At 45.6% G+C, this 475,684-nt stretch overlaps 24 protein-coding genes across 39 annotated transcripts in view; 12 read left to right on the top strand and 12 right to left on the bottom strand.

The window, feature by feature from the left end:
- The first annotated feature begins 3,933 nt into the window (after positions 1 to 3,933).
- mespaa (mesoderm posterior aa) lies at positions 3,934 to 4,697 on the top strand. The gene is made up of 2 exons (XM_058077880.2): positions 3,934 to 4,545; positions 4,623 to 4,697. Exons 1-2 carry the CDS (start codon positions 3,934 to 3,936, stop codon positions 4,695 to 4,697), a joined length of 687 nt encoding a protein of 228 aa, XP_057933863.2.
- A 951-nt stretch (positions 4,698 to 5,648) lies between these two features.
- LOC131132820 (aminopeptidase Ey-like) lies at positions 5,649 to 15,987 on the bottom strand. The gene is made up of 20 exons (XM_058078813.2): positions 14,823 to 15,987; positions 13,147 to 13,289; positions 12,948 to 13,087; positions 11,875 to 12,001; positions 11,620 to 11,774; positions 11,431 to 11,544; positions 10,619 to 10,762; positions 10,491 to 10,556; positions 10,354 to 10,419; positions 9,169 to 9,341; positions 8,799 to 8,875; positions 8,486 to 8,622; positions 8,358 to 8,413; positions 8,133 to 8,280; positions 7,797 to 7,888; positions 7,614 to 7,721; positions 7,378 to 7,545; positions 6,466 to 6,606; positions 6,297 to 6,378; positions 5,649 to 6,219 (listed from the first exon to the last, which is right to left on the bottom strand). The coding sequence occupies exons 1-20, from the start codon at positions 15,452 to 15,454 to the stop codon at positions 6,061 to 6,063; spliced, it is 2,928 nt and encodes a 975-aa protein (XP_057934796.2). The 5' UTR covers positions 15,455 to 15,987; the 3' UTR covers positions 5,649 to 6,060.
- Positions 15,988 to 24,475: 8,488 nt separating this feature from the next.
- znf536 (zinc finger protein 536) lies at positions 24,476 to 251,997 on the bottom strand. 6 transcript variants are annotated; one of them, XM_058078805.2, is made up of 8 exons: positions 251,897 to 251,990; positions 223,974 to 224,042; positions 206,252 to 206,309; positions 172,212 to 172,294; positions 141,399 to 143,662; positions 97,711 to 97,869; positions 85,411 to 87,066; positions 24,476 to 24,622 (listed from the first exon to the last, which is right to left on the bottom strand). In XM_058078805.2, exons 5-8 carry the CDS (start codon positions 143,659 to 143,661, stop codon positions 24,492 to 24,494), a joined length of 4,209 nt encoding a protein of 1,402 aa, XP_057934788.2. In that variant the 5' UTR covers position 143,662; positions 172,212 to 172,294; positions 206,252 to 206,309; positions 223,974 to 224,042; positions 251,897 to 251,990; the 3' UTR covers positions 24,476 to 24,491. The 6 variants fall into 6 exon arrangements, with proteins under 6 accessions (XP_057934788.2, XP_057934787.2, XP_057934793.2 ...); XM_058078804.2 differs by lacking the exon at positions 251,897 to 251,990 and adding an exon at positions 251,450 to 251,591; XM_058078810.2 differs by lacking the exon at positions 223,974 to 224,042 and having other exon boundaries at positions 251,897 to 251,997.
- A 97,271-nt stretch (positions 251,998 to 349,268) lies between these two features.
- On the bottom strand, positions 349,269 to 353,748 carry ccne1 (cyclin E1). The gene is made up of 12 exons (XM_058078861.2): positions 353,390 to 353,748; positions 352,880 to 352,919; positions 352,633 to 352,720; positions 352,458 to 352,523; positions 351,881 to 352,047; positions 351,653 to 351,788; positions 351,368 to 351,514; positions 351,203 to 351,298; positions 350,999 to 351,133; positions 350,812 to 350,923; positions 350,446 to 350,603; positions 349,269 to 350,285 (listed from the first exon to the last, which is right to left on the bottom strand). The coding sequence occupies exons 2-12, from the start codon at positions 352,891 to 352,893 to the stop codon at positions 350,088 to 350,090; spliced, it is 1,317 nt and encodes a 438-aa protein (XP_057934844.2). The 5' UTR covers positions 352,894 to 352,919; positions 353,390 to 353,748; the 3' UTR covers positions 349,269 to 350,087.
- Positions 353,749 to 354,840: 1,092 nt separating this feature from the next.
- LOC131132853 (uncharacterized protein F13E9.13, mitochondrial) lies at positions 354,841 to 356,951 on the top strand. Of its 2 annotated transcripts, none has more exons than XM_058078873.2 (7): positions 354,841 to 354,859; positions 355,294 to 355,406; positions 355,474 to 355,556; positions 355,643 to 355,823; positions 355,894 to 356,044; positions 356,176 to 356,303; positions 356,627 to 356,951. In XM_058078873.2, exons 2-7 carry the CDS (start codon positions 355,316 to 355,318, stop codon positions 356,848 to 356,850), a joined length of 858 nt encoding a protein of 285 aa, XP_057934856.2. In that variant the 5' UTR covers positions 354,841 to 354,859; positions 355,294 to 355,315; the 3' UTR covers positions 356,851 to 356,951. The 2 variants fall into 2 exon arrangements, with proteins under 2 accessions (XP_057934856.2, XP_057934855.2); XM_058078872.2 differs by lacking the exon at positions 354,841 to 354,859 and adding an exon at positions 355,098 to 355,230.
- On the bottom strand, positions 356,841 to 358,621 carry LOC131132859 (tumor protein p53-inducible nuclear protein 2). The gene is made up of 4 exons (XM_058078881.2): positions 358,291 to 358,621; positions 357,562 to 357,702; positions 357,331 to 357,496; positions 356,841 to 357,260 (listed from the first exon to the last, which is right to left on the bottom strand). The coding sequence occupies exons 2-4, from the start codon at positions 357,680 to 357,682 to the stop codon at positions 357,032 to 357,034; spliced, it is 516 nt and encodes a 171-aa protein (XP_057934864.2). The 5' UTR covers positions 357,683 to 357,702; positions 358,291 to 358,621; the 3' UTR covers positions 356,841 to 357,031.
- An 82-nt stretch (positions 358,622 to 358,703) lies between these two features.
- LOC131132862 (protein C19orf12 homolog) lies at positions 358,704 to 360,749 on the top strand. Its single transcript, XM_058078886.2, has 3 exons — positions 358,704 to 359,055; positions 359,471 to 359,640; positions 360,300 to 360,749. The coding sequence occupies exons 2-3, from the start codon at positions 359,481 to 359,483 to the stop codon at positions 360,563 to 360,565; spliced, it is 426 nt and encodes a 141-aa protein (XP_057934869.2). The 5' UTR covers positions 358,704 to 359,055; positions 359,471 to 359,480; the 3' UTR covers positions 360,566 to 360,749.
- A 5-nt stretch (positions 360,750 to 360,754) lies between these two features.
- On the bottom strand, positions 360,755 to 371,247 carry LOC131132821 (AP-2 complex subunit alpha-2). 2 transcript variants are annotated; one of them, XM_078792699.1, is made up of 23 exons: positions 371,003 to 371,247; positions 368,742 to 368,810; positions 368,512 to 368,654; positions 368,195 to 368,388; positions 367,980 to 368,109; positions 367,810 to 367,911; positions 367,624 to 367,732; positions 366,962 to 367,112; positions 366,660 to 366,828; positions 366,459 to 366,596; positions 366,214 to 366,396; positions 366,051 to 366,148; positions 365,760 to 365,991; positions 365,525 to 365,689; positions 364,235 to 364,306; positions 363,939 to 364,084; positions 363,711 to 363,793; positions 363,301 to 363,387; positions 362,974 to 363,100; positions 362,788 to 362,904; positions 362,631 to 362,700; positions 361,513 to 361,647; positions 360,755 to 361,426 (listed from the first exon to the last, which is right to left on the bottom strand). In XM_078792699.1, exons 1-23 carry the CDS (start codon positions 371,067 to 371,069, stop codon positions 361,349 to 361,351), a joined length of 2,865 nt encoding a protein of 954 aa, XP_078648825.1. In that variant the 5' UTR covers positions 371,070 to 371,247; the 3' UTR covers positions 360,755 to 361,348. The 2 variants fall into 2 exon arrangements, with proteins under 2 accessions (XP_078648825.1, XP_078648828.1); XM_078792702.1 differs by lacking the exon at positions 364,235 to 364,306 and having other exon boundaries at positions 371,003 to 371,246.
- Positions 371,248 to 374,044: 2,797 nt separating this feature from the next.
- Positions 374,045 to 379,826, top strand: LOC131132832 (tryptophan 5-hydroxylase 1-like). The gene is made up of 10 exons (XM_058078842.2): positions 374,045 to 374,106; positions 375,033 to 375,185; positions 376,386 to 376,733; positions 376,801 to 376,868; positions 376,947 to 377,143; positions 377,255 to 377,390; positions 377,471 to 377,597; positions 378,491 to 378,586; positions 378,865 to 378,998; positions 379,071 to 379,826. The coding sequence occupies exons 2-10, from the start codon at positions 375,033 to 375,035 to the stop codon at positions 379,285 to 379,287; spliced, it is 1,476 nt and encodes a 491-aa protein (XP_057934825.2). The 5' UTR covers positions 374,045 to 374,106; the 3' UTR covers positions 379,288 to 379,826.
- A 3,978-nt stretch (positions 379,827 to 383,804) lies between these two features.
- On the top strand, positions 383,805 to 394,047 carry LOC131132854 (CD81 antigen). The gene is made up of 8 exons (XM_058078876.2): positions 383,805 to 384,007; positions 387,291 to 387,405; positions 391,462 to 391,559; positions 391,641 to 391,715; positions 392,116 to 392,235; positions 392,459 to 392,557; positions 393,104 to 393,187; positions 393,260 to 394,047. The coding sequence occupies exons 1-8, from the start codon at positions 383,942 to 383,944 to the stop codon at positions 393,320 to 393,322; spliced, it is 720 nt and encodes a 239-aa protein (XP_057934859.1). The 5' UTR covers positions 383,805 to 383,941; the 3' UTR covers positions 393,323 to 394,047.
- Positions 394,048 to 394,839: 792 nt separating this feature from the next.
- LOC131132825 (plakophilin-3-like) lies at positions 394,840 to 406,244 on the top strand. Its single transcript, XM_058078823.2, has 13 exons — positions 394,840 to 395,200; positions 399,750 to 399,820; positions 400,344 to 400,918; positions 400,994 to 401,117; positions 401,205 to 401,409; positions 401,562 to 401,721; positions 401,839 to 401,947; positions 402,053 to 402,223; positions 402,569 to 402,754; positions 402,819 to 402,972; positions 403,034 to 403,229; positions 403,384 to 403,471; positions 405,027 to 406,244. The coding sequence occupies exons 1-13, from the start codon at positions 394,843 to 394,845 to the stop codon at positions 405,066 to 405,068; spliced, it is 2,439 nt and encodes an 812-aa protein (XP_057934806.2). The 5' UTR covers positions 394,840 to 394,842; the 3' UTR covers positions 405,069 to 406,244.
- Positions 406,066 to 408,906, bottom strand: mtfmt (mitochondrial methionyl-tRNA formyltransferase). Its single transcript, XM_058078865.2, has 9 exons — positions 408,593 to 408,906; positions 408,278 to 408,475; positions 408,087 to 408,209; positions 407,918 to 408,020; positions 407,774 to 407,849; positions 407,621 to 407,712; positions 407,473 to 407,551; positions 406,733 to 406,806; positions 406,066 to 406,655 (listed from the first exon to the last, which is right to left on the bottom strand). The coding sequence occupies exons 1-9, from the start codon at positions 408,787 to 408,789 to the stop codon at positions 406,452 to 406,454; spliced, it is 1,146 nt and encodes a 381-aa protein (XP_057934848.2). The 5' UTR covers positions 408,790 to 408,906; the 3' UTR covers positions 406,066 to 406,451.
- Positions 408,907 to 408,998: 92 nt separating this feature from the next.
- Positions 408,999 to 411,494, bottom strand: LOC131132849 (uncharacterized). Its single transcript, XM_078792692.1, has 6 exons — positions 411,238 to 411,494; positions 410,250 to 410,291; positions 409,813 to 410,184; positions 409,634 to 409,747; positions 409,460 to 409,550; positions 408,999 to 409,392 (listed from the first exon to the last, which is right to left on the bottom strand). The coding sequence occupies exons 1-6, from the start codon at positions 411,398 to 411,400 to the stop codon at positions 409,107 to 409,109; spliced, it is 1,068 nt and encodes a 355-aa protein (XP_078648818.1). The 5' UTR covers positions 411,401 to 411,494; the 3' UTR covers positions 408,999 to 409,106.
- A 1,064-nt stretch (positions 411,495 to 412,558) lies between these two features.
- Positions 412,559 to 414,164, bottom strand: lg1h16orf87 (linkage group 1 C16orf87 homolog). Its single transcript, XM_058078883.2, has 4 exons — positions 413,900 to 414,164; positions 413,063 to 413,165; positions 412,801 to 412,980; positions 412,559 to 412,735 (listed from the first exon to the last, which is right to left on the bottom strand). The coding sequence occupies exons 1-4, from the start codon at positions 413,963 to 413,965 to the stop codon at positions 412,617 to 412,619; spliced, it is 468 nt and encodes a 155-aa protein (XP_057934866.2). The 5' UTR covers positions 413,966 to 414,164; the 3' UTR covers positions 412,559 to 412,616.
- Positions 414,165 to 414,942: 778 nt separating this feature from the next.
- Positions 414,943 to 420,670, bottom strand: vps35 (VPS35 retromer complex component). Its single transcript, XM_058078824.2, has 17 exons — positions 420,521 to 420,670; positions 419,596 to 419,694; positions 419,378 to 419,474; positions 418,645 to 418,768; positions 418,369 to 418,551; positions 418,068 to 418,287; positions 417,868 to 417,951; positions 417,695 to 417,804; positions 417,523 to 417,619; positions 417,310 to 417,458; positions 417,037 to 417,244; positions 416,805 to 416,960; positions 416,609 to 416,731; positions 416,280 to 416,459; positions 415,812 to 416,051; positions 415,607 to 415,750; positions 414,943 to 415,538 (listed from the first exon to the last, which is right to left on the bottom strand). The coding sequence occupies exons 1-17, from the start codon at positions 420,521 to 420,523 to the stop codon at positions 415,359 to 415,361; spliced, it is 2,397 nt and encodes a 798-aa protein (XP_057934807.1). The 5' UTR covers positions 420,524 to 420,670; the 3' UTR covers positions 414,943 to 415,358.
- Positions 420,671 to 421,481: 811 nt separating this feature from the next.
- Positions 421,482 to 430,059, top strand: celf1 (cugbp, Elav-like family member 1). 4 transcript variants are annotated; one of them, XM_058078847.2, is made up of 12 exons: positions 421,482 to 421,679; positions 424,657 to 424,863; positions 424,935 to 425,017; positions 425,087 to 425,135; positions 426,044 to 426,178; positions 426,323 to 426,402; positions 426,486 to 426,647; positions 426,722 to 426,791; positions 426,862 to 426,981; positions 427,053 to 427,355; positions 427,439 to 427,582; positions 428,260 to 430,059. In XM_058078847.2, exons 2-12 carry the CDS (start codon positions 424,686 to 424,688, stop codon positions 428,385 to 428,387), a joined length of 1,452 nt encoding a protein of 483 aa, XP_057934830.1. In that variant the 5' UTR covers positions 421,482 to 421,679; positions 424,657 to 424,685; the 3' UTR covers positions 428,388 to 430,059. The 4 variants fall into 4 exon arrangements, with proteins under 4 accessions (XP_057934830.1, XP_057934829.1, XP_057934828.1 ...); XM_058078846.2 differs by having other exon boundaries at positions 421,484 to 421,679; positions 424,676 to 424,863; XM_058078845.2 differs by lacking the exon at positions 421,482 to 421,679 and adding an exon at positions 421,690 to 423,655 and having other exon boundaries at positions 424,676 to 424,863.
- Positions 430,060 to 430,522: 463 nt separating this feature from the next.
- Positions 430,523 to 436,652, top strand: LOC131132839 (uncharacterized). The gene is made up of 3 exons (XM_078793781.1): positions 430,523 to 431,184; positions 431,797 to 433,011; positions 435,032 to 436,652. Exons 1-3 carry the CDS (start codon positions 430,989 to 430,991, stop codon positions 436,525 to 436,527), a joined length of 2,907 nt encoding a protein of 968 aa, XP_078649907.1. The 5' UTR covers positions 430,523 to 430,988; the 3' UTR covers positions 436,528 to 436,652.
- A 614-nt stretch (positions 436,653 to 437,266) lies between these two features.
- LOC131132350 (uncharacterized) lies at positions 437,267 to 441,893 on the bottom strand. The gene is made up of 5 exons (XM_078793780.1): positions 441,445 to 441,893; positions 439,811 to 441,295; positions 439,717 to 439,748; positions 438,508 to 438,775; positions 437,267 to 438,360 (listed from the first exon to the last, which is right to left on the bottom strand). The coding sequence occupies exons 1-5, from the start codon at positions 441,638 to 441,640 to the stop codon at positions 437,381 to 437,383; spliced, it is 2,961 nt and encodes a 986-aa protein (XP_078649906.1). The 5' UTR covers positions 441,641 to 441,893; the 3' UTR covers positions 437,267 to 437,380.
- Positions 441,894 to 442,348: 455 nt separating this feature from the next.
- cln6a (CLN6 transmembrane ER protein a) lies at positions 442,349 to 445,878 on the top strand. 3 transcript variants are annotated; one of them, XR_013627935.1, is made up of 8 exons: positions 442,349 to 442,533; positions 443,072 to 443,174; positions 443,241 to 443,339; positions 443,438 to 443,626; positions 443,747 to 443,802; positions 444,193 to 444,309; positions 444,434 to 445,403; positions 445,713 to 445,856. XR_013627935.1 is itself a non-coding variant. In XM_078792606.1 (8 exons), the coding sequence occupies exons 1-8, from the start codon at positions 442,472 to 442,474 to the stop codon at positions 445,741 to 445,743; spliced, it is 738 nt and encodes a 245-aa protein (XP_078648732.1). In that variant the 5' UTR covers positions 442,349 to 442,471; the 3' UTR covers positions 445,744 to 445,878. The 3 variants fall into 3 exon arrangements, 2 of the variants coding, with proteins under 2 accessions (XP_078648732.1, XP_057934852.2); XM_078792606.1 differs by having other exon boundaries at positions 444,434 to 444,514; positions 445,713 to 445,878; XM_058078869.2 differs by lacking the exon at positions 445,713 to 445,856 and having other exon boundaries at positions 444,434 to 445,702.
- Positions 445,879 to 445,947: 69 nt separating this feature from the next.
- calml4a (calmodulin-like 4a) lies at positions 445,948 to 450,070 on the top strand. Its single transcript, XM_078792609.1, has 4 exons — positions 445,948 to 445,978; positions 446,104 to 446,244; positions 447,787 to 447,975; positions 448,966 to 450,070. Exons 2-4 carry the CDS (start codon positions 446,178 to 446,180, stop codon positions 449,061 to 449,063), a joined length of 354 nt encoding a protein of 117 aa, XP_078648735.1. The 5' UTR covers positions 445,948 to 445,978; positions 446,104 to 446,177; the 3' UTR covers positions 449,064 to 450,070.
- Positions 450,071 to 452,872: 2,802 nt separating this feature from the next.
- On the bottom strand, positions 452,873 to 466,166 carry LOC131132833 (uncharacterized). The gene is made up of 9 exons (XM_078793779.1): positions 465,772 to 466,166; positions 465,173 to 465,430; positions 463,661 to 464,820; positions 460,722 to 460,730; positions 459,523 to 459,531; positions 457,602 to 457,818; positions 455,716 to 456,823; positions 454,539 to 454,732; positions 452,873 to 454,354 (listed from the first exon to the last, which is right to left on the bottom strand). The coding sequence occupies exons 1-9, from the start codon at positions 465,908 to 465,910 to the stop codon at positions 453,072 to 453,074; spliced, it is 4,377 nt and encodes a 1,458-aa protein (XP_078649905.1). The 5' UTR covers positions 465,911 to 466,166; the 3' UTR covers positions 452,873 to 453,071.
- On the top strand, positions 458,237 to 463,645 carry LOC131132831 (uncharacterized). Its single transcript, XM_058078839.2, has 2 exons — positions 458,237 to 458,537; positions 459,074 to 463,645. Exons 1-2 carry the CDS (start codon positions 458,411 to 458,413, stop codon positions 460,501 to 460,503), a joined length of 1,557 nt encoding a protein of 518 aa, XP_057934822.2. The 5' UTR covers positions 458,237 to 458,410; the 3' UTR covers positions 460,504 to 463,645.
- Positions 466,167 to 467,070: 904 nt separating the features above from the next.
- On the top strand, positions 467,071 to 472,651 carry LOC131132842 (tubulin alpha-1C chain-like). Its single transcript, XM_078792597.1, has 6 exons — positions 467,071 to 467,123; positions 467,454 to 467,555; positions 468,714 to 468,738; positions 470,841 to 471,063; positions 471,151 to 471,299; positions 471,379 to 472,651. Exons 1-6 carry the CDS (start codon positions 467,086 to 467,088, stop codon positions 472,351 to 472,353), a joined length of 1,512 nt encoding a protein of 503 aa, XP_078648723.1. The 5' UTR covers positions 467,071 to 467,085; the 3' UTR covers positions 472,354 to 472,651.
- Positions 472,652 to 473,847: 1,196 nt separating this feature from the next.
- The window catches only part of LOC131132835 (wee1-like protein kinase 1-B), a 4,085-nt gene continuing 2,248 nt past the window's right edge, over positions 473,848 to 475,684 (bottom strand). For 2 of the 4 annotated variants that reach the window (XM_058078849.2, XM_058078851.2), the window contains exons 4-10: positions 475,621 to 475,684; positions 475,298 to 475,566; positions 475,141 to 475,218; positions 474,984 to 475,069; positions 474,733 to 474,903; positions 474,340 to 474,485; positions 473,848 to 474,230 (exon numbers count right to left, since the gene is read on the bottom strand). The exon at positions 475,621 to 475,684 is cut by the window's right edge and continues 109 nt beyond it. In XM_058078849.2, the coding sequence (XP_057934832.2) occupies positions 474,101 to 474,230; positions 474,340 to 474,485; positions 474,733 to 474,903; positions 474,984 to 475,069; positions 475,141 to 475,218; positions 475,298 to 475,566; positions 475,621 to 475,684 (944 nt within the window). In that variant the 3' untranslated portion in view covers positions 473,848 to 474,100. The remainder of the gene's footprint in view (positions 474,231 to 474,339; positions 474,486 to 474,732; positions 474,904 to 474,983; positions 475,070 to 475,140; positions 475,219 to 475,297; positions 475,567 to 475,620) is intronic. The other 2 variants (XM_058078848.2, XM_058078850.2) reach the window with 1 other exon arrangement.

Raw genomic sequence — 475,684 nt, 5'->3', positions numbered from 1 at the left:
ACAAGAAAACTCCACTCCTGGCTGTGTGGCCAGCATGATAACCACTCGTCCACCGTGCAGCCATCCATACAACATAACATAACATAACATAATAACATTACATACCTACTTACAGGTTGGAGACAAGAAACTCTGAGGTTACTCACGCGTTATTTCACCGCTGAAATCGAGTCTTTCTTCCTGGCGCCTTTTACTGTAGCGTTTTTGTAACCTTGCTAAAACAGTAGCTGCAGTCCTCCTTCCACCCCGAGATGCATTCACAGGACTCCATCATGGCGCCGCATGGCCGCGTAACTTCTGTAATGTAACTTCTACATTCCTTCAGCATGTACAGAAGTCCAACCTTTTATTTGATGGTTAGTATCCTCCTCTGTCTTTTAAATGTACAACATTTCGTCCACGTTGGGGGTTTTGTCAGGGACAAAATTGTAAAGACTGTAAACTCAAGCTAGCAAGACACGGCTATCGGCAGGGCGGCACGATTGATTGACAATGGTGTACAGCCAATCAGGACGCAGAAGACAATTGGCGGTGCAGACAGACAGAGAGAGAGACTCAATTTCCCGCAATGCAATTCTTCTTAAAGGGCCAGGCTCGGCTTGTAAAGACGTAAAGGCTGTAATAAAAATATAGATAGAGGGAAGGAACCACAACATAACGAAACATTAGATAATACAGCACAACATAACACAATATATGCTAAATTATAATAATAATAATATTCTATTAACATAATACATTATATCACATAAAATACAACAAGGAGAAGTTCTATGGCTCCCTCTTGTGGACATAATATGGCCTCATAATCTTTAATCAGTCCAGCGGTTGCTTCCTGTGTGAAGATATTTGGAGGTAGTAAAAGATCAATTAAGTCAATCATTTGTAACTGTTTTTTTCCATGTTTTTTCCCCTCTTTTTACAACTTTTATGTCATAAAAAACAACACAACACACAAAATGACATATTAGAGATCAACAGGAATGTTTTTTTTTTGGTGCAATGCATTGGGCCGATACCTGTAGTATGTTTTTGCAGGATAGATGACACAAATATTCTTATTTTTACACGTTACTTCCATGCTATACTCCATCCTGCAGCTCACCTGTGTGTCACCTTCTATTTCTTCCCCACTTTCTGCTCCACGGTTGCACTTCCTGGGTGATAAGAAATAAAGAGCAAGACTCCACCTGACGTGAAAAGGTGCCTCAGAGTTGATTTAGTGTGTGGGCGCTAATGGAGGTCCTTGGCACCACCCGGTCTAGACTTGAGACCCTAATGAGCCACCAGGGAGGGTTTTGAGGATGCATGCAGATCTCCATGCATATTGACTCTGTTTGCTTTGCCACCTTCTCATGGCCTCATCTCATGTGGGCTCCTAATGAGTTCAGGCACCATGATGGAACCTCTTGGCCCCCTTTCATCACCCTGCTGCTAATCAGAGTTGAAAGGTTAACGCCGCCGTGATGATTAGTCCATTAGGACGTGGAAACGCACTCACGGCTTCATGTGGATCAAGTCGAATGTATATGATGTTTATTCTCATTGTTATTGGTATTCTTATGATTATTATTGTCCTGCTGGTGCACATACACACCAGTACTACTATAGTACTACTACCACAGTAACGAACCAATACTACCTAGCATCTTTTAGGATCCCACCCCTGCCTCTTGCCCCAAAACAGCTGGGATTAGGCTCCAGCACCACCACCCCCCTCCATGAGGGGGTAAGCGGTGGAAAATGAATGATTTGCATACATATTTTTGATTTTGTTTTAAAAATATTTGCCTTTTTTATGTTTATAGAAAATCTAAAAAAAGTTTGAAAAATATACAAAAAATCTATCAAATTTTTACTTTAGATAGAAATACAATTTTAAATACTTTTTTCACCATGTTGTACTATTATAAATACATATTATTCTTGTTTTGTTGTGTTATAGACCATGTTATGCACTTCAATTAGTATTACATTATTATTATTACATTTAAATATAGGAATATATAATTTATAATTGTGTTCTAAATATAGAACTTATGATATAAATTATAAATGAAATATTTCTCATTTGTACATATGATTTTATTTATTATTTGATTAATATATTATTTATATTTATTATTTATTTTATTATTATTTATTATGATTGACAATTCAAACTTGAGGACAAGTTGATTAAAAAATGCATAAGTGAAGGAATTTGTAATTATATAAATATAACAAGCATTCCATTCAATGATAATTAATAATGTATAGTAATATAATGGATTGTGTAAACACGTTGTATTAGTATTGTGTAAAATGAAAATAAATAAATAATAAAGTAAAAAAAAAGGAAATGATGCCTTTCATGAGAATAAAAGCGTATGGACGAGGTCAAGAAAAGTCAAAAACAACAACTCCGCTCTCACGGCCTCTCGTTTTTCTTTCTTTCTTTCTTTGCCCTGAAGGTGAGGATGCCAGCTAATTAGAAGACGACACCTCAGCCTGGGAGCAGGAGACAAAAGTGACGCGCCGTTTTGTGGGAACGCCGCAGTCTTGGAAGGACATCGACCCCAACGGCTATGTTCAGTATCGGTCAAAAATATGCACAAAATGTACAATAACTTATGAAATGTTAAAAATATATAGTGTACACATAGTAAATTTTAATTTCATTAAAAAATATTTTATAAGAAAATGTTAAAATTTAAATGATTTCATGATAAAATAATTATGTAATGATATTACTTATTAATAATTAAATCACATCCATGCTAAAAATAAAATTCAAATTATAATAATAATTAAGTTGCAATTATTTCATAGTAATGATAAATAATAACATCGGCATCGGACAAAAATATGCACAAAATGTAGAATAATTGATGAAATGTTTAAAAAAATAGTTTAATTTAATTTGGTTTAGTTTAGCTTAGTTTAATTTAATAAATAATAATATTTTTAGAAAATGTTTAAATTTAAATGTGTGTTATAAAATAATTATGTAATGATATTACTTAATAATTAAATCGCATCCATGCTAAAAATAAAATTCAAATTATAATAATAATCAAGTTGCAATTATTTCATAGTAATGATAAATAATAATAACCACTGGCTACGTTCTGCATCGGACAAAAATATGCACAAAATGTAGAATAACTTATGAAATGAAAATAGTGTACACAAAATAAAATAAAATAAAATAAAATAAAATAAAATAAAATAAAATAAAATAAAATACAATTTAAATTTAGCTTAGCTTAGCTTAATTTAATGTAATATTTCTTTTAGAAAATGTTTAAATTTAAATGTTTCTGTTATAAAACAATTATGTAATGATATTAATTATTCATAATTAAATTGCATCTATGCTAAAAATAAAAATAAAATGTGTCGTGTGTAAGAAATGAAAGAATAAGAAAGAGTGGTTGAATCCAAGAGCGCCCAAAAAGCACAAAGGGTTAGCATGAAGGAGCATCCATGCAGGTTTAGAAGCTCCCGTGTTGGCTGAAGTCGTCCAAACAGGAGAAGGTGCCAAGTCGTCCCACCCCCCCAGCTGCCTGGGCACACGTCGTCATGCCGCCCGGACGGGAACAAAGTCATTCAGTTCAAGTCTTCCTGAGTGAGCAAATCCCGAGCACCGTCAGAGATGATGTTTGGAAGCATGATGGAGATATGGAACTAGGTGGATCTCACCATCAGTGCTCCCAAGTCCAAGGAGGTTCTTTACGATGCCCCCCCCCCGGGGTCGCACCTTGGCCCAGAGCTGGAATCTTTCCCATGGGAACCCCCGGCCGAGGTGTGAGGCCATCTCCCATAGCCTGTGAGGGTGCAGAAGGTGCCGTTTCGCACCTCCCTCCCCATATATGGAGCGGCCTTGGAGCTCCTTCCGCACTCCTTCTCCCTGTCCTTCCTCTGCAGCAGCACTGAGACTCAACGTCAGCCATGGAGCTTTCTTTCTCCTTGCCGTTCCAGCTTCAGGAGAACTTCCTCTTTGAAGAACTCCTGGACAAGACCTGCGACGCGGCGGCCCATGACGCAGCCTCGGATCCCGGCTACTTCAGCGCCGGGAGCAGCCTGTCCCCAACCTCCTCTGAGGACTCTTTCTCCTTCTCGCCTGGTTCCCTCCAGACCAACCTGGCGGACGCTTTGGACTCTTTCTTCTTCAGCGGTCCTCCGCCCACTCCTGTTCTTCCAAAGTCCCCCCCTGCTAAGAAATCCAGATCCAGGTATCCAGGAAAGAAGCGTCAAACGGCCAGCGAGAGGGAGAAGCTGAGGATGAGGGATCTGACCAAGGCTCTTCACCATCTGAGGTCCTATCTGCCACCCGCGGTGGCCCCAGCGGGTCAGATCCTGACCAAGATCGAGACCCTGCGCCTAACCATCCGCTACATCTCCTTCCTGTCCGCTCAGCTGGGCCTCAGCGAGGAGGTTCTGGAACAGAGGAGGTCCTCAGGTTGCACTGAGGCACCCCAGACCCTCAGCCAGTTCTTGGGTCAGCAGGACGGGGGCTTCAGGTCGCATGACCACGTGTTCTCCGTGGAGCCTCCATATCAGGTTAGTTCACCTCCATCTTCTCACGTCTGCTTCTCCTGACTTTGGGCATCTTTTCTAAGCAGTACTTCTTTTCATAGGCGGACGTTGGCTTCAACGGCGAGCAGTCGGGGTCGCCGCTGCCACAGCATCGAACCTTCTGTGGCCGCTGCTGAGCGTCGTCGTCACCGCACGGCACTACTTTCATTCTTTCATTGTAACAATGAACTCTTGCTTTTGTTCTTGGCAACAAATTATGACTTCTTGATGTAAATAGTATAATAACTATGTAGTATTTATTGGTATTGTCAATAAACAGTCACTGCTAACACGCTTTCTGGTCTTGGCTTAGATTTCCTAACATAAACGTCTCCCGGCGGCACCGCCGTGCTAAAGTGCTTTAGGAAAGATCCCCCGCTGGGGGCCGCTTCCTGGCCAAGCGTGGCCGACACGCAGCTGGCCTGGGGAAAGCAAACACGACGCGGGGTAGAATCCACGAAATCCTCTCACCTGGCTTTTCCTAACGCCGCTAACGCGACACCGGCTACAATAACATAGCAGCATATCATAGCAACACAGGAATACTCTCTACCACTACATAGTACTACATAAACATTACTAGAAAGGGAAACAATGTCATATATTTAGTAAAAAAAAAAAAAATATATATATATATATATATATATATATAATATAATATAATATAATTATAGACAATAAGAAAAAATTATACACGATCATGAAATATAAATAAATAAAAAATAATATATAAAATAAATAAATAATAAAAATAGGATATATTAATCAAAAATAGAAATAATCCAAAAAGTTAATTTAAAAAATATATAAAATATACTAAAAAGTTACTATGTATATATACTAAAGTATATATATAATATATATATATATATATATATATATATATATATATATATATAAATATATACGTATATATATATACAAAAAAATTACTAAAAAGGTATACAATTTTATTAATTTTTTAAATATGTATAGAAAAATATATAAAACAAAATAAATAAATACATGATGAGAGAAACGTGCCAAAAATACTTAGAAGAATGAATAATTAGAAGAACGGGTACAAATTAACTAAAAAAAATGAAAGCTGTAATAAAAGATACGTATATATTTTTTGTTGCTCAATATTCCTATGACATTAAAATTATTATTATTATAATATATAATATAATATTATTAGTTATTTACTGATTTATTCCAATTTATCCATTACAATAGACTTATTATTTATTGATATATTATTATAGTTCTTCCTATACATACTGTATATAATTGTATTGATAAAAGTTTTTTGATATAATAATAATATGAAATGGATGGATGGTATTCATGGTGTTATGTAGCGTGAGTGACGAGTGACATTAGCGTAGGTTTATTAAAAAATGTCCCCAGGGACGAATAAAGGCATATCTTATCTTATCAAATGTGTCACAATAAAAAATATCTACATGTACTTAACTCCACGTATGAGGCGGGGGGGGGTGCCAGCTAAGCGGGACATCAGGCTGAGTCTGAGGTTTCACGAGTGAACCATTCCAGTACGTCCTTCCTGTTGTGTGCCACCCACTTCATGTTGGTCCTGGTCCTCTCCAGCGCCTGCTCCACGGCGGCGGCAGCCGAGCCCAACTGCCCCGCATTCTCCTCTTTGAAGTCCAGCAGCTGCAAGGATCGGGAGCGAGGTTTCAATGCGGGACCGTGCGAGTGCTGCCGCCAACCTTTCATGTCACCGTTCGTACCTGCTCGTACTCAAACTGGGTGGAGAAGCGTTGGGTGACGCCGTGAATGAGGCCGCCGAAGGAGAAAGATCCACCACCGTAACTGTGCAACATTAAGAACATTAAGAACATAAAAAGCTAAATCATGATTCGGAGTGCATGAGAAAGCTGATAAAAGGTGCACACTCACTCATTGTACAAGTAGTCCCACTTGCTTCTGACAAAGTCCCAGGCCAGCGGCTGTCCGATGGCGTTCCCGGCAATGGAGGTGATGACGTTGGTGGCGTCCTGCTTCCGGATCTTCTCTGTGTCCAGACTGTAGTCCAGATACCTAAAGCAGACCCGGGACCAGGGAGGATGGACGGGAAAGAAAGTCAACAAAAGTGCTGCTGATAATTAAAATTATTAAAATTATTAAAATTATTAAACTTATTAAAATTATTAAAATTATTAAAATTATTAAAATTATTAAAATTATTAAAATTATTAAAATTATTAAAATTATTAAAATTATTAAAATTATTAAAATTATTAAAATTATTAAAATTATTAAAATTATTAAAATTATTAAAATTATTAAAATTATTAAAATTATTATTAACATTATTAACATTAACATTATTAACATTATTAACATTCAATCATATTCATATTGAATTCAATTGAAAAGGGAATCATTTAGGTTCTTTAATTATTATTATTAATCATCATTACTATGAAAGAATATTGAACTAATATTATAATTTATTTATAATTTTATTTTACCATGGATGCAATTTAATTATTAATAATTAATATCATGAATATCATAATCATTTTATATGACATTTACAAAACATTTAAATGTAAACATTTTCTAATAAATAATTTTCAAATTAAATTTAATTTAATTTTTACGATGTGTATACTATTTTTTTTAACATTTCATAAGTTATTCTACATTTTGTGCATATTTTTGTCCTAAATAAACGTATCATTTTCATCAACTTTGTGAAAAAAATAGAAACCAGGCTTTGCTACACATCTTAAAATAAAAAATGAGCTGAATGAGCAGAAAGGAGCAACACGGCCCCCTAGTGGGGAGGTGAAAGACGGGACTGACCTATTGAGCAGCCAGGGTTGTCTGGTGCAGGCCAGCGCACTTAGGAGCTTGTTGGCCTCTGAGGCGACGGTGGCGTTCTTGAACATGGCCCAGGCAAAGTCCCACTCCTCCGCGCCGCCCGCCGCCACGGCGCTGCAGTACGCCGTGGACCTCAGGTTGGGACTGATCCTGCGGCGGAAGGAAAAACGCCGTCTGAGCACTCTTCCCGAGACGTAGCAGGCGAGTAGTTTACGTACACGTTGGTGCCGTTTCTCATCCAGTCCCTGAACCAGCCGGCGACCAGCTCCCGACAGGCTTCCACTCCGCTGCTGCAGGCCGTGGAGATGGCAATCACCTGGTTGTACCTCCACAAGGACACACAAGGACATGCACCATGATGCGCCATGATGGTGACGGGACACTTGATTAGTCTCGCTTACTGGTCCGTGTGCTTGTCGGGAACCTGGGTCCAGTTGGCCGTCACCTCTCGGAAGTACTCGAACAAAGGAGTGATTTGCTTCTTCATGTACGCCTGCAGGACGAACACCTTTTTAACCACTTACACATCTGATGTCAATTAAAATATTAATAAATAATATAATAAAATAATAATTTCAAAAATAATATTTAATTCAATGTTTTCAACAAAATAATAATATATCATATAATAAAATAATAAATAATAATTAAAAAAAATGTTTTGCCATTAAGAACTCCATAGGAAAAGCTATGAATTTAAGAAGCAAGTCGCCTGTCGTTGTGGTTGTTTGGCGAACCTGCATGGGCCCGTAGACCTCGCTGCGATCAAACATGAGGTAGAAGTAGTCCAGGTTGCTACTGGCCGTCTGCCATGGCAGGTACTCCACTTCCTTCTGCAGGAACTTGGTGGTGCTCAGAGCCAGAGTTAGGTTCACCATCTTTGCTCTAAAACAAACGAGGAGAAAAGCAGCCCACATGAAGCGCGTGATCATGTGACAAGTTGGAGGAAGATGGTGACGGACCTGGCCAAGTTGAAAGCGTCGCCAATGATCTGAGCTCGGTTGATGACCGGGATATCCTGCCAGGAGATTGGAGAGGGAGCTGAAACGTGACGTCTACGGTCCGGCACCAGCTGGTCAGAAAGTCCTACCTGATGCTGCGAGTCCAGCTTGGCCAGGAGACGCTCCCAGTTCTGCAGGTCGTAGTTGACCCTGTAGAAGCCCGTCATGTTTATATTGGCCATCAGCCACTCATCAGGACCCAGAAGAACCACGTCCGGGTTTGTTTCTGCCGTAAATGCACAAACCACACACCCATTAGCTCCTAATTAGCATATTCATATAAATTCCATCCCAGGGTCAGACTAAAAGCATTTTTAAAACGCTCCTTGTGGTACCCCTTGACAAATAACAACAGGAGACCTTTCATTTGCAGTTCTATGGTTATCATAACAATTTTCCTACCTTCTTTACTAAGAAGCCAGTGCTGCTGAGGAACGCCATCAGTCTTTATCCACGTGACAGGAACAAACCACTCGTAACTGCAAACACACACACATCATCACTTTATGACAAATATTAACACCTACGAGCCATGTGCAAGATGGGCAAAATATTATAACCTCATAATGTTATGACAAGAAAATTGACAAAAAGAAGGTAGGATTTATTTTTAAAAAGCAAAAACAGCAAAACCAGCCGTCATTCTAACAGTTACATTTTTATGACAATAAACTAATAATCGGCACAAAGTTGGAATATTATATATATTATAATAATATCATGAATAATAAACATGGCAATGGAAAGTCAGAATGGTAATTGTTGCAGGTACTTGAACTGTGAGGGGGCGTCCACCACGGAGTCGGGGTCCAGCAAGAAGTGTTTCTGGGAGATTCTCCCAGTCTGGGTGTCGATGGTGACCACAGGAAAGCCCATCTGGAGGATCCAGCGATTCATGATGGTCTCCACCGAGTGAGGAAGAGTCAGGCCGGCTTCATCCACCGCCTGGTGACGCCACCACAAAGCAAATATTATTATTGTTATGATTATTATTATTATTATTATCATGGCCGCTTTCATTACGTACACTGCCTTCATCATGCACTAGTTCTCTACATTCTCTTCCCTGTTACTTCTTAGTGCTACCTTGCTAGGTGCTAGCATGCTAACCTTTAACATGTTAGCCTTTGTGCAATTTTAATGATGTCAAAATGTATATACTACTTAGTGATATCTTGCTAGGTGACAGCATGCTAACTGGTATGTTAGCATGTGTTATAGCATCCAAATACATAATATGTTGGAACACTACAGAACTGCTTTGTCACTTTCTGTACAGTGTGCTATCTTGCTAGGTGTTAGCATGCTGACATTAACGTGTTAGCATTTCAGTCAATGTAATGATGTCAAAATGCATATACAGTGGCATGATGTCGGAACTATGGAACTACCTTGGCACCTTTGCTAATTAGTGATACCTTGCTTTGTGGTAGCATGCTACCTGTTAGCATGATAGCATTTCAGCTATTTTACTCATGTCAAAATTCTAATTGATACATGCCATGATGTGGGTACAGTATAAAAATGCCGTGGCACATTCGGTACTTGCTATGTTCTCAGGTGCTAGCATGCTAACTGCTAGGCTGTTAGTGTTTTTGCCAACATCTTTATATTTAATTGCATGCATTTACATGGAATAATGCAAAATCATGACAGTGATTTGGCACTTTTGGTACTTAGCACTATCTTGCTAGGTGCTAGCTTTAGCATTTTATGTCACATTGCGGTTTGTACTTCAACAACCACCTACTGAAACAAAGGTTGTTCCCGTGATATGAACATATATCTACACAGGGTGGTAGCATGCTAGTTGTTAGCATCCTAGCTATTAAAATTGTTAGCAAAAGGGCAGCTTTAAATACAGGGCAAAATTGTTGTTAAAAAGCTACTTCGGCTTCATAGTTAGTCATGTGTATTTGTCAATGAAGATGTCTAATGACGCAGGTGGTCTTCTTACCATTTGCAGGTGCTTCCAGAGGTCTGTGTAGACTGTGTTGTCGTACTTGAACTCCTCCAGGTATGTCTGCAGACAAGATCAATCATATGGATGAAAGGGCACTGACGCTTTTGGACACGTCCCGAAGGGATACTGACATGGAGTCCTTTGGAAAAGACGTCCTCTGTGATGAACTCAGACAGCATCCTGAGCACGGCGGCTCCCTACTGGGCGGAACAAAAAGCGTTTGAAAAGCGTTTCATCACCAATGCGTCTTTTCACGCACCTTGCTGTATGTGATGGAGTCAAAGAGCTGGTTGATCTGCGCCGGCGTCTGGATGTCCTCCTCCTTGGATGACAGGGGGTGGGACGAGGCCAACGCGTCCACGTTCATCACGCTGATGATCTCGTTCAGGACGATCAAGTCTTTCTGGGGGGAAAAAAGGTAAATGTCGGCTGTTTCATTTGACGTACGCAATGGTTGGGCTTTTATTTGTCCCACATTCATTTTAGCACATTCCATTTTATTTTTCATTAAAAAATAAATAAATAAATCAAATAAATAAATCAAATAAATAAATCAAATAAATAAAATAAATAAAAAAATTAATTACATGCATTAAATGAAAAGCTACTGTATTTAAAAATTAAAAGACAATGTGCGTTAATACAGAAATCAATAGTTAATTGTATAATTAATAATTCATAATAATTAATAATAACTAATATAGAAATTATAATTTAAAAAGCAAAAACAAAAAAAAGATTAATTTTATTTACTGGTAGAGCTTTATTAAGAGGAACTTTTTTTAATAAAACATAAATCCAATTCTATTGTGCTATCAAAGGACTGTAAAGCTAAAAATAAAAATCATACAAAGAAAGAATTCCATGAACTAAAACTAAAATGATGCAAGGTTTTTGGGGAGAGCTAAAATAAAATTGTCATGATGGTGTTCGTGTTTGCTCTCCTTTCACTTTCAGTGTCAGTGAGTGAAAAGTAACAAAAAAGAAGAAGAAATGACCATATTCCATGAGGGTTCAGCATAATGGGCTCCTAGGTAGGTAGGACACACAGGTGGGGGTGTACTAACTCACCATATTCCATGAGGGTTCAGCATAGTGGGCTCCTAGGTAGGACACGTAGGTGGCAAATCCTTCATTGAGCCACAAGTCATTCCACCAGCGTGTGGTCACCAGGTTCCCAAACCACTGCATGCCAAGACAGGGGACATGTTTTTTTTAGATGGAGATGACCAATTCCTGCAGAAGGTTTGCTTCCTTTACCATGTGAGCCAGCTCATGAGAGATGACGGTGGCCACCCACTCCTTGTCCCCATTGGATGACACGTTGGGGTTGTACAGGAGGGCGCTCTCGCTGTAGGTGATCAGACCCCAGTTCTCCATGGCGCCGGCGCTGAAGTCTGGTAGAGCGATCTGGTCTACAAGGAAAGACACCACAAGTATTGCGACATGTGGCCTTTGTGTCTTCATTCATTGATCAAAGCATGTGTCCCAAAACTTTTGCAGTGAGATCCTTACCAGACTTCTTCAGGGGGTAGGAGGAGTTATAGTAGTCCTCAAAGAATGCCAGGATCGGTCCGGTCTTGGCCAGAGCGTAGTCCCCTTGGCCCTCCTCGATGGCCTGCTTGCGAGCCCAGATCCTGATCTGCAAACACCCAACAGCTCATACAACAACACCGGCGTCCACCAGAGGGAGCCAAAATCATCTATACCTGGTTTCTGGTTTTTAAGGACAAACTGCAACAATGCTAGTCAAAGATCCTCTATATGACAGGACCACATGGTGGTATTTAGATGAAGTACTGCCATAGATCCTCTGTAGTATAGAAGATCTTTGACTAGTGTTATACCTACAGAAAAAAAACACTAGTCAAAGATCCTCTATGTATGACAGGACCGTATAGTGATATTTAAAGAAGTGCTTGACTGTTTGTAAGGACCGACTGAAGAAACATGAGTCAAAGATCCTCAATACGACAGAAGTTTTTGAATCTCCTCTGAAAACACGAGTTACAGATCCTCTATATAGGACAGGACCACATTGTGGTATTTTTTAAATTCTACTGCAAAAACACGGGTCGAAGCTCCTCTCATGATACAGGAGAGGGTATAACTCCGTCACCCCCTAAGTGGAGGGATGCTCCACACCCTCCACGATGACATCACAGTGCTAACCTCAGGCTGGGTCGTCCTACGCTGATCAGGATCAGGGGTAATGAGTCACTTTCACCGCGGATCAAAGCTAATCCGAGCCATACTCCAAAATAAACACAGTGGAACCTCTCACGTATTAACAGAAGATCTTTTTGGCGGGGGGTGAAGGCCAAGCAAGGGGACGCATTCATGGCAAATGTGCCAAGATATGTAGGACACCAAGTCTAAATAAAATCCATATAGAATTCTACCGAGGGCACCACAGGTGGCGCTGGAGTCACAAATCAAAGATCCTCTATATGTCTGTTTAACAGGAATACTCTGCTGTTTTTAAGGATCTACTGCAAAAAATGCTAGTAAAAGATCCTTTTTGGGACAAAATCATGCTTATGTTGTGAAAGCAGATCAATCACATGGCCAGTGAGGAGATGTTTTACCAGAACGTCCGCTCCCGGGTCGGCGGCGATGTGTCCAAAGTCGCACACGACGATGGCCAGCAAGTAGGTGGACATTCTCTCTGTGGGTTGAAAGTTGGTCTGGAGTAAAGGCACGCCATCGATGTTGACGTTGATGGGCTCTGCTGGGACAAAAACGCTTGATGATGCTCAGCCGTGGAACGGAAAAGGACTGACTCACCGTTGTTGACGGCGTTGGAAAGCGCCACGGTCCCTCGGGGGTGTAAGAGTGTCAACGTGAAGACGGCCTTCATGGCGGGCTCATCGAAGCACGGGAAAGCTTTCCTGGCATCTGTGGGCTGCATCTGCGTGGTGGCCAAGACCCTGATGGTGGCACGCGGGTTGGAAGGTCAAATAAACATCGTAAACAATCTTTGACTGATATAACATTTGACCAAAATCTACAGTGTTGGCTGAAGCTGGCTCTTTTTAAGTGCTATTTTTCATGATCAAAAATATCTATAGTGTTGGTAGAGGCCCTTTTTAGGTGCTATTTTTAATTATCAAAAACAATCTAATGTTTTCATGAGGCTGTTTTACATGCTATTTTTAATGATCAAAAATATCTAGTGTTGGATGAGGCTCTTCATAAGTGCTATTTTTAATTATCAAAAAATGTATAGTGTTGGATGAGGCTCTTTTTAAGTGCTATTTTTAATGATCAAAAACAATCTACTGTGTTTCATAAGGTTGTTTTTACATGCTATTTTTAATGATCAAAAAAATCTATAGTGTTGGATGAGGCTCTTTTTAAGTGCTATTTTTAATGATCAAAAACAATCTAATGTTTTCATGAGGCTGTTTTACATGCTATTTTTAATGATCAAAACTATCTAGTGTTGGATGAGGCTCTTTATAAGAGCTATTTTTAATTATCAAAAAATGTATAGTGTTGGATGAGGCTCTTTTTAAGTGCTATTTTTAATGATCAAAAACAATCTACTGTGTTTCATAAGGTTGTTTTTACATGCTATTTTTAATGGTCAAAAAGAATCTACTGTGTTTGATGAGGCTGTTTTTACATGCTATTTTTAATGATTAAAAACATTCTACAATGTTGGATGAGGTTTTTACGTGCCATTTTTAATGATCAAAAACTATAATTTTGTATGAGGCTCTCTTTAAATGCTATTTTTAATGATAAAAAAGAATCTACTGTGTTTGATGAGGCTGTTTTTACATGCTATTTTTAATGATTAAAAACATTCTACAATGTTGGATGAGGTTTTTACGTGCTATTTTTAATGATCAAAAACTATAATTTTGTATGAGGCTCTTTTTAAATGCTATTTTTAATGATCAAAAAGAATCTACTGTGTTTGATGAGGCTGTTTTTACATGCTATTTTTAATGATTAAAAACAATCTACAATGTTGGATGAGGTTGTTTTTATGTGCCATTTTTAATAATCAAACTATAGTTTTGTATGAGGCTCTTTTTTAATGCTATTTTTAATGATCAAAAAGAATCTACTGTGTTTGATGAGGCTGTTTTTACATGCTATTTTTTATGATTAAAAACAATCTACAATGTTAGATGAGGTTGTTTTTACGTGCTATTTTTAATGATCAAAAACTATAGTTGTGGATGAAGCTGTTTTTAAACCCGATCAGCTTGTAGGTGCTATTGTTTCATGATCAAAAGCAGCCTATATTCCTGGGTGAAGCTGTTTTTAGGTGCTACTAGAATAAAAGGCATAGCTGGTCGGGGCAGCAGCAGCGTGTGATATCAGGTTCTCCATCTTACCTCCCCACTTTGAGACCAATGAGAGACTTGGGTTTGGCTCCCAAAGCGGAGCCATAATCATCCTCATCAAATCAATCACATTTGAGACGAGGGAAGAAGACCAAAACGTACTTTTTCACTCCGTCCTCCATGTACTCGCTCCTGTAGAAGCCCCCCAGGTCGTCCGCCAGCTCTCCCTCAAAGCCGGTGAAGAGGCTGTACGTGCTGCCGGCTTGCAGCTCCCCGCTCAGTTGGATGACCAGGTACTGCGCGGGGACCTCCAACCAGGTCTTCCTCAGCGCAGGCGCCTCTGCTCCGTGGAGACCCTGCAGCAGGGCCAGGTGGTCTCCGTCAAAGCTGCTCAGGTTGAGCTTATGAGAGTGGATGAGGATGAGGTCCGTGTTGTTGACGCAGGTGAAGACCACCGTGGAGCTCCCGGTGAAGAAGAAGAGGCCGTCGGATCGGGGCTCCAGGCGAGGCCACAGGGTGACGTCGTAGGAGATGGGGACGACGGAGGTGGGCAGCCGGTAGCGGTGCCAGGGCTGCTGCGGGCCAGGAGGTGTGGTGGTGCTGATGTTGGAGGAAGGGGTGGGGGTGATGGTGGTCGTAGAGGGCTGAGCTGTGGAGGATACTGACGCCGCTTCGTTCTTTGACCTCTCCTCAGCGTAGACCACAGCCAAGGCGATGATGGTAGTGGCGGCCGCTACGCCCACCGCCACCAAGGTAACCGCCGTTCCTTTGCTGAGGTAGACTCCTTTTCTCATGCTTGCATCTGAGAAGAAACCTCAGAGCGACGCCTTTTTATACCCGTCACAGACGCAGCCCGAAGTTAATGGATCATCTCCTGGGTGTGTAGAAGCCTTCCAGATAAGAGGGTGTAAACTTTGACCTTACTGCCGGACCGGCGTGGCGAGGAGCTACCTCTGTGTCATCACGCGTGGAAGCTCTTCCTCCCAAAGTATGTCGGGTGGGAGTAGAAGTGCTGTGTCAAGTGAAGTCGCACCGGGTCTAAATATGGGCCGGCCTAACTCCTATTTAGCCTCGCTTGTGCAAAGCCTGACACTTTTGTGGCCTGCAGTGGCGAGCGGAGATGTTCCAGTGGTTGATGTGAAAACACATTTAGACCGTGAGGAACCCACTGCACGTCTTCTTGACACCTCCGTGGACGCAAGCCGAAGGTTTAGACACACCTTGCTCTCCAACAGCGTGGGCCCGTGTCTCCAAACTTTTGACTGGTTGTTTAACTTTATTTCCAAAGACAATGAATTTATGGTTGTTTTTTTTTACGTTTGAATTTTGATTTTTTTTTTCTCTCATCAGTTTGTGCCGAAAATTTCATGGAATAAATGTTTGTTAAAATCATTTCAGCTACTATAAAGTCAGGAGGAATAAAATCAGTCCAAAACCAATCAAATATGTTTTTTTAATTATTTAGCGATTCTACACGGCTCTAGCATTTACATAGCTTGTTTGCTGGATCGATGCTGTTTTCAAACAAGGAAAGCGAGCTAACATAAGTACAAGCAGCCTTAGATGAAGCAAATGCTTTTTTTTTTCATTTTTTTTACAATGTTGCACTTTATAGTCTTCAATTCACTAATGCTGTGAGTGACATCATTCGCCCACAGGGATGAAATGAGACTAATCTTTTTTTTTTTTTTAAACGAGTGAATGTGAATGACGTGGATGCCGCACATCATGTTTCCTCTAAACCTTGACTGGGTGACCACCGATCCTTGTGGCTAAAAGACGCCACTGGAAAGCAATGAGTCAAGTGAACGTGGAGGGCTTGTGATGCGCTTTTGGTTTGCTTATTTCAAAATAAGGTGCGGAAAAAACCTTTGGGTGCCTTCTGATAGCACCCACGGTGCAATGACATCACCCATCCACCCAGAAAATTGGAGTGGAATTGAAGCCAAAAAATAATACTATAATAAATATGACTTGTGTAGAAAACTTACTGTTGATACCTTGAATTTGTCAGCCATTTATAGTATCCTTTCAAATGGTGTTATGAAATGCAAATAGAATCAAATACATTTTTGATTCAGCATTCAGGACCCCGCAAATGTACAGATTTTTGTTCAAAACAGTATCTTCCATTCCAAAAATATGCAAATACACAAAAATAACACATTTCATTGATACTGAGTTCATAATAAGTTACAAATGTGTGATAATCAAGCATAAAATGTACTTACAGTCATATTCAATCACACATCACTCCTTGTATTTTAGCTAGCGTTAGCCTTTTAGCTAGCGTTAGCCTTTTCGCTAGCGTAAGCCTTTTAGTTAGCGTTAGCCTTTTAGCGAGTGTATCATGCACGAGGTGTAGGGCGTTTAGAATCACTCTTTTCAGCACAAAAACTCACAAACTTGTACTCTTTGGAGAGGACGTGTGAGCTCCGTTGATTCAACACAACAGGTGCCAGCATTCAAACCCCTAACAACTTAACAACGGTAGTCGCATTCTCGTGACGTCATCAGTGTCCCGCTCCTCAGGCATGACCAATCAACTTTCGCCAAATCAAACTATTTACACTAGCATTCACGTTTTAGCTAGCATTAAACTTTTAGGTAGTGTTTGCCTTGTAGCTAGTGTTAGCCTTTTAGCTAGCGTTAGCCTTGTAGCTAGTGTTAGCCTTTTAGCTAGCTCTAGCTAGCATATCCAAGTAGAAGCACGTGTTTGGGCAAGGTCTGATCATTAAACTAATAATTAAATTAATCATTAAACTTTATTAGGGACATTTGCACAAGCTAACCACATCCAATACAAGATTTCTATACAAAATGTGCCTTTTTGAAAGCTAAGATTTTTAGTGACATTGTAAGACAGACATTAAAAAATATGATGGTTATGACGGTGGTGCATAACTGCACAAAATGACACTGACAGCTGTTTCTAATATTTTAGCTCATGTACCACAAACACATGAATAAAAAATAGCATTATCTTCATGAAAGGATTTTTAAAATGGACATTTTTAATACAGTATACGGTATACAGTATAATCAGTGTGCGTAGGTACATCGGTGGGTTTATATCAGGGGTCTCAAACTCAATTTACCTGGGGGCCACTGGAGCTAGGGTCTGGGCAAGGCTGGGCCGCATCAGGTTTTCCAAAAAAAATAAAAAAACGCATTTATTAAAAACAGAAAAATATACAAACTTTTTCAGTGCTTTGGTTCCGATTTTCTACAAGAAAAGCTCTGATAAAACATTCCACTGTTCTCAAATATCTTAATTTTTATTTTTCTGCACAAAATAAAATGAAAAATAAATAAACAAATCAAGAATAAAGAAAATCAATCAATCAGTAATAAATAAATAAATATAATAATAATAATAAAACGGCAAATAATAAAAACTTAAGAAACCACATATAGTTGGCGGGTAGACAAATTATTTTTTTCAGATTAAAATGAACAAAGCATTATTAGAGCCCTGTAGACATGACAAAACACGACTATAGTCACATTTATACTTTTTTTATTTACAACATATTGCGCAACTGCAGGGTCTTGAGACACATGCTAACTCGCAAACTAGAGAGCTAGCGACCTAAACGGTAGCCTTCAAGTTATTTCCTTTAAACTTAAATAGCCAAAAACTTACCACTTCCACACGGATAGGGAGGATAACTATTAACAGTTATTTAACCTTTAACATGAACATGAATCAAACGTAATAATTTTTTCTGGGTACATGATACCATACAGTATCCATATCAAAATTGCGCGGGCCGCACTAACATTAAACTTTCATATCAAGGCGGGGGCCTCAAACTAGTGTCCTGCGGGCCAAATTTGGCCCACGGGCTGCGTGTTTGAGACCCCTGGTTTATATTTTCTGAGGTGCTTTCAGGCTGACCGGAACATATCTAACTTGGTGCACACACACACATTCCAGTGAAGTGACACACACATTTCTAAAAAAAAACAAAACAGAGAAGTCACGTAATTGTGCAACAGATGAATAGCGTCATCCTATTTATTAAGAACAAAAGCAAGTAAGCCGTAACTTCAAAAGCAAGCAGGAAGATGATAGATTTTTCGCCATGTTTGGGGTCGCTAGGGACACCTATTACTGCCAGCAGGATATTAAAAAGCCACCCACATGATAAAGGACCTTTCAAATGCAAGACATGCAAACAGTGTGGCGTGTCAGATGATTGCAGATGTCTGCTACGGTTTTTTCATCACCCCCATTGAGGCATTCTGATGATTATAGTAATAGTAAAGAGAGTTATTTCTGACACTCTCATGCGGACTCCCCAGAGAACCACATCAGCACTCGGGCTTTGTTTTTCCTCACCCATTTAGTGTTGGCTGGGATCCTCTGGATAGTGAGCTCCAGGGCCCGGGACGGCCGAGCCAAAGCCGCTAAGGCGTAGAGCTTTTTTGAATCAGCTGTTTTAGAACACGACACAGCATCGGTGCTTGCATTTGCATTTTATTTTAGTCGTGGCCACATACCTCCTGCAGCTCAAATTCCACGGCAATGGAAAATGATCCAATTACGTGTGTGAACCTCCCATTTTTAGTGGAATAACTTTTGTCTAAATGAGCCTAAATTGGAAAAGCGACTAAAAAGTCAAGGGATGCGGTGACTACAGCGTCAGGCCTGATGTGATTTGGTCTTTCCTAGTCCCCAGAATTGTGTGCAGGTCCCCAGTTGGTGGTTTGGTTTGTGTTGTGGTTGGGGTTAGTATTAGGGTTTTGGTGGGGTTTAGGGTTGGTAATGGGGTTGGGCTTACCTTTTTGGTTCAGATTCTTGGGGTTAGGTTGGGTTAGGCTTAGGCTTAGGGGTCCATAACAGGCTTAGGCCTTTGGTTAGAGTTGAGTGTAGGTTTTTTGATCAGATTTTACATTGGGGTTAGGTTGGGTTAGGCTTAGGGGTCCATAACTTAGCTTAGGCCTTTGGTTAGAGTTGAGTGTAGGGTTTTTGATCAGATTTTGCATTAGGGTTAGGTTGGGTAGGACTTAGAGGTCCATAACTTAGCTTAGGCCTTTGGTTAGAGTTCAGTGTAGGTTTTTTGATCAGATTTTGCATTGGGGTTAGGTTGGGTTAGACTTAGGGGTCCATAACCTAGCTTAGGCCTTTGGTTAGAGTTGAGTGTAGGGTTTTGATCAGATTTTGCATTAGGGTTAGGTTGGGTTAGACTTAGGGGTCCATAACCTAGCTTAGGCCTTTGGTTAGAGTTGAGTGTAGGGTTTTGATCAGATTTTGCATTAGGGTTAGGTTGGGTTAGACTTAGGGGTCCATAACCTAGCTTAGGCCTTTGGTTAGAGTTGAGTGTAGGGTTTTGATCAGATTTTGCATTAGGGTTAGGTTGGGTTAGACTTAGGGGTCCATAACCTAGCTTAGGCCTTTGGTTAGAGTTGAGTGTAGGTTTTTGATCAGATTTTACATTGGGGTTAGGTTGGGTTAGGCTTAGGGGTCCATAACAGACTTAGGCCTTTGGTTAGAGTTCAGTGTAGGGTTTTGATCAGATTTTACATTGGGGTTAGGTTGGGTTAGGCTTAGGGGTCCATAACAGACTTAGGCCTTTGGTTAGAGTTCAGTGTAGGGTTTTGATCAGATTTTACATTGGGGTTAGAGGTAAGTTACAGGTCAGACCACGATGTTCCCAGAGAAGACGTATACACGATGGTCTAAATGGCACCATGCGGATTTTAGCCACTTCCAACATGTATTCCAGAACCTGGCAAAACACTTAGTCATCTATAAGTATTGATAAGTATTGTTAAGTCAACCATCTTTGGTGCTGCATGTACTTGTTCTGAAGATAAAGCTTTGGTGCAGGCCAAGGACAAAGTCCACTCTATATTGATCCTGGTCATCGGAAAAACATAGACCTCAAGAATTTGTATGACTTTTCAAAGGGGGGTCCGCCCATCCATTTCCTCACTGCCGTTGCGGTCAAAGGGAATCGGACAATATAAAAACTTTTGAGCAACTTAGCTTCAGTGGAAGACGCCAGGTAATTCTTAAAGCTATCTGATGAAGCTTGGTTCCATAAGTTCTGGTACTATTCCCAGTTCCTTAGTTGGTTTTCCTGCCAAACTAGTCACTGCAAACTTGCTAGTTATTGCCTTTGCTTTTTTTTCCGTTTTTGTAGCCGTGTTCCTTTTGCCTGGTACTTTTTCTTCTGCTACCTTCACCTCTGCCTCTACATTCAGGGTTCAAACTATATCAGAAGGTTATAGTTATTATCAGAAGTGATTTCTAAATGATTTAACAACACTTTATCACTGTTTTCAACTCCGCACGTGCTTCTGTTAATCAGAAAGTCAGGCACAGGAAGTGCTGGAGTGTTTTCATTCTTGTGGACGTTGAACTATCAAACTAAGTCAGCAATATCAAAGTTGACCTTCAAGGTTTTTGATGGATTTTTATGTGCCACACATATGAAAATTATTCGCAACAATCACAAAATCATTCCTTGGTTTTGATATCAATATCGGTATCAGCAACACTGGCTGTGTTTTTACTTGGAATCAGACCGATACCAATTTGCAGTATCATCCAACTTTAGCACCTACCTGCTATGCATCTTTCCTCACAGTCTGATGTGTCGCTTGCTTTGCTTCCCCATCTTGTGGCGGCCTGTGGGAAGCGCAGGAAGTAAAAGTGTAGGCCAGGGGTCTCAAACTCAGTTTACCTGGGGGCCACTGGAGCTAGGGTCTGGGCAAGGCTGGGCCGCATCAGGTTTTTAAAAAAAAAAAAAAAACAAAACGCATTTATTAAAAACAGAAAAATATACAAACTTTTTCAGTGCTTTGGTTCCGATTTTCTACAAGAAAAGCTCTGATAAAACATTCCACTGTTCTCAAATAGCTTAATTTTTATTTTTCTGCACAAAATAAGATGAAAAATAAATAAATAAATCAAGAATAAAGAAAATCAATCAATCAGTAATAAATAAATATAATAATAATAATAAAAACTTAAGAAACCACATATAGTTGGTGGGTAGACAAATTATTTTTTCAGATTAAAATGAACAAAGCATTATTAGAGCCCTGTAGACATGACAAAACACGACTATAGTCACATTTATACTCTTTTTATTTACAACATATTGCGCAACTGCAGGGTCTTGAGACACATGCTAACTCGCAAACTAGAGAGCTAGCGACCTAAACGGTAGCCTTCAAGTTATTTCCTTTAAACTTAAATAGCCAAAAACTTACCACTTCCACACGGATAGGGAGGATAACTATTAACAGTTATTTAACCTTTAACATGAACATTAATCAAACGTAATAATTATTTCTGGGTACATGATACCATACAGCATCCATATCAAACTTGCGTGGGCCGTTTTTTTTTTTTTTTTTTTGGAAAACCTGATGTGGCCCAGCCTTGCCCAGACCCTAGCTCCAGTGGCATCCAGGTAAATTGAGTTTGAGACCCCTGTTCTAGAAGCTCTAGAAAGCTTTCTTTGCTGGTTATGGTGTGTAGCTGCTCTTCAGGAGTCCCACAACTCTATACAAAGAGTCCAAAAATGAGTATAATAGGTCCTTTAATACAAACCCTAATACAGAACCGAAAGAAAAACCCCATTCCCACTCCCAACCAACCCTTAACCCCAACCAAGCCAACCCTTAAACCAAGTACCCAACCAAAAGGCTAACCTTTTGTTAGATGATTGTCATGTTAGACAAACAGTGACGTACTTTGCTGATCATTCACTTTCCTTTTTGGGATTGATCATGAAAGAGACCAGGGTTCAATTCCACCCTCGGCCATCTCTGTGTGGAGTTTGCATGTTCTCCCCGTGCATGCGTGGGTTTTCTCCGGGTACTCCGGTTTCCTCCCACATTCCAAAAACATGCTAGGTTAATTAGCGACTCCAAATTGTCCATAGGTATGAATGTGAGTGTGAATGGTTGTTTGTCTATATGTGCCCTGTGATTGGCTGGCCACCAGTCCAGGGCGACCCTCGTGAGGATAAGCGGTAGAAAATGAATGAACGAATGAACATCATGAAAGAGGAAAAGTGAAGAGAAGGTAGAAGACACACAAGCTGCTGCTCTGTGACAATGTTTTTTTTTTTTTTTTAGTTGGAATACATTTTATTTTTATTATAAGTACAGTTCAGTAGTTACAAAACAAAGCATCTGCCATGAGGATACAGCCAAACACAAGACACAATAAGAGGATGCGGAACGCTCCCTTCATCGCCGCTCGGACTTCCCTCCCTCTGTCCTGCCTTTCTAGAAATATTCCCTTCAAGTTATCTTCCCGCTACATTCCCATCCCTCCATGTTCCCCCTTTATCGGCGCCAAATAATATCAGAATCCACACGGAATTAAATGGAGATGTCCGAGTATCCGTCAACTCAAGTCGGAACTAAACCAAAAAGGGGCGGTTTTTTTGAGGGGGGGGGGAAGGGGGGGGGATTATATTTTTTAAACTGTACATAGCGCGTTTAGAATTGTTCTCTGGCTTCTTCACACACGAAAAAAAAAAAAAAAGACGTAGAAACATTTCACAATGCCAAGGGGACGCACAAACACACACCTTCCGTTTAGTTAGTTAGCTAGTGTCGTACTGTATAAGTCGCATTTAGAGAATACTATCACAGTGCAAAATACTTCTCAGAACCCAAACAAGTCAAATAATTAAAAAAAAAAAAAAAAAAAAAGGATAAAGTCCCTCTATGCATAATGGAATCTGTTATATGTTTTGCAGCACAGGAGACGATTGTCAGCTTTTTTTTTTGTTTTCTTTCTTGATGGAGCGCGATGGAGAAGGCAGTACACACACACACACACAAATACATATATGTGTGTGTATGTATACATATATACATACATATATATATATGTATATATTTAAAAAGATGAAAAATGAAAACCAACCGCACATCCTACAGTCTAGCACAGCTACGCAGCTTAGAAGAAATGGAGCTAATGCTATACACAATAATGTCCTTTTCCACTTTTTATGTTTTTTTTTTGTAGTTTTCTTCTCACTGTAAAGTAAATACATCATCATTATCATCAGTAGTCGGCAACGCTGTGCAACAACGACGGGTGGCAGTCATTTACAAACACGTTCAACCCCCCCGCCCCTCTTTTTTTTAATTGTTATTTAGTTTAAATTCTTCTTCGAAGAACGTGGCCTTGATAAGCGACTCTTTTTTTTCCCATTCCGCTCCTTTGGAACGTTTATGTTTTTCGACGTCATAAATCTCTTTATGTACAAAGACAAGAGAGACCCCCGCTAGCTAGCATGCTAGTGCTAAGTGCTAGTGCTAGTGCTAATGCTAGCCGGGGGCTCGAGGGTATAAGTACATTGTCGGGTAAGTAGTGCTGCTTCGTCACAATCAATAACATGATCAAAAAAGTCCTGGCGGCGCGGTTGGCGTTAGCTCCGTGTTAGCTCCGTGTTAGCTCCACGTCGCTAACAGGAAGTGTGCTCATGGCGCCCACGTGTTCTAGTCTACAGAATACATTCCAGGTAGGATATAGAAAGTTTGTCGTGGTGTAATACGCCAGACTCACTCCATCAGTTAGAAAAAAAGATTTTTCTCGCCGGGGGGCCAGGGGCCCGGGGGGCCGGGGGAATGCCTCAAAGATAGCGACGGCGGTCACAGGAAGTGCTCGTCACACAGGTAGTTTCACAAAGACAGAGAAAAAAAGTCTTCACTTGAGTGTTTTTTTTTTTTTTTTTTTAGTCATTAGGTCCACATTTTGGGGCCACGCCCCCCCTCACGCGCCCCCCGGGGTGGCGTTTCTTGGAATAAAATCTTCTGTTTTGTCTTCATTCAACCTCCCCCACTAGGTTGTTAGTCTTGGTGTCCTTCAGCCTGGCCAAGGTCGTGCTCGTGAAGGTCGTGCTCGTCCACGTGGTTGGGGCCGAGGGTCAGATTGGGGTCATGGGTCACGAGCTGGTCCTCCTCCGCCGCCCACAGGTGAACTACGAGCAACCACAGAAGAAGAAGACGATGACGAGGTTAGCAACAAAAACACGTTTTTCATGACGCTCCTCATAAATAAATACTACATTGTGCTTCTCATTCAACCATCACAGTACTTTTCAAAGTATTTGTATCTCACAGCTCCATGTACGCAATTAAAGTACATATTATTAAGTACACACATTGCTAAACTACTACTACGTCCTTGATTGTACTGTACTATGACATAACAGTTGTTTTAAAGGTGTGTACATACATTTGTACACACATTTGTAGTACTACTACCACATTGTTTACCAACTAGTTATTCACTAGTAGTATTTTAATACTCATATATACTAAGAAACTACATAATACACAGTACTGGGACATACCTTGTACACAGTACTACCAATTGCACACTTAGTATGTGACTACACGGCGTCTACTACTAAGTGTACTCAACTAAAGTACATATCACGCATGTATTTACTGTACATATCAAAGTACATATTATTAAGTACACACATTAAACTAAACTACTACTACTTCCTTGATTGTACTATGACAGTTTTGGAGGTGTGTACATAGATTTGTACACACATTTGTAGTAATACTACCACATTGTTTACCAACTGGTTATTCACTAGTAGTATTTTAATACTCATATATACTAAGAAACTACATAATACACAGTAATACTATGTACTCAGTACTACACAGTAGTACTTTAGTAGTGCATGTGTACTGCATAATGCTGTACGTGTTAGATAGTACACAGTACTACGGATTGCACACTTAGTATGTGACTACACGGCGTCTACTACTAAGTGTACACGACCAAAGTACATATCACGCATGTATTTACTGTACATATCAAAGTACATATTATTAAGTACACACATTAAACTAAACTACTACTACTTCCTTGATTGTACTATGACATAACAGTTGTTTTAGAGGTGTGTACATACATTTGTACACACATTTGTAGTACCACTACCACATTGTTTACCAACTAGTTATTCACTAGTAGTATTTTAGTACTCATATATACTAAGAAACTACATAATACACAGTAATACTATGTACTCAGTACTACACAGTAGTACTTTAGTAGTGCATGTGTACTGCATAATGCTGTACCTTGTTGTACGTGTTAGATCGTACACAGTACTACCGATTGCACACTTTGTATGTGACTACACAGCGTCTACTACTAAGTGTACACGACCAAAGTACATATCACGCATGTATTTACTGTACATATTGAAGTACATATTATTAAGTACACACATTAAACTAAACTACTACTACTTCCTTGATTGTACTGTACTATGACATAACAGTTGTTTTAGAGGTGTGTACATACATTTGTACACACATTTGTAGTACTACTACCACATTGTTTATCAACTAGTTATTTACTAATAGTATTTTAGTACTCATATATACTAAGAAACTACATAATACACAGTAATACTATGTACTCAGTACTACACAGTAGTACTTTAGTAGTGCATGTGTACTGCATAATGCTGTACTACTACTTCCTTGATTGTACTATGACATAACAGTTGTTTTAGAGGTGTGTACATACATTTGTACACACATTTGTAGTACTACTACCACATTGTTTACCAACTAGTTATTCACTATGCTATGTAGTATTTTAATACTCATACATACTAAGAAACTACATAATACACACTAATACTATGTACTCAGTACTATACAGTAGTACTTTAGTAGTGCATGTGTACTGCATAATGCTGTACGTTGTTGTACGTGTTAGATTGCACACTTAGTATGTGACTACACAGCGTCTACTACTAAGTGTACACGACCAAAGTACATATCACGCATGTATTTACTGTACATGAAGTAGCTAGAAGTAGATGCATTACACCACATTGCAAGACACGCGTCAGTGACCGATGTTGGCCACCAGAGGGCAGTGCAGGGCCGAAAATGACGCTCAGCCGGCTTGGCTATTAGAAATAAAGCCATCCAAATAAAAAGACCACCAATGCGGTCAGATCCACGAAGGGAACAATGGCGGCCTAAAATTCCCAAACAAAAGAAGCGACAATATGAAAAGCAAAAGTCCAAAGTCGATCTTCTTCTTCTTCTTCCCCCGGTGTGTCGTGCTGCCTTTTTGATTTCCCAGTAAAAGAAAGTCTCGGTAACGAGCTCCAGATTAGACCCCATATTTGATTTTCACTGTTCATTAACCGAGCCACCTGGAATGTTATTTAAGCACGCCGCTCCTTCTCCCCGAACAACTGCCGCTGCAAGGGCGGGAGACATTTCCCGGCCAACTTTATAGATTTAGCACAACTTCCCTTCGCAGTTTTTAATTTCCCATTCGGGCGGGCGGCAGATGCACCTCGCTCGCAAACGCACGCACGCACGCACACACGCCTGGCATGCTTTATCCCTGGAATGCTGAGACTTTTTTGTCTCCTTCAACAAGGTTTGCCCTGCTGGAAGCCATTGTTGACACGTACATGTGCCAACTGTCCCAATTGCACCCTCTTGTGGCGAGTCACGATATAGCACACATAGACAGGCGCCTTATTAAGGAAGGAAACACAGAGTAACGAAAAACGATGGATACACGGGAAGGCGGTTTGAGTGCTGAACGGGTGTCGGAACGCCCGGAGCGGCGCTGGAGCGGGGAGGAGACCTGAGGGAAGAAGCGGTCTCTCGGAGGTACCGCTGACATTAATAGCATCCCGTGAAAACGCAGAGCAGACGCTGGCATTTCACCGCCCGCACGCCTTCCTGCTTCCTGGAAAAGGATGCTGGGAAAAGTACGTCTGGATGGGAAAACTGTAGTGATGTGTAGTGTACAGTAGTAGTGACTATTACAATTACTGCAATGTAATGAGTGTATGCTATGTGGTACACACTACAAGGTATGTCCCAGGTAATGTAGTACACACTACAAAGTGCATACTATGTGGTACACACTACAAGGTATGTCCCAGGTAATGTAGTACAGACTACAGAGTGCATACTACATGGTACACACTACAAGGTATGTCCCAGGTAATGTAGTACACACTACAAGGTATGTCCCAGGTAATTTAGTACACACTACAGAGTGCTTACTACGTGGTACACACAACAAGGTATGTCCCAGGTAATGTAGTACACACTACAAGGTATGTCCCAGGTAATGTAGTACACACTACAAGGTATGTCCCAGGTAATGTAGTACACACTACAGAGTGCATACTACATCATACACACTACAAGGTATGTCCCAGGTAATGTAGTACACACTACAGAGTGCTTACTACGTGGTACACACTACAAGGTATGTCCCAGGTAATGTAGTACACACGACAAGGTATGTCCCAGGTAATGTAGTACACACTACAAGGTATGTCCCAGGTAATGTAGTACACACTACAGAGTGCATACTACATCATACACACTACAAGGTATGCCCCAGGTAATGTAGTACACACTACAGAGTGCATACCACATTGTACACACTACAAGGTATGTCCCAGGCAATGTAGTACACACTACAAGGTATGTCCCAGGTAATGTAGTACACACTACAGAGTGCATACTACGTGATACACACTACAAGGTATGTCCTTGGTAATGTAGTACACACTAGAGTGCTTACTATGTGGTACACACTACAAGGTATGTCCCAGGTAATGTAGTACACACTACAGCGTGCATACTACATGGTACACACTACAAGGTATGTCCCAGGTAATGTAGTACACACTACAGAGTGCATACTACGTGGTACACACGACAAGGTATGTCCCAGGCAATGTAGTACACACTACAAGGTATGTCCCAGGTAATGTAGTACACACTACAAGGTATGTCCCAGGCAATGTAGTACACACTACAAGGTATGTCCCAGGCAATGTAGCACACACTACAGAGTGCATACTACATGGTACACACTACAAGGTATGCCCCAGGTAATATAGTGTAGTATGTAGTCAGTTCGGGTTGACATTTAATGCAGTATTTCTGCAAGAGCGGTGTACTGTACTGTACTGCGCTGTACTGCACTGCACTACACCGTTGGCGGGTGCAGTCTACTTCCTGGAGCGTAGAATGTTTTGTTTCTCCTCGGCCCAACGTGAGCTTGAGAAGTTTTGTTCTGGCAAAGCCACTTTATGTAACAATAATAAATATGAGAATACACGCAGGGTACGCGGAGTACGAGTGCAAAGGAAGTGAGCGCAGCCGGTAGGAAAAAAAAACAAAAAAAAACAAAAACTGTATTTTTAGAGGGTTTTAATGAATACAGGATGTTTATAGATAGGACCGCCATTCTCTGTGATTTGCACAAAAGACGAGAAAATCTACATTCAACCCCCCCCCCCCCCCCCCACCGCACCCTCCAACTCCACTCACTTCCCATTCCTGCCCCCCCCCCCTCCGCAACCACCCCTCTTTCCCCATCTTTCAAAGAAGAAGAAGAAGAAGGGGCGGGAAGAAGAGAATTTGTGGTGCACGGCAGCGTTGTTGTGAGCTCGCCGTCTGCTTTTAGATCCTATTAGACAAACACGGCGTGGCGTTCAGGTGCGACAAGCTCACGTCTTTTGGAAGGAGGGGATGCTGTGGTGGGGGGGCCGGGGGGGGTGAGTTCGGCGTCACATCAAGACTCAATTTGTGTGTTTATTAAAGTGTCATAAAAGAACCCAAAAGCACAATCAGCACTTGTTTTGTGTCACCGTGAGAAGGCGAGGTTTTTTTTTTATTTTAAGGAAATAAGTCGCAAGGCCTCAACCCCCCCACAACCCCTCCCCCACTCACTCAAACTATTTCAGAGGCTGAAAGATTGGCGGCCCGATAATAAGATATTGTGCAAACAAAAACGTGCTAACTGGGAAGCGCATACTACAGTTATGCATACTATGTGGTACAAACTACAGAGTACATCCCAGGTACTGTAGTGCACACTACAAAGTGCAAACTAAGAAGTGCATACTATGTGATACACACTACAAGGTATGTCCCAGGCAATACAGTACACACTACAGAGTGCATACTATGTGGTACACACTACAAGGTATGTCCCAGTTAATGTAGTACACCCCTTGCAAAGTGTAAACTATTACATACAAAGTATTGCATACTAGGTAGTACACACTGCAAGGTATGTTCCAGGTAATGTAGTACACACTACAGAGTGCATACTACGTGGTACACACTACAAGGTATGTCCCAGGCAATGTAGTACACAATACAAGGTGTGTCCCAGGTAATGGAGTACACACTACAGAGTATTTACTACGTGGTACACACTACAAGGTATGTCCCAGGCAATGTAGTACACACTACAGAGTGCATACTATGTGGTACACACTACAAAGTATGTCCCAGGCAATGTAGTACACAATACAAGGTATGTCCCTGGTAATGTAGTACACACTACAAGGTATGTCCCAGGCAATGTAGTACACACTACAGAGCGCATACTATGTGGTACACACTACAAGGTATGTCCCAGGTAATGTAGTACACACTACAGAGTGTATACTATGTGGTACACACTACAAGGTATGTCCTAGGTAATGTAGTACAGACTACAGAGTGCATACTACATGGTACACACTACAAGGTATGTCCCAGGTAATGTAGTACACACTACAGAGTGCATACTATGTGGTACACGCTACAAGGTATGTCCCAGGTAATGTAGTACACACTACAGAGTGCATACTATGTGGTACACACTACAAGGTATGTCCCAGGTAATGTAGTACACACTACAGAGTGCTTACTACGTGGTACACACTACAAGGTATGTCCCAGGCAATGTAGTACACAATACAAGGTGTGTCCCTGGTAATGTAGTACAGACTACAGAGTGCATACTACATGGTACACACTACAAGGTATGTCCCAGGCAATGTAGTACACACTACAGAGTGCATACTATGTGGTACACACTACAAGGTATGTCCCAGGTAATGTAGTACACACTACAGAGTGCATACTATGTACATGTCACACACTACAAGGTATGTCCCAGGCAATGTAGTACACACTACAAGGTGTGTCCCTGGTAATATAGTACACACTACAGAGTGCATACTACATGCCACACACTACAAGGTATGTCCCAGGTAATGTAGTACACACTACAGAGTGCTTACTACGTGGTACACACTACAAGGTATGTCCCAGGTAATGTAGTACACACTACAGAGTGCTTACTACGTGGTACACACTACAAGGTATGTCCCAGGTAATATAGTACACACTACAGCGTGCATACTACATGCCACTAACTACAAGGTATGTCCCAGGCAATGTAGTACACACTACAAGGTATGTCCTAGGTAATGTAGTACAGACTACTGAGTGCATACTACATGGTACACACTACAAGGTATGTCCCAGGTAATGTAGTACACACTACAGAGTGCATACTATGTGGTACACACTACAAGGTATGTCCCAGGTAATGTAGTACACACTACAGAGTGCATACTATGTGGTACACACTACAAGGTATGTCCCAGGTAATGTAGTACACACTACAAGGTATGTCCCAGGTAATGTAGTACACACTACAGAGTGCTTACTACATGGTACACACTACAAGGTATGTCCCAGGCAATGTAGTACACAATAAGAGGTATGTCCCTGGTAATGTAGTACACACTACAGAGTGCTTACTACTGGTACACATTACAAGGTATGTCCCAGGTAATGTAGTACACACTACAGAGTGCATACTATGTGGTACACACTACAAGGTATGTCCCAGGTAATATAGTACACACTACAAGGTATGTCCCAGGTAATGTAGTACACACTACAGAGTGCATACTATGTGGTACACACTACAAGGTATGTCCCAGGTAATATAGTACACACTACAAGGTATGTCCCAGGTAATATAGTACACACTACAAGGTATGTCCCAGGTAATGTAGTACACACTACAAGGTATGTCCCAGGTAATATAGTACACACTACAAGGTATGTCCCAGGTAATATAGTACACACTACAAGGTATGTCCCAGGCAATATAGTACACACTACAAGGTATGTCCCAGGCAATATAGTACACACTACAAGGTATGTCCCAGGTAATGTAGTACACACTACAAGGTTACATTACATCAATTTGTGTGTTTATTAAAGTGTCATAAAAGAACCCAAAAGCACAATCAGCACTTGTTTTGTGTCACCGTGAGAAGGCGAGAAGGTTTTTTTTTTTAAGGAAATAAGTCGCAAGGCCTCAACCCCCCCACTCCCCACCCCCACCCCCCCACTCACTCAAACTATTTCAGAGGCTGAAAGATTGGCGGCCCGATAAAAGCTCCACTGAGCAATTTAAGCCCAAACAGTGCGATGCTACAATCTGTCTTGTGTGCCTGATAGCGCTTTCCTCCGCTCTCCTCTCCAAATGACTTTCTTTCATATCTAATTATATTTGCTAATGATCTTATAAGAGAATAATGGAATGTGCTTGATCTATTACCTTTTTTTCTACACTGCATAAATACAATGCCGGGGAAATGACTGCTGCAGACAGGAAGAAATGTTTTTTTCTTCCTGTTTTTGATGAGGGAGGGGGGGGGGGGTGGAGCTGGGAGCGCTGGGGTCGTTAATGGCGCCGAGCGCGGAGGTCATCACTCAAGCTCATTGTGATGCCAGTCTTTGGCCACCAGGAGTCGCTGTTGCATTGACACCGCCGTGCGGCCCAACGACTCCCAAATACAAAAGTACAGTGAAAGTCACAACATTCCCGGACTTGAACGTGTCAGAAAATCAGCACCAATGACGGTGTGTGGGGGGGGTGTCTCCCACCCCCCCACGCCATAAAAGTGATGTGGAAGAACCACAAACAAATTTAAATAAGCGACCGATTGGTCCAAACCTGAAAAAAACTAACTAAAAAATTTATTTTTATGGTATTTTTGTGTCCTGTTGTGCCCCCCCCCCCCCAGGAGGGGGCAACATGCTGAAAAATATCTGACAGATCCTGTTCTGACACCCCCCACGCTATAAAAGTGATGTGGAAGAACCACAAATTTAAATAAGCGACTGCTTGGTCCAAACCTGAAAAAAAATAAAAAAGTATTTTTATGGTATTTTTGTATCCTGTTGTGCCCCCCCCCCCACACCCCCCAGGAGGGGGCAACACACTGAAAAATATCTGACAGATACACTGATAAACTACAGTACCTAATACAACTACAACACAGCAGTGGTATTGTAGTACTTTGTTAATATTCCTCCAAGCCACTACATACTATATATAAAGTAGAAGTATAGTACTGTGTACTATACATTTACACTTGAACTCCAAAGGAACATAGTAGTACTACATAATAGTGGACTAGTGTGTACATACTATGCAGTAAAAGTACTAGTTGAATAGTTACACACCTTTTTTTGTGCAACAGTCTTGCATCTCTGTCATCAAACATGTGTCCCATATTGCCCCCCCCCCCACCCCCACCCCCGCCCCCATCCGTCACGAGGGGCGGCCATGACAGACACGCTAAAGCCGGCATTAGCGGAAGGAAATGGCGTTCGATCTCTGTTTGATCTCCTCGTCATTTCTGCTGAAATGATAATTAGCGGCCTTGCAATCCTCACGCAGCGGCAGGGGAGGGGGGGGGGTCAGAGGGTGGGGGTCACACACAGAACCCCCCCCCCCAAAAAAAAACAACTCAAGGTGGGACGTCAAGAGACAAGAAGAGCAGAGAGAGACGCTGCTTGTCTGATTCTTTTGGCCTGACATAATCCTGATTGATTCGTTCAGCAGATAAAAAACCGGGTCCACTTCTGCCCTTTTACTGGGGGGAGGGGCGGAGGGGGGGGGGGGGGCGCAACATAATACATCCTTTTATTCTGCAACAATGTCACATAATGGCGCTGGAATGTGCAAGGCAGAAAAGGCCACAACTTAAAAAGGCTGTGACACTGCTCTGCTGTAAAAAAAGGACTCATTAATCCCCCCCACCCCCCCCCCCCCCTCGGCCCCCCACCCCCACCCGATTTTAGCACAACTTATCTGCTTTTACTCTGCAGTACTCTAATAAATTCCCGGCAAGGAACATAGAAAGTTTACCACTGACAGAAAACAACAGGTTAGATTACCTCGTCAAAGACAACCACCGTGGTAGCCGCCCTCACTGGGTGCCAGTTGGCACGTGTAGTTAGCATACATACTTCAATGAAGATGAAAGATGCCTATGTTACATCGGCTTTGTTCAAAGCTACAAATAATAAAAAAAAAAAAAAAAAAATTTTAATTAAATAAAATACACAATTAAATTAAAATGAACAAAAAATAAATACAAATAAAAAATAACCAAAAATAAAATAAAAATAAAACTGTCTAGTTGTCTTTAAGAAAAATACCAAAGACCCCAATTATCTTTGTTACAAAAACAAACACTTTGTTTCAACAAAAACTTTGTTTCAAAGTTATTTAAATATTTTTTTAAACATATTTTTAAACATAATTCACGTCTAGGTATAAAAATATGTTAAAAAAAAATCTTGAAATCTTGAAAAAATCTTGAAATAACTTTATAAATAACTTTTCAAAGTTATTTCAAGATTTTTTTAAACATATTTTTGTACATAATTCACATATAGGTATAAAAACATGTTTAAAAAAATCTTGAAAAAATCTTGAAATAACTTTATAAATAACTTTTCAAAGTTTTTTCAAGATTATTTTAACATATTTTTATGCATAATTCACATATAGGTATAAAAATGTTAAAAAAATCTTGAAATAACTTTATAAATAACTTTTCAAAGTTATTTAAAGATTTTTTTAAACATATTTTTATACATAATTCACATATAGGTATAAAACTATGTAAAAAAAAATTGAAATAACTTTATAAGTAACTTTTCAAAGTTATTTCAAGATTATTTAAACATATTTTTAAACATAATTCACGTATAGGTATAAAAATATGTTAAAAAAAATCTTGAAATCTTGAAAAAATCTCGAAATAACTTTATGCATAACTTTTCAAAGTTATTTCAAGATTTTTTAAACATATTTTTATACATAATTCACGTATAGGTATAAAAATATGTTAAAAAAATCTTGAAATCTTGAAAAAATCTTGAAATAACTTTATAAATAACTTTTCAAAGTTATTTAAAGATTTTTTAAACATATTTTTATACATAATTCACATATGGGTATAAAAATATGTTTAAAAAATCTTGAAAAAATCTTGAAATAACTTTATAAATAACTTTTTAAAGTTATTTCAAGATTTTTTGAACATGTTTTTTTATACATAATTCACGTATAGGCATAAAAATATGTAAAAAAATCTTGAAATCTTGAAAGAATCTTGAAATAACTTTATAAATAACTTTTCAAAGTTATTTCCAGATTTTTTTGAACATATTATTATACATAATTCACGTATAGGTATAAAATATGTTAAAAAAATCTTGAAATTTTGAACAAAAATCTTGAAATAACTTTGTAAATAACTTTTCAAAGTTATTTAAAGATTTTTTAAGCATATTTTTATACATAATTCACATATGGGTATAAAAATATGTTAAAAAAATCTTGAAAAAATCTTGAAATAACTTTATAAATAACTTTTTAAAGTTACTTCAAGATTTTTTTAACATGTTTTTTATACATAATTCACGTATAGGCATAAAAATATGTAAAAAAAATCTTGAAATCTTGAAAGAATCTTGAAATAACTTTATAAATAACTTTTCAAAGTTATTTCCAGATTTTTTTGAACATATTATTATACATAATTCACATATAGGTATAAAAATATGTTAAAAAAATCTTGAAATTTTGAACAAAAATCTTGAAATAACTTTGTAAATAACTTTTCAAAGTTATTTAAAGATTTTTTAAGCATATTTTTATACATAATTCACATATGGGTATAAAAATATGTTTAAAAAATCTTGAAAAAATCTTGAAATAACTTTATAAATAACTTTTTAAAGTTACTTCAAGATTTTTTAACATGTTTTTTATACACAATTCACGTATAGGCATAAAAATATGTAAAAAAAATTTTGAAATCTTGAAAGAATCTTGAAATAACTTTATAAATAACTTTTCAAAGTTATTTCAAGATTTTTTTGAACATATTATTATACATAATTCACGTATAGGTATAAAAATATGTTAAAAAAATCTTGAAATTTTGAACAAAAATCTTGGAATAACTTTGTAAATAACTTTTCAAAGTTATTTAAAGATTTTTTAAACATATTTTTATACATAATTCACGTATAGGTATAAAAATATGTAAAAAAAAAAATCTTGAAATAACTTTAAAAAAACATAAAATATCTTTGTCAAATGTTGAAAGTTGAAAACCCCAACTCCCCTTTGGAGAAACAAAGATGTATCATGAAAATGTACGTGAAGTCGACCGAAAGCTCGTACAGTAGACTGTATGCGGCTCCCTGTGATTGACAGGTGATCCCTGCAGGGTGTACCCGCCTCTCAACCTAAGTCCGCCCTTGTGACCCCAAAAAAGGCGAATGAGGCGTTGCGGTCCGCTATGAAAACACCAGGGGGCGTCCGTTCCTTACTGACGTGGAACACACGATTGGGTGTGGCTAGAGCCCCCCCCAGGAGAGGGGGGTGGGGGTGTTGCGTGGAAGTGCAGGTGCACGGAGCGGCGTGCGGCGTGCGGTGACACAGTATGGAGGATGTATGTGGATCAGGAGGAGGGGGCTGGAGCAAATAGGGCATCACTATATAGGCCAGCGTGCATATATGGGCCAACCGTACCTTGGCCTGCTTCACATTCCAACGAGATAACTACAAAGTCTCACACGATGTCGCCGAGACGAGAACGTTCCATACGGGAGCGCCCCCTGGCGGCCGGGAGCGGGCTCGATTTCCAATGTTTCATCTTCCAAGTCCTTCCAAAATGAACTAAGTTTGTTTTCATATTTTATACAAACTATTAGCTCATTTGGGTTTTACTTTCTAATTTAGTGAAATACGAGCCACAAAGAAGGTCCAAATCTCCTCCGGTTAACTTTTAGTTTTGACATGATGTTAATAACTGCGTATTTTTCACCAGAAAATTAATAAAGTGCCCGGAAGCGCCGGCAGCGTGTCGAGGAGAGCACGCGAGATCTTTGGCAGGAAGGCTCACTCCTTCACCTCGCTAACAGCCGGGATGACCTCTGACGGCCTTTTGGGGGAGAAGAGTGCAAAAAGTTGGCATCGGCGAATGAATGACACGCCTCCCGGCCACGGTTTCCTCTCATTATCCCGCCTCGCGCTGATGATCACTTCGAGCCGAGAAGAAACTTTACGTTCTGAAAAAACGGTGAACACAATCTCCTCTGTGACGTTTCTACTTTCAGATGGGGGAAGATGGCTACACCTTGTTCTTTTGCTAAACTAATCACATTATCCTGGTAATACTAATGGTAATGGTTTTATTTCATTTGAACACGCATCAGATTAATCAGATTAATCAGTTCCACATGTCCAAAAGGAGTAGGAAGAAGCAAAGCTTATTAAATCCTACCCCTCCATCTGGTACTTTTACAATCAGTAACTGTTACATTTGTACACTTCCTGCTTTCCATAATACAGTTCAAGTTTTTTTTTTTTTAATTTTGAATTTTTTTATTTTTTGTGGTATGACCCCCTCTGCTGAGCCAGCCAATCAGTCGGTCTTACAAAACACAAAATAATTTTTTGGCTGAATTTTCCAACATTTACATTACATTTGTTCACTTCCTGCTTTCCATAATACAGTTTAAGGTTTTTTTTTGTTTTTTTTTTTAGATTAATTAATTTTTTGTTTGTTTGTATGATTAGCGTCTATTGAGTGATTCTGTCAAGGGACCATTTTATGCCGGCTTGAAACAAGACAAATTCTTTGAGAGTAATGAGCAGTATTATTTAATGGTAATGGTTTTATTTCATTTCAACATGCATCAGATTAATCAGATTAATCAGTTCCCAGTTCCACATGTCCAAAAGGAGTAGGAAGAAGCAAAGCTTATTAAATCCTACCCCTCCATCTGGTACTTTTACAATCAGTAACTGTTACATTTGTACACTTCCTGCTTTCCATAATACAGTTCAAGTTTTTTTTTTTTTTAATTTTGAATTTTTTTATTTTTTGTGGTATGACCCCCTCTGCTGAGCCAGCCAATCAGTCGGTCTTACAAAACACAAAATAATTTTTTGGCTGAATTTTCCAACATTTACATTACATTTGTTCACTTCCTGCTTTCCATAATACAGTTTAAGGTTTTTTTTGTTTTTTTTTAGATTAATTAATTTTTTGTTTGTTTGTATGATTAGCGTCTATTGAGTGATTCTGTCAAGGGACCATTTTATGCCGGCTTGAAACTAGACAAGTTCTTTGAGAGTAATGAGCAGTATTATTTAATGGTAATGGTTTTATTTCATTTCAACATGCATCAGATTAATCAGATTAATCAGTTCCCAGTTCCACATGTCCAAAAGGAGTAGGAAGAAGCAAAGCTTATTAAATCCTACCCCTCCATCTGGTACTTTTATAATCAGTAACTGTTACATTTGTTCACTTCCTGCTTTCCATAATACAGTTTAAGTTTTTTTTTTTCTTGGATAATTTCTTGGATTATCATGGATTACTAAGGCTCCCTGGATCGCGATTGGAAGTCTTGACTAAGAACCCGTTACCTGTCTGCTAAGATAGGCCCAACGTTAGCGGAATTTTTTCTTGCTTGATTCTTCTAGTAATGGGTCAGGTCCCAAACCAGGACCAAGTCAATATGAACCAAACTCAAATCCTTAGTGGTTGACTGACCCTGACACCCTGACCCTGGCGCCCCCCCAGCCCATTCTTTGAGAACCACTGGGACACTGAGTGGTCATCGGTGGGTGGCCGCCCGGAGCACAGCGGCCCGGGAGCCAAATGAGGTGGCTTGGATATCTGGTCAGGACGCGTCTTGGACACCTCCGACCGGTAGGCGGCTTCGGGGAGGAGCCAGAACACGGAGATACCATGTCCCTCAACTGGTCTGGGAACACCTTAGGATCCGCCAGGAGGAGCGGGAGGAAGTAGCTGGGGAGAGGCAAGTCTGGGCTTCGGTGCCCAATGCTTCGATACCTTTTTTAAATATGAAACTGTTCCGCCTCCCAACCGGAATTACGACGGGCAAAGCTGTGACCCTCAAGGAGAACAATCAGACAGGTTTTGGTCCAATTCTGACTTTTCGAAGCTCAGACACGTTTCTTCCAAGATGACAGGATGGAATGGCGTTTGGATTTTTGAGCCTGGAAAAGACGAATTAAGACGCCTGATCTTGTCTTGATGGACTAGAAATGGATCGAGTTCAACCCCCCACCCCCACAAAAAAATGCCGACAGCTTGATGGGAAAAAAAGTTGACAAGGGAAAAAAATTCCACGTCTTGCTGATCTCCCCAACTAAAGGAAAGACTGCTAGCTCCGCCCCTTCGCGTCTCTCCGACCTCCAGGCGAACTCCTTGGCACTGCAGCATCCATTTCAGCCAAATAAACGTTCACACCTGCTTTCATATTTCTTTTATGGATTTCTTTCTTTGCTTTCAGGCGCTTTTCTTACTTTTGCTTTTGTTTCCGTGCGAACTGCAAAAGCTGTCAGTCATTCTGCTCGTTTATGATCAAGTCCCGTTCTCGAAAAGGAGAGCACGTTTAGCATCCATTAGCGTGGATCAGTCTAAGCAACCGGTATCGGGTTTGTGTTAAATTCATGTCCAGTTTTTAGGGTCCTTAGGATCTGATGATGTGGTCCTGAGGGCCCCACCAGGCTGTGACCTTCAATGTTCACTAGGGGGGCGGTTCACAGTGTGAAGCTACTGAGATGAGATCTACAGGTTTGGGAACCTGGAGTTAAAGTTCATGAGTGAGGGACGGCTGGGGCGTCTGCAGTCGTGTGGTACCTGTACCGGCCCCCGTGGTAAAGAGAGAACCAGAAGGCAAAGCCGTGGATTTGCAGGTTCCTACCCTCACCCCCCGGTCACATGTTTGGGTACCGACCAAAATGGATTCAAATCGGTTTCCGAAGTAAAGCTTATTAAATCCTACCCCTCCATCTGGTACTTTTACAATCAGTAACTGTTACATTTGTTCACTTCCTGCTTTCCTTAATACAGTTTAAGGTTTTTATTTTTTTGTCGTTTTTTTTGTTGTTGTTTTTTTTAGAATGCATCCCATAATCAGTTCCCAGTTCCACATGTCCAAAAGGAGTAGGAAGAAGCAAAGCTTATTAAATTCTACCCCTCCATCTGGTACTTTTACAATCAGTAACTGTTACATTTGTTCACTTCCTGCTTTCCTTAATACAGTTTAAGGTTTTTATTTTTGTTGTTTTTTTGTTGTTGTTGTTTTTTTTAGAATGCATCCCATAATCAGTTCCCATTTCCACATGTCCAAAAGGAGTAGGAAGAAGCAAAGCTTATTAAATTCTACCCCTCCATCTGGTACTTTTACAATCAGTAACTGTTACATTTGTTCACTTCCTGCTTTCCATAATACAGTTTAAGGTTTTTATTTTTTTGTCATTTTTTTTGTTGTTGTTTTTTTTAGAATGCATCCCATAATCAGTTCCCAGTTCCACATGTCCACAAGGAGTAGGAAGAAGCAAAGCTTATTAAATTCTACCCCTCCATCTGGTACTTTTACAATCAGTAACTGTTACATTTGTTCACTTCCTGCTTTCCATAATACAGTTTAAGGTTTTTATTTTTTTGTTGTTTTTTTTTTAGAATGCATCCCATAATCAGTTCCCAGTTCCACATGTCCAAAAGGAGTAGGAAGAAGCAAAGCTTATTAAATCCTACCCCTCCATCTGGTACTTTTACAATCAGTAACTGGTACATTTGTTCACTTCCTGCTTTCCATAATACCGTTTAAGGTTTTTTTTTGTTTTTTTTCTTGGATTATCTTGGATTACTAACGCTCCCTGGATCACGATTGGAAGTCTTGACTAAGAACCAGGAGGCAAAGCCGTGGATTTGCAGGTTCCTACCCTCACCCCCGGTCACATGTTTGGGTACCTACAAAAATGGATTAAAATCGGTTTCCTTCGTAAGGTGGCTGGACTCAACCACAGGAACCTAAGGTCAACCGGGAGGAGATGTCTGAGTTGGGGTGGCTCAAGCATCTGGTCAGGGTGCCTACAGGACGCCCCCTGAGGAGGTGTTCTGGTAAGGAGGGAATTATGTCTCGCAGCTGACCCAGGACTGCCTCGGTGTCCCCCATGGTGGAACTGGAAGATACGGCCAGAGACCCGGGTTCTGGGCTTCCCTACACTGTGACCGGGACCCAGAAGGGCGGAAGAATGAACGGAGTGATCCCGAATTCAACACCTCTGGATTGACACATGTTTGGGTACCGACCAAAATGGATTAAAATCGGTTTTCTCCGTAGGGTGGCTGGACTCAACCACAGGAACCTAAGGTCAACCGGGAGGAGATGTCTGAGTTGGGGTGGCTCAAGCATCTGGTCAGGGTGCCTACAGACCGCCCCCTGAGGAGGTGTTCTGGTAAGCCCAACCAGGACGGGATTATGTCTCGCAGCAGACCCAGGACTGCCTCAGTGTCCCCTGGTGGAACTGGAAGAAGCGGCCAGAGACCCGGGTTCTGGGCTTCCCTACACTGTGACCGGGACCCAGAAGGGTGGAAGAATGAATGGAGGGATCCCGAATTTAACACCCCTGGATTGACACGTGTCAATCACAACTTATCTTTAACCGGGATCAGTTGGGGTGGCTCAAGCATCTGGTCAGGGTGCCAACAGGACGCCCCCTGAGGAGGTGTTCTGGTAAGCCCAACCAGGACGAGATTATGTCTCGCAGCTGACCTGGGACTGGCCTCGGTGTCCCCCTAGTGGAACTGGAAGAGGCGGCCAGAGACCCGGGTTCTGGGCTTCCCTACACTGTGACCGGGACCCAGAAGGGTGGAAGAATGAATGGAGGGATCCCGAATTTAACACCCCTGGATTGACACGTGTCAACTTATCTTTAACCGGGATCAGTTGGGGTGGCTCAAGCATCTGGTCAGGGTGCCAACAGGACGCCCGCTGAGCAGGTGTTCTGGTAAGCCCAACCAGGACGAGATTATGTCTCGCAGCTGACCTGGGACTGGCCTCGGTGTCCCCCTAGTGGAACTGGAAGAGGCGGCCAGAGACCCGGGTTCTGGGCTTCCCTACACTGTGACCGGGACCCAGAAGGGCGGAAGAATGAACGGAGGGATCCCGAATTCAACACGGCGTCGTTCCGCAGCAACAGTTTGCTGATCTTAGCTTCTCTCAATTAAGGCTGGCGCACCTCGTTTACGCCTCTGCTTTCTTCTTTCTTAACGCGGCGGTGCCAGACAAGAGGCGGGGGGGTGGGGGGGTGGGGGGAGCCCTCGGAGGTCCGAGCGAGCCAAGGCGACACGACGAGGCGGGAAGACGTTAAGAGGCGCTGGGAGGTTCTGGCAGCTCGTTTGAAAGAAGAGGCAGCGGCGCCAAGGCTGGCATCACTTTTAAGAGAAGAAGAAGAAGAAAAAAAGGCCACAACAAGCAAAGGCATAAAGAAGCCCCCAGCCCCCCCACCCCCAGCCCCCCTCTCCCTCCAGGCTTCTCCAATGAGCTCCTTCCTCCTCGGAACAAGGCGAAGACGAGCGCGTTGATATGATTATGTAAATGTAAACAGGATTTCCTGCCGACTGGAAGCTGTGTTCCCGCTCCCTCTCTGACCCGTTCTCCTCGCAAATCTTCCATTTAAGACCAATCCCCCCGAGGGGGGGGGCACCGCTGTTACTTAACAGGATAATTATGATATAGCAAACCTTTCCAAGATCACATACACCCCCCCCCCCGCCCCACCTCTTTCTTTTTGACAACTTCCTACTGCTCCTTCTTCTGGGACCCTTAGGGTGGACCCACACCACAGCGAAAATCAGCAGTAATTGATAAGAATAAAATATAAATATTAAAACAACCATTTGAGAATAATGTCAATATTAAAGCATTATGAGGGAAGACGTTTTTGGAAAAATAGGTATGGGGGGGTCCTTCTAGAATAAAGTGTAAATATGGAAATGAAGTCATAATTACATGAAGAAAAGTTGAAATTAAAAACGAGCAAGAATGCAAAAAATAAGTCAAAAGAGAAAAAAGTCACAATTTAACAAGAATTATGAATTAGGTTGTAAAATATTGTCATTTAGAAAAATAAAGAAAAAATTAATTTTATGAGAAAAAAATTCAAATTCTTTGAATTCCAATTCAAAGAGGTCAGAGTCGGTCCATCAAAAAACGAGCAAGAATGCAAAAAAAAAAAGAAGTCAAAGTCAAGAGAAAAAGTTGCATTTTAACAGGAATTATGAATTAGGGGGTAAAATATTGTCATTTAGAAAAATAAAGAAAAAAATGAATTTTATGAGAAAAAAATTCCAATTCAAAGAAGTCAGAGTCGGTCCATCAAACGTATCGAGCTGACATTATGACAACATTATGAGGAAGGATAATCTTGTTTTTCGACATTTTTGGAAAAATACGTATGGGGGGGGGGGGGGGGGGTCCTTCTAGAATAAAGTGTAAATATGGAAATTAAGTCATAATTACATGAAGAAAAGTTGAAATTAAAAAAGAGCAAGAATGCAAAAAAAAGTCGCAATTTAACAAGAATTATGAATTAGGGGGTAAAATATTGTCATTTAGAAAAATAAAGAAAAAACTTAATTTTATGAGAAAAAAAGTTCAAATTTTTGCATAATTAGCTTGGTGAAAAAAGTTTTAAAAAGTTGGGTGATAAAGTCAAAATATTAAGGGAATAAATCATAGATAGACTTTATATATATATATATATAATATATAAAAATATATAATAAAAATATTAATACATATTAATTATATTAAATATTAATAAATATATATAATATAATATTCTGCTATACCCTCCACTTTTTCAGTGCTTTGGTTCTTTGCAAAAGCTCTGATAAAACATTAAATTATAATAAATTATTTTTTATTTTTTTATTAAATTATTAAATAAATGTTTAATGGTAATTTTTATTTTTCGACACAAAATAAGATGGAAAAATAAATAAGCAAATAAAAAAACAAATGAAACAAATTATTTTTTATTTTAATTAAATTATTAAATAAATGTTTAATGTTAATTTTTATTTTTCGACACAAAATAAGATGGAAAAATAAATAAGCAAATAAAAAAACTAATGAAACAAATTAATTTTTATTTATTATTAAATTATTAAATAAATGTTTAATGTTAATTTTTATTTTTCGACACAAAATAAGATGGAAAAATAAATAAGCAAATAAAAAAACAAATGAAACAAATTAATTTTTATTTTAATTAAATTATTAAATAAATGTTTAATGTTAATTTTTATTTTTCAACACAAAATAAGATGGAAAAATAAATAAGCAAATAAAAAACAAATGAAACAAATTAATTTTTATTTATTATTAAATTATTAAATAAATGTTTAATGGTAATTTTTATTTTTCGACACAAAATAAGATGGAAAAATAAATAAGCAAATAAAAAAACAAATGAAACAAATTAATTTTTATTTTAATTAAATTATTAAATAAATGTTTAATGTTAATTTTTATTTTTCAACACAAAATAAGATGGAAAAATAAATAAGCAAATAAAAAACAAATGAAACAAATTAATTTTTATTTTAATTAAATTATTAAATAAATGTTTAATGTTAATTTTTATTTTTCAACACAAAATAAGATGCAAAAATAAATAAGCAAATCAAAAAAGAAATGAAACAAGTGAAACAAATTAACAAATACATTTTTACGTGCGTTTGAGACCCCTGATTTAAATAATTTCGAATAAATAATAATAATTTTGCATGTGGGCAAGTAGAGGGGCTTATTTATGAAGTAGCTGTCTCTAAACTGCTGCTTGTTCCTACAGCGGATGCTGCAGAACCTTCTCCCATAATATTCCAAGAAGAACATTTACTAAGGTTATTTAAGAAGAAAAAAAAAAGTTGATGCTAATAATATGGCAATGCTGACATGCTAGAAATGTATTGGGTGTAGCTCCTTTAGCACGCTACGACATCCGGTATATATGTGTGACGCCAGTGGTGTCGTCTGTACGCTTGACACCGCTGGTCCGCCACGATTCGGCGGTGGGAGTGCACTGATCCGTGCTTGTCTTTGCGTTTGTACGATTGCAAAGATAACACACACACACACACACACACACAGAAAGATGGAGTAAAGGAAAAAGGCTTTAAGTGAGATCAATAGCGACATCACATTAAGCAGGAAAAAAAAAAAAAACAATCAGCTTTGGACTTTGAAAAGTAAGATGAACCTCTTCCTGAACCGACATTTGGCAGCCGAGATCCATAAGGCTCTTTTTGTTCGCCCCCCCCCCCGTAAGCCGGCGCTCGCACTTTTCCCAAGGCCCGGCAAACTTCAGACATGAGAACGGGCGCTGTAAAAAAAGCGTGCACATTTACCTGGATTAGCAGCCATTGACAAATAACCTTGGTGATAGATGCGCAGTAGATCTGCTTCAAAGCAAAAAAGAGATTAGTCGACTTCTTATCGGGTCAGCGCCGTCGCCGGGGAAATGTGTTTAAAGTCACATTGATTTATTGAAAGATTCCCCAATACCGAGACGTCCCCTGCGCCGCTCCCGTGTCATGTGAACGTGCGCATCAAATAAATTACAGCGCCTGTTTGCCGCCGCTGCTTAACAGCGAGGCCGGGAAAAGCCGAACGCAAAAAAAAAGCTCTTCTCTGCGAGAGAGAGAGACGACGTCGCCGCCGGGTCGCTGGCTCGCTACCGTGCCACCGAAACAAGGACGCTTTGTCCCCCCCCCCCACCCCCGGGAGACGCAAGACAGCTGCCATTGACAGCATTAGCTTCTTCACTGCTCATTGTACTGCATGTGTACTGCATGTGTACTGCATTTTAAAACTTTTGCATTTTAAAAACTGAATTTTATGAGAAAAAAATTCAAATTCTTTGAATTCCAATTCCTTCTAGAATAAAGTGTAAATATGGAAATTTAGTCATAATTACATGAAGAAAAGTTGAAATTAAAAACGAGCAAGAATGCAAAAAAAAAGTCAAAGTCAAGAGAAAAAAGTCACAATTTAACAGGAATTATGAATTAGAGGGTAAAATATTGTCATTTAGAAAAATAAAGAAAAAATTGAATTTTATGAGAAAAAAATTCCAATTCTTTGAATTCCAATTCCTTCTAGAATAAAGTGTAAATATGGAAATTTAGTCATAATTACATGAAGAAAAGTTGAAATTAAAAACGAGCAAGAATGCAAAAAAAAAAAGTCAAAGTCAAGAGAAAAAAGTCACAATTTAACAGGAATTATGAATTAGGGGGTAAAATATTGTCATTTAGAAAAATAAAGAAAAAAATGAATTTTATGAGAAAAAAAATCCAATTCTTTGAATTCCAATTCCTTCTAGAATAAAGTGTAAATATGGAAATTAAGTCATAATTACATGAAGAAAAGTTGAAATTAAAAACGAGCAAGAATAAAAAAAAAAGCCAAAGTCAAGAGAAAAAAGTTGCATTTTAACAGGAATTATGAATTAGGGGGTAAAATATTGTCATTTAGAAAAATAAAGAAAAAAATGAATTTTATGAGAAAAAATTCCAATTCAAATAAGTCAGAGTCGGTCCATCAAACGTATCGAGCTGACGAACATTATGAGGAAGAATAACCATGTTTTTCGACATTTTTGGAAAAAAAAGGTATGGGGGGGGTCCTTCTAGAATAAAGTGTAAATATGGAAATGAAGTCATAATTACATGAAGAAAAGTTGAAATTAAAAACGAGCAAGAATGCAAAAAAAAGCCAAAGTAAAGAAAAAAGTCGCAATTTAACAGGAATTATGAATTAGGGGGTAAAATATTGTCATTTAGAAAAATAAAGAAAAAATTAATTTTATGAGAAAAAAATTCCATTTCAAAGTGGTCAGAGTCGATCCATCAAACGTATCAAATGTATTTTTTTTCTGTGTACTGCATGTGTACTACATGTGTACATATATGACAATTTCATTTGGTGAAAGAATGTCCACCGAGAGACACACACTGAAAAAAAATCATATATAATATTACATATAATCATATATAATATTTCTTGCTAAACCAGGAAGCCGAATGCTAGCTAAGAGAGAAAGGTTGAAGCGTAAATAAGCGTCCAGCGTCTGTCCCATCGTGACGCTCCATCATTCCTCCCGTCTTTCGCTCCCGCTGTTTGCTTTTTAACGCTGGAGGTCAGCCGGACCCCCCGGGCGGCCGTCCCAGAATGCCGTGCCAGCTAACGTCCTGCAGAGCTACCTTCTGGACCCGGCCGGCGAGCCGGCGAGTCGTGTTAGATATCGCCATCGAAGCTTTCATTTGCGTGTCCACAACAACAATTAAGAGAACGTTTTGTCTCTCCGTGGCGACACATTTCTTTGTTTCGGTTTTCCAACCTTTTTAGGAATGGAATTTTTAAAAAACAATTCCATGCCGACAATTCACTGACAAGCAAAATTTGACATGATTATGAAAGTACGGCATTTAAAGATTCCACTCAGAATTCAGAATACACAGGGGGCGCTTGTTCCAAGTCAAAGACCCCGTGATTGGCGCCTTAACAAGGCAGATGTGTAGCAGAGTGGAAAATATTCCATTCCTAACACCTGTCTGACAAAAAAACAGGTAGCGTATTTTGCATATGAATTTTTATCCAGTGAAATTCATTCATTCATTTTTCTAACGCTTTTTCCTCACAAGGGTCGCGGGAGGGGGGGGGTGCTGGAGCCTATCCCAGCTGTTTTCGGGTGAGCCAGACAATCACAGGGCACATATAGACAAACAACCATTCACACTCACATTCATACCTATGGACAATTTGGAGTCGCTAATTAACCTAGCATGTTTTTGGAATGTGGGAGGAAACCGGAGTACCCGGAAAAATCCCACAAATCCACGGGGAGAACATGTAAACTCCACACAGAGATGGCCGAGGGTGGAATTGAACCCTGGTCTCCTAGCTGCGTGCTATATCCAGTAAAAAAAAAAAAAAAATCCTCAGACTTTTCTATATGTTTCTTTGGCGTCTTTTTACACTTGTCATGTTCAACACATGTCACGGACTTCCTGTTTGAGGTCATCGCCAGCAAGCTTCCTGTTTGAAAAAATGCGTCCGCTATACGTGTGCACGTTATCACACGTGCACACGTATTGCCGGAGGAAGACGAGGGAAGTTGACGCTTCTTGGATTTTTTTTTTTTTTTCCCTTTCCAATTCAAAGAGGTCAGAGTCGGTCCATCAAACGTATCGAGCTGACGGACGCAAACGATATCGACGGAATGTCAAGAACAACAGAGGCTGTGTGTGTGTGTGTGTGTGTGTGTGTGTGTGTGTGTGTGTGAGATCAGAAACAAAGCCGTGCAAACACACTCCGCACCGAGCATAAATATCACCGACTGTCAGTCAAGCTCCCACGATGCAAATGTAACAACAAGCTAACATCTTCCAACGCTACGTCAGCCATGTCAACACTTTCGGCTTTTTATTCCCACCTTTTTCACACCAGTTATGCTTTCTAAGGCACTTCCTGTCACCACAACTTCCTGTTTGACCTAAGACTTGTCAATCATCTGTCGTTAGCTGATGTTTGACATGCTAACATGTGAATGACTGGTTGATGACTTGGGTTCTGAGTGGTTCTCAACTACTCTACCGTCCGACAACAGTTCCTTGTGTTTTTGGTCTTCGGTTCGAAACCGACAACTCTGCAGTGTTCAAATTTCATGTCCAGTTTAGGGTCCTTAGGATCTGATGATGTGGTCCTGAGGGCCCCACCAGGCTGTGGCCTTCAATGTTCACTGGGGGGCGGTTCACAGTGTGAAGCTACTGAGATGAGATCTACACAACCAAATCTGTGGCCACGGTTCTCAGGTTTGGGAACCTGGAGTTAAAGTTCATGAGTGAGGGACGGCTGGAGCGTCTGCAGTGATCCTAAGACTTGTCAATCGTGACCTAAGACTTGTCAATCGTGACCTAAGACTTGTCAATCGTGACCTAAGACTTGTCAATCGTGACCTAAGACTTGTCAATCGTGACCTAAGACTTGTCAATCGTCTGTCGTTAGCCGACATTTGACATGCTAACAGGTGAATGACTGGTTGATGACTTGGGTTCTGAGTGGTTCTCAACTAGTCCACCGTCCGACAACAGTCCTTTGTGTTTTGGTCTTCGGTTTGAAACAGACAACTCTGCAGTTTTTCTCGAAACGAGAGCACGTTTAGCATCCATTAGCGTGGATCAGTCTGAGCAACAGGTATCGGCCCGGGGTTTGTGTTAATTTCATGTCCAGTTTAGGGTCCTTAGGATCTGATGATGTGGTCCTGAGGGCCCCACCAGGTTGTGGCCTTCAATGTTCACTGGGGGGCGGTTCACAGTGTGAAGCTACTGAGATGAGATCTACACAACCAAATCTGTGGCCACGGTTCTCAGGTTTGGGAACCTGGAGTTAAAGTTCATGAGTGAGGGACGGCTGGAGCGTCTGCAGTGATCCTAAGACTTGTCAATCGTGACCTAAGACTTGTCAATCGTGACCTAAGACTTGTCAATCGTGACCTAAGACTTGTCAATCGTCTGTTGTTAGCCGACGTTTGACATGCTAACAGGTGAATGACTGGTTGGTGACTTGGGTTCTGAGTGGTTCTCAACTAGTCCACCGTCCAACAACAGTCCCTTGTGTTTTGGTCTTTGGTTCGAAACCGACAACTCTGCAATTTTTCTCAAAACGAGAGCACGTTTAGCATCCATTAGCGTGGATCAGTCTGAGCAACAGGTATCGGCCCGGGGTTTGTGTTAATTTCATGTCCAGTTTAGGGTCCTTAGGATCTGATGATGTGGTCCTGAGGGCCCCACCAGGTTGTGGCCTTCAATGTTCACTGGGGGGCGGTTCACAGTGTGAAGCTACTGAGATGAGATCTACACAACCAAATCTGAGGCCACGGTTCTCAGGTTTGGGAACCTGGAGTTAAAGTTCATGAGTGAGGGACGGCTGGAGCGTCTGCAGTGATCCTAAGACTTGTCAATCGTGACCTAAGACTTGTCAATCGTGACCTAAGACTTGTCAATCGTGACCTAAGACTTGTCAATCGTGACCTAAGACTTGTCAATCGTGACCTAAGACTTGTCAATCGTCTGTCGTTAGCCGACATTTGACATGCTAACAGGTGAATGACTGGTTGATGACTTGGGTTCTGAGTGGTTCTCAACTAGTCCACCGTCCGACAACAGTCCCTTGTGTTTTGGTCTTCGGTTTGAAACAGACAACTCTGCAGTTTTTCTCGAAACGAGAGCACGTTTAGCATCCATTAGCGTGGATCAGTCTGAGCAACAGGTATCGGCCCGGGGTTTGTGTTAATTTCATGTCCAGTTTAGGGTCCTTAGGATCTGATGATGTGGTCCTGAGGGCCCCACCAGGCTGTGGCCTTCAATGTTCACTGGGGGGGCGGTTCACAGTGTGAAGCTACTGAGATGAGATCTACACAACCAAATCTGAGGCCACGGTTCTCAGGTTTGGGAACCTGGAGTTAAAGTTCATGAGTGAGGGACGGCTGGAGCGTCTGCAGTGATCCTAAGACTTGTCAATCGTGACCTAAGACTTGTCAATCGTGACCTAAGACTTGTCAATCGTGACCTAAGACTTGTCAATCGTCTGTTGTTAGCCGACAGTGACTTGGGTTCTGAGTGGTTCGCAACTACTCCACCGTCCGACAACAGTTCCTTGTGTTTTTGGTCTTTGGTTCGAAACCGACAACTCTGCAATTTTTCCCATAGCAAAATAAAGTCTCAAGTCTGCAAGTCCAAGTCAAGTCAAATCTAGAGGTCCAAAAATACCATGACCTCGTACTTTGCACACACAAATCAGGTTCTCCTCGATGTTCATCACTGAAACGGAACCCACGGCCACCCCGCTCTTTCCTGATTAGACGTTATGTACAGTGGCTGCATCCAATCAGGCGCATCCAGTGGGAGCATTCATGGTCTTACTGGAAAAGACGTCGGACGGGCGAATGAACCTCAAATATTTTCAAGTCATCAGACTGAAGTTCCAGTCAAGTCCTGACTTGTGTCAAAGTCCAAGTCTTGGATGAAATCCAAAGTCATCAGAGTCACGTGGGACCCAGTATACTTCTGGAAGCATACTGACAAAAGTAGTCCCTTTGAGACTCGGTATCAGGACTTAGTATGACTTAGAAGACAAGGACAGGACCTGGACCAGAAGAATCCATAAAACAACAAGACCACACATAAACAAGGTAGGACTTCACATCGGGGTTCTGCCTCTAATCAAAGATCCCACTTGTCAGACCTCCATGTTGACACCCCCAGCCCCCCCACCCCCCCCGGACGGGCGAATGAACCTCAAATATTTTCATGTCATCAGACTGAAGTTCCAGTCAAGTCCTGACTCGTGTCAAAGTCCAAGTCCAGTAACAAGTCTTGGATGAAATCCAAAGTCATCAGAGTCATGTGGGACCCAGTATACTTCTGGAAGCATACTGACAAAAGTAGTCCGTTTGAGACTCGGTATCAGGACTTAGTACTACTTAGAAGACAAGGACAGGACCTGGACCAGAAGAATCCAAAAAAAACAAAAAACAAGACCACACATAAACAAGGTAGGACTTCACATCGGGGTTCTGCCTCTAATCAAAGATCCCACTTGTCAGACCTCCATGTTGCCCCCCCCCCCGGACGGGCGAATGAACCTCAAATATTTTCAAGTCATCAGACTGAAGTTCCAGTCAAGTCCTGACTCATGTCACAGTCCAAGACCAGTGGCAAGTCATCAGAGTCATGTGGGACCCAGTATACGTCTGGAAGCATACTGACAAAAGTAGTCCCTTTGAGACTTAGTACGACTCAGGACTTAGTACGACTTAGAAGACAAGGACAAGACCTGGACCAGAATAATCCATAAAACAACAAGACCACACATAAACAAGGTAGGACTTCACAACGGGGTTCTGCCTCTAATCAAAGATCCCACTTGTCAGACCTCCATGTTGACACCCCCAGCCCCCGCCGCCCCCTCCCACAGTGATACTTTGATGTGTCCCCAGCGGGTAGAGTCTATTTCCTATTTCCGTCATCACCTGGTTCTGATTTAGAGGTCGGGACCTGAGTGTTTGGATCCAGACTGGGCTGAGTCAGCCGATATTTATGCCTTGAAACTCCGCTGGAGGCTCTCAAGGAAGGAAAAACCAGGACTAGATGCGGAATGTCGGCTGCGCCTCTAGATGGTGCTCAGCTGTTACATGTGGGAATTGAACAGCGCTTGTGTGTGTGTGTGTGTGTCTGTGTGCGCTTTAAGACAAGACAATAAAAACATTCATTTGGCCTGAAATCATTTGTGACGTAAATGCAGAGCGGCGGCCGTCCGAGGCCCCGTAATGAAGCGTGCGCCATCTCGCCGCCTCCTAATTGGACGACTTCAACGAGTCCATTACGCGGCTAACAGACAGCGGCCAATCCTTTCTGGTCAGTTGAGGCTCACTTAGCCGCAGCCTGGTGCTGGACAAATGTCCCCCCGCGTGACTGACGCCGCCGCATCCTCCTCCTCGCCGCCTAACGATGTGCTGGAGTGTTCAAAGCAGCGTCGATGCGGGAACCTTTACACGCTAACGCCTCGTTTCCATGCGCTACGCAGGCGTGGCGGGACACACAGATGATCCCTTTCCACCCAGACTTTTTTCGATGGTGAAAATCCATCACGTGAAAGCAGATTTATCATCAATAATAATAATAATTGCACGGTGGTCGAGTGGTTAGCGCGCAGACCTCATCCAAATCCATTCATGCTTTTCAGGTTAATTTGAACACAAACAGATAAATGCCGTCAAAAATATAATTTTATCACAATAAATGGAACTGCTTTCCGTATAGGGCGGCGCGGTGGGCGAGTGGTTAGCGTGCAGATCTCACAGGTAGGAGACCAGGGTTTGATTTCACCCTCGGCCATCTCTGTGTGGAGTTTGCATGTTTTCCGCGTGCATGCGTGGGTTAACCAAAAAAAAAACATGCTAACCTTGGTTAACATCCGCCCCGGTTAACAACCAACATTGAGGGCTGCATGCTAACCTTGGTTAACATCCGCCCCCTGTTAACACGTTTTTTGGTTAAAAACCAACACTACTGAGGGCTGCATGTCGGAGAGTGGTTCGCGCACAGGCCACACAGCTAGGAGACCTGGGTTTGATTCCACCCTTGGGCATGTTCTCCTCGTGCATGCGTGGGTTTTCTCTGGGTACTCCGGTTTCCTCCCACATTCCAAAAACATGCTAGGTTAATTAGCGACTCCAAATTGTCCATAGGTATGAATGTGAGTGTGAATGGTTGTTTGTCTATATGTGCCCTGTGATTGGCTGGCGACCAGTCCAGGGTGTACCGAGACAAAATTTTCAAAGTTAACCAAAAAAAAAGCTAACTTTGGTTAACATTCACCCCAGTTAACACATTTTTGGTTAATAACCATCACTATTGAGGGCTGCACGGTGTTCAAGTGGTTTGCGTGCAGGCCACACAGCTAGGAGCCCCGAGTTTGATTCCACCCTCGGCCATCTTTGTGTGGAGTTTGTATGTTCTCCCATCCGTGCATGCGAGACAAAATTCTGGCCTAAATTTTCAAAGTTCAAAGTTAAAAAAAAAACATGCTAACCTTGGTTAACATCCACCCCGGTTAACAACGAACACTGAGCGCTGTATGCTAACCTTGGTTAACATCCGCCCCTGTTAACACGTTTTTAATTTAATAAAAGTATTAGTAAAAGTATTTTAGCAAACTGAATTTTAATAAACAGAATTTCTAAACATTTTCAGTTTTTTAATCCCGCATTCTTCAATTTTATAACCTGGACACAAACAATTTGTATTTTATACTGCAGTAATGTTTTGCAATATTTGGCATATCAGTATTATTATTATTATTATTAAAGTAAGAATGGTAATATTTTCTATGATTATTCATTGATTATTTGATGAAATGTATAAAATTTGTTAGTTCACCAAATTCAGTAATGTTTTGCAATATTTGTCATTTCAGTATTATTACTATTAAAGTAAGAATAGTAATATTTTCTATGATTATTCATTGATTATTTGATGAAATGTATAAAATTAGTTTGTTCACCAAATTTGAACAGCTTTGTGGATCAAGAAATAAATGATACATTTTAGCTTTTTTTCTAAGAATATTAATATATCTTACTACTAAAACTTTCATGCCTTAAAAGTACAAAAAAATGAATAAATTTTTTGATTTTTCATGAATAATAGAATAAAGAAAAATAATAATAATAAAGACTCCCCTCTAGAGTCCAAAAAAGTTGATAAGCTCTCTTATGGATGAATCAATGCTAAAGTATTAGCATCAACACACGTTGGTAACACGTCATTAACCACGGGCTTCAGAAGGACTCCATCAAGGTTTATTGAAAATATGATGGAAATATTGTTTTTATTCTCCCGGTGATGGTATTAGCGTTGACCTCTGACCTTACACAGAGAGGATTTCCATGCATTCATTGATGAAAAACAATACCTGCTGTCCATCACTGTCACTTTACACGTGTACCACCGGGGTGTGGGGGGCGGAGGGGGGCGGCGTGGGGGGGGGGACATCTGTTAGCATGCGCACGCACACACACACACACACACACACACACAGACGTCCTGCCATCTTTAACACCCCCCCAGAGATCCTCCTACATGCACTAGCTGTCATGTTGATAAGATATAAAAATATATCCAACAATCATCTTTACAGCTGAGCACCGGCGACATGACCTTCACAGATGACCTTCACGTCCGTCAGCGTCACGGCTGTTTGCGCTACGCCGGCATGAAAATAGAAATAAATCATTCAACAAAACACAGCAAAGGACGACTCTTTGCCGGAGTCAATTAGTCCTCCTCCTCCTCCTCCTCCTCCTTCTCCTCTGTTAGGCTTGTTTACTCCCCAAACTCAAACTTTTCACTCCAATAAACAAACTCATGGATGCTTTTAGTCTAAATGCTAGCATGCTAAGTCTGTTTACTTCATCCAATCACCATTGGCCAATTCCGGTTTCGCTTCATCCTCACGACGTCCCTGAATATTTTAATGACAACTTTATTGCTATGTGTTGTATGTCGTCCAACAGTGGCCTCCGTTCAAATAAATACCGTGTCTCGGCTAATTGCTGGCTGTTTTACACACTTGAAAGAAATGTATTTGATTATTACATGAGCGATCGTTTTACTTATTTTAATGGCAACTTTATTGCTATGTGTTGTATGTCGTTCAACAGTGGCCTCCATTCAAATAGATGCCGTGTCTCCGTTAATTGCTGGCTGTTTTATACACTTGAAAGAAATGTATTTGATTATTATGTGAGTGATTAATTTACTTATTTTAATGGCAAGTTTATTGCTGTGTGTTGCATGTATTACAATAGTGGCCTCCACTCCAATAAACACCATAGCGCAATAATAATTCCTGGGTGACTTGTACACTTGAATTTTTTATTTTTTTGTATTATTATTTTACTCAATTTAAACGACAACTTTATTGCTGTGTGTTTCACGTATTAAAATAGTGGCCTTCGCTCCAATAAACACCATAGCTCAATAATAATTCCTGGGTGACTTGTACACTTCAAGTTTATATTTTTTTATATTATTATTTTACTCAATTTAAATGACAGCTTTATTGCTGTGTATTGCATGTATTACAATAGTGGCCTCCACTCCAATAAACACCACAGCTCAATACTTCCTGGGTGACTTGTACACTGGAAATTTCTATTTTTTTGTATTATTATTTTACTCAATTTAAACGACAACTTTATTGCTGTGTGTTTCACGTATTACAATAGTGGCCTCCGCTCCAATAAACACCATAGCGCAATAATAATTTCTGGGTGACTTGTACACTTGAATTTTTTTTTTTAATTATTATTTTACTCAATTTAAATGACAACTTTATTGCTGTGTGTTGCATGTATTGCAATAGTGGCCTCCACTCCAATAAACACCATAGCTCAATAATAATTCCTGGGTGACTTGTACACTTGAAAAATTTTTTTTTTAATTCTTATTTTACTCAATTTAAATGACAACTTTATTGCTGTGTGTTTCACGTATTATAATAGTGGCCTCCGCTCCAATAAACACCACAGCTCAATAATTACTGGGTGACTTGTACTCTTGAAATTTTATTTTTTTTTGTATTATTATTTTACTCAATTTAAATGACAACTTTATTGCTGTGTGTTGCACGTATTGCAATAGTGGCCTCCGCTCCAATAAACACCATAACTCAATAATAATTTTTTTACTCAATTTAAACTACAACTTTATTGCCGTGTGTCCTCCACTCCACTATTTGTTTATTTAGTAGTTTTTATGTACGGCAACTTCACTGTTGTGTCATATATTTCTTCCACAAAAGTAGATGCCGTGCCTCAATTATCACCCACTTATCACTTAAAGACCAGTGAACGCCTCGCTCCAATATACATATATATAAAATATCTCCCTCTGGAAATTGAAACATGATTTGTGGGAAACAAACAAGTCATATTGTTTCATGTTGTCACAATGGTACCACTCCCAGGGAATGCCTGACACTCTCTGCAGTTGAGTAAACAAACATAACAATATGTGGATAGAGAGTATGAAACTTATACACATAAAGCCCCCCCCCACCACCGGTAAAACAATGACACCTGCAGTGTGTCGACTTTACAGTAACACACACACACACACACACTAGCACGGAGATTAGCGTGGGTGCTCCAGTCCTCCATCATCCTGTGTTCTAGCCTGATTAGCTTAGCAAACATTCCACCTTTTCAACCCTTCACTTGCAGCGTACCACGTGCACACAACACATGTGTGTGTGTATGAGCGTGCACGTGTGTGTGTGTGTGTGTGTGTCCTCTCTCGGAAGTGACGGGCTGACATGACAAGCCTGCCTTGCTGACAGCGTTTATGCCAAAAAAAGGGGGTGGGGGGTGTAGGGCTGTGTTACTGTGTGTGTGTGTGTGTGTTCATGCTTTAATGGACGTGCACACTCGCGCACACACACACACACACACACCTTCCAATCACATATTCATCGGCCCCATTTGATTCTCCCTCTTGTCCCCCCGTCCTCCCCCCTGAGCTCACAGTGTGTCAATAATGCGACCAGCTGTTCCACCGCTGCTGACGTGTGTGTGTGTGTGTGTGTGTGTGTGTGTGTGTGTGTGTGCAGCTCATCTCTTGACATCTCACCTTTACTGTGAGGACATTTGTCTTAGCATGCAGGGACATTTTGCCTGGTCGACACAAGACAAACGCTACCTTTCACCTCGGCGACTGTGTGTGTGTACATGTGTGTGTGTACATGTGTGTGTGAGAGAGAGTGGCAGTCAGAGAAGAAGAGGAAGAGGGCGTGGCCCGGCCCGCGTGGCGCAGAAATAAAGGTCTTCACGTGCGACGTAATTCTGTAGCCTGATCTCACTCGCAGGATTTAAGAGTGAAGCCTGACGACGGAGACAAACGCTGACGCTTAGAAATAACGTCTCACACACACACACACGTACGTACACACACACAAGAGATGAGATGAACGCAAACAATTCCCAAAAATTAATAATTAATTACATCATTGTCATTTCTTTATGGTAGTATGTTTTATTTACAGACAGATATATATATATATGTATATATATATATATATTGCGTGTGTGTGTTGTTAATAACAATCATTAAAAATAATAATAATCATAAAGTTCTATTCAATATAGTCGCTGAAAAAAGTCTTATGAAATATATATATATATAAATATATTGAATTGAATATTCAATATGAAATATATATATATATATATTGAATTGAATATTCAATATATTGAATATAATCATAAAGTTCTATTCAATATAGTCGCTGAAAAAAGTCTTATGAAATATATATATATATATATATAAATATATTGAATTGAATATTCAATATGAAATATATATATATATATATATATATATATAAAATATATTGAATTGAATATTCAATATATTCAACATATTGAATATAATATAAGGCGGAGTCTTATGAAATATATATATATATTTATATATATATTTCACAAGACTTTTTTCAGCGACTATATTGAATAGAACTTTATGATTAGTATTATATGTATATTATTTTATATTTATTTATTTATTTATTTAATATTATTATTAATTGATAATTATTGATTATTATTGATATTATCATGGCATTTACTCATCACTAGCGGCTGCTACACAGAAGATGAACTAGAATATTTAAATATATATATCATCATGATATTGAACTGATATACTACATCTACTATATTTACTATTATATATTGAATTATTAAAGAAACATTCAGTGTATGATTTATGAGTTATATTTCATCATCACATTTTATATCATTGGAGAAAAAGGTGAAGATTCCAGTAGATTCCAAATAAACATTCATCATCATCATCATCATCATCATCATCAGAGTGGGATAAGAAAGTGAAAGTGAGGCATCAATCATGTTTGGAAAGCGACAGGTAAATATCGATCATAAGGATTTGTATACGTTTGACGGATCTTTGACGGATCTTTGACGGATGTTTGACGGCTACGACAGAAATGTTGACAAAGTTCATCTTGACTGACAAAATATTCCCAAATGCTGGCAAGGTTAATGGAAGGTCACTTGGTGCCACTAAACCTTTCACTTCAATCACTTCATTGTGTGTGTGTTGGGGGGGTGGGGGGGGGGGTGGGGGGGGGCTGCTTTAGCTTACATCCGACTGATTAAAAGAGAATAAAAAAACCTCCCATATTTTAGCAGCTTTGTGCAGCACATGTTGGGGATTTATGCTTGATAAATGCTTTCAATTATTTCTTACGTGTCAAAAACAAAATCAGCAGGGTTGCCCCCCCCCCCTTTTTTTTTGCTGATGCCGTCCGTGCAGATTTCAAAGTAGGACAGATACAGGTGCCTCTCCAAATATGATTATTATTTTAGCAAATTGTTCCTTTCAAACAGTTCTCCGTTATCAAACGTGGTATGCTAAAAAGCTAATAAGAATAATATGAAAAATATTATATAATAATACAATAATTTAAAGAAAAAAACAACAAAAAATAAGATAACACAAATAAAAATATTATCATAATAAAATATGAATACCAATAATAATAATAAAATACAACAATAGAATAATTCCAATACAATAGCAAAAATAATTATTATATATAATATATAATAATACAATTCTACAATAATAAAAGATGTAACGATGAAATCATAACAAAATGAATATAATACCAACAAAAGAATAACATAATAATGACATAAACAATAATAATTACTACAATAATAATAACAACTAGAACCCACATCATCCTCAACTAACTAGCATGCGCTAACATTGCACATGCTAACACATCACACTAACTAGCTGCTAGCGCCCCCTTGGGACCCACATCATCCTCAACTAACTAGCATGTGCTAACATTCCACATATCACGCTAACTAGCTGCTAGCGCCACCTAAGAACCCACATCATCCTGAACTAACTAGCATGTGCTAACATTCCATATGCTAATGCATCACGCTAATTAGCTGCTAGCGCCCTCTTGGGACCCACATCATCATCAACTAATGACCATGCGTTAACATTCCACATATCACGCTAACTAGCTGCTAGCGCCACCTGAGAACCCATATCATCCTCAACATTCCATATGCTAATGTATCATGCTAAATAGCTGCTAGTGCTGCCTGAGAACCCACATCATCCTCAACTAACTAGCATGCGCTAACAATCCACATGCAAACACATCACGCTAACTAGCTGCTAGCGCCCCCTTGGGACCCACATCATCCTTAACTAACTAGCATGCGCTAACATTCCACATATCACGCTAACTCGCTGCTAGCCCCACCTGAGAACCCACATCATCCTCAACTAACTAGCATGCGCTAACATTCCACATGCTAACACGTCACGCTAACTAGCTGCTAGTGCTGCCTGAGAACCCACATCATCCTGAACTAACTAGCATGCGCTAACATTCCATATGCTAATGCGTCACGCTAACTAGCTGCTAGTGCTGCCTGAGAACCCACATCATCCTCAAATAACCAGCATGCGCTAACATTCCACATGCTAACACATCACGCTAACTAGCTGCTAGCGCCCCCTTGGGACCCACATCATCCTTAACTAACTAGCATGCGCTAACATTCCACATGCTAACATGTCACGCTAACTAGCTGCTAGTGCTGCCTGAGAACCCACATCATCTTGAACTAACTAGCATGCGCTAACATTCCATATGCTAATGCATCACGCTAACTAGCTGCTAGTGCTGCCTGAGAACCCACATCATCCTCAAATAACCAGCATGCGCTAACATTCCACATGCTAACACATCACGCTAACTAGCTGCTAGCGCCCCCTTGGGACCCACATCATCCTTAACTAACTAGCATGCGCTAACATTCCACATGCTAACATGTCACGCTAACTAGCTGCTAGTGCTGCCTGAGAACCCACATCATCTTGAACTAACTAGCATGCGCTAACATTCCATATGCTAATGCATCACACTAACTAGCTGCTAGTGCTGCCTGAGAACCCACATCATCCTCAAATAACCAGCATGCGCTAACATTCCACATGCTAACACATCACGCTAACTAGCTGCTAGCGCCCCCTTGGGACCCACATCATCCTCAACTAACGAGCGTGCGTTAACGTTCCACATATCACGCTAACTCGCTGCTAGCGCCCCCTAGGAACCCACCATCATCCTGAACTAACTAGCACGCGCTAACATTCCACATGCTAACACGTCACGCTAACTAGCTGCTAGTGCCGCCTGAGAACCCCCCATCATCGTCAAGTTTTGGCGAGCAGCGAGTGCGTCAGCTGTGATTAAAAGCCAGGTCGACTCCATGAACTTCTCCGCTCCTTCATCAGCCCCCGCCCACCCCATCGCGTCCCCCACAGCTCCCGTCGTTTGTGTTGACGGCGGCGAGGAGGACAGATCAAATATTTCTCCTCCAGCGTACGAGGCTTTCCGCCGATGTGGTGATTAGGTCTGACGGATGGACGGGGGCCGGGGGTTTTCGAGCGGGGAGCAGACGTCTTTGATAGCTCACGCCGGATCACCAAAGACCGCTAAGGAGAGTCGGCCGACGTGCGCCGTGCGGTCGGGGCTGGCGGCGTCGGCAGCCATCAGAGACTGTTTGAAGTTGACACACCGCCGCCCCCATGGGCCTCCGCCCCCCCATCCCCTCACCACTCTACACTGCTTTTCCTTCCTGCTTCCGCGTCCTTGAACGACTCCCTCGTTGTAGTATTCTCGACTCCCTTCGGTGCCCCCCTCCAGTCACTTCTACTTTGTGATTGGGAAGCTAGGATCCATGTCATCGCCATCGCCGGCTGTCATCAGCTGACATTTTCCACACGCAACCCCCCCACCACCACCACCACTCCCCGATCCATCAACGGCGAGCCAGAGTGGCTCGCACAACTTTTCACTTAAGACGAGCACGCAGCACGCCGGGCCCGAGTGTTCCACAAAACATGCCGGATGGGGTTTGGGCTCCTCATTTGGCAGACTCTTCTGGGGGGGGGGGGGGTTCTGTCTCATTGACTATGATTATGAATATAGAAAACTTTATTTTATTTGAATCTTACGTCTGAAACTGATTTTTATTTCATATTTCTACTCCATGCCAAATTGCCATTGTTTCTTCTCGTCATATTAAAAGTTAGCTTTAGCATTAGCTTTAGCATTAGCTAGGAAATTTTTTCTTATTTTTCATATTTTAATTTTATTCTCATGAAATTACTTTTTTAAATTCTCCAACATTTTCAGCTTTCTTGTAAATTTCTGTCTTGTAATTATGGCTTTATACATTTGATGCAACCGAATTTACAACTTTATTCTTTATCATATTATTATTATTATTATTATTATTCACTTTCATTTGGTCCTTTATACATTTTATGCAACCTAATTTACAACTTTATTCTTTATCATATTATTATTATTATTATTATTATTATTATTATTATTATTATTATTATTATTATTATTATTATTATTATTATTCACTTTCATTTGGTCCTTTATAGATTTTATGCAACCTGATTTACAACTTTATTCTTTATCATATTATTATTATTATTATTATTATTCACTTTCATTTGGTCCTTTATAGATTTTATGCAACCTGATTTACAACTTTATTCTTTATCATATTATTATTATTATTATTATTATTCACTTTCATTTGGTCCTTTATACATTTTATGCAACCTAATTTACAACTTTATTCTTTATCATATTATTATTATTATTATTATTATTATTATTATTATTATTATTATTATTATTATTATTATTATTATTCACTTTCATTTGGTCCTTTATAGATTTTATGCAACCTGATTTACAACTTTATTCTTTATCATATTATTATTATTATTATTATTATTCACTTTCATTTGGTCCTTTATAGATTTTATGCAACCTGATTTACAACTTTATTCTTTATCATATTATTATTATTATTATTATTATTATTATTATTATTATTATTATTATTATTATTATTATTATTATTATTATTATTATTATTATTATTATTATTCACTTTCATTTGGTCATTTATACATTTTATGCAACCTAATTTACAACTTTATTATTTATCATATTATTATTATTAGTATTATTATTCACTTTCATTTGGTCCTTTATACATTTTATGCAACCTAATTTACAACTTTATTCTTTATCATATTATTATTATTATTATTATTATTATTATTATTATTATTATTATTATTGTTATTATTATTGTTATTATTATTATTATTCACTTTCATTTGGTCTTGGTTTACTAAAATATTTGGGTTGGCATGATAAGTGAAGGTGCCAAGTAGAAACTATTAATTGTTGATATTCATATTCACCAACAATATTATTGGACAGCAAAAAATGCATCATAATTGAATGCAGTAATAATTGACAAAATTAATAAAAGTGTTTTTTTTATTTTTATTCTTTTTTACTGACTATGATATAAAAAAACTATGCAAATAATATAATAATTCTCATAATAATCTGGACCCCAGGGCATGAATTTAATTAAAAATGAAAATAACCATATTTATTTTAATTGTACATGTTAAATGACACATGTATTGAAATATAATTATAATAATTAGTATTTAAATATTCTATTAAAAAAAGTTTATGTGTATTTTCTTGTGACTTTTGGTGTAAAATATCGATGTCAAGTTGTGGTGTCAGAAGCGGGATCCAAACATAAAGAGGCGGGGACTGGAGACGCCCCCGTTGTTGGTACTATTCCGTTCATGTCCTTTCTGAGGCTCACGCAGCCCCCCCTCCGTGTGATGTCACATGTTGGCGTGAATCACGGGGACATGAGCGCTGAGCCGGTGACAGAAGCGTCTGATTAACAAGCTCTCTTGTTTTCATTCTCCTCCTCCTCCCCCTGAAACCAGGACCCCCGCCGCTCCCGATGACACCCCCCCCACCCCACCCCCCCAATCATCCCTCCTCATCATGGCGGGGAGTCACAGGTGTGTGACAATAATTACGCGTACACTCTGGAACAAAAATAATGTGCTTTCCTGCATTTAATAAGTTTGCGGGTAAAAGAGGCGGCTTGAGCGCCGTCGCCCGCTAACTGGATCACGCGGCTCTTAAGAGCACGCCGCCGCCAGCTGGGTCTCCGTAATGTGGACGCAATATGTGCGGAAAAGGATACGCTGTCATGGTTAGCACGCTTTAGCGCTGACAAATACGGGGAAAGCGCGGCTGACGGAGTGCTGAGTGGACCCGCGACGATGGGGGGGCTGGCTCGCGTTCGGCCTCTTCGCCATCAGACGTGCGTACAGCTGAAGTGAACTGGGTGTCCAATGTGTGGCTCCGGAGGTCGTTTGTGGCGCAAAGTTTTTCTTCCTGTTTGAATGGGCAACGTTGCGTTATGTTAGCGCGACAAGGAGAGCATCCGCTAAATGTCTCTGCCGCCCTTGCGACACCCCCGCCCCCCTCCGCCGGCCTGGTCCCCGTCGGGGCGTGGAGGTGTTGGATGACTCAACAAGTTTTGGGCGGATGACATCTGGTCCTGCTAGAGCGAGTGAGCGCTTAGCGAGCGCACATGTCGACGCTTTACCATGCTAACAAAGATGGACGGCGGCAAAGATAAACATGGCGACATCGTGACAGGATGTGGCGAGAATACGTAAATAATACGTAAATACGTACTTAGGTATATACTTAGGTATTATACTGTATGTCCCCGCTTTAGGTTTAGTTACGCTAATTGAAGTAGATAGAGTACAAGATGGGTACAATAATGTGATGTTTCCCGAGTGCCCTCGAAGGTGGTCGCCCCTCTCAGCCGGGACCAGCAGCACGAGGACCCGACCCCGGGTCTTCCCTCAGGTGGGTGAGAAGCGAGTCGGCGATGGCAGAGGAAGGCGAGAGAGCGAACACCGCCTTATTTTTGGGTGTGATGTTTTAATAGAAAGCAGATGGCTTCAGACGCGGCGCCGCCGCCGCACGCCGCCTCACGCTGCCGCACGCCGCCGCCGGTGATCTTTAATATTTTAGAGTGGTCTTCGCTGTAAATATGGCAGCAGCTGTTTCCCCACGCTGGAAATTTACAGCACTTTTTTTCTTTTCCTTTTGCCTCCCCGTGTGGGGCCAGAGTGACGGGGATTGGATTTGGTGTAAATTACAAAAAGGAATATGAAAAAAGTGACGGGGGCGGGGTGGATGTGGGGGGGGGGGGGTTGTGGGGGTGTTTGCTGCCTGCTGACTCGTCTCTTCTTCCGGCGTGGAGGTGATATTGAAATGTAAAGTGATATTAAAGTAACGAGCGGCGGAAAGGTTGACGGAGGCGCGGGTAGGAGGAGATAAATGTATTTGTGTTGCGTTCGAGCGCAAGGCCGCGGGTCGACTTTTAATGTCAGCGGCGAGGAGGAGACGAGGTGATTGGCATTGGGCTTCCTGTTTTGGCATTTGAAGCGCCTCGCCGGAATATCGCCGCTATTTGAAATGCAAATGACGCTGCCGGACGGAGCAAATTATTTATTCATCTGTTTGTTTCATTTTGATTTGGATTACAGCCGCGCCCGTGAAAGGCATCTGTCTTATAGGGGGGGGGGGGCGGGGGGGTAAAGTACACATTGTGCTTTTATTCCTCGTCTGCGTTCCGCTTTCATGTTAAGCAAACAAGACGCACCATTCCATAGCCACTTGTTATTATTATGGTCTGTCCCGTAAACAAACACGTGCTCCACTTGCTAGCGTCACAGCATCTCCAAACCGCAGGAATGGCGGCGTTTGTTTATCCCGCACAAATATTTGCCAGGGAGATATTCCGTAAGTCATATCCGCACCGTTCCGTGCTTTTTTTTTTTTTTCCCCAACCGCACTTCCATCATCCGCATGCATCCGTTTGCTCGGCTGCGTTCCATTTCTAGCTTTTTTTTTTCCACACAAAAAAATATGATTCCCGACCCTAACCCCCCCCATATCCAACGCCCCACCCCCCCCAATCCTCCCCCCGCTCCATCTCTCTTACGCTACAGTTATTTAAACGTCAATAGCCATTCATCTTCTTTAGAAGGCACTCTTTCTCATATTGATATTCCTATATGATCATTACTTTGCAGCCGTGCAACGCTTTGTAAAAAAAAGTGCGGCAGCGCCCGGAAAAGCTGCATCCAATACTGCAACCTCGGCATTCAAGACCCCCCCCCCGTCCCCCCGCCAACCCACCTAAATACCCGATAAGACTATTTTGACTTTATGGTGCTGCATGACGATCCATACTGGCGGATACTTCATTTAAACAAAGAACACAAGGGAACTCTTGGGAATACTTGGGAACGGCTTGGAGGCCTTCAAGAGTCTTCCCACCCTCACCTGGTCCTGAGTTCTGGGTGGGGACCGAAGAGGCAAGATGGCGTGGAGGGTGGACTCGGTGGCCAGAACACCTGACTTTCAGAGAGAGGGGGGGGCCTTCCTGTGGGTGTGCACGGGGGCCGGACCAGAGTCTAAGCCAGGAGGGCGCCCACACCAAAGGGGGGCCTAGCCAGCTGGACCAGGGGCCCCCACATCCACATGAGAAGACTTAAAACTGCTCAATACATCAGAAAGTTGCGTATTCAGACCCCATCGGGGGGGGGGGGGGGGGGTCAGGCTCCATCCCAGACCGGGGCCTGTCTGAGTGACGTCCAAATTAAGCGTCCAAAATGGCTGCTGAAGTTTGGAAAACGTCTTCAGATTCCACTGAAGAAAGAAAATGGCGGAATATGACAACGGCCAATCACCGTCCAATATGCAAAGGACAACCCCCCCCCCCGATATGCTGTAGTAAAAACATTACAATGACGAAGAAAGTACATGGTTGTAGTACTAAGTACAGTACAAGTACATAAAGAAAACAAAAGTGCTAAGACGTCCCTGTCAAGAGTTTAAATAAAGTTTGACTTCCTGCACCTTCTTCTTCCAAAAACATGCAGTAAAGCAGATAATGATGCATGCAATGCCCCCCCCACCCCGAATATGCTGTAGTAAAAATATGCAATGACGAAGAAAGTACATGGTTGTAGTACTAAGTACGGTACAAGTACATAAAGTATATAGTAGCAGAAAACAAAAGTGCTAAGACGTCCCTGTCAAGAGTTTAAATAAAGTTTGACTTCCTGCACCTTCTTCTTCAAAAAACTTGCAGTAAAGCAGATAATGATGCATACAATGCCCCCCCCCCCACGATATGCTGTAGTAAAAATATGCAATGACGAAGAAAGTACATGGTTGTAGTACTAAGTACAGTACAAGTACATAAAGAAAACAAAAGTGCTAAGACGTCCCTGTCAAGAGTTTAAATAAAGTTTGACTTCCTGCACCTTCTTCTTCAAAAAACTTGCAGTAAAGCATATAATGATGCATACAATGCCCCCCCACCCCGAATATGCTGTAGTAAAAATATGCAATGACGAAGAAAGTACATGGTTGTAGTACTAAGTACGGTACAAGTACATAAAGAAAACAAAAGTGCTAAGACGTCCCTGTCAAGAGTTTAAATAAAGTTTGACTTCCTGCACCTTCTTCTTCAAAAACTTTGCAGTAAATCAGATAATGATGCATACAATGCCCCCCCCCCGATATGCTGTAGTAAAAATATGCAATGACGAAGAAAGTACATGGTTGTAGTACTAAGTACGGTACAAGTACATAAAGAAAACAAAAGTGCTAAGACGTCCCTGTCAAGAGTTTAAATAAAGTTTGACTTCCTGCACCTTCTTCTTCAAAAACTTTGCAGTAAAGCAGATAATGATGCATACAATGCCCCCCCCCCTGATATGCTGTAGTAAAAATATGCAATGACGAAGAAAGTACATGGTTGTAGTACTAAGTACAGTACAAGTACATAAAGAAAACAAAAGTGCTAAGACGTCCCTGTCAAGAGTTTAAATAAAGTTTGACTTCCTGCACCTTTTTCTTCAAAAAACTTGCAGTAAAGCAGATAATGATGCATACAATGCCCCCCCCCCGATATGCTGTAGTAAAAATATGCAATGACGAAGAAAGTACATGGTTGTAGTACTAAGTACGGTACAAGTACATAAAGAAAACAAAAGTGCTAAGACGTCCCTGTCAAGAGTTTAAATAAAGTTTGACTTCCTGCACCTTCTTCTTCAAAAAACTTGCAGTAAAGCAGATAATGATGCATACAATGCCCCCCCCCCACGATATGCTGTAGTAAAAATATGCAATGACGAAGAAAGTACATGGTTGTAGTACTAAGTACAGTACAAGTACATAAAGAAAACAAAAGTGCTAAGACGTCCCTGTCAAGAGTTTAAATAAAGTTTGACTTCCTGCACCTTCTTCTTCAAAAAACTTGCAGTAAAGCATATAATGATGCATACAATGCCCCCCCACCCCGAATATGCTGTAGTAAAAATATGCAATGACGAAGAAAGTACATGGTTGTAGTACTAAGTACGGTACAAGTACATAAAGAAAACAAAAGTGCTAAGACGTCCCTGTCAAGAGTTTAAATAAAGTTTGACTTCCTGCACCTTCTTCTTCAAAAACTTTGCAGTAAATCAGATAATGATGCATACAATGCCCCCCCCCCGATATGCTGTAGTAAAAATATGCAATGACGAAGAAAGTACATGGTTGTAGTACTAAGTACGGTACAAGTACATAAAGAAAACAAAAGTGCTAAGACGTCCCTGTCAAGAGTTTAAATAAAGTTTGACTTCCTGCACCTTCTTCTTCAAAAACTTTGCAGTAAAGCAGATAATGATGCATACAATGCCCCCCCCCCTGATATGCTGTAGTAAAAATATGCAATGACGAAGAAAGTACATGGTTGTAGTACTAAGTACAGTACAAGTACATAAAGAAAACAAAAGTGCTAAGACGTCCCTGTCAAGAGTTTAAATAAAGTTTGACTTCCTGCACCTTCTTCTTCAAAAACTTTGCAGTAAAGCAGATAATGATGCATACAATGCCCCCCCCCCGAATATGCTGTAGTAAAAATATGCAATGACGAAGAAAGTACATGGTTGTAGTACTAAGTGCAGTACAAGTACATAAAGAAAACAAAAGTGCTAAGACGTCCCTGTCAAGAGTTTAAATAAAGTTTGACTTCCTGCACCTTCTTCTTCAAAAACTTTGCAGTAAAGCAGATAATGATGCATACAATGCCCCCCCCCCCCCGATATGCTGTAGTAAAAATATGCAATGACGAAGAAAGTACATGGTTGTAGTACTAAGTACGGTACAAGTACATAAAGAAAACAAAAGTGCTAAGACGTCCCTGTCAAGAGTTTAAATAAAGTTTGACTTCCTGCACCTTCTTCTTCAAAAACTTTGCAGTAAAGCAGATAATGATGAATACAATGCCCCCCCCGATATGCTGTAGTAAAAACATTACAATGACGAAGAAAGTACATGGTTGTAGTACTAAGTACGGTACAAGTACATAAAGAAAACAAAAGTGCTAAGACGTCCCTGTCAAGAGTTTAAATAAAGTTTGACTTCCTGCACCTTCTTCTTCAAAAAACTTGCAGTAAAGCATATAATGATGCATACAATGCCCCCCCACCCCGAATATGCTGTAGTAAAAATATGCAATGACGAAGAAAGTACATGGTTGTAGTACTAAGTACGGTACAAGTACATAAAGAAAACAAAAGTGCTAAGACGTCCCTGTCAAGAGTTTAAATAAAGTTTGACTTCCTGCACCTTCTTCTTCAAAAACTTTGCAGTAAAGCAGATAATGATGCATACAATGCCCCCCCCCCCCGATATGCTGTAGTAAAAATATGCAATGACGAAGAAAGTACATGGTTGTAGTACTAAGTACGGTACAAGTACATAAAGAAAACAAAAGTGCTAAGACGTCCCTGTCAAGAGTTTAAATAAAGTTTGACTTCCTGCACCTTCTTCTTCAAAAACTTTGCAGTACAGCAGATAATGATGCATACAATGCCCCTCCCGCCCCCCCCCAAAAAGGAAGTAAGCCTGTTATTGTCTTCATTTAGGAGCCTGCAAGCGAGTCGTGTTGCATGCGAGTCTCCAGGTGAGCTGGCGGCGCTTTGCAACAAACGCTTCCTTCCACTCCTCCTGTCTCACGGCGTCTAATAAAGATGGCTGTCTGCAGGGTGTGTGTGTGGGGGGGGGGCGAGGGGGGTTAGTGTGGGGGGGGAGTTGAGTGATGGACTGATGATGTCGAATGTGACACAACCTCGTTAGCGGTGCCAGGAAAAAGACCTCCTGTCGCGGCGGTTGTCAAACCCGACGGTGTTACTCGGGCGACATCGGCGAGTTTAAGGGGGATGGGGGGGGGGGGGCTACCTGGAGAGGAACGCCATTGGAAGACATCAAAGACAACTCGGATCACGAAGGTGTGTTAGATCATTAATAATAATTTCTCCAAACCACTGGACCGTCGGTCCGATGCCCCCAAACTTGCTGTCCAGATCTTGGACAGGAAGCAAACAAGAGGGAGGGGCGGGTTGGGGCGGGGGCTGGGACTGGGGGGTAAACCCGGCTTCCCATCTGATGAGCAGCTTGTCCATAATACGGAATGGGAATCTCCTGCCAAGTGTGCTGCCTGATACAGAAACAGCATCCACGGATTTCTGCACAAGATTTGCTTCTTGTTCATTTGTTCTCACACACACACACACACACACACGTCGTCAACAGCCCCCCCCCTCCAACCCCCCGCCCCCCCAGAAAGGGACATTACATTAGAGATCTGGAAGTGAGTGAAGACAGAGGGAGAGAGGGAGGAGACAACAAAGACTGTGGCCAACAATTAGAGGACAGATGATGCGGCCATCTTGAGATCGTTTGTCATGTGTCGCTCCGTGCTGACCTTGTAACAAACACCGCCTCGTGTGCTACTGCCGTCTTTTATGAAGGGGGGGTGTGTGTGTGTGGGGGGGGGCGCTGGAGTTCTTCTCACGTTTATGTGCTGCACTGGCACCGCCACTTAAGCAACTCCAAAGGTGAAAAACGTCTTCTGGAAGGACTGGGAGGGCCGACAGCAGGATGGAAGGATGGAAGATGAAGGGATGGAAAGGGATAGAAAGGGAGGGATGGAGGATGGAATCCATGGAAGGATGAAAGATGAAGGGATAGAAAGGGATGGAAACGGAGGGATGGAGGATGGAATCCATAGAAGGATGGAAGATGAAGGGATAAAAAGGGATAGAAAGGGAGGGATGGAGGATGAAATCCATGGTAGGATGGAAGATGAAGGGATAGAAAGGGAGGGATGGAGGATGAAATCCATGGTAGGATGGAAGATGAAGGGATAGAAAGGGAGGGATGGAGGATGAAATCCATGGTAGGATGGAAGATGAAGGGATAGAAAGGGAGGGATGGAGGAAGGAATCCATGGTAGGATGGAAGATGAAGGGATAGAAAGGGAGGGATGGAGGATGAAATCCATGGTAGGATGGAAGATGAAGGGATAGAAAGGGATGGATGGAGGATGGAATCCATGATAGGATGAAAGATGAAGGGATAGAAAGGGAGGGATGGAGGATGGAATCCATGATAGGATGAAAGATGAAGGGATAGAAAAGGGAGGGATGGAGGATGAAATCCATGGTAGAATGGAAGATGAAGGGATGGAAAGGGAGGGATGGAGGAAGGAATTCATGGAAGGATGAAAGATGAAGGGATAGAAAGGGAGGGATGGAGGATGGAATCCATGAAAGGGTGAAAGATGAAGGGATAAAAAGGGATAGAAAAGGAGGGATGGAGGATGAAATCCATGGTAGGATGGAAGATGAAGGGATAGAAAGGGAGGGATGGAGGGTAGAATCCATGGAAGGATGGAAGATGAAGGGATAGAAAGGGAGGGATGGAGGGTAGAATCCATGGTAGGATGGAAGATGAAGGGATAGAAAGGGTTAGAAAGGGAGAGAAGGAGGATGAAATTCATGGTAGGATGGAAGATGAAGGGATAGAAAGGGAGGGATGGAGGGTAGAATCCATGGTAGGATGGAAGATGAAGGGATAGAAAGGGAGGGATGGAGGAAGGAATCCATGGTAGGATGGAAGATGAAGGGATAGAAAGGGAGAGATGGAGGAAGGAATCCATAGAAGGATGGAAGATGAAGGGATAGAAAGGGATAGAAAGGGAGAGAAGGAGGATGAAATTCATGGTAGGATGGAAGATGAAGGGATAGAAAGGGAGGGATGGAGGGTAGAATCCATGGTAGGATGGAAGATGAAGGGATAGAAAGGGAGGGATGGAGGGTAGAATCCATGGAAGGATGGAAGATGAAGGGATAGAAAGGGAGGGATGGAGGAAGGAATCCATGGTAGGATGGAAGATGAAGGGATAGAAAGGGAGAGATGGAGGAAGGAATCCATAGAAGGATGGAAGACCAAAGCGAATGAAAACGGAGCCATTGATGTCGATGGAGGACGAGAAGATGGAGTGATGGGGGATGAAACGTGGAGTGACGGATGACGGAGCGATGGAGCGACGGGGACAGAGTGGCGGAAAATGAGGTGGTGATGGAGAATGACGTGAGTTAGGAGAAGAGGTGGTACGTGGTAGAGGGATGGAGGGATGGAGGATGAAGTGATGGAGAGCAAAGGGTTGGAGGAAGATGTTGGAATGGAGTGGAGCCACAAAAGATGACAGGATGGAGAGATAGAGTCATGAGGAGGAGTGATAAGTTGTGGGTGACGCGTGAGGGAGTGATAAGGAGATGCAGTGATGGCTGATGAAGTGGTAGAAGATGGAGTGACGGAAGACTTGGGGATAGACAGATACTGGGATGGAGGGAAAGACATGGAGATGCTTTAGTGGTGGAAGATGGAGGGATAGAAGATGGATGATGGAGGGATAGAAAATGAATGAAGGAGGGATAGAAGGTGGATGATGGAGGGGTAGAAGATGGATGATGGAGGGATAGAAGATGGATGATAGAGGGATAGAAGGTAGATGATGGAGATATGGATGATGGAGAGGTAGAAGATGGATGATGGAGGGGTAGAAGATAGATGATGGAGATATGGATGATGGAGGGATAGAAGATGGATGATGGAGGGATAGATGATGGAGATATGGATGATGGAGGGATAGAAGATGGACGATGGAGGGATAGATGATGGAGATATGGATGATCGGGAGGTAGAAGATAGACGATGGAGATATGGATGATAGAAGATGGATGATGGAGGGATAGATGATGGACATATGGATGATGGAGTGGTAGAAGATGGATGGTGGAGATATTGATGATGGAAAGCTAGAACATGAATGATGGAGGGATAGATGATGGAGATATGGATGATGGAGAGGTAGAAGATGGCTGATGGAGGGGTAGAAGATAGATGATGGAGATATGGATGATGGAGGGCTAAAAGATGGATGATAGAGAGATAGATGATGGAGAGATGGATGATGGAGGACTAAAAGATGGATGATAGAGAGATAGATGATGGAGAGATGGATGATAGAGAGATAGATGATAGAGATATGGAGGATGGAGGGCTAAAAGATAGATGATAGAGAGATAGATGATGGAGAGATGGATGATGGAGGGCTAGATGATGGAGATGTTGATGATGGAGGGCTAAAAGATGGATGATAGAGAGATAGATGATGGAGAGATAGATGATGGAGAGATGGATGATAGAGAGATAGATGATGGAGAGATGGATGATGGAGGGCTAAAAGATGGATGATAGAGAGATAGATGATGGAGAGATGGATGATCGAGAGCTAGATGATGGAGAGATGGATGATGGAGGACTAAAAGATGTATGATGGAGGGATAGATGATGGAGATACGGACGATAGAGGGAGAAGATGAAGAGATGGCGGACGGTAAAGCGATGGGCGTGGGCCAAGCCGGTCTTATCTCGGCGGCGGTACAAAAGCCCGATTGTGCCGCCCCATTGTTGTGCGTTTAGCGGCTTAGCCGCGACGCCGTTTGCGTTGCTGGCATCGAGCCGAGTCAGCGAGCGAGCGGGTCCAAAAAAGACTCGACGCCACTTTTAAGTTGCCGGCGGCGTTAAAGTAGGACGCGTGAAAAGCGGTTAATGGGAGCGCTTCCCCCGGAATGAGCGGGGATGAGGTTTCACATTAAAACAGATTTGACTTCAAGTATGGTGCTAATCCCCCACTTTTAATCCCGGACCCCCCCGCCCCCCCGGCCCCCGTCCGCCCCTCACGGCGTTGCGCTCTTCCAGGCGAGGCCTCGTGAAGAAACTTCAAGTAAACAATTTATGCAACGAGGATCCCCGCCTGTGAATCAAGTTGTCTCCATGAGGCCCCGACACCCTTGACCCCCTTGACCCCCCTTGACGGCGGCCCCCGTCATATAAGCAGCATATGGGCGTGGCTTCATAAATATTTGATTCCCACTTCCTGCGATATTCTTCAACGTGCAAACAAGCAGAGAAGCGGCGATGACAAGGAATCAGAGATATATCCAGGCGGGGGGCGATCGTCGGGAAGGGGGGCGGATTCGTCTTTCCGGCCCAGTCGGAGAAGCGGATGCCGGAACAAAGAGTCCCAGTGTCAGCGCCCCGCTTTACTGTACCTTTCATAACTAAAATGAAACCATATCTCTTTTAAAAAGGGACGATTCATGTTACTGTGAACGAGCTGCCGAGCGACTTCCCATCCGGGCCTTTTTTTTCCCGGGAAACTCTAATCCCGCTCCTAATGACCCTCGTTCAGCAGGATGGCCTTTTGTGCGCTTTTTAAAAACCAGCCACACATTCATTTTTTTTCCAAGCGTGTCAAACATCTCTGGTCTTTTTTCCCCGGCAGCACAAAGCGTGGTTTGTGTTCGGTGCGGAGCGCCAAAGGTCGGCGGGAAGACGAGGGCGGTCCGGAATGAAAATGAGGTTATGTGTGATCAACGGAGTTATTAATCAGATTAAAGCGGATTGCCGGTGCCGGCTGTTTAACCAGGTCGGGGGTGCGTTTAAAAAAAAAGCCATTGTTTTAGCGCATGATGTCGTTTCCGCAGATGAGCCGTTCCTAAACGCCACGTGTCCTTTCCGGTGCCCGGGGGCAGGTAACCTCGTTAATCCCGATATGGATGATGGAGGGATAGAAGATGGATGATGGAGGGATAGATGATGGAGAGATGGATGATGGAGGGATACAAGATAGATGATGGAGATATGGATGATGGAGAGGTAGAAGATGGATGATGGAGGGATAGAAGATAGATGATGGAGAGATAGATGATGGAGATATTGATGATGGAGGGATAGAAGATGGGTGATGGAGGGCGAGAAGATGGATGATGGAGATATGGATCATGGAGAGGTAGAAGATGGATGATGGAGGGGTAGAAGATAGATGATGGAGGGATAGATGATGGAGATATTGATGATGGAGGGATAGAAGATGGATGATGGAGAGATAGATGATGGCGATATGGATGATGGAGGGATACAAGATAGATGATGGAGATATGGATGATGGAGGGTTAGAAGATGGATGATGGAGGATTAGAAGATGGATGATGGAGGGATAGATGATGGAGATATGGATGATGGAGTGGTAGAAGACGGATGGTGGAGATATTGATGATGGAGGGCTAGAAGATGGAGATATGGATGATGGAGGGCTAAAAGATGGATGATGGAGGGATAGATGATGGAGACATGGATGATGGAGGGATACAAGATAGATGATGGAGGGGTAGAAGATAGATGATGGAGGGATAGATGATGGAGATATTGATGATGGAGGGCTAGAAGATGGATGATGGAGGGATAGATGATGGAGATATGGATGATGGAGGGCTAGAAGATGGATGGTGGAGGGCTAGAAGATGGAGATATGGATGATGGAGAGGTAGAAGATGGCTGATAGAGAGATAGATGATGGAGATATGGATGATGGAGGGCTAAAAGATGGATGATGGAGGGATAGATGATGGAGATATGGATGATGGAGGGCTAGAAGATGGATGGTGGAGGGATAGATGATGGAGATATGGATGATGGAGAGGTAGAAGATGGCTGATAGAGAGATAGATGATGGAGATATGGATGATGGAGGGCTAAAAGATGGATGATGGAGGGATAGATGATGGAGAGATGGATGATGGAGGGATACAAGATAGATGATGGAGATATGGATGATGGAGGGATACAAGATAGATGATGGAGATATGGATGATGGAGGGATACAAGATAGATGATGGAGATATGGATGATGGAGGGATAGAAGATGGATGATGGAGGGATAGATGATGGAGATATGGATGATGGAGGGCTAGAAGATGGATGATGGAGGGATAGATGATGGAGATATGGATGATGGAGAGGTAGAAGATGGCTGATAGAGAGATAGATGATGGAGATATGGATGATGGAGGGCTAAAAGATGGATGATGGAGGGATAGATGATGGAGATATGGATGATGGAGGGCTAGAAGATGGATGGTGGAGGGATAGATGATGGAGATATGGATGATGGAGAGGTAGAAGATGGCTGATAGAGAGATAGATGATGGAGATATGGATGATGGAGGGCTAAAAGATGGATGATGGAGGGATAGATGATGGAGAGATGGATGATGGAGGGATACAAGATAGATGATGGAGATATGGATGATGGAGGGATACAAGATAGATGATGGAGATATGGATGATGGAGGGATACAAGATAGATGATGGAGATATGGATGATGGAGGGATAGAAGATGGATGATGGAGGGATAGATGATGGAGATATGGATGATGGAGAGGTAGAAGATGGTTGATGGAGGGGTAGAAGATAGATGATGGAGATATGGATGATGGAGGGCGAACGAGGGTCACGACGCGTCCTTTCCGGTGCCCCGGGGGGCAGGTAACCTCGTTAATCCCGATTAAAAAAGCTCCGTAATTAAAGCGACGGCGCAACAAAGCGCTTCTTTGAATCCCAACGCTGGGATTTGTTTACGTTTATGTGTTTTGTACGTGCTAATGTTACGGGCGCCGCGGTGCTCGCTATTCTTATTTTATTCCCATCTGGTTTACTCGAAATAACAAGCGACACCCCCCCCCCGCCCCCCCCTCCACAATGTCTTTCCTCCCAGCGCTAACTTTGTTTATTTGACTTATTTATTATCTCGGCGCCGGCGTTTGACGCGGGAATCAAACGTGATGATTTAGCGAGTGGTCGGGATCACGCGTGGTTGACGGGAAGTAGCGCAAACTTATTTGTCCCTAATTGCCACCCGGCTCTTCAAAGCGCCGTGTGTGTGTGTACCTGTGCGTGTTTTTCTGTTTGTATTGCCGTCGCCGCACGCCGCCATTGATGTGGAAGAACGCGGGAAATAAAAGTTGACATAGTTTCTTTCCTTTTCCACCCCCCCCCCCACCCCACTTCCCCCACTCGGTTCCCGGTTCCCGACTCCCTCCGCGATGCGCTCTGTAGTTTTTTATATATCGGTGCTTTTCCTTGAAGTGGCGGCGGCGTTGTCTCATTACGTGTGGCGTAAGTGTAGTTATTATGCCAGCATCGCTCCCCTTCCGTGCCTGAGCAGCTTTATGAGTACAACTCCTCCGAGGCATCCTCGTCACATCTCCGGGGGCGCCTGGGGATGGGGGAACGCCGCATTCTTAAGAGGAGCGAGTCAAAAAAGAAACAAAGTCTCCAGGAGTCGGGAAGAAAAGAAACAAACAGCAAACTAACGAGATGGGAAGCAGAGATCATGTCGGAAAAATCGGCTTGGAAGGCCAATTTATAACCCATTTCTTCCGATGGCGTTTGCGTTATTGTGTGGGTGGGGTGTGGGAAGTGTGGGGGGGTCGAACATACATAAAAGATGTGATCTCTGGCTCACTGGAAGCTCCCACGCCATCCACCCGGCCCCCCCGGTCTGAAATAATGAATAGAAGAATTGTCATGCAACTTCGCTGTCCTCTTCACTGTAACTTGATCAGGAGTTGACTCGTCTTTCCGGGGAACGCCATGTGGCCCGCTGTCATCTCACAGACAAAAAAAACAGGCCTTTCAGCCGTGGGGGGGGGGGGAAATATGGTGGCGAGGACAGCTAGCAACAGGTACGCGACAGCAGGAAATAGGATTAATTGGGGCCGGGACGCCGCCGTCATCGCCGTCGCCGCTTTATACCGATGTCAGGCCAGGCAGTGGATCACATCGCAACCCCCCTCGCAAACCCCTCCTCTCTCCGGCGACAAGAAGTGTGGGAACGGAACGTCTGACAGATCCGACGGCCGTGGCGTTCCGCTTCCAAGCAGATGCCGGTCAAACTTGGGTGAAAGTTGTAATCGGGTTAAGCTGTTTACGAGACCCTTCGCCAGACCGCAATTACATTTGCAGGGAGAAAAGCATTAAAGGGCGGCGGGGTCGGACACGCCGGAGACGCTCTCACCGCCATTACGGCTACTTACATCTTCACATGAGCGTTCCTCGTTTTAAGTTCCTTGATGGCGGAGGCCCGGGGAAAAGATACCGTTCTAGTTGTTTACTTCTTCATCAATCGGTTACGTCATTTCATTCATTTTCTACCGCTTTTCCTCACGAGGGTCGCGGGCGGTGCTGGAGCCTATCCCAGCTGTCTTCGGGTGAGAGGCGGGGTACACCCTGGACTGGTGGCCAGCCAATCACAGGGCACATATAGACAAACAACCATTCACACTCACATTCATACCTATGGACAATTTGGAGTCGCTAATTAACCTAGCATGTTTTTGGAATGTGGGAGGAAACCGGAGTACCCGGAGAAAACCCACGCATGCACGAGGAGAACATGCAAACTCCACACAGAGATGGCCGAGGGTGGAATTGAACCCTGGTCTGCGCGCTAACCACTAGACCGCCATGCCGCCCGGTTACGTCATTTCATATTTTTAATCTGTCGCAAAATTGGTCTCGAGTTGGATTCCTTTAACTTGCCCTCCATTTGACTTACTTAAAGGCCCCCCTGCTGATGCTAACAAGCTGAACAAGCTAACACCAAAGCTAACCTGAAGTTCAGATCTAAGAGTTCCTAACTTCCTACAAGAGCAAAAATCTGTTGGGATCAGCCCTCACGCAGGGAAAAAGTCCCCCCCAGGGAAATAAGTGCAGGAGTCTCGAGGACAGTTTACAATTGAATTCAAACCGGAGTGAATGCCAGTGATTGTAATGCCAGCACCGGAGCGAGAGATTAGAGACCAACAACGATGAGGAACTCAGTTCTGTTTTCTTTTACCATTCCTGTCAAACTTCCCTTTTGTAGTAAAAGACCCTCTGAATGTGTTTTTACTGCAGTAGGTAGAGTGGAAAATATTCCATTCCTAACAAGCTTCATAATAAAAACACCACTAGTATTAAATCCCATGTCTGGCAGTCCCCGCTACCTTTTAACATCAAGTTAAGATGCCAACTACTGATGGACTGGACAACAACCAACTCTGAGCTAATAGCTAATGGCTAAGAGCTAAGCTAACTGGGATGGTTTTCAAGCGAAGATGCTGAATGTTGCGTTGAGAGACAACAAATGACCTTTTAGCTCCCAGCTTTGGTACGCCAATTACCCTTTAACCTCTGCAAACCTTTCACTCGCGCTGGGACAAGCCGACTGTCCTTTAGTTTGACGTTAAGAAATACTGAGAGCCACTGAGGGACAATTAGCCTTTAAGTCCTTAAAAGTCAGAACGAAAAAAAAGTCACTGGAAGCTGAGACACAACAAGGACCTTAAAACCTTAAACTGCAAGATTTGGCGTCCGTCCACTGTGACCCCATCTCAGGAACGTGGAAGACAAAATAAGAGCACATAACAGGAAACAACACGAAAACTAGGCGGCACGGTGGACGAGTGGTTAGCGCGCAGGCCTCACAGCTAGGAGACCCGGGTTCAATTCCAACCTCGGAGTTTGGAGTTTGCATGTTCTCCCCGCGCATGCGTGGGTTTTTTTGGGGGGTACTCCGGTTTCCTCCCACATTCCAAAAACATGCTAGGTTAATTGGCGACTCCAAATTGTCCATAGGTATGAATGTGAGTGTGAATGGTTGTTTGTCTATATGTGCCCTGTGATTGGCTGGCCACCAGTCCAGGGTGTACCCCGCCTCTCGCCTCGAGGAAAAAGCGGTAGAAAATGAATTAATGAATGAACAGAAAACAACATGAAAACTAGGCGTCACGGCGGTCTAGTGTTAGCGCGCAGATCTCACAGCTAGGAGACCCGGGTTCAATTCCACCCTCGGCCATCTCTGTGTGGAGTTTGCATGTTCTCCCCATGCATGCGTGGGTTTTCTCCGGGTACTCCGGTTTCGTCCCACATTCCAAAAACATGCTAGGTTAATTAGCGACTCCAAATTGTCCATAGGTATGAATGTGAGTGTGAATGGTTGTTTGTCTATATGTGCCCTGTGATTGGCTGGCCACCAGTCCAGGGTGTACCCCGCCTCTCGCCTCGAGGAAAAAGCGGTAGAAAATGAATGAATGAATGAATGAACAGAAAACAACACGAAAACTAGGCGGCACGGCGGTCTAGTGTTAGCGCGCAGATCTCACAGCTAGGAGACCCGGGTTCAATTCCACCCTCGGCCATCTCTGTGTGGAGTTTGCATGTTCTCCCCATGCATGCGTGGGTTTTCTCCGGGTACTCCGGTTTCGTCCCACATTCCAAAAACATGCTAGGTTAATTAGCGACTCCAAATTGTCCATAGGTATGAATGTGAGTGTGAATGGTTGTTTGTCTATATGTGCCCTGTGATTGGCTGGCCACCAGTCCAGGGTGTACCCCGCCTCTCGCCCGAAGACAGCTGGGATAGGCTCCAGCATCCCCCGCGACCCTCGTGAGGAAAAAGCGGTAGAAAATGAATGAATGAATGAACACGAAAACTACAGAAAACCAAAACTAAATCCTTACTTCTAATGTAATATGACACGGGTCAATATCGATGCTATATCAATATCACTAAGATCCAGCGTCTCGACTTACTAACTCCCCTTTAACTCGGAGCCTTTAACGCTTGAACGTCAACCGCTCCCCTTTTCACTGCGCCACCAAGAAACATCAAGTTTAACTTCAAGTGGAGAAGAACAGTCAACTCATAGACGACCCTTTAACTGCCAGCTCAGAGACGCCTTCTTTGTGCTCGTGTCATCAGAAGACAGCCGAGGACTGACTGAAGCCGCGTTACACGGAGGTTGGCGGCACGCCGGAGCACAAAGGGAACAAAGGTTGGTGTAACAAAGGGTCTCGGGTGTATAATCACACACCAGTGCACGTACGTGTACTGGCACAAGCCAAGAGAAGAAGAAAGGAAGGATGACAGGAAATGGAGACGCTCCACTCCATCCATCCATCCATTCGGACTTCTTCTACTTCTTATCTGAGGTGGGCATTCCCAGGGTGGTTGAGAGTCTCTACAACAGGGGTCTCAAGGCTAGGTTCTGGGTGAAGCCGGGCCGCATCAGGTTTTCAAAAAAAAAAAAACAAAACGCATTTATTAAAAAATGAAAAAAAATCAATAAAAAAAAATCTTCAATGCTTTTGCTTCTGCTTTTTCAGTACTTTGGTTCCAGTTTTTCACACCAAAATATCTGATAAAACATTCTTTTTTTTTTTGTAAACATTAATAAAACATTCCACTGCTCTCAAATATCTTAATTTTTATTTTTCTATCAACAAAATAAGATTAAAAAATAAACAAATTAAGAATAAAGACAATAAATCATTCATTCATTCATTTTCTACCGCTTTTCCTCACGAGGGTCGCGGGGGTGCTGGAGCCTATCCCAGCTGTCTTTGGGCGAGAAGCAGGGTACACCCTGGACTGGTGGCCAGCCAATCACAGGGCACATATAGACAAACAACCATTCACACTCACATTCATACCTATGGACAATTTGGAGTTAACCTAGCATGTTTTTGGAATGTGGGAGGAAACCGGAAAACCCACGCATGCATGGGGAGAACATCCAAACTCCACACAGAGATGGCCGAGGGTGGAATTGAACCCTGGACGGATCGGTAATTGAGATCTTTGACTTTGGGGAAAACTAGGCGGCACGGCAGCGTCACAAGCCTTTAGCTTCATTGCTAATCCAAAGCAAAACAGGGCGGGGTAACAGTATGGGCGGGGCAAAATCATGTTAATTGTGTCCGGTGTGTCATTTCAACATTAAACTTTGGTATCAAGGTGGGGGCCTCAAACTTGCGTCTCGTGTGCCGCATTTGGCCCGTGGGCCGCAAGTTTGAGACCCCTGCTCTACAACATGTCACGGGTCTTCTCGAAGGCCTGTAACTGGTCGGACATGCCCTGAACACCCTCCTAGGGAAGCGTCCTGACCAGAGTTCCTCCCGGATGACAGTGCTCCTCACCTTATCTTTAAGGGAGAGTCCAGCCGCCATACGGAGAAAAGTCGCCATCTTGTCCTTCGGGTCACTACCCAAAGCTCATAACCGAGAGCGAGGGTCGGAACGTGGACGGATCGGTAATTGAGATCTTTGACTTTGGGCTCAGCTCCCTCTTCACCACCTGGTCCCATGTCTGGCGTTCCGTAACGAGACCTTGGAATGCTCCACAACCTGAACTGACCAGGACGAGCATTCCCTCCTTTGCTGACTTTGAGATGTACTTTTAGGCACGCAGGTGAGAAGCACGATGCTCATTAGGAACCACAGGGGTGTCTCCATACCCCCACCCACCCCCACGTGTTTGTCAGAGACGCTAATTAAGCACCTGATGATAACGATATTATTGGCAATTACCAGCTTTTGCTTTATGGCAACTTTTAGGTGTGAATGAATGTGAGCAGGTGTGTGCGCTTAAGGTGCAAAGACAAACGAGGTGTTGCCAGATTGGCGTCAAGCAGAGCGCTCGTGCTCGCGGAGATTGATTGGTGGAGTCTGGGATGTCGCTCCAATCCGAGCGTTCCGGTTTTGCAAGCAGCGTATCATAACCGGGGGATGAGACCCAATACAAGCAAGTAGACCTCTTGATGCAGTCCAGATCTACGGAAGAGACGTGTACGAGACGGGCGGTGAAGACGCGGCGAGATGTTGGTGTTCAAGGTTCTGTCTTTAGCACTTCCCGTCAGTCCAAGATTCCGGTTTGTACGGGAAAAATGGAAGAAAACAATAAAAATACGCCTCAGTTCTGAAGTGGCCCAAACCGCCATCGTATTTCACGACCTGCAGGATCCACTGCTTAGCTTTTTCTTTGGCTTTTTTACCCCCACAGGAGGGGCGGATGAACACCAACAAGGGGTGGCTTCCAAATGGGAACAAATCAGAAGCCAAGCAGCGGCGTTGATGTTTCTTTAAGCCGAGCGCGACGAAGCGTGAACAGTGTCACGTTTCATGTTTGATGGCGTGGGGGGGGGGGGGGGCGGTATCGATCGCAAGCGGCACGTCATGCCGCTGCCTAGCGAGACGTAGCGTGTCTGAGACCTGGGGGCCCACCCCCTCGTTAATGACTTTTATTGATAAATGGAATTCCTGGCACTTAGGCAGGTGTGGTGCAGTTGACTTTAGCGGCGTGTGTGTGCGCTCTGTGTGGGGGTGCCCTTCTCACATGAAAACCACTCCTAAACGACCACCCCAGGCACAGGGCGAGCGCCCCCCCCCCCCCAAACATTAAGCACTGATGATGTATGGCCGACGCGCGTAAAAACACGGCTGTAAATAATCACATTTCACTCAGATGGTATCGAGTTGGCCGCCATTGACGCGGAGTTAACTTGCCCATCACGTCTTTACAGGTTAGTTTACTGCCGGAATGGTACGCTCCATTCACAGACATTCCCGTTGTCATGTACGAACAAACAAAGACCAATTATGATGTCATCAAACAGATCCCATCCCTGTGGGAAGCACTGGTCTTGCTGGGATGACAACGGAATATTGTCAGGGAAATAAGGCTATGGTCCCAGCAGGACGTCAAAAGAAGCTTAAATAAAAAAAAAGGCCTTTGTTGGGAGGGGGGGGGGTGGCTTACGGAGACAAAGGTCAAACATTCCTTGTTGCACGGAGAAGCGCCCCCATGTCATGGCGTCACAAAGGAATGGCTTGATTAGCCAGGACATACAACAGGCGCTTTGCATGGAAACAGCAGGAATGGGAAAATGTTTACATTTTGATGAGGAGGCGTCCTGAATGACGGACAATGGAAAGGGCACGTCACGTATAATTAGCATGATGTCGATATAATGTCACGATATAATGATACATACTGTAGTAGCACTCGTAGTACTGACCAATGATGTTACTTTGTACTTTGTACTTGGTACTACACCATACCCTCAACACTTTATACCATACTATACCATACCATAAAATACCATACCACACCATACACTCAACGCTTAATACCGTACCATAACATACCATACCATACCCTCAACACTTTATACCATATTATACCGTACCATAACATGCCATACCATACCACATCATACACTCAACGCTTAATACCATACCATACCGCACCATAATGTGCCATACTGTACCACACCACGCCCTCAAAACTTTATACCATACTATACCATAGCGTACCATAACATGCCATACCATACCACACCATACACTCAATGCTTAATACCGTACCGTACCATACCATAACATGCCATACCATACCACACCATACCATACACTCAACACTTAATACCGTACCGTACCAGACCATAACATGCCATACTGTACTACAAAATACCATCAACACTTTACACCATATTATACCATACCATACCATACCCTCAAAACTTTATACCATACCAAACCGTACCGTACTGTACCGCACCATATCATACCGTACCATACCCTAAACACTTTATACCATACCAAACCGTACCATACTGTACCTCACCATACCATACCGTACCATACCCCCAACACTAGCATTATGGTATACCATATGATACCATACCATACCCCCAACAGTAGCATTATACCATACCATACGTTACCATACCATACCCCCAACACTAGCATTATACCATACCATACGTTACCATACCATACCCCTAACACTAGCATTATACCATACCATACGTTACCATACCATACCACCACCACTGGCATTATACCATACCATACGTTACCATACCATACCCCCAACACTAGCATTATACCATACCATACGTTACCATACCATACCACCAGCACTGGCATTATACTATACCATACGTTACCATACCATACCCCCAACACTAGCATTATACCATACCATACGTTACCATACCATACCACCACCACTGGCATTATACCATACCATACGTTACCATACCATACCCCCAACACTAGCATTATACCATACCATACGTTACCATACCATACCCCCAACACTAGCATTATACCATACCATACGTTACCATACCATACCACCACCACTGGCATTATACCATACCATACGTTACCATACCATACCCCCAACACTAGCATTATACCATACCATACGTTACCATACCATACCCCCAACACTAGCATTATACCATACCATACGTTACCATACCATACCACCAGCACTGGCATTATACCATACCATACGTTACCATAGTTTACGGTACCAACCTCCCCACTCCCAGCGTATGCCAAATAATGTTTTCTCTCCCAGATTGAAAAAGCAGGTTTTCCCGCTCCTAAACACAATCTTTATGTTGCTTGACTTCCTCTCCAGAACACTTTATGCCGGCAGCTGTAAAGTGCATGCGAGACCAGTAAAAAGTGTAAAAGGAGACAAAGAGAAAAGCGATTTCCTCTGCCGGGTCTCAAGGAACGGCTGTAACCCGAGCAGAATCATGAAAGCTGGCAGTTCATTTTTCACAGGGTCATACATCGACCAGTCTGATATCGTAATGGGCTTCTGGGAGGCGGCTTTATGAACACTAAGATAGTTAGGAGACACGTGGAGGAGAGGGCACGCCGAGCTCCGGGTCCTGCTCGGACTCACGCTGGGCTATTCCCTGCTGGCGGCGCCGTGCGAGGGAGGCGCCGCCCCCGGTAATATCAACGTGTAATAAAGATTAATCTGTTGCTAGTCGGCGGCCTGATTACTTCTCAACTTGCTCGAAATAAGACCGAAATCACTTCAGAGGCAATCTCAGGACCTTCAGTGGGTGTCTGAAGCTTCTCGGCCACGTGGAAAGTGAATTTACCTTTCAGACACGTGCGTTTATTTACTCTGTGTGTGTCTGCGGGGGCGAGGGGCGTTTCAACACTCACCGGGGGCATCAGGCCTCTTCGCCGAGGGTGGCCCTCCTCCGCCCAGGCCGTTGAAGGCCGGCAGATTGTCTCCGCCGCCGTAGGCTCTGAGGACAGACAGCATGTTCATTTGCTGCTCCAGGTGGCTCTGCTGGTCCGCCTTCAGCAGTCCAGGGGGGCCTCCGGGGGACAGGAGGTTCAGGCTTTGCTTCCACTGGTTCTCCATGGATAAGACTTGCTTCTGGTTGGGGGGCAGCAGGGACAGCGGCGTCATGGCGGAGGACGAGGCCACCAAACCGTCTTGCAGCTGCTTGTGGTGGTTCTGGATGTGGTCCGGAGCCGGACTTTCTTCTTCCTCTCGGTCCATGTCCATCGGATCATCGTCATCTCGCTCCTCGTCATCTTCAGCCACACCCCCGTCGTCCTGCTCCTCGTCAGAGTGATGATGTCCTCTCTGGGGCGTGGCTGATGGGGTGTCACTGGCGATGTGACCCCCAGCTTTGATGAGGTCATCATCAGATCCGGCCCGGTCCTCATCAGGGTCCCCACAGGAGCTCTTTTCACCATCGCCGGTGGAGGATCCTCCCCTGAAGGCCTTGCCGGGCAGGTCGAGTCCCTGCTCGGTGGCGCTCATGTAGCCTTGGTGGCCCTGAGGGGCTCGGGGGGAACCATCGTACAAGCCACCAAACCGCCTGTAGAAGTCGCTCTGGAAGGGGTTGTAGGGCTGGTCCAGGTGGTTGGTCCAGCTGCCCTGGTTTCTCTCCGCATCCATGTCTTTGTCCTGGATAAAACTCTTGATGGCGGGAGAGGTGTCGTCTTTGCCCGGATCGGCTCGCGGAGCCGTGGCCTGGCCCAGATGGTTGGCCTGGAGGTGAAGGGCCATCAGCTCCAGCGATGCGGTGGAGAAGGAGCAGAAGAGGCAGCCGTGCCACGCCACGTTGTCATGAATGGTGACCGAGGAGCCGGGAAGAGAACCGGACGCAGACTCGGGTCGGACCGACACAGACAGATCCAGAGGCTCAAACTGGGATCCAGGTTTGCCGGGTTCAGGATTCTGCTTGGCCTCAGGCTTGTCATCTCTGTCCTGGTCAGCCATGGCGGCTCGCTTGGCTCTGGGTTCCCCGTTGTCATGGTAGGACTGGGCTTGGATCTGGACTGGACTTTGGCTGTCCTTCATGTCTTTCTTCATGGAGCTGAGGACAAAGTTGTCCATGAAGGCCTGCAGAGAGCCTTGGAAGTGGACTCCATTTCCCATCATGCTTTGGTAGGCCCGACTTAGATCTGAGAAGCTGGCCGGACTGTCTGTTGCTGCGGCGACCAGGGAGGCTGGGCCATCGGCGGCCTTCATGGTCTCGGAGATGGAGTCAAAGTGTCGATCCCCGCGCTCGCCGGCGGAGAGGACGCCGGCCGCCGCCCACTGATGCGGCAGCAGCGGCCCCGACCTGAAGTCCAAGTTGGGGGGCATGCCCTTGAAAACGTTACGCAGCACATCAGGACGTGCAAAGACGCCGCCTCCGGCCGCCTTCCCGTGGTCGTCTTTGTGGTCGGTTGACGGGCCGTGCCCGGGCGCGGTGGCGCCGTTCTGCCGCTCACGGTGGTGGCGCTCCAGGTGGTACTTGAGACTGGCGGACTGGGTGCCGGCGTAGTCGCAATGAGGGCAGCGGTAGGGCTTCTCTCCTGAGGGGCCGAGACAGAAACAAGAAGAGCAAATCATTAACCTGATTATTACTGACTGGATATCGAAACCTATTTACTGGAGCGGGAACGCCGACCCCAGGGTCATGTCACCTCCCTGAAGGAGGAAAAGGAGGTCAAAGGAGTGAAGGAGGCGCATTTCATTAACTGTGAGGACAAAAGGGAACATTTAGCGTGCAACTCTGCAACACAAAGTGAAGGAAAGCGTCGACAACAGGAAGTTGTTGTGATAAAAGCCTCACTAGCCGTCTATGGGGGGCGGGGTTGGGGGGGGCATCCGAATGTGGGTCGATCCAGCCCCTCCAAGACAGCCATCACTCAAACTAATCACGTGGCCATATGGTGCTTTGGGTCCGTCATATTTTCAGCTGACAGCAAGGCCGCACTCCTTGCTTGCTGACTGGGGCCTGCCCACGTGGGTCCACGCCAGGGCCTGACTGGGGCCTCCACCGCATGGACTGCCCACGTGGGTCCACGCCAGGGACTGTCCTCACCACCACGGACACCATCCATCACCCACATGCTAACTGAGGTTTCTCAAATAATGAACAACGAATATAAGGCGTAGGATGCTAGGTAGTACAGTATTCTCCACTGGGCACTAGGTGTCAGTAATGTTACTTTGAAGTGACAACCACCACAGGAAGTACTGTACAGAACAGGAAGTAAAAAATAACCCAACCATAGGGACTTTTTTTAATACATTGTAACATAGAGTGACGTTAGAACCGAGTCAAATTCCTAGTGTAGTAACATAGATGGTTAGCTGATTCAGATTCTCCCAAAGCTAACGTAAGTCTATATTATGTCTTTCTATGTCTACTATATTGGGTAGTAGGAGTGTAAATGTGACTATAGGGGTGCTATTTCATGTCTAGAGGGCTCTAATCATGTTAGAAAGTGGAGTTAGAGAGTAGTAAACAGGTTCTCTACGGCAATTTTTTTCTTATTGCATCTACTATATTGGGTAATATGAGTTCAAAGGTGACTATAGGGGTGCTATTTCATGCCTAGAGGACTCTAATCATGTTATAAAGTGGATTTAGAGAGTAGTAAACAGGTTTTCTATGTCAAATTTTTTCTTATTGCATCTACTATATTGGGTAATATGAGTTCAAAGGTGACTATAGGGGTGCTATTTCATGCCTAGAGGGCTCTTATGTTATAAAATGGAGTTAGAGAGTAGTAAACAGGTTTTCTATGTCAAATTTTTTCTTATTGCATCTACTACATTGGGTAATATGAGTCCATAGGGGACTATAGGGATGCTATTTCATGCCTAGAGGACTCTAATCATGTTATAAAGTGGATTTATAGAGTAGTAAACAGGTTTTCTATGTCGAATTTTCTCTTATTGCATCTACTATATTGGGTAATAGGAGTTCAAAGTTGACTATAGGGATGCTATTTCATGCCTAGAGGACTCTAATCATGTTATAAAGTGGATTTAGAGAGTAGTAAACAGGTTTTCTATGTCGAATTTTCTCTTATTGCATCGACTACTATATTGGGTAATATGAGTGCAAAGGTGACTATAGGGATGCTATTTCATGCCTAGAGGACTCTAATCATGTTATAAAGTTGATTTAAAAGATGGTAAGCAGGTTTTCTATGTCGCATTCTCGCTTACTGCATCTACTATATTTAGTAATAGGAGTTCAAAAGTGACTATAGGGGTGCTATATCATGCCTGGAGGGCTCTAACCATGTTATAAAGTGGATTTAGAGAGGAGTAAACAGGTTTTCTATGTCGAATTTTCTCTTATTGCATCTACTATATTGGGTAATAGGAGTTCAAGGGTGACTATAGGGGTGTTATTTCATGTTTGGAGGGCTCTAATCATGTTATAAAGTGGATTTCGAGAGTCGTACACAGGTTTTCCATGTCTACTTTTTTCTTATTGCATCTATTATAGGTCAAAGGTGACTATAGGGGTGTTATTTCATGTCTGGAGGGCTCTAATCATGTTATAAAGTTGATTTAGAAGGTGGTAAACAGGTTTTCTATGTCATATTTTCTGTTATTGCATCTACTATATTGGATAATAGGAGTTCAAAGGTGACTATAGGGGTGTTATTTCATGTCTAGGGGGCTCTAATGTTAAAAAGCATATTTAGAAGTTGGTGAACAGGCTTTTGATGCTCCAATTATGACACAAAAATGCCGTAAGAAGAATGGCCGTAACACAAACATCATAAAATGAAATCGCGCCACCAAGTCAGCTTCCGATGCGGACAAGCATTTTTCAATTCCACTGGCGTAGATTTTGAAATAGGAGTGTGTAAAATGGAAACAGGCGCAGCCACGGCCTGCCGGTCCACGTCAGTCAAGGAATCCGCGAGTCCCTGCGATCAAAGTGACGAGCGTGGGTAAAAGAGGGGTGAAGGTATTGTGTAACATTTCCATATATTTATTTATGCCGCACATGCATATTCATGCTTATTGTGGATAACGGCAGAGGCTAATTCTGCCAGGAGTGGATGTTCCACTGCAGCGATACACATCCTGCAAGCAATTATAATAGGCTTGCAGTCGCAGCCAGATTTAGCTTCATTAAACAATGAACAGAGAGGAAAAAATGCTAAGCTTGATTTTTTTTTCTCCCCCCCCACCCCTAAATACATACATATAAAAAGTTCCAAAAGTGGGATTTGTGCGTGCAGAAAAGGATTGAAGTGCACGCTTTAAAATATACAATCATATAATGTTTAGAGCGTACACATGGAAACGTTTGACGGCGGGGCAAAAAAAAAAAGCCATTGTTACGCCAGGCTGCTTTGAATGATTTAAGTCGGGCTGTGTAGTAAATCATGGATATAATTAGCAAATGGCATACTGCTCAAGTAATTTATCATTATTTAGAGGGCACCATTCCAGAAAAAGACTGTGCAATCTGCAGACCTACTGCCGAGTTCTCACATAAAGGCCGGCAAACAGCGACTCGATACAATATTGATACAGCGCGGCGGAGAATAGGAGCGGCACAAAAGGAACGGGAGCGCGCTCCCACCACCACTTGCAGATAGCGAGACGCTGATTTGATCCCTTTTCTTTGACGCCGGAGTAGCCATAAAGCTCCGCCTGCAGTATATTTAAAGTCAGGCACGAGAGATGAGCTTTTAACCCAATAAGTGCTCCTGCTGTGAAGCCGGCTCGCTGCTGATTGAATAAGGAAACGTCCCTGATGCAAATTACCATCCTCCATTCCTCTAACTGGACCAAATGATATCCGAGCAGGCAAATTAGACACAAATTAGACTGATAGGATTTTTTTCTCCTCCTCTTAAGAGGTTGTTAATGCGCACCAGGCCAAATCAAGATGAATGGCGGCCTATGGCGTCTAAATATGCGCAAATGGAAAGGAAGCATTTGTTATGTTTACGGCCAGAGAGCGGCGTCCTCCAGCTGTCCGTTGAAATGAAGCCTTTAAATATACGTGGGGGGGGGGGGGGGGCGACAGACGCCTGGTGCGCGTCTTGGAGGGCCATTTGGAGCGCCTGAGACATCTGCTCCATCATACGTCGGGGGGGCCTGCTGTGACATCTGGGGAGGCTACTGTATCCTGCCTTGCTACATTACACACCATTTACAGCTAAAGGTCATTATGTAGCCGTTAATCCACTTTTAATTGATATCGGCGAAAAACGCCGCAACCGTGGCGACGCCTGACACCGAGTGACGCCCAACCCCCCCCGCTTAAAAATAGGACGCAAACTTTTCTCCGCGCCGCCTCTTCTTCCTGCCCGAGATGAAAGACACGCGTCTTTATCTGCCCTGGAAAACATCTCTCCACCTTCATGGAGATGCCTGCTCCTCCTCGCCTCCTCGTCGTCGTCGCCTCGCAAAAAAACAGCACAGCTCCTTGCACTCCATCGACCCGCAGAAGGGACGTTGTCAAACAAAATACAACACAACATTTGTTAGCAATGGTTAGCATTGCCACGCTCTTCTTTCAGCATTACTGACACCTAGTGGTCGCTTGGAGTACTCCATCTCATCACACTGCGTCTTATGAATGCCTAGTATTTGTGTTTTACTTCATTTGGAGAGTAAAAAATCGTAATCGGTCAAACCTAACTAACTTATTAATTTGTCCCGCATCGTTCCGGATATGGACTCGCCTGGCATTTTGTTACTGAGTGTGACTACTAAATAACATGCCATGGGGTCAAAGAAATTTGCCAGTGCCAGCAAAATTCTGCTTTGTACAAAATGTTTTTTCTGTCTTCATAATTTTGGGTGTGTAGAACACATGAATCGGATGTACATTTTCCCAAATGGGAAAAATCGCCTCATAGTGAAGACACTGTGTCTGCTGACTGAAATGAAGCAGCTGTACCATTACACCACCAGGGACGGACAAAAGCTGCTCGGATGTTTGTAAACTATTTTATGCATAAAAGGAATTTTTACAGCTCACTCATAGTTAAAAAAAAATATGTCTGGGGCTGGGATCACGCCTGTACCTTCTCCCTGCAAGGCAGCTGCTATACCATTACACCACCAGGGACGGACAAAAGATGCTCTGACTTTTACACATTTTGTTTTTTGTAAGGCCTTTTCTTCTATAATAATAATTTACAGCTCAAAATCATGATTCAAAAACCTTACTGAAAGGCAGCAGCTGTACCATTACACCACCAAGCATGGAGAAAAAAGATGCCCTGACTTTTGTACATTTCCGTTTTGGTCAAACCTATCGCCTATCATAACTGTTTACAGCTCAAAATCATGATTCAAAAACCTTCCTGAAAGGCAGCAGCTGTACCATTACACCACCAGGCACGGAGAAAAGATGCCCTGACTTTTGTACATTTCCGTTTTGGTCGAACCTTTTGCCTATCATAACTGTTTACAGCTCAAAATCATGATGCAGAAACCTTCCTGAAAGGCAGCAGCTGTACCATTACACCACCAGGCACGGAGAAAAGATGCCCTGACTTTTGTACATTTCTGTTTTGGTCAAACCTTTTGCCTATCCTAACCGTTTACAGCTCAAAATCATGATTCATAAACCTTCCTGAAAGGCAGCAGATGTACCATTACACCACCAGGCACAGAGAAAAGATGCCCTGACTTTTGTACATTTCCGTTTTGGTCGAACCTTTTGCCTATCATAACTGTTTACAGCTCAAAATCATGATGCAGAAACCTTCCTGAAAGGCAGCAGCTGTACCATTACACCACCAGGCACGGAGAAAAGATGCCCTGACTTTTGTACTTTTCCCTTTTTGGTCAAACCTTTCGCCTATCATAACTGTTTACAGCTCTAAATCATGATTCAGAAACCTTCCTGAAAGGCAGCAGCTGTACCATTACACCACCAGGCACGGAGAAAAGATGCCTTGACTTTTGTACATTTCCGTTTTGGCCAAACCCTTCGCCTATCATAACTGTTTACAGCTCAAAATCATGATTCAAAAACCTTCCTGAAAGGCAGCAGATGTACCATTACACCACCAGGCACAGAGAAAAGATGCCCTGACTTTTGTACATTTCCGTTTTGGTCGAACCTTTTGCCTATCATAACTGTTTACAGCTCAAAATCATGATGCAGAAACCTTCCTGAAAGGCAGCAGCTGTACCATTACACCACCAGGCACGGAGAAAAGATGCCCTGACTTTTGTACTTTTCCCTTTTTGGTCAAACCTTTCGCCTATCATAACTGTTTACAGCTCTAAATCATGATTCAGAAACCTTCCTGAAAGGCAGCAGCTGTACCATTACACCACCAGGCACGGAGAAAAGATGCCCTGACTTTTGTACATTTCCGTTTTGGCCAAACCCTTCGCCTATCATAACTGTTTACAGCTCAAAATCATGATTCAAAAACCTTCCTGAAAGGCAGCAGCTGTACCATTACACCACCAGGAACGGACAAGATATGTCCCCATACTGGGAGTCAAACGGATGCCTGACTGTGGGACCACATGGGTGGTACATCAGGAAGAATATGCTAAGCTAATGTAGCGCTTAGCTGCATTGTCAATGTCATTGCCGTCAGTGACAGAAGACACCAGGGGGAGCGATGGGGGGGGCGCTTAAGAGGCTCTCGGGTCCCTCCTGATGCCTGCTGATTGCAAGGTTAAGGTAAGGTTAAGTGACATGACGCCGCGCCCCTCCCCCACCCCACATTTAAAGGTGATGCTCTCATGCCTCAAGAAACCATTGTCACTGCAGAGGACCCCCCCCCCCCCTTCGCTTAATTATTATTATTTTTTTGTGCCCCCAGCTGCTTACTGCTAAATAGTGTCTTGTCCAGAAGGGGACAATCTGGCCCTCTAATTGCTGTCACTGAAGCCTGGATTCATTATGTGACTTTCCCATTAAAATGTGAGCATTAATTTGTATAATGAAATATCACCCTCTGCAGTGTGTTCATTAGCCGCGGCCGCACGCTTGCGTGCTGTTAGCTACCTCCGAAACCCCCCCCAAGCCCCCCCCCCCCCCGCTCCATTCCTCTAATGGATATTTGCCCACTCCCCGCTCAAGATGAAACGATCGCCGTAACGTTAGCTCTTTAACTTTTGCGGTAAATTTAAGCTCACTTCATTTCTTTCAAGCGGCTGTTAGCGCCTCGTTAATCTCGCTCCGAGGGAGCAAGAGGATCGGGGGGCGGGCCCGAGGGGGGATCTGGATCCGCTCCTGGACTCGATCGGGATGTCAGAGCGATTAGCCCTCGGTGATGATTTAAGATGCCAGGGAAAACATCCTGGCTGGCCGGCATCGTCCTCGTCAACGTTTCACGGATGACCAAACGCGGGATGCCGTGTGAAACGCGGCTTTGCGGGATCTTCCGCGAGCGAGCGCCGCCACGCAGGACAAAGACGTCTGAGAGTCTGAATGAAAGCACGGCTCTGCAAACACTCCCCTTGTCTCTTTAATTGCCATTGTCTGCAATGATGTTACATAAAGTCAAAATATTACAAAAAGTTGTCATCTTAATTTTATGAGGAAAAAAAGATAATTTGTAACTTTTGGAAAAATTTCCTTGATAAAAAGTTAAATTATTAAAAGTATAAAGTCAAAATATTATGGTAATATAGTCATAATATTATCAGAAGAAAATGGATAAGAATCAAGTTGAAATATTTGGAGAATAAAAAAATGGAATAGAGTTGAAATACTATATATAATATAATAAAGATATAATAAATTAATTATATATAGTATAAAAAATTATAAAATAATAAATACTAATACTGAAATACTATATATAATATGATAAAACTATAATAAATTAATTATATATAATATAATAAATTATAAAATAATAAATACTAATACTGAAATACTATATATAATACAATAAAGATATAATAAATTAATTATATATAATATAATAAATTATAAAATAACAAATACTAATACTGAAATACTACATATAATATAATAAAGATAATAAATTAATTATATATAATACAAAAATTATAAAATAATAAATACTAATACTGAAATACTATATATAATACAATAAAGATATAATAAATTAATTATATATAATATAATAAATTATAAAATAACAAATACTAATACTGAAATACTACATATAATATAATAAAGATAATAAATTAATTATATATAATACAAAAATTATAAAATAATAAATACTAATACTGAAATACTATATATAATATAATAAAAATATGATAAATTAATTATATACAATATGATAAATTATAAAATAATAAATACTAATACTGAAATACTATATATAATATAATAAAGATATAATAAATTAATTATATATAATATAATAAATTATAAAATAACAAATACTAATACTGAAATACTATATATGATATAATAAAAATATAATAAATTCATTATATATAATATAATAAATTATGAAATAATACATACTAATACTGAAATACTATATATAATATAATAAAGATATAATCAATTAATTATATATAATACAGTATAAAATAATAAATACTAATACTGAAATACTACATATAATATAATAAAAATGTATAAATTATAATATTTTTTTTAAATTAATTATTGAATAAATGAATTATATATAATATAATAAATTATAAAATAATAAATTATATATTATATATAATAAAAGAAAGACAAAAAAATAAAGTTTTGGAAAATTTGGTGAGGGGAAAAAGTGAAAATATCATGGGAATGAAATCATAGTAGGATCAGGAAAAAATGATACGTAAGAAAGTTGAAACGGACTAACAGCAACAAGGCCTTCTCCAAGCACGCTGCAAACTAGCGCCCTTATGCAAGTACAGTATGGAGGCCAGAAGAGGGGGGGTGTAGGGGGGGGGTTGGGGGTTTACAAGCAGGGTGGTCTCTATAGCTCACCGCAAAAAAAAGGGAAAAAAAACCTGGATTCATTCTGACAGAGGATAAAAAGAAAAGTGAGGTGATTTTTTTCAGCTGTAAAGGATTTCCACTTGGACTGGCGAGTGCGAGGATTACGGCGCCGTGAAGAGCAGGAAGTGACAATGAGGTCACCCCCATTTTCAACAACTCCAGGAAGTGAGGACGCAAGGCGGGGGTGGGGGGGGGGGGGTGGTATTGGGTAATTTCTTTCATCTGTTCAAACAATGTGATGCATGGACTTGAGGTACTTTTTTATTATTAATTACTGACATTCAAATACAAATTGGAATTTCATTGGTTTTGACCTTTTGAAATGTTTCTTTCATTTTAGTTTTTTTTATTTTAAAACAAAAATGGATGGTTGGATGATGGACAGATGGACGGACGGATGTATGGATGGACTGATGGATGGATGGACGGCTGGACCGATGCATGGATGGACGGATGGATGGACAGATAGACAGCTGGATGGACGAATGGACGGACGGACGTATGTATGGATGCGCAGACGAATGGATGGATGAACAGATGTATGGATGGATGGACGGACGGACAGATGGATGGATAGACGGCTGGATGGACGGACGGATGGATGGGCAGACGAATGGAAGGACATATGTATGGATGGACGAATGGAAGGACGTATGTATGGATGGACGAATGGATGGACGGACGGACGGACGTATGTATGTATGGATGGATGGATGGGCAGACGAATGGACGGACCGCATGGATGGATAGATGCACGTATGTATGTATGGATGTATGGATGGACGGACGGACGTATGGATGGATGGATGTATGTATGTATGGATGAATGGATGGACAGACGAATGGACATATGGATGGATGGACGTATGGATGGATGTACGGACGTATGGATGGATGGATGTACAGATGTACAGATGGACAGATGGATGGACGAACAGATAAATGGATGGACGAATGGATGGACGGACGGTCGTATGTATGGATGGATGGATGGGCAGACGAATGGACGGACGCATGGATGGATGGACGGATGTATGTATGTATGTATGGATGGATGGATGGACGCATGGTTGGACGGACGCATGGATGGATGGACAGATGTATGTATGTATGGATGGATGGACGGTTGGACCGATGCATGGATGGACGGACGTATCTATGTATGGATGGACGGCTGGACCGATGCATGGATGGACGGAAGGATGGATGGACGGATGGATGATTGACTGACGGACGGACGTATGGATGGATGTATGTATGGATGAATGGATGGAGAGACGAATGGACGTATGGATGGATGGATGGATGGAGGGACGTATGGATGGACGGATGAACGGATAGATGGACGGATGGACAGATGGATGGACCCTGGCACCAGTTTCACCCAATTTGGTGGAGATGTCCATCATCACAAGACACCCAAAGAACCCAAAGAACCCAAAGAAATGTTCCCAAATAAAGAATTGGGGTTTGGAGCAACCATGTGAGGCCAAACCAGGGTTGCACTTTGACCAACTCCTCCTGGGGACTTTGACCAAATGAGCCCACATCCAACTTAAGAAGCATCACAGGATGTGGGCGGGGCATGGCGACCACCTTTGACGGTCGGTCAATTCATCCAATCGATGTGTATGATGAGGATGTCGGTCACTTCCTCAATTCGTCACAGCGCCACCCGGTGGCAACAGGAAACGACCAAGAAACCAGTAACAATACCGGAGAAGGTTCCACCATTCCAGCGCCCTTGAACCTGGATACGGCGTGACGCGTTTATCTTCCCGCAGAGCGTCTCGACCTCGGCGTGACCTCATCACGGCAGGACATGCGAGCAGCAACGCGGCGGCCCGGAAGCAGAGGGATCGGCTCGCTTGACCGGAGGATGAAGTGAAATCAACGAGACCCGCCGTCGCACGCACGTCCCTAAAGTGCGGACAGGCGGGCTTTGTTCCGGCGCGGCCGCTATTGGGCGCCATCCAGTGTGAAATGAGCGTGGCGGGTGATGTCATGGTGGGGACACTGAAGCCTTGTTGTGCTCGCCGCAGCCACGCAGGAAACACCAGAATAGCCACGACTTCAAGCCCCCCCCCCCGTCTTGACACGCGCGGCGTCTAATGAGGTCGCCGTGGTGGACTAACGAGGACTAACGAGCGTGGCGTCGCTTGCACTCGGGATGGTGTGACTCTCGGGAAGCTGAGACCATCTGCGCCCGGAGGCCTGACGTGTCACGCAGACGCCGAGTCAAGCTGTCAATCAAACGCTTGTGACGGAGAGTTGGCGGACTGACCTGTGTGGATGCGCAGGTGGACCTTCAGGTGATGGGAGGTGCGGAAGGACTTGCCGCAGTAGGGGCAGTCTTTGGAGGCGGAGCCAAGAGTCCGCTCGCGATGCTGCGACACCGACGCCGGAACGCTGACGGCCGCCTTCGCCGCCTCCTCGCCGACATCTGGAAGCACACGGCGGAGGGTTGTCACTGGAGCATATCACGTTATCATCATCAGGTTATCACCATCATCATCATCATCACGTTATCATCGTCATCATCAGGAGCGGCGACGAAGAAGAGGAAGTCTTCGCACCGCCAGCCGCCTCCATTTTCTCTAGCAGCTTTTCTCAGATGTTCTTTAGAAGTTTCCCAACGTATCATCTCACCGCACAACTTCCCACAGCGGCGCCGTTGGGAAACCGCTGGTGGGCGGAGTCTGAACGGCGGCATCCAAATACTACAATACTTGCCAAAGTACACTTCGTGCTTGCGTACTTAAGACTATTCAGTGCACGAGTGCTGGACTCAAAAGCTAGCCATCTTGGCTACGTAGCGGAGGGGGAGGGAAGAACATGACATCACCACAGCTGAGAAGCGACCCCGCCCACCTGTCAATCACAGGTCACATACACAAGCAACCATTCACACTCTTATTTACATCATGTCTTAGTTACGCCTCTTATGTCTCCTATTGGGTAATAGGTGTGCAAAGTTGACTGTAGGGGTGTTACTTCATGTCTAGAGGGCTCTAATAATGTTAAAGTCCATATTTAGAAGGTAGTAAGCAGGTTTTTTATGTCTTATGTGTCTTATTTTCTCATACCATGTCTACAATATTGGGTAATAGAAGGGTGTAGTTAACTATAGGGGTGTTATTTCATGTCTAGAGGGCTCTAATAATGTTAAAGTCCATATTTAGAAGGTAGTAAGCAGGTTTCTTATGTGTCTTATTTTCTCATACTATGCCTACAATATTGGGTAATCGGGGTGTCTAGGTGACTATAGGGATGTTATTTCATGTCAAGAGGGCTCTAATAATGTTATAGTCTATATTTAGAAGGCAGTCAGCCGGTTTTCCATGTCTTATTTTCTCATACCATGTCTACAATATTGGGTAATAGAAGGGTCTAGGTAACTATAGGGGTGTTATATCATGTCTAGAGGGCTCTAATAATGTTAAAGTCCATATTTAGAAGGTAGTAAGCAGGTTTTTTATGTCTTATATGTCTTATTTTCTCATACTATGCCTACAATATTGGGTAATAGGGGTGTCTAGGTCACTATAGGGGTGCTATTTCATGTCCAGAGGGCTCTAATAATATTATAGTCCATATTTAGAAGGTAGTAAGCTAGTTTTCTATGTCTTATTTTCTCATACCATGTCTACAATATTGGGTAATAGAAGGTTCTAGGTAACTATAGGGGTGTTATTTCATGTCTAGAGGGCTCTAATAATGTTAAAGTCCATATTTAGAAGGTAGTAAGCAGGTTTCTTATGTGTCTTATTTTCTCATACTATGCCTACAATATTGGGTAATCGGGGTGTCTAGGTGACTATAGGGATGTTATTTCATGTCAAGAGGGCTCTAATAATGTTATAGTCTATATTTAGAAGGTAGTCAGCCAGTTTTCCATGTCTTATTTTCTCATACTATGCCTACAATATTGGGTAATCGGGGTGTCTAGGTGACTATAGGGATGTTATTTCATGTCTAGAGGGCTCTAATAATGTTAAAGTCCATATTTAGAAGGTAGTAAGCAGGTTTTTTATGTCTTATATGTCTTATTTTCTCATACTATGCCTACAATATTGGGTAATAGGGGTGTCTAGGTGACTATAGGGGTGCTATTTCATGTCTAGAGGGCTCTAATAATGTTATAGTCCATATTTAGAAGGTAGTAAGCCGGTTTTCTATGTCTTATTTTCTCATACCATGTCTACAATATTGGGTAATAGAAGGGTCTAGGTAACTATAGGGGTGTTATTTCATGTCTAGAGCGCTCTAATAATGTTAAAGTCTATATTTAGAAGGTAGTAAGCAGGTTTCTTATGTCTTATGTGTCTTATTTTCTCATACTATGTCTACAATATGGGGTAATAGGGGTGTCTAGGTGACTATAGGGGTGCTATTTCATGTCTACAGGGCTCTAATAATGTTAAAGTCCATATTTAGAAGGTAGTGAGCAGGTTTCTTATGTCTTATGTGTCGTATTTTCTCATACTATGCCTACAATATTGGGTAATAGGGGTGTCTAGGTGACTATAGGGATGCTATTTCATGTCTAGAGGGCTCTAATAATGTTAAAATCCACATTTAGAAGGTAGTAAGCAGGTTTCCTATGTCATATATGTCTTATTTTCTCATACTACGTCTACAATATTAAGAGAAATGCACCACTTGGTGTTATCCTACCAAAGATGGTCAAATCAAGCTCACCACACGTTCAAGTTTTCTTGCTCATGGGCAAGTTTGTGATGACGGCGAGGAGGAACAATGGCGGAGAAGAAAAGGACGAAGCGGGAAATAGATTTCACTGTGTCAGCATGCCAGGATTTCTCTCGCTCTGCCAGCTGATTGTGACAGCTCGCTGTCACAGATATGATGGGGTGATAACGGCTTTGACCCCCCCCGAACCCCCCCTTCCTCCGTCTAAGGATAAAAAAAAAACGATGACGCTCGCTTTAGTGCAACGGCAGTCTGTTATCAACGCAATCATCTCGCCGAGGAGGTGAGCGGTGACAACGTGGGAACGCGTTGACAGCCGCACGAGGCGAGGTGAGGGCCGGCGTAACGCGCCGCCGCCGCCGTCGTTTGCTTCCTTTGATGTGCTGACAGTCGCCATCGCAGGGTACTGGAAGACAACACATGTCGCTCAATTAAAAATACCCACAATGGCCGACGAAGTGGCGTTTGATGGACGGCGGCGCGCACAGGTTGGGCATCAAAGCATCGTCACGTCACGTGAACACGTGTCTCTGGGCTTGTTGTGGCGGGGGTGCCCCTGCAACTTTGGGGGTTGGGGAGGGGGGGCATGCAATAAACATATTTTTGTGCACGTCCTTTTACACGATAAGAAGCTTTTTTACTTTACAGCTTTAGTTGACAGAATGCAAAGCGCCGAGTCAGCAGGTCCTACACACGCACACACACACACACACACAGCAGCAAAGCCAGCAAAGTTTCAATGCGATGCAGACACAAAAAGAAGCAGCACAAAGAGTACTAAATGATTTTTTTTTAAGTGTAGACGAGTGAGGGAGCGGAAAAGGGACGATTCTTAGCATATGTCCTCATATAGTGGCTGGGTAATCAAGTGCAGAGAGTACCAGGCCACATTTCCAGTTTTATGTACGTATTTTTATGTGATATAAAGTTGCCTCCTACACATACAAAAGTACAAAAGGTTCACCAGAAACCTGTGTGGCGGCGCAACGGCTGCTCGGAGCGTGTACCCGAATACAGTGCACCTTGTCGCCCCATTTGGAGAGAGAAACAAAACAAAATAGCTGTCATTCTTGGGCAGTTTGGGGGAAAAAAGTTTCTAATATTATGGAAATTATGTCAAAATAGAATGGGAATAAAGTAATAATATTTACAAGAATCGGAAACTTGTTTGAACATTTGAAAAAACATATGTATTATTATTATTATTATTAATTATTATTATTAATTATCAATTATTATTATTACTATTATTAATTATCAATTATTATTATTACTATTATTAATTATCAATTATTATTATTATTATAGTAATATTTAATATTTACATAATATATGTAACATTGTGGGAATATTTGGGAGTATTTTTAACAATATATGGGGAATTAAAAATATAAGCAGAGTTGATATGAATCATATGTTTTCACCTTTATGACAAAGTTGACAGGAAATGTAGATTACATCTCATCTACTGCATATCTACTGCATATCTACTGCATATTTACTGTACTTGTGTTGCTTTAAATATCAAAGCGTCCTTTTTCACAAACATTGGGACAGCCCAGCAATGGTGGATGTTACTAAATTACACTTTTACGACACTGCAGCAAGACACGTATTTTATGATATAATATTACATCAATCAAAGGTTAAAGGTTAAAGGTCTCACACACAGACTCACATTCATTGACATTTCCGATCGTGTTAAACAGAAATATAAAAAGGTGGCTCTCAGACATTCTATTCTAGAATGTGTCTTATATACAACATGTTCTAGAGGTTTTTGAAGAGGAAGGAACCAACTGATATTAATAGTTCCGGAATGTTCTAGAGTATGTTTTCTAAAGCATTTACAGCATTAATTAAGACATGTACTTGCATATGTCCCTGTTTTTCCACGTTCTAGAATGCATTTACATAGGACACTTTCTTGAATCCTAGTCTGGAATCATGGCATGTTGCAAAATGTACACTTGGTTGAGGACTTGTTCTAGAATGCTTTTTAAAACTAGCTGTTTTGACATGTTCTAGAATGCATTCAAAAGAAGTCCTATTCTAGGTTCCTAGAATGGACTTGAATATGGCCGTGTAAAACATGTTCTAGAATGCGTATTAGTATGTTCTTTAATTCTGTCTTTGAATTTGACAGAATGGGAAACATTGGGACACCCCAGCAATGGTGGATGTTACTAAATTACACTTTTATGGCACTGCAACAAGACACGTATTTTATGATATAATATTACATCAATCAAAGGTTAAAGGTTAAAGGTCTCTCACACACACACACAATCACATTCATTGGCATTTCCGATCGTGTTAAACAGAAATATAAGAAAGGTGGCTCTCAGACAGCAAAAGAAATAAATAAAGAGCGACAATTCCCCGGGCGCGGGGCCGCACCATACTGTCGCCCGAGTGGCCGCCTCATAAACATATTTCCAGCGGTCGACTGTACAGATCCTTTTTTTGGCAAGCGCTCCACACATCGTGTAGCAGACACTCGCCCACCTGCCCGCCACAGATGGAGGCGAAATTAAAAAATCCCAAACACGGCTTAGACACAGCACACGCCAGGATGCACACACACACACACACACACACACACACACACACACTGGAGTGTCAGGGTTAACAGTTCTCCTGCAGGAAGACGACACACACGACGAGAGGATGCTGGCATCTAACAGCCCTTTAATAATAAATCTGACACACACACACACATGCAAAGGTGTGTGTGTGTGTGTGTGTGTGTCTTTAATCAGTAGACTGATCCGTCTCTTTTAATGTGGCCGCTCCAATTACTGTAAAAGTCATCGTGCTGCACATAACCACAAATATTGACACTTTATTGCACAACACATTTATGACATTTTGAAGGTCACCTCGTATATTAGGCCTCATCGCTCACAGCCGGCCCGGGGAAGAATCTTCCGGCGATATCGATCCGCCCGCTTTCTGACATGTTTTTTTTCTCCTACCCCCCACCCCGTCTTTTCCATGCAAAGCGGATTGGCTGTCGGAAGCCTTAACGCGAGTGTCACAGGTGAGGCGCGTCGTAAACGAGCCCGTAAAGGTCGACGTCTTCGACGCTTTCCTTTAATTGCGCCTACATCAGATTAGGCATGTTTGGACTTTTATTCAAAAGGTTTCAGTGTTGACTGCAGGATTTGGAGCAAGGAAACCGAGCAACGGGTTCTCATCATTTCCTTCCTAATGTCCCGGCAAAACCCAAACGCACCAAAAACCACATCCAAATACCTTACCGTACCCAGACTGTGATGAAGACGTACCTTTACCTGTTGGTCAGAACCACTAATTCCTCACTTAGCATACTTTAGCTGGTCCAGACCTGACCGTGAAAAGTCAAAGTAGGAGTCCTTATTTATGAATGAACTATTTCGGTAGTAGAAAACCTGTTAACACCCTCTATATGTGCTTTTTAACATCATTAGAGCCCTCTAGACATTGAATAACACCCCTATAGTCACCTTGCACTAATATTACCAAATATAGTGGACATAAGACACAATAAGACGTATCAGACATAGAAAACCTGTTTACTACCTTCCAAATGTGCTTTTCAACACCATTAGAGCCCTCTAGACATGGAATAACACCCCTATAGTCACCTTACAGTAACATTACCCAATATAATGGACATAATAAGAGACAAGAAAACGTACAAAACATAGCAAACCTGTTTACTACCTTCCAAATGTGCTTTTTAACATCATTAGAGCCCTCTAGACATGAAATAGCACCCCTATAGTCACCTTACACTAGTATTACCCAATATAGTGGACATAATAACAGACAAGAAGACATATCAGACATAGAAAATCTGGTTACTACCTTCCAAATGTGCTTTTTAATGTCATTAGAGCCCTCTAGACATGAAATAGCACCCCTATAGTCACCTTACACTCATTTTACCCAATATAGTGGACATAATAACAGACAAGAAGATATATCAGATGTAGAAAATCTGGTTAATAACTCCCAAATGTGCTTTCTAACATCATTAGAGCTCTCTAGACATGGAATAACACCCCTATAGTCACCTTACGCGAATATTACCCAATATAGTGGACATAATAAGAGCCAATAACAGACATACTAAGAGACATATAAAACATAGCAAACCTGGTTACGATCTCCCAAATATGCTTTTCAACATCATTAGAGCCCTCTCGACATGGAATAACACCCCTATAGTCACCTTACACACCCATTACACAATATAGTGGATATAAAAAGAGCAAATAAGACATAGAAAACCTATTTATAACCTTCTAAATACATTTTCTAGAATGATTAGAGCCTTCTAAATATGAAATAGCACCCCTAATATTCGCCTTCCACTCCTATTAGTGGACATAATGAGATATATAAGACATAAAATACCAGGTTACAATGTTCTAAATATGTTTTTTTAAAAGATCCCTGTGGATCATTAGAGCCCTGTGGACATGGCATAGCACCCCTATGGTCAGCTTTCCACTATCACTAGTGTGATTTGTAGTCCACGGCGGTAAGACGATAAGAAGACGTAGAGGAACATTATTCCACGCCAACCGTCTGAGATGAAGACGTCTTTCATATTTCATGTGGAAAAGATTCATCTACATTCATTTGACAAAGCTGGCTGATCCGACATCTGTTTTTTTTTTTTTTTTGTCGCACCTAATTCCTAAGTGTGAACCCCCCCACCACCCCCACCCCAAAAGAAGAAGAAGATGGAGCATAGATAAATGGATGTTTAAAAGTGACATTGAAAGCTCTTTTAAGCTGCCATCAATGTTGGAATCTGCTGAATTTATCATCAGTGGGAGCAGAAGGAGCGAGGAAGTCCATGTTTAATTCAAGTGGATCTGATCTGAGAGCAGCTCCTCTCCCCTCTGCCTTTACTGGTGTCACGCCGCCGTAATGGAACATGCCAGAACAAAGGCTCCCGGATCAGATTGGAGCAGAGTTGAACGGGCCATCTGGGAGGCAGGCTGAGTATCAGTCACTCCGCCGGCTGGCGGCGGAGCTCGCATCACACACACACACCGGCTCTCTGTGTGTGTGTGTGTGTGTGTGTGTGTGAGACTCCGCCTCCCTGCCTTACCTCCACCACGGGGGCACCAACCCCCCCCCATATTGATCACGACCACACCCTGCTCCCATTGGTGGAGGAAGAAACAACAACAGTCAACCTTCTACTCCCATCCAACATTGGCGGCGGAAGGGGATTCATGCAGGCCCGGTTCCTTCTTCCTCTGACATCATCCGCCCTCCACTTCCTATTTTGTGTTCTAGAATGCTTATACATACTTGGGATTTATTTCAAATGGGACTCGGGGAACTCCAAAGCACATGAGATGCTTTTTGGTTCCAGTTAAGAAAACGTAGCGTACTCTACTCTAATGGACTTGGATGTGACATGTTCTAGAATGGCGCTTATGAAGCATTCACACAAGACATGTTCTTGAATGTGCTCAACATCCTACGTTCCAGCATCGGATGTGCTTGAATGGGATCGGTACTGAATTGGATCTTTAACTTTAACTTGTTCTAGAATGTGCCTAGAACATACCCGTTCTGGGTAGACTATTAATATGAAAGGTTCTAGAATGAATTTACAGCCAAGAGGGCTTTGCTTCGAAGAAGCTGTTCTATTCTAGAATGTGTCTTATATGCAACATGTTCTAGAGGTTTTTGAAGAGGAATGAACCAACTGATATTGATAGGTCCGGAATGTTCTAGAGTATGTTTTCTAAAGCATTTACAGCATTAATTAAGACATGTACTTGCATATGTTTTTCACATTCTAGAATGCATTTACATAGGACACACACTTGAATTCTAGTCTGGCATGTTGCAGAATGTACACTTGGTTGAGGACTTGTTCTAGAATGCTTTTTAAAACTAGCTGTTCTGACATGTTCTAGAATGCATTCAAAGTAAGTCCTGTTCTAGGTTCCTGGAATGGACTTGAATATGGCCGTGTAAAACATGTTCTAGAATGCATTCAAAGGAAGTCCTGTTCTAGGTTCCTGGAATAGACTTGAATATGGCCGTGTAAAACATGTTCTAGAATGCATATTACTATGTTCTTTAATTCTGTCTTTGAATTTGAATATCGGGTGTTCCAGTTATATCACAGTTCTAGAGTGTATTCTAGGATAGGATTTAATTGGATTAAGGTGGAACATTACATTGGCTGGTTCTAGAATGCCATTTTAAAAGAGTGAAACTGGACCTGTTCTAGAATGAATTGAATTGATTTAGAATAAGTCCTATAAGCCTGTGATAAGCCACATGTTCTAGAGTGTTTTCTGAATGTAATGAAGAGAATCTCCTCTAGAATGGACCTGAATGTGACCATGTTAGACATATTCTAGAACAGGTTTGACCAAGCAATGGTGTGTTCCAGAATGCATGTGAATGTAATGAGTGCGTTTGAGAATGTACCGAAGGGAGGAAGTGTTCTAGAATGCATGTAAAGAGGGCAGGGTGTAGAAAGTGTTGCAAATAGGCCGTGTTCTAGAAAACAGGTGGCACTTGAGCAGGGGCAGTCATTAGGGGTAACGTCGGAGAACATTTATTAGCTGTGGACCACATGGAGGCGTGTTCTAGCCCACATTGAAAGTCATTTGGAATGTGTCGTGTTCTAGAAGACATGTAAGTAGGGCAGGGTCTTGACCCGTTCCGGGGACATAGTAGATGGAAGTAGGACGTTTTGTAGAACATATTCCCCACGTTCTGCGGGGTATTTAATAGGATGGCCAATGACAAACGGGATCTAATGGTGGAACCATGGAAGGTTCCAGAGTGAATGATGATCCATGATGCATACATGTCAAGATTTATGAGAAGGCATGGAGAAATGATTTGATTGGACATGGGAGTGTTTTCCACACTAAGGTTCCTCGAGGGCGGCCCGCCATGATGGCATCTGGACCGCCACAGATAAAGTCGCTAGCTTTGCCAGCATTTAGACGCTAACTGTTGGGTCAGGTGGAGATATAGGAGAACATTTCTGGTGAATGTTGACTTCTTTGACAGGGAAAAATTAAAAAAAAAAGACAACCAGAAAATATCAAGGGCGGGGCCACCGGGTTGTGCCTTCCCTTTTAAACCCCGCCTTCAACCTTTGATATCACTTTCAGGAAATCAAAGTGTCATAAAAATGTTTTTCTTCTTGCTCGTCCATTATTCTAATGCATCACGTGACATAACCCCCCCCCCCCATTACCCCGCCCAAAATTGTACAGGAGAGGGAGTGAGGGAGGGGTGTGGGTATCAAAACAAGAAGCACGGCGAGGGAGGGGGTGTGAGGGGCAAAATGTGATGACATCATTTGAAAGGCATTAGGCTTTTAAAAATGTGCCCATGGGGGGTGGGGGGGGGGGAGATTTCCTTACACCGAAGCAACACAACACCATCCGGCTTCTCTCTCTCTCTCGCACACGCGCACGCACGCACGCGCCCCCCGAGTTGTTGTGATTTGGAGCGCTGCCATCTTTGTGCGCGTGCGGCGGGTGCGAGTTAATCAATTTGAGGTTTAGTTACACTGCTGACGCTCGCATTCCCGCCGCCGCCGCCGCGCCGATCTCCACGCACAGAATTTATTAAGCAAACAACAATTACCATTAAACGCCGCCGCATTAGTCGCCCGTTTACTGCCTGACAAGGACCACTTCTCCACATCCTCCGTCCTCGCCGAGGGCCGCCGTGATGCGTGGAGAAACTTCTTCTCTTCTCTCTTCTCTACCTGCCTGTTCGGGTTTTTATATCTATTATTTATATAATATTTTCCCGCCCCGGGGATGTGATAATTCTCTGAGGTATCACAACAAGCAGAAGGCAGACGCTTGCGGGAAAAAAAAAAGCACAAAGACGACAAAGAGGGGTGTTGCGTTCACTGCCGCTGCGCTGCAAATTTCACACGGCGACGGCCGCCTCGCCGCCACTTCCTGTTTGACCCCGGCGAAGCGCGGGAAGGCGGCCAAGGCGCGGCAGAAAAAGCGAGCAAATAAATGGAAATAAAGGCGAGTTGTTGTTTGGCAGATGAAAACAGAACGCGGCGGTAAACAGGGGCACCAGATGTTCTTTGATGTTAATAATGGCATTTATTATTAATATTAATTAGACCGCACTCAGCAATACATTTGGGCCATTTCCAAGTCAATTAAGCAAAATGGCATTCGGGAGATGTTGAGACGACATTTTAAGGCAGGTGTTCGCCCCCCCCCCCCTTCCCCCCCTTCCCTCCTCTGCACCGCCACATCCCCCCCTTCCTTCCCTTAATAAAACATTTTTGCAGCTCGTGAAAAACGACCCATTTCTTTTTAGGCAGATTTGATTTATTTTGCCTTTGTTTTGTGCGCACGCTAACACACACGCGTATCCTGAGCATGGCCTTTAAGTAAACTGGGCATTTATTTCATTTAAAATAGAACGGCAGTGATTGTGCTAATGGTCCAGCAAATAGACCGCTCCGAATTGGGCTTCATCCCGATTACGACCATCACAGGGACGATAATGAAAGGACTACTTTCCACTTTACCGACAACATGAGCACCACCCGGCCTGCCTTTACCCTGAGGCACCAGAGGGGGTGCCGACACTCGCTGCTGCTTCTTAGGACCTTCTAAATACTGGTTTTAAACATAGTTAGAGCCCTCTTCACATGAAATAACACCCCTACAGTCACATTTACACTACTATTACCCAGTATAGGAGACATAATAACACAAATAGACATATCAGGCATACACAACCTGTTTACCACCTTCTAAAAGGTTTTTTTAAACCTTACTAGAGCCCTCTAGACATTAAATAACATCCCTATAGTCACATTTACACTATTATTACCCAATATAGTAGACATAATAAGCGAAAATAGACGTATCAGACATACACAACCTGTTTACAACCTTCCAAATAGTGTTTATAACATGATTAGAGCCCTCCAGACATGACATAACACCCCTATAGTCACATTTACACTACTATTACCCAATATAGTAGACATAATAACAGAAAATAGACATATCAGGCATACACAACCTGTTTACGACCTACTAAATATAAGTTTTTAACATTACTAGAGCCCTCTAGACATGAAATAACAACCCTATAGTCACTTCTACACTACTATTACCCAATATAGTAGACATTATAAGACAAATTAAGGCATATCATGCATAGAAAACCTGTTTACAACCTTCCAAATAGTGTTTATAACATGATTAGAGCCCTCCAGACATGACATAACACCCCTATAGTCACCTTTACACTACTGTTAGCCAATATAGTAGACATAATAAGAGAAAATAGACATATCAGGCATACACAACCTGTTTTTGACCTTCTAAATATAAGTTTTTAACCTTACTAGAGCCCTCTAGACATGAAATAACAACCCTATAGTCACTTCTACACTACTATTACCCAATATAGTAGACATTATAAGACAAATTAAGGCATATCATGCATAGAAAACCTGTTTACAACCTTCTAAATAGTGTTAACATGATTAGAGCCCTCCAGACATGACATAACACCCCTATAGTCACCTTTACACTACTGTTAGCCAATATAGTAGACATAATAAGAGAAAATAGACATATCAGGCATACACAACCTGTTTACGACCTACTAAATATAAGTTTTTAACCTTACTAGAGCCCTCTAGACATGAAATAACACCCCTATAGTCACTTCTACACTAGTATTACCCAATATAGTAGACATCATAAGACAAATTAAGGCATATCATGCATAGAAAACCTGTTTACAACCTTCAAAATAGTGTTTATAACATGATTAGAGCCCTCCAGACAGGACATAACACCCCTATAGTCACCTTTACACTACTGTTAGCCAATATAGTAGACATAATAAGAGAAAATAGACATATCAGGCATACACAACCTGTTTACGACCTACTAAATATAAGTTTTTAACCTTACTAGAGCCCTCTAGACATGAAATAACACCCCTATAGTCACTTCTACACTAGTATTACCCAATATAGTAGACATCATAAGACAAATTAAGGCATATCATGCATAGAAAACCTGTTTACAACCTTCCAAATAGTGTTTATAACATGATTAGAGCCCTCCAGACATGACATAACACCCCTATAGTCACATTTACACTACTATTACCCAATATAGTAGACATAATAAGAGAAAATAGACATATCAGGCATACACAACCTGTTTACGACCTACTAAATATACGTTTTTAACCTTACTAGAGCCCTCTAGACATGAAATAACACCCCTATAGTCACTTCTACACTAGTATTACCCAATATAGTAGACATTATAAGACAAATTAAGGCATATCATGCATAGAAAACCTGTTTACAACCTTCTAAATAGTGTTTATAACATGATTAGAGCACTCCAGACATGACATAACACCCCTATAGTCACATTTACACGGCTATAATCTTACTGTTTGCAAAGCGTCATGGCTGATTATGCAAATATGATGATGACACGATGATGTCATGACACCCCCCCCCCCCGAACTCGCACTCACCACACACTACTTGGGTCGATGTGTGTGTGTGTCGAGGGGTCTTTTTTTGTTTCCCCGATGGCGGGGGCTGCGGTGGCGTACGAGTACATTAGCAATCGGCGTGTTCATTTGTCAGCGTGTGCGACTTGGACGGCGTGGCGCGGCACGGCTGCACTTTCCAACGCTGAGAATTAATGAACGTTCCTCGCCTCGCAACAAACATGCACCTGTGCCGCAGAGATGCTAATCACTAACATTTATATTTATTAGCCGGCCCCCGCTTCCAAAACTGCACACACTTGTGGAAAAGGGGGGGGGGGGGTGAAGAATGGGAGCAGAGAATTTCCTTTTTTAAAATGAAGGCGATGAAAAAGTGTGTTTGGTAAAAATGTGTTCTTTTGCCGATTGGGGGTGGGGGTTGGGGGGCGGGGGTGGAGGGGTCGCTGTGTGCTGACATGATGATTCCAGCATCATCGCTGCTAGTCAACATGGCGGCAAACCACGGTAACGCCACTCCTCATGTTCCCTTCATTTGGATGCGGTTCCATCCTACTACCCCCCCCCCCCCCGCCCCCAAACAGAAGGTGGCTCTCCCACTCGGTGAAGGCGACGCCACGGCCCAGCCAGGGGAAGAAGGGGAATGATGCCATAAGTTACTGCCTGGCACGGACCCACCTTTGTTCCTCCTGTACAACCCCCAAATCCACCACCAGCCCCCCCACCCCCCCACGCTACCCCCACCACTGTGATTCAGGCATCAAAGAGCACTGGGAAAAGACAGACACTTCAACCTGGGGGGGCACTGACATCTGACTAACTTCATCACTGCACCAGCATCATCACGCTGGGGATGATGCCTCTATGTGTGTGTGTGTGTGTGTGTGTGTGTGTGCGTGTGTGTGTGTGTGCACGTGCATATGTGTGTGTGTGTGTGTGTGTGTGTGTGCATCCACCACTCCATGAAAGAATGGAGGCAGATGGGGACAGAGGTGTGTCTCTCTTTTAGGACGTGAAGATCAATTGCTAATGTGTTTTTCTACACACTGTAGCCAGTCTAGCGTGTGTGTGTGTGTGTGTGTGTCGTGTGTGTGTGTGTGTGTGCGTGCCAAAGTGTATTCATCACGCCGCCCTCTCAGTCTGCGTTGGCAGGAAGTTGTGTGGTGACCATTAGTGAAGGATGACTAGGTGTCTGTCTCTCTGTCACTGCTAGGATGCTGGATGTGTAGGGAAGGAGGCAAGGAAGGAGGCAGGGAAGGAGGCAGGAAATAACGTAGGGAAGGTGGCAGGGAAGGAGATAGGGAAGGAGGCAGGGAAGGAGGTAGGGAAAGAGGTAGGGAAGGAGGCAGGGAAGGAGGCAGGGAAGGAGGCAGGGAAGAAGGCAGGGAAGGAGGCAAGGAAGAAGGCAGGGAAGGAGGCAGGGAAGGAGGCAGAGAAGGAGATAGGGAAGGAGGCAGGGAAGGAGGTAGGGAAGGAGGCAGGGAAGGAGATAGGGAAGGATGCAGGGAAGAAGGTAGGGAAGGAGGCCGGGAAGGAGGCAGAGAAGGAGATAGCAAAGGATGCAAGGAAGAGGAGGCAGGGAAGCTGGCAGAGAAGGAGATAGGGAAGGAGGCAGGGAAGAAGGTAGGGAAGGAGGTAGGAAAGGAGGCAGGGAAGGAGGTAGGGAAGAAGGCAGGGAAGAAGGTAGGGAAGGAGGTAGGAAAGGAGGCAGGGAAGGAGGTAGGGAAGAAGGCAGGGAAGGAGATAGGGAAGGATGCAGGGAAGAAGGTAGGGAAGGAGGCAGAGAAGGTGATAGCGAAGGATGCAGGGAAGAAGGCAGGGAAGGAGGCAGGGAAGCAGGCAGAGAAGGAGGTACAGAAGGAGATAGGGAAGGAGGCAGGGAAGAAGGTAGGGAAGAAGGTAGGAAAGGAGGCAGAGAAGGAGATAGGGAAGGAGGCAGGGAAGGAGGTCGGGAAGGAGGCAGGGAAGGAGGTCGGGAAGGTGTCAGGGAAGGAGGCAGAGAAGGAGATAGCGAAGGATGCAGGGAAGAGGTAGGGAAGGAGGCAGGGAAGGAGGCAGAGAAGGAGGTAGGGAAGGAGGCAGGGAAGGAGGCAGAGAAGATAGGGAAGGATGCAGGGAAGGAGAGGAAAGGAAAAGGATGAGAAAAGGAAAAGGAAAGTCAAGGGTGTATGAAGTCAAGTAAAAGGAACGTGGAAGGAATCAAGAAAGGACGCCAAAGCGGAAAAACAAGACCGGAAGTAAAGCAGGAAGTACAAAAGAGAAAATGAAGATAGAAAAAAAAAAGAACCGTGTTTACGTCCTTAAAAGGTATAGAAAGGTCAACACACACACACACACACACACACACAGCGTGTTGATCCTAGGTCATGGCGTAGAAACAGATGATGCTACATGGATGCAGCCCGAAGTGTCGTCTTTAGCGGCGAGCAATGGCGTCAGGTCCTCCATGAGAACACATTGATTTCCTATTCACTGCAGCTCGTGCTAAATCACCAGCACACAATGGGCCAATCAGGCGGCCGCACCGCACGCCACCGCGACGCAAAACCACACCGACTACACGCACGCACACACACGCATGTTAGCGTGCGTCCGCGCCAATTAGGCCTCGTCGTTAGCATGTGCTAATTATCGCCACCTGATCGATAGCTGCCGTTGCAGACATGTGACCACAAGACGCCGCCACGTGAACTTCCTGGTAGTGTCTGCTTCCCGCCATGCGTGCACACTGTGTGTGTGTGTGTGTGTGTGTGTTCTGGCGGGGCAGTAAATCCAAGCCACAAGGACGCGTCGACGCGCTTCTCGTCTATGAACTTGTCCGATGTCTGGGAAAATGGAATCAAAAGATTTATACTTCCAGAACCAACCGGACACGTTTGTTTATCTTGGCTTCAAAATATGGCGGCAAATACACAGGGAGGGGCGGAGCTTCCTGGGTGGGTGCTTTTTGACAAAAAGGGGGCGGAGCCACTGCCAAGCGACTCCATAAACAAACGTAAAAAAAAAAAAACTCACAACTGGTGAGGGAAGAGTTAAACGCTGCGGGCCTGCTGCCTCTGGCCATTGTGCAACACACACATTTAGATGCACACGCACACACACACACACACGGCGGCCATTAAAGAGCATGCTCTGTCCCTCTCGCATCATTTTAATTTGTTATGAAGGTCATTGACAGCAAGTAATAATCACCATTGGGGATCTAACAATTTGCCATTTCTGAACATTGAGGCGCTGATGACTCAACTATTAATAGACTGTAGCTGCCCCCCCTTCCCCCTCGCTGCCCACCCCCCCCCACACACACACTGTCCTCTTAAATAATTAGAAACCATTAACCTTATTTTGTGCTCTGAAACACACACACACACACATTAAATAATGTTGATGGTGTTGTTTCATCTGCAGTGAGAGGCTATGACCTGTAGGGGGGGTGAGAGAGAGCGTGTGAGGGAAGTCATTAGTCTTGTCGTTCTTGGCTTTAAAATGTTCCCTCTGATTTGCTTTACTCGGCGCTGATGAATTAAGCACATTTCCTTCACACAATGGCGACTTTTCTTTGCGGAGAAACTCATTTAGCGCTAGCGTCGGACGCAAACAAATAAGACTTAAGCTCTATTTTTACCCACGTTTGTTGTGGTTTTTTGGTTGTTTTTTTTAAAGTGATCATCGGCGTCCGGGCCGCGTAGTCGGACTTCTTTATCTGTGTGTGAGGCTCAACAACTCAAGACTAATTACAAATTAATCTGCAGGCGGATATCTGCGGCGTTTATTTGGAGAGCGCGCAGAGGCGGGCTGGTGGGCCGCAGCCAAAACCCAGAAGAGACGTCGGCACGTAATTGCCTGCTCGCCCGATCCACGTGGCAACATCAGGCTGGCGATTGTGCAGATGAATAATTGATCGCTAGCCCGATAGCGCCGAGGGGGGCGCCGCTTTGGGTCTGGGTGTTGCTGGCGTACTCGTGCGGAAGGTCAAGTAGACTCGCCGTGAGAACCCGAACAAAAAGTACTTTTTTACGTCTGCAGGAAGTCTTGATTTTTTTTATTTTCACCGAAAACGTGAGCGGATGATGCGTTACCGTAAACGTCACGTTTAGCGGTTAGCTTGGGGTGGGGGTCACATGGTTCCAGTGCCTCATGTGAGGCGTTCAGGGTCAGTTTCAAACGTGACACTTTAACAGTCAGCTGGAGTCTGACTGGATCTTGAACATGAACTGGATCCACCTGGAACACTGACGCTGCAACTCAACCTGCCGCCCCGTCCCCCTGCCCCCCACCAGTGCATGTGTGTGTGTAAGAGAGAGAGTGTCAGATCGGACCACCGCTTAGCTTCCTGCTGGGAAAATCAGCTTTGATTTGCTGCCTGCTATCCATGCTATGTCGCTATGTATTACTCACCACGTCTGTACAGCCCCCCCTCCCCTCCACACACACACACACACTCACACACACCCCGTCCCCGCGGTGGGGAACCTCTGGGCACCTTGACTGTCGCTGAACTGCTGGTGGCACGCGGCGGCGGAGGAAATGGGTCATTAAATCCGACTAACCGGGGCCAGCCCCCCCCCCCCCCGGTGGCCCGGATCTGTTTCCAATCAGATAGACTTCTCTTACATGAGAGGCGGCGAGGAAGCCGGCGAGGAAGCCGGCGGGGCGGCCCAAAGCAGACATTAGCGTCGGTGCGGCCCCGCTCTTCTAATAGCAGCAGCTAACAAGGACCGCTGGACTCGTTTCTGCTTTTATTTATGCGCTCGCCTCCCAGAGGAACGCCGCACGCTTCCTCTCCCGTGGAACGTTCCCGCATACCTCTTCCATCCAGGCCACTTCAACATGGAGGACAATTACAGGTTCACACGCAGAAAACAAGGCTAAATAATGCTAACCCAGGCATGGACTGTTACTGTGTTACTGTTGATGCGGACTTCCCGTACATCCTGGTGACATGGAATCCAACAGTTTCTCACCTTCTGTATACGATGCCATACGGTACACACCAGTTTTCCACTTGCAGTATTATACAATCAAATGTCATTATACAAAAACTGTACTACCCACTGTACCATCGGTTCGTCCTAAGTAAGGAACTAGTTCCCAAGTAACGGGTTTTAGTAAAGCCCTTAGTCTAGGTAGAAACTAACCTAAACCTAAACATTGCTGATGTGTCAGCCTTCTATCAACGTAACGTTCAGGTACAATTCGGTTTTCTTCAAATGCAACCCAGGCCCTGTTCATATGTAGATATAGAGCCAACAGTTCCTACCCTCAACTGTGCTCATGATCTTTGGGTAGCGACTCAGAGGACAGGATGGGGGGGGGGGGGGGGGGGGGTACAAGAGGACAAAATGAGTAGGGCGACTGGGCTCTCTAAGGTGAGAAGCACTGTCATCCAGGAGAAACTATATATAGAAGTGCTGCTCCTCTGCATTGAGAGGAACCAGATAGGTTTGCTCAGGTATCTGGTCAGGATGCCTCTTGGAGGCCTCAAGGCACAACCGACCGGAAGGAGTAGGGTAGACCTAGGACAGGTTGGAGAAACTATGGCTCTCATCTGGCTTGGGAACGCCTGAGCATCCTTCAGAAGGAGCTGGATGAAGTAGCCGGGAAGAGAGAAGGATAGATGGATGGTTGGATGGTTGGAGGGTCGAACAGAGAGACAGTTGAATGGATGGTTGATGGATGAATGGATGGATGGATGGTTGGATGATGGATGGATCATGGATGGTTGGATGGATGAATATTTAGATATAAGGACGAATGGATGGTTGGCTGGATGATTGGATGGTGGAACAGACAACGAGGGGAGGATGGATAGATGGATGGTGGAACGTATGACTGGGTGGAGGATGGATGGATGGTTGGATGGTGGAACGGACGACTGGATGGAGGATGGATAGATGGATGGATGGTGGAACGTACGACTGGGTGGAGGATGGATGGATGGATAGATGGATGGATGGTTGAATGATGGAACGTACGACTGAGTGGAGGATGGATGGGTGGATGGTGGAACGTACGACTGGGTGGAGGATGGATGGATGGATGGTTGGATGGATGGTGAAACGTATGACTGAGTGGAGGATGGATGGATGGTTGGATGGTGGAACGTACAACTGGGTGGAGGATGGATGGGTGGATGGTGGAACGTACAACTGGGTGGAGGATGGATGGATGGATGGTTGGATGGATGGTGGAACATACGACTGAGTGGAGGATGGATGGTTGAACGTACGACTGGGTGGAGGATGGATGGATGGTGGAACGTACGACTGAGTGGAGGATGGATGGTTGGATGGTGGAACGTACGACTGAGTGGAGGATGGATGGATGGTTGGATGGTGGAACGGACGACTGAGTGGAGGATGGATGGATGGTTGGATGGTGGAACGGACGACTGGATGGAGGATGGATAGATGGATGGATGGTGGAACGTACGACTGGGTGGAGGATGGATGGATGGATAGATGGATGGATGGTTGAATGATGGAACGTATGACTGGGTGGAGGATGGATGGATGGTGGAACGTACGACTGAGTGGAGGATGGATGGGTGGATGGTGGAACGTACGACTGGGTGGAGGATGGATGGATGGATGGTTGGATGGATGGTGAAACGTATGACTGAGTGGAGGATGGATGGATGGTTGGATGGTGGAACGTACAACTGGGTGGAGGATGGATGGGTGGATGGTGGAATGTACAACTGGGTGGAGGACGGATGGATGGATGGTTGGATGGATGGTGGAACGTACGACTGAGTGGAGGATGGATGGTTGGATGGTGGAACGTACGACTGGGTGGAGGATGGATGGATGGTGGAACGTACGACTGAGTGGAGGATGGATGGTTGAATGGTGGAACGTACGACTGAGTGGAGGATGGATGGATGGATGGTTGGATGGTGGAAAATACGATTGGGTGGAGGATGGATGTTTGATGGTTGGATGGATGAATGTTTGGATAGATGGATGGATGGATGGATGGTGGAACGTACAACTGGGTGGAGGATGGATGGATGTTTGGATAGATGGATGGATGGTGGAACATACGACTGGGTGGAGGATGGATGGATGTTTGGATAGATGGATGGATGGATGGATGGTGGAACATACGACTGGGTGGAGGACTGATAGATATTTTATCCTTCACCAAACAAAACATACATGACGATTTCAAGTCATCAGCGAACTCAGCGTCCAAATTCTGGTCCCGGTAGAAGACAACGTGAAGGCCCGATAGAAAGTAACAAGACCAAAGAAGATGGCGGCCGGCTCGGTTAGCGCGTGAGACAAAAGTGTCTGTGATGACAAAAGCGTTCCCGAGGCCTCTGTGACTTTTTCAGAACGCCACGAAAGGGCAGACGTTTGCTACAAAAGGTAAATAACTCAAATGTTAGCCTGGGGAGAATCTTCGATTTGTCCTTTAGCGAGATGCTAACTCGTCAGACACCCTCCCCCAACGCTTCCACCTCCTCCCACACACTTTTCCTCTTTTGTCTTAGTTTTCAAATACTTCTATATTATTATTAGTAGCAGTAGTAGTAGTAGTAGTAATAGTAGTAGTAGTAACTATAACTGTGCTCACTTGTTGCCTTTATCTGTGCCTGCGTCTCCCTGCTGCTTTTGTTCTTTTCAGAGAATAAGATAAATGAAGGAGGTACATTTGGTGCACCTGTACCCCCCCCCCTCATCCCATCCCATCAGCACTTGCCCCCCCTCCCCTCCTCACGATAAGGGATTTCATTAACGTGAGAATGCTTGGGCTGAAAGAAACATAATTGCTTCGGTGTTGTTGTCCTCTCTGCCGCCGACGCCCTAATTTCCTCCTCGCCTTACTCTTGACTGTTAAGTGATCATTATATCAACACGGGGGAGGGGCCAAGGGTAAAGTATTGACAAACTGCGGTCACGTTCATTGCGTGTGTGCGGGGGAAGAAACACTCCAAATAAAAGCAAGTAGACGTGGAGGTGGGGGCAAGGGGGGGGGGGGGGGCTAATGGAGCGCCAGCAAGGACGTGAAGTGATATGATCAATCAGGAAAGATCACAGCGTCCGCTAATAATTTAAACACTGTGGACCTGCCCTGCTCCCCCCCCCCCCCTGCCCCCCCCCTCCCTGATGGATAACAGTATGTAAAAGATACATAATTTGGGGACTTGCCATTTACACAGCATTGCACCTGAAAGGCGGCCGGCATAATAGACACTTTCAAATGTCAGCACACCCAGTAAGTAAGAGAGACGGCTTGACCGGCAGAATCTTAATTAGACTTCCTGGACCGCCGTCTGGCACCTGCACGTGCACGCTCATCTGTCTGTCTGTGCACGTGTGTGTGTGTGTGTGTGTGTGTGTGTGCCCCATGGCTGACACAAACACACAAATGGGCTCATTTGAATGCACACGCAAATGTACAAGAGGACGTTTTATGACACCCTGCAAAACCCTTTTAAGCACACACTTCATGCACACACACACACACACACACACACAATGTCATTTATGGTCACTATGGTGACACAATTGTGTTTGAGCAACTACACACTATGGAGTCACACAGGCCCCCGCCCCTGGCCCCTATTGGAGCCCTAAGCATATTCATATTTGGGGGGCACCCCGCCATTCCAAAAAGGCCTCCATCCCCATGCATCTTCTTTCTTTAACTTGCTCTTCATTCATATTGACATTTCATACTGTGCATACTTTGCGCATTTGCCGAGAATGCGTCACCCTGGGGCAAAAGAAGACCCCCCCCCCCCACCCCTCGGAAGGTGGCTTTTCCTACAAAACTAGTCTGTTTGCCTTGTACTGTATTGTTCTGCTAAATAAGTGGGCAAACAAAGCAGCCCAAACATTCACGACTCACCGGCTGTCCAATAACCCGCCATGGGGCCCAAAAAAAAAAAAGTTGTCAGTGGCAGCAATTTGATAAATTTGAGAAACACTATGGAAGTCCATCTCACCAGCCAGGAGGTCTTCATCAACAATAAGCTCCATCCACTCCTCATTTATTATTGATGTTGTTTTATGGACGTAAAACCTTCATTATTCTGCATAAAATGGATCTTACCTCCTACATTTGGGGTTTGGTCTGACCTTTTGGAACGTATTCATACCAAAAACCCAGGTACCACTGTACCTCTCAATATATGTCTTTAACATGATTTCATTTTTACAATATACAGTTACAAGGGTCAATATAAAACTAACTGCCTGCCAAAAATGGCCTCCGGGGTCGCAGTTTGGACACCCCTGTTGTAGGAGATAACATGAGAAGTAAAAACCTGATCCAGGTCCGCCAACAAAGGCTCTACAGAGTGTAGAGTCACCGACTGAAGTCACATTCTTACCTGGCGTACAAGTGGAATTTTTTTTTTAATTAATAGCGTTCAGTTTTTCCCTTCAAATGCATTCCTTTTCCTTTTCCCTCTAAAAGCTTTCCTTTTCCTTTTTCCTCCATAGGCTTTCGTTTTCTAGTTTTCCTTCAAGAACATTCCTTTTCCTTTTTCCTCCAAAAGCTTTCCTTTTCTAGTTGTCCTTCAAGAACATTCCTTTTCTAGTTTTCTCCAAAAGCTTTCCTTTTCCTTTTTCCTCCAAAAGCTTTTGTTTTCTAGTTTTCCTTCAAGAACATTCCTTTTCCTTTTTCCTCCAAAAGCTTTCCTTTTCGAGTTGTCCTTCAAGAACATTCCTTTTCTAGTTTTCTCCAAAAGCTTTCCTTTTCCTTTTGTTTTCCCTTTTTCCTCCAAAAGCTTTCCTTTTCCTTTTTCCTCCAAAAGCTTTTGTTTTCTAGTTTTCCTTCAAGAACATTCCTTTTCCTTTTTCCTCCAAAAGCTTTCCTTTTCGAGTTGTCCTTCAAGAACATTCCTTTTCTAGTTTTCTCCAAAAGCTTTCCTTTTCCTTTTTCCTCCAAGAACATTTGTTTTCCATTTTTCCTCCAAAAGCTTTCCTTTTCTAGTTTTACTTCAAGAACCTTCTTTTTCCTTTCTCCTCCAAAAGCTTTCCTTTTTGTTTTTTCCCCAAAAATGTTCCTTTTCCTTTTTTCCTCCAAGAACATTTGTTTCCCTTTTTTCCTCCAAAAGCTTTCCTTTTCTAGTTTTCCTTCAAGAACATTCCTTTTCCTTTTTCCTCCAAAAGCTTTATTTTTTGTTTTTTTCCTCCAAAGCTTTCCTTTTCCCATTTCCCCCAAAAGCGTTCCTTTTTTTCCTTCAAAAACATTCCTTTTCCTTTTTCCCCCAAAAACATTTGTTTTCCTTTTTCCCCTCATAAAGCTTTCCTTTTCCTTTTTTCCTCCAAAAGATTTCCTTTTCTAGTTTTCCTCTAAAAACATTCCTTTTTCCTCCAAAGCTTTCCTTTTTCCTCCAAGAACATTTGTTTCCCTTTGTCCCTCATAAAGCTTTCCTTTTCCTTTTTTCCTCCAAAAGCTTTCCTTTTCCTTTTTCCTCCAAAAGGTTTCTCGTTTATTTTTCTTCCCAAATATTTCCCCCAAATTATACAATTCAGAATTTCCGTGTACACACGTAGTATATAACTTTAGATTTAGTGACACTGTTGTGTGCCGCTACCTTATGGTATATTGTAGAAAACAGCACACACACACACACTTGTGTGATGAAAGGATGTCATCCTATCATTTGTCTTGTGTGGATGAGTGGAAACGTCCACAAAGAGCGTCCACACAATAAAGGTATAGAAAGACACACATCACGATTGTATGAGGAGCAGCTGCACACTTTATATCTGTCTTCACATCCTCAGCATGTACACACACACACACACACACACACACACACACTCTCAGGCATTCCAACATCAGTGCAATTAGACCCCCCCCCCTCCCCATTCAAGCTTAATTTCACGCCTCCAGCTGACCAGGGGCGCCCGCATCTACGTGGTGTTGGTGAAGGTTCTGGAAAGGCGTGTATAGGATTTACCTATCTATCTCGCCGCAGACCTGGCTGTTGAGCCGCAGCCAGCGCCACATGATTGTGTTAATTAATCTGCCATTGTGCGCGCGGGGAACAGCTGCACGGGCTCTTGTGGCGGCGCTGTCAAAGCAAAACAATGCCATGTTAAGCTTCCCCCACTGAATCTTCCATTACAAAGGAGCCGGCACAACGGGGCTAAATTCATAAATCCACAGATCAATTTTTACCAGCACTAATGTCTGACCTTTAAAGCAAGGGGGGGTTGCTGCGTTTTTACATGCTTCATTTAGGACTGAAATATGGTCAGATATGTGATACCTCGGATTTAGTCCAAATCCACCATCCACCCTCTACCCCCGCCCCCTCCAGCCTGGAAGACAAACACAGTCGAGTGATGGAGGAGGGATGAAGGTAACATTAGCGTGCGCACACACACACACACACACACACACACACACAGCAGAGCACAGAAAACACAATTAGCGGGAATTCATCAATCAATCATTATGGATGTGAACTAGAGAGAGAACAACATTTCATTCTCAACCAACTCACCAAAATCATATTGGTGTTCTTTCTGCTTTTCCAAATGCAAAAATATGGAAAACAGTATACACTTCCTTCACCATCAATTCAATGGAAAATAGCTAGCTAGCTAGCTAGGTAGCAAGGTAGCTCGCAAGATAGCTACTAGATACCTAGATAGCTAGATGGATAGTAGCAAGATAGATAGCTAGGTAGCTAGATAGCTAGCTAGATTGTAGCTAGATAGATGGCTAGATAGTAGCAAGATAGATAGATAGCAGCAAGATAGATAGTAGCAACATAGATAGCTAGCTAGATGGCTAGGTAGATAGATTGTAGCTAGATAGCTAGATAGATAGCTAGGTAGCTAGAGAGCTAGATTGTAGCTAGATAGCTAGCTAGATAGCTAGATTGTAGCTAGATAGATAGCTAGATAGTAGCAAGATATATAGATAGCTACACAGCTAGATAGCTTGCTAGATAGCTAGATAGATAGTAGCAAGATCGATAGCTAGGTAGCTAGATAGCTAGCTAGATAGATAGCTAGCTAGTATCAAGATAGATAGCTACATAGCTACATGGCTAGATAGATAGTAGCAAGATAGATAGCGAGCTAGATAGCTAGATAGCGAGCTAGATAGCTAGCTAGATAGCTAGATTGTAGCTAGATTGTAGGCAGTAGATAGCTAGATAGCTAAATAGATAGCTAGATTGTAGCTAGATAGAGAGCTAGATTGTAGCCAGTAGATAGCTAAATAGATAGCTAGATAGCTAAATAGATAGCTAGATTGTAGCTAGATAGATAGCTAGATTGTAGCCAGTAGATAGCTAGATAGCTAAATAGATAGCTAGATAGCTAAATAGATAGCTAGATAGCTAAATAGATAGCTAGATTGTAGCTAGATAGATAGCTAGATTGTAGCCAGATAGATAGCTAGATAGCTAAATAGATAGCTAGATTGTAGCTAGATAGATAGCTAGATTGTAGCCAGATAGATAGCTAGATAGCTAAATAGATAGCTAGATTGCAGCTAGATAGATAGCTAGATTGTAGCTAGATAGATAGCTAAATAGATAGCTAAATAGATAGCTAAATAGATAGCTAAATAGATAGCTAAATTGATAGCTAGATTGTAGCTACATAGATGGCTAGATAGCTAGCTAGATAGATACAGACAGGTACAGTAGATAGACAGATAAATAGATGGCGGGAGAGACAGGTCGACATATGGACAGACTAATACAGACGGTGCAACAGGCCGATGTTTAGCTAGCTAAACAGGGAGCTACGTATATTAGCAATACGGAGTATTCATGTAGTAAAAAGTAAATCAACGTCTACGATGTTTCTAATCAAGACACCAACAACCGACTTCAAACGCTTTCATCAACTTCCCCAAATGCTCGACTCCCCGGCGTTTTGTCTTTGTCTGTGAGACGCTGGGATGCCTCCAAAAGGTGGCGGGTGGCGTGCCCCCTCTCGCACCTCTCCGGTGGAAGGCACGGCCTTGGTGCACGCTTGGCGCTCGCCGAGAGATGGTGATGCACCCCGAGACAAAAAAAACAAAAAAAAAGGGAAAAGAAAATCAAGATGCCTGGCGCTCATCTCGCTCTGCAGCCGAGGCCTTCTGTCTCGCGGAAAAGACTCCAAGAGCCTGCTGAGTGCGCGGGACGAGAGTGGGGGGGTTGGGGTGGGTGTGTGCATGCACGCACGTACACGGAGGGGGGGACATACGGGACACGTTGAAGTGTTTTGACTTTTTTTTTTAAAAGGGGAACAGAAGCAACTTAAAGCTCCAAAGAAAGGCGTCGAGATAAGGAACGTCAAACGTTCCCTCAGAGTTGCCGACAGCAGCCAGCGTTGCCGAGCCAAATTTCCGAGCGGCGACACTGAATAATGGCAGTGAATTCCAAATCACGGCACAAATGTTCTTTTGTGACTTCTTGGACTCCAAAAAAAACTTGAGCGACTTGAGCGTGAAGGTTTGCAGATGGCGGCGAGGGTGACGGCGCGCTAGTCGGCGGCGCCGGAGTGACGCGTCTCACCTGTCCAACACGCCGAGACATCAGCTGGTGCGTTTGCCGCAACGCTGAGTTTGACGCCGGCGTACTTGACGTGCGGTAGAGCAGATTCTTGGGGGTGATGTCCTGTCATCTCCCCGTCCCTCACGGCCATGTTTTGTATTCACAGCTGAAATGTTAAAGAGGCCGTATCCAATCGCAAGAAGGACTTTTTTCCCTTCCTCCTGTGTGCTGCCTGATTGTCGGAGTACAGAAATAATCGTCATGGAAATAGATCCCATTGACAATGTGCCATGTTCATACTGTGAGCAGCTTGCGCCTGGTGAACATAATCCAGAAACGTCCTCCAAAAACTTCCCTGCACAAACTTTCCCTCATCCTCTCTTTGCCCTTCTCTCCAACAAGATGGAGCGGAGAGGAGGGGGAAGTGCGGGGCGCCAGCGGGACCGAAGACAAAATCCCGTGTTGTCGAGGAGCAGCAGAACAGGTCGGATTCAGGATCGGGAAGAACCGAGGATTGACCAGAAGAGCCTCACTTCCTCATCTCTGTGTCAAATGGGGAATACCTGCTTCTGCTGCGGCAGCACGATTACACCTCACCTACAAGCTCTGCCAGGAGAGCTGGCATTTGGACCCGGCGAGGGTGGCTCGTGGCTTAGCCTCCACTTAGCCGCCGCGTCTTAAGATGAAGGAGGAACCGGGAGCACCACAAGGGACAACGCCAGACTCTCTTGGATAAACCTGGGTCCTCCGGGGGGGAGGGGGGGGGGGATCTCACCGCCGGCAGATGGATAGAGGGCCAGGAACTTTTTGTTTGCTTGGTTAGAGCGCGGAAGAATAAAGCACCGATTCCAGAAGAGGAAGGATCTCCGTGTATGTGCAAGCATCTGAGGCCTAATCCAAGCCTGGGAATGGCTGCAATCTTGGGGGAGACATGCACAAACAAGCTAATCACCGGCATAAACATATGCAGCGTCGGCTGCGGGGTAGATAAAAAGTATAAGGGGGTGGGGGGGTGGTGGAAGACTCATCAAGCACATGTTCAAGTCCGCATGGGAACGCTACCTGAGGCTGCCGCATTCAGAAGGTGCCGCTCTAATAAGACGACAACGCCACGACACGTATGCTAACACGTCTTCTTTTGTTGCCTTCCCTCAAACAAACACCTTTGCTAATTTGGAGACAAAACATCCGCCGCCGCCCTCGTCTTCCAATCAATCAGCAGCCCCCCCCGGCCCCCCTACTCCGTGCTAAATTAAAGAAAAGGTGGGACAATAAGTGTAAAGCGTCAAAATCGCAATTGCGCCGCATCTTGCAAAACCAACACTTAGCTTTGTTACCAAGACAACTGAGACAATGTGATTGGCGCCGCGTCGTCTGGACTTGCTCCATGACGCGTGAGCGGCTTAAGAGCAGATCTAGAGGCGGGAACGCACAGACTCAGCCCTCAGCCATCGCGGATTGAAGATAGTCCGGCAAAGCACATTTGCATGCGACACCTTGCCAAGGAGTTAAGCTCGGCGGGGGCTGGCGTCGTCTGCACATGTGCAAACTGCGCTTTGGACTCAGCACTTATGTTTAAGTCGCGATAAGCCCGCCGTGATGCTGCTTGCGAGGCTCAGCCCAGCCAGCGACAGCAGAACTAGGATTTAACGTTCCCATTTAATGCATCTATCTGGGAAAACAATGATACATCCTCCGTCCCCACGCCGTCCACGGCCACCAAATGAATTCAGCGCGGAAGCTAATTAATCCGCAAAGGTTTCATGTCTTAATCCCCAAAGTCAAGGGGGTCATTGTCCTCACAAATGAGGTCAGCTTCGCTCCCGGCGGAAATAAAGAGCACAACACGGAGAGAAGAGGGAGGAAGCTCAGACGGGAGGTGATCCTGCGGCAGGAGGCGCGGCAGCAGAGGGAATATCGAGTCCATATTTGATAAGCGAGGACGGTATTGCGGAGATTCTGTTACAGAGCCGCGCGTGGACCTGGAACGCAACTAAGACCAGAATGTTCTGTGTCTGGCTTGGCAACATTTGACAAATAGACAAAGAGGGGAAAAGGATTAGATGTTTGCCAAGATTCCGCACAGAGACCTTTTGAGCCAGGTGGATGAAAAGGTCCGCGGCGACTGTCAGCAGGGCGAGTCAGACCCCAAGCATCACGCAGGACCGCCGCCATGAGGCGGGCCTCCATCTGGTGGGACGACAGGCGCCACACACACACCACCAGTCGCCAAGCCGTGGTCCGGAAAGGGGACGCAACAGTAAGATGATAGTCCACACCTATGCCCCATTAGACCACCCTAATGGGAGCGTTCCAGGCGCCCTCTAAGTCATCCAACGGAGGTTTAGCCCACTGCAGAAGGCCGGCCAATCGGAGCCGGCTCATCAGCGGGTCAGCCAACAGCGGGCCAGGATGGAGGCTAGCTGCACGAACAAAGTCCAAGAGGACACGATCAACAGCTTGGTGCAATCTGCCACAGTCACCAGCAGGCTGGATGAGCCAACTCCGGAACCTTACGGATCATCTGTCAGAGAACCGTCCTTCATCTGAAGGTTTTGGACCACGGGCCGGTTTAAGAAGCCAAACACAGGCCGCTCATGGTGCATACCAGGGCGTAACGGAAAGTAGTCACTACCAATGTAGGACCAGAGAGTGCCCTGAGCCGGTCCCCCAACGGCACCGATTAAGGACATCCTCAGCCGGTTTGGACGTCTTGAAAAGTGTGGTCCTGTTCCGGGTTCCACTACTACAGTAAGATTCCTTGTGCTGAACTTCAGTCGTGTTTTCTCAAAGAGGCTCTTTATTTGTTCTAGCCATCGTTAGCTTGTGGTCCGCTACCAAGAGATGAAAAGTAACGGGGGACAACTGTTCCACCACATGTTGGCAAAAAGTTTGTTTGCAACAAATCGTCAGCTCCTCAGGATGAAGGCGCACACGATGTCGCCGAGTTTGATCACTGCATGACGATTGTGACGGCTCTCCAAGAAAACTCTGCGAGCAAACAAAGCGAAGAGCTGGAGAATGAGGGGGAAGATGAGGGAGGGGTAGCGGGGAAAGGGGGGTGGGGGGGGTGCTCGGCTTTGCAGCAGACATTTCATTTCCAACTCGTGCGAGAATAAAAGGAGGTTTACGTTGTCATCCCCCTGCTGTTGAAATATGACTCTGACCTGACAGAGGGAATTAAAAATCTGCTAATGTCACATTGTTTGACGCCTCACTGGAAAATCTGCTGTCAGAGTCGCTGTTTGTCGATTTTTATCAACTGGAGGGTTATTACATTTCAAGAATGTGACAATTAAAAATCCCTCAATCAACTTGAAAGGTGATGAGACGGAAAACAAAAGCACACCGGATGTTTAGACCCCTGGAAGTCTATGGAATTCTGTCAAAAAGACGGAAAATATCACTGAAAGTGAAAATTGAGGCACCTCCCATTGACAACGTCGGAACGACCTTTGGAAGTTTGCTTAAATTATGTTAAGTTTCAGATCATGAGTTTTTCCGGATTTGGAAGTGAGCCCCGAAAGATGTTTGGGATGGCTTTGAACACTTGGGTTCAGAGAGTTTTTTCCAACACTGGCTCTCTGTGACATCACAGTGAGCCGGATGTCCTTATATGGGCATTCCCAGGTCAAAGTGATACAGACTGTTAGCTGTAACGGCGGCGTGGGCGTGCCCAGAGGTGGAATAAATGAATCCAGCTGGAATAGGTGCAGAATCTGGAAGATCCAGACAGCTTTCTCAATACAAAGGGCTGAAAATGAGCATTATAGGTCTAATAATCATTCAGTCTGAATGCAGAAAGGAAAAGTGACCAGCGATATAATTCCGTGATTGTCCCAATAATCAAGTTTGTCCAACTTAAAGTTTTCATCCCTGAGGAGGGGCCATCCATCGTCTACTTCCTGTGCAGGTCACGAGCGGCAGGATGTAAAATATGTAAATCTAATTGTGTCAACGAGGCAAAGCGCCGCAATCGCTCTTAAATACGTCAGAAATCGACCCGAGCGGACAGTCCCAATGTTCCAGCAGGGAACGTTGTATCCCTTCTAGGAACGGTGGCATTGATTAGCGAGATAACTTGATCAGGATCAATTGACCAGTGGGCAGAGCTTCCAGAATCTTGATCTGCTGTAATCTGACAGGTTGCCATGGTGATGCTGAGGCTGCAGTCCACCATGGTGTCCTGTCCCCCCGAACCCCTAAACCTCGAACCATCAAAACGACCCCACCCTGAACGTCAACCGTTGAGAATGTCTTTGTTTTGTGGGACTCCTCAGCCTGGTTGATGGCGCCGCCGCCACTGCCGCCGCCACCGCCGCCGCCGCGTCTCAGAGGATACGTAGAGGAGAAACAGATTTAAAAGGACTGAAGGAAAAAAGCTCAATTGTTTATTGATTTTATAATAGGCTTAGTGCAAGAAATAAAGTGGGGGCTGGCAGGGGGGCGGCGTGGTCAAGGCGAAGCGCCGGCGTGACAAACACGGGGGCTTATGTTCAGGTAGCGCAGGAAGGGGGGGGCTTGAAATGAGGGCCCTCCCCGTGTTTTCCGGGGGCATTGTTATCCCGCTCTTAAACCAGTGTCGACATAATCGCTGCGTTCACAAGCAGGGCACGGCCTCGCTCGCACGGCGGTGGCGGCGGGGGCCAAATATCTCGGCGAGGGAGCGAGGAAGCACGTTTATGTTGAGGAAGTTATTGACGTATAAGGACAAGTGATACAATAGGAGTGTGTGTGTGTGTGTGGGGGGGGGGGGGGTGATATATGGATGATAACACTAATTAGCTCGTTTTGTTTGGGGCACAACACTCATTAAAAACCCAGTGGGGCCATTAAAGTTAGCGTCCCCCCAAACCGCCGCCGCAGCCTCACTCAGCGTCACTTTTAATGGCTGCCGCTGCAGGTTGTTGGCGTGAGCAAAGATTTGTGGGACTTGTGTCACTCTGCCCCCCCCCCCCATCTAAATGTTCTCTCACACGACAGCGACGCCAACGTCTTCCTCTTCCTAGCTGTTTCCCGGCAGGAACAAGAAGGAGGGGCCCCGGCGTGCTTGTTCCCAGCTTTGCACGGCGACGTCGGCGTAATACCGACAAACCCGCGATTGAGTGCGGCTCGCAGAGCCATACGGCGCCGGTTGCTCCACCGAGGCGCCGGCCTGCCAGGATTAGACGAGCAGGTGTAGCCCGGCGCTAACAGATAGAGCACAAAGCCCGCCGTCTCTCTGGGGCTAGCCCCGCTAAAGCTGCTGCTCTGCTAACGGGAGCGCCGGAGTGTACAAACATGACAACTGTCATCTTGTTTCACTCGGAATCTGCTCGCTCCTTTTGTGGCGCAAATAAATAGAAACGGATTAAATGTCGTGTGTGCAAAGCTGGCCTCCGACAGGGGGGGGACGGCCACTGCATCAGCAGGGGGCGCCGCCCGCAAGCCAATGCGACGACTTAAGAGTTAACTGTCTGTCGCGTGATACGTTTCTCTACATCAGGCTATGAAACAACTAAATGCTGATGTTCCTGTAGGCCTGCCAGCTGGCCCTGTGAGGCCAAACTCAAATCTGATTGGATGACGAAACGGCTCATAGCGTTGAAGTGACATCGGTCCAGCACTCCTGGCTCTGAAGGCCCCGGGCAGATTACAATTCAGGGAAAAAAACTACTATAAGGAAGCATTGAAGCAGACTCAATGAGGAAAATAGACGAATATAGAAGAATATTAATTAATATTAATATAATTTCTTGTGTTTAGGCCAGCTGAGAAGGCCCTGCTGGCCCTGACTGCACACCATCATGGGACGTCGACATAAGCGGTTGTTGACATGAACAAAAATAGCCGACTGGGCGATAATAATAAATAATGTATAAACGCACTGAGAGTACACGAGCGGTCAAAAGTTTGGAGACGCTTTCTCATCCAATACCATGATAAAGTGTCTCTAAACTTTTGACCGCTCGTGTACTCTCAGTGCGTTTATACATTATTTATTATTATCGCCCAGTCGGCTATTTTTGTTCATGTCAACAACCGCTTATGTCGACGTCCCATGATGGTGTGCAGTCAGGGCCAGCAGGGCCTTCTCAGCTGGCCTAAACACAAGAAATGATATTAATATTAATTAAAAGTTTGGAGACGCTTTTTCATGCAATAACATGATAAAGTGTCTCTAAACTTTTGACTACACGAGCAGTCAAAAGTCTGGAGACGCTTTCTCATCCAATACCATGATAAAGTGTCTCTAAACTTTTGACCACATGAGCAGTCAAAAGTTTGGAGACGCTTTCTCATGCAATAAAATGATAAAGTGTCTCTAAACTTTTGACTATACGAGCAGTCAAAAGTTTGGAGACGCTTTCTCATTCAATAACATGAGAAACATTTGACTTTTAACGTATGCTAACGTATGCTAGCTGCTGGCGGGATCAAACCTGAGACCCACAGCACTAATTTCTCGGAAAGGTTGGTCCGTATTTTTACTTTTTTGATTAGCATTACGGCGAGGTACACGACCAGTCAAAAGTTTAGAGACACTTTATCATGTTATTGCATGAGAAAGCGTCTCCAAACTTTTGACTGCTCGTGTACCTCGCCGTAATGCTAATTTGTGGTCGTGAAAAATACGACCACAAAAACGGACCAACCTTTCCGAGAAATTAGTGCTGTGGGTCTCAGGTTTGATGCTGCCAGCAGCTAGCATACGTTAGCATACGTTATTTAGCGCACTGAACAAAAACATGGCAATCCTTTGTGTAGTCACTAGTTGAACTGCAGGCAAAAAGGCGTCCAATCATACGCTAACGGTAACGCTTGGCCGTGTTACGTCGTAGTCTACTTACTGACAGCTGCAAGAGGGCGAGATACGAGCGAGCCAGGGACACCAGGCCGGCAAAAGCGCATCTTGTCGGAAGCGCAGCGGTGCAAACACCCAGGGTCTCAGGTCTGGATATTAGGAGTGTTGATGAGATATATGAGTTTGCCATTTGCCCGCGTCTCACACAGAAGCAGCCGCCATATGGCTGCTGAGAGAGCCCCCCCCCCCCATACTCCCCGGCCCCCCCGGCCCCCTTCCTCCTCGCGCTGCCTGACAGCTGGATGGCTGCTAACTGGGGACGAGGAGGCTTGGCAGCTGCGGCTGAGAGCAGCGCTTTGATGCCGCTCGGCCTTTTGCACCGCTCTCTCTCCATCTCTCGCACGCTCGCTCGCCCCACCAGCCGCAACCCGGCAAACTTTCCACCAGTCGGACGGCAGACAAAAAGGGCAGCGGCGAGCAAATGAAAAGTCTGCCGTTTACGGCTGAACTTGATTGGGAAGTGGAAGCGCAGGACGAAGATTCTAATTGGCCGGCCTCCGAGGATGACAAATACTTGTTGCGGCATGAGAAGGGATGAGGGCGTGAGGAAGAGAACGTGAGGAAGAGAACGTGAGGAAGTCTTGCTTTCTGGAAAGGTCGCCTAACTTCACGGCTCTTTGCTTTCGGGTCAAAGCGCAGCCTCATGGCGCTCATTGAGCTATGAGACACCCCCGTGATGAGGCGCCGTGTCTCATGCGACGCTGGTACTGAGATCACGTGACATGGTGCAGCTGTGCCAGGGTGTCTTCTCATCTACTTAACGTGAGAGACCTTCTCCTATCTGGCAACCTCCTGTCTAAAGGCCTCTCATCTCATGTCTCATCCTCACCCAGCTAGCTAGGCGCTATCTCATGTAGCTTTTTACAGGATCATTTGTGACCTCGCTTTATCATCTCATGTTCTCATTTTTAAGTCACAGCAAAATCATCTCATTTCTCATGTTTTTCCTCAGTTTCAACGCTTTTTTCTCATGTCAGCCTTTTCTCACTCCAGCGCATTCAATCATCTCATCTCATCGTCTTCTTCATCTAGACTCATCTTTCATCTCAGGTCTACTTTTTGTCTTATCTCATGTTTGTTGCCTCATCTCACGTCTCATGTTGTCGTTTTCATTTCTCATGTTTCAGTTTTCTCATGTCACCTTAGCTTGTGAGAACTTTTTCTCATCGTCCTCTATCTAGTCTCATCTTTGCTATCTCATCTTTTCATCTGTATCCCCTCTCATATCATCTCCATCATGTCATATTCATCTACGCTCATATCATGTCCACCTTCTCATTTTTCATCTAGGCCAGCTACCTCATGTCATGTCCAACTGGACTTCATCTTTTCTCATCTCATATCAGTTCTGCTTTTAAAGTCACATCCAAAATGTGTAATTTCTCATGTTCTGGTCATGCCGGGAGGAAACACTCTCATGGCTGACATGTTCTCATGCGATTGAGGAAGTGGATGCAAGTGGATACGTTGGCCATGAGGATGAGAAGATCGAGTTGGAGCAAACGTTCGTTCTCTCGTTGCTGAATGAGAAGTCCTCATCAAACTTGATGGCCACGGTTTGACCCGGGAACAGATGATCTCCATGAGAACAACCGGGGCGTTGTTGCATGAGGATGATTGAACGCTGAGGCTTCCGCTGGCGTGAATGCTTTTTGTTGCGCCAACAGGAAGTGGCGACACAAAAAGAGTTGCTGTAAACTTCCTGTGCAAAAAAGCTCAACTTTTAAACTTGAATATCAGCTGATCTGTTTCTCCGCTTCCTTCCTCTGACCCCCCCCGAACCCCCCCACCACCCACCCCTGACCCCTCCTTCGGAACCTTCCATCTCTCTCGTTCTCTCCCAGCTCCCCTGTTGCTGCCTGCTGTCGAGCTGCTGGTGGTGGTGGTGGTGGTGAGGGGGGGGGGTGCGAGGGGGGTCGGGTGTAGTGGGGGGGGGGCGCTTGGCTGTAGCGGAGGAGAGCAGCTGGGCAGGCTAACAGGGAATGATAATGACCTCCGAAATGTGCCGTTCGCTCCACAACAATAGTGCGCTCAGTGGCCTGGAAAATTGTGTTCATCAGCGAGCTCTGCTCACTTACTAATTGACATTGCCAAATATTTTAAGAACAATTGGAATGTGAAGGGAGGGGGGCCGGGCGGGGAAGGGGGGGGGGTATTTGGTGAAGAAAGCTCAGAGAGATCTTAATCCCTGGACTTAATTCCTCCCTCACTGGTGCCACCCTCGCTCGCCCACTTTGTGATCGGGAGATAGCGCATTTCTCATGTCACATTTCTCATGTCAGCGCCCTCGTGTTGACACAAAAGACTTTTATGTGACCTGTCAGCGGGGTTGGGGGGGGGCTGGGGGGGCGCTGCTGAGAATGAGACAGCGTGAGCGGAGGAGGAAGAAAGAATGATTCCTCAGTGGCGCTCCTCCATTTTTAATGAGGCAAAAGGTCACGCTCGCGCTCGTTCACGTGCACCGCCGCCATCATCATCATCATCACACCCAAGTTCACTTGTTCAAACAGCCCCCCCCACCTTCCTTCCTCGCCTCATGTGCATTCTCATCCTCTCATGCCAGCACGCGGCTGCCATCCATACTTTTGATAACAGATCTTCATGCTAGAAAAAAATATTCATCTCAGCTCATGTTTTTTTCTCATGTTATGCAACTTCTCATGTTACTGTATCATGTCTCGTCCTTGGTCTCAGCTCACCTCATCTCATCTCATCACATGTTAACTTGTCCGGTCTCATCTTTTTTCTTATCTCGTGTTTTTAATGTCAGCACATTGAAACTTATCTCATGTTACTCTATCTTGTCTCATTCTTTGTCTCAGGTCATCTCACTTTCTCATCTCATCTTGTTAACTTGTCTAGTCACATCTGGTCTGGTCATTTGTCTCGCCAATTTGTCTCATCGTTTGTCTCAGGTCATCTCAACTTTTTCCCAGCTCACCTCATCTCATCTCAGGTTAACTAGTCCGGTCTCATCTTTTTTCTCATCTCATGCCAACTTTTCTCATGTTTTTAATGTCATCACATTGTCACTTATCTCATGTTACTCTATCTTGTCTCATCATTTGTCTCAGGTCATCTAACCTTTTCCCATCTCATGTCATCTCATCTCCTGTTACCTTGTCCAGTCTCATCTTCTTTGTTATCTCATGTCAACTTATCTTGTGTTTTTTATGTCATCACATTGCAACATCTCTCATGTGACTCTATCTTGTCTCATCATTTGTCTCACGTCATCTCAACTTTTTCCCAGCTCACCTCATCTCATCTTATGTTAACTAGTCCGGTCTCATCTTTTTTCTCATCTCATGCCAACTTTTCTCATGTTTTTAATGTCATCACATTGTCACTTATCTCATGTTACTCTATCTTGTCTCATCATTTGTCTCAGGTCATCTAACCTTTTCCCATCTCATGTCATCTCATCTCCTGTTACCTTGTCCAGTCTCATCTTCTTTGTTATCTCATGTCAACTTATCTTGTGTTTTTTATGTCATCACATTGCAACATCTCTCATGTGACTCTATCTTGTCTCATCGTTTGTCTCACGTCATCTCAACTTTTTCCCAGCTCACCTCATCTCATCTTATGTTAACTAGTCCGGTCTCATCTTTTTTCTCATCTCATGCCAACTTTTCTCATGTTTTTAATGTCATCACATTGTCACTTATCTCATGTTACTCTATCTTGTCTTATCATTTGTCTCACGTCATCTAACCTTTTCCCATCTCATGTCATCTCATCTCATCTCCTGTTACCTTGTCCAGTCTCATTTTCTTTATTACCTCATGTCAACTTATCTTGTGTTTTTTTATGTCATCACATTGCAACATCTCTCATGTGACTCTATCTTGTCTCATCGTTTGTCTCAGGTCATCTCAACTTTTTCCCAGCTCACCTCATCTCATCTCAGGTTAACTAGTCCGGTCTCATCTTTTTTCTCATCTCATGCCAACTTTTCTCATGTTTTTAATGGCATCACATTGTCACTTATCTCATGTTACTCTATCTTGTCTTATCATTTGTCTCAGGTCATCTAACCTTTTCATCTGTTCTCATCTCCTGTTACCTTGTCCAGTCTCATCTTCTTTATTATCTCATGTCAACTTATCTTGTGTTTTTTATGTCATCACATTGCAACATCTCTCATGTGACTCTATCTTGTCTCATCATTTGTCTCAGGTCATCTCACCTTTTTCTCATCTCATCTTGTTAACTTGTCTAGTCTCATCTGTTTTGTCTCACCAACTTGTCCTGAGAGATATTATAATATCTCACACCATATGATATTTGATGTCTACTATATAATGTCATATAGTTTTCTCAAGGTTTTTTTTTATCTCATCCATCTCATTGTTGCAACTCATCTCTTCTCATCTGTGAGTCGACCTCATGTCCAAGCATGAGAATGCCATCCAAAGTTTGCAGACAAGAAATGAGACGTCCTTGAACAAACTAGTTGCTCTTCATTTAGAGAGAGAAGATTCCGTGTTGGGGAGCGAAGATGAGAAATGAGAAAGTGAGTTTGAAGTGCACATTATTCCAGATCTGTGAGTATCCATGCGGCGTAAACACACTCGCTCGCTCGCCACCGCCGCCGCCGCCGTCGCCACCACGATGCTAATTTATGGGTCCCGTTTGCGTGTTTCGTTCTTAAAGGCTTCCAACTTTCCCCGGCCGAGTCTTTCCCCGAGTCGCCTTCGCTCGGCGCGCTTGGCTCCCGCGATGTCAAGCCGACGTGATAGCGCCTTGACGTACGCGTCGCATTAATATGCAAAGAGGCTACCTGGCGCAGGACGCCAGCCTTCTGTTACCCCAAGATAAATATTGTCTTTTCATTATAAAAACATAAAACAGGAATGCCAGACAGGAGGAGGGAAAACGACGCCTGCCTGTGTGTGTTTGTGTGTGTTTGTGTGTGTTTGTGTGTGTGTGTCTGAGCAAGAAGCCATGTTTTGGCATCAAGCGACTCCGCTCTCCGATCTTTTTCCGCCTCCTCCATTTCCCCGATCGCCATCCCGGCTTCATAAGCAAGCAGGGAAGCCTAACGTGATCATTAGGACATAAAACGTCCTGATAAATGTTTCATAAGCCGGCCGGCCGGCAGCAAGTCACACGGGACCGCGACGGTGCTCGCCCTCCATCAAACACACTTTCGGAATACAATGGGAATTTTACAGGATCTAAAAGGGCCCGGGCCCAATTCCCAGCATGGGCAACATTTACAAAGAGCACATGAGAGACGACCACGCGGAAATCAGATGAACTGTTGCTCGGGAGAGGAGAGACGAGGAGGAACAAAAATACCACGGAAAAAGGCGTCAATCAGCGTGGCTCGCTGACAATTTGCATATTTAAATAAAACTTTATTATCAAGCGGCAGACACACGCCGCATCCTCACCTGCTTTACATAAAACTTTAATCATAAATACTACCAAAATAATTCATGAAATACTATTAAAAACTTAATAAGTATTAGTCTTTCGTTCAAGTTTTTCTTTGAAATTAATAATTGTCCAATAATTAATCAGGTGAGTTGAATTCAAATTAATTAATAACGATTAGTCACATTACAACTACTGTATGTCTGAAATATGCTGCTTTTACTGTATTGCATGATGATGTGTACTTGTGTGTACTGTAAATATTTAGATGTAGTTTTTGCTAAAAAGACACGTATGGAAAACTACAGTTTTATAATTCATGAAATACTATTAAGAACTTAATAAGTATTAAGATATTTACACGTCAATCAAAAGTTTGGAGACACGTGGCCATGTTATTGGATGATAAAGTGTCTCCAAACTTTTGACTGGTAACGTATCATCACATCTGCAACAACCGTGACCCAACCCCGTCCATGACTCCCAAAGAGGGGGGGGGGGGGGGTACCCACCTCTTCCTATGGCCATAAAGTATTTCGTTCAAGTTCCTTTTTCTTTGAAATTAATAATTGTCCAATAATTAATCAGGTGAGTTGAATTCAAATTAATTAATAACGATTAGTCACATTACAACTACTGTATGTCTGAAATATGCTGCTTTTACTGTATTATTACTGTATGATGTGTACTTGTGTGTACTGTAAATACTTAGATGTAGTTTTTGCTAAAATATACGTATGGAAAACTACATTTTTATGCTATTATGAACAATGAAGGGTTGCGTTCAAGGACATCCCGTATTTGATTTCCAAGCATCCACATGCTATTCTTCTTTGTCTTGCTGTTTATTCAGATCATATCATAAAGCTGTTGTGATATTCCGAGAGTCCGTGAATGCACCTCCAGAACAAGGATGCCGTAATTATGTTAATTAACGTTTAAATAAACGACCAAAAGGTGACCAAGTGTACTTGCTGATTAGTTCAATGACTATGAGCACAGCATGACGACCAGGAGAACCAGAGTACAGAGGGGGGGAGGAGCCACCTGGCGTGGCCCAGCAAGGTGAACTGTATTCGGGTACACGTTCCGAGCAGCCGGTGTGACGCCACGGAGGTCTCTGGCAAAGCTCTGACCGCGGCGCTGGCGTTTTGAGGTGGCTGATGAGGTTTTTCGTGTCGTGTTTTTACGTCCCGCCATCGCCGAGTGTTTGGGCGAAGACACAAAAAGTCAATGTTTGTTTACGAGCGTGCTAAGGGGACGTTATGAACGTCACAGTTGGGGGAAAGTTTCGGTATGATATCATAATTCCCTCATAAGACATTTTCTTAATTGAGTTTTTTTATCTGATTATTAAGGATATGTTGAAGTTTCTATGATTTGCCAGCATGCATGCTTTTCTGTCATAGCCCCGCTAGCTAGCTAGCACTAGGAGTGTTTATCGTCATGCATAGTCATTACCGACACTCAATCTACTTTACTCGCCTTTTAATGACGTATTAATTACGCCGTGTTACGTGTGTGCGTGTGTGTGTGTGTGTGTGTGTGTGTGTGTAACGCCACATGGCACTAAGATGAATATTCAGTCTTCACAACCTCGGGCACCGAGTCACATTTCAATTTGCACGGCGCGAGAGAGCGCTCGTCTTGTTTGTTTGAGCCGCGCTAAAGACCGCGGGATGTGCGGCTAATCCCCCGCCATGTTTTTCGCCGCCGCTGCGCTTCTTCTTACCAAATGGGACACACGAGGGTGGGAATCGGGGGGACGGTAAGGGGGCGGCGCCAGGGGAGTGTTTTACGACGTAAGTAGTGTGAAAACAACCCGGATTAAGCGTTTGTCTTTTCCTTCAGCACTTTTATTGAAGAAGATGCACGCTAGCTCGCCTTCGTTTAACGCGTCAGCTCGTCTTTTTGATTCGCCGTCTTAAACAGGCTCCGCCCCCCCCCTCGCCCGCCGCAAGATGAAAGCAGTTTTTGACCTTCGTTCACAGTTGAGATGTTATCGTTGATTACTGTAATTCAGCTCCGAGTCTCAAATTGTGGTGAGTTGGCGGTGGGTGGTTGCACAAGCTTTGACGAGCGCACGTGCACACACACGTGCACACGCACGTGCACACGCTAACAGACTTGCTGTTTCTTTTTACAAAAAAATCAGCGCTATTAAAACAAAACAATGCATAGATCACATCCTGTTTGCTGCTCAAGTGATAGGCGCACATATTGCGGTGCACGCACACACACACACACACACACACACACACACACACAGAGATGGAGCAACACCTTTCTGCACGTTTTGTTCTCACATACGAGAGCGTCTAATTTGAGAGTCCCTCTGTTCCAGTTCACAAGTTGTTGGCGTCTTTTGGACTGTAAAACAGGAAGTAACGTTTAGAAGATGTTTTCTCACCCGTCCCCGCCCCAACGCTCCTTTAGCACGTGACAAACGTTCATCCGAAAAGGACCTGCACGCACCTCCGCGTCGTAAAGGGGGGGGGGGGGGTTATTTCAATGTTATATTTCAAAAGGTATGTGTACATGTACGCTACTAAAATAACTTCAGTGTTTTTCTTGTAAATGTTCTTCTTAGAACATTCATTCATTATCATTCTTTCATTTTCTACCGCTTATTCCTCACGAGGAAACGCGGGGGGTGCTGGAGCCTATCCCAGCTGTCTTCGGGTGAGAGGCGGGGTACACCCTGGACTGGTGGCCAGCCAATCACAGGGCACATATAGACAAACAACCATTCACACTCACATTCATACCTGTGGACCAGGGGTCTCAAACACGCGGCCCGCGCCTTGATATGAAAGTTTAATGTTAGTGCGGCCCGCGCAAGTTTGATATGGATGCCGTATAGTATCATGTACCCAAAAAAAATTATTACGTTTGATTAATGTTCATGTTAAAGGTTAAATAACTGTTAATAGTTATCCTCCCTATCCATGTGGAAGTGGTAAGTTTTTGGCTATTTATGTTTAAAGGAAATAAATTGAAGGCTACCGTTTAGGTCGCTAGCTCTCTAGTTTGCGAGTTAGCATGTGTCTCAAGACCCTGCAGTTGCGCAATATGTTGTAAATAAAAAGAGTATAAATGTGACTATAGTCGTGTTTTGTCATGTCTACAGGGCTCTAATAATGCTTTGTTCATTTTAATCTGAAAAAAATCATTTGTCTACCCACCAACTATATGTGGTTTCTTAAGTTTTTATTATTATTATTATGTTTATTTATTACTGATTGATTGATTTTCTTTATTCTTGATTTGTTTATTTATTTTTCATCTTATTTTGTGCAGAAAAATAAAAATTGAGATATTTGAGAACAGTGGAATGTTTTATCAGAGCTTTTATTGTAGAAAATCGTAACCAAAGCACTGAAAAATTTTGTATATTTTCGGTTTTTAATAAATGCGTTTTTTTTTGTTGGAAAACCTGAGTTTGAGACCCCTGCTATGGACAATTTGGAGTCACTAATTAACCTAGCATGTTTTTGGAATGTGGGAGGAAACCGGAGTACCCGAAAAACCCATGCATGCACGGGGAGAACATGCTTCTTAGACTTCTTAGAACATTATGAATTTATTCCCATAATATTCTAACTTTTCTACCAAGAACCCAAAAACGACTACTTTACTTTGTGTCAAATATATATTTTTTTCATATTTCAAGCTGTATGCTAATAAAAACGATATTATATTTCTTGTACCATTACAAAATTTGTTCTCCTGAGAAATACAAGATAGTGACTTTATTCATGGAATAGTTATGACTTTATTGCCATTTTCCACAATATCATTTTCCAAAACGTACAACTTTATTTGTTGTTTTGTTTCACGGAATTTTACATTTGAAAAAAAAAGGCCCAGAGTCCACTGAAGAAGAGTCGCGAGCGCTAGCCGTCGAGCTAAAATCTCGATGCCGGACTCAGTCCGGGCCGGAAAACAATGAAGCTGCGTGAAGTTATTGAAAGATAAACTAGCGTGTTTGTAAATAAGCCGTCATTGTAAAAAAGGACGTATAGCGATCACAGTGTTCTTGCTTTTAATCCGACATGCTGCCGCGGGAGCCGATTTAAGCGCTATTTTATTTCGGCGTCGCCGCGTGACGGACGCTTGTGAAGTGGAGAAAGCCCAAAGAGTCAAAGAAACGGGAGCGCGCACAAGAGCGAGAGTGAGTGGAAGCATTAAAATGCAGAAGATAATTGCATCCACGACACCCCCAGCCTGTTGAGAAAGTGTTATGTTTAATAGTCTCTATAAAGAAAATAGCTTTTTATCTCGCTCTCATTTTCATTAATTCCTAATTGGGGTGGGGGGTTGTCTGTTATTATTTCTTAGATTAAAATAAACATCGCCCGTCCCGTGTACAAACCCATCACACTACACGCGTGTGATAAGGACTTCATGCCTCTGTGAATAAATAAACAATTTCATCTCCACTGGTGGAATTAAGTTGCTTACAGCCTTAAGCTAAGACGCTCTCATTTATATTTATTTATATTTCTCTCCAAAGACTTAAAAGCACGTTGCGGCTTTGGCAAATTAAGTTCACCGTCTTCTCTTTTTTTTGACCTGCTTTATATGTATATCTTTAATTAGTGTCTTGTTTAGCTTAAACTGACTGATTATCGCGCAGTCGTGACCTAATTACCGCACGCGCTTTCTCGGCGCCCTGAGGAGCTCGCCAAAGTTACCTTTAAAAACTTGTGTAATCATTGGCAACGGGCCTGGCTTAATCCCCGTAAACGTACACTCGAACAACTTCAAGAGGGCCGCTGACGGCTTTGTCGGACGCCGTGCGATGCGTGCGTGGCGGATGGCGCTAAGTGTTTGAGCGATGAGAACCTGTTTTTCATTCCGCGATGAAATTGGAAATACGTCTGAATCTACAGAAGACAATAAATGAAGGATTAACTGTTTCCCTGGCTTCGTTGATCAGACCTCCACCCCCTCCAGGGAGACCCCCGGTTCAAGTCCCGGTCAAGCACCCGGGACGTTCTGGCATTGAGCGTTCCAAGACGTACAATAGATTCCCGCTTACCTGAGGAAGGAGACGAAGGATGCGGGCTGTCATCCTGGACGCTTCCCGTCTGCGAGTGTCCGCCTCCGGCCCCGCTCTCCTCCGTCACGTTGGAGGAGCCCGGGGTGGTGGAGCGGCTGATGGACTGGGACTCGGGGTCGCTGGCCGAGCCGCGGCGTTCGTCCACGCCTTGCTGCTGGAGCGCCTCCTCCATGCTTCTGCGGTCCTTGCCGTGGACGCGAGAGTGGACGACCATCTGGTGGTAGGTTCGGAAAACCCGGCCGCAGTCGGGGCATTCCGACGGCTTCTCCTTCAGGTTGGAGAGACCGTAGTCCATGTTGGGGTTTCCCAAGGTGGGGGTCTCTGCGCCGATGTGGTGAGACATCAAGTCAAAGCCTCTGGCGTCATCCTTCATGGACATCATGGCGGCGCCGGCGACCTTGGAGCCCTGCAAGGCTTCGGAGAGCTGCTTCTTGGAGCCGTCAGCGGAAGCCATGAGGGCAAAGTCTTGTTTCTCCTTGGAGAACGAAGCCACGGCGCCGGCCATGTCCTCTTCCTGCCCCGGAGTTGCGTGCTGCTGCGGCTCCTTGGGCATGAAGGCCCGGTCCATCGCCATTCCACGAGCCATGATCTGCCAGGCTTGGTAGCTGTTGAGGGAATCCATCTCCGCCACCTTGGCGGCGGCCTGCAGGCGCTCCATGCAGCTGGACTTGAGGGGCGGGACGAGGTTGAGGCAACCCAAGAGGGAGCGCTTCTCGTTGTCGCCCAACCCGTGACCGATCCCCGCCGCCATGGGTCCCAGCAGCTTCCCGAGCATTTCCTTTTCCTTCATGGCGATCCCGGCTTTGGCCAACATCTGATGCTGCTCGCTCAGGCTGTGCTTGTCCGGGGAAAGGAAGCCTCCTTGGAGACAGGAGATGTAGCGGGAGTACAGGTTGGCGTGGGCTTCCTGAGCCAGGCTGCTCATGCTGTTGACGGACGCCATGTCCTGTTCGCTGGGCTGCGGCGGCTTGCTCTTGATAGCCAGCTTGTTGAGATGAACTTTCATGTGGTTCTTGAGGAACCAGGGTTCCTTGAAGCGGCGGCCGCATATTTGGCAGCAGTGCTCAAAGGAGTCCTTGTGCTTGCGCATGTGGCCCTTGAGGAACCAGGCCTGGCTGAAGACCTGGCCGCACACGTCGCAGCGGAATTCTGTGGCCATCTGCGTGCCGCCAGCGCCGCCGCCGCCCTGACCCTGCGTGGTTTCTGCGGTGATGTGGGCCTTCTCCACGTGACTGATCAGCTCCTCTTCATGGGCGGCGGCGAACTCGCACAGCGTGCATTTGTACGGCTTGTGGAGGATGCGGATGTGTCGATCCAGCTCCTCTCGCTTCTTGAACTTCCCCTTGCAGAAGGTGCAGCGGAATCCCGTGGCCGGGATCAGGGACTGCTCGTCCTGGGCGCCGGTTGGCTTGGGGGAAGACGACGGCTGGGCGACGGTTTCCGGAGTGATGAGGCCCGACGGCGGAGGGAGGCCACAGGCCGAGCCCAGCGGCGGCTGGAGGGCGTTGCCGCCGCCGCCGCCGCCGCTGCTGTTCAGACTCAGGTGGGGCGTCTGGGGGGCTTGGAGGAGGCCGCCGCTTCCTCTCATCTGCTTGTCCCTCAGGATGGCTCGCTCTTCCAGCTCGTGGAGCAGCCTGTTCTCTTCACGGACCCGGCCGCGACCTTTGCCCAGGTTGCCTAGCTTGTGGGTGCGCAGGTGAATCTTCAAGTTGCCCTTTTGAGCCGCCCGGTGGTCGCAGTAGGGACACTTGAAGGGCTTCTCGCCGGTGTGTGTGCGCATGTGCAGCGACAGGATGCTGTTGAAGCGGAAGCGTTTGCCACACAGCGGGCAGGGGTACTTCCTGTTCTTGCGGGCGTCATCTTCGATATCATTCATCTGGGACATGATGCCCAGGTTTTGGCCGTTGAGGAACTGCTGCAGGTCCACGCGTCCGTTCAAGCCGCTCAACGCTCCGGCGTCGATGTCGCGGTTGAGCTGATTGGCTAAGAGCGCCATTTGGCTGCTGATTGGCTGACTGGCGAGGGCGGCGTGGTGGCTCTTCTCGTCCAGAGGTGTGGCCGCCTTCTCCTCCGGGATCTGCTGCGGGCGGTGAAGGTCAGGAAAGGCGTGTCCCAGCTGGGCGGTGAGTTGGTGAAGCTTCTGACTGATCGGGTAGCGGCCGTTTAGCACCGCGCTGCTCAAGTGGGCTTCGGTGTCAGGCACCGCAGACGACATACCAAGGCACAAGCTAGAGTCCTCCATCCTGTCACACAAGAAGAAGACGGAGGAGAAGGTGGTAAATTACAGATCTACTAGGTCCGATTAAAGAGCTGCATCAAAGACTCTGATTTTAAAAATTGTGACATGACCAAGGTCTTAAGGACCCAATACAGGAAGTCCTTGGTTTGTGTAGGCTCCAGTTTTCATAGAATTCGGTTTTAGACAAACACCATGGTGAGCTAACCAGTCCGTTTGCCCTTCTCTCAGTGTGATGAATGGACTGCTAATCTTTTTGGGTTGGGTTGAGTTGAGTTGGGACACTATAGACAGATTCCAGCCAGGAAATTAATCATCTTTATTCTGTGTGTGTGTGGTTTATTTGGTCACATGACACACACAGAACGATAAAGAACTCTGCCCGGCACGGAGGAGGTGTTCAAGCCATCCATGCATCAATATTTGAGGTCTTGTTTTGTCAGGGAAGCCCGGACTGTCCCAGGCCAATTGAGAGGCATAGTCTCTCCAAGGTGTCCCGGGTCTTCCCTGAGGCCTGCCAATGGTCGGATGTGCCCCATGACCAAGGTCCGAAGGACCCAATACAGGAAGTCCTCGGTTCTGTGTAGGCTCCAGTTTTCATAGGATTCGGTTTTAGACAAACACCATGGTGAGCAAACCAGTCCGTTTGCCCTTCTCTCAGTGTGATGAATGGACTGCTGATCTTTTTGGGTTGGGTTGGGTTGAGTTGGGACACTATAGACAGATTCCAGCCAGGAAATTAATCATTTCTATTCTGTAAAGAACTTGGAGGAGGTGTTCAAGCCATCCATCCATCAATATTTGAGGTCTTGTTTTGGCAGGGAAGACCGGACTGTCCCAGGCCAATTGAGAGGCATAGTCTGTCCAAGGTGTGCCGGGTCTTCCCTGAGGCCTGCCAATGGTCGGATGTGCCCTGAACACCTCCCCAGGTAGCCGTCCCCAGCGTTTATAGTACTGTCTCGTATTGGAGATGGTGCGTTTGTGTACCTGATGAAGCGACCAATGACAGCCTCGTGTTGTGTTCGTGGAAAAGGTTGAAAAAAGTTTTTTTTCCTCCAGAAATAAATCAGCATTTTGGAGCTAATAATGAGTGTGTAAACACCGCGAGCGGCACTTAATTAGGCTACTTGTGCCCATCCTATCAGAATTGCGCCAATTACACGCCCTAATGAAACGCAGCGACGCCATTGTGAGGACGGCGGCGTAGGACTACAATTAGGATGTTAACAACGCCACTTAAAGCCAGGGGTTGACTCCAGCCAACAACCGGCTTATCTGCCGCCGGCGCGCTCGTCTACGAAGAAGACGATTTAGGTTTGATGTCAATCGCTACCTATGTCTATTTCTCCTTGGCGTTCCCGTTCCTGGTGGTGCGGAATGACATGTAAAATAGAAGCTGAAACGCGCATCCATCTGCTCTCCAGATGGAGAGGTATAAACACGTCGGTGCACGCTTCCCCTGGCTGCTGCCGGGGTCAAAGCCGCCCAAACAATAAGCGCACTTTTGCTTTGCTCGACAAAATATTGTATAATGTCTCATTAAGCTGATTAGCACGCTGCCTGGTAACAGTGGCGGCGACGCCGCACGAGCGCAATCATCAAGAAAAAAAATCAGCAGCCTTTGAGGGCGCGTGGAGGCAGCTGAACGTGCGCACGCACGAGCGCGGGCCTACACGCTGTCGGAGGAATCCACAGTGCGGTTTGTGCTGGCCTTCGTTTCAACCAGTGGGAGCTGGGGGGCAGGGGGACACAAGGGACTACTGTTCTTCCTGCCCCCCGACACCACGGCCCGGCCGCATTCTTATCTGCAAACATGAATCCCACTCGCTTTTAGGAATGCTTCGGGACGCTTGCTTGCAGGCCGCCCTCGGAATTCTCCGCCAGAGCCCCCCCCCCCCGCCGCTGCACCGGCTTATGTTGGCTTTTATTGTTCACTTTGGCCTGAATCATCACTTCCTGGTGCTGCGATTGTGCATTTGCGTACTGACGTGACATGTCCGCCCTCCGGTAGGTGCCCCCGCCTCCAGCACCTCAAGCTTGATACATTGGATTCCTATCAATTTAGGAATCTATTTGCTAGCAGGATTTGGAGAGACACTGAGACCACTGTACCGATCTGGTTTTCCTCGGTCTTTACATCACTTCCTGTTCTGTTCTGTTTGTTTCCTGTTTGGCGCCAATGCAGTTTCTCCGCTAACTAACATTTAGCGGGAGTCCTTGAAAATTATTTACAATCCAAAGACCTAACTTGAACATAAGTTTGCACCACAGTTCATAATTATCAGCAGAAAAAAAATATATTTTATTTAAAAAAAAAAAAAAAAGGTACTCGAGCCAGTTCCATGTGGCAGCTTGAAGGGGGAGCTATTATTTTTCATCATCCAGACAGCCGTCGGTTCTTAAAGGCAACATAGATCAATGACGTCAAAAAAATGGCAAAAAAATATATAAACGCCTCATTAAAAATAGGAACATTATTATAATTTAAATGCTAATATTAATATTAATGTTAATGTTAATGTTAATGTTAATGTTAATGTTAATGTTAATGTTAATAAATAATAAATAATAAATAATAAATAATAAATAATAAATAAATAATAAATAATAAATAATAAATAATAAATAATAAATAATAAAAATAAAAATAAAAATAAAAATAAATATAAATATAAATATAAATATAAATAATAAATAAATAATAATAATAAATAAATAATAATAATAATAAATAATAATAATAATAAATAATTATAAAGAATTATAAATAATTATAAATAATAATAAATAATATATTTTTGATTTGTTTTGTACACTGCTTTAATTAATAATACAAATACTTCAGGGAAAAACATAAGAAAAATATTGTTTTAGAAATATTTCGAAATTTTTTTGGTGAGGGGGACACTCCATAAATAATATAAATAATATATAATAATATAAAGACCTCTGGAAAAAAATATAAAAATAGGAAAATTAAGGTAAAAAAAAAAAGAAGTAAAATGTCCACAGTAAGACTTATAGGATATTGTCATGATTACTCTTCTTATTCCGATGATGATGATAATTGGAGAGCCAGGCGCCCGCATGGAAGTTTTGTGGGGTTGAGCGGGTGTGCAACGTGCGGCGCCGCAGCCTCCCCTCCATCAGCAGGCGTGCCGGCATTGTACAAGAAGTGATTTGAATGACGCACACGGCCGCCTTTTGGAATCAAAATCTGTGATTTAAACTAGGCTGATGAGCTGTTGCTCATTTGAGGAGATAGCAGCCGTGCCCTTTTCTCCAATTTGATTCCCGCCTTTATCTTTAACATACAACAAAGGCACATAGACAATGGAATAATGTGAAATGAACTGACAAATCCACTTTGTGTGTGTGTGTGTGTGTGTGTGTTTTACAGACGTATCCTGGCTGACGAGCATATGCAAATGAGCTGCATTCATATGCGCGCCTTGCTCCCGAGTCATTTTATATTTTTCCCCCTGATTAAAAAGGACATTTCTTATGTGACACCCCCCCCACTTCCCCCACCCCACGCTCATATCACACACACACACACACACATGCTCTCAGACAACAATTCAATATGCGAATGTCCTCTAAAACCCACGCCACGTGTTTAGCTTTAGCGACTCACCCCGCGCGCGCGAAATCAACAACCGACAGCGTCCACCCGCCGCCGCTCGTGCACGTGAGTGGTGTGGACCGGAAGGTACTCTGTCCCGGCTGTGGAGCGTCGCCGTGCACGAGCTCATCACTTCCTGACAGCGGCGCAAACAGCAGCTCATTAAAAAAAGAACAAAAAAAAAAAATACACACTTCCTCCTGCACTTTCTCACCTTCAGGTGCGGGCGAGCACACACACATACACACACACACATACACACACAGGCGTGCACTGTCTGGGGCCTCCTCCCGAGTGTGTGTGTGTGCAGCTCACAGTTCAATTCAGTCTTATCAATATTAGCAGGCATCATAAATGCATGAGGGATTTATATGTGCTTCAGTCTAATTGTAAGCATATCAATTATTGAAGCAAAGGCAATAGTGGGGCTAGCTATTAGAAATGCTCATTATAAATTCATACGCAAATAAACAGTTTCGGAATATAAAGCTTCTCTCCTGGCCTCTCTTTGGCTTTGTCATTAAACTTTGGAACATTTAAGACCAGTGCGATCGAAAACCTATTAGTCGGACTTTTTTTTTTTTTTTTTTTTTTTTGTGCATGTCATGCATCAACGTTAAAGGCATCGACTAATCACGATGCAATAGCTCATTAGGTGCTAATGCACGGGCTGCTGGCACCCGGCTAATCCATCTTCATTCACCGTGTACACGCTCACGTCATATTTGCACCGTGAGGCGCTTCTTGCGCACCGTGTCCCCGACGACGCTTATTTTGGGGGCGGATCCCCCCACCCCCCACCCCCCCCCGTTACGGCGCTAATACTTAGCATTTGCGCTATGATCCGTTTGATTGTTGTGTTACTTTGGTACTACTGTTCTACCGCCGACTTTGGGTTACTTCCGCTCTTATTTCCAGTTCTTCTGATTGGTTCTGACGTCAAAAATGGTCGTTAATTTAAATTCAATTAAATTTGACTAGAAATTGCGTATGAATTCTGAAAAAAGCCGACACCACGTAGAAATATAAAACTGTTAGAGTAAAAAGGTTGGAGTACCTCAGGGCTTCCTTTGACATCCCCTCTGTTAATTACTTTATATGGGCAGAACTTGGGGATGCAGGGGGGTCTGCTCTGGTAGCGGCTGCCCCCACCAGGACGCGTCCAGAAGATGGAAATTCAATTTTGGAAAAAGTAAAAACGAGTCCAACTAAAATCAATGATTAGGCCAAGATCAGTAATCGAACAAGTGACCGTCTGGGTTGAGATGCAGCCACTCCACCACCGCCCCACGTGGGTGCTAGAAAATGTAATGTCATTTTACCCCAATCGGGGGCGGCATATTAATAGCCCTCTTTACTTTTCCAACCGGAAAAGATGAAATGGGCACGGCGGTCTAGTGGTTAGTGCGCAGACCTCACAGCTAGGAGACCAGGGTTCAATTCCACCCTCGGGCACCTCTGTGTGGAGTTTGCATGTTCTCCCTGTTCATGCGTGGGTTTTCTCCGGGTACTCCGGTTTCCTCCCACATTCCAAAAACATGCTAGGTTAATTGGTGACTCCAAATTGTCCATAGGTATGAATGTGAGTGTGAATGGTTGTTTGTCTATATGTGCCCTGTGATTGGCTGGCCACCAGTCCAGGGTGTACCCCGCCTCTCGCCCGAAGACAGCTGGGATAGGCTCCAGCGACCCTCGTGAGGAAAAAGCGGTAGAAAATGAATGAATGAAAAGATGAAATGATATTTTTTGGGAAAGTGTTGCCAGATGCCAACATGAATGCCGACATTGGATTGGTCGGAATCTACGCTCCTCCACCAAACGGAATACGTGGGCCCCCCTGAAGTACGCCCACCTTAACTTCCTGACAGCGTCCAAAATGAGGATTCCCACCCAACTCCCAAGCGGCGGCGTGGAAGAGCCCGACACGTAGAACGTTTACACGGCAGGCGCCGCGGATTAGCGCCGTCAAATTGCCTGCCTGGTAAACGGGAAACACTGGGCTCCAAGGAGTGTGGAGAAGAAGAATACGGATAGCGGCGAAGTAGAGTGATGAACACCCCCCCCCCCATTGATCCCCCCACCCCCCTCCCTTACCCCCACACGGCACAGTGGTCCATTGAGGACAGCCTGAGACCGGCTGTCAACAGGTAGTTCCACTTTCAGCTCATCCTCTCACGCTGACCACAGACAAGAGAGAAGTGTGTGTGTGTGTGTGTGTGTGTGTGTGTGTGTGTTGAGAGGAGGATCAATGCAGGACAAACGGATTCCCACAGTTCATTGTTCCTCGCCGGTCAAATCCTCTTCCCAAGACGGCCGGCAGCTCAAAGCTTGCCTTCATGATAAGCATCGCTGCTCTTATTCCCACTCTCTCTCTCTCTGTGTGTGTGTGTGTGTGTGTGTGTGTGTGTGCGTGATAGAATATCCAGTAAAGCCGAGTTATAATAATAATAATAATAAATAATATAATAAATGTTATAATAACCTGTTTCCTATTTTAAATAATCCATCAAATGAGGGCGAGCGCTACGATTTCAGATTTATATTTAACCCCTTGAACGTGTCACCCGTGTTGAACAGAAAAAGCAAAAACATATGAATTGTATGAAATATGACGCCATCATTATATGTGGCAATGTGAACGACACCTGAAATTCATCTTAATTTTACAATTGCATTTTTATAAAAATATTAATTTTATTTCATAATAATTTGTATTATATTTTAATTTAAATGCATTTATTTTTGCTGTACTTTGTATTTTATCATGTTACATGATTAAGGAATATAGTTTTTTAAAATATTTTTTTCTTATAGTAATTCATTGTGAACTATGTTCATATTTAGTGCTGAATGTCTCTATATTAGATATTATGCAATAATATACATACATAATAATGTATAGTGTATTATTGTGTATATTATTGCATGTATTATTTATGAATGAGGAGTAGAACCAACCATCCCGTTACTCATGCAGTATAAGTACATGTATGAGTGTAGGGTGTACTGCATCTACACGTGTACTGTACATGTACTGTACATGGCGTTTGCAGTATTTCCTGAGCAGCCGCCACACCTTTTGTTTACATTTGCCGCCACTTGCTAACTTTCTTTGGCTTCTTCTTTCCAGGAAGTCCCAGATGGAAATAATTACGTTTAGGAAATTGGACTCGAATGTCGGAGAATGAAAAACATCCTTGGCTTGACTTTGCTTTGTTGGCGTCACACTTTGCATGTGCGCCGCCGCCCGTGTTCAAGTCCACGGCTTGTTGTTTTTTTTTTATTTAGTTCTATATTCCATTTCGGCGGCACGGCGGTCTAGTGGTTAGCGTGCAGACCTCACAACTAGGAGACCAGGGTTCAGGGTGGAGTTTGCATGTTTTCTCCGGGTACTCCGGTTTCCTCCCACATTCCAAAAACATGCTAGGTTAATTAGCCACTCCAAATTGTCAATAGGTATGAATGTGAGTGTGAATGGTTGTTTGTCTATATGTGCTCTGTGAAGAAGCAGAGTTCCCTCCGCAGTCGGCCATGTTCGCTTGAGGTCACGGTGGACCAGGGCTTGATGAACACCACCACCCCCCAGCGACGATACGGCCATCCAAATCATTGACAAGTTAATATATATAATATAACATGAAAAATATGTCAGATAACAGAGGCTGAGAAACTTCCTGTGACGTTACAACTTCCTCTCAGCCTTCGGAGAAAAAACATTTCACGTTCTAGTTGGACCAAAAAAACTTTATCAGTCAAATGAAACGCTTGAAACGAACAAAAAGTTTGCCTGAGACCCAAATGGCATCACAGTGGCTGCTCGGACCGTGTGCCCGAATACAGTGCACCTTGCTGGGCCACAGCAGGTGGCTCTTCCCCCTGTGTAGTCTGGTTCTCCTGGTAGTGGCTACATGCAAAACTACAAAAGCATCTGAAACCCGCATGTCATGCTGGGTAATGTCACAGTAGGTACTCATATGTCACATAGTGTGTGTGTGCGTACTAAACAAGACGACAATGGCGTGTTGGACAAGAAACATGGCAGCCGTTCAGGAGACAATATCAGCGGCGTGCGTGAAGGAAGTTACCAACAAACGTGGAGGTCACGTGGCAAGCGAGGGGGGGGTGGAGCTCGCCCCAAAAGAGGGAGGAGATGTTGTGACAGGAACTGAACTTGAATTTGCGAAAAGAGGAGGCTTTTAATTGCGACACCGGCTAATTAGCAGGCTAGCCGTGGCCGGCGAGGCCCCTCCGTGCGTGCGCACGTGGCGAGCACCATCACATCACGCCGTCGCCGTCACCTCCTTGGGAGTTTGGGACTTCCTGTCTCTTTTATCCACTAAAACAAACGTCTATGGCTAATTAGCGGCGCTCGTTACAGGAAGCCAGTCAGGTAATTATTTTACATCACGCCGCCGATAATTGAATGATTCTTCAATGTCTGAATGTTGGAGCTTCGGCTTCCCTCCTCCTCCTCCCTCCTCCTCCTCCTCCTCGTGGCTCCCTTTGAGGAGATAAGAGACAGGTAGCGGCGCCATATGCTCTTGAATGACAAAGCAAACGGGATTCTTAAATATCCAAAGTCCTTTTTAATACGAGCGTGTTGAATCTTTCTATCTTCGTCACTTTGATGCGTTCAGGAAGTCAAAGCTGAGAGAAACGTTCTCCTGCTTTAAGAACAGGTGCTGTTTACCTGTCTGCCATCTTAGCCCCATCTTAGCTTTATTGTCTTTATCTAATATTAGACACCAGTAGAGTACACCGTGTCGCTTTTCAGGTATCGCCCGCCGTCTATTGATGGATGATTACCGTCATTCTTACTGTTGATTAGCTCTTAGCTCGCCGTGTTTTGGTACGACTCCTCATGTGCTCCGTAGGCGGGGTAACCCTGGGCTGGTGGCCAGCCAATGGCGGGGCACGTATATATAAACAACCTATGGAGGAAACCGGAGTTTGGGGATTCGATCCCAGGTCTTCCCGACCTTAGTGCGGCCCGCGCAAGTTTGATATGGATGCTGTATGGTATCATGTACCCAGAAAAAATTATTACGTTTGATTAATGTTCATGTTAAAGGTTAAATATCTGTTAATAGTTATCCTCCCTATCCGTGTGGAAGTGGTAAGTTTTTGGCTATTTAAGTTTAAAGGAAATAACTTGAAGGCTACCGTTTAGGTCGCTAGCTCTCTAGTTTGCGAGTTAGCATGTGTCTCAAGACCCTGCAGTTGCGCAATATGTTGTAAATAAAAAGAGTATAAATGTGACTATAGTCGTGTTTTGTCATGTCTACAGGGCTCTAATAATGCTTTGTTCATTTTAATCTGAAAAAATAATTTGTCTACCCACCAACTATATGTGGTTTCTTAAGTTTTTATTATTATTATTATATTTATTTATTACTGATTGATTTTCTTTATTCTTGATTTGTTTATTTATTTTTCATCTTATTTTGTGTAGAAAAATAAAAAGATATTTGAGAACAGTGGAATGTTTTATCAGAGCTTTTCTTGTAGAAAATTGGAACCAAAGCAAAGTTTTTTTTTAATTTTTTTGTTTTTAATAAATGCGTTTTTTTTTTTGTTGGAAAACCTAATGCGGCCCAGTCTCACCCAGACCCGAGCTCCAGTGGCCCCCAAGTAAATTGAGTTTGAGACCCCTGGTATAAAGTATAAAGTATAAAGCATAAAGTATAAAGAATGGCCTCATGACAAAGTACGTATTGTTTACTGCTTGACAAGTTAAGGCGGGAATTGAACCAACGCCTGAGACTGGAGAAAAAGAGGAAGCGATCCTTTACGGCCATGTTGAATGGTGCGAGTGTAAACGTGTGATGTCATGTAACAAAGCATGTTCCGGGGAAGTCATAAACTGCCACTTCCTGTTGAGTCCACAGCGGCAGGAAATGCTTCCATTCCGAATGATGTTGTTCTTAGCGGCCTTTTAGCTTCCAAGATGAAACTGCTTGACACCAAAGAGAGAGAGAGAGAGAGAGAGAGCATTATCTCCTGCGACGGCCTAATTGGAGCACAGGAAGTGCTTCAGAGGGGCGTGGTCTCAGGAGGCAGGCAAACAAGAGAGCCTATCAGAGTTGATCACAAAGATTCTGCTCTTAAGATCAGGATGTAAGCGTTTCCACGGGGAAATAAAAGAAGAAACACGGCAGCGAGGCGTGCCAACTTCTGGCTGATGAAAGCGGGAAAAAGAGGAGCGGGGTGAAACCTTTCCGGGAATCCCACGACAGAACATGGCATTCCTTGTGTGTGTGTGTGTGTGTGTGTGTTCCGCCGTCAAGTCCTGGAGGAACCAAAAGTTCACCTGGAGCGCCGACAAAGCAGGTGTTCCCATCCCGGTTTGCCTTTTTACCTTCTAAAGGTGCCCCCCGACCCCAACCCCCCGATCCACGCTAACATGCTAACACAAGCGGTTGGCAACATAACCAAAACCAGCAACACACGTATTTTTATTCCATGTCGATGTCGACTTAAGCGGGTAGAAGAACACGGTAGCCCTGCACTTGAATAGCGGGGGGTGGGGGGGGGGGGGCTTAAACAGGTTCCACCCCCCCAACATTGTCGTCCAGGTAGAAGACGAGATCAACAATAACCGTAAAGTTGATGTCAACTAAAGTGGCGGACCGTGGATGTCAACGTCGACTTAAACAAACATGGCCGACCGGGACTTCATCAGTTGTTGGACTGGCTGAGAAACTTCCTGTGACGTTAACGCCGCGTTACCACTTCCTCTCAGCCTTCTGAGGAAAACATTTCACGTTCTAGTTGGACCAAAAAAAACTTTATCAGTCACCTGAAACGCTTGAAACGAACAAAAAGTTTGCCAGAGACCCAGATGGCGTCACAGTGGCTGCTCGGAGCGTGTGCCCGAATACAGTGCACCTTGTTGGGCCACAGCAGGTGGCTTCTCCCCCTCTGTACTCTGGTTCTCCTGGTAGTGGCTACATGTAAAACTACAAAAGCATCTGAAACCCGCATGTCATGCTGGGTAATGTCGATTTTGTGTCAACCAGCAACGGATGATCGGTGGAGTTGGTTGACAAAAAGTCGACTTAAACGGGTGGGATGAGTGGTTATGATGAAGGCCACCTAGTCAGGAGATCGGGAAGACGTGGGTTCAATTCTGCGCGTAGCATATCGATGTGGAGTTTGCGTGCCTGCGTGGCGTTTTCTCCGGGTAGCCAATGAGCAGAGGGGTTGTCGACATAAACGTGTTTCCAGGACTGTCGGACAAATATTCCATGGTGGTTGTCTTTTTTTTTTTTGTTCAGTTTTTGGCCTGATGCTAACCGCTAACAAACCTTGCCTGTCACGTGCCCCCCCCCCAACATTGTAGTCCAGGTAGAAGACGGGCGGAGAGCAACAATAACCGTAAAGTTGATGTCAACTAAAGAGGCGGACCGTGGATGTCGACGTCGACTTAAACAAACATCAGTTGTTGGACTTGTCAACATAAACGGGTTCAAATCCACACATGTTTTGTTCTCCAGGGAAAAGATGCACGGGACCGCCAAAATAAGAGTCGATTTTGTGTCAACCAGCAACGGATGATCAGTGGAGTTGGTTGACAAAAAGTCGACTTAAACGGGTGGGATGAGTGGTTATGATGAAGGCCACATAGTCAGGAGATCGGGAAGACGTGGGTTCGATTCTGTGGAGTTTGAATGTTCTCCCCGTGCCTGCGTGGCGTTTTCTCCGGGTAGCCAATGAGTGGGTTGTCGACATAAACGTGTTCCGGGGACTGTCGGACTAATATTCCATGGTGGTTGTCTTTTTTTTTTGTTCAGTTTTTGGCCCGGATGCTAACCGCTAACAAACCTTGCCTGTCACTAAAGTTGTGTTGTTGTGTGTATTGCTGCTAACACACACACAAGCAGTGTGTGTGTGTGTGTGTGTTGATATTATATAACCCATCCCAGCATTCCTTGCTGTTGCGCTCATCCCACGTCAGTCCGACTCTTCATATCTCACATTTCTTTCCCACCCTGGGTGACCTTCGCTATCGTCCAAGACTTCTATCTCCTTTTCCACCAAGGCCACACACACACACACACACACACACACACACAAAGAAAGGCTCGTGATGTGACTGGAGTGCATGAAATATGTAAAACAAACACGTGTGTAAGGAGGGGGGGGGGGTGGCATTTTTCCGTGTGATGAGGTGCTAAACTCGGAATGTCTTATTGAAATTGGGCCTGCTGGGAACGCCGTCCAGACGCCCGCTCGGACTTTTGTGACATTTGGCTCAGACGCCACTAGCCCCGGCGCCGCTAAGTGGTATCACAATTGATGATGACGATGGCGGCAGTGGCGGAAAGGGGGGGGGGGGGGGGGCGGAGCCTCATCAGCACACGGAAAATACTCCTTTACTCCCCCCGCCTCACCTCTTTGCCCCCCCGATGCATGTGATTGAGTTAACAATGTGCTGTTATTTGCATGCTGATTTTGCGGATCCCGCCGCCCCTTTAACCCCCCCCCCCCTTCCACCCCCCAAACCGGTGCTGCAGCAAACAAGAGAGGCAGGCAGGATGGCACAGCGGCCTGGAAGAGCAGGTGTGCATCATCATCATCATCATCACTCCTCTTGTTTTCACTCCTTACCAGCTCGTATTGGAATCAAACGTTCAGCCGGGGAGGCCCGGTCGCTCCCTTCTTCTCTTTTTCCTTTTATTATTATTAATTATAGGCCGCGCCTGATGACAATGTATTCGGAAAGCATCTTCAAAATAGGTCGGCGCTACAGTTTGCTATTCTTATCACATTTAAATGTCAACACGGTGCAAAGCTCTACAAATTAGTTCAGGCAGGCTTCAACCCCCATTTAACATTTAAAGCGCCATTCTGTGAGGCTCAAAGAGCCATTCTCCAGCGCGCACGCACACGCACGCGCACGCACGTGCACGCACGCCCGTATAAGCTCTATAAATACAAATAAGAGAGATAGCGCCACGTCTTTCAAACTTCTCATTTCAGCTCAGACGTTGAGCTGCCAACCTTTTCTGCCTGAGAGAGAGAGAGCGACGAGACAACAAAAAAAAAGAAACAGAAACAATGCATTAGCCGCCATGAATAAAACATACGCAAACATCCACATCTCCGCTTAAATCCGCTGTCCGAGTCAATGGGCTGCAGTGCCGAGGTTATGCCGGGGAGCGCCGCTAAACCACGACTTCCCACATACAAACATGTCAGGCCCCCGGTGGAGAGATGCGCACAAAAGAAAACCCGAGCGGGCCTCCGGGAACGACAAACACCAACAACGACAAGACGGCCGCGAAAAGACACCGTCCGTGACTCGGAATCACGTCCGCTCCGGCATAAAACAGTCGGCATTATCCTGCCTTGTATTGTTCGCTTCAATGGCAACGCCGCGGCTCGCTGGGGAGTCAACACGGGAAACATCCCGCTTGACCAAAAGTTGGGAAAACTTGCACACAAAAGGAATTTCATTTGTACGAGAAGCAAAGGAAAAATCTTTCTTTCATTCGCTGACGACAGATTAGAAACATCGACCAAAACGTACAAAACCCAAGCAATTTCTATATCAAAAATACATAATAAAATAAGAAAAGACGCAGGATATTCTTTCTATTTTGCTTCTCAAGATTGATTGACCACCGAGAGCTAAGAAGAACTGGAAAAACCTGTCCATTATTCCTAAGGAAATATCCCGGCATGACTACGAGCCCATCACCACTACCAGGAGAACCAGAGTACAGAGAGGGAAGAGCCACCTCCTGTGGCCCAGCAAGGTGCACTGTATTCGGGCACACGCTCCAAGAAGCCGGGGCACCGCCATGGAGGTCTCTGGTGAACTTTTTGCACTTTTCCTTCTGCAAAAGGAGCGCTTGATTTGCTCACTCACGTAGTACGGGTCACAACCGGTCTTAACCTGAGCGGCCTCCGGGAACGACAAACACCGACAACGACAAGACGGCCGCGAAAAGACACCGTCCGCGACTCGGAATCACGTCCGCTCCGGCATAAAACAGTCGGCATTATCCTGCCTTGTATTGTTCGCTTCAATGGCAACGCTGCGGCTCGCTGGGGAGTCAACACGGGAAACATCCCGCTTGACCAAAAGTTGGGAAAACTTGCACACAAAAGGAATTTCATTTGTACGAGAAGCAAAGGAAAAATCTTTCTTTCATTCGCTGACGACAGATTAGAAACATCGACCAAAACGTACAAAACCCAAGCAATTTCTATATCAAAAATACATAATAAAATAAGAAAAGACGCAGGATATTCTTTCTATTTTGCTTCTCAAGATTGATTGACCACCGAGAGCTAAGAAGAACTGGAAAAACCTGTCCATTATTCCTAAGGAAATATCCCGGCATGACTACGAGCCCATCACCACTACCAGGAGAACCAGAGTACAGAGAGGGAAGAGCCACCTCCTGTGGCCCAGCAAGGTGCACTGTATTCGGGCACGCGCTCCAAGAAGCCGGGGCACCGCCATGGAGGTCTCTGGTGAAGTTTTTGCACTTTTCCTTCTGCAAAAGGAGCGCTTGATTTGCTCACTCACATAGTACGGGTCACAACCAGTCTTATGGGCGGTCCAAAAAAAAGGCGCACGTGTGCTGATTTTAGAGCCGCAGAGGTTCTTTGTCATGTCAAACAACCTGGAGGTGTGCTTTCGTTTTCGAAAGGAAGTTCAAGTCGACATGTTGCGCCCCCTAGTGGTGTTCAATGGTCGCTCTGTCGCCGCTTGATGCCACAAAGGGCATTGCAGGGTCAACAGAGGGGGACTCAAACCCCGGAGACTCGTAATGAAGCTCCGCATGGTTACACCGTTGACTCAGTCGGTCTTCTGTCACGTCTCACGGTTGACTCGCCAAGCCAACCAATCAGACGACAACTCCTAAGTGGACTCTTAAGGAGGACTTGGGAGGCGGACCTGCTCTCAGCGTCTGCTTAGCGCCTCGTCGCGACACTACCCCCCCCCCCCCTTGGGGCGGGGTTCCGAACCCAGGCCTGACTGACACATTGCTCGGTGGGCGTGTCTAATGCCAACGTGTCGGAATGTTAGCATGTTATGAATCCTTTAACGCGTACGGCGCCCTCAGGCCGCCACTGATGATGTGATGACGAGGTGGAAATTTGAGGGCAAACTTTGCCCCCGTGGCACCAAAACCACAAAGGCCTGCAGTCTATTGTCCAGTCATCCTTTTTATAAACGTCTTTAAACGAAACAGGAAGTCCCAGAGATTCCACAGGAAGAAGCACACACACCCTTTCACTGACTAAAAGTCGGAAAAATTGACGGAGCAGCCGAATGTCCAAAGTCCAGCACCACTGAAGTTGCACCGAAACAAGAACCACCAGACCAGGTGTTGGCATGAAAGTTAGCGTCTTCCATTCCCGGGAATGCCGCTCCCGTCAGTCGTCTCAAACAAACAGCAGCAAAAGAAGAAACGGAAGACGTGTTGGCTCATTAGAGGCAAGCGACAACTGGGGCACGACAAAGCAGCCTTCAGCGAACCTGTCACTGCAACGGGACCGCCGAAACTCCGAGCTCACAAACGACTTCCTCCGATGTTTTGACTTTGGCGACATTCAGATCAAGACGACAACGTATTGAAGACAATTATTCCCGACAACTCGGATTTTACGGTGACTCAAATGATTGGCAACTCAGGTAAAACTTTGCAGTACACGTACGGGGGTCGAACATGCAAACACCACACGTCCTAACCACTAATCCACCGTGAGGCCCCATTGAGTGACGCTTCCACTCGGTAGCGTGTGGCTAATCCGACGGTCCGCCACTGACCCAGCAGAGAAAGTACAGTCCAATCAGCTCAGCAATGCTCCAGTCATTAGGACGGCCCCAAACCAGGTCCGGACCTCCCCCTCCTCCTCCTCCTCCTCCTCCTGACGCAACCATGTGCTGCACAGCCGCTAATAAGCGGCTTAGCGCCAATGTACCTGTCGCTGCCCACACCGCCATGTTTGTCTGCGAGTCGGAAACTGAAGCTTTAAAACTAAAAAATCATCAGGAAGGTGGACTTAAGAACTTTGACTTGTCTCTTAATTACACCGGAGTCCACCTCTGAGTGAGCACACTAAGAAAATACTCAATTCCCAAACGGCTTCCAAAATCCTTCACACACACACACACACACACACACGGAATGACCAGAATGTGAACCCGACACTTCTCAGAAAGTGGGCCAAAGGCATATGTCCTTCTGCATATTTTGGGATCAGACTAATTCATGTTGATGATAGCACAAAAAACGTCTTGTAGAGAAAGAACGGAGAAGGAAAAAAAAAAAAAAAAGGAATTGAAAGAGTCGGAAAAAATGTTCACGTGACGCCAGCGTCTTATATAAATATCGCCATGAAGGTTAGCGTTCCGCTTCGTTTTTTTTTTTTCTCCGCGTGGCTCTGACTAATTCCTGGTCGCTGCGCTGCCAAACATGGCGGCCTACTTTGTCGGAACGGAAATAGATGATTGTGATAAAGTTGAACCCCCCCCCCATACACACTTCAACAATACTTGCAAGAAAATAAATACACGAAAAGGGGCGGGGGGATTTGCAGAGTGAGTCTCCTCCGAGCTGAAGTCGTAATTGTCTTTGGCTTGACGGCGACTAAAAATACGCAGACAATAGCGGCGAGATGAGCCCTGGCAGCGCGCGTTTTGTCCTTCACTGCGTTTTTTTTTTTTTTTTTCCCTTTGCCGCGCGTTCCCGCCCCGCGCCTCTGTCTGCCGAATAAACGGATCTGTGAATTAAACGCCATTGTTTTAAGCAGATCTGATGCTAAATTTAGCTCTTGTTCTCCTCCAGCGCGCAGGAATTTTGTTCATTATGTTTGCGCTTGGCTTTATCCTCCGTCGTCATCTTGTTCGTGTGGAGTGTGTGTGTGTGCGTGTGTGTGTGTCTCAAGGCAACACACACACACACACACATAGTTCAGCCATGCGCTTTTTTTTTGCAATTAGAAAAGACACAAAAATAATTATTCCGCCGTGCAGTCAGACGACATATCCCGAGTCGATGGTGCACGGATCACGTGTTTAATAAAAAAGGTTAATCAGTTGTTAATCAGCGGATTAATAACTTGCTATTTTCTTTACAAAACCATTAATATCGCGCCATAAATATTTCATGTTGATAGGTCTTGTTTTTTAATTTGGGGGTTTGTGCGGGGGTGGGGTGGGGCGGGCGCGTTGGCGACTGGTGTTGCAGGGCACAGTGAGCAATATCCCGACATTAATGTGCATTAATCACGCTTTGCTGAAGACAAATAAATGCAGTCATGTTTATTAATACAACCTTGGAGAAAACAATACTCTTTACATTATTCAGCCACTTATTAGTAAAGCTCTTATGAGCAGAACGGGGGGAGGGCGCAGATGAGATGAAATGGGGGTTAAAGGGGTGGTCCGAGTCTCAGCCAGGAGCAAAAGTTCATTAGGATGAGGGATGCGAATTAAGGGTGGGGGGGTAAGTGTCGTCCGCCGCCGCCGCCGCAGCAACGCTAGCGGTGAAAGTGCCCCCTTGTTTCTTCTCCGCCGAACAAATGGCCGGGTCCGTTTGTTAATCACGGCAAAACAAATATTGCTTTTGGTGCGCTCCATTTGTTCGAAGCAACGCACTCAGACGCTCCCAAAATACTCATTCCCGGCTCCCATGTAATTAAAGAGTGCCTTTAGTGAAAACACGCAGCTCGACTCCAATTAGTTGCGTCGATGTCGCCGCCTGAAAGGCGCAGAATGGCGGTGGGTCCGCCCCAGGCACCTGGGTGTCATGGAATGGATGGGTGGTGGAGGGGCGAGGGCATGCGGTCTCCGAGGAAGGAGATTGTATTGTTCTGTGAAGTTGGTACTACAAGGGGCAAAAAGTTCATCAGCCAGTCGATGGTCCGGAACTCTGGTAGGACCTTAGGATCTTAGCAGACTTCCAGTTTGGACTTGGGTCTGTCATCGTTGATTGGTACGTTCTGTAAACGTGTTTCTTGTAGGTTCTCATGTTGGGTTTGTGGTTGGAATTTGGTATCTGATGTCAGTCAGGATAGATTTTCAGTCTGTGATCTATGAGGACTGGTTTGGGGTTTCACTTTTTGGATCCTGGTTTGACTGTTTTTCAAGTTTCTGATTGAGTTTTAGGACGTTTCTGGTTTGGGGTCTCTGGGTGATCTGTTCTCTAGTTGAGACCAAGGACATAAATCCTTGTTCGGACCGTGTTGGTTTGGGATTCTATGCGTGCCTCTGCTTGAGGTCTGAGGTTGGGTCACTGAGTTTGAAATTAGTTAGAACTTTTGTATCTGTAGTGGAGAACTGGTTTCGTCTCCTGCTGGGACTTTGGTTTGGAGTCTTTTTAGACCTCTTCTTGGGATACTGGTTTAGTCTCTGGTTGAGTTTTCGGACTTGGTTAGAACTTTGTTTTGTCTCTTGTTGGAACCAGGGTTTCTGGTTTGGAGTCTATGGGTGATCTGTTCTCTGGCTGAGACCAAGGACATAAACCCTTGTTAGGACCGTGTTGGTTTGGGATTCTATGCGTACCTCTGCTTGAGGTCTGAGGTTGGGTCACTGAGTCTGAAGTTAGTTAGAACTTCTGTATCTGTAGTGGAGAACTAGTTTCGTCTCCTGCTGGGACTCTGGTTTGGAGTCTTTTTAGACCTCCTCTTGGGATACTGGTTTAGTCTCTGGTTGAGTTTTCGGACTTGGTTGGAACTTTGTTTTGTCTCTTGTTGGAACCAGGGTTTCTGGTTTGGGGTCTCTGGGTGATCTGTTCTTTGGTTGAGACCAATGACATAAACCCTTGTTAGGACCGTGTTGGTTTGGGATTCTATGCGTGCCTCTGCTTGAGGTCTGAGGTTGGGTCGCTGAGTCTGAAGTTAGTTAGAACTTTTGTATCTGTAGTGGAGAACTGGTTTCGTCTCCTGCTGGGACTTTGGTTTGGAGTCTTTTTAGACCTCTTCTTGGGATACTGATTTAGTCTCTGGTTGAGTTTTCGGACTTGGTTGGAACTTTGTTTTGTCTCTTGTTGGAACTCAATCAGGGTTTCTGTTTGGGGTCTCTGGTCCCTCTGTGATCTGTTCTCTGGTTGAGACCAAGGACATAATCCCTTGTTAGGACTGTGTTGGTTTGGGATTCTATGCGTGCCACTGGTTGAGGTCTGAGGTTGGGTCGCTGAGTCTGAAGTTAGTTATCTGTAGCGGAAACCTGGTTCTGTCTCCTGCTGGGACTGGTTTGGAGGTTTTTAGACCTCTTTTCGGGATACTGGTTTAGTCTCCGGTTGAGTTTCTCGCCGGGATTTTTGTTTATGATAAAATGTGTAGGACTGTCCTGTCACATGCTCCATGTGGCTCAGGTCATCACAATGCGGTCTTTTTCAGTCCCACTGTTGTAATCCAAACACAAGAAAGTACACAAAGGAAACCAGAACCACAATCGGTCCAGATGACCTGGGAGCGTGACCCCGTCATGATTGGATCTGAATGTGACCTGCCAATCACAGCTCGGTGCTTATAAACCGACGCCCATATTGCAAATATTTAAAAAAGGACATTTCCTTCGTTTGTGTTGGACATGAGGAGGAGAAGATAGAGTATCCGCCCCCACCCCCCGCCCCCGCCCCTCACCCTCTTTGTCTTAAGCTCTAAATTGTGTTTTTATTGAAGGCCAATATGGATCGTGCTGCAAAATGTCATCCGTCAAGCTGTCGATGAATCCGTCTTTTCGTTTAATGATCCGCCGGCCTGATGTGTATTCCACGCCGCTCCATACACCTTTAGCGGGAATCGATGGCGAGCAAATAACACTGGAGGCTGTGCGTGAGACGGGGCGGATGTGGACGAGCGCTATTTGTCCGAACGCTCCCGTTGTCTGAACGTGAATATTTGATGCCTGATCCCGCCGCCGCCGCCGCTGTCGCCACGCACTCGGAGAGAGGAAGAGGCTGAGCGGAGGCGACAGGAGGAAGCGGCGGGGCCAGGAATGATGAAGGCGGTGGGACAATTAACCAAAGAGGAGGAAGAGGAGGTGGGGTGGGGGGGGTGTGAAAGAGAGACGAGGCCAAGAGGGGAGGGACGGACGCCCGCCGCCGCCGCCGCCTCTGCCGCCGCCTCTGCCGCCGCCTCACTTAAATACTGATTTGATCACATGATTGGGGAGGAGGCGGCTGTGGCAGCTCTAAAACACATAACTTTTTACGAAGTGAGAATCAAATATTAAAAATGACAGGCCTTATAAGTGCGGCGAGTGAGCGCGGGTCACGCAGGGAGGGGGGCGGCGGCGGCCTGTCAGCTACTATCTGTCAGGGCCAATTAGAAACAATCAGGGCCCAGTGAAAGGGAAGGTGATTGTTATTAAGCGCCGCGGCCCGCCGAGCGGCGGCCCAGATGTGGCCGTGCATATAAAAGAACAGGAAGACCGCGCTTTCATTCAGGAAGCTGCTGGTGGCGAGCCACAAAGGAGAGAGAGGAAGGGAGCGGGCTTGGGGGTGGGGGTCCATTGTTGAAGCTTTTGTAGAACTGTGGAATGACACTTTCCGACATCTTTATTACATTGGGTGGGGGGGGGGGGGGGTAAAGCACGGTTTCGATTCCTTCTTTTACCCGTGCTATCATCAACTCGTATGGTTCTGATACGTTCTTTTACCCGTACTATCATCAACTCGTATGGTTCTGATACGTTCTTTTACCCATACTATCATCAAGTCGTATGGTTCTGATACGTTCTTTTACCCGTACTATCATCAACTCGTATGGTTCTGATACGTTCTTTTACCCATACTATCATCAAGTCGTACGGTTCTGATACGTTCTTTTACCCATACTATCATCAAGTCGTACGGTTCTGATACGTTCGTTTACTTGTGCTATCATCAACTCGTACGGTTCTGATGCGTTCTTTTACCCGTGCTATCATCAACTCATACGGGACAAATATGTTCTTTTACCCGTACTATCGTCAACTCGTACGGTTTTGATACGTTCGTTTACTTGTGCTATCATCAACTCTTACGGTTCTGATGCGTTGTTTTACCCGTGCTATCATCAACTTGTACGGTTCTGATACGTTCTTTTACCCGTGCTATCATCAACTCGTACGGTTCTGATGCGTTGTTTTACCCGTGCTATCATCAACTCGTACGGTTCTGATGCGTTCTTTTACCCGTGCTATCATCAATTCCTACGGTTCTGATGCGTTGTTTTACCCGTGCTATCATCAACTCGTACGGTTCTGATACGTTCTTTTACCAGTGCTATCATCAACTCGTACGGTTCTGATGCGTTCTTTTACCTATGCTATCATCAACTCTACGGTTCTGATGCGTTCTTTTACCCGTGCTATCATCAAGTCGTACGGTACAAATACGTTCTTTTACCTATGCTACCATCAACTCGTACGGTTCTGATACGTTCGTTTACTTGTGCTATCATCAACTTGTACGGTTCAAATACGTTCTTTTACCCGTGCTATCATCAACTCGTACGGTTCTGATGCGTTCTTTTACCCGTGTTATCATCAACTCGTACGGTTCTGATACGTACTTTTACCCGTACTATCATCTAGTCGTACGGTACAAATACATTCTTTTACCCGTGCTATCATCAACTCGTATGGTTCTGATACGTTCTTTTCCCCGTGCTATCATCAAGTTGTACGGTACAAATACGTTCCTTTACCCGTGTTATCATCAACTCGTACAGTTCTGATAAATTAGTTTACTTGTGCTATCATCAACTCGTACGGTTCTGATACGTTCTTTTACCCATGCTACCATCAACTCGTACGGTACAAATACGTTCTTTTACCTATGCTATCATCAACTCGTATGGTTCTGATACGTTCTTTTACCCGTGCTATCATCTAGTCGTACGGTACAAATACATTCTTTTACCCGTGCTATCATCAACTCGTCTGGTTCTGATACGTTCTTTTACCCGTGCTATCATCAAGTCGTACGGTACAAATACGTTCGTTTACTTGTGCTATCATCAAGTTGTACGGTACAAATACGTTCCTTTACCCGTGTTATCATCAACTCGTACGGTTCTGATAAATTAGTTTACTTGTGCTATCATCAACTCGTACGGTTCTGATACGTTCTTTTACCCATGTTACCATCAACTCGTACGGTACAAATACGTACGTGCTTTTACCCGTGATATCATCAACTCCTACGGTTCTGATACGTTCTTTTACCCGTGATATCATCAACTCGTACGGTTCTGATGCGTTCTTTTACCCGTGCTATCATCAAGTCGTACGGTACAAATACGTTCTTTTACCTATGCTATCATCAACTCGTACGGTACAAATACGTTCTTTTACCTATGCTATCATCAACTCGTATGGTTCTGATACGTTCTTTTACCCGTGCTATCATCAAGTTGTACGGTACAAATACGTTCCTTTATCCGTGTTATCATCAACTCGTACGGTTCTGATAAATTAGTTTACTTGTGCTATCATCAACTCATACGGTTCTGATGCGTTCTTTTACCCATGCTATCATCAAGTCGTACGGTACAAATACGTTCTTTTACCCGTACTATCATCAACTCGTACGGTTCTGATGCGTTCTTTTACCCGTGCTATCATCAACTCGTACGGTTCTTTTACCCGAGTTAACAGCCATGACCAGAACGGACATACGGTGCGACACCTGATCTGTTTCCTACTTTGGGGTAACAGCATAAGAACAAATTCCATTTCTGGAATTTGGTCCAATTCGGAAATTTCCAGAAAAGGTTGGATCACAAGCCCCGTCAACCCTCCCATCCTCCGTACCTGACCACCCTCGCTTTGCTTTTTTGTCCTTTCATCAAGTCCATTTGATCGTCTGGGGTTGTCTCTGGGGTTGTGCTAGCTTAACCCCGCTGAACCTTCGGAAAGCTCTCCCACTTGTCCCGTGCCGGTGTTCTGTTTCCCTTTTACTTCCAACATGACGTCTTCGCTCCTTGCGTCCGTCCAGGTCCGCACACCCTGACTGATGTGCGCATCATCTTACACACTTATTTATAGTTCCGCCCTAAAGATCAAGTGACATCATCAATTATTAACCGCAAAGCGTCTGTCTTCTTGTATTAACCGTGGAAGAGTCCACTTCCGCTAAGCAGTCCAGTTGTTGGGTTTCCAATTCAGTCCATACTGGATTTCTAATCTGATCTAATTAGTTTTGGATCTGATCTACGCTTTCTTTGGTCTTCTTCCCGTGAGTTGCCAGAAGTGACGACTTTCTGTCGACCAATCAGTGGGCTGCACTGCATCTGGATCTGCTCAGTAGGTACTGGTTTCCATCAAAGTCCACTTCAGTTCATATGGGTGCTGGTAAGGTGGAAGTGCTGGTGGACGGCATCACGCCAGGTCCCGCCAGGACCCACCAGGTCCCGCCAGGACCCGCCAGGACTCGCCAGGACCCGCCAGGTCCCGCACTACCACCAGTGGTACGGCAACCAAAGGTAAAGGCGGTGGATACTTTGGACCCTTTCCAGGACTGGTAGTCGTTTGCTGCCGTACCGTACCAAGGCCCTGCTGGGTAAGGCTTAACCACGACTTGCCATCCCCGATATAGAACATCGAATATAGAACATAGAACATATATAGAACGCGTACGTATGCGGACATATCTGGAGGTGATGATGATTACTGGTGGTGTCACCTCCACAGATCACTGTCAGAGAGCAGGAGGGGTTGGCGGGGAAGAAAGAGGGGGGCGGTATGATGGGAAGGGGGCGGCGGTGGAGGGGGCTCCTTGATGTGTGCAATATGCTAATCGGTCCGGGCGGCGCTCCTTGAATGATGGGGAGCGACAGTCATGTGCCAGGAGGCTGCGGACTCAAAGTCACTTTGGCCCCCGTGAAGAAAAATACGACTTGACGGCTCCGTTTTTTTTTTTTTTTTTTACTTTTAATTGTTGTGTGAACTTCAAAGCCACAAAACAGCAGCAACACTTAGCGCGTCTCTTTGGAGGCAGGAAGTCAAACGGCTTCGCTTAATTCATGAGTGGCGAGGGAAACGGGAAGAAAAGACGCGCGGTTGTTAAGACATTTTCTTTCATATAGCGTCAGCGACTCTCGGGGGGCTTTGATTTCTTTCGGCTTTGTAGCGAGTGCCGAGCGGGAAACCATCCCTTCCCCTCCTAGCGAGCGCTCATCATCCAACAGGTGGGAATAAAGCGAGCTCGGCGCCTCACTCCCGCACCCCGGCGTCTTGACACGGCGCCGATCAGTGAAGCGCCAGCCTAACATCTCGGCTTTTCCACCTCCCGGCTTTTCCTCGCCACCGCCGCCGTAGCGGAGGTTAAGGTTTTAAACACGGAGCTGCTAAACGCTCCCCGAGGTAATAACAGTCAGCCTCCATGTGTAGAGAGCGCCACGGCGGGAACTTCCTGGCTGGGGCTGGGGGGGGGGGGGGGGGGGGGGTGAAAGTGGAGGTGATGACATTTATTCATTCATTTTCTACCACTTTTTCCTCACGAGGGTCGCGGGGTAAGCTAGCACGAGAGGCGAGGTACACCCTGGACTGGTGGCCAGCCAATCACAGGGCACATATAGACAAACAACCATTCACACTCACATTCATACCTATGGACAATTTGGAGTCGCTAATTAACCTAGCATGTTTTTGGAATGTGGGAGGAAACTGGAGTACCCGGGGAAAATCCACGCATGCATGGGGAGAACATGCAAACTGAGATGGCCAAGGGTGGAATTGAACCCTGGTCTCCTAGCTGTGAGGTCTGCGCGCTAACCACTAGACTGCCGTGCCGCCCGAGGTGATGACATCATCAGCAGAAATGAAGAGAAAGTGCCAACAGCAGACATCGAGTTCAACACATGGAGTGTCGACTTCTGCTTCTTCTACTTTCGAGGCATCACCCCCCCCAACCCCCCCCACCCCCCACGCGCTTGGTGATTAATGGCCGCTGCTCCTCTGCTACATCTTGACATCCTCACCCTTCCCTCGCTAATCGTCATGAAATCTCCAACACGGCCTGAACTTCACCTCCCACTTCAAGTGGTGGGGGGACGAGGGATTGGGAGTGGGGTCGGGGGTCAGGGTTTAAGGGGAGGTGCCTCCACTCATGGCATCTCACCCCCCCAGTCTACACTCTTGAACTGATCGACTAGAAGACCTCATTTGGGTTTGAGGACCTTACATAAAACATAGGAACCTCGGTTTGGGTCAGTCCTCGGAGCCACCAAGGAGGTGGCCAACTAGTGTGGATTCCTCCTGGACGCCTCCCTGGAGAAGGGTTCCAGTCACGGGGCAAGCAGACCTACGACTCGCTGGACGGATTATGTTTCACAGCTACCCTGGGAATACCTCCCTGTCCCCCCCCACCACCACCACCACTCCCAGGAACTGGAGGATGAGTCTGCTGGACTGCTTCACCCACGACCTGTACCCAGATAGGCGGGAGACGCCAGATGGATTGAGGTTTTTGGTTTTCACCCGACCTTAAGATCGAATCAACGACCAGCACTTGAAGACTTCTTTGTAGTCCAACATGAAGCACGCATCAGAAACTGGGACCAGACTAAGTCTCTTAACAAGACGGCGGACACGATGTCTAACTTAAGGCTGATGCAGGAAGTCGAGTGAAGATCATTTAGTCAACGTCAGCGGCGGAGTCGCTGTGGGCGACTGTTGACATTTCTTAACGGCCCGGAGGCTTCAAAACCAAGGAACCAATGACCCGCGCTCAGCAGTCCCATATGATTCAATTAAACACTCATAGTGTCAGGATCAGAAATCGAACTGCAGGGGAACCCGTTGGAGTCGACGTACCTCGGCACTGACACGGGCGGTTGTCGACATAAGTCAAACTAGCCATTGCTTGCACCGTTCGTTTGGGACTATGAGAGGACACAAAAGGAGATGGGTGATGGGTTTTCAACCTAGTTACAGAATGGGGGCGGGGGGAGAACGGCCAAAGAAAGCCCCTCTGGGTCCTATGCCCAAGCTTTGAACATCCACAAAACTAAGATGTGTCAACATAAACGGACCGATTTGGGTCTCAGGTTTTGATGTTGACTTGCATTGCTAAACGTCGTTTTTTAGCAATAAGCCGGACTTAAACTGGGGGTTCAAGGATGCTTCAAAGCAGACCCTTCCAGTACCTGAGCCCTGCTGTCCTTCCAAGTCGTACAAGCACCACCGTCCACTTTGGTATTACGTTCCAACCAACGCAGGTGACTTTTGGTCCAATGAAGAACTGAATCAGGCTTGGTACTTTGGTGCGGTTTTGGTTTTATGCCAAGATGAGTGGTCCAAAATTCCCCCATAGCGCCATAAGAGGTACTCATTGCAAGTTATCACAAAGGATTGATTGCAGTTGTTGCTGCTATGGGTGGCGCAACCAGTTGTTAGCTTTGGTGGGGGATCACGCCTTCCACACAGGGTCATGGAGTTCGGCACTTCCTGTCCCTTAATAAGTCAACTATTGGACTGCTTTCGGAACAACAGATTCCGTAACCTGACATTCCAAATACCGAGATCCTGGTATGTTTACCAGCGTAGATTTCACCAAAAGCTAACATTGGAAAAAAAAAATGGTTTAATTCTCCCAACGTTCACATCGGTACCCAAGTGAACCGATCTGCACCAGGTTGCAAAATCAGGCAAACCGAGTCCATCTGGTCTGGGGCACACCACGGTTGGGTTCTTTGCAACCAAAGCGGCATTCCTTTTAACCGAACCACACACAATGAGTGTAAATGCTCCCGATTGGAAACCAGATCACACGCCAGTCCTAAGGATGGCGTCCACCCGAGTACGGACCAACCGCACCATCAAACGGCAGCCCCCGAAGGAACCTAAATAGACGTTGTGTTAATTAATATTTGATCCGCTTGAACTAAAAGTAGACTAAAGTTTCCACGTGCACGCTCATGTGACCCCCGCATGGCGGCGACAAGGTGAGTCAGACAGATCATAAAAGCGCCAAACAGCCTTGGCTTAGCATCCGCCCCTTGTCCCCGTCCCCCTCCCTCGCACAGCCTTTTTTATTATTTTATTTAGGGTTTTTTTCTGGCCACTATGAATAAATTGAGTCTGTCCGGACATGAAAATGTCAAATACCTAAAATACACCTAGGCTAAATAGCATATTAATTTTTAATGCCCGCTCATCCTATGCTGCTATTCTCATATCAGGCCTGTCTGCCAACAGCTGTTGCCGGCGCGCCCGCTCGGAATTTATCATCCATCTCCGCGAAGGAGGGAAGCGAATGGGGACGGTGGTGGCGAGGGGGGGAGTCGGGACGGGAGACATTGTTCCCGAGATCAGGAATAAGGGAGGGACACTTGCCACTTTTCACGGATGGCGGTGCGTATTTATATCACCCGCCACCTCGCCACGTCTTGATATACGAGTGGGATTCAATTACACTAATGCCAAACATAAATTGCACAACATTCGCCTTCCTGCGTGGACCCCGCCGCCATGGCCGCCGCCGCCGCTGCCGCCGCCGCGGCCGCCGCCGCGGCCGGCCGGCTTGACGGCGCTGGCGCATAAAAGGAGGAGCGCTGACATTGACGGCGGAGGTAGTGACATTGGCGCGGGGAGGCGGGATGACGCGGCGTGCCAGGGCGGGCGGCGAATGCCACCCGTGTGTGTTTTTAGGTGGCATGTGGCGGATGATTATCATAGATTATCACGATCCAGATTGTTACAAGTTGAGTGTGCGTACGTGCACTGTAGCCGCGCCACGGCGTGTGCGCTTAAAGACACAACGCCTTTGGGGATAAGTCTAACTGGCGAGTGAATGATGAACAGTTGGCGTGTGTGTGTGTGTGTGTGTGTGTGTTTACTTGTGTGTGTCGTCGTGTTCTTTATCCTCACACAGATACGACCATACCATCCAGCTCTAGCAACAAGCTCAACAGTCTTACTAACGTTAAGTACCAAGTACTTCCTGGGGCCCGCAGGAAATACTATATACAGTAACGATATATCGTTTCGAAATAAATACTGCACGTTCCAAAAATACAATCAAATAACGGGATTAGTTAGGCTAATGATGAACATAAATAACACAAAAAATGCAAATAGTAATAGTAATATTCATTAAAAATAATATAATATAGGGGGAAAAAGGGAAAAAAGGAAAAAAAGGAAAAAAGGGAAAAAAGAAAAAAAAAGGAAAAAAAGGAACAAAGGAACAAAGAAATACTATATGTATAAGAAAAAGGAAAAAAGGGGGGAAAAGGAAGAAAAGGAAAAAGAAAAAAAGGGGAAAAAAGAAAAAAAGGGGAAAAAAAGAAAAGGGAAAAAAAGGAAGAAAAAGGAAAAAGGGAAAAAAGGAACAAAAAATACTATTTGTATAAGAAAAAGGAAAAAAGGAAGAAAAGGAAAAAAGGCAAAAAAGGGAAAAAAGAAAAAAGGAAAAAAGGCAAAAAAGGGAGAAATTGGAAAAAAGTGGAAAAAGGGAAAAAAACTACTATATGTATAAGAAAAAGGAAAAAAGGAAGAAAAGGAAAAAAGGCAAAAAAGGGAAAAAAGAAAAAAGGAAAAAAAGGAAAAAAAGGGAGAAATTGGAAAAAAGGGGAAAAAGGGAAAAAAACTACTATATGTATAAGAAAAAGGAAAAAAAGGAAGAAAAGGAAAAAAGGCAAAAAAGGGAAAAAAGAAAAAAGGAAAAAAGGCAAAAAAGGAAGAAATTGGAAAAAAGGGGAAAAAGGAAGAAAAGGAAAAAAGGCAAAAAAGGGAAAAAGAAAAAAAGGAAAAAAGGGAAAAAAAAAGAAAAGGGAAAAAAAGGAAGGAAAAAAGGCAAAAAAGGGAAAAAAGGAACAAAGAAATACTATATGTATATATAATAAGAATAATAATAACATAATAAATATATTACACTTTCCTCTAAAAGGTAAAAAGCACACTTAAATGTGTATGGACTGCTCTGGGATTGGTCAGGGACCGCAACTGGGAAAACCGGAAGAAGGCGGAGCCTACCTTAGCACACCAACAGCATACTGGAGTGAACCTTGGTGTCGTATCAAGCCGCCTCTGGCTGGCACTGCGGACGGGAACGCCACCTGAAGGAAGGAGGAAGTGAACCATGAGCAGAGGGCTGGCGGACCCCGAAGTCCAGACGAGCCGGCGAATTTGGCGGGCGGCGCTTCAGAGGCGGAGGGAGCGATGCCGGAGAAAAAGGTTAAAGATGAAATCAAATCTGGCCCGATGCGGCGCCCGCAGGCACGTTTGGAAATCTATCCCATATCCCCCCGCCTACCCCCTCTCCCGGGCAAGGCCACCGGTGACGGGAGGCGGGCGAGGAGCTAAATACTGCTCGCCACTCGGGGATCTTTCATTTTCACACGATCAATACCAGCTTATATTTATCAGCGCGCTCGCACCAGCTGCCACGTCTGACAAGCTGCACTTCATCCCGACGCTCCTCGGCCCTCCACGGGGCCTGATGGAGAGCACAGACCATGAAGGGGGGTGTGGGGAACGGGGGGGGGGCAGAGACCCTGGACAGCCATTAACCTCCCAAATGTCAAACACGCAGAAATGATCCAGAAAGAAGGTTACGACGTGTCCGATGTGCTGAAATGTTTTCATCAAGACGTCCTGTTGAACTGGTCAACTTGCTGGTGGGCTTTAGCCTTTTATATTGTCCATGTCCTTCATCCACCTAGCAACCATTCTGGTATCGCCAGGCCGTATCCTTATTAAAACTAGCAACCATTCTGGTATCATCAGGCTGTATCCTTTCTGTCTTCTGCAACCATTCTGTCTTTATTCGCCCCCCGAAATACCAAACCATCACCAAACCCTTAACCAGCGTATTTCCAGGCTATGATCCGCGTCATTCTAAAATGTATCATGGAGAAGAAATAAATAAATATTTACAAATTGACTTCCCAAAAGTCACCGTTTTTTATCGACATGTGGCCCAAAAGTAAAAATGCAAAAAAAAGCAAAAATGGATTTTGAAGTAATTTGAAATTACAAAAAAAGATATTGTACATTTTGTAATTTTTTCAATTTTTTTTAGATTTAATATTTTTCATTTTATTTAAATATTTGATTCACCATATTTGAGGAACAAATGAAGCAACAAATAGTTATAATTTTTGAAAAAAATCGGTTGGAAAATATTTATAACATTACTAAAATAAAGTCTAAATATGATGGGAATAAATTCATAATCGTGGGGAAAAAGTTGAAAAAATACTTTCCAAATGTGTAAAACATTTTTTTAAAATTAATATATGATAATAAATCAAAATATTATGAGAAGAAAATATTTTTAAAATTATTTCTGAAGAAATAATTTAGGGAAGTAACGTGAAAAATAAGAAAAAAGCAAAGACTTATGCACTTATACATGTATCACAAAGCTGAGACGCAGTTTTTTCTTCTTTCCATGTGTTATTTTACAAAGTGTCAAAGTTGCATCCTTTCATTTTTCACTATGTGTCCCTCACTGGGTGAGGGGGGGGGGGCACATTTGGACACCCCCAAACTACCGCATAGCACACAGAACAACAGGCTGCATAACGGAACACATAAACCGTTGTTTGGCTACACAAGAGCCAAACAACATCCACAACAAAGTTACATTTCACCGAGCTCCCGATCTCATTCCACATCCCAACATTTTACATATCAATATTTATTATAAGTTCCAGGAGCAACCAAACTAGCAAAAGTTTGATTTATATTCCGGAAGACGCTAATTTGGATGGAATGAAACAGCAACATGGCCGCCTCCGTGTCTTCCAGGACGCAGTACAACCATGAAGCTACGAGATGTCGAAGGACCCTTGCAAGCCAAAAACCTGCTGGTGCTAATAATGTGTTTCCAACAGGAGGAGCAGGCGAGCGTGGGAGGACTTTAGGGGTTAAAAAGACTGTCTGTCTCATCATCTGCACAACAATATTTGCTGTGAGGCATTCTAAATAGATTATCGCTGGTCCATCTGTGTCATCATTGATTTATAAGGCATTAAGCTGCTCGGGGAGGAGAGTGGGGCGCGTTTAAAGGGGCTTCTCGTCGCCATCAGGGCCCGCTCGCCTCCCCTTTAACGCACGCAGGAAGTGAAAATAGGACGGGGGAGAAGAGGCAATCCAACATGTTCTGCATCTCTTTTTGTTTGGCCGTACAAAAGAGGCTGGGAGGAGGGGAGGAAGTACAGGAAAAAAAACCCACAAAAAAAAAAAAACATGCGCACAGCGAGAAACAAACACACACACACAGGAAGAAAAAAACAAGGGGCATGATTAACATATGAATGCTATATGCAAATGGTGGGGAGAGAGCAGATGTTGGTGCATTTAATTGACCTATATGTGAATTGGATCCAAACCTTTCAGTGCGCTCGCCGAGGCCCGCCGAGTGCAGTTTGGACGGTTTTTGGCGTTCTAGTGGCACTCCACGCGCCAGCGCCGCGACTTTGCCGCCATTTAAGCGCTGCCACCGCACCGGTCAAATTACAAATGAATTTCGCTCAAAAGTGGGGACAAAATATGGGAACCCCACCCCGCGCACCAGCGGCAAAGCGTTTCTATTGATGGACGTGACGTGAACCATTTCGTACGGGGAAACACCCGTCTGTCTGCTTGCCCGTGCCCTGGTCTGAGTACCGTTCCCGCACCTTTTCTACACTCACACACACTTCCCCTCATCAGCAGTCATCATACTGCTGCAATCTTCATGTTTTTATAAATATATACACCCCAACAGTATTGTACACATAATATGTACAATATTATATTTACAATATTATAATACCACATTCTACATATGCTTTTTAGACATTATTAGAGCCCTCTAGACATGACATAACACCCCTATAGTCACCTTTACACTTCAATTACCCAATAGAGTCGACATAATAAAAGAAAATAAGACATATTGGTCATAGACAACCTGTCTACCACAGTCTACATATGCTTTTTAAACATCATTAGAGCGCTCTAGACATTATATAACACCCCTATAGTCACCTTTATATCTACTATATTGGGTAAAGGAAGTGTAATGAGAGAAAATAAGACATGTTGAACATAGACAACCTGTCTACCACATTCTACATATGTATGTTTTTTAAACATTATTAGAGCCCTCGAGACTTGATATAACACCCCTATATTGACCTTTACACTTCAGTTACCCAATAGAGTAGACATAATAAGAGAAAATAAGACATATTAGGCATAGAAAAACTGTTTACAACCTTCTAAATATGAGTTTTAACATTATTAGAGCCCTCTAGACATGATATAACAACCCTATATTGACCTATACACTTCTGTTACCCAATAGTTTAGACATAGTAAGAGAAAATAAGACATATTATGCATAGAAAAACTGTTTACCACCTTCTAAAAATGGGTTTTAACATTATTAGAGCCCTCGAGACATGAAATAACACCCCTATATTGACCTTTACACTTCTGTTACCCAATAGAGTAGACATAATAACAGAAAATAAGACATGTTAAGATTTGAAAAACTGTTGACAACCTTCTAAATATGGGTTTTAACATTATTAGAGCCCTCGAGACTTGAAATAACACCCCTATATTGACCTTTACACTTCTGTTATCCAATAGAGTAGACATAATAAGAGAAAATAAGACATATTAGGCATAGAAAAACGGTTTACAACCTTCTAAATATGAGTTTTAACATTATTAGAGCCCTCGAGACTTGAGATAACACCCCTATACTGACCTTTACCCTTCTGTTACCCAATAGAGTAGACATAATAAGAGAAAATAAGACATATTAGGCACAGAAAAACTGTTTACAACCTTCTAAATATGGTTTTAACATTATTAGAGCCCTCTAGACATGATGTAACACCCCTATACTGACCTTTACCCTTCTGTTACCCAATAGAGTAGACATAATAAGAGAAAATAAGACATATTAGGCATAGAAAAACGGTTTACAACCTTCTAAATATGAGTTTTAACATTATTAGAGCCCTCGAGACTTGAGATAACACCCCTATATTGACCTTTACACTAATGTTATCCAATAGAGTAGACATAATAAGAGAAAATAAGACATATTAGGCATAGAAAAACTGTTTACAACCTTCTAAATATGGGTTTTAACATTATTAGAGCCCTCTAGACATGATATAGCACCCCTATATTGACCTTTACACTTCAGTTACCCAATAGAGTAGACATAATAACAGAAAATAAGACATGTTAGGATTTGAAAAACTGTTTACAACCTTCTAAATATGGGTTTTAACATTATTAGAGCCCTCGAGACATGAAATAACACCCCTATATTGACCTTTACACTTCTGTTACCCAATAGAGTAGACATAATAACAGAAAATAAGACATATTAGGATTTGAAAAACTGTTTACAACCTTCTAAATATGGGTTTTAACATTATTAGAGCCCTCTAGACATGATATAACACCCCTATATTGACCTTTACACTTCAGTTACCCAATAGAGTAGACATAATAAGAGAAAATAAGACATATTAGGCATAGAAAAACTGTTTACAACCTTCTAAATATGGGTTTTAACATTATTAGAGCCCTCGAGACTTAAGACAACACCCCTATACTGACCTTTACCCTTCTGTTACCCAATAGAGTACACATAATAAGAGAAAATAAGACATAATAGGCACAGAAAAACTGTTTACAACCTTCTAAATATGGGTTTTAACATTCTTAGAGCCCTCTAGACATGATGTAACACCCCTATACTGACCTTTACCCTTCTGTTACCCAATAGAGTAGACATAATAAGAGAAAATAAGACATATTAGGCATAGAAAAACGGTTTACAACCTTCTAAATATGAGTTTTAACATTATTAGAGCCCTCGAGACATGATATAGCACCCCTATATTGACCTTTACACTTCTGTTACCCAATAGAGTAGACATAATAACAGAAAAGAAGACATGTTAGGATTTGAAAAACTGTTTACAACCTTCTAAATATGGGTTTTAACATTATTAGAGCCCTCGAGAAATGAAATAACACCCCTATATTGACCTTTACACTTCTGTTACCCAATAGAGTAGACATAATAACAGAAAATAAGACATATTAGGATTTGAAAAACTGTTTACAACCTTGTAAATATGGGTTTTAACATTATTAGAGCCCTCGAGACATGAAATAACACCCCTATATTGACCTTTACACTTCTGTTACCCAATAGAGTAGACATAATAACAGAAAATAAGACATATTAGGATTTGAAAAACTGTTTACAACCTTCTAAATATGGGTTTTAACATTATTAGAGCCCTCTAGACATGATATAACACCCCTATATTGACCTTTACACTTCAGTTACCCAATAGAGTAGACATAATAAGAGAAAATAAGACATATTAGGCATAGAAAAACTGTTTACAACCTTGGACATACACTCTTTATTAACATTAATGGAGCATTAATAGAGAGTATGAAATAGCACCCTCCCCAATATATTTATAGATATTGAATACATCCTGTATTGAAGCACAGTTTATGAATCCATATATTTGTGAAAAAGCCCGAGCGAGTGAGGCCGAGGGATGCCTGCAGCCTGCATCACACCTCCAGCTGTTTCTAATGTTTCCATTGTTGTGGCGTAAAAACAATGAAATATGAAATAAAAAGAATCCATTCTGGTGGCCATCGCTGATTCCCATGGAAAATAATGTAAATGAGACATCATGTTTCAGGGCCACCCCGAAAGCTTGGATGAAGACGCTCCCGACAATAAACATACTGCTGTATCAGTACCCCCCCCCCCACCCCCCCACACACACACATGTCCATCATAAGCTAACATGATGATCGGCGAATGCAAAGAAAGGATGAAGGTCACACTGCCGTTAAAAACACAGACGGTATTTTCACTCCACCGAGTCCTGATCCCCCCCCCCAACACACACATTCTTGGCAGTGTCATTAAATTGTATTAAATTGCCTTTTGTCCGGGGGGCAAGGACCCCCCCATGTATGATAATACATTAAGGCCTCAGTGTAGCAGCCGCTCAGCTGAGACATCTCACCAACAAGACGCGCTCACAGTGTGTGTGTGTGTGTGTGTGTGTGTGTGTGTGTGTGTGTGTGTTTGTGTGTTAAAGAAGTAGATGCTGTCAGGGCGAGGGGTGGGGGCAGGAGGGGGGGTACAGACAGAAGACAGCGAGCTAGCAAGCGAGAGGCGCATGTGGGCTCCCTAACAAGTGTGACACACACTAATAGAAACATACCTCATAAATTACAAGCTTTCACGCGGCTGCCAAGCTGACATTTTGTGTGCGCGCACACGCGGGACGATTTTCATATCGGCGGGCGGGAGGTGGCGGTGGAGGGAGTGGGGGGCTGGGGGACCGAATTGCATCACACGGCGATGCCAGTGCATTAGCATAAAAATTAACACTTAAATGCGGGTTTATTGTCAAGCCCCGGCCACGGCGGCCACGGCGGCCATGACGGCAGCCTGCCTCACAACAATCAATTCCTCTTAGAAATCTGATTAGATTCCCTGACGCTTATTATCCCAGGCATGTCCGCCTGACCCCTCCCCCACACTCGCTTGTTTATAAAAGTCTTGTTTCCACCAAGAAGACGCGTAGGCTCCGTTTGTTAGCATTTCTGTTGTCAAGTTAAAGGGGGTTCCATCCTGATCCTTCCAGGGGGCCAAGTGGTACAAAACTACCTTAACTAGAATAAAGGGAACCTGTGATGCTTTTCCCAATTGTCTGACTTATAAATGTACTTGGAATGTCGTATTCCCGTATTAAACCACATCAAAGTTTCATAGAATGAGGTTTGCTCATTTGGATGTAAGCCCGGAAAGAAGTTCGGGATGTCTCTGAACGCTCGGATTCAGAGAGTTTTTCCTAACACTGGCTTCCTGTGACATCACAGTGAGCCTTGTGAGACTTCCTTATATGGGCGGGTGCAATTGTAGAAACTGAGTGGGACCAATTTTGTGTGTGGGTTATTGCATGGGGCTGCTCTACAGGAGTCCACACCCCAATACAGTTCTGGTCCAAATAAGAGTTTGAATCCCGTGATAACCAAACCAAGGCAAACAAACTAGGAATCCCAACACGCCAACGTTTCAGAGAATGAGGTTTGTTCATTTGGAAGTAAGCCCCAAAAGAAATTCAGGATGTCTCTGAACGCTCGGATTCAGAGAGTTTTTTCCTAACACCAGCTTCCTGTGACATCACAGTGAGCCTTGTGAGACTTCCTTATATGGGCGGGTGCAACTGTAGAAACTGAGTGGGACCAATCACAGCAGGAACATGCCGGAAGCTTTGTGTGTGGGTTATTGCATGGGGCTGCTCTACAGGAGTCCACACCCAATACAAAGGGTCCCCTTTAAGACCAAACACAGGTATCTGAAAGGGTGGAGCCCAGTGCACGGATTGAAGAAGAAACCAAACAAAAGCCAGGTTGATTGGTTTGTTTGACAGTTGGACCCCAACCAGAGACCACCGGCAAGACCGGTTGTTCTGGTCCAAAGAAGAGTTTGAATCCTGTGATAACCAAACCAAGGAAGAACATAAACTAGGAATCCCAACACGCCAACGTTTCAGAGAATGAGGTTTGTTCATTTGGAAGTAAGCCCCAAAAGAAGTTTAAGTTGTCTCTGAACGCTCGGATTCAGAGTTTTTCCTAACACCGGCTTCCTGTGACATCACAGTGAGCCTTGTGAGACTTCCTTATATGGGCGGGTGCAACTGTAGAAACTGAGTGGGACCAATCACAGCAGGAACGTGCCGGAAGCTTTGTGTGTGGGTTATTGCATGGGGCTGCTCTACAGGAGCCCACACCCCAATACAAAGGGTCCCCTTTAAGACCAAACACGGGTATCTGAAAGGGTGGGGTCCAGTGCACGGATTGAAGAAGAAACCAAAAAGAAGCCAGGTTGATTGGTTCTTTTGACAGTTGGACCCCAACCAGAGACCACAGGCAAGACCGGTTGTTCTGGTCCAAATAAGAGTTTGAATCCGGTGATAACCAAACCAAGGCAGAACAAAAACTAGGAATCCCAACATCTACCAAGGGCGGACCCACTTTCGGAGGCGCCTTCGGGCAGGTCGTCTTCATAGACAGGAAAGGCTGATGCCTCTGGATTGGTGGATAGCTAATATTTACATGCGCTAGCTGCTAGCGTCTTCCATTGTCTGACGGCTGATTGGTCTTTGGACCAGACTGCCTCAGGGTCAAGACCCGGGTACGTGTGCACTTACTTTCCACTATCCACAACCTCTGGAACCAAGTACGCAAGTGTACTTACTGAGTGTACTGAGAAAAGTACTCCATTTTAGGCGCTTTTTGAGTAAGGCAAACAACATCCAACTTGTGCAGCCCCCCTCCCTCAGTGTATAAACACACTATCCCTTCAGGGAGGGGGGGCTGCAATGTAGAGTAAATAAAAGCCGTTACATCGCCGTGCACGAGCGTTAAATCACAGCATTCAGTCGACAAAGCGTCCGATTTGCCCGGCTTTCATTTCTAATCTCAACATCTCCTTCAACAATCGCAGCGTCCGTCCCCTCAAGAGCGCCGTCATGGTGTAAACACCGAAGAGCGTCCATCTCCGTCTCCCCCCCGCTCCTGGGGCGGCGGCGCTGGAGTATTTGTCAATAACGCTGGCGAGCACGTTGGGTGGCTCAGCCCAGACGCTGTGCTGTTTAGACAAACGCCGCTTCATCGCATCCAGATGTTTGGGGGGGGGGACACCGTCACCGCTCTGCTGATGTATACACCCCCCCACCAGGTGACCCCAGAGGGGGCGACATGCGATGAGGATGTCGGGGGGCGGTGCCACCGGGTGTTTAAGTAGAGCGGCCGTCAAATGTTGTGATGTAACATTGATCCCGCGCTATACGTACTTCAACTGGCCACCCCGCCCCTGCCCCCGCCCCCCTCCCCGCCTGTATTCTTATGTTAACACACTGACAGCAACCACCGGTGGGGCCACCCAGCAGCAAAGAGCAGGAACTTTAAGTCCACGCTTCAGCAAAAATAATCCATTAGTCCGCCTTGTGAGGGTGGGTGGGGGGCATGGGGGGGTATCAGTGTGCCTTTAAAGCATATTACTTTCAGACAAGACTTTGAAGAATAATAAACGGGGTGCTTAACGGGGCTGTTTTCCCTCGCCGGGTGCACGGCGGAGGCGGGAGCGGCATCCGTAAAAGAATGGTTCCAAAGTAGCGTCTTTGTTGACGGGCGCTCTCGAACGCACCCTTTGTGTTTATGTCTCTTGTCCTGAACGGCGTGTTTGCTCTCCAAACATCACATGTGAGGTGGACGCCTCTTCTTCTTCTTTTGTTTAAATCCCCAAGAATGGGGGGGGGGGCGGGGGGGGTTGAAGGAGTCATATTTTATCCCGGTGGTTTATTTTAACGGGCGCTTGTAATTAACGCAGCATGTCGTCTATCTGGCAACCGTGCGTGCCGAGGCCTTTAGTTAAACAAGTTTATTGTGAAATGTTTGCCTTCTCAGCGCTGGGCCGGGCCCACACACAGAATATTATTTCATACTTCAAGGCCGGGGCGGCGAAGAGGGGCGGTGGGGGGGCGGGGGGGGGGAGGCTGTTTGGAAAACTCGGAGCGCTTATTGTTTTTGATTACAATGAGACTCTTTTTAAAGTAGATCAACGCTGACGTCTGAAGGTGTTTACACCGGCGTTCCAGCTTTTGCGTTCCTGGGATGGGGGCGGGCTGGCGGTACGGCCGCCCCCCCCCCCAAACTGAAACGGGGGGAAAAAAAAAGCTCTCTCGCTTTTCGCTGTTGTTGTTGTCTTCCGGACGCTTTGGTGAAAAGTGAAAGCCGACACGTGCGGCCGCTGCTCGCTGGCGGCAAACCTTAGCGGTCACACCGACGGCTAATTGATGCACTTTAGCACTTTAGCTCGCTTTAACCTCAACGGTGCCGCTTTTGCCGGGTTCCTTTCCAAAACCAAATAAATGAGCAAAATGGAATGAAATGAAAACAAACAGACACGGCTAAACACGTAGCTAGCAAAGCGCCATCAATCCCGCTTGACTCGACTGTACCATTTCAACCTTTTCAATATTTCATCACCGCTCAACAATCACTACACACACACACACACACACACACACACACAGATGGCACTTCATGTGTATGCATATGTGTGTGTGTGTGTGTGTGTGCTGTGTTGGTCTTGCGTCCAGACTGCAGCCAGCTTTGACCTTGGACTCGGCCATATTCATTACATCATTAAGTTACCTCTTCATTAACTTTTCATTGTTTATGGGGGTGGGGGCGGCGGCGGCGAAGAAGGGGCGAGGGGGGGGTCGCGCGGGTGGGCATCTGGACCCTGTTGTGTTCCTTCCTGGAGGCTTCTACTACTGTGGCCGGGCTAACAACTGTAGTATTTTAGCATCAGCTTATCACAACATCTTCCACTGGAAACATGAGCGAGGGATGCTAACGTGCTAGTCCCAAAATGCTAACAGAGGCTAAGAGGCTGCTAAGGTGTACAGAAGAGATGCTACTATAATGCTAACAGGCAGATGAATGCTGATGACACACACAAAACACATGCTAACCCACAGATGACTGAGGCTAACATCATAAAAATAATAATAATAATAATAATAATAATAATGGCGGCATGGCGGTCGAGTGGTTAGCGTACAGACCTCACAGCTAGGAGACCAGGGTTCCCCGTGCATGCGTGGGTTTTCTCCGGGTACTCCGGTTTCCTCCCACATTCCAAAAACATGCTAGGTTAATTAGCGACTCCAAATTGTCCATAGGTATGAATGTGAGTGTGAATGGTTGTTTGTCTATATGTGCCCTGTGATTGGCTGGCCACCAGTCCAGGGTGTTCCCTGCTGGGATGGGCTCCAGCACCACCCGCGACCCTCGTGAGGAAAAAGCAGTAGAAAATGAATGAATGAATGAATGTTACTTCAAGTATAGACCGCACGCTATCACTCGTGTTTTCTACCGCTAACACGCTACCCGACGGCGTACGTTTTGGCCACATTTTGGATTGACAGCAATTACCACGATCTTCCCGACGTGGAGCGTCTTATGCTTCCTATTTTGCTCAAATGAAACTGCGAGCTTGTGACAAAGGTGAGATGGCACCTTTTTTTTTAAATGCGGAAACACTGGAAATAGAATCCAACTTGTCATCTGACATTAATATTCCTAACTGCTTTACCAGGTACATCGTACCACCATTGTACATCGTACCACCGTTGTACATCGTACCACCATTGTACATCGTACCACCATTGTACATCGTACCAAGTACTGGGAGACGCAGGATAAACATCTCCTTGACAAGGATAATAAAGTAATGTTTACTTATTAATACACACTTACAAATGCACAACTTGATCAGGACATTTAGCGTTAATGGTGCATTCTGCTATGTGTTATCAGTTAGCATTGCTAGCATGCTAACTTTAGCATTGTATCATTTTTTTTGCCATTTTTATGAGTGTTAACATATGCAGGCACTTAGCACTTTATCGATCACTTATCACTTATACTTTATACATATATATAATTGCTAATATTTTAATTGTTAGCATGCTAATGTTAGCATTTTAGCATTGTAGCATCATACTTGATTTTGCATGTTAACACTGCCAACATGCTAACATTAGAAACTTGTACATGTAACCACTTAGTGCAATCATGTTAAGTGTTGGCAGTTTAGCACTAGCATGATAACATTAGCATAGTATCATTTTTTTGACATTTTTATGAGTGTTAACATATGCAGGCACTTAGCACTTTATCGATCACTTATACTTTATATATATATAATTGCTAACATTTTAAGTGTTAGCATGCTAATGTTAGCATTGTAGCATCATGCTTGATTTTGCATGTTAACACTGCCAACATGCTAACATTAGAAACTTGTACATGTAACCACTTGGTGCAATCATGTTAAGTGTTGACAATTTAGCACTAGCATGATATCATGAGCATAGTATAATTTTTTGCCATTTTTATGAGTGTTAACATATGTAGGCACTTAGCACTTAGCACTATATATATATGTATATATACACGTTACTATAGTGATGCATAGTATCCTTTTTAGCCCATTTTATATTTTATCAGATAGTTATATTATGCTAAGTGTTAGCATGCTAATTTTAGCATTGTTATTGCCATCATGCTAGATTTTGCATGTTAACACTGCCAACATGCTAACCTTAGAAACTTGTACATGTAACCACTTAGTGCTATCATGTTAAGTGTTTAATTTTTAGCACTAGCATGCTAACATTAGCATAGTAGCATTTTTCTCATGCATGAGCATACGCAGACACTTATCTCCAACACACAAGGTGTTATATTGCTAACATCACCATGCTAGCATGCTAATGTTAGCATAGTAGCATTTTGGTTGTTCAGTAGAAAATTCTATGAGCAAGTGCTATCATGCTAGCTATCATTTATACAATCATTTTACGTTGTCTCGTCATATTACTCGTCATATTCGTTCAGCATTTCGACGTTTGTGTCTTTCCACCTCGTTTCAGTTTATTCTTCAGCTCCTAAGCATTCACACGCAGCATTGCCATCATTCAGTTCCCACTGCTGTCATGTAGCAAAGTGAGGACATCGAAATAGTCGGAAGGGGTCTCGGTACAGCCTGCCAAGTGGAGCACTATAAAACCCATGAACGACCTCCACCAAGGCCAAACAATCGTGGTGCATTCGGAAACACCAACGTTTGACTTCCAGGTTGAGGCTATGCGCCGGGAAGGTAAGCAAAAGGGAGTCAAACACTGACACTTTCTTATTTCTGTCATGTTGATGCAGTAGGAGGCAGAACGTCAAAAGATCAGGGTGCAATTAGCGAGGCCGACGCGTTAAGGCGGAGGATGGGGGGGGGGGTAGAGCGTCTCGAGAGGCGTTAATAAAACAACTTTAAAGATGCTGAGCAGGACATTTATGCAAATGTCCATAAAAAGAAAAAGCAATGTGTAATCAAATTGGGGCAAGGCAGATAAAGTACGTTCTCTCCGTGGGTGTTCTTTCAACAAGCGGGCCGCCACAATGCGGGAATTTGCATTTTCCGCTTTGCCGCTCCTCCGCCGTCTGACGAGAGCATAAGAAGCGCGTAGACGCCGGGCCGAATAACGGTGTATTTGTTGTGACTGATTGACGCGGCTTCCCTTCAAACGTAAACCCCTGAAAGCACCTCCACGCTTATTTGGAAACATACACAGGGAACAGGGGTGTCCAAAGGGCGGCCCGGGGGCAGGACGCTGTATCCATACCATACAATACAATGAGACGGCGTCTGCGTGAAAGGAGACATCTCCCATCCGGGTTGGTTGGTGCGTCTTTACCGACATTAAAGTTAGCAAAGGCTTTGGTTAGCTCGCTAGCTAATTCGCTAGCAAATACTTATTTTTAACCCGACCGCTTGCTCCCAAAGACGCATTTACACGACATAAAATCACGCAAATGACCTTCACAATACGTTTCCGTCATCCACAAATTACATGAGAGGTGGTTAACTTCTTTTTACACTTTTTCAATAGTGGTTTAGTTGTTTTTGCCAACACTTCAAACAAGGTTTTATGATTAACATAATATTTTTTTTCACACTTGGTAGTAATGCTAACATTTGATACGATGGTGCTGCTTCATTTTTTTTACACCGATTTATGATTTTGTGTTTATTGTTTTTTTCAATGTTTTTTATAATTTGATTTTTTTAATTTAATTGCGTATTATTAATAATATAATTAAATAATAAAAATAATTTGATTTAATTATTATATTATTGTGGTTTATTAAGTATTTTTTCCTTTTTACTTTATTTTATAAATTTTTTACTGATGTGTTATTCTATTTTTATTTTTCATTATTTATTAATTTTATTTTTATTATTGCTCTTATCCAGTCAATAGAAGGGAAGAAGATGGTGAGCGTGTCAGGATGACTTCCTGTATGGAAAAGGATGCACTGTATGTTGCATGTGCTGCGATGGGGGTAGGTGGGGGGGGTTGGGGGTTCAGTACACGGGGTCACATGGTCCCGGGCGGGCGTGACGCACACAAACGCCATCGCAGCTGGACTGTGAACGTGTCAGCAGCCTGCCAGACGTCTGACAAAAGACGCGGGCGGAGTCGACGGCAACGCGGGTATGATGGTGTCGTCATCAGAGACACGGGCCGCCATCACGCAGCAGCTCCTGTGTGTGGGGGGGGACGGGCGGGCGGGCGGGGGAGCGGGGGTACCTGGTCGCCCCGGGGATGGTGTGTCACATAAGCTCCATCACAAGGCTGCTTTATTGGGCCTGGCATGGGTCAGACCCCTACTGTCATCTTCAAATATGGCCGCCACCTGCTCGCACACCCAGTGACACACACGCGTCCATGTGCGCACACACACACACACACACACACACACACACACACACACAGCGCCACACATGGCCGCTAAAGAATTCATCTGGTGTTTTGTGGTTAATTGCAACAAAAACACAAAAATGTGCACGTTGACTTCCCAGGACCCCCGAGAAGGAGGCTAATTTCTAACAGCTTCTTCTCACATCATCTTTTTTAGGATTTATTGGATCCTCGCATCGCCTCCTCACACATTCACAAATATTGTTTGCAGACGCGTTTTGGCCAGGGAGGGGGGGAAAGAGCCAAAGTGTGCGTTGATGCCACCCTGCCTTCACATTCCTCATGTCTGCCCCAGACCGCCGTGCCAGACCCATGCACTTGCAATATCACTGATTCAGGCCGTGCCACCTTCTGACCCCCTAAGCCCCATCCTCACCCCAACGCCCCCCATCCTCACCCCAACCCCCTATCCTCACCCCCTGGGTTCATAGGTGGCCTATAAGACATTATAAAGCTTTCCATCACCAAAATATGATAATATGATAAAGAAAAATGGAAACCACTAAAATGAAGAAAATTCAAAAATACAGAATAGCGTTTTCATGATGACCAAAAAATAAACTAAGTGAATTAAAATGAAGTAAAATGAATTAAAATGAGGTAAAAATGAAGTAAAATGAAGTAAAATGAAGCAAAATGAAGTAAAATGAATTAAAATGAAGTAAAATTAAGTAAAATTAAAATGAAGTAAAATAAATTAAAATGAAGTAAAATAAATTAAAATGAAGTAAATAAATTAAAATGAAGTAAAATAAGGTAAAATGAATTAAAATGAATTAAAATGAAGTCAAATGAAGTCAAATGAATTAAAATGAAGTAAAATAAACTAAAATTAAGTAAAATAAACTAAAATGAAGTAAAATGAAGTAAAATAAACTAAAATGAAGTAAAATGAAGTAAAATAAACTAAAATGAAGTCAAATGAATTAAAATAAACTAAAATGAAGTCAAATGAAGTAAAATGAATTATAATGAAGTAAAATAAATTAAAATGAAGTAAAATAAAGTAAAATGAAGTAAAATGAATTAAAATGAAGTAAAATGAATTAAAATGAAGTCAAATGAATTAAAATGAAGTAAAATAAATTATAATGAAGTAAAATAAAGTAAAATAAATTAAAATGAAGTAAAATGAAGTAAAATGAATTAAAATGAAGTAAAATGAAGTAAAATGAAGTAAAATGAAGTAAAATGAAGTAAAATGAATTAAAATAAATTAAAATGAAGTAAAATGAAGTAAAATAAACAAAAATGAAGTAAAATTAATTAAAATAAAGTAAAGTAAAATGAAGTAAAATGAAGTAAAATGAAATAAAATAAATTAAAATGAAGTAAAATGAAGTAAAATTAAATAAAATAAATTAAAATGAAGTAAAATAAACTAAAATGAAGTAAAATGAATTAAAATGAAGTAAAATGAAGTAAAATAAACTAAAATGAATTAAAATGAATTAAAATGAAGTAAAATAAAGTAAAATAAACTAAAATAAAGTCAAATGAAGTAAAATGAAGTCAAATGCTTCCATGATGGCCACAGACTGACCCTGGAACAGATCTTCCACTCAGAAAGGTTTCCCAGTCCAACCCACTCAGGCGTCCACCAGCACAACGAATTGTGTTTGAGCTTAGAGGTTCCAGTGCACCACCATCATCATCATCATCATCATCGCCATCACGCTATCACGATTATGAGTGTTCAAATTAGCCACGCCATAAGATTTGCCACAGTCAAGCCAGAGAAAATCATCTCTTTTCCCTCCCCAACGATGAGAATCGTTGACAGCCTGCGCGTGCGCGTGCACGTGTGCGTGCATGTGTGAGTTCCCTGATGGAGATAAGTCTGAGTGGTTAGGAGGGAACAGATGTCAGCTGGTGTCGGCTGCCAGGAAGACTGAACAAAGCCAATCAACGTCGCCTTCCTGTCCAAACGCACGGCGGAGGGAGACCTGCGTCGAGACGCAATTTGTGGCGTTAACTCGCGGCGTGCCACCGTGCCAGCGCACACATGCACACACACGCACACACGCACACACACACACACACACCACCATCATGAGAATAAAGGATGATAGGAACGATTGCGGAGGGAAGTGACAAAATGGCGTCTGTAATATGATCTGCTAGATGAGCCTTCATCATTGACGAGCGCTGGCAGGCAGCCTCCTCTTCCTCCTCTGTTGGTCAACACCACACACGGCGACTGCTCTCTTTTTGGCACCCCACTAAGCCACTTCATTAGGTACACGCTCAACGTCAGGCCGCTGATTGACAGCTAGGACTGACCTCTCCATGAATGTTTATCTTTTTGATAATATTTGACATTTACAGTTCATACTCTCGTCAGGGGAACCAAATCAAATGTTTCATTTCCTTTCATTTTTCTTGAAATAAAAATAAAAAAATAACTATTATCAATAACAATAACGAATCTTCCACTTATCACAACATCCAAAGCTGGACCATCCAGAACCAGAACCACATCAGCTTTGTAGTCCCAACTGGGCACCGGACTACAAAAGGGGCATGGGGCCCACTCGGGCGGGCGGCACAAAAGGGAAGCTTCTGGTACCGAGCCCGTATGAGTCCAGATGACAAGGAAGACAAAAAGAAAACAAACGAGCTGTGACGTTTCTGTTTCTTCCAACATGTTTCAGCAGACGAGTCGTTCATGAAACGCTCGGGGAAAACGAACGTGTTTGTTGAGCTTTCACACGCGTCTCGTGACCTTTGAACGCTTCCATCATCGTCATCATCATCATTGCTTCCTTTACTGGGGTACCTTGGAATGGTAGCATATGGTGCTCTTGTACCCAGACTCTTGTACCCAGACTCTTGCACCAGACTCTTGCACCAGACCCTTGCACCTGACCCTTGCACCTGACTCTTGCACCTGACCCTTCAACCCGACCCTTCAACCCGACCCTTCAACCCGACCCTTCAACCCGACCCTTCAACCCGACCCTTCAACCCGACCCTTCAACCCGACTCTTCAACCCGACTCTTCAACCCGACTCACTCAACCCGACTCTTCAACCCGACTCACTCAACCCGACTCACTCAACCCGACTCTTCAACCCGACTCACTCAACCCGACTCACTCAACCCGACTCTTCTACATCACTTTTCTTCTGCGCTACTTTCTTGTGTCATTTTGAAGATGACTTTAGCACTCGTGTACACGAGTGCCAGTCCAAGAATGACCAAGCAAAAAGCGCGTGTGACGACCTCTAATGAAAGGTCAACAAAGCAGCATTGCCCCTGACCTCTGTGTGACATTGGCACTTCAAGGTCACGAGCATCCTTTTGATGCACCTTGACCTTTGACCTAGTAGTTGCAAGCATAGCGTGTGGAGGGTCACGTAGGCAAAGAAGAGAATTAAACAAAGGGGGTGGGGGGGCAGGGGGTGCAGGGGGGGGCATGACTAACAGAGAGACCTTTGATTTCTGCAAATAGTCGAGTGCAACAACGCCGTCCTTGTCGGAGGTAATAAACTTTTCCACGCCATAAAGATCTCCGCACGCTAAAGCGCATCTGAAGCCATTTCAGCACGACAATGTGAGAGCATGGGGGGGAGGGGGGGAATGGAGGGGGGGGGGGTTATTTCCTGTTGGTTTGTTTACCCCTCCATTGTCCCACCACTTTCACAGCAGCCTAGCCGTCTAATGATGCATTTAGCGCTAGCATTAAGCGGCGCAGCGAGGAGGGGGGGACGGGGGTAGGGGTTGGAGGGGGGCAGAGGCGAGGGGGGGGGCCGCTTAGAGAGAGCGTCCCATTGACAATGTGCAACTGGTTACAATGGTAAAAAGGTGTGCGTCATCCTCAGCCGCCCACCGCCTGCACAAAGCATCCTCACATCAACGCAGGGCGAGAGCGGTGAGGGACACCACCGGGGGGGTTGGGGGGGGGGGGCAAAGATGGATGACAATGTTTGCATGCGATACGTAAATAATGACTAAAAAGACAGAGAAAGGTAAAAAAAAGGAGGCAGGAGAGGAAACGAGCCGAGCGGGCCTTCGTGTCTCGTAATGAGATGCGCCTTTTAGCCACCGGCGTTCGCTCGCTACGCCTCCTTTCCTGCGGCGGGCGCCCATTAGAGCGCACTTGAACCCGCCACAACAAAGAGTTCACAGAGATGGCCGCCGTAATTGTACGTCTTTAGTCACGCAAACACAGCCAATGGCCTGAGAACGCCCGCTTAGCTAGTGACATCATTTAGCCTCACGGGCAGCTCGCCGCCGCCGCCGCCGCCCTCCGTTGCTCGCAAGGTCAATATGTGATGGACGCGCCGACCCGCCCGCCCTCCTTTTTACACTCTATTCAGCCTCTTCGGGGGCTTATATTATATTATATTATATTATATTATATTATATTATATTATATTATATTATATTATATTATATTATATTATATTATATTATATTATATTATATTATATTATATTATATTATATTATATTTCAATTAAAATTGATTTCAGAAGTGATGAAATCATGCTAGAAATAACAATATAAGCTTTAAATATTAGAATATTCTCACTCGGTTGAATATTACATTTCAAACTAGAAATATTTGATTTCAATAAATTAGCTTTCAAATTTTAGGAAAAAATATTTTTCAAATATAAAAAAATATAGAAATTTGAAAGCTAATTTCATTCAATAAATTAGCTTTTGATATTTTTAAAAATTATATTTTATATATATTTGTATGTTAAAAGCAAAAATAAAAATAAAATAACATATTATAATAATATAATAATATTATTATTATATTATAAAAATATTATGACATCATAAAAAAATGTAACTTCATATTTAACATTTAATAAAAATATGAATCACGAAGATGTAGAATATATGATATAATAGATATAAATGATATAATATCAAATAATCCCAAGGATGTTTGATGGTTTGAGCATGGCTAAAGTCAGACACCATTTCCCTGCCAACACTGCCTGTTCACAGTTTGACCCTGGAACGGACTATTTCTGTTCACTAGACATGTGTTTGGTAGTCACATGGATGATGATGATGATGAAGGTGTCAAAGGTGTGTGTGTGCGCACGTGCGTGCGCATGAGCATGAGAGGTTCTTCTCAAGCAGGGATGTCAACACTTGAAAAATCAATCACCATCTGGGCTCATTTGGTTCTGAGTGGGGGGGTGAGGGGTGAGGGGTGGGGGGGTCTGGTAACCCACACGTCGCACGTGCACGCCTTCGCCATGGAAGCCACGGCGAGGTGCCCCCCTCTCGTCTTTCTATTTTTAAGCGAGTTCCTCATCCTCGCTGCCATCCAGGCAGGTGCGCCCCCCTGGCACGCTTGGCCGAGGGAGTGGGGGTGTCTCCGGTGCGCACCCACCCCACCCCCGCCCCTTGGGCTATGTGAACAGGCCGCGTCAGGAGCATAGCGCAAAAGCAAACACGGACAAGAGAAAAGAAAAGCAACGCGTCTTCGCCCTCAGGTCAGCGAGTTTACCTCCTCCTCGCCTTCCGCCCTAGCCCCGCCCCCCCCAACTCACAGCAGGCCTTCACGTACGGGAAGAGCGGCGGTTTTATGCAAACAGGTCCACGCACAAAGAGGCCGAACGAGCGGGTGAGCGAGTGAGGTGATTTTTGCCGCGGCGCTGCCTCCTTTCAGTCGCACAGCTGTGTGAGAAATGTGTGCTGAGGCAGCACAATCGTTTAATAGTCGACAAACAGCCGGCTAAGCCGCCGTCCAACCTTCCATTCCGCTCCGACGTGACCTACTTAACTGCGGTGGGAATGTTTGCACTGGGGGGGCGTGGCGGGGAGGGCGGCTGATCGCAAAAAGGTAACCTTCAAAGGCATGGGGGTGCAGCTGATTGGTCCGCTTCTGTTCAAGGCCTCCCGTTTTCAACCTGTGATTGGCAGGTGAGCCACCATCACTACGACCATCTCTACCATGACATCACCACCACTACGACCACCACTACCACCATGACATCACCACCACTACGACCACCACGACCATCACCACCATGACATCACCACCACTACAACCATCACCACCACCATGACCACCACGACTATCACCACCATGACCACGACTACGACTATCACCACCACCATGACCATCACTAAAACCATCACCACCGTGACATCACCACCACTACGACCATCACCATCACTACCACGACCACCATGACCATCACCACCACTACGACCACCACCACCACGACCATCACTACCACTACAACCATCACCACCATGACATCACCACCACTACGACCATCACCACCACTACGACCATCACCACCACCATGACCACCATGACCATCACCACCACTACCACCATCACCTCCATGACCATCACCACCATGACATCACCACCACTACGACCATCACCACCACGACCATCACCACCACTACGACCATCACCTCCACTATGACCATCACCACCACCATGACCATCACCACCACTACCACCATCACCTCCATGACCATCACCACCACTACGACCATCACCACCACCATGACCATCACCACCACTACCACCATCACCTCCATGACCATCACCACCACTACGACCACCATCACCTCCATGACCATCACCACCACCATGACCACCATGACTATCACCACCACTACCACCATCACCTCCATGACCATCACCACCACCATGACCACCATGACTATCACCACCACTACCACCATCACCTCCATGACCATCACCACCACCATGACCACCATGACCATCACCACCACTACCACCATCACCTCCATGACCATCACCACCACTACAACCATCACCACCACTACGACCATCACCACCACTATGACCATCACCTCCACTATGACCATCACCTCCATGACCATCACCACCACTACAACCATCACCACCACTACGACCATCACCTCCACCATGACTACCATGACCATCACCACCTGCATCCTGCTGGATTTTTTACTTTTTTATTTTTATTTTAAATTTTTAGCAGTAATTGTAAGTATTAATTTCAAACAATCCATATCATGTTCTTACTAGTAATTTAATAATTGTAATTATATTAAATATTCATTAATATATGAATAATTGCATTATTATTTTCAAATACTCAAAATTTTATTATTATTATTTTGTTGTTTGAAATGTATTAATTATTGTTTTTATGACATATAATAAATCAATGGTCGTAAAATAATACCCCAACATGAAAATATACTATGACTAATGAATGCCTGGTAAAAATAATAATCATTCCTAGCGTTGGCAAACATGCTAGCGGTGTCGTCTTTAATGTGGATGGCGTGTTCCCGCCGAGTCAAGGTCATTTCAAAGACCGCCTTTAATTGGAGCTTCCTGTTGGAATACTTCATCATGAAATTGTGAATAATTCATATTATTAGAAAAGAATCCACGCCAGGGCGACGTGAAGGGAAGAAGCGTTCCCGGAGATATTTCCTTGATGGCTCCGAGTCCGGCAATAGTTTCCACTTTAATAAGGTGTCACCTGATTGCCGCTAACAACGGAAAATAAAAGCTCACACGCCTTCACGCTAATGAGCAGACGCCAAAATAAGAGCTCACGTCCGCGCTCGGCTTTAATTAAAATATATTCACCGGCCGCTTCATTAGGTACACCGTCTCATTAGATCCCAGATGCGATCCTTGCAAAGACAATCACGCTAACTCGGGATTGGTGGTAGCGCCTTTCATCATCATCATCATCACCGACATTTGTTCAACAACAAAACGGGACCACACCACCATGATCAGTCATGGAACATCTACCCACCCTGATATCACTCCTTCTGGAACATCTACCCACCCTGATATCGCTCCTACCGGAACATCTACCCACCCGGATGTCACTCGAAGTGGAACATCTACCCACCCTGATATCACTCGTACTGGAACATCGACCCACCCTGATATCACGCGTACTGGAACATCGACCCACCCTGATATCACTCGTACTGGAACATCGACCCACCCTGATATCACTCGTACTAGAACATCGACCCACCCTGATATCGCTCCTACCGGAACATCGACCCACCCTAATATCGCTCCTACCGGAACATCTACCCACCCTGATATCGCTCCTACCGGAACATCTACCCACCCTGATATGGCTTTTACCGGAACATCTACCCACCCTGATGTCGCTCGAAGTGGAACATCTACCCACCCTGATATCACTCCTTCTGGAACATCTACCCACCCTGATATCGCTCCTACCGGAACATCTACCCACCCTGATATCACTCCTACCGGAACATCTACCCACCCTGATGTCGACCCTACCGGAACATCTACCCACCCTGATGTCGACCCTACCGGAACATCTACCCACCCGGATGTCGCTCGAAGTGGAACATCTACCCACCCTGATATCGCTCCTACCGGAACATCTACCTACCCTGATATCACTCCTAGTGGAACATCTACCCACCCTGATATCACTCGTACTGGAACATCGACCCACCCTGATATCACTCGTACTGGAACATCGACCCACCCTGATATCGCTCGTACTGGAACATCGACCCACCCTGATATTGCTTGTACCGGAACATCTACCCACCCTGATATCGCTCCTACCGGAACATCTATCCACCCTGATGTCGATCCTACCGGAACATCTACCCACCCTGATGTCACTCGAAGTGGAACATCGACCCACCCTGATGTCACTCGAAGTGGAACATCGACCCACCCTGATGTCACTCGAAGTGGAACATCGACCCACCCTGATATCACTCGTACCGGAACATCTACCCACCCTGATATCGCTCCTACCGGAACATCTACCCACCCTGATATCGCTCCTACCGGAACATCTATCCACCCTGATGTCGATCCTACCGGAACATCTATCCACCCTGATGTCGATCCTACCGGAACATCTACCCACCCTGATGTCACTCGAAGTGGAACATCGACCCACCCTGATGTCACTCGAAGTGGAACATCGACCCACCCTGATGTCACTCGAAGTGGAACATTGACCCACCCTGATATCACTCGTACTGGAACATCTACCCACCCTGATATCACTCCTACCGGAACATCTATCCACCCTGATATCACTCGTACTGGAACATCTACCCAGCCTGATATCACTCGTAGTGGAACATCTACCCACCCTGATATCACTCCTACCGGAACATCTACCCACCCTGATATCACTCCTAGCGGAACATCGACCCACCCTGATATCACTCCTACCGGAACATCTACCTACCCTGATATCACTCCTAGTGGAACATCTACCCACCCTGATGTCACTGCCAGCGGAACATCTAACCACCCTGATGTCACTCCTACCGGAACATCTACCCACCCTGATATCACTCGTAGTGGAACATCGACCCACCCTGATATCACTCATCGTGGAACATCTACCCAGTAACCCCACTAAACTTAAATCCTCTAGTTTTCCTTTCTTGCATCCCAAGATCCCAACGTTCTGTCGAACACCAAAAGTTGTGTTTTCCTGAAGAGAAAGTCCCGGCGTTGATGGCGGTAAAGAGTGGATGCACGTGAACGCCTCCTCTCACACGTCTCGGCTTTTAAATCTTGCGGCTAACAGGAAGTGAAGGTGCAAAGAGGATAACGACATGCAAAAACATTACGGAGGGCCGCTGAATTAAAAGCTCATTACACTTCGTTTGCAGCATAAATGGACACACTCGCAAGTCTTCCCGTATTTAACACAAATGAACACACACACACATGGGGGGCTGAGGTGGGGGGGCCGGGTGGGGGAGGCAGGCGTCCCCGATCATGTACGTCTCCGTGAGACAGGAAGCAGCCAAAGCCAGCCGGAGTTTGCTGGCGACAACAACCGGCCACATCTCCGACGGTCGTTATTTTTGGGCATGATCAAAAACGGCGAGGAGACGTATTTTAAGAAAAAGGCACGACGGCGAGCAGAAAAGAGAAGCTCTCAGCCCCCCCGCTGGCTCTCGGCGACATGCGACATAAATAAGCCTTATGAATCACGCTCGCACCCCACCGCGTCCCAAACAAGATCCGGTTCACATTTAGCCACGATGCTAATGAGCGCCAGCAAAGACAACATGTTTGCCGGGGCAAAAACTTCACCCGCAATCTGGCAACTTTGTCAAGCCTGGACACGGGAATCGGCAAACTCGGGGGTGGGGGGTAGTGGTGGGGGGGGTGACGGCGTAAACAAGCAATCAGCCATTTGGATCGACGGCTACGCTAACGGGACAGAAAGTAGCCGACAGTCGAAGAAACAGAAAGTTGCCATTTTGAAGTCAGCTGCTTCCTTTTAATTGTATTTTGCTAGCGAACTTCCTGAAGCCCCAAATAAATATCATCTGCACGGATGATGGCGGCGTCAAAACAAACAGGAAGCTTGGATGATCCTGTAGATTTTAGTGACGATGCCATCGTCCTGATGTTCTCAAAATCAAACAATCCATGCCGACCGATCCCCAAAATTCCTCCCACCGGTGGGCGGCAATCAAACGTGTCCCCCATTTCCTATACTCCTTTGTTGACGTCGGATGATCATCCATCATCGTCTTCTCACAGCTCCAGATGATGCTCGACAGTCCGCCCATGTTGTCAATGAAAGGGTCAACTATGTGCAATGTGTCGGAACATTAAAGTTTATAGGGGCCGGGGGAGGGGGGGCAGGGGGGCCCAGCTCTTGATCAATGAGAGGTAGGACAAGTCATTAGTTGTCCCTGCATCTTCATTCGTCATCTTAGCATGACAAGTGTATGCTTCCTGCTTTGTGGGAACCCTTCAGGGACGGTCCTCTTTGTAATCGGTGCAAAGTGTCAGAATGCGTCCCCCTGCACGGCCCACCCCGGGTCCCGGTGCCTTGTTTAGTTTGACAGCGGTGTCTGCATGTGATGATGATCAACCAAAATGGCTGCTGATTATGTCGAGGTCCTTAGCCCATCTCATCGGGCGTGGCCAGCCACTCTCAATTCTACCACTAGGGTCCGGTACAGCGGCCCCCGTGTCCAGGTGGCCAGCCAATGGCAAGGCACATCGAGACCAACAGTCATTCAAACTCGCATTCACACCTATGGACTGTTTAGAGTCTCCAAACAACCTAGCGTGGTATAACTTCTGGAATGTGCTAGGAAGCCGGAATACCCGGAGAAACCCCTGCCCCCCCAACCCGGGGAGAACATGCCAACCTGCTCACCCCTGTGCGTCCCAGGGTTGGGTGGTATGGATGTGGAAAAGGACACTTGGGGATGAATCGGCTCTCCAGACTGATGTTCCGTGTTGAGATGTGACTCAAGTGGGAGCGTTTGTATCGGGAATCGGGATCCATTGAGGGAACGTCCTTTGTGCGACTTAAATGCGTGTCCACAAAAGGCGGGCGCTCTCAGCCACTCTGTTAAGTGTACCCCTGTTGGCGGGGCCCGTGGGTGGGTTCCTATTCTTCCGGCTCCTTTAGAGCATTAGCGGCAGCGGCCATTGAACCGAGAGCGCGACGATGAAAATTCATCAGGATTAAAATGACCTCACACGCAAAATTAAAGTTGCAAGCAGGCACAATGAGAGGCTGTATCTTTTTTTTTTTTTTTTAAAGGCCGTGCTTGGGAACAGGATTGTTTCTTGACAAAGTGGTCCCCACTCCACAATGAGCACCTTTCACACGCACACAGCGACCGCCTTCACCGCCTCCGAGGGAGACGGATTTCACATATCAATCAAAGGAGGGTCGAGGGGGAGGGGGGGGACGGCCGGGGCGGGTGGCCCTTCACAGGCCATCAACACTTTGCAAGCGACTTAATGCATCCGTTCCTCCGAACGGTGCCATGGAACGCTGGAGAACATCTCCAACGAGTGGGCGCTCTCTTTAAATACGGAAATTTGCGTGCGTGCAGGTGACGGCTTAATGGGCGCGCTCGTGCGTGCGTGCATGTGTGCACCACGCCAGCGCCACCCACTGTGGTGACCTAGCACCCCCGCTAATCATGCTGGGAAATAATAGCACGTCCGAGTGGACAGCCCAGATAAGGAGCCCATAATCAATGGCGTCTTTTAAATATAGCGGCTAACTTCCACAGCGGCCGTGCTAATGGACGCACACCCTGGGGGCGGGGTGGCGGCGGTTGGGGGGCACACAGCTCTTGATCAATGCCTGGATCGATGAGAGGTTGGGCTGGAGTCCTTAGTTGTCCCTGAATCTTCATCCTTCATCTTAGCGAGACATTTTGGACAAAGATTCCGGCTTTGTGGGGATGACCGGGGTCCAAATTTGTGTCCGAGATGTCAAGGTTGACGTCCTGGTTTTCCTTGTTTTTCAGGAAACTGAGCGGCAGTAGCCCCCCCCCTTCCTATGAGGTTGCCGTGTGGATGGCTTTTGGAAATTAGTGTTGACACAGAAGGCCAAAGAAAAAGCTAAACATGTGATCGGAGCAAGTCCTCGACTCATGCTGGGTTACGTCCAGTAAAATTGGGACAACGGTTCAAATTCCCAACTTCTTGTGACTTTACAAGGCACATTCATTCATTTTCTACCGCTTTTTCCTCACGAGGGTTGCGTGGGTGCTGGAGCCTATCCCAGCTGTCTTTGGCCGAGAGGCGGGGTACACCCTGGACTGGTGGCCAGCCAATCACAGGGCACATATAGACAAACAACCATTCACACTCACATTCATACCTATGGACAATTTGGAGTCGCCAATTAACCTAGCATGTTTTTGGAATGTGGCAGGAAACCGGAGTACCCGGAGAAAACCCACGCATGCACGGGGAGAACATGCAAACTCCACACAGAGATGGCCGAGGGTGGAATTGAACCCTGGTCTCCTAGCTGTGAGGTCTGCGTGCTAACCACTCGACCGTACAAGGCACATTTTTCCGGGAAATGTTGTTCATATTCCAGAAGTTAACAAGCATTTGAGCTCAGTAGTATTTAGCAATACAAGACTTTAGACATCGGAAGGATGACCCACGAAGGAATACTTGGAATGGACTGAAATGATCAGACTAACTCCTGGTATTCCGTAATCAAAATATGGTCACCCGTTCATGGAGAAGTTTGCTGTGGAAAATCTTGACTGACCTCAAGCCTTTTTTATGAACTATGGAAACATTTTGGAGAACATTGTTCTCCATACGGGGCGGCACGGTGCTCTAGTGGTTAGCGTGCAGACCTCACAGCTAGGAGACCAGGGTTCAATTCCACCCTCGGCCATCTCTGTGTGGAGTTTGCATGTTCTCCCCGTGCATGTGTGGGTTTTCTCCAGGTACTCCGGTTTCCTCCCACATTCCAAAAACATGCTAGGTTAATTGACGACTCTAAATTGTCCATAGGTATGAATGTGAGTGTGAATGGTTGTTTGTCTATATGTGCCCTGTGATTGGCTGGCGACCAGTCCAGGGTGTACCCCGCCTCTCGCCCGAAGACAGCTGAGATAGGCTCCAGCATCCCCCGCGACCCTCGTGAGGAAAAAGCGGTAGAAAATGAATGAATGAATGAATGTTCTCCATACGGAAACTGGGGTGTAGGAAAACTGAGGTTTGACGACAATGTAGTAGTAAAGACAGTGCATGATATGCTGGACATGCGGTACTTCTTCCTGTTGTCAATGCAAAGATTCTACTGTGTGTGTGTGTGTGTGTGTGTGCTATTTTTATCCGGGATGCAGTGAAAGTGTGGAATTGGGGACAAGGCAGCCTTGCACCGGGCCGTGACACAGACTTATGTTAACGCTAATTAGATCATGATAATAGCTTTAGGGCCCCAGTGATCAATGCCAGAGGTCTTTGGAGATGAACTTTCCTTAAGTTTCTCTCTCTCACACACACACACACACACACACACACTGTAAACAGTTTTTTATCGGAATGGATGTCAAAAGGAGCTAGCTTGGTTGCTAACTAACCAGCATATAAATGGGATTCCCTGCATGTCAAGACCAGTAGTGGTCTGGTCTGTAGTGGACCATCACAGTGGGATCATGACTGTGATGGTCTACTACAGACCAGACCAGAGGTGCACCAGAACCACATAAAAAAGACTGGACGGTCCTGAGTCATGTGACTCATCTGGAGGGATGCATCTCCAACTAGAACTTATATTGAAGAATATCACTTTGGAATTATGACTGGGGGGTTGGGGGAGGGGGGGCTTCAAAAGCAACAGTGTTCTTGTGCTCATCAACAATGCCACAAAATGTGGTTGAGTAGAAGACACAACGAGTCGATGTTTGATTCCCTTCTAAGAACTCTGCTTGGCCTAGGCTAGTCTTTGATAACAGCTACACCATTAATCCCGGGCTACGTCACAATCAAAATGGGAAGGATTCGTGCTCCGACACCGAGTAATCATTGAGTAGGTTTGAGGTGATCAGTGTGACCTTGGAGGCCAGCGACTTCACTGAATCTTTCCAAATCCACATCAATCCAGCCCTGACTTGGTCCAGTTAAGATCTGCAAAGTGGAGACTCGGAACCTAAGACCAAAGATTGCTGAAAAGCAAAGTGGTCCCCTTTGTGGACCAGGTCTATGTGGACCAATTCATCTTCAAGTCCTGGTCAACAGTGTTAGCTTAGGGAAACAGGAATAATATAAAGGGAATAAAGTCAAAATATAAGTCATAATAAGAACATTTACAAAAATTATTGAAGCAAAAATGGCGGGAAAGGACTGAAATTGATACGCTTTTCCCAAAGCTTGATGCCCGTCTTAGCACATGTGCACGTGTTGCTAAGAAATAGCATACTAGCATAGCATCATTAGCCTTGAAGGAAAGGCTTTTACTATTCTCGCATGTCAAATAAACGTGCAGGCAACGGTTCCTTTCACTTCCGGTTTCGCCGGCAACCCCTTGTGTCGACATAAGCGGTCAGGTGCCGACATAACCGGCCTCCACAGTAGTGCGCTTCCCGATAGGTTCCGACAATGCGCAGTCAGGCAAGTCTATCGACAAAAGCGATGCGTCCACGGCCAGCCAGCCAGCGAACCAGCCAGCGAGCGCGGCGACAAATGAAGCGTTGACGCGTTTGAAGATAAAAGACAGGCGAGACAAGATGGCCTCCTCCCGCTCGGCGACATCCATCTCTCGCCGCCACCTTGAGGGCATCTTTAAGCTGAGGAATTTAGCCATTACGTGGCATTAACCTCATTAGAAAACACTCTTTAGCTCCTCCAAGATAAAATTGATTTACAGCTGCCATTTCCAGCGCCGCTCTCGATCAATGCTTAAACTATCCCTTTTATGGCCCGTGCACGCCGCTGCTCTTTTCCCCCGCTCGTCCTTAACTGCTCTTTAATTTCACCCCCCCCCCCCCCCACCCACTTTCCTGTGCTGTCGCCGTGCCAACCGTGAAGTCACGCAGGGCTTTTCTGTCTTGGGTCCTCCGCCATCAACTCCACGTCCAGAGAGCGCAGAGGAGGAAGTCCAACGAGTCCTTGAAGCAATTAGACGCTAACCGGCGTTGTTGTGCTCGGCCACCCACACGAGCGCAGCTGACCGCGCCGGGTTTTTGTATCCCTGAGATATTTAGGAATGTGATGAGCAGCTGCACATGCACGGCTGTGTTTAAAAAACAGATTTGGGGAGGGATTACGCTTATTATGGCCTGGATCACACAGACGGGAGTGAGGGGGTTGTGTTTGGGGCCTCGTTGCTATGGAAAACTTGGACCGCCCGGGACGGGAAGAGTGGCCGGGAGGACACTTTGTGGTTGGTGGTGGCCAAGGTCAAATGTCACACCGTCAAAGCCAGAAAACCGGTCCAGAACAGCAGATACAGAACAGCAAATAATTCCAATGGACAGTAGAACCGGAGAGCAAACGGTTCCAGGATGCCCCACTTGATGGAACAAGGCAGCGCCCATTCAGGTCATCCAGGCGCTCTGAGGACCACTAGACTGATCCTCTGATCAGTTCTTGCTCAACCACTAGCTAGTCAGCTCTAGTCCGACTAGACAAGAAGTTCTACTCTGACGAGTTGGTGGAGGATCTAAAGCAGGGGTCTCAAACACGGGCCAAATGTGGCCCGCAGGACACTAGTTTGAGGCCCCCGCCTTGATATGAAAGTTTAATGTTATTGCGGCCCGCTCAAGTTTGATATGGATGCTGTATGGTATCATGTACCCATACACGTTTGATTAATGTTCATGTTAAAGGTTAAATAACTGTTAATAGTTATCCTCCCTATCCGTGTGGAAGTGGTAAGTTTTTGGCTATTTAAGTTTAAAGGAAATATCTTGAAGGCTACCGTTTAGGTCGCTAGCTCTCTAGTTTGCGAGTTAGCATGTGTCTCGAGACCCTGCAGTTGCGCAATATGTTGTAAATAAAAAGAGTATAAATGTGACTATAGTCGTGTTTTGTCATGTCTACAGGGCTCTAATAATGCTTTGTTCATTTTAATCTGAAAAAATAATTTGTCTACCCACCAACTATATGTGGTTTCTTAAGTTTTTATTATTATTATTATATTTATTTATTACTGATTGATTGATTTTCTTTATTCTTGATTTGTTTATTTATTTTTCATCTTATTTTGTGTAGAAAAATAAAAAGTAAGATATTTGAGAACAGTGGAATGTTTTATCAGAGCTTTTATTGTAGAAAATCAGAACCAAAGCGAAGTTTTTTAATTTTTTTGTTTTTAATAAATGCGTTTTGTTTTTTTCTTTGGAAAAGCTGATGCGGCCCATCTAGCGAGGGCTAATTTTTTTGTAAAGTTTCAAGGTGGCGCTAGTGAGTCAATTTTGGAACATTTTATTTACCGGTACTCCGGTTTCCTCCCACATTCCAAAAACATGCTAGGTTAATTAGCAACTCCAAATTGTCCATAGGTATGAATGCGAGTGTGAATGGTTGTTTGTCTATATGTGCCCTGTGATTGGCTGGCCACCAGTCCAGGGTGTACCCCGCCTCTCGCCTGAAGACAGCTGGGATAGGCTCCAGCAACCCCCGCAACCCTCGTGAGGATAAGCGGTAGAAAATGAATGAATGAATGAATAATAATAATAATTACCATTACAATAGGGCTTTACAATAGAGCCCTAATAAAGAGAGACAGGGACCGACCAATCACAGGCTCAAGGATCGGACAGGTTGATAGACAACTTGTTTGTTTTTTTTACGTATGATGCTATGATGCTATGGATGATATCATGCTAGCCTGATTTGTTGGTTTTTAAACAAAGTTTGGCCAAAAAAGTTCAGTGTTTAAATGAAAGCAAGCAAAGAAAAAAGAGCGAGATGATGAAGCGCCACGGAGCATGACATTTCGGGTCGGTGGGCAAACATCGGCGCTGACAGCTCGGGTTCAAGCGGACGTTTAAAGAAAACACCAAACTTGAGATTTCTTTGACAAATCAATAGGAAGGTTTCAGCCCTTCGTCTTGCCCGCCTCCGTCTCCGCCTCCTTCGGTCGGGAAGCATCGATCCGCTCGGAAGGAGCGACATCAGCCTGGGGATCAGGTGACACCCCGCCCTCCCCCTCCGCCTCCTCTGCCGCCCCTCCCCTCTCTTCAGCTCGCTTTTGACACATCAATAAAATATGTGGACTTTTTGACTCCCATTCTCACACCGAGCTGCCGGGAGACGCCCGCCAGTGGAAAGCCGGCCTCCACGCCACGCCACCAGCATTCCCAAAACCCCGGCTAAAACTCACTCAACTTTCCCGGCATCCGTGAGAGTGACGTGGCCGAGCTCGAGCAGGAACGTCGCCCCAAAAAATAATGTGAACGTTAAATTATTCAGTCCTTTTGGTCCGTGACGCCACACGCCAACACAGACATCAATCCTCCCACTCGCCTCGCTGACTTATGGAGCTCCAGATTTAGCCCGGGAACACTTTTTTTTTTTTTTTTTTTTTTTTTTTTCAATATCAACTGGGATAAATAGTCGCCCGGGCGCTCGGCACATGAGCGCGAGCTGCTCATCCGCACCTCGGCGAGAAGTTCCAGAAAGAACGACACACACATTTCCACGTCTGGACTACAAATAGCTGACTAACCTCTGGTCCCGGCTGGGAAACATGGCCGCCTCCACTGGCCTGAGGGCTTTCCAAGACCCTAACGTCTCCGGAGCTCTTTCATGTGAAGCCCCCACCCCCAAAAGTCTTTCACACACACACACACACACACACACACACACACACCTATGTTACATAAGCAGGTTCTGAGCAGCGCACAGCTTCTGGGCCCCGAGTCTGGACCGGCTTACAGACAGACGGAGTAACCCCTCGGTGACCAGCGGCTAATGAGCTTAAGCAGGAATTATGTCTTGATATGACCGCCACTTCTCCTACTGTAGATACCGCCATGCGGATCCGTGAGGACACCCCATGGTGGAATCTTCTCCTCATGAACTGCTGCACCCAAATGTGTCAAAACATTTAGCATGCTAAGAGGACATTTAGCATGCTAATTGTACCAAATGCTCCGTGACGACCTACAATCAATCACACCTGAAACGTTGGCGTCATAACAGCGGCTGCTCGGAGCATGTGCCCGAATACAGTACACCTTGCTAGGCATCCTGGTAGGAGTGCTGTGCTAGTAGTCCCGTCGTCATATTCCATGAGGACTAATCATCCAGTCCTCCTTAACTCCTGGTGTGCTCTAACTAACTCTAACTAAGTCGGCCTTGAGTAGCAGAAAGTCCTTGGTTACCAAAAAAAATGTCCTGGCTTAAAGATATAGTTCAGTCCTTCTTAACTCCTGGTGTGCGCAAACTAACTCTAACTCCAACTAAGTCGGCTTTAGGTATCAGAAAGTCCTTGGTTAGCAAAAAAAATGTCCTGACTTAAAGATATAGTCCAGTCCTTCTTAACTCCTGGTGTGCTCTAACTAACTCTAACTAACTCTAACTAAGTCGGCCTTGAGTAGCAGAAAGTCCTTGGTTAGCAAAAAAAATTTCCTGACTTAAAGATATAGTTCAGTCCTTCTTAACTCCTGGTGTGCTCTAACTAACTCTAACTAACTCTAACTAAGTCGGCCTTGAGTAGCAGAAAGTCCTTGGTTAGCAAAAAGATGTCCTGACTTAAAGATATAGTCCAGTCCTTCTTAACTCCTGGTGTGCTCTAACTAACTCTAACTCTAACTAACTCTAACTACGTCGGCCTTGAGTAGCAGAAAGTCCTTGGTTAGCAAAAAAGATGTCCTGACTTAAAGATATAGTCCAGTCCTTCTTAACTCCTGGTGTGCTCTAACTAACTCTAACTAAGTCGGCCTTGAGTAGCAGAAAGTCCTTGGTTAGCAAAAAAAGATGTCCTGACTTAAAGATATAGTCCAGTCCTTCTTAACTCCTGGTGTGCTCTAACTAACTCTAACTCTAACTAACTCTAACTAAGTCGGCCTTGAGTAGCAGAAAGTCCTTGGTTAGCAAAAAAGATGTCCTGACTTAAATATACAGTCCAGTCCTTCTTAACTCCTGGTGTGCTCTAACTAACTCTAACTAAGTCGGCCTTGAGTAGCAGAAAGTCCTTGGTTAGCAAAAAAAGATGTCCTGACTTAAAGATAATTCTTTCATGAGCGTGTGTACACGTGACGGAATGTCATCATCACCCCACACACACACACCTGCTGCCCCCCCTCCCACCGTTCCTGTAAAGCCCTGAGTCAACTCTGACGGGATGGGGGCGGCGGGGTGGGTACGGGTAGGTCACATGACCGTACTTACCCTGGTTAAGCCTCGCTGGGCTTCAGCTCCACTCCTGGTCGCCGCTGGTCACAGAATCCTGGAAGAAACCAAAAGAAACTTTTACTTTCATTTCGCCGCCTGCCGCCCCCCAACCCCCACCCTCTAACTCCCCCCTCTCGCATCCCCAGCAAGGGGGGGTTCCCTCCGTTACAGAGGAGGAAGGTGAATCGACCGCTGCAGAAAAGCCCGCAAGCGCTAAACTCTTCATCATCCTGCTGCTCCTGAAATATTTAAGAATTTCACACGCACTTTGCCAATAAATGCGATCCAGCAGCATGGCTGTTGCATGCTGGGAAAACGCCAGTGAAAACCATTAAAGGTCACTTTATTAGGTACACCTTCCAAGGACCGCAATACAGACTCCCACTTTAGATTCAGCTGAGTTTGGACTTCCTACCTTGAAAAATGGTGATGGACTCATTATATTTGTTATTATTTTAGTTGCATTTGTACTGTACCAAAGTACTTGCCAGTATATGTATATCTACTAAATGTATGTATTGAACGTGTATTCAGTGTACTAGCTAGTGAGTTAGTGAATAATCAAAGGTTCATGTTTTCCCTTCCATGGCAGCCATGACACCAAAATACAAAAACAACACAAATACAAAATACAACAGATGACAAAATACGCAGAAAAGCGTCTGGCGTGGACAGCCACCATCTTTCTTCCCAGGTCACGTGACCATGCTGCACATCCTCACGCCATGAAACAACATTTTGACACCTCTTTTCCGTGTTTTTTTTTTATGACTTCCTGCCTGGTTTTAATCAGACTTTGCTCCGTGTTGCTGACTCAGACAGAAACACCCGCTTGGCTTTATCTGCTCCCAAAAAGAATAGAAATCTTCGTGGAGTGGAGGTTTGCTGACGCCGCTTTGGGGATCCTTTCGGGGACTGAAGGAGAGCGGACATATTTCAAAGTGGAAAAAGTGTTTTTTAAAGTGGTTTGGTGAGGACGTCCCCCCGTGCCGGGAACAAGAAGATTCTATTGTCAACATGCGCTTTGTTTGTCTTCTTGTACATATTTTGGATTAGACCCCGCCCCTTTTTGCCTCTCTCTGACACACACGCACACACACACACACGCTGGGATAAGTCAAAAGGAAATTGATGCCCATGTTTTGTCGGACCACCTGTTCATCCTGGATACAAGGCACAGAGCGCAGGAAGGGTTAACACGTTTTATGGGCGGGCGCCAGGACTGTGTGTGTGTGTGTGCTGCCACCGCCCCGTCTCAAACGTGCCCCAAGAGTGGCAGACTGGCTCAGGCTGGGGTTGGGGGGTTGACGGGGGTCTCCAACCTGCCGCAAGACACCCCCTCCCCTCCACACACACACACACACACACACACAAGGGCCCTCAGACGGCAACCCTACCCTCAACCTTTGACCTCCCCCACCTCATATCAATGAAGTGTTCTTGACCCCTTTTCCGACCCCCAAAGGGGGGTGGCTACTGTTTGTTGGGGGGGGTAAAAACCAAGCAAACACACAATGTGTCCATATACGTGTCCATGTGTGTCCAATGCCAGATGATACTGTGTACACCAGGGGTCTCAAACTCAATTTACCTGGGGGCCACCGGAGCTAGGTTCTGGGGCCGCATCAGGTTTAAAAAAAACAAAAAAACAAAACACATTTATTAAAAACAAAATCCTGGAAAAAGGAAGCAAGGACATGTTCAAGTGTTCAAGTAATTTTAGGGCTGGGAAAAAAATGAGGCATTAATGCGGCTTGGTCCATCGTCGTTAGGAATCTGGTGAAGGCAATTAACCCATCTGCAGCGCAAAGTGGCTCAAGATCCCTCCAACGTGTGACTTTTTTTTTGGATTGTTGCCCATCATTCACGATCCTTCCGTCAGACATGACAGGAAGTTATTCATGTTATTGGGAAAGTAGCCGCTAGCTTACAGCGCGGATAGAAGACCTTCCCAATCACGCGCATTCATTGGCTGCCTCGTTTTACCTGTTTTTATATCTTTAGAAGGCACGGGAAAAAGACAGACATGTGATTTTTTGAAATAACATTCCCAAAAAGTCCACTTTTCCATGTAGGAAGTATGCTACTTTCAAATTAAAAGTCCACAATAAACACAAAGCACAAAGTCAGTCAGGTTTTTTAGTCTCTTTTGAAACGTGATTAAAATAATTAATGCTTGTTAATCGCGATTAACAACGATTAATCACGGCTAAAAAAAATTCATCGCGTGACAGCGCGAGTTTGAAACCCATCCCAACGCGGATGCAAAAGGAAACGTGGTCAAGCAGCTAACAAAGCAAGCGCCTTCTGTTGGGAGGGGGGGAAAGGGGTTGGGGGGGGCGAAGGCGGGGTGGCAACAGCCATCTTGTCTCTCAAAAAGGAAAGGCGAGAAAAGTATTTTAAGGGGGCAATGAATTTCACGGCGCTGAATAGGATGTTGCTACATGTTTTACTAAAGGAAATATAATGGCGCACTATTATTAGATCACATTAATCACGCGTGTGCCAACGGCGGTGACAGGCGCGCTGAAAAGGATTGAAAACGCTGGTAATGGATATAAATTACCCATTGTGTGATAAAAGGATTTCCCCCTCCCGCGCTAAGAAGGTAAAAAGGAATAAAAACACTTGCAGAGCCACTAAAGGCGAGGTGTACATATTTGCATGGTGCACGGGGGTCCTTGGCGTGCGCGTGCGCGTGCACGTGTAATAAAAGAGGGTTATCAGCGCAGGATTAAAATTTTAAAGAAATCAGATAGTGACAGCGAGGCCTCGGCGACGGAGGAGAGGAAAGGATTAAAAACAGATGAAATTGGTTTGTAGTGATGGAGATGAAAGGACCGGGGGCGCGAGGGGCGGGGCCAGGGGGGGTGTGTGTGATTTTGACGGAGGTCTGTCGGGCTTTTGGCACGGCGATAATGAGTCACATCTCCCGTGCGCCGTTATTTATGGCCGACTTGGCTGGCAAACAAAAGATCAATAATTTTGAGCAAATCTAATGTTGTCCTCGCCGCTAATGCGCTCGTCCATCACATCTGTCTCCTCCGCCAGGAGATGGACTCATTCTGTGTTTATTTGGAGATCAAATGCAATTATACGGCACGGCTCTAATAACGCACGTCGCCGTGTGCGCGCCAGCCGGGATCGTGCCCATGCATATGGATAAAGAAATATGGCCACGCACGTGCAAATGATAATATATGTATCGGATGGGCGTCGGCTTTCCGCATCAATCTTCATTCCGGGCTCAAACCTCGTGGTTGAAATATGACGGGTGTCAACGGCGCCCCCCCTCTCCTCTCCCCGCCCCCGCCGCACAGGAGGCACTCAAACATCCGTCAAGGCGCGGCGGCGACGTGTTGGCCTGCAGCGTGCGGCGGTGACAAGACAGCAGATCCTTCACTGACAACTAGCCCTGGGTGAGACACTTCCCAGCCACCTGAACTCAATCAGGCGCCGCCGCCATCGCACCTTTCCTTCACGCCGCTCGCCAGGCCCGCTTGATTTATCTCACGCGGCCGCGACACGCCTCGCGTTTGGCGTCGGCCGCTGAGCAGCTGCTCGTTTAGGAAGCCCCTGCCCGACTCTTGTTAAGGCGGGAAAAAAAGTTATTTTCCTGTCCGCCTTCCCGCGTGCCCGGCGCGAGTCGGCAGGTTTGGCACGGGCGGACAAAGCGCGCCTCTCGCCAAGGCTCCTGCGCGGCGGCAGGTGTAAGGTGCTAAGCTCCTTCCCTTTCTCCCCGGGCGAGGTGTGAGGAGCAGGACAATGACACACAAAGGTCACCTGGCCCACAACATCCCACCCGCCGGGGAGCTGCCGCCCTGCTCGACGCACCCCCGAGGCAACGAATTCTAAGTGGCTGCTCAGTCCAAATGCTTCTACAACCCAAATCACAAAGGCTGCGAGGAGTTGGACATTTCTTCCCAAAATACAGCAGGGAAAGTTGGAATATCAGCCTGGAGTTCCACGCAAGAGTTCACATGGTGGAGTAAGTTGGGGGGGGGGGGCGTCCCAATATTGCTCTGATATAAAAAAACAAGCGCGTATCGGATTACATCAGCATCTGAAACACTTTGGAAGAAGCTGATTAAAGATGTCAAGGGAGTTGGGAGCCAAGCGAGAAGCTCGGTGAGAGACTCCACAAATCACCTTCGTTGAGGAACTGCATGCATGAAGAATGATTGTGAAGAAGGTTAGGGAGCAGCCCAGGAAGAAGCTGGTTAAAGATGTCAAGGGAGTTGGGAGCCAAGGGAGAAGCTCGGTGAGAGACTCCACAAATCACCCTCGTTGTGGAACTCCATGCATGAACAATGATCGTGAGGAAGGCGAGGGAGCAGCCCAGGAAGAAGCTGGTTAAAGAATGTCAAGGGAGTTGGGAGCCAAGGGAAAAGCTTGGTGCGAGACTCCACAAACTGCCCTCGCTGTGGAACTCCATGCATGAAGAATGATCGTGAGGAAGGCGAGGGAGCAGCCCAGGTAGAAGCTGATTACAGATGTCAAAGGAGTGGAGAGCCAAGGGAGAAGCTTGGTGAGAGACTCCACAAACTGCCCTCGCTGTGGAACTCCATGCATGAAGAATGACTGTGCGGAAGGTCAGGGAGCAGCCCAGGAAAACAAGGAACAAGCTGGTTCATGATATCGAGAGAGTTGGGAGCACGGTCACCAGGAACAGCATGAGTAGGGATTTCCACCCCCCTTCCAAGAGTAGACTGGTCTGAACGTTTGACATGACAATGGAATGTTTGGCATCAAGCGGAGACAACTCCATCCCTGCTGTCACGCATGGAGGCGCAAACATTCTTGTCCAACACTTGCTTCCCTCCGTGTGCTAAAAATGCCTTGCCAAAGGTGCTGCATAAGAAGGCAGCGCATCGTAATGACGGGCAAGGATGAGGAACATATTGTAGAGCAGGCAGGTCAGCACCTCGGCACTTGAGGTAATAAAGCCTCGACATAAGGTGAGAGCGGGGAGGTGCACCCCCCCGACCCGCTGCGACCTTTAAAGCTAATTCTCTTCCTCCCCGAAGAAGCCGTACGAGGACGCCGCTAAAGGTCGGCGTGCCGAGAGGTCGCCAACGACACACTAGCAAGACCGTATCGTATGCAAATGAGATCATCTGCCTCGTTTGCATATTTGGATACTTGGGCTTTGACGGCGTTAGCACCTTCAACTCCTGATGGTGCCATCGGGGGCAACAGGACCGAATTGAAACAAAACGCAACAACGTCGGGGGCCTTCCCGGGTCGCAAGGAAATCCTCCGATCGGTTTAATCCGCTCCCGCCCGGCGAATCGCAGCCTGCCTATCTCGTCTGTCTGGGGCCACGACGGCGGCCCGCAGGATCCCGCCGCTACAAAAGAGCGGTGTCAAAGACGTCGGCACGCGCGCGACGTCTCCCTCCGCCACCGCTGTCATGTTCCCGCTGCCGCCGTCGCTAGTATCTTTTTCCTTCCTTCCCCCCCGAGCGCCGCGGAGTGTCATTTTTTAAACACACATATCAGAGCGGCGTGAAGGCGGAGCTCGACAGATGTTTGGCGCTCGCATTGATGCGCTATTCCATTTCAATGCGAGTGTCAAAAGGTACAAAATGAGAGATCACAGCCGAGTGGATGAATCCTTAAAGGACTTCTCTTCCAATCAGCTGCGTCACCGCACGGATTCTGGCAGCATTTCAAAGCTTTGTCATTCCTCTTTGCAGCTGCATCCCGGCGCTCCTAATCTGGCTCCCTGTCAGTTATTCATGTTCCCCGGGAACCACGAGCCGCCCGTCTCCGCCGCCAGCCAGCCGTCACCGCGCACTTTTATTCAAAAATACATGAAGGAGCGGAATCAAGCAGGGAATATTAAAAGGCCAGATAAGGGAAGCGGCGGCTTCGTGAAGTCGAGTGATTCATGTGCTCTTCACGCGCACTCTGACCTCGCCGCTTTATCAGCCCATTTCCCTGGACGATAGCGCACCTGCCGCCGCTGAATTACCGCGGTCAGAGGTCGAGTGGTCGACGAGGAGGGTGGGGGCGGGGCCGGGAATTAAATGTAAGTCGGTTTGAAAAGTGAAGAGACGTTGGACCATCAACCAGGGTGCCCAAAGGGGGCGGCCCCCGGGGGCACCTGTTCTTTCTTTATGGACACATTTGTAATATAGAATTCCCAAAAGAACTGCAAAAATTACAAAATCAGCATAAAGGCAAAATATTATACAAATTTTTGTAGCGTAAGAAAAGACTAAAATTGTAATTTTTGGAATATGAAGTGGTGGAAAAAGTTGTAATAGTTTGGCAAAATATTACCAGAAAAAAAATTCCAAAAAGAAATAGAAATAGTTGGAAATATTCGACTAAAAAACGGCTGCCATTTTTAAGGAAAATAAACATGCATCATTTGAGGCCTGGGGTTTGATGCCGGTGATCAGGTGCTAAATTCCGGCGTCAACGTGGATCCCTGCGTCCTTAAGTGGAGAAAAAAAAAGCTCGGCACACTCGGGAACTAAGTACACACTGTAAACCGTGTACTTATTGAAGTGTACTGAAGGACGGACGCTTAACGTAATAAACTCCAACATCATTTTGTCCGACTTTCACGTTGCGGCGGCGAAAGAAAGCAACGCTTCCGAGCGGTAGTGCGCCAAAGAAAAGGAAAGCCATCAGCATGAAAGAAAAAATGCCAACCAACATCGGATGCTCTTTTGGTCCCGACCGCTCGACTGTTGCAGCCATCACTGAGGACAAAGATGGCGGTTATCTTTGAACCGTCGTCGCTAGCATGTGACAGACAGTGTGGGTTTATTGTCTGAGTGGAGTTTCCATGTTCTCCCAGTACATCCATGAAATATGCCTGTTGGCTTAGCTAACAGGCTGTTAGCTTAGCTAACACACTGTTAGCTTATCATCCATAGGCATTTTGACCAAAGCCTATCCCAGCTGGGATAGGCTCAAGCATACCCCTGCGGTATAAAACATAGACGGATGAGTGCAGTCATGTTATTATCATAACATTAAAATCATAACATAGCCAATCATTTTTAATCAGGCTCCAATGGAGCGAGACTATCCGCACTGTGCAGGTGAGCAAATTAAGTGCTCCTTTTTCTCCTGTCAGTGACGGCAAAGACACCTCATCAGCCACATGAAACGCCAGCATGTGGCGTTTGAAAAGTCCAAAGGTTTGCACACTGGCTGCTCGGAGCGAGTGCTCGAATACAGTGCACCTCGCTGGGCCACAGCAGGTGCCTCCTCAGTTTGTTACTCTGCTTCTCCTGGTAGTAGCGATGTACTAGTAGTCGTGTTATGATATTCCCACTACGCTTCCAACCACATTGAAAGCAGAAAGTTACTGGTGTTGGTACCAGTTTGGGGAAAAAATCGGAGTAGTAGCATTTTGATAACAACAACACGCGTGGCGATGCTGGAGCCCCCAAAAGGCCAATAAATAATAAATAAATAACCAACACAGTTTATCCTCTTGGAGCAAATTCCCAAAATTTTCCTACGTTTCCTCATTTAGTGTCCATGTTTGGCACAAGGCAGAAGCCAAGTTAAGGAAGAAGTAATACCATGTAGTACATCCACAGCTGACTGGAACCGGATTACATGAATATGTGGAACGTCGTAAAAGGCTGGAGCACGATGCCTAAAAACAAGTTCTAATCCCAAAGAGCCGACTGTTGCGTTCCGTGTATGATTTTTTTTTTGTCTCCCCCGGTGAGGCTTCCCCCCGCCGGGGTCCAGATTGCACAGGGCCGGCCGGGGCCTGTCAGGAGCGGTGGCTGGAGGGAGGGGGTGTGCGAGGAGTCCCCCCCCATGAGGAGTCACAGCCTTCATTTAGCTTCCCGCTTCCCGTGCAAACGAGCGCAGGGCCCCCGCGTTAGCGTGTTAGCGTGCTAGCGACGGCTGGCAAGAACTCAATTTCCAGCCTCTCTTTTGTATCCAAGGCTGCTGCTGCCTTGCCCTGACCCCCCCCCCAGCCCCCCCAACACACACTCCTCCTTGCTTGTGCCTTCAACAACACAACAGTAGAGTCGTTAGGACCCTCTCTTCATTACTTCAAAAAAGCAATCATTAGACACCAGAGTATATACGTAATTAGAAAATCACTTCCTTTGCAATCCCGGCTAAGTAGTTTACATACTGTAATTACAGGGACAAAATCAATTTTTAATCATTTCACTGATTGGCCTCATCAGCTCAGTAGGAACATTGTATCCTGCTTGTTGTGCGAGCGCAACATCTGGGCTAAAACAATTAGCCTTTTGTGTAGCACGCCCGCCGCCGCTGCCGCCGCCACGCACAACGCCTCGCTGCCACTTTGTGCGCGTCTGCACTCGTCTCCGCCTTCCTTTGGACCCGCCAGCGGCGCCGTCCTCCCACTGGCTGCCCTTGCCTGGGAGTGGCGGTGCGGCGTGGAGCTTTGTGAATCAATATGCTATAATAAGCCCAGAGGAGGTGGCAGCAAAAACAACATATTGCTCTTTTTAACACCTCATTTTTATCCTGCCCGATATCGCCTCCTTACCGCGCTCACTTTGGGAGGCGACGCTCGCACTTCTCGGCGACAGACGCCGGCAGACGTTAAAAAAATAGGAAAAAAATAGGAATCCCGGCTCGTGTCCTGGTGCGCTTCACCCTTCACCGGCTAATAAAATGCTTTGTATTCTCGTCTGAGAGCGGCCGATCGATCAACATTAGTCTCAACTCTCCCTCACTTTGAAAACTCAGGAAATCAGATTTCAAGTGGAGAGTGGGGGTGGGGGTCGCGGGTGGAAGGGGAAAAGAAATCGGTTAATGCATTGATCGCTCGGCCTCTATGCAAATCACATTTGCCTCCACTTTTTGGCCGATCGATGGCATTAATTAACGGCTTCATTTTAGCGCTACCCCGCCATCCTCTTCCGACGCCGCCCCCTTCGGACCGTCGTGGCGCTGAGCACGGAGCCCACGGGGTGGAAATTCGTGGAATTCAATTTCACACCGAGCAAACACCGGCAGGACATCCTGCACGTAGCGTTGATTTATGACATTCCGCATTTATAGTTTGGGATCCAACACGTGCGCCTACTTCCTGTCTACGCCGCCCATCCAAATATTCAGATTATGTTAGCTTGTCGTCAAAGCTCACCTCCGCCATCGGTGACGTCATCGGTTTCAAAATGAGGCGTATTTACTGGAAACGACAAGTTGGCGTTTTCAGATTTTCCCACTCTGGAAGTTGTTTTCGGAAACTACCGTTTCAGGATCCCCCGAAGGCTGAAACCATGTTTGTTTCTGCTACGGCAACCGCCGCTTATGTCGACGCCAGTCAGCCAGTCGGAGGGGTGGCAGCTTAAGTTGCCACCCCTGATAGCTGATAGCATCTTGCCAACTGCCAACTTTAGTCCACGCCCCTCCAACTGGCTGACTCATGTCGACATAAGCGATGGTCGACATCAGCGGTGGTCGACCGAAACCAAAACTAGCCACCATTGCTTGCACATTCAAGGGCTATCAACACAGAAAACACTGGTTTGTTGTTCGCAGTTCTCCAAAAATGTTTCTGCTACGCCAACTACCGCTTATGTCGACGCCACTCAGCCAGTCGGAGGGGTGGCAGCTTAAGTTGTCACTTGGCTTCTCTGGTTAGCATGGAACCTTACGACTTCCTGCTGTTTTGCCGTTTTAACTGATAGCATCTTGCCAACTGCCAACTTTAGTCCCCGCCCCTCCAACTGGCTGACTCATGTCGACATAAGCGATGGTCGACATAAGCGGTGGTCGACCGAAACCAACACTAGCCACCATTGCTTGCACATTCAGGGGCTATCAACACAGAAAACGCTGGTTTGTTGTTCGCAGTTCTCCAAAAATGTTTCTGCTACGCCAACTACCGCTTATGTCGACGCCACTCAGCCAGTCGGAGGGGTGGCAGCTTAAGTTGTCACTTGGCTTCTCTGGTTAGCATGGAACCTTACGACTTCCTGCTGTTTTGGCGTTTCAACTGATAGCAACTTGCCAACTGCTAACTTTAGTCCCCGCCCCTCCAACTGGCTGACTCATGTCGACATAAGCGGTGGTCGACATAAGCGGTGGTCGACCGAAACCGAAACCAAAATTAGCCACCATTGCTTGCACATTCAGGGGCTATCAACACAGAAAACGCTGGTTTGTTGTTCGTAGTTCTCCAGAAACTATGACATCACCGACCTGTCGAGGTCACATGACCAGCAGAGGGCTGTGACGACAAGCCAACATAATATCTGAAAGTTTCAACAGACGTGACTCACCCCTTGATATTTTGTTAGCTTACTAAACGACTGGCAGAAGTAATTCAACTTTGTCCTAGGAAGTCCTAGATGAGCCTTGGAATACGCAAGATGGCGGACTTGTGCATCACCGAAAGAGCTTTCCGCGACCAATCAGCAAGGGCGATCAAACAGAAGCCGAGTGTTACCGACGGTGCCTCACAGGGAAGCTAACAGACAGAATAACGGTACGCTGTGTTGATAAATAATAAACACAATCAACACAATTTAGAAGCTGCCCCCCTCCCCCCACAGATAAATTGCAGACCTGTGGGAACCACTGCTACTATATTAGTTTGCTAACTATACTAGCGTCTGCATGCTAACCAGCCCGGCGAGGGGGAGGGATGAATAATATACATTTATTGAAATCATTATTAGTCCCAAAATGCTCTTTAGTGATTTGCTTTGAAGAACGCGTGTGTGGGGGGTTGGGGGGGCGGGGGGGGGGGGGGTTGGAGTGATGGGACGGTTGGCGAGGGAGTTTATAGGAGGGGAAGGGGGGGGCTGCTGCGGTTGGCGGTGGGTTGTTGCGGGGGGCCCGCTTGCTCATTTGGAGAGCTTTTCCAATTATACAATTAGTCAGGAATGTAGGCCAGCGGCCTCGGAGCTCCTCCTGCTCCTGACCCCGGATAACAAGTTCCCTCGCTCACTTTCTATTTATCTTCTTCTTCTCGTTGTCTCTGGGCGGCCCAAACAGCCAGACGAGCCAGGAGTAAATTAACGTGCGAGGACATTTACAGCAAAACCGGTGTCAGCCCCCCCCCAGGAGGTGCGTGAAGCGGTCCTCGGGCGGACAAACGGCGTCGCCCTTTGTGGTGGGACTTGCGTGTCAGAGACCATGGAAGCACTCGGCGGCGTTAATAGATCAAGTCGGAGGTCAGCTCGTCTCTGGTTAAAGACTGCGTGATGTGTTCAAGAGCTCCCAGCATGCCCCAAAAGTCTATTAGTTGTTGCTCTCAACACGCACAATATCAACCCCCGAGCGCCCGAACCCCCGACCTTCGTTGTGAGGAACACACCGATAGCATCAATCGCTTTACGACGGACGAGGAATTGGTTCGTAATTAACACGTTCCCTTTGCTCTGCCAAGCATGCATGTTACCTACTGATCACGTCTACCTTTGTATGCCTCCAATTGGTGCTGTCATAAACGCATCTGCTACCAACCAGACCTGCTACCAATCAGACATATCTGATATGCTACCAATCAAACATATCTGCTACCATTCAAATATATCTGCTACCAACCAGGCCTGCTACCATTCAAACATAACTGCTAAGCTACCAATCAAACATAACTGCTACCAACCAGGCCTGCTACCATTCAAACATAACTGCTAAGCTACAAATCAAACATAACTGCTACCAACCAGGCCTGCTACCATTAAAACATAACTGCTAAGCTACCAATTAAACATAACTGCTACCAACCAGGCCTGCTACCTATCAAAAGTGCTACCAACCATGCATACTACCTATCAAAAGTGCTACCAACCAGGCCTGCTACCTATCAAACATAACAGATATGCTACCATTCAAACATAACTGCTACCAAACATGCCTGCTACCAATCAAAAGTGCTACCAACCATGCCTTTTACCTGTCAAACATAACTGCTACCAACCAGGCCTGCTACCTATCAAACATAACTGCTAAGCTACCAATCAAACATATCTGCTACCAACCATGCCTACTACCTATCAAAAGTGCTACCAACCTGGCCTGCTACCTATCAAACATAACCGATATGCTACCATACAAACATATTTGCTACCAACCATGCCTGCTACCTATCAAAAGTACTACCAACCATGCCTTCTAGCTGTCAAACATAACTGCTACCAACCATGCCTGCTACCTTTCAAACATAACTGCTCAGCTACCAATCAAACATATCTGCTACCAACCATGCCTACTACTTATCAAAAGTGCTACCAACCAGGCCTGCTACCTATCAAACATAACCGATATGCTATCATTCAAACATATTTGCTACCAAACATGCCTGCTACCTATTAAAAGTGCTACCAACCATGCTTTCTACCTATCAAAAGTGCTAACAACCAGGCCTGCTACCTATCAAACATAACTGATGTGCTACCAATCAAACATATCTGCTACCAACCAGACCTGCTACCAATCAAACATGTTTGCTACCAAACATGCCTGCTGATCGCGTCTACCTTTGTACGCCTCCAATTGGTGCTGTCATAAACACATCTGCTACCAACCAGACCTGCTACCAATCAAACATGTTTGCAACCAAACATGCCTGCTACCTATCAAACATAACTGATATGCTACCAATCAAACATATCTGCTACCAACCATGCCTGCTACCATTCAAACATATCTGCTACAAAACATGCCTGCTACCTATCAAAAGTGCTACCAACCAGGCCTGCTACCAATGAAACATATCTTCTACCAAACATGGCTTCTAGATATCAAAGATGGCTACTGCCTTTAACCCCCAGAAAATAATGACAATAACAATACCTGCTACCTGCCGGCCATGATTGCTAAAGAGCACGCCTGCTACCAACAAAACACACTAGGAACCTACCAACAACACACCTGCCTGCTGCCTTCCAAGAATGCTTGTTACTGACTAAACGGTTGCCTACTCACAAGACACACCTGCTACCACCCTAACACACTTGGTACTTAGCAACCACGCTATCAGAATATGGCTGCCACCAACCAAAAACACCTGCTACCAAGCAGACACGCCTGCCCGACAAAGCCTAATACTTTCCTGTCGTGATGCTTTCAAAGACACCTGCCACCTGCCAAAGATGTCTGCAAACTTTCCAAGAACGCTTGCTACCACACAACTCTGCTAGCTACGGAACACGCGTAGCAAGATGGCGGCTACCATGGAACCATCTGCTCGCGACCTACTAAAGAAGCCTGCTACCTACGTACAAAACACTACGGATAGAACATGCTGGCTAGCAACCACGCTGGCTACCTATAGCACATGTTTATACTGGTGACACATCACACGTTAGCAAGAGAACACGCCGCCACATAGCATGGCGCTCTGCCTTTATTAGGAAGCAACAACAGCCGCCAAGTGCCATCTGTTGGCATGCGGATTTCGTGTAATCTCTCTATACTGATTACAACCACGACGACACAAACCTCTTAAATAATTATCCCGCCATGTAAAAAAAGCGGCAAATAATTATAATCATTAACTCCCACCAAGTCTGCCACTCCTCCCGCAAATGAAGGCTGTCAGAGAGGGAGATAAAGAGTTTTGTTCTGCTGGGATGCCAATCATGTCTTATTTATACCCGCCGGGCCGAGCGCCACAAACTGAGCATGGCGACGCTCAAGAGGCCGCCCCGCTATACCATTGACCCTCTCCGGGTGACGGCGTCCCGGTGGTCTCCTTTTGGAGGATCTGCTTTCGGACGGCCGGACAAGGACCAATCCAGTCTGGGTTCAGCCAGATTGGAAACGTTCAGGCAGACGGGAAGGGGGTGGAGTTTGTTTAAAATAAATGTGTGCTTGATATTTTTATCGTAAGAGTGATGCAATGATGCAGATGGATGATTTACCGATCACGTATGTCCGCCACACGCGCGCTTCGTTTCCTCTGACTGCAAAAACTCGTGACGTCCATGCAATTTTTCATTTGCATTTCATTCCAAACATTAGTACTACCAATCACATCTACCACCTACCAAACATTAGTACTACCAATCACATCTACCACCTACCAAACATTAGTACTACCAATCACATCTACCACCTACCAAACATTAGTACTACCAATCCCACCTACCACCTACCAAACATTAGTACTACCAATCACATCTACCACCTACCAAACATTAGTACTACCAATCACATCTACCACCTACCAAACATTTGTACTACCAATCACATCTACCACCTACCAAACATTAGTACTACCAATCACATCTACCACCTACCAAACATTAGTACTACCAATCACATCTACCACCTACCAAACATTAGTACTACCAATCCCACCTACCACCTACCAAACATTAGTACTACCAATCACATCTACCACCTACCAAACATTTGTACTACCAATCACATCTACCACCTACCAAACATTAGTACTACCAATCACATCTACCACCTACCAAACATTAGTACTACCAATCCCACCTACCACCTACCAAACATTAGTACTACCAATCACATCTACCACCTACCAAACATTAGTACTACCAATCCCACCTACCACCTACCAAACATTTGTACTACCAATCCCACCTACCACCTACCAAACATTAGTACTACCAATCACATCTACCACCTACCAAACATTTGTACTACCAATCACAGATGCTACATATACCAAACATTAGTACTACCAATCCTACCTACCAAACATTAGTACTACCAATCACACCTACCACCTACCAAACATTAGTACTACCAATCCCACCTACCCCCTACCAAACATTTGTACTACCAATCACAGATGCTACATACCAAACATTAGTACTACCAATCCCACCTACCACCTACCAAACAGTACTACCAATCCCGCCTACCACCTACCATACATTAGTACTACCAATCCCGCCTGCTACCTACCAAACATTTGTACTACCAATCACAGATGCTACATACCAAACATTTGTACTACCAATCACAGATGCTACATACCAAACATTTGTACTACCAATCACAGATGCTACATACCAAACATTTTTACGACCAATCCCACCTGATACCTACCAAACATTTGTACTACCAATCCCACCTGCCACCTACCAAACATTAGTACTACCAATCCAACCCTGCTACCTACCATACATTAGTACTACCAATCCCATCTTCCACCTACCAAACATTAGTACTACCAATCACAGATGCTACATACAAAACATTAGTACTAGAAATCCCACCTGCCACCTACCAAACATTAGTACTACCAATCCCATATGCTACCTACCAAACATTAGTACTACCAATCCCACCTGATACCTACCAAACATTAGTACTACCAAACATTAGTACTACCAATCCCACCTACTACCTACAAAACATTAGTACTACCAATCCCATATGCTACCTACCAAACATTAGTACTACCAATCATAGATGCTACCTACCAAACATGAGTACTACCTACCAAACATGAGTACTACCTACCAAACATAGTGTATGTGCCATCATCCAGGACTGCTACCAACCAAACATTAGTACGCTAACATCAGTACGCAAGCATGCTAACATCTTGACCTGGTTTTCGGATTTCCATCAGACAGTGGTTAGCTTCCGTTGGCACTGGTGCGAATCCTCCATGCGACCTCAAACGTCGCTCTGGAGTTCATTTCTACTTCCTTTATTTCCTGTGGGGAAAATCCTTTTGACCTGTGGCGTGGTACAAATTGTGTTCCACTGTTGAGGTTAGGGTGGAGTTCTATTTTTAGCTCCTGTTAAATTGAATCCCTTTACAGCCGCGGAGCCTTTTCGGCGAGCGCGTCTTTGGAAGTTTGTGGAGGTTCGTTCTTAAAAAGAACAGAACACCCTCACCGCCATCTTTGTCCCAAACTCCCTGTGGTTCTTATTTGCTCGAGTCGGACGACATTCCGGCCCCTGGGAGATGCTTTAGAATCAGATCTAAATGCAACTTCATGTTCGACCCCTCCCTCCGTCAGCGTGTGCGTTGGCCCTTCTTCCAAGATGTGGCACATACCTCCGGAATGACTCACGCCTTGAATCCAAGTCAAACTCTAACAACGCCGGCGTTGTCTTTGTCAAGCTGCGGTATTCCCAGCACTAGTGTGGGAGCACGCCACCACGCCACCTCTCCACCGCGCCGCCACGCTTCCTCCTTGCAATCAAGGAAGAGCCGGCGTCTGAAAGGGTTAACAAATATGGACAGCTGCTGCGTTCTTTGGAATGATGATTTTTAACATGGCCGCTGCTTCCCAGTGAACGCTATACCACACCGATTTCCCAGCTCGCAGGGAAAAGGTTTCCATCGATTAGTACTTTACCAGGGATCGATATTCACAAACCGGCTGGAACATCCGCCCTCGCTCGTCTCTCCGCTCATCAGCATGGAGGAGCGCTACTCATCCGACGACACACGAGGACGCCGTGTGGCGTAAGCACGACGCTCCGGGTGCTGATGTTACCACGCCGTCCCGACGCGGCAATACTGCAAGTACTGCAGTACTACAACTTTGGTATACACTAGTATATCCTAGTATCAACCTGGGGACGTCGCTAAAGACAGGGCGCGCGTATGTTTTAAATATGATAACAGTATGTATATTGATATTCATATCATTGTAATAATTCTACATGAACGAATGATAGTCTATTTTTAGTCAACAATTGTTGTGTTATATACTTCAATATTTACAATAAGGGTGTAATAGCACAATATCATAAACACTTATACATAATATAAATATAAATACACAATATACATATTTAATAATGATCACTACTACTACTAATAAACAATCCTATTAATATTAATATGTAATAGAACTAGTAGTCATGTGAGCAGTCCAGCTGTTATTAGTATTATGATAGTAATTATAATTATTAGTAATTATTAGTGATTAGTAACTAGTAATTATAGAATTATTATTATTGTTGGATTAAATGTTCCAATAATACAAAGTAACATAATTAATATTCACATAAATGATGTACAAATATAAAATATAGAATAGATGTCATGTGACAATAAGACTGTTATTAATAACCAATTCTGTATATAAATATATATTATTATTATTTACTGTTACATCATTGTAGTAGTAGTAGTAGTAGTAGTAGTAGTAGTAGTACGAGTCCCGTGCACAGCTTATGTCATTTGTAGAAGCTAATCTTTGTCCTTGCATGCTAATGTGGATTTTAAATATGAATGTTATTATTATTAATATTATTATTATTATTATTAATATTATTGTCCTGCGCCAGCTGATGTTTGCGAGAAGTCGTTTTGCAAGAGGCCGCCGTTTTGTGAAGCGAAATGACGACACCACGCACGTCTGCTGTCAGAGACAATAAAAGTTCCATCACAACGCCGGCAAATCACATCCCATCATGCAACGCTGGAAGGAGCGCCGCGTGTTGGGGATACACGCCGCGTCCTTTGGCAAGCGGCCCCCAATATGGAGACGGCGTGATGTGTGAATTGTAACCAAGCACAATAAAATGGCCGTGTGACTACACTGATGATGATGATGATGATGATGAAAGTGGCGGCGTTCCAGCAGTAACGGAGAGCACCTGTTTGTCTCGTCATGCTCTGGGATTGTCTTTCACACAGGATGTGACATCATCATCAAGAATGACCTTTGACCTCGGCCTCCACAGCCACCTCTCAGCTAACCGTACAAATACTGCGTTAGGAAGTACAGCGTGCATGAAGATGTGGATGTGTGTGTGTCACATGACAGACATTTCCCGCCCTGCGCTGGTACCTGCTGACGGGCGCCGCTGGCACGCTCGCCGCCTGGCAGGAAGGTAGGAAGTGGACGGCCAACAGGAGGCTGCACACAAAAGGAAATTGGAGAAAAAGAGTGGTGACTTCCCAGCGTGACAACTTGGTGGGTCTTCCTTTCCCGCATCTCAACCATCAATCACCTCCACCTCAACCGCGTCGTGAGGCTGGCTACAGTAAAAGGCCACACTCAAATGTGCATTGTTCAAAATAATCATAATAATCATCATAATAATGGCTTGATTGACAGGTGGCTGCGTAAAAATGATATCAAAAGTAGAGGTGACATACAGCTAACGGCAAATGATATCAACAGTAATGGTGACATACAACTGATGTAAAACGGTATCAACAGTGAAGGTGACACACAACTGATGTCAAATGATATCAACAGTAATGGTGACATACAACTGATGCCAAACAATATCAGCAGTAAAGTTGATATACAACTGATGCAAAACGATATCAGCAGTAAAGTTGCTATACAACTGATGCAAAATGATACCAGCAGTAACGGTGACAAACATACAACTGATCCCAAATGATATCAACAGTAAAGGTGACATACATACAACTGATGCCAAATGATATCAACAGTAAAGGTGACACACAACTGATGCCAAATGATATCAACAGTAAAGGTGACACACAACTGATGCCAAATGATATCAACAGTAAAGGTGACACACAACTGATGCCAAATGATATCAACAGTAAAGGTGACACACAACTGATGTCAAACAATATCAACAGTAAAGGTGACACACAACTGATGTCAAACAATATCAACAGTAAAGGTGACACACAACTGATGTCAAATGATAACAGTAAAGTTGACACACAACTGATGCAAAATGATATCAGCAGTAATGGTGACAAACATACAACTGATGCCAAATGATATCAGCAGTAATGGTGACATACATACAACTGATCCCAAATAATATTAACAGTAATGGTGACATCCAACTGATGTAAAAACGATATCAACAGTAATGGTGACACACAACTGATGTCAAATGATATCAACAGTAAAGGTGACACACAACTGATGCCAAATGATATCAACAGTAAAGGTGACACACAACTGATGTCAAATGATATCAACAGTAAAGTTGCTATACAACTGATGCAAAATGATATCAGCAGTAACGGTGACAAACATACAACTGATCCCAAACGATATCAACAGTAACGATGACATACATACAACTGATGCCAAATGATATCAGCAGTACTGGTGATATACATACAACTGATCCCAAATAATATTAACAGTAATGGTGACATACAAATGATGTCAAATGATATCAGCAGTAAAGGTGATATACATACAACTGATGTCAAATGATATCAGCAGTAAAGGTGATATACATACAACTGATACCAAACGATATCAGCAGTAACGGTGACATACATACAACTGATGCCATACGATATCAACAGTAAAAGTGACATACATACAACTGATACCAAATGATATCAGCAGTAATGGTGACATACATACAACTGATGCCATACGATATCAACAGTAAAAGTGACATACAACTGATGCCAAACGATATCAACATATTGACGTTAGCCCTGCTGCAGTTTCCCATCGGAACCAAGCGTCCACACGCAAGGATAAGCTTGGATCAAAAGTGTCATTCCAACTTTTGGAAAGTCGATTCCTGACTTCAAAGTGCTCGCTGTGACCGGAATCATCACTTTATCACGTATCCCTTTTGCAGGAGTAAAACCATTCCGCATTTTTGACATGTTTTGTTGTCACGACGACATCCCGACATCAGAACCAAGAGTTCTAAATGTCTAAAAAGCCGATGGCGTGACACCAAGGACGCCGTAAACCAGCCGGTGTTCCTCTCGGAGAAGATGCTACGAAAATAAGCTAACAACACAACATTTACATTTTAGCCTGTGTTAACGATGCTAATCCACAAAAAACATTCACTTTGTCTTCTCCCTCACTGCCCCCCCCACCCCCCCACAAATGTCTGTTGTGTGGCGTCGCCGCCTTGTGCTGCGCTGTGCAAAGATCAGCTGTCAATCAAGACGTTATCTCTTAAAAGTCGTCTCGCTAACGACGTCTTCGTCGCCGTAGCGATGCAGCGTGAGGGGCCGGGAGGGAGGGGGGGGGTGGCGCAGATGTGGTGGTGGAGGGTCTGGCAGGAGGGCCACCCACATCTACACACTGCTAGCGTTTCACTGGAGCCACACACACACACACACACACACACACACACACACACACACACACACACACACACAGCCATCATGTTGCCTTAAGTCACAATCTAAATTGGCTCCCAGGGGCCCGCGACTACCTTGTTCACCAAAGGCATTGTGTATGTTTCCTGAGTGCTTCGCATATGCTGCTGTAACCTGAGACACACACACACACACATGCAGACACACACACACACACACACACACACATTGCCGCCGAGAGTTGCCGTACTTTGTGTCTTCTCCATCAGGACCTTCATTACAGTGGAAATAGTTAAAGCAGCAAACACCCACCATGTAAACACCACCGCTGGGGGTGAAGTGGGGGCATCGGTGGGTGCATGGGGCCCGGGGATGGGGGGCAACATGAAGGAAATGCGACTACATGTGACGACATCAGACGCTTCATGCATTCATTGTCAGCTTGCAAGTTCACCGATCTTATTCCTTTCCGTGATGGCCGACATAGCGATCAATTCCGTGTTTCCGTGTTACGGGTAAACACGGCGATAACGTTTCAGAATTAAGGTGCTGAAAAAAATATCATTGACACCGTCGACTCTTAAAGGGACGGAGGCTGAGGTTAACCGCGTGCTCTCACACGCCCCAGCGGCGCCAGTTGGCATCGGGTACAAACAGGAATGTTGATCAAATCAGTGGAGTGGGCGTGGCTTCTGCATTCGCGCGGTCGGGTCGGGGAAGCTCCCCTTTTTTCCGGGTGCCGATTCTTATCCCATGCTTTTCCCTTCCTACCAGTGAGAGCTGAAGATCCCGACCCCATTGGGGGGGAGGGGGGGCTCTAAATGACAGTTTTCAGTGCTTTACTGTTAAAATGCTGAGGCGTAAAGATTCTAATTAGCATAAGACGCTAGCAAGACGAGGAAAAGAGAAAACAATAGCTTGACAATTATCCTCCCAGAAATCTCAGCGTATATTTTTACTAAAAGTGTCGCTTTGAGAGTCGTTGGACTTATTTGCCACTTAGTCACGTGACCAGCGTTGTGGAGGAAAAAACGGGGGTTAACCTTTTCCTGTGTTTACCTTTATTAGTGTTGGTTCCGCACACAGCAGGAGAAACCAACAGCGTTTAAGCGGTAAAGTAATAAGGCAAAAGCAGTCAAGTGTTGATTCTACAAAAGATGGAGGGGGGAAACACACATCACAACATGACACACACACACACACACACACACGCTACGTAATACACAACAGGGTTGTCTGGCAGCTGCAGTGAACATTTTGAGAGAAAATATTCCTCGCCTGCAATAGTCCGATGTAATTCATTTTCCATCTCTGTTCATTAATCATTGTTAAAATTAGTGATCCATTTCTTCCACTCTGCCATCTGCACTCAGCCTCCTCACAAACATGAACGCCGGCCTCCTAATCACAAGTGACAAGGCCTCCAAATAGCTTTCTGCACACGTGTGCCGCCGCCGCCCGCCGCCGTCACACTCCAGGCGCTCGTTCTGGCGGCGGCCCGGACGGCGGCGTGCACGTCAAAGAGGCCCGAGTGAGCGCCAAACAACAGATGTGCGGAATCTTGGATGGAACGTGAACGTGAGGAGAAGAAGACTCCCGAGCGACAAAAGCCTGGAAGATGTCGGGTTTATGTGACATCACACACACACACACGAGGCGGTACCGTCTATTTGCTGGAATGCAGCCTGATCAATGGATCAAAGGAACAGTCGAGTGAAGATCGCCTGATGATCAAAACAAGGAACGATTGAATTAAGGAACGATCGATCAGACAAAGGATGAAATGAAAAAACAATCGGAAGCATCGAACAAAGGAACAATCCAGGGGAGGAACGATCGATCAAAGGATGGATTGAAGGAACCACAGGAAGCATTGAACAAAGGAACAATCGTTGAATCAACTGGAGTATGGAACGATGGAATAAGCGAAGGAACGATATGAAGGATCAAACCAAGGAATGGTTGAATGAAGGAACGATCAAAGGAACGATCGATCAAACAAAGGATGGAATGAAGGAACGCCGCCAGAACGAGCGCCTGGAGTGTGACGGCGGAGGCCCGGACGGCGTCGTGCGCGTCAAAGAAGCCCGAGTGAGCGCCAAACAACAGATGTGCGGAATCTTGGATGGAACGTGAACGTGAGGAGAAGAAGACTCCCGAGCGACAAAAGCCTGGAAGATGTCGGGTTTATGTGACATCACACACACACACGAGGCGGTACCGTCTATTTGCTGGAATGCAGCCTGATCAATGGATCAAAGGAACAGTCGAGTGAAGATCACCTGATGATCAAAACAAGGAACGATTGAATTAACAATCGATCAGACAAAGGATGAAATGAAAAAACAATCGGAAGCATCGAACAAAGGAACAATCCAGGGTCGCAACCAAGGAACGATTGAAGGAAGGAAGGATCGATCAAAGGATGGATTGAAGGAACCACAGGAAGCATCGAACAAAGGAACAATCGTTGAATCAACTGGAGTATGGAACGATGGAATAAGCGAAAAAACAATATGAAGGATCAAACCAAGGAATGGTTCAATGAAGGAACAATCAAAGGAACAATCAAAGGAACGATCAAAGGAACGATCAAAGGAACGATCGATCAAACAAAGGATGGAATGAAGGAACGCCGCCAGAACGAGCGCCTGGAGTGTGACGGCGGCGGCCCTAGTGAGCGCCAAACAACAGATGTGCGGAATCTTGGATGGAACATGAACGTGAGGAGAAGACTCCCCCCGAGCGACAAAAGCCTGGGAGATGTCGTATTTATGTGACATCACAAACACACAAGGCGGTACCGTCTATTTGCTGGAATGCAGCCTGATCTATGCTAAGCTATGATAAACTAAGCTAAGGAATGGTTACGTGACTTTTGAAGGCTCAACAATTGGTGGCTAAAAAGCATATCATCTGTTCCAGGGTCAAACTGTGGCCATTCTGGTGAGGAAGCAGCGACACACACACACACACACGCAGTCACGAGTCGTTCTTGGCAAGGTGTGTGTACATATTGTAACGTATACAACCTCCTTAAAGAGAATGTTTTTCACAGCACAACGTGCCAACGACTACGAGGCCAACGACTGATTCATCTGTTAGACCAACTGGTGTCTCCACGTGCACACACACACACACACACACACACACACAGCACCTCCCCCGGATCCCGCCACACACACACACACACAATATGCTTGCACGTGCACACACATGCATGCTAACACCTGAATGTTTTTTGATGCGGAAAAAAGGAACAAATGATTTTTGGCTCATTTGACTTAGTCTGTTGATTTGTCCGTTCCTTTGTTCCATCAAGCCGTCAGTCAAGCCTTTCTTTGATCTCCCCTTCAATCCTTCCATTCAATTCGCCTCCATTTACTCCTTCCTTCCATCCTTCCTTCCATCCTTCCTTCCATCCTTCCTTCAACCATTTACTATCTTTCAGTCACTCGGTCCCTCAAACGTTCCTTTGTTTGATCAATCGTACGATCATTCCTTCAAGCGATCGCTCCTTCCTTTGATCGTTCCTTCGATCAAGCCTTCCTTTCTTTGAGCCTTCCTTCATTCCGTCGTTCCTTCCTGCATTCGATTTTTTTATTCGATGCTTCCTGTGGTTCCTTCATTCCATCTTTTGTTTGATCGATCGTTCCTTTGATCGTTCCTTCATTCAACCATTCCTTGGTTTGATCCTTCATATCGTTCCTTCGCTTATTCCATCGTTCCATACTCCAGTTGATTCAACGATTGTTCCTTTGTTCGATGCTTCCTGTGGTTCCTTCATTCCATCCTTTATTGATCAATCGTTCCTTTGATCGTTCCTTCATTCAACCATTCCTTGGTTTGATCCTTCATATCGGTTCCTTCGCTTATTCCATCGTTCCATACTCCAGTTGATTCAACGATTGTTCCTTTGTTCGATGTTTCCTGTGGTTCCTTCATTCCATTCTTTGTTTGATCCATCGTTCCTTTGATTGTTCCTTCATTCAACCATTCCTTGGTTTGATCCTTCATATCGGTTCCTTCGCTTATTCCATCGTTCCATACTCCAGTTGATTCAACGATTGGTCCTTTGTTCGATGCTTCCTGTGGTTCCTTCATTCCATCCTTTGTTTGATCAATCGTTCCTTTGATCGTTCCTTCATTCAACCATTCCTTGGTTTGATCCTTCATATCGGTTCCTTCGCTTATTCCATCGTTCCATACTCCAGTTGATTCAACGATTGGTCCTTTGTTCGATGCTTCCTGTGGTTCCTTCATTCCATCCTTTGTTTGATCAATCGTTCCTTTGATCGTGCCATCATTCAACCATTCCTTGGTTTGATCCTTCATATCGTTCCTTCGCTTATTCCATCGTTCCATACTCCAGTTGATTCAACAATTGTTCCTTTGTTCGATGTTTCCTGTGGTTCCTTCATTCCATCCTTTGTTTGATCAATCGTTCCTTTGATCGTTCCTTCATTCAACCATTCCTTGGTTTGATCCTTCATATCGTTCCTTCGCTTATTCCATCGTTCCATACTCCAGTTGATTCAACGATTGTTCCTTTGTTCGATGTTTCCTGTGGTTCCTTCAATCCATCCTTTGATCGTTCCTTCATTCAGTCATTCCTAGGTTTGATAATTCCTCCTCTGGATTGTTCCTTTGTTCGATGCTTCCGATTGTTTTTTCATTTCATCCTTTGTCTGATCGATCGTTCCTTAATTCAATCGTTCCTTGTTTTGATCATCAGGCGATCTTCACTCGACTGTTCCTTTGATCCTTCAAAGTGTTCCTTCGCTTAATCCATCGTTTGTTCGATTCTTCAATTGATCCACAGATTGACCGTTCCTTCCTTCATTCCATCGTTCCTTTGTTCATTCCGTCCACTGATTGAGCTTCCATTCCTTTGCTTGATTGTCCTTTCGTTTAATTGTATGTTGTTCTGTCAATCGATCCGTCGATCAATCATTGCATCATTCTTCTGTTCATTGATTGAGGAGGAGGAGCTCCAATCCTGGCTAGCATCCATGCTTCTGTCTGTTCCAACTTCCTCCCTTTTTCCCTTTCCTTCCTGCGTCCATCCACTTCATCCATTCTTTCCTTGCCTTGGCTTTCTTCTTTCCATCATTTTGCTTGGCCAATTGGTTTTCCATTCTTTCTTGTTTACTTCCTTGCGTCATCCGTCTTTCCTTCCTCCACTCAGCTTCCTTCAACCTTCCTTTCTTCTTTTCCGTCTTTGTCAATTTTCCCATTCCTCCACGTCATCGTTTTTAGGAACCCTAACCCTTGTTCACCACTGCCTCCCTAAATTTAGATTTCCTTTCCTCGTCTTATTCCTCCTCCTCTGCTTCATTTTTGGCTCCTAGATGTTGATGTTTCCTCCTGGAATATTTCCTTCCTGCTGTCCTTCCTCTTCCCGAACAAGATGGTGGCACCACCATGCTAGCATTAGCCTGCGTGCTAAGGGGGGGGGGGGTGTTGGGGTTTAAAGTAAATAAGGTGGAGGCTGGTTTGTTTGTGCGGCCCCCCTCCTGGTAGAAAAGGATATAAGCCTCGCACATGGCTTAAAATTTTGTACAGCTTTTCCCAAAATCCGTCTTATGGTTGCCACTCTGTGCCAAAAAGTTCATCTGGCCTGTAAATTTAAGCACGGATTACAAATATTCAAATCATGAGCTTACTGTTCAAATAAACATTTGCAGCGGGGGAGGGGGGGGGGGCGGGGGCCAGGCAAAAGTTGCAAGGCACACACTTTGGCCATAATTCCTCCTCGGGCGCCGCCCCTTCCCTCGCTGCTAATAAAACAACCACAAAGAGTGTACGCGGGGGGGACGGGGGGGGGGTCAATGCAAAAACAAAAGGCTGGAAGTTGAATGTCGGGCCTCGTCTTGACGCTGCATAAACACACTTGATGAATTATGTCATTAATGTAATTGGAACCACCTCCCAAATTACAGCAGTCAGGGTGGGCCTCGGACAATACACCACCTTATTATTGGGGGGGGGGGGTCAGCTGCTCGCCACATGCTGGGGACAACACACTGGCTGGACGACAACCCCGGTGATGTCACAGTCAGGTGATCTATGAGGGGGGTGAGCCTCCATTGGTCGCCCCCCTCCACCGAACCCCCACTTTCACGCCCTACAGTATTTCCATACAAATACACGTACTGTATGTACTGTATGTACTGTGCGTACAACAGGTACTGGTGGCAACAGGTGGCGCTAAAAACACACTAAATAGTGAAAAAGGAAAAGGGTGGGCTTACGTTTACGTTAATACCACGTGCAAACGCGAGACCTGCCCGTGAGGAAACATTTGAAATTCGACCAAAATGATTAAAAACACATTTAAAATTAAAAAAAAAAAAATCTATGATTGATAAAGTTTTATTACGATAAATTACGGAAATGTAATTAAAATAATAAAAAAAAAACATTTAAAAAAAATAAACAATTTAAAAATATTATACCTGCACTTGTCAAAATATATGTAAAAAATATGTAACAATTGTAAAATTAAAAAAATCATAATTTTTTTTACTTCAAAAATGCTGCACTTCTTTTTACACTTGAATGACACTCCAACGTTACGAGCGAAAATGCTGCCTTTACACGTTTGGCCGCCACAACATTGATACAAATGAAAATGTCGCTTATCCTCACTGGGGGGGGGGGGGTGCTGGAGCCTATCCCAGCTGTCTTGGGGCGAGCCAGCCAATCACAGGGCACTTATAAACAACATTCATACCTATGGACAATTTGTAGTGGCTACTTAACCTAGCATGTTTTTGGAATGTGGGAGGAAACCGGAGTACCCGGAGAAAAGAACATGCAAACTCCACACAGAGATGGCCGAGGGTGGAATCGAACCCAGGTCTTCCCATCTCCTACCTGTGCATCGTCATAGGAGTCCATTTGTATGACACTTATTAATGCTAATTTAGGAATGGAATATTTTCCACAAACAGTTGTTTCTATCGCGGCACGGTGGTCTAGTGGTTAGCGTGGAGACGTCACAGCTAGGAGAGCTGGGTTCAATCCCACCCTTGGACATCTCTGTGTGGAGTTTGCATGTTCTCCCCGTGCATGCGTGGGTTTTCTCCGGGTACTCCGGTTTCCTCCCACATTCCAAAAACATGCTAGGTTAATTAGCGACTCCAAATTGTCCATAGGTATGAATGAGAGTGTGAATGGTTGTTTGTCTATATGCGCCCTGGGATTGGCTGGCGACCAGTCCAGGGTGTACCCCGCCTCTCGCCCGAAGACAGCTGGGATAGGCTCCAGCAACGCCGTGACCCTCGTGAGGAAAAGCGGTAGAAAATGAATGAATGAGTTGTTTCTATCTCGTCGCCATGGAACCACAAACCCAAGAGAGTGTTCCATCTCAGCGATGCTACAGTTCTGAGGGCCCCCCCAACCATACGTAAAGGTGTGTCATTGGAGTCCAGGTGCGGCCCTCCCGGGGGGGTGGGGGGCCCAGCATCGCGGTGACAGCTGGCATCATCTGCGGGATTAAAATAACCTCTCTTCTACTTGTACTGCTTGGTCTTCGCTCAGGCCGCCATTAAAGTGGTGCGCATTTGCAAAATTGCAAACAGATGCAAGTCAAGTACCTGCAAATAATCTGCCAAGACCCATTTGAGAATATGTGCCAGTCATTAGGGGCGGGCCGGCCGCGGATCAGCCCACCAGATGGGTTCTGCTGCCTTTTATTCTGGAAGAAAGACCACAGCTCCTTCTTCATCCGCACACACACACACACACACACACACACACACACGTCCCATGTTGAGTGTGAGAGACAACAATATCGCAAGTTTAAGAGCCGACCAAGGAATGTCACATTTCCTTTCCAATCTTTTCATCTTCTTTGCAATGAGGATGCTTTGTGTACGTGTGTGTGTACGTGTGTGTGTGTGTTTACGTGTACATGTGTGTGTGTGTGCTGAGGAGGCTGCTGACGGGGAGCGGGGGGGGAGCGGGGGTAAATGAGGAGATCTGAGGCTTTTATTGTTTAGTACAGATGATTTTGTAGCAAAAAAAAGGAAATGAAAAGTGTTGTTGTTTTTGTCGTTCAGTCGCACATCTGAAGTTGTGTTCTTTAAAGGCAACAAAGCTTTTTCCAATTAAAGCGCATTTTAACACCAAGAGGTGCGGCAAACTTCCATCAATGGCGTCTCTCGCAAAAAACGCCAAACAGGAAGTGCTTGAACTTGAGGGTGAATGTGGGGAAGGGGGGTTGGGGGGGGGGTCTTTCAGAACAACAAACAAACGAGACACTTAAAAAAAGTAAAATTCCTCAAACGCCAGCAGGCCTTCAAACAAAACGCATTCATTTCAATTCTTAATTGTAAAAGTGCAAGCATGCGGGACACAACAAACATTCTTTGTTCCAGGAGACGGCGGCGGAGGAGGGGGCGGGACATGTGACCATGTGACATCGCCAGCAGAACAGAAATTCAAGACATTCCAGCATCTTCTGTCCCACATACTGTACATCTATCCTATCTTCTATCTACTCGTATTCCTTTACCTCTATAGTAACATACATCTACTGTACATCTATCCTATCTTCTATCTACTCGTATTCCTTTACCTCTATATTAACATACATCTATCCTATCTTCTATCTACTCGTATTCCTTTACCTCTATATTAACATACATCTACTTTACATCTATCCTATCTTCTATCTACTCGTATTCCTTTACCTCTATAGTAACATACATCTACTGTACATCTATCCTATCTTCTATCTACTCGTATTCCTTTACCTCTATAGTAACATACATCTACTGTACATCTATCCTATCTTCTATCTACTCGTATTCCTTTACCTCTATATTAACATACATCTACTGTACATCTATCCTATCTTCTATCTACTCGTATTCCTTTACCTCTATAGTAACATACATCTACTGTACATCTATCCTGTCTTCTATCTACTCGTATTCCTTTACCTCTATATTAACGTACATCTATCCTATCTTCTATCTACTCGTATTCCTTTACCTCTATAGTAACATACATCTACTGTACATCTATCCTATCTTCTATCTACTCGTATTCCTTTACCTCTATATTAACATACATCTACTGTACATCTATCCTATCTTCTATCTACTCGTATTCCTTTACCTCTATATTAACATACATCTATCCTATCTTCTATCTACTCGTATTCCTTTACCTCTATATTAACATACATCTACTGTACATCTATCCTATCTTCTATCTACTCGTATTCCTTCACCTCTATATTAATATACATCTACTGTACATCTATCCTATCTTCTATCTACTCGTATTCCTTCACCTCTATATTAATATACATCTACTGTACATCTATCCTATCTTCTATCTACTCGTATTCCTTTACCTCTATACATACATCTACTGTACATCTATCTTATCTTCTATCTACTCATATTCCTTTACCTCTATATTAACATACATCTACTTTACATCCTATCTTCTATCTACTCGTATTCCTTTACCTCTATATTAACATACATCGACTTTAGATCTTATCGTCTATCGACTCATATTCCTTTAAATATACACACATCTATTGTACATCTATCCTATCTTCTATCTACTCGTATTCCTTTACCTCTATATTAACATACATCTACTTTACATCCTATCTTCTATCTACTCGTATTCATTTACATGTACACACATCTACTGTACATCTATCCTATCTTCTATCTACTCGTATTCCTTTACCTCTATATTAACATACATCTACATCTACTCATATTCCTTTAAATATACACACATCTACTGTACGTCTATCCTATCTTCTATCTACTCGTATTCCTTTACCTCTATATTAACATACATCTACATCTACTCATATTCCTTTAAATATACACACATCTACGATACATCTATCCTATCTTCTATCTACTCGTGTTCCTTTACCTCTATTGTAACATACATCTACTTTACATCCTATCTTCTATCTACTCGTATTCCTTTACATGTACACACATCTACTGTACATCTATCCTATCCTCTATGTACTCGTATTCCTTTACCTTTATGCATACATCTACTGTATGTACAAGATATATAAAAATATATACATCCTATATACACACATCTACGTGGTATCATGGTATACACACGTGGAGGTGTGCTACTATGTTTCCTGCCCCGTGGTGAGATGTCGGTAATTGTGCATGACGTGCACGCTTCCTGCTCGTGCATGACAGATGGATGATAAAAACTTGAGGGGCAAGCGGGGTGGGTGGGGGTGTGGGGGGGGGGGGGGTCCATCATATTTTTCAACCCCTCCCTCTTCACCCAGGAGACAATGTGACATGGTGTGTATATCAAGCGCTCCCTTGCACCATCTCCAAGGCCAAGTGATACGCGTCTCCTTTGGTGTACTCACACGCAGTACTGCTTACTAGCTGCAGTACTTCCTCTGACTGCATGAGTACACCAGTACCGCACCTTTGGATGGTGGGAATGGGAATATCTCTTCCAAGTCACAATGTAAACACTCTTCAGTGTAAAAAGAATTTCACCAAAGCCAAAGAAAAAGCCAAACACACTGAGAGCTAATAGTGTGTGTTACTTAGTGAAACACAGTGTGCTACTTTACTATAAGTGAGGTGGGGGGGCGCCTAATCATCTTATAAGCATGTTTTATGTAAAGGGCCATCTGCTTTGCCACACTTCAGCACCCAGGCAACCTTTAATAATATAAGGACACACACACACACACACACACACACACACACGGGGGGGGCTTCTGAGGGGGAGTCACCCCATCCCTCCTCCTCCTCCTCCCCCCATGATTCTCCTTCCTGTCTCCACATCAACATTCAGCTTTTCAATCGTAATCGACCCCCACCCCAAAAACACCCCCCCCCCCATCTCCTCCCCGGTCACACCATTTAACCCCGGCCCCTCCCCTTGGCATTTTTTTGCGTAAAGATGAGGATAGTTTTAGTGTGAGAGCTAAGGGGGCGGGGCCACACATTTTTACCACGCCTCCACCAATGGGACACCAGCTGGCTTCCTCACGTCTTCTGATACTTTTGCATACACCCGCCCCCCCCTCCAAAATGCCCCCCCAACCTGTTTTATTTCAAAGTATAGAAATAAAACCCCTGCCTTTAACTTTAACCCCACCCTGACCTGGAAACAGCTCCCCTCTGAGATTAGTAATGGCGGTGGTGCTGGGGTGGTGGGGGGGTGGCCCCCTCCTCCCCCAATGTGGTCACCTTTTCAGTGTCCATCAGGATTGTGGGTCTAATCCTCATCGGATCATCTCATCAATGCCGCGGCTGTTTCTGTGTAATGGATCCCATCTTGCCCCCCCCCAGCCCCACCCTCACACGTACATACACTCACATTGCTCTCTGCCCCCCCCCCAACCCGCTGCTGCTCCTTTATCTTATACGTGAAAACATATTCCAAATGTGGACGACATGCGACTTCCTATTTGTCCTCTTCCTCCTCGTCTCCCTCCGCCCTCATTAGCGGCTAACTACGCCGTTTGATTAAAAGCGTGTACGAAGAGGAAGAGCCGGAGGAAGGTGGGGGGGCTGGGTGTTGTTTTTTTAGTGACGGTGGGCGGGGGGGACCTCCATAATTAAGATCACTCCACAGATTACCTCCGGCGACAAAAGTGTGCAAAGCGGCCGCCTGCAGACACAAAAATTAGAGGCGAAAAGGAACGCTGAGGAGGATGCTGACCTCTGCTGGGATCCGCCACGGCTGGAGCCCCCGACCACCCCAGCCGGAGCCCTGTACCACCACAGCTGGAGCCCCCTACACCCCCAGCAGGAGACCCCAAATCCCCCCCAGTCGGAGCCCCCAACCACCACAGCCTGAGCCCCCTACACCCCCAGCAGGAGACCCCGAATCCCCCCCAGCCGGAGCCCTCGAACCCCCCCAGCGGCACCAACACACACACAGTAAAGCAGTTTCAGGTGATTTCTCTGCCAAGACACTAGGGGTGCTGTTTCCCTGAGAGTCAATTTGGCAACCATGTCCGATATTTATTAGCGAGCTAGCTTCCTTTGTTGCAGGCAAAAAATGGCGGACTGATGTGTTACAACCGTTGATCGGAAATGGGAGGAGTTCAAAGGTTGAGCAAGTGGTATAAAAACAGGAAATAAGCGAGTACAAGATGACCAATCAGATCGCTGCAAGCCGGCCTAGCAGGAGCGTTAGCCACGCTGGTTTAAGTGTCTTCAGGAATTAGCATTTAAGTTTGTTGACAAGCTAACTCGCTAACCCTACAGGCACAGCGGTGAGATTAGCATTCTTGCTAATCTTACATTCTCATTCCCAAATGTTTGTTTATTACTTTTATGACCACTACAGCCTTTTGTTATACTTGTACTGTTTAGTTGACTGAAACGTGATATTTTTGGGGGGGAGGGAGGTTAACAATTGTGATGCAATGCCTCACCTGTCCAGAGAGGGCAGTAATGTGGACGGTTAGCAGTCTTACGTCAGAATCACAACAATTCTTGCCATTCCTAACGCTGTAAAATCCCGATGAAAACGTGACACTTCCACGATGGACTTCTCTAATTATCAGAATCGTGATTTTTTTGGGGGGGGGGGGTTAACAATTGTGATGCAATGCCTCACCTGTCCAGAGAGGGCAGTAATGTGGACGGTTAGCAGTCTTACGTCAGAATCGCAACAATTCTTGCCATTCCTAATGTTGTAAAATCCCGATGAAAACGTGACACTTCCACGATGGACTTCTCTAATTATCAGAATCGTGATATTTTTTTTGAGGGGGGGGGTTAATTGTGATGCAATGCCTCACCTGTCCAGAGAGGGCAGTAATGTGGACGGTTAGCAGTCTTACGTCAGAATCACAACAATTCTTGCCATTCCTAACGTTGTAAAATCCCGATGAAAACGTGACACTTCCATGATGGACTTCTCTAATTATCAGAATCGTGATATTTTTTTTGGGGGGGGGGGTTAATTGTGATGCAATGCCTCACCTGTCCAGAGAGGGCAGTAATGTGGACGGTTAGCAGTCTTACGTCAGAATCACAACAATTCTTGCCATTCCTAATGTTGTAAAATCCCGATGAAAACGTGACACTTCCATGATGGACTTCTCTAATTATCACCAGATGATCGCCCCCCCCCCCCCCCCCCGAACCCCCCACCCAGAAAGTGTTGTACAAATAACACAAGTTGAAAGACAAAAAGCACGCAAAGTCGTAGAAAAAGCTTTTTTTAAGATGTTAAACAGCTGAAGGTGTGTCCTCCGGCGAAGACGACACGTCGAGTGCGTTGAAGTTACAAGGAGGATCAGGCGTCGAGGGAAAAAAAGCCTCTTTTAAATTTCAGCTTCACTAATAAGGCGGATAAAGAAGAGACTATTGAAGTCGCGCCTGCTTTAACAACACTTTTTAAAACACTTCATGAAAGACTTAACACACCAGCGATGCGTCTTAGTCGGGTTTGTGTGTGCGAGACAAGAAAGATCTCATAATTGGCATGAACTCAGACAATTAACATCATTCTTATTTGTCAGCAGCGTATCAAATCATATTTGACGAAGGAGGGGGCCGCATCACTGGGGTGTGGCCAAGGATGAAGGATGAGGAAGAGGGCGGGCACTTCCATGCTAATACTCAAGGTAGCCAAGTATAAGACCACCCAGACAAACGCATTACTGACAAAAATGACATGGGGGGGCAGTGGTCCCCCAACCTCATTTTCAAATGTAGGGGTTCAGTGGCTCCCCATCTTTATTTCTTAATGTTGTGGATGGGGGGGCAGTGGCTCCCCATTCTAATTTTTTAATGTTGGGGGGTCAGTGGCCCTCATCCTCATCTTCAAACATAGGGGGGTCAGTGGCTCCCCATCCACATTTTCAAAAGTGGGGGGTCAGTGGCTCCCCTTCCTCATTTATAAACGTGGGGGGTCAGTGGCTCCCCTTCCTCATTTATGAACATAGGGGGGTCAGTCGCTCCCCATCCACATTTTCAAACGTGGGGGGTCAGTGGCTCCCCATTCTCTTTTTTTAATGTTGGGGGGTCAGTGGCCCTCATCCTCATTTTCAAACGTGGGGGGTCAGTGGCTCCCCATCCTCATTTATAAACGTGGGGGGTCAGTGGCTCCCCTTCCTCATTTATAAACGTAGGGGGGTCAGTGGCTCCCCTTCCTCATTTATAAACGTAGGGGGGTCAGTCGCTCCCCATCCACATTTTCAAACGTGGGGGGTCAGTGGCTCCCCATCCTCATTTCTTAATGTTGGGGAGGGGGGGGGTCAGTGGCTCCCAATCCTCCTTTTTTCCCAAACATGGGGGCCAGTGGCTCCCCATTCTCTTTTTTTAATGTTGGGGGGTCAGTGGCCCTCATCCTCATTTTCAAACGTGGGGGGTCAGTGGCTCCCCATCCTCATTTCTTAATGTTGGGGAGGGAGGTCAGTGGCTCCCCATCCTCATTTTTTTTTAAACATGGGGGACCAGTGGCCCCTCATCCTCATTTTCAAACGTGGGGGGTCAGTGGCTCCCCATCCTCATTTCTTAATGTTGGGGAGGGGGGTCAGTGGCTCCCCATCCTCATTTTTGGCTCCCCATCCTCATTTCTTAATGTTGGGGAGGGGGTCAGTGGCTCCCCATCCTCATTTTTTTCCCAAACATGGGGGGCCAGTGGCTCCCCATCCTCATTTATTAATGTTGGGGGGTCAGTGGCCCTCATCCTCATTTATAAACGTAGGGGGAGTCATTGGCTCCCCATCCACATTTTCAAACATGGGGGGCCAGTGGCCCCTCATCCTCATTTCTTCATGTTGGGGAGGGGGGTCAGTGGCTCCCCATCCTCCTTTTTTTATAACAAGGGGGGGCAGTGGCTCATCATCCTCATTTCTTAATGTTGGGGAGGGGGGTCAGTGGCTCCCCATCCTTTTTTTTTTTTAAATATGGGGGGCCAGTTGCTCTCTATCCTCATTTTTGAATGTTGGGGGATCAGTAGCCCCTCATCCTCATTTTCAAACGTGGGGGGTCAGTGGCTCCCCATCCTCATTTATAAACGTAGGGGGATCAGTGGCTCCCCATCCTCCTTTTTTTTTTTTAAACATGGGGGCCAGTGGTTCCCCATCCTCAATTTTAAACATGGGGGATCAGTGGCTGCTCCTCCTTATTTTCAAATGTAGGGGGGTGAGAGCCTACCCCTCCTCCTTTTGAAACATCGCAGCGACCTTATTTGACCTTGTGCATGCAAACGTATGAAGTTGCAACTTTCCAAGAGTTGTAGAAAAACCAGCACCATGATCTCCAGCCAAATGTTAGCCAGCTAAGCTAACCGGATTGGAAGTGTGTTGACATCATAAATCAGGGCTGTTTTTAGCAGCAGCAAATAAAAGAAGTCGTCAAAGGAAATTCGGTTCACGGAGTTAAAAATGTCTTCCTGCATTGTCATCCCAGGAGAAAATGGATGCAGAACGTAAGGATGTCATACAAAAAGTAAATAAAATATTCAACTTGAAAATGAAAATGATGCTCTAGGTTGCGTATGGGGGTGGCGTCCAGGGCGGCCATAAACAAATAGACATGTTTACTTTGATAAAAGTCAACAAATAAGGCACCGAGGCTGCGGTGTGCTCATTTCCTTATTTACTTTTGCTTAAACGTTGAACAGCAATGTGGAAATAAGGCGTTTCTCGAGGGGCTTCTTTTTTAAAACGCGGCCTGCGTTTGCTTCTTTAAGGCCGCCTGATGATTAATGCAGCATAGATCTCATTTCTCATCATTAGAAAAAAAAAAAAAAGAGGAATAATAATCACACTCACACACACAGTGAAAGTCATCAGATTCCAAACGAGCACGAAGGGGCTAAAAAGAGCAACAAATAATCGGAAAACGTCCCAACAGGCAAACACGGCGGCGGCCTTGATGGAGTGCGGCGCAGTCATCTGCAGGCCGCCACCGCCGCCACCGTCACTCCAAATATGAAGCTAAACCGTTGGATGGAGTCTTTAATTCACAACGATGTGACATTAAAACCCTTGGCTTGACTCGTGCCGGCTGTGACAAATGCAGCCGGGCTTAATAGAGGTGTGCAGACAGGCCGCCATTTCGCCCACTTTTATCAAAGCGAATTTATCAGCTCCGCCGCCGCCGCTGCCGCCGCGGATCTGTGGCAGCCGCTTGTTGAGAGGGAAACCTCCAGATAGCGTTAAGTACATCATCCCTCCTCGCCCGCCCCGCGCGCAGCCTCTGCCTTCCCTCGCTGCTGTCAGCGCTCTCGCCGCTCCGCATTTGTCTGCACGCCGCCACGCCGGCGGCCATGTTTGCCAACAGGACAATTAGTCAAAAGAAGTGGCAGAGCACTTGGAGCGCTTCATGTGTCAGCGGCTAAAAGTGCTCTTTATCGTCCGTGCGTTTTTGATGCTGTTTTTCCTTGGAAAAGATCCGCACCGCTTCCGAGGGCTGCATATGGAAAACACTAAGGACTTGGGGCCGTTTTTATTTTGGCCTGACAAATCAGCGCTCCTAAAACGGCTATGTTGAGGAATATTATGACTATTTCCTCCCATTTTCACCAGTTTAACAGAACGGCACAACATTTAATGGGGACAGGAAGTTGACAGGAATTTTGGTTTCCAACGGGAATTTGGGGTGAACACCAAATCAGGCAGGTTGACCAAATGAGCCCGAATAAAAGTCACAGATTTTTTGGTAGATTTAGGTTCCACCAAAGAGGATTTTAGTTCCAAAAGATGCCTTCACCATCAATCGGACAATTCACCACTCAACATTTAACGTTTCATTTTTATTTCCATCCTTAAATTCCGTTTTATTTTTACAGTTCAATTCTTAGTCACCTTTTTTTCAGTCTAGATCCCGAGTGTGCCATTTATTTGTCCAAATACCAACCGTTTACAATTTCCTTCGGGCGAATTCGGCAAAATTTAAGCTAACCAAAGTAAGCAAGTTCTGGTTATTTTCACAAAATAAAACAACCCCTTACTTTTCTCATACAAAAAAAATCACTGCTTTTACTTTGAAAACAAGAAACAAACCAACTTGCGATACATCCTGCTCGACGCCGCCGTTTGGTCCATCCTGGTGCTCAGTGTTCAGCATAACGTTTTTGGGGTTTTTTCGCGGTGACATCACGTCACGTCGCGTTGCATCCTGGGTAATTTAAGTGTGAGTAGTGAGCTGATGATACATACTTCTCACATACTCAAAAATTGTACACTGCCAGTGTGGACACACTGCATAGTCAAAGAGTTGGTATGAGTAGTAGCTAAGTATGCGGTTTCGAACACAGCCTTTGTGTTTGCTATGCCGTTTCAACCCGCCAACAATGGCAGCACACTAGGCTACGTCAACTAGCCGTACATTTCCATTTTTAATGTGCAGTTAGCACAAATGTACGTCAAATTGGAAAAGCGAGAGTGTAGAACATTTTGGTGGCAACATTAGAGAAAAACCAAAGCGGGGGGCTCTGAGGAATTGGACAACAGCTGGTTAGCATGTTCCGTTAGCGTATTATCAGGATCGGACGGGATAAAGACGGTCGATTACCATGGTAACCAGGTCCTGATAGATCGAGACCCGAGAGAGAAGTTGAAACAAAGAAATGACGAGACCGCCGTCACGCACACCTTGGGTGCTGCAGTAAATGTTATGAAGAAGAAGATGACAGCGTGGAGTCGTGGCCCGCAGCGATCCAGAAGCACAGCAGATGGTGTCAAGTGACGAGAGAGGGAGGGAGGGAGAGAGGGAGGGAGAGAGAAGGAGGGAGGGAGGAGAGCACAGAAAAAAAGGATGTGAACGTGGATGAGTGGAGAGTGGATGGAGGGACGACAGAAGGGCGAGTGGTTTGCGTTAAGGACGGCAGTGAAGGGTCCTCGCCCCATTGCGGGAGGAAGGGGGGGGTCGGCTCACTTGAGCCTCTCTCGGCTCTTGAACCGGACCTGACCCGCCGGTGAAGCGTCTGGCCTGCAGGCCACCTGAGATCCACTCTGACACACGATCCACTCCCACACATGTGGAGAGGAAAGCGGAGAAAGTGGGGGCACTTGAACGCGGTGTCACAGCTCTGTGAGCCCTCGCGTTGCTGTTTAAAAGCCCACAGCTCCACCGTGTCACCGTTTATCTCCTCTCGTCACCGCGTAGAACCCGTCCCACTCAGGCAGACCACTTCTAGTTCTTCTGTGTCTTGGTGACGACCACTTGGAGGGTTGTTTGGAACTGAAACTCAAACCAAACTCCGACATTTTCCAGCAGGATCTTTTTTGAAATGTTCAGGAGAGTTGTTTCACGACACCAGGACAGTTCTCTCACGGCATTGAACTGACCACAACTTGACTGGTCCACTTGTCTTACAAGACATCATCAGATCCTGCTCAAAACCTGGGTAGGACACCTCTAGTCAGACGAGATAGGACTGACAAGTCCTAGTTTGCCCAGATAGGACACCCCAAGTATGACTAGGTAGGACAGCCCTACTTTGCATAGGTAGGACAGTCCTAGTTTTTCCAGATAGAACAGCCCTAGTCTGACTAGGTAGGACGGTCCTAGTTTGCCCAGAGAGGACAGTTCTAGTTTTCCCAGATAGAACAGCCCTAGTCTGACTAGGTATGACAGTCCTAGTTTGCCCAGAGAGGACAGTTCTAGTTTTCCCAGATAGAACAGCCCTAGTCTGACTAGGTAGGGCGGTCATAGTTTGCCCAGAGAGGACAGTCCTAGTTTTCCCAGATAGAACAGCCCTAGTCTGACTAGGTATGACGGTCCTAGTTTGCCCAGAGAGGACAGTCCTAGTTTTCCCAGATAGAACAGCCCTAGTCTGACTAGGTAGGACGGTCCTAGTTTGCCCAGAGAGGACAGTCCTAGTTTTCCCAGATAGAACAGCCCTAGTCTGACTAGGTATGACGGTCCTAGTTTGCCCAGAGAGGACAGTCCTAGTTTTCCCAGATAGAACAGCCCTAGTCTGACTAGGTATGACAGTCCTAGTTTGCCCAGAGAGGACAGTCCTAGTTTTCCCAGATAGAACAGCCCTAGTCTGACTAGGTATGACGGTCCTAGTTTGCCCAGAGAGGACAGTCCTAGTTTTCCCAGATAGAACAGCCCTAGTCTGACTAGGTAGGACGGTCCTAGTTTGCCCAGAGAGGACAGTCCTAGTTTTCCCAGATAGAACAGCCCTAGTCTGACTAGGTATGACGGTCCTAGTTTGCCCAGAGAGGACAGTCCTAGTTTTCCCAGATAGAACAGCCCTAGTCTGACTAGGTATGACAGTCCTAGTTTGCCCAGAGAGGACAGTCCTAGTTTTCCCAGATAGGACAGCCTTAGTCTGACTCGGTAGGACAATCCTAGTTTTCCCAGATAGGATAGCCTTAGTCTGACTAGGTAGGACAGCCCTAGTCTGAGGTCCTGGGTGCAGGATCCCAGTAAAAGGTAAAGGCATACCCAGACAAACGGCCCCGTTCCAGTCAGCCAAGGACGGTGGTTCTGGTGAAGTCACCAAAGTAGCAGATCTTCACCCTCCCGTCTTCTGTCCTTCTCCTGACCTCGGCGGAGGTCTAGGCTGGACTGAGCGACATTCCAGCTTGTTTATGCGTCTCTTTTTACGACGACATTATAATCAACCTCAATTGCATGTAAAAAATGGAGTACATTTTGAAGTAATTAATCTAATTTAAAAGGGGGTTCAGAGAATAGTTCACCATAAACGTTAAAAAAATGAATCTGTTTTACGTCCGTCATTGGTGGACGTCACGTCACGGCTCTAGCAGACGGCAGACTGAAGTTGTAACGTTTAGAGCGCTATTTAACAAAGCAATTAGCGCCGCAAAGTCAAAGTCCGCTTTTCTGCTGCACAGAATAAGACAGTGAGGAGGACAAATGGTCACCAGGAAGCCGTGAAGAAGACATGACAGTCTTTCACAGGGACAGGAAGAGACTTTAGCATTGTAGTATTGTAGCATTGTAGCATTGTAGCATTGTAGCGTTAGGGTTAGGGTTAGGGTAGTGTTGTAGCGTCTCTGCATGACTTCATAAATCAATCATCAAATCCGTTACGTTAAAATCCACCGCCGTCTTTCACAACAACAAAAAGACAAGACAGAAGATGTTCAACGTTGTAGCATTTAGCTGTTACTCAAACCGCTTCGCCGTTCCTCAAACCGCTTCGCCGTTCCTCAAACCGCTTCGCCGTTCCTCAAACCGCTTCGCCGTTCCTCAAACCGCTTAGCCGTTCCTCAAACCGCTTAGCCGTTCCTCAAACCGCTTAGCCGTTCCTCAAACCGCTTAGCCGTTCCTCAAACCGCTTAGCCGTTCCTCAAACCGCTTAGCCGTTCCTCAAACCGCTTAGCCGTTCCTCAAACCGCTTAGCCGTTCCTCAAACCGCTTAGCCGTTACTCAAACCGCTTAGCCGTTACTCAAACCGCTTAGCCGTTACTCAAACCGCTTAGCCGTTACTCAAACCGCTTAGCCGTTACTCAAACCGCTTAGCCGTTCCTCAAACCGCTTAGCCGTTCCTCAAACCGCTGAGCCGTTACTCAAACCGCTGAGCCGTTACTCAAACCGCTTAGCCGTTAGTTAAATCGCTTAGCCCTTACTCAAACCGCTTGGCCGTTACTCAAACCGCTTGGCCGTTACTCAAACCGCTTAGCCGTTCCTCAAACCGCTTAGCCGTTCCTCAAACCGCTTAGCCGTTAGTTAAATCGCTTAGCCGTTACTCAAACCGCTTAGCCGTTACTCAAACCGCTTAGCCGTTACTCAAACCGCTTAGCCGTTACTCAAACCGCTTAGCCGTTAGTTAAATCGCTTAGCCGTTACTCAAACCGCTTAGCCGTTACTCAAACCGCTTAGCCGTTACTCAAACCGCTTAGCCGTTACTCAAACCGCTTAGCCGTTACTCAAATCGCTTAGCTCTTACTTAAACCGCTTGGCCGTTACTTAAACCGCTTAGCCGTTACTTAAACCGCTTAGCCGTTACTCAAACCGTTTAGCCGTTACTCAAACCGTTTAGCCGTTACTCAAACCGTTTAGCCGTTACTCAAACCGCTTAGCTGTTACTTAACCCGATTAGCTGTTACTTAAATCACGTATACGTTACTTAAATCACTTATCCGTTACTTAAATCACTTATCCGTTACTTAAACCGTTTAGCCGTTACTTAAACCGTTTAGCCGTTACTTAAACCGTTTAGCCGTTACTTAAACCGGTTAGCGCTGCCAAGTTGAAGACCTTTTTGTCGTGCACGTAAAAACCCAGCGAAGGTGACGAGGCAGGAAGGCAAGGCAGCAAAGGTTGACGTTGTAGCATCTACGTGTTACTGAACCAATCAGTCAGCTCGGTTTAGTTACCGCCCTCTTTCCTTCTGCACAGAAAAACCCAACCCAACGATGGAGTTCGAGTCCGACTCGAACATAAAAACACGGTAACATGAAGGAAGCGTCACAAAGACGAGACGGCTGACTTTCACCAACGGATCGGCGCCGTTAGGTTAAAACGCTCCTTTCTGGTGCCAAGGGGACAAAGCGTCACCAGGAAGCCACGAGGCAGGCCGTCCTTCACAGGAACAGGAAGTCAAGACAGGACAAGACATGGCGCTGGCACTACAGCAAAGTGAAAAAAAAAAGGTGTCAAAATCGAGATCGGAGCAAAGAAAATAGAATTCCAGCGGATGATCCGCGGACGTAACAAGTCCCCGCGCCCCGCCGCCCCCTCCCTCCTAAAAATACACACACATGAACACACATACACACACCCCCGGGCGAGAGAATATCCCGCTATTGTAGTCTTAACCCGCGAGACCTGGCGGGGAATGTAAACGCTTTCACTTCACATTTGTAAGCTCTGCTGCTCACACACACCATCGCTGCACGGCCTTCTCCTCTTACATACGCTTACTTCTTATTTATTTACGCATGTGTGTGTGTGTGTGTGTACCACTTCCACAAGGCAACTTTCATTAAAGATCCAATTATGCAAATGAGCTGCTAGAGAGGCCGTTGAATACGCGCAATAATGGCGGCGTACAGTCACGCTCGGACACAATGCACCGCGTCCCGGGCCAGATTTACGAGCGCCGCCGAGCGTCGACGCCTCCGTCCTCTGCCGAGGAGGAGCTCTTCATCATAATTAAAGCTCCTCCCCCTCCTCCTCCTCCTCCTCCTCCTCGGCCTCCATCTTGTTTGACTTCAGCTCGTTAGCGCCAAGTTTGCAGAGGTCGCCGCAGACGGGACGTGTTGCGTGATCCGCTCGGCGACGGCGTGTGAAGTGTGTAATAGATATGACCCCCCCACCACCCCCACCCACACTCACTCTTCTCTCTCTCTCACACACACACACACACACACACAAGTCCTATTTAGTGCACTTTGAGCGTGTGAATGCTAAACAGTAGCCGCTCGCTGCCTGATTGACGCTCGCTCGTCTGCGCTAAGCTGTTGTCTCCGGGAATGACATGGCGGAAAAACAGGCACATCAAAGGGGTGGGGGTAGGGAGGTAGCAGTCTTGACATCCCAAAATCCCAAATGAACTTTGGGATGAGGGGAAAAAAAAACAACAAACAGGAGAGAAGCTTAAAAAAAAGACAATTGTTTCTTCTGTTTTTTTTTTTTTTTTTTTACACACATGGGCCAATCGCACTTTTGTCAAGGCCGACTGCACACACACACACACACACACACACACACACACTCCCCCCACACACACCTGCAGTCAATTCCACTTACTGCACAGATAAAAGAAAGCAAGACATCCAAAGTAGAAATAGAACTTCCACTCACTTCTACTCCTTTTTAACGCCTTTAAAAAGCACAAAACACACGCACACATTTACCTTGACACTTAATAACAATAATCATAATAATTATTATTATTATAATAATACAAATGTAGCAGTACAGACAATAAAACATCTGCTATCATATGAAAATTATCACTTAAATTAAATAAAAATGAAAGAGTCCAGAACATGAAATCTACTTCTGATAATTCGGCCGTTAAATAATCTCACACACACTCGCGCACACACACACACACTCCAGACTTCAAACTAGCACAATTAAAATGAAAAATATTCATCATCATCAAGACATGACGCCCCTCATGGGTGCCCAAAGTTCAGCCCAGGGAGGGGGGGGCACATGCAGCCCCCCCACGGCCATTTTTTTGTGTCTCCAGTATTTCTCTCATATTTCAGAAATAAAAACAAATTATTGGACAAGATGCTCATTTTGCTCCGCAAGCGTTGGACCGCCGCTCTGACGCGGAGAACGTTGGTCGTCCTTCCAGGAGACTTTTAAACAATTCTTTCAAATCTCCCCGTCCTTCATTCCGACTTTTGGGAGGAATTCTCTCCGGCTGATTCAGGAGATCCGATTTACAGTCAACCTGTTTTTCACTTGGGGAGGGGGGGCAACATGTTGGCCTGGGGAGGTAAAGGTCACGGCGTTACAAGGCTGAGGTCATGACGGCGTGTCAGTGTAGCGGCCGGGGGCATGGAGGGGGGGGTCCTATACACACACACACACACACGCACACAAACACACAAGGAAGCTGTCGCCGCCATCGGGCAGGTATAAGAAGGACATGGGGGCGTGGCCTCGTCACACTGACTGCGTATTAATTAATGGCCACCTCGTCCCCTCCCTCTCCTGCTGCTCCCACAAGCCCCGGGAAGGGTGGAGGAGGGGGTACCACCCTGACACACACACGGCACGTTAAGTCAGACCGTGTGTGGTTAGCCAAAAAAAAAAAAAAAAGAGAGGAGGTCTTACTGTGGGGAGGATTCGCCGCACATCGGCCTGACAACGAGGCGTCACAGTCCAGTGAGCGACTGACTGGCAGGTGACACCCCCCAAAAACATCACTTCCTGACCACCGCGGGCTGACACACACACACACACACACACACACACAGGAAGAACCACACCAGCTGCACGTTTTCAGCGATCAAATAAAACGTGGACACGATTCATCACGCCAGGCCTCCGCACCAGCGGCGTCTCCGACGAGGCGGTTGCAGCCTCACGCGCATTTCTGACAACATGGCTGCCAATCACGACGTGGAGAAAGTCACATTGCCGGCTAATATTCCACAAACACGGCGAGGTGACGCTTAGCGAACCGGGGGTTAAAGGGCAACACACACCAAACTGCATCACAAACCCGCCACGGTTTTCCCATTCAAAAGTGTCATTAGAAAAAACCCAATTTAAATCTAACATCTTTTACTGCACTTCACATTGAAAAGTGGATTTTTTTAAAGCACAATTTAGATTGAAACCTCATTGAGATTAGTTGCTCCCATTCAAAAGTGTCATTAGAAAAAGGCACAATTTAGTATGCAGTTTGTCCTACTCAAAAGTCTCATTGGGGAGAAGCAGTTTAAAATGTAACCTCTTTGAGGGCACAGTTGGTCCATTCAAAAGTGTCATTGGAAAAAGACACAATTTAGAATGTGACATCTATTAGCTGCACACAAGCTCCGATTCTACAGCCTCGTTTTTAAGTAACAATTCAGAATGTAAGTGGGCACAATTATAAATATTTTTTAAATGCTAATTATGAATGATTTTTTAGTGGATAGCGTTCTTCCCTGTTTTAAAAAGAATGTAACAACATGTGGTTAACACGTTTGCTGCGTCGCTGCCATTCAAAGTGTCATGAGAAAACGGCACCATGCCCCGCTGTCTGTACATTCTTAATTATGCCTTTTTTTGAATGACACTTTGGAATGGAATCTGCCCTGTTTAAAGTGTCATTAGATTGTAGCATTCAATTCAAGTTGTTACCTTGAATTGTGCCTTTTTTAAATGACACTTCTGAATGGGAGCAGCACAAAGTGGTTGGAAGTGAAGCAGAAGAAAAAGCTGCCACATTGCTCAACTTTCTCCCAACCTTTGACCCCCAATAAAGCCCCCCCACCTCCCCACAACACCCACGGAGTGACATCTGCCCCCCCAAAAACACACACGCACAGAAATGTCAAACGTCCTCCGTGCGTGTGCGGTGACATTCCAGGCGTGCATCGAGCAACGATACAAAATGGTGTCTTTTTTTTTTGTCCTTCAACTTTTGGGATTTTTCGGACATTTGGTGTCTCGTGGAGGACATCAAGCAAAGTTTAACGCGGAGTCTTTTTGCTCGGATGGCGTGGAATTTAAAAAAAAAAAAAAAAAAACACGCGCACAACGCAACACTTGGACGGAGCGTGCGCGTCCGAGTGTTCTGACATTTCCAAAGTAAAAAGGATTGTTTAGCGTTCCCACTCAAGCCGGTTCTTACCTTTGGCAAAACGGGAATTCCCTCGCGTGCACGCCGCTGGGGTCCACGGATGGTGGAGAGAGAAAAGTGCGTGTGGACCTGTTAGACAGCCTCCACGCTCCGTGCGCGCATCCTGACCTGACGTGGGAATCTTGTCCTTCTGCCCTCCCTCCCCTCTCCAGCCCTCCCCTCCCTCACTGCCAGCCTCCCCTCCCTCCCTCACCCTCCTCCCTCCCTCGCCGGATCGCGGCTGCGGTGGGTGCCGGTGTCCGGACACGAGCACGAGCGCTCGGCGTGGACGTTCGCGCTGAGCGGCGAGTGGCGGGAATACACGCCGGCTTCGACGACCAGGGGGCGGGGGGGGGGGTAAAAAAAACAAAAACCTATCGATGACTTTTCCTTTTTTTTTCTTCTTGACCTTCACCGAATGTCCTTTTTAAACGAAGAAGTGAAAGTGGGCGTCCTTACCTTGGCGGAGGTCCTTCACCGACACGAAGAAGAGTCCGGGGGTCGTGCGCGAGGCGCGTCACCGTGCTCTTAAACAAGTCCTGAGTGCTCCATGTGACGTGTGTGTGCGCGCGCGTGTGTGCGTGCGTGCGTGCGTGTGCGTGCACTGTAACCTTGTGGTGTATTGATGTAAATAAGCCTCCTCGCTGCCTTCCTTCCTTCCTTCGTCCCTCCTTCCCTCCCTCCTGACGTCTCCTCCTCCTCCTCTCACAATTAACAACAATTAGCACCGTTAGCTTGACTTTCTTATTAGCAGCAGCATTATCTTAGCATTGTTGTGACCGTTGTGATGGTAAATGCTTGGAAGCATGAATATATATTTCACTTGCAGCAAGTTGACAATGAAAAGTACAAAAAAAAGAATGAAGTTCGAGGTGGGAGAATGAGTGGGCCGATACAGGAATCCACAGTGTCGATACCAAGAGAGCCGGTACTAGCGTGATGATATCGATATTTGTCAGTTGTGTTTATTGTCATAAATATGAGTGGGTTTAGTTGAGTTCATATTGCAACATTGTTGATGTTATTTAGAATAATTTGAATAATGATGAGGATGATAATATTGTATATGCTAGAAATTAATCTTTCCAATTGAAAGCAATATTAGCAATTAGTGTTATTGTAAAAACACTATAAATATAAAAATTATAAATGTAAAATACTAATAGCTAGTAGTACAAATATGAACGTTTTATTTATTAAGAAAAAATTATAATTATTATATAATACATTAAACAAAAATAATAATTACAATTTAATGTAATATAAATACTAGCAATTCATATTTGAAGTACTTTATGTTTGTAAAAAATAATGGTAGTTAAAAAATATATATATTTTCTTTATTCTTGTCTTTACTTTATCTTGATTTGAATCAGCATCAACTAAATGTTTTAAAAATCAGTATCAACAATAATATGCCAGCTGATACCAGAGTGATATCAGCGTGTGAGCGTGCGTGTGTGTGCACGTCCTGACATAAAGGCGGCCCGTCTGGGGAATGCAATTAGACGTGCACGAGCACCGTGCACGCATACAAGCAGGACCTCAATGGTGTGTGTGTTTAGTGACTAATGATGACATCTATCATACAGAAAGAAGCTTTGGGGGAGGGGTTTGGGTGGGGGGGGGGGGTGTATGAGGTATCAAGTGTCCTAGCAGGGGTGGGAGTGACTGATGAGAAAATGTCACATGATCACACAGACCCGGAAGAGAACACATTGGTGGGGCGGGGTTATATTCCTAAGCCTGCCCCCCACCCCCCATAGCCGCCCTCTTCCACTGTGCCAGTCGATGTGAGGTCACATTACGTATAGATGATGCATGTATGTATTTATGATGACATCATCATCATAATAACAATAATAATAGCAGCCAGTGTTATGTTGGTAAAGAGCCCATCAGGTGAGGTGTACCTAATGAAGTGGCCGCCATCGTCCTAAAGACGTTGGCGTGTGAGAAGTGGAAGGCGGTCCAGCTGCGCGTATGAAATTCCTTTCATCCCCAACAAGAGAGGCCAGCATCATTAGCATCAATAACCGCAGCATCGCCATGGCAGTGATGGCAGCGAGCGGTAGGGGACTTCCTTTGGCCGATTCTCCATGGATCCACCACGCGGCCTCGCCTCCTTTTCAGCCCCGAAAAAAAAGCAAGTCAAGCGATTCTTTCTCGGGCTGACAGGCCCGACAAAGCGGCGGCGAGGGCAAAGCGCATCAAAAGGAAGTCGCTGTACGGAAAACACCCTGCGCGGGAACCGGCGTGGACGGCCGTTTTCATCGGTTTCCGAGTCTTATACAAAACACTCCGCTCAATATCGCCATCAGACCCGAACAGGATTGTGGTATCAGTCACGATCATCACCAAATCAAATGTTTGTCTCTTAGCTGAGGGCAAGAGAGGCTAAAATGCTAACCATGTCGTTAGAACACAGCAGGACCTGCTGCTCGCCGAGAGGAGCGATCAATCTGTGTTCGACTCTCCAAAAGCAACACAACAGAAGCCCAACCAGTCCCACCCCAGAAAGAGTCAGCAACACGGATCCGTCCTGCTACATCTTCTTCTTCTGTGGCAGACACGTATGGCGCGTGTGAGGCGGAGTTAGGATCAGACAAGATGAATGCTTCTTTTCTTTTTACACTTAACCTCCAACATCAACAATCACCTTCAGATACGCTCCATCAGCAGATGAAACATACAAATCGAAGAGTATGATTTCCATCAACGCCACTGCTACAGTACGTCTACGGCACTTCCTGTAAGGATGTTCTCATGCCACTTGAAAACCTTCGTGACGTCTGGATAAAACTTTCTCATCCTGGATCTACTGGCTTTATTTCCTGTATCTGCTCCCCAATCATCAGGATAGTGACGATGTTCCTGATGGACTCATACACTCACCTGGGGGAGGGGGGTCACAGCAGGGTCCTCTCATGTCGAGGAGCTTCTGGTGGCGGTTGTGGCTGTGGTTCTGGTTTCAGTTCAGGTTCTGGTTGCAGTTCTGGTTGTGGTTGCTTTTCATGTTGTGGTTCTGGCTGCAGTTCTGGTTGCTTTTCATGTTGTGGTTCTGGCTGCAGTTCTGGTTGAAGTTCTTGTTGTGGTTCTGGCTGCAGTTCTGGTTGCGGTTCTTGTTGTGGTTCTGGCTGTGAGAGACACACAAAGAGTCAAAAGGTTGACACCAGAACGTGACCACTGGATGACAACCAAAGAGTACAACTCCTAGACCTCCTGTATTGGTAGAAAGAGAAGAAGTATTTTAGTTAGTAGTATTTGTGTACGTGTGCTGGCAAAGTCAGATTATTCTATATTCCATGAAAGAGATATTTTTGATAAAATGGAATCGAATAAGCATTCCATCCAGTTCCGTATGACGGACATACTGCAGTGTGAAATTCACTTGCTGAAGATGATGCAGGACCTCCATATTCAAAATTTTAAAAATACTATAAAAGTAGGGGTGGCACGCGCGCAGATCTCACAGCTAGGAGACCAGGGTTCAATTCCACCCTCGGCCATCTCTGTGTGGAGTTTGCATGTTCTCCCCGTGCATGCGTGGGTTTTCTCCAGGTACTCCGGTTTCCTCCCACATTCCAAAAACATGCTAGGTTAATTAGCCACAGGTATGAATGTGAGTGTGAATGGTTGTTTGTCTATATGTGCCCTGTGATTGGCTGGCCACCAGTCCAGGGTGTACCCCGCCTCTCGCCCGAAGACAGCTGGGATAGGCTCCAGCACCCCCCGCAACCTCGTGAGGAAAAAGCGGTAGAAAATGAATGAATAAAAGTAGGACAACCTGACTTGGCTTTTCACTTCCTATTTCACTTTAGAAACATCAACTATAACCTTTCTTTATTATTCACTTCATTATTATTCACTTTATCATAAACGTTAAAAATTGCTATGTGATTATTGACGTCATACTACATACACACCACACGCACACACACAAGATGGAGGCAAACATTAGAGTCAAGTGCTAAGATTTTTGAGGTGTTATTTCTCCGGAGAGTTTCTTTATTTGGCAGCACGCGGCGCCCGCCGCGCGTCCAAACTAGCCTGGGCTTGATGATGCGGGGGAGCAGGAAGTAGACGTGGGGCGTGATAAGCAGCTTTTAATAGAAATCATATGAATCAGCGTCTGGCCACAAGAAGAAGACATCAAGTCACTGAAATCAAAACAAGCTGACTCCAATTGCAGCTGGATTGTTCCCGACTCTACCCTTTGGGAATTCTCATTGGATTATTCTGGATTGTTGGGGAGGGTTTTTATAGGGGGGGACACGTGTTCATGTCAACATGGCAACTTTATTATAAAAAAATAATAAGTTAAGAAATAATAAGTCTTTCTTTTTAAAACCGGGTGCAAAACGTTGCATTAATCATGGTGAATTAATCTGAACACTGGTTAATCTGATTAAAACTTGACAGCCCTGTTTGTGGGGGTTTTTGTGCGTTCACGTCCTGTTTTTAGAGGGCAAATGTCTTTATTGCCATGGCTTATTTGGATCCACATGCTTGGATCCACATAATTGGATCCGTATACTTGGATCCGTATACTCTGAACCATATATGTGGATCCATATGCTTGGATCCACATATTTGGATCCGGATACTTGGATCCGTATACTCTGAACCGTATACTTGGATCCATATGCTCGGATCCGGATACTTGGATCCGTATACTCTGAACCGTATACTTGGATCCATATGCTCTGAACCGTATACTCTGAACCATATACAGTGCATCCGGAAAGTATTCACAGCGCTTCACTTTTTCTACATTTTGTCATGTTACAGCCTCATTCCAAACTGTATGAAATTAATCTCTTACCTCAAAATTCTACACAAAATACTCCATTATGACAATGTGAAAAAGTTTTTTTTTTTACTTTTTTTGAATTTATTCAAAATAGAAAACAAAAAAATCACATTTACATAAGTATTCACAGCCTTTGCCATGAAGCTCAAAATTGAGCTCAGGTGCATCTTTTTTCCACTGATCATCCTTGAGATCTTTCTACAGCTTAATTGGAGTCCACCTGCAGTAAATTCAGTTGATTGGACATGATTTGGAAATATAATAACTGTCTATATAAGGTCCCACAGTTGACTGTGCATGTCAGAGCACAAACACCAAGCATGAAGTCAAAAGAACTGTCTGTAGACCTGCGAGACAGGATTGTCTTGAGGCACAAATCTGGGGAAGGATACAGAAAAAAATTCTGCTGCTTTGAAGGTCCGAATGAGCACAGTGGCCTCCATTATTCGTAAATGGAAGACGTTTGGAACCACCAGGACTCTTCCAAGAGCTGGCCGGCCTTCTAAACTGAGCGATCGGGGAAGAAGGGCCTTAGTCAGGGAGGTGACCAAGGCCCCGATGGTCACTCTGTCAGAGCTCCAGCGTTCCTCTGTGGAGAGAGGAGAGCCTTCCAGAAGGACAACCATCTCTGCAGCAATCCACCAATCAGGCCTGTAATATCCACATATTTGGATCCGGATACTTGGATCCGTATACTCTGAACCGTATACTTGGATCCGTATACTCTGAACCATATATGTGGATCCATAAGCTTGGATCCGGATACTTGGAGCCGTATACTCTGAACCATATACACTCTGAACCATATACACTCTGAACCATATACACTCTGAACCATATACTTGGATCCATATACTCTGAACCATATATGTGGATCCACATGCTTGGATCCGTATACTCTGAACCGTATACTCTGAACCGTATACTCTGAACCGTATATTTGGATCCACATATAAGTTAATAGCGTCCCCCTGATCATCATGCTAACCCTGCTAACGATGATTGCTCTGAGCAGCCATGACAAGACTCCCCCCCCCCCCAGAACCCCTGTGAGGGGGTGCTGGAAGGGTGGCTTCGGGTACTTAGCGCTGTTCATTTCCTGTTCCAGGGAGCAGCCCGTGTATATATTTCTTTTAGATCCGGCTCATCCGCCAGTGTTCGCCGTGTGACTATTATTGCAAACACGGCGGGCGAGGAGGAGGCGCCTCAGGCGGCGAGGAGTAACTTGAAGCAAAGTCTAAATGTTTCCCTTGAGACGACCTTTCCACCTCGGCCGAAGCAGACGTGTGAGAATTTCTCTCTGTGGGACACGTGTTTGTTCAGAAGGAACGATATCGTCAGCCGAGCCTCGGTCAAAGTCTTCCAAAGACGGTTAGCGACTGTATGTTCTTACGTACGTCCAGTTGGGGTCAGTAATGACATGTCCGATACCAACCTTCTTTTCTCCTTATAGTCCAGATGCTTGGTATGGGCCTTCTTACTGATACCAACATCAGCTGTGATGCCACTGGGACATGTCCTCGTCCAATCAGCAGCAAGGATAGCGTTTCTATGTGGCACAAAGCTAAGGCAACCAAAATAACGTGCCTGTGATTTTGCAGCGTAGTTGGAGTGAGTCACACCAACGCGAGGCGGATTGTCAGAAAGATAAACATTGGCTGTCAGTCTGTGCGTCCTGTCACGGATAATAATGGAGGCTGCGCTGAAGAGCCTCTCCACTCTTGCTGAAGGTGCGTGGAGAAATCTTCCCGAATGACTGCCGCCTCCTCAACTTCCATATCCGCATTCCGGGCTGCAAAAACTCCTCATACGTCGTAGCCTGGTGAGTTTTGCTAACGTCGTAACAAATATATTACTCAGGATACTCATGTCGATCATGTAGATAACAGCGCTGGGCTAACTGACTCTCTAAAAACCACGCTAGCTAGCTAGCTGTTGGTAGACGACTGTACAAGAAGATTCCAAACAGCCACCAACTAAAAGTAGGACAAGAAAAAGAACACAAAAAATGTCTGCGTAAATTTCCCGTAGGTCTGCCGGTTGCCTACCTCTGGTCCGACGTAGCTGTGCTGCATGCTAGCATGCTACATGTACGTCAAGTCAAGTGGCCATTTTCAGCTTTGTTACTAAATTACATCACCATGGTTACACAAAATGTCAAACTACTTAAGATCAATTTATAACAGGCTTTGCTTGCAGGCCCATAAAAAACTGGACATGAGCATCATTGTCCGATACCCGCTAGTAAACAGTCAACATTTAGTCTGTTTTCTTTTTTTTTAAGGTTTCACCTCCACTTCATCAAACGTGTCTTGCTTCCTTGCAGGCCCATAAAAATCGGACGTGAGCGTCATTGTCCGATACCCGCTAGTAAACAGTCAACATTTAGTCTATTTTCTTTTTAAGGTTTCAGTTCAACTTCATCAAACGTGTCTTGCTTCCTTGCAGGCCCATAAAAATCTGACGTGAACGTCATTGAGCGACACCACGTTGTAAAAAGTTCAACATTAGTGTCTGTTTTTTTTAAGTTCACTTATCAAAACGATGGCAAACAAACAAAGCTAGTTTGACAAACCCGTCATGTCCTTGCCAGGCCAGTAGATGGGGTCGCCACCTTGTGTAGACACAAAATCCCCCCCAAAAAAAGAGCAAAAACCAAACCTTTGCGTTACAAACCTCGTCTTGTTTTGCCTTATTTCAAAGCGATATGAGAGATTTAGCACAAGCTAACAGTCATCGTAGCGCATCGCCACCCCTAAAAGCAGACAGCCGTGATCTTCCCGCGTTGCATCGGGGCCCCGCCCCTCGCCTCCCGCCACCTCACCTTTCCAGCAGAGTCCATATTTCCTGCTCGGCTTGCCATCATATTTTACTATTAGCTATCAATTGGTGGCTAATCGCGGTAACAAGGCAGCTAGCTGGCCGGTGACGGAGCGCTAACGGCCTCGCAGGGAGCATTAAGGAGGCCGGGTGATGCTGTGGGCCGTTAACGACCTACAGGCGCTGCCTAATGGCTCCAAATGACCTCCTCAGCGGCTATTAGCACATAATTAGAACCTGTAGACCAGTGGTGACCTCCGCTGGACGCACGCCATTACTCCTGTCTTCCTGTGGCCTTTCCTTCGCCTCCTCCGGTCTACTTCCTCCTTCTTTGCGCTCCTTCCTGCTTGGTGCGGCCCTCGTGCGCTGCAGGATTACATTAACTCCCTGCTGGGGACGCTAACGCTAAAATTCATCTTTTTACCGCCGCCCCGTACAAAAGCACCCCTCCCTCGGTGGTGTGTGCAGCTCCTATTAAGGAGACGCTTCAGACGCTTTAAGGAAAGCTTCATGCCGGCTACTGCTCCATTTTAGCATTTTCTAGCATTTTCTAGCATTTTCTAGCATTTTCTAGCATTTTCTAGCATTTTCTAGCATTTTCTAGCTTAGCTTATGCTATGCTACATACACCACAAAAAAGTCACCATTAACCAGCAGCCATGAGGAAGAAGAGGAGTAAATATTACCATCATCCTTTTTGCTCTGTGTACAAGTCAACAAATACACCGTGTACACAGTATACTGTACAGTGTACTGTGTATGTGGCATCAGTATACTGTACTATGTACTGTGTATGTGGCACCAGTATACTGTACATGTGGCATCAGTATAGTGTACAGTGTACTGTGTATGTGGCACCAGTATACTGTACTATGTACTGTGTATGTGGCACCAGTACACTGTACAGTGTACTGTGTATGTGGCACCAGTACACTGTACAGTGTACTGTGTATGTGGCACCAGTACACCGTACAGTGTACTGTGTATGTGGCACCAGTACACCGTACTATGTACTGTGTATGTGGCACCAGTACACTGTACTATGTACTGTGTATGTGGCACCAGTACACTGTACTGTGTATGTGGCACCAGTACACTGTACTGTGTACTGTGTATGTGGCACCAATATACTGTACAGTGTACTGTGTATGTGGCACCAGTATACTGTACTATGTACTGTGTATGTGGCATCAGTATACTGTACTATGTACTGTGTATGTAGCATCAGTATACTGTACAGTGTACTGTGTATGTGGCACCAGTATACTGTACTGTGACTGTGTATGTGGCATCAGTATACTGTACAGTGTACTGTGTATGTGGCATCAGTATACTGTACTATGTACTGTGTATGTGGCATCAGTATACTGTACAGTGTACTGTGTATGTGGCACCAGTATACTGTACTGTGACTGTGTATGTGACATCAGTATACTCTGTGTACTGTGTATGTGGCACCAGTATACTGTACTGTGTATGTAGCATCAGTATACTGTACAGTGTACTGTGTATGTGGCATCAGTATACTGTACAGTGTACTGTGTATGTGGCATCAGTATAATATACTGTGTATGTGGCATCAGTATACTGTACTATGTACTGTGTATGTGGCATCAGTATACTGTACTATGTACTGTGTATGTGGCATCAGTATACTGTACAGTGTACTGTGTATGTGGCATCAGTATACTGTACTATGTATGTGGCATCAGTATACTGTACAGTGTACTGTGTATGTGGCATCAGTATACTGTACAGTGTACTGTGTATGTGGCATCAGTATACTGTACTATGTATGTGGCATCAGTATACTGTACTATATGTACTGTGTATGTGACATCAGTATACTGTACTATGTACTGTGTATGTGGCATCAGTATACTGTACTATGTACTGTGTATGTGACATCAGTATACTGTACTATGTATGTGGCATCAGTATACTGTACTATATGTACTGTGTATGTGGCATCAGTATACTGTACAGTGTACTGTGTATGTGGCATCAGTATACTGTACAGTGTACTGTGTATGTGGCATCAGTATACTGTACTATGTATGTGGCATCAGTATACTGTACTATATGTACTGTGTATGTGACATCAGTATACTGTACTATGTACTGTGTATGTGGCATCAGTATACTGTACAGTGTACTGTGTATGTGGCATCAGTATACTGTACTATATGTACTGTGTATGTGGCATCAGTATACTGTACTATGTACTGTGTATGTGGCATCAGTATACTGTACTATATGTACTGTGTATGTGACATCAGTATACTGTACTACGTATGTGGCATCAGTATACTGTACTATATGTACTGTGTATGTGGCATCAGTATACTGTACTATGTATGTGGCATCAGTATACTGTACTATATGTACTGTGTATGTGACATCAGTATACTGTACTATGTACTGTGTATGTGGCATCAGTATACTGTACTATGTACTGTGTATGTGGCATCAGTATACTGTACTATGTACTGTGTATGTGGCATCAGTATACTGTACAGTGTACTGTGTATGTGGCATCAGTATACTGTACTATATGTACTGTGTATGTGGCATCAGTATACTGTACTATGTACTGTGTATGTGGCATCAGTATACTGTACTATGTACTGTGTATGTGGCATCAGTATACTGTACTATGTACTGTGTATGTGGCATCAGTATACTGTACTATGTACTGTGTATGTGGCATCAGTATACTGTACTATGTACTGTGTATGTGGCATCAGTATACTGTACTATATGTACTGTGTATGTGGCATCAGTATACTGTACTATATGTACTGTGTATGTGGCATCAGTATACTGTACTATATGTACTGTGTATGTGGCATCAGTATACTGTACTATGTACTGTGTATGTGGCATCAGTATACTGTACTATGTACTGTGTATGTGGCATCAGTATACTATTTGTCTCCAGGAGGAGTGTGCTAAGCAAGAAAAAAGTTCCCAAGTCCATCAAACCTGGAAAAGGCAACATCTCAGACGGAAAAGTCCCAAGAATTCCAAAGCGCTGTGAGAAGTTGTAGTGGAAGCAGAAGCCAAACATCAAATCAGTGCTTGGATCTCAGGTGCATGAGCTAGGTGGGAGGGGGTAAAGATAAGGTGGTGCCTCCCCACCAAAGGACACGACCCATCTCACCTTACGTCCAAACAAAAGCATCACTTTCCCGGTTTGGTGTCCACCCACTAGCACCACTGACACAACCACAATGGGATGACCTAGCGTACTATACTGTGTGCGTGTGCACGTGTGCGTGTGCATGTGTCCACCTGCCAGGAATTGAGTGTTCTGTAGTAAGACATGAAGGCCGAGCAACTATCTTCTTCCTCGCATTGGATAATTTTCATACATTTTCCATGTTTCTCCTGCTGTTGAAACGAGCTTGGCTATATTGTACATCAACACTTTATTTTTATGTATTTATTTCTATTTTAAGGAACCTAAAATACATGAAATACTTCAAGGTTTAAGATAAATAAAAAATAAATTAATTGATGTCCAATAATTATCATCCCGATATCAGGATAAATACGCGATATCGATCGATATCGGTATCAGATTTTTCTCCCGATCATTCATTCATTCATTTTCTACCGCTTTTTCCTCACGAGGGTCGCGGGGGCGCTGGAACCTATCCCAGCTGTCTTCGGGAAAGAGGCGGGGTACACCCTGGACTGGTGGCCAGCCAATCACAGGGCACATATAGACAAACAACCATTCACACTCACATTCATACCTATGGACAATTTGGAGTCGCCAATTAAACTAGCATGTTTTTTGGAATGTTGGAGGAAACCGGAGTACCCGGAGAAAACCCACGCATGCACGGGGAGAACACACAGAGATGGCCGAGGGTGGAATTGAACCCTGCTCTCCTAGCTGTGAGGTCTGCGCGCTATCCACTAGACCACCATGCAGCCCTTTCCCGATCATGAAAACCAATATTTTTTTCATCCCACCACAGGAGAGATGTTATGTGACACATATCGGTATCGGTATCAGGATCGGCTGATATCGGTTTTACATCCTTATGATGGATGAATGATATTTAATTCATTCATTCATTTTCTACCGCTTTTTCCTCACGAGGGTCAATGAAATATATTTCATACTTAACACACGCATGATCACAAAGAAATGGAAGAACCAGCCGGAATTTTACAAGAATAAAGTAATTGCCGAGCGAGAAAAAAGTGGCAGATGTAGCAGAATAAATAAAAATATGGAATAATATGGATTTTAGCAACAAAGTGTTAGGATAAAAAGTTGTGATTTTTGGAGACTATAGCTCTAAAAAGCTTTCCAGGGATGATTTAGGAAGAAAGTTGTATGGCTAAAGTACGATATAACACCCAGGATAGGGAGTGTCGGCCTGACGACAGTAAAACACACAGGACAGTAAAAAACAACAACCGGGGGGAGGAAGGGGGGGCAGTGGATCCGCTCAAGGTTGCCCGGCTTTAAAGATGTCATCGTCAAAAACTTTAGAAGTGGACCCGTCAAGGATGAGGGCTTGTTTGAAATCATAAAAGAAATAAAAACAACATTTTGCTCTGAGAGTGGTCCCAATGCAGCCCTTTCAAAATAAAACATTTGTCTCTTTCAAAGCTAAGCATTTAAAGAAAAACCAAAAGGTCAGCCTCAATGGCAGTTGGCAGGTATTGAACATGATAAGACGTTTTGGTACTACAGCGGTCATATTCTTTTGGAGCTTGGGACACAGGAGACGGGAAGGTTCCGGGGTCGATTCTCCAACTTCTCCGGTTCTCAGGGTATGCCGGATCAGGAGATGTATCCCCATGTTACTACTCATCTATGACAAACATAATAATTCTATTTGGGGGCAGCATGGCTCAGGTTGCCGGTTGGATCCTCCATCCACCCGTGATCATGTGGAAGTGTCCTTGGGCAAGACAGCGTGCGCCTGATGCTGCACCATCAGCAGGTAAATAATTCCAACATTGGCCTGGAGGTGGAATAACGCTAAAGACCATCCAGCGTATTGATGGCTGGGCTGGGCGCCTTCTACAGGGGCAGAGCCCCCACTTGAGGCCAAAAGCTGCAACTGCAGGATGACCTTAAGGTCAAACCTTACGCGGTGATGGGAAGCATCATGTCCTCAGCGTGAGGACCAATCACACTGAAGGCTTTGGGGTCAAAAATACTACTAGATCCTACATGCACTAGAGCGTACTACTGCAGCTGTGCTAGCAAACACGCTAACACACAGCATCAAGCTAGCACTAATAAAGAAGACATACAAATGGAATACTCCTGGCAGTACACTTCAGTAAGTATACTCAGTAAGTGTGTACTTTGTAGGCTTCGCTACATGTTTTAAAATAAAGCAGTAAAAATCCTTTGACTAGCATTTTTGCAGTTTTTATTGGAGGGAATATGCTTGGGTTCAAATGGAACCTTGACAGCTTTGTAAAAAATAAAAGCAGGCTTCTCTACACGTCTTAAAATAAAGCCACAAAAATGCTAGTGAAGTGAAGCTGGTCTGAGTTGTTATTGGAGGGAATATGCTAGGTTCAATGTCACTGACGGTTTTGGACAGATCCAAAAGCAGGCTTCGCTACACGTCTTAAAATAAAGCCACAAAAATGCTAGTGAAGTGAAGCTGGTCTGAGTTGTTATTGGAGGGAATATGCTACATTCAATGTCACTCATCCAAAAGCAGGCTTCGCTACACGTCTTAAAATAAAGCCACAAAAATGCTAGTGAAGTGAAGCTGGTCTGAGTTGTTATTGGAGGGAATATGCTAGGTTCAATGTCACTGATCCAAAAGCAGGCTTCGCTACACATCTTAAAATAAAGCCACAAAAATGCTCGTCAAGTGAAACAGGTCTGAGTTGCTATTGGAGGGAATATGCGACGTTCAATGTTACTGACGGTTTTGGACAGATCCAAAAGCAGGCTTCGCTACACGTCTTAAAATAAAGCCACAAAAATGATCGTGAACTGAAGCTGGTCTTAGTTGTTATTAAAAGGAATATGCTACGTTCAATGTCACTGATCCAAAAGCAGGCTTCGCTACACATCTTAAAATAAAGCCACAAACATGCTAGTGAAGCTGGTCTGAGTTGTTATTGGAGGAATATGCTAGGTTCAATGTCACTGACAGTTCTGGACAAATCCAAAAGCAGGCTTCGCTACACGTCTTAAAATAAAGCCACAAAAACGCTAGTGAAGTGAAGCTGGTCTGAGTTGTTATTGGAAGGAATATGCTACGTTCAATGTCACTGACAGTTTTGGACAAATCCAAAAGCAGGCTTCGCTACAAGTCTTAAAATAAAGCCACAAAAACGCTAGTGAAGTGAAGCTGGTCTGAGTTGTTATTGGAGGGAATGTGCTAGGTTCAATGTCACTGATCCAAAAGCAGGCTTCGCTACACATCTTAAAATAAAGCCACAAAAATACTAGTGAAGTGAAGCTGGTCTGAGTTGCTATTGGAGGGAATATGCTAGGTTCAATGTCATTGACGGTTTTGGACAGATCCAAAAGCAGGCTTCTCTACACATCTTAAAATAAAGCCACAAAAATGCTAGTGAAGTGAAGCTGGTCTGAGTTGTTATTGGAGGGAATATGCTACATTCAATGTCACTCATCCAAAAGCAGGCTTCGCTACACGCCTTGAAATAAAGCCACAAAAACGCTAGTGAAGTGAAGCTGGTCTGAGTTGTTATTGGAGGGAATATGCTACGTTCAATGTCACTGAGCCCAAAGCAGGCTTCGCTACACGTCTTAAAATTAAGCCACAAAAAAAACGAGTGAAGTGAAGTTGGTCTGAGTTGTTATTGGAGGGAATATGCTAGGTTCAATGTCACTCATCCAAAAGCAGGCTTCGCTACACGTCTTAAAATAAAACCGAAGGTTTCTGCTGAACAAGAAGGCCGCATCCTTCGATAAAAGTGCGCCTAACGAGCCCAACGCGGACGTCTCTGACCCCCTTCGGCTGGGACGGCTGCTTTTGCACACGGCACTCAAACAAAATAGATCCAAGTTTATTTCCGGCACACGCGGGGGCCGGTGTGCACGGAGGGAAGCCTGCCCCCGCCGGTGAGTGGAGAGAGAGAGAGAGAGTCATGTTGGGAAATTGCACTTCCACATCATCCATTTTCCGCAGATGGCCGCAAAGCCTTGGACACACTTAATCAAGGAAAGGGCACACCTCCGAGTATCCATTCTTTTCTAATGGCATTAGCGCACGCAAGGAAGATTTACACATCCCTTAATGTGCCCGAGTCTTGTGCATAAAAGTATATACAAAGGTTAATATTGCAATAATATGTTCCTGGAGGGCATTGTAATCATTATCTCTCTGCTGGTATCAATTAGAAGCACTTTAGTGCAGGTAATGACTAAGATTCGGCTAGAAAATGACATTATTATTATTATACTCATCTATAATTTCAGAGCGGATACACAAGGAAAAAAGAGAAGCATAAGTTCAACCAAAGGTGGCCTTAAAAAGTGAGAGGACTCCTGGAAGGAAACTCATTTTATTGCATGTGTGTGTGTGTGTGTGTGTGTGTGTGTGTGTGTGTGTGTGCGTGTGTGTGTGCACGCTCGCAGCGAGTTTCAAAGGGGCCAAATAATACGCAACTAAAAATGTGCTTCCTCTTATTCATGCCTTTAGTGTGTGTGTCCCACTTTCCTCAAAGCAGCTTGTGTGTGTGTGTTGGGTCCCGTTGGGGGGCGCGGGGGGCGGGGGGGGGCGTTCCAAAACAACCTGGCAACATTTGCATTCCTGAAAGCAAGCACTCTATTGTTCTTTGCTGGATGGCAGGGAAAGTCGTTCAAGTTGTGCGTCTGTGACCTTTGGGCTGGTCTCCCAGCGTACCTAACGAGCCCCCGCCGCCCACCCCCCCCACATCAAAACAGGTGAATGATTGCGGGATTAAAAATGCTGCAGGTCACACACACACACACTATTAGATTTAATAAGCACACGCGGTAACGAGCATGTGCAGCAGAGGCCTCTAATTGGCCGCCGCTGACATCCATCATGCGGTTGTCATGGCGCTGACCTTTCAGCGCCGGCTATTCATAACCAGGAAGTTCGGTGCCTCCTCTGCGTGGTCACGCCCCCGTCACTGATAAAGCAGCCATGGCCTAACGGGATCGTGTTACGCTACGGGAACGCTACCGTTTCTGGTTGATCCCACCCCCTCGCTCGGGGTCAGTGATGGACGTATCGTCTTTGTCAGCCCGTCGAGGGAAATGGGGTCACAGGGGCAGCAGCCCGGACCCCGAGGTGTTCCCAGGCCAGTGTCCCGGGTCTTTGCCGAGGCCTCCAACCGGTCGGAGGTGCCCTGAACGCCTCATCTGGGGGGCAGCGCTTCTACTCCCGGTTTCTCCTGGATGACGGTGCTCCTCACCTCATCTTTGAGGGACAGCCCCCCATTTGGAGCCAGGCCAGCGTCTGGGGCTCGTAGAGGCAACATGGGCCCCCCTATGCGTGTATTTGGGACCACATGATGACATCAGCCAATCAGCCGTAAGCAATTAGAGAGCCGCTGAAGAACATAAATATAATAAAACATCGACAAATGAATGCGGGCGTCGGATGAAACGGCTCCTTTGTTTAGCGTAGCGTGTCACGCAGCGGACGTCTGCTGAGGCGCCACCTGGCACCTCCTGCGGTTTTGTGTTTTTTTTTTTTTACATGAGCCAGAAGTTGTTTAGAACACGGGAGGTGTTTACGTGCACTTTCATAACACCAGCAGGAATACTCCTCTCTGGGGAGGCGGCTTTTTCCTAACAAAAATCCAAACATGAGCCACAACGTCCACAACGTGACCCCAGTCAATGCTGGGAACGCCAACACATGAACGGAAAATATCCATCTACACACAGCACGGAATTCCAATGCACATAAACGGAAAACGTCTTCCATCGGTCTTCCCTGTAATGATCCCGTATAGCGTATCCTTATCCTAACATCCACAAGCGACTGCTTGCTAAACTTCCTCCTTTATGGAATTCCAACATCTACGTATCTTAAATCCGCACCGAGGCTGCACTCGTCATGTACGAATCCCCGGCCTGGGATCGCCTCCATTTCCATCAGAATAAGGCCAACATTTTTTCTTGGAAAACGGTATTCCTGCAAGCGACCGTGGATGGTGGGATTTTGGGGGCGTTTCCTGACGTACAAGAAAGGATATCCGACAGGAAGAGGAAAGAGTGTGAAGGTGACAAAAGTGTGGGAGTGTTCAATAAAAGAAAAAAGGAGGAGTTCCAAGTTAATTCGTACGTTAATTCGTGCGGGGCCGAGGTTCTCGCACCTTCCCGGATGGCGCCCGCAGGCGGGAACATAAGAGAAATGGAAATCCACCCAAAGGGATTAGATTTTAAATAGATATCAGCCCATATATGAAGGCGGTGTAAGTAGGTGTAATTTGAAGTGCGTAATGAAGGAAGAAAGCCGCCATAGGTTAATCTCATTGACCTCGCCGCTCGGGGGACGGCAGGCGAGGAGCCGCCAGACGCGCGCCGTCTTCCCAGCCGGCTCGCTCCGCCTGCCCTCCGAGAGGTAATGAAAGCTGGGGAGGTAACTGGGAGCGCCCGAGGAGGGGGGGGGGGGGGTGCGTGGGGGAGGGGGGCACCTGGAGGAAAGTGGGTCTGCTGCGATAACCTCGTTAAAAAAGGAGGAGAAAGGAGCGATACGAGCCCCACTTTCCACGCTGAAGTGGTCATGCCTGCTGGTGTTTTACGTACTTGTTAGCTTCCTGCTGGGGTCCGCATTCCGCATCATCATCATCCTGTCTGCCACAGTTTAGGTAAGCTGACCTGCGGAAGGAGCCGGAGCGGAGGAGCAATGGCGTGAGGCGGCGTTGTGTTCCTGGAAATAAAGAACGAGAAAACGTTTAGATGACGTGAGAACCAGCGCCATGTTGACCTGCAGGCATCAAAAATAGTCCAATAACTGTCAATCTTTTTGACGTGTATCATTGCCAGGGCTGAGTCTGCCCCCCATCTTGGTGTTGGACCCCCCCTGCTCTAAGCCAGGAACAGCGTGGGGGTTTCTCATGTACTGGGAAGATCATCAAGGAATGAATCAATCACACAATCGATGATAAATAGGGAATAATCCCGTGTGTCAGCCATAGAACAAGGACATGAACGGCGTGAGACCTTTTGTCATTGATACAAGCTGGGTGGAGGCGGGGCTGCTGGCATACACACAGGGTGTGTACTGCTAACTGCCGCCTCATGATAGCTGCACCATGTGACCGAAACATGATAACATAACATGAGTGTAAAGCCGACTATAGGGGTGTTATTTCATGTCTGTAAGGCTCTAATGTTAAAAACGGGGTACAACCTGGACTGGTCGAGTTACAAAGTCATAAAATACTAAATATTAAATGTAATAAACAATCCTATATCACGGAAATTCATTTAACACAGTTGGGTCTGGAACCAATTAACCTCTATTAATTAGAATAATAATAATAATAATAATAAAGTCAATACATAAAAACATCAACAATATTTCTTCCCATGTGAAATAATCTGTCATATAAAATAATCTACAGGTCCAATAAAAAGAAGGGAAGCAACCTGGACCCACGCTGGACCCCCCCCCCCCGTGTATCATCTTGCATGCTGACAGCCCTCATATTAATTATGGTGGGAATAATTTGACCGTAACATCTCGTCGAGGTGAACGCAATGTGGACAGGAAGGCCCCCCCCCCTCCGAAGGCCTCGGGAGGCAGGAGTACACGTGTGAGGTCAAGCGGTGACGATGCAACATGCATGAGCATGTGTATGGTCTTTCCCACGCCTCCAGCGTATAGAAATACATAAATATGAGCACCTAAAGCAGCGGTGCGGTCCGAGTGCTTAATCTGGTGACTTTGTAGCTCATATCTGTCCTCCGAAAATAAATACCAAAGCGGACAAAGCGGCCCATCGATACGCCTGTATTTATTACACCTGCACTATCGTGGGCAGGCGGACAGGCGGGCGAGGGGGGATGGGCGGCCCGCGGAGATATCGGCTTACAGGGCGCGTTTAAGATAAAGGATATTTAATATCCAGCGTGCACGGCGGGGCCGCTAAGTAGCACGCAGGTAATGCCTCCATCTTTGTCTAAACAGACTTTATAGACTTTAAAGCGTAATGATGGAAGCAGAGAGGGGTCACAGATAAACGCAGCGTAATGGCTCACAGCGCCAGATTAGCCGTGTAGCCTGTCTGGGGGATAATGCTTCAAGGCAATTCCTCCAAAAAGGTGTTATCTCCCCCCCCATATATATATATATATAAATATATATATGAAATAATAAGCTCCTCTACTTTGCTGTCTCTTCTCTCCAGCGTTGTGTCACTTTGCGTTAGGATGGATGGCGGCACGGTGGCGGCGTGGAGGCCCGTAATGAATGTGCGAAGCCAACGTGCACATTAGTGCACGCCAACACGGCACCCCCAGTCCCCCCCCGCCCGCCTTGGAGGACACATTACCTTTTGCTTATTTGCCGTCTAAATGATAATGAGCATTGAAATGATAGCCTATATCATTTAGGACAAAAAGAAGAAGAAAGGAAGCGACGGCGTGAGGAAGAGCAGGCGCACTTGAAGGCCATTTAGAGAGCTTCTTCACAGATCAATCAGGTGGCCTCTTCATCCATTACTGACGAGGGAGGGGGGGCGGTGGGGGGGTGCAGTTATGCCAGGAAGAGAATAGTGTTGTTGTCCTAATTATGCGGCGGCCCGATGCATTATTCACCAACGCAACATACATCGGCACGGCTGCATATGAGGAAAATTATTTATGACAACATCTCTTTCTCTCAACACCCCCCCCCCCCACCACCATCACACCCCCTTCTCTCGCTGTCTGTCCTGCATTTTCATCATTTTTTACCCCCCACCTCCTTTAAATCAAACTTCAATAAAATGTGCCACCCGTATTCATTTTGCATGAGCCCCCTTCCCTGAAAGACCCCCCACACACAGATGAGAAAAACATCCCGGGTGGCGACGTGTTTTTGCGTCGGGAGCACAAAAAAACTAAAAACACTTGGGTGGGGGGGATGGTGTCGAGGGGGGTGTGACCTTTCTTTTGCTCACTTAAAAGGAAAAGTGTACTTTTATTGTGGAAGTTTGCCCTCTTCTATTTCCTGTGTTGGACGGACATGAAAAAGGTGAAAAGAGGCAGCCAATGAACACGTCATGGGACACCCCGACTGGACCCAGAATGGGGGCTACCCTTCCGGGTGCGTTGGTGTCCTGGGCCACACTGGAACCCTACAGGAGCGTCCCAAACAAAAGGCTCCAATATGTGGCGTTACCTTTGACCTGTGGTAGTCGCTAGCCTGTGTACATACACGCAATATGCGGTATTGTGGTCACCGGGCGGCAGTAATGACACTAGCTTAACGCCATGGCAACAACTTCCCCTTTTTAGCTTCTTAAGTTTAGAGGAAGTACACTTCAGGCTAACTGCCGCCTCATAATAGCTGCACCATGTGACCGAAACAATGAATAACATGAGTGTAAAGCTGACTATAGGGGTGTTATTTCATGTCTGTAAGGCTCTAATGTTAAAAACGGGGTACAACCTGGACTGGTCGAGTTACAAAGTCATAAAATACTAAATATTATTTGTATTAACATCGTAAACAATCCTATATCACGGAAATTAATTTAACACAGTTGGGTCTGGAACCAATTAACCTCTATTAGAATAATAATAATAATAATAAAGTGAATACATAAAAACATCAACAATATTTCTTCCAATGTAAAATAATCTGTCATATAAAATAATCTGCAGGTACAATAATAATAATAAGGGAAGCAACCTGGACCCACGCTACAGCAACGTGCAATCTGATTGGTTGATGAAACCAATTGGTTTATTGACTTTGTTCTACTTTGGATTCATTTCAATGTCACATTCGGTTTCATCCCGAAATGTCGTCCGAAAGCCGAACACGGCCAACTTTCCGTCAGTGTCGTGCATGTTTTGCGTGTCGTGTGCTCCGGAAAAGTTGTGAAGGAAGTTTTGACGAAGTCCCAGCGGTGGCCGTCAGGGAGCGATGGCGACGGCGATGACGAGCAACGAGATGTCTGGCGTCCGTGTGATCAAAACGACGGCGTCTCCGGGAGGCGTAGATTAACGGCGGCCTAATGAGCGACTTTAGTTTGTTGTTGTTGGGCTGACGCTCCCAACAAGACGAGGAATGTTTTTTTTTGCTCCAAATTGGCGCGGCCGTTTGATGGAAGGCCTGTTGAATCACATCATCAGCGTGAAAAAAAAGGGGAAGGAGCAAACGTCTGGCAGATTTAAATGAATATTCCTCACCTGTCGGCTCGTGTTGACTCCCCTTGTTTGGATTTCCCAGTGGGGGGGGTGGGAATAAAGGCGTGTATTTACTTTTAATTGAAAGGAAATTAAAGATGCATCCACATCCGCATGTGACAAAGGAAGAGGAGCGATGATAGCTTTTGTTTAAGATGGATCTCATAAAGAAAACCCCCCACTGATAATGACGCCGGTGGAGTGGCTGGTGGGGGGGGAAGAGGGGGGGGGATGTTGGACATTTCTCCAAATACAATTACCTCGGCGTCACCTGATCCAATCAAAGACATTTGCATTCTGTTTGCGTGCAGCGTTCCGTGAACCGGTAAACAAGGCGGGCGGGAATAAATCTGATGACGCCCGCTCTTCTGTTTGCTACATTTATTCCCAATATTTGAACGGCGAGCCATTGATAAACCGGAAGGGGGGGGGGATATCAGCTGATGTTTAGCTGGCGAGTGCGGCGCGTATGAATATTTCAGGTGCTCTGATGTGAGCTTAAGTATGAATCAAAGAAGCCCCCGCGCTTTGGGGGCTAGTGAGGGGGACCTTGTCGCTGGCGCCGTGACAACAAAGCATCAGACGAGCTCGGGTAGTCGAGGGGAATGTTCGCCTCTAATCCCTGACCCGCTTTCCTCCCGCCGCGCTCCACACCGGACCCGACACACGTTTAGCTCGACTTTAGGAAGCAGACCAACTTTTAAGTACGTCAAAAACAAAACAAGTACATTTTATTCTCCACACCAAATAGACCATCCAATCATCCTGTTTCTATGCCGCTTATCCTCACTAGGGCGGACGGGGTATGCTGGAGCCTATCCCAGTCTTTGGGCGAAAGGCGAGCCAGCCAGTAGCATCCGCATTGGGTGGAGTGGGTATGCATGGAGCCTATCCCAGCCGTCTTTGGGCGAGAGGCAAGCCAGCCAGTAGTATCCTCATTGGGCAGAGTGGGTATGCTGGAGCCTATCCCAGTCTTTGGGCGAGAGACGAGCCAGCCAGTAGCATCCTCATTGGGCGGAGTGGGGTATGCTGGAGCCTATCCCAGCCGTTTTTGGGTGAGAGGCGAGCCAGCCAGTAGCATCCTCATTGGGCAGAGTGGGTATGCTGGAGCCTATCCTGCCGTTTTTGGGTGTGAGGCGAGCCAGCCAGTAGCATGCTCATTGGGCAGAGTGGGTATGCTGGAGCCTATCCCAGCCGTCTTTGCGTGAGAGGCGGGCCAGCCAGTAGCATCCTCATTGGGCAGAGGGGGTATGCTGGAGCCTATCCCAGCCATCTTTGGGCAAGAGGCGAGCCAGCCAGTAGCATCCTCATTGGGCAGAGTGGGTATGCTGGATCCTATCCCAGCCATCTTTGGGTGCGAGGCGAGCCAGGCAGTAGCATCCTCATTGGGCAGAGGGGGTATGCTAGAGCCTATCCCAGTCTTTGGGCGAGAGGCGAGCCAGCCGATAGCATCCTCATTGGGCGGAGGGGGTATGCATGGAGCCTATCCCAGCCGTCTTTGGGCGAGAGGCGAGCCAGCCAGTTGCATCCTCATTGGGCAGAGTGGGTATGCTGGAGCCTATCCCAGTCTTTGGGCGAGAGACGAGCCAGCCAGTAGCATCCTCATTGTGCGGAGGGGGTATGCTGGAGCCTATCCCAGTCTTTGGGTGAGAGGCGAGCCAGCTAGTAGCATCCTCATTGGGGAGAGTGGGTATGTTGGGGCCTATCCCAGTCTTTGGGCGAGAGGCGAGCCAGCCAGTAGCATCCTCATTGGGCAGAGTGGGTATGATGGAGGCTATCCCAGTCTTTGGGTGAGAGGCGAGCCAGCTAGTAGCATCCTCATTGGGGAGAGTGGGTATGTTGGGGCCTATCCCAGTCTTTGGGCGAGAGGCGAGCCAGCCAGTAGCATCCTCATTGGGCAGAGTGGGTATGATGGGGGCTATCCCAGTCTTTGGGTGAGAGGCGAGCCAGCTAGTAGCATCCTCATTGGGCAGAGTGGGTATGCTGGAGCCTATCCCAGTCTTTGGGTGAGAGGCGAGCCAGCTAGTAGCATCCTCATTGGGGAGAGTGGGTATGCTGGGGCCTATCCCAGTCTTTGGGCGAGAGGCGAGCCAGCCAGGAGCATCACATTCACATGGAATATTTAGAGTCTCCAATCAAAATAACGTGTATCTTTTTGGAATGTGGGAGGAAAGTACCCGGAGATCATCATGGAATCATCTCCGCGGTCTTAGATGGCAAATCCCTTAAAGGCCCGCCCAGGACAGGAAACCATCAGATGCCCAGTTTTTATGTGAGCAAAAGTATTGGGACATTTCCGTCTTGCCTATGCAGGCTGCATTTAGAGGTGAAAACAACATCAAAGTGTAGAAAAGAGGCGCCTATGGAGGGAAAAACAAGCAACTGAGAGAAGAAGGCACGTGAAAGAGAACCACTGAGAACCAAAACGGGAAGAAAAGCAGAATCGATGTTTTGATGCTAGCTGAAATTAGGGTTGCTTCAAAGAATATTCTTCTGACAAGAAACGATGGCATTCATCTTTGCTGGAACTGTGGTACGCCCCCTGGCGGCTGTGAGCGGCACGGGGTCTCGAGTGTGCCGCTGTCCCACCCCGGCTCGACTGCGCCTTTAAAACAGCGATCCAAATAAAGATGTCGGCACGTGACAACACGAGCGTCACGGCTGCCAGTCGGGCATTCACACTTGATGTGATATTGTGTCCCGTTTTGGAAGCGCTCCCTTCCTCCGTCCTCCAATTAACGTCCCTCATCCCGCTCTTGGCCGCACTCGCTTAGACCGCATCCAAATCCTCATCCAGGACGGACAGCTGAGGGGTCAGGGGGCACGGCTATCGTGAAACAACATCAGCGCTCCTCATGCTCTTAATGGGAGGTCATGAAATCTGAGGCATAAACAGTGTGGCTATGAATAGACGCGGCGTGAAATGTATCAATGGGGAGATTTGAAATGTAAGAAAGAAAGGAGAGATGTTCAGATGAGGACGTTACGCCACATCAAAGAATTCCTAATCATCTCATCGCCTCTATTTGCAGCCAAACAATGCAAGAGGAAGATGTTTGGATGCAGGTAGCCGCTTTGTTGTCTTTGCCTCACAAGCTAGCTAGGTGGATGTTTACACATTTGGACCGATACTGGAGATGGATGAATCCATAGACTGATAGATGGACGGATGGATACTAATGATGGACAAATAGATGGATAGTTAAATGGACAGACGACCTTGATAAAGGCCGTTGGACAATTAAACTGATACTGATACCGGATACTGTGGATAGACAAATAGACCAATAGAAGGATAAATGGATAGATGCTGATAGATGGACACTATAGACAGATAGGTAGAAAGATAAATACTGTAGACCCATAGAACGATACAGTAGATAAACAGAAGAATGGGCACTAGATCTGCAGACAGAATGGATGGATAGACAGACAGCTGACTCCTTGAATGGATGGTTAGATGGTTAGACGGATAGACCGATGGACGGTTGGACAGATAGATGGTTAGACAGATAGATGGTTAGACAGATAGATGGTTAGACAGATAGATGGTTAGACAGATAGATGGTTAGACAGATAGATGGTTAGACAGATAGATGGTTAGACAGATAGATGGTTAGACAGATAGATGGTTAGACAGATAGATGGTTAGACAGATAGATGGTTAGACAGATAGATGGTTAGACAGATAGATGGTTAGACAGATAGATGGTTAGACAGATGGACGGTTAGCCAGATGGACGGTTAGCCAGATGGATGGATAGACGGATGGACGGTTAGACAGAGATGGTTAGACAGATAGACGGATGGACAGATGGACGGTTAGCCAGATAGATGGATAGACGGATGGACAGATGGACGGATGGACGGATGGACGGTTAGACAGATAGATGGATGGACAGATGGACGGTTAGCTGATAGATGGTTAGACAGATAGATGGATGGACGGATGGATGATTAGACAGATAGATGGATGGACGGTTAGACGGATGGACGGATGGACAGGTGGACAGGTGGACGGATGGACGGATGGACGGATGGACGGTTAGACAGATAGATGGTTAGACAGATAGACGGATAGACGGTTAGACGGATGGACGGTTAGACAGATGGACGGTTAGACAGATAGATGGATGGACGGTTAGACAGATGGACGGTTAGCCGGATGGACGGATGGACAGGTGGACAGGTGGACAGGTGGACGGATGGACAGATAGATGGTTAGACGGATAGACAGTTAGATGGATGGACGGTTAGACAGATGGACGGTTAGACAGATGGACAAATGGATGGATGGACGGTTCGACAGATAGACAGATGGACGGTTAGACAGATAGACGGATGGACAGATAAATGGATAGACAGGCAATTATGGGGTGCTAACAAATAGTGGGAGAGTTTTCCATATAGTAATCAAATGCGTTCATGAGTAGTGATCCATGCTATTCTAATTCACCTGGTCACCAATGGCCCCAAACCACCATGAGAACGTTGTGTTCAGACGGTTGTAGCCTACGTTGACCTACATGGATCCCTTTCAGCATCTTTAATGTCCCAAACGCATCAAAGCTCCCAGAGGATCCTCCTCGTTCCTCTGGATGCGGCCCTCGCCGGACCAAGTGGGGACACCCCCCGGTCTACCGGTGGCTTTAGCGTGTGGCTCCCTCTCTCAGCGCTAGACGAGGGCGTCGCCAGCGACACGACTGAAACATGAAGCACGTAACGTAGCGGAACGGGATTATGTGCTACGTTGTGTTAGATTGTTTGCTACATTTCACGCTCACGCTTTGCCCGTCTATTTCGGTGAGAGATTGTGACACCTACTTGTGGATATTTCAAAAGGCAGCGCTTAGTGGATTTTGCCGGCTGCTTATTGGGAATAAAAGCTGACTTCTCCGCTTTCAAACCGGAGTCCCCAGGCAGCGCTCCACAATGGAGCCCCAAAGAGAAAGATCACTGCTGTGTAATTGCTTCAAGCATCCACCAGCGAGCCGTTTTAAAAAGGCCGACATGAATCGGCTTCTTTGAGCTCTTCTTTTAATTGCCGTCTTCCTCTCCCCGACGCCGCCGTGACTCGCTGACTCACAAATATCGGCGCTATTTTTCATGTCGCCGTTACATCAACATCACACGCCGACCGATAGCGGTGACGGCAAACCACTGAGCTGTACTCTAATAACTAAGGAGACTATTCAGCCTTAATTGATGTGGCCTTTCTTACCATGAAAAGAACAATTATTTGCAGCGCCGCATGCTTCTTATGCTCACAGTCAGCAATCAACACAAAGTGCCCTGAGTGGAAGCAACACACACACACACACACACACACACACACTCCACCTAAAAGGGAATTAAAAAAGCAGACTTTAGCTTTTATTTTATTCCCCCTTGAGGAAAAACAATCAAAAGATGATAAAAAAAATGGTGTATTAACACAGGAATACACGGAGTAAAACAATGCAACATGAAACCGAGACTCAAACATTTGTTAACATGCTAACCCGCTGACTGCTTTTATTATTATTATTATTATTATTATAGCTGCTTGATTTTTTTTAAACTTATATTTCCCTCCTGCTGAGAATCCTTATAATAATAATAATAATAACATCTTGCTAGATTGCCATAGTTTTAGCAGTGCAGCACTACTGAATGATGGCGCAACCCGACCTTTCCTGGTAGAGCCGCATGTTGAAAGACGTCCAACATGCTAACATGCTACATGCTAACAGGTTATAGCCACCCAACAAAAACTGAAAAGCTTCTTTTAACTTAGTTCTGGTAGTGCCTTAGGCTGGCCCCAATAAAAGGCCACTGTAAAAAATTTCAGTTTTGTGTTATTAGAATCCGTGGATTTTAAAAAAAATTAATAATTAAATTTTAAACAAAAGCAAAAATATGCATGTTTATTTTTCTTGGTGTATTTTTTTTATGATCTATTAATGAAATCAAATATGAAGAAGAAGAAGCATAAGCAACTGTGTTCGCCGCAGTGACTGGCTTAGCAGCTAATCAAACATCCCAGCATTATGGCAATGCCGCAAGCTAGCCCTTCCCCTCCGACCCTCTGAACTCTGAACTCAGTCTCTCTCGCATTAAAAGTAACATATGCTTGTCATCCATACTCCGAGTCCCTGAACTCGTTTAGAGTGGGAGGAGACAGCCTACTTCTCATAGCAAAAAGCAACTTCATCCATTTGTTATCCGGCAACTTCTCATTAGACAGAATTCATCGACGTAAAACAGGGAAAAGATGATTCACTTTTTTTTTGCGTGGAGCGCTCTCATGCTGCCCGATTCGCTCTCGCGACACCGTTTATCACGCACTAGCATGCTTTGCTACACTAAGCTAACTAGCTTGCTTCCAAGCACGCTCCACCAACTTGCCATTTCTACATGTTTACTTCCCCTTTTCCTCACGAGATTCACAACTTAACACTTCATTTCCTTGCACTTTGAGATTGTTTGGCCTTGATAGAGCCCCCCCACCCCCAGCCCGGCCACCCCTTTCCAGAAAAAAAATGTATTTCAATATGCTCACAAAGCTAAAATATTTACCCGTTTGACTGGAAAGGCAACATTCCTAACAGTATCCGACATGTCTTTCCTGATTGTGTTGACGCCAACAGTCTTCGTGACAAATGACGGCGGCTGATGAGCGTAAACACGTGTGTTGGCTTTAAACGAGCCGCCATGCTTTGCCTCCATCGGATAAATATGTCCAAAGCAGGAATGGGCCCAATGAGGACGTCGACGGCACTTTAAAAGAATCACCGCCGGCCGCCGTTGACGCGTTTCTTAACAAACCCGGCGATTCCGCAAGAAGGCACGCCAGCGAGCCGCTTTTTCTTCCGCCGAGCGTGTCCCACATCTGGACGTGAACTGTTTAAATTACATGGCGTTAAAAAGAGAATATTTGCTAGTCTTTTCCTCCCCAGGTAATTTCTGCACTCCAGATATTTTTATCCTGTCGAACGTCTTTCACCCGTGGCGTCGACGTGCATAATCAAACAGCGGCGGATGATAAATATTCAAAGAAAACAGTCAACTCAATAAATGAGATTTGTGTGAGAGAGAGCGAGCGAGAGAGACGCACTCGTAAGGATTTCGGAAAGTTTGGACCAACACTTTTTTTGTTGCTTTAAATGTTGTGGCGAAGCTAACAGGTGGACCAATGCTATGGTTTCTCTCGCCAGGTACGCGTTTCCTCTTAAATGATGGCCTGAAGGTAGCTAAAGCAGCGCTAAGTCCTACCAAGATTTCTACTCTCCAGGGTCCTGAAACACTTTTTTTTTTATTATCAATACATATTTTTTCATTCATTCATTCATTTTCTACCGCTTTTCCTCACGAGGTCGCGGGGATGCTGGAGCCTACCCCAGCTGTCTTCGGGCGAGAGGCGGGGTACACCCTAGACTGGTGGTCAACATGTGTTTGGTAAGCTCACTGACCTTTGACCTTCACACACAAGTGAAGCCAATCATAGAAAGGCGGCAATTACAAGTTGCATCTTCTCTGAAGAGTAGCACCACGCTAGCCTAAAAACAACTGTCACATGACCTGAGAGCAAAGATCATGGTCGAGGGGAAGGATACCAAAGCTAGCTCAGATATTTCCGGTCAGGTTCCACTCTGAGGAACTGGAAGACCACAGGAACAGTTCTAGTTGAAACATCTCAAATAAGGAGATGAGACAAGAGTCAAAGTCAATCCCCAGACCAGCTCCAAAGACCTCCAACATGATCTTGGTGCAGATGGTGTCACTGTCCATCCTTCATCTAGTCAGCTATTCTAGGAGAGTCATGAGGAAGAAGCCTTTTCTGATCACATGCCACAAACGGAGTCGCTTGAGGTACGCTAACGCACGCATATGCTAAAGCTAGCTTCATTTTGGAATTATCTGGGGGGCTTTTTTTGTTGCTTTAAAGATTTTGGCGAAGCTAACAGGTGGACCAACGCCATGGTTTCTCTCGCCGGGTACGTGTTTCCTCTTAAATGCTGGCCTGAAGGTAGCCAAAGCAGCGCTAAGTCCTACCAAGATTTCTACTCTCCAGGGTCCTGAAACACTTTTTTTTTTATTATCAATACATATTTTTTCATTCATTCATTCATTTTCTACCGCTTTTCCTCACGAGGGTTGCGGGGATGCTGGAGCCTATCCCACCTGTCTTCGGGCAAGAGGCGGGGTACACACCCTGGACTGGTGGCCAGCCAATCACAGGGCACATATAGACAAACAACCATTCACACTCACATTCATACCTATGGACAATTTGGAGTCGCCAATTAACCTAGCATGTTTTTGGAATGTGGGAGGAAACCGGAGTACCCGGAGAAAACCCACGCATGCACGGGGAGAACATGCAAACTCCACACAGAGATGGCCGAGGGTGGAATTGAACCCTGGCGCTAACCACTCGACCCCCGTATTTTTTCAATATTATTTTATATACATGACATATTGTATTTGGAATTCTTGAAATATATTCCTTAGGGCCTGAGCATCTAGCAAACCGCAGGAAATACGCTGCCCCGAAACTCCTAACCTGTGAGTCTAATATGTCTTTTCTCTTTCTGTCTACTATATCGGGTAATGGGAGAGGAAAGCCGACTATAGGGGTGTTAGTTCCTGCCTAGAGGGCTCTAATCGTGGTAAAAAAAAAAATACATGTTTTACTGTTGCAACGACACATCATCAGTTCCTTTAGTGTGGAACCAATGAGTGTCAGCATCAACGGTCCTCCTGTGCTTTTTCTTTGGCTTTTCTCCCAAGTCCTGTTCTTCCGCCCGAGTGCATTCTGACCCCGCCCACTTTGCGTCAGCTGTCACCTTTGAGTGTTGTTCAAGCCCGCGAAGGGAAGAGCGGGATGTCGGCGCTTGATGAGATTTCCAGAGGAATGCGACCAAACGATGTTTTAATATTCACACGTGTTAAAACGCAGCGTTTGGTGGCGGAAGTGGGGGGGGGGGTTGGAATAAAAATCAGTGCGATGGAACATAAAAGCAATCAGTGTGTGATTTAACAACAACCTGAGATGGTTATAGCGCGCGCACACACACACACACACACACACACACAAACGCTGCACGGCGGCCATGATTGTAAAGTCCTGTAGAAGATACGATGGAGAAACAATGAAAAGGAGATGAAAACGACAGCGTGTTCCTGTCTGAGGCTTCCCGTCCATCCATGTTTGCTGCCTCCTGGAGGCACAAATGTCAGCTTTGAACAGTTTGTGGACTCCCTGCTAAGCTCTTGGACCGCTACGATCCAGACTGCTTCCATCTTCTGGACTCTTGGCATGCTGCGCGCCTGCTGCGGCCATCAGCGTGTGTGTGTGTGTGTGTGTGTGTGATGCTCCAATTGGCTTGTGAGGCTCCTGTCAGGGTTGGTGTTTTTATCCTGATGGTCACATAACTTTCAGTCACTTTGATTGGAACCTTTCATAGCTTCCTGTCATGTGATCTATCGGAGCTCACAGTCGAGGACTAGCAATTCCGGAGGTCAGTTGGGGGGCGCGAAATATATCACAGCCACCTAAATCGGCAGCACCGCAGTGTTTGAAAAGTGTTAAAGGTTTGCCAGAGACCGCTCGGAGCGTGTGCCCGAATACAGCGCACCTTGCTGGGCCACAGCTGATAGCTCCTCCCCCTTCTTAGTCTGGTTCTCCTGGTAGTTGTCATATCAACAGATCCTCAAAAAAAAAATTTTTAAAGAAATTTAAAAAGAGTACAACGTAAGAAGTTGGAACCCCTTTAAGTCGACACGCTGCTAAAAAGACCCCACCTTTTCAAAATGGCTTCTCATCCTGGACTATTTAGTCGCAGAAAGAAGACAGGACCTTCTCATCCTGGTATTTAGAAGGCCATTCACAAGTTTTGTTACGCCTACTGTATCTAAGTTTCCTCTTATGATGTTTACTATAATCGGTAATAGGCGTGTCAGTGACTCTAGGGGTGTTATGTAATGTCTAGAGGGCTCTAATCATGTTTAAAAACCAACCAAAACCAACAATTTAGAAGTTGGTAACAGCTTTTCTTTGCTCCAACTACCAAAATATTCTTTTTCAAAAAAGGAATCCTACTTTGTGGAAGTCCCCTGATCCTGGTCTGGTGTGGTGTGGTGTGGTGTGGTCTGGTCTGGAGCCCCCCCCCCCCTATCCCGCACCTGCCTTGCATGGATGAACGTATGGTTTCAATAATGATTCCCAGCCAACGTCAGAGTCAGGAAGTTGATATTTGGTGAAATATTTGACGTTGCGAGCACTTTGGAGGCACCTAAGCTCAGCCTGATATTGGTCTACATGAATACCGAGGCCCGTGTCACCATGGTTGGCTTTGTATCGTAATAAAAGACATTTCTCTTCTTTAAAAAAAAAATAATAATTAAGAACATTTTTCTACCAAATCCACGTGCATGTCTGGGCGGTGAAAGACAAAAAAGGCAAAAACATGAAAATGCGGCGTTTAAAGCGTCTAAGGGCTCTCCTGTGATGTTTGTAATAAATCGTCAAAGACGCCCCGCGGTGTCGTTGCCAACGGTCCCGAAAGGGCGCCGGCGCGCCAGGAGTTAAAGGCATTGTGCAGATGTAAAAATAATAAAAGTGACTTTTAGCGGCACAAGAAGGCATTAACTATTCAATAGCGCTGACAACAGAAAGTGATGACGCCTCCTACTAAAGAAAGGGGTTGGGGGGGGTGGGGGGGTGTAAATAAAAGAAGTGCTGCAGCAGTGAAAGGCGGCAGGTATTGTTACCAGATAAAGACGGCAAACAAAAAAAAAAGGCAGCAGCCGATGGCGAGGAAGACGACAATGATGCTAAAACTGCTTTGGCGGGAGATGACAAACCTCTTAAAAATACGCGTCCTTCTTTCCTCAATCCTGACACTCCGGCAGGGGCCGCACGGGAAGAGGGGGTGGGGGGGGGGGCGGGGGTGCCGGGATAATGTTCCAGCTCAGAGAGGGCAAGCTTTGTGGAGTGTTTTTATTTATTTTTATTTTGCTTTTCCCGCAGCTATCAGTGGCATTACAATGTGAATCCCAGCCCCCCCCCCCCCCCGGATTTGCTTTGCATGTAGTGCCAGCACTCGCTAAAGAAAGCGCCCGCCAGGAATACGCTAATCCCTTTCAAAACGGACGGCAACGGACATGACTTTGCAAAGGCGACGCCGCTCCCGTAGGCCGGGGGGTTTGGGGGGGGGTGGTGGGGACTTTTTTGGGGCGTCGTTGCAGAGACCCAATCAAATCCGCATTTGGAAAAACCGTTGACTGACGGCGAAAAGGCGAAAGTGGGGCAACGTAAGAAGCAGTGAAGTCAGCACGGCCATTCCGATGTGATTTGGAGTTCACGCCGCCATGATGGCGAAGGCGAAGAAGCTTTCTCTCCTTCGCACTTGAGCCGCGGAAAGCGAGGCCGTGGTTACTGAGCTTGGACGCAGGTACACGGAAGTAAAATGTCAAGAAATCGGCTGTCCCTCGAGACACGGGACCATCCTGGGTCCAAATGAGGGTTGGTACTGGTAACCATCAGACGCCATCTGCCAGAGAAGAACCATCTTCAAAGGCCTGGTCGCCTTCACGCTTTGGACTTAGCAGGAGAACACCAAACACGAGACATTGGAAGGTGGAAAGTGACAAGGAGATCCCGGTACAAGGGGGCGGGCATTACAAGGAGCGGGCGGTACAAGGAGCCCCGCCACTCGTTTTGCCCGTAGCGAGGTCTGCCTCTTCCTTCTTTCCCCGTGTCCCGCTCTCACGCTTTCCCAGCGCCCCTTCCGGTGTAGACTATCGTAAGAGGCGTTTATTTAGTGGCGTCTTTGAGTGTATTTATCATGACTGTGGTCAGTGGCCCCCCGCCCATGAAATATTCATGAAGGATATGAAGAATTTATGAAAAGCGCCGCTCGCTTATTACTGTAAAATTGCTGATACGCTGTTGAGGCCGAGCTACAGCAAAACAATGATGCCTTTCTCTCTCTCTCTCTCTCTCTCTCTGCATCTGGTGATGATGATGATGATGATGATGATGCAGGGGAGGGAAGGGTAAATGGGAGGGGGAAGGGGGGGTATATTTTAATGCAAATATCAGCAGGCTGATGGAAGCTTATTATTCATGGAAAGAAGCAATGACTGATGCTTGCTGTGAAATGAAAGATGACTTCACGCTTGGGGGGGGCAGGTGGGGGGGGGGGGTGCCAACACTTCTATGACGTGTGTCTACTGTATGTACATCTCGATCAGGGGTCTCAAACTCAATTTACTTGGGGGCCACTGGAGCTAGGGTCTGGGTGAGACTGGGCCGCATCAGGTTTTCCAAAAAAAAAAAATAATAATAATAAATAAAAATTTAAAAAACTTTGCTTTGGTTCCAATTTTCTACAAGAAAAGCTCTGATAAAACATTCCACTGTTCTCAAATATCTCACTTTTTATTTTTCTACACAAAATAAGATGAAAAATAAATAAACAAATCAAGAATACAGAAAATCAATCAGTAATATAATAATAATAATAATAAAACGTCAAATAATAAAAACTTAAGAAACCACATATAGTTGGTGGGTAGACAAATTATTTTTTTCAGATTAAAATGAACAAAGCATTATTAGAGCCCTGTAGACATGACAAAACACGACTATAGTCACATTTATACTCTTTTTATTTACAACATATTGCGCAACTGCAGGGTCTTGAGACACATGCTAACTCGCAAACTAGAGAGCTAGCGACCTAAACGGTAGCCTTCAAGTTATTTCCTTTAAACTTAAATAGCCAAAAGAATTACCACTTCCACACGGATAGGGAGGATAACTTAACAGTTATTTAACCTTTAACATGAACATTAATCAAACGTAATAATTTTTTTCTGGGTACATGATACCATACAGCATCCATATCAAACTTGCGCGGGCCGCACTAACATTAAACTTTCATATCAAGGTGGGGGCCTCAAACTAGTGTCCTGCGGGCCACATTTGGCCCGCGGGCCACGTGTTTGAGACCCCTTATCTAGATCTTAAAAAGGTCTATGTGTGCTGGATCTGTGTGTTTATGGCAGGGAACTAATGGGGTCGGAGGTGGGATATTCCTCTCTAGTCACATCATGGTGTGTGTGTGTGTGTGTGTGTGTGTGTGTGTGTGTGTGTGTGTAACGAATGAGCGCGTCGGCGCTGATGAACACTTAGCGTCGGGCGGTGTCAAAGGTTAAGAGCTAGTTATTTTTAAGAATGACATGAATCCGGGCTGGACAGTGATTGCCTAAACGAGCAGTGTAATTACCAATTACTTCTAGAAGCGGCCCAGATATTGGCGGCGTGTGGCCGGCTAAATACGGACGGGCATTAGCCCATTTACCTTCTAATGCACATCATTTAGCCGGCCAAAAAGGGCAGATGGGAACACAATGGAAGATATAATAGATGGCGGCTAGCAGCGTTCCCGAAAGGAATATTGGATTCACGGGAGATGAATATGACTTTGTGTCACATTGTTTGGCCATAAAACATTCACGGTGGCTTTCGTCTTCTCCTCCTACAACCGCAACATGCAGCTAGTCACCTGGCTGCATGCACGCCTGCTTCCTGACCCCCCCCCCCCCCAAAAGCGCCGCCAACAAGCCTTCTGCTGCCTCCTGCTGCCTCGTTCCCCAAGAAGATGCCGACCAACGCTAGAGAACGTCGTGTGACAGGCCTGAGAGGCGAGAGGACATTCTTTAAATTAGACGTTATCGCCCCCCCCCCCCCCCACCCGAGGAACTTGTAAAGTGTCATCAATAAGTCAAAACACACACACACAGAAACGGAGTGGTGTCAAAAGCAAGACCCCAGAAGGGCGCCAGGCTTGGATTCCGGGGATAATGACTTCTCGTTTTGCTGCTTTCGGCTTTTTTGATGCCCCCCCCACACAGTTTGCTCCTGATGGCGTCTCCTCCTATCTCGTCATCTCATCATCTCAGAGCAGAAGCCCAATCAACACAAAACACACAAGTGTCCCCATCGCCAAAACTCCGCCTCCACTTTGGGCCAACGTGACCAGAAGAAGCAGACGGCAGCCCGGCCCAGACTTGGGTCATCTAGACCAGGGGTCTCAAACTCAATTTACCTGGGGGCCACTGGAGCTAGGGTCTGGGCAAGGCTGGGCCGCATCAGGTTTTACAAAAAAAAAAAAAAAACATTTGTTAAAAACAGAAAATATACAAACTTTTTAATGCTTTGGTTCCGATTTTCTACAATAAAAGCTATGATTAAACATTCCACTGTTCTCAAATATCTTAATTTTATCTTTTTTTTTGGCCCGTGGGCCAAATGTGGCCCGCAGGACACTAGTTTGAGGCCCCTGCCTTGATATGAAAGTTTAATGTTATTAATGTTAATTAATGTTCATGTTAAAGGTTAAATAACTGTTAATAGTTATCCTCCCTATCCGTGTGGAAGTGGTAGGTTTTTGGCTATTTAAGTTTAAAGGAAATAACTTGAAGGCTACCGTTTAGGTCGCTAGCTCTCGAGTTTGCGAGTTAGCATGTGTCTCAAGACCCTGCAGTTGCGCGATATGTTGTAAATCAGGGGTCTCAAACATGCGGGACACTAGTTTGAGGCCCCCGCCTTGATATGAAAGTTCAATGTTTCATATGGATGCTGTATGGTATCATGTACCCAGAAAAAATTATTACGTTTGATTAATGTTCATGTTAAAGGTTAAATAACTGTTAATAGTTATCCTCCCTATCCGTGTGGAAGTGGTAAGTTTTTGGCTATTTAAGTTTAAAAGAAATAACTTGAAGGCTACCATTTAGATTGCTAGCTCTCGAGTTTGCGAGTTAGCATGTGTCTCAAGACCCTGCAGTTGCGCAATATGTTGTAAATAAAAAGAGTATAAATGTGACTATAGTTGTGTTTTGTCATGTCTACAGGGCTCTAATAATGCTTTGTTCATTTTAATCTGAAAAAAATCATTTGTCTACCCACCAACTATATGTGGTTTCTTAAGTTTTTATTATTTGACGTTTTATCATTATTATTATATTACTGATTGATTTTCTTTATTCTTGATTTGTTTATTTATTTTTCATCTTATTTTGTGCAGAAAAATAAAAACCAAGATATTTGAGAACAGTGAAATGTTTTATCAGAGCTTTTATTGTAGAAAATCGGAACCAAAGCACTGAAAAAGTTTGTATATTTTTCTGTTTTTAATAAATGCGTTTTTTTTTTGTAAAACCTGATGTGGCCCAGCCTTGCCCAGACCCTAGCTCCAGTGGTCCCCAGGTAAATTGAGTTTGAGACCCCTGGTCTACAAGAATCCTTTACCTGGAATGGCTGGACAATGCATAGTAGCATTTGAGAACACTCCTGGCTTCCCAGCATGCTTTGTGGCACTAAGATGATGTGTTTACTGTCACATAAGTTGACATCTGATGTTGCTATATATGTATATATATATATATATACATATACATATATGTAGACCGTATGTAGCATAACGGGCATGGCTGCATATCGGCAAACTGCAGGCCTCACAAATGGCAGAGTTTGACACAGGAACAGATGATTTCTGTGCCGTCCGCCGAGAAAGGACAGTTTTCCAAATCCGACTTTGGCGGCGTTATCTATGCTATTTCATGCTGCGGCGCTAACTAGCCGCAATGCTAGGTTATTAGCCTTTTTGCAATTAAAAAAGGGAGAGTTTTAGTGCAGCGCGGCGGAGAGACGTGACACGACGGCAAGTGTGGCGGCGCACTTAATCAACTTCTGAATTATTGAAATAAATCTCAGTGCCGACAGAAGGAGGTAAACATGAAAATAATTCATCGGGATAAAAGGCTGGTGTGCATATACATATATTTATGCGCGCGCATATTCATGCGGCAGAGGAGAGGAGAAGGTTAAAACAATTCCGTGGTTCTTTGTACACTGAAGCCTAAAATGTGATTTGCACACCTTAATTCCTCCCTCCTGCAACGTTTGTCCCCACTCAGACGGAGAAATGAAACGAAATGAAGTCAAAGAATAGTCTCTGTAATATTAATGAGACGCTGCACTTTGCACGCTTTCTCTTTTTTTTCCTCTTTTCTTTTTTTTTTACGCCCCGACAATCTCCCGCTCACCTGAGAAGCTTCCTCGCCGGGCGCTAAAAGCCGCACGCTATCAACTTCTCCGAAAAAACCTGTGTTCGCTGCCGTCGTGACACTTTGCTAACACTCCCTTTGTCGTCGCCGATAAACAGGAAGAAATTGTCCTTGATTGTCAGCGTTCTGCTTTGATTAAACTTTCATCAGCGCCTCATTAGCCGCCAAAGCGCAGACGACGCAGGACGAGCCTGGATACGCCCGCCTGCGCCGCCACGCCTTCCTTCCTTCCTTCGCACGGGCGCCGCTGACAAAAGGAGAAGTGCTCGCATGATGCCGCAGACGGCCCGGGTGTGTCCCGGTTCCTTCAGGAAGTGACAAGTGACCGTTTAGAGGTGAAAACAACATGAAAGACGCTCGACTGTCCATGCCCGAAAATCATGGACAGCCCATCATCGCCATCGCAAGTCCGCTTTTTATGGGCACGCCACATACTCCAAAAGTACAACATGGATAGAATAAGTCCAAAAAAATATATTTTTTTTGTTTTTTTACATTACACGAGGGCTACACGGCGGAAGACAGCTGGGATAGGCTCCAGCGCCCCCCCGTGACCCTCATGAGGATAAGCAAAAAAAACAACAAAAAAACATGACTAATTTTGTAACGTTGGAAAATTAGGTTGCAGGAAAAATTATTGTCAAAAATATTATGAAAATAAAGTCATAATTATGACAAGAAGAAAGTTCAAGGAGATGGCCAAAAGACAGCAGATATAAGAAAAAAAAAACACAATTTTATGAGAATAAAGTCAAAATAAAAAGTTGTATTACAATGAAAAAGTTTTAGTAATTCTATGAGAATAAACTTGCAATATTATGAGGAAAAATAATATTCCAAAAAATAATATTCCAGAAAAATACATGGTATTTTTTAATTAATATGAGAAACATTTTTGTAAAATATGGTTTTGGAAAAATTCTAATATTATTTGAATAGTCATAATATTATGAAAAGAAAATTTGTGTTGATTATTTAAGAACATCGAAATATTTTGGATTTTTCTTTAAAAACAGCAAAATTGTGAAGAAAAATAATGAATTGATATGATTTTTAGAATTTTTTAGGATTTTTGTATCGTAGCTACAGTCTCGGCAGCCATGACGGTCTGGGCCTTGGAATCCAAAATGGAGGACGCGCTTCTCCTCACTTAGTTGCTAGTTCCTGTTGCTAGCTAACAAGCTAACACTCCCTCTCAATCACCCCAAGGCTGAAGGCTGATATGAATACATACGGGTACATATTGCTACACATCAGTACATACGAGTACATGTGAGTACATTTGAGTACCAATGAGTACATTAGTACTCCAAGCCAAAGGATCTATCAAGGCCTACTAACCTGGTGGATTCTTTCCAGACGGTCCTTGGTACGGTCCACATGTGCCCAGGTCATCTCCTCCTCCAACACGCGTTGCTCCTGCTGCATTTGAACTCAGCAAAAAACACCAAAAAGAAAACAAACACCAAAAGTCTTCTACTTCTTCTTTGTGTGTTAGAAAGTCTCCACTTCCTGTCCATCTTGACTGCTTCCACCTGTGTGCAAACACTGGCCACGCCCCCTCACTTCCTGTCTGAAGGAGGCCATGCAGCACATGAAAAGCTTCATCGTGTAATGAAACACATGAGATATTTGTTTGTCGTCTGGCGACAATGCGGCCCCTTAAACGCATCATCCATTGTTGTCTTCGCTCCTTATCTTTTAGCTTTCAACGCTTTTCCCTCCAATAAATTCCCTTATTATTGTCAATTTAGCATACTTACGTATATTCATTTGCAACTTTGTATGTGTTCTTATTTGATCTTATTATTTTGTATTGATTTTTATTTTTATTTTTTGAACATTTAAAATAATGAAATGTTTTTCAAATATATTATGAATGAATACATTGAATTAAAATGTAAAAAATAACATTTATCTGCTATTCTATCTTGCTATTTTTACTTTTTGTTTTACTTTACTTTTTAAATTTTTACTTTAATTTTTTAAATTTTATAGAAAAAGAAAAGTATAATATATGAAGAATAACTCATTTAATTATTACTTATATTTTCGTTTTCAATTATGTTATTTCATCAACAAATATTGTTTAAATTAAATGTAATGTATTCATTATTAAAACAAAAAATATTTTAATATTATTTAAATATAAATAAATATGAATAGAATATTTTCAATTGAATTGAAAGTTTTTAACCTTATTTTTACTTTTTACAAGACTTTTTAAATGGTTTAAATACAATATCATTTATTTGATAAGCCCATTGTGGTTGCAATGGCGGCGGGGGGTGAGGGGTGGGGGCGGCGATGGGGCCATGAGCGGCACGTCGTTGACGCCCACTCGGGAGCGTCGGGTGCTCGTGTCGTCGAGGAGATACGCCTCCAGAAGATTCCCAGCGCCGCCGCTGGCTTGAATGTCCGCTTGAAAGATGGCGGCCCTGGATGGTTTGATCCGCCGCCCCTCCCCTCGGTGCACACGGGGTGCACGGCGAGATAAACGCTCGCCAGGCGGCGGCCAAAGAGTTGGAGATGAAGGAAGGCAAGTTGAAGCTGTGGAGGCCTTCCCCTCAAGGCAAGCTGGCCCGCCATCTGTGCCATCGCCATCGCCGCCATCGCCGCCGTCGCGGCTCATGGAGGAAGCGGCCTTCCACACGGCGTCACGCGGAGGGGGCGGGGTGGACAGGGTGGACACCCGACCCAGGACATCTACCTGAGTCCACCAGGGAAGGACAAAGATCTCTGTCTTGCCTTTTGCCTTTCCTGGGAAGGAAGCGCCAGAGCTTAAAGGCGGGAGCCAACACATGAACTTTCAATCACGGATTAGCCGGATTTTCCGACGCGGATCTTCTTTTGTCAACTTGGCCGGCGCGGCCCGTGTCGCTGGCACCGGCGACGTAACGAGAATAGGATCCCGGGCCAAGGGGATTGCCTCGCTTATTTCAAAGGAAGCCGTCCAATCGCAGGCAGCTCAGCTTCTCGTCTTTCCTGAGGTTCTCCTCCTCGGACCACCAAAAAAGTCCGCCTTTGGCCGGGTGGCGAACAGGCGCAAATGTTGCGTCCGCCGTGACGTCCGGCCTCGCCACATGGAGATGCTAATCCGAGCTTACCGCGCTGGCGCCGCCGATAAGAGAGACGCCGCCGTACGACTCCATGTGGCCGAGGGCCACCGCCCGAGTTGGCCGCCGTTCCATCTGAAGCCGGCGCACGCGGGGAACGCACGCCAGCCGCGCGGGAACCCGGAGCGCCGCACGTTGGGATCAGCGCGGCCACCCGGCTCAGCGCCTTAAAGGTCACGTTCAAATCCTGCACCAACGACTCCCGCGCTCGCGTACTTCCTCTTTTCACTTTCCGCCCTCGGTACTCGCTCCAAACACGGAGTACGCAGCCACGCTAGCTCAGCCGCCGCCATCTTGGCCACGTGGTGGGGGGGGCTGACTGGCGTACTTACACCATGTACTTCCTCTAAGTGTTTCCTCTAAGTACTTCAACTTGTGTACTTCCAATAAGTACTTCCTCTATGTACTTCCACCATCTACTTCCACTATATACTTCCTCTTAAGTACTTCAACTTGTGTACTTCCAATAAGTACTTCCTCTATGTACTTCCACCATCTACTTCCACTATATACTTCCTCTTCAGTACTTCAACTTGTGTACTTCCAATAAGTACTTCTGCAATGTACTGCCTCAAAGTATTTCCACAAAGTACTTCCTATACTAAGTACTTCCACTTGTGTACTTTCTCTAAGTACTTCCACTTGCGTACTTGCACTTGTGTAGTTCCACTTGTGTACTTCCACTTGCGTACTTCCACTTGCATACTTCCACTTATGTACTTCCACTTATGTACTTCCACTAAGTACACTTAGTCTTTTAAGTGCACATACGTGTTGGCTGACATGTTGTGTTTAGGAAGCCGAGGGCCAATAACAATGTACTATATGTACTGTATGTATAATATACTATACTATACTATATAATGTATAATGTACTATGATGATATGATATGATATATATGATGATATGATATATATGATGCGGTGAGGGGGCGTGTCTTGTAGGACACGTGTGCCGAGCGTGTCTTTATTCCCACTTTTTCCACGCATCATGGTGATGTGTGCGGCCCCGAGGGCGCCGCCATCGTGTGTGCGTGTGCAGGTGCGTGTGTGTCACCTGCGTGTGAATGGCGGCACCTCCAGCAGTGGCGTAGGGTGGAATGGACGTTTTGCGTGTGTGTTTTTTTACACTTTGCATGGTAAATGAAAAGGAGAGGAGGGCGGGGTGAGTCGGGGGGGTCGGGGGGGGGGGTCGGCATTGTGAGCTTTTGTCCCATCTTTTTCTTGTTTGTTTGGCAGCAAATGAGATTGTTCTCCTCCACTAAGAAAGCAAATGTTCCGGCCCACAGCCCTCAGGAATGACGACGTGTGAGGAATGTGAGCGTAATGAAAATCACGCTCAAATGCATCCCAGATATTTATGCTTGCTTTTTTTTGGGGGGGGGGGGTGATTATCTTAGCGGCACGTTGGCGCACGTCGCGCTCATACGCTCCATGGAGGAGGGAAGACCGCCGTCTTTCTTAACTTAGAGATGGATGATGACAATGGCCGACGCTTCTATCTATCTATCCATCCATCCATCCATCCATCTATCAATCTATCTATGGACGGATGGATGGATTCTAAAAGTACATTTGATGATGCAATGATGAGATGAGACAAGATGATGAGATAATGAGATGATGAGATGATGAGATGGGATGATGAGATGAGACAAGATGATGAGATGATGAGATGATGAGATGAGACAAGATGATGAGATGATGAGATGAGAGGATGAGATGATGAGATGGGATGATGAGATGAGACAAGATGATGAGATGATGAGATGATGAGATGATGAGATGATGAGATGAGACAAGATGAGATGAGACAAGATGATATGATGAGATGAGATGATGAGATGAGACGAGATAATGAGATGATGAGATGGGATGATGAGATGGGATGATGAGATGAGCGAGATGATGAGATGAGACGAGATGATGAGATGAGACAAGATGATGAGATGAGACAAGATAATGAGATGATGAGATGGGATGATGAGATGGGATGATGAGATGAGCGAGATGATGAGATGAGACGAGATGATGAGATGAGACAAGATGATGAGATGAGACAAGATAATGAGATGATGAGATGAGATGATATGATGAGATGAGACGAGATAATGAGATGATGAGATGGGATGATGAGACAAGATGATGAGATGAGACAAGATGTTGAGATGAGACAAGATGATGAGATGAGACGAGATGATAAAATGATGAGATGATATGATGAGATGAGATAATGAGATGGGATGATTAGATGAGACAAGATGATGAGATGAGATGAGACAAGGTGATGAGATGAGACAAGATGAGATGAGACAAAAGGATGAAATGAGACAAGATGATGAGATGAGATGATGAGTGGGATGATGAGATGAGTTGAGAGGATGAGATGATGAGATGATGCTCCTCAAAGCAAAGTCAAGCTCACGTAGGAAATCAATCAATCAGCATACAAGAACACTATTGATCTTTCATGACAGCCAATAGGAGCCTCACGTGTGTATGCTGGGCTGGGTCGGGCTGGGGGTGGTTTTATGGTTGGCGGTGCTTTATAGGTGGGGGGGGTGGTTGCCTGACGTGCAGACTGGAGTTGATCATCGCTGGTGTACCTAAAGAAATGTCCCATGGACAATAAAGACTAATGCTACACTTTCACATTCCTAAAAAGGCAGCTGAAGACTTCCTGACAAAGACCTCCCTCCACACACACACACACACACACACTCACACACACTCGCACACACGAGCGCTCCCGTGTGCGTGTATCAGTGGTCGGTGCTTTTTTACGGCGCAACCGGCAAAGTAGAAACGGTTGCAGGGATGATGTGATGTGAACGTCGTGCATGTGTGTGCATGTGTGTGCATGTGTGTGTGTATGTGTGTGATATTTACATCGGAATGTGTCATTAATGGCACAGCGGAAACTATTAAAGCAGCACAATGCTAACGCCAACAACCTTGGGAGGGTGATTAAAGGCCTTTGTGGCCTCTTAAAGGCGTAAAAAAGAAAGAAAGAGGAAGTGATGGATTGTGCGGCGGCTATAATTCAGCTGTCATCTTCCAGCTCGCGTCTGACTGTCACATTTACATATTTTATATATATACGCCACAAAAACACTCTTTCTCCTTCAACGCTAACAAGCTTTGCTTTTTATTTCTGCTTTAATTATGACCCCCCCCAACCCACACCCTCCCCCCCAGGTGACCTTGTGGGTCATGTGCTATACTGACTTCTATCAATATGCAAATGACATCACAAATGTCTTTTATTGACTTTTTTCTCTTCAACAGATCATCTTTTCCTCCATGCATGGGGGTGGGGGCCACAAACATCCATAGCAACCTAATGGAATACTCTACTATTCCTACCATCAGGACATCCCCTAACTCAGCTGGGATAGGCTCCAGCACACCCCCACCACACACCACAACACCAAAGAAGATGGATGGATGGATGATGGATACATAGATGGTTGGATTGATACATGGATGGATGGATGGATGGATGGATGGATGGATGGATGATGGATGGACGGATGGATGGATGATGGATGACGGATGATGGATGGACAGATGGATGGATGGACGGATGATGGCTGGATGAACGGATTGATGGATGGACGGATGATGGCTGGATGGAAGGATGGAAGGATGGAAGGATGGAAGGATGGAAGGATGGAAGGATGGAAGGATGGAAGGATGGAAGGATGGAAGGATGGAAGGATGGAAGGATGGAAGGATGGATGATGGATGGACGGATGATGGATGGACGGATGATGGATGGATGGATGATGGATGGACGGATGATAGATGGACGGACGGGTGGATGATGGATGGACGGATGGAAAGATGGATGGATGGATGGACAGATGGATAATGGATGGACAGATGATGGATGGACGGATGGATGATGGATGGATGGATGGATGGATGATGGATGGACGACGGATGGATGGACGATGGATGGATGGATGATGGATGGATGATGGATGGATGCATGGATGGATGATGGCTGGATGGACGGATCGATGATGGATGATAGATGATGGATGGACGGATGAATGGATGATGGATGACGGATGGTGGATGGATGATGGATGGACGGATGATGGCTGGATGGACGGATTGATGGATGGACGGATGATGGCTGGATGGATAGATGATGGATGGAAGGATGGAAGGATGGAAGGATGGAAGGATGGAAGGATAGAAGGATGGAAGGATGGAAGGATGGAAGGATGGAAGGATGGAAGGATGGAAGGATGGAAGGATGATGGATGGACGGATGATGGATGGACGGACGGATGGATGATGGATGGAAAGATGGATGGATGGATGGATGATGGATGGACGGATGGATGGATGATGGATGGACGGATGGATAATGGATGGACAAATGATGGATGGACGGATGGATGGATGATGGATGGATGGATGGACGACGGATGGATGGACGACGGATGGATGGACGATGGATGGATGGATGATGGCTGGATGATGGATGGATGCATGGATGGATGATGGCTGGATGGACGGATCGATGATGGATGATAGATGATGGATGGACGGATGGATGGATGATGGATGACGGATGGTGAATGGACAGATGGATGGATGATGGATGGGTGGACGGATTGATGGATGGACGGATGATGGCTGGATGGATAGATGATGATGGAAGGATGGAAGGATGGAAGGATGGATGGATGGAAGGATAGAAGGATGGAAGGATGGAAGGATGGAAGGATGGAAGGATGGAAGGATGGAAGGATGGAAGGATGGAAGGATGGAAGGATGGAACGATGGAACGATGATGGATGATGGATGGACGGATGATGGATGGACGGATGATAGATGGACGGACGGATGGATGATGGATGATGGATGGATGGATGGAAAGATGGATGGATGATGGATGGACGGATGGATGGATGATGGATGGATGGATGATGGATGGACGGATGGATGGATGATGGATGGACAGATGATGGATGGATGGATGGATGGACGATGGACGGACGGATGGATGATGGATGGATGGATGATGATGGATGGATGGATGATGGCTGGATGATAGATGGATGGATGGATGATAGTAGCCATTACACATCACACATTGCAATTACACATGGAAACCTGTTTAGCACCTTCTAATAGCCTTTAACATGATTAGAGCCCTCTACATATGGAATAACAACCCTATAGTCAACTTGACATTCCAATATAGCGGACATAAATCAGACATGATATAAACTCCCACTTTGTGAGACTTCCTTGTTGTTCCTTTAATGCTTCCTGTGGTGGCTATTACGTAACGTATAACGTAACATGACTGACACCTAGTGACCAGGATGGAATACTACACATCATCACATCTTTTTTTATTTTGTAAATATTTCAACTTTTTTCTTCAGTCATCTTCGGATATGTTGTGTTGTCATTTGGTGATTTTCTCTGATTAGAATACAACTGATTTGAATTTATTCTTGGCCAAGTCTTGGCCTGGGGGCCGCATTTTGGACACCCATATGACACCTAAACTTGAGGAGCAAAGTGTGGGTGAATTGATGAGACGCCCGGCAGAGATTCCCGTTAAAGACCTTTCGACCGTCAAAGCGGCGCCGTTGAAGAACACGGGCTGACGCTAACAACGGAGTCAAGTCGGGAAAAAGAAAGCGGCGCATTGTGTCGGCGTTTGGAGAATAAAAGACGGCGCTTCCAGTCGGCCTATCGGCGGTGAAATCAGCAACACGAGCGACACGTCAGGAGTTTCGGCGCTCAAAGGCCTCGCTGACTGACTGAACTGCGCCATTGTGGCGCTCGCTCATCCGCTTTCTCCTCCGCGCCGGATTAGCCGCACTTTTACTTGAGCTTTGTCAAACGTAATCACACGCCGCAGAGATAAAGCTCGGCGCGGGCGACGACCCCGGCGTGCCGCTGCGGCGCCTGGAAGACAAAACAGTCACCCCGCGTCACTCTGTATCCTTAAGACACTTGAAAGCATCTTCACTCTGTCAATTCATTCATGTCCTCTTTATCCAAATACTGCATCAGTACTTCATAGGCCGGGACAGTTTCATACAGTTAGCATGGCTACAGTATGACATCATCATTGTCCTACTATAATGCTATACAGTATTTGTACAGTAAAAATATACATCATGTATAAAATGGATGCTATAAGGTTGGCATGTACTGAATTTTTTTTAAATCATCATATTCATACTAACATGTTAGCATATGAATGCTACAATGTTGGCATGTAGGAGGTATGTTACAACATTAGCATTAGCACACTATAGAGTACACCATAACATTTCACATTGCTAGCATGAATACGTTAGAACATTATCATATTCATACAATAATGTTAGCATGGCACGTAGCGCACATCATTTTCATGCTATAATGTTAGCATTTCGATGTTGGCATTTAAGCTACGCCTGTAATGTCATCATATTCATACAAGAATGTTAGCATATGAATCCCACAATGTTAGCATGTATGCAGTACATCATAGCATCATCACATTCATACTGTAATGCTATCAATTGGATGCTACACTATTAGCATGTATGTATACATTGTAGATACATGATAGCATCATTATAATCATACTAGAATGTTAGCATATGGATTGTACAATGCTAGCATGTGTACAGTACATTATAGCATCATCACATTCATACTAGAATGTTAGCACATGGATGAAGCTATAATGTTAGCACATGGATGAAACAATGTTAGCATGTGTAGGTTATAGCATCATCAAATTCGTACTAGAATGTTAGCATGCATAAATTATAGCATCATTACAGTCATACTATGATGTTAGCATATAGATGCTACAATGTTAGCATGCATGCATTTAGCTTTCACTGGGGAGAAAATGTGTCTGTGTTAGCTACAGTATTGCTCAAACATCTGGAAACAATTTCTTGCGCTATTAAATGAAAAAATATCTGTAAACATTTGACTTGCATGCTTATGGTTAGCATGTGTAAGCTATATAAGATTATAGCGTATATACGTAACTTATATATACTGTATGAACGTACACAAATACGCCCATGCTGGTGTGCTCACCTTCATCAATGCTAGCATGCTTTTCAATACAATAACACACACACGCCCTGCTGAAGTGCACGTGTGTGTGTGTGCATGTGTGTGTGTGTGTGTGTGTGTGTGCATGTGTGTGTGAGAGGGTGTTTACCATAGCAACCAGATGAAATTAGAGGAAGTGATTAGCGGTTATTAACAAGCTAGGCTGTCACTATATTCTTATCATTTGCTGTGCAAACACTCATACAGTACCCCCCCACCCCCACCCCCGCCATGATGAAACTATCATTAGGAAGGTCACGTGAGGCCGTCACGCCACCGAGGCCCCGCCCCCTGGCGGTCCAGCAGCGGCAAGCGCCTGCAACCTCTGCTTTGTTTCCCTGCTAATAAAGCAGGAGAATTAACATTCACACTTCATGTAATGAGGAGGGGGGGGGTCAAGGGGGGGCGAGGGAGCAGACATATTGACTGGTGGCGCCCTCGGCGCACGTTTGCGTTTAATACGACGCTGGCGGCGGCCGGCATTGTCAAATGACTTCCTTGTTTTGTAATTAATATTCAAATGAGCGCTTTTATTGCAAGAGTGAACGCTCTCGCTCGTTTGGGAATCTTTGCTGCCGACCGACCGGAAGGGAATGAGTCACCTGACAAGGATGGAGGAGTCAAGGAGAGGAAGTGCGGGACTTAGCTGGTAGCGGGTGCTAGCGTCCACGCTAGCTGAAAGACTTCACGTGCGGGACCAAACTTTCCTGAGTGTCTTTTTAAGGCCGTGTTTATGCTTTTTCTTTGGCTTTTGGTGAGCCTTCCCGACTCGCCTGGATGAGGAAGGCTGTCGGCGTGTTGACGTGAATAACGAGGCGACAAAGCGGATGCAAAGCAACTTTCTCCTGCCGCACATTTGCATTGGTAATGTCAAATCTTTGTTTACGCGCCGCCATTGACTAATGAAGACTACCAGCGCAACTTATCCACTCATGACCGTAATTGTTAATTATTAATCACTTTAGCGCCGCATTAGCATTTGAAACGCAGCCGCGCTCCAACTTTGTTGTCTTGACGCCGCGCATGAAAGGCTCACGTGCGCCAGCGCCACGGCGCGCACCAGCGAGCGTGTCCTCCAGGGATGACACGCAGGACGCTACGGAAATACAATTTGTCTGTTCCGGGGTCAAGCTGCGACCGCCGTGTGTGCTCTGTGACTTGTATTCCTCTCACATTAGCCATTTTGTACTGAGCAACCACAACAGACGGCTGTGTCTTTCCTAAGATCACAATGAGCCACGACAGTATAGGTTCTACTTCCTGTTCTACGGTCATCATCTTTCCTCTTTGTAAAAAAAAAAGCCAAAGAAAAAGCAAAGTGGTCACTGATCTGAAGTCTGAAGGAACCGAGTCCCTTTCAGGTTGTTTGGTGGATCTGGTCACCACTTCCACCTTTGGCAACAAGTTTGGATTCTATGGTCGTCATCACGTTTTTCCGCTTGCACAAGCTGTCAGTGGGACTCCTTTGTTCTGTAATTGGGGAATAAAATGTCTCATTTTATATGTCTGTATAATTGACAACATGAAATCATGGCATGATTTTTTTACATTTAGTTGAAATATTTGTAAAAAAAAATGTTAATTATTAGAAAATAATATTTTAATCATGTTAAATAATAATAATTTAAATAATATTAAAATAATGTCATTATTAATATGATGGAGATTTTGAAATAATAGCACACCTACCAAACATTTTAGGTCAAATTGAATGTATTTATGTAATTATTTTGATATTTACAAATGTATATTATTTTCTTAAATTTTATGTATTTAATCAAATAATTTTCTTAATTTTATTTCATTTCAACAATTTCCCATTTTTGATGAATTATTACAAGAAAGGGGGGAGCTGCTATTTTATTGGTTGGTATGCAACATCAAAAAGGAGAGAAGTAAGTAAGTGCACTTATCGAAGTGCACTGACAGACACAAGGATTGTTCCCGCCGTGAGTCCGTGAGTTATGAGTCCATTTAACACGTGCTCCTGAAGGCATCACGGTCACTGAGCTCCTTGAAGACTTGACAGCTTCCTCTGAGGTCCGCTAACGAGTATCCAGAGGTCAGCCGAGCATCGCGGCCGATCATGCTCACGCCTGATTACCCCCCCCCCCCACAGTGGTCAACTGCGAGGGGCGGGGGTGGGGTACTCCAAACAATGTGGGCCCGGTCTGAGAGAAGAGAGATGGTCCCGGGGTGTGTATTTTAGAGGAGAGAGGAATAACCTCCATTTATTGTCTTCCATCAAAGTGTCTCCATGGCGACCACGTGCACCCCCCCCCCCAGCAGAAGAAGCTTTGATGTGACAATTGACCTTCCTCGCCATCATTTAGTCACATCATCTTTTGCCTCGTGCGCGCGCACACTTAGCCGGCCCTGTTGGCCACGTGCACGTGCACGGCGCCCCACATGGAGGATATTGTTTGATTGGATTTTGTCTTTTCGAGGTTGGGGGGTGCAAGGGGGGGGTGGGTGGATCATTACGGGAATTCATTTCAAGTGTTGCCGCAAATGAAACGCCGACTTTAATTATTCCGCTTTCACGTCTCGCCGTGCACGTGCACGTGCGCGCCCATACCGAGACATGAAAATGATCTTTGAAAATGAGAGCAGGACGGAGACACTAATGTCCTCCTCTAACTTCCTGTCTTTTACCCCCCCCCCCCAACCCCCCCCACCCACCCTGGTTTTACTCCAAAGTCTTCATTCCAACATTTCAATCAAGCACATTGGCTGTGTGTGTGTGTGTGTGTGTGTGGGATTAGGATTATGGATTACTATTAGCATCCTTTCATTTCACTGCAATTCCTCACTTCCTTCCTCCTTTCCTTCCTTCCTTCCTTCCTTCCTTCCTTCTCAAATGAAAAAGATACTAATACTTGTTGGACGCCACAACTCAATTCACAAACTTTCCATAAGTACACTACTGTATGTGCACTTCAACAAGTGCACTATGTGCACTGCATACTTGAGAGTGTCCATCACTGCACACTCACCATCTGCACTGCATTCGCTCGTATTTCATTAAGTGTGGAAGTGTGGACAATCCTTGTGCACTTAGCAAAATGGACACTGACCTTCATAATTACCGATAGTCGCCATCTTGGATACACAGCGGAAGGGGAGGGACAAACTTGAGTGGTTGCAGTGTGTGTGTGTGTGTGTGTGTGTGTTTGAGACGTGGGCGGGGCTATGAGGAAATCTATTTCCTTTGTTTTAGTCTTCATGCTGAACACTGACATCAAGCAGACATGCTAACCAGGCTAAATATGCTAACTGCTCTAAGTGTGCTAACTCCACAGCTGCTTCATTGAGATGGTCTGTTCCAGGGTCAAACCGTGGCTTGGTGGGACGTTTGAGGTCACATTTGAAGGTTCTGGAGTGTGACAAAAGCGTAAAAAGAAGTGATGCGGCGCTAACAGCATGAAAGGTGATGAACGCGTGAAAGAGGTCACGTTGGAGGTCATCTTCGGCAGTGGAACCAAAGCCTGCGAGAAGCAACGAATGGGAGAAGAAAGTTCTTTTCATATTTACTGGCCTTGACTTTAGCACCTAGCGCTGTCAAGCTAAATGATACCCTTCACCCTCCTCCTCCTCCTCCTCCTCCTCTCGCCTTCCCGCGCCTTAAATTATTCACATCTTCTCCAGGTTTGATTTAGCGTGCCATTGCCTGCCTTTCTTCTACATTTCATTACGTTGGATGACTTTACAGCCACTGGCGGCCACAAAATGACAATTTTTGCGCCCCGGCAGGAAGCTATCACGTACACGTGCACAGGTAAACACCGCGTGTGCTAAAGTACTTTCATCTGAGAAATGAATGCTCAGTAATGTTAGCATCATCCAACTGCGGGCTGAGCTATGCTAACAACGCTAACTTCAAATAATCTTGCTAACATTTACAGCCATTTACTCCGACAGCAGCTAACATTAGCTAAAAGTTGCTCAGATTTATGCTAAATATATCAAATCAGATTTTAAAAAATCCATGAAGAGCCTCCAGAGCGACCACTTTAATGAACATTATGAGAAGAAAGTTGCAATCTGGGGCAGCACAGCGGTCGAGTGGTTAGCGCGCAGCTAGGAAACCAGGGTTCAATTCCCCCCTCGGCCATCTCTGTGTGGAGTTTGCATGTTCTCCCCGTGCATGCGTGGGTTTAGCGGACCTCGGAGGAAGCTGTCAAGTCTTCAAGGAGCTCAGTGACCGTGATGCCTTCAGGAGCACGTGTTAAATGGACTCCTTGCGTCTGTCAGTGCACTTCAATAAGTGCACTTACTTCCTTCTCTCCTTTTTGATGTTGCATACCAACCAATAAAATAGCAGCTCCCCCCTTTCTTGTAATAATTCATCAAAAATGGGAAATTGTTGAAATGAAATAAAATTAAGAAAATTATTTTATTAAATACATAAAATTTAAGAAAATAATATACATTTGTAAATATCAAAATAATTACATAAATACATTCAATTTGACCTAAAATGTTTGGTAGGTGTGCTATTATTTCAACATCTCCATTATATTAATAATGACATTATTTTAATATTATTTAAATTATTATTATTTAACATTATTAAAATATTATTTTCTAATAATTAACTTGGCGGCACGGCGGACTAGTGGTTAGCGTGCAGACCTCACAGCTAGGAGACCAGGGTTCAATTCCACCCTCGGGCATCTCTGTGTGGAGTTTGCATGTTCTCCCCGTGCATGCGTGGGTTTTCTCCGGGTACTCCGGTTTCCTCCCACATTCCAAAAACATGCTAGGTTAATTGGCGACTCCAAATTGTCCATAGGTATGAATGTGAGTGTGAATGGTTGTTTGTCTATATGTGCCCTGTGATTGGCTGGCCACCAGTCCAGGGTGTACCCCGCCTCTCGCCTGAAGACAGCTGGGATAGGCTTTAGCACCCCCCGCGACCCTCGTGAGGAAAAGCGGTAGAAAATGAATGAATGAATGAGTTGCAATCTAACAAAAAGGTTATGATGATATAAAAATAATATCACAATATTTTAGTGGCATAAACTTGAAATATGAACTATTGTGTTGAAAATGACTTTGGTGGGAAAAAGATGATTTAAGAAAAAAACTTGAAACAAAGCGGTACATACGTACGTACAGTAGAAGTTCTAGGAACGTGTTAGCGTCCTTCCTTCATGCAAGTGTAAAAAGAAGTCAAGACGTGTAGCAGTGGTAGGAAATACATGGAGTACATCATGTACGCTGTACAGTACAGTAATATATATATGTGTAGTATGCGTATGGTGACTGGCTGGATGCAGTGCGGTGTAAAAGGGCATCCGCTATCTGCAATATTGATAATACTTTTCACATTTCATCTGCTTTTGTTTGCTTTGCCTGTTTCAACACGGCCAGAATTCTAATGAGGCCAAACATTATCAGCGCCGCGCCTTCCAGCCTGAACATATAACTTTATCACTTTGGCTGCATTCTGCTCTTTCCATTACAGCTTGGCTATCTGACAGCCGCGCACAATCAGGACGCGCTAGCATGGCCGCCAAGCCTGCGTATGACGCCCGTGTGGGTGTGTGTGTGTGTGTTTAACACGCCACTGTTTGGCTGTCAGCATCTCTGATCAAACATGCACCACGACACATATTCATTTTAGATTCGGGTTCATCCTAAAACTTACACGAGGCCTCAATGACACGCTAGCCGTCTTTTCATGGGAAACGTACTGTTAGCATGATGGATTCCTGATTCGAGCTAACTTTCTGTTTGATTTCAATGACTGACAAACATCAGCTAGCAAACAACAAGAAATAGAAGCTCAAGGCAGCAAAAACAGGCTAACTTCAGACCGGCGTCATGGAATCCCATCTTATGTCAGACAGCAAATGTTTGCTAAGATCTGTTAACATAAGCTAAAGTCTACTAAGCTCAGCTAGCAACAGCTAATGTCGGCCAAGTCACTGAAATCTAATTTACGTTACACTCAGCTAACTTTAGCTATTGTTTGCAATGACAAGAAAAGTTCAGCCTGTTGTCTTTTCATGCTGCTAAAGTTTTGTAAATAAGACAAAAGTTTGTAATTACAGATAAAGGTTTGCTGATATATACAGTAACATCAACTAACATGACCTAAGATCAATTAACATCAGGTAGCATCTATGCTAACTCCAACAAACATCAACTAATGTGAACTAAGATGTATTAACTTCAGCTAGCATCTACGCTAACTCCAACAAACATCAACTAATGTGAACTAAGACGTATTAATTTCAGCTAGCATCTACGCTAACTCCAACAAACGCCAACTAATGTGAGCTAAGATGCATCAACATCAGGTAGCATCTACGCTAACTCCAACAAACATCAACTAATGTGAACTAAGACGTATTAACTTCAGCTAGTATCTACGCTAACTCCAACAAACATCAACTAATGTGAGCTAAGACGCATCAACATCAGGTAGCATCTACGCTAACTCCAACAAACATCAACTAATGTGAGCTAAGACGTATTAACATCAGCTAGCATCTACGCTAACTCCAACAAACATCAACTAATGTGAGCCAAGACGCATTAACATCAGCTAGCATCTGCGCTAACTCCAACAAACTAATGTGAGCTAAGACGTATTAACATCAGCTAGCATCTGCGCTAACTCCAACAAACTAATGTGAGCTAAGACGTATTAACATCAGCTAGCATCTACGCTAACTCCAACAAACATCAACTAATGTGAGCTACGACGTAACATCAGCTAGCAAATGCAAATAGGAGGCAACAACGGTAAGTGCTGTTGTGTTGTGTTGAGTATAAAGTAGTAATATAGTAATAGTAATAACAGTAGTACTAATAATAAAGTAGTAATATTTGATGACTTGAAGTAATGACAGTGAAAGGCAAAGTGTTTTCCAAACTGGCACGGAGAAACAACCCAAGATTTTGTTTGATCCCCGCAATCCCGAGCGGGCGCGGCGAGGCGACCCGGGGTTATTGGAACTAAAGCCTGGTGTGGGGCGACAGGCGGCGTGGCGGGCCGCTAAGACCACGCTTGGTCCGGCGCCGACTGCGGCGGGCTTACAGTGATCCGGGCATCTTGGCCGGCTGGAAAGCGTGTCGCCGGGGAACGCCGAATCAGAGTAGCTCAGTGCGCCTGGCACGTCGTGATAGCATCTTAGCACCAGGAGGAGGAGGAGGAAGAGGAAGAGGAGGAGCCCCCCCCACACCCGATGAAAGCCAGGCTGTTGAATCACCCCAACCCCCCCCACTGGCACTTGACCACACACACACAAGGATGCATGCGTGTCCAAAGTGGAGCGTCCTGGATCAGGAATATTTACACATTAGAAACACCAGCTGGGCCCAGCATCCATTGACACAACAATACACAACACTACGCTACACCGTGTGTGTGTGTGTGTGTGTGTGCGTGTGCGTGTGTGTGTGTCATTGTGCTTCCACATATTCCTAACAGATTGAAAGCAGTAAATTGTGGATCCTTTCAGGTCCAAACAGCAAGACCATCTTCCAAATAAAAGACAATATGCAAATGATATCACGATGATATCATCATGATATCATTATACTATAATCATGATATCATCACGATGCAACTTCATCAGCGAACATCGCCATCACACTCAAACATGTCGGCTTTTCATTATTTCATTCATTTTCAAACGCTTTTCCTCACAAGGGTCGCGGGAGTGCTGGAGCCTATCCCAGCTGTCTTCGGGTGAGAGGCGGGGTACACCCTGGACTGGTGGCCAGCCAATCACAGGGCACATATAGACAAACAACCATTCACACTCACATTCATACCTATGGACAATTTGGAGTCGCCAATTAACCTAGCATGTTTTTGGAATGTGGGAGGAAACCGGAGTACCCGGAGAAAACCCACGCATGCACGGGGAGAGATGGCAGAGGGTGGAATCGAACTCTGCGCGCTAACCACTCGACCGCCGTGCCGCCCATGTCGGCTTTTGTTTTTCTTAATTTATTTCCCAAATGATTTCTTAGTAATTCCGGGATGATTCTTATGTAATTCCTCGATGATTCCAAAACTATTCCTAAGTAATTCCTGAATGATTCCCAAGTAATGCCTGGATGATTCCTAATTACTTCCTGAATGACACCTCAGTAATTCCTGGATAAGTCTTAATTAATTCCTGGATGATTCCCAAACTATTCCTAAATTATTCATAAATGATTCCTAAATCATACCTGGATTATATCTATGTAATTCCTGAATGATTCCAAAGTAATTCCTGGATGATTCCAAAGTGAATCCTGAACGATTCCAAAATGATTCCTCAATTATTCATAAATGATTCCAAAAGTCAATTTGGGAACATTAAATATGAAACACTATGTTTTATTTTGTTAAACATTGTTTTTAGATTTTTTCGGGGGGGGGGGGGGGGGCATCAAAGCTCAGCATGGTTGAACAAACTGTGGGATTTTCCATTTGAGCAAAAACATGGACTTCCAAGACGTTAAAGGTTAAAGGTCACCTTGTCCCTCATTCTCATCTACTGGAACGAGAACCACGTTTGCTTGGGATGTTTCTGGAACATTACAAGGAGCAGGAGGAACAACACTGACTGTGTGTGTGTGTGTGTGCGCGCGCTTGCGTGATATTAAAAAAAGAGGAAATATCTTTTGCATATTATTTTAAGTAAGTGTAGAAATGTCATTCCACGTCGGTAATCCACAAAACAAATATGTGGCGCCGTATTTAAAGTGGGGGGGTGGGGGGGTGTTTGCTCTTTGTGTGTGTTGGAATTGATTTGCTGCTCTGCAGACGAGAGCTCAATGCGCCCACCAAGAATCCATCTTTTCATATCAGCTGATACTCGCTCCATCCGCGCTATTAGATTGATTTTTTTTATGATTTTTCTTCGTCTTCAACCCCCCCCCACCCTCCCCAAACCTCCCCAGCCTCCCCCCACGCGGCTGCGGATGTTAACAAACAAGCCGGATGACCGCCAAGATGGACGCCAGCTTTTGTTTGAGTCTGGCGTCTTAGATTGAGTTTCTTGGTATTTATTTATTCATGAGGCAAAGCAGTAATAAAACATCTTTGAAACAAGCGAGGTCTCACTCTGCGTGTGTGAGGGTACGCTGATACTCCAGAGAAGGACGAGTCGTTGCTTCCTGCAGGATTTGACTTGTCGGAGTTAAAGAGTTGAGAAGAGGCTTATGCTAACGTGCGTGCTAGCATGATGCTATCATCCGAGCCACGCCCTCGCCGCCAAACTACCTCCAACACCCCCCCGCCCCCCCAACAGCCCCCATCCAACAGTCACCGGCAGCGACTTAGCGAGCAGTCGGCCACGTAGGAAAGTTTAAATATCCTCGCCGTGAGTGACGCCCAGGTATTAGCCTCCTCCTCGTTCCTGCTCACCTGCCGCTCCCCCCTCGTGTCAAACAAGGCTGAAATCCCTGCTAATGCTGCCCCCCCCCCCAGACGCTGATCTCACTGTTTGGCTTTTAGCTGAGCCTCCAGCAGCGAGCAGGAGAGACGTGTTTTGACGTTGCTTCGCAGCTCATTAAGTCCCGGGATCAGTGGCGCTGCTACCTGGATTTCTTTAAAACGGGAAGATAAGCCAAATGAATATCAAGTCGCCAGAGAGGCTTCTGGAGCGCCCGGCTGCTATCCCACCACGCTCCGTCTCCTCCGCCGCTATCATGGCCGCCCTGATAGCCTTTGGCCCGCTGAGGTGAGGAGCTTTAATTAAAAGACTGCTGAGGAATCACAGGGCTGTGCACGCAGGAAGTAAAGGCAACCTAACGGTGACACGAAAAAGACACGCTGCGCCCCCACCATCCATGGGGGGCCCCGTTTTGCTCAAGGGGGAGCTTTCTTTCCTGGCGAACACTCATAGCCACAATGATTGACAGCCCACAGAAGAAGTCCCTGCTGGAGTAATGGTACAGCTGCTCCCACTTAAGGCAGAGGGCGATGTGGGATCCATCCTTGGGGTTCGATCCCGAGAGTTCTATGTTTAGGGTCGCATCCCTAAGGTCCCATCCCCTGGGCCACATCCTCAGGGTTCCATCCCTAGGGCCACATCACTCGGGCCACATCCCTAGGAGTTCTATCTTTAGGGCCACACCCACATGGTTCCTTCCCTACGGTTCCATCCCATAGGGGTCCATTCGTCAGGCCACATCCCTAGGGCCACATCCTTAGGGTCACATCTCTAGGGCCACATCCCTAGGGCCACATCCTTAGGGTCACATCTCTAGGGCCACATCCCTAGGGTCACATCCCTAGGGCCACACCCACATGGTTCCTTCCCTACGGTTCCATCCCATAGGGGTCCATTCGTCAGGCCACATCCCTAGGGCCACATCCTTAGGGTCACATCTCTAGGGCCACATCCCTAGGGCCACATCCTTAGGGTCACATCTCTAGGGCCACATCCCTAGGGCCACATTCTTAGGGTCACATCCCTAGGGCCACATCCTTAGGGTTCCATCCATGGGGTTCCATCTCTAGGGCCACATTGCTAGGGTTCCATCCATGGGGTTCCATCCCTAGGGCCACATCGCTAGGGTTCCATCCATGGGGTTCCATCCCTTGGGTTCCATCCATGGGGTTCCATCCCTAGCGCCACACCACTAGGGTTCTATCTTTAGGGCCACATCCCTATGGTTCCTTCCCTCGGGTTCCATCCCATAGAGGTCCATTCGTCAGGCCACATCCCTAAGGCCCCATCCTTAGGGTCACATCCCTTGGGCCACATCCTCAGGGTTCCATCCATGGGGTTCCATCCCTAGGGCCACATCGCTAGGGTTCCATCTATGGGGTTCCATCCCTAGGGCCACATCGCTCGGGTTCCATCCATGGGGTTCATCCGTAGGGCCACATCGCTAGGGTTCCATCCATGGGGTTCCATCCCAAGGGCCACATCGCTAGGGTTCTATCTTTAGGGCCACATCCCTATGAATCCTTCCCTCGGGTTCCATCCTATAGGGGTCCATTCGTCATGCCACATCCCTAGGGCCACATCCTTAGGGTTCCATCCATGGGGTTCCATCCCTAGGGCCACATCGCTAGGGTTCCATCCATGGGGTTCCATCCCTAGGGCCACATCGCTAGGGTTCCATCCATGGGGTTCCATCCCTAGGGCCACATCGCTAGGGTTCCATTCATGGGGTTCCATCCAGAGGGCCACATCCCTATGGTTCCTTCCCTAGGTTCCATCCCGAGGGCCACATCCCAAACACTTGTGGAGTGCACTGACACAGCATTCTTGGAGACGCGTTCTAATGCGATCACATGAGAAAAACCGGAGGAACACTGTTGCGTCATGTCTTAGTTAGTGTGCTAATGCTAATGAGCTAACGCTCTGTTAATGTTGGTTTAGAAGCGGCGTTTAGCAGGATGAGCGTGTCATGTGACGGTGGCTAATAACGGGAGTAATAACAACGATAGCGGGAGGGGGGGGGAGCACGTGCACGTCGGTGTAAATCAATCTACGCGATATTGCTTTAAAGTTTGTGCAATAAACCGCCAGCTTCCATCGCCAGCGCATTTACATAATGTCGGCGGCCACGCGCACGTGCACGCGCGCACCCGCAGCAGAAGTCTATTTGTGCGTTTTTGGCCCCAGTCAAAGATAATACAATTCCTCTTTTCTTATTTCTTTACAATACATCTCTCAGCGCGGCAAATTCATTTTCTAATGGAAATATTTGTTTTGTAAATCAAATATGTATTATGCGCAGAATGCAAAAGACAAATTAAATTATGTTAATGAAATGAAAGAGATATGAAATGCATATTTCATGGACAACGCATAACCCCGCCGAACAGCCGTTTGTGGATAAAATCTTTAAAACACACAATCTCATTGGGAGGAAGACGTATTGGCGCGGCAGATAGCGCCTCATTAAAGCGCGCCGCTTTAATATCGCTGCTTAGTATATATGCGCCAGTGTAAATAAGCGGCGGCGACGAGCAGCCAATAATGAAATAGTGTCTTTAATAGCGGCCCGTTGATGTCAGCATAAAAAGTGGGAATATTGGAAAGGCGGCGGCTGCTGCTGCTGCTGCTGTAAATGATTGCATATTTAAATAGCGCTGACTCAGCAAGCAGATCATATAGATATTAGTAATAGGCAGAAAATGATGCTGACCTCACAGCCTTCCACACAACAAACTGCTTTAAATGTTATATTGCTTACACTTAATGAATAATAGATTGGGCCGTCGTGCTCATCAGTGCTAAGAATGGGGGGGGGGGGGGGGGGCATGGTCCCGCCACACAAATGCACCCGGCTGCAAATAAACACAACAATGGCGGGGTAAAAGACCAGCTGAAAGGATGCGTGATGTGGGAGGGAAAAGATGGAACGATATACAGGAAGCGGGAATGACCCTCCCCCCCCCGTAAAAAAATATTTCAAATACGGTTTGTAATAGTACTTAAACCACAATCATAAACCCCCAATATACACCATTCCATAATACACTAATAGTGTTCATAGTGTGGAACATAGAAAAGAGCCATGCAGACATGAAATAGCACCCCTATAGTCACCCTCCTATTACCCAATATAGTGGACAAATTAAGATATATCGGGTATAGAAAACCTGTTTACCACCTTCTAAATGCACTTTTAAACACAACTAGAGCCCTCTTGACGTGACATAGTACCCCTACAGTCACTTTTACACACCAATGACGCAACATAGTAGACATTAGAAGACAAATTAAGATATATCTTGGATAGAAAACCTGTTTACCATCTTTTAAAAGTGTTTTTAACATAACTAGAGCCCTCTAGACATGCTATAGTACCCCTATAGTGACTTACACACTCCTATTGCCCAACAGAGTAGACATCCTAAGAGTATTTAAGAAAATCTGTTTACAACCTTGTAAATGCACTTTTTAACATGACTAGAGCCCTCTAGACATGACATAGCACCCCTACAGTCGATTTTACACTCCAATGACGCAACATAGTAGACAGCAGAAGACAAATTAAGACATATCGGGTATAGAAAACCTGTTTACCACCTTCTAAATGTGTTTTTAACATAACTAGAGCCCTCTAGACATGACATAGCAGCCCTACAGTGACTTGCACACTCCTATTGCCCAATAGAGTAAACATCCTAAGAGAAATGAAGACATATTGGGGATAGAAAATCTCTTTATAACCTTCTAAATGCACTTTTTAACATAACTAGAGCACTCTAGACATGACATAGCACCCCTACAGTTACTTTTACACTCCAATTACCCAATATAGTAGACATCCTAGGACATAAATAAGAGTTGTGCTCCTGTGTGTTGCAATAAATGTGTTCTGGACACGTGGGGGACAGGAAGTGAAGTCCGAGGTTCATAGGTGGGTTTTAGCATGGAGCGGAGCCTGTATTTATTATGAGGAATGTTTTATGATTATGATTATGTTATCAATATTGTGCCTGTTATGAGGAGCAACATTTGAAAGCACACGCAGAGCCCCACAAAGCCGATTGCTACGTCACTATCATGAGGTTGCCTACAGCCACGGCAGTCTTTTGACCCAGTGCTTGCATGTCTCGGGTGGGGCGGGGGTGCTGTCGTTTCATGAGTAACGCGGTGACCCTTGCCCCCGCCCCCTCCCACTGAAGTCTGTACGGAGCGCGTGCAAAGTCTGTCAACAACTTTTATTTTTGGCCCTCATGCAAATCCGCCGTCGGCTGGGGGACGCCGGCGAGGAGCAGCCAGAGGATGAAAACATCAAGAGGAGCGTTGACGGCGGGGGCGGTGTGGGGGGGGGGCGGTGTTTCAGACAAGCCAGCAGGGACTCGGAGCGCTAAATGTAAAAAGTTTCTTAAGAGGGAGGAACATTACATGCGGCGTGTAGAAATAGCTTCCTTAACTACGGGATGCTATTTGGAACGCCGCCTGGTGTCCCCACGGAGAACCACCACCAGGAGCCAAACAATCTTCCTGCGAACAGGTGCACCTTTTCAAGCTCTCGCTTCTTCTCCTCCCGCTTTAGATTGACTTTGTCTCATCAACGTCACTGTGAGATGCTAATGAGCCAACGAGGTGGCCTCTAGCCGCTAACTGCTAGCTGCAGCCGCTCCGAAGAAAAGAAGAAGGACGCAGATGTCCTCCTCCTGGATGCCTTCAAGCTTCAGGGATTCATGGAAGCATCCTTCTCCTCGTGACGACACGGCTGCCGTCGTTCACCACAACACTTTCACACCGCAGCTTTGCTCTCCTCCTCTCACTTTTACTTTCAGTGCAGTGTGTCCCCATAACATACACTTACATAAGTACACTTACATATGTACACTTACATAAGTACACCTACATAAGTACACTTCCATAAGTATGCCTCCATAAGTACACTTACATAAGTACGCTTCCAAAAGTACACTTCTATAAGTATGCCTCCATAAGTACACTTCTATAAGTACGCTTCCATAAGTACAGTTCCATCAGTACGCTTTCATAAGTACACTTCCATAAGTACACTTACATAACTATGCTTCCATAAGTACACTTCCATAAGTATGCCTCCATAAGTACACTTCCATAAGTACGCTTCCATAAGTACAGTTCCATCTGTACGCTTCCATAAGTACACTTCCATAAGTACACTTCCATAAGTACGAAGTAAGCTTCCATAAGTACACTTCCATAACTACGGCTCCATAAGTACACTTCTATAAGTACGGCTCGATACGTACACCTCCATAAGTACGCCTCCATAAGTACACTTACATAAGTACGCTTCCATAAGTACACTTCCATCAGTATGCTTCCAAAAGTACACTTCTATAAGTATGCCTCCATAAGTACACTTCCATAAGTACACTTCCATAAGTATAGTTCCATCAGTACGCTTTCATAAGTACACTTCCATAAGTACACTTACATAAGTACGCTTCCATAAGTACACTTCCATAAGTATGCCTCCATAAGTACACTTCCATAAGTACGCTTCCATAAGTACGCTTCCATAAGTAAGCTTCCATCAGTACACTTCCATAACTACGGCTCCATAAGTACACTTCTATAAGTACGGCTCGATAAGTACACCTCCATAAGTACGCCTCCATAAGTACGCTTCCATAAGTACGCTTCCATAAGTTTGCTTCGATAAGTGCGCTTCCGTGAGTGCATTACTGTGAGTGCGCTTCCGTGAGTGCATCCCTGTAAGTGCACCCCTGTAAGTGCGCTTCGTTAAGTACACTTTGGTAAGTACTCTTTCATGAGCACTATTCCATAAGTACAATCCCTGAAGTACACTCCCTGAAGTACACACCCAGAAGTACACTCGCATAAGTACACTTTCAGAAGTACTCTTCCATATGTACACTTCTATAACTACACTTCTGAAAGTACGCTTCAGTAAGTGCGCTTCCGTAAGTACTTTGGTTCTTCCACACCAAACTCCTCCAAGCACCGCCATGCGTCCTGGGGGGGCCTTCCTTCCCCAGTGTTGCCCCAGAGTTGGACACCCAGAGATGTGCCAAGGCGTCACCCTGATGAAGAATGCCGATTGGGAGACAAGTAGGTGCTGTCGTCCAAGCTCTCACTGGCTGAGGAGGCGTGTCCTAAGAGGAGGCGTGTCCGAAAAGGAACCGTTCCGCCAAAAGGACAAAGATTGTTGTCTTTCAGCAAGAAGAGTAAGTTTCACTTTGTTGTTTCCGCGTCTTATCATCTTGTCACGGTTTCGATACACGGCGATAAGGAAGCGGCAGCCTCGTCTCCACGCGGCGTGCACAGATAAGCACACGTGAACAGGCAAACAAACAGCAGATGTTGGAGCGCGCCGCTCACGCGCACGCGGCCGCACGGTAATTGTGTGCAATTGATGGTCTAATGAGGCGACCGTCACCTCCTCGCCCTCTCCAAAAGGAGGAGGCCGAGCACAAAGGCGAGAAGGAGAAGGAGGCGAACAAAAGCACTCCACCTTGCGTGAGAGCGCCGGCGACTGGCAGCGCCTCATCCTCCGCAATTATGGCCGCTAATTAGACTTTCACCATTTCCTTGTTTGAAGTAGAAAGACGACACAATGGAGGACGTGGAGAGCGGCGAGATGGCGTAAAACATCCGGCGGCCTTAATCCGACGCCACCATGTGCCCTTCACGATAACACAAAACACAATATGTCACCCTCCTCTTCCTCTTCCTCCCTCCTTAACCCCTCGCCTCCTTTTACTCGCTCATTTTTCATGCCGCTGCTCTTTTTACATTTGACGCCATCTGGCCGCCTTGATGAATGGCGCACGTGCACGTCCAATCAGGAAGCGTCTAATTAGCGTCTGTGTCAGCCGTCGTGGAGGAGAAGCCGGCCTCTTCATTAGGTACACAAGGCCTCTCGCTTCTTTTTACACTTTTGCATGACGCGACGTCACCTTTGCAGCTGTTAGTAGTCTGTTCCGGGGTCAAAGTGTGGTCGCCACAGTTGGTTTAGCTGCAGAGGAAATGTTTCAAGTGTAGGCTGAGAAGCCGGGAAAAGTGTCACACTTGAGTCTTTTATTATGAAGTGTACAGGAAATGCTTGAAGTGACATTCCAACATTGCTAAAGTCTCCTACAAGTGGAAAAAGAAGCCAAGTAGTAAACGTGAAAGCTGCTAACTTGTGTCAACATGATCCAGCTACGCACACACACACGCACACACGCATGAGGCCCGGACCGGACTCCAAGCTGACACGCACGCCGGCAGCTCATCATGTCAGGCGTGAAAAGGTTGTGGTGTGAATGAAAGAGAGATTACACGTCTGACCATGTATCATCCTCCATAGATCCAACGCCGCCTTTGTCGGCAGCGCCGCCGCCGTCGCCGCCGCTTCTCAACGCGCCTTTGTGCCACGCCGCGCTCCGCTCCGTGACTAATCTGCCCCCCCCTGCATTATTTTATTCAATCTTCTCACACTTTACGTCTCGGAAAGCTTCTGCTCCGCTCGCTAAGTTGGATGTGAAAGCTGGAATTTTAAAGAAGCGGGAAGGGAAAAGGACGGGGTCCTCAGAAGGAGACAAAAAGACGACGTCTTTGTTTCAGGACATCATTTAACTCTCAAAATGGTCACCGCTTTCATTCTTGCACGCTCACTCTTCAAAGGAGGCTTTCTAAGGAGGAACATTTGATAAGGCCTCGCACACACACACACATACACACACACACACACGCACACACACATTCCACTTTGACTCTGAGGAAAAGAAAAAGCCACTTAAAGTAGAACAAAGAGGACTCCATCATCCAAGGAGACCCTTGGACGCTTTTCCTGGCAGGAGGTTGTTGTGTTTACACTAACACGCGTACACACGTACACACACACACACACACACACACCAATGACCATCCTGTAAAAACACAGCATCTACGTGATGACCTATGGGACCTACTATATGATCTATGGGACCTATATGACGTATGTGGCCTATATGACCTATATGACCTCCTATATGATGTATGTGGCCTATGATACCTATATGACCTATAAGAACTATATGACCTACTATATGATGTACTATATATGTGGCCTATGGGACCTATATGTCGTATGATGTATATTAGGTGTATAAGGTACATACTATTAGGTATATGAGGGATATTAGGTGTATAAGGTACATATTAGGTATATGATGTATATTAGGTGTATAAGGTACACATTAGGTTTATGAGGTATATTAGGTGTATAAGGTACATATTAGGTATATGATGTATATTAGGTGTATAAGGTACACATTAGGTTTATTAGGTATATTAGGTGTATAAGGTACATATTAGGTGTATGATGTATATTAGGTGTATAAGGTACACATTAGGTTTATGAGGTATATTAGGTGTATAAGGTACATATTAGGTATATGATGTATATTGGGTGTATAAGGTACACATTAGGTTAATGAGGTATATTAGGTGTATAAGGTACATATTAGGTATATGAGGTATATTAGGTGTATAAGGTACACATTAGGTTTATGAGGTATATTAGGTGTATAAGGTACATATTAGGTATATGATGTATATTTGGTGTATAAGGTACACATTAGGTTTATGAGGTATATTAGGTGTATAAGGTACATATTAGGTATATGATGTATATTAGGTGTATAGGGTACACATTAGGTTTATGAGGTATATTAGGTGTATAAGGTACATATTAGGTATATGAGGGATATTAGGTGTATAAGGTACATACTATTAGGTATATGAGGGATATTAGGTGTATAAGGTACATATTAGGTATATGATGTATATTAGGTGTATAAGGTACACATTAGGTATATGAGGTATATTAGGTGTATAAGGTACATATTAGGTATATGATGTATATTAGGTGTATAAGGTACACATTAGGTATATGAGGTATATTAGGTGTATAAGGTACATATTAGGTATATGATGTATATTTGGTGTATAAGGTACACATTAGGTTTATGAGGTATATTAGGTGTATAAGGTACATATTAGGTATATGATGTATATTAGGTGTATAAGGTACACATTAGGTTTATGAGGTATATTAGGTGTATAAGGTACATATTAGGTACATGATGTATATTAGGTGTCTCTCAACTGGTCTGGGAACACCACAGGATCCGCCAGGAGGAGGAGTCTGGGCTTCCTCAGATACGTGGAAGACGATGGATGGATAGATGGAAGAATGGATGGATGATGGATGGATGGATGATGGATGGATGGGTTAATGGATGGATGGATGGAAGCATGGATGGTTGGCATCGTATATTCCGTCAGTGTGTGCATAAGTTCATTCATCTGACACACACCCACACACCCCCACACTACCTGAGTGTATTTATTAAGAGGATGCTTTCATCATCAAACATCTAAATGATGTCACCTCATCTGCTGACCTCTAAAGGCGAGGAGGATGATCACAGTCTATTTTTGGTGAAACACCAAGGAATGCCTCCTGTGTGTGTGTGTGTGTGTGTGTGTGTGCATGTGTGATTGGCGGCGGCTGCAAAGCGAGTGTCAGCGATCCTCATGAATGCCCAAGTAGCTCATTGACTGCCTCTCGTTAGCAGAAATAGAAATAGAAGCACTTTGACTCTTTATTCACGCCGACTGCCTTCATTGCGCTCTTTCAAGGTACACACACACACACCGCTCCTCTCTCTCCGTGTGTGTGTGCATTTGGCTGCAGATCAGGCGACTGTGGAGGCCGCGTGCTAGCGTGTGCATGTTTTTACATCTGATCATGTCAACAACAACACTATCATCTCCTCTGTATCACCTCCTCTTAAAGTCGATGTCTACCGCGTCTACGTGTGTGTGCATCATTCCGTTAGATGTTGACCTCTAACCTTAGGGAAAGTTCATTGGAAGAATACAAACATTTAGCAAACAACTCAAACTAAATGAAGTCTTAAAGTGAAAGAAGTCCCAAGAACCCACCAAGGGCAAAAAGGTGATGACAATCATAGAATGAAAAAAAGAACACTACACTATGTTGCTCATAGTATGCACTATGCTAATAGGATGCACTATTTTAATAGTAGGAATTATGCTAATAGTATGGACTATGCTAATAGTATACACTATGCTATTAGATTGACCTATTCTAATATGCTAATAATACGTACCGTGCTAATATGCTAATAGTGTACACTATGCTAATAGTATGGACTATGCTAATAGTATACACTATGCTATTAGATTGACCTATTCTAATATGCTAATAGTACGTACCGTGCTAATATGCTAATAGTGTACACTATGCTAATAGTATGTACTATGTTAATATGCTAATTGTATATACCATGCTAATATGCTTATTGTATGTACTATGTTAAAATGCTAATAGTATGTACTATGCTAATAGATGTACTATGTTACTAATATGCTAAGAGTACACACTATGCTCATAGTATATACCATGCTATGAGCTGGAACTGCATGACTTGAGAGGCGTATTGCTTTGGCTTTGCCGCTTATGTCGACATATCCTAACAGTGGAGGCCTCTTAAGTCGATCCCGTCTGAGATAAGCATCTTCCTCTGGAATATTTGCTACTGTTACTCTACACTTTGTATGCTGCTTTATTGTCAATATTTTTAGCGTTTTATCCCGAGGATAGCTGTTAAAGCACACACACACACACACGCACACACGTAAAGTCGCTATCCCTGGGCATGGTGAGGAGGCGTCGTGTTTAAAGAGCGAAGACGAGGACTAAAAGACAGATTTATTCAAGACAAGCCAAAGACTTTAACACGTTTACACCAGAGAGCCCTCAGAGGAGGAAGACCCCCACGGGTGCTTGCTGGTGTTTGTGTGTGTGTGTGTGTGCATTCCCAGCGGTGTGTTGCTTTCGCTTATCCACACACAGACTCACAGAGAGAGAAAGAGAGAGCGAGAGAGAGAGAGAGAGAGGTTTCCCAGGACGGCACGGGTCCATTAAAGATGGCTTTGAAGACAATTGAGGTGCGAGTCGACTGATCAAGGCTGCTTTATCCCTCCCAGCACATCTATTAGCATTAGCTTCATTATACAACACCTATTATTATTAGCTGCAAGAATGCAGCCCCCTGAGCGGCGGGGGGGCTGGAGGGGGGACGGCCCCGTAAACAAATCTATTATTGGTGATGAATTGCACAATAACGCGTGCATAATGGCGTCGTGGCTGCAAAGCTGCCGAAATGCGGGGAAAAATGAAAAAGATTTGAATAAGCGACAGGCCAGACAAAGACTGCTGGAGCTTTTTATTATGATTAGGCCTGTCAAAAATAGCACGCTAACTCGTTTATTTCATTAATCACCTTCACAGTTTTAGTGTCACCAACGCAGGCACGTCATGCCAAGCCACATCTCTCTGTTATGATGGCAGACTCTGCGGGGACACAACCACACCTCTGTATTATGATGGCAGATTATGTGGGGACACAGCCTAATCTCTTCTATGATGGCAGACTCTGCGAGGACACAGCCACAGCGCTGCCATGATGGCAGATTCTGTCGGGAGACAGCCACAAGGCTGCTATGATGTCAGATTCTGTGGGGACACAGCCACAGCGTTACCATGATGGCAGACTCTGAGGGGACACAGCCACAGCGTTACCATGATGGCAGACTCTGTGGGGGCACAGCCACAGCGCTGCCATGATGGCAGACTCTGTGGGGACACAGCCACAGCGCTGCTATTATGTCAGATTCTGTGGGGGGACAGCCACAGGGCTGCCATGATGTCAGATTCTGTGGGGACACAAAATCTTTTTATAGATGATTTGGTTTTGGCCAAAAATGTTGTGTCGATTTTTGCCTTTTTTCAAGGTTATTATTGGTGTGTGGAGGTTAGCATGGTTAGCATCTCTCATAGGTCCCCATAAGCAGAAAGTAGCCTGCTAGCTAGCATAAAGACTTGGCTTAAGGGTTTATTGAATGAAATGTGGCTTCCCGTGGAAGCATTCCATCCACACTACCCCAACCCCATCATGAAAATGTATGTGAATACGTGTATTAAATGCGTATTATTTACAGTATTTATTTGAATATGTGTATTATATGTGTATAAAAAAGTATTTATGTGAGTGTGTGTATGGTCTGTGTATGATAGGTACTATATAGAGTGCGAATAAGAACTTTGTATGAGAGAGTGAGGGGTGATGTCAGGTGGGTGGGATTATAAATGAAGGTGAAGTTGTGTGTTTAACCCCTGCTATGATGTCACTTCCTGCAGTGCAGCCTCATGCTGCCTTTATCGCACATACACACACGCACACACACGCACAACCACACGCCAGCTCCCTGGTGTGTTGACATGAGGATGTTAAGGCAATCTGGGGGCTGGGGGGGGCATAATGTATTAGGAAGGAAAGAGGGGAGGGAGGCCAGACAACTTACACACACACACACACTAATGTCTCCCCCGCCATAGTGAGACATCTCTCATTCCATATGAGTGTTTGTGCATCTAAGCTCATCATGTCAGTGTGTGTACTGTACAGTGTACTCTATATGTACAATAATACTATGCTAATACTTGGTACACACACACACACTACACTTGGCAGTGTGTAAGTGTGTGTGTGAGAAGACAAAGGCAGCACTGAAGAGGCTCCTTCAGAGTAAAAGTTGAAGAGGACGTCTAATTAGGAAGACAAAAATGAAGAGTAGGACACAGGAGATAAGGACAGACAGGAAGCACAAAGGAAAGAAGGATGGAAGGATGAATTTGTGTGGTATTTTCCTAGCAATAAAGTTGGATGTCAAGCAGGGACTTTACTGTATGTCTAAGCTACATCCCATAATAATCATGCATTCTGCTCCGCTTGTCCGGGTCGCGGGGGCAGTAGTCTGAATAGGGAAGCCCACCTCCTGACGTTCCCAGGCCAGCTGTGAGACATAATCCCTCCAGCGTCTCTTAGGTCTGCCTTCTCCCGGCTAGGCATGCCCGGATCACCTCACCGGGGAGGCTTCCGGGATGGTTCCGGAGAGCCGTGACAGTCCCTCAACATCCACGGCTCTGATCAGCTGCCCCAGCAAAGGAGGCACGGAATAGGGCCCGTTCGGACTCAATATCTGGTCCTCACCCGAGATGCAGGTGAAGTTCCGTCGGAGGTGAGAGTTGAAGACTTGACAAATGGGATACTTTGACAAATGTTCCCAGCAAACCCTCACTACATGTTTGGGTCTCCCAGGTCTGTCCGGCATCCTCCCCCGGCCATCTAATCCAACTCATCACCAGGTGATTGGTTGACAGCTCAGCCCCTCTCTTCACCCATGTGTCCAGAACCAGGATGCAGGTCTGATGATACGACTACAAAGCAGCCTCGGGTGTCCTGGTGCTAAGTGCACTTATGGACAAGCTGTGTTTCGCACATACGTCCAATAACATCGGGTTCAGATCGGGGAGGCTGTTCTTCCCAGTCACACCCCTCCAGGTCACACCGTCATTGCCCACATGGACTTTGAAGTCTCCCAGTAGAACGATGGAGTCACCAGCTGGAGTGTTCTCCAACACAACCCCTGATGGACTCCAAGAAGGTCAGGTACTCAGAACTGGCGTTTGTCACAAAAGAAGAGACTAAGTGTACTTTGTATTCCCAAAACAAAGCAGCACCAACATGAAGAAAGTTTGCTCTCATTTCTACGCCGCGTCTATCAAATAAACAGAAAAGTCAGGAGATAAGATGGACACGTGGGAAGAGGAGAAAACACAGTGAAGATAAGAGCGGGGAATATTCCGAGTAATAACATCGGAATGCTGCGATAAGTGAAGGAAGACAAAAGCGTCTTGAGAGATACGGCGGCTAAATGACGCAGGCTTTGTTAGCCAGAAGCACTTTTAATATGTGGCCCCCATTCTCCTCCTTCTCCTCCTCCTCCTCGCCGTCCATCTATTTTTAACTTCAACACACCCAAGGTGAAGCCAAAATAAATCAAAGACATGCGGCTCGTGTGTGTCTGTTTATTTGCCCGCTCATCAAATCATCAAAGCTAACAACGGCTTTTATTTGCCGCACAAATGACAAACTATTTGCCGGTGAAATTAATTTAACGTCCGCAACATGCTAACAGCGACAGGAGAGAATACTAATGCTGAAAGCGCAGTGTGACCGGCGTGCAAACTGCGCTAGCTACATTGTTCCGTTCAGAAAAACAAGTGCTACTCATTGCTAATTACTTGGCGCTACATGAGCACTAAACATTTGGGGGGAAAATTGTTCCATCATTAAAATAAATTCTACTCGAGACTGTTGTGCGACGGCATTTTTTTGTTTGCCAATGTGTTTGCTAGCTAGCATGCTACTACATGGTTCACAAAAGACGTAAAGATTAGAAAAGGGGGCGGTGTTATTTGCGTTAGCTTGTACATGTATTTGTTAGCTAGCTAGAAGGCTATTTCCTGCTTTACAAAGAATGATGTAAGACGTGAAGATTAGAAAAGGGGGCTGTGTTATTTGCGTTAGCTTGTACATGTGTTTGTTAGCTAGCTAGAAGGCTACTTCCTGCATCACAAAGAATGATTTAGACGTGAAGATTAGAAAAGGGGGCTGGGTTATTTGCGTTAGCTTGTGGATGTGTTTGTTAGCTAGCTAGAAGGCTACTTCCTGCTTTACAAAGAATGATGTAAGACGTGAAGATTAGAAAAGGGGGCTGTGTTATTTGCGTTAGCTTGTACATGTGTTTGTTAGCTAGCTAGAAGGCTACTTCCTGCTTTATAAAGAATGATTTAGACGTGAAGATTAGAAAAGGGGGCTGGTTTATTTGCGTTAGCTTGTACATGTGTTTGTTAGCTAGCTAGAAGGCTACTTCCTGCTTCACAAAGAATGATTTAGACGTGAAGATTAGAAAAGGGGGCTGGGTTATTTGCGTTAGCTTGTGGATGTCTTTGTTAGCTAGCTAGCAGGCTACTTCCTGCTTCACAAAGAATTATGTAAGACGTGAAGATTAGAAGAACGGGGCCGTGTTATTTACGCTAGCATGTGGATGTGTTTGTTAGCCAGCGAAATATGACGGTTGCCACGGTAACGGCAACTCTCTCTCTGCCGTCGGAGTTGTGTTTCCTTGCCATGATTGATGATTGAGTGGTTGTCACCCCCCACCACCCCCCGAACAGGTGGCATTACAGGGTGGTCGGGGGGGCCGTCACCGTGTCACGGCCTGATGATGATGATGTCATCAGTGAGTGGCAGCGCTCTTCATGGCGGTGGAGCGGCGCCAAGCTGCGGGTGGCTGTGGCTGTGGCAACCCCCCCCCCCCCTCCCTCCCCACACACACCTCTCGGCCTATCAGAGGGCAAACATGAGCATACGCTGCCAAGACCACATAAAGGCTAAAAATATCATTCATTCCAATTCTACAACCATCAAATGATTATTATTAATTTCTCCTCTGAGTGAGACATCATCAAAGGTCCTTAACTCTAAAAATAAATTAGCATAATTTTCTTTTCCTGCTAGAAACACTGTGAAAAATATTTACTTTTTGTGCAAGACAAAAAACTTCAAATACTAATAATGTGTAAGTATTAAGTATAACATAATACATGAAAGGGGCGGCACGGCGGTCGAGTGGTTAGCGCGCAGCTAGGAGACCAGGGTTCAATTCCACCCTCGGCCATCTCTGTGTGGAGTTTGCATGTTCTCCCCGTGCATGCGTGGGTTTTTTTCCGGGCACTACGGTTTCCTCCCACATTCCAAAAACATGCTAGGTTAATTGCCGACTACAAATTGTCCATAGGTATGAATGTGAGTGTGAATGGTTGTTTGTCTATATGTGCCCTGTGATTGGCTGGCCACCAGTCCAGGGTGTACCCCGCCTCTCGCCCGAAGACAGCTGGGATAGGCTTTTCGTGAGGAAAAAGCGGTAAAAAATGAATGAATGAATGAATGAATAATACATGAAAGATCAAGTGACATGACTGACCTCTAGTGACCAGAGGTGAATACTGCAGCAGCTCTTTCAATGTGTCTTCTGAATGAATGATACCTTATACTTCCTTCGAATTACTCGTTCCACGTTCATTGGTATCTTTCAGTCGTGTACTTCTATGTATTTCTTTGAATATTGTAATATTTGAATTTTTTGAATTTCCCTGCCATTTTTGGAATTTTGGTTGACTTCGGAGTCCATTGTGTGCCAACGTTGGGAGCGATGATGACGTGTGAGTCTTTTGTCGGGTCCGGCATGTGTGCAAAAGCGTGCAGAGAGTGTTGTGAAATAGAAAAGTCAAGCGTGCACGTTGAGGTTTAGCATGTTTTTAGCAGCGTGGCATCTCGCTGACCTATTTCTGCTCCCCGTGCATCTGCCATGCGGGCGACGCTAACATGATAGCACCATCCAAATAGCGATGGCACACTCAAACTCAGCTTTTTTCCTCTCTGCATCCGAGTGTGTGTGTGAGAGTGTGTGTGTGTGTGTGTTCAATTTGCTGCTGTTGTTGCGCGGCGTCTCTCCCAACAAGACTTGATAGTGGTGACGCAGTAACAATAAAATGTCATCAATCTGCCTCTGTCACACCAAGTTTGTACACAGTAATGACATTAGGCCCGCGGTGGCGAGCACGCCGCGCTCTTAAAGGCACAGGCACGCATGCCATATGTTAGCAAGTCATCATCTCAGCTTTGTCGTTTGTCATTCATTTGCAGCTCCTAATATGACTTCATGAACCTCATTTTCCTAAAATGACAACTTTATTTAGTTGACTTTGTTTCTCATACAAGTAAAAAATGACATTTCAACTGTATACTACTGAAATGCTATTTTTACATAATATTACAAGTAGGGATGTCAGCCCGATATCAGTATCAAAATGTGATATTGCTCGGTATCAGCAAGATTGCAATATCAAAATGTGATATCCCTCGGTATCTGCAACAGTACAATATCAAAATGTGATATCACTCAATATCAGCAGCAACGAGCGGAAGTGAATAAAGCGCAGCAATAACGTCCTCTTATTAACGTGCACGGCGTTAGCGCTAATGAAAAGAATTAGCGCTAACAGCGAGGCGGTGCACGTGAGCGCCGTAAAGCCGGCATCGCGTTGTTTGTCTTCATTTGTCTTTTATTCGACTCCCCTGATCGCCGGCCATGCTCCTGACTGCCGGCTTGGACGCCATTTTAGGACCCGGGGTGTCCCAAAGAGCAGCCCCCGGGGTGGAGGGGGGGGTGAAGAAAGCGCAGACCTCAAAGGCGTTGAAAAGTTGGTCACGTGAAAATGCATTTATGATCAATCGCAGCCGTGATTTTGCATCTTGGCGTTTTTTTCCCCGCTTTCAAAGAACAAGTGAACACGCAATGACGTTGCTGTTAGCTCAATGACTTGGTGAATTTTAGATTAGATTAGATTAGCATCCAAGTTTATCAGAAGGATTCCTTACACACGTTAGACATTTTTACCATAAAAAACTCCAACGTTATCTCACTCAGACTTCAGCTTTATGGGTCATTTTAGGCAGCATGTCAAAATCCCATGGGACGTCACGCTGAAAAACGGCAAAGACACCGAAGCAGGATAAACAACGTTCAATTAATACGTATGACTAAAAATATCATGACAAAATAAAATAAATAATGCGAGATTCATGTCGTTCATACACTTCATATCAGTGTCTCAAACACGCGGCCCGCGGGCCAAATGTGGCACGCAGGACACTAGTTTGAGGCCCCCGCCTTGCTATGAAAATTTAATGTTAGTGCGGCACGCGCAAGTTTGATATGGATACTGTATGGTATCATGTACCCAGAAAAAATTATTACGTTTGATTAATGTTCATGTTAAAGGTTAAATAACTGTTAATAGTTATCCTCCCTATCCGTGTGGAAGTGGTAAGTTTTTGGCCATTTAAGTTTAAAGGAAATAACTTGAAGGCTACCGTTTAGGTCGCTAGCTCTCCAGTTTACGAGTTAGCATGTGTCTCAAGACCCTGCAGTTGCGCAATATGTTGTAAATAAAAAGAGTATAAATGTGACTATAGTCGTGTTTTGTCATGTCTACAGGGCTCTAATAATGCTTTGTTCATTTTAATCTGAAAAAAATAATTGGTCTACCCACCAACTATATTAAGTTTTTGTTATTATTATTATATTTATTTATTACTGATTGATTGATTTTCTTTATTCTTGATTTGTTTATTTATTTTTCATCTTATTTTGTGCATAAAAATAAAAATGAAGACATTTGAGAACAGTGGAATGTTTTATCAGAGCTGTTATTGTAGAAAAAGTTTGTATATTTTTCTGTATGCAGTTTTTTTTTCTCCAATGGCCCCCAGGTAAATTGAGTTTGAGACCCCTGCTTCATATAAAGTAAATATCTATCAATGAAATAACACCATTCAAATAATAGATATCATTCCTAAAATGAATAATTAAAAAATGAACCAAAAAGTGGCTAGCGTGCAGGCCACACAGCTAGGAGACCCGAGTTCAATTCCACCCTCGGCCATCTCTGTGTGGAGTTGGCATGTTTTCCTTCCTTTCCAAAAACATGCTAGGTCAGTTAAAGTCATTTAGCTACAAAAGTCAGTGAAACGGCTACAAAGGAGCATGAACTTCACTGCCACTTTACAAACGTTTTTCCCCCCCAAAAAGTTTCCCAAATTCCGAAGCTGGGGATGAAATACTTTCTGTGGTATTTAAATAAGAATTGTTAGAAAATAAACCAAAAGATGTCCTGGGATGGCGGCAAACACTGTATCACATAATGTTTGTGTGTGTGTGCATGTGTGTGTGTGTGTGTGTGTGAGTGCGCGTAGCAAAGGCCTAAACGAAAGAACAAGGCCCTTGCTTGGCTCTTTTTCACCAAGTCAAACAACACACACTCTCTCATTCCCAGCAAGCGGGAGCAGCAAAAGGGGGGGGTGGTTGCCACAGCAACACTTGAGTCCAGATAATGATTACAGTGAGTGTGTGTGCACACCCCGGCTATAAAAGAAATGGATGATAAATTAGAACGCTTGAGTGGCAGCCGTGTGTCCCGGCCTGCGAGCTCACTGCTGCCACCCTCTGGCCACGGGAGGAAAGAGAAATAGCAACTTTTCCTTTCCAATGTGTTTGTTTGTTTATTTGTTTGTTTGTTTTACCCGTGCTATTTTTAGCCCAGCCATTTTCCCCTCCAAATGTGTGCGCCAGCTGACAATAACAATCATTTAAAAACATTAATGGCAGAATGGAAATGCGGCGTGCTGCGGAACGTGTTTAAATATTTACAAAGGCCTATTCCCTCGGCACGCGCCTAAGTCATCAAAAAACAATTAAATATTCTTCCCACTTGAAAGTCACTTTTTTGTTTGTTTGTTTTTAAAAAGCAAATCATTCCCAGCCTTATAAAGAACTCCTAATTGCAAAGTGAGCGGCCCACTTTTTTGTTGCGAGCAGGAACCACCCAACACATTGGGGGGGGGGGCTAATAAACAACAAAAAAAGTCATTTCAAGCAGAATTACTTTCAGGGAAAAGCAAATAAGCTCATGCTAATGTACGTATTTATGGAAAATCACTTCATTTCCATTCTGAAGTTTCTATAGAATACAGAACGCCTCCTGTGATTGGTTGTCTTGCAGGGCTTGGCCATTCAGACACTCTGCTGGGCGTGGCTAAGGTCACTCGCCAAATCTGTGCACTCCAGGTGCTAAGCTAACCACAGTGGGAAGCAAAGCGGGAAAAAGGAGGCCAGAGAGCGAGGACAGCAGAAGGCGAGTGAGATGGGCGCTAAGACGAGAGAAACCAGTAAGACTCTTAGGAATGGAATATGTTCCTCTCCGTGTTGGATGGCTGGTGCAACATGAATGTGCTGATGTACAGCAGCGTGGTAAACACGCCATCACAAGATCTTTCACTTGGAACATCTTTCATGACGGCTCACGTTCGGGCATGGCAGGATGTGAGCCGAGGACAAAATGGCGGGTACAAGCGGCCGTGAAGGCGAGGGGCACCGTCATCCGGGAGAAACTCGGAGGAAAAGCGCTGCTCCTCTGCATCCAGAGGAGTCAGATGAGGTGGATCGGGCATCTGGTACGGATGCCTCCCTGGTCAAGTCCGACCGGTCGGAGGCCTCGGGGAAGACGCAGGACACATTGGAGAGACTATGGTCTCTCAACTGGTCCGGGTACACCTCGGGATCCGCCAGGAGGCGCAGAATGAAGGGTGACCCATGACCCCACCTCAGACAGGCGGTAGAAAACGGGTGGTTGGATTTCTGTTCCATGGACAGCTTGATGAATCATACTGCCATGCTTTTATTTTGAAACTGACTTTGTACCAAACAGGAAGCAACGTGTTTGATACGGAAGGGTGGCCGGATACTTTTGCACCAAAGTGAGGTGGAGAAGTTGTTGAAGAAGAAAAGTGCAAAAGACGACAAAGAAAAGTTCGACTTCGCTCAGCTTCTCCTTCTACTCGCCCAAGTCAGCCCCCCTCAGTGGGTGGGGGAAAGTGGGGGGCATGACAATAGGTGGCCTTTAAACGACACAAAGTTCCTCACGAGGAGTTGTGCTCACCTCTCCACTTTTGGATTCAAATGACCCGACAAGACGAGCCTTCTAATCATCCCGCTGACTTCTCAAAGCGCAGCCTTTCAAAATAAAGCAAAGGAAACATCACTCCGACTGCTGAGCCACGTCCGTCTCACAACTTCCTTTCAAAGTGTCATTTTAGCGAGGGAGGGGGGGGGCGGCCGCTTTGAAAAGTTGACGGCGTCTTGAGAGCGTCTGCACAAATCACAGCAGGCCTCGCTCATTAGGAAATATTCTCAGGGACACATGAAAAACCACAAGATGCTTGGCACCCCCCCCCCAATCCCACCCCCCATAAACACCTCCGCCTCATGGCCATGCATATTTCACATCAGGCCTGGATGTCAGCACTGTGTGGGAATTATTCATCTCAACTCTTTAAGGATTCCTGCTAACAAAGGCCAGCACGCACACACACGCACGCACACGCACGCACACACACACACGCACACACACACACCATCATTTGACCTTTGGGAGGTTCTCCTCTCTAATGGGCCGCTCCTCAAACACCTGACCGCCGTGATTGATCGGTGACAGGCTGCAACAGGAAGTAGACCTATCGGAGACATTTCAGCAACCTTTCACAGGAAGTGCGGACGTGTCCTCGGGAAGAACATCATCTCATCGTCCTCGCCAGCTCGGGAAAAACTCTGTTCAGCGAGCGTTCTCGCAAAAGTAAGTGTTGGCGCCCTCCCCCCTGACGGAGGGCGAGGGTACTGCAGCTGCGTCCACAAGGACGAGACGCGGGAGGACAGACGGACGGGAGGACATAGGGGAGAAGTTTCAAGGAGACCAGGCTAAAGGAGCAGAAGGCGAGGAGGAAAAGAAGGATGAATGAGGGCGACGCCATCCGGTGACTAATGGAGAGACGAGGAAAGAAAAATGACGACGGAAACGACGAGGCAGAGGACACGCGAGGGGGAGGAGCTCTTCATTCGTCCATACGCTGGCTGGACACTTCATTAGGAACACCCGACACGTCAGCAAAGACGAATGAAGTGGGAATGTGATGTACAGGTAGTAAACATCGGAATGATGGAAAACTTACATCATTGTGGGTTGGAAAAGGTTGCGATTGAGAGAATATGAGGGGACATACTGTAAAGTACGCTGGAACCTACCCCAGCCCCCAGATGATGGGGCCAAAAAGGACAATGATACAAGAAGGTCACAAGACTTCAAGTCAATTCATTATTAATACAGCCCTTAATCGCCAAAGATCCTCAAGGGAGGCAACAAGAGACCACAATAGACCACACCCAGGATCTGAACCCCCATCCCTGCAAGGAAGAACTCAAAGGCATGACTTTATCACATCAAAACTAACATTACAACAATCCAAATTCATCTTTACACAAACAAAAAAACATTTACACACACAAAAAAGCTCATTTTCAGATAAAACAAATATATGTACAGTATACTAATAATTAGGGCTGTCAATAATAAACATTTTAAATCTGGTTAATCACAGTTTTCAAATTAATAAATCATGATTAATCACCATATTGCACAATGTTTGCAATGTGCCCAAATGTACCATATTTTATTGAAAGAAGGGCAGGATTATGTATATTCGTATGTATTTACAGTACTACATTAACTGAATTCAAATCCACGTTAAGAGATGGCACACATGTCTGAAAAATATATTAATATAAAATATATTAATATAATCTAACACTTATTTAATTCTGGCCTGAAGTCAGCTGGGATAGGCTCCAGCATACACACGCGACCATAGTGAGGATAGAATATGGATGGATGGATTGTTTCTTTAATAGCAGATTATTGGAATCAGACTCCAACTGTTTTATTATGAGCAATGAAGAGTTGCGTTCAAAAACACCATGTCATTTAAGATGAATTCACATGTTTTGAGTGAATTTTCCGGGAAATATAAAATATATTTACCTAACACTTATTTAACTCTGGCCTGAAGTCAGCCGGGATAGGCTCCAGCATACCCACGCGACCCTAGTGAGGATAGAAAATGAATGGATGGATGGATGGTTCCTTTAATAGCAGATTATTTGAATCAGACTTCAACTGTTTTATTATGAGCAATGAGGAGTTGCGTTCAAAAACACCACTCATTTAAGATGAATTCACATGTTTTAAGTGAATTTTCTGGGGTGCAGTAAAATGTACTTAGCGTTAAGGGTTACAAGGTGAGTGTATAGAATAGAATAGAACAGAATATCGACGTATTGTTTTTATTTGCATTTCTGTTTTTGTTTTTTTGTTTGAAACCCAGAGTTACTTCTTGGCTAGTTATGAATGCGAAGGGCTACCAGTTTGATACACACTTCTTAAATAGCAAATTGGCTCAATTTGCCTTTATCTATGTGTTATTAGGAATAATTCATAATATTCATCTACCCTGCAATGCTTATAAAGCTATCAGTTAGCAACATAAGCGAATGCACAGAAACATTACGTCCCGCTATAAGCAGTACACTAAACACATCGAAATAGCATGCTAACAATATGAATTGGTGGTAATGCTGACGAGGCTAACTTAGCTCAGCAGTTAGCGGCCGGCTCGGCACTAAAATATAAAAGAATACAGACAGCGTGTATATATAGCATTGAAGGAACGAGAAATAAGCAGGTTACTCACGTTTAAAGGCTGAACTGTTAGCTGAACATCAGATGTTACGACAACTCTGACACCTGCAAAGCTGCCCTGGTGCATTCAGGTGCCCATCTAGTGTCGTAAATGGGAGAAGCCTTTAATCACACGTTAACTTAAAGCAGCAAATGAGAACGGACACTAGTATAACTAGTACAAATGTTTTTGGAAATATCTAAAGTATCTTTTAATATACTTTTAAAGTATATCGTCCTTTCCTGTTTATATACTATTATGTTAATAACAGCGAAAGAATGAGATGCAGCTAGCAGATAAGTGGTGCTATTTGGACTATTTTTAGAACAGGTTGGTGGGAAACTCATGTGGTCTTAGGAGCGACCTGGTGGAAGTGGGCACCGTGTGGGTGACCCCTAATTTAGACCACATATGCACTCATAATAAAGACATTGTTGTGATGTTCAGGGTGTCCGTGAAAGCATCTCGAGATCTGTCTCGTGAGGAACCGACTAGAAACATGTTTGTTTTAGAGTTGACATACATAAATGGTGTTTGGCTTTTATTCCGTAATATTTAAAAAAACAATTTGTAATTATTATCACAATAAAAAACTGTTTTTATGGTATAATATTTTACGGCTTATTGTAATGATGTATTGTGTTTTGCAATTATATATTACAAAACGTAATTTCCAGGTATTCCAGGTATCCAGGTAAGATATTTTTCTAAAAAAAAATTGGAATATAAAAAATGTAAAATAAAAAAATACATTGAATTTAAAAACTAATTTCATGGGACTAAAGTTGCAATATTATTATATTAATATTAAACTTTAAATTGTCAAATATAATATTTTATGGGAAACGTGAGAACTATACAAGGGAAGAAAAAACACAATTTAAGTTGAAAAAATCAACAAAAGGCAAGTTGAATTAATTTTTGGCTACAAAAAAAACTAACATTAAGGGAAAGATGTGATTTTAAGGCGACAAAAATGTTGTTTTAGCTCATATAATGTAACAAGAAGTGTTTTTATTCGAAATGTTATTATGATTGAATACCTTCATTCATAAAAACTGCAGCTTTATTCGTGAAACACAACTTTCTTCCAAAAAAATATGACTTTATTCTTTGAATCTATGACTTCATTGTCATAACATTATGACTTATTTGCTTCTAAATCTGCAATGAGTTATTTTTTTGTTGAAAAAACATGGATTTACTAAGCATTTCATTGTATGTATTTATGTCTTTCCAATGTAAAAACACAATAGCGCCCCCTGTGGCAGCGTTCCCTCATAGCCCCGCCCACCCTGCGCCCCATGTGCACCTCCACAGCCTCATTCCGGGTCGGTGCCAAGGTGGCACAGATGCAAACTCCCCCCTGACCGGAACGTTGCCAAGGCGGCGCTTCCGAAGCCTCTCCACCAGCTGGAGACACTCTGATGAGGCCGACACATCCATTTCCCTGGTAACCGCACACACACACACACACACACACACACACACACACGGGCCCCCCCACCCTGGCCACGCAGGCTGCCAGCATCATTGACACCCAGTCACCATACGCACTTTAGCGCCCCCACCAGCCTGACAAGCGCCACCGTGGTGACGTGCGGACTCGTCCACTTCATGGCGTAGCTCATCCACACCAGGAAGATGGCGTGGTCGTCCACGGCATGGTATAGTGGAGGCTCTCTGAGGAGCGTCACCTGCTGGTGTGGGATCAGCGTGGCGACAGAGAAGGCGAGCGGAGGCGGAATGTTCTTCTGGATGGTGATCAGTGGCTGAGCTTCCACCTCAGGCGTTTCCTGCTGGCTCAGCGAAGGAGTCTCCGCCTACTTTGTGGCGTGGAAACGCGCTCCTGGGGCTAAACGGGGGTCCGAGCCTCAAGCCAACAACCCCCCATCCCGTATGGAAGGTACGGTCATGTTGGTGTTGACGGAGCTTTGATGTGCGAGGCCGGAGGATATTTGGACGCCGACAGCGACATGAAGCGAGGGCGAGGAAATCCAAGATGGTCGCCCAAGAAAGAAAAAGTGCTTTAAAGAACACCAGAAGGAAAATCAAGACAGGAATCGACTTTGTTTGAAGCCTCAACAGGCTGCCGTGGAAAACCAGCAAGACCAGCAGGACCATCAGGACCAGCAAGACCATCAGAACCAACTCCCCCCTCTGCCTGAGCAGGAAGAACGGTGCTGCTAAGGCAACTCGATCTCTTTTCCTTTAGCGAGACGGAGCAAACAGCGCTAATGCACGGAAATCACATTTGACAAATTACTTTATGGCCGCCGCCCCCTGAAAGCCTCATCCGGCCTCTCTCATGTTGGGGGGGGAGCGGGGGGGGGGGGTGAAAGGATAATTGAGGAGAAAGATCTTGTTTTGTCAAAAGCATCCTCAAGTGTTAAAGGATGTCATTTCCTCCTTAGTGGAAGGGGCGGGGCAGTAAATGATTGACAGGCTGCCTTAGCTCTCATGTTAAGCAACATCTCCACACCTTTACTCTAAACCTAACCCTAACCATTCCTGTAATCCTAATCCTAACTTGCTACCCTGAACCCTATTCCTAATCTAACCTCCTACTCCAACCCTAATCCTAACTACCTAATCCTATCCTCCTAACACTAACCATAATCCTAATCTAACCTCCTATCCCAACCGTAATCCGAATCTAACCTCCTACCCCAACCCTAATCCTCACTACCTAATCCTATCCTGCTAACCTTAACCATAATACTTATCTAACCTCCTACCCCAACCCTAATCCTAACTACCTAATCCTATCCTCCTAACACTAACCATAATCCTAATCTAACCTCCTACCCCAACACTAATCCTAACTACCTAATCCTATCCTCCTAACACTAACCATAATCCTAATCTAACCTCCTACCCCAACCGTAATCCTAATCTAACCTCCTACCCCAACGCTAATCCTAATCTATAGCCTCGTACCCTAAACTGTAATCCTAATCTAACCCCCCACCCAAACACTAATACTAATCTATTGCCTCGTACCCTAAACTGTAATCCTAATCTAACCTCCTACCCCAACCGTAATCCTAATCTAACCTCCTACCCCAACACTAATCCTAATCTAACCTCCTACCCCAACGCTAATCCTAATCTATAGCCTTGTACCCTAAACTGTAATCCTAATCTAACCTCCTATCCCAACCGTAATCCTAATCTAACCTCCTACCCAAACGCTAATCCTAATCTATTGCCTCGTACTCTAAACTGTAATCCTAATCTAACCTCCTACCCCAACCCTAATCCTCACTACCTAATCCTATCCTCCTAACTTTAACCATAATCCTAATCTAACCTCCTACCCCAACCCTAATCCTAACTACCTAATCCTAGCCTCCTAACACTAACCATAATCCTAATCTAACCTCCTACCCCAACTGTAATCCTAATCTAACCTCGTACACCAACGCTAATCCTAATCTATAGCCTCGTACCCTAAACTGTAATCCTAATCTAACCTCCTACCCCAACCGTAATCCTAATCTAACCTCCTACCCCAACGCTAATCCTAATCTATAGCCTCGTACCCTAAACTGTAATCCTAATCTAACCCCCCACCCAAACACTAATACTAATCTATTGCCTCGTACCCTAAACTGTAATCCTAATCTAACCTCCTACCCCAACCGTAATCCTAATCTAACCTCCTACCCCAACACTAATCCTAATCTAACTTCCTACCCCAACGCTAATCCTAATCTATAGCCTTGTACCCTAAACTGTAATCCTAATCTAACCTCCTATCCCAACCGTAATCCTAATCTAACCTCCTACCCAAACGCTAATCCTAATCTATTGCCTCGTACTCTAAACTGTAATCCTAATCTAACCTCCTACCCCAACCCTAATCCTCACTACCTAATCCTATCCTCCTAACTTTAACCATAATCCTAATCTAACCTCCTACCCCAACCCTAATCCTAACTACCTAATCCTAGCCTCCTAACACTAACCATAATCCTAATCTAACCTCCTACCCCAACTGTAATCCTAATCTAACCTCGTACACCAACGCTAATCCTAATCTATAGCCTCGTACCCTAAACTGTAATCCTAATCTAACCTCCTACCCCAACCCTAATCCTAATCTAACCTCGTACACCAACGCTAATCCTAATCTATAGCCTCGTACCCTAAACTGTAATCCTAATCTAACCTCCTACCCCAACCCTAATCCTAATCTAACCTCCTATCCCAACCCTAATCCTAATCTAAGATCCTATGCCAACTCTAAACCTCACCTTAAGTGACTGGATGACAGAAGATTTAGGCCACACCCCTTTCTATGACTTGAACACACCAGTCACGTGGTCACATGACTTCCTGTGAAGAGCAGCAGTGTTTCCAAAGTCACACTGCCCACTAGTGGCCTGGCAGGCACATTACACTCCCGTCTCTCCTGGTTAGCATGGAAGGCTTCAAAAGCAAAGACGCGGCTCGCCAGTGTTTGATGGGAAGGTTGGCTGCTGATGTTGCTGACGTTGCTGACGTTGGTGACGTTTGTGTTTACAACAGGAAGAAGGAGAAGAAGAAGAAGTTTACTTCCATCTTTTTTCCCCAACATAAAAACACTTCCAGCGCTGACAAAGATGACAAAAAGCGATTGAGAGGGTCTACAAAGATGGATCCGTCTAATTCCTGCATCCAATGTGTGAAGTCTGTTCACATGCAGATGTGCGTGTGCATGTGTGTGTGTGTGTGTGTGTGTGTGAAGGGAAGGCCACGTGCACAGACGCCTTCCCGCCTAAAGGCTCCACTTAAAGCAAATTATCCTGCACCTCTCCACATGCGCCAGATCATTAGGCACGCGCATGAAAGCCGCCAGCAGCAGCTGAGGGTCCAGTGAACCGCTGCCCGTCCAAGACACACACACACACACACACGTACATACACACACACACGTACGCACAACGCTTCTGTGCCCACTTCAGTCGGCCCGCCTCTGATCCCACTCCTGTCATGTGACACCAGCAGACGCATCATTAAAGCTTGACAGCGCCAACGTCACACTCCAATTTCACACACACACACACACAGACGGATCATGAACCATCAAGCATTATCTTCATCACCATCTTCTTCATCACAGTAAGAGTGGAATATTAGCATGTTTCCTGTAAAAGCAATACCTCTTCATCCTCATCCTCATCATCTTCCTCATCATCATAATAAAAAAGACAAACATGGCCGTGGGTGGTACGTTGGACACCCATGATGAGTAAGAAACAATCCCAAGTGAAAAGGTCATGTGATTGACTGAGAAACAGGAAGTGGGTGTCAGCTGTTTAGCTTGTTCTACTTCATCACAGATGGAACCTTTCGGCACGGCGGAGGCCTGAACTTTGACACCTGTGATGTCATCAATCCAGATGTTCAAGTGGATCATGTGACTGAATGAAACGTTTCGGTCGTTTCGGAGCAAAAAGGAAAAGTGACAGACAGACACACAGCAGGTGTGTATGTGTGTGTGTGTGTGTGTGTGTGTGTGTGCTCACCTCTCGGAGTCAACAGTGGCGAGGAAGAGGATGTTTGGTCTGCTTTCCAAGCCGCTAAAAATACTTGAGTGCACCCCAGCAGGTGAAAGAGGGAGGGGGGCAGTGCAAACACGGGCCTGCAGACAGCGAGGGAGGGGTTAAAGCGTCCAAATAAAAATGTACGCAGGCCAACAATGGTGTTATAAAAACGCAGAGAGGTGCTGGAACAATACGCGAGGAAGAGCGGGCGTAAATACACGTGGGAATGATGTGCTTGGCTCGCCATCAAAGTGCATTGTCCGCACATTCGCACCATTGTCTCGCACGCTCGCACACTTCCTAAACGCTAAATTTACGGCCGCTTAAAAGCCCTTTTTCTCCCGGTTCTGTCTGGCATCGGACACAATCGCTGTCCCATCGACCACGCCGGCCCCGCCCCTTTGGGACAACTCGGGCTCCTTCTGCGGCCGTGGCCTAGCGGGGTTAGCTTAGAATCCCTGTTGCTTGGAATGAGCGGCGCTGCCCCCTATTGGCTGGGAGGTCATGTCTAGATGTATTACATATGTATGTATAACTGTATGTACTACAGTATATATTGAAGTACGCCGAGTTTTTAGGAGATTGAGGTGTTGTGAGAGTAAAAGATGCTGATGAAAAGTATTGAAAATATGCAAGTAATTAGCCAAGCGTCAGCTAAAAGCTGCCTGTCAGTATCGATCATCCATAAATGATGGCGGGAGGCGAGAGCGAGAAACAAAATGCGAGAGGAGTTGTTGCCATGCCGACAGCGGCAACGATAAAGTGCAGATTTATGACAAATGTTGAAAATTAATTATTGATCGGCGACAAAACGGTGAGCAGCAAATAGGCGACCATCACAGATTCATCGCAACACTTCATATCGCACGTATGGACAATATCGTACTCAGAAGGCGTACGTCAGCATTTTGGCCGCACTGGCTCTGATGAGGGCGGCGGGAAGGAGAGGACTTAAGTGCACTTAAGTATGCACAGTGGACGTAATGAAGTGGGGGAATTGAAGTGCTGCGGGACAATGTGTGGACGCTGCGGGACAACGTGGGACACCGTGGGACACTGTTGGACAGCGTGTGGACGCCGTGGGACAGCGTGTGGACGCCGCAGGACACAGGCCGTGTGGACACAGTGTGGTCACAGTGTGGACGCCGCGGGACGCCCCACGGGACGCTGCGGGATGCTGTGTGAACGCCGTGTGGATGCCGTGTGGATGCCGTGTGGATGCCGTTTGGACGCCACGGGTCAACGTGGGACACCGTGGGAAACTGTGGGACGCCTTGTGGACACCGTGGGACACCGTGGAACACCGTGGGACGCCTTAGGACGCCGTGTGGACGCCGTGGGATGCCTTGTGGACACCGTGGGACACCGTGGGACGCCGTGGGATGCCTTGTGGACACTGTGGGGCGCTGCGGGACACTGTGTGGACACTGTGTGGACGCCGTGGGACAACATGGGACACTGTGGGACACTGTGGGATGCTGTGGGACGCTGTGTGAATGCCGTGGGACAGCGTGTGGACGCCGCAGGACACAGGCCGTGTGGACACAGTGTGGTCACAGTGTGGACGCCACGGGACGCCCCACGGGACGCTGCGGGATGCCGTGTTGACGCCGTTTGGACACCACGGGTCAACGTGGGACACCATGGGAAACTGTGGGACGCCTTGTGGACACCGTGGGACACTGTGGGACGCCGTGTGGATGCCGTGGGACACCTTGTGGACACCTTGTGGACACCGTGGGACACCGTGGGACATCGTGGGACGCCGTGTGGATGCTGTAGGATGCCTTGTGGACACTGTGGGACACCGTGGGACGCCGTGTGGATGCCGTGGGATGCCTTGTGGACACCGTGAGACACCGTGGGACACCCTGGGACGCCTTGCGGACGGCATGTGGACACCACAAGATGCTGTGTAGATGCCGTGGGACGCAGCAGGACGGCGTGTGGGCACCGCGGGTCGCCTTGTGGACGCCGTGGGACGCCATGGACGCCGTGTGGCCGCTGGTGGAAGTGCAGGCGCTTTCCAGGAAAGCAAAAAGGTCACCAAACAAAAGTATGAAATATTCAAGGAGGTAAATATTTGCTGATGGAAGGAAACATTCCGCCCGTGTCGGGAAGCTTCTTTGAATACAAAGGATGTCCATGGAGGGTGGGGGGGTTAGAAGGGGGGGCGGGCTGATAGCTAATTAGTACATTTGGCCGAATCATTAGAATGAGCGCTCATGCTCCCCATATCACAGAGGAGCGGCGTGCGCTCGGCATTCCCAACGCCCGAACCTGCATTGTGTTAGCCGGGTTGAGCCCCGCCCCCAACCACCCCTATGGATTCAGGTGTGCGTGAGTGATTGACAGCTTGCCGCACCAATGGGGGCGCTCCTCTTTGGCAGCAGAAACGCTCTTTCCTAACGAGTTCAGCCAAAGTCAACCTCGCAGCCGCGCTAATCCAGAGTTTGGACTTTTCGGCAGTTCTTTCTTGCCTTTGGCTCAGCATCCACGCCCCCCCGGACCCAGGACCCCGAACACCCCCCCCCCCCCCCCCCCCGCCACTAATCAGAAGGCCAAACACCATCGTTAAATCTGACACACACGCTGGCCTCCAAACGCAACACTGCAGCTTTGTCTGAGTCTGTGTGTGTGTGTGTGTATTTCAGTAAGGGCGGGGGTGGGTTTTGGTGGGGGGGGTGTGGGGGGGTTGAACAAGTAGTCTAAATTGTAACTTTTCTCAAAGAAGGAAATGAATTGTCTTCAACATTCTTTGACGTTTCACTTTGTTACTCTTTGACTTTTCCGTCCATGCTGGGGGGGGCATGTACGAGGATGAGGAGGATGAGGAAGAGGAGGAGGAGGAGGAAGAGGGTGCACATGAGGCGAGGCCACATAACTGAAATAGGAATCAGAATTAGAAGCGATGATACAGATCAGAATGTAATCCCGCTTATGGCTCCTCGCTCAGGACACATGTGAGTGGGGGGGGGGGCATGGGGGGGCATGGGGGGGGCTGCGATGTTGCGATACCTTCCCGTATCTTCCCGACGAGTTAGTCACGCTGCAAACTCACATTGAACAAGTCCAAGAGGGGGTCAAGGAAAAGATGATTTAAGCGTCTCTATATTTACGTGCACGCCCTCTCCGCCGCCCGCCGCCATTCGTCTCTGTCGGTGCCGCCTTTTCAGCAACATCTGGCGCCCACAAGATTGAGGCTGGACGGCTAATTAGCGGGCCCCGCTTTGTCCTATAGCGACAGGTGTACGTCCGATGAGGAAGCACTCCATCACGCCCCTGCGTGCACGGCGACGCCCTACTTTCGGGACGCGGCCTGGCGTGGTGGAGGCTCTTGGCAGAGGCCTGGAGGGGAATGTTTCACTCTTAACAAGAAGGGCTGCCGCGTGTAAACAAGACTGGCACGGATTAAGACCAGATTGACTTCATCGTCGTCATCCTCATCATGTCATGTGATGACCGCAGGCGAGGGTAGGAACCTAGGAACATAAACATAGGAACATAGGAATGTAGGAACGTAGGAACATAAACATAGGAACGTAGAAACATAAACATAGGAACATAAACATAGGAACGTAGAAACATAAACATAGGAACATAAACATAGGAACGTAGAAACATAAACATAGGAACATAAACATAGGAACATAGGAACATAGGAACATAGGAACATAGGAACATAGGAACATAGGAACATAGGAACATAGGAACATAGGAACATAGGAACATAGGAACATAGGAACATAGGAACATAGGAACATAGGAACATAAACATAGGAACGTAGGAACGTAGGAACGTAGGAACATAGGAACATAGGAACATAGGAACATAGGAACATAGGAACATAGGAACATAGGAACATAGGAACATAGGAACATAGGAACATAGGAACATAAGAACATAGGAACATAGGAACATAGGAACATAGGAACATAGGAACATAGGAACATAGGAACGTAACGTGTATTATATGTGTGGTAAATGGTGTATTATATGGGTAGTAAATTGTGTATTATATGTGTAGTAAATTGTATATTATGTGTGTGTATATGGAGTATTATATGTATAGTAAATGGTGTATTATAGTGTATATGGTGTATTATATGTGTAGTAAATGGTATATTATAGTGTATAGTATATCGTGTATTATATGTGTAGTAAATGGTATATTATAGTGTATAGTATATGGTGTATTATATGTGTAGTAAATGGTGTATTATATGGGTAGTAAAGGGTGTATTAAATACATAGTAAATGGTGTATTATAGTGTATATGGTGTATTATATGTGTACTAAATGGTATATTATAGTGTATAGTATATCGTGTATTATATGTGTAGTAAATGGTATATTATAGTGTATAGTATATGGTGTATTATATGTATAGTAAATGGTATATTATAGTGGATAGTAAATGGTATATTATAGTGGATAGTAAATGGTGCATTAAATACATAGTAAATGGTGTATTATACTGTATATGGTGTATTATATGTGTACTAAATGGTAAATTACAGTGTATACTATATGGTGTATTATATATGTAGTAAATGGTATATTATAGTGTATAGTATATGGTGTATTATATGTGTAGTAAATGGTATATTATAGTGTATAGTAAATGGTGTATTATAGTGTATAGTAAATGGTGTATTAAATACATAGTAAATTGTGTATTATAGTGTATATGGTGTATTATATGTGTAGTAAATGGTATATTATAGTGTATAGTATATGGTGTATTATATGTGTAGTAAATGGTATATTATAGTGTATAGTAAATAGTGTATCATAGTGTATAGTAAATGGTGTATTAAATACACAGCAAATGGTGTATTATAGTGTCTATGGTGTATTATATGTGTACTAAATGGTATATTATAGTGCATAGTAAATGGTATATTATAGTGTATAGTAAATGGTGTATTAAATACATAGTAAATAGTGTATTATAGTGTATATGGTGTATTATATGTGTAGTAAATGGTATATTATAGTGTATAGTAAATGGTATATTATAGTGTATAGTAAATGGTGTATTATAGTGTATATGGTGTATTATATGTGTAGTAAATGGTATATCGTTGCGCGCACTGAGGCGTTCCTAATCAATTGTCATGTGAGGAAGGTTCATAGAGGTGTCCACAATAAGAAAATAATCCTCCACCCGTGCACACACAATAGTGCATGGGATTATGAGCCAAGGGGGGTTGGTGGTGGTGGGGGGGGGGGGGGGGTATGGGGGGGGTGTACATCCCAAAAAGGTGTGTTGTGGCAAACATGGTGAATATGTATGAGTTGCTGTGGAATATTTCATGAGATATAAAGGATGATGAAATCATTCCTGTATGAACGTGCACATTCAAAGTGAATGACGTGTGTGTGGCGGGGGTGGGGGTGTAATGGTCGGGGTGGGGGGTGCACACAAAAGGTCGGATATGTTGGCTTTTTTCATTCTTGTCTGCATCAGTCAAAATGTGAGCGCCTCCATCTCTCGCCATCTTTCCCTCCCTCTCCCTCCCCCCCGCTATCTCTGTGCGTCCAATCAGACGGCAGCCCCCCCTCAATAAAACAAATTAACTGATTAGACATTTTCATCTCACTTTGTCTTTGACCTTGTAGAATAGATTACATTTATATTTTTATATACACACTGGATATATATTTAGTATATATAGACACGCTGCCTTACTAGCATATGTAATGTACCGTATATATATATTATACAGTACTATATATATACTGTATATATACACACAGTACATTACACATGCTAGTTAGGTAGCAACTAACCTCAACAAATAAAATACTTTTAATCTGCTTTTAAGCTATGTGTACATGTGCGTGTGCGTGTGCGTGTGCGTGTCAGCGATGGAGTAAAGAGTTGATGTGAGATGATGAGGTTTGGCTAACAATTAAATGTTTGATGGCGGCGGTGTTGCCATGGCGAAGGCGAAGGCAGCCCCGAAGTCATCCATCTTTATCGTGCAAAGGTCAGACGCAGACAGCCTAATAAGTCAGGAGCTGTTTGACACCTTTCATGCCAGCCTGATCACATGACACAGTCAACGTCCACGAGCCCGAGGGCGGGAATTTTTCCACGCAGTTTGGCCTAAAATGTATACTCATGGAGGAAGATTTCTACTGAATTTAGGATCAATGTTAGCTGGGGGGGCAGGTTCTCCTCTAAGGCCCCCCCCCCCCTCCCTCACAAAAATAGTAAACTTGTAAAAAATATCTTCATCTCGGCCTTTTAGCTTTCATTCCCGGTTCTCTTCTGTTTGGTCACCTCCGCTTCCTCCTCTTTCCTGCCGGTCAGCCTGTCCCAACGGGCTCACGTGTCAAAGCAGAGGTAGCAGCACCCCCTGCCGGCGGATAGAGGCACTGCGGCAGGAAACACAACAAGCCGCAATAATGCGTGTCGATTGTTGGTTTGAAGGACGAATAAAAATGTTTTTTATTTGACATTCTTACATCATGTCAAGACGGGTTATTATCCTGAATTCATCATTTATTATATTATTTATTATTTAAGCATATTCATCTTCATCGTGTATCTATGCATATTGATTATGCCAATGTACATATTTCATTTAGTCAGTTTGGTTTTAATTATTTAGCTTTTTAATGTTGTATTATGCATTACTGTTTATTTATTTGCGCTCCTGAATTAAAATAAATCAAAAAATAACATTTTAAAAATGTCTTTGAAAAAAGTAATATTAAATTATGCAAAATAGCACATTTAAAAATGAAATATCATGTTTTCTAGAATAACACTAATAACTGAAAAAAAATATTGTTTAAAATAATTTTTTTTTTAAGTTGTAATCATTAGTTCCTGTTTTTATTTTTCTATTTTTTTTATTATTATTACAATGAGCGGTAAGAAAACAAAGGTGGGGTTGTGTGGGGGTTCACATGTACACGGTTTACCATGAGTTACCCCCCCCCCCCATGAGAGGCTGGCCATTAGCTAGCGGCTGAAATGGAGTGGATAATTGCTTCCCTCAGCGGCGCCATGACACCAGACGACTCCGGCGTGGCGCTTTAACAACGTCACAGAAGGCCGCCTCGCAGCGGCCATCTTTGACGCAGCTTTTCAAAAAATGGAATCAATTCCGTTTTTTTCCTCCAAACTTCACAGGCAAAGTACTTTTTAAACACGTAACTTCCGCGTGTCTTGGCAGCACCTTTCCGTCCGCCATTTCCTGTCTCACTTCTCTGGCCAGACTTCCACAGAATTGCCCTGAAGACACACCCCCTACAGAACCGCCACCTTTGCCCCCCACCTGAGGGGAAAGGCTACAAAGTGCAGCTTCTCCTACAAAACGTGACGCCTGCCCTACACGGCGACAGCACGAACACGTCAGGCTTCGTAGGTCGCGTCCAAGCCGGGCTACGTTCCCGTCAAGCCACAGGAAGCACCTGACCTCCATTTTCAGCATCCCTGCAGAAGCTGCCGATGCTTCTGCTGGTAGGGCCTCCTTTTTTGTCCTGACGTGCAGCTGGCTGCGGAACGTGGAGGGAATAAGGCCGTACGGTAAGAAAATGGTACAAAGCGTTTTGGAAAGAGAAGTGATGAAGAGGAAAGTGAGGATGATGATGAGATGAAGGCCAGTGATTTTAGGGCAAGCCCACACAGACTTGTCAAACTTTGTCATTACCATCCTTTGTCTTTGTCAGCCTATCAAATATTCATCTGGCATCATAACGCGCGAGGGGAATAAAGCAGACTTGATTATTCATAGCATGTGTAGCTCCTCTTTTTTACATCCGCAGACGCGCAAATATTCCCTGACAGTTGGCGCTCCGAGGAGGACAATTCCCAACAAACAGTGACGCAACTTCCAAACATCTAACCTACATTCGACTGCTCAGGTGGTCTGACAAAGGGCGGCCCACGTGCGCCATCTGGCGGCCTGGCGTGCGCATGACTCGCCCTCTGTCCTCCGGCCTTCCTCGCCGATGGTAGCATGATGGTACCTCGCTAGCACGTCAGGTAGGAAAGTGAAAAGTAAAAAAAAGCGTGAGGTCAGGTGTTATCAGGTGGTATGAAAGTGAAAGTAAAAAGTGTTATCAGGTGTTAGCAGGTCAGGTATGAAAGTGAAAAGTGTTATCAGGTGTCATCAGGTCAGGTATGAAAGTGAAAGTGAAAATTGTTATCAGGTGCCATCAGGTCAGGTATGAAAGTGAAAGTAAAAAGTGTTATCAGATGTTATCAGGTGGTATGAAAGTGAAAAGTAAAAAAGCGTGAGGTCACATGTTATCAGGTTAGGTGGTATGAAAGTGAAAGTAAAAAGTGTTATCAGGTGTCATCAGGTCAGGTATGAAAGTGAAAGTGAAAACTGTTATCAGGTGTCATCAGGTCAGGTATGAAAGTGAAAGTGAAAAGTGTTATCAGGCGTCATCAGGTCAGGTATGAAAGTGAAAGTGAAAAGTGAAAAAAGCGTGAGGTCACATGTTATCAGGTTAGGTGGTATGAAAGTGAAAGTAAAAAGTGTTATCAGGTGTCATCAGGTCAGGTATGAAAGTGAAAGTGAAAAGTGTTATCAGGTGTCATCAGGTCAGGTATGAAAGTGAAAGTGAAAAGTGTTATCAGGTGTCATCAGGTCAGGTATGAAAGTGAAAGTGAAAAGTGTTATCAGGTGTCATCAGGTCAGGTATGAAAGTGAAAGTGAATAGTGTTATCAGATGCTATCAGGTGGTATGAAAGTGAAAAGTAAAAAAGCGTGAGGTCACGTGTTATCAGGTCTGGTGGTATGAAAGTGAAAGTAAAAAGTGTTATCAGGTCTTACCAGGTCACGTATGAAAGTGAAAGTAAAAAGTGTTATCAGATGTTATCAGGTGGTATGAAAGTGAAAAGTAAAAAAGCGTGAGGTCACGTGTTATCAGGTCAGGTATGAAAGTGAAAGTGAAAAGTGTTATCAGGTGTCATCAGGTCAGGTATGAAAGTGAAAGTGAAAAGTGTTATCAGGTGTCATCAGGTCAGGTATAAAAGTGAAAGTGAAAAGTGTTATCAGATGTTATCAGGTGGTATGAAAGTGAAAGCAAAAAGTGTTATCAGATGCTATCAGGTGGTATGAAAGTGAAAAGTAAAAAAGCGTGAGGTCACGTGTCATCAGCTCAGGTATGAAAGTGAAAGTAAAAAGTGTTATCAGATGTTATCAGGTGGTATGAAAGTGAAAGTAAAAAAGCGTGAGGTCACGTGTCATCAGCTCAGGTATGAAAGTGAAAGTAAAAAGTGTTATCAGATGTTATCAGGTGGTATGAAAGTGAAAGTAAAAAAGCGTGAGGTCATGTGTCATCAGCTCAGGTATGAAAGTGAAAGTAAAAAGTGTTATCAGATGTTATCAGGTGGTATGAAAGTGAAAGTAAAAAAGCGTGAGGTCACGTGTTATCAGGTCAGGTATGAAAGTGAAAGTAAAAAGTGTTATCAGGTGTGTTAGAGCATCTCGTCCCTTTTCCAGGAAGATGAATCAATAAGGAGTCACGGCGGATGACTGAATCCATATTTAAATAGGGGGTGGCGGGGGGGGGGGTGTCATATGTGATTGGAGGTGATGGATACACATGGGGAAGGGGGGGGGGTAAAATGTGTGTTTTATGAATGTTATTATTATTGTTACGCTTGGCAGGATCCATGCATCCATGGCAGGGTGGGGGCAGGGCGGGTGTCGGGTGGTCAAGGCAGATGGGGAGGGGGGGTGCCAAAGCAAAAATCTGATTGGGTAAATAAAGCAGCCCGGCTAGCCGCTCATAGCAATGTAAAAATGGGGCCCCTCCCCTGGCTGTGTGTGTCGGGGGGGTCGCAGGGGGGCTGACAGGCAGGCGATGATCCAAGACATCATTAAGCACGCCGCTCAAGTGCCATCTTCAGCGCCATGGCAACAGGCTTGAGAGACGAGCTAAAAAACAATGCCAGGCGGGAGGCGGGGTTGGGGTGGGGGCGGGGGCAGCGTAACCATCACCGTTGATCGATGGACGCTCAGATGAGGGGTGGGGGCGTGGGGGGGTAGCTTCTAGGCCTCATATAGGTGTGAGAATGCCAGGAAAGGCTGCCAACCCCCCCAATCAAGGAATAAAGACACCCTCAGCGACACGCACCAGGCCTTGTTGCCATGGTAACAATCACTCCTTTGACTCCTGACTGACACGCCTGATTTGACTTTTTCATTCCAATTGTTGACATCAACATTTCTTTCTTTTCCACGGTTAGGATTCATCCAATATCATCCTATGGAAGTCATCATGGAACCATGAACATGACAGGAAACATACCTTGCATCGCTTCTTTTTACACTTCATTTCTTTTTCATGATTCATGGATGGATGCATGCATGCATGGATGGATGGATGATGAATGGATGGAAGGATGGATGGATGGATGGATGGATGGATGGATGAGTGGAAGAATGGATGGATGCATGGATGATGAATGGATGGAAGGAAGGATGGATGAATGCATGGTTGGATGAATGCATGGTTGGATGGAAGGAAGGATGGATGGATGGATGGATGGAGGGAGGCATGGATGATGAATGGATGCATGGATGCATGGATCCATGGATGATGAATGGATGGAAGGAAAGAAGGAAGGATGGATGGATGAGTGGAGGAATGGATGGATGATGAATGGATGGATGCATTGATCATGAATGGATGGAAGGAAGGATGGATGAATGCATGGTTGGATGGATGGAAGGAAGGATGGATGGATGGAGGCATGGATGGTGAATGGATGCATGGATGATAAGAAGGAAGGATGGATGGATGGATGAGTGGAGGAATGGATGGATGATGAATGGATGGCTGCATGGATGATGAATGGATGGAAGGAAGGATAGATGGAAGGAAGGATGGATGAATGCATGGTTGGATGGATGGATGGATGGATGGAGGCATGGATGATGAATGGATGCATGGGTGATGAATGGATGGAAGGAAGGATGGATGAATGCATGGTTGGATGGATGGAGGCATGGATGATGAATGGATGAAAGGAAGGAAGGATGGATGAATGCATGGTTGGATGGGTGGAAGGAAGGATGGATGGATGGAGGCATGGATGATGGATGCATGGATGATGGAAGGAAGGAAGGAAGGAAGGAAGGATGGATGGATGGATGAGTGGAAGAATGGATGCATGGATGATGGAAGGAAGGAAGGAAGGAAGGATGAATGCATGGATGGAAGGAAGGATGGCTGGATGGATGGATTGATGTAGCCAGCATCTAGCCATTGTAGCAAGCATGTAGCAACAGTAGCCAGCATGTAGCCACTGTAGCTAGCATGTAGCAACAGTAGCTAGCATCTAACCCAAGGGAGTCAAACCTGTGCCATGGAGGGCCGAGACACTCCAGGTTTCCTTTCCATCCGGTCACTAAAGCAGGTGATTTTAATGATTAATCTCCTTTGGGTTAATCATCAATGAAATCACCTGCTGGAGGAACTGGTATAGGAAAGGAAGCCTGCAGTGATTGGCTGGTCTGTCTACTCATGTGATCTAGCCAATGGATGCGGAGAAAGCCATCAGTCAGTCAGGAAATCTTTATCTCCAGAGGAGAGTGAAAGGAGGATGAGGAGGCTTGGCGTGGTCGGGGCACGGCGCCGACTTAGCGCCTCCTGCCGTGTCAATAAGGATTACATCAGACAGCTTTTATCTCTGCAAACACGCACGGCGCTCGCCCGTTTCAGCGCAAGAACAATCCAGGTCTGCTGCGCTAAATAATCAGGAATAATATCAAATTCAAATCAATGGGGGTGGGGTACGTGCTAACCACTCAGTCACCGTGCCACCAAGACTCTGCTGGGCATGTTAAAATGTAACTTTGCAAAGTCAAAGTCGAACTAGCTAGCTTTACTTCTTTTGCATGAAAGTGACTTAAAAAGGTGGTACACGGCTTGACTCAGGAAGAGACCATTTCTATTTGGAAGCTTCCATGATGGAATGTCGGGATGGGCATCCAGCTTCCTTTACAGTCCCATGAACGTGGACCAGGACGTAGCTGCAAGCTGTTTTCATCGAGCGGACTAGAAAGACAAATCCTGAAACGGTTTGTTTTTCAGTGCCGGGCGCCACGTGCACGTGTAATGCAGAACAGTGGCCAGCAGAGGGAGGCAGAGCTGCCATGTCTTTATGCCTTTGTTAAGCCAGGCATGGTTGATACTTCATCCAAGCCGTCTTCAAACAGGTTTTCTTTTCTGTATATACACTGAATATATTTATAAATATTACATATGAATTGCTTTTTTTATAAGTTTAAAAGTATCTGATTGAAAGCGCCATTGTGTATTTTTGTTAGAAGTGGCTGTGTTACTGATGTCCTGGTGTAAAGAAATGCCACACTGCCCTCTAGCGACACACAGCAGGAGTACAGTACAGGAGTTGCTGGAAAGCAATAAGGAGTAACCGTGACAACCAACAGGCAAGCGTCTTTACAAAAAGTCTTTAATGAAAAATACGTAGCAGCATTTTACTTTAAGACGTCACACCGACATTTTGGGAATGGGAGGGGTCAGGTTGGAGGGGGGGTGAGGCGAGCGGAGGGGACTAAAAGTGAAATACAATCAATGAGGGATGCTCCGATAGATCGGCCACTGATCAATATGGGACAAAAGGCACGACTGCGGCCTGCAGCAAGCCTTTGGTGGGCGTGGCGTCTTCCTAGCATCGGCCGACCAAAAGCATCACGTGTGGAAGCTAACGCTACCACTTAGCCTGAAAGTCACCCTGCCCCCCCCCCTATTATTATGATCTGGTGGTCAAAGGACTTTAGAAACATCCGGACCAACACAACTCATCACTTCCGCCCTGGATGATCAATAATGATCGATATCAGAATCGGCAGCATAAAACCAGATCAGAGCATCCCTGCCGTCAATCACTGAACTTCTCAAGCTCAGCTGATTGGCTCGTTAGTTTGGTAGCCAAGCTACTGGTCCCTCCCATTTTAAAATCATCTCTCTCACACTCACGCACGCACACACACACACACACACACACACACACACACACACACACACACACACACACACACACACACGTCCTGCCATGATGCCAGGCCCAGCTGTGTAGCAGCAGAGAGTCACATGACTCCAGGAACAGCCTGTGGGCCAATAAAAAAAGCACCAAAGAAACTCTCAGGTAGGTCAAGTTGTCCACGCAGGAAATCAAATAAAAAGGTCATGTGACTGGCAGCTAAAAAAAAAATTACAAATTTCCTTTGCAACCCCGCTCCCCAACAGGTCTACGGTGCCACCGTCCAATCAGAATGGCCGTGCGGGGCGGGCGAGCGCATCCTGGATCGCACGTGTGGCGAGGCCACGCCGACACGGAGCGACTCCTCAGCTTTCTCGCTGCTGAGGGGCGGAGTTAGGACACCGGACGGCAGCCGGCAGCCGCTGTGACAGTCCACGTCAGCGTCCTCGTGGCGGGACACTTCCTCCTGAGCCCCCAGGACAGAAGGACACGTTAAAGCATGACAGGACGGCGCCGTTATGACGCAGGAAGGAACGTGGGACGCAGGCTTCACCCCCCGCAATGACAGCAGACAGCATTTGACCTCGCCTCCCCCCACACCCCCCCAGACATAACACTTGACTTACCAGCCACGTCAGGTAGGGGGCGTGTGTCTGGATGTTGTGAGCGTCGTCAGCAGCCACGCCCGCAAACGTCTTCATAGGGGTGCCACCCATCTCCCGCAGCGCCATGGCGAAGGGCACCATCCACCTGACGCACTCATCTAGCTCCGCCCTCTTCAAGCCTGCACATAAAGACGCGTGAGCTAGGAGGTCGACGCGTGAGCTAGGAGGTCGACGCGTGAGCTAGGAGGTCGACGCGTGAGCTAGGAGGTCGACGCGTGAGCTAGGAGGTCGACGCGTGAGCTAGGAGGTCGACGCGTGAGCTAGGAGGTCGACGCGTGAGCTAGCAGGTCGGCGGTAAGAAGGAAGAAACCGGCATCACGGACTCACCCGACACGTTCTCCACCAGCTCCAGGGATGAGAAGTGGAACAAGGCGGACGCGGCGAGGACGCCGTTGGGGAACTCCAGGCAGCGCACGTCCAGGAGGCAAAGATCGAGCAGCTGTGGAGATACGAGGACGTCCGCGGTTAACGCGGCGTTGCTTCTATTGAGACTTTGCGAGGGGTGAGCCAAGACCTCTGCGATGTGCGTGAAGGTGGCCTGGGGGTATCTGGGAATGAGCAGCTGGTCCGCCTCCTTCAGGTAGGCCACCTGCATGTAGACGCTGAGCCAGGAGACGGGCGTCTGCGGGCTCAGACTCCACTTCAGCTCCTGACCAAAAGAAAGAAATGCGTCATTACGTGATGGTGGAGCAGTCGCTTGGCGGGCGCCGTCTCCTACCTTCATGATGATGACTTCCATGCTGAGGATCTCGTCTTCTGTGCAGGCTTCATCCGTCACGTAGGCAAACTGGTGCACTTTGGGCGGGTACATCTCCTGCATCATCAACGTGATGTATAAGACGGCGACATCCCACGCTCGAGTGCTACCACTTCCTGTCCTTACCTCCACTTTGGCGGCGACGAAGAGGCAGGTGATGCCGATGAGCTGCAAGGTGGACTTGAAGACGTTGTTCTGCGTGGCCATGAAGCGGTCAAAGTAGTCCTGAGCCAAGTGGTACGTCTCACGGTGGAGCTTGTACACCTCGCTCACCTGGGAGACAGAAAAAACACCTCAGTTGGTTGCCGTGGTGACCGCTACGCCTGGAATGTCAGCGAGTCGGCATACCAGCTACCACCATGACCCCAAGTGACCCCCACCCCCGTTAACCCGACTGAGTGACGTCCTGACCTCCATGAGCCAGTCCAGAAGAACAGCCCTCATTTTGGGCTGAAGGTGAGGATGTTTGTCCATCATTTTGACGTCCCGCACGTACGTCTTGTCCTTGGCCAGCATGTTGGTCCACACCACATCCTTGCTCGCCCAGCTGAGGAGCAACACACACGGAAGAAGGCGTCAACGTCAACATCGCGCACGCCTTGTGGGCTTTGACCCAACATGGCCGCCATGAGGACTCACCAGAGCGCGGGAAGCGGAGCGCAGTGCACGGGCGTAGCCAAGACGTTGTTGAAGTCGTAGTGCGGGAAGCCGGCGTTGATCAACGTGATCCGCCGCTCGTCATTCTGCTCCAGAGCGGACGTCCAACGCTGCGGACTCGTGTGGATGCCCTCCGCGCTCCTGGCGGCCTTGGTGAAGACCACAGGAAGTATGGACAGGGGCTCGCACGAGAAGCCGGCAATTTCTGATACATTGGTGCCATGCATAGACAAACTAAAGGACTCAAACCCGCCCAAGTCCACCACCCCGGATTGCTTTGGTCACTACCCATGAGATCTTCCTCCATTTCAGCATCTTCATGTTTTGCTACAATAACATAAACAAGCTAGCATCCAGTGGCTAACAAGCTAAGAAACCATTTTATTTCATGCTGCAGGTTCATAGCGCCATGCAGAACAGGAAGTCCCATGTGAAGGAGATCTAATCTCATCTAACGGTCCCTTTTGTTGCAAATGTTCATCTGAAATCAGGAGAATGTCACGCAGGTGGGGCAGAGCAAGGCTTTGCCGCCGCGCGTGGAAACGTAGATCAAGTTTACCTCCGAGTCGCACAGCTTCTTCTTCTTGGTCGTCTCCGCGCTGTCCTCGTCCACGTCGTGTAAGTACTGAGGAGGAGAAGAAGAAGATGCGAGTCACCTCAGAGGACAAGCCAAGTCCATGCTGAGGCCTTCAACCAGAGATGAAGCTAGCTTAGATGAAGACCTCCATACTTACAATGGCAACATCTGCCTTCCTCTTCCTCGGCCTCGCTGCCTTCAAGTTGGCCACCTCGGGAACAACAGACTTGGCTTCTGTTTCTTCCCTACAAAGAACCAAATAAAGTCATTAAAACAACAGGCTGATGTGTTCCAGAAATGAGAAGCTTTAGCTTGCATAGCATGGCCATGCTAACTAGCCGGGGTGGCTAAAAGCTCGCCAAGTTGGCTTGAGCTCCATTTCCCCAGTGAAAGCATCAACTCACCGACTTCCAAGCATTCTACTCACAAGGCCGGGGATCAAACCTGCGAGGGAGAAGAAGTTTGAAGGCAGTTGTGAGGTTACTTTTAGGAAGAACATGAAGTCACTCCCAACCCCCCACGCTCGGCTGACAAAGCCTAGCCGCACTGCTAGCATTACAAGTCGTCCAAAGTGCTCCAAAACAACAGTTAGCCTTGACAAACTGCTTAGTAAGACACAAAACACACCAAAGTGCCACGCAAAGTTGCTTATTCGGCTTATTTATGCTGGTAAACTGCTTATTTTCTTTGACTAACTTTGGGACATCTGGCTCGCCTCATCATGGCGGAACTCCACGCAGCAGCTGAGACTTTGTTGGCACATTTGAAGACATTTTAGGACTGACATCCATCCACGAGCCGTCAAAGCAGCGTGGGGAAATAACTTTATAACTTCATCCGTCACACAAACGCCTCCATTTCCACCTTTAGTGCATCAGTGACAAAGTTAGCACGGTTAGCTTGACTGAGCTCACCTCAAGACGCTGCTCTTGAAGCTCAGCCGTCTTCCCAATCAATCGATCGATCGATCGGTGGATCGATCGGTGGGTTGCTCAGACGATCGATAAGTCAGATTGCCGTGTGACCGTGAGCCAGCAGGCCGGGCGGCGGGTCGCTGTGAGCGGGCTCGACGCGGACCAGATGACTGGCGCGTCAAACAGGGAGGAGGCGATTTAACTTGGCGCTAAAACTTCTTCTTCTCCGCCTCTTTTGTGCGCGACGTCCGTCCGAGCTCTTCGACCTGTCACGCACGCACCGGCCCGCGCGGTGTCCAAATGACCAAAAGCCGTCGGAGAAAACTCAAACAAGTGAAAGTCGACGTTTAAATCGCGATTTAAGCCGGCAACGCGGGAGGCGTGACGGCTGCGTGACAGCTGCGGGGGGCGGGGCTTTGGAGGCGGAAGCGGCCGGGTACCGCGTGGCTAGTCTGTCGGATGTAAACAAAGGCAGCTTGGCGGCGCTTGGAAGGGAAAGTGGACGTGAAACCACCGCGGGGTTCTTTAAAAGTCCTGTAAGAATCTTGGAAAAGATTCCACGTCGCTGTCACGACGTCCCTACTCGGTATTTTAGCAAACAATAAACAAAGTGAGCGCGCAGCTGCTTCCGCCTGGCGCCCATTTCTGTTGACGGAGAAGTGGTGGGCGATACTGTATATTTTAGCATCGATACGATACCAAGTAACATTTCCAGCTCATTGAAGGATTTTGCTTGTATTTTGGGGAGGGAGGAGGGGGTCGTGATTATAATTTGACAACACAAGACAACAAAAAACGATCATCAAACGTATTTGTGAACAATGTAACCGTATATCAATACAGCAGTATAAGACGATATCAGCACCAATTTCCTATGATTACTATTGTTTGAGTATTTGAAGTAGAAGCATTCTTAAAAAGAAAAACAACTACCAATGGCTCTAACTTGTATCCTTTTGGGATGTTTTCTCCCAAAGCTTTCCTAAATCCAAGCCAACTTTTCCTATGTTTACCTGGTATCGGATCGATACAACACTGCCCACCCCGGGCTGCTAGTCAGGGCGGGCGGATCGATCCAAATATTCACCGTGATCGGTGGTAGCATGCTAACTGTTAGCATTTATGCTCATTTAAAATAAATAGCATGATGTGAAATTACCGTGAAACTGCACTTTTGGTACTTAGTGCCATCCTGCTAGGTGCTAGCATACCACCTGTTGTTAGCATTTAAGCTGCTGAGCATTACCTTAGCATCTTGCATATCACAGTGACATTTAGCACTGGTTGCTAGCCGTTAGCATGTTGGCATATTAGCTATTGGTCTGACTGATTGCTTCATAACAAATCACTGTAGAACCTCACTTTTGGTATTTAGCATTAGCTTGCTAGCATGCTAACATAACTAACATGCTAACTTTTTTGCTGTTGCTCATAGTCAATCGCATGAGTCACTCTGGAACCGCACTTGGGGTACTTAGCGCCATCTTGCTAGATGCTAGTCTGCTAGCTAACTGTTAGTGTGTTGGTGTGTTAGCTATTATCCTGATAATAAATAGCATGGTGTAAAATGACGTGCACTTTTGATAAGATTGCCATCTTGCTAGCAGCTAGTGTGCTAACTGTTGACATGAATAGCATGATTGACGTGCATTTTTGATACTTAGCGCTACCTTCTTTGGGGTTAGCTTTAGCACTTTAGCAAATGTAATGTTGCAATGTTATCACCCTGTATCCTGGCAGGTCGCTAGCATGCTAGCTGTTAGCAGGTTGAAATAGTTGATTAATATTGATGTTGTTGAATGATATCGAGGAGCGCTGCCAGTTTTCATTTGGAATACAAGGTATTGTCCCGGTGAACAAGCAATAAAGTTGAATCCAAACACATCCTGTTGTCTCGCTCGCAGGACCTTTGGACGGTCACGTGACATGAGAAAGACAAACAGGATGAAATGGTTGGATCTTTTCGGCCGTCTGAAAGGCGTCGTGATGGGGATGATCCACGTCCAAGCTCTGCCAGGTAGGAACCAGGTGATCGCTGCAGTGTTTCCTGCGTGGTGTGCGTCACGGTCAGTTGTATCTCCCAGGAAGTCCACTGGGACGCATGAAGATGTCCGACATCATTGAGGAGGCCTGCAAGGAGGCCAGCATCTACCGTGATGCAGGACTTGTAGGCCCCCGTCGTCTGACAAACTCAGCAGATGTTCCCCCCCAACAACAAATATCATAATGTCTGCATGTGCGCTCTGCTTCCAGGATGCAGTCATCTTGGAGAACATGCACGATCTGCCTTACTCCTTGTCTCCGGGTCCGGAGGTGTGCGCATGCATGACGGCGGTGTGCGCGGCCGTGAGGAACATCTGCCCGGACATGCCTCTCGGGGTGCAGCTCCTATCTTCTGCCAACCGGCAGGCACTGGCGGTGGCTCTGGCTTCAGGTTTCCAGTCTCAGCATCTCCATGTGGAACCTTCTCCCGGGGTTCTAGCTGCTTCTGTGTCCTGTCTCAGGTCTGGATTTCATCCGGGCTGAGGGCTTCGTCTTCTCTCACGTGGCGGACGAGGGCCCAGTACACGCTTGTGCCGCAGATCTTTTGCGGTACCGCAAGATGATCGGAGCGGAACACGTGCTCGTCTTCACCGATATCAAGAAGAAACACAGGTGAGTCCTACGTGCGTGACAAGGTTCTTATGGGCCTCGTTTGTCCATGTTTGGACACCCCCCCTTCTTCCCAGCAGTCCCAAGACTATTGTCCATGACGTGACCCTGTTATCTCGTTTCGACCGGTACAGTTCTCATGCGCTGACGGCGGACTTGAGCATCGAGGAGACGGCTCGGGCGGCAGAGTTCTTCCTCTCAGACGGCCTCATCGTCACCGGGACATCCACCGGACAGGAGGCGGACCCACGGGAGCTCCGAGGTACCATCAGAGATCTGGGGGTCTCCAAATAAACACACTCTAAATATTAGGGACACTCAGGTTGCTACTATAGGGGTCTGACCTGAAACCTGGACCTTGTCCACATAGGACAATTTTAAGACGCTCATGAGGACAAAGTAAAGGTCATAAGTACATCATATATCATCTCATGCTATTTAGGAAAAGAATTGTATTAAATATACTTTCATTGAAACATAGAATGACATAAGTATATACTTGTGTATACTACATTATAGAGTAATGTTAGATGCTATTATCATCCATGTATTCCCATTTCAAATGTATTTCTTTTTAAACGCCAGACGTGTCCCGCTGTGTGACAATCCCGGTGCTGGTGGGTTCTGGCGTGACGTACGACAATGTGGAGCGCTACCTCGCCGCCCACGGGCTCATCGTGGGCTCTGATTTCAAAGATGGCGGAGTGTGGAGCACCGGCGTGGACGCCGAGCGTGTGGTGAGGTTCATGACCAAGATGCGTCGCCTGCGAGGAGGCGGAGTCCAAAAGGACGATTTGGCGCCATTTTAAGAAAGCAGATTTATTTTCCTCTTTTTTTTGTACATTTTATAAATAGACAGAAATAAAAAAAAAAGCGGAGTATTTACACCATCGAACAGGCGACCAAGTGATAATCACACAAAAACACGGTTGTTCGTCTTGGATTTTGGACTGTACAATGTTTCAAGTGGCGCCGTCTTCACTTCCTGTTTCAGTAGTTGTAGAGACGCTGGCTGGGCTGCTTGAAGTGTCCGTAGCGCCTCTCCGACGCCGAGCAGCGCGTCTTGACCAGGTTCTGCCTGGCGAGGGCCCCGCGGCTCAGCTTCTTGCGCTCGGCCGCACCCCGGGCCCGCTGTAGTGTCAGAAGCCGCACGTCGACCGGCAGCGGGACGCCCCACGCCGCCAGACGCCACGAGATGTGCCGGCTCACCGCCACGGGCCTGGGAGAGAGGACAGGAGGGTTATGGTCACATGACGTGCAGCTGAGAAGGAGAAGGAGTGTGGACTCACCTTGGAGAGTTCTCATCGTCTTCCGAACCTTCCTCCTCCTCCTCCTCCTCCTCGTCCCCCTCAGTTCCACTCATCCTGCGTCTCATCTGATAGACAGACATGCTGGGGTGTTCTATCAGCAGGTTCTCCAAGGGGTCAGCCTCGGGTGCTGACAGGGGTGCGTTGTCTGTCACAGGAACAGCAGAAGAGTCATGCCCGCCTGTGCGCGTGCACGTCACATTGCGTTCTCACCTGGCAGATTAACAACGACCCAGCCGCCCTCCTCAAACTCCAGTAGCTCCTCCAGTGTATCTCCGCTCGTCTCCTCGTCACCGCTGCCGCCGAGCAGGTGGGAGAGGATCTTGCCAATCATCGTCAAGCTAAGTAAGTAAGCTATGAGAAAGACAAAGGAAAGAATTTTCCAAAAAAAACTTCATTAAAACCATGCAACGCAATCAAGAGAAATTGGCGTCCTCTTGTGGCCACACGAGGCAAGTGCCGCCTGCTTGGAGGTCCCAGCTGACTGTCACGTTAGTTTAAAAACAGAGCACGTATGGCTGATGATGCATAGATGTTATATAATGCGTGGTGGGGGGGGGGGGGGGGGGGGGCTTCTGCACCCGCAACCCCACCCCTCAAAGTAACATTCTAAGGCAAACATATGTGCAGACTGTTGGGATTTGATCGTCAACAAGCGATATGGATGATGACGTCCCACACAGGCCGGACGTACGGCATAACATTTCACATTCATTACGTCCGTTTAACTTGAATATCCTGACAAACAATCACGTACTCAAGTCTTTCCCGTCCGAAAAAATAAACGTCGTCCTTTCGGGTGACATCTCAACAAGGACTTGTCATTTGAACAACATTGTGACGTCAGAGGACAAAAAGACAAAAGGTTCCGTGCTGATGTACAAAATTAAAATATGAAAATTATGTCTCGTCGCGGCAGAGATCGAGCGTGTTCGAACTGACCTGAGGCGTTCCGAGGTTCCGGTAGTGTCGTCTGAGTGAGGTCGTCGAGCTTGTTGATGCTAAGGATTGTTTTGATGAGAAGCTTGTTTTGTCGGGTCCAAATCCTCCCTGTGTTCTCGTACGTCACCAAGACACGCCCATAGAGGCGGAGCCACTCTGCGTCACCTCAGCTAAACTTTGAACGGCGATTTGTTTCAAAACGTTCTTTAACTATTTTAAGAACATCGACTATTTTTTGTGATATAACTTCAGTTGTAATGTTATTTTTAAATGTTACGTGATTACACAGTTAATCGAGTGGACTTTCGAGCGAAGAACCATTTTGTCTTGGCTGTTGGCTAGCTAGCTTGTATGCTATGTACGTATCCTGTGTACTAGTAGCTTGTAATGCTATGCATACCGTGCGCATTCTTTCTACTTTGTGCCTGCCGGCGCGAATTTTGACAGCGCTTTCACCAGTCCAGCACTGTCATTACGCGCTTATTGGAAATGACGGACGCGTCTTCTGTTTAGTGACGTCCCCCCTTTTCCACTCCGTAGCCAAGATGGCGCCGCTGTCACCATTTGGGGGCATGTTTCGTGCAACATCCGGGTACTGTGTGCCGTACTTGTCAAGCGAATGCAGCCATTTGGGCGTGTTTAGTGCAACATCCGGTTAAATTCACTTAGGTACTCAACATGCTAGGTGCGCTAACTCTTAACCGGAAGTCGTCGACGAGAGTGGAACAACACGACCAAACTTTGTTGCCCCACACCACATTACAGGTAAGAAAAGTACTTTAACTACTAATTGTAGCCCATTTAGCTAAAATAAAATAGTCGGATGTTGTAGATTGTAAAGAGTGTTCACCGTTATATTGACGAAACAAGGCTGTTTTAGTCGTCACGTGATTATACAATAGCGAGGAACTCTGTTGTTGAAATATAAATACGATATAAATATACATTTTTAAGGCAAAAAGACAAATATTGTGATTGTTAAACATGTTATAATTCACAGTGAATCGGGAATATTGTCTATTAAAATTATTTCATAATTTGAATCCAGTATATTAACTGCCAACACCAGGCTCCTATATTATGCTTAAAGTCATGAAAGGATTAATGGCTGGTCCCAGACTTCCCGGTTCCCGGGTTCAATGTTCAGGAAAAGCTGAAAGTTTTATTTTCGTTTCTCTAGCAACAGCAAGATGGCGCCCAGAGTGGATGACGTCATGCGCCTGTGCTGCGAGATTTCGGCACAGGAGGAGATCAAAGTGGCGGTGAAAGGCTCGGCCAAAGGAGCCATGGTTGCAGGGGGAAGTGCGTTTCTCGGCGGCATGCTGGGCGGACCTCCCGGCATCGCTGTTGGTAAGGACAATCGTGTAATTGGGGCCGCCGTTTGCAAACAGGACAGGGATCGCCAATGTCGGAAATTGACATGGTGAGCCAACACTGTCATCGAGCGGCCAATGGGTGAAAATGCTTAATCATGGCTTAAACTACTCCCTTCTCTGGGGGTGATCCCAGCTGCCCAGCATGCTTTGCGGCACAATAGTTGCTAATCACCACAGTTGAATAGCATTTAAGGTAACAGATATTCTTTGGCGATGTGAGCCAGTTAGACGCTAAGTGAAGCTCGGGATGCTAGAAACACGTCGATGAAAGTCAAACCAGGGAGACTTCAGCAAGCGTTATTTTTAACCCAGCCGAACACATGCTGGTTATTTGTGGCATCGGGACTGAGTGGTGCTCAAATAAACAGTGTAGACTTTGAAGGAATGCGCCCCCATTCCATGTCGTCTACATGCTTCACCCCGCCAATCACAGACGGAACCCATAAAAAAGCAGTGCTGTCACCATGCATTTACATGGGGATGAAATATGATCTGACAGTACCAATGTTGGATTATTTTGGTATCATTTGCAGAAAATGATTTACTAAATGATTTTACCAGTAGATTAGCCTGGCTTGGACGGGGGATGGGGGTGTTCAGGGAGATGTACTCACGCATTATGTCCACCACCAGGTGGCGTGGTAGGCAGCCTGCTTGGCAGCTGGCTGACCAGCGGCCAGTTCCGGCCCCTTCCTCAGGTCCTGATGGAGCTGCCCCCCGCCCAGCAGAGGAAGTTGTCAGAGGATGTGGCGGCCGTCCTGTGGGGTCTGGACTGGACAGACGCAGCCCAGCTGGTGGCCCTGGTGATGGGCAGCTCCACGCTGCAGCAGCAGGTCACGGCCGCCCTGCTCAACTACATCACCAAGGAACTCAGAGCGGAGGTTCGATATCGAGACTGACACAGGACGATGGGAGTGCTAAAAGTTAGATTTTTTTAAAAAACTTTTGTCTCTTGAGTGTCAAAGAACCGCGACATTGTGAATGTGACTACTAATATTGTGCCTTTTTATTATGTATAAGAATATTTTTAAATCAATCATGAATAAAAAGCACTGATTTGCACTAACCTCTATGAAATAGACAGCAAGGACCTGATAGATTTTTATTTGCAAACAGTTGGAAAAATACCTCTTAAGGCAGTGAGGTGCATTTAAGGAGCAAGTGAATGTGAAGGCAGTAAAAATAGAAATATTAGAGGTGCACAATACATTAATTTTCTACCGCTTATCCTCACAAGGGTCGTGGGGGTGCTGGAGCCTATCCCAGCTGTCTTTAGGCGAGAGGCGGGGTCCACCCTGGACTGGTGGTAAAGTAATTGTATTTATGGGTATGCCCGGTATCAGACTGATATTGTGCACCCCTAAGAAGTGTGTGTGTGTGTGTTTCAGGTAGACGTAGTGAGACGTGTGCTAGTGTTTGACTTGAGACAAAGGCACTCTAGTGATCTGCAGTACAAAGTGTGCGTGTAACGTGTCCAAGAGCTTAGCGGTTCTCCAGCGTGATGCCATACTCGTGTTAAAAAGTGCAAAAAAGGGTGACGGGATGAGGAAAAATCACGTGGGTCGACCTCCTGGTGGAGCAGTGGCGCCGCTGTCAAAGGCAGTAAAGCTATGTGCCAAAAGTTCTTTTCATTTCAATGGTAAAAAGACTTTACACTGTACAAAAAAACTGAGAAGAAGCTTCTAGAACTGATCTGAGAGCAGATCACAAAGTCTCTGGGACACAGAGTCCCTGCTGGTCCTCAGCGTGAGACGATACATCTGATGGGACAAACACCACATTACTTTACACTCTTTGTGTGTGTGTGTGTGTGTGTGTGTGTGCGTGTGCGTGTGTGTGTCCATACCTGCGCTTGTTTGTTGGGCTCCAGCCTGAGAAGACATCCCACCTGAGAACTTTTACTGTGGACCACTCCAGCACCAACAAAGTTAGCAGGGTTTGGATCAACACCCTCCAGCAGAGCCACACCGAAACCTAGAATCTACCAGAGCAAAAATCACATCTAACATGTTTTTCTAATATCCACTTCCTCTCTGCTCTATTTGTCCACCGCTTGGTTGTATGCATGACTGCCACCTGCAGGCCTGGAACAAAACATTCCTCAACAATCCCTCCAATATCACACTTTACCGGTTGCAGAATTTGCACAAAGAATTTAATATTTTGGGAGTTAGAATTAAACAGGTCCTAAGTATACATCTTACCATTATTAGAGCCCTCTCGACCTGAAATAACACCCCTATATTAATGTTTACATTCCTATTACCTGACATAGCTGACATAACATGTAAAAAACCTATTTGCCACCTTCTAAATACACATTTTATCATTTATTAGAGCCCTCTAGACATGATATAACACCCCTATAGTCACATTTACAAGCCTATTATTAGAGCCCTTTCGACCCTAAATAACACCCCTATATTAATGTTTACATTCTTATTACCTGACATAGCTGACATAACATGTAAAAAACCTATTTACCACCTTCTAAATACACATTTTATCATTTACTGGAGCCCTCTAGACATGATATAACACCCCTATAGTCACATTTACAAGCCTATTATTAGAGCCCTTTCGACCCTAAATAACACCCCTATATTAATGTTTACATTCCTATTACCTGACATAGCTGACATAACATGTAAAAAACCTATTTACCACCTTCTAAATACACATTTTATCATTTACTGGAGCCCTCTAGACATGATATAACACCCCTATAGTCACATTTACAAGCCTATTATTAGAGCCCTTTCGACCCTAAATAACACCCCTATATTAATGTTTACATTCCTATTACCTGACATAGCTGACATAACATGTAAAAAACCTATTTACCACCTTCTAAATACACATTTTATCATTTACTAGAGCCCTCTAGACATGATATAACACCCCTATAGTCACATTTACAAGCCTATTACTCTATGTCGTAGACATAAGATGATAAGCACGTACCTTGGCTTTGGTGACCTCGGTGTCCATCGGGTGTTTAGCTTTGAAAATCTTCTGGACTTCCTGCTGGGGCCTGCAGGCAAACAAGCACATTACTTGCTTCATCAATGCAAATACCTCCCCTTGCTGTGTGTGTGGTGTGGGGGGGGGGCATTCTCACAGGCCAAGCTGCTTCCAGCGCTGGAAGAAGTCATCTGACGTCATCTCAGTGGGCTGGAAGAACTTGTTGAGCATGACAGGGAGTTTGATGGAGATGTTCTGCAGGGCGCCGCCGTACCTGCACACACAAGTCCATCAGCGTGTCCTGTGTGTGAGGGACCTGACCCCCACCCCCACACCCACCCACCTGAACTGGATGTCGAGCACGGGGGCATCACTGAAGTCAGACACGCACTCGATGTTGAGGATCTGCTGAACCTGGGCCCCGCCCTCGATGACCGGGTCAACCATCTTGGCGTGGACGTTCAGCTGTGGGGTCCGTGTTAAGAAACCTCCATGCAATCATCACGACTCTACCCCCATGCATCCTGAATGAAGCCCCCCCCCCGCCTAGAAGGCCTTCAGAAAAAACCTCCAATAAGGCTCCATGTCCACACGCAGCCATCTTTCTTATCCCAACAGCTTCTATTGAAAAGGAAGTGGTTCCCAGTTGAAGTCCTCAAAAGGATATGTGTGTTGAGCGTGTCCCCGCTGCGTACGGTCGAGGAGAAGCTGAGGAACTGACTGGACGTCTTGTTGCCAAAGAACACGTACATGCGACCTGGAGGACCACAGGAGAGCATTCATCAAGGACGCACGCGGCCATTTTGGAGACACGGCGTGAAACTAAACACAACTCAACATGACCTTTAAGGTCAAGTGGCGACCCCTAGTGGCCACAATAGGTCAATGAGGTGAGCTTGCGAGGCAGTTAGGCACACAAATAGAATGATACGCTTTCTAATATACGCTTCTGTCTGTAAGTCATGTGCAAAAGCTCGTATTGACATTTGAGACATCGGTGTTTAATTAGCTACTGTACTACTACACGTACTGCATGTCTATTTTCATTCCTTTCTCAGGAGACAAATGAAGCGTGCTCACCCAGGTTCTGCCGATACTCGCACTTGAGGCCGATCTGCAGAAGTTGATTCTCAAAGAGAACGCCATTGTTCTTACACACAAACCTGCACTCACAAGATGAAATGTTAGCAATATTCTGTATCGTTACGGCAGACAATAACGTTACCATGGTCACAGATGCTTTCTATTATCATGATGTTCTACATGTGCTTCCATCATCTTCCACGTCACGCTTGGAGGCAGACTCACCTGCCAAAGCTTTCCTCAGACACGGTGGCAGCGACAGAGGCGGCGGGGGCAGGCGTGACTTCGGAGAAGACGTCCACCAGCAGACTGGAACCGGCATCGGGGGCGGAGTTTAGGTTCAGCAAGTCATTGAAGGGGTGGGTGGAGTTCTGGGTGGGACACAAAAATGGAAAATAATCTCTTGTGTGCAGACAGCAAAAGGAAGGGGAGCACACGTCTGATAATAGCCCATAACAGCATAAATATGACATCGGTAGGGTTTTTAAGTAAGTGGCTGATAACGTGTGCTATGAATATACCATCGTGCCAGCACAGGAAGGGGCAGGGCGGGGCCTGTTGGCGGGAAGCGCCGTCATCATTGGAGGAGAAGACTGAAGGGGCAGCAAAGGAGTATAGAAGAGGAAGTGAAGGTCAGAAAAAAAAACCAAGAGGAAAGGAAGTGACGAGAGTGAAGGTAACTCACACGTTCTCACCAAACTCAAACTATCACGCAAAACACACTCATGACTTGCACCTCTTTCAAAATCAATCACATCCATTGATAAACTAGCATATAGCAACACATCCATTCAAGGCTGTACTGTACTAAGTACTGCCTTGGCACATTGTAAAAACATCAGTTAGTTAAAGGGGAACTATGGTGCTCCTTTTTGGGCCCTTTGTATGGACTTGTGGACTCCTACAGAGCAGCTACACCCTAAAACCAGAGCACAAAGCTTTATAGTTCTTCCAGAATCTGCACCTATTCAGCTTTGGATTTCGTGCGTCCCTCGTGTATTCCATCCATCCACCTCTGGCACGCCCACTAGGCGGTGGTTGGTCACACTAGCTAAGCTAAGTACTTAAAAGGAGTTCCGGTTTGTGCCGCAGGAATAGGAAACAAATGTGGCTTTGCTAGCAAGTGAGTAGCAGCGTTTCTTCCAGACATCTGTTTACAGTTTTACTACGCCCCCATAGGTCAAAAACAACATTCATTCATTCATTTTCTACTGCTTTTCCTCACAAGGGTCGCGGGGGTGCTGGAGCCTATCCCAGCTGCTTTCGGGCGAGAGGCGGGGTACACCCTGGACTGGTCGCCAGCCAATCACAGGGCACATATAGACAAACAACCATTCACACTCACATTCATACCTATGGACCTATTGGAGTCGCTAATTAACCTAGCATGTTTTTGAATGTGGGAGGAAACCGGAGTACCCGGAGAAAACCCACGCATGCACAGGGAGAACATGCAAACTCCACACAGAGATGGCCGAGGGTGGAATTGAACCCTGGTCTCCTAGCTGTGAGGTCTGCGTGCTAACCACTGTTCCTCCGTGCCGCCCCAAAAACAACATATCAGCAGTAATTTTACAAGAATAAAGCCAAAAGAAGAAAGCTGAAATATTAGGAAAGAAGAGCAAAGATTGTAAAAAAAGAGTAAAGTCGATATTACTAGTAGTTTTTTTTTTACTAGTAGAGCTGACATGCGCGGGTCTTGAAACGTACGTCTAGAATTGTTATGGAAAGGCTGTCAGGGCGGCGAGTGTCTGGTGTGAAGACATGATGAACTCACAGCGTGATCACATGATCACACAAAGCGTCGTTACCGTGTTGGCGGCGTCTCCGGTGACGCTGTGCTCCGCGTTGCCGTTCATGTTGCGGCGAGTGTCGTCGATGTCGGGCAGGTTTCCCGGCCCCTTCTTCCTCTTCAGCTTGGCCAGGATGGACGACTCTCTCTCGGGGAACGGAGGCATCTCCTCCAAGACGGTGGCCTGCAGAGGCAGAGTCACAGTTGAAAGGCTGAGGTGCCGACCCCCGCCGTCCCCCCACCCCGTGACGGACCAGGATGTCAGTGGTGGCGATGCAGCTGAGCCTCAGGTACTCCACGGCTCTCTGCTGGAGCTCCACGTCGGCGTTACGGAGCTGGCTGTCTGAGCGCAGCACGTCCTGGATGGTGGTCTTCACCTCCGGGAACAGGTTGATGAACTTGATGTAGGCGGACAGCAGCAGTGCCCGCGTGGGCACCGAGCACAGGTGAAACTTGGAGTGCAGGAGGTTGAACTGGACCAGGGGGCTGGAGAACACCAGGACGTCATCTTGCTGATGCAATACGCGTGTTACATTTGAAAATACCTGGAGCGCGGGTCGCCGGCAATCAGGTTCCCAAACTCTCCCAGGATGTACCCGCCCACTTTGACCAGGTTCTCGTGGCAGGCCGGTCTTTGAAGGGCCTAGCAGAGTTGTTCCACAAGCATGAAGTTCCAAGTTGGGGACCCCACCTGAGACCTCAGCTCACCTCAAACACGGTCTTGGCGGCATAGCCTTGCACGTCGTCTCGGTTGATGACGATCTGGATGACGCGGTACCACACCTCCTCGCTGACGTAGTCTCCTGCGATGCGGATGAGGTTGAGGATGGTGTCTACGTACCAGGTGTAGTCCACGGCATACTTCTCCGCCAGGATGGCCACCTTCAGCACCTGGAGAAGAAGCCGGCTGAGCAAAGGGGCGGGGTCAAGCGCTAAGAGTATGAATGACGCACAATCTCCTCTCTGATGGAGTAGTCGGCGGTCTCCAGGTAGCTCAGCATCTCCGCCACAATCTGCTTAGCGTTGCTGCGGTCGCACATGGCGTAGAGAAGGTCCACCGCCCTCTGACGGACGCTCACGTCTCGCTCGGTCTAGAAAAAAAAACACGTGTGAGAAGACATACTCCATCAGCAACCCAAAAGACGCCGCCGCACCTTCAGAGCATTAATGACAGTTTCCATGTGTGTCTTCACAGCCTCGTGGGAAAACTCCGAGCTGGCCAGCATGCACATGCTCTCCAGGGCCAAGTACCGCAGGTTGGTCTCCCTGTGCTGCAGGAACTGGCCCAGCTGGTTGCACGCTCGCACCAGCAGGGTGGGCTCACTGCGGGACGACAGCACAGTGTTGGCTGAAGGACAGCCCGGTAGGACCCCCCTTCCTCCCCCCCACGCTCTCTGCCAGAGGAGCCAGGACCCCCCTGCCCCCCACGCTCTCTGCCAGAGGAGCCAGGACCCACCTGTCATGGTGGATGATGAGTGAAATGGCTTCAAACAGAACCGCGTTCTTCGCGTTGGAGTGTTGGACCTTCTTGGACTTGGGGGGCTCCTGGGCTTTGTTCAGGATGGTCTCCAGGCATTCCGTCAGACGACTCCGCAGCGCCCCGTCCTCTGTGTTGGACAACCGCAAGCTAGTTACTCACCTGTGGCAGCCGGCGGCCATCTTTGGCAAATGAGCTGCTCGTTAAATTAATGCATTATGGAAACATTTGAAATAGGTGTTTTTTCTTTTCAACTGGTATTGGCACTTGTCTTATGCGTGTCCTAGCTTCCTTTTGGGTGTTAAGTTCCTGTGTGATGATGTTAGCGTTTTTTGTAAGATGAGTGAGTGAGTTAGATTACAATACTGAGCAATGACCTCCTGTGGTTTCCGAAACCTTGACAAGCTCGTCATGAGTGTCCTGTCCCATAAAGAGTTACCATTTCCTCACTGATCATTTCCTCGCTCCCGAGCCGTACGGTATTGAAATGCATTTTAAAAGTAGCAGCTTATACACCAGAAATGATGCCATATAACATTGTACTAGTATGTGTTGCTTTACTAAATATCATCCTTGGATTTTTCAGTACGGCTGTATTGGACTGCTGTGGTAGAAGAGTAGTACTGGTGTGTGAACAGTACCAGGTGGAGGGTAGCACTGCAGTAGTCGTAGTAGTTTGACGGAGAGCCAAGGTGCTGCAACAAAGTAGTACGTGTAGTCCTGAAGGTCGATGGATGCTGACGTAACAATCTGCACGAGTGAGGACACGCAGTTAAAGCCCCATTTGGGGATGGTGGGGGGGTACTCGGTTCTTCAGTGACGCTCACCCTGCTGAGTCGGGCCACAGCCAGCGACACGGAGGTTTTGAAGTCATCAGGACTCTTCTGGGCCAGCGTGGTGATGAGGCTGGTGGCTGCCGTGACCACGCCCTGAAAACACACACACACATCTTCATGATGATGATGATGACGACGATGGGGGGGTCCCAGAGTCGTACCAGGTGCTGGTCATTCAGCAAATGCACCACTCGGGACGTCCACTCGCCCATGGGCACCAGGTCAGGTGACGTCCTGTTGAGACGGAGGAGACAGAGTGCCGCACTCTGCTTGACGCTGTCCATGGTGTCCCTGCTCAGGACACAAACACATCATCACCCCTCATCACCAAGAGCAGCAGGTACACACGCACGTGAAGCCTTGGTCACACACGCACCCCGCCACTAAGATGCGAGGGATTTCGGAAGCGAAGGCCTCGGCCATTTCTCTGCTGCCCACGTTGGCGATGCAGTGCAGGGCGAGGTTCATGAAGGTAGGGTTGCGGCTGACCAGGTCGTTCTTGATGGCGTTGTTGATGAGACGGATGAGGTCGCTGTTGGAGTTCACCAGCACTGAGATGAACAAGTAACCCTGAAGGCAACACAGTCACAGTCTGGAACCAATGAAGCGTTACAGACGAAGGAGGCCATATCCAAACCGCATTACACCAGTAATGATGAAGCAGCCACAACATCTGTGGACGTGCTGACTTACAATTTGTTTCTCCGTGTATTTGTTGGAGCTGAGAAGGTTGACGGCCTCCATGTGCCCAAAGTCGATATCGTGGCCCAAAAGAAAGATGAAGAGCAGCTTGCAGACGTACTTCTTCTTACTGTACCCATCCAGAGCCTTGTCACCTGTGCACACACATCAATCACACACGTCATCGTCCACGGAGAACACGTATGGGGGGGGGGGGCATCAGGTGGTCACTGCCAGCACACCTTTGAACTTGGAGCGGATGTTGGCCAGTTCTTTGTTGACCCTCTTAATTTCTGCCTCTTTACTTTTGCCTGCAAACACAAAAACCGTGAACATGCGCGTCAAAATAAGAAGGCCAAATCAATCATTAAACTGGAACAAATGTTTTGCACACAGACAACACGCACTCCTTTGATACATTGTCTTGCGGACTGGTTTTGTCATCATGCTCGGGTGAGAGAACAGTACTGACGACCAAGACAGGTTGCCGGAGCAACAGCCCGGCAATCACCCATAAAGCATCCCACATGAACATGCTTAGCCGCCTCATAAAAAGAACAGGAAGGTTTCTGGTCCGCCGGTAAAGTCATCAAGACTAATGAAGGCTCCTTCGTGTTGCAGTGCAACCTACTCCAATGAGGTTGGACAATTCACAATATTTTCCCCAAAATATACCATTACTGTCATGATTAAAATTTCAATAACACAGAAATTAAAACTACATTTCTTGCCTAAATGAAGCATTTCAAACATAAAAATGGCTAAGCGATGCATTCAAAGACATTTTGATGTAGTAGTAGATGTAGTATTCCACACTGGTAACTAGGTCAGTAATGTTCCACTGATGGGAAAATAGGCAACAAAGGAAAAACAAGGAACTCTCCCGATGATAATGTGTGAGTCCATATTATGTCTTATTTTTTGTTATCATGTCTACTATATTGGGTAACAGGAGTGTAGAGTGTAAACTATAGGGGTGTTATTTCATTTCTAGAGGGCTCTAATATTAAAAACCTAATTTAGCTTGTAAATAGGCTTTTCAACCAGCACCGCTCCCAATAGACTTCTGCACCACTATGTACATCTGTGTAATACTTGCTTTTATAGTCAGTATAGTTACTCCAGACCCCATTCACTGTGCAATATCTGATCAACCTCCATGTGCAATATTAAGGGCTCTAAATGCAATGTACTAAGTTCTATGTGAAGTATTTCCATAATGCCTCATATTAACTCTCTAACAAGATCTCAGTGCATAGACTGGTCATATATCTCATCTCGTTTCATATTAGCTACATACTGTATTGTATATAAGTCTGGGAAAAACTGTTGATTTTTGTTAATACTTGGATTGTTTATATTGTTTATTTTTCTATATTGTGTATTTTGTACTGCTTAACTGACTCTGTACTCTTGCTGCTGTGCAATACAAATTTCCCCACTGAGGGACGAATAAAGGCATATCTTAATCTTAATCTTCCATGCTCTTATTATAAAATAGAAATGGAATATATAAGGAATCCTACCAATTAACAACAATAAACTGGGAATTACTGTGCAGTCAAACATCTTTTTTTGAACGCTGTAGTTTTCTGCAAATAATTTTGTCACTGTTCGTGCATTTTTTAATTGATCATGACTGCCGAGCAACCTGCCATGGGGCCAAAAATAAAGTTGTGAGTGCTGGCCATTTGATAAAGAAAATAACAAACACTATTTAATTCCATCTTGCCAAGATGTACACCAAGTTACAAATGACCAAATCACCAAATTACATCCAGTCCTCAGTTGTAAGGATTTACACTCGTTTTCTCCATGTAAAAGTACAATTATCTGTGCTAAAAACGTATTTTTGTTCAGATTTTTGGGTGCCTGGAAAAGAAAAAATGATTTCACATTGCCACGTTTTTGTACGACCCACTGGGGAACTGTATGGCGATGCAAAGGCGCCCCCTGCTGGTCACAAAACTAAACAAGTGTGTGTCAGCTTCACTAGACGCCCACACTCAAACAGACACGCATTATTTCAATGTAAAAAAAATAACATACTCGGAGGTTGTCAAGTAAAAACACAGTGTTATTAGTTATGACGTCTACATAAACTATGGCTGCCGTAGACAAACTTTCTAATGTGGGCATGACTGAAACAAGCTGGAAGAGGGGCAACAATGGCGACAAAAACACGCCGGCTGTTTCAAGTATGCTTTGAAATCTCTCCAAAGGCTTAGCAGTCCAAGAAGTGACATTTTGGTGTCCAAAAGGCGTCCGTGGGTCACGCCCTTTGTCGTGACGTTAGCCGCGCTTAGCTTGTACGCTATTTAGCCTTGTTAGCTAGCTGTCAAAGTCTGTTGTGTGTAACAAAAGTTGCAAGTCACGGCGGTGGAAGGACCAGGAAACACCCACGGTGATTTAGCTGTGTCTCCAACGACACGCCACACCTCGTAAACAAAACAGTCACATTGTGTGCATTAATTAACTTATAGAGAGTGATAAACAATCTTACAGTTCCTGATGTCGGAAATGAACACGGCCAGGCCGCGCATTCCGTCCCCTTTCGAGACCGCAGGCATGTTGTCCTCTCCGGGTGAGGTCGCACTCCGTCTCCCCGTCTACAAGCACTCCGCCTGGGCACCACACGCCTCTTCAGCCTTGTTTGGCCGGCCAGCTAGCTAGGCTGCGCGGGGAGTGAGTCCCACAAGGACCGCGACAGGAACGGCACGGGACGCGTTCCGTGTAGGGAAAGCTCCACCCCACACAAAGGCCGCGTTCCATTCAGCTTCCTGGAAGCTGCCTTGACCGGGGAGCGCTGTCTTTTGAAAACTAAAACCATGGTCGGTTGGGCTTCATTCATCAGAAGCTTTCTATGGGGCAAGGGAGGGGCATTAGTTGAGTAATGTTTATGTGTTTTATACCCGACATAATCACTACTTCACTCTACTGAATATATGTATTGTCTTGCATTATTGCACAAACACTGGGTGGCAGTCAGGAAGCGCACTCGTCACAGGACAAGGTTTTAAAATCATGTGGATGGAACTACTGGTTCATTAGCCATCCTTAACGACAAGTCTCCTTCATGTATCATCCAGCATATTGTACTGTATCATGTATCATCTAGCATATTGTACTGTATCCTGTATCACCTAGCATGATACAGTACAATATGCTGGATGATACATGATCATCCAGCATATTGTACTGTATCATGTATCATCCAGCATATTGTACTGTATCCTGTATCACCTAGCATATAGTACTGTATCATGTATCCTCCAGCATATTGTACTGTATCATCTAGCATATAGTACTGTATCATGTATCATCCAGCATATTGTACTGTATCATGTATCATCTAGCATATAGTACTGTATCATGTATCATCCAGCATATTGTACTGTATCATCCAGCATATTGTACTGTATCATGTATCATCTAGCATATTGTACTGTATCATGTATCATCCAGCATATTGTACTGTATCATCCAGCATATTGTACTGTATCAATATATCATCCAGCATATTGTACTGTATCATGTATCATCTAGTATATAGTACTGTATCATGTATCATCCAGCATATTGTACTGTATCATGTATCATCTAGCATATAGTACTGTATCATGTATCATCCAGCATATTGTACTGTATCATCCAGCATATTGTACTGTATCATGTATCATCTAGCATATTGTACTGTATCATGTATCATCCAGCATATTGTACTGTATCATCCAGCATATTGTACTGTATCAATATATCATCCAGCATATTGTACTGTATCATGTATCATTTAGTATATATAGTACTGTATCATGTATCATCCAGCATATTGTACTGTATCATGTATCATCCATCATATTGTACTGTATCATGTATCATCCATCATATTGTTCTGTATCATCCAGCATATTGTACTGTATCATGTATCATCTAGCATATAGTACTGTATCATGTATCATCCAGCATATAGTACTGTATCATGTATCAACCAGCATACTGTACTGTATCATGTATCATCCATCATATTCTACTGTATCACATATCATCCAGCATATTGTACTGTATCATCCAGCATATTGTACTGTATCATGTATCATCCAGCATATAGTACTGTATCATGTATCAACCAGCATACTGTACTGTATCATGTATCATCCATCATATTCTACTGTATCACATATCATCCAGCATATTGTACTGTATCATCCAGCATATTGTACTGTATCATGTATCATCCAGCATATTGTACTGTATTATGTATCATCCAGCATATTGTACTGTATAATACATCATCCAGCATATTGTACTGTATAATACATCATCCAGCATATTGTACTGTATCATTCAGCATATTGTACTGTATCATGTATCAACTAGCATATAGTACTGTATCATGTATCATCCAGCATATTGTACTGTATCATGTATCATCAGCATATTGTACTGTATAATACATCATCCAGCATGTTGAGTGAATCAGTGAAATGCAATGAAGCATGTTAACGTGAATGCAGATGTAGAATTAGAGAGCCTGCAGGCCCAGTGAGTGTAATCAATGAGGAAGGTGGAGACTTCCTGTCTAGTATTGTGAAATAAAGTGATATCTGTGTAGTGATTCATGGAATGTGATGTGAGGGATGATGGCTCGTATTGCATATATCATTTTTTTAGTCTGCTGAAACTATATCACGTGTACTTTATATATATGGATGTGTGTACGTGTACTTTATACTGGATGTGTGTACGTGTACTTTATACTGGACATGTGTACATTTCAAGTGCCCAGTGCGGTCTGATAACCATCAGACGCCATTTGCCAGAGAAGAAACATCTTCAAAGACCTGGTCTCCTTCACGCTTTGGAATTAGCAGGAGAGCACCAAACACGGGACATTGGAAGGTGGAAGGAAGCTGACGGTTCTGATGGTTTCCAACGTTACTGGCATGACAGGAGATCTCACCTTCAGGTCGCACAGGGGCATCCAAAGACAGCCGGCTATGTGGAGATGTCGCTCATGGCTGAAGGTCCTGGTCTGTGTGGTAATGAGTGGCTTTCTCCACACACGACAAAGGACTTCTTCCAGAGGAACAAGCTGACCATCCCGCATCTTCCTCATCTTCCTCATCAAAATCCAATGGAGAACATTTGGCGATAGATTTGGAAAAATGGACATGAGTATCAGACAGTGAAGCTATCTTCAGTATTCCCATTGGCCTCCTGGAAACACCGGCATCAAGCATGCATCTACCCGTGACGCTCATGGAAACGTTCTTTTTTGATGAAGGTTTCATCATGGAGGTGCACCACCCAAATCATCCACAGCTCCCACTGATTAGTGTCCTGATGATCTTATCACCAATGGCCTCCAAAATGTGATTTTGCTCTTATGACCGTGCCTCACTCGTTTGAGTCAGAGTGCTGTGCACACACCCATGTACACACACGCACACACACACACACACACACCCATGTACACACACACACACTCACACACACACTGCCTTTGTATATAAGGCAGACGGAGGTGGCTTGCTTTCATTCCCCTGAGGAACGTGAAGGAGGTGCAGCGGGTGAAGATCTTTGGTGAAGAAGAAGATCAAGCAGGCTGTAAGTAGCAGAGATGTTCTTGGCTGAAGATGCGTTCAGTGACCAGAAAAAAAAAAGTAATTTGGTCTGCTGCTTGCAAGTGAAGTGATGTCTTTCTTTTGATTCATCAAATCAAGGTAACATCAACAGTGGCTTTGTTGGGGCAGTGAGTGAAGATAAAAAATACTTTTTAGAGTGAAATCTGGTAGCATGTGATGAAGGTCCATGAGAAGGACCACTTGAACTAAATGCTCAAGTGTAAAAATAAGTCTGGACTTGAACATTTCTACTGAGGTAGCAGCTGAGGTATCAGCAGGTAGGTAGGTGGCATGCCGGCGGCGTTGGAGCCCCAATAGAAAAGGCTCCAGGGCCGCCATACTTCTTCCTGGCTCTCGGGATTGTCATCTGAAATGAACTGGGAGCGAGTGCAAATGGATGGATGGAAGACTGAAGGAGCTAAAACTGGGACCAGCTCTGTAACGAGTTTCCAAGGAGGTGGGTCAAACAGGTTTTGGAGAAGAGAAGTCATGCCAACAGTCGTCTTGGTTGATCCCACCTGGAGGCAGGTTGTCTTTAATTCCATCACTCATGATGTTTTATTTGTAGAACAATTGATAAATTCGTCAGCTGAGAAGGGGAAGCTGACGTTAGGAGTTGACTCCACCCATCCTATGAGGCCAAGCTGATGTAAATCGTCTATTTGTTTGCTCTTTAAAAAGCAGCTTAGTGGTTTACGCCAACCTTAACAAAACCACAAAAACGACGACTGTTGATAAAAGCAGACAAATCTTCCTAGCAACCACCCTACCACGCCTTCATCATGATTATTATTATTAGTAGTATTCATTCTCATTAAGAATCAGGTTGTATTACCAAGCGAGCCAAGTGAGGACATGCATGTGGATGCTTACATCTTCACTTGTATCTTTCACATCATCACACCACAGATGGACAAAGAAAGCAACCCAAGCCACAGCCAGCAAGACGGAAAGGCCGTGTCCAATGGAAGCGTCATGTGCTCTGAGGGAGGCGGAGCCACCATCGTCTTTTCTCTAAAAAAACAAATAGGCGGTCTGGCCGACGTGCTCAAGATATTCCAGGTGGGCATGCTTTACTCTAAACATAACAACATCAACAAAATCAGAGGAGCTGGCTGAAGTAGCCTAAGCTGGGATTCACTACTGCCCACATGACCCCACCTTGGACAAGTGGCAGAAGGATAGATGGGTAGATGGATGGATGATGGATGGATGGTGGACAGATAGATGGATGATGGATGGATGGATGAATGGTTGGATGGATGGATGGATGGAGGAATGGATGGATGGATGGAGGAATGGATAATGGTGGACAGATGTATGGATGATGATGGATGGATGATGGTGGACAGGTGGATGGATGGATGATGTGGATGAATGGATGGTGGATAGATGATGGACATATGGATAAATGGATGATGGTGGATGGATGATGATGGATGGATGATGGTGGACAGATGGATGGATGATGATGGATGGATGATGGTAGACGGATGGATGATGATGGAGGGATGATGGTGGACATATGGATGGATGATGATGGATGGATGGTGGTGGATGGATGGATGGATGGATGGATGGATGATGATGGATAGATGATGGTGGACATATGGATGGATGGATGGATGGATGATGGTGGACAGGTGGATGGATGATGATGGATGAATGATGGTGGACAGGTGGATGGATGGATGATGTGGATGAATGGATGGTGGATAGATGATGGACATATGGATGGATGGTTGATGGTGGATGGATGATGATGGATGGATGATGGTGGACAGATGACATGTGGATGGATGGATGATGTGGATGAATGGATGGATGGACGTATGGATGCATGGTGGATGGATGATGTGGATGGATAATGATGGATGGATGATGGTGGACGGATGGATGGATGATGATGGATGGATGATGGTTGACATATGGATGGATGGATGGATGGATGATGGTGGACAGATGGATGGATGATTGGATGGATGGATGGATGGATGGACATATGGATGGATGCATAGATGGATGGATGTATGGGTGGATGGATGATGGATGGATGATGGTGGATGGATGGATGGATGATGGTGGACAGATGGATGGATGGATGGATGGATGATGGATGTATGGATGATGGTGGACAGATGGATGGATGGATGGATGGGTGATGATGATGACATTAGAGACTGACATATAAACATTGGAAGACCCCCAACACAGTGAAGTGCAGTGTGGTGTTTTATTGTGATTGCGTTGGTACGTCTGCAGGACAAACACATCAACCTGCTTCATATCGAGTCTCGCAAGTCCAAAGAAAAGGGTTGTGACGTTGAGATCTTTGTGGAGTGCGAGGGCGACCACCTGCAGCTCATAGAGCTGACTCAGCTGCTCCGCAAGCACCCGGACATCACTGAAGTGACGCCGTTTGTTGACTCCACCCACCCTGACGATGGTAGGCTGCACGTGTCCACCAAGGACAAGGTTTGGGGCAGGTGTCATGGCACTTTTGTTCTTTCAGATATGCCAGACGTTCCATGGTTCCCCAAGAAGATCTCAGACTTGGATCTTTGCAAACAGGTTCTGATGTACGGATCGGAGCTGGACGCCGACCATCCGGTTTGTTGCTCTTTGAAGGAACTCGCAAACGTTCTTCAACATGTTTAAACGTGTGCTGCTCCTGCAGGGATTCAAAGATGACGTTTACCGTCAAAGAAGGAAGTACTTTGCAGATCTGGCCATGAACTACAAACAGTAAGTTCCTTTGACAAACGCAACGTTGATTGACAGAAAGCTGCAAACATGTGACAGCCATGACCTCATGTCCGCCAGCGGTGATCCCATCCCTCACGTGGACTTCACGCCCGAGGAGGTGCAGACGTGGACTCGGGTGTATCGGGAACTCAACAAGCTGTACCCGACCCACGCCTGCAAGGAATATCTGAAGAACATCCCCCTGCTGGTTGAAGAGTGTCACTACAGGGAGGACAACATCCCCCAGCTGGAGGACATATCACGCTTCCTCAAAGGTGCTCCATCCTTTTACATCCCCCCCCCCGGGTGACCTTTGACCCTCATGTAGGCCCGACTAGGCTGCATTTTCAATATATGTGTGTGTGTGTGTGTGTGTGTGTGTCTAGCACGCACAGGCTTCACCATCAGGCCCATCGCAGGGTACCTGTCTCCCAGGGACTTCCTAGCAGGTCTGGCCTTCAGAGTCTTCTTCTGTACTCAGTACATCCGGCACAGCTCAGACCCCTTCTACACACCCGAACCGTGAGTCCACACACATCACCATCATCATCTTCATCGTCCCGTCTCCCCGCGTCACGTGTCGGCGCCCCCCCCCCTCGCAGTGACACGTGCCACGAGCTGCTGGGCCACGTCCCCATGCTGGCCGAGCCCAGCTACGCCCAGTTCTCCCAGGAACTCGGACTGGCGTCCCTGGGAGCTTCAGACGACGCCGTGAAGAAACTAGCCACTGTGAGAAAACACACACACATTACAGGACCTTTCAAATCTCATTATGATAGCATGAGAAGGTATGATAGCATTAGATCAGGGGTCTCAAACACGCGGTCCGTGGGCCAAATGTGGCCCGCAGGACACTAGTTTGAGGCCCCCGCCTTGATATGAAAGTTTAATGTTAGTGCGGCCCGCGTAAGTTTGATATGGATGCTGTATGGTATCATGTACCCAGAAAAAATTATTACGTTTGATTAATGTTCATGTTAAAGGTTAAATAACTGTTAATAGTTATCCTCCCTATCCGTGTGGAAGTGGTAAGTTTTTGGCCATTTAAGTTTAAAGTTTGAAGGCTACCGTTTAGGTCGCTAGCTCTCTAGTTTGCGAGTTAGCATGTGTCTCAAGACCCTGCAGTTGCGCAATATGTTGTAAATAAAAAAAGTATAAATGTGACTATAGTCGTGTTTTGTCATGTCTACAGGGCTCTAATAATGCTTTGTTCATTTTAATCTGAAAAAAATCATTTGTCTACCCACCAACTATATGTGGTTTCTTAAGTTTTTATTATTTGACGTTTTATTATTATTATTATATTTATTTATTTATTACTGATTGATTGATTTTTTTATTCTTGATTTGTGTATTTATTTTTCATCTTATTTTGTGTAGAAAAATAAAAAGTAAGATATTTGAGAACAGTGGAATGTTTTATCAGAGCTTTTCTTGTAGAAAATTGGAATCAAAGCGAAGTTTTTTTAATTTTTTTGTTTTTAATAACTGCGTTTTTTTTTTTTAACCTGATGCGGCCCAGTCTCACCCAGACAAGAGTTTGTGGCCCCCAAGTAAATTGAGTTTGAGACCCCTGCATTAGATTGTATGATGATGATGACGATGTTTGTGTTGCGTTTCAGTGTTACTTCTTCACGGTGGAGTTTGGACTTTGCAAGCAAGATGGGAGACAGCGGGTCTACGGTGCAGGACTGCTGTCGTCCATCAGCGAGTTGAAGGTGGGTAAGAAGGTCCTCAGACTTGGAAGTCAGGTCAGGTCAGGTGACAGCTAGTTCCTGGAGGTTCCCTACATCTTTGCTGTCATTGGCTGTGATAGATTGCACAGGTAACACCTAGCCCAGCAGGTCCAGATGAGTGTGGAAGAAAAGTAAGGTAACGTCATGCCCACCACAGGAGCTTCTGGTCTCCTTGATGGATGGAGGAAGGGACGGATGGATGGATGATGGATAATGGATGATGATGATTTGATGTTTTCTATTTGTATTTTTGTCATCAGCACGCGTTGACGGACAAGGCTCACGTTCTCCCGTTCGACCCCGCCGTGACCTGCAACCAGGAGTGCCTGATCACGACATTCCAGGACGTCTACTTTTCTTCTGAAAGTTTTGAAGAAGCCAAGGAGAAGATGAGGTGAGCATTAATGATGGAAAGCATCTTGGCTCCCTGACAAATCCACATGATCAACGCTGGCGTGTCCCGCAGGGAGTTTGCCAAAACCATCGCTCGTCCCTTCGCCATCCGCTACAACCCGTACACGCAGAGCGTAGACGTCCTGAGGGACGTGGGGAGCCTCAGCAGCATGCTGAAGGACGTGAGACACGAGTTGGACACCGTGGAGGACGCTCTGCACCGCCTCAACACGTCCCCGAGTCCTGCTTTGTCACGTGACACGAAAAGGAAGCCTGCAGCGCTTTACTAGCATCCACTTCATCTTCTCCCATCTTCTTCCATCTTCTCAGAAAGCTTCCCTTCAAAGTCCAGCACAACCTCTTCAGGTGTTAGCATCCGGCCTGACGCAGACTCCAAACCCAAGCATAACATCAGAACATTATAAGGAAAAATCAATAATTTTAGGAGCATAATTAGCATAATGTTGAAATATTACAAATATTGGCCACATGCTGCGGTTTGGACCGATATTGGGGTTAATCATTGCCGACAAGGAAAGAAAAAAGCTGAAAACATACAGTGTCGTCTCCTCCACACAAGCAGCTCCCGGGTGCTGCTGCATCGCGGTCGTGCTTTTGTTGTACGCCGTCTCCATTTTGCACAGGTCACAGACCACCCAATCGTTACCTTTCAGTGTAAAGTACTCCACACTTTGGACATCCTACTGCGATATGTTTTCTTCTTTCTTTTTCCTTTCTTTCAATAAAATATGGTAAAAATTGACACATTTCAGACATAGTGCGACATAGTGATCAGTCATGATTAATTCATTTGAAAAGTGTGATTAATCTGATTTGAATCATTTGACAGTCCTAATTTTTATCCTTGAAATATATATCAATATACTGTATGTACAGTAAGTTCTGAGCATATCTTAGTGTAGCATATATAAGTTGTTATGTCACATTACGTTACATTACGTTACGTTACTTCCTCTTTCAAACATCAAACTCAACACATTTCATCTTCAAATCTTCTGCTGCTCTTCTTCTATGCTTGTAGTACGGTTGTAGTATGGCTGTACGATGCTTGTACTATGAATAAATAAATATAATATATGCTGTATGTTGTCCAGTCGTCCATCAACTTTTCTATTCCGTGTAGGAGATAAAGAGCTTTGTGATGGCCAATGGAAAGCCTGCTTACTGTATATCTTCACTGTACAGTATTAACATTTGCACTGGACATCAACTAAACATTCTAAACTGTAACCTCAACCTCACACTGATGGGAACCTGTTGATTACATGGAACCTGGTTGAACACTGCTGCCACCTTCCGAGAAGCCTGTGTATCATTATAGCCTAGCCTAGTTTGAACACTACTGCCACCTAGCGAGAGGATTATACACTGCACAAAAAAAAAAGAACAGGAAAAAGCCGAAAGAAACAAACAAAATTAAAACTGCAAGCAGTGATGAGCGGGCTCGAGCACCCCGACGCGCTCGGGGGTACGCGCGGGTTGGGGGTACGCGCGGGTCGGGGTCGCGCGCGCCGTACGGAAAACCGCGGCGAGCGGATAAGCGGTAAGGGAGTCACGGCACTTGCAATTTTCCGCCAGGAGGGGGCGACAGCGGCGGCGAGGCGGGTGCGCGGTCACGTCCCGTCCGACACCGCGAACCGCCATAAAAAAATTCACGACGATCGGACCACGCGGTAGGTCCTTGCGGCGGATATACGTTTCCGCCTGTGGGTGGCGCTATAGAGTGGTTGGCCCACACGGTAACGGACCGGAGGGTACCCCGAACCAACAGAAAAAATTAGGGGCCGATCCGACCGTGCGTAAGGAAGTTACGGCAGATATACATTTCCACCAGTTGGTGGCGCTATAGCGTATGTACACACACAGTCATAGACCAGAGGGTACCCCAGACCACCAGAAAAAATTTGGGCCTGATCCGACCATGTGGAAGGAAGTTACGGCTATATACATTTCCACCAGTTGGTGGCGCTATACAGTCGATGTACACACACAGTCATAGACCAGAGGGTACCCCAGACCACCAGAAAAAATTTGGGCCTGATCCGACCATGTGGAAGGAAGTTACGGCTATATACATTTCCACCAGTTGGTGGCGCTATACAGTCTATGTACACACACAGTCATAGACCAGAGGGTACCCCAAACCACCAGAAAAAATTTGGGCTTGATCCGACCATGTGGAAGGAAGTTACGGCTATATACATTTCCACCAGTTGGTGGCGCTATACAGTCTATGTACACACACAGTCATAGACCAGAGGGTACCCCAAACCACCAGAAAAAATTTGGGCTTGATCCGACCATGTGGAAGGAAGTTACGGCTATATACATTTCCACCAGTTGGTGGCGCTATAGAGTCTATGTACACACAGTATAACAGACCAGAGATTGACCCAACACACCAAAAAAAATTTCAAGACAATCTGACCATGAATCAGGAAGTTACGGCAGATATACATTTCCACCAGTTGGTGGCGCTGTGTTTTGAACATGGCTTCTGGAGCATTAGGTGCGTCCTGTCATGATAGACGTCTCCACCGAAAATCATAGTGATACGTGTAACGGGTGGCGAGGGATAATGAATTGAAACTTCTAGGTGGCGCTAGTGTGTCAATTTAGATTGGTGTCACATGGGAGCACCACCAGGGCGCTCAGGCCTGGATTAAGGCCTCACGTTTAAGATTTCAGCAGCCTGTGACCTTCTGCAGGCAAATGATGACCTTTTGATGGTCAATGGCGAAGGCTGACCATTCGCCGTGGCCACGCCCCCCACATGTGCTTTACACACATCATAGTCCATCAACTGACTTCATCAGTCTGTCAGTCAAACTGTGTATTGACTTTGATGTACATTGCTTCAAGGCAAGGCCAGACACCAGGCAGGGCCAGATATGAAATGGTCAAAGTTTGGTGGCGTGCCACGCCCACATCCTATGGAGCGGCCCAAAATCCTTCGCAATTTAACGTGGGCCATCCGTCTAGTGTCCGTTGATGCAACAACGGACTCATTCGGTCAAACCCCCTAGGAGGAGTTCGTCGAGATACGAGCCATACATCCGCCCCCAAATGGCCGCCGCCACCTAAAATGGCCGACTTCCTGTTGGTTTTAGAACATGGGTTATTGAGACTTTTTTGTGCGTCCTGTCACGAGTGATGTCTCCTCCGAAAATCATGCCGATACGTGCAACGGGAGGCGAGGGATAATTATTTTAAAACTTCTAGGTGGCGCTAGTGAGTCAATTTGGCTTGGTTTCATATTGGGGCCACACCAGGCCGCTCAGGCCTGGATTCTGACCCCCCCTATGAGTTTTCAAGCCCATGCGACCTTTTGCGGGCGAATGATGACCTTTTCTATGTAAATGGCGAGGCCTGAGCATTCGCCGCCAGGCCACGCCCACCACGTGCGCTTTTCCTGCATCATGGTCCATCAACAGGCTTCACCAGGCTGTCAGGCAGTGACCTTGTGACCCCGATGTTCATCTGATGAATCTCCTGGCAGAAAAGGCCTCATGTAGATGACACGCCTTTAGCCTGTCGCCAATAGGTGGCGCTGCGACGAAATCAGGAAGTGACCTACGGGGACCTTCGGGGCGGGGCCATGATCACATGTACCAAGTATGATGAAGATCTGACCACGTGGAGCCAAGTTATTCACGTCTACAGTTACGCTCAGCGTGCAAGGCCCGGACATATGAAAATGGGCAAAATTTGGGGGCGTGCCACGCCCACATCGTATGGAATATCCCAAAATCCTTCGCAATTTAACGTCGGCCATCCGTCTAGTGTCCGTTGATGCAACAACGGACTCATTTGGTCAAACCCCCTAGGAGGAGTTCGTCGAGATACAACCCCAACTTCTGGCACGAAAAAGGCCGCCGCCATCCAAAATGGCCGACTTCCTGTTCGTTTTCCAATATGGGTTCTTGAGACTTTTTGGTCCGTCCTGTCACGATAGACGTCTCCACCAAGTTTCGTGACGATAGGTGAAACTGGTGGCGGGGGCCAATTTTTTCAAAAATTAAAGGTGGCGCTAGAGAGTCAATTTTGGAACATTGTTTTCGGGACCCCCACCAGATCGAAATTTTCGCCAGACCTGACGCGCTTGCAAAATTTGGTGAGTTTTCGGGCATGTTAAGGCCCTCAAAATGGCCGTCCTTTCGGCAGAATAAAAAACGGAACGATTACAATAGGGCTTTCGCACTGGTCAGTGCTCGAGCCCTAACTAAAGTAACACGTTGTAGATCTAAATGAATAAAATATTTTATTTATTCTTTATATATATTCCTTTATTTTATTTATTCTGGATCAGGAGCTCTACTCAACATGAAGGTGGACATTCAACTATGGAAAGAACAAAGTATTTAATACAAATATGTCATTCATTCAAATCTACAGCGTGTTACTTTAGTGTTCCCTTTATTTTATTTTTTTGAGCAGTGTATCATTCAAGCATGCAGCCAAAGCAATAACACCGTTTTGTGTAGCTGCTCAAATGATCAAAGTAAAATATGAATCCATAAATCACCACATCAAAATACCTTAACTATTTACAATCGTACATTTGTGTACAAAATCGGTTGAAAACTGTTGTAGTAGTTAGCGGACGAAAAGGGGGTACAATAATAGACATTGATTTTGTAAAACATAAAATTTGCGGTTGGATCCTTCCATTTGTTCGGTAGCAGGGTGAAACACCGGAAGTGTCATTAATGACGACGAGTTTACTGTGAAAGGGTTGGCCGGAAAAGGCCAGGATTGGCGGGAGTGGCGGCCCCGCCTCCCCGGGAGAAGAAGGAGGTGTTTGGTGTTGACTTGGGTGTTGCCTCCATCTCAGACTGGAGTGTTGAGATTGATCTCGCCGTTACTCGCCGCCGTCCGCTCGCCGATTCTCGTCTCGTCTCGTCTGAAGCTAAAGAAGCCGCCATGGGAGTCGAAGGTTGCACCAAATGTATCAAATACCTGCTCTTCTTCTTCAACTTTATCTTCTGGGTGAGTATGGAGAGAATTGGAATGGCCTTGTTTGTTTGTTGGCGTGTGGACGTCGCTGGTGTTCGCTTTTTATTTGTTTGACCGAAGGCTCGGCGCTGGATGCGGCAGACCAGAGTCCAAGACCAAGTCCGATGCTGGGGCTTTTTTTTCAGGCAGACAACGGCAAAGAAAAACAACAAAGCCCGATTTAGCTAGCTAGCTAGCGATAAATGAAAGCGAGGCTAATTCGATAAACGTTTTGTGTGGGGGCGGGGGGTGCACTTTGATTCACGTCTTTGATTCATTTGGGCTCGTCCACAAGTCTGACGTGCACGCGCGTGTATGAGAGTGAAGGGGCAGCTTTTGGTGGTTTCCATCTGGTGTGTGTGTGTGTGTGTGTGTGTGTGTGTGTGTGTGTGTGTGTGTGTGTGTGTGTGTGTGTGTGTGTGTGTGTAGGTTGAGGTCTCATGGAAAGATTTGAGGATGTGAAAGCCGTGGAGTCATCTCGTGGTCTCCTCCAGTGGGCATTGACGTTGTTGTTGCTGTGTCGTGTTTGTGTGCTGCGTGGAGTAGTCGTCACGGTTGGGTGATGGTTGGACCCTGGAGGGATCTTCCCAACTTTTAGCGTCCAGTGAGTCACGCCTGTGATTCGCGGTTTCCACTGTCATCTTGCAGGGGTGTGGTCGCTCCGTGACGTCATCAGCCATCCCTTGGCTGCTGCAAGAGCTGAATAATGAAATAATTACAGTGGAGCTGTGATGATTCTCCCACTTTTCTGACCCATAAATGTTGTATTGTTAAGTTTGTGCATTTGGAAGTGAGCCCGGAATGAACTTTGGGATGTTTCTTAACGCTCCCATTCAGAGGGTTGTGTAACGTCAATACGATCCAGAGCACGGAGTGGGCGTGCCATAAATAAACGAAACATGCCATTGAGCTGGAAGCAGGAAATCCACAGACAGGCTCCAGAAAGACCTGCAAGAATCCAGAAGCTTTCTGTGCCGGTTATTGTGTGTAGCTGCTCTACAGGAGCCCACAAGTCAACACGAAGGGCCTGCAATCAGCATCAAAGGTTCCTGCGTGATTAGCGACTTTGTGCGGGCGTTTTCGTGGAACCAGGAATGGGATGCATTGGCACACTTGATGCTTGGTTTTGGCAGAAATAAAAATAAAATGCTGCAGGAGACGATAATGGGCATGGAAAAAGTCTATGATGGACGCATGCAAACCCGCGACATACACTAGCTGTCATTCATCGACTGCTACTAGCTAGCGTTGATCACATTCACCAACTGAGGTATTTTTCCTTCTGCCTCGTCTTTACTGCCTGTTTTCTAATACATGACCCAGAACAGCATGTGTGTTTCTTTAAAGGGTTCTTTGAGTGCAACCTCAGTAGACGGCCACAATGTTTCCCACTGGGCACCCTTGAGTGTTTCCTATGTAGCCACCAAACAAAGTGCTTCCAAAGGAGTGGTCAGTATGTAACAAGTCTTTGCTCTATCATTCCACATGCTTTCATTAGGAATAATAGAAGACAAGGTTGTTTTTTTATCTAATACAAGATGACTTCCGTGTCTGATGAAAGTACTTTGTGTACTTTTGGAAACAGCTGAAGGTGGCAATGATGTCGAAATGCACGCATCAGCTTTATTGCACACAAACTTTGTAGTTTAGTGAAGAAATGTAGCTTTGAGGATGCCTTGGAAGATTGGCTTTATCAGTGTTTCAATATCTGCTTCGTGTCTCCACGTGATTCACTCATCATAGTGTTATCTAGAGTGATAGGAAGCATTGGTGCCAGAGAAGTAACCGACAGACGTCAATAAATACCGTTCAACTGTGGGCAGACACGGAGCAGTTTGTTAAATAACATGGAATGCTTTAATACGGCTTTATAGTGGCACCATAACCAAAGAAAAACAGCCATAATCCATCTTAAAGGCGTATCGATGGTGTCCATAGGTTAGATAGTATTATTTTCTAGTTGCATAAGGCATATCAAATGGCGTCCTTGGTTAGTATTATTTTCTAGTTGAATAAGGCGTATCGATGGTGTCCATAGGTTAGATAGTATTATTTTCTAATTGAATAAGGCGTATCAATGGCGTCCGTAGGTTAGATAGTGTTTTGCTGCATCACCGCCCCCACCCCGCCCTCTCCCCATATCCTGGCTTTTTTACACGTTAGGCCACTTTAGAGCTTTTAGCGTGATTAGCGGCGCAAAGGCGTGTTGGGGAAGGGATGTGAATGTATGATGGCCAACGGCGGCGGGGGGGCAGTAATGCGTGCGCTCCATCAGCAGACCTCCTGTTTCCATAAATCACTGCTGGACTCTGAGGGGGTTAAGAGGTTGCAAGTGGTGGTAGCTGGGGGGGGGGTGTCTTGTGGGGAAAATGAAGACCGCACCCCATCCCCCACTAGACCAAAATAGTGGTGTTGGACACAGCCTCGCTCTGATTGGACGGTGTGATTGATGTTGATTGGTCAATTGGGAGCGTCATTCAGTGAGGTTTCCCGTCCTATGAGACACTTGTTACAAGCCTTAGCTAAGCATTTAGCCCCCCCCCCAATTCTACATTGGAATGTGTGGCTACATGAGCAACAGATGGTCAACCAATCAGCATGTGCTCGCCATGAAACTCCGCCTTCTGCTTGTCTTTGTCTGGAAGTACTTACACAGCGTGAATGAGACTTTCATAATGCAGCATATTGCCCACGTCCATGATTTCATATTCTTAGGATGCTATCATACAGCGCAGCCGTCCTCTACATGCACCTTTATCCAGATCCTCACCACATCTCAGGTCCCACGTTGAGGTAGCGGTGCATAGTAGTATGCAGTGGAAGGTTTATGATGTCTAGTATTTATGTTTAAGCCTGACGTCTGTCACTGCTCAGTGCCATGTGAGGTTGGGGGACAGGGGGTGGGGGGGCATGTTGGTTACCCGTGCATGAATGCACGCGCGTGTTGAATTTCTTGTCTGCCGTCGTGTTGGCATGATTGCTAGACAGTGGATGTCCTCCGCTCTCGGAGCGAGGGAGTCGCCGGTACGCACACAAACATGTCGGTCAAGATGTGGCGTCCTGGTGAGGGTGACGGTGCGCAGAAACATGCAGAGGAGGTTCCTGTACTTGTACTGACCTCACCCTGACTCTGTGTGTGTACTGTGTGACAGTGAGTGACAGTGTAAAGGTAAGATGTATAATAATAATAATAATACTGTATATGATATGTTAGAGTAGTTTGACAGTTTATGATGCATGTTGCCTCAAGGTAAGCCGTGTGAATGTTGTGTTGCAGCTGGCAGGGTGTGTGATCCTGGGAGTGGCCTTGTGGCTGAGACACGACCCCCAGACCAGCAGCCTGCTGAATACCAACTTTGATGGAGCCCCGGCGCCCAGCACCTTCTACATCAGTACGTACTTCCTGCACGTTACACACGCGTGTGCAATATTCCTCACACTCCGTCTGCTTTGCTGGTGGAAAAAGTAACTTAGCGGAAGCGTCCTGACTGTGGAACACATGCAGCACCCTGTGCTGTAGTTGAAGGGTGCCATGATGAGCTGACATTAACTATTCATGGCGGCGATAAGTGGATCTGCTGTGGTCTGATTGATGAAGACAAAGGTGCTCTACATTATTGATCAGATGGATGAACGGAACACGCATCACACGTCTGATGCCAGCGCGTATCTCACGGTGACACCTTCAGACACAGTGGGACCTTGTGCAGTCATGAGGTCAGAGGTCACCCTTCTGACCAGCTGAGTTCGCACCAGAAGTGCAGCTGAGAAAACAGGACTAGTTTTGCGGTTTGACATTTTAAAATACTCCTTCACAGCTGCTTCCTACTTTCTATTTATTGTTGGCATGTGGTCGTCTACGTCTTCCCCATTTTGTCTACTTCTTCCCTTCGTACTTTTGCTCTGCTTAAAATACTTTCCGCAAGTACCATTCCTTCTTTATAAATTGAATACTTTGGTACTGAGAGCATACTATTATTACTATTATTAGAGCCCTTTAGACATGAAATAGCACCCCTAGCTGGGCACCGAGGCGGCCACCAAGTATCTTTTTAAACATGGTTGGTTGCACCGCAAGCACGAACGAACGCCAACACTCGCCGCATTTGCCGTTTAGTTGAAGTCACATGTACTTTCAGTGACACGGTGTCAAATGTTTTGATGCCTCACCCTCGTCATGGCCTCCTGACCACGACCACGTCATGTGACATCCATCGTCATCCAACGGGACGCTATACGCCCGCGGAAAGAAGGTGAGAGGATGACAAATGTGAGCGAGAGAAAGTGGAAAGAATGTTTTGTTTTTTGGCGTCTTGTGATGGAGGAAACGTCTGTGTGATTCCCCCCCCCCCCCCCCCCCCCCCCCCGTTTGAAAAAGCCTCCCTCTCATTCCCAAGCAGAGGAGAAAACGTCTTGTTGCTATCGGAAAAAATTCCTCACTGGCCCCACCCCTCCTCCTCCTCCTCCTCCTGGCCACTGAGGCCCCTCTCTCTCCCCCCATCTGGTGGTGGTTAGCATTCGAGTCACGCTGGCTCCCTTCTTTCTTTTTTTTTTTTTTACTTCCTTCCCTCCCCCAACTCTTCACACTCCCACCTTCCATCCTCCTCCTTTTTCTTGGCCCCTCCCCTCCTGTCTCTGCACTGCCAGGAAATGTTCAGCGCAGAGACCCACATCTGCTCCCCACCCAAGTCGCCATCGTCTGGCTGGCGAAGCCTTCCAGGCGATAGACAGATCCCGTCTGCTGCCGCTGTAACATTTCTTTAGACCACTTCTTGTGTGTCCTTGAAGGCCGTAACCACTTGGCAGAGTTAGGTCATGTGATTCCAGCATCGTCTGGATCCCGCCAGCCAAGCGCGTAATTTGCACAGGACCTTCGGAGGGGGGTGAGGCTCATGATCCTCGCAAAAACTAGTTGGCTAGTTGTTGGATTGAGGTGAAGCCAGAGGGTGTCAGGGATGTACTGTGTAGGACCAAATGCACATTGCTAGTTTTAAATCCAGCCCAGTTTCTGCTGCGGTTGGGGCGGTAACCATGGTGACGACAGACTCTTCTTCAAATGACATTACACAGCGGTCCGGCTGCAGTGGGCGACAGTGACGGAGAAGGGAGAGAAGGTTGAGCGACTTCATGTTGTGAGTCTGTACGAGCTTTGGGAAATACCTGAATGTATTTCCTCCAATTCTGCTCTAGGCCCGTGAAGGCAGCCACGGTCTTACTGGTGCTTAAACACAGTAGGAATTGACTACTGTTTAATGATTGACAAAAGTATTCACTGTAAAATTATTAGAGTAGTTCTAATACAGGCAGGGCAAATTACACTGGGACAGCGAGTCTCTTGTGCACGCTTGCAACCAAACCACAGAGCATGTACCAGAAAGCTATGCTGGCTTTGGAATGGACTCCACCAAGGAAACCTGAAACCCGAGCTGCTGACAGGAGTTCCCTGGCGGACCAGCGTCCGATCCCGAGAGTCATGTGATCACTGAAATGCAGGACAGATGATGATGATGATGAAGAGTCATGACATGGATGGCCGTCTACCAAGTCCCCCAAAACCACTGGCTCAACTTCCAAGATGGCCACCGAGCGGTAGGGCAGCGGTTAGCATCCGCCACTCTCACAGCGCTAATTAGCTAAACCGCCATCAGGATAGTTTATGCTCCGCGGCTGGAATGTTCCAGTAGTCAGTGAAGAAATTTGAAGTATTTCTGAATGCTTTAAGAAAGATCGAGCAGGAAGCAGCAGCTCGGCGGTCTTCCATTGTGTCTTCAACAATAGCTCGCTAATTACTGCTACCTAAACATATCAGCTAAGCGCTATTCCACCTGTGCTCCGTCTTGATGCTCGCTGGAACAGGATGTGCGCCACAATGGCTCGTTACCTCACCCCCCCCCCATTTTTGTGGTTCCACAAAGTCATATTATGGAATAGGCTGAGTCCTATGAGATGAACATGCACAGGATGCTCTGTAGTACCGTACACTGGTCACTTGGTGGCAGTACCATTGGCTGAGACACACAAGCACCAGACTTGATCAACAGGCTTTCATTGCAGTTTTGGATTATGGCACAATAATCCCTGACATGGGTTACTCTAACCCAAAATCTCAACTCTCAACCCCCATCCTCACTTCCTGTCTGCACAACTCAATATTACTGTATGTCTACTATATTGGGTAATGGGAGTGCAAAGGTGACTATAGGGGTGTTATTTCATGTCCAGAGGTCTCTATTCACGTTTAAAAGCTATTTCCAAAGTGATAACCAGGTTTTCTGTCGTATTATGTCTACTATATTGGGTAATAGGAGTTTAAAGGTGACTATAGGGGTGTTATTTCCGGTCTAGATGTCTTTAATCATGCTAAAAGGTGCATCCCCAGTGGTAACCAGGCTTTCTATGTCTTATTATGTCTGTGTTAGAGTGTATGTAGAAGGTGGTAGCCAGGTTTTCTTTGCTCTCGCTAGGTAAGCATTGCATTGATAGGGTTGGCGTTACGCTTGTACCTCTGTGTAGGTGGCGATCGTGATTGGGTGATTGTGATTATAAGGAAGGAGTCCTATTTGACGGAAATGTACTCCTCACGTTTGGGTCTGGAACCAATTACCCGCCATGAACGAGGGATTCATGTATCAGAAATGTCCGATAGCACCCGCGGAGATTTCCACTAGGCCACTTGGGTGCTTAGATGTTGCCAGCATCCACAAAGAGCTCATGAATGATGGCTTGCAGCACAGAAGAGAAGAGCATCTTGCAGGAGATGAAATGGAGGAAAGGACATTAAAGTAAATGCAATTATTCAGAGCATCATTTCACTCGGGTGCTGCTGTCTGCGGCAGACAGAAGGAGGGATGGAAGGATAAAGGGAAGGAGGGATGAAGGAAAGGAGGGGGGGACTGTGAGAGGTGCAAGTGAAAGATGACAGCGTTGCCTGGACAATCTCCAAGATATGGATTTTGAAATGAGCATTAGTCTGAGTGGTGGACGGAGAGCGGGGGCGGGGCTTACGAGATGCCGGGGGCCACAATTGAATTACGTCTGACAGGCAGGACTAAATGTCGGCCGCCTCCACAATGGCAGCCAGCCCGTACCATGACATCACCACTTTTATTTAGCGTGTAAGATGTGTACTGGAGATCTTCTCCATCCACTGACCGTCCTGCCTTCTTCACCCAGTGAGCGTTTCCATAAACACGACGACCACATGAACCCACTGTCACACCCAGTAGGCTTTTTTCCATTTCCCCCATAATAAAAGTGTGAATTGTGTGGAGAAATGAAGCCACTTCCTGTGTACATAACTCCAACATGACTCACTACTGTAAACAAAGCAACACTGCGCCCTCTGCTGCCCACTGGCTGTTACTACACATCCCAATTTCTCTTTTCAATGGACATCCTAACATTATTTAGAATCAGCATCCTACCTTTTTGTTGTTGTGTCTCCGCAGGCGTCCACATCCTGATAGCCGTGGGCGCCGTGATGATGGTGGTGGGCTTCCTGGGCTGCTACGGGGCCATCCAGGAGTCTCAGTGCCTGCTGGGAACCGTAGGTCACCGTGTGGATGGTTAACATCTCGTTGAATGGAACACAGAACGTTCTTCAACATTCTTCTTTTTCTCTCTGCAGTTCTTTGCCTGCCTCGTCATCCTGTTTGCATGCGAAGTGGCTGCCGGCATCTGGGGCTTCATGCACAAAGACACTGTGAGACACACACACACACACATACAAAGTAGTACTCCATCCTGACTGTCCCTGGTGTTCTACATAAATACAAAGTAGCAGTACTCCATCCTGACTGTCCCTGGTGTTCTACATAAATACAAAGTAGTAGTACTCCATCCTGACTGTCGCTGGTGTTCTACATAAATACAAAGTAGTAGTACTCCATCCTGACTGTCGCTGGTGTTCTACATAAATACAAAGTAGTAGTACTCCATCCTGACTGTCGCTGGTGTTCTACATAAATACAAAGTAGTAGTACTCCATCCTGACTGTCGCTGGTGTTCTACATAAATACAAAGTAGTACTCCATCTTGACTGTCGCTGGTGTTCTACATAAATACAAATTAGTAATCCATCTTGACTGTCTCTGGTGTCCCAGGTGTCCAAGGAGATGATCAACTACTACGACTCCATCTACGACAGAGCCATGGAACAGAGTATTGGCGAGACGGAGAGGAAGAAGGCCGCCGCTACAGTGCTGAAGGTCTTCCATGAGACGGTAGGACACGCCCACAGCGTCCGCTACAAACCTCCCTTCTACACCATGGGTGTCCAAATTGCAGCCAAGGGGGACTTGGCAATTTGCATCATAGGAAATGATCTGTTCCAGGGTGAAACTGTGGCCGTCATAAAGGCTTTATGAAGTCTTTGAAGTATGAATTGGCATCCAAGTGGAATAAGAAGTGAAGTCGTTGTGTGTATCATGAGTCTTTGTGTTGTAGCTGAGCTGCTGCGGTAAAGGTACGGGCACCTCCATTTTCACCCACATCACCGATGCCCTGGGAGTCACCGACCTGTGTCCCAGCAGTGGAACATCAGTTGTAAGTGCCCACGTCTCACACCGCCATTTTTATTTCATTCTGCTTTGTATATTGGCAACTCCACTCTGCTTTGTACCTCCACTCAGCTTTGTACCACCTTTCTACCCTGTCTATTGGTACATCCACTCTGCTTTGTACCCCCACTCTGCTTTGTACCGCCGTTCTACCCTGTGTATTGGTACCTCCACTCTTTGTACCCCCACTCTGCTTTGTACCGTCCTTCTACCCTGTCTATTGGTACATCCACTCTGCTTTGTACAATCCTTTTACCCTGATGTCGATTGACCACTCCACTCTGCTTTGTACCCCCACTCTGCTTTGTACCACCCTTCTACCCTGCCCATTGGTACCTCCACTCTGCTTTGTACCCCCACTCTGCTTTGTACCATTCTTCTACCCTGATATCTTTTCCCCCTCCACTCTGCTTTGTACCATCCTTATACCCTGTCTATTGGTACCTCCACTCTGCTTTGTACCCCCCTTCTACTTTGATGTCTATTGCCACCCCCACTCTGCTTTGTACACGATGAGCTGTTTCTTTTGTAGAACTGCCACAGTCGCATCCGTGATCTGTTCTCGGATAAAATCTACCTGATTGGTATCGCCGCCCTGGTGGTCGCCATCATCATGGTGAGTGTGGTCGTCATGGCGACAAATGCCAGGCACATGTTTGCGGTGCTGATGCTACCTTCCTCCTTGCAGATATTTGAAATGATCTTCAGCATGGTCCTGTGCTGTGGCATCCGCAACAGTCCCGTCTACTAGAAACAACCAGGAAGGACGAGCTCGCACTTCCTGCCCTCCACCCCCACCCCTATCTTTCCCCCCCCGTCGTCTGTCAACGACGGGAAACGTATTTAGCTTGCTGGATTCCGTACGGCGCGGGCCGTCCTTCGTGGTATTTTGGTGATGCTGAAGCAAAGCGGCCATGTAGATCCCAGCTCACGCGTCCACGTGGTTAAGTAGCCCCTCCCCCGCTATCGATGGATGTTGTTTAGTTTGCTGTATAAAGTGTATGTAAATAGAAATATTAACAGAATGAGCATGGATATTAGTTCATCCTTCCCTCCGCCAGCTGATGGCGCTAACCCAGCTGGACGTGCTTCATGTCTTTCAGTTACATAGAACTTCTTTTTCTACATGTTTGCATTCTATATTGTAGAAAAGCCTCTCGTGCATATTTGACAACCACCTCTTGTACGCTAACCATCCAGCTGTCAATCAAAAGGAGCAGCCTTAACCACCAATCAGAAAGTGTCTTGTTGCATTTCCACTCAAGTTCCATAGAGGACCTCGTTGCCTTGCATCCTCTTTGTCTGGTACGTCCCCCGAGGGCGGGGGCCGGGCGGCAGGGGCGGCCAGCGCGCACGCCAAGGAGTCGTCATCTTTGCTGTGCTCTCATTGGCTGCCACCGTCCAATGCTGCCTGTTCTGACCCCACACCATTGTTTGCCCGAAATATAAAGGGATTAAATGTATTTTACAAAGAAACTCTACCGTTTGTCTTCATTCAACAAGTGATGATAATGCTATTCGCCGGCATGCCACCAGGTGGCGCCATGTGCAAAGAAATAACTTGCCTGTTCACACTGGAAAGTGCTTTACGTCAACATCTGGAATCTTCAATCCTGCTGCTTTACACCAACGTCTGGAATCATTCTCAATCCTGCCCTTTGGCCTACTGGGAATAACAATCTTTGGACATGTACTTCGTAAAATAAAAGGAGACTTCGTAAAATAAAAGGAGAGCCATGGACGATGAGGTCCACATGTTTTAGTGCACGTGGAGCAGGAATGCCCCCCCCCCCCCCACAATAAACCATGTGTAGTTGAGTATATGTAGTACAGGACAGTGTGGTACTTGTACAGGGATCACTTCTGGATGGCGGCTCACATTCTATGGGTCTCGTAGTAACAGAGGTCATGACCCCGCTGTGTTGCTAGGAATGTCATGTACACACACACACATGCTGGTCCACACCCAAAATGAGTGAGTGAAAGTCTGCTTCCCATAAAGACAATCCCAACATTCCTTAGCAGTGGAGAAAGAATTTCATCATGTCTCCTCATCTGTCAAGTATCAATATTACTAATACTAACCCTATATTCACATCAAGTATCAATCTTATTAATACTAACCCTGTGGTAATTAATACCTATGGTATTGATCCATATAAAAATAATTGTGTAGTAGTGCATGCGTGTTGCAGTAGAGTGTAGTAGTATGATGTATAATTGTGTTGCAGTACAGTGTAGTAGTAGGTAGTTGGCAGCAGCCATCAGGTGATGGAGGAGTTCCATCCACGTCCCGCCTCTCATGACTATTTGAGTGCGGACAAAAAGCCTCCGTCCTCCAGTCCCGGTCCGCCGCCCACAGCCGCTTTTCCTCGCTCTCCGACCGGCTTCTCCTCGTCTCTGTCCGGCCCTCCCCGCTGCAGGATGAGCGCGGCGGCGGCAGACGGCTGCTTTCTGTCCGCCCTGCAGCCCAACTCCTCCCGCACAGCCTACGTGGTTCCCTCCGATGGTCGGTGTTCGGACGAGGGGGCCAAGGCCCGGAGGGTCCAGGAGCAGGTCCGACTGCGGCTGGCCGAGAAGAAGTCGTCGTCCCTGCCCAGGTTGGACGACTCTCTGCTCGGATCAACAGGTGAGCTGCTCCCGGCCACCGTCTCAAGATGGCGCCCACTCCACTAACTTGGTCTTGCATGTCTAAAAGTAAACTTATAATAAGTAATTTATTGTTTATCACACTTGCATGACGACTAAAATAAAAGCAGAAAAGAAATCATGAAAAATAAAAAATAATAATAAAAGAATAATTCAAGGAATTCACTGAAGCCTTGTTGGACTAAGCTAGGACATTAGCTCGGGTCCTGATAAATTCCTCAAATGTTTGCTGTTTTTATCTTTATCAACACTAATTTTATAAGCATCTTAAGTTTCAAAACGTATAGAAAATCAAATACAGAGCAATAAATGACCAAAAAACAATCAAATAAGTCACATAAAACTGCTCATTTAGCTTTGTGGAGCTATGCTAGGCTACATTAGCTCCATTCATTTTTACAATCTTGTTTCTGTGTTTAAAAACGTTAACTGTCATTTTACAGCCACACCGGGCTTCAAAAAGTGGAGAAAAAACACCAAGCAATATGAAAAGACATTGACAACGATAACTGACCAAATAAATAACGTGAAACTGCTAATTAATCCTTGTTTCAAGTAAGCTAGGCTACATTAGTTTGACAAATTGCTCAAGTCTCGTTTGTTTCAAATGTAACAACTAAAAAGTGTGAAAAAAGAAGCAAAGAAATACCGAAGAATGAATTCCCCAAGAAAAGACAAAGTTTATTGTGATATAGCCTGTTGCTAACATGTAGCATGCAGGCTGCCAGGGCTAATTAGTCACAGTCTGCCTCTTGTGGCTTCTCTGTGCTGTTTTTGGGGCGGCTACGTGGGCAACGTCCAAGGACGGAGATAAAATAAACAACGTCGGCTGTCTGGTGATAAGGATGGTTGTTAGCCTCGTCTGCATGATGAAGCAGTGCTAACACGGCCGTGTGAAAGCAGAGCGTGCATGTAGCGACTGCTTCTCATCGTGCACTTTGCCACGGCGCCGTCACAAACATTCCCTGAACACAACACCGGTCACTTGGCCGGGAAGAGGATGGTCTTTTTAGGGCTTTTATTCAGCATACACTGCAGCGCAAAGCTGGTCAGGCGAGTTCTAATACTTCATCTTTTATATTTCATACTGTACATCCATGGACATCCTTGCTGTCTGCTGTAAAAGATACAGAAAAAGTGCATTTTTAGCTAAATATTACTGCTGGACTTCTTTGGTATTACCGTGTCATTGACTTCTTTAGGCCACCTTTTGGAGCTGAAATAAGAGCATGCTCCAATCCAGTAAACATTCAAGGTTCTACTGCATGCAAATATGCAGTATCATATGGAATACTACATATCATACACCGTCAGGGCTGGTACCTCACCTTTTCACTTTCAGAACCCACTTAAACAAAAACCTACCCGAACCAAAATCTATCTAAACCAAAAACCTACCTAAATCAGAACCTAACTAAACCAAAACCTACCTAAATCAGAACCTAACTTAACCAAAACCTACCTAAACCAAGACCTACGTAAATCAGAACCTAACTTAACCAAAACCCACCTAAACCAAAACCTACCTAAATCAGAACCTAACTAAACCAAAACCTACCTAAACCAAAATCTATCCATACCAAAAACCTACCTAAATCAGAACCTAACTAAACCAAAACCTACCTAAATCAGAACCTAACTTAACCAAAACCTACCTAATTCAGAACCCAACTTAACCTAAACCTACCTAAACCAAAACTTACCTAAATCAGAACCTAACTAAACCAAAACCTACCTAAACCAAAACCTACCCAAACCAAAACCTACCTAATCCAAAACCTTCCAAACCAAAACTTTCCTAAACCAAAACCAATCTAAACCAAAAATTGTGGGAGGATTATAATAAATATGATGATGATAATAATGAGTACCATAATGAAGTATTAGGGTTGGGTGATATATATGATATACCGTATATACTGTATGTATATGTGTATATATATATGTATATATATATGTGTGTATATATGGGTATGGATTCTTCCAATGATAAGATGGCTGATCCCGGTATAAACGATTAACAAAGACAAGCTGAGGGGATGACTGCCTGCCGTGGATGAAATGCTGTGTGTGGAAGTGTTTACTCGGCAGACCTCCATCATGGCGCTAAATCATTAGAAACACTAACCAACCCCTCCACCCCTCACCAACACAGGGCGAAATGGCGGTAAAGGCCTAGCACAGAGTTGTGGTTTTTGGTTTTGGTTTGTGGAGCGTGGTTTGTGTTGCTGCTTGTGGTGTCACACGTGACGCTCCATAGGAGGGGGGTGTGAGCAGGAACATTCCCGCCACTGATTATCAGCGTCTATTTTGGAATGTTCAGCCCAACCTGTCACGCTGATGGTTGCCTCTGGGTTCCTGACAAATGTCTCACCTTCTGCCCAGTGTCCCTCAAAGGCGCAAGGACGCCATGACGGCGTGTCTAATCAATTTACCGCTCCCGTCTCTACAAAGGACACTCGCATGAGGACAACATCTGTCTCCTATCTAGCCTGGCCGGTTCACACTGTGGGAGGACGTGCTGAAGACAGACGTGTGACAGCAGCTGGAGAAAAACAATTAGAGGCTTGGGGCGAGCGAGGAGGTCATGAATCAAGGAGCCACAAGATGATAGTCGTAAACGTAGAACGTCAAGCTGAAGTATTCGCATTCCTCCTTTCATTTTGTCACTTGGAGATCCTGCACCTCCATGCAGCTCCAGCATCCCCAGCACCAAGATCACTTTAACATTTAGGATGGGGTGACCCCCGTCCAAGCTCTCAGCTGCTATCTGCTGGCCGGGGTTCCTCCCAGTGCAACGTTCTCCCATCACCACAGCCCACCAGCTGAACGGGAGGAAAGTGCTTTTTTTTTGCTGCCTCAGCGGCCTTCAGCTTATCAGCCCGTGATAGGAAGATCTTTCCCAGAGAAGAAGCAAGCAGACAGCAAGCACGTATGGCGGTCTCCAGCCATGTGTGGCTTAGTGCTGATATTGAGCGGGAGCATATCTTGGCTGACATGTGATCCAGTCAGGCTGCCCTTCTGGCATGCCGGCCAGTAGCCCCGCCCCATGACCCCCGCCCCCACCCCCCTTCCTTTCCGTCCTGCTGGACTGCACGATGACGATTGTTTTCCTCCGTTGTTAGCTGACCTTCCTCCCTGCACACCAGCAGTCACGATACTAATACGCATTACTCACAATAATACTACCCGATACTCAGTAATATCCCCTTGGTAGTTGGTATGGTCGTATGACAGGACTAACTTTGTCATACCAGGAGGAAGGAAGCAGCATAAAGTTGAAATATTAAAGAAAAAACATCTTGACCTCGAAGGTGGAGGGAAACCGCCCTCTTTGTTCACCGGGTTCAACTCCAAAGTACAGGTCCTGAGTGGGGGGGCAACAAGACACCCCCGCCCGTGGCCTCTCACTGCTGGCAACAGCAGACTGGACTAAAGGAAGAAATAAAAAGTCTTTAGAGGACCGGTTTTCGGAGTCCCTGCTGGGCGTCAGGGGAGTCCCACTACTCCATATGGGTCTCCACCTCTACCAGGTGGGGTTGCATGTAGCAAGAGCTAGCTTCTGCAGCCAAGGGTGGCAAGTTCCCGCCTCTTCATGCCATGAGCTCACCACTCATGGGAGCAGGGGCCCACGCTACCTCTTTGGGCTAAGCCCGGCCACTAGATGGGGGGCCCCGTTGACCCGGTTCATTGTTGTTCTTTTTCTGTAAATGTCCAGTACAACTTAATGTGGGGCTTGAGTACTTGTATGCTAACACTGAGTACTTGTATGCTAACACTGAGTACTTGTATGCTAGCACTGAGTACTTGTATGCTAACACTGAGTATTTGTATGCTAACACTGAGTACATGTATGCTAACACTGAGTGGTTGTATGCTAACACTGAGTACTTGTATGCTAACACTGAGTACTTGTATGCTAACACTGAGTACATGTATGCTAACACTGAGTACTTGTATGCTAACACTGAGTACTTGTATGCTAACACTGAGTACTTGTATGCTAACACTGAGTACATGTATGCTAACACTGAGTACTTGTATGCTAACACTGAGCACTAGTATGCTAACACTGAGTGGTTGTATGCTAACACTGAGTACTTGTATGCTAACACTGAGCACTAGTATGCTAACACTGAGTGGTTGCATGCTAACACTGAGTACTTGTATGCTAACACTGAGTACTTGTATGCTAACACTGAGTACTTGTATGCTAACACTGAGCACTAGTATGCTAACACTGAGTACATGTACTATGCTAACACTGAGGACTAGTATGCTAACACTGAGTACATGTATGCTAACACTGAGGACTAGTATGCTAACACTGAGTACTTGTATGGTAACACTGAGGACTAGTATGCTAACACTGAGGACTAGTATGCTAACACTGAGGACTAGTATGCTAACACTGAGTACTTGTATGCTAACACTGAGGACTAGTATGCTAACACTGTAGTATGCTAACAGCACGTGCGTACGAATGAGTAAACGCTAGTGAAGACTGTTTCTTTCTTCTCTTGCAACAGAATACACCCTGCCCGCTGCAAGAGGCTTCAGCTCCAGATCCATGATACACACGCCGAGCCGCGTCATGGCTGTGAGTACTCCTGCTGGGCCATTATGTCATAGTACTTCCCAAAATACTTGCAGGAGCAGCTCATATGCTGCACACACCCTGCACTGCTGAAGTGCTCTTTTGGCATGAGGGTGGCTTTTTATTGTGCAGAAATGTTACATACGTGTACACTGCGTGTGCAAAGACTCCAGCGTGGGGCCGCGTGCATAGACTCCGGCGTGGGGCGGGTTAGGCAATGAGCATGGAAGTCTGATTGAAGGGGAACAATGAAAACAGGGAGGTGGGGGGGAATGCAAACAGGATGTCGGTGTGTTGCTTTCGAGACGGTGAGTGCAACAATGAACAGGCCGCAGTGAGTTTCCTGTTGTTTCCTGCAGTAAAACTCTGCCCAGAACCTTCTGACACTCAGGGTGAAAGAAAAGTCGACTGGGATAGGCTCCAGCTCGCTAATGAGGAGAAAAAGCTTGCTTTTTCCCGTCAGAAGATAAGATTTATCTCTTCCTGCCTCGTTGTTTACATAGTAAACCCGCCCCTTCTCCTCCAGGTCGCCACCATGCCGTCCTCTGGCTTCTCCTCCGGCTTCTCCTCTCGCTCTGCCGTGGAGACCTCCTCCAAGGTGCGAGCCAGCGTGGCCCAAAGCTTCCAGGCCGTGCAGACCCACAGCAGGAGCAGACGCTCCAAGTCGCTGTGCCAGGCAGACCAGGGGGGGCCTCCTCTACCGGTTCCCTCGGAGAACATCCCACCCCCTTCCGGCACCTTGAGGCGCACCCTGAGCGGGACTCTGGCCCAGGGGCGGGGCTACTGGCAGGAAGAGGAGCTGCTGCCTCACTTCACCTACAAAGGCCCCTCCCACCGGACCATCACCCGCATTGCCAACCGCCAGCAGCACTACCAGCACCACAACTCCGCCTACAGCCAGGACGGATGGGCGGGGCCGCCACGAGGCGACGGCTGGGCGGGGCCGCAGTGGCATGTGCCGAGGACTGGCCTCGGTTTGGGGGTGGGTCAGTACCAAACCTCCATGCAGCGAGCGCCATCTCTACGCAGCGTCAGGAGCGTGGGAAAAGGGATGGACGTCCTGGATGGAGCGTCCATACACAGCAACGAGCAGCTGGGGGGGTGAGGGCTGCTTAGTGACACCCCGGTTCTCCGTGTTGGCTTCCTGTGGCAAACGTGTTCTCCATGCATGTGCAGGATGCAAGCACTGGACATGCACACGGCCATCAGATATTTGTCCCAGCCGGACGTCGCCCTGCAGATCCTCGGAGCCGCATACATTCAACACCAGTGTTACCATAGCAACCATGCCAAAAACCAGGTGCTTCATCATAACCTCCTCATGTTTCATCATGTGAGGTCATGACCTGAGTCCCCTTGCCCCCCCCCCGCAACCCTCATCCCCCAGGTCCGAGTTCTGCAAGGTATCCCTGCTCTGATCCAACTTTTCTCCAGTGACAACCTGGAAGTGCAGCGCTTTGCCACCGGCGCCACCAGGAACATCATCTACGAGAACACCGACAACAAGGCGGCACTCATCGACGGGGGAGGCGTGGCACGCCTCGTGAGCATCATGGCTGAACCTGATGAGGAGCTTCGAAAGAACGTCACAGGTAGACAGCGTAGTAACACAATGTAACCTGTAGTAATACAATGTAACACAGTGTAACCATAGTAATACAATGTAGCACAGTGTAACCCATAGTAATACAAACTAACCCACAGTAGTACAACGTAACACAGTGTAACAATGTGTGTGGTGCAGGGGTGTTATGGAATCTGTCATCCAGAGACAACCTGAAGGAGAAACTATGTAGAGAAGCTTTGTCAGACCTCAGCAACAAAGTCCTGATTCCTCTTTGTGGAAGCATTCCACTCAGCCCGTCTGAGAAGGACGTCTTCAGCAACACCACAGGATGCTTCAGGTACACCTGTCCTGTCCATTCACATACACGTATCTTAAACATCCGTCTGTCAAAGCATTGATAGCATACAGCAGGTGGAGGTGTCCATGTTGTATGCTCGTGTTGTGTGTTCTACAGAAACCTGAGTTCAGTGAATCAGAGGACCAGGGAGAAGATGAGAGACACTCCAGGTCTTGTGGACTCCCTGGTCTCCTACATCCAACAGGAAGTGAGTGCGGAGGACAAGGTCAGTTCCTGCAGAACACGTGCCGAGCCCTGATGGCTTCTCGTCTCGTAGAAAGGTTTGCTAGTTTTTCCTTTGTCACTTTCTTTGTCTTCGATTCTTCTTCAGGGTCTGGAGAACTCACTCTGCATTTTGAGGAACCTGTCCTACCAGCTCTACTCGGAGCTCCCTACCTCAGTCCGAATCCGCCTGGAGGGTCCGACCAGAGGCTCCGCCCCCAGAGACAGGGACAGCGAGGCCATTGGCTGCTTCACCATGTACAACAAGAAGAGCACGGAGGTTCGTTTTGAGATCTCCTCCTTTGACTTGTTGAGATGAAGCTTCATGCTTCAAGATCTTCAGGCTCGGTCACCAGGCAGAGCTAAGTAATTTACTCTGCTCCACCTGGTGGCCAGCAGACAGAAACCTGAGAACCGGGCTCAGGTCCAACGGGAGGATCAGGTGTCATCAACTGAGCCCAGCAGGTCAGATGACTCAGAAGAAAAGCAGGCATGTGTTACATGCACGTGAGACCTGCTGTCATGTTGCGGTGTTCCAGCACCATGACTCCACAACCATCTCTCAGACCCATCTGCACGGCACACACCTCCAGGAAGTCACCGTCTTCATGCTGTCTTTCTCCAGCATCAGCGTAACCAGAGTCTGGCCATCCTGTCTGAGGTGTCCCGGGAGCCGAGGGGTGCGGAGTGGCTGTGGCACCCCAAAGTGGTGGCCTTGTACAAGCAGGTTCTGCAGAACCGCGAGAGCAGCTCCATCAGTAGAGAAGCGGCCATCGGAGCCCTGCAAAACATCACAGCCGGAGATGGCAGGGTACGTCACAGGAAAGCTTCCGGCTCGTGACGGCGTTGACGTGCCTTGTCCTCCCGTGCCGCAGTGGGCGTCGGTGCTGAGCTTGGTGGTGCTGGAGCAGGAGAGGATGGTGCCCACGCTCCTCGACCTGCTGGACACCAACAACGAGGGGGAGCTACGACCTCTAACCGCCCTCTTGAGGAACCTGGCCAGGCACGCCCCCAACAAGGACCTGCTAGGTGGGAGGACACTCCAGAAGTGAAGCGTGAACATTGTTTGATGTCATGTTGGTCCGTGCAGCCAAGAACATGGTCAACGTCCTCGTGTCCAAGCTGCCCAACGATGGCCTCCAGAAGACACCATCCAGCGAGGTGGTGGTCAACATCTGCGGCGCCCTCAACCACCTGGTCACCTTTAGCTCCCTGGCAGCCCGGGACATCTCGTACTTCAACGGCCTGCCCAAGCTGGTGGGCATCAAGGCGTCCCATGATGGCAGGTAGGCAGATGTTTGAGCACTGTAAGCCTCAAGTCATGTGATCGCCTGTAACAACTGTTTATCGCTGGGCTTCCCCCTCATGGGGCTCTGGTATTTCCTCCTCCCTCGTCCTCGTTATCCTCACCCTTTCTCACACTTTGTCACTGCTTTTTAGCTCCGGAGGTCTAAAGGCTGCCAGAGCTGCGTCCACCGTCCTCTGCAACATGTTCCAGTACAGCAAGCTGCACAAGGACTACAAATTGGTGAGAACTTGCTGACACTGCCACGTCACATCCAGTCATGAAGCGGTCACCAGTCAACCATGTCATAGCAACAAATACCCACGACGCTCACCGCTAATTAGCCCGCCATTTTGCCCAAGGGAGCGCATTCTCTACAAATGCGCAACCGTCACTGCCACGAGTCCAGAGAAAGGCCTCGCTCGTTGTTACCATCATAAGCTGCTCCACTGTCAGTCCCCATTGGTGTAATGGTACAGCTGCTGCTTTTGAAGAAGGTCTCAGGTTTGATCCCAACTGTGACAACTTTGTTTCTTGTTTTGTTTGAGGCTCATAATATTACACATTTAAAGAAATAATGTCTTTATTATTTCATATTTTATGCCACCTTATTCTTGTAAAATTGAAACTTCTTATAGAGGTTGTTTCTAATAGTAGTGTAAAGTTGACTATAGGGTTGTTATAGAGCATAAAAGAGTGCATTGAGAAGGTGGTAAACAATCCTGTATGAGGTGTTTGCTGATGCTGCTGAAGCGGAGACGGTGACGGCGGTGGAGGTTCTTTCTCAGAGCAGTCATGGTGATTTAGGAGAAATCCCTCAGAATGCACCTTTGTCTAAGAACAAGAGCTGTGCGTCCATCGGGTTGCCGGGGCAACGCCCCCTCCCAGCCAGCCAACAGCGGCAGAAACAGTTGTGCCGATTGTGTGTTTGTTGCGGGACAGTAGCTCCACTGTGCTGACGGGCTTTTACTGTGCTGACTGATGTTCCGCGCGTCTCCTCTTAACGCGCTCCACCCGCTCAAGAATGTGGAGGCGGACAGAAACAGAAAAATCACAGACCACCAGCACGCAGTAGCGGAGGAAAGAGGAAGAGGGTGATGATAACCATAGAAGAGGAAGTGACACTTCTTGGGTCTGCAGTGAGAAGACGGCGTGGGCGTTGGCTCAGCCATATGTCGGTCCGCACAGGTGCCTTTCTTATCTGGCTCACTCTCATTGGTCCCCCCACTGGTTCAGGACGGTGCCGGTCCGCTTTATCTGAGAACCTCACCAGGCAAATAGTTTTGCTTTTTAGTGGGAATCAACTGCTGCTTTCCTCAAGATGGTACCATTTCCTGTCCTCCACTTAAAGGTACAGTACGTGTCCGTGTCTTACACAACTTCACATCCTCAGCCTCCTCCCCACTGGCAGCAGGAATGTGGACAATCCCTAGCAGATATTCTGGCTTTGTGTCTTTGGCCTCCTGGGAGGAATTAAAGGAGCCCCCCCATATATCCTCTCCCGCCCTAACTGAACTTGACACAAAGACACTGTGTGTGTGTGTGCATAGATAGTGTACCACTGTTGTATATCCAACCAATAGTGGTGGCGATTTTATATGTTATGCTTTTTATGCTCGCTGTTTTCAATTTCCAAATAGTTCAGCTTTCTTCAATAATCTCTGAAAGAAACCTGTACATTTGTATTTTTCCCCATTATATTTTACCAACCTAATTTTCTAAAAACTAAAAACAACATAAATTACTTAGGTTGTTTAAAAGCGTAACTAATAACTAATTTCTTCTGTTTGTTTTCCAGAAAGGATTTGCTCGCCGAGACTTTGCGGACGCCACCATCTAAGCTGCTGTGTCGGCCTCCCTTCTGTGCCAGAGGCTGCTGCGTGTTTGGCAGAGATGACGACAACGACCCAAATGCGATGCAAATACAGGAAGATGCTGACTGAAGTGGATCCAAGCCAATACAACCATTTTGCTGTTTTTTAAACTAGCAGTGTTAATTAGATAGATAGACAGACAAAGCGAGAGAGAGAGAGAGGTAGGTAGGTGAGAAGGAAGGAAGGAATGAAGGAAGGACGGAAGGAAGGAAGAAATGAAGGAAGGAAGGAAGGCTGTATTTCAATTGCTTAGCAATTGCCGTTGTCAGGACCTAAGTAGCCAGTGCACATAGTATGCTTAGTGAAGTGGAAGTGAACTGAAATACAGCCTCTCACAACCCGGGGAAAGTATTTGAACTAACTCTTTCTCACTCACAGCCATCATTGGTGTGGTGTGCATGCCGGGCCACTAGGGCGGCGCTGTTACATAGCATCGGCTGGACTTTATGAAGTTCGACATGATGAAGTATACTTTTTGGCAACACTAGAAAACATCACCATCGCTCAGGCAAGTGTACTAACTACCTAACTAACCTTGGAACATGTTTGATTAGTTTTAAAGCTCTTAGAGGCGGTCGCCATCTCAGCAAGTTAATTACACGAGGTCAATTAAATGTGTCGATCGTCATTAGCATTCCAAACGACTGGTAAGTCCGAAAATATTCATTGTTCGAACCGTTCATGTGAAACTCCATTGTTGTGTAACGTCATGTTGGTTTGAATCAGCAGCTTTAGTGAACTTTTTCCTCATCTGGGGTTAACCATTTCCCGCTTTTATGGCATACAAAGCGGAAGTACTGTCCGAATGTAATGGAGCAGTTCGTGTTAGCAAACTAAATGAATGACGTCACTCAAACATGAACTCAACTGGTCTGACGCCATTTTGGCTCACTTGACACTTAACATACCTGCTTGTGTAGTAGTAGTGTTTGTTTTTTTATGTAAACTAAAGCTTCATTAAAGTGTACATGCTACTTATTTGACTGTGTACATGAATAAAAAAGCAAACTACCAAGCAAGTGTTGTTAATGAGAAAAAGATGTCTGCCACAGACACAAGGTGATAAGTTCTTAGGACTTGCCAAACATCTGGACATGTGACGTCATTCAATTGTTACAAAAATGATGATGTGGCTCCCTCTGCTGGCAAGAAATAACACCCTAAATAATTATAACAAGTTGCAGTTGACTTGTTGTCATGACGACCACAAGACCGTGTTGAAATATCGTTTTATATGAAAAAAAAAACGTTTCCATGATAGTTGTGTCCATGCGGTGAGTACATGAATTTGTTACGACTCTTGAAGGAAGTCAACGACTGCCGTTCCCCGATGCCACACCCACTCCTCATCAGTAGACACAGTTTGTTTTTTTATCCTTCAGCAGAGTGGTAGGTGCCTCAGCCCCTCCCCTCCGGCTGAGGAACACGCCCCCGGGCGTCTGATGGGGCGGAGTCTTGTGAGGCAGCAGCGTCTGGTGCAGGTAGCCGTTGTAGAAGTCAGCCGCCGTCAGACGCTTCTTCAGGAGGACCGCCTTGAAGCCCACCCAGCCGTCCTGGAACACACACACACACTCTGGAAATAAGGGGCATGAGACTTTAGCAGTCCCAGTGTGTGGGAAAAAAATCTGACCTTGCAGCGAACAGCGAGGATGTTGGAATCTTTGTGGAAGCTGACTGAGCCAGGCATCGACGTCCTGCTAGGATCTACAAAGTAATGTGGACTGGAATCACACGGAGTCCAGCACAAACAGGTTTTCAAAGGGTAGTGGTCTGGAAGTGCTTATTTTGAAAGGGTAGTGGTCTAGAAGTTTGTATTTTGAAAGAGTAGTGGTCTAGAAGTTTGTATTTTGAAAGGGTAGTGTTCCAGAAGTTCTTATTTTGAAAGGGTAGTGGTCCAGAAGTCCTTATTTTGAAAGGGTAGTGGTCCAGAAATCCTTATTTTGAAAGGGTAGTGGTCCAGAAGTCCTTAATTTGAAAGGATAGTGGTCCAGAAGTCCTTATTTTGAAAGGGTAGTGGTCCAGAAGTCCTTATTTTGAAAGGGTAGTGGTCCAGAAGTCCTTATTTTGAAAGGGCAGTGGTCCAGAAGTCCTTATTTTGAAAGGGTAGTGGTCTAGAACTGCTTATTTTGAAAGGGTAGTGGTCCAGAAGTCCTTATTTTGAAAGGGCAATGGTCCTGAAGTGCTTATTTTGAAAGGGTAGTGGTCTAGAAGTGCGTATTTTTAAACGGTAGTGGTCCAAAAGTCCTTATTTTGAAAGGGTAGTGGTCCAGAAGTCCTTATTTTGAAAGGGCAATGGTCCAGAAGTGCTTATTTTGAAAGGGTAGTGGTCTAGAAGTGTGAAGCACCCCGAGTGACAGGAAGAAGACCGACCTGCTAAGGAGATGTGACACTGTCCCACAAAGTCCAGCAGCTTGACGGTGCGTCCCATCCAAGTGGTCCTCAGAGGAATCTGTAGGCAGAGAAAGAAGTGGTGTGACGCCACCTTGCCCGGGATCACATGCCTGGCGACGCTCGTTACCTTGGATCCGATGGCTCGATACAAGCGGTCGATTTGCTGGCACGTCTGCTCCTCCCACACCACCCAGCTCATGGATGAGCTGATTTTTGGGGCTGCGGGAGGACAAGGAGATGTCAGTAGAAGGGAAACAGGAAGTAAGTTAGTCCCACGTACCGAAGGTGCCGCCCGTCGGGCTCTGCTCTTGCTTGTTGGCCATGGTCTGCGGGAGCGTCTTCAGCGTGTCCATGAGCTTGGTTAAAAACACTAAACCGTCAGTGCAGGTTTTGGCGAGAAGAAACTTTCCACGCCGCCTCTCACCAGCCGAGCCCCTTTGACGGCGAGGACATCTCCCAGCTCTTCGGCCGTGCACTTCCCCGGGACCTGATGGACTTCCTGCTTCAGGATCGGACCCACATCAAACCTGAGCCAAATGTCGAAGGTGACGATGCTTGCAGACGCCATAACAGGAGGACTACTTCCTGTTTACCTATGTGGGTGGATCTGCATGATGGTGACGCCCGTCACAACATCTCCGTGCAGGATGGTGTGGAAGACAGGCGCCGGTCCGCGCCACCTCGGCAGGAGGCTGGGATGAACGTTCAAAATTCCACTGCCACAAAAAGTCTACGTTAGCATGATCACGCCAACTTCGGGAAGCCGCCGAGTAACAAAACTCACTGCGGGAAGGCGCTGATGAGTCTCTCCTGGAGCAAACATCCAAACGATACCACCACGCCCACGTCAAAGCGTCCTGTCACGTCGCCCAGCGGCCACCTGTGGACCGGAAGCCGCTCCTGCTGGGCAAACCTCCACACCGGAAGGTCGCCGCTCAACGTGACCACCTCCAGGGACGCCACCACGCCCCCAACGGCGCTCCTACGGACAAACATAGGCGCCAAGATGAAGCCACTTTGGAGAAGTAGGAGTGTAACACAACACGACAACCTAACCGACGTATGTCCGTCACGTGACCCCATCAAATAAGACTGGCACCTGTCAGCTGCGAGGACTTTGAGAGACTCCACGGCGAACTGATCTGAGCCGAAAAACAGCAGCCTCCACGGGGGCCTGGATGAGGAGAGGTGCCGCCGCGAACACCTCGTCGCCTCGGCCGCTGCCTGGACGCCGCAGCGCCGCAGGAGGCGGAGGACAGGCAGCGCTGCTCCCAGCGCTCCGCCGCCCGTCCTCATCGTCACATCGGGCTCAAGCGCCGACTCGAACGGGACTTCCTTCGTTTCAAAAAACAAAGTTACGGTAGACGGCGCGAGAGTGATAAGGGTGACCTGGAGGCCGCCATCTTTACTAAGGCACTTCCGGCTTTTTCCTCCTTCTGTTTGGGACCAGCCTTGATCATTAGGCGTTACTGCCCCCTCTGGATGTGGTCAGGTACTACATCCTCTTCATGCATCAATCTTTTATTTGCAGCCAGAATCGTACAGTTTATACAAAACAAACAAACACATCTATATGATCTATATTTATCATGTCATGTCAGGTTAATGTCAGTCTAGTTTTCATCATTGGTCTCCTTCATCTCTTCCTCCTCCTCCTCCTCCTCTGGTTTCGCCAGCGTGTCCTCCACCGAAGCGTCGGCGTACAAACAGGAAGTGTTCCCGTCTTTCCACGTGACCACGATACTTCCGGCTTTGAGCTCGCTGGCGTCTCCGTTGCACGGCGCGGCGTTTGACCTCTGTGGCGACGGCGTGCCGGCGATGTCGGTGACCACCCACATCTCTTGGCTCCTGTGGGCCAGAGCGGCGGCGGCCTTGTACTTGGCGATCTTCCTCCTGTTCCTGCAACAACAACAACAGCGGTGTGAGTGGCTTCTATTTCATTTCTATCTTCACCATCGCTAGACACCTGCTCGCCATGGCGCCCATCCCCAGCAGGAGGAAGCCCACTAGGAGGCACACGAAGGCCAAACCCAGCAGCACAAACGTCCACACTGTGGCTGAAACCGAACACCATTTGAAAACGGTTTAGAACAGGTGTGACACCGTTTCCATCAGCAGCAGGATGTCCATGAGTTCTCACGGTCTTCGGTGCGATAGAACCAGCGAAGATATCGTCTCTCTTCCTCTGTCAAGGTCCCCTGCTTGTCCTTTGCGTCGCTGAGCTCATCTGGGTCATGTGATGACCGCCGAGTTCCTGAAGGACGGAAGAATTGCTTCATGCGTCAGCTAGCATTATTTCTAAGACCCGCTGGGACTTACTGAGTCTCTCCCGGCAGATGTCTCTCGCATGCAGCGACGTCCACGGGGAGCCTTGGCGTCCGGGGCGGAGGACGGGGCGCCCCCTGTCTTCAGAAAGCAGCATTGACGTGCCGCGGCTGATCAGCGTGTCCCCGTTACAGTCCCACAGCAGATCCTCGTCCTCCGAGACGGGACACGGTCGGGTGAGGCTCGGTTGCCGCGGTGACAAACATCTGGATGTGGCGACGCACATCAGCAGGCCCGGATGCTTCCACGCCCACCGCTGGGCCTCCGAGTCCGGGCGACACCTCCTCAGCTCAGCACCGCCCGCTGGCCAGGAGTCCTCCAGACACAAGCTGCCGTGGACGTTGTGGACCCTGAACGCACCGGCTCCTGGTGACATCATCGAGGAGAACAGGTAAGATGCCGCACACACGGACCATTGGCCGTCATGTTACCTGTGAGGAGCAGGAGCAGCACCCCGATGGAACCGATCATGTCTGCAATTAGAGTCACACAGCTTGATTGGCATGTGGATTAGCTCGTCTGTTTGTTCATAATATTATCACTTATTATTATCACTTTATTATTTCAACTCTATGCTCCAAAAATGACATTATTTCTGTTATTCTCATATAATTGAAACTTTTCTTCTCCTGACTCTTTTCTCTTAATGTTTGTCTTTATTGTCGTAATATTCCAGTGTTTTTTTCCATCTTGCTATCTTGACTTTCTTCCTGTAATTTATTTCCATAATATTTTCACTTTATTCTCCTAACATTACAACATTTTCCTGCAACCTAATATTCTCCAAAAGTATAAATATTAGTTATTTTTTTACATAACGTTGAAAAAAGATTTGAACTTGATACTCCTACTTTTCCTAATAATGTCACAATGTTATTCTTCTAAAAGTGTGATTTTTTTATCAGAATATTTTGACTTCATTTTGCTCAAATTACTGTAAATGTTTTTGCTGTTAAATTCTATTTTTATAATGTGCCAATGAGAATCTAGCAGCGGGGCCGCAAATGGCCCCCGGGCCGCACTTTGGACACCCCTGCTCTAGCCTGAAAAGAAACGCATCATAGTCGGTGCAAAATGCAAAAGTCAAACTGGTCACGTTTAATAAACGTGTGGCATATTTCATCTTTCATCTAATAAGTCCATCAGTCACTTTTATTACAAATGTTGACCTGAAATCTGAGGTCAACGTCAAGCTGGGAGGAGGGGGAGGAGTAAGTAGTATTTCTACTATAATCCATATCCACTTTTTACCTGCATAGCAGCCTACATGCTAGTAAGGATACCTGCTGCCTATAAATATCTAAGTAGTATTTGTACTGTAGTAGAAATACAAGGTATTGTACTTGTACAATGGCTATGGATTATACTCCATACAGGATAATAGAGAGGAAGAAGAGTCGTAGATGAAAGGAGACTCACTGTGATGTGGCGTCGCTGGTCGGCGGCGAAGGCGAGTGCGCTCTTTCGCGTCTGCACACTTTCCAAAGGTCAGGGGGCGGAGCCTGCTGATGAGGTCATCCCCCAAGGGTCCCGGCCACCTCACAGGTGGTCTGTGGATGAGGTGCAGGTGCAGGGTGGTCATGACCAGCGGATACACTACTATGTGAGGAAGTGGTAGCCGATGCCGATGTTCGTCAAACTGGAAAGACGACTTTAAAGACGTCCTGGCCGGTGGTCACATGATGGCACCCAGTCGCAAAGTTCATGGGATGTTTTGGTTACTGTTTAGACAGGCGGGTGCTAACCTTGTCTTTGCACGTTGGGACATGCTGTGACTCATCGGTCAAACGCCTTCTCCTCCTTCCTGCTTTTTATTTTTACAGCCCGGGTCAACGACCCCTTTGGATGACCTTGAGACGATGCCGGTTCTGCTGCACGTCCATGAAACGTCCAAAGTTTACGCTATTTACTGCAGGCGTGTCCCAAAAACATGAAAGCATGCAACTTTTGGAAAGCAACACGAGTACAGCTTGTGTTGTTGGGTAAATGTAATACTTGGTCATATACCGTTGGCCCCTCCCTGACCGCATGTGGGTCACACCTCAGTGTTGGGAGTCGTAGTCCATGACAACTCAACTCAACTTCAAAGATTCCATGCTTGGAATCTGCCTATAGTGTCCCATTTCTGAAAGAACCACCATCTATTCTTCACAGAGACTGTATACTGTATATTGAAGTATATTATACTGAATGAAGTACAGTATACTTTTGATGTGGGAGTACATTGGAGCACAGTTCGCATGTGCTCCTACGGTCGTTAGCTTCCCGTCCCCATAACTCCGGTCCAGCGCTAGCTTTATATAGCACCGTGTGGTAACTGAGGGCGTACTCGCACCCCACCAAAGGCACCCCGCCTGGACCCCCCCTCACACCCTCATGTTGCACACGTTTGGCTGGTGTAAAGGTGCGGCTCGGCGCTCATGTGCGGCCCACAAAAGGAGCGAGTACGCATGTGCATGACGTCAACATGATCGCTGCTCACAATGACCACAGACACAATTCATAAGAAGTCTGTGAATGCAAAGACCTGAAAACATCATTTCATTCATGCCATCGCTCTCTGTGCAAGTCATCAATGCACAGTGGAAACAATTGGGGGGACTGCAGTAAGGTTGCGTGAGCGTGATGCTTCCACGTTGGGTCAACTTCCTGTGCTGAAAGAAAAGATGGTCGTCTCGCTGACGTGAAAGTGAATCACTGCTGCTTTATTTCAAAAGCACAGCAATGCGTCCCGTCCTAAATTCAGTGTCCTTGTCCCCCCCCACCCCCCAACATGTCTTTGCTGCCGGTCCGTGCAGCTACAAGATGAGCGTTTGACCCAGGATCTTGCGGTTGATCTCCGCCAAGGCGACGGAGAAGACGAAGGCCTTTTCGTCCGAGAGGCCTGCGTAGACGTCCACTTCCTTCTCCTGTTTGTCTGCCGGCACCAGAACACAAGCGTTGGTCTTCCGTCATAAACAACGCGGTCCCGCAACGGCCTACCTTTGTCCTCCTCCTGCTTCTTCACGCCCACCGTCTTGGGTCGGCCCCGCCCCCGCCGGATGGGGTCCGACTGGCTGTTGGCTCGCGATCTCCTCCTGTTCTCCACGTCATTGGTCAAAGGCGAGTCCGTACGATCCTTGCGGATGCGCTCCGTCCTTCGCCGCTTGGAGTCCAGCTTGTCTGACACAGGTGAAAAAAAACAGTGTGCGTGAAAGGGGGCGGGGCTGAAGGCGTTATTATTTTGGTACCACTCTATGCTCACCCGCTGCTGCGTTTGGCGAAGAGCAGTCGTTTGACTTGGCGTTGAGGAGCTTCCTGCTAATAAACACGTAACCGCACGGACACGACTTGCACGCCACGGGAATCTGCACAGAACAAGATGAGAGTCTGTGACTGTCACGCATCACTTCCTGTCTTTTCGCTGTGGAAATAAACTGCTATGACATGCAGGTACAGCAGAAAACAACCGAAGTTCTTTTTTTCTCAAAGATGATGATATATTCAACGTAAACAAATCTCAAAAAACCTGAACTATTATATTTTTATTTCATGTACAGCCTTGCCATGTTCTTTGGTTTCTGGTATTTGTATTGAATTATTGTGTATTTGCTTGGTATGAATAAAGGTGTACATAAAACTATCTTGTCACTCCACAGCGACGCAAGCGGACGAAAGAGGAACTGCATGTCACTGAGCTGTCAATCACTACCCAGGTAAGGCCCGCCCCCTCCATGCCATCGATATAATTCTTTTTGTTAGTGCGGATTATATTGCATTATTATTGTTTACATCTGCACAATACACTAATAACTAACACACGTGCCTCCGGTTTAGTAGGAAGGGCTTTAAAATGTGGAAACGAGGCCTCGTTGTGTGATTTATCAAGACCAAATCCAAACAGTGACATTTTAGCAAGCAGGAATATTTCGTGGGTGTATTTGCAGTCCAAGTGGAATGACGGCGGTGCAAACAGGACGTCTGCTGAAGCTCAGACGGATATCCGCCAAACTAGCAAGCTAACAACTGGCCTCACGTATCATTTAAACCTCCTCCTTTCCATCACCCACGCACACTTTCACGGCCCACTCGTCTTCCTCACCTGTTGGTCGCATTCAGGACACGATTTAGTAGCCATTTTGACTTTCTTTGTTTTATTTGTCGACATAGTCTGACTCCTCCGGCGCAGGGCGAACAACAACCGCGGCCGCTCAGCTCCTCACTTGGACGCAAACATGAAAAAATGTTAAATAAAAGAAAGCATTGATGAATTAGACGTGAATTAATCACACGCACGACAACACGGCAGCTCAAAATAAAAAGTACAGAACAGGACCCCAACTACGCGCATGCGCACGTCGGCCCGCTGCCGTTGCGTGGCATTCAAGGACAATGGAGAAAATACGATTTTGAAGCAAATGGTATTTTTAGGCGCAAAAAGTCCCTTTAGGGTGAGAGAGGGTGGGACATTTAAGGTAGACATTTTTTCCCTTTATTTCCTCCCCAAACAACACAATGTATCATTTTCTATTCCTAGGTGACTGAGTGCATTATTGATTATTCATCATATTAGTACAAACCACCAGTGTCCAAAATGCAGGCCGCGGCACATTCTCAAAGCATCATATTATTACAGGAATAAAGTCATGATATGACAGGAATATACTATTACGGGAAAAAAAGTCATAATATTACAAGAATTAAGTGATAATAATTTGGGAATAAAGTCAACACATGACACATACTATTATGTTGCACTTTGGACACCCCCAACAGAAATCTTTCAACGTTGTCATTGACACAAGAAGGTGGCCAATGTTTACTTTTCCAAGTTTGTTGGCTCCAAAGACGAGGATAAATGTTTTCCTCTGTTTTATATTTCTTCTCACATTGATGTTTATTGACATTTTAGTCTGCTAGTTAGACAACTTATACGGGTAATCATTTATTCTGGTGATATACTGTGAAGGCCACACGATTGTCCATAGAATAGAATAGAAACTTTGGGTGTCCCCGCCTGTCATCCCAAGACAGCTGGGATAGGCTCCAGCACGCCCTGCCACCCCAGTGATGATAAGCGGCGTAGAAGATGGATGGATGGATGGATGGATGGACTGTGAACGCAAATGAAGGAAGAAGGAAAGCCATAGCTAAGAATTGATTTTATTTCAGTAAATGACAAGGATAAATCTTACTTCCTGGACGTGATTTACAAGTGGCCTCGCAAACAGATTGAAAAAAAAAAACAAAACAAAAAAAGAAGACGCAGGTCTGAAAAGAAAGACGAACTCTACGAAGAGACCAGCGGACGCCAATCATTTCCCACGCACCCGGACATAATCACGTGATGAGAACGGCGAGGCAACACGGCGGTGACGCGGCTAGCAACATGATGCGTGTTAAGAGACAGACAGGAATCGTTAAGTGCAGTGTCGCTCATCTCCGACCATCATATCATCTAACGAGGAGGAGAGGATGGGGAAGGCCGGCCGACACGAGGAGATGAGGCGGTGCCGCGCATCGTCCACCACGGCGCTCACGGCTTCCGTGCGGTGACCTTCTCAGAGGACCAGGCCCTCGTAGACCGGCCCCTCGGACTCGGGGGATTCTCTCTGCAGGCGAAGATGTTCCAGTGTGTTGTGGAAGTGTTTGTTGATCTGCTCGCTCTCCTCGCTGGCCTCCAGGTTGGGAAGATCCTCCCTGATCTTCTGGATGAGCTGGTTCAGCACCTGGACAGTCACCTGGACAAGCCACGCAGGCGGTCGGTCCCAAGAGAGAGGAAGTTGGCAGGCGGCGGCGTCTTACTTACGGCATCGTTTTCCCGCTCGTAGAAGCACACGTATCTGTTGAGGATCTCGATGAAGAGCTGGACCTGCAGCGAGGGGTCCATGCACTGGTTGGCGATCTTCAGGGCCTTCTTTAGACACTCCATCACCCGCTTCCCGTCGCGGATCTAACAGCAGGACACGTTCATCATCATCAAGCATCATCATCAAGCACCCTCGCCATCCCACCTCCTCGCCGTTCTTGTCCGTGCTGCGCCCCGACCAGAAGAGGTGGGCGCAGATGCTGACGGCGCGGCACTGGTCGGGTTTCTTGAGCAGCTTGGAGGCCGCCAGCGCGCACTGCGTCCTCAGGGGCTCGTGGTTCTCCTCGCTGAAGCATTTCATCCTCTCAAAGGTGCCGATGATGAGCGTGATGGCCGCCAGCTGGGCTTTGGAGTCGCTGATCTCGTCCTCGTACAGCGAGAAGGCCTGAACGAAAAGCAACACGAGAAAAGTCTATCATTCCTGGATGGATACCAAACAACTCTTAAGTCGATGATTCCTGATGATATCAACAAGGATGGATACCAAACAAATCCTACAAGTCGATGATTCCTGATGACAACAGTCAGGATTGATAACGGACAAATCATACGATGTACGATTCGTTCTGCAGCGTTGGTACTGAAAATGCATGTTGGACGGGGACACTCCTACCTGAGACATAAATTCGTACGCTACGGTCTCGTGGTTCTCAAAGCCGATCTCGCCGGCCGCCAACGCCCCCTGCAGGAAGAGTCGCAGCGGCAGCTCAGCCAGCTCCGCTTTGATCAGCGCACTGATGGTCTGGTGCGCGAAGGAAAAGATCTTCTGACATTTCTTCTCCCACTTGTCATCCTGCCCAGGTGGAGATGTACAGGCACCAACGTCAGTATGGGAAAGGGACGGTAGATAGACACCAAGGTGAGGACAGACAGAGAAGAAGAGAATGTGATGGAGGCACTGAGGTGAGGACAGACAGAGAAGAAGAGGAGGTGATGGCTCACCAGGGAGGAGTTGTCCTTGTATCTGAAGGCCAGCTGGTAGGCAGCAAACACCAGAGGAGGGAGAGTGTAGCGAATCCTTTGGTTTCCACCAGCGCCAAAGTGTTTGCGTGCTGTGTTCAGGATCTGGATCCGTGTGAGAAAGTAGACGTTAATGAACGGGAGGGAGGAAGGGTGGGAGGAAGGAAGGGGGACTCACAAGGTACTGCTGGTCCGCATCATCAGAGTGCAGCAGATGGATGAAACGCCCCACGAGACTCTGCTCCTCCGCAAAGTCCTCTGGGTCGGGATCGTCGGCCGGTTGGTCCGGCTGGTCCTGAATGAGCGTGGACACCAGGTTCAAGATGGCGTCCACCTGTGGAGACGGAGGAGAGAGCGCTGCGTTAGAGAGAAAGGTCTTCTCTCAGGGAGCCGTACCTCCAGGACCTGACCTGCTCCTGGGCCACGATGGTGGTGTTGTAGTCCAGCGTGTTGCTCAGCACGTAGCAGCTCATGCTCTTGCGTGACTCGTAGTCGAAGTACTCGAAGAGCGGCGGGAAGTGCTTGAGCTGCAGCACCGTCAGAATGTTGTTGTACGTGTCCACCGGGATCTTCAGCAGCCGGGTCAGCTCCTTGGACACGGCGCTGCTGGTTGCTATGCTACGTGGAGCAAGGAAACCAGCTGTGATCACGTGACTACCCCGGGCTTGCCGCCGACGACTTACTGTTCCAGGTTGAGCTTGTTGAAGATCTCCACGGTGCTCTCCAGCACTTTGTCTACATAATCCACACGGTCGGGGTAACACTTCATGGCCAAGTTGATGAGGGACACCTGCAGAGACACCACATCCTCGGACGGCATGTCCTGGCGGGACTGGAGAGAAGGAAGGAAATGAAAACAAAGCAGCGAGATGGATGGGTTCCTGGAGGAGAGCTACCTGGATGACGGTGGCCACTTGCTGGGAGAAGATGTCAAACAGTTTGATCTCAGCCGGGATTCCGGGTCCGTCTTCTCGATGGGCAAAGAGGGCCAGTCTGGAAGGAAGCCCCCACATCAGCACTCGCCGCTCATGGAGCCCCCATTCCGCCCCGCCAGCGTGGGAAGCGTACCTGTCAATGAGGGCGATGATGATGTTCTTCACGTTGACGTGCTGGTGAAGCTCGGCGCAGGAGCGCAGGAAGGGGTTCAGGGTCTGCAGGTGGAACTCGTCTGGGAACACCTGGCAGCACGTAGGACAGCGTTAAAAGCGCCGCCATCATGATGCAGCGAGGGCAGTGGCTACCTGGATGATGCACTCCATCAGATATTCCTGCGCCAGGGAATCTCTGCAGTTCACAACCTGCTCCAGCACACCGGGAAGAACGATCTGGGGAGACAAAACCCAATCATGGCAGGAATCATGTGACACCACAACGCTGCTGTATCGATATCAAACACACGTTGGCAAAAGAAGAATAAGAGTAGCATGATAAAGTTCCTCACCTGTTTGTACTTGTCCACGTTGACACCCTCCAGCTGGCTCAGGCGGACCAGGTTGGTGCCCACCAGGATCCTCAGCTCCTGGCGCTCCTTTTCCCTCTTCTCGCGATCCCGGCTGTGACCCTGATGCTGCATCCGCACCCACAGCTTGTTCATTTCCGCAAAGTTGAGCAGGACGAAGTCTACCGAGTCGCTGATGTCGCCCGTCATCTCCTCCAAACCTCTGCGTGGAGAAAAGGGAAGACGCAATTCAGCAACGCTGGACCTCGGGAGGTTCCGCCTCACGCAGGCCGACTTCGCTCACTCGGACTGCTCGCCGTCATCCGGCAGGATGTTGCGGGTGCACTGCAGCAGGTAGTTTCTCAGGAAGAGGCCCCTGAGCGGGTGCTGGACACCACGGCACATTTCCACCAGGTCCTTCAGGATGTCTTTGCGAGACTGCGGGAAGGACCGCACGTACACCACCCCCACCGTGATGAGCAGATACCTTAAGAGGCGTGGAGGAGGAGACTAAAACCTGGCCCTGTGGTCTTTCACAAGACAGTGAGAGCGATGCAGGGAAGATGCAGGAGATACTCACAGCCTGGGGATGATGTTGCCTGCGTACTGGACCAGCTCGTACAGATCTGCCACCTTGCGTCCTTTTGCAAACTCGTCTGTGAGGTAGACCTCCAGGTAGTGGAGTTCATCAGAGATGGCCATATCTGGGCAGGCTGTTAGGGACCCGACACCTCCATCATCCCACCTTGGTGTCCTCCCTTCACGTGTATTTCCCTTAGTGTTCGATTATTGGTGGCAGCCCGCCCAAAATAGCTTTGGATGGATTTAGTGCTACCTGAATGGCATCCTACCTCTGCTTCTTAACATAGCTCTGAATCGCTCTTCTCAACAAGCAGCGGGGTCCTGCTGTGGCCTCCCACCCATCTAAAAGCGCCCACCAGTGATACCCAGTGACCAGCGTACAATACGACAGCATCGGTGATCATATTTGTATTCAACTTCCTCACGCTGGAGGGAGGATGTCTCACGGCTGGCCCGGGAACGCTTTGGTGTCCTCCTGGTGGAGCTCGAGGAGGGGGCCGGGGACTCTCCTGAGACTACTGCCCCGTACCCCGATAATTGGAGGAGAATGGATTACTTCATTTAGCCACTTTTATGCTTGTGATGAAAAAAAATGTGTGAAATTTGCCATTTTTTTCTAAGAACGGCCATTTTCAACCCAATAGCATGATTTATGAATGAATATTTTCTAAAAGCCAAAGTGGTGAGGGATTGCAACATATGGTGTCCAAGGTTGAATACTTGGAGGATACAGAGCTCGTAGTAGCTCTTTGGAGACAGCATGGAGGTCCTCAGCTCCCCCAGCATGTTGGAGGCGTGTTTCAGCGCGTCCATCAGCTTGTTCTTGTCCTAGTGACCACACACACCCCCCTTAAGAGTGAAACTCAACACAACAAACAACACACAGCCCAGCCTCACGTGACCGACAATCACAACACATCAGATGATGTCCAACGGTCACATGACCTACCAAGCATCGCTTCATCTGGAAGGACTGGACCTTGACGGCCTGCACGGCTTCATCCAGAAGCTTCTCCTGCTCATCCTGGGGGGACTGCTGCGTGGTTGGCTGCGGCGCGGCACAAACATGGTGAAAAACATTTAATTTCAGTGTTTTGATGAACAGATGCACGGCAATGCAAGGCAGCTGCAGTATGTGCTCATGAGGCGTGTTGCAGAGTTGGAACACATCCGTTTTCTATGCCGCTTATCCCCATTATGGTCGCGGGGGGATGCTGGAGCCTATCCCAGCTGACTGCAGGCGAAAGGTGGGTATACCCTGGACTGGTGGCCAGCCAACCACAGAGCATATAATACTAACATAATACACATAATACTAACATAGTACATAGGTGGAACACGGTCCCATAATGTGTTGGTGAGCAGGGCGAACAGATCTCTATAGAGTATGTGCTTCGGAGGTAAACCCCCTCTTTAAAGTGTGTTCTTCAACCCAAAAGAGATATTACTATCGCAAAATGACAATCATTGAAGACATGTCGAGCAGCATATTTAAAATGTTTGAAGCGTCACCGGTTGCTACGTCTCATCTTTATGCTAGGATAACATCTGACAAGAGAAGCTAAGCTAACAACATCAAGCCTCTGAGCACCACGCATAAATATATTATGTCGTTTGTCCCTGCGCATAAAACGACACCAGCGATGTGCGTCGTCTTACACAACAGAATGAAAGATTTGGGTGGAAGATCTTGCATTTGGTAGCTGTTAGCCCAGCTAGCTAGCATGACGGAAACGTTAGGCCACAGTGGCGCTCCAACGCTCGTCTGCTTTAGCATCGCCGAGAGGCACAAACATCACAATCGTCACCATCTGGACGGTGTTAAGACGCGCGTCGTGTGTTTGGACGACGCTTCGTGGCCGGAGAAGACTCACCATGGTTCTGAGATGTGTGTCAGAGCAGTCCGACAGCGGTGCCTGTCATGTGACTCCGAGTTGCGTTCACGGGCTCCCTCCCTGCGCCGTCCCGTCGTGACGTCACGAGGACGCAGCCGGCGGAGCCCGATGAGACGTCCCCGTCAGCAGGGGACAAAATTGTATACTTTTAACTGAATACTGGAACTTTAAGATCATTGTGTGCGTTTGCATTTCATTTGTTATAACACACGATATATTTTTAAAAAGTGTTGCATTATTATTTCGAACATTATTTAAGCGACATAAAGTCCTTTGATATTTTGTAAAACGTATTCAGTTCTTCCGTATTTAATTTCCCACAGTTCCTGAAAGTATCATCCAAATCCATTAACGACAAGTTATTTTGAACACAAACAGATAAAAGCTGGCAAAAACATAACCTCTGTATGCACTTGGCTGTACAGATCACTCATTTTTAACCAAATTACCGCAATACCGCAATAACACATATTTGTGAAAAGTACATCAGAGAACTGTAAATATCGATCTCATCACTCTATTATCGATCTAGTAAGGATGCTGCCCTCGGTATCAATCTTTCCGACTTTTTGGGCGACCCGCCCACCTCACGGGACATCATAGTACACTCTCGCACACATTTACGGAACCGATACAATTTTGTTATTTTTCTGTGCAATTCACATCATCTGCAAAAATACCCGTCATTGTCTATTTTTATTTAGAAAAATGATTGAAAACGTCAGTCCAGAATGGACGGACGGTGTGGACCGTACCACATTCTCCAATGCGGGGGGATTTACTGTCTTAGGCAGCGCTACCTTCTCACGAGCCGGCATACAAAGCATGAAATTAAGCGACCCATCAGTAATACATCAGCAATACATAAAGACACATCTTGAATGAAAAGAAACATTGCAACACAGTCTCGACACGGTCTGATCCGCCCCCACAGAAGAGGTACGATGGTAGTTGCCCAAGCTGCCATTTTAGCCCAGTGACGGCTAGCATAGCTCCCAAGTTAGTGTCTTTACCCCTCGGCGCTACACTTACGACTTAATTAAAAGTACAATATAACATAACATTTGCTCACAAGCATCCAACACGACGTCTTGCTCTGAGTCAAACAAGTCCAAATAAACAGTGGCGTAAAGGACGGGTAAGTTGCTCATTTGAAGTTCGGCTTGTTGGAGCTAGCCTGCTAGCTTAGCCGAGCAGCTGACTGTCAAACTTGTTAGTGGCGCTAAGCTAACGTGAGAGCAGTGCTAATGCTCATAGCTGCTGTGCTTTGCAGGCGATAAACAGGCTGATAATAGTCTCTGTGGGAACTTAATGGCTACAAGAAGAGGCTGGTGTCAAGTTCTTGAACTGTTGGTGGTTTTTGGCCAACTCTATTTATATCCCAAGGAGCGTGCACGTGATGTCACCTAACGCGGAAGTCGCCAGCGTCTTGTAAAAAAAAACATTATACCTTGACACTATAACAGTTGTCCACGCTGACAGATATCAGTAGTTATTTGATCAATTCAATATATAAATGTCATGTTGTACGATGACGAGGAATAAGCCAAAACACTATAAAATACATGCAAAAGAAAAATGCTGCAAATGTCTGATTTTTGTTCATTTCTTCTGCGACTTCAAACCTGAAACGTATGAAAACCGAGACATTTTTTTCCAATAGGAAATAATGTAAATCAACTAATTTGTTACAGACACCCAAACATGTGAACAAAAATGCATTATACATGAATCATTCTAGTTTTACATGCAGAAAACAAGTCAGAATCATCATAAATGTAAAATGTATGCAATGTATTGTTGATGCAGACTTCCCGTACATCCAGGGCAGATTGAATTCACTAGTGTTTCTCACCTTTATCTAACTTTTTCCGCTTGCATCCTTCTTTGTCCCCAGTGTGGGTTATTTAGCATTAGTCATGTTGTGGCTTCTTTTTGTCTGTTAGCCCTGCTGGGATGGTTGGAATGGCTCCACATGTTTCGAGATGCGCTTCGACGGAGATTCTGAGCTCAAGATGCTGGGATTATTGTTATAATCAGATAGATGGATTTGGAATAGTGATACCATACGGTTAGTATGATGGCAGAATATAACCCTGCTCACACTGAATCTGAAATAAGTGTGTCCCATTATGCAGCTGTCTCTTATTGTCTGTTTTTATATCACTAGAACACACAGAAAAGAGAAAGATGAATGTGTTCATGTCTCGCTTAAGGATTGTGGATAATGGGCAAAAATGAAAAGACAATATATATCCTAGAATTTGGGAATCATAGGCTGTAGCAAAAGACAAGAATGTGAAAATAATGATGCCAAAATGTCATAAATAATATTTGCGTCCTGCAACGGCCTCTGGGCTGAACTTTGGACCCCTCCCCCACTTTGTAACTTTAGCAATTCCACGACATGCTTAAGTCAAATGTCAGTGAATTCTTACAATTGAAACGTGTTACCTTTGCACCTTTCAAACACTGTGTGTATGTGTGTGTGTGCGTGTGTGCGCGCAGGCGCAAAGATCTCAGACAGCATCACAAGTTCACACACAGCCCCTCCCTCATGGCGGAAGCTAATTGTTGTCATGCTGGTCCAGGGATTATGTGCTGGCGGCGTGGCGGCATTCATTCCCGCTGCCCACTGGGCCTTATCGCCATCAATCTGACACAGTGTTTATCTGACGCTGCAGCCAGATCTGCTGGCCTAGGAGAAACCTTCACAAAGGCCGTGGGTCATCAGCATTTTGATTGTGGGACCCGGAATGGCCATCACGCCCTCCGCCACCCCACCTCGTGATCCCAGTGATCCCGTCAGTCCTGTTTCCTCCGTGGTCCCAGAAGCTGAACCTGAAGGCCTGTCACTTTGTTGTTGTCTTCCGTATCGTGTATCCTGTTCCCTCGTCGGGTCTGGTGGCGGCCAGGTTCTCCATGTGGTTTGGTTTGTTGTTCACCTGCTGTGTCCTGGACCTAGCGAGCAGCACGTTACCCGGACTTCACCTCTTCCTCCTCTTCCTGGTTGCCGGTCTGACAGTGGAGAGTGTTTGCCATCATGGCCTCTTTTAAACTGGATTTTCTCCCTGAGATGATGGTGGATCATTGCACCCTGAATTCTAGTCCTGTGTGAGTTGCTATTTGTCCTTCCTCCCTAGGTTTGCTTGTCCTTTGTGTCTTCACACGCAGCAAGGCAAGACTCCAATCACGACAGTCAAAGCTGCTGAGTGTCAGGCATTGTTATGTTTCTACTGGATTAGTAACGTGACGTGTTTTCACTTCAGACTGGACAAGGACAAGACATCACTTTCTAGTCTTCATCACTCTGCTTGTAGACCTTGGTCTCTCCTTGCTTCTGTTAAATCCATGACTGTCAACACAGGCGTCAAACTCAGGCCCTGGGGGCCAGGCGTCCGACCAAAGCCTGGAAATCATGCACATCAAAATGACACTCTTTCATGCATGTAAACATTGTGAAAGATTACTAAGTGAAAGTAATCAAACTAAGTATTCAAAGATGTAATCAAACACGGAATATCATCATCAGGCCATTGTAAAGCAGGGGTGTAAAATATAATTCAAGCAGAAAAAAACCTGCAAAAAAATGAAAAAATCAGTAATTTTACTAGAATAAAGTCAAAATATCAAGAGAATAAGTAGTCTAACGAGAAAAAGTCATCAATGATAAGTCATAATAGTATGAGAATACAGTTGTAATATTGTTATGTCAATAAACTCATAATATGGGAATAAAGGAATGATATTAAGGCAATAAAGCGATAATATTAAGGGAATAAAGCGATGATATTAAGGCAATAAAGCGATAATATTAAGGGAATAAAGCGATGATATTAAGGGAATAAATGTAGTACGCTGAAAATATTCTGAATAATGTATTATTATGTCACCTACTTTATATGAAAAAGCAGTGATGCGGTTGTTATGAATCTATGTCATGTAGCAATGTGAAAGTGGCAAATTTGCATTGTTATGTTTTTCAGTGTAAAAATGTTTGATAGTTCCAGGCAGCGTTCAGACCAAATCCTAAGCTAAAATAGAAGTCATCATGAAGGTATCATTGAGGAAAGTAACCCTAAGCCAGCAAAGATGATCACATGACCTCCCTTTAGCCACATTTTGTCTTTGCAGTGGCAAGAAAATGAACGGGTCTCTGGACCACCCTGACCAACCAGATGTGGACGCCATCAAGATGTTCGTCGGCCAGATTCCACGTTCCTGGTCCGAGGAGCAGCTCCGCGAACTCTTCGAGCCTTTCGGCGCCGTCTATGAGATCAACGTTCTGAGGGATCGCAGTCAGAGCCCGCCGCAGAGCAAAGGTGAGCCGGGCAGACGTCCGCACTGGCAGACTTGGAACACCAAGAAATCTTACAGGTTGTCTCCCTGGCAGGATGCTGTTTCATCACATACTACACTCGCAAGGCCGCCCTGGAGGCGCAGAACGCTCTTCACAACATGAAGATTCTTCCAGGGGTGAGTGACGCTGTCCTTCAGCTTTCAGCGCTTTGACGCTATTCACACGCACGCCTCTTCCTCCCTCAGATGCACCACCCCATCCAGATGAAGCCGGCTGACAGCGAGAAAAACAACGGTGAGGGTTTTCTCTACGTGTCGTGCGTGTTTTGCTAATCTCACTCAGCTGACCTTGGATCAGCAGAGCAAACCGAGTGGCTTGCTTTACCTTTTAGTCAGAAAACACCCCACCCGATGACACATGATTGGACCAGGTATGTTCCCATCAGGGTTGATGCTGCCCATGGCGATCCCGATAATGCGTTAGTGAAATTGGCCGATACCAATAGGGATCACATGCAGTGTAAATGTTTACATGTACTACCAGCTATTAGGGGTCACCAAGGTTTCTTCTTGTGAGAACTACTTTTACAAAGTGAAAATGGCCAAAGCTACTCTTTTATTTTATTTCCATAGCTTATTTCAAGGCAAACAAAGCCAATATGCTTGTTTTACCAGAACATGAACAACATGCTGGTATCCACAGCTCACGTTGCTATTTCACAATGCATTTATTTCTAGTCTTCTCACTTTATTCACTGAACACCTGAATGAAAAGCGGTTTGCCCGTCTGTGCCGGGCCCCTCCAGCCGTATCCGCTGCCTTTTGAAGCGCAGATGCAGCCAATCCCCTCTATGTGCACAACGTTTTAGTTGGACGGACAAACTGAGGAAGTGCCGAGAAAAAAAAAGAAACCTTTTTTTCTTGAATATTTAAAATTTCATAAGAAGTATTTCTTGTTCAAATTTTTTCTCTTCATATGTTTGGACTATATTCTTGTAAGTAAACACACAAAGGACTACTACTACTACGACTACAGCAAAAAGCAACTACCATACCTCTGAACACATAACTTTGTACAAAGCAAGTGCCGCAAGGCATGCTGGGAAGCCGTACTGTGGAGCCAGGTTAGACGCTCACAGCCTGACAGAATTGTCCATGAACATGATGGACTGCTTGACGATGCTGCTTGCTTGTCTCACACAGCTGTGGAAGACAGGAAGTTGTTCATCGGAATGATCTCCAAGAAATGCAACGAGAACGACATGCGCTTGATGTTCTCGCCGTACGGGCAGATCGAGGAGTGTCGGATTCTGCGAGGCCCCGATGGACTCAGCCGAGGTCAGACCTTCTTCTCCCTTCCGTCTTTGGAGGAATGACTAATTCATGACTTATTATTTTATTCAAACACTGTAATGGAGTGAAGCGGCAAGGGATTAGTGTACATGCAAAGCTGTACCCTACGTGAATGTGTTTGTCTTTCAGGTTGTGCGTTTGTGACGTTCACAGCCAGACAGATGGCCCAGTCCGCCATCAAGTCCATGCACCAGTCCCAGACCATGGAGGTGTACATCTCACACATACACACACGCACACACGTGTGGCCCCTTAGCTTAGCCAGGCGTGTCCTTCCTGTCTTGATGTTCAGGGCTGCTCCTCGCCCATCGTGGTCAAGTTTGCCGACACGCAGAAGGACAAGGAGCAGAAGCGCATGGCGCTGCAGCTGCAGCAGCAGATGCAGCAACTCAGCGCGGCGTCCATGTGGGGCAACCTGACCGGCCTGGGCAGCCTGGGGCCTCAGTACCTGGCAGTGAGTGTCTTTCAGGACGCATGTCATGCTCCCGCTGACGGTAACGCTGGCTGTGTGTGGTGTTCCGTGTGCAGCTTTACTTGCAGCTGCTGCAGCAGTCCGCCTCCACAGGGAACACGCTCGGCAACCTGCACCCTGTTTCAGGTACGCACGCTCCTTCTCCCAAGCTGGAAGTTAGCCACAGGTGATTTGACGACGCGTTTGTGTTTGCCAGGTCTTAATGCAATGCAGAACCTGGCTGCCTTGGCGGCAGCGACCGCCACGCAGGCCTCGGCCACCGGCTCCAGTGCCATGACCACGTCAAGCAGCCCACTAAGTGCTCTCACAAGCTCAGGTACGTGCCTCACCTCACAGCCTTCTGTGTGCGGTGACACCTGGATAACAAAGATGTTATTCTGGTCTTAGGATCCTCCCCCACGTCCAGCAGCACCTCATCAGTCAATCCCATCGCCTCTCTGGGAACGCTGCAGTCTCTGGCCGCCAGCACCGGAGCTGGTCTCAACATGGGCTCTCTAGCAGGCATGGCGGCTCTGAACGGCAGTCTGGGCTCCGGAGGCTTATCTAACGGCTCAGGAAGCACCATGGAGGCGCTGAGCCAGGCATACTCCGGCATCCAGCAGTACGCTGCCGCCGCCGCCCTGCCCGGGCTTTACAACCAGAGCCTGCTGTCCCAACAGAGCGTGTCGGCCGCAGGGAGCCAGAAGGAAGGTGAGGGCCGGATGCCGCGGTCCGCATGATGGAGATGTCAGATGCCACCTTGGCTTGTGTTCATGTGTGTCCCTGGTTTGCAGGTCCAGAAGGTGCCAACTTGTTTATTTACCACCTCCCTCAAGAGTTTGGAGACCAGGACCTGCTACAGATGTTCATGCCCTTCGGGAACGTCATCTCCGCCAAGGTCTTCATTGACAAGCAGACCAACCTCAGCAAGTGTTTTGGTGAGTTGCCACAGCGTCAACTTTCCTCAGTCCAGAATGTGACCCTTTACTTAGCTGACATGAAGGATGCTAACAAGCTAAATCCTCAAGCAGAGTTGTGGTTGGCCGCTGAGCTAACCTCAGGTCACAAAGACCTAGAACACATTTGTAGAAAAACAACTGCAAAAGTGTGTAAAAATCCAAAATGTTGATATCGTACTCACTCTGTCATGTTTTATCAAAAATATATGAATTAGGGTGAATATGGCCTATTATTGGTCAAATAATCTGCATATTTAAGCAAATTGTATGTATTTTATATTGAAATGGAGCATTTAAGCATGTTCAGCATTTAGCATAAAATGACTAAATTATGCAAAACACAAATATAAGGCATTCAGATGTAGTGTGTAGTATTCTACACTGGTCACTAGGTGTCACTAAAGTTACATTGATGAAACTATAACAACTGCATTATTATGTTTGCTATATTGGGTAATAGGAGTGTAAAGGTGACTATAGGTGTGTTATTTCATGTTTCGACAGCTCTAATTATGTTAAAAATCTGCGTGGATTCAACATTTCCGACTTGAAAAAAAGTACCAAATGATTGGAATCATCCATAAAGGACATTTATAACAGAGCAGTGGACAGATTGAATATTCATCCATGTATTCATCTCCCCGCCCGCCCGGCAGGCTTTGTGAGCTACGACAACCCGGTGTCGTCCCAGGCGGCCATCCAGTCCATGAACGGTTTCCAGATCGGCATGAAGCGGCTGAAGGTGCAGCTGAAGCGCTCCAAGAATGACAGCAAGCCGTACTGAGGGCGGGGTCATAGTTGGGGGTCGCAGCTTCTCTGGTAAGTGGAGTCAGAAACGTGCATTGGGGGGGCAACCCCACCCCCGCCCCTCACTGAAACTGGATTGTTCCCGTGTTCTCTTGTGGTTCCTGCACTTTGTTTCCCTGGAACAAGGACAAACTGCTGTGTTTTCTTGAACTCGTTTGCTGTGCTACCTTTCCAGTTAAGACGTGTTGCACTTTGACAGTTTGGTGCCCTCATCTTTTTCTTTTCTTCTCAACTTTTGCTTCACTTTCACCTCACGCTCTGCCTGAACCAACGCCTTCTCACACACACGCACATTTTGTACTTGGTGTTACACTTGCTCACCTGAACGGGGAGCTCCATCGCAGCCAAAACCACCTCAGCACCGAGTCAATCCTACTTGATCTGTTTCTTCGTGAGTCCTATTGTGTCACACGGTCACTCGTGGTGCTTTGGTCGCCTGTTTTCTACACCTGGCTGTCATAGTGACCCCCCCTGCCCCACTAACGCAAATGTTTGGAGACATTTTCACGTCCACAAACGTCCCTCAGCTACTAGCAGCTGACTACACATCCACCCGCTCCTTGCTTATACTTTCAACAATCATGTTTTTTTGTTGTTTTTTTTTTCTATAAGTGGGACATGAGGCAGTGAGATGTATATTCTATTTTTATAAAAAGGTTTTATACTTCTCCTGTGTGCTGGGGAACTATTTATTGCCTAAATTATTTATCTGCTGTACTTTGCAAAGACAAAAACGTGTCTGACAACTCAAATGGATCTCCTGGTATGTGTGTGTGTGTGTGTGTGTGTGTGACCTCCACGGTAGTTTTCAAGTGGTATTTTCCCCCAAATTACATAGGAAATATTCATTCAAATAAAAAGCCCCGTCATCTTGGGACCGTCATGTCGTAAATCCCCAATCCACTACTCCAATACCCGGCTTCATTCCAAGATGACAGCGCTACTTTGGAAAAGCCACGTATGACGGTCGTCTTCTTATTCGTTTCCAATGCCGTTCATCCTTCAACTCTCCTTGTCACGCTCTGATTGGAAGTCTGCCGCTTGGGGGGGGGACACTAAAAAGCACAAAAATGGCAGGGAAAAAAAGGGAGTCATGTGACCCTCATTCGCCATCACGGATCAGTGCCTTCATTCTGGCGTCTGTTGTGCGGACGTGCTCACTGTCCACTTTTCACCCCGTCTTGCATCACCAGGAGGTTTGCTTTTGTCGTTTGCCTTCCGCCGCCAGATAGACGACTTATTTTTATAGAAGCGACTGTTCTAGAGAGCCACAGTCTGTTTTTACGGTGTGGGTTGTTGTGGTTTTTGTGTGTCTTTTACACGGTGTTGTGTTGTGTTTTGAGTGCTGACATGTGTGTGTCCTAAATCAGGAAGAGAGGAAACTTTTTGAGCAAAAAGAGTGATATTTTTGTTTAACGCCAATAAAGACTTCTAATGTGACTGATGTTAGGCAGAGGACGATGAACCCACAATGCCGTTTTTTTTTTTTTTGTGGAGAATCATTCAGAAGATCCATCGGACAGCTCGTTTTGTCACGGTACCTTTAGGATGCATGTTTTTATATCTGCACTGAGATTCTTGACAAAATGTGATCTAGTTTGTATTAAGTTTCACATGACAAATAAACTGGTGCCAAATGTTTCGCTCAACCACCACGTTTTCACTCTTTATTTCGTTCTCTCATTTATTTGATTTGAATGAAGGGCGCACACACCCATTGCCTGAAAGAAGGCAATTTTAAGATAATATAATAATAATAATAATCTTTAATCCTCAAACTTGAGGCCTAGTGCTGGATTTGGCTCATGAAAGCCTGGAAATAATGGAAATAATAATTAAGACATTTCATTTATTTTTATTATTTTTAGACTTATTTGTATGTACATTTTTAATTATTTAAACTCTCAATGTATTTATATTTACTTTTGTTTTTAAACTGTAAAACGTTAATACATTAATATGCAATTGTTGTATTCTCAAATGTGTGAAAATAAAAATGATACCAACCAAACGTGTCATAGATAATATTGAGGCCGCGGTAACCCACTATTATTTTAGACATTCACAAGTGTACTTCCGCTTCCGTGTCATGAGGGTCTTGTAGCATGTAGCTGTTAGCAAAGTGTTCGTTGTTGAGTGGCGACTAAGATCATTAGTGCCACGTTCCTCCACTCTTCTCCGGTTGTGAATCCCATCCCCACAGGGCGAAACATTAACCCTGTGTCCCATATTTGTCTAGGTGGTATCCTAATATTTTTGTTTCTTTGATTTTTTTATACTGATATTTGCCGACAGGAAGCAGCAGCGGATGTTAGCTGCCGTCAAATGTTGCGAAGAAGAAAGTGGGAAAGTTAGCAAGACATTTAAACAAGTGAGCTAACATTTCTATCCGAGCATGTCGTGTTTTTTCCCCCCTCAGTTTGCCCTCAATTCGGCTCACATTTCCGTCAGATATCAGCGAACGAACACCAAGACCCGCTGCACTTTGATGATTCTCTTGCTAGCTTAGCTCATTAGCCACAAACAAAGAGACGCGGAAGTTAGCAACGTGTTAGCAAAGTGTCGCGATCGTGTGAAAATGTGTCAAGTCCAAATGCTGAGAGCGTTGGTGAACCAGCGACTAGCTGCGGCTGTGGAAGAAATATTTGTAGTGTTGGAAAGAACGATAGCAGAGTACGAGGAGGAACTTTGCCGAACAAAAGAGGAGAACGAGCGACAACGTCAACTACTGGACGCTGTTTCCAAGAGGTACCAACTGGAGTCACGCGCAGGAGGTTTGTTCGTTTTCTACTCGCATACTTTGTGCGATATCATTAAAAGAAACACCTTTAAATGTACAACGGTCCACGCTGATACTGGCAGTGACGTCACATTCAGAAATATCGGGTAACCAAACGTCCTGTTTTCTTAAGATGTTGGTATGAGAGCTGTCAAAAGTAGCGAGTTAACGGCCGTAACTAATTTATTTCATGAAATCATTTTCTAATAATACAATTTTAACGCATGCGCATCATGTCATGCGATACCTCTTTATTCTGACCTGAACAATTCCAAGTATCTCTAACTCGCCACGCTTATTCATTATCACAAGATGGCTGCGAGATGCATTCATGGGCACTCTGTAAATCACAAGAATGTTTTAATGATGCACGTATATGTGGTCAAAATAAACAGATAGACACAAGGTGGATATTCTTATGTCTCACGAACCTAACGCTCCAGAAGTATATTTTGATGCATTTAAGTATGCTCACAGAATGCAACTTAAATGGCGTGGTGTCTTTGAATGCAACTCTTCATTGTACATAATAACAATTGCATGATGTGGTGTAACCAGCAGCGACTGTATTGTAAATTTGATTTAACTGTGTTCTTCTGGCCTGCAGATGTCAGGGAGTGGAGCTCCAGGGCAGAGCAGGAGGCGCCCCGGCCCCCCCACATGAAAGAGGAAGAGGAGGAGCAGGTGTGTACTATGGGGGACTTTCCAGTGACCTGTGTGATTGTGAAGAGTGAAGGCGAGGAGGGTGAAGCTCACCGGTCACAGCTCCATCACCGTCACAGCGAGGAGACGAGAAGATCAGAAGCAGACAGCCTCTTGGCTCCTATTTCGGACAGCGACGACACCACGTCACGCTCCCCTGACAGCGGTGACGAAGACTTGACACATGACGCGGACAGCGCACACTTGAAATGCTCTCAGTGCGACAAAACCTTTGGTGACAGGAGAAGTTTGAAGGCACACCTGAAGGTCCACACGGGAGAGAACAGGTTCAGCTGCTCGGTGTGCTGCAGCAGCTTCCAGCTGAAGAAACATTTGATCAGACACATGAGGATTCACCCTGGAGAGAAACCTTTCATCTGCCCTGTTTGTGCCGCCCGATTCTACCACATGAGCAGTTTGATACGACACAGACGGACGCACACTGGAGAAAAACCGTACACCTGCACCGTCTGCGCAAAAAGATTCTATCAGAAAGAGCACCTGATCACGCACATGAGAACGCACACCGGCGAAAAAAGCTTTCCCTGCTCCGTCTGCAGCATGAGCTTTAGCGATCGCTCGGCGTTGATTCAACACCGAAGGACGCACAGCGGAGAGAAACCCTTTGCCTGCTGCGTCTGCGGCGCCAAGTTCACCCGAAGAGGACATTTGATCATACACATGAGGACGCACACGGGAGAGAAACCCTTTGCCTGCTCAGTCTGCGGTAAAGGACTGACACGCAAAGCGCACTTAATAACGCACATGAGGACGCACACGGGAGAAAAGCCGTTTTCCTGCTCGGTCTGCGACACAAGCTTCAGTTTCCGCTCGGCGTTGGCTCAGCACATGAGGACGCACACCGGAGAGAAACCTTTTCCGTGCTCGGTCTGCGGCGAACGATTCTCCCAGAAGGGGCATTTGAATATTCACACCAGGACGCACACGGGAGAGAAACCTTTTCTGTGCTCGGTCTGCGGCGAACGCTTCTCCCAGAAGGGGCATTTGAACATTCACACCAGGACGCACACCGGAGAGCAACCGTTCGGCTGCAACGCCTGCGGGAAAAAATTCACGCACAAGCATCAATTTCACAAACACAAGTGTGCCGGGGAGAGCAGCGCTAAATGAAATAAGAACACGCATGTCTCTTCTTTCGTCGAAGACATCCTGTATATATCGTCGGATACTAGGTCAATACGGGCTAGCATCGCTTGGCTGTGTTCATTGATCGTGGTTATCGTCACAACGTAAAACGCAGCACGGCAATTCTAATCAGCAAACGACTCCTGTTTGAAGACGTTTCAATTTTGACCTTCTGAAGCCAAAATGAACTCCAGTTGAAGTACAATAATGACGTCGCCTCACCCATCAACAACCGTCAATAAAAACTGGCTTTTGTCTCATCAATGCAACATTACGGACACCTAATGACCAGTGTAGAATATTACACACCACAATGTCTGTTTTAGCCCTGCTTCTGCTAGGAATGCCTATTTCCGGTCAACGTTTGAAAGCAACACAACAACACAAACCAGATTTCCGTGAAAATATACTGAGGAGAACCGGAAACCATCGACGTCACCACGCTTGTGTTGATGCTCTGCCGTTACTGGCTCGGTATCGGTTATAATCGGTGAAACACCAATCTGAATGGACTGCAGGATATCGCGTTGCTGTAGCAACACGGGCGCCGCCATCTTGCACAGACGTCACACCGTCAACGAAGCACAGAATGTTACATTATGCTTTACTCGTAGATTTTTTAAGTATTACCGACTTGGGATGAATGACGGGTGGATTTTTTTTCCAAAATTGGATGAATGGGGAATGTGCGCTCTGGTGTACATTAGCATTTTACTCAGTTAGCGTTGGGCTCATTTGGTTTGCTAACAGAGCTCGCGGGTTCTAAAAGAAGAAGCAAGCTAGCAGAATGTGACGATATGAATGACGATGTTTTGTCAAGTTGTTTGTTGACTTAATGTATATCTGTTTTTTATAGCACATACATAATTATAGAGTCGTATGTAAATAAAATGCATTCTTTCTTAATAAATGTCTATGGTTGACTCCATCGAATGCTGAGACGGACGCACGTGCGTCATAGCGAGCCCTGGTGTGTGACGTCATAAAACCGCGACCACTCAGGACGAAAGCGCCGCGAAGTGAGCCAAGTTCAACAGGAAGCGATGTGGAGATGTTTTTAATCTACGAACAGCACACCACACCCCCATTCTTCATTGTAATCATCGCCTAAACACGACCACACTTTTAATTCAGCATCACGGGCGCGCTTTGATGCCTCCGACGCTAGCTTAGCTTGTTAGCCGCTAACCAAAGAGACGCGGAAGTTAGCAACACATGCTAAAGCGTGTGGAAATGTGCGCAGTCTGAGAGTGCTGGCGAACAAGCGACAAACGGCAGCTGTCGGAATATTTGCAGCGTTGGCGAGAACGATAGTGGGAACTTTCTCCAACTAAAGAGGAGAACGAAGTGTCAACTGCTAGACGTTGTCTTTAGGAACATCTCATGGAGTCGCACGGAGCAGGTTTGTTTATTCTCTTAATTTTAACTCTTATGTGTGTGTGTATATATGTATGATATATATATACACATTCTAGAGCTGAATGAATTACGTTCTATATTAAAAGGGACCTATTATTCTCATTTCCGGTCCTTGGTATTGAGTCGTACACTCCTACATAGCAGCTACACGGAAAGCTTTCTAATTCTTCCAGACTCTCCACCTATTCCAGATGGATTTCCAAGGATTTTCATTTACTGCTGTTCATTTCATATTGTTTACTGTCTTAGTTTTTATCACAAACAAGATGGCTGCCATGTAAGTACTTTTACTGATGCATTGAAATCCTTTCCGGGTGACGAGCTAGTGTGCTAATGCTAGTTTACAAACATCCTCATGTTTCAGCCTGGTCACATTTAAACAAGCCGCAGATAGCTGTCCTCGGCTACGCCTGCCCGTAAAGCAAAATTAGCATCTAAAAGACACCGGAATGCCAAGGTACCTCCTAATGAGGGCAATTTATTCCGTCTACATCCCTATTTCTTTTGGTAGTTGGAGCCACGGTAATATGGTAAAGGACATTTCCAAACGTGTTTGTCTTCTTGTGTCCTGGAAGATCATGCCTCGGTGCAGCAAGAATGGAGCTCCAGGGAAGAGCAGGAGGAGGAGCGGCCCCCCCACATGAAAGAGGAGGAGGAGGATGCTGACATCAGCAAGTTTGCAGTGATCCGTGTGACTGTGAAGAGTGAAGACGATGAGGATGAAGCTCGGTGGTCACAGCTTGATGACGGTCAAAGCGAGGAGACCAGGAAGTCCCAAGAAGACGGCCTCATGGCGCCGCTGTCAGGCGGCGACGACACGGTGTCACGCTCTCCTGACACCGACAATGAGGACCGCGAAGAGGACATGACACGTCACACTGACGACACATGCTTTAAATGCTCTCAGTGCGACAAGACATTTGGCTACAAAAGAAATTTGAAAGTACACATGAGGCGTCACACGGGAGAAAAAAGGTTCGCTTGCTCATTCTGCCGCAAAAGTTTTCATCGAAAGGCACATTTGGTGGCACACACCAGAACGCACACGGGTGAGAAACCGTTTTCCTGCTCGGTCTGCAACACCAACTTCAACGCCAGTTCAACGTTGAGTCAGCACATGAGGACCCACACCGGGGAAAAACCTTACACCTGCTCCTTTTGTGCCAAAACCTTCTCTCAAAGGGGGCAGTTGATGGCACACACCAGAAAACACACGGGGGAGAAACCGTTTTCCTGCTCAGTCTGCAAAAGCGGTTTCAGCATCCGCTCGGCTTTAGTTCAGCACATGAGAACGCACACTGGCGAGAAACCTTTTCCATGCTCAGTTTGTGGGAAGACATTCTCTAGAAAAGTAACTTTGAAAGAACATGCCAGAACCCACACAGGAGAAAAACCCTTTTCATGTTCTGTCTGCAAGGTGAGCTTTAGTTTTCAGACGACTTTGATTCGGCACATGAGAATTCACACTGGTGAGAAACCTTTTCCCTGCTCAGTCTGTACTAAAAGATTCTACGTGAAAAGAAGTTTAAGAGCTCACATGAGAACGCATACTGGAGAAAGACCATTTCACTGCTCAGTCTGCAGCAGGTGTTTTAGCTTTCAGACGGCATTGGTCAGGCACATGCAAACACACACTGGGGAGAAACCCTTCATTTGCTCAGTCTGCGGTCAAACCTTCTCCCAAAAAGGCACCTTAGTGAAACACACCCGAACTCACACGGGTGAGAAACCGTGCTCTTGCTCTTTTTGCGGCCAAGCGTTTTCTGACAAAAGCAGTCTGATGACTCACACCAGAACGCACACCCTGGAGAAACCTTTTCCGTGCTCGGTGTGCGGCGAAAGATTCTCACAAAAAGGAAACTTGATGGCACACACCAGGACTCATACCGGAGAGAAACCCTTTGCTTGCTTAGTTTGCTCTAAAAGATTCACTCGTAAAAACAGTCTAACGATCCACACCAGGAAGCACACCGGAGAGAAACCTTTCCGCTGCAATGTGTGCGATGACACCTTTGCGTATAAGTTCCAGCTGAGCAAACACAAGTGTGCCGACGAGGAGAAGCGGCAGTAAATTGATGACGATGATGAAAAGTCTTCTTCTACATTTGCTCCCATGTTGAATGTTTATCTTGTGTCAAAATAGTCTTTGAAGGATGTTTCCTGTTTGCTTTACTTCTCTGATTCTAATCGGAATAAAACGGGACAAAGATTTTAGTGTTTTTTCAACCAACGTAATTTTTGTTTCATTTCGTTTTCACTGAAGAAGTTCTATGGAAATGTGCGTTTGTTTTTTTTCGTACGATAATGCACGCAACAAACTAGTCTGGCGCTGCGAAATGCTTTGCTGACTCGCCGTCTGTGCATTTTTTGACTGAGCCAAACTGAGAACTGCTGTATAGACGGATCAGCGTTGACGGGGCCAGGATGACACCACGCCGTGCAAGACCGCCTCCTTGAAGCTTTCCATGGGCTCTACTGTCCCTGGCCGCTCTGACTGGACTGAAGTGGGCTGGCTCCTCACATTAAGGTGTGTACCGTTTATTACTTTGGCTCCTCCCACCTTAGAAGATGGATAGATGGATGGATGGAGGGCTACGAGGATGGATGAATGATTGGCTGAATGGATGGATGGTTGGCCAAATGCGTGGATGGATGGATGTAAGGTTGGATGGATGAATGAATGGATGGATAGTCTGATGTGATGCCAAGACTAAGAAGCTTCCTGGTGTGTGGTATTGTGATTGGCGAATCCTGTCCATGTGACGTTCACCAAGAAGACCAGAGCGGCTTAATAAAAACAAAGACAGTCACATGGTTGGACATGTTTTTATTCCACAGAAAGGAATCCGTGTTGCTTTGACAACAAAGTGCTGGGAACGTTAAACAAGCACGATAAACACGGGTCACACAACTGACGGTCAAGTCTAGCCAGTGAAATGCGTGCTGCTGCTCTCGCCAGCACACGCGTGTTTGCTCAGCTGATACTTGTAAGAAAACCGTTTACGGCACGCATTGCAGCTGAATGGTTTCTCTCCAGTGTGCTTCCTCATGTGTTTCCCCAGGGTGCTTTTCAGAGAGAATGTTTCGCCACAAAATGAGCAGGGGAAAGGTTTCTCGCCAGAGTGCGTCACCATGTGCCTCACCAAAGACGACTGGAAAGTAAAAGTCACGTTGCAGACGGAACAGGAAAAGGGTTTTTCTCCAGTGTGTGTTCTCGTGTGCGCTATCAAATGCTCCCTTTGAGAGAAAGTTTTGTTGCAAAAGGAGCAAGAGAAAGGTTTCTCACCGGTATGCGTCCTTATGTGCCTCAACAGTGACGAATGAGAACTAAAACCTGTGTTGCAGATGGAGCAGGAAAAGGGTCTTTCTCCCGTGTGGCTTCTTGTGTGCACCATCAGATTAGACTTTGAGGAAAATAACTGACCACAAACAGAGCACGAGAAGGTTTTTTCTCCCGTGTGTCTCTTTGTGTGTCTCATCAAATTGCCTTTTTGAGAGAAGCTCTCGCCACAGACCGAACAGCTGAATGGTTTTTCTCCTGTGTGCGTCCTTGTGTGTATTTCCAAATGCGACTTCTTGTCAAAGGTTTTGTCACAGTGGGAGCATTTAAAGTGTCTGTCGTCGGTGTGACTCGTTGTGTCCGCTTTGGCGTCTTCATCATCGGTGTTGTGGGAGCGTGGCGTCATGTCGTCACTCTCTGATAGCGGAGCCGAGACGCCGTCTCCTTCTGATCTTCTCTTCTCTTGGCTTTGCGACCACTGAGCATCTTCACCATCTTCGCTCTTCACAATCACACGAGTCACTGGGAACTTCATGTCTGCGTCCTCCTCAGTCCACACTTCCTCTTTGATGTGGGGGTGCTGGGGGTCCTCCACCTCAGGGGGAAGATCTTCATCACGGACGTCTGCAGGACACAAGGAGACAAGCACAGGCTTTGGGAAAGTCCAGTCAGTCCAGGATTAAGAATATAAATATGCTGACTAGCTGGAAAACAACAGCAGTCATGCTAAAGTATAAAGTTGGCAAACACTTAAAGGTAAGAAGAACAAACCTGCTGCGTGTGACCCCGCTTGAGCTTTCTTGGAAACAGCGTCCAGTAGTTGACGTTGTCGCTCGTTCTCCTCTTTTGTTCGACAAAGTTCCTCCTCGTACTCTGCTATCGTTCTTTCCAACACTACAAATATTTCTTCCACAGCCGCAGCTAGTCGCTGGTTCACCAACGCTCTCAGCATTTGGACTTGACACATTTTCACACGATCGCGACACTTAGCACGCGTTGCTAACTTCCGCCTCTCTTTGTTAGCAGCTAGCAAGCTAAGCTAGCATGAGAAGCTTCAACGTGCTCTCAGACGCCAATGAAATAAAACCGCGATGTTTGGTCGACGCCGGGTGGTTAAGGAGTGTATTAAATCAACAACATGCCGGATAATAATCGCAAATCCGACATTTTACTTTCGCCGTGGCTCCGCTCTTATCGACGTGTTGCTACGCTTTGACTTCTTCTTCGCATTCGTCGAGTTTCTCGGCGCTGTTTTTGTCAACTGCTGCCACCTGCCTGTGGCTTAGTGTCATTGCTTTACAGTTACGCCGAATTACCCCTTTTCTTGTCTTATGTGTATATTTCTTTATTTTTTGGAGGTAAGGTCAAGGCAGGGGTGTCCAATATGCGCCTGGGGGCCATTTGTCGTCCATTGATGACTTAGAAGTTACGTTGTCATTCAAGTGTCCAGCTATGGATGTTCATCTTGTTAGCTTGCGCCGTTCTTTACACTCGGAAGCCGCTACGGAATATTCATTCATTCATTTTGTACTGCTTATCATCACGAGGGTCACAGGCATGCTGGAGCCTATCCCAGCTGGCAGGGTTCACCCTGGACTGGTGGCCAGCCAATCCCAGGGCACATATAGACAAACAACCATTCACACCCACATTCATACTCATGTCCATTGTTGTCTTGAACTGTGAATTGTATTATGCCGTGTATCAATGTTGAAATTAATGAAACCCCAACCATAAATGAAGAACAAACAAACTCACAGTATGACATGGAAACAATGAACATCCAGCAGCAACACAACATTTTGGCACGACTATTATTTGGATGAAAACTATATTGAATCACGTCCACCATATACCTGGAGGGGCGTTTGTTAGTTGAGAGGTGTCACCTCACCCCAGGCGGAGACCTTGATGAGTGGATGGAAAGGATGGATGGATACGACGCTCACGCTTGAGGACTTGTGTTTTATTTCATGTCACACCAGCGGAAGACGCGTTCAAGCCTGGACAACCTGTTCGTGACGAGTGTCAGCACGGCGGTACATGCACAACACGGTAACAAGTCAACCCTCGCCAGCGGAAAGAGTTTGGCTGCCGCCGCTCTGGCCTGCACAGGCGTGTTTGTTGAGCTGACTCCTGGAAGAGAATTTATCCCGGCACACGCCGCAGCCGAAGGCTTTTTCTCCGGTGTGTTTCCTCGCGTGGATCACCAGAGTGCTTTTCAAAGAGAAGGTCTTGCCGCAAACTGAGCAAGCAAACGGTTTCTCACCGGTGTGCGTTCTCATGTGGCGAATCAGAGTGGAGCTGACACCAAAACTCAAGTGACACACTGAGCAGGAAAATGGTTTTTCTCCAGTGTGTTTCCTGGTGTGTTTCATCAGAGTGCCTTTTAGAGAGAATGTTTGGCCGCACACGGAGCAGGAAAACGGTTTTTCTCCGGTGTGCGTGCGCATGTGTGTTATTATATGGGCCTTCTGGGAGAATTTGTTCCCGCAGAAGGAGCAGGAGAACGGTTTCTCGCCTGTGTGGGTTCTCTTGTGGTTAATCAAAGTTGACCGAGCACTAAAGCTCTCGTGACACACAGAACAAGGAAACAGTTTCTCCCCGGTGTGCGTCCTCGTGTGGGCCGTCAGACTTCTCTTTCGAGAGAAGGTTTTGTTGCAAAGCGAGCAGGAAAACGGTTTCTCCTTGGTGTGCGTTTTCATGTGCTGAATCAGCGTGGAGCTGACACCGAAGGTCAGGTTGCAGACTGAACAAGAAAAAGGTTTCTCCCCGGTGTGCGTTCTCGTGTGCGCGGTCAAATGCGCCCGTTGAGAGAATCTTTTACAACAGACGGAGCAGGAAAAAGGTTTCTCGCCGGTGTGTGTTCTCGTGTGTTGAGCCAAAGCTGGACGGACACTAAAACTCGCACTGCAGAAGGAACAGGAAAAAGGTTTCTCCCCTGTGTGCGTTCTGCTGTGCGCCATCAAATTGGACTTGGAGGAAAAGGACTGACTGCAAACTGAACATGAGAATGTTTTTTCTCCGCTGTGTCTTTTGCCGTGTCTCATCAAATTGCCTTTGAGGGTGAAGCTCTCGCCGCAAACCGAGCAGCTGAAAGGTTTTTCTCCCGTGTGACTTCTCACGTGTCTTGCGAGGTGCGCCTTGTCATCGAAACGTTTGTCGCAGTGACAACACTTGAAGTGTTTGTCTCCACTGTGACACCTCATGTGTCTTTTCAGATTCCGCTTGTAGACAAAGGTTTTGTCGCAGTGTTGGCATTTCAAGTGCGCGTTGTCGGCGTGACGTGTCACGTCAGCTGTAGCGCCTTCACACTCATCGGTGTCGGGGGAGTGCGACGTCACGTCGTCGCTATCCGAAAGCGGCGCCATGAGGCTGTCGGCTTCTGATCTTCTCGTCTCCTCGCTGCCATCAAGCTGAGCTTCATCTTCGCTCTTCACGATCACACACGTCACTGGAATCCTGCTGTCGTCATCATCCTCCTGAGTCCATGTTTCCTCCTCCTCTTTGATGCAAGGGGGCTGGGGCGCCTCCTGCTGCTGAAGAGAAGGAACCTCTTCTGGAGGACACACCAAGAAAAGTCCACTCATTCCAAATAGGAACACACACCAGATGCAGAAATGCGTCATGTTAGAGAAGAAAGTGAGCACCAGTATTATTATTATTAATAAAAACGTATAAAGTTATGTAAAGTGAAAGTGAACAAACCTGCTCCGTGCAACCCAACTTGATACCTCTTGGAAACAGCGTCCAGTAGTTGACGTTGTCGCTCGTTCTCCTCTTTTGTTCGACAAAGTTCCTCCTCGTACTCTGCTATCGTTCTTTCCAACACTACAAATATTTCTTCCACAGCCGCAGCTAGTCGCTGGTTCACCAACGCTCTCAGCATTTGGACTTGACACATTTTCACACGATCACGACACCTAGCATGCGTTGCTAACTTCCGAGTATCTCTCTGGAGCGGCTAACAACAAGCTAGCAAGCTACGCTAGCTAGAGGAGCTTTCAAAGTGCACTGCAACAAACTCTGATCTTTAATGAACAAAAAAAAACGGCGACGTAAAAGTATTCCGCAAACTAACAGAGGACAAAACGCTGACTTTACGTTGAGGTTGGTTCCTGGAAGATGTTCTTCTTCACGACGCTGAAGTTGGCGTCTTCGATGTTTGCTGCCTCTAGCGGCGACTTGGTGTCGTTGCTTTAATTTTTTAAGACGCTGCCAATTCAGAAGCATCGTAAAAGTTAATGAGCTATTATTTCCGGAATCCGATTCCACACTGATGTTGCAGAGTGGTGAAAGGGGCGGTTTTTTTTTAAACTACGCTTTCTGCGTGGGAATGGGCGGATGTGCTCACAATGTTCCACAAACCATTTATTTGAAGTCGACTAATAAATACGTTATTATTTCCTGCCGTCCAGGGCACATTTTGGCTGCATTCCAATAGAACTGTGAGTTGTCCTTTGCCCCCCCATACATCATACAACCTCTGTGTGAGCCGTGCCTAAGCCGTAGCACCACTCCCATCCGAAGGATGGCGGTATTGCACCAGCAGAGTTACATTCGCCATTAAAACACAACGAATTCATCTGCGCTGCAATGCTGATTGGTTGACAAGTGGACGGGGCGGGACAACCAAGGCTTTAAACGGGAAGTGAAAGACTGGTGACAAAAATATATCTTAACAGGCGTGATTGTGTTTATATTATTGCATCTTTATCAAGACACGGTGCCGAAAATGCAGACAGTAAGGAGACGTCGACTCAATGATTCGACCGTTGACACGCCAACAGAAATGAGGTTGGTGTGCTAATGCTAGCTTAGCTCCGCTGGAAGCAATGGCGTTGTACTAAAGTTGTACTGAAGTACGTGTTATTTATACTCCTTTCCCGAGTGATTATTGGTCATTATGCAAGCACAGACTAATGTCTTTGTGACTTTAGTGCATCGCCGAAACGTTAAAGTGTCCTCTACATTTCACTCAATTGGTTGGAAGCCATCTTTGTTGGCTCCAGTATTTGTTTTTGCTTAGTGACTGCAATTAGAACTAAGTAAATATGACTAATTGATGTTGGTAAGATGTTTTTATGAATAATCATTTTGTAAACACAGTGTGTATTGTTTGTAGACTTACTATTATTAGTCTCCTTTTCCACAAACGGTGGTAAGCAGAGCTCTTGCTGCCAACTCAGTGACCCAAAAAGCCACTAGCGATGAATCTATCAACCTTTTCTGATCCTAACCTTAATACGAAAGAAGGTCCAGCTGTGACACCCCACCCCCACCAGGGTCACTATGCTACTCATTGCATCCATCCATTCATCCATCTATCCACCAGCGACAACATGACACAGAAGAAAAAGGCGGACTTCCATTCAGACTTGTGGCTCTACCTGACCCTGCAGAACTGGATTCTGGACTTTGGAAGGCCCATTGTCATGGTAAGGAAGGTCCACATTGACCTGTGATTGGCTGGTGTTTCTTGCTAAACATACGTACGTCTGTAGCTCCTGCTTCCGCTCCACTGGTTCCCCCTGAATAAGCCGAGCGCTGGAGACTACTTCCACATGGCCTACAATGTGATCACACCATTCCTCATGCTCAGGGTAAGTGTCCACGCTCTCTCCTCACCAAGCAAAGATACATCTAGAAAGTGCGACTGAATGTTTGGATTTAAAGCATCTGTTGTCACTTTCCCATCGAGTTGATAGAGCGCAGTCCGAGGGCGCCGCCTGGCTCGGCAGTCTACCTGTGCATCATCACCTTTGTCATGGGCGCCAGCATCCACCTGGTGGGAGACTCCATCAATCACAGACTCGTCCTGAGTGGCTACCAGCTCCATCTGTCAGTCCGAGACAATCCCATCATGAGAGACCTCCAGCCCGCCACACTGGTAAGGAGGATTGTTCCTGGGTTAGCGGTTCTTCGCCCCCCCCCCCCCATCGTGACTTTTTCTGCAGTGAAGGTGTATCGTTCCCAGTAACACGAGCCATAATCTTTCTTTTGTTTCCAGATTGACTCCTTTGAGTTGCTGTATTACTATGATGAACACCTTGGCCATCTCATGTGGTACGTCATCATGATGATCATGTGATGATCATGTCTATAGCGGTGGGGGAGGTTAGTGTGGGCGGCCCCATTCCAATAGACCGGCCACCCTAGTCTCCATTCTGGTCTCTCAATCCATACAATTGCCTCTTATGTACAGGAGGTGGGGCGGCACGGCGGACAAGTGGTTAGCATGCAGACCTCACAGCTAGGAGACAGCTTGGGTGTACTCCTACATAAATATGATACTAGCATACTGGTTATTAATAGCCCTGAGAGAAAGTCTTGGTAAAAAGGTCATATCATCCAAAACAACATGGCTAGCACCCTCATTTAAACCACGCTAACTTTTTATGACTTATCTTTGAAACTTTTGTGGGCGGGTGGTTGATAGCGTGCGTCCTGTTTTAGGTACATTCCCTTCTTCATCATTCTCCTCATTTACTTCACTGGATGTTTCACTGAGATGGAGGACAAGATTCCAGCGTCAGGCAGGCTGCTGCTCGCTCCAAGCGCGCTCTACTATTGGTCAGTAGGCGCCTGGCTTCTTCATGGTGCTTTGGTCACCAGCAGAGAAGATGGCCAAGAGCATATTGTGGTATTTCCTAGCATCATGAACACATCACATGATTTCCTTTTTTCGTTCTACAAGGTACTTGGTCACTGAAGGACAGATCACCGAACTCTTCCTTGTCACCTTCTTCGCCATGGTCGCCATGGTGATGCAGCAAAGGTATAAAGGCCTCAGCCCGGACAGCAATGGCCGCTTCTTGTTCTACACTTTCTGTCTTACTGGCCTGTTGGTGACACTCTGGGTGGTCTGCCTGTGGAACGACCCCGTGCTGCGCAACAAGTACCCCGGCTTAATGTACGTGCCGGAACCCTGGGCCTACTACACGCTACACGTAAACAAAAGCCACTGAAGCTCGATTCATCGTTCATCAGCTCAATAAATAACAACAAGACATTGGTATCAGGACATGTGGAAGATCTGGGTTCATATCTCTATGTGGAGTTTGCATCTTCTCCCCGTGCATGCATGAGTCCCCCCCCATTCCAAAAACATGCTAGCTTGATTGGCCACTCCAAATTGTCCATAGGTATGAATGTGAGTGTGAATGGTTGTTTGTCTATATGTGCCCTGTGATTGGCTGGCCACCAGTCAAGGGGGGACCCCGCCTCTCGCCCCAAGACAGCTGTGATAGGCTCCAGCACCCCCACCCACGTGAGGATAAGCGGTAGAAAATGATTATGTTTTTGATAGAGTGTGGGACTTTACACTAGGGGGGGGAACTTGGCAAGGTGGGGTGACTCTTCAAGGCCTGGCAATGCCATCATTGGTGGAGCGGTGGCTTGCTACGATACATTCAAGGCACTGAATGTAGTGTAGTGTCAACCAATAGAAAAGGAGGTGGAGCCGTTACCATGACTACTCGTACTTCTTTGACCTGGGTGACCTGTGGGAGGACCTGTCGATCCAGGATGGGACTACACCACCACTACGCCACCAAAAACTCACCTTTGGAAGCCAGTGTGTGTGTGATGTCTCCATGGAGAGGTACTCATGATGGCCAAGGGGAAAAGGCGATGACAACCATAGAAAGGTCAACTGCACTTTTGATGTAAGGAAAGTGGAAAAAGTAGAAAGAAGAAGAAAGTAGACATCTTGTATCCTTGTAATATTAGTGAATTATTGAATTATTGAATCAGTCCAAGTAGGATGAGGCCAATTTTCAAGGGAACTAATATCTGATATGGTATCTATGACTAAAGCAACAGCCTAGCATGGCCATGGATCATATACACATATATACATTTTCACTTTGACCTCTATCTATCCACACTTGACCCTGAATGCACCTCGGGTAAACAGCAGTTTACAGAATAATGTCGCCGTGTGCTAATTACGGCTATTGTGAATTCTTTGGTAGTGATAGGCTTCCACGGACAGGAAGACCATAGATGTGCTATCTGTGTCGCCATGGTAATGCATATCGAATGACACGCCGGCTTGGACTTTAACCAGGGTGGAGGATCAGGTGACGGAAAGGAAATTCTTTTCTTCCTGGAGAGAAGCAAACGTGGGGGAAATGGTAAGAAGAAAGAGTTCTTCCTGTTTCAAAGATTGTTTATGTTTGTTTATGTTTGCCGTATTCCGTCTGACAGGCTAAGTTCTTCACTCCGGTTCAAATCAACGGTAAGAGCCATCCCCTGAAGTCGGGTTTTTTTTTCTCCTATGACTCCATAAGCTTCCGAATTAGTGGATGGACAGGCGGCATTCAAAGACTCCATTGCTCATCTTTGGAATAATTTTCCTTGCAGAGCTGAAAGAATGCTTCTCCTTGTATGACAAGAAGGAAAAGGGAAGAATTGATGCCAAGGACCTGATCACCGTCATGCGCTGCCTGGGAACAAGTCCCACACTCGGGGAAATTGAAAGACACCTTCAAGTACACAACATTGGTAATCGCGCAACAAATATATAATACAGTAAAGTCTCGTTATATTGATATCGGTTATAACGAATTACTGCTTATTACGATACTATTTTCATTTCCCGGCAAATTTCTAGTCTTTTATGATATAATTAGTTCCGTTAGTACGATACCCGGTTATTATGATAATCCGGTTACTACGATGCCCTTTTCATCTCCCGCCAGCCAATTTGGTCTGCTTATATCGATACAAAAGCAGCTTAAATCAATCTTTGCTTAAGGATTTCAATACCAAAAAAGAACAACTTTATTTTTCACACTTCCACCACCAGAGCACAGCACACACACACCGATTCCCGCACTTCCTGGTTCACAGGTCATGCTCAACCCGCCCCACATAGCTGGCCAAACACATGCTTGCAACAGAAGAACCAACTGACATAGCATACACACCTATTCCAACGAAGACACAAGCGTACAAATACATGTATTTAATTGTGTTGTATTCAGATATCTTTTTATCGCTTGCAATAATCACTGTTTTTCATATGTACATGCTGGCGTTCGTGGTTTCTCTCGTGTGTATAGATTCTATAAAGAAACCACGAACTGCTGGTTCTTCTGTTGCAGGCATGTGTTTGGCCAGCTATGTGGGGCGGGTTGAGCATGACCTGTGAACCAGGAAGTGCGGGAATCGGTGTGTGTGCGGTGCTCTGGTGGTGGAAGTGTGAAAAATAAAGTTGACTGGAAGCAGCCGTTCGCCGTGTTCTTTTTTGGTATTGAAATCCTTAAGCAAAGATTGATTTAAGCTGCTCGACATTGTTCTATAGTATAGAACAATGTCGAGTGCATTATTGCCCACTTTTAATGCAGTTCGGCACAGGATCGGATATATCGACAGTCCGGTTATATTGATATTTTTTCCGACTCCCAACAAGACTTTACTGTATATAATATGCACATGCTATATAGGATCTGGTTTGACATTCTTGGTTGTGAAAGTGTTAAAGGGGAAGCACCCTTTTTGGGAATTCAGCCCATCATTCCCAATCCTTATGCAAAACATGAACATTCCTTCCCTTTTCAGTTCATATGAGCTAGCTAACAAAGCACCTCTAACAGCGTTTGATATCCATGCTGTCATCATGCAAAAACAAGATACATATTTTCATGATTTTATTATTATTTATTACATTATCGAAATGTCTTTGCTCTCACGTCGCGCATTTAGCTAACGCTACTTCCGTCAGCAATGGCGGCATAAGTACATCGATGACGCTTCCGATGTCCGCCCTCCCTGGGACGGGCCGTGTCTTCCAGCATGAGACGTCAGGTAAAACCTGCTGACGGCAAAGCGGCATCCTGTTGAGTCTTGGAAGGCAAATGGGGGGCTAGCTAGCCACGCTCCCGTCTGTGCAGGATGTTGCGTTGTGTCCGTCCACCAGATAAATCTCGTTTTTCATGTCAGCTGCTACAATAACGACATCGCTAGAGTCGCTAAAGTGAATGTGAATGAATGCCATCGATTGAAAGGCTCGTCGTAAGTCGTTATTGCTTGGGGATATTTTAGGAGCAGCGGGCAGCTTGGACTTCTCCACGTTCCTGACCATGATGCACCGTCAGATACAGCAGGAAGACCCAAAGACGGAAATCCTGGAGGCGCTGAGGATGACAGACAAGCAGAAGAAAGGATTCATTGAGGCCTCGGAGCTGCGAGCCAAGCTTACCATGCTGGGAGAGAAACTTAGCCACAAAGAAGGTAAGGACACACTTTGGGTTATTTATGGCCATAGAACCACAAACACTAAATACTTTACATGGAACACAACAACATTCAACAAGGAATATTAACAACTATTTAAAGAGTGGTGCTGCAAAGCAAGCTGGGAGATTTGGAATGTCTACCGCAAGCCTGATTGTGGCAACCAGAGATGGGTAGGTTTAATTCCCGATTTGAGCTCAAACTACCAATTTAGTCTTACTTTCATTCTACGTTCTAGCGCAGGGGTGGGCAAACTTTTTGACTCGCGGGCCGCATTGATATGACAAAATTTACGAGGTGGCAGACTATATATTTTACACGTAACAGTCCACCTGGTATTATTGTATCTGTAAAATTGTCATGCAATCTGCTATTATTATTTATTATTTTATATTTATATTTAAATATTTTTAAAATTATAAAATATTATAATAATTACAATAAAATAAAAATAATAATTATAATATTATTATGTAAAATATGCAAATATAACAATATTATATATAATTAATATAATAATTAGCATTAATATAATAATTATAATAATCATAATAGTTCTAATAATTATTATAATAATCTAATAATAATAATCATTATTATTATGTGCTTGTGTCCCTTTTTTCAGGAGCACTTTGTAAACAACAGACCATGTCAAAAAACGAAATTGATAAAACCATCAAAAGGTTGGCTCAGGCCATGATGCCAGGTTGTATGTTGAGTTTAAATGAAATACTTTGGAAAGATTGGGCGGGCCGTATTCAAACACTTGGCGGGCCGGATGTGGCCCCCGGGCCGTAGTTTGCCCACCCCTGTTCTAGCGTATTTCCACAGCATTTCAGTCCAGCTTCAGTTTCCCATAGACATAAATGGAACAACTGTGAGCTTTTTTCTAAATAATTACATCCTTCCAGTGACTGAGATGGATATTTGCCGAGGAAAAACGAGTGAGGCTGCGAATGTCGGAACTATTTGATGTGTTGTTTCTAGTGGATGAGCTGTTCAAAGAAGCAAACATCAAGTCTAATGGAATGGTTAACTACGAAGAGTTCACCCAAATGGTCACCCTGCCACCGGTGGATTACTGATGTCAGCCATGAAAGATCCTGATCTGCTTGTGTCTTCATGTTTTTCACACCACGACTTCTGTCACTTTTAAAGGGCCACTGACATGATGGACTAACTTTGCTTGAATATGTTCTATATTATTTGTAATTACGTTCTTCCTTGTTTGTTTCTGAAAGCGAATGGTTCAATTGCAAATATTCTATTGAGTACGCCGGTCGCAGAAAAGGGGGCGTTTCCCAAGTGACGTCAGTGCAGTGTACACAAAGCTTGTCGACCGCTTTCACTATCGTTTCATCAATAAATAACGACGTCAAAGTGAGTCGCGTCTTATTTACATATCTTATAGTAACCACTGTCGCCATAGCAACAAGCATCCAAAGCATTTTACATGTTATATAACACTTTTGATTTCAGGACAAAGAAACAACAACTTAACTATCGCTCCCGTCCCATAAACCGTCCGGGTGGAACCACCCTCGACTTGAATAGTTCCGGGGTGAATGACGTACGAATCCCCCAACACTACATTAGTCTATTTTCCAAGTAGCCACAGGAGGGCGGTAGTCGCTCAGTTCGGCTTTGGATGTCCGTCACGTTCCACTGTACTGATCCGGCAGTAAGATGTGATTATTTGTATTATTTTTAATTGTATAGCACCTTCCAACAGCCCATTGGTGCTTAACATGAATATAAAGAAGTTAAGCGAATAACAGTATAAGGTGATATGTTTGCTACGTAAGGTGATATCATGTCTACTTTATTTAGTGATACCTTGTTTATTATACTGGGTGATATCATGTATATATTTGGCGATAAGTCTATTACATCCTCCATCTTTCTCTGTCCTCATTTTGGTCTGATGACAATGACTCAGCTATGCATCATAAAACACACACAAAGCTTTCTAGATCTTCCACCATCTGCACCTAATCCGGCTGTTTTTCCTTGGACTTCCAAACCGCTCTGTACTCATTTATTCCACCAGTGTGACTTCTCACACGTCAAGTCAAATAATGAGTTTGTATACAACTTTAATTTTACACTGAACAGCATAAAGGTTTCTCTCTGTTCCCTGGTGTGTTATCTGTTCTCCAACACCTACACCAGCCACTGCACGGCGTGTATTCTTACGTGTGACGTCAAATAGTCCTTCCGAGAGTATCTTTTCCCACAAAATGAGCACATGAATGGTTTTTCTCCCGTGTGGATTCCCATGTGTCTTTTGAGATGGCAGGAGCGATGGAAGGCTTTGCCGCAGTGCGAACATTTAAAGCGCGTTTTGTCAGTGTGACACCTCATGTGTCGGGTCAGATTGCGCCGGTTGTTAAAGGCTTTGTCGCATTGTTGGCATTTCAAGTGTGTGTTGTCACGGTGACATGTCATATCAGCCTTGGCGTTATCATCATCATCAGTGTCAGGAGAGTGTGACGTCGTGTGCTCACTATCTGATAGTGGAGCTAAGAGCTTGTCTGATCCTACACGGTGGTCTCCATCGGCTTCTGTTGTCATGTGTTGAGTTGAGCTGCTGCTTGGTGGCTCCGCCTCTCTCTTCTCCTCACTTTCACCTTCATCATCTTCATTCTTCATATGAATGCCAATTACTGGGAACTCCTCCGGTCCTTCAAGATGCTCTCCCTTGTGGCTGATGCTGTGGTCCTCCTCTTCCTCTTTAATGTGGGAGGGCCGGGGCTCCTCCTCCTCCATACTGGAGCTCCACTCCTGCTCCTTGCTGGCATCTGCAAGACACAGTAAGACAATATAAGATGATGGCGTCATCCGCCCGAGTGTCTTTCCACCCTTTTTGTCATACCGTGAGTACCCCCTCAATCATATCTGTTGATAGTTCTCCCAAACTAGAATTTGACATGATTCGGGGGCAGCGGTGACACAGGTTATTGTCTCCCTGGAGAAACTAATCCGATGTTTACACGTACCTGCTGCAATTTGAGTCAACCAGTGAGCAACCATGACACTCGTGGTAATGGAAAAGAAACACAGACTGTTACAGTAACTATTCAATGTGTTACAACAATCACTTTTATTGTAAATGTTGACGTACGTGAATACCACATAGTCACATACACATCGGAAGTAATGTACTACTAATGTATTTTTCATGTTAACTATCAGCGATAAGGTTCTTAAACATGCCAGAGTACAACTAAAACAAACCTGCTCCGTGCAACCCAACTTGATACCTCTTGGAAACAACGTCCAGTAGTTGACGTTGTTGCGCGTTCTCCTCTTTTGTTCGACAAAGTTCCTCCTCGTACTCTGCTATCATTCTTTCCAACACTACAAATATTTCTTCCACAGCCGCAGCTAGTCGCTGGTTCACCAACGCCCTCAGCATTTGGACTTGATACATTTTTACACGATCACGACACTTTACACTAACACTCGATCTCCGCTTAGCGATGTGTTGATCACTTCCGGGTCTCTTTGTTAGCAGCTAGCAAGCTAAGCTAGACGGAAAGCTTCCAATTTCACTGAGACGAGTTTATCCTCACATGAACATTTGATGATGTGTAGTCTGGCATACGACAGACACAAGTAAAAATGCAGAAATGTAGGAATTAAAAGGCTCTGGCACATTTCTTCTTTTTGTTTACTGCTTTCGGTAACACACAGTTAGAGAATTATAATACGCTACTGCCTCCCTCGGGTGTGGAGGGGTCATTACACGGAACATAATCATTATGCCGAGAAAGTCTTTGCGTTTGAATTTCTGTCACCACAAAAAAAATCTTATTTGTAATTCCCACAGACTCCATTCGATGACACGCAGTGACATTGTTTCTGTTCATTGTCATTGTTACTTTTGCAAAAACGATGGCAAATCGTTGGATCAGCGCTCAATGTAGTATTGCGCGCGACTTGGCCGCCATGATGGTAAGCAGAACCCGGAACCGTTGCATTGCTCTCCTCCGCGGACTTCCTGCTCCATAGTGTGCTACATTCCATTCACTTGCGTGATTTCTGCGATTTCTGTGACTGCTGCAGCGTGCATTTTACGGCAAGCTGGACTGGATCGAGACCGGAGCTTGCAGTCCTTGCATAATGGAATCTGAACGACCGTAAAACCTCAATCGTAGAAGAAAAGGCGGAAGTTACCAAGGCGACCCGACAAAAAACGTCAGTTTGACATTTTTTAAATCAAGTAAACAAAACAAAACCAAAAAATACAACATTAAAAATGTTGAAAGAGTTGGTGAAAGAGCGACTGATGGCGGCAGCTGATGAAATATTGGCGCTGTTTGAAAGAACAATGGCGTCCTACGAGGAGGAACTTTCTCGAACAAGAGAGGAGAAGCAGCTGGATTCTGTGCTGAAGACGCAAATGGTGTCACATGATGAAGGTACGTTGACCAACATTCTACTTGGCCATTTAATGCTGACGTCACAAATATACCGAGCCGGGGATACAACAGGAAGTGTTGTATTTGTAAAGCACAGGGCACAGGGACGTAAATCTCCCATGAAAGATCAAAGATGGCGGCCAACGTACACACGCTTAGTGAAGCCGTGACCAAAAGATGTGTGTGTGTGTGTGTGGGGGGGGTAATTCTCACTTTAGAAGGAAAAAGTTGGAATATTACGAGTATAAAGTCGTACATTTCTGAGAAAAAAGTTGTAAATTTACAAGAAAAAGTTTAAAACGTGTAAAAATATTACAAGAATTAAGTTATACATTTATGAGTCACAAGTCATAATATTACGAGAATAAATTGGTACATTTACAGACAGAATACTTTATTAATCCCTTTGGGAAATTGGCAAAAATTGACAAAACTAAAGTTGTAGATTTATGAGGAAGAAAGTCCTGATATCAGGAGAATGAGGAGATAATATTACATGTGATGGCGTCATATGTCAGAGGGAAACTAGAGCACAGCTCTTCAGGAATGAAGGAAACCATCCTCTTGTTTTAGGCAAACTTTTATTTATAAAAGTTATTATTTATACTTCAATATACTCCACTCCAGAGCCAGAATGGAATGGGAAGTCTTGATTTGATTGGTGCAGCTTCACTTCCTGTTGCTGTTCTCCCCAGCACAAGAGTGTTTGTTCAGCTGGGACTTGGAGGAGAAGCTTTGAGCACAAACGCTGCAATGCAACACTTCCTCACCGGCGTGGACTTTCATGTGTCTTTTCAAATGCTGATTTAGTCGGAAATGTGTACCACAGATTGAACAAGAAAAGGGTTTCTCTGCGGTGTGTATTCTTGTGTGTATTTTCAACTCATACTGTCGTATAAACCTGATGCCACACACTGAACAGCAAAATGGTTTTTCTCCGCTGTGTCTTTTCATGTGTGTTTTCAAACAATGACTCTGCGTAAACCCCGCACCGCAGATTGAACAGGTAAAAGGTTTCTCTCCAGTGTGTACTCTGGCGTGCGCCGTCAAGTACTGTTTGTGTGTAAAACCTGTGCCACACACGGAACACGAAAAAGGTTTCTCTGCGGTGTGTATTCTTTTGTGTATTTTCAACTCATCTTTTCGAGAAAAGCTTGTACCACACACTGGACAGGAATATGGTTTCTCTCCAGTGTGGACTCTCGTGTGTAATGTCAAATGAGAATTCCGAGAGAATATTTTACCGCAAAGCGTGCACATGAATGGTTTCTCTCCTGTGTGCATCCTCATGTGTATTTTCAAACACTGACTTTGGACAAAACTTTTACCGCACACGGAACAGGAAAATGGTTTCTCTCCAGTGTGTATTCTCGTATGTACTTTTAAATTTGACTTTAGAGAGAATCTTTTCCCACAAACCGAGCACACGAACGGCTTCTGGCCTGTGTGCGTTCTCACGTGTCGATTGAGACTACGCCGGTGTTTGAACGTTGTGTCACACTGAGAGCATTGAAAGCGTGTGTTGTCAGGGTGACATGTCACATCAGCTGTAGAGTCTTCATCATCATCATCAGTGTCAGGAGAGTGTGACGTCGTGTGCTCGCTATCTGATAGTGGAGCTAAGAGCTTGTCTGCTGGTGATCCTCCACAGTGGTCTCCATCGGCTTCTGTTGTCATGTGTTGAGCTGAGCTGCTGCTTGGTGGCTCCGCCTCTCTCTTCTCCTCACTTTCACCTTCATCGTCTTCATCGTCTTCACTCTTCACAACGACGCCAATCACTGGGAACTCCTCTGGTCCTTCAGGATGCTCTCCCTCCTGGCTGATGCTGTGGTCCTCCTCTTCCTCTTTAATGTGCGGGGGTCGGGGCTCCTCCTCTTCCTCTTTAATTTCCTTCTGCTCCGCCATGAAACTCCACTCCTGCTGCTCAGGGGGAAGATGATCTACCCTGACGTCTGCAGGACACAGGAGAAGAATCCAGTGGTGAAATAAGGCATGAAACAATGTTAAAAGTACCAACACGATGTTTTACATACATGTTGTCATGAGCAATAATTCCAAAACAAAACCATATGTACATATATTGTTAATAATAAAATATAAAGTTAGTAAACACGTGAGAATAAGAATGAAACTAACCTGCTCTGTGCAACCCAACTTGATACCTCTTGGAAACAGCGTCCAGTAGTTGACGTTGTCGCTCGTTCTCCTCTTTTGTTCGACAAAGTTCCTCCTCGTACTCTGCTATCGTTCTTTCGCACATTTTCACACAATCCCAACACTTCACACTCACACTTGAGCTCTGCTGAGCGACGTGTTGATCACTTCCGTCTCTTTGTTAGAAGCTAGCAAGCTAAGCTAGCCCGAGAAACTCCAAAGTGCTCCCACGCTAACGTACCCGGATGGAAACAATTTCTAAACGATGTTTACTCTATTCCGCGTCGTTTATATGGATGCGTGCGCATGGATTACGACGAAAGAATGACAATGAACACCTTTAGGTATTCGCTACGGACGCCATCTTGCTTTTTACTTGTCCTGTTTTGTTGGGTGGTCACAGTCTAATGATTTTACCACACTGCCATCTATCGGGGACCTTTGGCTACTACACCATACATTCACATGGAGCCACAGCTCATTGATGATTTTGCTGACTGAGAGGTTACATGATCTTAAAAAAAAATACAATAATAAAATAAAAAATAACAAATAAAAAGGTAATTAAAATAAAAAAATAACAAGTAAAAAAGGTCCTTCATGACCTTCATTCTTGCCCCAGCCATCAACTCATCCATCCTTTTTGGCAGTCAGGCTGTGCCCGTTGGAGGCTGGCGGGATCATCCATTTGGCTCCTCGCGGGGGTAGTCTCTTACTAGATGGAAGTAGATGGTAGTTGCCGTGCCCCGCTCAATGAAGATTGTCTTGACAGGCTGGAGGAACCACACACCTCATTGTAATTCCTCCCTGCCTACTTCCTACCGCCCCCTGGTGGTCAGATCTTGGAGGACTCAACCAGAAAAAGAGCAACCTTTTAGTGCATTAGTCTTTATTTTAGTCTTCTTAAACCAATATATACAAATATACAAAAAAGTCACAACAAAAAGACATTTTCATGATCATTGATGCATCACAGTACTAATTGTAACAGCAACAATGGCGTATTGGTGTTGGAATACCAATACACGCATGCTAACTTGGAACTCATGAGGTAATCTGGTAACACACACTCACACACACGGCTCCACATAGGTGGCGTCTCACACGATGGTACGATTCCATGGTTTGACAATCTCAAGAAAACATTTATCGTCTTTTGTGTAGCCGCATGTGCGCCATCAAATTGTCGTGCCGAGTGAATGGTTTGGCACAAAGGGAACAAGAGTATGGTTTTTCTCCCGTGTGCGTCCGCATGTGTTTCGCCATACTTGACTTCGACGAGATCATCTTACTGCAAACCGAGCAACTAAAAGGTTTTTCTCCGCTGTGCGTTCGCTGATGTCCAATCAAAGAAGCCTTTGAGATCAGCGTTTTGCCGCAGATTGAGCAGCTAAACGGTTTTTCACCAGTGTGCGTTCTCATGTGCTTAACCATATTCGACTTTGTAGAGAAGCGTTTATCGCAAACCGAGCAACCAAAAGGTTTTTCTCCCGTGTGTGTGCGCATGTGTGCTGTCAAGCTGTTGTGCTGCGTAAACGTTTTGGCACAAAGGGAACAGGAATAAGGTGTTTCCCCTGTGTGTGTTCTCATGTGTATGGTTATGTTGGACTTTGTAGAGAAACCTTTACCGCACACCGAACAAATAAAAGGCCTTTCTTCGGTGTGCGTGGTCCTGTGTTTAATCAAAATATCATTTCGGGAAAAAGTTTGATTACACACTGAGCAACTAAAGGGTTTCTCTCCTTTGTGCGCCCGCATGTGTCGAGTCAAGCCGAACTTGTCAGAAAAGCTTTTATGACAAAAGGGGCAGGTACGAGACTTTTTACCTGCCTTCTTTTGTTCCTCGTCCGCGTGAGTCGTCTTATCGGCGCCGCAGTCCGCATCGCTGCTCAACGCTTCTCGGGCGTCGCCTCTGTCTTCATTCTCAGGAGAGCGTGACGTCGTGTGCTCGCTATCTGATAGTGGAGCTAAGAGCTTGTCCGCTGGTGATCCTCCACAGTGGTCTCCATCGGCTTCTGTTGAGCTGCTGCTTGGAGGCTCCGCCCCTTTCTCCTCCTTACCCGGTCTGTGGGGACGCCGCGGGGGTTCGGGCGGTTTGTCTTCAAGTGCTTCGGTCTTCAAAGAGACACCAAACAGTGCCTCCTCCGGCTCAGCGATGCAGAGTTCCTCGTCTTCCTCTTTGATGTGGGGGGGCCGGGTATCATCCTGCATCAAAGCAGGGCTCCTTGCCTGCGCTTGAGGGGGGCGGCCAATCAGCTGCTGGACGTCTGCAGGACGCAAGAAGCAAACACTTTGTCTCAGGTGTGTTAAATATTATCATCGGACGGGGGGGGGGCATGATCGGTGACGCTGCCTCTCAGACGCTACCTTTCAACACAACATGAACGGGACTCGTGGTCGCTAATATTCACCATGGCGTCCTCATTGTGTCGTTAGATTTGGTTTGCGCTTTAGGGACGGCAGAGAGGGCAAAGCGCCTGCTTTAAAAGAGCGGGGAGGGTAAGCCAACACTGCCATAACTCACTGAACTAGGCTTGGTTTTTGAAATTTGACAACATTTAGCTTTGTTGGCTCCCAGTGGTACTACGTTAAGTTCCTTTGGATAAAATACTTCATGAATCACAGGATAAATCTCCATTCTTTGCCACGTTCTTCTTCTATGGTTTGGTGTGTGTCGCGTTTTCATACATGGACGTCCACGTGGATGTAACTGTTTCTCAATTCGTGAAGCATAACACGTGAATTTATATCTTTCTTGGAACGTTTTCCTTCCTGGACCCCACTGTTTGAACTCTGATGGAGACACACTGCCACCCAGTGGCGGGATTCCGCCACTTCACCCTAACCTACCAAAAGCATACTGTGGGAAATGTAGTTCATGGTGAACAGACTCGTTTAAAGCTCATCGCGCACAATTTAAGCATAAATGGAGGGGGTGAGGGTCATATAAAATGACATTAAACGCCGTGGGCCGCGAGTTTGATTCTGATATAGAGATGAATGCGCGATGACGTCGCAGTGGTTTGATGCCCCGAGTAAACATACCTCCATCGTGTAGCACAAGCTGAGTCTTGCTAACAGCCTCCTGTTGCTGGCGCTCGTTCTTCTCTCTTGCTTGTGAAAGTTCCTCCTCGTACGACGCGATCGTTCTTTCTAACAGCCCGAATATTTCATCAGCTGCCGCCATTAGTCGCTCCTTCGCCGACTCCTCAAACACTTTGAATGTTGGGAGCGCGATTTCACTTCGTCGTCGTCCCTTTGTCTCTCGTCACCTTAGCGTTGCTAACGTCAGCTTCGTTCTTCTTCGATGGTGGTTTTAGGGGAGCTAACTCGTTCACTACGCCTCGCTGCTGCCCTCTTGTGGCCGATTGTTATTGTTTTTTTTACAGTGTTACATTCATTGGCACTTACTGTTCTCTTTCCTACAAACTCACTCATATTAAATATTTACATGTAAATGTATATTTAAATATATTTCATAATGTATTATAAATATTATATATTGCATATCTAAATTGCTAATAAATGTTATATTGGCTATTTACGTTCAGAAATTAATAATTATAAACCTTTTACGGCACGTGACGCCGCAGAAGTCTCGGCGTAAAAAAAGGGTAAAGGAATGACGTAGTTTCGCACATGCGCAGAACGGAGAAGAGCCACCAAACAAAACAGGAGGAAAAAGCAAGATGGCGTTTGTTACGTCGGTCATTATTGTTCTGTGTTTTTAATCCGTACACGTACGGTGTGAAGCAGTTTAGTTTGCTAGCTGCTAACAAAGACCCGGAAGTGATTAACGCGCCGCTAGACGAAGACCGGGTGTGAGCGAACAAAAGTGTTGGGATTGTGTGAAAATGTGCGAAAGAAGCATATCAGACTTCGAGGAGGAACTTGCAGCAAGAAAAGAGGAGAAGGAGCGACAACGTCAACCTTTGGAAGCACTTTTCCAGAAGAAGCGTCGAGTTGTGTCACACACAAGAGGTTAGCCTAGTCCTGGATCATATCATGTACTTTATAGGCTTTCTATTTTGGTCATTAAGACCTATTCATGCTGCAAATATACACTCACAGCTCAGTTATTGATAGGATCGACTGGGAAATGGGATCAGTCAGTATCATGTTATGTAAAATGGGAAAGAATTCCACAAACAAACAAAAAATATTAAGAGAATGGAATATTCTGTGGGGTCCTTTGTGTAGACCTCCTCCAACTCCAGATAGAAATGGCCATGGGCGACACCCTCCCACCCCCCATACAGTATCTGCACATCTTTACATTTGGAGTGGGCTGATCCAAATATTCCATACCAGGGAGATGGATACTTCACTTCTCTCCTGTGTGTTCATGTGGGTATTTGTTAGATGAACAACACGGGCAGTACAGTATCGGCGTATGTTTTGACAAATGTTCACCCTTTTGTGAACAGTAGTCCAATTACGGCCATGTGAACTCATCAGGATACCACATGAGTGTCTGTAGTCCATACCATGTCATGTGTCGTTTGTGTGTCCTGCAGACGTAAGCGAACAACATCCTTCTTCCCCTGAGAGGCAGGAGTGGAGCTCCAGGATGGAGGAGGAGGAGCCCCGGCCCTCCCACATAAAAGAGGAAGAGGAGGACCACAGCATCAGCCAGGAGGGAGAGCGTCCTGAAGGGCCGGAGGAGTTCCCAGTGATTGGCGTCGTTGTGAAGAGTGAAGATAATGAAGACAATGAAGGTGAAAGTGAGGAGAAGAGAGAGGCGGGGCCTCCAAGCAGCAGCTCAACTCAACACATGACAACAGAAGCCGATGGAGACCACTGTGGAGGATCACCAGCAGACAAGCTCTTAGCTCCACTATCAGATAGCGAGCACACGACGTCTCACTCTCCTGACACTGATGATGAAGACTCTACAGCTGATGTGACATGTCACCCTGACAACACACGCTTGAAATGCCAACACTGCGACAAGACCTTTGGTTACCGTAGCAATCTGAAAAGACACATGCAAAGTCACACGGGGGAGAAACCATTCGTATGCTCAATTTGTGATAAAAGGTTTTCCCTCAAGGCAAATTTGAAATCGCACACAAGAATACACACAGGAGAGAAACCTTTTTCCTGTTCCGTGTGCGGTATAAGTTTTGCACGAAATCAAGATTTGAAAATGCACACAAGGACGCACACCGGGGATAAACCCTTCACCTGTTCGGTGTGTGGAATAGGATTTGTACGAAATCAAGATTTAAAAAGACACTTGAGAGCGCACACCGGGGAAAAACCTTTTCCATGTTCGGTGTGCGGTAAAAGGTTCTCTCAGAAAGTAAGTCTGACAGCACACACCACGGGAAAACACACCGGGGAGACACCTTTTTCCTGTTCGGTGTGCGGGCTGTCCTTCAGAGGAAATCAAGATTTGAGACGACACATGAGAAGCCACACAGGAGAGAAACCATTCGTATGCTCAATTTGTGACAAAAGATTCTCCTTAAAGGCAAATTTGAAATCACATACAAGAATACACACCGGAGAGAAACCGTTTTCCTGTTCAGTGTGTGGTATTGGTTTTGCTCAAAGCCAAGATGTCAAAATACACATGAGAACACACACTGGGGAGAAACCTTTTACCTGTGCAGTGTGTGGTGCAGGTATTGCACGAAACCAAGATCTGAAGGTACACATGAGAATACACACCGGTGAGAAACCATATTCCTGCTCCATCTGCAACAGAAGCTTTAGTGTCCAAACGCACCTGGTAACACACATGAGAACTCATACTGGAGAGAAACCATACTCCTGTTCAGTCTGCAACAAAAGCTTTTGTCAACGAGCCACACTTGTAGCACACACGAGAACCCACACGGGAGAGAAAGTGTTTCGGTGCAGCGTGTGTGCTGAAAGGTTCTCTTATAAGTACCAGGTTAAAAAACACACGTGTGCTGGGGAGAACAGCAGCAGGAAGTGAGGCTGCACCGCTTCCTGCTGGGGAGAACAGCAACAGGAAGTGAAGCTGCACAATCTGAAATCACCTATCAAGACTTGGTCAGCTGATGATTGGCGAGGCAGCTGGTTGTTCTTTCCCTCGTCTTTTAGCGTCTAAGCACTTGTTGGTTTCAACCCCTATGGAATTGCCCACCGTATTGACTCGTATACGTATATTTATCATGTATTCATCAGATTTACCTGGTCATCCTGGAAGGGGGATTGTCAACCTTGTCAAGGTTTTATGAGTTTTTCCTTGTCCAGCCTGGGGTCCAAGATCAGGGGATGTCATCGATTGTTGCCAGCTTGTAGAGAAAGCCCTGTGAGACTCTTTTGTGACTAAGCGCTATATAAATAGACTTGACTTGTATATGCGTCTGTTTCAAAATGACCCCTTTTATGTCTTCCTGCCACCAAGTTCCTGAGAGTAGAGGAACATCAAGAGGAAAAATGTGTAACCCAATTGAAATTCATTCATTCATTTTCTACCGCTTTTCCTCACGAGGGTCGCGGGCATGCTGGAGCCTATCCCAGCTGTCTTCGGGCGAGAGGCGGGGTACACCCTGGACTGGTCGCCAGCCAATCACAGGGCACATATAGACAAACAACCATTCACACTCACATTCATACCTATGGACAATTTGGAGTCGCTAATTAACCTAGCATGTTTTTGGAATGTGGGAGGAAACCGGAGTACCCGGAGAAAACCCACGCATGCACGGGGAGAACATGCAAACTCCACACAGAGATGGCCGAGGGTGGAATCGAACCCTTGTCTTCCTAGCTGTGAGGTCTGCGTGCTAACCACTCGACCGCCAAGTGAAATTCATTCATTCATTTTCTACCGCTTTTTCCTCAGGAGGGTCGCGGGGGGTGCTGGAGCCTATCCCAGCTGTCTCCAAGTGAAATTAACATAATTTATTTATATATACTTGTACACTATATATTTTTTTATTTAATACCCTTTCATATAATTATTGGTGCATATATATATAAAGTATAAATAGAATGTTTTGATATACAGCAACCAGGTGATTTAAATCATGAAGGTTGACTCGTGATTCTGTGCACCCAATCAGGATATCACCCCTTGATCACATGACACACGCACTCACCAATAAATAGCCAACAGGAAGACACTCACTGAAAGACACATGGGGAAACACTTGCTGCACAGGTAGGCTTTCAAATGGATTTCAAAGCCACAATAAGAATCTAAAATGCGTTATAGGCACCAACCACCACCGCTGCGACCAGGAGCACTACCTATGAGTATTTCATATATTATAGATTGAACAGAACTGGTAAGTGTCGCTAAAATCAGCTTCACTTAGCTTAGCCACCCAGCCTCATTGTGTAGGCTGGTTAGCATGAACAGCAAATGAGATGAGTAATTATGGGATGAATAATATAATACAATATTGTCATAGATTTAAATATATTGTTATATTCTAGATCCTTTATGCAATTGGTATATTAAGTATTGAGTGTGCACACTGATCCTTAACCATAACACAGTCTATTGGTTCATGGATGTGGTCCAGTGTTTATAGGGGCCAAGTTTGGTACAGGAAGTTGATGGCGAGCTAAGCGAAGGAGGCCTAGAGCCCGGACCGGCTTGGACTCCAAGGGGATGAACTTTGTTATATTGTTTTGGGGTTTATGCTTGTGAATATCAATACACTACTTAAAGCAAACTCAGATTTGTGTATCCGGGTCATTTTTCCTCTCTCCCCGAGTCTTACCTACCTTCTGGTCATAGTCAGATATTTTCCCAACAGTCAACTAATTACAACTAGCTACAACTAATTCAACACTGGTTACAAATGTCATTTTTGTAATATGAATGGAAACATCATATTTTTCTTTTTAAAGTCACAATATGAGAAACAAAAGAAAAATAAAGTTATCACTTTTGGAAAATGAGGTTGGGGGATTAAGTCACATTGCGAGAATAAAGTAAAAATATTATGGGAATAAAGTCATAATCACCAGAAGAAAAGTGAAATAGTGAAGAAAAAAAACACAAACAGTAGCAGAAATTGAAGATTGAAGTGAAGACTTCAACTGGTAGCATGGGGTGTGGCCAATCACAGCGGCGTGGGCGTGGCTGGAGGCGGGCAGTGGTTGGAATAAATCAGGGATCCCCAAACTTTTTCCAGTGAGGGCCACATGACTTTTCTTTCCTCTGAAGGGGGCCAGGGTCAGGGTCGTATGTTTGTTTATGTTCTATGACTGGGGCAAAGTGTGGTTGTAGTCACGTCACAATAGGTTACCATTTCCAGTTCTATGACAGAAAAATTACCATGCTTTATTGTTCAGGGGGCCGGGACAAATGTGGAAGTGGGCCGTGTCCGGCCCCCGGGCCTTAGTTTGGGGACCACTGGAATAAATGAATCCAAGGAAATGCCACGAATGAAAATATCATTTAGTAAAGTCACGACATTATGAGAAATAAAACTAAAAGTTCTCATTTGTGGAAAATTAGGTTGATGAAAAAGTTTTGTATTAGTTTATTTTTTGCATTTTTCAGTTTTTCACCCTTGGATGATTCAGAATACAACTAATGTAAATATTAGTCCATGACAACACAACTCAACACCTGATACAGCTTTTACATTCAAGTCTTTATTATGAGGGGAGGAAACAATGGAAAGCTGTGTCCCTGCGTGAGAAAGATTAGCCTAAAGCTAATGTATGGAATGCTATGGAGCATAAGAGTTCCCGCCAAAAGGCCACTCTGGGCCAAGACACCTACAGGCCGCCATGCGTACTGTGTTGTCTGACCGCTTTCTTGGGCAAAGGTCATAAAAACTGCCAAAGTTCTGGATTTATTTCAGGTGTTCTTTTTCCGACTTAGGATGATAGACATTTTTTCCACAGCAGACTTAATTCGTCTTCCAGGACCTGAAGCAGCAAGACTGCCCCGGTCGATCACACTACCACCGCCATAATTTACTCTCGAACCTCAAGGCGATCCCACACCTTAAGGTTCACAGGACTTCAGAACAGCGTAGCAGCAGACATACTAGACTGCATATGTGCCTGTTAGGGCTTAACATGGCGAGTACTAAATAGTACAAACGGGTCAGCTTCACTTCCTGCCGCTGTTCTCCCCAGCAGGAAGCAGTGCAGCTTCACTTCCTGCCGCTGTTCTCCCCGGCACATGTGTGGTTGCTAAGCTGGTACTTATAAGAGAATCGTTCAGCGCACACGCTGCACCGAAACACTTTCTCTCCGGTGTGTGTCCTGGTGTGTCTGACAAATGTCGATCGTTGACAGAAGCTTTTGTTGCAGACTGAACAGGAATATGGTTTCTCTCCGGTGTGCGTTCTTGTGTGTGCTTGCAAATTCGCCTTGACGGAGAATGTTTTACCGCACACGGAACAGGAGTATGGTTTCTCTCCAGTGTGTCGTCTTGTGTGTTTTAGAAGGTTTGTTCGGTCGCAAAAGCTTTTGTGGCAGATTGAACAGGAATATGTTTTTTCTCCCGTGTGGACGGTCATGTGCATTTTCAAACACTGAATCTGTACAAAGGTTCTACCGCACACGGAACAGGGAAACGGTTTCTCTCCGGTGTGTATTCTTGTGTGTATTGTCAAATTTGCTTTCCGAGAGAATGTTTTCCCACAAACTGAGCACATGAATGGTTTTTCCCCCGTGTGGACCCTCACGTGTCTTTTCAGATGACTGCGGCAACCAAAGGTTTTGTCACAGTGTTGGCATTTCAGGCGTGTGTTGTCATGGTGACATGTCATATCAGCTGTAGAGTCTTCATCATCAGTGTCAGGAGAGTGAGACGTCGTGTGCTCACTATCTGATAGTGGAGCTAAGAGCTTGTCTGCTGGTGATCCTCCACAGTGGTCTCCATCGGCTTCTGTTGAGCTGCTGCTCGGAGGCTCCGCGTCCCTGGTCTCCTCCCCATTTGGACCGGGATGAAGCTGTGAGGACTTAGGTGGTTCGTCTTCAGTCTTCACGGAGACTCCAGTTTGTGGCACTTTGTTGAGCTCAGCCTCCTCCTGAGTGATGTAGAGCTCTTCCTCTTCCTCTTTAATGTGGACGGCCTCGGGATCCGCCTGTTCCTCTTTCACATGGAGGGTGTGCCTCAAAGCGGAGCTGCCTCCGTGCGGCTGAGGAGGATGCTCTTGTGGGACGCCTGCAGGAGAGGTGATGTGTGGAAATGGCAGGTAGTGATGGGTTTCTACACAAAGGATATCCGCCTCGGCTTTGGTGGTTTTGGTTTCAGGAACCGAGCTGAAGACGGCCTTCACTTGTCCTGGTGCCGAACAGCGGGCCGCTTCTAGGTGTGACACAAACCAGCTGTTAAAGGTGCTGCCTCTTTCCTTTCATTCCCGTTTCATTCATGTTGCGCAACTAACACTATTTTTTACGTTGAACGTACAAACTGCGGAACCTCGGTTAGCACATATTCGGTTATATTTTTACAGCATTCTATTTTTAGAATGTTGACACTTTGAACACTCTGGCGTACGCCCTGGTTAGCATGTTTTCAGTTTCGGCCAAAAAAGAATGAGTTGGATTCACGTGAGTTCTTATACGAGGGGACAAATGGATTTGGTTTGCGTATGTTTCGGTTAGAGTAGATGGGTGATGCTAACCAAGGTTCCATTATTTTGGACTGTTCTGCTCACCTGGACGGCAATGAAGCCGCGAGGTCTCAGGTGGTTTGTCTTCCCCGTCTTCAGTCGTCCCAGAGACATCGGTCTGCGGCAACAAGCCGGGGAAACACTCGCCCCGCCCCAAAAGACGTTCCCCCTCCTGAGCAATCCGGAGTTCCTGGTCTTCCTCTTTGAGGAGACTGGGCTGTGGATTCTCCTGCTTGACTGTGGAGCCCCCCCTCTGCGGCCGAGGGGGAGGTTCTTGTTGAAGAGCAAACTGCTGCTGCACATCTGCAGGACACGAGGACTTCCAGCATTAAAAACTTGGGGTTAACTAATTAATTGACTTTAATTTTCCTCATATTACAAGTTTATTCTACAATAACTCATGTTTTGCTGTAGTTTCATATAATTGTTTTCCAAGGAAAACCACTTTGGACTGCTTTAAATATAGTGACATTCTAAGGCATCTTTAGACCGGCCGTGAAAATATGGTCACCCTCCAACACATCGGCCGCCATCTTGCATTATTTGGAGGACAATAAAACAATAAAAACACGTTCATGCAGCCCCCCGACTCTTTAAATTGACCTTAGCAAGAATAAAGGACTAAATGCAACATGTAAACACACCTTGGATGTGTAGCACCAAGTCGGTGGAGCAAATCTCGTTCTCTTGTCTTGTTCGAAAATGTTCTTCCTCCCCCGACGCCATCTTTCTTACCAACACCTCAGAAAAGCCGTCGGTGGTGGCTTTGCGCCTCTTCTTCATCAACCCATTTCGTTCGCCATTTGCCTTGCGTTGTCGTCCGAAGGCTGCGTTAACTTCCGCTTTCTTCTTCTTCACTTTTTTTGGCGGCTGGCAAAGCAGCCATGAGGATCCTTACCGCCACCGCCCGGCTAAAGTACGTGGTTGAATATTACAAACGCACTATTGCATTAATTGTTTCATATTAACGTTTCTTTATTGTGCAAATCAAGCCGGGTGACATCCATTTGTTATCTTTTATGCAGCCATTGCCAGTCGTGGCAATGTGTCTCTTCTGGGTCAACTTTTTCGATATCTTTTACTCTTACGCCTCCTGCCGACTTCCTTAACTTCCGCCTACTTCCAATGACGGGTGGAACGATACTGAAATACCGATGCCTCCGATACTTTAGCCTCTAAAATTGATTCTTTGGCAGTAACAGGAATACTGTGGAGAGTGACTAATAGGATGAAGAATGTCATGAATAAATAAAGCAGGTGAGAGCGAAACTATGCTAAGCGCTAACAGTCTGGCTTGCTAACCAGGCTAACCACGCTAAGGGCTAACAGTCTGGCTTGCTAACCAGGCTAAGGGCTAACAACAGAACAACTTTTCAGCAATGAAATACACACAGCAATGATGTCACATGGTGATGTTGTTACAAGGTTAAAGTTCTCACAATCTTGACAGTTGGTTTCAAGTGGTGCAGCTTCACTTCCTGCCGCTGTTCTCCCAGCAGGAAGCTGTGCAGCTTCACTTCCTACCGCTGTTTTCCCCAAAGCACGTGAGGTTGCTAAGCTGGTATTTATAACTTAACTTATACTTATAAGAGAATCGTTCATCACACACGCTGCACCGAAACACTTTCTCTCCAGTGTGTCTCACAAACGTGGATCGGTGACAAAAGCTTTCATCGCAGAAAGAACAGCAATATGGTTTCTCTCCGGTGTGTATTCTTATATGTGCTTGCAAGTTTGGTTTTTGAGAGAACGTTTTGTTACCTGTCAGCACTTTCAAGCCCCAAACCGAGGTAAGGGGCGGCTTGACTTAGGCAGAGATAGAGACACGGTTGCCGGCTGCTTCCAGTCAACTTTATTCTTGAGCACACCGCAACGAGAGAGAACCACACCCACGAGATCCCCGCACTTCCTGGTTCACAGGTCACGCTCAACCCGCCCCCACATAGCTGACCAAACACATGCCTGCAACATGGTGGTTATTTCCGGGCGGGAAAACGTGAGTGCAAGGTGGCTAGCAAAGTGTTGCTAGCAGTACTACAGTCGGTTGTTCAGGTTAGCAATATAGCTTAAAAATAGCGTCAGTGTCTCCGTTTGGACGTCATAATATGTAAATATAAATGACGTCAGCGAAGCAAGTGCATTGATACCTGAGGTGGAAGAGCTTTTAATGAACACATTATGAAGGCTTGACAAATTTAACGAACTCCACATCATTCTTTGTCATGTTCGCTCATATTTTACTACAACACATGGAGATGACGTAGACCTAACCAGACGCGAAACCTTTGTAATGTTGCTCTCATTCACAGCATCTTCTTCTTATTAGGGGTGCTGACTCATCCGCAGAGGACGTTGGACTTCTGTGTGCAACTTTGTGCAAAGTCGGTGTTTATCCGGAAGAAGAAACAGTAACCTTCCTCGTTACAAAGTAAGTAACCTTTCAAACGTTACTTTTACTATAAGCTCTATTGTTTCCAACAATGTGACCGAGATACAAACTTTCGGAGGGGAGTGTAAATACCTAATTTACCAGTCTTAACCCGGTTAGTTAGTTTTAATTCAAATGAACATTTGCAACATGTTTTAATATACATTAATACTTCTCCGATTTGACTATCGAATTTCACTCTGTCATGGGTTTCAAAAATATATTGATTTAATAAATCCTGGTTTGTGGTTGAATAAAGATTAATATTAGCCCAAAATGGGCATTTTTCAAGCATAACAACGGCTAAATGAAGTAAAATTAACATGCTGTGATGATAATGTAGTGTTCTACTGGTCACTAACTTTCAGTAATGTTACTGTAATGTTGATTGGGACACACAAGCACCAGACTTGATCACTGGGCATGGACATTGACTGATACTGTCTTATTTTTTTCTTATTATGTCGGCTATATTGGCTATATTTCATACATAGAGGGCTTTAAAAATGTAAACAAATTATTTATAAAGTCACAAACAGGTTTGCTATTACCTAACTGCCAAAATATTTTATTTGCAAAGAATACTACTTGCCGGAAATTCACTTACCGCGATTGGGTCTGTCACCAGGAAGGTTTTCATGTGTTGATCTGCCCTGAAAAGCAAAGAGTAAATACTGGCGAGTAATAGCAGACCTGCTATCTTGTATGGCGTATTAGTTCCTACGTTGAATGTAGAGTCTGAAGTGAGTGAAAAATGCAATAAAGTCAACTCCAGAAAATCAACTTTCTTTGACTTTTTAAAATATTTCCATAATTAGAGCCCTGTAGAAATGAAATAGCACCCCTATAGTCACCTTTACACTGCCATTTCTTTCCACCACATTGCTAATGCGTAGGCTATGGAACCACTGCAGGGACACAGACGACCACGCATGCATACCAATTTATTAATTTTTGAAAAAAATCATAGGCTGTATTGGATAACCTTCCCTGGGGAGTTGTCACTAAAGTCTCTGTGTAGAGGTTGCTGGCGCCATCGTATAATTTGCATTTAACTTTTATGGATCTGTTGAGGTGGAAATAAATGATGAAATGCTACATGAACTAGTTGAGTAGAATTGGATGCTTCTCATTGTTACCTTGTTTTTACTCTTTCAGGAACTTGTCTCCTTCAATAAATATGGTGAGTGTGCATCTTCATCAAGTTAATTTAGGTTGAAGCTTAGAAATTGTGGTTCTTTAAGTAGCCAAGGTAGAATATGTAGTGTCTTTCTTTGGGAAGTTTAGCTAAGGACACTTGGAAATATTTAGTGTGGGTTCCCGGACACTGATGAGAATTTAGTTTGTCTGGGTGGTGAAGATGGCTTCACGGAGGGAATCCACTGTCTGAGGATGATGTCCATTTTTGCCATTCATCCCCCAAATGTTCTCAATTGGGTTTGGATCAGGGGAATATGCATGATGGTCTAAAGCAGGGGTCTCAAACTCAATTTACCTGGGGGCCACTGGAGCTAGGGTCTGGGCAAGGCTGGGCCGCATCAGGTTTTCCAAAAAAAACAAAAACGCATTTATTAAAAACAGAAAAATATACAAACTTTTTCAATGCTTTGGTTCCCATTTTCTACAATAAAAGCTCTGATAAAACATTCCACTGTTCTCAAATATCTCACTTTTTATTTTTCTACACAAAATAAGATGAAAAATAAATAAACAAATCAAGAATAAAGAAAATCAATCAGTAATAAATAAATATAATAATAATAATAAAAACTTAAGAAACCACATATAGTTGGTGGGTAGACAAATTATTTTTTTCAGATTAAAATGAACAAAGCATTATTAGAGCCCTGTAGACATGACAAAACACGACTATAGTCACATTTATACTCTTTTTATTTACAACATATTGCGCAACTGCAGGGTCTTGAGACACATGCTAACTCACAAACTGGAGAGCTAGCGACCTAAACGGTAGCCTTCAAGTTATTTCCTTTAAACTTAAATAGCGAAAGACTTAACCACTTCCACACGGATAGGGAGGATAACTATTAACAGTTATTTAACCTTTAACATGAACATTAATCAAACGTAATAATTTTTTCTGGGTACATGATACCATACAGCATCCATATCAAACTTGCGCGGACCGCACTAACATTAAACTTTCATATCAAGGCGGGGGCCTCAAACTAGTGTCCTGCGGGCCACATTTGGCCTGCGGGTCGTGTGTTTGAGACCCCTGGTCTAAAGCGTAAGGGTCAAGTGTACATTGTGAACTCCATTGTTCCATTGAAAGGAAAAAGCACCCCAGATCATGATGGCGCCCCCCCTCTGAAAACATCTCAGGCGGGATCTCCTTGTCATGCTTATTCCACTTTTCAATGTCCCATGTTTGGTGCTCTCGTGCAAATTCCCAATGGGGAGTTTTGTAGTGTCTTTTGAAGTCGTTTGTTCTTACAATCCATCTCCAGCAAATGTCGTCTGTTGGTGATTGGACTGTTGGTGATTGGACTGTACTAAGGGTGTGGAAAATAATTGATATTAATCGATACATCAATGCGCATGTGTATCGGATCATTCACTGGGTATGGAGGCAATTGACGGGTGAAATCTAGATTCATCGTGATGCGTTTGTGGGTATCGGTAAAATTCAATGCAAGCGCCGTTTTATTAATGTTAAACTTCGCCCCATATGCTGTTTCCCAGGCGCAATGAATGCACCATCATTATTTGGCGTTTTGTATTGAATACGGACGGAAGCCGTGAGGCTACTACTGTTTAACTACTAGTAAAACAGCATGGACGTTCGTACGCAAGCAACAGCTAAGAAGTTTCTATATTTAAGGAATAAAGCCAAATCCTTTTTGTAGGACCATACTGAATTCCATTTTTCTCTTGCTTATTTGCATCATGTTGAATTGCATCATATCACAAGAAATTGCACCATATCATATTGGATTGTATTGATTTGAACTAAACAATTATCATTATTGTATCGCCAGAAAATTCCATGTATCGTTAAAGTATCGTATCGCTGGCAGTGCATCGAGATGTGTATCGAGTGGTCCTCAGTGCTGAGTTTCACACCCCTAGACTGTACTCTGCACCGTTGGGTCGAGGATCTTCCTGTGTCTTGACGGACAGCCAATCAGATGACATTTTTTTGTTTCATTATCCTCAGTATCTATCAAATCTTACTGCGTCCTAACTGGAACGTCCTTAAGATCTAACCAGAAGTGTCTATTCGTGGCTTGAACATTTTTTCCTCCCTCCCCCCCCCTACAGCGTGAGTGTATCTCTGTACATGTCGGCCAGGCGGGCGTTCAGATCGGCAACGCCTGCTGGGAGCTTTACTGCCTGGAACATGGAATCCAGCCTGATGGACAGATGCCCAGCGAAATGACGATTGGAGGTGGAGACGATTCTTTCAACACATTCTTCAGCGAGACCGGAGCGGGAAAGCATGTTCCTCGAGCTGTTTTTGTGGACCTGGAGCCCACGGTCATTGGTATACCTCTTACCTTCCTAATGATATATTTTCCTTAGTGTAGGGTCACACAACAATTAAGTGGATGCAATATTCCGATGTCTGCAGACGAAGTGCGTAGCGGGACATATAGACTGCTGTTCCACCCTGAGCAGCTTATCACCGGCAAGGAGGACGCTGCCAACAACTACGCCCGTGGTCACTACACCATCGGCAAAGAGATCATTGACCTGGTTTTGGACAGAATCCGTAAACTGGTGAGCGGTCAAATATCGCCATGATTTGCCATCCTGAAAAGCTTTCATCTAATCCCAAGCATTCCCACCGTGATGGCAGGCTGACCAGTGCACCGGCCTTCAGGGCTTCCTGGTGTTCCACAGCTTTGGCGGCGGAACTGGTTCCGGTTTCACCTCCCTCCTAATGGAGCGTCTATCTGTGGACTACGGCAAGAAATCCAAGCTGGAGTTCTCCATCTACCCAGCCCCTCAAGTGTCCACAGCTGTGGTGGAACCCTACAATTCCATCTTGACCACACACACCACCCTGGAGCACTCCGACTGCGCCTTCATGGTGGACAATGAGGCCATTTATGATATCTGCCGCAGGAACCTCGACATGGAGCGTCCGACTTACACCAACCTGAACAGGCTCATCAGTCAAATCACGTCCTCCATCACCGCTTCCCTTCGTTTTGACGGCGCCCTCAATGTTGATCTGGCGGAGTTCCAGACCAACTTGGTCCCTTATCCCCGTATCCACTTCCCCCTCGCCACCTACGCTCCCATCATCTCCGCCGAAAAGGCCTACCACGAGCAATTAACCGTTTCGGATATCACCAACTCTTGTTTCGAGCCCGCCAACCAGATGGTTAAGTGCGACCCTCGTCACGGCAAGTACATGGCGTGTTGCCTGTTGTATCGTGGGGACGTGGTGCCAAAAGACGTCAACGCCGCCATCGCCACCATCAAAACAAAGCGCACCATCCAGTTTGTGGACTGGTGCCCCACTGGGTTCAAGGTGGGCATCAATTACCAGCCGCCCACCGTGGTTCCTGGTGGAGACCTGGCCAAAGTGCAAAGAGCCGTGTGCATGCTCAGCAACACCACCGCCGTTGCCGAGGCCTGGGCTCGACTCGACCACAAGTTTGATCTGATGTACGCCAAGCGTGCGTTTGTTCACTGGTACGTGGGTGAGGGGATGGAGGAGGGCGAGTTCTCCGAAGCCAGAGAGGACATGGCGGCGCTGGAGAAGGACTACGAGGAGGTGGGGGCCGACTCCGTGGATGACCAGGGAGAAGAGGGAGAGGAATAACAAGATGTGGAAGGGAATGGATACTCTTGGGGAACAATGATTGCTATGTGATCCACAATGTGTTCACTCACACCGCAAAATCAGTTTGATCACTTGAAATAAAAGTATACATCTTTTTTTTTATTTTAGACCTTCTGGGAAATATTCCCATATCCAAATTGTATAATTTTTTTGTTTAGCTTGTAAAATGTTTCTGACTTGAAAATATCTTTTGAAGTTCAGTGTATTTGTTGTTTCAAAAAGAATTTACTCAAGAGGTTTTATGGCACTTTGTTTGTCAATATATGAAAAATAAAATCATTTTTATGACAAACTTGATGGAATGAGGTTAATCCAGGGGTCTGCAACCAAAAATCTTGAAAGAGCCATATTAGAACTTATATATGCCTTTATAATGAAGGCAACACATGCTGTATGTATATTAGCTATATATATATATATATAAAATCAAAATAAGATGCTACAAATACATAATGAGCCTTCATTTTCCCTGCAGTACATCCTGTAGGGAGTGACGCACCACGTGACTAGTCTGCCTCAACTTTCACTTCACTACAATATTAACAAATCATTGCTTTTATGAAATTAAAGAAATCGGATTTTTTATGCCATTTTTATTTTGAGGATTCGAAAAAAAACCTACAAAATGTAAGGTGCAGAACGTGCCCCTTATCTGGGCAACAAACAAAGTGAAATAAAAACGCAGCCTGCATTTATAAAAAAACAGTCTTTTGAAAAGGTAAAAGTAAATAAAATCAAATGAATACAGATTAAGTTTGATTTCTGTACAAATGCCAAGCAAGGGTAAAACGCAGCAGATGTCCTGTATTAAGGACGACCTGACAGAGAAGGAAAATGTTACTTGTTGCTTCCAACCAACTTTATTTTAACAATCCAGCCCCGAGGCATTTCACACCGGACTAACTTCCTGGTTCAAAGGTCATGCAAGTTGACCCTACATAGCTGTCCAATGCAAATGCCTGTAACGCTATGACTCGTGCAACAAAACACAATAATATCGCCGAGTGTTATATATAATAATAAATAATAAATATACTGTACTATAATATAATAAATAGTAAATATATACCGACGAAAATCAGAAAACAAACAGCCACTTTGCTACTAAATATGTGCTTATGACAGGATTGTGTTCTTACCATGATTCGGACCAAGAAACGTTGAATCCTCTGTTCTCCTCGGTTATTTTTCTCTTTTTTCCTTTGATATCCATGGCTCATCACACAGCCGCCGGTTTGTTTACAACAGCCACAACTGTTTACAACTGCCTGGCATCCCGCCCTGTTGATAGAAAAGTGTGTCGCAGGCTATGACGCCAATCTTCGTTACATTTCCATCATTCACTATAGTCAATAAGATGTTAAGATACCTCTTTACCACAAGAGGGCGACAGACCATCAGTGTAAGTCCCAGACGACAAAGGCTTCAAAATAAACTTGTTAAAAAATGAAACCCGTTGATTTTTATATTTTACTTTGTCATATGACACACAAAATATGTAAAAGTAACAGTACAGAAATGAAAACAATCATACATTAGTGTCATTTTTAGCAGACACTGGCCATAGAGTACATTATACTCTAATTTCAACAAAAACTTTTATCCATATCACTCTTTAAGAGTTAGATTAACACTTTTCTTTTACGGTGAACATTCAAAAGTTGATTAGATAACTGTATGAGTTTGCAAACGACAAAGTTCATCTATGTAAAACAAACATAGATGTTCAAACTATGGTGGAGCTGTCAGAGCGGCTCATCATCTTTCCACTTTGTCTGCAGGTTCTGGTGGAGCGGGTCTCTGCGCTGCTGCTCTCCTTGGCAGCCGTTTTGGGCATCTGGGCCTTCTGAAGCTCCCTGACACGAAAAAGAGCAGAGTTCATCACTGTGGTCGATCACATAAGCGTTTGAGGTCTTTCAAAGTACTCATGGCATGTCACTCTCTGGTATGAGAACATGAGCTTACTTCTGCAGGAGGGCATTCTTAAATTCCATGGCGTTGAGCTCCACTCGTAGCTGCTCGGCGCTCATTGTGGCGCCCGCCAGGAGCAGCGGGTGACGGACGAGGTCAGAGCTGGAAGGTCGTGCGGCCGGGTCAGGGTGGATCATCAGCTGCAATATGAAAAAGACACTTTGTCTCACTGAAGAGGTGACGTCATTGTAAAGGTGTGGAAAAAACAAAGGAAAAAATTCAATTTAACAGAGATCCAATATTTTTTTTGTAAATAAAGCGACAGACAGGAAGTGTGTGTCCACTAGTAAGTATGCGGTTTCAAACACAGCCCATGTCTAATGAAGTCATTAGCCGTGCATGTTAGCTGGCTAGCAAGCAGAGAGATCATAGGTCATAAAAGGTCACCTCCAGCAGGTTGACAAACTCTGGCGAGACCGCTTGGGGCATGGCGGGCAGTTTTCCACGGCGGATCTCGTGCCACGCGTCTCCATTGGCGGGCAGAGGCTCCGCCCCAGAGGCGCTGACGATGGTGAGAGCGAGGGCAAAGATGTCCGCCTTGGCCAGGTCGGTGTAGTCCTGAGAGAGAGAGCAGGTCGGGGGCGTTAGTGAGGCCCATGTGTGACGTGTGGGAGGAGCTTGTTCAAAAGGCCACTAACCTCTTGGAGAACTTCGTTGGCCAAATATCGAATGTCTCCTTCCTCTGCCTGAAGATTAGTGGCTGGTGTCACATGACCCAGATCCCCTGCAAGATGGCGTGTAATCAAGTGACATGTCGGTGCGTGTAACAAAGTGGCGAGAAGAAAGAAAACAAACCGATTTTGTAGACCACTCTGGTGTTCAGGTTGTCATTGTCATCCTGGCTGACAGAGTGGCGACAGAGGAAGATGTTGCCTGGCAACCAAACAAAACCTCAGGAGTTTGACCAGCACACACACTTCCTGTCAAAGCACTTTCACAATAAGAGCCTCACTCGGCTTGATGTCCATGTGCACCAGCGACATGGCGTGGATGTACTTGAGGCCGCTGGCGACCTGCAGCAGGAGGTCCTTGAGTTCCAGCTCCGTCGGGCGAGCCAGGCGCTCGGCGTTGGCGGCGATGACGTCGGACAGCGTGCCGCCGTCGCAGTACTCGTTCTGAATGAGCATGCAGTCGTCCTCGGCCCACGCAGAGTGGTAGCGCACCACGTGGGGGTGCTGGACCAGCACAGCGTGGGCGTACACCTCACGCAGGGCGTTCTGTCTGTGGAGGAAGTATTTGAGATTATTAGTACCAAAATGGTGTCAGCAGACTTACTTCTCCACCGATCCGGCCAGAGGCTTCTTGGAGCGCTTGATGGCGTAGATGCAGCCGTCCAGTC

Source organism: Doryrhamphus excisus, linkage group LG1, assembly GCF_037039965.1.
Source record: "Doryrhamphus excisus strain RoL-2023G ecotype Guam linkage group LG1, RoL_Dexc_Guam_v1.1, whole genome shotgun sequence".
Lineage (NCBI taxonomy): Eukaryota > Metazoa > Chordata > Actinopteri > Syngnathiformes > Syngnathidae > Doryrhamphus > Doryrhamphus excisus.
Note: the sequence above shows the minus strand (reverse complement) of the source record. Positions and strands in the feature narration are given on the sequence as shown.

What these genes read in the sequence shown, in the direction of transcription:
- LOC131132854 (XM_058078876.2), top strand. Translation starts at nt 383,942, where the DNA reads ATGGGAGTCGAAGGTTGCACCAAATGTATCAAATACCTGCTCTTCTTC. An exon ending in GCTTCATGCACAAAGACACT is followed by an intron (nt 391,716 to 392,115) that starts GTGAGACACACA and finishes CTGGTGTCCCAG; the next exon opens with GTGTCCAAGGAGATGATCAA. An exon ending in TGAAGGTCTTCCATGAGACG is followed by an intron (nt 392,236 to 392,458) that starts GTAGGACACGCC and finishes TTTGTGTTGTAG; the next exon opens with CTGAGCTGCTGCGGTAAAGG.
- LOC131132859 (XM_058078881.2), bottom strand. Translation starts at nt 357,682, where the DNA reads ATGATTGGCAAGATCCTCTCCCACCTGCTCGGCGGCAGCGGTGACGAG. An exon ending in GGTCGTTGTTAATCTGCCAG is followed by an intron (nt 357,497 to 357,561) that starts GTGAGAACGCAA and finishes TTCCTGTGACAG; the next exon opens with ACAACGCACCCCTGTCAGCA. An exon ending in GACGATGAGAACTCTCCAAG is followed by an intron (nt 357,261 to 357,330) that starts GTGAGTCCACAC and finishes CCTCTCTCCCAG; the next exon opens with GCCCGTGGCGGTGAGCCGGC.
- calml4a (XM_078792609.1), top strand. Translation starts at nt 446,178, where the DNA reads ATGCGCTGCCTGGGAACAAGTCCCACACTCGGGGAAATTGAAAGACAC. An exon ending in CCTTCAAGTACACAACATTG is followed by an intron (nt 446,245 to 447,786) that starts GTAATCGCGCAA and finishes GGGATATTTTAG; the next exon opens with GAGCAGCGGGCAGCTTGGAC. An exon ending in GAAACTTAGCCACAAAGAAG is followed by an intron (nt 447,976 to 448,965) that starts GTAAGGACACAC and finishes TGTTGTTTCTAG; the next exon opens with TGGATGAGCTGTTCAAAGAA.
- znf536 (XM_058078810.2), bottom strand. Translation starts at nt 143,661, where the DNA reads ATGGAGGACTCTAGCTTGTGCCTTGGTATGTCGTCTGCGGTGCCTGAC. An exon ending in TCCTTCGTCTCCTTCCTCAG is followed by an intron (nt 97,870 to 141,398) that starts GTAAGCGGGAAT and finishes GTGTGCTTCCAG; the next exon opens with ATGTCGGCGAGGAGGCGGCG. An exon ending in CCACCTGCGCATCCACACAG is followed by an intron (nt 87,067 to 97,710) that starts GTCAGTCCGCCA and finishes TCGGCCCCTCAG; the next exon opens with GAGAGAAGCCCTACCGCTGC.
- LOC131132853 (XM_058078873.2), top strand. Translation starts at nt 355,316, where the DNA reads ATGAGAAAGACAAACAGGATGAAATGGTTGGATCTTTTCGGCCGTCTG. An exon ending in CCACGTCCAAGCTCTGCCAG is followed by an intron (nt 355,407 to 355,473) that starts GTAGGAACCAGG and finishes TGTATCTCCCAG; the next exon opens with GAAGTCCACTGGGACGCATG. An exon ending in GGCGGTGGCTCTGGCTTCAG is followed by an intron (nt 355,824 to 355,893) that starts GTTTCCAGTCTC and finishes GTCCTGTCTCAG; the next exon opens with GTCTGGATTTCATCCGGGCT.
- lg1h16orf87 (XM_058078883.2), bottom strand. Translation starts at nt 413,965, where the DNA reads ATGTCGACAAATAAAACAAAGAAAGTCAAAATGGCTACTAAATCGTGT. An exon ending in GTCCTGAATGCGACCAACAG is followed by an intron (nt 413,166 to 413,899) that starts GTGAGGAAGACG and finishes TGTTCTGTGCAG; the next exon opens with ATTCCCGTGGCGTGCAAGTC. An exon ending in GAAGCAGGAGGAGGACAAAG is followed by an intron (nt 412,736 to 412,800) that starts GTAGGCCGTTGC and finishes TGGTGCCGGCAG; the next exon opens with ACAAACAGGAGAAGGAAGTG.
- celf1 (XM_058078845.2), top strand. Translation starts at nt 423,585, where the DNA reads ATGGCCTCTTTTAAACTGGATTTTCTCCCTGAGATGATGGTGGATCAT. An exon ending in AAGTGCTCTCACAAGCTCAG is followed by an intron (nt 426,982 to 427,052) that starts GTACGTGCCTCA and finishes TTCTGGTCTTAG; the next exon opens with GATCCTCCCCCACGTCCAGC. An exon ending in CAACCTCAGCAAGTGTTTTG is followed by an intron (nt 427,583 to 428,259) that starts GTGAGTTGCCAC and finishes CCCGCCCGGCAG; the next exon opens with GCTTTGTGAGCTACGACAAC.
- LOC131132820 (XM_058078813.2), bottom strand. Translation starts at nt 15,454, where the DNA reads ATGAGAAAAGGAGTCTACCTCAGCAAAGGAACGGCGGTTACCTTGGTG. An exon ending in ATGGAGGACGGAGTGAAAAA is followed by an intron (nt 13,290 to 14,822) that starts GTACGTTTTGGT and finishes TGCCACCATCAG; the next exon opens with GGTCTTGGCCACCACGCAGA. An exon ending in TGGGACTACTTGTACAATGA is followed by an intron (nt 6,379 to 6,465) that starts GTGAGTGTGCAC and finishes AATGTTGCACAG; the next exon opens with TTACGGTGGTGGATCTTTCT.
- LOC131132839 (XM_078793781.1), top strand. Translation starts at nt 430,989, where the DNA reads ATGTGTCAAGTCCAAATGCTGAGAGCGTTGGTGAACCAGCGACTAGCT. An exon ending in ACTGGAGTCACGCGCAGGAG is followed by an intron (nt 431,185 to 431,796) that starts GTTTGTTCGTTT and finishes TCTGGCCTGCAG; the next exon opens with ATGTCAGGGAGTGGAGCTCC. An exon ending in CAAGTGTGCCGGGGAGAGCA is followed by an intron (nt 433,012 to 435,031) that starts GCGCTAAATGAA and finishes GTGTCCTGGAAG; the next exon opens with ATCATGCCTCGGTGCAGCAA.
- LOC131132833 (XM_078793779.1), bottom strand. Translation starts at nt 465,910, where the DNA reads ATGAAGAAGAGGCGCAAAGCCACCACCGACGGCTTTTCTGAGGTGTTG. An exon ending in GCTTGTGCTACACGATGGAG is followed by an intron (nt 456,824 to 457,601) that starts GTATGTTTACTC and finishes TGCGTCCTGCAG; the next exon opens with ACGTCCAGCAGCTGATTGGC. An exon ending in ATGGCGCACATGCGGCTACA is followed by an intron (nt 454,733 to 455,715) that starts CAAAAGACGATA and finishes CTTCTAACAAAG; the next exon opens with AGACGGAAGTGATCAACACG.
- mtfmt (XM_058078865.2), bottom strand. Translation starts at nt 408,789, where the DNA reads ATGAGGACGGGCGGCGGAGCGCTGGGAGCAGCGCTGCCTGTCCTCCGC. An exon ending in AAAGTCCTCGCAGCTGACAG is followed by an intron (nt 408,476 to 408,592) that starts GTGCCAGTCTTA and finishes GTTTGTCCGTAG; the next exon opens with GAGCGCCGTTGGGGGCGTGG. An exon ending in TCCTCGCTGTTCGCTGCAAG is followed by an intron (nt 406,656 to 406,732) that starts GTCAGATTTTTT and finishes TGTGTGTTCCAG; the next exon opens with GACGGCTGGGTGGGCTTCAA.
- ccne1 (XM_058078861.2), bottom strand. An exon ending in TTCTGGACTGGCTCATGGAG is followed by an intron (nt 351,515 to 351,652) that starts GTCAGGACGTCA and finishes TCTGTCTCCCAG; the next exon opens with GTGAGCGAGGTGTACAAGCT. An exon ending in TGGAAGTCATCATCATGAAG is followed by an intron (nt 351,134 to 351,202) that starts GTAGGAGACGGC and finishes TCTTTTGGTCAG; the next exon opens with GAGCTGAAGTGGAGTCTGAG.
- LOC131132825 (XM_058078823.2), top strand. Translation starts at nt 394,843, where the DNA reads ATGGAGGAGTTCCATCCACGTCCCGCCTCTCATGACTATTTGAGTGCG. An exon ending in AGCAACGAGCAGCTGGGGGG is followed by an intron (nt 400,919 to 400,993) that starts GTGAGGGCTGCT and finishes ATGCATGTGCAG; the next exon opens with GATGCAAGCACTGGACATGC. An exon ending in AAGGCGTCCCATGATGGCAG is followed by an intron (nt 403,230 to 403,383) that starts GTAGGCAGATGT and finishes ACTGCTTTTTAG; the next exon opens with CTCCGGAGGTCTAAAGGCTG.
- LOC131132832 (XM_058078842.2), top strand. Translation starts at nt 375,033, where the DNA reads ATGGACAAAGAAAGCAACCCAAGCCACAGCCAGCAAGACGGAAAGGCC. An exon ending in ACGTGCTCAAGATATTCCAG is followed by an intron (nt 375,186 to 376,385) that starts GTGGGCATGCTT and finishes GTACGTCTGCAG; the next exon opens with GACAAACACATCAACCTGCT. An exon ending in CTGGCCATGAACTACAAACA is followed by an intron (nt 376,869 to 376,946) that starts GTAAGTTCCTTT and finishes CATGTCCGCCAG; the next exon opens with CGGTGATCCCATCCCTCACG.
- LOC131132821 (XM_078792699.1), bottom strand. Translation starts at nt 371,069, where the DNA reads ATGCCTGCGGTCTCGAAAGGGGACGGAATGCGCGGCCTGGCCGTGTTC. An exon ending in CAGCGGGGACACGCTCAACA is followed by an intron (nt 363,101 to 363,300) that starts CACATATCCTTT and finishes TAACACGGACCC; the next exon opens with CACAGCTGAACGTCCACGCC. An exon ending in CCGAGGTCACCAAAGCCAAG is followed by an intron (nt 361,648 to 362,630) that starts GTACGTGCTTAT and finishes TTGCTCTGGTAG; the next exon opens with ATTCTAGGTTTCGGTGTGGC.
- mespaa (XM_058077880.2), top strand. Translation starts at nt 3,934, where the DNA reads ATGGAGCTTTCTTTCTCCTTGCCGTTCCAGCTTCAGGAGAACTTCCTC. An exon ending in CCGTGGAGCCTCCATATCAG is followed by an intron (nt 4,546 to 4,622) that starts GTTAGTTCACCT and finishes TTCTTTTCATAG; the next exon opens with GCGGACGTTGGCTTCAACGG.
- LOC131132862 (XM_058078886.2), top strand. Translation starts at nt 359,481, where the DNA reads ATGGCGCCCAGAGTGGATGACGTCATGCGCCTGTGCTGCGAGATTTCG. An exon ending in ACCTCCCGGCATCGCTGTTG is followed by an intron (nt 359,641 to 360,299) that starts GTAAGGACAATC and finishes GTCCACCACCAG; the next exon opens with GTGGCGTGGTAGGCAGCCTG.
- LOC131132849 (XM_078792692.1), bottom strand. Translation starts at nt 411,400, where the DNA reads ATGACCACCCTGCACCTGCACCTCATCCACAGACCACCTGTGAGGTGG. An exon ending in ACCAGCGACGCCACATCACA is followed by an intron (nt 410,292 to 411,237) that starts GTGAGTCTCCTT and finishes CTCTAATTGCAG; the next exon opens with ACATGATCGGTTCCATCGGG. An exon ending in GTTCTATCGCACCGAAGACC is followed by an intron (nt 409,551 to 409,633) that starts GTGAGAACTCAT and finishes GTTCGGTTTCAG; the next exon opens with CCACAGTGTGGACGTTTGTG.
- cln6a (XM_058078869.2), top strand. Translation starts at nt 442,472, where the DNA reads ATGCAGACAGTAAGGAGACGTCGACTCAATGATTCGACCGTTGACACG. An exon ending in ACCTCCAGCCCGCCACACTG is followed by an intron (nt 443,627 to 443,746) that starts GTAAGGAGGATT and finishes TTTTGTTTCCAG; the next exon opens with ATTGACTCCTTTGAGTTGCT. An exon ending in CACCTTGGCCATCTCATGTG is followed by an intron (nt 443,803 to 444,192) that starts GTACGTCATCAT and finishes GTCCTGTTTTAG; the next exon opens with GTACATTCCCTTCTTCATCA.
- vps35 (XM_058078824.2), bottom strand. An exon ending in ACGTGGACAAGTACAAACAG is followed by an intron (nt 417,952 to 418,067) that starts GTGAGGAACTTT and finishes TTGTCTCCCCAG; the next exon opens with ATCGTTCTTCCCGGTGTGCT. An exon ending in AAGTGGCCACCGTCATCCAG is followed by an intron (nt 417,459 to 417,522) that starts GTAGCTCTCCTC and finishes CCTTCTCTCCAG; the next exon opens with TCCCGCCAGGACATGCCGTC.
- LOC131132831 (XM_058078839.2), top strand. Translation starts at nt 458,411, where the DNA reads ATGTGCGAAAGAAGCATATCAGACTTCGAGGAGGAACTTGCAGCAAGA. An exon ending in AGTTGTGTCACACACAAGAG is followed by an intron (nt 458,538 to 459,073) that starts GTTAGCCTAGTC and finishes TGTGTCCTGCAG; the next exon opens with ACGTAAGCGAACAACATCCT.
- LOC131132842 (XM_078792597.1), top strand. Translation starts at nt 467,086, where the DNA reads ATGCCTGCAACATGGTGGTTATTTCCGGGCGGGAAAAC. An exon ending in TGTCTCCTTCAATAAATATG is followed by an intron (nt 468,739 to 470,840) that starts GTGAGTGTGCAT and finishes CCCCCCCTACAG; the next exon opens with CGTGAGTGTATCTCTGTACA. An exon ending in CCTGGAGCCCACGGTCATTG is followed by an intron (nt 471,064 to 471,150) that starts GTATACCTCTTA and finishes CGATGTCTGCAG; the next exon opens with ACGAAGTGCGTAGCGGGACA.
- LOC131132350 (XM_078793780.1), bottom strand. Translation starts at nt 441,640, where the DNA reads ATGTGTCAAGTCCAAATGCTGAGAGCGTTGGTGAACCAGCGACTAGCT. An exon ending in AGTTGGGTTGCACGGAGCAG is followed by an intron (nt 441,296 to 441,444) that starts GTTTGTTCACTT and finishes TGTGTCCTCCAG; the next exon opens with AAGAGGTTCCTTCTCTTCAG. An exon ending in TGAACGCGTCTTCCGCTGGT is followed by an intron (nt 438,776 to 439,716) that starts GTGACATGAAAT and finishes TTCTCATGCTAG; the next exon opens with CTTAGCTTGCTAGCTGCTAA.